General features: G+C 35.0%; 12 protein-coding genes and 1 non-coding gene across 23 annotated transcripts; 7 read left to right on the top strand and 6 right to left on the bottom strand.

Annotated features, from left to right (window-relative positions):
- The first annotated feature begins 3,127 nt into the window (after positions 1–3,127).
- On the top strand, positions 3,128–39,515 carry FucTA (glycoprotein 3-alpha-L-fucosyltransferase A). Of its 3 annotated transcripts, none has more exons than XM_077443734.1 (8): positions 3,128–3,198; positions 30,145–30,281; positions 34,466–34,621; positions 36,609–37,067; positions 37,158–37,352; positions 37,938–38,173; positions 38,253–38,424; positions 38,501–39,515. In XM_077443734.1, the coding sequence occupies exons 2-8, from the start codon at positions 30,192–30,194 to the stop codon at positions 38,690–38,692; spliced, it is 1,500 nt and encodes a 499-aa protein (XP_077299860.1). In that variant the 5' UTR covers positions 3,128–3,198; positions 30,145–30,191; the 3' UTR covers positions 38,693–39,515. The 3 variants fall into 3 exon arrangements, with proteins under 3 accessions (XP_077299860.1, XP_077299859.1, XP_077299858.1); XM_077443733.1 differs by having other exon boundaries at positions 3,128–3,583; XM_077443732.1 differs by lacking the exon at positions 3,128–3,198 and adding an exon at positions 7,339–7,381.
- A 3,094-nt stretch (positions 39,516–42,609) lies between these two features.
- On the top strand, positions 42,610–50,289 carry Msh6 (DNA mismatch repair protein Msh6). Of its 2 annotated transcripts, none has more exons than XM_077445165.1 (19): positions 42,610–42,961; positions 43,036–43,176; positions 43,258–43,363; positions 43,435–43,624; positions 43,705–43,839; positions 43,911–44,046; positions 44,118–44,254; positions 44,323–44,460; positions 45,103–45,304; positions 45,383–45,674; positions 46,063–46,218; positions 46,296–46,542; positions 47,348–47,503; positions 47,586–47,720; positions 47,799–48,023; positions 48,600–48,782; positions 48,862–49,039; positions 49,617–49,768; positions 49,840–50,289. In XM_077445165.1, exons 1-19 carry the CDS (start codon positions 42,781–42,783, stop codon positions 50,131–50,133), a joined length of 3,384 nt encoding a protein of 1,127 aa, XP_077301291.1. In that variant the 5' UTR covers positions 42,610–42,780; the 3' UTR covers positions 50,134–50,289. The 2 variants fall into 2 exon arrangements, with proteins under 2 accessions (XP_077301291.1, XP_077301290.1); XM_077445164.1 differs by having other exon boundaries at positions 42,710–42,961; positions 43,036–43,188.
- Positions 50,290–50,394: 105 nt separating this feature from the next.
- LOC143921778 (palmitoyltransferase ZDHHC20-B-like) lies at positions 50,395–69,077 on the bottom strand. Of its 4 annotated transcripts, none has more exons than XR_013261454.1 (8): positions 68,750–69,038; positions 64,728–64,849; positions 64,539–64,645; positions 64,224–64,461; positions 64,009–64,138; positions 60,982–61,108; positions 53,580–53,759; positions 51,795–52,304 (listed from the first exon to the last, which is right to left on the bottom strand). XR_013261454.1 is itself a non-coding variant. In XM_077445166.1 (8 exons), exons 1-8 carry the CDS (start codon positions 68,907–68,909, stop codon positions 55,918–55,920), a joined length of 1,086 nt encoding a protein of 361 aa, XP_077301292.1. In that variant the 5' UTR covers positions 68,910–69,077; the 3' UTR covers positions 54,461–55,917. The 4 variants fall into 4 exon arrangements, 3 of the variants coding, with proteins under 3 accessions (XP_077301293.1, XP_077301292.1, XP_077301294.1); XM_077445166.1 differs by lacking the exons at positions 51,795–52,304; positions 53,580–53,759 and adding exons at positions 54,461–55,993; positions 57,858–57,983 and having other exon boundaries at positions 68,750–69,077; XM_077445167.1 differs by having other exon boundaries at positions 50,395–53,759; positions 68,750–69,072.
- Positions 69,078–228,355: 159,278 nt separating this feature from the next.
- On the top strand, positions 228,356–230,332 carry LOC143921226 (uncharacterized). The gene is made up of 2 exons (XM_077444436.1): positions 228,356–228,676; positions 228,765–230,332. The coding sequence occupies exons 1-2, from the start codon at positions 228,527–228,529 to the stop codon at positions 230,079–230,081; spliced, it is 1,467 nt and encodes a 488-aa protein (XP_077300562.1). The 5' UTR covers positions 228,356–228,526; the 3' UTR covers positions 230,082–230,332.
- Positions 230,333–235,798: 5,466 nt separating this feature from the next.
- obe (activating signal cointegrator 1 complex subunit obelus) lies at positions 235,799–246,704 on the top strand. The gene is made up of 37 exons (XM_077444221.1): positions 235,799–235,984; positions 236,141–236,259; positions 236,389–236,641; positions 236,731–237,066; positions 237,149–237,392; positions 237,456–237,633; positions 238,514–238,662; positions 238,735–238,880; positions 238,954–239,154; positions 239,241–239,620; positions 239,918–240,029; positions 240,109–240,392; positions 240,472–240,577; positions 240,651–240,875; positions 240,942–241,031; positions 241,105–241,249; positions 241,321–241,457; positions 241,539–241,715; positions 241,797–242,022; positions 242,097–242,238; positions 242,313–242,424; positions 242,502–242,593; positions 242,666–242,742; positions 242,811–243,031; positions 243,106–243,398; positions 243,486–243,639; positions 243,713–243,849; positions 243,922–244,138; positions 244,216–244,374; positions 244,448–244,589; positions 244,668–244,858; positions 244,929–245,119; positions 245,201–245,369; positions 245,446–245,733; positions 245,807–245,941; positions 246,012–246,216; positions 246,291–246,704. Exons 2-37 carry the CDS (start codon positions 236,141–236,143, stop codon positions 246,404–246,406), a joined length of 6,549 nt encoding a protein of 2,182 aa, XP_077300347.1. The 5' UTR covers positions 235,799–235,984; the 3' UTR covers positions 246,407–246,704.
- A 19-nt stretch (positions 246,705–246,723) lies between these two features.
- Alg2 (alpha-1,3/1,6-mannosyltransferase Alg2) lies at positions 246,724–248,153 on the bottom strand. Its single transcript, XM_077444220.1, has one exon. The coding sequence runs from the start codon at positions 248,019–248,021 to the stop codon at positions 246,792–246,794; it is 1,230 nt and encodes a 409-aa protein (XP_077300346.1). The 5' UTR covers positions 248,022–248,153; the 3' UTR covers positions 246,724–246,791.
- Positions 248,154–250,916: 2,763 nt separating this feature from the next.
- Positions 250,917–257,115, bottom strand: LOC143921618 (uncharacterized). The gene is made up of 2 exons (XM_077444971.1): positions 253,870–257,115; positions 250,917–252,761 (listed from the first exon to the last, which is right to left on the bottom strand). The coding sequence occupies exons 1-2, from the start codon at positions 257,113–257,115 to the stop codon at positions 250,917–250,919; spliced, it is 5,091 nt and encodes a 1,696-aa protein (XP_077301097.1).
- A 2,341-nt stretch (positions 257,116–259,456) lies between these two features.
- Positions 259,457–260,330, top strand: LOC143921728 (peptidyl-prolyl cis-trans isomerase FKBP2). Its single transcript, XM_077445094.1, has 2 exons — positions 259,457–259,716; positions 260,035–260,330. The coding sequence occupies exons 1-2, from the start codon at positions 259,564–259,566 to the stop codon at positions 260,290–260,292; spliced, it is 411 nt and encodes a 136-aa protein (XP_077301220.1). The 5' UTR covers positions 259,457–259,563; the 3' UTR covers positions 260,293–260,330.
- Positions 260,259–261,680, bottom strand: Taf12 (TATA-box binding protein associated factor 12). The gene is made up of 3 exons (XM_077445093.1): positions 261,455–261,680; positions 261,043–261,235; positions 260,259–260,971 (listed from the first exon to the last, which is right to left on the bottom strand). The coding sequence occupies exons 1-3, from the start codon at positions 261,572–261,574 to the stop codon at positions 260,844–260,846; spliced, it is 441 nt and encodes a 146-aa protein (XP_077301219.1). The 5' UTR covers positions 261,575–261,680; the 3' UTR covers positions 260,259–260,843.
- Positions 261,681–263,648: 1,968 nt separating this feature from the next.
- Positions 263,649–273,547, top strand: rtet (major facilitator superfamily domain-containing protein rtet). 3 transcript variants are annotated; one of them, XR_013261452.1, is made up of 10 exons: positions 263,653–263,774; positions 265,295–265,837; positions 267,364–267,522; positions 267,732–267,914; positions 267,986–268,235; positions 268,316–268,516; positions 269,526–269,663; positions 269,739–269,857; positions 272,800–272,983; positions 273,057–273,547. XR_013261452.1 is itself a non-coding variant. In XM_077445091.1 (9 exons), the coding sequence occupies exons 2-8, from the start codon at positions 265,304–265,306 to the stop codon at positions 269,834–269,836; spliced, it is 1,563 nt and encodes a 520-aa protein (XP_077301217.1). In that variant the 5' UTR covers positions 263,653–263,774; positions 265,295–265,303; the 3' UTR covers positions 269,837–269,857; positions 270,283–271,650. The 3 variants fall into 3 exon arrangements, 2 of the variants coding, with proteins under 2 accessions (XP_077301216.1, XP_077301217.1); XM_077445091.1 differs by lacking the exons at positions 272,800–272,983; positions 273,057–273,547 and adding an exon at positions 270,283–271,650; XM_077445090.1 differs by lacking the exons at positions 272,800–272,983; positions 273,057–273,547 and having other exon boundaries at positions 263,649–263,774; positions 269,739–271,650.
- Positions 271,972–569,564, bottom strand: cv-c (RhoGTPase activating protein). Of its 3 annotated transcripts, XM_077445087.1 has the most exons (28): positions 569,108–569,564; positions 562,585–562,819; positions 541,587–541,625; positions 516,632–516,668; positions 486,919–487,160; positions 433,567–434,529; positions 431,448–431,616; positions 427,633–427,800; positions 424,146–424,816; positions 422,631–422,673; positions 328,277–328,348; positions 301,437–301,585; positions 278,697–278,887; positions 277,954–278,548; positions 277,695–277,855; positions 277,485–277,616; positions 277,296–277,411; positions 277,055–277,222; positions 276,865–276,977; positions 276,524–276,776; positions 276,143–276,246; positions 275,939–276,069; positions 275,642–275,846; positions 275,468–275,562; positions 274,648–274,785; positions 273,293–273,433; positions 273,037–273,216; positions 271,972–272,967 (listed from the first exon to the last, which is right to left on the bottom strand). In XM_077445087.1, exons 5-28 carry the CDS (start codon positions 487,024–487,026, stop codon positions 272,853–272,855), a joined length of 5,181 nt encoding a protein of 1,726 aa, XP_077301213.1. In that variant the 5' UTR covers positions 487,027–487,160; positions 516,632–516,668; positions 541,587–541,625; positions 562,585–562,819; positions 569,108–569,564; the 3' UTR covers positions 271,972–272,852. The 3 variants fall into 3 exon arrangements, with proteins under 3 accessions (XP_077301213.1, XP_077301214.1, XP_077301215.1); XM_077445088.1 differs by lacking the exons at positions 486,919–487,160; positions 516,632–516,668; positions 541,587–541,625; positions 562,585–562,819; positions 569,108–569,564 and adding an exon at positions 450,372–450,864; XM_077445089.1 differs by lacking the exons at positions 422,631–422,673; positions 424,146–424,816; positions 427,633–427,800; ... (5 more) ...; positions 562,585–562,819; positions 569,108–569,564 and adding an exon at positions 417,624–417,942 and having other exon boundaries at positions 272,320–272,967; positions 275,642–275,822.
- On the top strand, positions 472,381–474,054 carry natalisin (neuropeptide natalisin). The gene is made up of 2 exons (XM_077445092.1): positions 472,381–472,418; positions 472,545–474,054. The coding sequence occupies exon 2, from the start codon at positions 472,553–472,555 to the stop codon at positions 473,753–473,755; it is 1,203 nt and encodes a 400-aa protein (XP_077301218.1). The 5' UTR covers positions 472,381–472,418; positions 472,545–472,552; the 3' UTR covers positions 473,756–474,054.
- On the bottom strand, positions 567,198–567,351 carry LOC143921791 (U11 spliceosomal RNA). Its single transcript, XR_013261463.1, has one exon. It is a non-coding gene; the product is annotated as a U11 spliceosomal RNA (small nuclear RNA).
- Positions 569,565–570,895: the final 1,331 nt, after the last annotated feature.

Below are 570,895 nucleotides of genomic sequence, written 5' to 3'. Positions count from 1 at the left end.
TAGCGAAGTAGAGGCCGCGCTAAAAACTGCAAAGAATGGTAAAACCCCAGGGGAAGATAATATTCCCATCGACTTACTAAAATGTGGCGGCCCCCCCCTAATTAATATCTTAGCTAGGCTTTTCAGCAAATGCATCCAGAACCAAGCTATACCAGAAGGATGGAATAACGCAACTATCATTTTAATACACAAAAAAGGCGACAAAAGCGATATCAAGAACTACCGACCCATTAGTCTACTTTCAGCGGTCTACAAGCTCTTCACGAAGGTTATTACAGAAAGGCTGAAGAATATCCTCGACGAGAACCAACCTATAGAGCAGGCAGGGTTTAGGGCAAATTTCAGCACAATGGACCACCTCCAAGTAGTTGGCGAACTAATCGAGCGCGCCAACGAATATCAACGGCCACTGTGCCTAGGTTTCGTCGATTATGAGAAAGCCTTCGATACAGTTAGTCATAATGCAGTACTTAACGCTCTAAAAACACAGGGAGTGCCGGAACCCTATGTGGGACTGTTAGCTACAATATATAAGAATGCCACAGCTTCAGTTAAAATTTTTTCAGGTACAGATAGATTTAGCATAGGAAAAGGAGTAAGACAAGGAGATACAATCTCGCCCAAGTTATTCAATGCGGTGCTTGAGGGAGTTTTCAGGAAATTGGATTGGGATACAGCCGGAGTAAGCATCAATGGTCGCTTTTTGAGTCACCTTCGGTTCGCAGACGATATAGTTTTAGTAGCTCGTGATTCAGCTGACCTACTTATCAGACTAACACAGCTGGACAGGGAAAGTAGAAAAGTAGGATTAAAAATTAACGTAGATAAGACTAAACTAATGTTCAATAGTTATTGCATGCCTGATAGCATCCCCTTAGATGATAAACCAGTAGAAGTAGTAAATAATTATTTATATTTAGGTCAAATAATTGACATGTCTGGTAGTAAAAATGAAGAGATAAAGAGACGTATGAAATTGGGGTGGAGTGCATTTGGACGGATGAATGCTGTTTTTAAATCAAAAATGCCACTCTGCCTGAAGAAAAGGATCTTTGATCAATGCGTTTTGCCAGTGATGACGTATGGATGTGAAACTTGGACACTGAACGCCAAGATGCAAAATAAAATCCAATGCACTCAAAGAAGTATGGAACGCTGTATGCTTGGCATAACGAGGAAAGACAGGAAGCGGAACACGTGGGTGAGAAATATGACAAGGGTAGTGGACATAGTGGATAGAGTGAAGAGATTGAAATGGCAATGGGCGGGTCACGTAGCTAGGAGGATGGACGAAAGGTGGACAAAAGAAGTGCTTGAATGGTACCCGAGAGAAGGCAAAAGAGTAAAAGGAAGACCGCAAGGAAGATGGGTGAACGAAATTAGGAAAATGTGCGGAATGAGATGGATGAGTGTTGCGCAAAACAGAGACGAGTGGAAGCGTGTTGGAGAGGCCTTCATCCAGCAGTGGATGGCGAATGGCTGTAAATGATGATGATGATGATGATAAAATAATACTCATGGTATGAATTACTAAGTACATATTATATAAGGTCTATAAATTGTATAATTTGAGTTTAATAATTGTGACATCATCAGAAAATAAGATTTTACATATTTTTGTTTTGTTATCTAAATATATATGTATGTATATACATATGTAAATACATATTATTACAAAAAACTTATGAATTTAATATTTATGTATTGTAAATGGTTTGTTTTGATAATTATCTGCAACTTAAATGCATTTTTATTTGTTTGATTTATTAAAACTATTGTATATTTTTTATATACAGTGTACTTTAGATAAATAGAAAAAAAATGCATTTAAGAATCCAATATCTTATTTTCACGTAGAAATTATTTACACACATATAATATTTAGAAGTATGACAAGGGTAGTGGATATAGTTAAGAGAGGAAAGATATTGAAATGGCAGTGGGCGGGTCATGTAGCTAGTAAAATGGACGAAAGGTGGACAAAATAAGTGCTAGAATGTACCCAAGAGAATGTAAAATGGTGAAAGGAAAGCCGCAAGGAAGATGGGTAAACGAAATTAGGAAAATATGTGGGGTGAGATGGATGAGAGTTGCGCAAAACCTAGACGTTTGGAATCGTGTTTAAGAGGCCTTCATCCAACAGTGGATGGTGAGTGACTGTAGATGTAGATGATGTTGATGATATAGTATTTAAAACATATTTTAAACAACACGGTGTTTTATTAAATATCGATACATTTTTAAATGATTTATATTGTTACAATTCTTTGTACATACATTTCATTATTAAAAATACATATTTATGACAGCATTTTGTGGGTGGTCTCCTACATTTCTTCAAATATGGCATACGCCGTTATCGATCAAGCAAGGATAAATTCACGATACAATTTTACCGAAAACACCTCAGAGAGTTATTTTGGTGCTGGGGGTTCCATGAATATGTGCAAGGCACTACCCATTTATTTTCACAAGTTTAAAAGTATCTAAAAATAAGATTTTTCTGGCAAGTTTAAAATGGCAAAAGCCGAGACAAAAGTATGAAATGAGCATGCGGCCGCGTAGTTTGCAACCATTTGTAGCGGAGCGGTTTTATGTATGTAGGTGATGAGTAGAGGTAGGATAGCCAAGGGGCCACTCATTGTTCCATTGTTGTAAATCCTTTGTAAAAAAGGTTCGGCAAACCTTTAACAATGCATTCACAACATTTGAACAACGAACGGCACGCTGGTTATCCGGGCTTTAGTGATGATAACTAAGAAGCGACGCTGGAGTTTAGTAGCAGTGTGTGGTTTGCATCATTTTGATAGCATTATTGCATTGATACAAGTCTTATATTGTCGTGTGAATTTGAATAATGTCAATGTTTGAAATTGTTGTCTGGTTACATTTTTGCACAAATACATTACTGTGAGAATTGAATAATTGGTGCGGCGTCCATAACCATACATAAACTAACGCCCATGTTCAAAACCGCAATACATATCGGTTATGAAAAAAAACAGAGGCTATAAAATAAAATTTATTTATTAAATTAAATGGCGTGAAACATTATAATCTTATCAAGAATGTACATTCGTTTGATAAGATTGTACCTACAAATATAAAAAAAAAACGCACCAACTTTAGTTGCGATCTTTATAGCACCGTGGCTGGAATGTTATTATCAGAATTGTAATTTACTTGTGAAATTATCAAGTGAGCGAGTGGGGCCTGGAATTTAATAACCCTGTCCAAATGAAATCCACTGACGTGCTTTATCTACCGCAAAACTTACTCATGAGACACATAAAAACATTCTTACCACATATGTACATATGTATATTTTTAACAATATAATACGAAAAATTGATTATACATAGCAGTAGGCAAATGAACTCGGTTTTATACACACGTTTTCTTCATAATAATGATACATTAATTTTAGTCAAAGTGTACATACATAGTTAAAATGGTGAAATTAAGTTCAAAAACTCTAGCTCTTAACAATAATTTTAAATACAACGAATTTCAATGAAAATATATAATGGACAGGGGATTGAACATCCGCTAGTCATCGTCGAAATGGGCTGAAATTTTCGCTGTAATTTATCACATATCCTTCTATTTAAGTATTTTGTTATTTTTTTATGCTACTATTTTATGTAATATGCTACTCGGATAACTGGGTTTTCATTAAATTACGAGGTTAATGGGTATGCTGAATATTTTTATTGTTAAATTCAACTCATTTAAGTCAGATATCTCTTTTAAATTAATCTAATATATAATTTCGAAAGAGACTTTGTAACTATGTAAGTATGTAAGGTTTGTTGGGAACATCAAAAACAAATCTGATCAAATCGAAAAAAAAAGTTTCTATGACGACGATACTGACATCGTTACATATTATATTTTTTCGATTCAAATAAATTTAATAAGAAAACAAATGAATGTTTACAATTAGATTGTTTTGCCGTGCTTAAGCTGTTTATATTATAAATACCGAGCGAAGCCGGGTAAAAACACTAGTATTAAATATAATACGAATTGTTCAGTATGATACGAATTTTTCAGAATATATACATAAGTCTGTCCTAAGAACATATTCTTAGTGGCGCAACTACTATGACGCGGGGTATGCGGTGCATGCGAGCCCTTAGGGTCGGGAGGATCTCCAAATATTAATACATATGTATGTTTATTAAAAATAAATAAAAAACAAAGTTATAAATAAAAAATACAGGAAAATCAATTCACCTTAATTGAAAACAGGTAGAAGTATGTATAAAAAAATTCTACTTGTTCTGCGAACTTGCAATATTAACATGAATATGTTCATAGAATGTCTTTAAAATATGTGATTGCAGAATTTTCAAATTTACATATATTACATAGGCTAAGAAGGACATTTAAAATTTGTAAGTTTATTTATTTCATTAAAAAAATATATTTCTATCGGTGACCATACCGCACAAAATGGTAAAGTTTCAAACCGGTCGGAAGAATGTAGGAACTTTGCCTGAATCATTTGCGAAGTGAAACCTTCGGTAAATTTTGCATGCAGGATAAATTTTTCTAGTTACGCCACTGCATCTTCCTAGTAAATTTGAATTATGTTTTCATCAATTTTATTCCAGTTTCAAGTACATACTTGCTTGATATAATCGGTAAATTCTGACAGGGGAAATTCGTGCTGGATTTATAATCATTCAATTCTTGCCAGCAGCTGCGGTAGAAACAAATTTTGGATTCTTTCAAATTGAAACATTATTTACCGACAAAACTATACATTATCATAGATTATTTAAATTATTTGCCCACTCATAAATTTTCTTCTTACTGGTAACTATTTCACTCTTGATTATATTTAATCAGTTAACGATAAAATACATCTGTATATACAAATTGAATGAAAGCGCTTTAGATTGAACTGATATTTTTTAAGTATATTTGATCGCACGCCGGCTTTTTATTTTTATTTTTTGTTATTCAAGAGTCATATTATAATTTCTATATCAATATAATGTAAATAAATATACTAGAAGTGAGGCTTTTTCCTTTTAGAAGTGAAAATTTTTGTTATCACACGATGTTATCGAAATATATTTCTATTATAATACACTAGTGTTTTACCCTGTTTCGATCGGTATTTGTAATATAAACCGCTTAAACATGGCTAATCTATGTAATAGTAAACATTTTATCAAATTTATTTGAATAGTTTCATTTTATTTGAATATTCATTTGTTTCTTTTTATTCAATTTAACGTCACGGCTTCTACGAACCAAAACTTACATACATATATACATACAAAGTCTCTTTCGAAATTATATATTAGACTGGTGGTTTTACCCGGCTTCGCTCGGTATTTGTAATATAAACCGCTTAAATATGGCTAATCTAATAGTAAACATTTTCTTCGATTTATTTGCATAGTTTTATTTTATTTAAATTTATTTGAATAGTCTTATTTTATTTAAATTTATTTGAATATTCATTTGTATTTTTATTAAATTTACGTCACGGTTTGTATGAACCAACGATAATTACATACCTATACATACAAAGTCTCGTTCGAAATTACACATTAGATTTGTCACCAATTCTTCGTATATCGAATTTGTTGATTGTACCAGTTTTTCCATAGATGACGCTAATAATAATTGTATTGTAATGTTTAGTACTAACATACGTACAAAAGTTTGAGTCATTTATTTATTATAATAAATAATTTCGAAAGAGACTTTGTATAGAAGTATGTATATATCTTTGGTTGAGAATTTCATAAACAAGTCGAAATTTATATGGCGACGAGTCGATTTTTTTTTTCGATTCAAATATATTTAATAAAAAAACAAATAAATATTTACTTTTAGATTCGCCATGTTTACGCTGTTTATATTACAAATACTGAGCGAAGCCGGGTAAAATAACTAGTAATAAATATACTAAAGATATAAAATTGTTAAAGAAAATTAAAATATATCAAGCTGAAAATTTATTTATTTATTCTTCGCGCATTAACTAGATTTTTATTAAAATCTAACAATTGAAAGTGTGAAATTTTTTATTACTTTTTATTCTCATTATTTTTAAATTTTTGACAGCCGGAAATATAACTTTTGTCTTAACGAAAATCCTAAATTTGTGGGTGTGAGAACACTTTCACAACTTCTGTTTTTTTACTATACATATCTGTGTACGTAATAACAATAGTTTGTGATCATGCGTTAATTCGAACTCGAAATTTTGACTGATTCGAACTCGGAATCGATCACTGATCCATTATTCATTATCTAGAAAAGAATGTGAGTGTGTGTGTGTGTGTGTGTGTGTGTGTTAGTTCTATCGAACTGAACACCGTTAGTCCTATCGAACCGAGCACCTTTAGTCTTATCGAACTGAAACTTAGTATCAGTCACTGAAATACTTATCGATACGACTTTAAGTTGACCGGAAATGGTATCTCCCCTTATAAGTGTCTTCTTTATTTGAGGCTCTTCTATATTTCACTTCGCTCATTGGTCTGATAACATTATATTACATCCAACATTCTTCCGATCGTTTTGAAACTTTGCCATTTTGTGCCGTTTGGTCATCGATAGATATTTAAATCAAGTCCGCCAGTACCATGATGAAAAACAATCGTAATAGACACTTTGAAAATGGTAAAATTTTGACCATATTGACGTTTAGTGGTCAGTAGCCTTTTCGCCACCCTCTTATTCAATTCGTTTTTCATGTAATAGAAATAATAAATTTCTTACATTAATATTTTAAAAATATTTTTAACACAACGGGAAGTAGTACTTTTACTGAGAATCAAAGTTTTTTGAGTTTTTCTTCCAATTTTTTTTAAAATACTTATATATACATACTAACCTCACATATGTATAAACATATGTACATAGATAGATTAAATAATGGGTTTGATACATCCGAATTTTCATTTAGTTATTATGAATATTTGAATTCATTCGCTCACGCGAATTCAGGAATCGATAACCTGTTTTGTTCAAGACTAAAATCTAGAAAGACACTTGAACATTTACCGGTCTTTTGGGAAATCATGGATTTGCTATTAACGAGATATTTATGGCGATAAAAGTGCGAACGGCCACCGTAGTCCCGTCGGCATTGACTATTCGCACGAGTGAATGCAATATTTTCGTTGCGGATTTGTGAATATTTCAGTTCAAGTTGGGTGTCGGTTCGACGTAGTCGATTGCTGCAACTATTCCTACTTATTGTTACATGTATAGGTGCATATTGCATATATATAAATATATATATATATATGTATATTTATAATCTACTTGTGACAGATAAGCAATGATAAGATGGCCTCGTGCATCATTTTCAATTGGGCCACTGTGACGGGCGCACATACATAAACAGGTAGAGTTTTAATTGATATCGAATATACTCGTATTAATATTTAATGAAAATAATCTTTTAATACACAATAATAAAGATGATCAATTTTTGTAAAATTGCATTCGCGGGTTTTCATTACTTTTCGTCACATGTATAACTTATGAAGATCAAGATGAAACGAAATTTTGTGTATTCGCCACACTGCATGTAAACTAATTAAGATTGTTGGGAAAAACCATTATTCAAAAGATGAAAATTTTCTAAATGTACATGTATGTATGTACATATTATATATCATCATCTACTGCCGCTCACCATCCACTGCTGGATGAAGGCCTCTCGACTCGTCTCTGTTTTGCGCAACGATCTCACCCAGGGGCGTCATTTGAGGGAGGCTGGGGTGGGTAGCCGCCCCCCCCTTGATTTGAACGGGACTATCCACTTTGTTTAATTTATTATTATGAATTTGGATTAAAATACTAAACCAACAAAAATAGAATATTGAAATTCTTTAAAACACTGTCAGGTATAAACACGTCGATTTTTCCCAGAAAAAAAATGTTAACTCGCAAATATATTTTGTTTTTTTGTTTGTCTTGCTTTGAAAGACTCGTTTTTGTAAAACATGTTTATCCTTTAAAATTATTTTAGTATTAATTTAATTTCTAAAAATATATAAATAAAAATTTTTTTTAAAAGAAATAATTAAAATTCATATACACTCATTTTTATTTTATCTATGAACGTAGTTTTAATATAATACACCCCCCCTAGAAAGTCATTCCTTACTGGTCAAAAATTTTGCCCCCCCCCATGGGAAAAACTGAAATGACGCCCCTGATCTCACCCCACACATTTTTCTAATTTCGTCTACCCGTTTTCCCTGCGGTCTTTTACCCTATTGAATTTTCTCAGGTACTATTCTAGCACTTCTTTTGTCTACCTTTCATCCATTTTTCTAGCCACGTGGCCCACCTATTGCCATTTCAATCTCTTCACTCTATCCACTATGTCCACTACCCTTATCATACATACTTCTCACCCACGTGTTCCGCTTCCCGTATTTCCTTGTTATGCCAAGCATACAGCGTTCCATACTTCTTTGAGTGTATTGGACTTTGTGTAGCATCTTTGCGTTCAATGTCCAAGTTTCACATCCATACGTCGTACTGGCAAAACGCATTGAACGAAGATCTTTTTCTACAGAGTGGCATTTTTGATTTAAAAACAACATTCATTCGTCCAAATGCACTCCATCCACGTCTCTCACATCTATTTATTTCTTCTGCATGTACATATGTATATACTTAGATGTAAATTTAAACACAAATGTGAACGAAGGGACATTGCAAAGCTCACATTATGCCGCGTCTCCCTCCGCGATATAAGATTCCAAGGAGAGAGAGTGAGACGGAGTATGTTAACGGACATTCACACGCACTTCACACGCTCGCACGCAATAGACAATTATTATATATGATTAAGATTTTGCCCATTACCTACCTATATGTATGTATGTGTAAATTGACCGGGAAATTTGCACTATGTCTGTATATGTGAAGGGATAAATTAAAAAGTATGTATTGCTTGTATAATCGTGTATTGCTGTTTCGATTATGACCATCTTAAATCGTGTTGAAAACCAAAATAATGTATAATATCGAAAAATGAGCTAATAAATATTATTCACAAATGTGGAATATTTCTTTTGTTGGTACTTTAAATTCAATATTTTATAAATACATATGAATAATACATCATGGTCCTCACATCCCAAGTCGGGCCTTATATGTACATATGTTAAAGTGTTCATTTCGTTCGTTCATGAACATATGTACTTGTTTGTTCATACACGAACCAATCTGGCCAGTTATAATATACACAAAATTAACAAACAAACTAGTTTGTTCATGCACAAATTAGTAAGCATAAGTTTAAGTATTCGCAACCGCTTGTCTCACTCGTCATTCTCTGTCTTTTATGAATGCGTCAAAGGTTTCAAAAATTAAAAGATTCATGCGATACCTGATGGGAATTTATTTGACTGTTAACACTTAAACTAAAGCCAATAGTTCGTGTATGTATTAATCGGTGTGTTAAAAAAGCCAGAGTGTAAAAGGTTAAAAAAAATAAAAGAATATTTTTTTATATTTTAAAAGAACCTTCAGAAGTCATCAGTCTGAAAAGTTACGTGTTTTTGGATTTGGTAATTTTTATAGTATAATAATTACAGGCATATGTACATACATATTTTACGTATGTCTACATAATTTCTTTCTTAAAAATTTAAAAATTGCCACTCGTAAGTATACTATACTGTAAAGATCAAACATGCATTATTAATAGTTTTATTTTATTCGGAAATAGTATATGATCGTTATTGTTGTGAATCATAAAAATGTTACTAGTATTCATTGATTTTTTTAAGTTTGTTGACTATTAGTATACATATGTACGATAATATTTACAAAAGAAAACTTAAACAAACACATGGAAATTTCGATACCTATGTATATACTTGTAATTAAGGCTCCAAAATATTCGGCGAGTTCGTCTATCCAAATATCGAATATTAAATTATGATGTGTTCGAATACATATATTCGAAGTATTTTATATTTAAAAAATATAAGTGTATGTCATTTATCATGCCAAAAAGTTTTAGCCCGATCCGTTGAGCAGTTAAGGAGTTAATTGAATCCACACACATTTAAAAAGGGGAGACCTATAAGGGGAGGTACTTCAACTTAAGAATTAAAAAAAAATTATCTCATGATACGATAGGCATTTCAGTAACTGATACTAAGTTTCAGTTTGATAGGACTAACGGCTTTCGTATTATCTCCAAAATACACAAGATGCATACTACACACAAACAATTTTTCTAAACGATGAAAACGTGATCAGTCAGTTCAAATAAATCAAAATCTCGAAGTAAAATTTCGCATGAAAAATTATATTGGGTACAAATTTGCAAAAAAGCATTGGCTATGTTTCTACGTTTATTATAAAAAAAATAACTAAAATCAGTGCTTAGAAAATTTAAAATATAAAAAAATAAATTATTAATTATTTAATCAAACTATTTATGAAATAAAATAAAATATTTATTAACCACTTAATAGCCACGTGTTTGTAGAAACCGATTCGATTATTTTATTATACATATATACATATTTAGTGCTAATCTTTGACACTACCTCTTGAATGTATCACAAACTAATAAAAAATATTTAATTTTTTCAATTTTCTTTGTATCACAGGATATTTTTAGATGTCACTGTGAAGGAACCAAAATTAATTTCGAGCCATAGCCTTAAATACAAAGGAGCGCGCACCGGTGCGCTTATGGCGATGAAGTGGCTAATTGATAAATTTCAATTAATTATTAAAAATATTTCATATTTTAATCGAGAATCGGAACGTGGTGGTTTTTTATAAATATATTATATAAATGTTCCATATTTGTATTGCAAAACATTTGTAATTTGTATTATATATGTATGTATATACGAATAGTTGATGAATTATTCGAATAACGAATAGTTAGAAATCGAACGAATAATTAAAATATTCGAATATCCCAATGGGAACCCTACTTGCTATCTATATGTATACATATGCATATATAATACATATTTTGAAACATGTCAATGTTGTATTGGCACAGAGAAAATACACCGTCTAGCACACATTGCTTAATCCATCTACACGCCTTTTTCCGTTCCGGTTTATTGCAGTAAATTAAAAGCATATCAAGATAGTATAAGACTAAACCACTATTATATAAATAAGTATTGTAGTTTAAAGATTGAGTGGACAAGTGTCTCAGTTTATTACGGATTCTTAGAACGGACAATTTGACGCAACAATTTAGACGTAACAATTTGCAACCGTTACTAATGCAGTTAAGTGCATCATTGTTCTACCAATGTATAATGTAAAAATTACTTTCGATGCATAACAGGTTGTTGATTTAAGTAGCTTGAGACAACAGTAACTTCATATAGTCAGCGAATTTTGTTTTTGATAGTACTTACGTTCCTCAAATGCATATGTAAAGACATGTGTTTTGGGCAGATCCGAGTTCAATGTCGTGTCGTTATAGCACCGTGAAATAATTGATCAAAGTGAATGCAAATCTAAAAGAATGTATGCAACCTTTGCACTTGAGATCACTTGAGAATATCCATTGTACATATGATTAAAAATAACCGGCATGTTTATTCAGTGAGCAATATTTATATGATGATCTCGAGTCCGAGCCATGGTTTTGTTTACTTGGTACGCCATTAATATCTTTACTGATACTACAATACGTGGAAAAAAATGGTTAGATATATTGGTGTTAGACCAGTCGATCAGTAGCATTGGATTAGTGATACTCAATAGAGTTTCATACTTTATTTTGGCAGTAGTTGAAAACTGAATTAGGGGTAAGTTTATGTACATTATATACATACATACTTAGACAAACTATTCTCAAGTTGTTCTTGAGATTAAGACAATAAACTTTCCATTCCATTTAAAATTTAGATCAGGTATTTCTTTAATATGACAATCTGTGACTCCAGGTCGATCGTTTTCTATCAGAGTTTGCCAATGTATCTGTTTTCAATGTTGAAACGATTTGTACCAAATTGGCTACCAACCCCTTTTTTTCGCCGTTATTTGTATTTAACCTCAAAATTTATAATAATAATATTAAAAATTTATATAGTATATACATATGTATAAATTTAGCTATAGGTAAATAAATATTTTTAAAATAAAAATTGGACTTCATGAGTTTTTTTTTACTAAAAATACTATAACAGCTATGATCTATTTCAATATTATGTAATAACAAATCAAAAAATGAGCGGAAAAATTGTGTTTTCCATCACATACACTTTTTGATTAAATTATTGTACCTATATATGTATATGTATAATATTTGGGGCAATCGCACGGATTTTCCTTTTACTGCGATCTTCTGTTATGACTGTCGAATTGAATTGAACGAAAGCATATGATTCGATGAAATTTCGATTATATAATTGGGGCTTAATCTCATACTTAAGTTATAAATTAAATTATACGGATAGTACTTGTTGGTACGAACTGGTGAAATTCCTGAAAATAAAAGTGGAAGCTAAAATGATTCAAAAATGCAGTTAAAATGTATCGTATTTTATGTAAATTAAATGATTTTTGTGACTGTAATATTGAAAAGGTCTCAACGAAAAAAAATTCCGCAGTGTAATTTTTTCTAGAATAAGGACAGAAACAATACAAAAAATTCTTTCGATATTGCGGTCACTGAACTTTTCTATTAACGTAAGTAAACGGCTATTAGTTTATTTTTTTATTGTTTTAAATTCAATCAACCAGCAACATAGATCACTGGTTAGCGTATAATACTAAAAAACTGAAGGGTAAGGGGCTCGAGCCCTGATCCAGTGTTGCTGTGACTCCAATGCCAGTGCCTGGTATGTGACTCCAGGTCGATCGTTGCCTATCAGAGTTTGCCAATTTATCTGATTTCATTGTTGAAACGATTTGTACCAAATTGGATACCTACCATCATTTGAATTATATGTCAAAATTTTAATAATATTTTAAATTTATATACATATGTATACAAGTATATACGTACAAATTTGGCCAGAGGTATCATCGCCTTGGGGGAAATCCCGTAATGCTACCTTGAATAAAATAGATATCTCACTAAAAAAAGGGCATAAGCTTTATACATATGTATGTACAATTTGTTCATCCAGAAGAAATTCAAGTGGTGTATCTTATCGTACATGGAAAGCAAATTGTGTGCGATAAACTGATAACTAACCGTTCAATTTAACGGGTTTCATCATCGTGACATTTTTTTGGATCATAAACACGTATACGACTCACATATACACTTGTGCGTATTTCATTAAACTAATAAACTGCGTTTCCGTGTGTCATATTGAAATTCGTTCAAATTTTAGTCAACCAAAATTCATATTAAAATAAACAATTTGAGCATCACAGAACGATCATTCGATTGTACAAACTTTCCGCAAACATTCGCGTAACTATTGTTCCTATTGTTTAATAATAATGTTGAGAATAAATTAACAAATGTATTCAACTATTCACGCATTGTTTTAACCGTTGGTTTGATTGAATGAGCGAAGGATATAACTGTACCTTTGTAGTTACATATATGATCTCTCAATGAAGGGTTAGGTTAGAGTTTTGTCAGGCAAACGTTTTTTTCTACTCTTTTTTTATGTTGGGAAATATTTTTTAAGATATTTTGCAAGTGCACCGTGTAAAAGCGATCCATGGGATATTGGGAGACGCCCCCTGATGAATAATGCTGCAAGATGGGGTGCGATGTGTTGTAATATTCATGCTTGGGTACGTACATATGTAGTACCTGATACTTTCGAGAGGAAAACACATCAATTTAGAAGTCTATCCCCTTTTCATCCTCATTCCATGTCCTTTAGACTCCCTTCGTCTGTAGCAATCTGCCAACCCTCGTATTCATAGAATATAAATTACTCATATCAATCATACAATGTATATACACACATATGTTACAATATATTATGCGAATCTTGTTTTTTTTTGCCTTCGTTTTTTGAAATTTGTTTAAGTCTGATGAAAGGTCACAACTGGAAGGTACACTAAAAAACGATCAACAATTTGGAATTGGGCGTCTCATTAAGCAATTTGTAAGAATTGAAAGACTAATATGTGGTAATAATATATAGTGCGACAGCTAAACTAGAGTCAAGGGCGAAAACACACTGAGTGGTATGGGACGTCACGTGTCCTTGGCTTCCCGCTGTGAACAATGGCTGTTCCCCAAACCGAATTCGGATGTAATTGCACGTGCAGAATACATATGTTTGGGAAGTCGCACATGTATGCATATCCATATGCAACCGATACGTTTCTCCTATATGTCTTCAAATATAGGATTCACCGCTATCGATCACAGTTAGTTAAAAATATCACCGAAAACCCTCCAGGGGGTGATTTTTGGGACTGTGTATGGGTTAGGGGTGCTGGTTTTTTTTGCATGTTTAAAAGTATCTAAAAAAAAACACGTGCCACTCAGTGTGTTCTCGCCCTTATTGAACTATGATATTCTTGAAAGAAGTTAAAGATCCGCCTTGGGTTGCAAGGTTGCAAATGAATAAATAATTTTTTTTTCTAATTCGAACTAGTAAATGTAAAGACACAGAGAGGTACGCGGCACGTGTTTTTTTTTAAATAAAATGCGAAAAAACGCTAGGATTTTTAAATTATGACAAATTAGTATAATAAGAAATGCATAATCAAATTTAATGAGCATTTGGAAATATTAAAATTCTAAATGATATTCTTTAGTTATACTGATTTGAAAATAATTTGTAAGAAAAGCCGCGATCATGCTTTATTTATAGGAGTCGATAAATAAGAATAAATGTGATGTAAGTTCAATTGGATTTGCGACGTTTTGAATTATTTAAAGCCGTGACTTCGATTTCTGGTACGAAATATATTTTATGAACGTTCTCATAAAATCCAATGCAAATATTTCATTTTCCCGGTTGCCACAAAATTTCTTATGCGCTATTTATTGTAAACATAATCCACGCTTATTGAACATTATGTGTTTTTCGATAAATTTGAAACGATTCTTAAATAAAAACCATGAAATTGTTCAACCTTCAGTGTTTAAATTTAGAGAGAAAAAAAATGAATAGGGTTTCAACAACAAAAGAACCCAATACTAATCTTATCGCGATATATCGACTCCACTTCAGCTAAATGGGAACAATCAGATTTTGTAAGCGATTACGCACACAAAAATTCGAATTTCCCTCGAACAATATACAGATTTTCTTTCGCAGTTTCACGAAAGACTAGCGCGATGGAAAACTTCGAGGAGAAACGTTTTCACTAATGACGTCACGTTTCCCCGAGCTGATTTTCCGACCTGAATTCACAAAGGTATTATTATTTAAGCTAACGGGCTACTCGCTATGATGACCCAATTACAGATTAACTTCGTAAATATAGGATTGTCGGGCAAATACTCAATGGATGCAAATGTGGGTTGTGATCATAATATAATACTATGTAAACCGATAGGAATATATCATAATTCGTTGTTATATATATTTTAACTTTATATTGTTTAAAATTATAAAATTATAATTTTAAACAATATAAAGACCTTTAACTCATTTTTTTTATTTCGTATAGATATTATATGATTTGAAATTGTGGTCAAATAAAAAAATATCTTGAAAATTTTAATTAAAATTCTTTTGTTTTTTTTTATCAAGATAATTGGCATCAAATGGACATGCTCACGAATCTTATGATGCGCCATTTTAAATATCGAAGTATTTTTTTACAGTTCTTCATTTGGTGAACTACAATCATGATCCACCGGGGAAATTTCTCAGTATCCTATTCTGCATAACTAAATCCCGTATTTATTGAAATTATTTTTCTTTTATGTGATACTAGTATTGTGCCCGTTGATTTCAACGGGTGGCTTCGGAAAGGAATTAAAATAAAGTTATCGTATATAATAATAGCCTAATGCGTGCGCGTGTCGTGTTGAATGTTAACCATGCTCCGTCTCTCTTTCTTCCCTTGGAATCGTATATCGTGGAAAGAGACGCGGCATAGTGTGCGCATAAAAGTTGTCTTTGCGCGTGCGCGATGCGCTGTCACTTTGGGCAGTGGGTATCGTATATAATCTAATCGTACATGCGATCTTTTACAGAGTGCACAAGTATGTGCACGCAGGCCACTAGTATATTATATATATATAATAAATATAGTGTACGGTAATTTATAGGCGCGCACGCGAATTAATAGTAAAAAATTCACCCGCGTCGAAATGATGAATGAATGTGTGTCTTCCTGGATATGTGTACGTGTGTACGCTTCCGCGCAGCGCATTTGACGCTGACGCCACCCGTTCCAACTCGTTCAATATCAGGAGCACATGTCAAACAATCAGATCCCCGCTATCATGCCTCTCAACATGATCGGTCGTCACGCCACATTCCTATGCATATCGCATACTCTTGGTATTCTAAAATTTGTTTTTCTGAAATCTCCATATTTGTCCATGCACTCGCACATACATATTTTCTTACAGTTTATTATATGAAGATGAAGTGGAATTTAAAGAAAGGATTAAAATATAATATGTATATGTACTAGTGTTTTCACCCGGCTTCACTCAGTATTTGTAATATAAACCGCTTAAACATGGCTAATCTAATAGTAAACATTTTATTAAACTTATTTGAATAGTCTTATTTTATTTAAATTAGTTTGAACTGTTTTATTTTATTTAAATTTATTTGAATATATTCGTTTGTTTTTTTTATTAAATTTAACGTCACGGATTCTACCACCCAAACCTAACTTAGTAGTTACATACATACATTAAACCTTACAAAGTCACTTTCGGAATTATATATTTGATGTATTTAGACAGTTATAAAATTAAAAGCAAGAAAAACTGGTAATAAGGCAAATATTTTATTATTGAAATGTCGTTTTGCTAGATATTTACAAATTTTACTCGTACATACATAAATAAAAAAAATCCTATGAATCACACACATATATAATATGATGTTTTTCGTATCATGTTATATGATTCAAAAATGTCGGAAACAGGGTCTTTTAAAAGGTCCCGCCATTATTTATCTCATATAAAAATGAATGGAACGAACTGAAATTTTACCGCAGGAACACTAAAAGTTCTTATTTACGACCTCAATTTTTCTACACTGGCTCGACCATTTTTTATTTTCAGTTTTCCACCACCCGAAACAAACCCTCATATACCATTCGTTCGGTAAACGTTTTGAATTTTGCAATATCTCGGAACGATCGAAGCCATTACATCAAGGTAACTTACACGAGTATTTTGATTCTGTCGACCGCCCGCCATAAAGTACTTCATCCATTTCCCGGAAGAGTTAACTTTCGAACGTTTCCAACTACCTTGAACTTAAACTGGAGCGGTAAAGTTGGAAGATAGGACTTTTGCCCACTAGGAATACACGACTTTGTTATGAAAATCAACTAGACTCAAGTTGTGTTAGCAATACGTGGAACTTTCCGACGAACCCTCGCACAAACAAAATTACAACAGTCACACACACACATTATGTGCGATACTGCAATTGACACATTCAGGATGCGAACATATTTTTGGCGATTATTCCAATTATTATTATCAAGTGTTCACGGCTTGCAGACACTGAATGCTGAATCGTGACAGTGTATGTAGTGTAACCATAACTGCTGACATTTTGTCCGGTACGTTTTTAGTATACATACGTAGGTAGGTAACCTTTGTTGGCATTTCGCGTTTTATTGGCAACTCGAGTGCAATAATATGCAACAGTCGGCGACGACGGTGAACGTAAATTTCAAAGTGGAAAGTTAAAGTTATGGCATTTAAAGGATCCCATCGTCCGTCGATTTTATTGTCCGTTCGCAATAATAATTGCATAACGAAAATTGAACGATTCTTGTATTGTTTATAAAATGTTGAATTAAATAAGGCTTGTTTTGTTTAGAATGAATTTTTTTCCACGTTTAGGGATTCATCCAGACAGTATTTTTGTACATGTATGATATTAAATATAATCAGAGCTGTGGAGTCGGATCGAAGTTTACCGAATCCGACTTCGAATTTTTGTTATGATTTGACTCCGACTCTGACTCCAAACTCCAACTCCAACTTGAATGATTTTAGTAAGATCGACTTACTAAATTATTAGTATGAAATAATAACGATGATCAAAATATAAAAAATTAAACACTAAAAATTGAAATAGGTATAAATACATTACAATAAGTTAATAAGTTCATAGTATATGTGTATGAATTTCAGACGGAGGAAATATCGGTTTTGGCCAGAACACAAAATATGTGCAATTCAACGATTTTATTTAGAATCTAATTTAAATTCGTGATTTTTATAAATAAATTGTTAAATTTCAATTTATTAGTACGTGTATGCATTTCATACGGGTGACCGTCAAAAAATCGAAAATGTTCATTTACCATGCATACATATGAAAAACGGTTTTAATATAGCATAGCTATATTAAAACCGTTTATAGCATAGCTAAACCAGCATAGCTCGGACGTTAAGCTTCTGCTTACCGTCAAGAAGGTGCCGGGTTCTATCCCTGAATGAAAATGAATTTTTCAGAGTATGCTGTTGGTCAGACCTGGATTTGTGACTCCAGGTTGATCGTTTCCTATCAGAGTTTGCCAATTTTCTCTGATTTCATTGTTGAAACGGTTCCCGGAAAAAAAAAATTGGCTAAAAATCCTTCCTACTTACTATGTCACCACTATTTGAAAAATTTGATTGATGTACAATAAAAATGTACAATTGTACAATTCATAGATGTCTCGTTAATTTGCGAGTTTTTTCAGTGTCTCGCAATTCAACGACTTATAATAAAAATGCTGTATTTGTATTTGTAATTGGCCAGGAAGGCGCATTGGGATTTACCTGTAAGGCCTTCCTGGTATATATGTAAAATAAAAAAAAAATAATAAAAATAAAAAAAATAAATAAATATATATATATATATATATATATATATATATATATATATATATATATATATATATATATATATATATATATATATATATATATATATATATATATATATATATATATATATACATATATATCAGTGGCATGCGGTAAAACTCTCACCCCGTCGTACATCCTCACTTAATTTGCGCGAGCAGGATACAAGAGGAACAGGTTTTTCTTCCCGTATCCTCCGCGCGCACATTAAACAAGGCTGTATGACAAAAAGAGAGATAATTTCACCGCATCCCACTGATATATATTACATATATATACATAGTACCGTTTACCATGCACCCTTTTTTTTGATCTTTCAACTTAAGATCTTTCGATTTTCGATCTTTGCCTTCCAATTGCTTTTTCATTCTTTTGACTTTCGGCGCCGTCAGGCAGAGCCATTTCATACATAAATATAAATAAATCAATTTAATAGAAAAAATGACAGTTAAAACACAGGAAATAAAACTAAATTAATATTGGAATAGATTTTTTAGTACTTCGTATATATGTTTATATGTATGTATGATACAATTTAAGAAAATAGTATCAATTTCATATTTTTTTTTTGAGAAGAAAAAAAATCTTCATACTAAAAAGAATGAAGATAATGTATTCATTATATAACGATGGTCCTAACGACAATCTGTGGACCGGAAATGCTTGCCGTTTATTATAAAAAAGCGAAAATTTTCTAATTAATTATGAGTTTCCGCTTTTGAACTGCTTTCAATGGGGTCTAATTTAATTTCAATTTTCACCCATTCCGGTATATTTTCAAAACATCGTTAGAGCTGTTCGTGTTTGGATACCGCTAAAGCGGTTAAACATACATATATTTGTCCTCTATAACGTTCAAGCCCCGATAGTATATTTTATTATCATAACAATAAAATCAAGGTGTGACAATATCAGCGATTCTACAATGTGAATGATAAATAATATGAACTTTGGAGGCACGGAGTTTTTTTTTTGTGCTGTGTAATCTATATTTTTTTAATTCCATCAAATTTTAACTTCACATGTTCAAAAATTTCCTCCCGTGAAGTTCAAATATTAGACTTATTGTCTGTTTGCACATCACGTTTACCTTCAAAGTGTTTCAAGTTTGGTCGGTAAAGTTGATTGACATAAATGATAAGAAGTAACGTATCGAACTTCGTTATACATATATTTTAAAAGTACTTCTTTGAATTTTATTTGTTTGCAGAAGTAATGTAATTTTACAGCGTTGGAACATATTTTTATTGTGTTGTAATTAAGCAGTCAGTTGATAATTGCTAACTTGCGGTTGGTCAGTTAATTAGGTACGAATTGACTGCGTGTTTGTGTAAACTAAAAAAGTTTCTATATAAAACCCTAAATACATACCTATGTAGTTACGTACAAATTAAATTTTCAAGTTTATATAAATTACAATATTAGATAGAGATTCAGTTTTTGGAAATAAATCAGCCACAAATACTTATCTCAAATTTTATTACATTAGATTTTGGAGTTTTATTTAAAAAAAAATTTTCTTATCAACTATTACATATTAAATAATATGATAAATACTAAGTCATTGGCTGTATAACATTCCTAAAATGTCTACACAGTAGCTCTCAAACCTGATTGAAAATATGTAATACGCAAAATATGTGATATAAATGTTGTAAGTACGAACAATGGTTATGCATGTGGACTTCATACTAGAAACGCCCGACTCCACCCGGGAAATATATAGTTTTTAGAATCATTGCACACCAAATGGACCGCTTCCTCTTCTTGAAATGGAAGGCTGATTCATTACTTTAATCAATATTGATATTCGAAGTTACTTGTCCATCAAACCAAAGCAATGCGCTAGATGTGCAAATGCTGATATATGCAGGTTATAAGCTATTACATCGTGGCAATATGAATAGTATGACCTATTTCTGGATCACAAGAAATATTACTTGCATGTGGAGCTTTTGAAGTGAAACTTATATGCGCGTGATTTAGTGCGTGAGCAGTGCCGGTGGAAGTTAAGATCGCGAAAACACAAACAATGAAATATTGGTCTTTTTGGCAACTGTTGTTATTTAACCATTTAATACGGCTGTATACCCGAAACCTTAATTTTGTTGCCGTTCCTTTCTTCGATATGAGTGAATGTATATTTTGAGTGAATGTGACAATATATATATTGAGTGAATGCGACAGTTGCGCTTCGACCAGATAATACCTATTTTAAATCGACAAAATCGAGGTTTCGTATTCTCCAGTTTTCTCCTCCGAAACTGGACCAATTTTAAAAATAAATCATCATCGGTATGAGAAAGATATTTTCTATGTTTGTGTGCTCGTATTTTTTTAAAAATCAACCGTTAAATAAGCACGCTGGACTCCTTTCGTGGGTGTAAAAAAGAGGCGATTTTATAGATGTTTGGCGGATCTTACCTCCTATAAAAAATAATTAATCAAAAAAATAAAACCACAGAAACATGCCTATGGTGGATATCCATAGCATATTAAAAAATAAGTTCTCTGGTGCCATAATTGAGGAAGGGAGAAGTGTAATACGTTTGTATGGACAAGGCACTGGTGTCCAGCTCTCTTAATCGCCACGCGTTTGTAGAAATCGATTAGATTATTTTATTATGTGTTTAGTGCCAACCCTTGACACTATCTCTTGAATATATCACAAAATAACGAAAAATATTGACTTTTCAATTTCATTCGTATTGCAGGGTATTAATTTCGAGTTATAGCCTTAAATACGAAGGAGCGCGCACTGGTGCGCTTATGGCGATGAAGTGGTTAAATGTGCTTTTTAAATACGTGCTATTTCTTTGTAGCATGTATTTTTTTTTACATTCGGTATACATATGTATGTACGTGAGAAGTATGACAAGAGAAGTTGACATAGTGGAAAGTGAAGAGTTTGAAATAGCAAAGAGAAGTGCTGGAATGGTACCCGAAAGAATGTAAAAGTATGAAAAGACGGCCGCAAGGAAGATGGCTGTGTGAAATTAGAAAAATGTGTGCGGTGAGAAGGATGAAAGTTTCGTTGAGGGACTAATGGAAGCGTGTTGGAAAGGACTTCATCCAGCAGTGGATGGTGAATGGCTGTAAATGATTATGATAATGATATATAAAGTGCATTTCGTTCATATTTGTCTGTCAAAATCATCTTCGTTTTTGCTATGATGAAATTAAAACACATGTACTATTTTAAATTAAAATGTAGAATACAAATTCTATTCTTACAACCGGATTTTTATACGGTTTTACTTAAGTTTTTCTAGGTTATTTCTTATAATCAAATTTGGACGCACTTCTACATAACTGATTTCCTTAAAATTTTGCACACGTACATACATACATACATATCAGTCAATCAACAATCAGTCCTTGGATTATAAAAATGTAAGTGTATGGATTAGGGATTGCAATTTTCCATCAAATTTCATAAACTGGTGAACGGAAAATCATTTTTCCGAGATTTTGGACATATCGTTTGTCCCATTTTCAAACATAACGGCTCGTGTAACTTTAATTTGTTTAAATGCACTAAAATAATTCATAATCGGATACATTACAAAAAAATGAGACAGTTGAAAATGAAATATATTATTTCCAATTGTAAAAACGTACGTCAAAGTTTGGGAAACAACGGTCGAAGTGATGTTACAATTGATTTGTATGCGTTATCCGTATGTGTATCAGGTTTAGTGGGCAGTGCCTGCTCATCTGTTCTGCTTATATCATTGAAACGTGAAAACTTGACATCGACGGAACGAATCGCTGAAAATAATTATTAGCATTAGTGTTATCGTGCTGTGCCAATGGATTACTTTAATGCAAGTACGAATTGATTGATGCATTTGTCGTATATAATAATTGTCTAATGCGTGCGTGTGTGTGAATGTCCGTTAACATGTTCCGTCTCTCTTTCTCCCCTTGGAATCGTATGTATATCGTGGAAAGAGACGCGGCATTGTGTGGGTTTTGCGCATCTCACTTCGTTCACATTTATAATATTTAAAGTTTAATATTAAGTATTTTGTTTGTGTTCTTTATTAAATGTAGGCCATTGTGTTCTTCGCATTAGGTTCTTCCTTTTATGCCACAATGGTCGAAAACTATAAATGAATAAATAAATGAATAAAAAATGTCGGCCGATCAAATGGCGGCTTCCGTTGATCCGAATTATTATTTTAAACCGATTTAAACGAAACCGATATTTTACGGAGTGCACACAGGCGACGAGTCATATACATATATAATATCGCTATTCCGTCTGTGTGTCTGAGATAACGCTCGCCGTACCATAATAGTCGTTTCGATTCGTCATACATATAATATGTAAGTCACTGCTAAACCACTGCCAAAACGTATATACGAATACAATAACAAAAGAAAAAAACTTCTATATATACTGATCGATACTAATGTTTCCGCTTGGCAGAGAATTTAGCGCCATCTATTGAAAATGTTTTTAATTAATTATTTTTTCTATTGGTGTTTTATATTGTTTACTATTGGTTTTACCCGGCTTCGCTCAGTATTTGTAATATAAACAGCTTAAACATGGCAAAATAATCTAATAGTAAACACTCATTTGTATTTTTATTAAATTTATTGAATCGAAAAAAAATAATATAAAAAAAACTATATCGATATCATTGTCATAGAAACTTTGAATGTTCCCAACAAACCTTACATATAGCGATATTATATATAAGACAAAGTCTCTTTCGAAATTATATATTAGATTAGATATGTAGGTAGTTTTTACCATGTTTTTCATATTAAACAATTAAACATAAATATTAAATTAAATATATTCAAAAGCTATTTGAAAAAAAATCGACCGCGTGGGGATCGAACTCATGACCGACGACACATTTCTTTTAATTTTTTTTATTTAATAACTTAATATCCCGACCCCCATTCGATGGTGTCATTGGGTACAACACTAGTATACTATAATAAAAAATAGACTATTCACATGGACTTGTATTGAAGAAAGCTAAATATAATGTCACATTTAAAATTTCTAAAATAAATGAATGTCGATTTAAAAATATAAACTCATTTACATGTGTACATATGTATGTAAATCAATTGTGGATATTTGAATTATAAATTCGTTTTATTTATTTTACTTTTAACGAATTATTCAAAATAATAATAGTCATGCTATTTATGTACCTATGTATATCTAGGTTTACGTTGAAATTAAATAAACGAGCATTACGTGTGCCATAAAATCTAATATATAATTTGGAAAGAGACTTTGTATGTATGTATGTAAGTATCCTTCGTCGTCGTCGTCCGTAGATCGGTGACGTCATCGAACACGTGATTCGATTTTTTTTTTTTCGATTCATAGGCACCGATTTGTTTTTTTCGATTCAATGGATTCACCCCCGCGGGGGCGCAAGGCGAGTAGTTTCATGGGGCCCCGCCAGGGGCGCCACAAGGGGCGCAGCCCCGTGGGGCCCCGAAGGGGCCGCAGCCTTATGGGGCCCCGAAGGGGGCGCAGCCTCATGGGGCGCAGCTTTATGGGGCGCAGCCTTATCGGGCGCAGCCTAAAAGGCATAAACTAAGGAGGGCGAAGCCCTAGACGGCAATTAATCATGGGGGCGCGGAGGGGCGAAGCCCTAAAAGGCAACTGATCATGGGGGCGAAGCCTTAGACGGCATTTAATCATGGGGGCGCGGAGGGGCGAAGCCCTAAAAGGCATTAACTAAGGGGGGCGAAGCCCTAAACGGCAATTAATCTTGGGGGCGCGGTGGGGCGAATCCCTAAAAGGCAACTTATCATGGGAGCGAAGCCCTAGACGGCATTTAATCATGGGGGCGCGGAGGGGCGAAGCCCTAAAAGGCATCAGCTAAGGGGGGCGAAGCCCTAAACGGCAATTGCTCATGGGGGCGTGGAGGGGCGAAGCCCTAGAAGGCAAAGGCTCAGGGGGGCGCCGAGGGCGAAGCCCTAGAAGGCAAAAAAAAAATTCGATTTATTTTTTTATTTTTTTGATTTATTTTTTTGATTTTTTTTTTCAAATTTTTAAATTTTTTTTTTTAATTAAATGTTTACTATTAGCTTAGTCATGTTTAAGCGGTTTATATTATAAATACTGAGCGAAGCCGGGTAATACAGCTAGTATACAATATATCTAAATAATGCCATCAGATTCAATCGCAAAATTCCACACCGATAATATTAAAAATATTTTACAACGTCAAAGATATGAGGTCAATTTCACCAGCAAACCGAAAAGTGGTTAGAACGTGATTTAGCATGAGTAATCGAGAATTTCGATATATCATTGTATGCACATATGTACATATGTTTGTACAAGTGAAAAATTATGAGTTAGTCACAATATAACAATGAGTTCAATCAAACGAATTGTAGAATATATGTAGCATTTAGAAAACTTCATATTGTTTAATATTGAGAAAATTGTTAAAGAAAAAATTCTCCTACTCATAATTCATATATTTTCTTAGTATATAAAAAAAACGTATACATCGGTTGTTTGTATTAGAAATATGCTACCGTACTTAAAAAATAATTGTTTAGATTATCTTTCTCATCCTGCTTCATCATTATCCCGAATATAATTTAGTAACTAATTTATTTGGAAATAAAATGTTATTTATATAATAAATGTTGACTGATTGTCACAATTTGATCCTGAAAATTAAGTAAGTAAGTAAGCTGTTGAAAGCTTTATAGCTAGAAGATTATAAAAAAGTGTAAACGTATTTTTTAATAAACCTGTTGATTGTGAAAAGCATGTGTTTTGTGATATTAATAGTGCTTATACATATGTATGTATGTATTTCAAATATTGAGTATTTCAAACAGCTCGATTTGATTGACATCTTGTCGAAATCTTTCTCATAACATTTTAAAACCACATAAAACTGTTCGGATATAGAATATTTACAGTTCTAAAGTAGTATAATATATTTAATTAAATTCTGAAATCTAAATATGTATTATGTATTAAGTAATACACTTTTATATAGACATAAAATAATAAAAATTACAAAATATATCAAAAACAAATTGCGAAATCGAATCCTTTACAAATGAGAATTCAACTCTTGCTTTCAATTTCCATATTTTTTTCACATTGAACAATAGCAGACATTTATCGACCTTAGTATATAATTTGAATAATTATAGTACATTATTACGGGCCATGATATGTGGAGAATTCCGTTTCGTTAACATTTGGTAACTGATTTGTCAAAAAATTATGTAAACTGGAATTAAAAATTGTGTTAATTAGAAGGCTTTTTTACTCTATCTACATTATGTAACGTAGTAACAATAGATGAAGTTTTGTGATCATGCGAAAATTCGAACTCTTCATTTTGAGTGATTCGAACTGAGAATCGATCACTGATCAGTTTTCATGATCTAGAAAAAATGTGTTTGTCAAAATATGATTTTTCTAAGTGTAATTTTATTTAATTCTCATATAAAGACAATTTAATATATTATCCCTATTGATTCAATTCAGATTCGTGTAAATACTAGTACGAGCTTTTAGCTCGCAATTTCACCGATTTAAAATTCAGCACACTTCCAAATAGCTCTTTTAAACGAAAACAACAAATACCGTGACCAGAACACTATATTAATAAACATGTTTCAATATAAAATAGTATTAACAGTGGGAAAAAATCCCAAGTGAAAATATCTACTTTTGACTTTTGATTTGTACTAGACGACTACTTAGAGAGATTTGAAAGCTGAAAAGTACTATAAATGAAAGATAAAATACCCGAATATAGATTCTCATATTCATTTTGAACAGGAAATTTAAAGATATAGAAAAATCGCGCGATTTAAAAAACATATATATCTCCGAATATCGAGCCAATCAACATTTTTTATTACCAGATTCGTGTTCACTGGGCATAGATCTATAAGAAAAGTCATATCTCGTCCCTGAACCAAAAAAAAAAAGTCGTCATTTGTCGAACAGTGTTATAAGCATTCTTAAATTATATAGCTTTAAAGTAGGATATCCAGCAAGTATAGATTTGCTATTGGATTTTGACATGTAGATATTTATCATATTCAATGAAACACTTGGTGAAGAGGTAAATCATTTTGGGCCGCAACAGATGTCGCTTCGGGCCGCGGGTTGTGCATCACTTCTGTGACTGATTATTCTCAAAGACACATAAAATAATGAAAAGTTTCATGATTGTATTTCACAAGAAACGATAAAACGGCACGGATTATGGGATATAAACAAAGTTTAGAGTATTTTTATATAAACTCGTATTTTTAAATTGTTATTCTCATATCTGGTTTCATAATTCGCGTTTCAATTGTATTAAATCCTACAAAATATTATATTGTGCATATGGCTGGAATATCATTGAGTTTGCGTCACAAGTCTGGAACCCAGGGTACTCTGTTGCAAGGAACAGGTTAGACCGAATCCAAAAAAATATATATTGAGGTACATACATCAATGGTTGTTTTGACCTATGCCTCCTATGAGGATGCTTCCACTTGTTAAAAGGAGGGAGATAACTGAAATCTTACTAGTTTTGAATAATCTAAACTGCTCGACAGACTGTCTTCAATTATTGGGCAAAATGTCATTACGAATACCAAATAGAGCGACTAGATATAATGAGATCCTTTACATACCCAATGTCTGTTGAAATAAGTAAATATTATAGTTCATTTGTATGGCGTGCAAGTTATGTATATAATAATAATAAATAAGTTGCACTAAATTTCGTTGTTTGTGATTTAGATATTTTTAATATGAAGGTGAATTCAGCTGACATGACTATTGCGGATTTATTTTTTAATGTCTGTCAGGGTAGATGAATAATGAAATTTATGTTTTGTTTTCTTGATATATGGAATTATAATTATTATTATTTACTAGCGTTGTGCCCGTTGATTTCAACTGGTGGTTTTGGAATGGAATTGATGCACGAATTAAAATAAAGTTATTTATATATGTAGGAATCCTGGGTATAGGGGGGGTTACAGGAGAGAGACAATTAAAGGCGACCTTAGTTCAACCTTGTACATAATAAACTTCATCTCGTATCGAGCATGATACACTGACTGCGGCTCGCTGGCACCTCGACCAATCACCGTTCAGCCGGACTAGCCGGCAGTTGGGGTACCAACTCTTAACACTATAGCACTCACGTGCAACAACCGTTCGGCATTACCCACATTATTATACATAATTATAATCATTTATATTAAATAATAATTATACATCCTACATATATAAATATAATGTAAGGTAATTTGTACTAATCGTAAAAAGTTGACCGATCCAACCCGTTCTCACTGATCCAACTCGTTCACCCGTTCTATATGATGAATGAATTTATGTGTGTGTGTCTTCGTGGGTGTATTTATGTATGTATGCTCCCGTCGCTCGGCCTGATGTCGCACATGTCAGACGCTAAACACCCGCCCCCCCACTTCCCCACTTCCCCGCGTCTCCTCGACACGACTGGTCGACGCTTCCGCCACATATCCACAAAAATACCAACAAACATACCCACATACATTACGTCCGTTTGTACATATACATAATATACTATTTTTTTATTGCTATCATTATTACTATTGCTTGATTAATATTATTATTACTTTTTGCTTTTTTTGTTATTTTTATTAATATCTATTTTTTTATCTACATATGTATATATGTATGATTTTTTTATAAATAGTTAGTTAAATCTTTTAAATAATTATATTTTATTGATGTTTGTTATTAAACTGTAAATTTTCGAACTAAATAAATAAGGTGAAAAAATTTAATGTTTTGTTTTTTGGTCATCAAAAAATTGAAACCATTTCTTGAAATATTTTAGGTCGCTTTTCTTTTACGGCGCCTGTGTGTGTCAAGCATTTCGCACATATTATACTTACTATAGTGTTATTATAATATTAATTTCGTGTTATTCAGCCGGATCGTGGCGTGTGCGAAGTGTTTGGCACTTCGCACACGCCACGATCCGGCTCTGATTTACATGTACATATGTATGTATGTATTATACTTACTATCAGTGGCGGATTATCGAACAACGAAATTGGCGCATATCTGTGGCCTCTAAATTTAAGGGGCCTCCAAATCGTTCTGAGAAAAATTATAATTCGGAAATTCCTATACATTTTGCCATAAAATATTGGAGTTTAGGACTACGTTTTTTATGTAAATTACAAAGCTTTGCGATAATTTCTCTCGCCGTCGTCGATTGTTTGGCCTTTCTAGATAAATTTCACTACTACAAAATAATTCGCTAACTAATTACATTAAAAATGGCAGAATATCGGAACAACTTGAAGGACAGTCTTCTGAAAGAACTGAAGAGCAGCTCCCTGAAAGGAACGAAGACCAACCTCTTGAAAGGACCGAAAAGCAGCCCTGTAGAAGAACTGATGAGCAGCTCTCTGAAAGGAACGAAGACCAACCACTGGAAAGGATCGAAGAGCAATAATGAAGATCCCTTTGGAAAAATTAATGAGCAGCGTCATACAACGTCTGAAGAACAGACTCCTGAAGAACAGTTTTCTGAAAAATAAAACGAGGAAGAAAGTAAAGGTGAAAATGATACTGTAATGGCTCCCGATGATTATCCTATGGATTTAGCATTGTGGCCAGAGAACCAATTTAAAATGTAATGAAAATTACCAATTTAAAATGTAATGAAAATTACCAATTTAAAATGTTTTGCTTTTTTTCTTGATTGTTTGTATACGTAAATAGATGTTTGTTGATATAATTGTATAATATATAATTTTTTGTTTGTATAAGTTTGTAAATATATTTATATTATTTAATAAACAATTGTAAATACAAAATAGCACATGTTTTTTTTTATAATGTACGTACCTACAATTCACAATTGAAAAAAAAGTCACTTTATGATTAGAGGGGGGGTTGCTCTAAATTACGTTCAATCCGCCTCTGCGTATTATGAAAATATTGTTTTGTCTTTATACTGAGATATTGAAGGTCGATGCGGTAAATGTTACCCTTTGATAGATTTGCGTCATTGATTTTTTATTGCCAATGTAATGATCGTGTCATCGCCGTTTCAAGTGCATGTTGGCTATGAGCCACACTCGGTACAAACTATTATATGTATTTCTCAATTCGTTTATTGTTTATCTGTTTGCAGATGGTTCTCGTTCGCTGAGGTGGTGAGGGGTGTTGGCGACATGCACGATGCTGCGGCCGCGGGTGTCGCTGCGCAGGGCGCTGCTCGTCCTCATGCTGGCTGCAGGACTCCTTGTCTTCTGGCTCAACATCCTTCAGGTAAACAAAACTGCCTTGTGCACATGAAATCAATAAACTGCCCTGTGCATATGAAAACAATAAGTCACTATGAATGCTTTCTTGTATTATAATATGTACTAGTGGCATGCGGTGGTAATTTTTCTGTTTCTATCGCACAGCTTTACTTGGGTGTGCGCGAGAAAGATACAAGAGAAAGCTGTATTATTTTATTCAAAAATTTTTCCAAAGTGACATTACAGAGTTTCTCTAAGTCATCACTATGACTAAGCAATATACAAGAATAAATATGGATGCAAAATCAAATTAAGATAAGAAATAAAAATAAAACCGTTAAATATTTAACAAGTAAATATAATATTTTATTTTTATTTTTTTACATAGATATGTACATGCATATACCAGGAAGGCCTGACCCCAATGCGCCTTCCTAGAAAATTAATTACAAACATTGCAGCATTTTTATTACATAAATCACTGTATTTCGAGTGGCTGAAGAACACGAAATTAAAAATTAATTAATTAATTAATTAATCCATTGAGACATCTATGGATTTAGACTTGTACATTTTTTTTTTCAAATTGTACATAAATCAAATCCAGATATTTGTGACAGCAGGTAGGACGATTTTGGCCAATTTGAGGAACCGTTTCAATGAAAATTAGATGAATTGGCAAACTCTGATAAGAAACGATCGACTTCGAGTCACAAATATTCAAGTCTAACCAGCAGTATTAAAGATTAGCATGGGATCGAACCCGGAACCTCTCGGTGCTATAAACGCAATCACCGAACCATACTGCTGGCGTATATAATTTCAAAAGAGACTTTATAAGACTATATATGTATGTATATAAGGTTTGGGTGGTAGAATCAAGAAAAAACCTGTATATGTATTGTTTGCTATCAATATTTCCTCTTGAAAAATTGTGCCACTAGCATTTAACGCCATCTAATGAAAACTAATTTAGTAAATAAATTAATATTTCTATTGCTGTTTAATATTGTTTATATGTAGATAAGTAGATAGTTTTTATAAGTAAATTATAAGTAAAAACTATCTACTTATCTAATTTATGAAAATTTCATCGTTTGTATTATAAGTACACCCGATGAAATTTTCATCGGGTCTATCACTAGTCAATTTATATAAACAAATACAATATTAGAACACATTTACGATCTCAAATTAAGATATCCCTCAACCAGATGAACACTTTTAGATTAAACAAATCCAAGCTAACAGAAATCTGGTTCGGGAGCTTGATGCCCCCTGCGACAAGTGACGAAGCCGTCAAATCGGTACGTGCCACAGGATAAGAGAACAAACTGTGGCATCTGATGTATCAGAGTTGGATGGAAGTTCTGCTTCAGAATTGATTTGTTGGACTGAACTCTCATTTATTTTTAAATTTCCGTATAGTACATTTCTGCATATGGAACTATCGATAAAATGGCTGAATTATCGATTCGAACAATTCGAATAGAGGTTTTAAGAGACTTAAAGAATTTGTTTGCTATATCTGGGGATGCACACAATGGGTGGAGAAATAGATAAAAATGAATCAGACAGATGTAAAAAATTAATATTTAATATCCTTTAGAGATATATAACACATATTAAATATATTATCATATAAGACATACATTAATTAATTGAGTGTACATCAGTAGAGATACTGCATGGTACTACTTGCAGTGCTATTCAAATATTAAAAATCGTTTGATAATTAAGTTTTCTATTTACGTTGCTATTGCTTTTCATATAAATATAACAAATTAATTAGAAAGTGCTTTTAATGATTAGTATGGTGACACTAATTCAACCTTTATCGATTAAACAACGACTATTACACAACAATAAAAACGTCTACATTAGCCATTCTAACCTGATTTATATAAGTGATCCATTCAGATAATGCATTCATTACTAACTTTCATGGATTATATGTAATAAATGTGCAGTGATTTATTTTGCAAATATGCCTAATGGTTAATATCATTTGATGTAAATTAAATTTATTCTAAAATTATTTAAATTTCTATATACAGAGTAAGAAAAACTGATATAAATTTTGTATAGCGTCATCGTGAAGTGGAACATAGGTATTTATTTTGTTTTTTCTCATGGGAATTATCTAAAGATTACCATATGGCGCTGTTTTTAATGCATAAAAACAGAATATGTATGTATGTATGTACCATGTACTTAAAAAGATATTGAAAACCTTTTACTCTTTGATATAAAATATAACTATAATTGCAAATATGTAATTGTATAGCGAAATTTTCAATGAGTTGTACTACTTTATATTCCGATTCAAATATATTTATTGTTAAAATTAATATGTATATTATTACTAATCAGGGTAGTGGTAATATACAGCAATTTGAAATTTATTTCAAAATTTATCAAAACATTGAATCCAGTCGTATTAAAAATTATATAACAGTATTGTCTCAGATCATCAAAAAATATTAACAGTAGTAACTAAGTTTGATTGATGGCAAATATTTTAAGTGATATGTTTTGCTCAGAAATTTAACATATGTACATATGTATATGCATACCACAACCAGTAAGGGCTAAATGACACAGGGAAGAACGGCACGTCGTGTGCTTGGCTCCCCGCTGTGGGGGTTCTCCTACATTTCTTCAAATATGGGATACACCGTTATCGATCACTGTCAGCAAGGATAAATACAAGGATAAAATTTTACCGAAAACACTCCAGGGGGTGATTTTGAGACGGTGTGCACTAGGCGTACCCTGAATATGATGTGCTAGGCCAGAGCATCGTAACCTGTGCACCGCGGTAAAATAAATATACGGTTAGTTATTCCGTATATAAATATACGGAATAACTAGCGACTGCCGATGAAGTACATATGTATTTACGTAGCTAACAAACTCTACGAGTCGTAAACAATGTGTGCCGCGAATATCCAGAAGTTACGATGCTCTGTGCTAGGCATTCCACATTTTATTCGCATGTTTAAAAGTATCTAAAAAACACATGTGCCGCGTTCCTTCCTATGTAATTTTGCTCTAGCATAACTCAGCATGTAATGCCTTCAACTGATTGGTCATGGGTTCATTCCTTGGCCCAGTGCTACTCGCCAGATCAATTTATCTGATTCATTGAAACGGCTCAACCAAATTGGCAATCTTTACTCATTTTCTCGCAAATTTTTTGAGTTTTTCAGCATCTCGAATTTCGTTGATTTGTATAAATGCTGCAAATTTGTCCATATATGTCTCTGTGGATGTTAATTTATGTTTGAATTTGCCTTATATAATACTTAGAATACTTCTGTACAATGTTTCACATACATAGATGTCGTGTTTAATATAAATCAAAATGGTTGTATACCTGTATATATAATTAATAATTCTTCTGTATACCACACTTGTCACTTAGGATCAATTTGTTAAGACTAGTGTGCACGATTTATTGAAATAAAATGAAATGTCGTATCGATGCACTACACTTTGATGAATTGCTAGACTTGGTTCTCTTTTTTACTCGGCGTAAAAGCGATTGTGTCGTTTCTCACATGTTTAATCGATTCTTTCGTAAATTCGAGTTTATACCATCTCAAATTTGCTGATATTATAAATATGCTACCTACTTTGTAAAAAATGTATGTATCTTTCGAAATATTAGTACTATCGCATTTGTCCATAGATGTCTCTATGATTCTGTACAAACATAATTGTTGTTTATCGATGTTTGTAATACATATGTATGTATGTACATATAAAACTTGTGTTCAATATTTGACCATATACATATCTGTATAAATAAATAAATATGTTCATACATATGTGAGGGCTTTATGAGACTATGACAAAAATTCACAAAAATAAAGTTAAATCCGAAAACTTTTAGAATTACCATAAATTCGTGTCGAAATGCAATTAAAATCTCATTTTGGTTTATATTTTATGAATAAACCATGGGTTCAAAATTGAAATTGGACGTGTTCAAATGTTACACGCATAGTTCCGACACCGGGTAATATATCAGAGCTGAAATATTTTAATTAATAATTTAAAACCACGATAGACGAAAATAGAAAGCAAATAGGTTTATAATTCTGATGTCCTAAATTATTAATATGAGTTTTATTACAATTTCTTTTAGCGTGAAAAATTCACAATGATTAATAAACGTATGTATGGACTTTTTTAACGATTCAGGTGACAATATTTAACGGAAATGCTCTGGCAAAGCCGAGCGCTTTGGATTCATCTGCAGATCCTGCAAATACAGCCGTTGCAGAAAATGCTGACAATAATGAAGTTCCAGAAGGATGGGTGCTAGTTCAAAAAAACGAAGATGGCGGAAATAAAAATGTAAGTTGATAATCAGAGAAATGTTATAATAATATAAGTGGCTTTAGGCGTTATATTGTTGTCAAGTGACGATTGTCCACAGACATTCCTAAATAATTTTAGCATCGGTCGTATTTGATGCTTGGTGCTCGACGTATATACATACATATGTCCGATAAAAACTTCTCTGTTTGTTTATATTACTCGAAAAATAGGCAAGCATATTTAAAAATTTTACAATGCATTCAAAAACACACAATAAACAACATGGGATACATTTTTACAAGAAAATTGATCTGATTGTATTCCGTACATTGTAGCGTAGTTATTTATTTATTCGTAAGGGCCCTTCTATTATTATAATATTTCTATGTTCATAATATGTATATGTATGTGTTAACATAAATGTATTATGAATTCAATATTAAAATAGGTATATAAAATAACAAGATCATAATTTCGTAATTTAATAAATTTTACTATCCATATTATATATGTATGTATGTATGTATGTACATATAAAAAAATAATTCAATATAACGCTTTTGAGATAATTTGATGGATAATACATTTTAAGATGTTATTTGATGGTTGATGTTTACGCTGAATGAATTTATATATTTTATTTTTAGAAACATTCAATAGTACATACATATATACCTATCACAAGGAAAATCGATTTTCTTTCTAGCTACTTGTCATGGCAAGGTGTTGCTCAAGATAAACACGTTCTCATTACATTTTTGCGCAGTATTATTGAAAAATACATCATATTCACGCTATGCAGTATAAGGGCGAAAACACACTGAGTGGGACGTGGTACGTGTCAATTTTAGATACTTTTAGACATGCGACAAAAACGCAGCGTCCCTAGCCCATATACATATGTACATGGTACACAGTCCCAAAAAGCAGCCGCTGGAGTGTCTTCGGTGATATTTTATCCTTGCTTGACAGTAAGCGATAACGTTGAATCCCATATTTGAAGAAATGTTTGAGAAACATATGCACTCTGCACGTGCAGCGATACCCGAATTCGGTTTGGGGAACACCCACTGTCACAGCGTGGAGCCAAGGACGTGATGTTCCGTACTATTCAGTGTGTTTTCGCCCCAAATTATACTCATAGATACACTCGTAATGTTTAGATGTTTTTATTTGTTTTATTAAATGTTATTTTTATAGTAATACACCGATTATTAACCTTTTCAAGCATTCATTTTCATTGTCTGCAATTTAGTTAATTATTTTAAACGATCTTTTTAGTAGTTTTCAGTATTGTTTGATTTATTATGTAGATTTAAATTTACATAATAAATCAAATTGTAGATAAATTTTTCAATAAATAATATATGTATGTATGTATGTATGTATGTAAGAAACAAAATTTGAACATAAAACTGTCAAAATTTTAGAATCGAGAAATCTTGCTAGCAATAATAGTCATGTTAAAAACGTTTCGGTGATTATTCCGCAAAAAAGTGGTCTCACGCAAGTCACTAAAATTTCGATCACGGAACATCTGGCACCCAAAAACTCTATCAATCGAAAGCTAAACTCGCGAAATATTGTACTAACGAGAACTCGAGTGCCAGATTTTCCGTGATCGAGATTTTAGTGACTTTTGCGCGAGATCGCTTTTTGCGGAATAATCCGTTTACCGTTAGAAACACAAATAAAAGTGAGAAATTAGGATTCATTTGGGTTTAAAATCATGAACATAGAAGTATAATGCCTATGCATTATACTTCTATGTTCATCAATCGCTCTCAGCCTCTAAAAATGTTGCTACAAAAACTCGGCGCGGCAGAGTTTGTTCATTGTTTGCTCATTGTTTGCTCATTATTTGCTAAACTTCATCTCTCTCTCTTCTGACTTTCCGTTTCTCTCTTCGATGGCTCGCTTTTAGACGACACTTTTGTTAACAATGACCATTCTATGCATTCTACTTCTATGATCATGAAACATCCTGCTGTTCAATGTGTTAAAAATGTTATTTGCTTTTTAGGTGGAGGTCGAACAGGAAGTACAAAATGTCGAAAATGAACATTTAGATGGTGATGTCAAACATGTAGGTCAATCAGATTTGGAAAAACCTTGGTTCGTGCAAGGAGGAACTAGGTGTCCCTCGCCAGTTTTGAAAGATCTGCAGACGGGACGTCGAATAGCTCGTCTCTTCCCATCCGAGTCATCAGATGACAGGATACCTGATCAACTCATGTTTGTACCTCCCGACATAACACCACTCGATGACGACGACAGACCACCGAAGTTGAAGAAAATTCTACTGCCGAATGGCTTGGGTGCGTGGAACGTCAAAGCCGGCCGGGATGTCTTCAGCAGGATTAATTCGTGTCCTGTGAGCACGTGTGAGCTCACAGCTGATCATGGTGCAGCTGCTGATGCAGATGCTATAATATACAAAGATCATTTTATTCAACACAACGTTGCTAGACCCAAGAATCAAGTGAGATTCATATATTTGACTTGAAGATTTGGTCAGTACCTAAACTTAATTATACGAAACTAATATATTTCAATTGTTTAATGTTTTAAGGTGTGGATTCTATACTATTTGGAATGTCCATATCATACGCCAAATATAAAAAGTCCAGAAGTCTTCAATTGGACTGCAACATACAGAAGAGACAGTGATGTTGTAGCACCATATGAACGATGGTACTATTACAACTCTCAAGTGACACAAGTGGAAAATTTGGATAGAAATTATGCATTAAATAAAACCAAAAAGGTAAATTTACAAATTCAACTGATATCAAACTTCTAATCGAGTTAGTAAATAATCATTTTGAGGATATTGTTTAATGCATATACATATGTATGTTTTTAAAATATTATAATATGCAATTATTAATTTGCTTTTGGACATAAGCTAACTGCTTGGTTAATATATACATAAATATATATATATATATATATATATATATATATATATATATATATATATATATATATATATATATACAAAATTTAATTGTTAAATCCATAAAATGAAAAATTTCAACCCTCAAATATGATTTTCATTATTTGCTTTATAATGTGTATATAGGTTTTTCATTCCAAATTGACCATTTTTCATTTCATTGACATTGAAAAGGGGTCAATTTGAAATGAAAAAGGTTTAATTTTAAATGGAAAAGGGTCAATTTGAAATGAAAAAAGTTTAATTTGAAATGAAAAAGTATCATTTTGAAATGAAAAACCTGTATATATAAAGTTTACAAAATATATATTTATTTTAAGACTATATTGCTCATAAAATTATATAAATAATGTGGATTTACAATTAATATGAAATAAATTTGTATGAAACAAGGTTGCATGGTTCGTTTCAAACTGCGGTGCACGCAATCACCGTTTGCAATACGCCAATGAATTGAAGAAGTACATACAGGTCGACATATACGGAGCCTGTGGAACGATGAGATGTCCTCGATACAATGCTGATAAATGCTTTGAAATTCTAGACAAGGATTACAAATTTTACCTGGCATTTGAAAATTCCAACTGTCAGGACTATATAACGGAAAAGTTCTTCGTCAACGGATTAGGGTAATTTAAAAATAAATTAAATATGGGTATATTTACATACATAGGTAGATTGTTTTAAGCGTATGGATTATTTTTACAGTCGTAATATATTGCCGATTGTAATGGGTGCTCGTCCGGAAGACTACGAAGTGGCGGCTCCTTACAATTCCTATATACACGTCGACGAATTCGAAAGTCCGCGTGAATTGGCCGAGTACTTACACCGTCTCGATAGAGATGATGAACTTTATAATTCCTATTTTAAATGGAAGGTAAAATTGCTCAATTTAATTTAAATCTTGTATGAATCTTGTCAAGATTGATTATTTTTTATTTGTATTTGATTAGGGTACTGGTGAGTTTATAAATACTTACTTTTGGTGTCGTGTGTGTGCTATGCTGCACGATGATGTGCAGTCGAAGAGCTATCGTGATGTTAATGAATGGTGGAGAGGTCACGGTGTTTGCACCCACGGTTCGTGGAGACGAGGTGGACGCTCGGCAAACGAGCCAGATATCAACGACTCTTATGGCGTATAGGAAGTAAAACATGAATATTAGGGAGACAATATCAAAATGATAAGTGTATATATAGTGATTGTGATATTTTATAATGAAGACTTATTATTTCGTTGTAACACTGACAATATGTTTAACAGTATTGGTTTTTCAAAACTATGTAAAAGTTAATTTTTTTGTTATAATTAGTTTGTTGTATTATTTCCAGCTTCAAGATATAATGTTATATTATATTAATTCAAATATAAAAATTATGTGGCATATCAATATATGTATATCAGTGTTTAAAATTATATTCAATCATCTCTGTGTTCATTGCAATTATTCAAGACTGTGTTAAATATCAATATATTGTTGTTTTGAAATTTTGACACTGATTTTACATTTATAATTTTCTTTTTTAACTCTTTCAGACCATTAAAATCTTGAAAAAAAATCAATTAAGCCAACATTGAAAAAGTTGTAAATTAACTTACAGAATATTGATGTTTGGATTTAATTATAATGTATTATTAGTTCTCAATTAAAGCTTCCAAATGGCTTTGTTATTTAAAACAGCCACTAGTTTGTAGATATTGATTAGTCATATTGTTATTTGTGATTGTGAGTAATTGGAGGGTAGTCTGATGATTGAGAGCTACATATATTGTCTAATTTCAAAAACGTTTTGGACTCCGTTTCCAGGAGTCTGAAGATTAAAATTGAAAATTCATCTATTGAATTTCATCAGAATTGTATTTGCTAAATCATGCCTCTAAGTTACGATATATCGTCGTGAATAGTTTCGAAATTGCACAAAATTGACTAAAAGAAAATCTGTGTCTGACAATCGCAAATTGTATATAAGAATAAAAAAAAAACGGACAAATCATCAAGATTGTAAGTTGAATAGAATCATTGCAGACAAATTAATAGCTTTACCTCATAAATTATGTATGTATATCTAACTTTATTGTTGTTATTACTTGTTCATACGATACAGTTTAAATCGAATGTGAATGTCGATTGAAAATTTTTAACTATTTATTACTATAGTACAAATATTTTGTTTATCTACTGTATTAATTTAGTCATTTTGTATTATACTAAAGTGCGCACATGAAAAAACTACATCTAGTCGTAAATAAACCAAAAACTTTTAAATAAATTCAAACGCATATAGGTTTTGGGTGTAAAAGTGATATATCTTTTAAAGACTGTTACGATACAATTTTTGTAAGATGGCATTTGTGGACTTTTCCTAATAATTACTAGTCAATATGCATACACACAAAAAATACCATATAAATATAATATGTATATTTATACTAATATTCCATTTATATAAATTATACTATGTTAAGAGCATGTATGGAAAATTCGTATGATAAAAACATGTTTTAATTAAAACAAAATGTATTGCATTTACTGGTGAAATCAGCCATTCGACAGATTGTTTTTACATACAAATTAAAGTTTATTTTGTAAATAATTTTTTTTATATATTAATTGGAGCAATCCAAAATATTATGTTAACGGTACTAACAATATAACAATATGTCGTTCCAGTATACACTTTCCTGGGTGATGATTTGCCATTACTATTTATGTAGTATGAAAAACAAATTACATGTTAGCGATTTATGTATAATGGTGTATATAAAATATACATCATATATATATACACCATTCCTCAAATATTGATATAATTCATGTGTATGAGAAATGGTGTTATACCACCGTAGTCGTACGTATATACATATACAAACACGTGAGGTATTACTTACATTTGATTTCATTTTCAATTTTATTTGCACAAAGGTTTTTAAATAATTTATTTGATTTTAATTTCAAATTATAAAATATTTGGTTGTATTATTTATACAGATATAATATGTGTATATATTTTGAATTGATCAATTGGTTTTGTCTTAAGTGTTGTGTTTATTGATATTTAAAGATGAAATGTATGAATGTAATTACAGAAATTTATAATGATTTATGTTTCACAAACGGCATAAATAATTGTTTTCAACAAATTTGATGAGGTTGTTTATTGGTTGTTGTAGCATGTCTAAATAAAACTGGTTAAAAAAATTTGGTTGATTTTTTTTATTTATATAATTGAATTGATACGTAGTATTATATTCATAAGAAAAAAATCTTGAAACATCTGTTAATAAATCTAAACTAAAATAAAAAATAAATCTAGATTAATATAGTGTCAATTTAACAGTTTCTACAGATTAGGAATAAACAATAATGTTATTGAGGACATAAAAAGGTTCCTCTTAATTCCATCATATAATAATAATAAATTGGTTAATAGATGGCTTATTACTAAACCTAACTCATTTAAATACATAAACTCATTAAATTCCAATACAGTATACTCTCGACTATACGGGCTAATGCTAGGATATACGGACACGGATAATCTGAACTATCAATTCTTGAATTGCGTTCAAACCATGTTCATTTGATCATTTGAATTGCGATCAAACCACTCGTCGATGTTCTCCCAATCAACATTTTCAAAGCATTTTAAATTTTCCATTGATCTATACATTTCAGATATGTACCTGTTTCACAATCCCATAAATCCATTTCCATGTTAGGAATAATCTTTCTCCATGATCGAACCAGTGTTGTTGGATTTTCCTTCTATTAAGATTTTGCTATTCCATGTATACCATCAAATAAAATTTTTTCCAGAAATTGATCGTCATCATCTTCATCAGCAAGACTTTTCAGGAGACCAGCACGGGGAAGCCGTGTCATTGATGATATATTACCTTGGTCCATGGGTTGAATTGAACTTGTAACAATAGGCAGTAAACATTCAGCTATCATAAGACCGCCGTCTGTTCTTAATACACATATTATTATAGTTTTATTCGGATAAAAAAAAAGTTTATTTTGAGTAAAAACAATAATTTTATTTTACTACCGCCATCTATGTTTAAAACTAATAAACAAACGATGGATAAACGTCAACGACTATCTCGCCGGGCAGATATCAAACGCGTCTTACACGATATTTTTGCACCATCGTAATGGCGGAGGATCCATTTACTTATATTGATGACCAAAATGAGCAATATGGCAAAGTATGAAAACGATCGGATAAGAGGCAAACTTTTTCCTGAATTGTAATCGTAAGTGAAACGTTAAGGAGGTATGTAATAAAAAGGAGCATTATCTATTAACAATACTGCTTTATATAGCAACCTTTTACTTTAAAAAAAAAATCCCATTTCGGGAACCCATTTAGTCTTAAACCAATCTTTGAAGATCTTTTTATCCATCCATGCTCCTTTTTTAGTTTTAATAATTAAAGGACGACGCGACGGCGCTATTTTCCAGGAAAGAGGGTTCATTACTATTGTCCTACAAAGCTAGAGAGCAAAAAAAAAGGTTGACTATAGAAATTGACAATCGTGAGCCCATTTTTATACCCCAGCGGTGATCTCTGATAGTAATCAACAGTGAATTTTTTTTATTTCAGTCCTCGTAAATGATCCAAGTTTATTTGTTTTTCCGATTTTTATTAGTTCCTGAGGCATCTCCACAGTTCGGTGATTATTTCACAAAGAGCGACCTCACACAAGTCACTAAAATCCATTGATGTATAATATACATAGATAGGCCCTGACGTGTGCTTTTGGTCGGAGATCTTGTCTTCACTAACTGAGGGGTGCGGGGGGTTTAACTAGCGGGGAAGTTGGGTTTTTCCCTACGACGCAGCGGTACCTACCTACCTACTAAGAGAAATTGTGCATGCGCCAAAAGGGAGACCAGTATAACACGTGAGGGCGGATCTAGTGTATTATACATCAATGCTAAAATCTCTATCACGGAACATTTGGCACGCAAAAAATCCATCAATCGCGAAATATTGTACTATCGAGATATTGCAAAAACTTGCGAAATATTGTACTAACGAGAACTCAAGTGCCAGATGTTCCGTGATCGAGATTTTAGTGACTTGTGCGAGATTGCTTTTTGCGGAATAATTCGTTTACCAATTTTAGATATTCGCATACATAAAAAATAATTATATAGAATGGCAACACTGTGAGTTTTGACAGCAGCGATTTGGCGCGAGTTCATCGTGGCTGGAGCCGGAGATGTCGCGTCGCAGCAACGTCGGGGGCTCCCCGGGGGGCAACACCCTCTTCAATTACTTCACTAAATCTCCAAAAGCAGCTGGTGCTGCTACTCCTACTGCTACTGCTGCAGCCACAAAAGATAATAACTCACCGAATAATACACCAGCTAATACTCCTACCCGAAAGCGTGCTACCCCTCGTGAGTTGCTTTATCGATCGATCCTTTAGGCAATGTCAGTTCTCCACGAAAATGTATTTAAATAACTATTTCAGAAGCGAAGAAGCTGCTGAAGACTCCCACCAATGGCAAGAATCATGATAGTGATGTCGATGATGATGATGAAATACCCACAATGGCTCGAAAGAAGCGAATTCGACTTATTTCCGATGATTCATCTGATGAAGAAAACAAAGGTAATGAAATAGGTATGTTTTCATCAATGGAAACACATATTACAGTAGAGGATTGAGTAATCATTTGTTCATTCCCCTTAGATCGAAACAATGTAAAACCTGATCTAGAAAGCAGCTTCAAATTTGAAAAACGCACTGCTGGTGATAGTCCTCAAACGCCCAAAAACAAAAAAGCAAAAATTGACAAGTAAATAGTTTAACATTTGAGTGTTTTTATTCAAAGATAATACAATTATTAATAAAATAATTCCATTTTAGTGGATCTGAAACAATTTCAACCCCAAAGTCAAAACTTCAATCTGATGACATTCATAATTGGGCTCATTGTCAATTGGATTGGCTGCGACCGGAGAAAATCAAAGACGCAGAAAAGAGACGACCAGATCATCCAGACTATGATCCTAGGACGTTATTCGTACCCAGTGACTTTAGAAAGAATCAGACACCGGTAATTAATTTATACGAAAGGCATTTTTCACATGTTAATACATATATATTGTAATATGTACATATATTAATGTCATACAGGCTCACAAGCAATGGTGGGACATGAAATCGGCCCATTACGACTGCGTCTTGTTCTTTAAAGTGGGTAAATTTTATGAATTGTATCATATGGACGCTTCTGTCGGAGTAAACGAACTCGGATTTTCCTATATGAAAGTGAGCATTTCAAGATAAAACATTTCTAATTTACAATCGATCAGTATTTGCTACATAATGGATTTTTGCAGGGAGATTTCGCACATTCCGGATTTCCCGAGACTGCTTACGCTAGAATGGCCAGTACTTTGGTTCAAAAAGGATATCGTGTAGCTAGGGTGGAGCAAACGGAAACGCCAGATATGTTACAAGAGCGCATGAAGAGTTGTAAGCTATTCAAATTAATGCTTTTTATACGTGTTTATAAAAATATGTATATGTATTATTATCTTCGACAGCAAATATTGCCGTCAAGGAGAAAGTGGTTCAAAGGGAGATTTGCCAAGTTACATGTAAAGGCACTGAGGTGTGCGGTTTGCAAGATAACGGACCGACAGATGCAAAAGCTTCTTATATGCTTGCAATTGCAGAACAAGTGTGTATTATAATCCTTGTATAAAAATATTGTATAATCGTATTTTTAATAAATAAATATTTTTACAGGATCTTGGCTCTGGATGTAGCAGATATGGTGTATGTTTCATTGATACATCCATTGGAATATTTCACTTGGGTCAGTTTGATGACGATAGACATTCTTCAAGACTTTTGACGACCTTAGCGCACTATCCACCAGTGCTAGTATGTTCACTATAATATTATTTGATTGTTATCATCATTTGAATGGCTCCTATACCAAGAGCTATTCGACTTATCAATGAAATCGTTGCTGCCGTCCCTGAATATGATATTTTCCACCTCGGTGAGCGTAGATTATCGAATATTATTTTTACATATTTATCTGGTAACCTGCGCTCATCATTACTTTCTTAATTTGAATGAGATGTATGAGTGGAATCTTAATCTACTCTCTTCCATTTGGGCCTCGCAGGGATGTTTTGTATTTGTAGCTTGTTCTTATTTATCGGAACAGGCTGCAGGTGCAAGACATTCCCTTATTTGTATTTTTTCTTATTTTAAATTTTAATTACTATAAAGTTTTTTATAGTTGTGTTAAATGCTGTATTATTTTTTTTAATTTTTTGCTTTTGCTTTTTATTGTACTATCTATTAATTTTTTATTTTATTTTTTGTTTTCTCCCTCTCTTATTTTATTATGCTGGCCATTGTGGCGCATTAGGTTCTTCCTGTAATGCCACAATGGTCAAAAAATGTTAAATAAATAAATTATTATTTGAAGTTAACGATTTTTTTGTATTCACAGTATGAATGTAATTAGATTTAATGCAGTAAATATATACTAATTAAGTTCTAATTTCGAAGGTTTTGCGTGAACGTGGTGTCACATCTGATCGTACCAATAAAGTCTTGCGAATGTCGTGTCAATCGGCGAAATTGGAAACCTTAAAATCACAAAAACAGTTTTGGTCAGAAACGCAAACACTAAAAACAATGGCAGAGAAATATTACCAAAAGGATTCCGGAACAATGTGGCCAGAAGGGCTAAAACCTATGCTAAGTGATGGTAACCATAGAAGCCTCAATTCAATACGATTTGTTTTATTTTAGAATGCAATTGTATATATGTAATTTTTTCTTTTAGCTGATGCGTTAGGCTTAACGCCATCTGAAAAATACAGCCTTGCGATAAGATCTCTCGGCGCATGCCTTTGGTATCTAACGGACTCTCTTCTTGACATTCAAATAATGGAAATGTCAAATTTCGTCACGTTCGAGCCTCCAGATTGTGTTAGTACACCAATTCAAGTCAAAAGCGACGACTTGCCGAACAATATGATACTGGATGCAACAACTCTGATGAATTTGCGAATTGTCGGTGATGATATGTCATTGCTTTCGAAACTAGATCATTGCGCAACTCCAATGGGGAAACGGTTAGGATTCAAAATTTAATTTAATATACCTTAACACTATGGTGGCCGCTGACTCATATTTGTATCATGTTGGGTGCACAACGCTTACTGGCCGCTGATACATATATGATTCAAGACTGCGCGAATATATTTTTCAGTTCGCTGATACAATTTTGTATCACGTTTTCGTTTATGACGAAAACCTGATACAAAATTGTATCATCGGCCACAAACGATTGACGCAAACGTGATCCAAAAATATATCAGCAGACTGAAACAGTTCGCGCAGTCTTAAATCATATATGTACCAGTGGCCACTAAGCGTTGTGCACCCAACATGATACAAATATGAGTCAGCGGCCTCCATCGTGTTAATATGTGTGTACTCATATTGTTTTCGAATTAATAGATTACTTCATCAATGGGTTTGTTCACCGTCGTGTAATGTGGACGTTATTAAAGAACGCCAAGATGCAATCTCGTATCTTTTGAGCAATCAATCAATCGTACAGGAAATGAGGGCTACTCTCAATTCGCTACCGGATATGGAAAGACTTTTTGCCAAGTAAATATACTAATGTTTCATACAGTTTCAATATTGTTTAATACACATCTGTTGTACTATGTTATATTTCACTTCAGAATTCACTCCCTTGGAAACTTGAATCGATCTAAAAACCATCCCGACAGTCGAGCTATACTCTACGAAGAAAAGACATATTCAAAAAGGAAAGTCTTAGATTTTATATCAATTTTAAACGGCTTCCAGTCAGCACTTCAGGCTTTACCACAATTTGGCAACAGCGATTCAACTTTACTGACTAGGCTTACTCAACATAAGCCTGATGGTCAATATCCAAACTATAGTGAAACTCTCACATTCTTCAAGGTAATAAAATTAAATAATTTAATCGTTCTACATACATTTGTCACTCGTTTCGGTCCCGTTCTCGGTTTTCCCGATTCTCGGTTTTCCTTTAATATTTTTGATAGCGAACATTCAATTTGAGCAGCGATTGATCGCATTGGAAGTCCGCAACTCGCCAAACTCACGATTTTCACTTTCTCTTCGGACGATATTTGGACGTACGAACTCGTGTTTTTCGAATGTTTTAAAATTGTGACCCTTCGAAGACGAATTATCAAACGAAAATGAGCTCAAATCTTCGAAAGCATTCGTATTTAAAGACACAGTCGTTAAAAACCCTACACATAAATGTTATTGCCCAAAAATCGTAAAAACGACTATGTTCCACTTTCCGCAGTCGTGACTGTATATGTCATCATCATCATCTACAACCATTCGCCATCCAGTGCTGGATGAAAACCTCTCCAACACGCTTCCATTCGTTTCTGTTTTGCGCAACTCACTCATCTCATTCCACACATTTTCCTAATTTCGTCTACCCATCTTCTCTGCAGTCTTCCTTTTACCCTTTTGCATTATCTCGGGTACCATTCTAGCATTTATTTTGTCCACCTTCTGTCCATTCTTCTAGCCACGGCGTGGCCCGCCCATTGCCATTTCAATCTCTTCACTCTATCCACTATATCCACAATCCTTGTCATACTCCTCACCCACACATCCCGTTTCCTGTCTTTTCTTGTTATGCCAAGCATGCAACGTTCCATACTTCTTCGACATGTATGTATTAAGCATAAAATAAATTAATGATAATCCATGTGTTTCCTAGGATTCTTTTGATCGTCAATTAGCTGAAAAAGAAGGCAAGATTCTTCCTAAAATGGGTGTTGATACTGAATATGATGGAACCCTTCAAGAAATATCTGATATTGAATTGGAGTTACAAGATTATCTCAAAATACAAGAAAAATATTTCAATTGCAAGGTCGGATTATAATAATACAAATTTTTGTATATATGTACATATGATTTGAAATAGTCGATTTATTGTCATTTTTTTAATATAGGTAGTATACTTTGGATCTGATAAAAAGCGATACCAATTAGAAGTTCCCGAATCAAAAGCAAATAAAGCCGGCTCAAAGTATCAAATGGAAGGTGCCAGAAAAGGATTCAAAAGATACAGCACTGCCGAAACAAAAGTTATTATTTAATCAAACCTTTCACTTCACCATGTGGAATGTAAAGAATGATTTCGTAATTAAATGTGTATTTTGTAGGAATTTTTGGCTAGAATGCAGGCAGCGGAGGAAAACAAACACAATGTGCTAAAAGATCTGAGCCGTAGAATATTCGAAAAATTTAGTCAGTCTTATTCAACATGGCAAAAGGCCATCAATTGCATTGCAACGCTCGATGTCATAATCGCACTGTCAGAATATGCAAGATTGCAATCGAGTGAGATGTGTGTGCCCAAAGTCAGCGTAACTCAACCTGGAGATAAGGTTTATATTATTTTATTATTATTATTTTACATAGATATACATATATACCAGGAAGACCCCAAAACAGGTAAAACCCAATGCGCCTTTCTAGACAATTGATTACAAACATTGAAGCCTTTTTTATTACATAAATCGCTGTATTTCGAGAGGCTAAAGAACACGAAACTAAAATTAATTAATAAATGAATTAATCCATAGAGGCATCTATGGATTTAGACATAAATTTTTACATATTGTACATAAATCAAATTCAGATATTTGTGACATAGCGTGTAGGATGGTTTTTGCCAATTTAATGGAGGAACCGTTTCAACAATGAAATCATATTGACAAACTCGACGACGATTTGGGACTCCAAGTCGATAGGAAACGATCGACTTGGAGTCACAAATATCCAAGCCTGACTAGCAGTATTAAAGATCAGGACGGGATCGAACCCGGTAACCTCTCGGTGTTAAATATAAACGCAACCACCGAGCCATACTGCTGGCTAAATGAAATATGAAATCTTTTTTGATGTATTTAAAGTATGTATGTGTGTATGTATTTTCTCAAAGTAATATCTATACCTTTTAGCCGTACATTTTGATCAAAGATGGCCGACATCCATGTGTAACCTGCTCTGTCGATTTTATACCTAATGATGCTAGTCTCAACAACGAAGATACAGCTTCTTTGATACTATTGACGGGGCCAAACATGGGAGGAAAGTCTACTCTTATGAGGCAAATAGGATTGTTGACAATCATGGCTCAAATGGTATCCATTTTCAGAATTTGTTTCTGTATACTATTATTTCCCTGCCGACGGGAGAAATTAATGATTTTTTTTCTGTCAGGGTTGTCACATTCCAGCTGCAGAGTGCAGTTTGACTGTCATCGACAGAATATTTACAAGACTTGGCGCCCACGACGATATAATGTCAGGACAATCAACCTTCTTGGTTGAATTGAGTGAAACAGCAGCCATATTAAAGCACACTACAATCAATTCGTTGGTTTTACTTGATGAATTGGGTATGTGTTTTAAAACGACATTGTCACTAATCACAATTTTATTATTAACCCTTTACCCACGGCAATAAATTAAGCGAACAAGCCCTGTACGCGGCACCTTTTTCGCGAATTTGGCAATCGAGTTTTCGACCATAAATACAGATTTTAATATTTACTCAAGTAACCAGATATGTTAATTAACAGATAAAGTATTATTTTAAACAATAAAATACATGATATATCTCGTAGTTTTGGCTTAATTGTCAAATAATCATTCTTCATACAATTGAGACGTATCGTCGCCATTGTTCAACAGACGTGACGTCACATAAACGAGGTTTCACTATGGTTCCACAAAAAACTAATTTTGACTTGTATATATGAATTTTAAGCAAATTGAATAGATGGCATTCAACTCTCAGTAATATTTTCAACCAATTTTGAACCTTAAAACAGTTGAAATAGTCGCATATAAGGCTCAAAATCCCGTGCAAAGTTCAGAAATTCTATGGAAGACAGCCGCGCTACAGACTTGTCGCCTAAAGCTTCCATAGAAGACGGCCGTGGGCAAACGGTTAATTATTATTTTTATTAATAGGAAGAGGAACATCTACTTATGACGGAACTGCTATAGCAGCTTCTGTAGTGGAAGAGTTGAGTAACAGGCATTGTCGCACAATATTTTCAACTCATTATCACACATTGGTTGAAGATTTCAAAAACAATTCGAACGTCACGTTGGCACATATGGTTAGTGTGGATATTTATTTTGTTTGTTTGTTGCTATAATTTATTGATTGTAATGGTTAAAATTCTTTCAGGCTTGTATGGTCGAAACTGACGAGTCCGAGTCGGAGAATGCGGATGGAGTGACTCAAGAGACTGTGACATTTTTGTATAAATTGTCAACGGGGGCTTGTCCCAAGTCGTACGGGTTTAATGCAGCTCGCCTTGCTGGAATTCAAAAAGATATCACGACTAGAGCTCATCATATATCGACTCAAATGGAAAAAGAGGCTAACTTTGTAAGCTTCTTTAAGAGAATGTGCGTATCTGATAATATCAAGTCGAGTGAGCGCTTAAGAGATTTGATTGTTGCTTGTAAGAAAATATAAACCAGAGTGTTGACCATTAGCAGTACAATTTTTTTATTATTTCATTTTCAATTGATTTTTATTGTATTCAATAACGTTCCTACAGTATTGTATTTTATAATTGTTCAAAATATGATTATTTTTCATGTTTTAATTAATACATAAATTTGAATATACTATGTTTGTTTTATTTGCAGTGATGATTAAAAGGATTTATTGTTTTTAAATATGAAAAAAGTCGGAAAAAAACAATTGTTATGTAAATTTTAATATTTTATTTTTGAATAGTCTACATTATAATCATAATTCACATATGGAAAAGGTTCACATGTCTCCCAATACAGCTCAGTTTGTTTCAGTTTTCGTTTCATATCACTTTATCACAGTCATAAATCGCAGAGAATGTGTAATAATCAAATTTACATACAGCTTTTTGTAATTCGATGTCAGAATATCTTAAGAAATAAAATTGGCAATCGATATTTTGACTAGTCATTCACCGGTGAATGTATTCTAAACGTGTGCACGTATACATACATACATGTAGTGTGCATACGTAAACAATATTTAAATAATCCAAAATTTTGCTTTCGTATTCATTTGAATGGTTCATCCATTTTTGTGAACGTAGAAAATAGTCTTGTGGAATTCAGAAAGCTACTATTCATATTACATATATTAATTAAAATTAACTTACAATTAAAAATGTTTTCAAATGATCCATATTTAAAGTCTGAACTTTATACACAATGATAACAATAACCAATTCTTTTGATCACGGAATGTCGTTTTAAATTTATATAATAATATGGACAATGACTTGAAAATGTCGAGAGCAAACGTGCACAGGTGAAGAAGTAAAATTGTACATATAATAAGTGACAGCTCGTTAGCCCTTATGAAGCATTGATAGGTGTATACGGTGATTTTAATCAAGAATGTTAACAAAGAAATTTTGACATTTTCAAGCGATGCGATGAAAATATACACATTAATAATTCATATATAAAACATTTATCTCTAAAATTGTAAAGTTCAAATTCATCTTTAAGCCAAATAATTGGGCAATAAATACGAAACAAAAGCGTCTAATTAAAAAAACTTTCGTTTTAATGTATTTAAGGAAAAATATTTGAATTTTTATTAATGTATTATTTCAAATTACATGTATGGAATTTTTTATTCATACTCACGTTTGCCGCAATAATATTGAATATTTTTCATTTTATCATACAAAAGATACAAACCCCTATTATGCCATTATTTTAACTTTTAGTATCAGTCTCTTTGCCTTAAAATAACTTACCAAACATGTTTTTATTGTGTTGTGATGTCAATTTAGATTTCTATACTCCAGTCCACGAAGACGATAATAATAATAATATAACAAAATTGAAATTATGCTTACAACATACATACATAATTCTAATCAGGGCCGGCTCAAAGGTGCAGCAGACTAGACAAATGCCTAGGGGCGCAGCAAGGCGCCCCCATTTTTCTTTTTTTGATTATTAAATTTAAAAAAATTATTTGGCTTTGAAATTTGACTTATAAAACATTTTATATTCAACTTAATTTTTCCACAATACTGATTGTAAAATATAATTTAAGAGGAACGCAGGAAGTTGACTGTCAAATATCAACGACTCACAAATAAAACTTCCAACACAACTTTAATTTTTAATTGAATTTTATATAAATTACCGCTTAAACATATGCATTTATATATATGTACATACATACATTTTTTTCATTTCAAATTGATATTGAAAATGAGTCAATTTGAAATGAGAGAGGTTTAATTTGACATGAAAAAGGTTCAATTTGGAATGAAAAACCTGTATATATGTATATCAGGGATGGATTTGCTTCACGAAATTAAATATCTTAACCAATCATATTCGAAAGAAGAAATGTCACTCTATAAAATTCTTCAATTCATTGTTGAATACAAATTAATGTCTTCATTACCGAATTTATTCATAGTTTTCCGTATTTTATTTTATTTTATTCATTTTTATACATAAAACGTGTCTAATTTGAATAAAAATTTTATATTAAATTATATTTTCTTAAACATTCTTTCAAGAACTTTATTTTTTATTTTATTTGAGGGGATTGGGGGGGGGGGGGGCGCTGAAACCAGTCTGCCTAGGGTCGCCATATACCCTCAAGCTGGGCCTGATTTTAATCTGTTCAGAATGGTGGACAATTTTTATTAAAAATTTAATAATATTCCTACAAAAGTATTCAAATATTATTTAAAGCTACAATTTAAAAACACATACGTATAAGGCAAGATGTAATAAAAATTATTATATTTAAAATGCAATTTTAACACTAATTGGCGGCCGATAAGTTGTAAAGATAAAACATATGTAGACCTTTACTATAAATTATGTCAACGGTACTCGTCGAGTGCCTATCACTTTCTTTTACCAGTATTTTATGGCGTTTTTGTTCAAAATGTCTTTGATAAAATTAGGATATGTACATGCATGCACAATATGTTTCAAAAATCAAAATTCAATATTAACCCGTCGGTACTCGTGTATGCTACAAATTTGCCAATCAATTGACGCTTGCTTAAGAGGGCTGTATACCCGAAACCTTAATTTTGTTGCCGTTCCTTTCTTCGATATACATATTGAGTCAATGTATATATTGAGTGAATGCGACAATATATATCAATATATATATTGAGTGAATGCGACAGTTTCACTTCGACCAGATAATACGTATTTTAAATCGTCAAAATCGAGGTTTCGTATTCTCCAGTTTTCTCCTCCGAAACTGGACCAATTTTTAAAAAAATTTCATCAATCGGTATGAGAAAGATATTTTCTATGCAATTGTGCGCGTATTTTTTTTTAAATCGACCGTTAAATAAGCAAGCTGGACTCTTTGCGTGGGTGTAAAAAAGAGGCGATTTTATAGATGTTTGGCGGCTCCTATAAAAAATAAGTAATCAAAAAAATAAAAGCACAGATGCATGCCAATGTTGGATATCCATAGCATATTAAAAAATAATTTCTCTAGTGCCGTAATTGAGGAAGGGAGAAACGTGTAATACGTTTGTATGGACAAGGCGCTGATGTCCAGCCCTCTTAAGATACAAATATCTATGAATAGCTTAAGTAGGCGTCTCATTTTTAACAATTTAATATCACTAATCATCTTTTTGAAATGTGCATGAGAAATCATCAAATTTTTCTTTTCGGGTGGAATCACTTCCAGTAATCTCAAAAGCACGAGTACCGCAGTTCAGTATTCAAACTATTGTACACTTTAAAATGCGATTAAAAGAATGTTATTATTAAAATAGATGGAATGCTCATAAAACATCTATAAGACGTCACTATAAAATATGAAAAATATAATCTGCAATATACTTTGTTCTCATTAAAATAATTTTCAACTATTAAAGATGTATAAAAACACAATAAAAACTTTGTATGCAGTACAACCTTTCATGTATGACTAGGCGTGTAAGTAATCGGTCATGATCATATCTAAATTACTGGTCGTACAGCAGCGATGCAGATCCGGAGGAGAACGGCGGATGCTCTGACCACTGATCAGAGTCCAGCAGAAGTTCTGCATCCTCTTCCACGTGTCGCTGAGGATAATTCACGCCGTCTCCCATACTGTTTCAAATTTTAAAAGGGTAAAAGCAAATAATTAGAACTCGCTCATTAAAACAAGAGAACAATAGTTTTCTTTCCCTCAAACTACACTCCATTCAAAAAGCAATTCAATACAAAATCCCAGATATTCGATATATGTAATACAAAATCACACACAGAAGACTTGAAGCATTATTACTGTCAATAAACAATATTATATTAGCACAAACATCCACACCGATGAGACATTATCCCATTGGAAGGGTTAAAACACATACATATTACCATTCCCTTTCCCAATATAATACATGTACATAATATTTTCAAGTCGAAAATTGATTAACAAGTAAAATTTATTACCTTTCCTATGCATATTTACAAGAATGGTGTTTGTAAAGTTTATAAAACCTTACAACAGCCTCATAGAATCACTTTCAATCAATTTATTTTCGTTTATAATAGTATTGATGTAGTCAGATGTGTAAAATGGTTGTGTGTGTGTGTGTAAAAATGTTCAAATACAATGTTTCGTATTGATGATACATTGTAGGAAAAACTAAACGCTACTTCTAAAGCGAAAGCTAATAAAAAAGCGTCTAGTTGACGAATAGAACTATGATTGTATGTAATAGAAGTATATTATTGTATATGTAATGGAAATATTTTATTAAAAAAAACAAGGGTAGCATGCACGGGTTGTATAATGAAACAAATTAAAATTTAAAGTCTATTTTGTATTAATAATTTTACATCTCATCCCCAATATATATTTATATATATTGTATGTATATCATTTTTCCATTGATAAAGATTGCATGGAATTTTTTGATGTAAATGCAAACAATCACAACCAAACACATTATTTTTTTATATATGTATTATAAAATAGTACATTCAAACAATTTATTATACAAAACAGATTACACACAACAGATGATCATAAATACATTTAGTACATAAAAATTCGAAAATATCCGAGCGTTCCAAGAAGAATAATATCGTCGTGAGTCGTCCACCAGCAGATAAATGGAAACTTGAGATATTTACAATCTAAAAGTGTTATTTTGAGGATAAAAAATAAATAAAGGAAAAAAAAAGTCGTGAAATATTAACGTAGATATATTAAATAAAAAAGAGATATATTCGTTTTTGATAAAAATCTAACAAATGTAAACAAAAGTACAAAATAGTTTAAAAACTACGGTTAGTAAATCAATTCATAATACACAATAATACTAAATAGAATATAGAAAACATACGGTGAGAATGTGCGAGAAAAAAAAGCTCTCAACTTTGTAATTAGTCTAATATAATATATGTATATGTACAATTCATGGAAAGTAGTATATTTGGCATAATAATATATAAATTTGTAAATTTTCTATTATTGTACTGTTTATTACTTTTTGTGTTGCTTTATTTATTACTATTTTAACACGAGATTGTAGCATTGCACACATCTCCTATAAAGTCACTTAGGCAAATAATAATGCGTAAATTTCATGGCTCGTTAAAACCATTGAAAATTAAAAATACATTAAGACTAAAATGAAAAAAAAATCTCTTTTATTGTAAACACTTTCTCTCAAAGATGAGTCAAATCACAATTAGAAGTTGACTCAATATTTTGTTTAATATAAATATATATAATACATACTTATTGCTAATTAGCACTTTTCAAATGAAAAAATAATTCAATTTATGAGCATACAATTATTACTTTCTTTTCTATTACTTTTCTATAAAGCAAATAAATATCTAATCATAAATTTTATCAGTCAATGTTTATATACGCAATAAAAATCATTATATTGGTGTCCATTTTTTTTTAGTCTCACACTAGTCTATTACGAATAACATTATGTACAAAATTATGAAGGTATATAAAAAATGCTTCCATTTGTCTTCACATAGAAAGGCGATACCTTTAAATTCCTATAAATGTATTCGATAAAAATCTAATTGAAAATTCGGCTAATGTTTTCATACTATTACTATTGCAAAGGCATATTGATTTATCACAAAACCACTTATTTAATCATCATCTCTGTTTGTTTACTGATAACATTATATATTAAGTAGACTTATTCACAATTCATAATCTTATATAGTGAAAAATTCATAACGACGAAGAGGCAAAGAAATACAACACCTAAAACGTTAACACGAAACGAATTTATCATACGATTTGCGGTGTAGAATGTTGATTCAACGGATAAAGAGTCGTGGATTCATTTTCTACTACATCAGGATAGCTGTTAATAATCAAGAAAATAATAAATAAAACATAAAAAGTCATTCTAATTGCAAATCAAAAATAAGATTTAATCATGTATTAGTATGTCAAATGGGAATTAGTAATTTGGAAATATCGATTTATACAATAATAATAATTTTTTTACATTTCTATAAAAAAAAATTAATAAATTACAGTTTTAAAAATGCATATGCTATTTTTTACATCCAAATATTAAATCACTTACCTAAATTTTTGCTTCAAAAGCATATTTAATCCAGCAAACATAAAATAAATCAAAACTTGCTATCTCATTGACAACATACTCTATCTAGCTACGAAATATTTTATCAAAAAAACGACTATTTAATAATTCAAAATGACAATATCAAAGGCACAATAAATAATTCTAACGATCTGACATATGTCAGCCACTAATTACATTATTTCAATTATTAAAAACGAATTTTGAATGAAAAAACATCTGTTAATCAACATCGGTGCTTTTTAGTGCACAAAAAATAGCACAACAATTGATTTAAACTCTTAACGTAACTAACAAACGGTATTAACAACACTTGTGCTAGTTTTAACGTATAATAATCTACGTACAAAGCGCAATTTATGACGTCATTTCACTACACATTAAAAATGTATTGAAAACACTCATAAATTGCGATAAAACTATACATATAATGTGTGAAAGGCGAGTTCAAGATAGATATACATATGTGTGAAATAAAAATCTCACAACTACCATAACACTGTTAATATTTTTAAGGTTGTGGCTATTTGCAGGTACTATATCTGCAACAGGCGCAAAGCCTTCTGCGCATGCGCGTGAACTGTCACTGTCAGCATGTTAACTGTTAAAATTTTGTTTTAAGCCTCTTAAAATTTAGTTAGAACTCGTAAAGTGACGTAGAGTAAAAAATATAATCTAAATTAGTCAATATTATTAATCGTTAGAAAATTATTATCATATACAACGTATAATACCTACATACAAGTACAAGCCGCGAACTAGCTAAATGATATTATAATAACGTGCGAAATTTATTTGCCTCATGTATAATGAACGATTGGTTAAACAAGTCTAGCATACATTAAATATAAGAAATTATAATCGGATGCGCATGCGCAGAAGGCTTTGCGCCTGTCGCAGATATAGTACCTGCAAATAGCCAATAATTCGCAGATATAGTACCTGCAAATAGCCAATAATTCGCAGACATAGTACCTGCAAATAGCCACAACCTATTTTTAATATGAAATGCCTTAATTTTAATCACGGAACAAAATTTGCTATGTTTACTACTTCTGTTAGTATTTATATATCATGAGTAAAATATAGTATATGTATGAAACAAACAAAAAAACCAACACTCTCAAAGATGATATCTAAGAAAACAATTCGACGCTGTAAATCAAAAAGCGACCATGCAAAAAATTAGCGTCCGACTAAATCTAGCATCTATAATAGAATGAAAACTATCCGACTCGCATCGCAGACGTCGAGCGAGTACAAAACCATCATTGCACAAGCACAAACTATTACATAATCTAATCTAAATCATTTGGAACGACGAGCACGCACACGTCCTTTGACATCGTTCGTTGCACATACAAAAGTATCACATGTCCGTTTCATTAATATTATATAACACTATGACCATAGCATATGCATAAATAAAGCTGGAACCCAATAGATTCAAAGCGGTACGTGAAATTTAACTTCGTACACGACTTTGAATCTATATTATGTGTAAGCAGGTGGGGGGCGGGAAATTTTATTCAAGTTAGTGAATCTATATATAATTCCGGATAGTAAGGATAGTTTAAATTTGACGAACAACAACAACAGGTTGCATCAGATGTCTGACCTTGAACGAGTGACGCCCATGGAGCTGTAGACACCCTGGTTGTTGACGGAGCCTGTCGGCATTATGTGCGTGAGCCTCCGTTGCTGATGTATACCACTCACGGGGAATTCCGAACCATCACCGAGACTACACAAAAACGGGTAGTCAGCTTTCTCATACCAAATGTATTAATAATAAAATAATTTCTCTCGTCAACAATCATTATATATTATAAGTTACAAAACGATACATATGTGTATCAATCATGATACGTATTATATTATCAGACATTTGAAATTGCAGTCCAGACGGACTGGGTACACAATTTCAATACAAATACATACATACATATACAACATTCTATCAGTGGTTCTCGAGTGCTTAAGCGAAAGCCTTTTATATGTGATCGCTATATAATATATTATATTTATGCTACATATGTTTCTACCATTGTGAATAGATTTGCAGTCACTATAATGTGCTTCTATGTATGTATTATATGTTATATATAAGCGAGTGGAAAACTTTCCTCTTATCAAGAGAACGTTAAATACAATAATATACATATGTTGTCAGAACAATGAGCGAAGTGAAATATAGAAGAGCCTTGTGAAAAATCATTGATTTTAAATCCTATGATCCTATGCCTCCAACTAATCGATTTATCTCGATAAAACATTCGAAAAATTAGGTTTTTCTTTTCAAGTCTCCTACGAAACATCAATTCTCGTTAAATGAACTCTCCGTTTCAATACTTTTCTCGTTGGCTTGTTACTTAGAAGTATATAAAAAAAGGATTAATTAATTGAAATGAATTAAATACATATGCATGTAGCAGTAATAAACTGAAAATAATTAATCTTATTCAAAATTGATGACAAATTATATTCAAATATAGAAACGGAATGTTCATTTAACAAGAAATGGTGAAAAAAAGCACAGGTTTTTTTCATATATCGCTTTTTCGATTTTTTACTATTTAAAAAATAAAAAAAAACGCTTAATATTCACCTATTGAAATTTATTTGCATCGATTATGATGAGTTCTGACTTATCGACTTATATTCAAAGTCACCGTTTCAATCGAAAGCTCCCATACAAGGCGCGCCGTACTTGCAGTGGGTTTTTGTATGGGGGAAGCGTTATTTTCAGAAAATCATAAGTTCCCGTGATTATTTTGAAAATAATAATCGTTTAGAACTTTTTTGGGTATATTTTGAACACAAATTACGAAATTTATGAAATAAAAGGAAGCCTAAATGACCTATTTTGAGGCAAAATGTCACGAATTACGCCAAAACAAGTCATTTCAGTCTCTTTACATTTCATAAAAAAAAATTTCGGAATATTTTGTGTTTTAGATTAAAGATATATACCCAAGGAAGATATTAACGACTTTTATTTTTAAAATAATCATGGGAATATGAAAAAAAATGACGATTTTTTGAAAATAACGCTTCCCCTATTCAAACAGCTATTGTGAGCACGGCACGCTTTGTATGGGGACTTTAAGGCGAAACGGCGACTTTGAATTTTCCTTAATTAGTCAAAACCTATCATAATCAACCCAAATAAAATTCAATAGGTGAATATTGAGCGTTTATTATTATTTTTTAATACTGTTGCGTAGGGGTGGGTGGAGGATCCAAGTAAAAGGCCAAAGTCGTGTCACAGCATTTATTGGTGGTTAAGGAGATACACGCACTGGCAGTGCTCCGTCCAGAATGTCTTGATATCGCATAAGTACCTCCTTATAAAGGAAAGGTCTCTCAGGGCATCTTCGACGTCCGGTTTGTTTACCTATTATTATGGTCACGTACTAGATGTGCCACGGAAGTCAGTCCTACGCTACCGCTGTGGGTTCTGAGAACTCTACCGGAATGCGACCGAGTTACCGCTACCCCCGCTAAGTGCATTCAGGGGTATCTCATTGTTAGCCGACTTGTACTTAAGCCTGGAGATAATCCTCGAAACCAATTATAACGGTCACACAGTCTCTGGGATGCTACTCGGCGGTGTACGTAACAATACTAAAACTATCGAAACTTTTTTCAAAAAAGAGGTATATGAAAATAAAACTTACTTTTCTGAAATTTTTGTTGAGATAAATCGATTGGTTGGATGCACAAGATATTGTTTAGAATCAATGAAATTTTTTTATATAACATTTTCTTGATACACCGTAAATTTTCCACTAGGTTCATTAATGAAAATCCAAAATTCGCGTTTTTCGCTCTGACCTAATGTATGAATGTAACATACATACATTGTTCAAAAAATATTCATTAAGTTTCTGTCGTTAAAATATATACCATTTCAATTAATAATTTTTTCCTCAATTATAGGAGCAATAAAAATGCGTCAACTAATTTAGAGACCACTACCAATCTTACACCATTTTAAGACTACATTAAAAAAGGCTACATTCTTGAACTACGTGTCAATTTGTTGCATAGCACATTGTATATAACTCAATTTAATCAAAATGAACTTTTAAACTGTCAGCTTGAAGACCAAATACTTTAACCCCGTCACTACAGCTATCGTTAACGGCCGTAATATCTTAACGAGAACCACTCAACACTAGACAAAATGCATATATTAGTTACAAAACTGGGTGCTTCTAAGAAAGCGTTGAACACATCATATAAATTAGTAAATATTATATTGAAACAAATTAATGCACATTTAACAAACTTCATCGTAATATATTCAAATGTATAAACCAAAAAAAAAAAACATCACAAAAACAACCTACAAGCATTGCACATATGTATTTACATTACATGGCAGATTTTTAAACACTACAACTATATATTTACACATTTTTTATTTACAAAAGTGGGGATGAGAAGCAAAGTTTAATTCATAGACTCGACTTCATTTTAATGTTTATATTGTATATATATTGCATGTTTATTTTATAAAACTATATGGGGGGCGAGAAAGCGAAATAAAAAAAAAAAAAAATGTATTTGTGTGTATTTTGGAAACGTCGTTGTCGTAGATTAAATCGCATTTGTGTCTAATATACAAGCTAATGTTTGAAAACGATGCAATGCAAAATAACAGTTCATACGTCGCCTTTCACGTAAGCAAAGTAAGATTTTGAACGAAAACTAAAAAGAAACGCTATATATCTTACCTCGTAAAAACAGGTAGAAGCCAAATTTTCGGATTGTCGCCGAAGACTTCTTGGAAATTATTATATCGTCCTAAGGAGAAACCGTTTTTATCAGATCCTGAGCGGAATATCGGAGCACGGAACGCCTCTGAAATGATAAAAGGAAAAATAACTTAATTTAACAAAAATACAATGTAACTCCTCAATGAAAGTGTTTACTCCGGTTCGTTCATGAACATACTATGTAGTTTGTTCATACACAAACTATTGATCTTGAATAAAAGTGTTTACTCCGGTTCGTTCATGAACATACTATGTAGTTTGTTCATACACAAACTATTGATCTTGAATAAAAGTGTTTACTCCGGTTCGTTCATGAACATACTATGTAGTTGGTTCATACACAAACTATTGATCTTACTTTAAGGGATAATAATCAAAAGCTATCCTCCAATAGACTTACCAGATATAACATGAAAATGTAAGCTGTCAAAACTTGTGAGTTGTTAAAACCTTTGAAACTATGGAAACGCATTACAACATTGCTATAATTCCCACTTCCGATAATATTAAAAATATTGCAACGCAGAGTGAGCATACATACGTACATAGAGGATGAGACAAACGATTTAGAATACTTAAACTTACGCCTAATAGTTTGTGCATGAACAAACTAGTTAGTCAATTTGTTCTTTTGTGTGCACTACTCACCTAATTGGTTCGTGCATAAACAAACTAGTATATTCAAATGTATACTTGGACTGTAATACACGTATACAATCTTTCTATGTTCCTAAATCTGTATGATCGTTTTATATTTCGACTTTCAAAAAAGATTGAAATCCGTATATTGTCCATTTTCTTATTTGTAATACTACATATGTACATATATAATGCATTATTATGTGGAAAATTTCCTATATCGATATGAGAAGTGTATGCCAGCAATATTGGATCAATTCGGAGGCCCAGGTCACCAGGGAGCCCTACACTGAGATTTTTTTTTTTAATTCGATATGAAACTGTCTTACGTCTTCGTAGGTAGGTAACTTGTCGATGATACCTTAGCTATTATTTTGACATCATGACTTTTATTTGAAACTTGTGAAAATATATCATCACTTATGAGGTGATCTTCAATCTTATTACTCTTTAATGTGTATTGTGAAAAATATTGATGATATGATTTTTAATTTCAATTTTGACATTTATTTTTTACAATTTTGACCCTTAATCATGCTAGCCCGGGGGCCTAGTTTGGGATGTGCGAGCCATGCATCAATTAATCGCATAAATGGAAAGATGACTGTGAATGTAGCTTTTTCAAAAACAAAACTGAAAATGAAAACTGTTCATTATTTCATTGAAAATGTAACCACTTTCGTAATAAACTGTGCAAATATGAACACATAGAATGTGCTAATAAAAATGAAATGTGTTTCGATACATTCAAATTTACTAATCACACTTTCACTAACTTTCACTAAAATATAGACTGAAATTTACAATTCTTCAAAATTTCGTTCTTCTTGCATAATCAACATTAAAAATTACGGTTATCTGTTTTATTACTCTATATAAACCAGGGCTGTCGAGTCGGATCAAAATTTACCAACTCCGACTCCGGCTTTATTTTATGATTAGACTCCTAATATGACTCTTACTTGAACGACTTTAGTAAGATGAACTTTTCTTGCCAACGTATAAAGTTATTAATAATAAAAATGATACCGATTTTTAAAAATATAAAAAATTTAAGAAATGTAAAAAATTCACTAAAAATTGACTTGTAGCCCAATTTATTGAATTATTGGTAATGAAACAGGTATAAAAATAAACAGTAAGTACACTCATAGTATATATGTATGTCTGAATTTCATACACAAAATAAGAATAAAAAAGTATGAGACGGAGGAAACAATCGGTTTTGGCCAGAACGGTTACACGACAATTGGTGCAAGTCCAAAAGGTTCAACGACAAAATGTACCCGCGACAAAATGTTCACGCGACAAAATGTCCACGGAAATAATGTTCAAGCGACAAAATGTTCAAAAATTTTCCTATTTTAATGGAAAAAGTAGCTTTTTATTGTATTATATTTATCGATGTATATGGTACTTTTTATCGTATAGATCGCGGATATTATTAAATTATTATAAATTACAGGTGTTCTCAACTGCACCAACATATTCTTATTTAAATTGAACAATTACAATTTTAAGCGAATGCCAATGTGACTCATTGAATATCATTTTGTCGCGGGTACATTTTGTCAGTGCACTAATTTTCGATTACATTTTGTCGTTGAACCTTTTGGACTTGAACCAATTGTCACGTCCCCGGCCAGAACACATCAAAATATGTACAATTATTTTGTAATTTAAATTCTTGATTTTTATATTAAGAAATTATTAAATTTCAATTTATTAAAAACTCTAGTTGACGCATACTGTTATAATTAAAAAATAGTTGTTGATTTTTTACGACTGATTCTGCTTGAAATGTTCCGACTCCACAGCCTTAGTATAAACACATATGTACGGGTGACCGTGAAAAAGTCGAAAATATTCGTTTATCATGCATACATATGAAAAACGGTTAGTATATAAATCAGTGGCGTGCGGTAAAACTCTCTCTCCCTCCGTCGTCCATCCTCACTTAATTTGCGCGAGCAGGATACAACAGGAACAAGAGGAACAGGCTTTTCCTCCCGTATCCTTCGCGCGCACATTAAACAAGGCTGTATGACTAAAAAAAGAGAGATAATTTCACCGCATGCCACTCATATATATTATATATACATAGTACCATTTACCATGCACCCTTTTTTTTTATGTTTCGACTTAAGATCTTTCGATTTTCGATCTTTACCTTCCGATATTTGCTTTTTCGACCTTTACACTTTCGGTCCCGTGAGGTAGACCCAAACATATACATATCTTGAAAATAATAAAAGGCATTCAACACATACAGAGTCTCCTAAGTCTTCTATTAAGGAAAAAAATCAACATATTTAAATTCAAAACATAAAAAAAAACAACACATACCCAAAGTAGATCTATTCTGCATGACCAGATAACAGTGATAGCCAAAGAACGAAATGAGACTGATGGCGAACATCAACGATACAAAAAACAGGAACAAAATGTGAAACCGTCCCATTCCTTCCAATTGACCCTAAAAAATCAAGAAACAAACATAAAGCAATTGCTTCAAAGTTCATATTTGAAAAACGCTCCTACAATATTTGCAACACACATACCTTCCAAAATATTACAAAATACTGTAAACTGGTCGATGCTATGTATATACAATATGACAGCGAATAACCCAAAAACAATATGAAGAACTTATAATTATAGAACGAGACGCAATTATTGACCCACGGGCAGTGGTGGTCCATCTTGAGGACACAAGTACCACACACGCTGCAGTGGTGAGTGCGATCAGGCTTTACGTGAACGCACCGTTCACAATATCGAATAGCTCCCGATATTGTCCTGAAATTTTACATTTTCACATTATTAAAACACAATCGCAACAGCTATGTTATATCCCACGTTTATATTCAACGCACCTGTTGTATATAGGCAGATCCTGGGCGAACCTCTCTAATATTAATCGCTGGGCTTCTTCATTTTCAGCGGCGAGAAGCTTCTCTACTTCACTGTCGGGTATTTTAAACTGAAACATGATACGTTTTCATCAGATTTAAATTGGTTTATATGCATGTATTTGATAGATAGTAATATATGTATACGAATACCTTAGAAGGTACACGTCCGATATCGGTAAAAATTGTTCGCCAATACGACCAGACGAACATTACAAACAGTGCATGATAAAACACCAAGTAAACAACCTTCTCAAAGATACTGGGAACTGTCACTGAAACATTGAAAATCCTTATTAATCTATTGTACCTCAATTATTATTCATATACATAGTTTATTGAAATCGATGGTTCTCTTCTGCCGCACAGAAATCCCGGTAAGTAAAACCGATACTCACTTATGGGTTTGATTGAGGACTTTGACCAACACTCAAACCCATAAGTTTTCTATTGGATATACGTCAATATATGTATGTCAATAAAAGACGGTGAAAATTGGCTACGAATAAGTTATAAGGGTGTATTTTTTAATTTATATTTTTCTCATGATGACATTACTGGTTAACCCCGATAGTATTTGTACATATAAAAATTTACAGATTATAAATTTTCGAAATCATATTTAAATAGTGGTGACATAGTAGGTAGGACGGTTTTGCCATTTTCATGAGGAACTGTTTCAATAATGAAATTGGATAATTTGGCAAACTCTAATAGTAAACGATTGACTTGGAGTCACAAATATCAAGGTCTGACCAGCAGCACTACAGAAATACTTTCGAATAAAGTATTTTTCAACGGAGGTCAATCCAAGACTTGAACCTCTCGGTGGTTAGCATTAACGCAACCACCTATTTTTATCAATAACACTGACTTAACACGATGGTGGCCGCTGACTCATATTTGTATCATGTTGGGTGCACAACGCTTAGTGGCCGCTGGTATATACATATATGATTTACGACTGCGCGAACTGTATCAGTCCGCTGATATATTTTTGTATCACGTTTGCGTCAATCGTTTGTGGCCGATGATACAATTTTGTATCATGTGTTCGTTTATGACGAAAACGTGATACAAATATATATCAGCGGACTGAAAATTATATGTATCAGCGGCCAGTAAGCGTTGTGCACCTAACATGATACAAATACGAGTCAGCGGCCACCACAGTGTTAAGGCAGGCATTAACATTACCACTGATTTAAGGCAAAGAAAGATTCTTATGAAAGAAGAGGTTAAGATCGATTATGGAATGTCAGGTCATTTATAATTAATAGCATTGAGTGTTAATTGAGATTTATCTTATCTGAGATAACAACAAAAATTACTTTTTTAAATTATGATAAATGTAATATTTGAAATACATAGATATGACTAAGACGATTAGATTTTTTTTCTATATTTAAAAAGTCGGTGTATCGTATGCACATATGTTTCGAATTCTCAAAAGAAATAAACGTCAAGGATATTTGACAACACTATTTTCTATCTAAATAAATTTATTTATCATTATAAATGTGTTATATTTGGACGTGTTAAATTTTCCTTTACAATGACCCAAACTAGCATTGCATGATTTTATATAATTTCGCATTTACAAAGACATCACATCCAATCAAAATCTAATCTATGTATGTATTATAATATGATGATGTTATAACGATACGATAGTATATATATATGTAGTATGCTGTTTTATTTATGATAACTTATTGCATTGTTAAAGAAAAAATGTAATATTAGTAATGAACCTAACCTTCATGACAATTTTTTAAGCATATCATATTTTTGGTACAACATAAAAGAATCATTATAAAGTTTTATGACAGAAAAAACTGGATATTGTAATGTAGTTGCTTTAACTATAATACATATCACATAATTTAATAAGTTTTCTTTTATAAATAAATTTGCGAAATTGTTTTCTTTTATAGATCATCATCATTTAATCGCCAACCATTGCTGAATGGAGGCCTCTCCAACTCGTTTCTACTCGTCTCTGTTTTGGGCAACTCACATCCATCCCATCCCACACTTTTATCTGATTTCATCCAAACATTTCCCCTGTGACCTGCCTTGCACCTTTAAACATTCTCTCGGGTACCATTCAAGCACTTCTTTCGTCCGTTCTTCTAGCTACGTGACCCGCCCATTCCCATTTCAATCTATTTACACTCACCATTTTCATACTTTCCACCCACGTATTCCACTTATTATCTCTCCAATTATACAGCGTTTCATCCATCTTTAATTGCACTCGGCCTTATGCAGCATTCTGGCGCTCAATGCACAAGTTTTGCATCCATACGTCATCTCTGGCAAGACACATCGATCGAAGATCTATTTCTTCAGGCAAATCTCATATAATACATAGCTTTCATTTTTAACATTCAATATCAACCTGGTAAATTAAAATGGAACAGCTTACACATTCAATGATAAAACATCGGAAAACCAAATAGTGCTTTGAATTAGCATTAGATAATTGTTATCATTAGCGCATATTTATTTTGTATGGCGAGAGAGCTGATACGAAAATTTCAGTACACAACTTCATCCATTCCACATACCGGGAATTACTATTATATCATTTTGGATAACGGCTTCGTTTAACTGGTGATAATTCGTCGAAGTTATTTAGATACATTTATTCACAAAGAGTTTTCTCACATTCTTCTTGTTTTTTTTTATGAAAATTTATATAGCACTCTTTATCATCGATAAATACTCAGCTATTTCATTTATGGCTTGTATTTTCGTCAGTATTTATATCAAACGGCCAGCATCCATCGTTCAGTATTAATTTTTAGTTTGGTATCACCACAAGGTCGATACGATCTTGATAGACAATTCCATCAAACAGGCATTACTATTTGTTCGAATGTACGTCATATATTTATACCGTCCATTTGTTATTTATACTGACATTTAATAATATAATACTGACCATTTTGTTAATAAAACACTGACCGAAGATTTAAATACTTATACACATACCGAAATTGATTAAAATATCGGTCATTTAAACCATTGTTGTCTTAATTTATTGTGTTCAAGCTAATGTATGCAGTTTTCACGTCAAGATGATTGTTATATTGTACAAATCAATCATTATTCATATGTATTGTTTATGATAAAACAATATCTAAGACATACAATCAGCCACGATCTAAAGTTCGAGATATGCTTCGAAAGAAAATACAAAAAAAAAAGTAAGAAGAAAAGAAAAATAGTGAAATTGTAAGAAAACATGATGTGATATAACGTTATGTTTTCACCTTTTTTTTTATTTATTTCTTACATTTTCTAAGCCTTTTCGTTTAACCAATTCAATTATAGGAAATTGACTGTATTATACCAATTGTCAAATATTAATTACATATTATATTGAATCCCAATTGTAAATAGGTTTTTGAGCTCTTTTTCCTATTACGCTGTACATATTAACATGATAATACTATGCTTACTAACAAAATTAATTTAAAATTGTAAAAAAGAAAATGATCAGTGTATCAGTAGCTATTAAAATATATATAAGATGTATTGTGAACATAATTTAGTAATAATAAAAAGCATTTAAAAATCAAAAAATATTGAATCCCAATTTTTAAATATCGAAAGTCTATAATCAAATATATATTCTAAGCCTTATAAAGCCTTAGACATGTGTAGATCAATTTCGATTTTGGGGTTTTTGCACCTCCTATAAAATTGAGTGTATATATATGTATGTACATACGAATTATCGCAATGGCAAGAGCGACATGAAATATTTGTACAAGCTTTTTATTAGTTTCGCTAGAAGTATCTAACAAGCTATTGTACGACTGTCGGAATAGTTGATATAAAACTTTTCCTTAATCAGATTATCCAACAAGTATCAAGGGGTAACAGTAATGTATTTTAAACATATACAAATAACCACGGATAAGATAGTCGACGAACGGTGCATACAATTGCACAGCGACCTTTATAATCGGAACAAATTACACAAGGATAACACGCTCGAGGTGTGATGTGACATTTAATTGCACGGCCGAACGTGATATGAAAACCGGATATTTTCGGGGGGGTGCGAACAAAGCGCTGGTGTGACGACACGTGCGACGTAGAGGTTAGGGTGTGGGGTGGGGTGGGGTGGGGTGAGGGGAGACAGCAGATGCAGAACTGACGGATGCAGAGCTGCACGACGTAGGCGTAGTAGGACCAGACGACGATGGTGAGGATGAAGAGCACGGGCAGCCACTTGAGAGCGCGGACGATGCAGCCGCACCAGCCCGTGGGACACGACCCTCCGCTTCCGCTTCCGCTTCCGGCCACGCCCGACATCATCAGCGCATCACATGCCGACTGACATTACACTGATGATATCACGGCCGGGATCGCACGCAAAACACGTCCGACTGACAGCGCACGACGCGCCACACTGACCGCAGCCGCAACCGCAACCGCAACGGCAGTGGCAATCCGCACTCGCACTGCACTCGACTCTGTCACCTCGGCTTTTGCCGCTGACCGCACCCTGCACGGCCAGCCCACACCCACTTACGTACATTTGTAAATCACTATTCTACCTATTTTCCGGAGTCTATTGTTCAGACCAATTGTCTGATGGTCGGCGTTCGTGGCCTTACGACCCACAAAGATGTTTTTCTGTGCTGGCCGCCCTGCGTTGCGGCTAGCCGTCACTTCCTACTATGCCGCCGGCGAGTGAACACCGCTGTTACCTCCCGGCTTCGTTCCCACCACCGAGTCACCGGTGAGCTCGGCCTGATCGGCAGACGATACTGGGAGTTCAGCTCCAGTATACGTCCGGTGAGAAGTGAGGAACACTCTGTGTCCGAGCCAAAAACCCTCATGGCCGGTGGTTGTCCTCTTACGGCTTCGGCTTTTGTTTTCTCTCTTCTTTTACACTGACCACCTGTCAGTCGCTCTAGATTCTCCCGTGGGTCCGGCGCCCGGTGGTTCCGGCGCGGACCGCCAGATGCAGCGTCCCTCGTAAAAGCCGGCCTCGAACTAAGGCAGGCTGGCCCCGTGATCCGCCCAAGCGATCACGGCGAGCGCTCATTGGCAGCATAGAAGCCCTCCGAGGAGTATGGCTTCTTCCATAGTCGTGCCTCACCGACTGTGCTCGACCACGTGTCCGACCCAAGCCTCGAACACGGCGAGCTCTCAGACGCTCGTGAGACGCCGACCGAGAAGGTCTTGGCGTGGCTGGTCTACCCTTCCTGACCAGCCACAGCCTACTCAATCCACAGCCTCCGCCATAAAGGGGCACAGGCGCCGAGAAACTCCCCGGCGCGCCATCTACTCATCAATAAAAACGAGATCATAACCGTTACTCTTTTGTATAATTCCCCCACCCCGCACCGTTCCAGAGCAAGCTGATCGAGACGACGACACATCCACAGCCACTGGTCACCCATACATATACACACAGTACAGCTCCTGCAGCTAACGTTCACCCTGGTCTCTCTTCGTCGAAGTGAGACCATCCACGTGTTGGGTTTGACATAACCTCAAGCTGGTTCGGTGATTACTAGTCAAATGTGAACCGGTTACAGGACAACCGGTCGCCCTACATCGGCCACACGTGATCACCCGTCACACTAAAACTGGTCACGAAAAAACTGGTCACACCCAAAAATTAAAAATTGGTCGAATTTTTGGGTGTGACCAGTATTTTCGTGACTAATTTTCGGGTGTGACCAGTTTTCTCAGTCAGTTGACCACGATATCCGACGGTATACATAAATACCCCAATAGACGTCCTAAATTTTATAAAAATGTTTTACCAAATTTATGGATTTACTTATGGAGCTTTAAGAATTTTATTAACCGAAAAGATTTAACTAAAAGAAAAGAGGATTCGCAAATTTAGATTTTTGCATGGGGTGCTAAATAACCTAGGGCCGGCCCTGGTCTTTGAAACGGATGGGTAGATTTTTGGGTGTGACCAGTTTTAGAGTGACGGGTGATCACGTGTGACCGATCTAGAACGACCGGTTGTCCTGTGGCTGGTTCACATATGACTAGTAATCACCGAACCCGCAAATCTATATGCAATTCAATACGAGTATCTAAAAATGTGTCGATTTGAAAATCTTGTAGGAATCTCGTCATCGAAACATTCGAGAATATTCCACAACAACAAACCACATTCCTTGCAGAACTCACCACACAAAAACAACACGTGCACTTCTTGGAATCAATCGCCAGTTCCTTCGAGAATGTTCCACCCCTCACACTCGAGCGGAACGAAACCAAGACGAACCACATCTGCAGCCATTATATAAAACTCAAGCGGAACGCCCCTACCAGTCGAGCGAAACTAAAACGGTCGAAACACGCCGCCACCATTAAACTACATCGAGCGGAACGGCGCCAATCATTCCAGAAAATTCTACCCCTCGACAAAAGCAAATTCCTCGCTTACGTATCAACAACCACCACCATCGGTCAGGTGATTCCAGAAACACTATAAGAGGAGGTACAACCCAAACAACGCCAGTCGACCCACAGCAGCAAGCGTCGACACACAGCACCAGACCAGTTGACCCACAGCAGCAAGCGTCGACACACAGCAGCAGACCAGAGACCTTCTAAACATAGCCGAACAACGAGCCAGCAACACACTGCCGCATCCAGAGACCTTCTGAACATAGCCGAACGACGAGCCAACAACACACTGCCGCATCCAGAGACCTTCTGAACATAAACGAATGCCGAGCCAGCGACACTCTACCATATCCAGAGACCGCTGAACGCCATACTTTTGCCCAAATATAATACCTTTGTACAACCATAGACAAACAATAAAACTTTATAAAACTAGCACAACAGTGTTTCGTTAGGCTGGGATACGGTCAACACACATGTACCCCGCCTACAATCTGATTGATATACATTTTTTTTTCAATTTTCCCAAAATTTCCGTCGCCCAAAGTTCCCAGGGAAAAAATCAGGTTTATTCCCGGGAATAAACCGGGTTTTTTCGCGAGTTTTGTGTAAATCTTACAAACAGGAAATCTTTAATTCCGGTGTTGGTTAGGTTAGGCTAGGTGAGGTTTGGTGAGGTTTGCAGGTTTTGTGTATATATTTGCAATGTCGATTTCTTTGATTTCGGTGATGGTAAGGTTAGGTTGGGTAAGGTTTGGTGCGGTTAGCATGATTTGTGAATAACTAACAATCTCGAATTCTTTGACTTCGGTGATAGTAAGGTTAGGTTGGGTTTGGTTTGGTGAGGTTAGCGAGTTTTTTGTATATTTTTGCAATGTCCAATTCTTTGATTTCGGTGATGGTTAGGATAGGTAAGGTTAGGTTTGGTGAGGTAACCACATTTTGTATATGTTTTTGCAATGTCAAATCCTTTGATTTCGGTGATGGTTAGGTGAGTTTGGGTTAGGTTTGGTGCGGTAAGCACGATTATTGAATAACATACAATCTCGAATTCTTTGATTTCGGTGATAGTTAGGTTAGGTTGGGTTAGGTTTAGTGAGGGTAGCGAGTTCTTTGTATAATTTTGCAATGTCGAATTCATTGATTTCGGTGATAGTTAGGTTAGGTTGGGTTAGATTTGGCGAGGTCATCACCTTTTGTGTATATTTTTAAAGTGTCGAATTCTTTGATTTCGGTGATGGTTAGGTTAGGTTGGGTTAGGTTTGGTGCGGTAAGCACGATTTGTGATTAACTTACAATCTCGAATTCTTTGATTTCGGTGATAGTTAGGTTAGGTTGGGTTTGGTTTGGTGAGGTTAGAGAGTTTTTTGTATATTATTTTTGCAATGTCGAATTCTTTGATTTCGGTGATGGTAAGGTTAGGTTGGGTTAGGTTTGGTGCGGTTAACACGATTTGTGAATAACTTACAATCTTGAATTCTTTGATTTCGGTGATGGTTTGGTTAGGTTGGGTTAGGTATGGTGCGGTTAGCACGATTTCTGAATAACTTCCAATCTCGAATTCTTTGGATAAGGTGATAGTTGAGTTAGGTCGGGTTAGGTTTGGTGAGGTTACCACATTTTGTATATATTTTTGCAATGTCGAATTCTTTGATTTCGGTGATAGTAAGGTTAGGTTGGGTTAGGTGTGGTGAGGTAACCACATTTTGTATATATTTTTGCAATGTCGAATTCTTTGATTTCGGTGATGGTAAGGTGAGGTAGGGTTAGGTTTGGTGCGGTTAGCACGATTTGTGAATAACTTACAATCTCGAATTCTTTGATTTCGGTGATAGTTAGGTTAGGTTGGCTTAGATTTGGCGAGGTAATCACCTTTTGTGTATATTTTTAAAGTGTCGAATTCTTTGATTTCGGTGAAGGTTAGGTTAGGTTGGGTTAGGTTTGGTGCGGTTAGCATGATTTGTGAATAACTAACAATCTCGAATTCTTTGATTTCGGTGATGGTTAGGTTAGGTTGGGTTAGGTTTGGTGCGGTAAGCACGATTTCTGAATAACTTCCAATCTCGAATTCTTTGATTTCGGTGATGGTAAGGTTAGGTTGGGTTAGGTTTGGTGCGGTTAACACGATTTGTGAATAACTTACAATCTTGAATTCTTTGATTTCGGTGATGGTTTGGTTAGGTTGGGTTAGGTATGGTGCGGTTAGCACGATTTCTGAATAACTTCCAATCTCGAATTCTTTGATTAAGGTGATAGTTGAGTTAGGTCGGGTTAGGTTTGGTGAGGTTACCACATTTTGTATATATTTTTGCAATCTCGAATTCTTTGATTTCGGTGATAGTTAGGTTAGGTTGGGTTAGGTGTGGTGAGGTAACCACATTTTGTATATATATTTGCAATGTCGAATTCTTTGATTTCGGTGATAGTAAGGTTAGTCTGGGTGAGGTTTAGTGAGGGTAGCGAGTTCTTTGTATATTTTTGCAATGTCGAATTCTTTGATTTCGTTGATGGTTAGGTTAGGTTGGGTTAGGTTTGTTGAGGTAACCACATTTTGTGTATATATTTGCAATGTCGAATTTTTTATTTTGGTGCTGGTTGGGTGAGTTTGGGTTAGGTTTGGTGCGGTAAACACGTTTATTGAATAACTTCCAATCTCGAATTCTTTGATTTCGGTGATGGTTAGGTTAGGTTGGGTTAGGTTTGTTGAGGTAACCACATTTTGTATATATATTTGCAATGTCGAATTCTTTAATTTCGGTGATGGTTGGGTGAGTTTGTGTTAGGTTTGGTGCGGTAAACACGTTTATTGAATAACTTCCACTCTCGAATTCTTTGATTTCGGTGATAGTAAGGTTAGGTTGGGTTAGGTTTAGTGAGGGTAGCGAGTTCTTTGTATACTTTTGCAATGTCGAATTCTTTGATTTCGGTGATAGTAAGGTTAGGTTGGGTTTGGTTTAGTGAGGGTAGCAAGTTCTTTGTATATATTTGCAATCTCGAATTCTTTGATTTCGGTGATGGTTAGGTTAGGTTGGGTTAGGTTTGTTGAGGTAACCACATTTTGTATATATATTTGCAATGTCGAATTTTTTAATTTCGGTGATGGTTGGGTGAGTTTGGGTTAGGTTTGGTGCGGTAAACACGTTTATTGAATAACTTCCAATCTCGAATTCTTTGATTTCGGTGATGGTTAGGTTAGGTTGGGTTAGGTTTGTTGAGGTAACCACATTTTGTATATATATTTGCAATGTCGAATCCTTTAATTTCGGTGATGGTTGGGTGAGTTTGGGCTAGGTTTGGTGCGGTAAACACGTTTATTTAATAACTTCCAATCTCGAATTCTTTGATTTTGGTGATAGTTAGGTAAGGTTGGGTTAGGTTTGGAGAGTTAACCACCTTTTGTGTATATTTTTGCAATGTCGAATTCTTTGATTGCGGTGATGGTTATGTTAGGTGTGGTTAGGTTTGGTGAGATTAGCGAGTTTTTTGTATATTTTTGCAATGTCGAGATCTTTGAATTCGGTGATGGTTAGGTTAGGTTGGGTTAGGTTTGGAGAGTTAACCACCTTTTGTGTATATATTTGCAATGTCGAATTCTTTGATTTCGTTGATGGTGAGGTGTGTTTGGGTTAGGTTTGGTGCGGTTAGCACGTTTATTGAATAACATACAATCTCGAATTCTTTGATTTCGGTGATAGTTAGGTTAGGTTGGGTTAGGTTTTGTGAGGTAACCACATTTTGTATATATTTTTGCAATGTCGAATTCTTTGATTTCGGTGATGATTAGGTTAGGTTGGGTTAGATTTGGTGCGGTAAGCACGATTTGTGATTAGCTTACAATCTCGAATTCTTTGATTTCGGTGATAGTTAGGTTAGGTTGGGTTAGGTTTGGAGCGGTAAGCACGATTTCTGAATAACTTCCAATCTCGAATTCTTTGATTTCGGTGATAGTTAGGTTAGGTTGGGTTAGGTTTGGAGAGTAAACCACCTTTTGTGTATATTTTTACAATGTCGAATTCTTTGATTTCGGTGATAGTAAGGTTAGTCTGGGTTAGGTTTAGTGAGGGTAGCACGATTTGTGAATAACTTACAATCTCGAATTCTTTGATTTCGGTGATAGTTAGGTTAGGTTGGGTAAGGTTTAGAAGGGTAGAGAGTTCTTTGTATATTTTTGCAATGTCGAATTCTTTGATTTCGGTGATGGTAAGGTTAGGTTGGGTTAGGTTTGGTGCGGTTAACACGATTTGTGAATAACTTACAATCTTGAATTCTTTGATTTCGGTGATGGTTTGGTTAGGTTGGGTTAGGTATGGTGCGGTTAGCACGATTTCTGAATAACTTCCAATCTCGAATTCTTTGATTAAGGTGATAGTTGAGTAAGGTCGGGTTAGGTTTGGTGAGGTTACCACATTTTGTATATATTTTTGCAATCTCGAATTCTTTGATTTCGGTGATAGTTAGGTTAGGTTGGGTTAGGTGTGGTGAGGTAACCACATTTTGTATATATATTTGCAATGTCGAATTCTTTGATTTCGGTGATAGTTAGGTTAGGTTGGGTTAGATTTGGCGAGGTCATCACCTTTTGTGTATATTTTTAAAGTGTCGAATTCTTTGATTTCGGTGATGGTTAGGTTAGGTTGGGTTAGGTTTGGTGCGGTAAGCACGATTTGTGATTAACTTACAATCTCGAATTCTTTGATTTCGGTGATAGTTAGGTTAGGTTGGGTTTGGTTTGGTGAGGTTAGAGAGTTTTTTGTATATTATTTTTGCAATGTCGAATTCTTTGATTTCGGTGATGGTAAGGTTAGGTTGGGTTAGGTTTGGTGCGGTAAACACGATTTGTGAATAACTTACAATCTTGAATTCTTTGATTTCGGTGATGGTTTGGTTAGGTTGGGTTAGGTATGGTGCGGTTAGCACGATTTCTGAATAACTTCCAATCTCGAATTCTTTGATTAAGGTGATAGTTGAGTTAGGTCGGGTTAGGTTTGGTGAGGTTACCACATTTTGTATATATTTTTGCAATGTCGAATTCTTTGATTTCGGTAATAGTTAGGTTAGGTTGGGTTAGGTGTGGTGAGGTAACCACATTTTGTATATATTTTTGCAATGTCGAATTCTTTGATTTCGGAGATGGTTAGGTGAGGTAGGGTTAGGTTTGGTGCGGTTAGCACGATTTGTGAATAACTTACAAATTCGAATTCTTTGATTTCGGTGATAGTTAGGTTAGGTTGGGTTAGGTTTGGTGAGGTAACCACATTTTGTATATATTTTTGCAATGTCGAATTCTTTGATTTCGGTGATGGTTAGGTTAGGTTGGGTAAGGTTTAGAAGGGAAGCGAGTTCTTTGTATATTTTTGCAATGTCGAATTCTTTGATTTCGCTGATAGTAAGGTTAGGTTGGGTTAGATTTGGCGAGGTAATCACCTTTTGTGTATATTTTTAAAGTGTCGAATTCTTTGATTTCGGTGATGGTTAGGTAAGGTTCGGTTAGGTTTGGTGCGGTTAGCCTGATTTGTGATTAACTTACAATCTCGAATTCTTTGATTTCTGTGATAGTTAGGTTAGGTTGGGTTAGGTTTGGTGAGGTAACCACATTTTGTATATATTTTTGCAATGTCGAATTCTTTGATTTCGGTGATGGTTAGGTTAGGTTGGGTAAGGTTTAGAAGGGAAGCGAGTTCTTTGTATATTTTTGCAATGTCGAATTCTTTGATTTCGCTGATAGTTAGGTTAGGTTGGGTTAGATTTGGCGAGGTAATCACCTTTTGTGTATATTTTTAAAGTGTCGAATTCTTTGATTTCGGTGATGGTTAGGTAAGGTTCGGTTAGGTTTGGTGCGGTTAGCCTGATTTGTGATTAACTTACAATCTCGAATTCTTTGATTTCTGTGATAGTTAGGTTAGGTTGGGTTAGGTTTGGTGAGGTAACCACATTTTGTATATATTTTTGCAATGTCGAATTCTTTGATTTCGGTGATGGTTAGGTTAGGTTGGGTTAGATTTGGCGAGGTCATCACCTTTTGTGTTTATTTTTAAAGTGTCGCATTCTTTGATTTCGGTGATGGTTAGGTTAGGTTGGGTTAGGTTTGGTGCGGTAAGCACGATTTGTGATTAACTTACAATCTCGAATTCTTTGATTTCGGAGATAGTTAGGTTAGGTTGGGTTTGGTTTGGTGAGGTTAGAGAGTTTTTTGTATATTATTTTTGCAATGTCGAATTCTTTGATTTCGGTGATGGTAAGGTTAGGTTGGGTTAGGTTTGGTGCGGTTAACACGATTTGTGAATAACTTACAATCTTGAATTCTTTGATTTCGGTGATGGTTTGGTTAGGTTGGGTTAGGTATGGTGCGGTTAGCACGATTTCTGAATAACTTCCAATCTCGAATTCTTTGATTAAGGTGATAGTTGAGTTAGGTCGGGTTAGGTTTGGTGAGGTTACCACATTTTGTATATATTTTTGCAATGTCGAATTCTTTGATTTCGGTGATGGTTAGGTGAGGTAGGGTTAGGTTTGGTGCGGTTAGCACGATTTGTGAATAACTTAAAATCTCGAATTCTTTGATTTCGGTGATAGTTAGGTTAGGTTGGGTAAGGTTTAGAAGGGTAGAGAGTTCTTTGTATATTTTTGCAATGTCGAATTCTTTGATTTCGGTGATGGTAAGGTTAGGTTGGGTTAGGTTTGTTGAGGTAACCACATTTTGTATATATATTTGCAATGTCGAATTCTTTAATTTCGGTGATGGTTGGGTGAGTTTGTGTTAGGTTTGGTGCGGTAAACACGTTAATTGAATAACTTCCACTCTCGAATTCTTTGATTTCGGTGATAGTAAGGTTAGGTTGGGTTTGGTTTAGTGAGGGTAGCAAGTTCTTTGTATATATTTGCAATCTCGAATTCTTTGATTTCGGTGATGGTTAGGTTAGGTTGGGTTAGGTTTGTTGAGGTAACCACATTTTGTATATATATTTGCAATGTCGAATCCTTTAATTTCGGTGATGGTTGGGTGAGTTTGGGCTAGGTTTGGTGCGGTAAACACGTTTATTTAATAACTTCCAATCTCGAATTCTTTGATTTTGGTGATAGTTAGGTAAGGTTGGGTTAGGTTTGGAGAGTTAACCACCTTTTGTGTATATTTTTGCAATGTCGAATTCTTTGATTGCGGTGATGGTTATGTTAGGTGTGGTTAGGTTTGGTGAGATTAGCGAGTTTTTTGTATATTTTTGCAATGTCGAATTCTTTGAATTCGGTGATGGTTAGGTTAGGTTGGGTTAGGTTTGGAGAGTTAACCACCTTTTGTGTATATATTTGCAATGTCGAACTCTTTGATTTCGTTGATGGTGAGGTGTGTTTGGGTTAGGTTTGGTGCGGTTAGCACGTTTATTGAATAACATACAATCTCGAATTCTTTGATTTCGGTGATAGTTAGGTTAGGTTGGGTTAGGTTTTGTGAGGTAACCACATTTTGTATATATTTTTGCAATGTCGAATTCTTTGATTTCGGTGATGATTAGGTTAGGTTGGGTTAGATTTGGTGCGGTAAGCACGATTTGTGATTAGCTTACAATCTCGAATTCTTTGATTTCGGTGATAGTTAGGTTAGGTTGGGTTAGGTTTGGAGCGGTAAGCACGATTTCTGAATAACTTCCAATCTCGAATTCTTTGATTTCGGTGATAGTTAGGTTAGGTTGGGTTAGGTTTGGAGAGTAAACCACCTTTTGTGTATATTTTTACAATGTCGAATTCTTTGATTTCGGTGATAGTAAGGTTAGTCTGGGTTAGGTTTAGTGAGGGTAGCACGATTTGTGAATAACTTACAATCTCGAATTCTTTGATTTCGGTGATAGTTAGGTTAGGTTGGGTAAGGTTTAGAAGGGTAGAGAGTTCTTTGTATATTTTTGCAATGTCGAATTCTTTGATTTCGGTGATGGTAAGGTTAGGTTGGGTTAGGTTTGGTGCGGTTAACACGATTTGTGAATAACTTACAATCTTGAATTCTTTGATTTCGGTGATGGTTTGGTTAGGTTGGGTTAGGTATGGTGCGGTTAGCACGATTTCTGAATAACTTCCAATCTCGAATTCTTTGATTAAGGTGATAGTTGAGTAAGGTCGGGTTAGGTTTGGTGAGGTTACCACATTTTGTATATATTTTTGCAATCTCGAATTCTTTGATTTCGGTGATAGTTAGGTTAGGTTGGGTTAGGTGTGGTGAGGTAACCACATTTTGTATATATATTTGCAATGTCGAATTCTTTGATTTCGGTGATAGTTAGGTTAGGTTGGGTTAGATTTGGCGAGGTCATCACCTTTTGTGTATATTTTTAAAGTGTCGAATTCTTTGATTTCGGTGATGGTTAGGTTAGGTTGGGTTAGGTTTGGTGCGGTAAGCACGATTTGTGATTAACTTACAATCTCGAATTCTTTGATTTCGGTGATAGTTAGGTTAGGTTGGGTTTGGTTTGGTGAGGTTAGAGAGTTTTTTGTATATTATTTTTGCAATGTCGAATTCTTTGATTTCGGTGATGGTAAGGTTAGGTTGGGTTAGGTTTGGTGCGGTAAACACGATTTGTGAATAACTTACAATCTTGAATTCTTTGATTTCGGTGATGGTTTGGTTAGGTTGGGTTAGGTATGGTGCGGTTAGCACGATTTCTGAATAACTTCCAATCTCGAATTCTTTGATTAAGGTGATAGTTGAGTTAGGTCGGGTTAGGTTTGGTGAGGTTACCACATTTTGTATATATTTTTGCAATGTCGAATTCTTTGATTTCGGTAATAGTTAGGTTAGGTTGGGTTAGGTGTGGTGAGGTAACCACATTTTGTATATATTTTTGCAATGTCGAATTCTTTGATTTCGGAGATGGTTAGGTGAGGTAGGGTTAGGTTTGGTGCGGTTAGCACGATTTGTGAATAACTTACAAATTCGAATTCTTTGATTTCGGTGATAGTTAGGTTAGGTTGGGTTAGGTTTGGTGAGGTAACCACATTTTGTATATATTTTTGCAATGTCGAATTCTTTGATTTCGGTGATGGTTAGGTTAGGTTGGGTAAGGTTTAGAAGGGAAGCGAGTTCTTTGTATATTTTTGCAATGTCGAATTCTTTGATTTCGCTGATAGTAAGGTTAGGTTGGGTTAGATTTGGCGAGGTAATCACCTTTTGTGTATATTTTTAAAGTGTCGAATTCTTTGATTTCGGTGATGGTTAGGTAAGGTTCGGTTAGGTTTGGTGCGGTTAGCCTGATTTGTGATTAACTTACAATCTCGAATTCTTTGATTTCTGTGATAGTTAGGTTAGGTTGGGTTAGGTTTGGTGAGGTAACCACATTTTGTATATATTTTTGCAATGTCGAATTCTTTGATTTCGGTGATGGTTAGGTTAGGTTGGGTTAGATTTGGCGAGGTCATCACCTTTTGTGTTTATTTTTAAAGTGTCGCATTCTTTGATTTCGGTGATGGTTAGGTTAGGTTGGGTTAGGTTTGGTGCGGTAAGCACGATTTGTGATTAACTTACAATCTCGAATTCTTTGATTTCGGTGATAGTTAGGTTAGGTTGGATTTGGTTTGGTGAGGTTAGAGAGTTTTTTGTATATTATTTTTGCAATGTCGAATTCTTTGATTTCGGTGATGGTAAGGTTAGGTTGGGTTAGGTTTGGTGCGGTTAACACGATTTGTGAATAACTTACAATCTTGAATTCTTTGATTTCGGTGATGGTTTGGTTAGGTTGGGTTAGGTATGGTGCGGTTAGCACGATTTCTGAATAACTTCCAATCTCGAATTCTTTGATTAAGGTGATAGTTGAGTTAGGTCGGGTTAGGTTTGGTGAGGTTACCACATTTTGTATATATTTTTGCAATGTCGAATTCTTTGATTTCGGTGATGGTTAGGTGAGGTAGGGTTAGGTTTGGTGCGGTTAGCACGATTTGTGAAAAACTTACAATCTCGAATTCTTTGATTTCGGTGATAGTTAGGTTAGGTTGGGTAAGGTTTAGAAGGGTAGAGAGTTCTTTGTATATTTTTGCAATGTCGAATTCTTTGATTTCGGTGATGGTAAGGTTAGGTTGGGTTAGGTTTGTTGAGGTAACCACATTTTGTATATATATTTGCAATGTCGAATTCTTTAATTTCGGTGATGGTTGGGTGAGTTTGTGTTAGGTTTGGTGCGGTAAACACGTTTATTGAATAACTTCCACTCTCGAATTCTTTGATTTCGGTGATAGTAAGGTTAGGTTGGGTTAGGTTTAGTGAGGGTAGCGAGTTCTTTGTATACTTTTGCAATGTCGAATTCTTTGATTTCGGTGATAGTAAGGTTAGGTTGGGTTTGGTTTAGTGAGGGTAGCAAGTTCTTTGTATATATTTGCAATCTCGAATTCTTTGATTTCGGTGATGGTTAGGTTAGGTTGGGTTAGGTTTGTTGAGGTAACCACATTTTGTATATATATTTGCAATGTCGAATCCTTTAATTTCGGTGATGGTTGGGAGAGTTTGGGCTAGGTTTGGTGCGGTAAACACGTTTATTTAATAACTTCCAATCTCGAATTCTTTGATTTTGGTGATAGTTAGGTAAGGTTGGGTTAGGTTTGGAGAGTTAACCACCTTTTGTGTATATTTTTGCAATGTCGAATTCTTTGATTGCGGTGATGGTTATGTTAGGTGTGGTTAGGTTTGGTGAGATTAGCGAGTTTTTTGTATATTTTTGCAATGTCGAATTCTTTGAATTCGGTGATGGTTAGGTTAGGTTGGGTTAGGTTTGGAGAGTTAACCACCTTTTGTGTATATATTTGCAATGTCGAATTCTTTGATTTCGTTGATGGTGAGGTGTGTTTGGGTTAGGTTTGGTGCGGTTAGCACGTTTATTGAATAACATACAATCTCGAATTCTTTGATTTCGGTGATAGTTAGGTTAGGTTGGGTTATGTTTGGTGAGGTAACCACATTTTGTATATATTTTTGCAATGTCGAATTCTTTGATTTCGGTGATGATTAGGTTAGGTTGGGTTAGATTTGGTGCGGTAAGCACGATTTGTGATTAGCTTACAATCTCGAATTCTTTGATTTCGGTGATAGTTAGGTTAGGTTGGGTTAGGTTTGGAGCGGTAAGCACGATTTCTGAATAACTTCCAATCTCGAATTCTTTGATTTCGGTGATAGTTAGGTTAGGTTGGGTTAGGTTTGGAGAGTAAACCACCTTTTGTGTATATTTTTACAATGTCGAATTCTTTGATTTCGGTGATAGTAAGATTAGGTTGGGTTTGGTTTAGTGAGGGTAGCGAGTTCTTCGTATATATTTGCAAACTCGAATTCTTTGATTTCGGTGATAGTAAGGTTAGTCTGGGTTAGGTTTAGTGAGGGTAGCACGATTTGTGAATAACTTACAATCTCGAATTCTTTGATTTCGGTGATAGTTAGGTTAGGTTGGGTAAGGTTTAGAAGGGTAGAGAGTTCTTTGTATATTTTTGCAATGTCGAATTCTTTGATTTCGGTGATGGTAAGGTTAGGTTGGGTTAGGTTTGGTGCGGTTAACACGATTTGTGAATAACTTACAATCTTGAATTCTTTGATTTCGGTGATGGTTTGGTTAGGTTGGGTTAGGTATGGTGCGGTTAGCACGATTTCTGAATAACTTCCAATCTCGAATTCTTTGATTAAGGTGATAGTTGAGTTAGGTCGGGTTAGGTTTGGTGAGGTTACCACATTTTGTATATATTTTTGCAATCTCGAATTCTTTGATTTCGGTGATAGTTAGGTTAGGTTGGGTTAGGTGTGGTGAGGTAACCACATTTTGTATATATATTTGCAATGTCGAATTCTTTGATTTCGGTGATAGTTAGGTTAGGTTGGGTTAGATTTGGCGAGGTCATCACCTTTTGTGTATATTTTTAAAGTGTCGAATTCTTTGATTTCGGTGATGGTTAGGTTAGGTTGGGTTAGGTTTGGTGCGGTAAGCACGATTTGTGATTAACTTACAATCTCGAATTCTTTGATTTCGGTGATAGTTAGGTTAGGTTGGGTTTGGTTTGGTGAGGTTAGAGAGTTTTTTGTATATTATTTTTGCAATGTCGAATTCTTTGATTTCGGTGATGGTAAGGTTAGGTTGGGTTAGGTTTGGTGCGGTTAACACGATTTGTGAATAACTTACAATCTTGAATTCTTTGATTTCGGTGATGGTTTGGTTAGGTTGGGTTAGGTATGGTGCGGTTAGCACGATTTCTGAATAACTTCCAATCTCGAATTCTTTGATTAAGGTGATAGTTGAGTTAGGTCGGGTTAGGTTTGGTGAGGTTACCACATTTTGTATATATTTTTGCAATGTCGAATTCTTTGATTTCGGTAATAGTTAGGTTAGGTTGGGTTAGGTGTGGTGAGGTAACCACATTTTGTATATATTTTTGCAATGTCGAATTCTTTGATTTCGGAGATGGTTAGGTGAGGTAGGGTTAGGTTTGGTGCGGTTAGCACGATTTGTGAATAACTTACAAATTCGAATTCTTTGATTTCGGTGATAGTTAGGTTAGGTTGGGTTTGGTTTGGTAAGGTAAGCGAGTTTTTTGTATATTTTTGCAATGTCGAATCCTTTGATTTCGGTGATAGTAAGGTTAGGTTGGGTTTGGTTTAGTGAGGCTAGCGAGTTCTTTGTATATATTTGCAATCTCGAATTCTTTGATTTCGGTGATAGTAAGGTAAGTCTGGGTGAGGTTTAGTGAGGGTAGCGAGTTCTTTGTATATTTTTGCAATGTCGAATTCTTTGATTTCGTTGATGGTTAGGTTAGGTTGGGTTAGGTTTGTTGAGGTAACCACATTTTGTATATATATTTGCAATGTCGAATTTTTTATTTTGGTGCTGGTTGTGAGTTTGGGTTAGGTTTGGTGCGGTAAACACGTTTATTGAATAACTTCCAATCTCGAATTCTTTGATTTCGGTGATGGTTAGGTTAGGTTGGGTTAGGTTTGTTGAGGTAACCACATTTTGTATATATATTTGCAATGTCGAATTCTTTAATTTCGGTGATGGTTGGGTGAGTTTGTGTTAGGTTTGGTGCGGTAAACACGTTTATTGAATAACTTCCACTCTCGAATTCTTTGATTTCGGTGATAGTAAGGTTAGGTTGGGTTAGGTTTAGTGAGGGTAGCGAGTTCTTTGTATACTTTTGCAATGTCGAATTCTTTGATTTCGGTGATAGTAAGGTTAGGTTGGGTTTGGTTTAGTGAGGGTAGCAAGTTCTTTGTATATATTTGCAATCTCGAATTCTTTGATTTCGGTGATGGTTAGGTTAGGTTGGGTTAGGTTTGTTGAGGTAACCACATTTTGTATATATATTTGCAATGTCGAATTTTTTAATTTCGGTGATGGTTGGGTGAGTTTGGGTTAGGTTTGGTGCGGTAAACACGTTTATTGAATAACTTTTAATCTCGAATTCTTTGATTTCGGTGATGGTTAGGTTAGGTTGGGTTAGGTTTGTTGAGGTAACCACATTTTGTATATATATTTGCAATGTCGAATCCTTTAATTTCGGTGATGGTTGGGTGAGTTTGGGCTAGGTTTGGTGCGGTAAACACGTTTATTTAATAACTTCTAATCTCGAATTCTTTGATTTTGGTGATAGTTAGGTAAGGTTGGGTTAGGTTTGGAGAGTTAACCACCTTTTGTGTATATTTTTGCAATGTCGAATTCTTTGATTGCGGTGATGGTTATGTTAGGTGTGGTTAGGTTTGGTGAGATAAGCGAGTTTTTTGTATATTTTTGCAATGTCGAATTCTTTGAATTCGGTGATGGTTAGGTTAGGTTGGGTTAGGTTTGGAGAGTTAACCACCTTTTGTGTATATATTTGCAATGTCGAATTCTTTGATTTCGTTGATGGTGAGGTGTGTTTGGGTTAGGTTTGGTGCGGTTAGCACGTTTATTGAATAACATACAATCTCGAATTCTTTGATTTCGGTGATGGTTGGGTGAGTTTGGGTTAGGTTTGGTGCGGTAAACACGTTTATTGAATAACTTTTAATCTCGAATTCTTTGATTTCGGTGATGGTTAGGTTAGGTTGGGTTAGGTTTGTTGAGGTAACCACATTTTGTATATATATTTGCAATGTCGAATCCTTTAATTTCGGTGATGGTTGGGTGAGTTTGGGCTAGGTTTGGTGCGGTAAACACGTTTATTTAATAACTTCCAATCTCGAATTCTTTGATTTTGGTGATAGTTAGGTTAGGTTGGGTTAGGTTTGGTGAGGTAACCACATTTTGTATATATTTTTGCAATGTCGAATTCTTTGATTTCGGTGATGATTAGGTTAGGTTGGGTTAGATTTGGCGAGGTCATCACCTTTTGTGTATATTTTTAAAGTGTCGAATTCTTTGATTTCGGTGATGGTTAGGTTAGGTTGGGTTAGGTTTGGTGCGGTAAGCACGATTTGTGATTAGCTTACAATCTCGAATTCTTTGATTTCGGTGATAGTTATGTTAGGTTGGGTTAGGTTTGGTGAGGTAACCACATTTTGTATATATTTTTGCAATGTCGAATTCTTTGATTTCGGTGATGGTTAGGTTAGGTTGGGTAAGGTTTAGAAGGGAAGCGAGTTCTTTGTATATTTTTGCAATGTCGAATTCTTTGATTTCGCTGATAGTTAGGTTAGGTTGGGTTAGATTTGGCGAGGTAATCACCTTTTGTGTAAATTTTAAAGTGTCGAATTCTTTGATTTCGGTGATGGTTAGGTTAGGTTGGGTTAGGTTTGTTGCGGTTAGCATGATTTGTGAATAACTTACAATCTTGAATTCTTTGATTTCGGTGATGGTTAGGTTAGGTTGGGTTAGGTTTGGTGCGGTAAGCACGATTTCTGAATAACTTCCAATCTCGAATTCTTTGATTTCGGTGATAGTTAGGTTAGGTTGGGTAAGGTTTAGAAGGGTAGAGAGTTCTTTGTATATTTTTGCAATGTCGAATTCTTTGATTTCGGTGATGGTAAGGTTAGGTTGGGTTAGGTTTGGTGCGGTTAACACGATTTGTGAATAACTTACAATCTTGAATTCTTTGATTTCGGTGATGGTTTGGTTAGGTTGGGTTAGGTATGGTGCGGTTAGCACGATTTCTGAATAACTTCCAATCTCGAATTCTTTGATTAAGGTGATAGTTGAGTAAGGTCGGGTTAGGTTTGGTGAGGTTACCACATTTTGTATATATTTTTGCAATCTCGAATTCTTTGATTTCGGTGATAGTTAGGTTAGGTTGGGTTAGGTGTGGTGAGGTAACCACATTTTGTATATATATTTGCAATGTCGAATTCTTTGATTTCGGTGATAGTTAGGTTAGGTTGGGTTAGATTTGGCGAGGTCATCACCTTTTGTGTATATTTTTAAAGTGTCGAATTCTTTGATTTCGGTGATGGTTAGGTTAGGTTGGGTTAGGTTTGGTGCGGTAAGCACGATTTGTGATTAACTTACAATCTCGAATTCTTTGATTTCGGTGATAGTTAGGTTAGGTTGGGTTTGGTTTGGTGAGGTTAGAGAGTTTTTTGTATATTATTTTTGCAATGTCGAATTCTTTGATTTCGGTGATGGTAAGGTTAGGTTGGGTTAGGTTTGGTGCGGTTAACACGATTTGTGAATAACTTACAATCTTGAATTCTTTGATTTCGGTGATGGTTTGGTTAGGTTGGGTTAGGTATGGTGCGGTTAGCACGATTTCTGAATAACTTCCAATCTCGAATTCTTTGATTAAGGTGATAGTTGAGTTAGGTCGGGTTAGGTTTGGTGAGGTTACCACATTTTGTATATATTTTTGCAATGTCGAATTCTTTGATTTCGGTAATAGTTAGGTTAGGTTGGGTTAGGTGTGGTGAGGTAACCACATTTTGTATATATTTTTGCAATGTCGAATTCTTTGATTTCGGAGATGGTTAGGTGAGGTAGGGTTAGGTTTGGTGCGGTTAGCACGATTTGTGAATAACTTACAAATTCGAATTCTTTGATTTCGGTGATGGTTAGGTTAGGTTGGGTAAGGTTTAGAAGGGAAGCGAGTTCTTTGTATATTTTTGCAATGTCGAATTCTTTGATTTCGCTGATAGTAAGGTTAGGTTGGGTTAGATTTGGCGAGGTAATCACCTTTTGTGTATATTTTTAAAGTGTCGAATTCTTTGATTTCGGTGATGGTTAGGTAAGGTTCGGTTAGGTTTGGTGCGGTTAGCCTGATTTGTGATTAACTTACAATCTCGAATTCTTTGATTTCTGTGATAGTTAGGTTAGGTTGGGTTAGGTTTGGTGAGGTAACCACATTTTGTATATATTTTTGCAATGTCGAATTCTTTGATTTCGGTGATGGTTAGGTTAGGTTGGGTTAGATTTGGCGAGGTCATCACCTTTTGTGTTTATTTTTAAAGTGTCGCATTCTTTGATTTCGGTGATGGTTAGGTTAGGTTGGGTTAGGTTTGGTGCGGTAAGCACGATTTGTGATTAACTTACAATCTCGAATTCTTTGATTTCGGTGATAGTTAGGTTAGGTTGGGTTTGGTTTGGTGAGGTTAGAGAGTTTTTTGTATATTATTTTTGCAATGTCGAATTCTTTGATTTCGGTGATGGTAAGGTTAGGTTGGGTTAGGTTTGGTGCGGTTAACACGATTTGTGAATAACTTACAATCTTGAATTCTTTGATTTCGGTGATGGTTTGGTTAGGTTGGGTTAGGTATGGTGCGGTTAGCACGATTTCTGAATAACTTCCAATCTCGAATTCTTTGATTAAGGTGATAGTTGAGTTAGGTCGGGTTAGGTTTGGTGAGGTTACCACATTTTGTATATATTTTTGCAATGTCGAATTTTTTGATTTCGGTGATGGTTAGGTGAGGTAGGGTTAGGTTTGGTGCGGTTAGCACGATTTGTGAAAAACTTACAATCTCGAATTCTTTGATTTCGGTGATAGTTAGGTTAGTCTGGGTTAGGTTTAGTGAGGGTAGCACGATTTGTGAATAACTTACAATCTCGAATTCTTTGATTTCGGTGATAGTTAGGTTAGGTTGGGTAAGGTTTAGAAGGGTAGAGAGGTCTTTGTATATTTTTGCAATGTCGAATTCTTTGATTTCGGTGATGGTAAGGTTAGGTTGGGTTAGGTTTGGTGCGGTTAACACGATTTGTGAATAACTTACAATCTTGAATTCTTTGATTTCGGTGATGGTTTGGTTAGGTTGGGTTAGGTATGGTGCGGTTAGCACGATTTCTGAATAACTTCCAATCTCGAATTCTTTGATTAAGGTGATAGTTGAGTAAGGTCGGGTTAGGTTTGGTGAGGTTACCACATTTTGTATATATTTTTGCAATCTCGAATTCTTTGATTTCGGTGATAGTTAGGTTAGGTTGGGTTAGGTGTGGTGAGGTAACCACATTTTGTATATATATTTGCAATGTCGAATTCTTTGATTTCGGTGATAGTTAGGTTAGGTTGGGTTAGATTTGGCGAGGTCATCACCTTTTGTGTATATTTTTAAAGTGTCGAATTCTTTGATTTCGGTGATGGTTAGGTTAGGTTGGGTTAGGTTTGGTGCGGTAAGCACGATTTGTGATTAACTTACAATCTCGAATTCTTTGATTTCGGTGATAGTTAGGTTAGGTTGGGTTTGGTTTGGTGAGGTTAGAGAGTTTTTTGTATATTATTTTTGCAATGTCGAATTCTTTGATTTCGGTGATGGTAAGGTTAGGTTGGGTTAGGTTTGGTGCGGTAAACACGATTTGTGAATAACTTACAATCTTGAATTCTTTGATTTCGGTGATGGTTTGGTTAGGTTGGGTTAGGTATGGTGCGGTTAGCACGATTTCTGAATAACTTCCAATCTCGAATTCTTTGATTAAGGTGATAGTTGAGTTAGGTCGGGTTAGGTTTGGTGAGGTTACCACATTTTGTATATATTTTTGCAATGTCGAATTCTTTGATTTCGGTAATAGTTAGGTTAGGTTGGGTTAGGTGTGGTGAGGTAACCACATTTTGTATATATTTTTGCAATGTTGAATTCTTTGATTTCGGAGATGGTTAGGTGAGGTAGGGTTAGGTTTGGTGCGGTTAGCACGATTTGTGAATAACTTACAAATTCGAATTCTTTGATTTCGGTGATAGTTAGGTTAGGTTGGGTTAGGTTTGGTGAGGTAACCACATTTTGTATATATTTTTGCAATGTCGAATTCTTTGATTTCGGTGATGGTTAGGTTAGGTTGGGTAAGGTTTAGAAGGGAAGCGAGTTCTTTGTATATTTTTGCAATGTCGAATTCTTTGATTTCGCTGATAGTAAGGTTAGGTTGGGTTAGATTTGGCGAGGTAATCACCTTTTGTGTATATTTTTAAAGTGTCGAATTCTTTGATTTCGGTGATGGTTAGGTAAGGTTCGGTTAGGTTTGGTGCGGTTAGCCTGATTTGTGATTAACTTACAATCTCGAATTCTTTGATTTCTGTGATAGTTAGGTTAGGTTGGGTTAGGTTTGGTGAGGTAACCACATTTTGTATATATTTTTGCAATGTCGAATTCTTTGATTTCGGTGATGGTTAGGTTAGGTTGGGTTAGATTTGGCGAGGTCATCACCTTTTGTGTTTATTTTTAAAGTGTCGCATTCTTTGATTTCGGTGATGGTTAGGTTAGGTTGGGTTAGGTTTGGTGCGGTAAGCACGATTTGTGATTAACTTACAATCTCGAATTCTTTGATTTCGGTGATAGTTAGGTTAGGTTGGGTTTGGTTTGGTGAGGTTAGAGAGTTTTTTGTATATTATTTTTGCAATGTCGAATTCTTTGATTTCGGTGATGGTAAGGTTAGGTTGGGTTAGGTTTGGTGCGGTTAACACGATTTGTGAATAACTTACAATCTTGAATTCTTTGATTTCGGTGATGGTTTGGTTAGGTTGGGTTAGGTATGGTGCGGTTAGCACGATTTCTGAATAACTTCCAATCTCGAATTCTTTGATTAAGGTGATAGTTGAGTTAGGTCGGGTTAGGTTTGGTGAGGTTACCACATTTTGTATATATTTTTGCAATGTCGAATTCTTTGATTTCGGTGATGGTTAGGTGAGGTAGGGTTAGGTTTGGTGCGGTTAGCACGATTTGTGAAAAACTTACAATCTCGAATTCTTTGATTTCGGTGATAGTTAGGTTAGGTTGGGTAAGGTTTAGAAGGGTAGAGAGTTCTTTGTATATTTTTGCAATGTCGAATTCTTTGATTTCGGTGATGGTAAGGTTAGGTTGGGTTAGGTTTGTTGAGGTAACCACATTTTGTATATATATTTGCAATGTCGAATTCTTTAATTTCGGTGATGGTTGGGTGAGTTTGTGTTAGGTTTGGTGCGGTAAACACGTTTATTGAATAACTTCCACTCTCGAATTCTTTGATTTCGGTGATAGTAAGGTTAGGTTGGGTTAGGTTTAGTGAGGGTAGCGAGTTCTTTGTATACTTTTGCAATGTCGAATTCTTTGATTTCGGTGATAGTAAGGTTAGGTTGGGTTTGGTTTAGTGAGGGTAGCAAGTTCTTTGTATATATTTGCAATCTCGAATTCTTTGATTTCGGTGATGGTTAGGTTAGGTTGGGTTAGGTTTGTTGAGGTAACCACATTTTGTATATATATTTGCAATGTCGAATCCTTTAATTTCGGTGATGGTTGGGAGAGTTTGGGCTAGGTTTGGTGCGGTAAACACGTTTATTTAATAACTTCCAATCTCGAATTCTTTGATTTTGGTGATAGTTAGGTAAGGTTGGGTTAGGTTTGGAGAGTTAACCACCTTTTGTGTATATTTTTGCAATGTCGAATTCTTTGATTGCGGTGATGGTTATGTTAGGTGTGGTTAGGTTTGGTGAGATTAGCGAGTTTTTTGTATATTTTTGCAATGTCGAATTCTTTGAATTCGGTGATGGTTAGGTTAGGTTGGGTTAGGTTTGGAGAGTTAACCACCTTTTGTGTATATATTTGCAATGTCGAATTCTTTGATTTCGTTGATGGTGAGGTGTGTTTGGGTTAGGTTTGGTGCGGTTAGCACGTTTATTGAATAACATACAATCTCGAATTCTTTGATTTCGGTGATAGTTAGGTTAGGTTGGGTTATGTTTGGTGAGGTAACCACATTTTGTATATATTTTTGCAATGTCGAATTCTTTGATTTCGGTGATGATTAGGTTAGGTTGGGTTAGATTTGGTGCGGTAAGCACGATTTGTGATTAGCTTACAATCTCGAATTCTTTGATTTCGGTGATAGTTAGGTTAGGTTGGGTTAGGTTTGGAGCGGTAAGCACGATTTCTGAATAACTTCCAATCTCGAATTCTTTGATTTCGGTGATAGTTAGGTTAGGTTGGGTTAGGTGTGGAGAGTAAACCACCTTTTGTGTATATTTTTACAATGTCGAATTCTTTGATTTCGGTGATAGTAAGATTAGGTTGGGTTTGGTTTAGTGAGGGTAGCGAGTTCTTCGTATATATTTGCAAACTCGAATTCTTTGATTTCGGTGATAGTAAGGTTAGTCTGGGTTAGGTTTAGTGAGGGTAGCACGATTTGTGAATAACTTACAATCTCGAATTCTTTGATTTCGGTGATAGTTAGGTTAGGTTGAGTAAGGTTTAGAAGGGTAGAGAGTTCTTTGTATATTTTTGCAATGTCAAATTCTTTGATTTCGGTGATGGTAAGGTTAGGTTGGGTTAGGTTTGGTGCGGTTAACACGATTTGTGAATAACTTACAATCTTGAATTCTTTGATTTCGGTGATGGTTTGGTTAGGTTGGGTTAGGTATGGTGCGGTTAGCACGATTTCTGAATAACTTCCAATCTCGAATTCTTTGATTAAGGTGATAGTTGAGTTAGGTCGGGTTAGGTTTGGTGAGGTTACCACATTTTGTATATATTTTTGCAATCTCGAATTCTTTGATTTCGGTGATAGTTAGGTTAGGTTGGGTTAGGTGTGGTGAGGTAACCACATTTTGTATATATATTTGCAATGTCGAATTCTTTGATTTCGGTGATAGTTAGGTTAGGTTGGGTTAGATTTGGCGAGGTCATCACCTTTTGTGTATATTTTTAAAGTGTCGAATTCTTTGATTTCGGTGATGGTTAGGTTAGGTTGGGTTAGGTTTGGTGCGGTAAGCACGATTTGTGATTAACTTACAATCTCGAATTCTTTGATTTCGGTGATAGTTAGGTTAGGTTGGGTTTGGTTTGGTGAGGTTAGAGAGTTTTTTGTATATTATTTTTGCAATGTCGAATTCTTTGATTTCGGTGATGGTAAGGTTAGGTTGGGTTAGGTTTGGTGCGGTTAACACGATTTGTGAATAACTTACAATCTTGAATTCTTTGATTTCGGTGATGGTTTGGTTAGGTTGGGTTAGGTATGGTGCGGTTAGCACGATTTCTGAATAACTTCCAATCTCGAATTCTTTGATTAAGGTGATAGTTGAGTTAGGTCGGGTTAGGTTTGGTGAGGTTACCACATTTTGTATATATTTTTGCAATGTCGAATTCTTTGATTTCGGTAATAGTTAGGTTAGGTTGGGTTAGGTGTGGTGAGGTAACCACATTTTGTATATATTTTTGCAATGTCGAATTCTTTGATTTCGGAGATGGTTAGGTGAGGTAGGGTTAGGTTTGGTGCGGTTAGCACGATTTGTGAATAACTTACAAATTCGAATTCTTTGATTTCGGTGATAGTTAGGTTAGGTTGGGTTTGGTTTGGTAAGGTAAGCGAGTTTTTTGTATATTTTTGCAATGTCGAATCCTTTGATTTCGGTGATAGTAAGGTTAGGTTGGGTTTGGTTTAGTGAGGCTAGCGAGTTCTTTGTATATATTTGCAATCTCGAATTCTTTGATTTCGGTGATAGTAAGGTAAGTCTGGGTGAGGTTTAGTGAGGGTAGCGAGTTCTTTGTATATTTTTGCAATGTCGAATTCTTTGATTTCGTTGATGGTTAGGTTAGGTTGGGTTAGGTTTGTTGAGGTAACCACATTTTGTATATATATTTGCAATGTCGAATTTTTTATTTTGGTGCTGGTTGGGTGAGTTTGGGTTAGGTTTGGTGCGGTAAACACGTTTATTGAATAACTTCCAATCTCGAATTCTTTGATTTCGGTGATGGTTAGGTTAGGTTGGGTTAGGTTTGTTGAGGTAACCACATTTTGTATATATATTTGCAATGTCGAATTCTTTAATTTCGGTGATGGTTGGGTGAGTTTGTGTTAGGTTTGGTGCGGTAAACACGTTTATTGAATAACTTCCACTCTCGAATTCTTTGATTTCGGTGATAGTAAGGTTAGGTTGGGTTAGGTTTAGTGAGGGTAGCGAGTTCTTTGTATACTTTTGCAATGTCGAATTCTTTGATTTCGGTGATAGTAAGGTTAGGTTGGGTTTGGTTTAGTGAGGGTAGCAAGTTCTTTGTATATATTTGCAATCTCGAATTCTTTGATTTCGGTGATGGTTAGGTTAGGTTGGGTTAGGTTTGTTGAGGTAACCACATTTTGTATATATATTTGCAATGTCGAATTTTTTAATTTCGGTGATGGTTGGGTGAGTTTGGGTTAGGTTTGGTGCGGTAAACACGTTTATTGAATAACTTTTAATCTCGAATTCTTTGATTTCGGTGATGGTTAGGTTAGGTTGGGTTAGGTTTGTTGAGGTAACCACATTTTGTATATATATTTGCAATGTCGAATCCTTTAATTTCGGTGATGGTTGGGTGAGTTTGGGCTAGGTTTGGTGCGGTAAACACGTTTATTTAATAACTTCTAATCTCGAATTCTTTGATTTTGGTGATAGTTAGGTAAGGTTGGGTTAGGTTTGGAGAGTTAACCACCTTTTGTGTATATTTTTGCAATGTCGAATTCTTTGATTGCGGTGATGGTTATGTTAGGTGTGGTTAGGTTTGGTGAGATAAGCGAGTTTTTTGTATATTTTTGCAATGTCGAATTCTTTGAATTCGGTGATGGTTAGGTTAGGTTGGGTTAGGTTTGGAGAGTTAACCACCTTTTGTGTATATATTTGCAATGTCGAATTCTTTGATTTCGTTGATGGTGAGGTGTGTTTGGGTTAGGTTTGGTGCGGTTAGCACGTTTATTGAATAACATACAATCTCGAATTCTTTGATTTCGGTGATGGTTGGGTGAGTTTGGGTTAGGTTTGGTGCGGTAAACACGTTTATTGAATAACTTTTAATCTCGAATTCTTTGATTTCGGTGATGGTTAGGTTAGGTTGGGTTAGGTTTGTTGAGGTAACCACATTTTGTATATATATTTGCAATGTCGAATCCTTTAATTTCGGTGATGGTTGGGTGAGTTTGGGCTAGGTTTGGTGCGGTAAACACGTTTATTTAATAACTTCCAATCTCGAATTCTTTGATTTTGGTGATAGTTAGGTTAGGTTGGGTTAGGTTTGGTGAGGTAACCACATTTTGTATATATTTTTGCAATGTCGAATTCTTTGATTTCGGTGATGATTAGGTTAGGTTGGGTTAGATTTGGCGAGGTCATCACCTTTTGTGTATATTTTTAAAGTGTCGAATTCTTTGATTTCGGTGATGGTTAGGTTAGGTTGGGTTAGGTTTGGTGCGGTAAGCACGATTTGTGATTAGCTTACAATCTCGAATTCTTTGATTTCGGTGATAGTTATGTTAGGTTGGGTTAGGTTTGGTGAGGTAACCACATTTTGTATATATTTTTGCAATGTCGAATTCTTTGATTTCGGTGATGGTTAGGTTAGGTTGGGTAAGGTTTAGAAGGGAAGCGAGTTCTTTGTATATTTTTGCAATGTCGAATTCTTTGATTTCGCTGATAGTTAGGTTAGGTTGGGTTAGATTTGGCGAGGTAATCACCTTTTGTGTAAATTTTAAAGTGTCGAATTCTTTGATTTCGGTGATGGTTAGGTTAGGTTGGGTTAGGTTTGTTGCGGTTAGCATGATTTGTGAATAACTTACAATCTTGAATTCTTTGATTTCGGTGATGGTTAGGTTAGGTTGGGTTAGGTTTGGTGCGGTAAGCACGATTTCTGAATAACTTCCAATCTCGAATTCTTTGATTTCGGTGATAGTTAGGTTAGGTTGGGTAAGGTTTAGAAGGGTAGAGAGTTCTTTGTATATTTTTGCAATGTCGAATTCTTTGATTTCGGTGATGGTAAGGTTAGGTTGGGTTAGGTTTGGTGCGGTTAACACGATTTGTGAATAACTTACAATCTTGAATTCTTTGATTTCGGTGATGGTTTGGTTAGGTTGGGTTAGGTATGGTGCGGTTAGCACGATTTCTGAATAACTTCCAATCTCGAATTCTTTGATTAAGGTGATAGTTGAGTAAGGTCGGGTTAGGTTTGGTGAGGTTACCACATTTTGTATATATTTTTGCAATCTCGAATTCTTTGATTTCGGTGATAGTTAGGTTAGGTTGGGTTAGGTGTGGTGAGGTAACCACATTTTGTATATATATTTGCAATGTCGAATTCTTTGATTTCGGTGATAGTTAGGTTAGGTTGAGTTAGATTTGGCGAGGTCATCACCTTTTGTGTATATTTTTAAAGTGTCGAATTCTTTGATTTCGGTGATGGTTAGGTTAGGTTGGGTTAGGTTTGGTGCGGTAAGCACGATTTGTGATTAACTTACAATCTCGAATTCTTTGATTTCGGTGATAGTTAGGTTAGGTTGGGTTTGGTTTGGTGAGGTTAGAGAGTTTTTTGTATATTATTTTTGCAATGTCGAATTCTTTGATTTCGGTGATGGTAAGGTTAGGTTGGGTTAGGTTTGGTGCGGTTAACACGATTTGTGAATAACTTACAATCTTGAATTCTTTGATTTCGGTGATGGTTTGGTTAGGTTGGGTTAGGTATGGTGCGGTTAGCACGATTTCTGAATAACTTCCAATCTCGAATTCTTTGATTAAGGTGATAGTTGAGTTAGGTCGGGTTAGGTTTGGTGAGGTTACCACATTTTGTATATATTTTTGCAATGTCGAATTCTTTGATTTCGGTAATAGTTAGGTTAGGTTGGGTTAGGTGTGGTGAGGTAACCACATTTTGTATATATTTTTGCAATGTCGAATTCTTTGATTTCGGAGATGGTTAGGTGAGGTAGGGTTAGGTTTGGTGCGGTTAGCACGATTTGTGAATAACTTACAAATTCGAATTCTTTGATTTCGGTGATAGTTAGGTTAGGTTGGGTTAGGTTTGGTGAGGTAATCACATTTTGTATATATTTTTGCAATGTCGAATTCTTTGATTTCGGTGATGGTTAGGTTAGGTTGGGTAAGGTTTAGAAGGGAAGCGAGTTCTTTGTATATTTTTGCAATGTCGAATTCTTTGATTTCGCTGATAGTAAGGTTAGGTTGGGTTAGATTTGGCGAGGTAATCACCTTTTGTGTATATTTTTAAAGTGTCGAATTCTTTGATTTCGGTGATGGTTAGGTTAGGTTGGGTTAGGTTTGGTGAGGTAACCACATTTTGTATATATTTTTGCAATGTCGAATTCTTTGATTTCGGTGATGGTTAGGTTAGGTTGGGTTAGATTTGGCGAGGTCATCACCTTTTGTGTTTATTTTTAAAGTGTCGCATTCTTTGATTTCGGTGATGGTTAGGTTAGGTTGGGTTAGGTTTGGTGCGGTAAGCACGATTTGTGATTAACTTACAATCTCGAATTCTTTGATTTCGGTGATAGTTAGGTTAGGTTGGGTTTGGTTTGGTGAGGTTAGAGAGTTTTTTGTATATTATTTTTGCAATGTCGAATTCTTTGATTTCGGTGATGGTAAGGTTAGGTTGGGTTAGGTTTGGTGCGGTTAACACGATTTGTGAATAACTTACAATCTTGAATTCTTTGATTTCGGTGATGGTTTGGTTAGGTTGGGTTAGGTATGGTGCGGTTAGCACGATTTCTGAATAACTTCCAATCTCGAATTCTTTGATTAAGGTGATAGTTGAGTTAGGTCGGGTTAGGTTTGGTGAGGTTACCACATTTTGTATATATTTTTGCAATGTCGAATTCTTTGATTTCGGTGATGGTTAGGTGAGGTAGGGTTAGGTTTGGTGCGGTTAGCACGATTTGTGAAAAACTTACAATCTCGAATTCTTTGATTTCGGTGATAGTTAGGTTAGGTTGGGTAAGGTTTAGAAGGGTAGAGAGTTCTTTGTATATTTTTGCAATGTCGAATTCTTTGATTTCGGTGATGGTAAGGTTAGGTTGGGTTAGGTTTGTTGAGGTAACCACATTTTGTATATATATTTGCAATGTCGAATTCTTTAATTTCGGTGATGGTTGGGTGAGTTTGTGTTAGGTTTGGTGCGGTAAACACGTTTATTGAATAACTTCCACTCTCGAATTCTTTGATTTCGGTGATAGTAAGGTTAGGTTGGGTTAGGTTTAGTGAGGGTAGCGAGTTCTTTGTATACTTTTGCAATGTCGAATTCTTTGATTTCGGTGATAGTAAGGTTAGGTTGGGTTTGGTTTAGTGAGGGTAGCAAGTTCTTTGTATATATTTGCAATCTCGAATTCTTTGATTTCGGTGATGGTTAGGTTAGGTTGGGTTAGGTTTGTTGAGGTAACCACATTTTGTATATATATTTGCAATGTCGAATCCTTTAATTTCGGTGATGGTTGGGAGAGTTTGGGCTAGGTTTGGTGCGGTAAACACGTTTATTTAATAACTTCCAATCTCGAATTCTTTGATTTTGGTGATAGTTAGGTAAGGTTGGGTTAGGTTTGGAGAGTTAACCACCTTTTGTGTATATTTTTGCAATGTCGAATTCTTTGATTGCGGTGATGGTTATGTTAGGTGTGGTTAGGTTTGGTGAGATTAGCGAGTTTTTTGTATATTTTTGCAATGTCGAATTCTTTGAATTCGGTGATGGTTAGGTTAGGTTGGGTTAGGTTTGGAGAGTTAACCACCTTTTGTGTATATATTTGCAATGTCGAATTCTTTGATTTCGTTGATGGTGAGGTGTGTTTGGGTTAGGTTTGGTGCGGTTAGCACGTTTATTGAATAACATACAATCTCGAATTCTTTGATTTCGGTGATAGTTAGGTTAGGTTGGGTTATGTTTGGTGAGGTAACCACATTTTGTATATATTTTTGCAATGTCGAATTCTTTGATTTCGGTGATGATTAGGTTAGGTTGGGTTAGATTTGGTGCGGTAAGCACGATTTGTGATTAGCTTACAATCTCGAATTCTTTGATTTCGGTGATAGTTAGGTTAGGTTGGGTTAGGTTTGGAGCGGTAAGCAAGATTTCTGAATAACTTCCAATCTCGAATTCTTTGATTTCGGTGATAGTTAGGTTAGGTTGGGTTAGGTTTGGAGAGTAAACCACCTTTTGTGTATATTTTTACAATGTCGAATTCTTTGATTTCGGTGATAGTAAGATTAGGTTGGGTTTGGTTTAGTGAGGGTAGCGAGTTCTTCGTATATATTTGCAAACTCGAATTCTTTGATTTCGGTGATAGTAAGGTTAGTCTGGGTTAGGTTTAGTGAGGGTAGCACGATTTGTGAATAACTTACAATCTCGAATTCTTTGATTTCGGTGATAGTTAGGTTAGGTTGGGTAAGGTTTAGAAGGGTAGAGAGTTCTTTGTATATTTTTGCAATGTCGAATTCTTTGATTTCGGTGATGGTAAGGTTAGGTTGGGTTAGGTTTGGTGCGGTTAACACGATTTGTGAATAACTTACAATCTTGAATTCTTTGATTTCGGTGATGGTTTGGTTAGGTTGGGTTAGGTATGGTGCGGTTAGCACGATTTCTGAATAACTTCCAATCTCGAATTCTTTGATTAAGGTGATAGTTGAGTTAGGTCGGGTTAGGTTTGGTGAGGTTACCACATTTTGTATATATTTTTGCAATGTCGAATTCTTTGATTTCGGTAATAGTTAGGTTAGGTTGGGTTAGGTGTGGTGAGGTAACCACATTTTGTATATATTTTTGCAATGTCGAATTCTTTGATTTCGGAGATGGTTAGGTGAGGTAGGGTTAGGTTTGGTGCGGTTAGCACGATTTGTGAATAACTTACAAATTCGAATTCTTTGATTTCGGTGATAGTTAGGTTAGGTTGGGTTTGGTTTGGTAAGGTAAGCGAGTTTTTTGTATATTTTTGCAATGTCGAATCCTTTGATTTCGGTGATAGTAAGGTTAGGTTGGGTTTGGTTTAGTGAGGCTAGCTAGTTCTTTGTATATATTTGCAATCTCGAATTCTTTGATTTCAGTGATAGTAAGGTTAGTCTGGGTGAGGTTTAGTGAGGGTAGCGAGTTCTTTGTATATTTTTGCAATGTCGAATTCTTTGATTTCGTTGATGGTTAGGTTAGGTTGGGTTAGGTTTGTTGAGGTAACCACATTTTGTATATATATTTGCAATGTCGAATTTTTTATTTTGGTGCTGGTTGGGTGAGTTTGGGTTAGGTTTGGTGCGGTAAACACGTTTATTGAATAACTTCCAATCTCGAATTCTTTGATTTCGGTGATGGTTAGGTTAGGTTGGGTTAGGTTTGTTGAGGTAACCACATTTTGTATATATATTTGCAATGTCGAATTCTTTAATTTCGGTGATGGTTGGGTGAGTTTGTGTTAGGTTTGGTGCGGTAAACACGTTTATTGAATAACTTCCACTCTCGAATTCTTTGATTTCGGTGATAGTAAGGTTAGGTTGGGTTAGGTTTAGTGAGGGTAGCGAGTTCTTTGTATACTTTTGCAATGTCGAATTCTTTGATTTCGGTGATAGTAAGGTTAGGTTGGGTTTGGCTTAGTGAGGGTAGCAAGTTCTTTGTATATATTTGCAATCTCGAATTCTTTGATTTCGGTGATGGTTAGGTTAGGTTGGGTTAGGTTTGTTGAGGTAACCACATTTTGTATATATATTTGCAATTTCGAATTTTTTAATTTCGGTGATGGTTGGGTGAGTTTGGGTTAGGTTTGGTGCGGTAAACACGTTTATTGAATAACTTTTAATCTCGAATTCTTTGATTTTGGTGATAGTTAGGTAAGGTTGGGTTAGGTTTGGAGAGTTAACCACCTTTTGTGTATATTTTTGCAATGTCGAATTCTTTGATTGCGGTGATGGTTATGTTAGGTGTGGTTAGGTTTGGTGAGATTAGCGAGTTTTTTGTATATTTTTGCAATGTCGAATTCTTTGAATTCGGTGATGGTTAGGTTAGGTTGGGTTAGGTTTGGAGAGTTAACCACCTTTTGTGTATATATTTGCAATGTCGAATTCTTTGATTTCGTTGATGGTGAGGTGTGTTTGGGTTAGGTTTGGTGCGGTTAGCACGTTTATTGAATAACATACAATCTCGAATTCTTTGATTTCGGTGATGGTTGGGTGAGTTTGGGTTAGGTTTGGTGCGGTAAACACGTTTATTGAATAACTTTTAATCTCGAATTCTTTGATTTCGGTGATGGTTAGGTTAGGTTGGGTTAGGTTTGTTGAGGTAACCACATTTTGTATATATATTTGCAATGTCGAATCCTTTAATTTCGGTGATGGTTGGGTGAGTTTGGGCTAGGTTTGGTGCGGTAAACACGTTTATTTAATAACTTCCAATCTCGAATTCTTTGATTTTGGTGATAGTTAGGTTAGGTTGGGTTAGGTTTGGTGAGGTAACCACATTTTGTATATATTTTTGCAATGTCGAATTCTTTGATTTCGGTGATGATTAGGTTAGGTTGGGTTAGATTTGGCGAGGTCATCACCTTTTGTGTATATTTTTAAAGTGTCGAATTCTTTGATTTCGGTGATGGTTAGGTTAGGTTGGGTTAGGTTTGGTGCGGTAAGCACGATTTGTGATTAGCTTACAATCTCGAATTCTTTGATTTCGGTGATAGTTATGTTAGGTTGGGTTAGGTTTGGTGAGGTAACCACATTTTGTATATATTTTTGCAATGTCGAATTCTTTGATTTCGGTGATGGTTAGGTTAGGTTGGGTAAGGTTTAGAAGGGAAGCGAGTTCTTTGTATATTTTTGCAATGTCGAATTCTTTGATTTCGCTGATAGTTAGGTTAGGTTGGGTTAGATTTGGCGAGGTAATCACCTTTTGTGTAAATTTTAAAGTGTCGAATTCTTTGATTTCGGTGATGGTTAGGTTAGGTTGGGTTAGGTTTGTTGCGGTTAGCATGATTTGTGAATAACTTACAATCTTGAATTCTTTGATTTCGGTGATGGTTAGGTTAGGTTGGGTTAGGTTTGGTGCGGTAAGCACGATTTCTGAATAACTTCCAATCTCGAATTCTTTGATTTCGGTGATAGTTAGGTTAGGTTGGGTTAGGTTTGGAGAGTTAACCACCTTTTGTGTATATTTTTATAATGTCGAATTCTTTGATTTCGGTGATAGTTAGGTTAGGTTGGGTTTGGTTTGGTAAGGTTAGCGAGTTTTTTGTATATTTTTGCAATGTCGAATCCTTTGATTTCGGTGATAGTAAGGTTAGGTTGGGTTTGGTTTAGTGAGGGTAGCGAGTTCTTTGTATATATTTGCAATCTCGAATTCTTTGATTTCGGTGATAGTAAGGTAAGTCTGGGTGAGGGTAGCGAGTTCTTTGTATATTTTTGCAATGTCGAATTCTTTGATTTCGTTGATGTGTAGGTTAGGTTGGGTTAGGTTTGTTGAGGTAACCACATTTTGTATATATATTTGCAATGTCGAATTCTTTAATTTCGGTGATGGTTGGGTGAGTTTGGGTTAGGTTTGGAGCGGGAAACACGTTTATTGAATAACTTCCAATCTCGAATTTTTGATTTCGGTGATGGTTAGGTTAGGTTGGGTTAGGTTTGTTGAGGTAACCACATTTTGTATATATATTTGCAATGTCGAATTCTTTAATTTCGGTGATGGTTGGGTGAGTTTGTGTTAGGTTTGGTGCGGTAAACACGTTTATTGAATAACTTCCACTCTCGAATTCTTTGATTTCGGTGATAGTTAGGTTAGGTTGGGTTTGGTTTGGTAAGGTTAGCGAGTTTTTTGTATATTTTTGCAATGTCGAATTCTTTGATTTCGGTGATAGTTAGGATAGGTTGGGTTTGGTTTGGTGAGGTAAGCGAGTTTTTTGTATATTTTTGCAATGTCGAATTCTTTCATTTCGGTGATGGTTGGGTGAGTTTGGGCTAGGTTTGGTGCGGTAAACACGTTTATTTAATAACTTCCAATCTCGAATTCTTTGATTTTGGTGATAGTTAGGTAAGGTTGGGTTAGGTTTGGAGAGTTAACCACCTTTTGTGTATATTTTTGCAATGTCGAATTCTTTGATTGCGGTGATGGTTATGTTAGGTGTGGTTAGGTTTGGTGAGATTAGCGAGTTTTTTGTATATTTTTGCAATGTCGAATTCTTTGAATTCGGTGATGGTTAGGTTTGGTTGGGTAAGGTTTGGTGAGGTAACCACATTTTGTTTATATTTTTGCAATGTCGAATTCTTTGATTTCGTTGATGGTGAGGTGCGTTTGGGTTAGGTTTGGTGCGGTTAGCACGTTTATTGAATAACAAACAATCTCGAATTCTTTGAATTCGGTGATAGTTAGGTTAGGTTGGGTAAGGTTAAGAAGGGTAGCGAGTTCTTTGTATATTTTTGCAATGTCGAACTCTTTGATTTCGGTGATAGTTAGGTTAGGTTGGGTTTGGTTTGGTAAGGTTAGCGAGTTTTTTGTATATTTTTGCAATGTCGAATTCATTGATTTCGGTGATGGTTAGGTTAGGTTGGGTTAGGTTTGGTGCGGTAAGCATGATTTGTGAATAACTTTCAATCTCGAATTCTTTGATTTCGGTGATGGTTAGGTTAGGTTGGGTTAGGTTTGGAGAGTTAACCACCTTTTGTGTATATTTTTGCAATGTCGAATTCTTTGATTTCGGTGATAGTTAGGATAGGTTGGGTTTGGTTTGGTGAGGTAAGCGAGTTTTTTGTATATTTTTGCAATGTCAAATTCTTTCATTTCGGTGATGATTAGGTTTGGTTGGGTAAGGTTTGGTGAGGTAACCACATTTTGTATATATTTTTGCATTGTCGAATTCTTTGATTTCGTAGATGGTGAGGTGCGTTTGGGTTAGGTTTGGTGCGGTTAGCACGTTTATTGAATAACATACAATCTCGAATTCTTTGATTTCGGTGTTAGTTAGGTTAGGTTGGGTTAGATTTGGCGAGGTAATCACCTTTTGTGTATATTTTTAAAGTGTCGAATTCTTTGATTTCGGTGATGGTTAGGTTACGTTGGGTTAGGTTTGGTGCGGTTAGCACGTATTGTGATTAACTTACAATCTCGAATTCTTTGATTTCGGTGATAATTAGGTTAGGTTGGGTTAGGTTTGGAGAGTTAACCACCTTTTGTGAATATTTTTGCAATGTCGAATTCTTTGATTTCGGTGATGGTTAGGTTAGGTTGGGTTAGGTTTGGTGCGGTAAGCATGATTTGTGAATAACTTTCAATCTCGAATTCTTTGATTTCGGTGATGGTTAGGTTAGGTTGGGTTAGGTTTGGAGAGTTAACCACCTTTTGTGTATATTTTTGCAATGTCGAATTCTTTGATTTCGGTGATAGTTAGGATAGGTTGGGTTTGGTTTGGTGAGGTAAGCGAGTTTTTTGTATATTTTTGCAATGTCGAATTCTTTAATTTCGGTGATAGTTAGGTTAGGTTAGGTGAGGTGTGGTGAGGTAACCACATTTTGTATATATATTTGAAATGTCGAATTCTTTAATTTCGGTGATGGTTGGGTGAGTTTGTGTTAGGTTTGGTGCGGTAAACACGTTAATTGAATAACTTCCAATCTCGAATTCATTGATTTTGGTGATAGTTAGGTTAGGTTGGGTTAGGTTTGGAGAGGTAACCACCTTTTGTGTATATTTTTGCAATGTCGAATTCTTTGATTTCGTTGATGGTGAGGTGCGTTTGGGTTAGGTTTGGTGCGGTTAGCACGTTTATTGAATAATATACAATCTCGAATTCTTTGATTTCGGTGATAGTTAGGTTAGGTTGGGTAAGGTTTAGAAGGGTAGCGAGTTCTTTGTATATTTTTGCAATGTCGAATTTTTTGATTTCGGTGATAGTTAGGTTTGGTTGGGTTAGATTTGGCGAGGTAATCACCTTTTGTGTATATTTTTAAAGTGTCGAATTCTTTGATTTCGGTGATGGTTAGGTTAGGTTGGTTTAGGTTTGGTGCGGTTAGCACGATTTGTGATTAACTTACAATCTCGAATTCTTTGATTTCGGTGATAATTAGGTTAGGTTGGGTTAGGTTTGGAGAGTTAACCACCTTTTGTGTATATTTTTGCAATGTCGAATTCTTTGATTTCGGTGATAGATAGGTTAGGTTGGGTTTGGTTTGGTAAGGTTAGCGAGTTTTTTGTATATTTTTGCAATGTCGAATTCATTGATTTCGGTGATGGTTAGGTTAGGTTGGGTTAGGTTTGGTGCGGTAAGCATGATTTGTGAATAACTTTCAATCTCGAATTCTTTGATTTCGATGATGGTTAGGTTAGGTTGGGTTAGGTTTGGAGAGTTAACCATCTTTTGTGTATATTTTTGCAATGTCGAATTCTTTGATTTCGGTGATGGTAAGGTTAGGTTGGTTTAGGTTTGGTGCGGTTAGCACGATTTCTGAATAACTTTCAATCTCGAATTCTTTGATTTCGGTGATAGTTAGGTTAGGTTGGGTTAGGTTTGGAGAGTTAACCACCTTTTGTGTATATTTTTGCAATGTCGAATTCTTTGATTTCGGTGATGGTAAGGTGAGGTTGGGTTTAGTTTGGTGAGATTAGCGATTTTGTTGGATATTTTTGCAATGTCGAATTCTTTGATTTCGGTGATAGTAAGGTTAGGTTGGGTTAGGTGTGGTGAGGAAACCACATTTTGTATATATTTTTGCAATGTCGAATTCTTTGATTTCGGTGATTGTTAGGTGAGTTAGGGTTAGGTTTTGTGCGGTTAGCACGTTTATTGAATAACTTATAATCTCGAAATCTTTGATTTCGGTGTTAGTTAGGTTGGATTGGGTTTGGTTTGGTGAGGTAAGCGAGTTTTTTGTATATTTTGGCAATGTCGAATTCTTTGATTTTGGTGATGGTAAGGTTAGTTTGGGTTAGGTTTGGTGCGGTTAGCAAGATTTGTGAATATCTTACAATCTCGAATTCTTTGATTTCGGTGATAGTAAGGTTAGGTTGGGTTAGGTTTGCTGAGTTAACTACATTTTGTATATATTTTTGCAATGTCGAATTCTTTGATTTCGGTGATGGTTAGGTAAGGTTGGGTTAGTTTTGGTGCAGTAAGCACGATTTGTGAACAACTTACAATCTCGAATTCTTTGATTTCGGTGATAGTTGGGTTAGGTTGGGTTTTGTTTGATGAGGTAACCACATTTTGTATATATTTTTGCAATGTCAAATTCTTTGATTTCGGTGATGGTTAGGTTAGATTGGGTAAGGTTAAGTGAGGGTAGCGGGTTCTTTGTATATTTTTTCAATGTCGAATTCTTTGATTTCGGTGTTAGTTAGGTTAGGTTGAGTTAGGTTTGGTGAGGTAACCACCTTTTGTGTATATTTTTGCAATGTCGAATTCTTTCATTTCGGTGATGGTAAGGTGAGGTTGGGTTTAGTTTGGTGAGATTAGCGATTTTGTTGTATATTTTTGCAATGTCGAATTCTTTGATTTCAGTGATAGTAAGGTTAGGTTGGGATAGGTGTGGTGAGGTAACCACATTTTGTATATATTTTTGCAATGTCGAATTCATTGACTTCAGTGATGGTTAGGTGAGTTAGGGTTAGGTTTTGTGCGGTTAGCACGTTTATTGAATAACTTATAATCTCGAAATCTTTGATTTCGGTGATAGTTAGGTTGGATTGGGTTTGGTTTGGTGAGGTAAGCGAGTTTTTTGTATATTTTGGCAATGTCGAATTCTTTGATTTCGGTGATGGTAAGGTTAGTTTGGGTTAGGTTTGGTGCGGTTAGCAAGATTTGTGAATATCTTACAATCTCGAATTCTTTGATTTCGGTGATAGTAAGGTTAGGTTGGGTTAGGTTTGCTGAGTTAACCAAATTTTGTATATATTTTTGCAATGTCGAATTCTTTGATTTCGGTGATGGTTAGGTAAGGTTGGGTTAAGTTTGGTGCAGTAAGCACGATTTGTGAATAACTTACAATCTCGAATTCTTTGATTTCGGTGATAGTTAGGTTAGGTTGGGTTAGGTTTGGTGCGGTTAGCTCGATTTGTGAATAACTTACAATCTCGAATTCTTTGATTTCGGTGATGGTGAGGTTAGTTTGGGTAAGGTTTAGTGATGGTAGCGGGTTCTTTGTATATTTTTTCAATGTCGAATTCTTTGATTTCGGTGTAAGTTAGGTTAGGTTGAGTTAGGTTTGGTGAGGTATTTACCTTTTGTGTATATTTTTGCAATGTCGAATTCTTTGATTTCTGTGATGGTTAGGTAAGGTTGGGTTAGGTTTGGTGCAGTAAGCACGATTTGTGAATAACTTACAATCTCGAATTCTTTGATTTTGGTGATAGTTAGGTTAGGTTGGGTTTGGTTTGATGAGGTAACCACATTTTGTATATATTTTTGCAATGTCGAATTCTTTGATTTCGGTGATGGTTTGGTGAGTTTGGCTGAGGTTTGGTGCGGTAAACACGTTTATTGAATAACATACAATCTCGAATTCTTTGATTTCAGTGATAGTTAGGTTAGGTTGGGTTAGATTTGGTGCGGATAGCACGATTTGTGTATATTTTTGCAGTGTCAAATTGATTTGAAGTGACCGAAGTGATTTCGGTGATCGTTAGGTTGGATTGGGTTTGGTTTGGTGAGGTTAGCGAGTTTTTTGTATATTTTGGCAATGTCGAATTCTTTGATTTCGGTGATGGTTAGTTTAGTTTGGGTTAGGTTTGGTGCGGTTAGCATGATTTGTGAATAACTTACAATCTCGAATTCTTTGATTTCGGTGATGGTTAGGTTGAGTTGGGTTAGGTTGGGTGAGATTAGCGAGTTTTTTGTATATATTTGCAATGTCGAATTCTTTGATTTCGGTTATGGTTAGGTTAGGTTGGGTTAGGTTTGGTGAGGTAACCACATTTTGTATATATATTCGCAATGTCGAATTCTTTAATTTCGGTGATGGTTGTGTGAGTTTGGGTTAGGGTTGGTGCGGTTAGCGAGTTCTTTGTATATATCTGCAATGTCAAATTCTTTGATTTCGGTGATAGTAGGGTAAGGTTGGGTTAGGTTTAGTAAGGGAAGCGAGTTCTTTGTATATTTTTGCAATGTCGAATTCTTTGATTTCGGTGATAGTATGTTAGGTTGGGTTAGGTTTTGTGAGGTAACCACATTTTGTATATATATTCGCAATGTCGAATTCTTTAATTTCGGTGATGGTTAGGTTAGGTGTGGTTAGGTTTGGTGAGATTAGCGAGTTTTTTGTATATTTTTGCAATGTCGAATTCTTTGAATTCGGTGATGGTTAGGTTAGGTGTGGTTAGGTTTGGTGAGATTAGCGAGTTTTTTGTATATTTTTGCAATCTCGAATTCTTTGATTTCGGTGATAGTTAGGTTAGGTTGGGTTAGATTTGGTGAGGTAACCAGCTCTTGTGTATATTTTTGCAGTGTCGAAATCTTTGATTTCGGTGATCGTTAGGTTAGGTTGGGTTAAGTTTGGTGAGATTAGCGAGTTTTTTGTTAATTTTTGCAATGTCGAATTCTTTGATTTGGTGATGGTTAGGTTAGGTTGGGTTAGGTTTGGTGCGGTTAGCTCGATTTGTGAATAACTTACAATCTCGAATTCTTTGATTTCGGTGATGGTTACGTGAGTTTGGGTTAGGTTTGGTGCGGTTAGCGAGTTCTTTGTATATTTTTGCAATGTCAAATTCTTTGATTTCGGTGAAAGTAAGGTTAGGTTGGGTTAGGTTTAGTGAGGGTAGCGAGTTGTTTGTATATTTTTGCAATGTCGAATTCTTAGATTTCGGTTAAAGTAAGGTTAGGTTGGGTTAGATTTGGTGAGGTAAGCGAGTTGTTTGTATATTTTTGCAATGTCGAATTCTTTGATTTCGGTGATGGTTAGGTTAGGTTGGGTTAGGTTTGGTGCGATTAGCTCGATTTGTGAATAACTTACAATCTCGAATTCTTTGATTTCGGTGATGGTTAGGTTAGGTTGGGTTAGGTTTGCTGAGGTAACCACATTTTGTATATATTTTTGCAATGTCGAATTCTTTGATTTCGGTGATGGTTAGGTAAGGTTGGGTTTGGTTCGGTGAGGTTATCGAGTTTTTTGTATATTTTGGCAATGTCGAATTCTTTGATTTCGGTGATGGTTAGGTTAGGCTTGGTGCGGTTAGCATGATTTGTGAATTACTAACAATCTCGAATTCTTTGATTTCGGTGATAGTTAGGTTAGGTTGGGTATGGTTTGGTGAGGTAAACGAGTTTTGTATATATTTTTGCAATGTCGAATTCTTTGATTTCGGTGATGCTAAGGTGAGTTTGGGTTAGGTTTGGTGCGGTTAGCACGTGAATTGAATAACATACAATCTTGAATTCTTAGATTTCGGTGATAGTAAGGTTAGGTTGGGTTAGATTTAATATTTATTTAATATACAAGTATACCACAGTGTCTTTACAGGTCACCCCAATATGATACTGTAGCCAGACAATACATAAAAGATCAAAAACATAAGAAAAAATAAAACAACAATAATAGAAAAACAAATAAAATAAAACATTAAAAAAATTGTACATAAAAATTAAAAATTGAAAAATTGAGAATTAAAAAAAAAATTGAAAAATCAAAAATTAAAAAAAAAATTAAGAATTACAAATTGAAAATAATAAACAAAAATCACATATATATAAATATATAAATATTTTAAATTGAATTAAAAGTAAATTAAAAAGCTTGCACATATGCGACAGTTCCATGCTTACATTCTTCAAAGTAACAGTGTTAAAGTCCCCTACAAATGAAATATTTTTACTCTTTAAAAAGTTAAATTCCTCTTGTAACTTATTAAAAAAAAAAAAAAAACTTCAGAGATCTTATCGTTTTGATTTGGAGGAAAATATACTACACAAATATAGATGGAACACCGCGGAAGATCAACTCGAACCCAAAGATGTTCACCAACTGATTGAAGACGGTGAATTTGTTGAGCAGACCGCACACGATCGGCACGAACAGCCAGTAAAACTTTTCTAAAAACTAAGTATCTATCATCGAATATCTCGAAGTCGCAAACAGATTCATTTAGCCAAGTCTCCGTAAGTGCAATGAAGTCATGATGCTGTGCCAGAACAGAAGAAAGGCAATCAACAGTTTTGGAATTAAGGCCCCTAACATTCTGGTACAGCATTGTCATCTTGCGAATCTTGCGAACCCTATTGGTTATAGGGTGCCGGGCTCCGACGAAATTTCCATGGGTTGAAAGCTATACCAGCGGGCCAAAAGTTCGGATTCAAGACACTAGTATAGACAGCTTCGATGACAGATAATTTGAAAGAAGAGTAAACTTTAGGACCCTTCGAGTTTAATTTTACAGCTGTAGCATCACTGGATGGCAATTTCATGTTAACGTAATTAGTTAATGAGTCAATGGTGGTGTCATTGTGAAGATAAATAACATGAACAAACTTCCTATGTTGTGCTGGCAATAAGAGGTTGCTAGTAGAACCGGTACCAGTAAAGAACTGTCGAGAAGGACGAGATGATGTTCCTGGAGACGAAGATTGTGCGGTGTTCTGTAGAATATTATCAGGTGTAGAAGCAGAAGCAGGAGCACAAGAAACAGGAACACAAGCAGATGCTGGAGCAGAAGCTGATGTAAGTGTAGCTGAAGCTGAAGATGGCAGATGTGAAGAAGAAGAAGATAGCGCTGCGACTTGACTGTAAGATTTCGCGGGTTTTATAGGAGAAGAAGGAGAAGCAGAAACAGAAACAGGAGAAGCAGAAACAGTAGCACAACCAGGAGTAAATGCTGAAGCTGAAGCAGATGCAAGTGAAGTTGAAGCTGAAGAATGCTGAGGTGAAGCGGCAGACGATACCGCTGAAACGTCATACTGGCCACTGACAGGTGTTTGTTTACACACAGTAGTATTGTTGCATTCCGTGTGTGTTGTCGAAGTGGAGAGTACATGTAATGCTACCTCACCCGATTGCAGAGTCGTAGGTACGCCAGAAACAGCTGGAGCCAGGATTGCTGCCGGAGAAGGACGACACATCATCCTCCTAATTTCGCCGATATCTGAGTGGACAGTCTGGAGGAACTCCACAGACTGTTTCAGCGAGGCCAGACTGTCAAAAGCGACGCGTGCGATAGATACTATACTGTTAATGGAGGCGCTGATAAATTGCACCCTGTCCCTGGTAAGGACATTGGCACCAGAACCCTTCTTTGAAAGGTCAGCAAGTATCGTCCGGCTCAAAGATATAATATCCTCCATGGTAGAAGTAGTTGTAATTTTGTTCAAAACACAGCACAGTGCGACGTGCGACTCGAGCGAACGCCGAACGAACATTTGGTGAGGTAAGCGAGTTGTTTGTATATTTTTGCAATGTCGAATTCTTTGATTTCGGTGATAGTTAGGTTAGGTTGGGTTAGGTTTGGTGCGGTTAGCTCGATTTGTGAATAACTTACAATCTCGAATTCTTTGATTTCGGTGATGGTTAGGTTATGTTGGGTTAAGTTTGGTGAGTTAGGCGAGTTTTGTGAATAATTTACAATCTCGAATTCTTTGATTTCGGTTATGGTTAGGTTAGGTTGTGTTAGGTTTGGTGAGGTAACCACATTTTGTATATATATTCGCAATGTCGAATTCTTTAATTTCGGTGATGGATGGGTGAGTTTGGGTTAGGTTTGGTGCGGTTAGCGAGTTCTTTGTATATTTTTGCAATGTCAAATTTTTTGATTTCGGTGATAGTAAGGTTAGGTTGGGTAAGGTTAAGTGAGGGTAGCGAGTTCTTTGTATATTTTTGCAATGTCAAATTCTTTGATTTCGGTTAAAGTAAGGTTAGGTTGGGTTAGATTTGGTGAGGTAAGCGAGTTTTTTGTATATTTTTGCAATGTCGAATTCTTTGATTTCGGTGATGGTTAGGTTAGGTTGGGTTAGGTTTGGTGCGGTTAGCTCGATTTGTTAATAACTTGCTATCTCGAATTCTTTGATTTCGGTGATAGTTAGGTTAGGTTGGGTTAGATTTGGTGAGGTAACCACCGTTTGTGTATATTTTTGCAGTGTCGAATTCTTTGATTTCGGTGATAGTTAGGTTAGGTTGGGTTTGGATTGGTGAGGTTAGCGAGTTTTTTGTATATTTTTGCAATGTCGAATTCTTCGATTTCATTGATGGATAGGTTAGGTTGAGTTAGGTTTGGTGAGGAAACCACCTTTTGTGTATATTTTTGCAATGTCGAATTCTTTGATTTCGGTGATGGTTAGGTGAGTTTGGGTTACGTCTGGTGCGGTTAGCACGTTTATTGAATAACATACAATCTCGAATTCTTTGATTTCGGTGATAGTTAGGTTTGGTTGGGTTAGATTTGGTGAGGTAACCACCTCTTGTGTATTTTTTTGCAGTGTCGAATTCTTTGATTTCGGTGATCGTTCGGTAAGGTTGGGTTAAGTTTGGTGAGATTAGCGAGTTTTTTGTTAATTTTTGCAATGTCGAATTCTTTGATTTCGGTGATGGTTAGGTGAGGTTGGGTTAGGTTTGGTGCAGTAAGCACGATTTGTGAATAACTTACAATCTCGAATTCTTCGATTTCGGTGATGGTTAGGTTAGTTTGGGTAAGGTTTAGTGAGGGTAGCGGGTTCTTTGTATATTTTTTCAATGTCGAATTCTTTGATTTCTGTGTAAGTTAGGTTAGGTTGAGTTAGGTTTGGTGAGGTGACCACCTTTTGTGTATATTTTTGCAATGTCGAACTCTTTGATTTCGTTGATGGTTAGGTTAGGTTGGGTTAGGTTTGGTGCGGTTAGCACGTTTTGTGAATAACTTACAATCTCAAGATCTTTGATTTCGGTGATAGTTTGGTTAGGTTGGGTTAGATTTGGGTGAGGTAACCACCTCTTCTGTATATTTTTGCAGTGTCGAATTCTTTGATTTCGGTGATCGTTAGGTTAGGTTGGGTTTGGTTTGGGGAGGTTAACGAGTTTTGTATATATTTTTGCAATGTCGAATTCTTTGATTTCGGTGATAGTTAGGTTAGGTTGGGTTAGTTTTGGTGCGGTTAGCACGATTTGTTAATAACTTACAATCTCGAATTCTTTGATTTCGGTGATAGTTAGGTTAGGTTGGGTTAAGTTTGGTGCGGTTAGCGAGTTTTTTGTATATTTTTGAAATCTCGATTTCTTTGATTTCGGTGATGGTAAGGTTAGTTTGGGTTAGGTTTAGTGAGGGTAGCGGGTTCTTTGTATATTTTTTCAATGTCGAATTCTTTGATTTCGGTTTTAGTTAGGTTAGGTTGAGTTAGGTTTGGTGCGGTTAGCACGATTTGTGAATAACTTACAATCTCGAATTCTTTGATTTCGGTGATAGTTTGGTTAGGTTGGGTTAGATTTGGGTGAGGTAACCACCTCTTCTGTATTATTTGCAGTGTCGAATTCTTTGATTTCGGTGATAGTTAGGTTAGGTTGGGTTAGGTTTGGAGAGTTAACCACCTTTTGTGTATATTTTTGCAATGTCGAATTCTTTGATTTCGGTGATAGTTAGGTTAGGTTGGGTTTGGTTTGGTCAGGTTAGCGAGTTTTTTGAATATTTTTGCAATGTCGATATCTTTGATTTCGGTGATGGTAATGTTAGGTGTGGTTAGGTTTGGTGAGATTACCGAGTTTTTTGTATATTTTTACAATGTCGAATTCTTTGATTTCGGTGATAGTTAGGTTAGGTTGGGTTAGGTGTGGTGAGGTAGCCACATTTTGTATATATTTTTGCAATGTCGAATTCTTTGATTTCGGTGATGGTTAGGTTAGATTGGGTAAGGTTAAGTGAGGGTAGCGGGTTCTTTGTATATTTTTTCAATGTCGAATTCTTTGATTTCGGTGTTAGTTAGGTTAGGTTGAGTTAGGTTTGGTGAGGTAACCACCTTTTGTGTATATTTTTGCAATGTCGAATTCTTTCATTTCGGTGATGGTAAGGTGAGGTTGGGTTTAGTTTGGTGAGATTAGCGATTTTGTTGTATATTTTTGCAATGTCGAATTCTTTGATTTCAGTGATAGTAAGGTTAGGTTGGGATAGGTGTGGTGAGGTAACCACATTTTGTATATATTTTTGCAATGTCGAATTCATTGACTTCAGTGATGGTTAGGTGAGTTAGGGTTAGGTTTTGTGCGGTTAGCACGTTTATTGAATAACTTATAATCTCGAAATCTTTGATTTCGGTGATAGTTAGGTTGGATTGGGTTTGGTTTGGTGAGGTAAGCGAGTTTTTTGTATATTTTGGCAATGTCGAATTCTTTGATTTCGGTGATGGTAAGGTTAGTTTGGGTTAGGTTTGGTGCGGTTAGCAAGATTTGTGAATATCTTACAATCTCGAATTCTTTGATTTCGGTGATAGTAAGGTTAGGTTGGGTTAGGTTTGCTGAGTTAACCAAATTTTGTATATATTTTTGCAATGTCGAATTCTTTGATTTCGGTGATGGTTAGGTAAGGTTGGGTTAAGTTTGGTGCAGTAAGCACGATTTGTGAATAACTTACAATCTCGAATTCTTTGATTTCGGTGATAGTTAGGTTAGGTTGGGTTAGGTTTGGTGCGGTTAGCTCGATTTGTGAATAACTTACAATCTCGAATTCTTTGATTTCGGTGATGGTGAGGTTAGTTTGGGTAAGGTTTAGTGATGGTAGCGGGTTCTTTGTATATTTTTTCAATGTCGAATTCTTTGATTTCGGTGTAAGTTAGGTTAGGTTGAGTTAGGTTTGGTGAGGTATTTACCTTTTGTGTATATTTTTGCAATGTCGAATTCTTTGATTTCTGTGATGGTTAGGTAAGGTTGGGTTAGGTTTGGTGCAGTAAGCACGATTTGTGAATAACTTACAATCTCGAATTCTTTGATTTTGGTGATAGTTAGGTTAGGTTGGGTTTGGTTTGATGAGGTAACCACATTTTGTATATATTTTTGCAATGTCGAATTCTTTGATTTCGGTGATGGTTTGGTGAGTTTGGCTGAGGTTTGGTGCGGTAAACACGTTTATTGAATAACATACAATCTCGAATTCTTTGATTTCAGTGATAGTTAGGTTAGGTTGGGTTAGATTTGGTGCGGATAGCACGATTTGTGTATATTTTTGCAGTGTCAAATTGATTTGAAGTGACCGAAGTGATTTCGGTGATCGTTAGGTTGGATTGGGTTTGGTTTGGTGAGGTTAGCGAGTTTTTTGTATATTTTGGCAATGTCGAATTCTTTGATTTCGGTGATGGTTAGTTTAGTTTGGGTTAGGTTTGGTGCGGTTAGCATGATTTGTGAATAACTTACAATCTCGAATTCTTTGATTTCGGTGATGGTTAGGTTGAGTTGGGTTAGGTTGGGTGAGATTAGCGAGTTTTTTGTATATATTTGCAATGTCGAATTCTTTGATTTCGGTTATGGTTAGGTTAGGTTGGGTTAGGTTTGGTGAGGTAACCACATTTTGTATATATATTCGCAATGTCGAATTCTTTAATTTCGGTGATGGTTGTGTGAGTTTGGGTTAGGGTTGGTGCGGTTAGCGAGTTCTTTGTATATATCTGCAATGTCAAATTCTTTGATTTCGGTGATAGTAAGGTAAGGTTGGGTTAGGTTTAGTAAGGGAAGCGAGTTCTTTGTATATTTTTGCAATGTCGAATTCTTTGATTTCGGTGATAGTATGTTAGGTTGGGTTAGGTTTTGTGAGGTAACCACATTTTGTATATATATTCGCAATGTCGAATTCTTTAATTTCGGTGATGGTTAGGTTAGGTGTGGTTAGGTTTGGTGAGATTAGCGAGTTTTTTGTATATTTTTGCAATGTCGAATTCTTTGAATTCGGTGATGGTTAGGTTAGGTGTGGTTAGGTTTGGTGAGATTAGCGAGTTTTTTGTATATTTTTGCAATCTCGAATTCTTTGATTTCGGTGATAGTTAGGTTAGGTTGGGTTAGATTTGGTGAGGTAACCAGCTCTTGTGTATATTTTTGCAGTGTCGAAATCTTTGATTTCGGTGATCGTTAGGTTAGGTTGGGTTAAGTTTGGTGAGATTAGCGAGTTTTTTGTTAATTTTTGCAATGTCGAATTCTTTGATTTGGTGATGGTTAGGTTAGGTTGGGTTAGGTTTGGTGCGGTTAGCTCGATTTGTGAATAACTTACAATCTCGAATTCTTTGATTTCGGTGATGGTTACGTGAGTTTGGGTTAGGTTTGGTGCGGTTAGCGAGTTCTTTGTATATTTTTGCAATGTCAAATTCTTTGATTTCGGTGAAAGTAAGGTTAGGTTGGGTTAGGTTTAGTGAGGGTAGCGAGTTGTTTGTATATTTTTGCAATGTCGAATTCTTAGATTTCGGTTAAAGTAAGGTTAGGTTGGGTTAGATTTGGTGAGGTAAGCGAGTTGTTTGTATATTTTTGCAATGTCGAATTCTTTGATTTCGGTGATGGTTAGGTTAGGTTGGGTTAGGTTTGGTGCGATTAGCTCGATTTGTGAATAACTTACAATCTCGAATTCTTTGATTTCGGTGATGGTTAGGTTAGGTTGGGTTAGGTTTGCTGAGGTAACCACATTTTGTATATATTTTTGCAATGTCGAATTCTTTGATTTCGGTGATGGTTAGGTAAGGTTGGGTTTGGTTCGGTGAGGTTATCGAGTTTTTTGTATATTTTGGCAATGTCGAATTCTTTGATTTCGGTGATGGTTAGGTTAGGCTTGGTGCGGTTAGCATGATTTGTGAATTACTAACAATCTCGAATTCTTTGATTTCGGTGATAGTTAGGTTAGGTTGGGTATGGTTTGGTGAGGTAAACGAGTTTTGTATATATTTTTGCAATGTCGAATTCTTTGATTTCGGTGATGCTAAGGTGAGTTTGGGTTAGGTTTGGTGCGGTTAGCACGTGAATTGAATAACATACAATCTTGAATTCTTAGATTTCGGTGATAGTAAGGTTAGGTTGGGTTAGATTTAATATTTATTTAATATACAAGTATACCACAGTGTCTTTACAGGTCACCCCAATATGATACTGTAGCCAGACAATACATAAAAGATCAAAAACATAAGAAAAAATAAAACAACAATAATAGAAAAACAAATAAAATAAAACATTAAAAAAATTGTACATAAAAATTAAAAATTGAAAAATTGAGAATTAAAAAAAAAATTGAAAAATCAAAAATTAAAAAAAAAATTAAGAATTACAAATTGAAAATAATAAACAAAAATCACATATATATAAATATATAAATATTTTAAATTGAATTAAAAGTAAATTAAAAAGCTTGCACATATGCGACAGTTCCATGCTTACATTCTTCAAAGTAACAGTGTTAAAGTCCCCTACAAATGAAATATTTTTACTCTTTAAAAAGTTAAATTCCTCTTGTAACTTATTAAAAAAAAAAAAAAAACTTCAGAGATCTTATCGTTTTGATTTGGAGGAAAATATACTACACAAATATAGATGGAACACCGCGGAAGATCAACTCGAACCCAAAGATGTTCACCAACTGATTGAAGACGGTGAATTTGTTGAGCAGACCGCACACGATCGGCACGAACAGCCAGTAAAACTTTTCTAAAAACTAAGTATCTATCATCGAATATCTCGAAGTCGCAAACAGATTCATTTAGCCAAGTCTCCGTAAGTGCAATGAAGTCATGATGCTGTGCCAGAACAGAAGAAAGGCAATCAACAGTTTTGGAATTAAGGCCCCTAACATTCTGGTACAGCATTGTCATCTTGCGAATCTTGCGAACCCTATTGGTTATAGGGTGCCGGGCTCCGACGAAATTTCCATGGGTTGAAAGCTATACCAGCGGGCCAAAAGTTCGGATTCAAGACACTAGTATAGACAGCTTCGATGACAGATAATTTGAAAGAAGAGTAAACTTTAGGACCCTTCGAGTTTAATTTTACAGCTGTAGCATCACTGGATGGCAATTTCATGTTAACGTAATTAGTTAATGAGTCAATGGTGGTGTCATTGTGAAGATAAATAACATGAACAAACTTCCTATGTTGTGCTGGCAATAAGAGGTTGCTAGTAGAACCGGTACCAGTAAAGAACTGTCGAGAAGGACGAGATGATGTTCCTGGAGACGAAGATTGTGCGGTGTTCTGTAGAATATTATCAGGTGTAGAAGCAGAAGCAGGAGCACAAGAAACAGGAACACAAGCAGATGCTGGAGCAGAAGCTGATGTAAGTGTAGCTGAAGCTGAAGATGGCAGATGTGAAGAAGAAGAAGATAGCGCTGCGACTTGACTGTAAGATTTCGCGGGTTTTATAGGAGAAGAAGGAGAAGCAGAAACAGAAACAGGAGAAGCAGAAACAGTAGCACAACCAGGAGTAAATGCTGAAGCTGAAGCAGATGCAAGTGAAGTTGAAGCTGAAGAATGCTGAGGTGAAGCGGCAGAGGATACCGCTGAAACGTCATACTGGCCACTGACAGGTGTTTGTTTACACACAGTAGTATTGTTGCATTCCGTGTGTGTTGTCGAAGTGGAGAGTACATGTAATGCTACCTCACCCGATTGCAGAGTCGTAGGTACGCCAGAAACAGCTGGAGCCAGGATTGCTGCCGGAGAAGGACGACACATCATCCTCCTAATTTCGCCGATATCTGAGTGGACAGTCTGGAGGAACTCCACAGACTGTTTCAGCGAGGCCAGACTGTCAAAAGCGACGCGTGCGATAGATACTATACTGTTAATGGAGGCGCTGATAAATTGCACCCTGTCCCTGGTAAGGACATTGGCACCAGAACCCTTCTTTGAAAGGTCAGCAAGTATCGTCCGGCTCAAAGATATAATATCCTCCATGGTAGAAGTAGTTGTAATTTTGTTCAAAACACAGCACAGTGCGACGTGCGACTCGAGCGAACGCCGAACGAACATTTGGTGAGGTAAGCGAGTTGTTTGTATATTTTTGCAATGTCGAATTCTTTGATTTCGGTGATAGTTAGGTTAGGTTGGGTTAGGTTTGGTGCGGTTAGCTCGATTTGTGAATAACTTACAATCTCGAATTCTTTGATTTCGGTGATGGTTAGGTTATGTTGGGTTAAGTTTGGTGAGTTAGGCGAGTTTTGTGAATAATTTACAATCTCGAATTCTTTGATTTCGGTTATGGTTAGGTTAGGTTGTGTTAGGTTTGGTGAGGTAACCACATTTTGTATATATATTCGCAATGTCGAATTCTTTAATTTCGGTGATGGATAGGTGAGTTTGGGTTAGGTTTGGTGCGGTTAGCGAGTTCTTTGTATATTTTTGCAATGTCAAATTTTTTGATTTCGGTGATAGTAAGGTTAGGTTGGGTAAGGTTTAGTGAGGGTAGCGAGTTCTTTGTATATTTTTGCAATGTCAAATTCTTTGATTTCGGTTAAAGTAAGGTTAGGTTGGGTTAGATTTGGTGAGGTAAGCGAGTTTTTTGTATATTTTTGCAATGTCGAATTCTTTGATTTCGGTGATGGTTAGGTTAGGTTGGGTTAGGTTTGGTGCGGTTAGCTCGATTTGTGAATAACTTGCTATCTCGAATTCTTTGATTTCGGTGATAGTTAGGTTAGGTTGGGTTAGATTTGGTGAGGTAACCACCGTTTGTGTATATTTTTGCAGTGTCGAATTCTTTGATTTCGGTGATAGTTAGGTTAGGTTGGGTTTGGATTGGTGAGGTTAGCGAGTTTTTTGTATATTTTTGCAATGTCGAATTCTTCGATTTCATTGATGGATAGGTTAGGTTGAGTTAGGTTTGGTGAGGAAACCACCTTTTGTGTATATTTTTGCAATGTCGAATTCTTTGATTTCGGTGATGGTTAGGTGAGTTTGGGTTACGTCTGGTGCGGTTAGCACGTTTATTGAATAACATACAATCTCGAATTCTTTGATTTCGGTGATAGTTAGGTTTGGTTGGGTTAGATTTGGTGAGGTAACCACCTCTTGTGTATTTTTTTGCAGTGTCGAATTCTTTGATTTCGGTGATCGTTCGGTTAGGTTGGGTTAAGTTTGGTGAGATTAGCGAGTTTTTTGTTAATTTTTGCAATGTCGAATTCTTTGATTTCGGTGATGGTTAGGTGAGGTTGGGTTAGGTTTGGTGCAGTAAGCACGATTTGTGAATAACTTACAATCTCGAATTCTTCGATTTCGGTGATGGTTAGGTTAGTTTGGGTAAGGTTTAGTGAGGGTAGCGGGTTCTTTGTATATTTTTTCAATGTCGAATTCTTTGATTTCTGTGTAAGTTAGGTTAGGTTGAGTTAGGTTTGGTGAGGAAACCACCTTTTGTGTATATTTTTGCAATGTCGAATTCTTTGATTTCGGTGATGGTTAGGTGAGTTTGGGTTACGTCTGGTGCGGTTAGCACGTTTATTGAATAACATACAATCTCGAATTCTTTGATTTCGGTGATAGTTAGGTTTGGTTGGGTTAGATTTGGTGAGGTAACCACCTCTTGTGTATTTTTTTGCAGTGTCGAATTCTTTGATTTCGGTGATCGTTCGGTTAGGTTGGGTTAAGTTTGGTGAGATTAGCGAGTTTTTTGTTAATTTTTGCAATGTCGAATTCTTTGATTTCGGTGATGGTTAGGTGAGGTTGGGTTAGGTTTGGTGCAGTAAGCACGATTTGTGAATAACTTACAATCTCGAATTCTTCGATTTCGGTGATGGTTAGGTTAGTTTGGGTAAGGTTTAGTGAGGGTAGCGGGTTCTTTGTATATTTTTTCAATGTCGAATTCTTTGATTTCTGTGTAAGTTAGGTTAGGTTGAGTTAGGTTTGGTGAGGTGACCACCTTTTGTGTATATTTTTGCAATGTCGAACTCTTTGATTTCGTTGATGGTTAGGTTAGGTTGGGTTAGGTTTGGTGCGGTTAGCACGTTTTGTGAATAACTTACAATCTCAAGATCTTTGATTTCGGTGATAGTTTGGTTAGGTTGGGTTAGATTTGGGTGAGGTAACCACCTCTTCTGTATATTTTTGCAGTGTCGAATTCTTTGATTTCGGTGATCGTTAGGTTAGGTTGGGTTTGGTTTGGGGAGGTTAACGAGTTTTGTATATATTTTTGCAATGTCGAATTCTTTGATTTCGGTGATAGTTAGGTTAGGTTGGGTTAGTTTTGGTGCGGTTAGCACGATTTGTTAATAACTTACAATCTCGAATTCTTTGATTTCGGTGATAGTTAGGTTAGGTTGGGTTAAGTTTGGTGCGGTTAGCGAGTTTTTTGTATATTTTTGAAATCTCGATTTCTTTGATTTCGGTGATGGTAAGGTTAGTTTGGGTTAGGTTTAGTGAGGGTAGCGGGTTCTTTGTATATTTTTTCAATGTCGAATTCTTTGATTTCGGTTTTAGTTAGGTTAGGTTGAGTTAGGTTTGGTGCGGTTAGCACGATTTGTGAATAACTTACAATCTCGAATTCTTTGATTTCGGTGATAGTTTGGTTAGGTTGGGTTAGATTTGGGTGAGGTAACCACCTCTTCTGTATTATTTGCAGTGTCGAATTCTTTGATTTCGGTGATAGTTAGGTTAGGTTGGGTTAGGTTTGGAGAGTTAACCACCTTTTGTGTATATTTTTGCAATGTCGAATTCTTTGATTTCGGTGATAGTTAGGTTAGGTTGGGTTTGGTTTGGTCAGGTTAGCGAGTTTTTTGAATATTTTTGCAATGTCGATATCTTTGATTTCGGTGATGGTAATGTTAGGTGTGGTTAGGTTTGGTGAGATTACCGAGTTTTTTGTATATTTTAACAATGTCGAATTCTTTGATTTCGGTGATAGTTAGGTTAGGTTGGGTTAGGTGTGGTGAGGTAGCCACATTTTGTATATATTTTTGCAATGTCGAATTCTTTGATTTCGGTGATGGTTAGGTGAGGTAGGGTTAGGTTTTGTGCGGTTAGCACGTTTATTGAATAACTTATAATCCTGAAATCTTTCATTTCGGTGATAGTTAGGTTGGATTGGGTTTGGTTTGGTGAGGTTAACGAGTTTTGTGTATATTTTTGCAATGTCGAATTCTTTGATTTCGGTGATGGTTAGGTGAGTTTGGGTTAGGTTTGGTGCGGTAAACACGTTTATTGAATAACATACAATCTCGAATTCTTTGATTTCAGTGATAATTAGGTTAGGTTGGGTTAGATTTGGTGAGGTAACCACCTCTTGTGTATATTTTTGCAGTGTCGAATTCTTTGATTTCGGTGATGGTTAGGTGAGGTAGGGTTAGGTTTTGTGCGGTTAGCACGTTTATTGAATAACTTATAATCCTGAAATCTTTCATTTCGGTGATAGTTAGGTTGGATTGGGTTTGGTTTGGTGAGGTAAGCGAGTTTTTTGTATATTTTGGCAATGTCGAATTCTTTGATTTCGGTGATGGTAAGGTTAGTTTGGGTTAGGTTTGGTGCGGTTAGCAAGATTTGTGAATATCTTACAATCTCGAATTCTTTGATTTCGGTGATAGTAAGGTTAGGTTGGGTTAGGTTTGCTGAGTTAACCACATTTTGTATATATTTTTGCAATGTCGAATTCTTTGATTTCGGTGATGGTTAGGTAAGCTTGGGTTAGGTTTGGTGCAGTAAGCACGATTTGTGAATAACTTACAATCTCGAATTCTTTGATTTCGGTGATAGTTAGGTTAGATTGGGTTTGGTTTGATGAGGTAACCACATTTTGTATATATTTTTGCAATGTCAAATTCTTTGATTTCGGTGATGGTTAGGTTAGATTGGGTAAGGTTTAGTGAGGGTAGCGGGTTCTTTGTATATTTTTTCAATGTCGAATTCTTTGATTTCGGTGTTAGTTAGGTTAGGTTGAGTTAGGTTTGGTGAGGTAACCACCTTTTGTGGATATTTTTGCAATGTCGAATTCTTTGATTTCGGTGATGGTAAGGTGAGGTTGGGTTTAGTTTGGTGAGATTAGCGATTTTGTTGTATATTTTTGCAATGTCGAATTCTTTGATTTCGGTGATAGTAAGGTTAGGTTGGGATAGGTGTGGTGAGGTAACCACATTTTGTATATATTTTTGCAATGTCGAATTCATTGACTTCAGTGATGGTTAGGTGAGTTAGGGTTAGGTTTTGTGCGGTTAGCACGTTTATTGAATAACTTATAATCTCGAAATCTTTGATTTCGGTGATAGTTAGGTTGGATTGGGTTTGGTTTGGTGAGGTAAGCGAGTTTTTTGTATATTTTGGCAATGTCGAATTCTTTGATTTCGGTGATGGTAAGGTTAGTTTGGGTTAGGTTTGGTGCGGTTAGCAAGATTTGTGAATATCTTACAATCTCGAATTCTTTGATTTCGGTGATAGTAAGGTTAGGTTGGGTTAGGTTTGCTGAGTTAACCAAATTTTGTATATATTTTTGCAATGTCGAATTCTTTGATTTCGGTGATGGTTAGGTAAGGTTGGGTTAAGTTTGGTGCAGTAAGCACGATTTGTGAATAACTTACAATCTCGAATTCTTTGATTTCGGTGATAGTTAGGTTAGGTTGGGTTAGGTTTGGTGCGGTTGGCTCGATTTGTGAATAACTTACAATCTCGAATTCTTTGATTTCGGTGATGGTGAGGTTAGTTTGGGTAAGGTTTAGTGATGGTAGCGGGTTCTTTGTATATTTTTTCAATGTCGAATTCTTTGATTTCGGTGTAAGTTAGGTTAGGTTGAGTTAGGTTTGGTGAGGTATTTACCTTTTGTGTATATTTTTGCAATGTCGAATTCTTTGATTTCTGTGATGGTTAGGTAAGGTTGGGTTAGGTTTGGTGCAGTAAGCACGATTTGTGAATAACTTACAATCTCGAATTCTTTGATTTTGGTGATAGTTAGGTTAGGTTGGGTTTGGTTTGATGAGGTAACCACATTTTGTATATATTTTTGCAATGTCGAATTCTTTGATTTCGGTGATGGTTTGGTGAGTTTGGCTGAGGTTTGGTGCGGTAAACACGTTTATTGAATAACATACAATCTCGAATTCTTTGATTTCAGTGATAGTTAGGTTAGGTTGGGTTAGATTTGGTGCGGATAGCACGATTTGTGTATATTTTTGCAGTGTCAAATTGATTTGAAGTGACCGAAGTGATTTCGGTGATCGTTAGGTTGGATTGGGTTTGGTTTGGTGAGGTTAGCGAGTTTTTTGTATATTTTGGCAATGTCGAATTCTTTGATTTCGGTGATGGTTAGTTTAGTTTGGGTTAGGTTTGGTGCGGTTAGCATGATTTGTGAATAACTTACAATCTCGAATTCTTTGATTTCGGTGATGGTTAGGTTGAGTTGGGTTAGGTTGGGTGAGATTAGCGAGTTTTTTGTATATATTTGCAATGTCGAATTCTTTGATTTCGGTTATGGTTAGGTTAGGTTGGGTTAGGTTTGGTGAGGTAACCACATTTTGTATATATATTCGCAATGTCGAATTCTTTAATTTCGGTGATGGTTGTGTGAGTTTGGGTTAGGGTTGGTGCGGTTAGCGAGTTCTTTGTATATATCTGCAATGTCAAATTCTTTGATTTCGGTGATAGTAAGGTAAGGTTGGGTTAGGTTTAGTAAGGGAAGCGAGTTCTTTGTATATTTTTGCAATGTCGAATTCTTTGATTTTGGTGATAGTATGTTAGGTTGGGTTAGGTTTTGTGAGGTAACCACATTTTGTATATATATTCGCAATGTCGAATTCTTTAATTTCGGTGATGGTTAGGTTAGGTGTGGTTAGGTTTGGTGAGATTAGCGAGTTTTTTGTATATTTTTGCAATGTCGAATTCTTTGAATTCGGTGATGGTTAGGTTAGGTGTGGTTAGGTTTGGTGAGATTAGCGAGTTTTTTGTATATTTTTGCAATCTCGAATTCTTTGATTTCGGTGATAGTTAGGTTAGGTTGGGTTAGATTTGGTGAGGTAACCAGCTCTTGTGTATATTTTTGCAGTGTCGAAATCTTTGATTTCGGTGATCGTTAGGTTAGGTTGGGTTAAGTTTGGTGAGATTAGCGAGTTTTTTGTTAATTTTTGCAATGTCGAATTCTTTGATTTGGTGATGGTTAGGTTAGGTTGGGTTAGGTTTGGTGCGGTTAGCTCGATTTGTGAATAACTTACAATCTCGAATTCTTTGATTTCGGTGATGGTTACGTGAGTTTGGGTTAGGTTTGGTGCGGTTAGCGAGTTCTTTGTATATTTTTGCAATGTCAAATTCTTTGATTTCGGTGAAAGTAAGGTTAGGTTGGGTTAGGTTTAGTGAGGGTAGCGAGTTGTTTGTATATTTTTGCAATGTCGAATTCTTAGATTTCGGTTAAAGTAAGGTTAGGTTGGGTTAGATTTGGTGAGGTAAGCGAGTTGTTTGTATATTTTTGCAATGTCGAATTCTTTGATTTCGGTGATGGTTAGGTTAGGTTGGGTTAGGTTTGGTGCGATTAGCTCGATTTGTGAATAACTTACAATCTCGAATTCTTTGATTTCGGTGATGGTTAGGTTAGGTTGGGTTAGGTTTGCTGAGGTAACCACATTTTGTATATATTTTTGCAATGTCGAATTCTTTGATTTCGGTGATGGTTAGGTAAGGTTGGGTTTGGTTCGGTGAGGTTATCGAGTTTTTTGTATATTTTGGCAATGTCGAATTCTTTGATTTCGGTGATGGTTAGGTTAGGCTTGGTGCGGTTAGCATGATTTGTGAATTACTAACAATCTCGAATTCTTTGATTTCGGTGATAGTTAGGTTAGGTTGGGTATGGTTTGGTGAGGTAAACGAGTTTTGTATATATTTTTGCAATGTCGAATTCTTTGATTTCGGTGATGCTAAGGTGAGTTTGGGTTAGGTTTGGTGCGGTTAGCACGTGAATTGAATAACATACAATCTTGAATTCTTAGATTTCGGTGATAGTAAGGTTAGGTTGGGTTAGATTTAATATTTATTTAATATACAAGTATACCACAGTGTCTTTACAGGTCACCCCAATATGATACTGTAGCCAGACAATACATAAAAGATCAAAAACATAAGAAAAAATAAAACAACAATAATAGAAAAACAAATAAAATAAAACATTAAAAAAATTGTACATAAAAATTAAAAATTGAAAAATTGAGAATTAAAAAAAAAATTGAAAAATCAAAAATTAAAAAAAAAATTAAGAATTACAAATTGAAAATAATAAACAAAAATCACATATATATAAATATATAAATATTTTAAATTGAATTAAAAGTAAATTAAAAAGCTTGCACATATGCGACAGTTCCATGCTTACATTCTTCAAAGTAACAGTGTTAAAGTCCCCTACAAATGAAATATTTTTACTCTTTAAAAAGTTAAATTCCTCTTGTAACTTATTAAAAAAAAAAAAAAAACTTCAGAGATCTTATCGTTTTGATTTGGAGGAAAATATACTACACAAATATAGATGGAACACCGCGGAAGATCAACTCGAACCCAAAGATGTTCACCAACTGATTGAAGACGGTGAATTTGTTGAGCAGACCGCACACGATCGGCACGAACAGCCAGTAAAACTTTTCTAAAAACTAAGTATCTATCATCGAATATCTCGAAGTCGCAAACAGATTCATTTAGCCAAGTCTCCGTAAGTGCAATGAAGTCATGATGCTGTGCCAGAACAGAAGAAAGGCAATCAACAGTTTTGGAATTAAGGCCCCTAACATTCTGGTACAGCATTGTCATCTTGCGAATCTTGCGAACCCTATTGGTTATAGGGTGCCGGGCTCCGACGAAATTTCCATGGGTTGAAAGCTATACCAGCGGGCCAAAAGTTCGGATTCAAGACACTAGTATAGACAGCTTCGATGACAGATAATTTGAAAGAAGAGTAAACTTTAGGACCCTTCGAGTTTAATTTTACAGCTGTAGCATCACTGGATGGCAATTTCATGTTAACGTAATTAGTTAATGAGTCAATGGTGGTGTCATTGTGAAGATAAATAACATGAACAAACTTCCTATGTTGTGCTGGCAATAAGAGGTTGCTAGTAGAACCGGTACCAGTAAAGAACTGTCGAGAAGGACGAGATGATGTTCCTGGAGACGAAGATTGTGCGGTGTTCTGTAGAATATTATCAGGTGTAGAAGCAGAAGCAGGAGCACAAGAAACAGGAACACAAGCAGATGCTGGAGCAGAAGCTGATGTAAGTGTAGCTGAAGCTGAAGATGGCAGATGTGAAGAAGAAGAAGATAGCGCTGCGACTTGACTGTAAGATTTCGCGGGTTTTATAGGAGAAGAAGGAGAAGCAGAAACAGAAACAGGAGAAGCAGAAACAGTAGCACAACCAGGAGTAAATGCTGAAGCTGAAGCAGATGCAAGTGAAGTTGAAGCTGAAGAATGCTGAGGTGAAGCGGCAGAGGATACCGCTGAAACGTCATACTGGCCACTGACAGGTGTTTGTTTACACACAGTAGTATTGTTGCATTCCGTGTGTGTTGTCGAAGTGGAGAGTACATGTAATGCTACCTCACCCGATTGCAGAGTCGTAGGTACGCCAGAAACAGCTGGAGCCAGGATTGCTGCCGGAGAAGGACGACACATCATCCTCCTAATTTCGCCGATATCTGAGTGGACAGTCTGGAGGAACTCCACAGACTGTTTCAGCGAGGCCAGACTGTCAAAAGCGACGCGTGCGATAGATACTATACTGTTAATGGAGGCGCTGATAAATTGCACCCTGTCCCTGGTAAGGACATTGGCACCAGAACCCTTCTTTGAAAGGTCAGCAAGTATCGTCCGGCTCAAAGATATAATATCCTCCATGGTAGAAGTAGTTGTAATTTTGTTCAAAACACAGCACAGTGCGACGTGCGACTCGAGCGAACGCCGAACGAACATTTGGTGAGGTAAGCGAGTTGTTTGTATATTTTTGCAATGTCGAATTCTTTGATTTCGGTGATAGTTAGGTTAGGTTGGGTTAGGTTTGGTGCGGTTAGCTCGATTTGTGAATAACTTACAATCTCGAATTCTTTGATTTCGGTGATGGTTAGGTTATGTTGGGTTAAGTTTGGTGAGTTAGGCGAGTTTTGTGAATAATTTACAATCTCGAATTCTTTGATTTCGGTTATGGTTAGGTTAGGTTGTGTTAGGTTTGGTGAGGTAACCACATTTTGTATATATATTCGCAATGTCGAATTCTTTAATTTCGGTGATGGATAGGTGAGTTTGGGTTAGGTTTGGTGCGGTTAGCGAGTTCTTTGTATATTTTTGCAATGTCAAATTTTTTGATTTCGGTGATAGTAAGGTTAGGTTGGGTAAGGTTTAGTGAGGGTAGCGAGTTCTTTGTATATTTTTGCAATGTCAAATTCTTTGATTTCGGTTAAAGTAAGGTTAGGTTGGGTTAGATTTGGTGAGGTAAGCGAGTTTTTTGTATATTTTTGCAATGTCGAATTCTTTGATTTCGGTGATGGTTAGGTTAGGTTGGGTTAGGTTTGGTGCGGTTAGCTCGATTTGTGAATAACTTGCTATCTCGAATTCTTTGATTTCGGTGATAGTTAGGTTAGGTTGGGTTAGATTTGGTGAGGTAACCACCGTTTGTGTATATTTTTGCAGTGTCGAATTCTTTGATTTCGGTGATAGTTAGGTTAGGTTGGGTTTGGATTGGTGAGGTAAGCGAGTTTTTTGTATATTTTTGCAATGTCGAATTCTTCGATTTCATTGATGGATAGGTTAGGTTGAGTTAGGTTTGGTGAGGAAACCACCTTTTGTGTATATTTTTGCAATGTCGAATTCTTTGATTTCGGTGATGGTTAGGTGAGTTTGGGTTACGTCTGGTGCGGTTAGCACGTTTATTGAATAACATACAATCTCGAATTCTTTGATTTCGGTGATAGTTAGGTTTGGTTGGGTTAGATTTGGTGAGGTAACCACCTCTTGTGTATTTTTTTGCAGTGTCGAATTCTTTGATTTCGGTGATCGTTCGGTTAGGTTGGGTTAAGTTTGGTGAGATTAGCGAGTTTTTTGTTAATTTTTGCAATGTCGAATTCTTTGATTTCGGTGATGGTTAGGTGAGGTTGGGTTAGGTTTGGTGCAGTAAGCACGATTTGTGAATAACTTACAATCTCGAATTCTTCGATTTCGGTGATGGTTAGGTTAGTTTGGGTAAGGTTTAGTGAGGGTAGCGGGTTCTTTGTATATTTTTTCAATGTCGAATTCTTTGATTTCTGTGTAAGTTAGGTTAGGTTGAGTTAGGTTTGGTGAGGTGACCACCTTTTGTGTATATTTTTGCAATGTCGAACTCTTTGATTTCGTTGATGGTTAGGTTAGGTTGGGTTAGGTTTGGTGCGGTTAGCACGTTTTGTGAATAACTTACAATCTCAAGATCTTTGATTTCGGTGATAGTTTGGTTAGGTTGGGTTAGATTTGGGTGAGGTAACCACCTCTTCTGTATATTTTTGCAGTGTCGAATTCTTTGATTTCGGTGATCGTTAGGTTAGGTTGGGTTTGGTTTGGGGAGGTTAACGAGTTTTGTATATATTTTTGCAATGTCGAATTCTTTGATTTCGGTGATAGTTAGGTTAGGTTGGGTTAGTTTTGGTGCGGTTAGCACGATTTGTTAATAACTTACAATCTCGAATTCTTTGATTTCGGTGATAGTTAGGTTAGGTTGGGTTAAGTTTGGTGCGGTTAGCGAGTTTTTTGTATATTTTTGAAATCTCGATTTCTTTGATTTCGGTGATGGTAAGGTTAGTTTGGGTTAGGTTTAGTGAGGGTAGCGGGTTCTTTGTATATTTTTTCAATGTCGAATTCTTTGATTTCGGTTTTAGTTAGGTTAGGTTGAGTTAGGTTTGGTGCGGTTAGCACGATTTGTGAATAACTTACAATCTCGAATTCTTTGATTTCGGTGATAGTTTGGTTAGGTTGGGTTAGATTTGGGTGAGGTAACCACCTCTTCTGTATTATTTGCAGTGTCGAATTCTTTGATTTCGGTGATAGTTAGGTTAGGTTGGGTTAGGTTTGGAGAGTTAACCACCTTTTGTGTATATTTTTGCAATGTCGAATTCTTTGATTTCGGTGATAGTTAGGTTAGGTTGGGTTTGGTTTGGTCAGGTTAGCGAGTTTTTTGAATATTTTTGCAATGTCGATATCTTTGATTTCGGTGATGGTAATGTTAGGTGTGGTTAGGTTTGGTGAGATTACCGAGTTTTTTGTATATTTTTACAATGTCGAATTCTTTGATTTCGGTGATAGTTAGGTTAGGTTGGGTTAGGTGTGGTGAGGTAGCCACATTTTGTATATATTTTTGCAATGTCGAATTCTTTGATTTCGGTGATGGTTAGGTGAGGTAGGGTTAGGTTTTGTGCGGTTAGCACGTTTATTGAATAACTTATAATCCTGAAATCTTTCATTTCGGTGATAGTTAGGTTGGATTGGGTTTGGTTTGGTGAGGTTAACGAGTTTTGTGTATATTTTTGCAATGTCGAATTCTTTGATTTCGGTGATGGTTAGGTGAGTTTGGGTTAGGTTTGGTGCGGTAAACACGTTTATTGAATAACATACAATCTCGAATTCTTTGATTTCAGTGATAATTAGGTTAGGTTGGGTTAGATTTGGTGAGGTAACCACCTCTTGTGTATATTTTTGCAGTGTCGAATTCTTTGATTTCGGTGATGGTTAGGTGAGGTAGGGTTAGGTTTTGTGCGGTTAGCACGTTTATTGAATAACTTATAATCCTGAAATCTTTCATTTCGGTGATAGTTAGGTTGGATTGGGTTTGGTTTGGTGAGGTAAGCGAGTTTTTTGTATATTTTGGCAATGTCGAATTCTTTGATTTCGGTGATGGTAAGGTTAGTTTGGGTTAGGTTTGGTGCGGTTAGCAAGATTTGTGAATATCTTACAATCTCGAATTCTTTGATTTCGGTGATAGTAAGGTTAGGTTGGGTTAGGTTTGCTGAGTTAACCACATTTTGTATATATTTTTGCAATGTCGAATTCTTTGATTTCGGTGATGGTTAGGTAAGCTTGGGTTAGGTTTGGTGCAGTAAGCACGATTTGTTAATAACTTACAATCTCGAATTCTTTGATTTCGGTGATAGTTAGGTTAGGTTGGGTTAAGTTTGGTGCGGTTAGCGAGTTTTTTGTATATTTTTGAAATCTCGATTTCTTTGATTTCGGTGATGGTAAGGTTAGTTTGGGTTAGGTTTAGTGAGGGTAGCGGGTTCTTTGTATATTTTTTCAATGTCGAATTCTTTGATTTCGGTTTTAGTTAGGTTAGGTTGAGTTAGGTTTGGTGCGGTTAGCACGATTTGTGAATAACTTACAATCTCGAATTCTTTGATTTCGGTGATAGTTTGGTTAGGTTGGGTTAGATTTGGGTGAGGTAACCACCTCTTCTGTATTATTTGCAGTGTCGAATTCTTTGATTTCGGTGATAGTTAGGTTAGGTTGGGTTAGGTTTGGAGAGTTAACCACCTTTTGTGTATATTTTTGCAATGTCGAATTCTTTGATTTCGGTGATAGTTAGGTTAGGTTGGGTTTGGTTTGGTCAGGTTAGCGAGTTTTTTGAATATTTTTGCAATGTCGATATCTTTGATTTCGGTGATGGTAATGTTAGGTGTGGTTAGGTTTGGTGAGATTACCGAGTTTTTTGTATATTTTTACAATGTCGAATTCTTTGATTTCGGTGATAGTTAGGTTAGGTTGGGTTAGGTGTGGTGAGGTAGCCACATTTTGTATATATTTTTGCAATGTCGAATTCTTTGATTTCGGTGATGGTTAGGTGAGGTAGGGTTAGGTTTTGTGCGGTTAGCACGTTTATTGAATAACTTATAATCCTGAAATCTTTCATTTCGGTGATAGTTAGGTTGGATTGGGTTTGGTTTGGTGAGGTTAACGAGTTTTGTGTATATTTTTGCAATGTCGAATTCTTTGATTTCGGTGATGGTTAGGTGAGTTTGGGTTAGGTTTGGTGCGGTAAACACGTTTATTGAATAACATACAATCTCGAATTCTTTGATTTCAGTGATAATTAGGTTAGGTTGGGTTAGATTTGGTGAGGTAACCACCTCTTGTGTATATTTTTGCAGTGTCGAATTCTTTGATTTCGGTGATGGTTAGGTGAGGTAGGGTTAGGTTTTGTGCGGTTAGCACGTTTATTGAATAACTTATAATCCTGAAATCTTTCATTTCGGTGATAGTTAGGTTGGATTGGGTTTGGTTTGGTGAGGTAAGCGAGTTTTTTGTATATTTTGGCAATGTCGAATTCTTTGATTTCGGTGATGGTAAGGTTAGTTTGGGTTAGGTTTGGTGCGGTTAGCAAGATTTGTGAATATCTTACAATCTCGAATTCTTTGATTTCGGTGATAGTAAGGTTAGGTTGGGTTAGGTTTGCTGAGTTAACCACATTTTGTATATATTTTTGCAATGTCGAATTCTTTGATTTCGGTGATGGTTAGGTAAGCTTGGGTTAGGTTTGGTGCAGTAAGCACGATTTGTGAATAACTTACAATCTCGAATTCTTTGATTTCGGTGATAGTTAGGTTTGGTTGGGTTAGATTTGGTGAGGTAACCACCTCTTGTGTATTTTTTTGCAGTGTCGAATTCTTTGATTTCGGTGATCGTTCGGTTAGGTTGGGTTAAGTTTGGTGAGATTAGCGAGTTTTTTGTTAATTTTTGCAATGTCGAATTCTTTGATTTCGGTGATGGTTAGGTGAGGTTGGGTTAGGTTTGGTGCAGTAAGCACGATTTGTGAATAACTTACAATCTCGAATTCTTCGATTTCGGTGATGGTTAGGTTAGTTTGGGTAAGGTTTAGTGAGGGTAGCGGGTTCTTTGTATATTTTTTCAATGTCGAATTCTTTGATTTCTGTGTAAGTTAGGTTAGGTTGAGTTAGGTTTGGTGAGGTGACCACCTTTTGTGTATATTTTTGCAATGTCGAACTCTTTGATTTCGTTGATGGTTAGGTTAGGTTGGGTTAGGTTTGGTGCGGTTAGCACGTTTTGTGAATAACTTACAATCTCAAGATCTTTGATTTCGGTGATAGTTTGGTTAGGTTGGGTTAGATTTGGGTGAGGTAACCACCTCTTCTGTATATTTTTGCAGTGTCGAATTCTTTGATTTCGGTGATCGTTAGGTTAGGTTGGGTTTGGTTTGGGGAGGTTAACGAGTTTTGTATATATTTTTGCAATGTCGAATTCTTTGATTTCGGTGATAGTTAGGTTAGGTTGGGTTAGTTTTGGTGCGGTTAGCACGATTTGTTAATAACTTACAATCTCGAATTCTTTGATTTCGGTGATAGTTAGGTTAGGTTGGGTTAAGTTTGGTGCGGTTAGCGAGTTTTTTGTATATTTTTGAAATCTCGATTTCTTTGATTTCGGTGATGGTAAGGTTAGTTTGGGTTAGGTTTAGTGAGGGTAGCGGGTTCTTTGTATATTTTTTCAATGTCGAATTCTTTGATTTCGGTTTTAGTTAGGTTAGGTTGAGTTAGGTTTGGTGCGGTTAGCACGATTTGTGAATAACTTACAATCTCGAATTCTTTGATTTCGGTGATAGTTTGGTTAGGTTGGGTTAGATTTGGGTGAGGTAACCACCTCTTCTGTATTATTTGCAGTGTCGAATTCTTTGATTTCGGTGATAGTTAGGTTAGGTTGGGTTAGGTTTGGAGAGTTAACCACCTTTTGTGTATATTTTTGCAATGTCGAATTCTTTGATTTCGGTGATAGTTAGGTTAGGTTGGGTTTGGTTTGGTCAGGTTAGCGAGTTTTTTGAATATTTTTGCAATGTCGATATCTTTGATTTCGGTGATGGTAATGTTAGGTGTGGTTAGGTTTGGTGAGATTACCGAGTTTTTTGTATATTTTTACAATGTCGAATTCTTTGATTTCGGTGATAGTTAGGTTAGGTTGGGTTAGGTGTGGTGAGGTAGCCACATTTTGTATATATTTTTGCAATGTCGAATTCTTTGATTTCGGTGATGGTTAGGTGAGTTTGGGTTAGGTTTGGTGCGGTAAACACGTTTATTGAATAACATACAATCTCGAATTCTTTGATTTCAGTGATAATTAGGTTAGGTTGGGTTAGATTTGGTGAGGTAACCACCTCTTGTGTATATTTTTGCAGTGTCGAATTCTTTGATTTCGGTGATGGTTAGGTGAGGTAGGGTTAGGTTTTGTGCGGTTAGCACGTTTATTGAATAACTTATAATCCTGAAATCTTTCATTTCGGTGATAGTTAGGTTGGATTGGGTTTGGTTTGGTGAGGTAAGCGAGTTTTTTGTATATTTTGGCAATGTCGAATTCTTTGATTTCGGTGATGGTAAGGTTAGTTTGGGTTAGGTTTGGTGCGGTTAGCAAGATTTGTGAATATCTTACAATCTCGAATTCTTTGATTTCGGTGATAGTAAGGTTAGGTTGGGTTAGGTTTGCTGAGTTAACCACATTTTGTATATATTTTTGCAATGTCGAATTCTTTGATTTCGGTGATGGTTAGGTAAGCTTGGGTTAGGTTTGGTGCAGTAAGCACGATTTGTGAATAACTTACAATCTCGAATTCTTTGATTTCGGTGATAGTTAGGTTAGATTGGGTTTGGTTTGATGAGGTAACCACATTTTGTATATATTTTTGCAATGTCAAATTCTTTGATTTCGGTGATGGTTAGGTTAGATTGGGTAAGGTTTAGTGAGGGTAGCGGGTTCTTTGTATATTTTTTCAATGTCGAATTCTTTGATTTCGGTGTTAGTTAGGTTAGGTTGAGTTAGGTTTGGTGAGGTAACCACCTTTTGTGGATATTTTTGCAATGTCGAATTCTTTGATTTCGGTGATGGTAAGGTGAGGTTGGGTTTAGTTTGGTGAGATTAGCGATTTTGTTGTATATTTTTGCAATGTCGAATTCTTTGATTTCGGTGAAAGTAAGGTTAGGTTGGGATAGGTGTGGTGAGGTAACCACATTTTGTATATATTTTTGCAATGTCGAATTCATTGACTTCAGTGATGGTTAGGTGAGTTAGGGTTAGGTTTTGTGCGGTTAGCACGTTTATTGAATAACTTATAATCTCGAAATCTTTGATTTCGGTGATAGTTAGGTTGGATTGGGTTTGGTTTGGTGAGGTAAGCGAGTTTTTTGTATATTTTGGCAATGTCGAATTCTTTGATTTCGGTGATGGTAAGGTTAGTTTGGGTTAGGTTTGGTGCGGTTAGCAAGATTTGTGAATATCTTACAATCTCGAATTCTTTGATTTCGGTGATAGTAAGGTTAGGTTGGGTTAGGTTTGCTGAGTTAACCAAATTTTGTATATATTTTTGCAATGTCGAATTCTTTGATTTCGGTGATGGTTAGGTAAGGTTGGGTTAAGTTTGGTGCAGTAAGCACGATTTGTGAATAACTTACAATCTCGAATTCTTTGATTTCGGTGATAGTTAGGTTAGGTTGGGTTAGGTTTGGTGCGGTTGGCTCGATTTGTGAATAACTTACAATCTCGAATTCTTTGATTTCGGTGATGGTTAGGTTAGTTTGGGTAAGGTTTAGTGATGGTAGCGGGTTCTTTGTATATTTTTTCAATGTCGAATTCTTTGATTTCGGTGATGGTTAGGTAAGGTTGGGTTAGGTTTGGTGTAGTAAGCACGATTTGTGAATAACTTACAATGTCGAATTCTTTGATTTCGGTGATGGTTAGATTAGGTGTGGTTAGGTTTGGTGAGATTAGCGAGTTTTTTGCATATTTTTGCAATGTCGAATTCTTTGATTTCGGTGATGGTTAGGTTAGGATGGGTTAGGTTTGGAGAGTTAACCACCTTTTGTCGAATTGCAATGTCGAATTCTTTGATTTCGGTGATGGTTAGGTGAGTTTGGGTAAGGTTTGGTGCGGTTAGCACGTTTATTGAATAACATACAATCTCGAATTCTTTGATTTCGGTGATAGTTAGGTTTGGTTGGGTTAGATTTGGTGAGGTAACCACCTCTTATGTATATTTTTGCAGTGTCGAATTCTTTGATTTCGGTGATCGTTAGGTTAGGTTGGGTTAAGTTTGGTGAGATTAGCGAGTTTTTTGTTAATTTTTGCAATGTCGAATTCTTTGATTTCGGTGATGGTTAGGTTAGGTTGGGTTAGGTTTGGTGCAGTAAGCACGATTTGTGAATAACTTACAATCTCGAATTTTTTGATTTCGGTGATAGTTAGGTTAGGTTGGGTTAGGTGTGGTGAGGTAACCACAATTTGTATAAATTTTTGCAATGTCGAATTCTTTGATTTCGGTTAAAGTAAGGTTAGGTTGGGTTAGATTAGGTGAGGTTAGCGAGTTGTTTGTATATTTGTGCAATGTCGAATTCTTTGATTCCGGTTATAGTTAGGTTAGGTTGGGTTAGGTTTGGTGCGGTTAGCTCGATTTGTGAATAACTTACAATCTCGAATTCTTTGATTTCGGTGATGGTTAGGTTAGTTTGGGTAAGGTTTAGTGATGGTAGCGGGTTCTTTGTATATTTTTTCAATGTCGAATTCTTTGATTTCGGTGTTAGTTAGGTTAGGTTGAGTTAGGTTTGGTGAGGTAATTACCTTTTGTGTATATTTTTGCAATGTCGAATTCTTTGATTTCTGTGATGGTTAGGTAAGGTTGGGTTAGGTTTGGTGCAGTAAGCACGATTTGTGAATAACTTACAATCTCGAATTCTTTGATTTCGGTGATAGTTAGGTTAGGTTGGGTTTGGTTTGATGAGGTAACCACATTTTGTATATATTTTTGCAATGTCGAATTCTTTGATTTCGGTGATGGTTTGGTGAGTTTGGCTTAGGTTTGGTGCGGTAAACACGTTTATTGAATAAAATACAATCTCGAATTCTTTGATTTCAGTGATAGTTAGGTTAGGTTAGGTGAGATTTGGTGCGGTTAGCACGATTTGTGTATATTTTTGCAGTGTCAAATTGATTTGAAGTGACCGAAGTGATTTCGGTGATCGTTAGGTTGGATTGGGTTTGGTTTGGTGAGGTTAGCGAGTTTTTTTGTATATTTTGGCAATGTCGAATTCTTTGATTTCGGTGATGGTTAGTTTAGTTTGGGTTAGGTTTGGTGCGGTTAGCATGATTTGTGAATAACTTACAATCTCGAATTCTTTGATTTCGGTGATGGTTAGGTTAGGTTGGGTTAGGTTGGGTGAGATTAGCGAGTTTTTTGTATATTTTTGCAATGTCGAATTCTTTGATTTCGGTTATGGTTAGGTTAGGTTGGGTTAGGTTTGGTGAGGTAACCACATTTTGTATATATATTCGCAATGTCGAATTCTTTAATTTCGGTGATGGTTGTGTGAGTTTGGGTTAGGGTTGGTGCGGTTAGCGAGTTCTTTGTATATATCTGCAATGTCAAATTCTTTGATTTCGGTGATGGTTAGGTTAGGATGGGTTAGGTTTGGAGAGTTAACCACCTTTTGTCGAATTGCAATGTCGAATTCTTTGATTTCGGTGATGGTTAGGTGAGTTTGGGTAAGGTTTGGTGCGGTTAGCACGTTTATTGAATAACATACAATCTCGAATTCTTTGATTTCGGTGATAGTTAGGTTTGGTTGGGTTAGATTTGGTGAGGTAACCACCTCTTATGTATATTTTTGCAGTGTCGAATTCTTTGATTTCGGTGATCGTTAGGTTAGGTTGGGTTAAGTTTGGTGAGATTAGCGAGTTTTTTGTTAATTTTTGCAATGTCGAATTCTTTGATTTCGGTGATGGTTAGGTTAGGTTGGGTTAGGTTTGGTGCAGTAAGCACGATTTGTGAATAACTTACAATCTCGAATTCTTTGATTTCGGTGATAGTTAGGTTAGGTTGGGTTTGGTTTGATGAGGTAACCACATTTTGTATATATTTTTGCAATGTCGAATTCTTTGATTTCGGTGATGGTTTGGTGAGTTTGGCTTAGGTTTGGTGCGGTAAACACGTTTATTGAATAAAATACAATCTCGAATTCTTTGATTTCAGTGATAGTTAGGTTAGGTTAGGTGAGATTTGGTGCGGTTAGCACGATTTGTGTATATTTTTGCAGTGTCAAATTGATTTGAAGTGACCGAAGTGATTTCGGTGATCGTTAGGTTGGATTGGGTTTGGTTTGGTGAGGTTAGCGAGTTTTTTTGTATATTTTGGCAATGTCGAATTCTTTGATTTCGGTGATGGTTAGTTTAGTTTGGGTAAGGTTTGGTGCGGTTAGCATGATTTGTGAATAACTTACAATCTCGAATTCTTTGATTTCGGTGATGGTTAGGTTAGGTTGGGTTAGGTTGGGTGAGATTAGCGAGTTTTTTGTATATTTTTGCAATGTCGAATTCTTTGATTTCGGTTATGGTTAGGTTAGGTTGGGTTAGGTTTGGTGAGGTAACCACATTTTGTATATATATTCGCAATGTCGAATTCTTTAATTTCGGTGATGGTTGTGTGAGTTTGGGTTAGGGTTGGTGCGGTTAGCGAGTTCTTTGTATATATCTGCAATGTCAAATTCTTTGATTTCGGTGATAGTAAGGTAAGGTTGGGTTAGGTTTAGTAAGAAAAGCGAGTTCTTTGTATATTTTTGCAATGTCGAATTCTTTGAATTCGGTGATGGTTAGGTTAGGTGTGGTTAGGTTTGGTGGGATTAGCGAGTTTTTCTATATTTTTGCAATCTCGAATTCTTTGATTTCGGTGATGATTAGGTTAGGTTGGGTTAGGTTTGGAGAGTTAAACACCTTTTGTGTATATTTTTGCAATGTCGAATTCTTTGATTTCGGTGATAGTGAGGTTAGGTTGGGTTTGGTTTGGTAAGGTTAGCGAGTTTTTTGTATATTTTTGCAATGTTGAATTCTTTGATTTCGGTGATGGTTAGGTTAGTTTGGGTAAGGTTTAGTGAGGGTAGCGGGATCTTTGTATATTTTTTCAATGTCGAATTCTTTGATTTCGGTGTTAGTTAGGTTAGGTTGAGTTAGGTTTGGTGAGGTAACCACCTTTTGTGTATATTTTTGCAATGTCGATTTCTTTGATTTCGGTGATGATAAGGTGAGGTTGGGTTAAGTTTGGTGAGATTAGCGAGTTTTTTTTAATTTTTGCAATGTCGAATTCTTTGATTTCGGTGATGGTTAGGTTAGGTTGGGTTAGGTTTGGTGCGGTAAGCATGATTTGTGAATAACTTTCAATCTCGAATTCTTTGATTTCGGTGAAAGTTAGGTTAGGTCGGGTTAGGTTTGGTGAGGTTACCACATTTTGTATATATTTTTGCAAAGTCGAATTCTTTGATTTCGGTGATGGTTAGGTTAGGTTGGGTTAGGTTTGGAGAGTTAACCACCTTTTGTGTATATTTTTGCAATGTCGAATTCTTTGATTTCGGTGATAGTTAGGTTAGGTTGGGTAAGGTTTATAAGTGTAGAGAGTTCTTTGTATATTTTTGCAATGTCGAATTCTTTGATTTCAGTGATAGTTAGGTTAGGTTGGGTTGGATTTGGCGAGGTAATCACCTTTTGTGTATATTTTTAAAGTGTCGAATTCTTTGATTTCGGTAATGGTTAGGTTAGGTTGGGTTAGGTTTGGTGCGGTTAGCACGATTTGTGATTAACTTACAATCTCGAATTCTTTGATTTCGGTGATAGTTAGGTTAGGTTGGGTTAGATTTGGCGAGGTAATCACCTTTTGTGTATATTTTTAAAGTGTCGAATTCTTTGATTTCGGTGAAGGTTAGGTTAGGTTGGGTTAGGTTTGGTGCGGTAAGCATGATTTGTGAATAACTAACAATTTCGAATTCTTTGATTTCAGTGATAGTTAGGTTAGGTTGGGTTTGGTTTGGTGAGGTTAGCGAGTTTTTTGTATATTTTTGCAATGTCGAATTCTTTGATTTCGGTGATGGTAAGGTTAGGTTGGGTTAGGTTTGGTGCGGTTTACACGATTTGTAAATAACTTTCAATCTCGAATTCTTAGATTTCGGTGATAGTTAGGTTAGGTCGGGTTAGGTTTGGTGAGGTAACCACATTTTTTATATATTTTTGCAATGTCGAATTCTTTGATTTCGGTGATGGTTAGGTAAGGTTAGGTTAGGTTTGGAGAGTTAACCACCTTTGGTGTATATTTTTGCAATGTCGAATTCTTTGATTTCGGTGATAGATAGGTTATGTTGGGTTTGGTTTGGTAAGGTTAGCGAGTTTTTTGTATATTTTTGCAATGTCGAATTCATTGATTACGGTGATGGTTAGGTTAGGTAGGGTTAGGTTTGGTGCGGTTAGCATGATTTGTGAATAACTTTCCATCTCGAATTCTTTGATTTCGGTGATAGTTAGGTTAGGTCGGGTTAGGTTTGGTGAGGTAACAACATTTTGTATATATTTTTGCAATGTCGAATTCTTTGATTTCGGTGATGGTTAGGTTAGGTTAGGTTAGGTTTGGAGAGTTAACCACCTTTGGTGTATATTTTTGCAATGTCGAATTCTTTGATTTCGGTGATAGTAAGGTTAGGTTGGGTTTGGTTTGGTAAGGTTAGCGAGTTTTTTGTATATTTTTGCAATGTCGAATTCTTTGATTTCGGTAATAGATAGGTTAGGTTGGGTTTGGTTTGGTAAGGTTAGCGAGTTTTTTGTATATTTTTGCAATGTCGAATTCTTTGATTTCGGTGATAGTTAGGTTAGGTTGGGTTGGGTTTGGAGAGTTAACCACCTTTTGTGTATATTTTTGCAATGTCGAATTCTTTGATTTCAGTGATAGTTAGGTTAGGTTGGGTTTGGTTTGGTTAGGTTAGCGAGTTTTTTGTATATTTTTGCAATGTCGAATTCTTTGATATCTGTGATTTTAAGGATAGGTTGGGTTTGGTTTGGTGAGGTAAGCGAGTTTTTTTGTATATTTTTGCAATGTCGAATTCTTTGATTTCGGTGATAGAAAGGTTAGGTTGGGTTTGGTTTGGTAAGGTTAGCGAGTTTTTTGTATATTTTTGCAATGTCGAATTCATTGATTTCGGTGATGGTTAGGTTAGGTTGGGTTAGGTTTGGTGCGGTAAGCATGATTTGTGAATAACTTTCAATCTCGAATTCTTTGATTTCGGTGATAGTTAGGTTAGGTCGGGTTAGGTTTGGTGAGGTAACCACATTTTGTATATATTTTTGCAATGTCGAATTCTTTGATTTCGGTGATGGTTAGGTTAGGTTGGGTTAGGTTTGGAGAGTTAACCACCTTTTGTCGAATTGCAATGTCGAATTCTTTGATTTCGGTGATAGTTAGGTTAGGTTGGGTTAGGTTTGGAGAGTTAACCACCTTTTGTGTATATTTTTGCAATGGCGAATTCTTTGATTTCAGTGATAGTAAGGTTAGGTTGGGTTTGGTTTGGTAAGGTTAGCGAGTTTTTTGTATATTTTTGCAATGTCGAATTCTTTGATTTCTGTGATTTTTAGGATAGGTTGGGTTTGGTTTGGTGAGGTAAGCGAGTTTTTTGTATATTTTTGCAATGTCGAATTCGGTGATGATTAGGTTTGGTTGGGTAAGGTTTGGTGAGGTAACCACATTTTGTATATATTTTTGCAATGTCGAATTCTTTGATTTCGTTGAAGGTGAGGTGCGTTTGGGTTAGGTTTGGTGCGGTTAGCACGTTTATTGAATAACATAAAATCTCGAATTCTTTGATTTCGGTGATAGTTAGGTTAGGTCGGGCTAGGTTTGGTGAGGTAACCACATTTTGTATATATTTTTGCAATGTCGAATTCTTTGATTTCGGTGATGGTTAGGTTAGGTTAGGTTAGGTTTGGAGAGTTAACCACCTTTGGTGTATATTTTTGCAATGTCGAATTCTTTGATTTCGGTGATAGTAAGGTTAGGTTGGGTTTGGTTTGGTAAGGTTAGCGAGTTTTTTGTATATTTTTGCAATGTCGAATTCTTTGATTTCGGTAATAGATAGGTTAGGTTGGGTTTGGTTTGGTAAGGTTAGCGAGTTTTTTGTATATTTTTGCAATGTCGAATTCATTGATTTCGGTGATGGTTAGGTTAGGTTGGTTTAGGTTTGGTGCGGTAAGCATGATTTGTGAATAACTTTCAATCTCGAATTCTTTGATTTCGGTGATAGTTAGGTTAGGTCGGGTTAGGTTTGGTGAGGTAACCACATTTTGTATATATTTTTGCAATGTCGAATTCTTTGATTTCGGTGATGGTTAGGTTAGGTTGGGTTAGGTTTGGAGAGTTAACCACCTTTTGTGTATATTTTTGCAATGTCGAATTCTTTGATTTCAGTGATAGTTAGGTTAGGTTGGGTTTGGTTTCGTAAGGTTAGCGAGTTTTTTGTATATTTTTGCAATGTCGAATTCTCTGATTTCTGTGATTTTTAGGATAGGTTGGGTTTGGTTTGGTGAGGTAAGCGAGTTTTTTGTATATTTTTGCAATGTCGAATTCTTTCATTTCGGTGATGATTAGGTTTGGTTGGGTAAGGTTTGGTGAGGTAACCACATTTTGTATATATTTTTGCAATGTCGAAATCTTTGATTTCGTTGAAGGTGAGGTGCGTTTGGGTTAGGTTTGGTGCGGTTAGCACGTTTATTGAATAACATAAAATCTCGAATTCTTTGATTTCGGTGATAGTTAGGTTAGGTTGGGTAAGGTTTAGAAGGGTAGCGAGTTCTTTTTATATTTTTGCAATGTCGAATTCTTTGATTTCGGTGATGGTAAGGTTAGGTTGGGTTAGGTTTGGTGCGGTTAACACGATTTGTTAATAACTTACAATCTTGAATTCTTTGATTTCGGTGATGGTTTGGTTAGGTTGGGTTAGGTATGGTGCGGTTAGCACGATTTCTGAATAACTTCCAATCTCGAATTCTTTGATTAAGGTGATAGTTGAGTTAGGTCGGGTTAGGTTTGGTGAGGTTACCACATTTTGTATATATTATTGCAATGCCGAATTCTTTGATTTCGGTGATGGTTAGGTGAGGTAGGGTTAGGTTTGGTGCGGTTAGCACGATTTGTGAATAACTTACAATCTCGAATTCTTTGATTTCGGTGATAGTTAGGTTAGGTTGGGTAAGGTTTAGAAGGGTAGAGAGTTCTTTGTATATTTTTGCAATGTCGAATTCTTTGATTTCGGTGATGGTAAGGTTAGGTTGGGTTAGGTTTGGTGCGGTTAACACGATTTGTGAATAACTTACAATCTTGAATTCTTTGATTTCGGTGATGGTTTGGTTAGGTTGGGTTAGGTGTGGTGCGGTTAGCACGATTTCTGAATAACTTCCAATCTCGAATTCTTTGATTAAGGTGATAGTTGAGTTAGGTCGGGTTAGGTTTGGTGAGGTTACCACATTTTGTATATATTTTTGCAATCTCGAATTCTTTGATTTCGGTGATAGTTAGGTTAGGTTGGGTTAGGTGTGGTGAGGTAACCACATTTTGTATATATATTTGCAATGTCGAATTCTTTGATTTCGGTGATAGTTAGGTTAGGTTGGGTTAGATTTGGCGAGGTCATCACCTTTTGTGTATATTTTTAAAGTGTCGAATTCTTTGATTTCGGTGATGGTTAGGTTAGGTTGGGTTAGGTTTGGTGCGGTAAGCACGATTTGTGATTAACTTACAATCTCGAATTCTTTGATTTCGGTGATAGTTAGGTTAGGTTGGGTTTGGTTTGGTGAGGTTAGAGAGTTTTTTGTATATTATTTTTGCAATGTCGAATTCTTTGATTTCGGTGATGGTAAGGTTAGGTTGGGTTAGGTTTGGTGCGGTTAACACGATTTGTGAATAACTTACAATCTTGAATTCTTTGATTTCGGTGATGGTTTGGTTAGGTTGGGTTAGGTATGGTGCGGTTAGCACGATTTCTGAATAACTTCCAATCTCGAATTCTTTGATTAAGGTGATAGTTGAGTTAGGTCGGGTTAGGTTTGGTGAGGTTACCACATTTTGTATATATTTTTGCAATGTCGAATTCTTTGATTTCGGTGATAGTTAGGTTAGGTTGGGTTAGGTGTGGTGAGGTAACCACATTTTGTATATATTTTTGCAATGTCGAATTCTTTGATTTCGGTGATGGTAAGGTGAGGTAGGGTTAGGTTTGGTGCGGTTAGCACGATTTTTGAATAACTTACAATCTCGAATTCTTTGATTTCGGTGATAGTTAGGTTAGGTTGGGTTAGATTTGGCGAGGTAATCACCTTTTGTGTATATTTTTAAAGTGTCGAATTCTTTGATTTCGGTGAAGGTTAGGTTAGGTTGGGTTAGGTTTGGTGCGGTTAGCATGATTTGTGAATAACTAACAATCTCGAATTCTTTGATTTCAGTGATAGTTAGGTTAGGTTGGGTTTGGTTTGGTGAGGTTAGCGAGTTTTTTGTATATTTTTGCAATGTCGAATTCTTTGATTTCGGTGATGGTAAGGTTAGGTTGGGTTATGTTTGGTGAGGTAACCACATTTTGTATATATTTTTGCAATGTCGAATTCTTTGATTTCGGTGATGGTTAGGTGAGGTAGGTTTAGGTTTGGTGCGGTTAGCACGATTTGTGAATAACTTACAATCTCGAATTCTTTGATTTGAGTGATAGTTAGGAAAGGTTGGGTTTGGTTTGGTGAGGTTAGCGAGTTTTTTGTATATTTTTGCAATGTCGAATTCTTTGATTTTTGTGATGGTAAGGTAAGGTTGGGTAAGGTTTGGTGCGGTTGGCACGATTTGGAATAACTTACAATCTTGAATTCTTTGTTTTCGGTGATGATTAGGTTAGGTTGGGAGAGTTAACCACCTTTTGTGTATATTTTTGCAATGTCGAATTCTTTGATTTCAGTGATAGTTAGGTTAGGTTGGGTTTGGTTTGGTAAGGTTAGCGAGTTTTTTGTATATTTTTGCAATGTCGAATTCTCTGATTTCTGTGATTTTTAGGATAGGTTGGGTTTGGTTTGGTGAGGTAAGCGAGTTTTTTGTATATTTTTGCAATGTCGAATTCTTTCATTTCGGTGATGATTAGGTTTGGTTGGGTAAGGTTTGGTGAGGTAACCACATTTTGTATATATTTTTGCAATGTCGAAATCTTTGATTTCGTTGAAGGTGAGGTGCGTTTGGGTTAGGTTTGGTGCGGTTAGCACGTTTATTGAATAACATAAAATCTCGAATTCTTTGATTTCGGTGATAGTAAGGTTAGGTTGGGTAAGGTTTAGAAGGGTAGCGAGTTCTTTTTATATTTTTGCAATGTCGAATTCTTTGATTTCGGTGATGGTAAGGTTAGGTTGGGTTAGGTTTGGTGCGGTTAACACGATTTCTGAATAACTTCCAATCTCGAATTCTTTGATTAAGGTGATAGTTGAGTTAGGTCGGGTTAGGTTTGGTGAGGTTACCACATTTTGAATATATTTTTGCAATGTCGAATTCTTTGATTTCGGTGATAGTTAGGTTAGGTTGGGTTAGGTGTGGTGAGGTAACCACATTTTGTATATATTTTTGCAATGTCGAATTCTTTGATTTCGGTGATGGTAAGGTGAGGTAGGGTTAGGTTTGGTGCGGTTAGCACGCTTTTTGAATAACTTACAATCTCGAATTCTTTGATTTCGGTGATAGTTAGGTTAGGTTGGGTTAGATTTGGCGAGGTAATCACCTTTTGTGTATATTTTTAAAGTGTCGAATTCTTTGATTTCGGTGAAGGTTAGGTTAGGTTGGGTTAGGTTTGGTGCGGTTAGCATGATTTGTGAATAACTAACAATCTCGAATTCTTTGATTTCAGTGATAGTTAGGTTAGGTTGGGTTTGGTTTGGTGAGGTTAGCGAGTTTTTTGTATATTTTTGCAATGTCGAATTCTTTGATTTCGGTGATGGTAAGGTTAGGTTGGGTTATGTTTGGTGAGGTAACCACATTTTGTATATATTTTTGCAATGTCGAATTCTTTGATTTCGGTGATGGTTAGGTGAGGTAGGCTTAGGTTTGGTGCGGTTAGCACGATTTGTGAATAACTTACAATCTCGAATTCTTTGATTTGAGTGATAGTTAGGAAAGGTTGGGTTTGGTTTGGTGAGGTTAGCGAGTTTTTTGTATATTTTTGCAATGTCGAATTCTTTGATTTTGGTGATGGTAAGGTAAGGTTGGGTAAGGTTTGGTGCGGTTGGCACGATTTGGAATAACTTACAATCTTGAATTCTTTGTTTTCGGTGATGATTAGGTTAGGTTGGGAGAGTTAACCACCTTTTGTGTATATTTTTGCAATGTCGAATTCTTTGATTTCAGTGATAGTTAGGTTAGGTTGGGTTTGGTTTGGTAAGGTAAGCGAGTTTTTTGTATATTTTTGCAATGTCGAATTCTCTGATTTCTGTGATTTTTAGGATAGGTTGGGTTTGGTTTGGTGAGGTAAGCGAGTTTTTTGTATATTTTTGCAATGTCGAATTCTTTCATTTCGGTGATGATTAGGTTTGGTTGGGTAAGGTTTGGTGAGGTAACCACATTTTGTATATATTTTTGCAATGTCGAAATCTTTGATTTCGTTGAAGGTGAGGTGCGTTTGGGTTAGGTTTGGTGCGGTTAGCACGTTTATTGAATAACATAAAATCTCGAATTCTTTGATTTCGGTGATAGTTAGGTTAGGTTGGGTAAGGTTTAGAAGGGAAGCGAGTTCTTTTTATATTTTTGCAATGTCGAATTCTTTGATTTCGGTGATGGTAAGGTTAGGTTGGGTTAGGTTTGGTGCGGTTAACACGATTTGTTAATAACTTACAATCTTGAATTCTTTGATTTCGGTGATGGTTTGGTTAGGTTGGGTTAGGTATGGTGCGGTTAGCACGATTTCTGAATAACTTCCAATCTCGAATTCTTTGATTAAGGTGATAGTTGAGTTAGGTCGGGTTAGGTTTGGTGAGGTTACCACATTTTGTATATATTTTTGCAATGCCGAATTCTTTGATTTCGGTGATGGTTAGGTGAGGTAGGGTTAGGTTTGGTGCGGTTAGCACGATTTGTGAATAACTTACAATCTCGAATTCTTTGATTTCGGTGATAGTGAGGTTAGGTTGGGTAAGGTTTAGAAGGGTAGAGAGTTCTTTGTATATTTTTGCAATGTCGAATTCTTTGATTTCGGTGATGGTAAGGTTAGGTTGGGTTAGGTTTGGTGCGGTTAACACGATTTGTGAATAACTTACAATCTTGAATTCTTTGATTTCGGTGATGGTTTGGTTAGGTTGGGTTAGGTGTGGTGCGGTTAGCACGATTTCTGAATAACTTCCAATCTCGAATTCTTTGATTAAGGTGATAGTTGAGTTAGGTCGGGTTAGGTTTGGTGAGGTTACCACATTTTGTATATATTTTTGCAATCTCGAATTCTTTGATTTCGGTGATAGTTAGGTTAGGTTGGGTTAGGTGTGGTGAGGTAACCACATTTTGTATATATATTTGCAATGTCGAATTCTTTGATTTCGGTGATAGTTAGGTTAGGTTGGGTTAGATTTGGCGAGGTCATCACCTTTTGTGTATATTTTTAAAGTGTCGAATTCTTTGATTTCGGTGATTGTTAGGTTAGGTTGGGTTAGGTTTGGTGCGGTAAGCACGATTTGTGATTAACTTACAATCTCGAATTCTTTGATTTCGGTGATAGTTAGGTTAGGTTGGGTTTGGTTTGGTGAGGTTAGAGAGTTTTTTGTATATTATTTTTGCAATGTCGAATTCTTTGATTTCGGTGATGGTAAGGTTAGGTTGGGTTAGGTTTGGTGCGGTTAACACGATTTGTGAATAACTTACAATCTTGAATTCTTTGATTTCGGTGATGGTTTGGTTAGGTTGGGTTAGGTATGGTGCGGTTAGCACGATTTCTGAATAACTTCCAATCTCGAATTCTTTGATTAAGGTGATAGTTGAGTTAGGTCGGGTTAGGTTTGGTGAGGTTACCACATTTTGTATATATTTTTGCAATGTCGAATTCTTTGATTTCGGTGATAGTTAGGTTAGGTTGGGTTAGGTGTGGTGAGGTAACCACATTTTGTATATATTTTTGCAATGTCGAATTCTTTGATTTCGGTGATGGTAAGGTGAGGTAGGGTTAGGTTTGGTGCGGTTAGCACGATTTTTGAATAACTTACAATCTCGAATTCTTTGATTTCGGTGATAGTTAGGTTAGGTTGGGTTAGATTTGGCGAGGTAATCACCTTTTGTGTATATTTTTAAAGTGTCGAATTCTTTGATTTCGGTGAAGGTTAGGTTAGGTTGGGTTAGGTTTGGTGCGGTTAGCATGATTTGTGAATAACTAACAATCTCGAATTCTTTGATTTCAGTGATAGTTAGGTTAGGTTGGGTTTGGTTTGGTGAGGTTAGCGAGTTTTTTGTATATTTTTGCAATGTCGAATTCTTTGATTTCGGTGATGGTAAGGTTAGGTTGGGTTATGTTTGGTGAGGTAACCACATTTTGTATATATTTTTGCAATGTCGAATTCTTTGATTTCGGTGATGGTTAGGTGAGGTAGGTTTAGGTTTGGTGCGGTTAGCACGATTTGTGAATAACTTACAATCTCGAATTCTTTGATTTGAGTGATAGTTAGGAAAGGTTGGGTTTGGTTTGGTGAGGTTAGCGAGTTTTTTGTATATTTTTGCAATGTCGAATTCTTTGATTTTGGTGATGGTAAGGTAAGGTTGGGTAAGGTTTGGTGCGGTTGGCACGATTTGGAATAACTTACAATCTTGAATTCTTTGTTTTCGGTGATGATTAGGTTAGGTTGGGAGAGTTAACCACCTTTTGTGTATATTTTTGCAATGTCGAATTCTTTGATTTCAGTGATAGTTAGGTTAGGTTGGGTTTGGTTTGGTAAGGTTAGCGAGTTTTTTGTATATTTTTGCAATGTCGAATTCTCTGATTTCTGTGATTTTTAGGATAGGTTGGGTTTGGTTTGGTGAGGTAAGCGAGTTTTTTGTATATTTTTGCAATGTCGAATTCTTTCATTTCGGTGATGATTAGGTTTGGTTGGGTAAGGTTTGGTGAGGTAACCACATTTTGTATATATTTTTGCAATGTCGAAATCTTTGATTTCGTTGAAGGTGAGGTGCGTTTGGGTTAGGTTTGGTGCGGTTAGCACGTTTATTGAATAACATAAAATCTCGAATTCTTTGATTTCGGTGATAGTTAGGTTAGGTTGGGTAAGGTTTAGAAGGGTAGCGAGTTCTTTTTATATTTTTGCAATGTCGAATTCTTTGATTTCGGTGATGGTAAGGTTAGGTTGGGTTAGGTTTGGTGCGGTTAACACGATTTCTGAATAACTTCCAATCTCGAATTCTTTGATTAAGGTGATAGTTGAGTTAGGTCGGGTTAGGTTTGGTGAGGTTACCACATTTTGTATATATTTTTGCAATGTCGAATTCTTTGATTTCGGTGATAGTTAGGTTAGGTTGGGTTAGGTGTGGTGAGGTAACCACATTTTGTATATATTTTTGCAATGTCGAATTCTTTGATTTCGGTGATGGTAAGGTGAGGTAGGGTTAGGTTTGGTGCGGTTAGCACGCTTTTTGAATAACTTACAATCTCGAATTCTTTGATTTCGGTGATAGTTAGGTTAGGTTGGGTTAGATTTGGCGAGGTAATCACCTTTTGTGTATATTTTTAAAGTGTCGAATTCTTTGATTTCGGTGAAGGTTAGGTTAGGTTGGGTTAGGTTTGGTGCGGTTAGCATGATTTGTGAATAACTAACAATCTCGAATTCTTTGATTTCAGTGATAGTTAGGTTAGGTTGGGTTTGGTTTGGTGAGGTTAGCGAGTTTTTTGTATATTTTTGCAATGTCGAATTCTTTGATTTCGGTGATGGTAAGGTTAGGTTGGGTTATGTTTGGTGAGGTAACCACATTTTGTATATATTTTTGCAATGTCGAATTCTTTGATTTCGGTGATGGTTAGGTGAGGTAGGCTTAGGTTTGGTGCGGTTAGCACGATTTGTGAATAACTTACAATCTCGAATTCTTTGATTTGAGTGATAGTTAGGAAAGGTTGGGTTTGGTTTGGTGAGGTTAGCGAGTTTTTTGTATATTTTTGCAATGTCGAATTCTTTGATTTTGGTGATGGTAAGGTAAGGTTGGGTAAGGTTTGGTGCGGTTGGCACGATTTGGAATAACTTACAATCTTGAATTCTTTGTTTTCGGTGATGATTAGGTTAGGTTGGGAGAGTTAACCACCTTTTGTGTATATTTTTGCAATGTCGAATTCTTTGATTTCAGTGATAGTTAGGTGAGGTTGGGTTTGGTTTGGTAAGGTAAGCGAGTTTTTTGTATATTTTTGCAATGTCGAATTCTCTGATTTCTGTGATTTTTAGGATAGGTTGGGTTTGGTTTGGTGAGGTAAGCGAGTTTTTTGTATATTTTTGCAATGTCGAATTCTTTCATTTCGGTGATGATTAGGTTTGGTTGGGTAAGGTTTGGTGAGGTAACCACATTTTGTATATATTTTTGCAATGTCGAAATCTTTGATTTCGTTGAAGGTGAGGTGCGTTTGGGTTAGGTTTGGTGCGGTTAGCACGTTTATTGAATAACATAAAATCTCGAATTCTTTGATTTCGGTGATAGTTAGGTTAGGTTGGGTAAGGTTTAGAAGGGTAGCGAGTTCTTTTTATATTTTTGCAATGTCGAATTCTTTGATTTCGGTGATGGTAAGGTTAGGTTGGGTTAGGTTTGGTGCGGTTAACACGATTTGTTAATAACTTACAATCTTGAATTCTTTGATTTCGGTGATGGTTTGGTTAGGTTGGGTTAGGTATGGTGCGGTTAGCACGATTTCTGAATAACTTCCAATCTCGAATTCTTTGATTAAGGTGATAGTTGAGTTAGGTCGGGTTAGGTTTGGTGAGGTTACCACATTTTGTATATATTTTTGCAATGCCGAATTCTTTGATTTCGGTGATGGTTAGGTGAGGTAGGGTTAGGTTTGGTGCGGTTAGCACGATTTGTGAATAACTTACAATCTCGAATTCTTTGATTTCGGTGATAGTTAGGTTAGGTTGGGTAAGGTTTAGAAGGGTAGAGAGTTCTTTGTATATTTTTGCAATGTCGAATTCTTTGATTTCGGTGATGGTAAGGTTAGGTTGGGTTAGGTTTGGTGCGGTTAACACGATTTGTGAATAACTGACAATCTTGAATTCTTTGATTTCGGTGATGGTTTGGTTAGGTTGGGTTAGGTGTGGTGCGGTTAGCACGATTTCTGAATAACTTCCAATCTCGAATTCTTTGATTAAGGTGATAGTTGAGTTAGGTCGGGTTAGGTTTGGTGAGGTTACCACATTTTGTATATATTTTTGCAATCTCGAATTCTTTGATTTCGGTGATAGTTAGGTTAGGTTGGGTTAGGTGTGGTGAGGTAACCACATTTTGTATATATATTTGCAATGTCGAATTCTTTGATTTCGGTGATAGTTAGGTTAGGTTGGGTTAGATTTGGCGAGGTCATCACCTTTTGTGTATATTTTTAAAGTGTCGAATTCTTTGATTTCGGTGATGGTTAGGTTAGGTTGGGTTAGGTTTGGTGCGGTAAGCACGATTTGTGATTAACTTACAATCTCGAATTCTTTGATTTCGGTGATAGTTAGGTTAGGTTGGGTTTGGTTTGGTGAGGTTAGAGAGTTTTTTGTATATTATTTTTGCAATGTCGAATTCTTTGATTTCGGTGATGGTAAGGTTAGGTTGGGTTAGGTTTGGTGCGGTTAACACGATTTGTGAATAACTTACAATCTTGAATTCTTTGATTTCGGTTATGGTTTGGTTAGTTTGGGTTAGGTATGGTGCGGTTAGCACGATTTCTGAATAACTTCCAATCTCGAATTCTTTGATTAAGGTGATACTTGAGTTAGGTCGGGTTAGGTTTGGTGAGGTTACCACATTTTGTATATATTTTTGCAATGTCGAATTCTTTGATTTCGGTGATAGTTAGGTTAGGTTGGGTTAGGTGTGGTGAGGTAACCACATTTTGTATATATTTTTGCAATGTCGAATTCTTTGATTTCGGTGATGGTAAGGTGAGGTAGGGTTAGGTTTGGTGCGGTTAGCACGATTTTTGAATAACTTACAATCTCGAATTCTTTGATTTCGGTGATAGTTAGGTTAGGTTGGGTTAGATTTGGCGAGGTAATCACCTTTTGTGTATATTTTTAAAGTGTCGAATTCTTTGATTTCGGTGAAGGTTAGGTTAGGTTGGGTTAGGTTTGGTGCGGTTAGCATGATTTGTGAATAACTAACAATCTCGAATTCTTTGATTTCAGTGATAGTTAGGTTAGGTTGGGTTTGGTTTGGTGAGGTTAGCGAGTTTTTTGTATATTTTTGCAATGTCGAATTCTTTGATTTCGGTGATGGTAAGGTTAGGTTGGGTTATGTTTGGTGAGGTAACCACATTTTGTATATATTTTTGCAATGTCGAATTCTTTGATTTCGGTGATGGTTAGGTGAGGTAGGTTTAGGTTTGGTGCGGTTAGCACGATTTGTGAATAACTTACAATCTCGAATTCTTTGATTTGAGTGATAGTTAGGAAAGGTTGGGTTTGGTTTGGTGAGGTTAGCGAGTTTTTTGTATATTTTTGCAATGTCGAATTCTTTGATTTTGGTGATGGTAAGGTAAGGTTGGGTAAGGTTTGGTGCGGTTGGCACGATTTGGAATAACTTACAATCTTGAATTCTTTGTTTTCGGTGATGATTAGGTTAGGTTGGGTTAGGTTTGGAGCGGTAAGCACGATTTCTGAATAACTTCCAATCTCGAATTCTTTGATTTCGGTGATAGTTAGGTTAGGTTGGGTTAGGTTTGGAGAGTAAACCACCTTTTGTGTATATTTTTACAATGTCGAATTCTTTGATTTCGGTGAAAGTTAGGTTAGGTTGAGTTTGGTGTGGTGAGGTAACCACATTTTGTATATATATTTGCAATGTCGAATTCTTTGATTTCGGTGATAGTTAGGTTAGGTTGGGTTAGATTTGGCGAGGTCATCACCTTTTGTGTATATTTTTAAAGTGTCGAATTCTTTGATTTCGGTGATGGTTAGGTTAGGTTGGGTTAGGTTTGTTGCGGTAAGCACGATTTGTGATTAACTTACAATCTCGAATTCTTTGATTTCGGTGATAGTTAGGTTAGGTTGGGTTTGGTTTGGTGAGGTTAGAGAGTTTTTTGTATATTATTTTTGCAATGTCGAATTCTTTGATTTCGGTGATGGTAAGGTTAGGTTGGGTTAGGTTTGGTGCGGTTAACACGATTTGTGAATAACTTACAATCTTGAATTCTTTGATTTCGGTGATGGTTTGGTTAGGTTGGGTTAGGTATGGTGCGGTTAGCACGATTTCTGAATAACTTCCAATCTCGAATTCTTTGATTAAGGTGATAGTTGAGTTAGGTCGGGTTAGGTTTGGTGAGGTTACCACATTTTGTATATATTTTTGCAATGTCGAATTCTTTGATTTCGGTGATGGTTAGGTGAGGTAGGGTTAGGTTTGGTGCGGTTAGCACGATTTGTGAATAACTTACAATCTCGAATTCTTTGATTTCGGTGATAGTTAGGTTAGGTTGGGTTAGATTTGGCGAGGTAATCACCTTTTGTGTATATTTTTAAAGTGTCGAATTCTTTGATTTCGGTGAAGGTTAGGTTAGGTTGGGTTAGGTTTGGTGCGGTTAGCATGATTTGTGAATAACTAACAATCTCGAATTCTTTGATTTCAGTGATAGTTAGGTTAGGTTGGGTTTGGTTTGGTGAGGTTAGCGAGTTTTTTGTATATTTTTGCAATGTCGAATTCTTTGATTTCGGTGATGGTAAGGTAAGGATGGGTAAGGTTTGGTGCGGTTAGCACGATTTGGAATAACTTACAATCTTGAATTCTTTGTTTTCGGTGATGATTAGGTTAGGTTGGGTTAGGTTTGGAGCGGTAAGCACGATTTCTGAATAACTTCCAATCTCGAATTCTTTGATTTCGGTGATAGTTAGGTTAGGTTGGGTTAGGTTTGGAGAGTAAACCACCTTTTGTGTATATTTTTACAATGTCGAATTTTTTGATTTCGGTGATAGTAAGGTTAGGTTGGGTTTGGTTTAGTGAGGGTAGCGAGTTCTTCGTATATATTTGCAATCTCGAATTCTTTGATTTCGGTGATAGTAAGGTTAGTCTGGGTTAGGTTTAGTGAGGGTAGCGAGTTCTTTGTATATTTTTGCAATGTCGAATTCTTTGATTTCGTTGATGGTTAGGTTAGGTTGGTTTAGGTTTGTTGAGGTAACCACATTTTGTATATATATTTGCAATGTCGAATTTTTTAATTTCGGTGATGGTTGGGTGAGTTTGGGTTAGGTTTGGTGCGGTAAACACGTTTATTGAATAATATGAATAATTTAATAGGTTGGGTAAGGTTTGATGCGGTAAGCACGATTTGTGATTAACTTACAATCTCGAATTCTTTGATTTCGGTGATAGTTAGGTTAGGTTGGGTTTGGTTTGGTGAGGTTAGAGAGTTTTTTGTATATTATTTTTGCAATGTCGAATTCTTTGATTTCGGTGATGGTAAGGTTAGGTTGGGTTAGGTTTGGTGCGGTTAACACGATTTGTGAATAACTTACAATCTTGAATTCTTTGATTTCGGTGATGGTTAGGTTAGTTTGGGTAAGGTTTAGTGATGGTAGCGGGTTCTTTGTATATTTTTTCAATGTCGAATTCTTTGATTTCGGTGTTAGTTAGGTTAGGTTGAGTTAGGTTTGGTGAGGTAATTACCTTTTGTGTATATTTTTGCAATGTCGAATTCTTTGATTTCTGTGATGGTTAGGTAAGGTTGGGTTAGGTTTGGTGCAGTAAGCACGATTTGTGAATAACTTACAATCTCGAATTCTTTGATTTCGGTGATAGTTAGGTTAGGTTGGGTTTGGTTTGATGAGGTAACCACATTTTGTATATATTTTTGCAATGTCGAATTCTTTGATTTCGGTGATGGTTAGGTAAGGTTGGGTTAGGTTTGGGGCAGTAAGCACGATTTGTGAATAACTTACAATCTCGAATTCTTTGATTTCGGTGATAGTTAGGTTAGGTTGGGTTTGGTTTGATGAGGTAACCACATTTTGTATATATTTTTGCAATGTCGAATTCTTTGATTTCGGTGATGGTTTGGTGAGTTTGGCTTAGGTTTGGTGCGGTAAACACGTTTATTGAATAAAATACAATCTCGAATTCTTTGATTTCAGTGATAGTTAGGTTAGGTTAGGTGAGATTTGGTGCGGTTAGCACGATTTGTGTATATTTTTGCAGTGTCAAATTGATTTGAAGTGACCGAAGTGATTTCGGTGATCGTTAGGTTGGATTGGGTTTGGTTTGGTGAGGTTAGCGAGTTTTTTGTATATTTTGGCAATGTCGAATTCTTTGATTTCGGTGATGGTTAGTTTAGTTTGGGTTAGGTTTGGTGCGGTTAGCATGATTTGTGAATAACTTACAATCTCGAATTCTTTGATTTCGGTGATGGTTAGGTTAGGTTGGGTTAGGTTGGGTGAGATTAGCGAGTTTTTTGTATATTTTTGCAATGTCGAATTCTTTGATTTCGGTTATGGTTAGGTTAGGTTGGGTTAGGTTTGGTGAGGTAACCACATTTTGTATATATATTCGCAATGTCGAATTCTTTAATTTCGGTGATGGTTGTGTGAGTTTGGGTTAGGGTTGGTGCGGTTAGCGAGTTCTTTGTATATATCTGCAATGTCAAATTCTTTGATTTCGGTGATAGTAAGGTAAGGTTGGGTTAGGTTTAGTAAGAAAAGCGAGTTCTTTGTATATTTTTGCAATGTCGAATTCTTTGAATTCGGTGATGGTTAGGTTAGGTGTGGTTAGGTTTGGTGGGATTAGCGAGTTTTTCTATATTTTTGCAATCTCGAATTCTTTGATTTCGGTGATGATTAGGTTAGGTTGGGTTAGGTTTGGAGAGTTAAACACCTTTTGTGTATATTTTTGCAATGTCGAATTCTTTGATTTCGGTGATAGTGAGGTTAGGTTGGGTTTGGTTTGGTAAGGTTAGCGAGTTTTTTGTATATTTTTGCAATGTTGAATTCTTTGATTTCGGTAATAGATAGGTTAGGTTGGGTTTGGTTTGGTAAGGTTAGCGAGATTTTTGTATATTTTTGCAATGTCGAATTCATTGATTTCGGTGATGGTTAGGTTAGGTTGGGTTAGGTTTGGTGCGGTAAGCATGATTTGTGAATAACTTTCAATCTCGAATTCTTTGATTTCGGTGAAAGTTAGGTTAGGTCGGGTTAAGTTTGGTGAGAATACCACATTTTGTATATATTTTTGCAATGTCGAATTCTTTGATTTCGGTGATGGTTAGGTTAGGTTGGGTTAGGTTTGGAGAGTTAACCACCTTTTGTGTATATTTTTGCAATGTCGAATTCTTTGATTTCGGTGATAGTTAGGTTAGGTTGGGTTGGGTTTGGAGAGTTAACCACCTTTTGTGTATATTTTTGCAATGTCGAATTCTTTGATTTCAGTGATAGTTAGGTTAGGTTGGGTTTGGTTACGTAAGGTTAGCGAGTTTTTTGTATATTTTTGCAATGTCGAATTCTTTGATATCTGTGATTTTAAGGATAGGTTGGGTTTGGTTTGGTGAGGTAAGCGAGTTTTTTTGTATATTTTTGCAATGTCGAATTCTTTGATTTCGGTGATAGAAAGGTTAGGTTGGGTTTGGTTTGGTAAGGTTAGCGAGTTTTTTGTATATTTTTGCAATGTCGAATTCATTGATTTCGGTGATGGTTAGGTTAGGTTGGGTTAGGTTTGGTGCGGTAAGCATGATTTGTGAATAACTTTCAATCTCGAATTCTTTGATTTCGGTGATAGTTAGGTTAGGTCGGGTTAGGTTTGGTGAGGTAACCACATTTTGTATATATTTTTGCAATGTCGAATTCTTTGATTTCGGTGATGGTTAGGTTAGGTTGGGTTAGGTTTGGAGAGTTAACCACCTTTTGTCGAATTGCAATGTCGAATTCTTTGATTTCGGTGATAGTTAGGTTAGGTTGGGTTAGGTTTGGAGAGTTAACCACCTTTTGTGTATATTTTTGCAATGGCGAATTCTTTGATTTCAGTGATAGTTAGGTTAGGTTGGGTTTGGTTTGGTAAGGTTAGCGAGTTTTTTGTATATTTTTGCAATGTCGAATTCTTTGATTTCTGTGATTTTTAGGATAGGTTGGGTTTGGTTTGGTGAGGTAAGCGAGTTTTTTGTATATTTTTGCAATGTCGAATTCGGTGATGATTAGGTTTGGTTGGGTAAGGTTTGGTGAGGTAACCACATTTTGTATATATTTTTGCAATGTCGAATTCTTTGATTTCGTTGAAGGTGAGGTGCGTTTGGGTTAGGTTTGGTGCGGTTAGCACGTTTATTGAATAACATAAAATCTCGAATTCTTTGATTTCGGTGATAGTTAGGTTAGGTTGGGTAAGGTTTATAAGTGTAGAGAGTTCTTTGTATATTTTTGCAATGTCGAATTCTTTGATTTCGGTGATAGTTAGGTTAGGTTGGGTTGGATTTGGCGAGGTAATCACCTTTTGTGTATATTTATAAAGTGTCGAATTCTTTGATTTCGGTAATGGTTAGGTTAGGTTGGGTTAGGTTTGGTGCGGTAAGCACGATTTGTGATTAACTTACAATCTCGAATTCTTTGATTTCGGTGATAGTTAGGTTAGGTTGGGTTAGATTTGGCGAGGTAATCACCTTTTGTGTATATTTTTAAAGTGTCGAATTCTTTGATTTCGGTGAAGGTTAGGTTAGGTTGGGTTAGGTTTGGTGCGGTAAGCATGATTTGTGAATAACTAACAATTTCGAATTCTTTGATTTCAGTGATAGTTAGGTTAGGTTGGGTTTGGTTTGGTGAGGTTAGCGAGTTTTTTGTATATTTTTGCAATGTCGAATTCTTTGATTTCGGTGATGGTAAGGTTAGGTTGGGTTAGGTTTGGTGCGGTTTACACGATTTGTAAATAACTTTCAATCTCGAATTCTTTGATTTCGGTGATAGTTAGGTTAGGTCGGGTTAGGTTTGGTGAGGTAACCACATTTTTTATATATTTTTGCAATGTCGAATTCTTTGATTTCGGTGATGGTTAGGTAAGGTTAGGTTAGGTTTGGAGAGTTAACCACCTTTGGTGTATATTTTTGCGATGTCGAATTCTTTGATTTCGGTGATAGATAGGTTAGGTTGGGTTTGGTTTGGTAAGGTTAGTGAGTTTTTTGTATATTTTTGCAATGTCGAATTCATTGATTACGGTGATGGTTAGGTTAGGTAGGGTTAGGTTTGGTGCGGTTAGCATGATTTGTGAATAACTTTCAATCTCGAATTCTTTGATTTCGGTGATAGTTAGGTTAGGTCGGGTTAGGTTTGGTGAGGTAACCACATTTTGTATATATTTTTGCAATGTCGAATTCTTTGATTTCGGTGATGGTTAGGTTAGGTTAGGTTAGGTTTGGAGAGTTAACCACCTTTGGTGTATATTTTTGCAATGTCGAATTCTTTGATTTCGGTGATAGTAAGGTTAGGTTGGGTTTGGTTTGGTAAGGTTAGCGAGTTTTTTGTATATTTTTGCAATGTCGAATTCTTTGATTTCGGTAATAGATAGGTTAGGTTGGGTTTGGTTTGGTAAGGTTAGCGAGTTTTTTGTATATTTTTGCAATGTCGAATTCATTGATTTCGGTGATGGTTAGGTTAGGTTGGTTTAGGTTTGGTGCGGTAAGCATGATTTGTGAATAACTTTCAATCTCGAATTCTTTGATTTCGGTGATAGTTAGGTTAGGTCGGGTTAGGTTTGGTGAGGTAACCACATTTTGTATATATTTTTGCAATGTCGAATTCTTTGATTTCGGTGATGGTTAGGTTAGGTTGGGTTAGGTTTGGAGAGTTAACCACCTTTTGTGTATATTTTTGCAATGTCGAATTCTTTGATTTCAGTGATAGTTAGGTTAGGTTGGGTTTGGTTTGGTAAGGTTAGCGAGTTTTTTGTATATTTTTGCAATGTCGAATTCTCTGATTTCTGTGATTTTTAGGATAGGTTGGGTTTGGTTTGGTGAGGTAAGCGAGTTTTTTGTATATTTTTGCAATGTCGAATTCTTTCATTTCGGTGATGATTAGGTTTGGTTGGGTAAGGTTTGGTGAGGTAACCACATTTTGTATATATTTTTGCAATGTCGAAATCTTTGATTTCGTTGAAGGTGAGGTGCGTTTGGGTTAGGTTTGGTGCGGTTAGCACGTTTATTGAATAACATAAAATCTCGAATTCTTTGATTTCGGTGATAGTTAGGTTAGGTTGGGTAAGGTTTAGAAGGGTAGCGAGTTCTTTTTATATTTTTGCAATGTCGAATTCTTTGATTTCGGTGATGGTAAGGTTAGGTTGGGTTAGGTTTGGTGCGGTTAACACGATTTGTTAATAACTTACAATCTTGAATTCTTTGATTTCGGTGATGGTTTGGTTAGGTTGGGTTAGGTATGGTGCGGTTAGCACGATTTCTGAATAACTTCCAATCTCGAATTCTTTGATTAAGGTGATAGTTGAGTTAGGTCGGGTTAGGTTTGGTGAGGTTACCACATTTTGTATATATTTTTGCAATGCCGAATTCTTTGATTTCGGTGATAGTAAGGTTAGGTTGGGTTTGGTTTAGTGAGGGTAGCGAGTTCTTCGTATATATTTGCAATCTCGAATTCTTTGATTTCGGTGATAGTAAGGTTAGTCTGGGTTAGGTTTAGTGAGGGTAGCGAGTTCTTTGTATATTTTTGCAATGTCGAATTCTTTGATTTCGTTGATGGTTAGGTTAGGTTGGTTTAGGTTTGTTGAGGTAACCACATTTTGTATATATATTTGCAATGTCGAATTTTTTAATTTCGGTGATGGTTGGGTGAGTTTGGGTTAGGTTTGGTGCGGTAAACACGTTTATTGAATAACTTTCAATCTCGAATTCTTTGATTTCGGTGATGGTTAGGTTAGGTTGGGTTAGGTTTGTTGAGGTAACCACATTTTGTATATATATTTGCAATGTCGAATTCTTTGATTTCGGTGATAGTTAGGTTAGGTTGGGTTAGATTTGGCGAGGTCATCACCTTTTGTGTGTATTTTTAAAGTGTCGAATTCTTTGATTTCGGTGATGGTTAGGTTAGGTTGGGTTAGGTTTGGTGCGGTAAGCACGATTTGTGATTAACTTACAATCTCAAATTCTTTGATTTCGGTGATAGTTAGGTTAGGTTGGGTTTGGTTTGGTGAGGTTAGAGAGTTTTTTGTATATTATTTTTGCAATGTCGAATTCTTTGATTTCGGTGATGGTAAGGTTAGGTTGGGTTAGGTTTGGTGCGGTTAACACGATTTGTGAATAACTTACAATCTTGAATTCTTTGATTTCGGTGATGGTTTGGTTAGGTTGGGTTAGGTATGGTGCGGTTAGCACGATTTCTGAATAACTTCCAATCTCGAATTCTTTGATTAAGGTGATAGTTGAGTTAGGTCGGGTTAGGTTTGGTGAGGTTACCACATTTTGTATATATTTTTGCAATGTCGAATTCTTTGATTTCGGTGATAGTTAGGTTAGGTTGGGTTAGGTGTGGTGAGGTAACCACATTTTGTATATATTTTTGCAATGTCGAATTCTTTGATTTCGGTGATGGTTAGGTGAGGTAGGGTTAGGTTTGGTGCGGTTAGCACGATTTGTGAATAACTTACAATCTCGAATTCTTTGATTTCGGTGATAGTTAGGTTAGGTTGGGTTTGGTTTGGTAAGGTTAGCGAGTTTTTTGTATATTTTTGCAATGTCGAATTCTCTGATATTTGTGATTTTTAGGATAGGTTGGGTTTGGTTTGGTGAGGTAAGCGAGTTTTTTGTATATTTTTGCAATGTCGAATTCTTTCATTTCGGTGATGATTAGGTTTGGTTGGGTAAGGTTTGGTGAGGTAACCACATTTTGTATATATTTTTGCAATGTCGAAATCTTTGATTTCGTTGAAGGTGAGGTGCGTTTGGGTTAGGTTTGGTGCGGTTAGCACGTTTATTGAATAACATAAAATCTCGAATTCTTTGATTTCGGTGATAGTTAGGTTAGGTTGGGTAAGGTTTAGAAGGGTAGCGAGTTCTTTTTATATTTTTGCAATGTCGAATTCTTTGATTTCGGTGATGGTAAGGTTAGGTTGGGTTAGGTTTGGTGCGGTTAACACGATTTCTGAATAACTTCCAATCTCGAATTCTTTGATTAAGGTGATAGTTGAGTTAGGTCGGGTTAGGTTTGGTGAGGTTACCACATTTTGTATATATTTTTGCAATGTCGAATTCTTTGATTTCGGTGATAGTTAGGTTAGGTTGGGTTAGGTGTGGTGAGGTAACCACATTTTGTATATATTTTTGCAATGTCGAATTCTTTGATTTCGGTGATGGTAAGGTGAGGTAGGGTTAGGTTTGGTGCGGTTAGCACGCTTTTTGAATAACTTACAATCTCGAATTCTTTGATTTCGGTGATAGTTAGGTTAGGTTGGGTTAGATTTGGCGAGGTAATCACCTTTTGTGTATATTTTTAAAGTGTCGAATTCTTTGATTTCGGTGAAGGTTAGGTTAGGTTGGGTTAGGTTTGGTGCGGTTAGCATGATTTGTGAATAACTAACAATCTCGAATTCTTTGATTTCAGTGATAGTTAGGTTAGGTTGGGTTTGGTTTGGTGAGGTTAGCGAGTTTTTTGTATATTTTTGCAATGTCGAATTCTTTGATTTCGGTGATGGTAAGGTTAGGTTGGGTTATGTTTGGTGAGGTAACCACATTTTGTATATATTTTTGCAATGTCGAATTCTTTGATTTCGGTGATGGTTAGGTGAGGTAGGCTTAGGTTTGGTGCTGTTAGCACGATTTGTGAATAACTTACAATCTCGAATTCTTTGATTTGAGTGATAGTTAGGAAAGGTTGGGTTTGGTTTGGTGAGGTTAGCGAGTTTTTTGTATATTTTTGCAATGTCGAATTCTTTGATTTTGGTGATGGTAAGGTAAGGTTGGGTAAGGTTTGGTGCGGTTGGCACGATTTGGAATAACTTACAATCTTGAATTCTTTGTTTTCGGTGATGATTAGGTTAGGTTGGGAGAGTTAACCACCTTTTGTGTATATTTTTGCAATGTCGAATTCTTTGATTTCAGTGATAGTTAGGTTAGGTTGGGTTTGGTTTGGTAAGGTTAGCGAGTTTTTTGTATATTTTTGCAATGTCGAATTCTCTGATTTCTGTGATTTTTAGGATAGGTTGGGTTTGGTTTGGTGAGGTAAGCGAGTTTTTTGTATATTTTTGCAATGTCGAATTCTTTCATTTCGGTGATGATTAGGTTTGGTTGGGTAAGGTTTGGTGAGGTATCCACATTTTGTATATATTTTTGCAATGTCGAAATCTTTGATTTCGTTGAAGGTGAGGTGCGTTTGGGTTAGGTTTGGTGCGGTTAGCACGTTTATTGAATAACATAAAATCTCGAATTCTTTGATTTCGGTGATAGTTAGGTTAGGTTGGGTAAGGTTTAGAAGGGTAGCGAGTTCTTTTTATATTTTTGCAATGTCGAATTCTTTGATTTCGGTGATGGTAAGGTTAGGTTGGGTTAGGTTTGGTGCGGTTAACACGATTTCTGAATAACTTCCAATCTCGAATTCTTTGATTAAGGTGATAGTTGAGTTAGGTCGGGTTAGGTTTGGTGAGGTTACCACATTTTGTATATATTTTTGCAATGTCGAATTCTTTGATTTCGGTGATAGTTAGGTTAGGTTGGGTTAGGTGTGGTGAGGTAACCACATTTTGTATATATTTTTGCAATGTCGAATTCTTTGATTTCGGTGATGGTAAGGTGAGGTAGGGTTAGGTTTGGTGCGGTTAGCACGATTTTTGAATAACTTACAATCTCGAATTCTTTGATTTCGGTGATAGTTAGGTTAGGTTGGGTTAGATTTGGCGAGGTAATCACCTTTTGTGTATATTTTTAAAGTGTCGAATTCTTTGATTTCGGTGAAGGTTAGGTTAGGTTGGGTTAGGTTTGGTGCGGTTAGCATGATTTGTGAATAACTAACAATCTCGAATTCTTTGATTTCAGTGATAGTTAGGTTAGGTTGGGTTTGGTTTGGTGAGGTTAGCGAGTTTTTTGTATATTTTTGCAATGTCGAATTCTTTGATTTCGGTGATGGTAAGGTTAGGTTGGGTTATGTTTGGTGAGGTAACCACATTTTGTATATATTTTTGCAATGTCGAATTCTTTGATTTCGGTGATGGTTAGGTGAGGTAGGTTTAGGTTTGGTGCGGTTAGCACGATTTGTGAATAACTTACAATCTCGAATTCTTTGATTTGAGTGATAGTTAGGAAAGGTTGGGTTTGGTTTGGTGAGGTTAGCGAGTTTTTTGTATTTTTTTGCAATGTCGAATTCTTTGATTTTGGTGATGGTAAGGTAAGGTTGGGTAAGGTTTGGTGCGGTTGGCACGATTTGGAATAACTTACAATCTTGAATTCTTTGTTTTCGGTGATGATTAGGTTAGGTTGGGAGAGTTAACCACCTTTTGTGTATATTTTTGCAATGTCGAATTCTTTGATTTCAGTGATAGTTAGGTTAGGTTGGGTTTGGTTTGGTAAGGTAAGCGAGTTTTTTGTATATTTTTGCAATGTCGAATTCTCTGATTTCTGTGATTTTTAGGATAGGTTGGGTTTGGTTTGGTGAGGTAAGCGAGTTTTTTGTATATTTTTGCAATGTCGAATTCTTTCATTTCGGTGATGATTAGGTTTGGTTGGGTAAGGTTTGGTGAGGTAACCACATTTTGTATATATTTTTGCAATGTCGAAATCTTTGATTTCGTTGAAGGTGAGGTGCGTTTGGGTTAGGTTTGGTGCGGTTAGCACGTTTATTGAATAACATAAAATCTCGAATTCTTTGATTTCGGTGATAGTTAGGTTAGGTTGGGTAAGGTTTAGAAGGGTAGCGAGTTCTTTTTATATTTTTGCAATGTCGAATTCTTTGATTTCGGTGATGGTAAGGTTAGGTTGGGTTAGGTTTGGTGCGGTTAACACGATTTGTTAATAACTTACAATCTTGAATTCTTTGATTTCGGTGATGGTTTGGTTAGGTTGGGTTAGGTATGGTGCGGTTAGCACGATTTCTGAATAACTTCCAATCTCGAATTCTTTGATTAAGGTGATAGTTGAGTTAGGTCGGGTTAGGTTTGGTGAGGTTACCACATTTTGTATATATTTTTGCAATGCCGAATTCTTTGATTTCGGTGATGGTTAGGTGAGGTAGGGTTAGGTTTGGTGCGGTTAGCACGATTTGTGAATAACTTACAATCTCGAATTCTTTGATTTCGGTGATAGTTAGGTTAGGTTGGGTAAGGTTTAGAAGGGTAGAGAGTTCTTTGTATATTTTTGCAATGTCGAATTCTTTGATTTCGGTGATGGTAAGGTTAGGTTGGGTTAGGTTTGGTGCGGTTAACACGATTTGTGAATAACTTACAATCTTGAATTCTTTGATTTCGGTGATGGTTTGGTTAGGTTGGGTTAGGTGTGGTGCGGTTAGCACGATTTCTGAATAACTTCCAATCTCGAATTCTTTGATTAAGGTGATAGTTGAGTTAGGTCGGGTTAGGTTTGGTGAGGTTACCACATTTTGTATATATTTTTGCAATCTCGAATTCTTTGATTTCGGTGATAGTTAGGTTAGGTTGGGTTAGGTGTGGTGAGGTAACCACATTTTGTATATATATTTGCAATGTCGAATTCTTTGATTTCGGTGATAGTTAGGTTAGGTTGGGTTAGATTTGGCGAGGTCATCACCTTTTGTGTATATTTTTAAAGTGTCGAATTCTTTGATTTCGGTGATGGTTAGGTTAGGTTGGGTTAGGTTTGGTGCGGTAAGCACGATTTGTGATTAACTTACAATCTCGAATTCTTTGATTTCGGTGATAGTTAGGTTAGGTTGGGTTTGGTTTGGTGAGGTTAGAGAGTTTTTTGTATATTATTTTTGCAATGTCGAATTCTTTGATTTCGGTGATGGTAAGGTTAGGTTGGGTTAGGTTTGGTGCGGTTAACACGATTTGTGAATAACTTACAATCTTGAATTCTTTGATTTCGGTTATGGTTTGGTTAGGTTGGGTTAGGTATGGTGCGGTTAGCACGATTTCTGAATAACTTCCAATCTCGAATTCTTTGATTAAGGTGATACTTGAGTTAGGTCGGGTTAGGTTTGGTGAGGTTACCACATTTTGTATATATTTTTGCAATGTCGAATTCTTTGATTTCGGTGATAGTTAGGTTAGGTTGGGTTAGGTGTGGTGAGGTAACCACATTTTGTATATATTTTTGCAATGTCGAATTCTTTGATTTCGGTGATGGTAAGGTGAGGTAGGGTTAGGTTTGGTGCGGTTAGCACGATTTTTGAATAACTTACAATCTCGAATTCTTTGATTTCGGTGATAGTTAGGTTAGGTTGGGTTAGATTTGGCGAGGTAATCACCTTTTGTGTATATTTTTAAAGTGTCGAATTCTTTGATTTCGGTGAAGGTTAGGTTAGGTTGGGTTAGGTTTGGTGCGGTTAGCATGATTTGTGAATAACTAACAATCTCGAATTCTTTGATTTCAGTGATAGTTAGGTTAGGTTGGGTTTGGTTTGGTGAGGTTAGCGAGTTTTTTGTATATTTTTGCAATGTCGAATTCTTTGATTTCGGTGATGGTAAGGTTAGGTTGGGTTATGTTTGGTGAGGTAACCACATTTTGTATATATTTTTGCAATGTCGAATTCTTTGATTTCGGTGATGGTTAGGTGAGGTAGGTTTAGGTTTGGTGCGGTTAGCACGATTTGTGAATAACTTACAATCTCGAATTCTTTGATTTGAGTGATAGTTAGGAAAGGTTGGGTTTGGTTTGGTGAGGTTAGCGAGTTTTTTGTATATTTTTGCAATGTCGAATTCTTTGATTTTGGTGATGGTAAGGTAAGGTTGGGTAAGGTTTGGTGCGGTTGGCACGATTTGGAATAACTTACAATCTTGAATTCTTTGTTTTCGGTGATGATTAGGTTAGGTTGGGTTAGGTTTGGAGCGGTAAGCACGATTTCTGAATAACTTCCAATCTCGAATTCTTTGATTTCGGTGATAGTTAGGTTAGGTTGGGTTAGGTTTGGAGAGTAAACCACCTTTTGTGTATATTTTTACAATGTCGAATTCTTTGATTTCGGTGAAAGTTAGGTTAGGTTGAGTTTGGTGTGGTGAGGTAACCACATTTTGTATATATATTTGCAATGTCGAATTCTTTGATTTCGGTGATAGTTAGGTTAGGTTGGGTTAGATTTGGCGAGGTCATCACCTTTTGTGTATATTTTTAAAGTGTCGAATTCTTTGATTTCGGTGATGGTTAGGTTAGGTTGGGTTAGGTTTGTTGCGGTAAGCACGATTTGTGATTAACTTACAATCTCGAATTCTTTGATTTCGGTGATAGTTAGGTTAGGTTGGGTTTGGTTTGGTGAGGTTAGAGAGTTTTTTGTATATTATTTTTGCAATGTCGAATTCTTTGATTTCGGTGATGGTAAGGTTAGGTTGGGTTAGGTTTGGTGCGGTTAACACGATTTGTGAATAACTTACAATCTTGAATTCTTTGATTTCGGTGATGGTTTGGTTAGGTTGGGTTAGGTATGGTGCGGTTAGCACGATTTCTGAATAACTTCCAATCTCGAATTCTTTGATTAAGGTGATAGTTGAGTTAGGTCGGGTTAGGTTTGGTGAGGTTACCACATTTTGTATATATTTTTGCAATGTCGAATTCTTTGATTTCGGTGATAGTTAGGTTAGGTTGGGTTAGGTGTGGTGAGGTAACCACATTTTGTATATATTTTTGCAATGTCGAATTCTTTGATTTCGGTGATGGTTAGGTGAGGTAGGGTTAGGTTTGGTGCGGTTAGCACGATTTGTGAATAACTTACAATCTCGAATTCTTTGATTTCGGTGATAGTTAGGTTAGGTTGGGTTAGATTTGGCGAGGTAATCACCTTTTGTGTATATTTTTAAAGTGTCGAATTCTTTGATTTCGGTGAAGGTTAGGTTAGGTTGGGTTAGGTTTGGTGCGGTTAGCATGATTTGTGAATAACTAACAATCTCGAATTCTTTGATTTCAGTGATAGTTAGGTTAGGTTGGGTTTGGTTTGGTGAGGTTAGCGAGTTTTTTGTATATTTTTGCAATGTCGAATTCTTTGATTTCGGTGATGGTAAGGTAAGGATGGGTAAGGTTTGGTGCGGTTAGCACGATTTGGAATAACTTACAATCTTGAATTCTTTGTTTTCGGTGATGATTAGGTTAGGTTGGGTTAGGTTTGGAGCGGTAAGCACGATTTCTGAATAACTTCCAATCTCGAATTCTTTGATTTCGGTGATAGTTAGGTTAGGTTGGGTTAGGTTTGGAGAGTAAACCACCTTTTGTGTATATTTTTACAATGTCGAATTTTTTGATTTCGGTGATAGTAAGGTTAGGTTGGGTTTGGTTTAGTGAGGGTAGCGAGTTCTTCGTATATATTTGCAATCTCGAATTCTTTGATTTCGGTGATAGTAAGGTTAGTCTGGGTTAGGTTTAGTGAGGGTAGCGAGTTCTTTGTATATTTTTGCAATGTCGAATTCTTTGATTTCGTTGATGGTTAGGTTAGGTTGGTTTAGGTTTGTTGAGGTAACCACATTTTGTATATATATTTGCAATGTCGAATTTTTTAATTTCGGTGATGGTTGGGTGAGTTTGGGTTAGGTTTGGTGCGGTAAACACGTTTATTGAATAACTTTCAATCTCGAATTCTTTGATTTCGGTGATGGTTAGGTTAGGTTGGGTTAGGTTTGTTGAGGTAACCACATTTTGTATATATATTTGTAATGTCGAATTCTTTGATTTCGGTGATAGTTAGGTTAAGTTGGGTTAGATTTGGCGAGGTCATCACCTTTTGTGTATATTTTTAAAGTGTCGAATTCTTTGATTTCGGTGATGGTTAGGTTAGGTTGGGTAAGGTTTGATGCGGTAAGCACGATTTGTGATTAACTTACAATCTCGAATTCTTTGATTTCGGTGATAGTTAGGTTAGGTTGGGTTTGGTTTGGTGAGGTTAGAGAGTTTTTTGTATATTATTTTTGCAATGTCGAATTCTTTGATTTCGGTGATGGTAAGGTTAGGTTGGGTTAGGTTTGGTGCGGTTAACACGATTTGTGAATAACTTACAATCTTGAATTCTTTGATTTCGGTGATGGTTAGGTTAGTTTGGGTAAGGTTTAGTGATGGTAGCGGGTTCTTTGTATATTTTTTCAATGTCGAATTCTTTGATTTCGGTGTTAGTTAGGTTAGGTTGAGTTAGGTTTGGTGAGGTAATTACCTTTTGTGTATATTTTTGCAATGTCGAATTCTTTGATTTCTGTGATGGTTAGGTAAGGTTGGGTTAGGTTTGGTGCAGTAAGCACGATTTGTGAATAACTTACAATCTCGAATTCTTTGATTTCGGTGATAGTTAGGTTAGGTTGGGTTTGGTTTGATGAGGTAACCACATTTTGTATATATTTTTGCAATGTCGAATTCTTTGATTTCGGTGATGGTTAGGTAAGGTTGGGTTAGGTTTGGGGCAGTAAGCACGATTTGTGAATAACTTACAATCTCGAATTCTTTGATTTCGGTGATAGTTAGGTTAGGTTGGGTTTGGTTTGATGAGGTAACCACATTTTGTATATATTTCTGCAATGTCGAATTCTTTGATTTCGGTGATGGTTTGGTGAGTTTGGCTTAGGTTTGGTGCGGTAAACACGTTTATTGAATAAAATACAATCTCGAATTCTTTGATTTCAGTGATAGTTAGGTTAGGTTAGGTGAGATTTGGTGCGGTTAGCACGATTTGTGTATATTTTTGCAGTGTCAAATTGATTTGAAGTGACCGAAGTGATTTCGGTGATCGTTAGGTTGGATTGGGTTTGGTTTGGTGAGGTTAGCGAGTTTTTTGTATATTTTGGCAATGTCGAATTCTTTGATTTCGGTGATGGTTAGTTTAGTTTGGGTTAGGTTTGGTGCGGTTAGCATGATTTGTGAATAACTTACAATCTCGAATTCTTTGATTTCGGTGATGGTTAGGTTAGGTTGGGTTAGGTTGGGTGAGATTAGCGAGTTTTTTGTATATTTTTGCAATGTCGAATTCTTTGATTTCGGTTATGGTTAGGTTAGGTTGGGTTAGGTTTGGTGAGGTAACCACATTTTGTATATATATTCGCAATGTCGAATTCTTTAATTTCGGTGATGGTTGTGTGAGTTTGGGTTAGGGTTGGTGCGGTTAGCGAGTTCTTTGTATATATCTGCAATGTCAAATTCTTTGATTTCGGTGATAGTAAGGTAAGGTTGGGTTAGGTTTAGTAAGAAAAGCGAGTTCTTTGTATATTTTTGCAATGTCGAATTCTTTGAATTCGGTGATGGTTAGGTTAGGTGTGGTTAGGTTTGGTGGGATTAGCGAGTTTTTCTATATTTTTGCAATCTCGAATTCTTTGATTTCGGTGATGATTAGGTTAGGTTGGGTTAGGTTTGGAGAGTTAAACACCTTTTGTGTATATTTTTGCAATGTCGAATTCTTTGATTTCGGTGATAGTGAGGTTAGGTTGGGTTTGGTTTGGTAAGGTTAGCGAGTTTTTTGTATATTTTTGCAATGTTGAATTCTTTGATTTCGGTAATAGATAGGTTAGGTTGGGTTTGGTTTGGTAAGGTTAGCGAGATTTTTGTATATTTTTGCAATGTCGAATTCATTGATTTCGGTGATGGTTAGGTTAGGTTGGGTTAGGTTTGGTGCGGTAAGCATGATTTGTGAATAACTTTCAATCTCGAATTCTTTGATTTCGGTGAAAGTTAGGTTAGGTCGGGTTAAGTTTGGTGAGAATACCACATTTTGTATATATTTTTGCAATGTCGAATTCTTTGATTTCGGTGATGGTTAGGTTAGGTTGGGTTAGGTTTGGAGAGTTAACCACCTTTTGTGTATATTTTTGCAATGTCGAATTCTTTGATTTCGGTGATAGTTAGGTTAGGTTGGGTTGGGTTTGGAGAGTTAACCACCTTTTGTGTATATTTTTGCAATGTCGAATTCTTTGATTTCAGTGATAGTAAGGTTAGGTTGGGTTTGGTTTGGTAAGGTTAGCGAGTTTTTTGTATATTTTTGCAATGTCGAATTCTTTGATATCTGTGATTTTAAGGATAGGTTGGGTTTGGTTTGGTGAGGTAAGCGAGTTTTTTTGTATATTTTTGCAATGTCGAATTCTTTGATTTCGGTGATAGAAAGGTTAGGTTGGGTTTGGTTTGGTAAGGTTAGCGAGTTTTTTGTATATTTTTGCAATGTCGAATTCATTGATTTCGGTGATGGTTAGGTTAGGTTGGGTTAGGTTTGGTGCGGTAAGCATGATTTGTGAATAACTTTCAATCTCGAATTCTTTGATTTCGGTGATAGTTAGGTTAGGTCGGGTTAGGTTTGGTGAGGTAACCACATTTTGTATATATTTTTGCAATGTCGAATTCTTTGATTTCGGTGATGGTTAGGTTAGGTTGGGTTAGGTTTGGAGAGTTAACCACCTTTTGTCGAATTGCAATGTCGAATTCTTTGATTTCGGTGATAGTTAGGTTAGGTTGGGTTAGGTTTGGAGAGTTAACCACCTTTTGTGTATATTTTTGCAATGGCGAATTCTTTGATTTCAGTGATAGTTAGGTTAGGTTGGGTTTGGTTTGGTAAGGTTAGCGAGTTTTTTGTATATTTTTGCAATGTCGAATTCTTTGATTTCTGTGATTTTTAGGATAGGTTGGGTTTGGTTTGGTGAGGTAAGCGAGTTTTTTGTATATTTTTGCAATGTCGAATTCGGTGATGATTAGGTTTGGTTGGGTAAGGTTTGGTGAGGTAACCACATTTTGTATATATTTTTGCAATGTCGAATTCTTTGATTTCGTTGAAGGTGAGGTGCGTTTGGGTTAGGTTTGGTGCGGTTAGCACGTTTATTGAATAACATAAAATCTCGAATTCTTTGATTTCGGTGATAGTTAGGTTAGGTTGGGTAAGGTTTATAAGTGTAGAGAGTTCTTTGTATATTTTTGCAATGTCGAATTCTTTGATTTCGGTGATAGTTAGGTTAGGTTGGGTTTGGTTTGGTGAGGTTAGCGAGTTTTTTGTATATTTTTGCAATGTCGAATTCTTTGATTTCGGTGATGGTAAGGTTAGGTTGGGTTAGGTTTGGTGCGGTTTACACGATTTGTAAATAACTTTCAATCTCGAATTCTTTGATTTCGGTGATAGTTAGGTTAGGTCGGGTTAGGTTTGGTGAGGTAACCACATTTTTTATATATTTTTGCAATGTCGAATTCTTTGATTTCGGTGATGGTTAGGTAAGGTTAGGTTAGGTTTGGAGAGTTAACCACCTTTGGTGTATATTTTTGCGATGTCGAATTCTTTGATTTCGGTGATAGATAGGTTAGGTTGGGTTTGGTTTGGTAAGGTTAGCGAGTTTTTTGTATATTTTTGCAATGTCGAATTCATTGATTACGGTGATGGTTAGGTTAGGTAGGGTTAGGTTTGGTGCGGTTAGCATGATTTGTGAATAACTTTCAATCTCGAATTCTTTGATTTCGGTGATAGTTAGGTTAGGTCGGGTTAGGTTTGGTGAGGTAACCACATTTTGTATATATTTTTGCAATGTCGAATTCTTTGATTTCGGTGATGGTTAGGTTAGGTTAGGTTAGGTTTGGAGAGTTAACCACCTTTGGTGTATATTTTTGCAATGTCGAATTCTTTGATTTCGGTGATAGTAAGGTTAGGTTGGGTTTGGTTTGGTAAGGTTAGCGAGTTTTTTGTATATTTTTGCAATGTCGAATTCTTTGATTTCGGTAATAGATAGGTTAGGTTGGGTTTGGTTTGGTAAGGTTAGCGAGTTTTTTGTATATTTTTGCAATGTCGAATTCATTGATTTCGGTGATGGTTAGGTTAGGTTGGTTTAGGTTTGGTGCGGTAAGCATGATTTGTGAATAACTTTCAATCTCGAATTCTTTGATTTCGGTGATAGTTAGGTTAGGTCGGGTTAGGTTTGGTGAGGTAACCACATTTTGTATATATTTTTGCAATGTCGAATTCTTTGATTTCGGTGATGGTTAGGTTAGGTTGGGTTAGGTTTGGAGAGTTAACCACCTTTTGTGTATATTTTTGCAATGTCGAATTCTTTGATTTCAGTGATAGTTAGGTTAGGTTGGGTTTGGTTTGGTAAGGTTAGCGAGTTTTTTGTATATTTTTGCAATGTCGAATTCTCTGATTTCTGTGATTTTTAGGATAGGTTGGGTTTGGTTTGGTGAGGTAAGCGAGTTTTTTGTATATTTTTGCAATGTCGAATTCTTTCATTTCGGTGATGATAAGGTTTGGTTGGGTAAGGTTTTGTGAGGTAACCACATTTTGTATATATTTTTGCAATGTCGAAATCTTTGATTTCGTTGAAGGTGAGGTGCGTTTGGGTTAGGTTTGGTGCGGTTAGCACGTTTATTGAATAACATAAAATCTCGAATTCTTTGATTTCGGTGATAGTTAGGTTAGGTTGGGTAAGGTTTAGAAGGGTAGCGAGTTCTTTTTATATTTTTGCAATGTCGAATTCTTTGATTTCGGTGATGGTAAGGTTAGGTTGGGTTAGGTTTGGTGCGGTTAACACGATTTGTTAATAACTTACAATCTTGAATTCTTTGATTTCGGTGATGGTTTGGTTAGGTTGGGTTAGGTATGGTGCGGTTAGCACGATTTCTGAATAACTTCCAATCTCGAATTCTTTGATTAAGGTGATAGTTGAGTTAGGTCGGGTTAGGTTTGGTGAGGTTACCACATTTTGTATATATTTTTGCAATGCCGAATTCTTTGATTTCGGTGATAGTAAGGTTAGGTTGGGTTTGGTTTAGTGAGGGTAGCGAGTTCTTCGTATATATTTGCAATCTCGAATTCTTTGATTTCGGTGATAGTAAGGTTAGTCTGGGTTAGGTTTAGTGAGGGTAGCGAGTTCTTTGTATATTTTTGCAATGTCGAATTCTTTGATTTCGTTGATGGTTAGGTTAGGTTGGTTTAGGTTTGTTGAGGTAACCACATTTTGTATATATATTTGCAATGTCGAATTTTTTAATTTCGGTGATGGTTGGGTGAGTTTGGGTTAGGTTTGGTGCGGTAAACACGTTTATTGAATAACTTTCAATCTCGAATTCTTTGATTTCGGTGATGGTTAGGTTAGGTTGGGTTAGGTTTGTTGAGGTAACCACATTTTGTATATATATTTGCAATGTCGAATTCTTTGATTTCGGTGATAGTTAGGTTAGGTTGGGTTAGATTTGGCGAGGTCATCACCTTTTGTGTGTATTTTTAAAGTGTCGAATTCTTTGATTTCGGTGATGGTTAGGTTAGGTTGGGTTAGGTTTGGTGCGGTAAGCACGATTTGTGATTAACTTACAATCTCAAATTCTTTGATTTCGGTGATAGTTAGGTTAGGTTGGGTTTGGTTTGGTGAGGTTAGAGAGTTTTTTGTATATTATTTTTGCAATGTCGAATTCTTTGATTTCGGTGATGGTAAGGTTAGGTTGGGTTAGGTTTGGTGCGGTTAACACGATTTGTGAATAACTTACAATCTTGAATTCTTTGATTTCGGTGATGGTTTGGTTAGGTTGGGTTAGGTATGGTGCGGTTAGCACGATTTCTGAATAACTTCCAATCTCGAATTCTTTGATTAAGGTGATAGTTGAGTTAGGTCGGGTTAGGTTTGGTGAGGTTACCACATTTTGTATATATTTTTGCAATGTCGAATTCTTTGATTTCGGTGATAGTTAGGTTAGGTTGGGTTAGGTGTGGTGAGGTAACCACATTTTGTATATATTTTTGCAATGTCGAATTCTTTGATTTCGGTGATGGTTAGGTGAGGTAGGGTTAGGTTTGGTGCGGTTAGCACGATTTGTGAATAACTTACAATCTCGAATTCTTTGATTTCGGTGATAGTTAGGTTAGGTTGGGTTAGATTTGGCGAGGTAATCACCTTTTGTGTATATTTTTAAAGTGTCGAATTCTTTGATTTCGGTGAAGGTTAGGTTAGGTTGGGTTAGGTTTGGTGCGGTTAGCATGATTTGTGAATAACTAACAATCTCGAATTCTTTGATTTCAGTGATAGTTAGGTTAGGTTGGGTTTGGTTTGGTGAGGTTAGCGAGTTTTTTGTATATTTTGGCAATGTCGAATTCTTTGATTTCGGTGATGGTAAGGTTAGGTTGGGTTATGTTTGGTGAGGTAACCACATTTTGTATATATTTTTGCAATGTCGAATTCTTTGATTTCGGTGATGGTTAGGTGAGGTAGGTTTAGGTTTGGTGCGGTTAGCACGATTTGTGAATAACTTACAATCTCGAATTCTTTGATTTGAGTGATAGTTAGGATAGGTTGGGTTTGGTTTGGTGAGGTTAGCGAGTTTTTTGTATATTTTTGCAATGTCGAATTCTTTGATTTCGGTGATGGTAAGGTAAGGATGGGTAAGGTTTGGTGCGGTTAGCACGATTTGGAATAACTTACAATCTTGAATTCTTTGTTTTCGGTGATGATTAGGTTAGGTTGGGTTAGGTTTGGAGCGGTAAGCACGATTTCTGAATAACTTCCAATCTCGAATTCTTTGATTTCGGTGATAGTTAGGTTAGGTTGGGTTAGGTTTGGAGAGTAAACCACCTTTTGTGTATATTTTTACAATGTCGAATTTTTTGATTTCGGTGATAGTAAGGTTAGGTTGGGTTTGGTTTAGTGAGGGTAGCGAGTTCTTTGTATATATTTGCAATCTCGAATTCTTTGATTTCGGTGATAGTAAGGTTAGTCTGGGTTAGGTTTAGTGAGGGTAGCGAGTTCTTTGTATATTTTTGCAATGTCGAATTCTTTGATTTCGTTGATGGTTAGGTTAGGTTGGTTTAGGTTTGTTGAGGTAACCACATTTTGTATATATATTTGCAATGTCGAATTTTTTAATTTCGGTGATGGTTGGGTGAGTTTGGGTTAGGTTTGGTGCGGTAAACACGTTTATTGAATAACTTTCAATCTCGAATTCTTTGATTTCGGTGATAGTTAGGTTAGGTTGGGTTAGGTTTGGAGAGTAAACCACCTTTTGTGTATATTTTTACAATGTCGAATTTTTTGATTTCGGTGATAGTAAGGTTAGGTTGGGTTTGGTTTAGTGAGGGTAGCGAGTTCTTCGTATATATTTTCAATCTCGAATTCTTTGATTTCGGTGATAGTAAGGTTAGTCTGGGTTAGGTTTAGTGAGGGTAGCGAGTTCTTTGTATATTTTTGCAATGTCGAATTCTTTGATTTCGTTGATGGTTAGGTTAGGTTGGGTTAGGTTTGTTGAGGTAACCACATTTTGTATATATATTTGCAATGTCGAATTCTTTGATTTCGGTGATAGTTAGGTTAGGTTGGGTTAGATTTGGCGAGGTCATCACCTTTTGTGTGTATTTTTAAAGTGTCGAATTCTTTGATTTCGGTGATGGTTAGGTTAGGTTGGGTTAGGTTTGGTGCGGTAAGCACGATTTGTGATTAACTTACAATCTCGAATTCTTTGATTTCGGTGATAGTTAGGTTAGGTTGGGTTTGGTTTGGTGAGGTTAGAGAGTTTTTTGTATATTATTTTTGCAATGTCGAATTCTTTGATTTCGGTGATGGTAAGGTTAGGTTGGGTTAGGTTTGGTGCGGTTAACACGATTTGTGAATAACTTACAATCTTGAATTCTTTGATTTCGGTGATGGTTTGGTTAGGTTGGGTTAGGTATGGTGCGGTTAGCACGATTTCTGAATAACTTCCAATCTCGAATTCTTTGATTAAGGTGATAGTTGAGTTAGGTCGGGTTAGGTTTGGTGAGGTTACCACATTTTGTATATATTTTTGCAATGTCGAATTCTTTGATTTCGGTGATAGTTAGGTTAGGTTGGGTTAGGTGTGGTGAGGTAACCACATTTTGTATATATTTTTGCAATGTCGAATTCTTTGATTACGGTGATGGTAAGGTGAGGTAGGGTTAGGTTTGGTGCGGTTAGCACGATTTGTGAATAACTTACAATCTCGAATTCTTTGATTTCGGTGATAGTTAGGTTAGGTTGGGTTAGATTTGGCGAGGTCATCACCTTTTGTGTATATTTTTAAAGTGTCGAATTCTTTGATTTCGGTGAAGGTTAGGTTAGGTTGGGTTAGGTTTGGTGCGGTTAGCATGATTTGTGAATAACTAACAATCTCGAATTCTTTGATTTCAGTGATAGTTAGGTTAGGTTGGGTTTGGTTTGGTGAGGTTAGCGAGTTTTTTGTATATTTTTGCAATGTCGAATTCTTTGATTTCGGTGATGGTAAGGTTAGGTTGGGTTATGTTTGGTGAGGTAACCACATTTTGTATATATTTTTGCAATGTCGAATTCTTTGATTTCGGTGATAGTTAGGTTAGGTTGGGTTAGGTGTGGTGAGGTAACCACATTTTGTATATATTTTTGCAATGTCGAATTCTTTGATTTCGGTGATGGTAAGGTGAGGTAGGGTTAGGTTTGGTGCGGTTAGCACGATTTGTGAATAACTTACAATCTCGAATTCTTTGATTTCGGTGATAGTTAGGTTAGGTTGGGTTAGATTTGGCGAGGTCATCACCTTTTGTGTATATTTTTAAAGTGTCGAATTCTTTGATTTCGGTGAAGGTTAGGTTAGGTTGGGTTAGGTTTGGTGCGGTTAGCATGATTTGTGAATAACTAACAATCTCGAATTCTTTGATTTCAGTGATAGTTAGGAAAGGTTGGGTTTGGTTTGGTGAGGTTAGCGAGTTTTTTGTATATTTTTGCAATGTCGAATTCTTTGATTTTGGTGATGGTAAGGTAAGGTTGGGTAAGGTTTTGTGCGGTTAGCACGATTTGGAATAACTTACAATCTTGAATTCTTTGTTTTCGGTGATGATTAGGTTAGGTTGGGTTAGGTTTGGAGCGGTAAGCACGATTTCTGAATAACTTCCAATCTCGAATTCTTTGATTTCGGTGATAGTTAGGTTGGATTGGGTTTGGTTTGGTGAGGTTTGCGAGTTTTTTGTATATTTTGGCAATGTCGAATTCTTTGATTTCGGTGATGGTAAGGTTAGGTTGGGTTAGGTTTGATGCGGTTAGCATGATTTGTGAATAACTTACAATCTCAAATTCTTTGATTTCGGTGATAGTTAGGTTAGGTTGGGTTTGATTTGGTGAGGTAACCACCTTTTGTGTATATTTTTGCAGTGTCGAATTCTTTGATTTCGGTAATCGTTAGGTTATGTTGGGTTAAGTTTAGTGAGGTTAGCGAGTTTTTTGTATATTTTTGCAATGTCGAATTCTTTGATATCGGTTTTGGTTATTTTAGGTTGGGTTAGGTTTGGTGCGGTAAGCACGATTTGTGAATAGCGTACAATCTCGAATTTATTGATTTCGGTGATAGTTAGGTTAGGTTGGGTTAGGTTTGGTGAGGTAACCACATTTAGAATATATAATTTTGCAATCTCGAATTCTTTGATTTTGGTGATGGTAAGGTGAGTTTGGGTTAGGTTTTGTGCAGTTAGCACGTTTATTAAATAACTTACAATCTCAAATTCTTTGATTTCGGTGATAGTAAGGTTAGGTTGGGTTAGGTTTGTTGAGGTAACCACATTTTGTATATATTTTTGCAATGTCGAATTCTTTGATTTCGGTGATAGTTAGGTGAGGTTGGGTTAGGTTTGGTGCGGTTAGCATGATTTGTGAATAACTAACAATCTCGAATTCTTTGATTTCAGTGATAGTTAGGAAAGGTTGGGTTTGGTTTGGTGAGGTTAGCGAGTTTTTTGTATATTTTTGCAATGTCGAATTCTTTGATTTTGGTGATGGTAAGGTAAGGTTGGGTAAGGTTTTGTGCGGTTAGCACGATTTGGAATAACTTACAATCTTGAATTCTTTGTTTTCGGTGATGATTAGGTTAGGTTGGGTTAGGTTTGGAGCGGTAAGCACGATTTCTGAATAACTTCCAATCTCGAATTCTTTGATTTCGGTGATAGTTAGGTTAGGTTGGGTTAGGTTTGGAGAGTAAACCACCTTTTGTGTATATTTTTACAATGTCGAATTCTTTGATTTCGGTGATGGTTAGGTTAGGTTGGGTTAGGTTTGGTGAGGTTACCTTATTTTGTTTATATTTTTGCAATGTCGAATTCTTTGATTTCGGTGATGGTTAGGTTAGGTTGGGTTAGGTTTGGTGCGGTTAGCACGATTTTTGAATAACTTACAATCTCGAATTCTTTGATTTCGGTGATGGTTTGATTAGGTTGGGTTAGGTATGGTGCGGTTAGCACGATTTCTGAATAACTTCCAATCCCGAATTCTTTGATTTTGGTGATAGTTAGGTTAGGTTGGGTTAGGTGTGGTGAGGTAACCACATTTTGTATATATTTTTGCAATGTCGAATTCTTTGATTTTGGTGATGGTTAGGTGAGGTAGGGTTAGGGTTGATGCGGTTAGCACGATTTGTGAATAAATTACATTCTCGAATTCTTTGATTTCGGTGATAGTTAGGTTAGGTTGGGTTAGGTTTGGTGAGGTTACCACATTTTGTTTATATTTTTGCAATGTCGAATTCTTTGATTTCGGTGATGGTTAGGTTAGGTTGGGTTAGGTTTGGTGCGGTTAGCACGATTTTTGAATAACTTACAATCTCGAATTCTTTGATTTCGGTGATAGTTAGGTTAGGTTGGGTTCTGTTTAGTGAGGTTAACGAGTTTTGTATATATTTTTGCAATGTCGAATTCTTTGATTTCGGTGATAGAAATGTGAGTTAGCGTTAGGTTTTGTGCGGTAAGCACGTTTATTGAATAACTTATAATCTCGAAATCTTTGATTTCGGTGTTAGTTAGGTTGGATTGGGTTTGGTTTGGTGAGGTTTGCGAGTTTTTTGTATATTTTGGCAATGTCGAATTCTTTGATTTCGGTGATGGTAAGGTTAGGTTGGGTTAGGTTTGATGCGGTTAGCATGATTTGTGAATAACTTACAATCTCAAATTCTTTGATTTCGGTGATAGTTAGGTTAGGTTGGGTTTGATTTGGTGAGGTAACCACCTTTTGTGTATATTTTTGCAGTGTCGAATTCTTTGATTTCGGTAATCGTTAGGTTATGTTGGGTTAAGTTTAGTGAGGTTAGCGAGTTTTTTGTATATTTTTGCAATGTCGAATTCTTTGATATCGGTTTTGGTTATTTTAGGTTGGGTTAGGTTTGGTGCGGTAAGCACGATTTGTGAATAGCGTACAATCTCGAATTTATTGATTTCGGTGATAGTTAGGTTAAGTTGGGTTAGGTTTGGTGAGGTAACCACATTTAGAATATATAATTTTGCAATCTCGAATTCTTTGATTTTGGTGATGGTAAGGTGAGTTTGGGTTAGGTTTTGTGCAGTTAGCACGTTTATTAAATAACTTACAATCTCAAATTCTTTGATTTCGGTGATAGTAAGGTTAGGTTGGGTTAGGTTTGTTGAGGTAACCACATTTTGTATATATTTTTGCAATGTCGAATTCTTTGATTTCGGTGATAGTTAGGTGAGGTTGGGTTAGGTTTGGTGCGGTTAGCCCGTTTATTGAATAACTTACAATCTCGAATTCTTTGATTTCGGTGATGATTAGGTTAGGTTGGGTTTGGTTCGGTGAGGTAAGCGAATTGTTTGTATATTTTTGCAATGTTGAATTCTTTGATATCGGTGATAGTTAGGTTAGGTTGGGTTTAGTTTGTTGTGGTAACCACATTTTGTATATATTTTTGCAATGTAAAATTCATTGATTTCGGTGATGGTTAGGTGAGGGTGGGTTAGGTTTGGTGCGGTAAGCACGTTTTTTGAATAACTTACAATATCGAATTCTTTGATAACGGTGATGATTAGGTTAGGTTGGGTTTGGTTCGGTGAGGTAAGCGAGTTTTGTGAATAATTTACAATCTCGAATTCTTTGATTTCGGTGATGGTTAGGTTTGGTGAAGTTAGCGAGTTTTTTGTATATTTTTGCAATGTCGAATTCTTTGATTTCGGTTAAAGTAAGGTTAGGTTGGGTTAGATTTGGTGAGGTTAGCGAGTTGTTTGTATATTTTTGCAATGTCGAATTCATTGATTCCGGTGATAGTTAGGTTAGGTTGGGTTAGGTTTGGTGCGGTTAGCTCGATTTGTGAATAACTTACAATCTCGAATTCTTTGATTTCGGTGATGGTTAGGTTAGGTTGGGTTAGGTTTGGTGAGGTTAGCACGATATCTGAATAACTTTAAATCTCAAATTCTTTGATTTCAGTGATAGTTAGGATAGGTTGGGTTTGGTTTGGTGAGGTAAGCGAGTTTTTTGTATATTTTTGCAATGTGGAATTCTTTCATTTCAGTGATGATTAGGTTTGGTTGGGTAAGGTTTGGTGAGGTAACCACATTTTGTATATATTTTTGCAATGTCGAATTCTTTGATTTCGTTGATGGTGAGGTGCGTTTGGGTTAGCTTTGGTGCGGTTAGCACGTTTATTGAATAACATACAATCTCGAATTCTTTGATTTCGGTGATAGTTAGGTTAGGTTGGGTAAGGTTTAGAAGGGTAGCGAGTTCTTTGTATATTTTTGCAATGTCGAATTTTTTGATTTCGGTGATAGTTAGGTTTGGTTGGGTTAGATTTGGCGAGGTAAGCGAGTTTTTTGTATATTTTTGCAATATCGAATTCTATCATTTCGGTGATGATTAGGTTAGGTTGGGTTAGGTTTGGTGAGGTAACCACATTTTGTATATATTTTTGCATAGTCGAATTCTTTGATTTCGGTGATGGTTAGGTTAGGTTGGGTTAGAATTGGCGAGGTCATCACCTTTTGTGTATATTTTTAAAGTGTCGAATTCTTTGATTTCGGTGATGGTTAGGTTAGGTTGGGTTAGGTTTGGTGCGGTAAGCACTATTTGTGATTAACTTACAATCTCGAATTCTTTGATTTCAGTGATAGTAAGGTTAGGTTGGGTTAGGTGTGGTGAGGTAACCACATTTTGTATATATATTTGCAATGTCGAATTCTTTGATTTCGGTGATAGTTAGGTTAGGTTGGGTTAGATTTGGCGAGGTCATCACCTTTTGTGTATATTTTTAAGTGTCGAATTCTTTGATTTCGGTGATGGTTAGGTTAGGTTGGGTTAGGTTTGGTGCGGTAAGCACGATTTGTGATTAACTTACAATCTCGAATTCTTTGATTTCGGTGATAGTTAGGTTAGGTTGGGTTTGGTTTGGTGAGGTTAGAGAGTTTTTTGTATATATTTTTGCAATGTCGAATTCTTTGATTTCGGTGATAGTAAGGTTAGGTTGGGTTAGGTGTGGTGAGGTAACCACATTTTGTATATATATTTGCAATGTCGAATTCTTTGATTTCGGTGATAGTTAGGTTAGGTTGGGTTAGATTTGGCGAGGTCATCACCTTTTGTGTATATTTTTAAGTGTCGAATTCTTTGATTTCGGTGATGGTTAGGTTAGGTTGGGTTAGGTTTGGTGCGGTAAGCACGATTTGTGATTAACTTACAATCTCGAATTCTTTGATTTCGGTGATAGTTAGGTTAGGTTGGGTTTGGTTTGGTGAGGTTAGAGAGTTTTTTGTATATTATTTTTGCAATGTCGAATTCTTTGATTTCGGTGATGGTAAGGTGAGTTTGGGTTAGGATTGGTGCGGTAAACACGTTTATTGAATAACATACAATCTCGAATTCTTTGATTTCAGTGATAGTTAGGTTAGGTTGGGTTAAATTTGGTGAAGTAACTACCTCTTGTGTATATTTTTGCAGTGTCAAATTGATTTGAAGTGATCGAAGTGATTTCGGTGATCGTTAGGTTAGGTTGGGTTAAGTTTGGTGAGATAAGCGAGTTTTTTGTATATTTTTTCAATGTCAGATTCTTTGATTTCGATGATGGTTAGGTTAGGTTGGGTTTGGTTGGGTGAGATAAGCGAGTTTTTTGTAAATTTTTGCAATGTCGAATTCTTTGATTTCGGTGATGGTTAGGTTAGGTTGGGTTAGGTTTGGTGCAGTAAGCACAATTTTTGAATAACTTACAATCCCGAATTCTTTGATTTCGGTGATGGTTAGGTTAGTCTGGGTTAGGTTTAGTGAGGGTAGCGAGTCCTTTGTATATTTTTGCAATGTCGAATTCTTTGATTTCGCTGATGGTTAGGTTAGGTTGGGTTAGGTTTGGTGAGGTAACCACATTTTGTATATATTTTTGCAATGTCGAATTCTTTGATTTCGGTGATGGTTAGGTTAGGTTGGGTAAGGTTTAGAAGGGAAGCGAGTTCTTTGTATATTTTTGCAATGTCGAATTCTTTGATTTCGCTGATAGTTAGGTTAGGTTGGGTTAGATTTGGCGAGGTAATCACCTTTTGTGTATATTTTTAAAGTGTCGAATTCTTTGATTTCGGTGATGGTTAGGTTAGGTTGGGTTAGGTTTGTTGCGGTTAGCATGATTTGTGAATAACTTACAATCTTGAATTCTTTGATTTCGGTGATGGATAGGTTAGGTTGGGTTAGGTTTGGTGCGGTAAGCACGATTTTTGAATAACTTCCAATCTCGAATTCTTTGATTTCGGTGATAGTTAGGTTAGGTTGGGTTAGGTTTGGAGAGTTAACCACCTTTTGTGTATATTTTTATAATGTCGAATTCTTTGATTTCGGTGATTTTTAGGTTAGGTTGGGTTTGGTTTGGTAAGGTTAGCGAGTTTTTTGTATTTTTTTGCAATGTCGAATCCTTTGATTTCAGTGATAGTAAGGTTAGGTTGGGTTTGGTTTAGTGAGGGTAGCGAGTTCTTTGTATATATTTGCAATCTCGAATTCTTTGATTTCGGTGATAGTAAGGTTAGTCTGGGTGAGGGTAGCGAGTTCTTTGTATATTTTTGCAATGTCGAATTCTTTGATTTCGTTGATGTGTAGGTTAGGTTGGGTTAGGTTTGTTGAGGTAACCACATTTTGTATATATATTTGCAATGTCGAATTCTTTAATTTCGGTGATGGTTGGGTGAGTTTGGGTTAGGTTTGGAGCGGTAAACACGTTTATTGTATAACTTCCAATCTCGAATTTTTGATTTCGGTGATGGTTAGGTTAGGTTGGGTTAGGTTTGTTGAGGTAACCACATTTTGTATATATATTTGCAATGTCGAATTCTTTAATTTCGGTGATGGTCGGGTGAGTTTGTGTTAGGTTTGGTGCGGTAAACACGTTTATTGAATAACTTCCACTCTCGAATTCTTTGATTTCGGTGATAAATAGGTTAGGTTGGGTTTGGTTTGGTAAGGTTAGCGAGTTTTTTGTATATTTTTGCAATGTCGAATTCTTTGATTTCGGTGATAGTTAGGATAGGTTGGGTTTGGTTTGGTGAGGTAAGCGAGTTTTTTGTATATTTTTGCAATGTCGAATTCTTTCATTTCGGTGATGATTAGGTTTGGTTGGGTAAGGTTTGGTGAGGTAACCACATTTTGTTTATATTTTTGCAATGTCGAATTCTTTGATTTCGTTGATGGTGAGGTGCGTTTGGGTTAGGTTTGGTGCGGTTAGCACGTTTATTGAATAACAAACAATCTCGAATTCTTTGAATTCGGTGATAGTTAGGTTAGGTTGGGTAAGGTTAAGAAGGGTAGCGAGTTCTTTGTATATTTTTGCAATGTCGAACTCTTTGATTTCGGTGATAGTTAGGTTAGGTTGGGTTTGGTTTGGTAAGGTTAGCGAGTTTTTTGTATATTTTTGCAATGTCGAATTCATTGATTTCGGTGATGGTTAGGTTAGGTTGGGTTAGGTTTGGTGCGGTAAGCATGATTTGTGAATAACTTTCAATCTCGAATTCTTTGATTTCGGTGATGGTTAGGTTAGATTGGGTTAGGTTTGGAGAGTTAACCACCTTTTGTGTATATTTTTGCAATGTCGAATTCTTTGATTTCGTTGATGGTGAGGTGCGTTTGGGTTAGGTTTGGTGCGGTTAGCACGTTTATTAAATAACATACAATCTCGAATTCTTTGATTTCGGTGATAGTTAGGTTAGGTTGGGTAAGGTTTAGAAGGGTAGCGAGTTCTTTGTTTTTTTTATCAATGTCGAATTTTTTGATTTCGGTGATAGTTAGGTTTGGTTGGGTTAGATTTGGCGAGGTAATCACCTTTTGTGTATATTTTTAAAGTGTCGAATTCTTTGATTTCGGTGATGGTTAGGTGAGGTAGGGTTAGGTTTGGTGCGGTTAGCACGAATTGTGAATATCTTACAATCCCGAATTCTTTGATTTCGGTGATAGTTAGGTTAGGTTGGGTTAGGTGTGGTGAGGTAACCACATTTTGTATATATTTTTGCAATGTCGAATTCTTTGATTTCGGTGATGGTTAGGTGAGGTAGGTTTAGGTTTGTTGCGGTAAGCACGATTTGTGAATAACTTACAATCTCGAATTCTTTGATTTCGGTGATAGTTAGGTTAGGTTGGGTTAAGTGTGGTGAGGTAACCACATTTTGTATATATTTTTGCAATGTCGAATTCTTTGATTTCGGTGATGGTTAGGTGAGGTAGGGTTAGGTTTGGTGCGGTTAGCACGAATTTTTAATAACTTACAATCTCGAATTCTTTGATTTCGGTGATAGTTAGTTTAGGTTGGGTTAAGTTTGGTGAGGTAACCACATTTTGTATATATTTTTGCAATGTCGAATTCTTTGATTTCGGTGATAGTTGAGTGAAGTAGGGCTAGGTTTGGGGCGGTTAGCACGATTTGTGAATAACTAACATTCTCGAATTCTTTGATTTCGGTAAATGTTAGGTTAGGTTGGGTTAAGTGTGGTGAGGTAACCACATTTTGTATATATTTTTGCAATGTCGAATTCTTTGATTTCGTTGATGGTGAGGTGCGTTTGGGTTTGGTTTGGTGCGGTTAACACGATTTGTGAATAACTTACAATCTTGAATTCTTTGATTTCGGTGATGGTTTGGTTAGGTTGGGTTAGGTATGGTGCGGTTAGCACGATTTCTGAATAACTTCCAATCCCGAATTCTTTGATTTCGGTGATAGTTAGGTTAGGTTGGGTTAGGTGTGGTGACGTAACCACATTTTGTATATATTTTTGCAATGTCGAATTCTTTGATTACGGTGATGGTTAGGTGAGGTAGGGTAAGGGTTGGTGCGGTTAGCACGATTTGTGAATAAATTACATTCTCGAATTCTTTGATTTCGGTAAAAGTTAGGTTAGGTTGGGTTAAGTGTGGTGAGGTAACCACATTTTGTATATATTTTTGCAATGTCGAATTCTTTGATTTCGGTGATGGTAAGGTAAGGTTGGGTTAGGTTTGGTGCGGTTAACACGATTTGTGAATAACTTACAATCTTGAATTCTTTGATTTCGGTGATGGTTTGGTTAGGTTGGGTTAGGTATGGTGCGGTAAGCACGATTTCTGAATAACTTCCAATCCCGAATTCTTAGATTTCGATGATAGTTAGGTGAGGTAGGGTTAGGTTTGGTGCGGTTAGCACGATTTGTGAATAACTTACAATCTCGAATTCTTTGATTTCGGTGATAGTTAGGTTAGGTTGGGTTAGATTTGGCGAGGTCATCACCTTTTGTGTATATTTTTAAAGTGTCGAATTCTTTGATTTCGGTGATGGTTAGGTTAGGTTGGGTTAGGTTTGGTGCGGTAAGCACGATTTGTGATTAACTTACAATCTCGAATTCATTGATTTCGGTGATAGTTAGGTTAGTTTGGGTTTGGTTTGGTGAGGTTAGAGAGTTTTTTGTATATTATTTTTGCAATGTCGAATTCTTTGATTTCGGTGATGGTTAGGTTAGGTTGGGTTAGGTTTGGTGCAGTAAGCACAATTTGTGAATAACTTACAATCCCGAATTCTTTGATTTCGGTGATGGTAAGGTTAGTCTGGGTTAGGTTTAGTGAGGGTAGCGAGTCCTTTGTATATTTTTGCAATGTCGAATTCTTTGATTTCGCTGATGGTTAGGTTAGGTTGGGTTAGGTTTGGTGCAGTAAGCACAATTTGTGAATAACATACAATCCCGAAATCTTTGATTTCGGTGATGGTTAGGTTAGTCTGGGTTAGGTTTAGGGAGGGTAGCGAGTTCTTTGTATATTTTTGCAATGTCGAATTTTTTGATTTCGGTGATAGTTAGGTTAGGTTGGATTAGGTGTGGTGAGGTAACCACATTTTGACTATATTTTTGCAATGTCGAATTCTTTGATTTCGGTGATAGTTAGGTTACGTTGGGTTTGGTTTGGTAAGGTTAGCGAGTTTTTTGTATATTTTTGCGATGTCGAATTCTTTGATTTCGGTGATGGTTGGGTTAGGTTTGGTGCGGTTAGCACGATTTCTGAATAGCTTACAATCTCAAATTCTTTGATTTCGGTGATAGTTAGGTTAGGTTGGGTTAGGTTTGGAGAGTTAACCACCTTTTGTGTATATTTTTGCAATGTCGAATTCTTTGATTTCGGTGAAAGTGAGGTTAGGTTGGGTTTGGTTTGGTAAGGTTAGCGAGTTTTTTGTATATTTTTGCAATGTCGAATTCTTTGATTTCGGTGATAGTGAGGTTAGGATGGGTTTGGTTTAGTGAGGGTAGCGAGTTCTTTGTAAATATTTGCAATCTCGAATTCTTTGATTTCGGTGATGGTTAGGTTAGGTTGGGTTAGGTTTGTTGAGGTAACCACATTTTGAATATATATTTGCAATGTCGAATTCTTTAATTTCGGTGATGGTTGGGTGAGTTTGTGTTAGGTTTGGTGCGGTAAACACGTTTATTGAATAACTTCCACTCTCAAATTCTTTGATTTCGGTGATAGTTAGGTTAGTTTGGGTAAGGTTTAGAAGGGTAGCGAGTTCTTTGAATATTTTTGCAATGTCGAATTCTTTGATTTCGGTGATAAATAGGTTAGGTTGGGTTAGATTTGGCGAGGTAATCACCTTTTGTGTATATTTTTAGTGTCAAATTCTTTGATTTCGGTGATGGTTAGGTTAGGTTCGGTTAGGTTTGTGCGGTTAGCCTGATTTGTGATTAACTTACAATCTCGAATTCTTTGATTTCGGTGATAGTTAGGTTAGGTTGGGTTAGGTTTGGTGAGGTAACCACATTTTGTATATATTTTTGCAATGTCGAATTCTTTGATTTCGGTGATGGTTAGGTTAGGTTGGGTAAGGTTTAGAAGGGAAGCGAGTTCTTTGTATATTTTTGCAATGTCGAATTCTTTGATTTCGCTGATAGTTAGGTTAGGTTGGGTTAGATTTGGCGAGGTAATCACCTTTTGTGTATATTTTTATAGTGTCGAATTCTTTGATTTCGGTGATGGTTAGGTTAGGTTGGGTTAGGTTTGTTGCGGTTAGCATGATTTGTGAATAACTTACAATCTTGAATTCTTTGCTTTCGGTGATGGTTAGGTTAGGTTGGGTTAGGTTTGGTGCGGTAAGCACGATTTCTGAATAACTTCCAATCTCGAATTCTTTGATTTCGGTGATAGTTAGGTTAGGTTGGGTTAGGTTTGGAGAGTTAACCACCTTTTGTGTATATTTTTATAATGTCGAATTCTTTGATTTCGGTGATAGTTAGGTTAGGTTGGGTTTGGTTTGGTAAGGTTTACGAGTTTTTTGTATATTTTTGCAATGTCGAATCCTTTGATTTCGGTGATAGTAAGGTTAGGTTGGGTTTGGTTTAGTGAGGGTAGCGAGTTCTTTGTATATATTTGCAATCTCGAATTCTTTGATTTCGGTGATAGTAAGGTTAGTCTAGGTGAGGGTAGCGAGTTCTTTGTATATTTTTGCAATGTCGAATTCTTTGATTCCGTTGATGGTTAGGTTAGGTTGGGTTAGGTTTGTTGAGGTAACCACATTTTGTATATATATATGCAATGTCGAATTCTTTAATTTCGGTGATGGTTGGGTGAGTTTGGGTTAGGTTTGGTGCGGTAAACACGTTTATTGAATAACTTCCAATCTCGAATTCTTTGATTTTGGTGATAGTTAGGTTAGGTTGGGTTAGGTTTGGAGAGTTAACCACCTTTTGTGTATATTTTTGCAATGTCGAATTCTTTGATTTCGGTGATAGTTAGGATAGGTTGGGTTTGGTTTGGTGAGGTAAGCGAGTTTTTTGTATATTTTTGCAATGTCGAATTCTTTGATTTCGGTGATAGTTAGGTTAGGTTGGGTGAGGTGTGGTGAGGTAACCACATTTTGTATATATATTTGAAATGTCGAATTCTTTAATTTCGGTGATGGTTGGGTGAGTTTGTGTTAGGTTTGGTGCGGTAAACACGTTTATTGAATAACTTCCAATCTCGAATTCTTTGATTTTGGTGATAGTTAGGTTAGGTTGGGTTAGGTTTGGAGAGTTAACCACCTTTTGTGTATATTTTTGCAATGTCGAATTCTTTGATTTCGGTGATAGTTAGGTTAGGTTGGGTTTGATTTGGTAAGGTTAGCGAGTTTTTTGTATATTTTTGCAATGTCGAATTCTTTGATTTCGGTGATAGTTAGGATAGGTTGGGTTTGGTTTGGTGAGGTAAGCGAGTTTTTTGTATATTTTTGCAATGTCGAATTCTTTGATTTCGGTGATGGTTAGGTTAGGTTGGGTTAGGTTTGGTGCGGTTAGCTCGATTTGTGAATAACTTACAATCTCGAATTCTTTGATTTCGGTGATGGTTAGGTAAGGTTGGGTTAGGTTTGCTGAGGTAACCACATTTTGTATATATTTTGGCAATGTCGATTTCTTTGATTTCGGTGATGGTTAGGTTAGGTTTGGTGCGGTTAGCATGATTTGTGAATTACTAACAATCTCGAATTTTTTGATTTCGGTGATAGTAAGGTTAGGTTGGGTTTGGTTTGGTGAGGTAAACGAGTTTTGTATATATTTTTGCAATGTCGAATTCTTTGATTTCGGTGATGGTAAGGTGAGTTTGGGTTAGGTTTGGTGCGGTTAGCACGTTAATTGAATAACATACAATCTTGAATTCTTTGATTTCGGTGATAGTAAGGTTAGGTTGGGTTAGATTTGGTGAGGTAAGCGAGTTGTTTGTATATTTTTGCAATATCAAATTCTTTGATTTCGGTGATAGTTAGGTTAGGTTGGGTTAGGTTTGGTGCGGTTAGCTCGATTTGTGAATAACTTACAATCTCGAATTCTTTGATTTCGGTGATGGTTAGGTTATGTTGGGTTAAGTTTGGTGAGGTAGGCGAGTTTTGTGAATAATTTACAATCTCGAATTCTTTGATTTCGGTGATAGTTTGGTTAGGTTGGGTTAGGTTTGGTGAGGTAACCACATTTTGTGTATATTTTTGCAATGTCGAATTATTTGATTTCGGTGATAGTTAGGTTAGGTTGGGTTAGATTTGGTGAGGAAACCACCTTTTGTGTATATTTTTGCAGTGTCGAATTCTTTGATTTCGGTGATAGTTAGGTTAGGTTGGGTTTGGATTGGTGAGGTTAGCGAGTTTTTTGTATATTTTTGCAATGTCGAATTCTTTGATTTCATTGATGGATAGGTTAGGTTGAGTTAGGTTTGGTGAGGTAACCACCTTTTGTGTATATTTTTGCAATGTCGAATTCTTTGATTTCGGTGATGGTTAGGTGAGTTTGGGTTAGGTTTGGTGCGGTTAGCACGTTTATTGAATAACATACAATCTCGAATTCTTTGATTTCGGTGATAGTTAGGTTTGGGTGGGTTAGATTTGGTGAGGTAACCACCTCTTGTGTATATTTTTGCAGTGTCGAATTCTTTGATTTCGGTGATCGTTAGGTTAGGTTGGGTTATGTTTGGTGAGATTAGCGAGTTTTTTGTTAATTTTTGCAATGTCGAATTCTTTGATTTCGGTGATGGTTAGGTGAGTTGGGTTTGGTTTGGTGCAGTTAGCACGATTTGTGAATAACTTACAATCTCGAATTCTTTGATTTCGGTGATGGTTAGGTTAGTTTGGGTAAGGTTTAGTGAGGGTAGCGGGATCTTTGTATATTTTTTCAATGTCGAATTCTTTGATTTTGGTGTTAGTTAGGTTAGGTTGAGTTAGGTTTGGTGAGGTAACCACCTTTTGTGTATATTTTTGCAATGTCGATTTCTTTGATTTCGGTGATGATAAGGTGAGGTTGGGTTTAGTTTGGTGAGATTAGCGTTTTTGTTGTATATTTTTGCAATGTCGAATTCTTTGATTTCGGTGATAGTTAGGTTAGGTTTGGTGAGGCACTCACATTTTGTATATATTTTTGCAATGTCGAATTCTTTGATTTCGTTGATGGTTAGTTTAGGTTGGGTTAGGTTTGGTGCGGTTTGCACGATTTGTGAATAACTTACAATCTCGAATTCTTTGATTTCGGTGATAGTTTGGTAAGTTTGGGTTAGGTTTGGTGCGGTAAGCACGTTTATTGAATAACATACAATCTCGAATTCTTTGATTTCGGTGATAGTTAGGTTAGGTTGGGTTAGATTTGGTGAGGTAACCAGCTCTTGTGTATATTTTTGCAGTGTCGAATTCTTTGATTTCGGTGATCGTTAGGTTAGGTTGGGTTAAGTTTGGTGAGATTAGCGAGTTTTTTGTTAATTTTTGCAATGTCGAATTCTTTGATTTCGGTGATGGTTAGGTTAGGTTGGGTTAGGTTTGGTGCGGTTAGCTCGATTTGTGAATAACTTACAATCTCGAATTCTTTGATTTCGGTGATGGTTAGGTGAGTTTGGGTTAGGTTTGGTGCGGTTAGCGAGTTCTTTGTATATTTTTGCAATGTCAAATTCTTTGATTTCGGTGAAAGTAAGGTTAGGTTGGGTTAGGTTTAGTGAGGGTAGCGAGTTGTTTGTATATTTTTGCAATGTCGAATTCTTAGATTTCGGTTAAAGTAAGGTTAGTTTGGGTTAGATTTGGTGAGGTAAGCGAGTTGTTTGTATATTTTTGCAATTTCGAATTCTTTGATTTCGGTGATGGTTAGGTTAAGTTGGGTTAGGTTTGGTGCGGTAAGCTCGATTTGTGAATAACTTACAATCTCGAATTCTTTGATTTCGGTGATGGTTAGGTTAGGTTGGGTTAGGTTTGCTGAGGTAACCACATTTTGTATATATTTTTGCAATGTCGAATTCTTTGATTTCGGTGATGGTTAGGTAAGGTTGGGTTTGGTTCGGTGAGGTTAGCGAGTTTTTTGTATATTTTGGCAATGTCGAATTCTTTGATTTCGGTGATGGTTAGGTTAGGTTTGGTGCGGTTAGCATGATTTGTGAATTACTAACAATCTCGAATTCTTTGATTTCGGTGATAGTAAGGTTAGGTTGGGTTTGGTTTGGTGAGGTAAACGAGTTTTGTATATATTTTTGCAATGTCGAATTCTTTGATTTCGGTGATGGTAAGGTAAGTTTGGGTAAGGTTTAGTGAGGGTAGCGGGTTCTTTGTATATTTTTTCAATGTCGAATTCTTTGATTTCGGTTTTAGTTAGGTTAGGTTGAGTTAGGTTTGGTGAGGTAACCACATTTTGTATATATTTTTGCAATGTCGAATTCTTTGATTTCGGTGATGGTAAGGTGCGTTTGGGTTAGGTTTGGTGCGGTTAGCACGTTTATTGAATAACATACTATCTTGAATTCTTGGAATTTGGTGATAGTTAGGTTAGGTTGGTTTAGATTTGGTGAGGTAACCACCTCTTGTGTATATTTTTGCAATGTCGAATTCTTTGATTTCGGTGATGGTTAGGTGAGTTTGGGTTAGGTTTGGTGCGGTAAGCACGTTTATTGAATAACATACAATCTTGAATTCTTTGATTTCGGTGATAGTTAGGTTAGGTTGGGTTAGATTTGGTGAGGTAACCAGCTCTTGTGTATATTTTTGCAGTGTCGAATTCTTTGATTTCGGTGATCGTTAGGTTAGGTTGGGTTAAGTTTGGTGAGATAAGCGAGTTTTCTGTTAATTTTTGCAATGTCGAATTTTTGATTTCGGTGATGGTTAGGTTAGGTTGGGTTAGGTTTGGTGCAGTAAGCACGATTTGTGAATAACTTACAATCTCGAATTCTTTGATTTCGGTGATGGTTAGGTTAGTTTGGGTAAGGTTTAGTGAGGGTAGCGGGTTCTTTGTATATTTTTTCAATGTCGAATTCTTTGATTTCGGTGTTAGTTAGGTTAGGTTGAGTAAGGTTTGGTGAGGTAACCACCTTTTGTGTATATTTTTGCAATGTCGAATTCTTTGATTTCGTTGATGGTAAGGTGAGGTTGGGTTTAGTTTGGTGAGATTAGCGATTTTGTTGTATATTTTTGCAATGTCGAATTCTTTGATTTCGGTGATAGTTAGGTAAGGTTGGGTTAGGTTTAGTGAGGGTAGCGAGTTGTTTGTATATTTTTGCAATGTCGAATTCTTTGATTTCGGTGATGGTTAGGTTAGGTTGGGTTAGGTTTGGTGCGGTTAGCTCGATTTGTGAATAACTTACAATCTCGAATTCTTTGATTTCGGTGATGGTTAAGTGAGTTTGGGTTAGGTTTGGTGCGGTTAGCGAGTTCTTTGTATATTTTTGCAATGTCAAATTCTTTGATTTCGGTGAAAGTAAGGTTAGGTTGGGTTAGGTTTAGTGAGGGTAGCGAGTTCTTTGTATATTTTTGCAATGTCAAATTCTTTGATTTCATTGATGGATAGGTTAGGTTGAGTTAGGTTTGTTGAGGTAACCACCTTTTGTGTATATTTTTGCAATGTCGAATTCTTTGATTTCGGTGATGGTTAGGTGAGTTTGGGTTAGGTTTGGTGCGGTTAGCACGTTTATTGAATAACATACAATCTCGAATTCTTTGATTTCGGTGATAGTTAGGTTTGGTTGGGTTAGCTTTGGTGAGGTAACCACCTCTTGTGTATATTTTTGTAGTGTCGAATTTTTTGATTTCGGTGATCGTTAGGTTAGGTTGGGTTAAGTTTGGTGAGATAAGCGAGTTTTTTGTTAATTTTTGCAATGTCGAATTCTTTGATTTCGTTGATGGTTAGGTTAGGTTGGGTTAGGTTTGGTGCGGTTAGCACAATTTGTGAATAACTTACAATCTCGAATTCTTTGATTTCGGTGATAGTTTGGTTAGGTTGGGTTAGATTTGGGTGAGGTAACCACCTCTTCTGTATATTTTTGCAGTGTCGAATTCTTTGATTTCGGTGATCGTTAGGTTAGGTTGGGTTTGGTTTGGGGAGGTTAACGAGTTTTGTATATATTTTTGCAAGGTCGAATTCTTTGATTTCGGTGATAGTTAGGTTAGGTTGGGTTAAGTTTGGTGCGGTTAGCGAGTTTTTTGTATATTTTTGAAATCTCGAATTCTTTGATTTCGGTGATGGTAAGGTTAGTTTGGGTAAGGTTTAGTGAGGGTAGCGGGTTCATTGTATATTTTTTCAATGTCGAATTCTTTGATTTCGTTTTTAGTTAGGTTAGGTTGAGTTAGGTTTGGTGAGGTAACCACATTTTGTATATATTTTTGCAATGTCGAATTCTTTGATTTCGGTGATGGTAAGGTGCGTTTGGGTTAGGTTTGGTGCGGTTAGCACGTTTATTGAATAACATACTATCTTGAATTCTTGGAATTTGGTGATAGTTAGGTTAGGTTGGTTTAGATTTGGTGAGGTAACCACCTCTTGTGTATATTTTTGCAATGTCGAATTCTTTGATTTCGGTGATGGTTAGGTTAGGTTGGGTTAGGTTTGGTGCGGTTAGCATGATTTGTGAATTACTTACAATCTCGAATTCTTTGATTTCGGTGATAGTTAGGTTAGGTTGGGTTTGGTTTGGTGAGGTAAACGAGTTTTGTATATATTTTTGCAATGTCGAATTCTTTGATTTCGGTGATGGTAAGGTGAGTTTGGGTTAGGTTTGGTGCGGTAAGCACGTTAATTGAATAACATACAATCTTGAATTCTTTGATTTCGGTGATGGTTAGGTTAGGTTGGGTTAGGTTTGGTGCGGTAAGCACGATTTGTGAATAACTTACAATCTCGAATTCTTTGATTTCGGTGATAGTTTGGTTAGGTTGGGTTAGATTTGGGTGAGGTAACCACCTCTTCTGTATATTTTTGCAGTGTCGAATTCTTTGATTTCGGTGATCGTTAGGTTAGGTTGGGTTTGGTTTGGGGAGGTTAACGAGTTTTGTATATATTTTTGCAATGTCGAATTCTTTGATTTCGGTGATAGTTAGGTTAGGTTGGGTTAGGTTTGGTGCGGTTAGCACGATTTGTTAATAACTTACAATCTCGAAGTCTTTGATTTCGGTGATAGTTAGGTTAGGTTGGGTTAAGTTTGGTGCGGTTAGCGAGTTTTTTGTATATTTTTGAAATCTCGATTTCTTTGATTTCGGTGATGGTAAGGTTAGTTTGGGTTAGGTTTAGTGAGGGTAGCACGATTTGTGAATAACTTACAATCTCGAATTCTTTGATTTCGGTGATAGTTTGGTAAGGTTGGGTTAGATTTGGGTGAGGTAACCACATTTTGTGTATATTTTTGCAGTGTCGAATTCTTTGATTTCGGTGATCGTTAGGTTAGGTTGGGTTTGGTTTGGGGAGGTTAACGAGTTTTGTATATATTTTTGCAATGTCGAATTCTTTGATTTCGGTGATAGTTAGGTTAGGTTGGGTTAAGTTTGGTGCGGTTAGCGAGTTTTTTGTATATTTTTGAAATCTCGAATTCTTTGATTTCGGTGATGGTAAGGTTAGTTTGGGTAAGGTTTAGTGAGGGTAGCGGGTTCTTTGTATATTTTTTCAATGTCGAATTCTTTGATTTCGGTTTTAGTTAGGTTAGGTTGAGTTAGGTTTGGTGAGGTAACCACCTTTTGTGTATATTTTTGCAATGTCAAATTCTCTGATTTCGGTGATGGTTAGGTTAGGTTGGGTTTGGTTAAGTGAGATTCGCGAGTTTTTTGTATTTTTTTGCAATGTCGAATTCTTTGATTTCGGTGATGGTTAGGTTAGGTTGGGTTAGGTTTGGTGCAGTTAGCACGATTTGTGAATAACTTGCAATCTCGAATTCTTTGATTTCGGTGATGGTTAGGTTAGGTTGGGTGAGGTTTGGTGAGGTAACTACATTTTGTATATATTTTTGCAATGTCGAATTCTTTGATTTCGGTGATGATTAGGTTAGGTTGGGTTAGGTTTGGTGCGGTTAACACGATTTGTGAATAACTTTCAATCTCGAATTCTTTGATTACGGTGATAGTTAGGTTAGGTTGGGTTAGGTTTGGTGAGGTAACCACATTTTGTGTATATTTTTGCAATGTCGAATTCTTTGATTTCGGTGATGGTTAGGTGAGGTTGGGTTAGGTTAGGTTAGGTTAGGTGCGGTAAGCCCGATTTGTTAATAACTTACAATCTCGAATTCTTTGATTTCGGTGATAGTTAGGTTAGGTTGGGTTAGGTTTGGTGAGGTAACCACATTTTGTATATATTTTTGCAATGTCGAATTCTTTGATTTCGGTGATGTTAAGGTGAGGTTGGTTTAGGTTTGGTGCGGTTAGCACGTTCATTGAATAACTTACAATCTCGAATTCTTTGATTTCGGTGATAGTTAGGTTAGGTTGGGTTTGGTTTGTTGAGGTTAGCGAGTTTTTTGTATATTTTTGCAATGTCGAATTCTTTGATTTCGGTGATAGTTAGGTTAGGTTGGGTTAGATTTGGTGCGGTTAGCACGATTTGTTAATAACTTACAATCTCGAATTCTTTGATTTCGGTGATAGTTAGGTTAGGTTGGGTTAAGTTTGGTGCGGTAAGCGAGTTTTTTTTATATTTTTGAAATCTCGAATTTTTTGATTTCGGTGATGGTAAGGTTAGTTTGGGTAAGTTTTAGTGAGGGTAGCGGGTTATTTGTATATTTTTTCAATGTCGAATTCTTTGATTTCGGTTTTAGTTAGGTTAGGTTGAGTTAGGTTTGGTGAGGTAACCACATTTTGTGTATATTTTTGCAATGTCTAATTCTTTGATTTCGGTGATAGTTATGTGAGTTAGCGTTAGGTTTTGTGCGGTAAGCACGTTTATTGAATAACTTATAATCTCGAAATCTTTGATTTCGGTGTTAGTTAGGTTGGATTGGGTTTGGTTTGGTAAGGTTTGCGAGTTTTTTGTATATTTTGGCAATGTCGAATTCTTTGATTTCGGTGATGGTAAGGTTAGGTTGGGTTAGGTTTGATGCGGTTAGCATTATTTGTGAATAACTTACAATCTCAAATTCTTTGATTTCGGTGATAGTTAGGTTAGGTTGGGTTTGATTTGGTGAGGTAACCACCTTTTGTGTATATTTTTGCAGTGTCGAATTCTTTGATTTCGGTAATCGTTAGGTTATGTTGGGTTAAGTTTAGTGAGGTTAGCGAGTTTTTTGTATATTTTTGCAATGTCGAATTCTTTGATATCGGTGTTGGTTATTTTAGGTTGGGTTAGGTTTGGTGCGGTAAGCACGATTTGTGAATAACGTACAATCTCGAATTTATTGATTTCGGTGATAGTTAGGTTAGGTTGGGTTAGGTTTGGTGAGGTAACCACATTTAGAATATATAATTTTGCAATCTCGAATTCTTTGATTTTGGTGATGGTAAGGTGAGTTTGGGTTAGGTTTTGTGCAGTTAGCACGTTTATTAAATAACTTACAATCTCGAATTCTTTGATTTCGGTGATAGTAAGGTTAGGTTGGGTAAGGTTTGTTGCGGTAACCACATTTTGTATATATTTTTGCAATGTCGAATTCTTTGATTTCGGTGATAGTTAGGTGAGGTTGGGTTAGGTTTGGTGCGGTTAGCCCGTTTATTGAATAACTTACAATCTCGAATTCTTTGATTTCGGTGATGATTAGGTTAGGTTGGGTTTGGTTCGGTGAGGTAAGCGAATTGTTTGTATATTTTTGCAATGTTGAATTCTTTGATATCGGTGATAGTTAGGTTAGGTTGGGTTTAGTTTGTTGTGGTAACCACATTTTGTATATATTTTTGCAATGTAAAATTCATTGATTTCGGTGATGGTTAGGTGAGGGTGGGTTAGGTTTGGTGCGGTAAGCACGTTTTTTGAATAACTTACAATATCGAATTCTTTGATTACGGTGATGATTAGGTTAGGTTGGGTTTGGTTCGGTGAGGTAAGCGAGTTTTGTGAATAATTTACAATCTCGAATTCTTTGATTTCGGTGATGGTTAGGTTTGGTGAAGTTAGCGAGTTTTTTGTATATTTTTGCAATGTCGAATTCTTTGATTTCGGTTAAAGTAAGGTTAGGTTGGGTTAGATTTGGTGAGGTTAGCGAGTTGTTTGTATATTTTTGCAATGTCGAATTCATTGATTCCGGTGATAGTTAGGTTAGGTTGGGTTAGGTTTGGTGCGGTTAGCTCGATTTGTGAATAACTTACAATCTCGAATTCTTTGATTTCGGTGATGGTTAGGTTAGGTTGGGTTAGGTTTGGTGAGGTTAGCACGATATCTGAATAACTTTAAATCTCAAATTCTTTGATTTCAGTGATAGTTAGGATAGGTTGGGTTTGGTTTGGTGAGGTAAGCGAGTTTTTTGTATATTTTTGCAATGTCGAATTCTTTCATTTCAGTGATGATTAGGTTTGGTTGGGTAAGGTTTGGTGAGGTAACCACATTTTGTATATATTTTTGCAATGTCGAATTCTTTGATTTCGTTGATGGTGAGGTGCGTTTGGGTTAGCTTTGGTGCGGTTAGCACGTTTATTGAATAACATACAATCTCGAATTCTTTGATTTCGGTGATAGTTAGGTTAGGTTGGGTAAGGTTTAGAAGGGTAGCGAGTTCTTTGTATATTTTTGCAATGTCGAATTTTTTGATTTCGGTGATAGTTAGGTTTGGTTGGGTTAGATTTGGCGAGGTAAGCGAGTTTTTTGTATATTTTTGCAATATCGAATTCTATCATTTCGGTGATGATTAGGTTAGGTTGGGTTAGGTTTGGTGAGGTAACCACATTTTGTATATATTTTTGCAATGTCGAATTCTTTGATTTCGGTGATGGTTAGGTTAGGTTGGGTTAGATTTGGCGAGGTCATCACCTTTTGTGTATATTTTTAAAGTGTCGAATTCTTTGATTTCGGTGATGGTTAGGTTAGGTTGGGTTAGGTTTGGTGCGGTAAGCACTATTTGTGATTAACTTACAATCTCGAATTCTTTGATTTCAGTGATAGTTAGGTTAGGTTGGGTTTGGTTTGGTGAGTTTAGAGAGTTTTTTGTATATTATTTTTGCAATGTCGAATTCTTTGATTTCGGTGATATAAGGTTAGGTTGGGTTAGGTTTGGTGCGGTTAACACGATTTGTGAATAACTTACAATCTTGAATTCTTTGATTTCGGTGATGGTTTGGTTAGGTTGGGTTAGGTATGGTGAGGTTACCACATTTTGTATATATTTTTGCAATGTCGAATTCTTTGATTTCGGTGATAGTAAGGTTAGGTTGGGTTAGGTGTGGTGAGGTAACCACATTTTGTATATATATTTGCAATGTCGAATTCTTTGATTTCGGTGATAGTTAGGTTAGGTTGGGTTAGATTTGGCGAGGTCATCACCTTTTGTGTATATTTTTAAGTGTCGAATTCTTTGATTTCGGTGATGGTTAGGTTAGGTTGGGTTAGGTTTGGTGCGGTAAGCACGATTTGTGATTAACTTACAATCTCGAATTCTTTGATTTCGGTGATAGTTAGGTTAGGTTGGGTTTGGTTTGGTGAGGTTAGAGAGTTTTTTGTATATTATTTTTGCAATGTCGAATTCTTTGATTTCGGTGATGGTAAGGTGAGTTTGGGTTAGGATTGGTGCGGTAAACACGTTTATTGAATAACATACAATCTCGAATTCTTTGATTTCAGTGATAGTTAGGTTAGGTTGGGTTAAATTTGGTGAAGTAACTACCTCTTGTGTATATTTTTGCAGTGTCAAATTGATTTGAAGTGATCGAAGTGATTTCGGTGATCGTTAGGTTAGGTTGGGTTAAGTTTGGTGAGATAAGCGAGTTTTTTGTATATTTTTTCAATGTCAGATTCTTTGATTTCGATGATGGTTAGGTTAGGTTGGGTTTGGTTGGGTGAGATTAGCGAGTTTTTTGTAAATTTTTGCAATGTCGAATTCTTTGATTTCGGTGATGGTTAGGTTAGGTTGGGTTAGGTTTGGTGCAGTAAGCACAATTTTTGAATAACTTACAATCCCGAATTCTTTGATTTCGGTGATGGTTAGGTTAGTCTGGGCTAGGTTTAGTGAGGGTAGCGAGTCCTTTGTATATTTTTGCAATGTCGAATTCTTTGATTTCGCTGATGGTTAGGTTAGGTTGGGTTAGGTTTGGTGAGGTAACCACATTTTGTATATATTTTTGCAATGTCGAATTCTTTGATTTCGGTGATGGTTAGGTTAGGTTGGGTAAGGTTTAGAAGGGAAGCGAGTTCTTTGTATATTTTTGCAATGTCGAATTCTTTGATTTCGCTGATAGTTAGGTTAGGTTGGGTTAGATTTGGCGAGGTAATCACCTTTTGTGTATATTTTTAAAGTGTCGAATTCTTTGATTTCGGTGATGGTTAGGTTAGGTTGGGTTAGGTTTGTTGCGGTTAGCATGATTTGTGAATAACTTACAATCTTGAATTCTTTGATTTCGGTGATGGATAGGTTAGGTTGGGTTAGGTTTGGTGCGGTAAGCACGATTTCTGAATAACTTCCAATCTCGAATTCTTTGATTTCGGTGATAGTTAGGTTAGGTTGGGTTAGGTTTGGAGAGTTAACCACCTTTTGTGTATATTTTTATAATGTCGAATTCTTTGATTTCGGTGATTTTTAGGTTAGGTTGGGTTTGGTTTGGTAAGGTTAGCGAGTTTTTTGTATTTTTTTGCAATGTCGAATCCTTTGATTTCGGTGATAGTAAGGTTAGGTTGGGTTTGGTTTAGTGAGGGTAGCGAGTTCTTTGTATATATTTGCAATCTCGAATTCTTTGATTTCGGTGATAGTAAGGTTAGTCTGGGTGAGGGTAGCGAGTTCTTTGTATATTTTTGCAATGTCGAATTCTTTGATTTCGTTGATGTGTAGGTTAGGTTGGGTTAGGTTTGTTGAGGTAACCACATTTTGTATATATATTTGCAATGTCGAATTCTTTAATTTCGGTGATGGTTGGGTGAGTTTGGGTTAGGTTTGGAGCGGTAAACACGTTTATTGTATAACTTCCAATCTCGAATTTTTGATTTCGGTGATGGTTAGGTTAGGTTGGGTTAGGTTTGTTGAGGTAACCACATTTTGTATATATATTTGCAATGTCGAATTCTTTAATTTCGGTGATGGTTGGGTGAGTTTGTGTTAGGCTTGGTGCGGTAAACACGTTTATTGAATAACTTCCACTCTCGAATTCTTTGATTTCGGTGATAAATAGGTTAGGTTGGGTTTGGTTTGGTAAGGTTAGCGAGTTTTTTGTATATTTTTGCAATGTCGAATTCTTTGATTTCGGTGATAGTTAGGTTAGGTTGGGTAAGGTTAAGAAGGGTAGCGAGTTCTTTGTATATTTTTGCAATGTCGAACTCTTTGATTTCGGTGATAGTTAGGTTAGGTTGGGTTTGGTTTGGTAAGGTTAGCGAGTTTTTTGTATATTTTTGCAATGTCGAATTTTTTGATTTCGGTGATAGTTAGGTTTGGTTGGGTTAGATTTGGCGAGGTAATCACCTTTTGTGTATATTTTTAAAGTGTCGAATTCTTTGATTTCGGTGATGGTTAGGTGAGGTAGGGTTAGGTTTGGTGCGGTTAGCACGAATTGTGAATAACTTACAATCCCGAATTCTTTGATTTCGGTGATAGTTAGGTTAGGTTGGGTTAGGTGTGGTGAGGTAACCACATTTTGTATATATTTTTGCAATGTCGAATTCTTTGATTTCGGTGATGGTTAGGTGAGGTAGGGTTAGGTTTGTTGCGGTTAGCACGATTTGTGAATAACTTACAATCTCGAATTCTTTGATTTCGGTGATAGTTAGGTTAGGTTGGGTTAAGTGTGGTGAGGTAACCACATTTTGTATATATTTTTGCAATGTCGAATTCTTTGATTTCGGTGATGGTTAGGTGAGGTAGGGTTAGGTTTGGTGCGGTTAGCACGAATTTTTAATAACTTACAATCTCGAATTCTTTGATTTCGGTGATAGTTAGTTTAGGTTGGGTTAAGTTTGGTGAGGTAACCACATTTTGTATATATTTTTGCAATGTCGAATTCTTTGATTTCGGTGATAGTTGAGTGAAGTAGGGCTAGGTTTGGGGCGGTTAGCACGATTTGTGAATAACTAACATTCTCGAATTCTTTGATTTCGGTAAAAGTTAGGTTAGGTTGGGTTAAGTGTGGTGAGGTAACCACATTTTGTATATATTTTTGCAATGTCGAATTCTTTGATTTCGTTGATGGTGAGGTGCGTTTGGGTTTGGTTTGGTGCGGTTAACACGATTTGTGAATAACTTACAATCTTGAATTCTTTGATTTCGGTGATGGTTTGGTTAGGTTGGGTTAGGTATGGTGCGGTTAGCACGATTTCTGAATAACTTCCAATCCCGAATTCTTTGATTTCGGTGATAGTTAGGTTAGGTTGGGTTAGGTGTGGTGACGTAACCACATTTTGTATATATTTTTGCAATGTCGAATTCTTTGATTACGGTGATGGTTAGGTGAGGTAGGGTAAGGGTTGGTGCGGTTAGCACGATTTGTGAATAAATTACATTCTCGAATTCTTTGATTTCGGTAAAAGTTAGGTTAGGTTGGGTTAAGTGTGGTGAGGTAACCACATTTTGTATATATTTTTGCAATGTCGAATTCTTTGATTTCGGTGATGGTAAGGTAAGGTTGGGTTAGGTTTGGTGCGGTTAACACGATTTGTGAATAACTTACAATCTTGAATTCTTTGATTTCGGTGATGGTTTGGTTAGGTTGGGTTAGGTATGGTGCGGTAAGCACGATTTCTGAATAACTTCCAATCCCGAATTCTTAGATTTCGATGATAGTTAGGTGAGGTAGGGTTAGGTTTGGTGCGGTTAGCACGATTTGTGAATAACTTACAATCTCGAATTCTTTGATTTCGGTGATAGTTAGGTTAGGTTGGGTTAGATTTGGCGAGGTCATCACCTTTTGTGTATATTTTTAAAGTGTCGAATTCTTTGATTTCGGTGATGGTTAGGTTAGGTTGGGTTAGGTTTGGTGCGGTAAGCACGATTTGTGATTAACTTACAATCTCGAATTCATTGATTTTGGTGATAGTTAGGTTATTTTGGGTTTGGTTTGGTGAGGTTAGAGAGTTTTTTGTATATTATTTTTGCAATGTCGAATTCTTTGATTTCGGTGATGGTTAGGTTAGGTTGGGTTAGGTTTGGTGCAGTAAGCACAATTTGTGAATAACTTACAATCCCGAATTCTTTGATTTTGGTGATGGTTAGGTTAGTCTGGGTTAGGTTTAGTGAGGGTAGCGAGTCCTTTGTATATTTTTGCAATGTCGAATTCTTTGATTTCGCTGATGGTTAGGTTAGGTTGGGTTAGGTTTGGTGCAGTAAGCACAATTTGTGAATAACATACAATCCCGAAATCTTTGATTTCGGTGATGGTTAGGTTAGTCTGGGTTAGGTTTAGGGAGGGTAGCGAGTTTTTTGTATATTTTTGCAATGTCGAATTTTTTGATTTCGGTGATAGTTAGGTTAGGTTGGATTAGGTGTGGTGAGGTAACCACATTTTGACTATATTTTTGCAATGTCCAATTCTTTGATTTCGGTGATAGTTAGGTTACGTTGGGTTTGGTTTGGTAAGGTTAGCGAGTTTTTTGTATATTTTTGCGATGTCGAATTCTTTGATTTCGGTGATGGTTGGGTTAGGTTTGGTGCGGTTAGCACGATTTCTGAATAGCTTACAATCTCAAATTCTTTGATTTCGGTGATAGTTAGGTTAGGTTGGGTTAGGTTTGGAGAGTTAACCACCTTTTGTGTATATTTTTGCAATGTCGAATTCTTTGATTTCGGTGAAAGTGAGGTTAGGTTGGGTTTGGTTTGGTAAGGTTAGCGAGTTTTTTGTATATTTTTGCAATGTCGAATTCTTTGATTTCGGTGATAGTGAGGTTAGGATGGGATTGGTTTAGTGAGGGTAGCGAGTTCTTTGTAAATATTTGCAATCTCGAATTCTTTGATTTCGGTGATGGTTAGGTTAGGTTGGGTTAGGTTTGTTGAGGTAACCACATTTTGAATATATATTTGCAATGTCGAATTCTTTAATTTCGGTGATGGTTGGGTGAGTTTGTGTTAGGTTTGGTGCGGTAAACACGTTTATTGAATAACTTCCACTCTCAAATTCTTTGATTTCGGTGATAGTTAGGTTAGTTTGGGTAAGGTTTAGAAGGGTAGCGAGTTCTTTGAATATTTTTGCAATGTCGAATTCTTTGATTTCGGTGATAAATAGGTTAGGTTGGGTTAGATTTGGCGAGGTAATCACCTTTTGTGTATATTTTTAGTGTCAAATTCTTTGATTTCGGTGATGGTTAGGTTAGGTTCGGTTAGGTTTGTGCGGTTAGCCTGATTTGTGATTAACTTACAATCTCGAATTCTTTGATTTCGGTGATAGTTAGGTTAGGTTGGGTTAGGTTTGGTGAGGTAACCACATTTTGTATATATTTTTGCAATGTCGAATTCTTTGATTTCGGTGATGGTTAGGTTAGGTTGGGTAAGGTTTAGAAGGGAAGCGAGTTCTTTGTATATTTTTGCAATGTCGAATTCTTTGATTTCGCTGATAGTTAGGTTAGGTTGGGTTAGATTTGGCGAGGTAATCACCTTTTGTGTATATTTTTATAGTGTCGAATTCTTTGATTTCGGTGATGGTTAGGTTAGGTTGGGTTAGGTTTGTTGCGGTTAGCATGATTTGTGAATAACTTACAATCTTGAATTCTTTGCTTTCGGTGATGGTTAGGTTAGGTTGGGTTAGGTTTGGTGCGGTAAGCACGATTTCTGAATAACTTCCAATCTCGAATTCTTTGATTTCGGTGATAGTTAGGTTAGGTTGGGTTAGGTTTGGAGAGTTAACCACCTTTTGTGTATATTTTTATAATGTCGAATTCTTTGATTTCGGTGATAGTTAGGTTAGGTTGGGTTTGGTTTGGTAAGGTTTACGAGTTTTTTGTATATTTTTGCAATGTCGAATCCTTTGATTTCGGTGATAGTAAGGTTAGGTTGGGTTTGGTTTAGTGAGGGTAGCGAGTTCTTTGTATATATTTGCAATCTCGAATTCTTTGATTTCGGTGATAGTTAGGTTAGTCTAGGTGAGGGTAGCGAGTTCTTTGTATATTTTTGCAATGTCGAATTCTTTGATTCCGTTGATGGTTAGGTTAGGTTGGGTTAGGTTTGTTGAGGTAACCACATTTTGTATATATATATGCAATGTCGAATTCTTTAATTTCGGTGATGGTTGGGTGAGTTTGGGTTAGGTTTGGTGCGGTAAACACGTTTATTGAATAACTTCCAATCTCGAATTCTTTGATTTTGGTGATAGTTAGGTTAGGTTGGGTTAGGTTTGGAGAGTTAACCACCTTTTGTGTATATTTTTGCAATGTCGAATTCTTTGATTTCGGTGATAGTTAGGATAGGTTGGGTTTGGTTTGGTGAGGTAAGCGAGTTTTTTGTATATTTTTGCAATGTCGAATTCTTTGATTTCGGTGATAGTTAGGTTAGGTTGGGTGAGGTGTGGTGAGGTAACCACATTTTGTATATATATTTGAAATGTCGAATTCTTTAATTTCGGTGATGGTTGGGTGAGTTTGTGTTAGGTTTGGTGCGGTAAACACGTTTATTGAATAACTTCCAATCTCGAATTCTTTGATTTTGGTGATAGTTAGGTTAGGTTGGGTTAGGTTTGGAGAGTTAACCACCTTTTGTGTATATTTTTGTAATGTCGAATTCTTTGATTTCGGTGATAGTTAGGTTAGGTTGGGTTTGATTTGGTAAGGTTAGCGAGTTTTTTGTATATTTTTGCAATGTCGAATTCTTTGATTTCGGTGATAGTTAGGATAGGTTGGGTTTGGTTTGGTGAGGTAAGCGAGTTTTTTGTATATTTTTGCAATGTCGAATTCTTTGATTTCGGTGATGGTTAGGTTAGGTTGGGTTAGGTTTGGTGCGGTTAGCTCGATTTGTGAATAACTTACAATCTCGAATTCTTTGATTTCGGTGATGGTTAGGTAAGGTTGGGTTAGGTTTGCTGAGGTAACCACATTTTGTATATATTTTGGCAATGTCGATTTCTTTGATTTCGGTGATGGTTAGGTTAGGTTTGGTGCGGTTAGCATGATTTGTGAATTACTAACAATCTCGAATTTTTTGATTTCGGTGATAGTAAGGTTAGGTTGGGTTTGGTTTGGTGAGGTAAACGAGTTTTGTATATATTTTTGCAATGTCGAATTCTTTGATTTCGGTGATGGTAAGGTGAGTTTGGGTTAGGTTTGGTGCGGTTAGCACGTTAATTGAATAACATACAATCTTGAATTCTTTGATTTCGGTGATAGTGAGGTTAGGTTGGGTTAGATTTGGTGAGGTAAGCGAGTTGTTTGTATATTTTTGCAATATCAAATTCTTTGATTTCGGTGATAGTTAGGTTAGGTTGGGTTAGGTTTGGTGCGGTTAGCTCGATTTGTGAATAACTTACAATCTCGAATTCTTTGATTTCGGTGATGGTTAGGTTATGTTGGGTTAAGTTTGGTGAGGTAGGCGAGTTTTGTGAATAATTTACAATCTCGAATTCTTTGATTTCGGTGATAGTTTGGTTAGGTTGGGTTAGGTTTGGTGAGGTAACCACATTTTGTGTATATTTTTGCAATGTCGAATTATTTGATTTCGGTGATAGTTAGGTTAGGTTGGGTTAGATTTGGTGAGGAAACCACCTTTTGTGTATATTTTTGCAGTGTCGAATTCTTTGATTTCGGTGATAGTTAGGTTAGGTTGGGTTTGGATTGGTGAGGTTAGCGAGTTTTTTGTATATTTTTGCAATGTCGAATTCTTTGATTTCATTGATGGATAGGTTAGGTTGAGTTAGGTTTGGTGAGGTAACCACCTTTTGTGTATATTTTTGCAATGTCGAATTCTTTGATTTCGGTGATGGTTAGGTGAGTTTGGGTCAGGTTTGGTGCGGTTAGCACGTTTATTGAATAACATACAATCTCGAATTCTTTGATTTCGGTGATAGTTAGGTTTGGGTGGGTTAGATTTGGTGAGGTAACCACCTCTTGTGTATATTTTTGCAGTGTCGAATTCTTTGATTTCGGTGATCGTTAGGTTAGGTTGGGTTATGTTTGGTGAGATTAGCGAGTTTTTTGTTAATTTTTGCAATGTCGAATTCTTTGATTTCGGTGATGGTTAGGTTAGGTTGGGTTTGGTTTGGTGCAGTTACCACGATTTGTGAATAACTTACAATCTCGAATTCTTTGATTTAGGTGATAGTTAGGTTAGTTTGGGTAAGGTTTAGTGAGGGTAGCGGGATCTTTGTATATTTTTTCAATGTCGAATTCTTTGATTTTGGTGTTAGTTAGGTTAGGTTGAGTTAGGTTTGGTGAGGTAACCACCTTTTGTGTATATTTTTGCAATGTCGATTTCTTTGATTTCGGTGATGATAAGGTGAGGTTGGGTTTAGTTTGGTGAGATTAGCGATTTTGTTGTATATTTTTGCAATGTCGAATTCTTTGATTTCGGTGATAGTTAGGTTAGGTTGGGTTAGATTTGGTGAGGTAACCAGCTCTTGTGTATATTTTTGCAGTGTCGAATTCTTTGATTTCGGTGATCGTTAGGTTAGGTTGGGTTAAGTTTGGTGAGATTAGCGAGTTTTTTGTTAATTTTTGCAATGTCGAATTCTTTGATTTCGGTGATGGTTAGGTTAGGTTGGGTTAGGTTTGGTGCGGTTAGCTCGATTTGTGAATAACTTACAATCTCGAATTCTTTGATTTCGGTGATGGTTAGGTGAGTTTGGGTTAGGTTTGGTGCGGTTAGCGAGTTCTTTGTATATTTTTGCAATGTCAAATTCTTTGATTTCGGTGAAAGTAAGGTTAGGTTGGGTTAGGTTTAGTGAGGGTAGCGAGTTGTTTGTATATTTTTGCAATGTCGAATTCTTAGATTTCGGTTAAAGTAAGGTTAGTTTGGGTTAGATTTGGTGAGGTAACCGAGTTGTTTGTATATTTTTGCAATTTCGAATTCTTTGATTTCGGTGATGGTTAGGTTAAGTTGGGTTAGGTTTGGTGCGGTTAGCTCGATTTGTGAATAACTTACAATCTCGAATTCTTTGATTTCGGTGATGGTTAGGTTAGGTTGGGTTAGGTTTGCTGAGGTAACCACATTTTGTATATATTTTTGCAATGTCGAATTCTTTGATTTCGGTGATAGTTAGGTAAGGTTGGGTTTGGTTCGGTGAGGTTAGCGAGTTTTTTGTATATTTTGGCAATGTCGAATTCTTTGATTTCGGTGATGGTTAGGTTAGGTTTGGTGCGGTTAGCATGATTTGTGAATTACTAACAATCTCGAATTCTTTGATTTCGGTGATAGTAAGGTTAGGTTGGGTTTGGTTTGGTGAGGTAAACGAGTTTTGTATATATTTTTGCAATGTCGAATTCTTTGATTTCGGTGATGGTAAGGTAAGTTTGGGTAAGGTTTAGTGAGGGTAGCGGGTTCTTTGTATATTTTTTCAATGTCGAATTCTTTGATTTCGGTTTTAGTTAGGTTAGGTTGAGTTAGGTTTGGTGAGGTAACCACATTTTGTATATATTTTTGCAATGTCGAATTCTTTGATTTCGGTGATGGTAAGGTGCGTTTGGGTTAGGTTTGGTGCGGTTAACACGTTTATTGAATAACATACTATCTTTAATTCTTGGAATTTGGTGATAGTTAGGTTAGGTTGGTTTAGATTTGGTGAGGTAACCACCTCTTGTGTATATTTTTGCAATGTCGAATTCTTTGATTTCGGTGATGGTTAGGTGAGTTTGGGTTAGGTTTGGTGCGGTAAGCACGTTTATTGAATAACTAACAATCTCGAATTCTTTGATTTCGGTGATAGTTAGGTTAGGTTGGGTTAGATTTGGTGAGGTAACCAGCTCTTGTGTATATTTTTGCAGTGTCGAATTCTTTGATTTCGGTGATCGTTAGGTTAGGTTGGGTTAAGTTTGGTGAGATAAGCGAGTTTTTTGTTAATTTTTGCAATGTCGAGTTCTTTGATTTCGGTGATGGTAAGGTTAGGTTGGGTAAGGTTTGGTGCAGTAAGCACGATTTGTGAATAACTTACAATCTCGAATTCTTTGATTTCGGTGATGGTTAGGTTAGTTTGGGTAAGGTTTAGTGAGGGTAGCGGGTTCTTTGTATATTTTTTCAATGTCGAATTCTTTGATTTCGGTGTTAGTTAGGTTAGGTTGAGTAAGGTTTGGTGAGGTAACCACCTTTTGTGTATATTTTTGCAATGTCGAATTCTTTGATTTCGGTGATGGTAAGGTGAGGTTGGGTTTAGTTTGGTGAGATTAGCGATTTTGTTGTATATTTTTGCAATGTCGAATTCTTTGATTTCGGTGATAGTTAGGTAAGGTTGGGTTAGGTTTAGTGAGGGTAGCGAGTTGTTTGTATATTTTTGCAATGTCGAATTCTTTGATTTCGGTGATGGTTAGGTTAGGTTGGGTTAGGTTTGGTGCGGTTAGCTCGATTTGTGAATAACTTACAATCTCGAATTCTTTGATTTCGGTGATGGTTAAGTGAGTTTGGGTTAGGTTTGGTGCGGTTAGCGAGTTCTTTGTATATTTTTGCAATGTCAAATTCTTTGATTTCGGTGAAAGTAAGGTTAGGTTGGGTTAGGTTTAGTGAGGGTAGCGAGTTCTTTGTATATTTTTGCAATGTCAAATTCTTTGATTTCATTGATGGATAGGTTAGGTTGAGTTAGGTTTGTTGAGGTAACCACCTTTTGTGTATATTTTTGCAATGTCGAATTCTTTGATTTCGGTGATGGTTAGGTGAGTTTGGGTTAGGTTTGGTGCGGTTAGCACGTTTATTGAATAACATACAATCTCGAATTCTTTGATTTCGGTGATAGTTAGGTTTGGTTGGGTTAGCTTTGGTGAGGTAACCACCTCTTGTGTATATTTTTGTAGTGTCGAATTTTTTGATTTCGGTGATCGTTAGGTTAGGTTGGGTTAAGTTTGGTGAGATAAGCGAGTTTTTTGTTAATTTTTGCAATGTCGAGTTCTTTGATTTCGGTGATGGTAAGGTTAGGTTGGGTAAGGTTTGGTGCAGTAAGCACGATTTGTGAATAACTTACAATCTCGAATTCTTTGATTTCGGTGATGGTTAGGTTAGTTTGGGTAAGGTTTAGTGAGGGTAGCGGGTTCTTTGTATATTTTTTCAATGTCGAATTCTTTGATTTCGGTGTAAGTTAGGTTAGGTTGAGTTAGGTTTGGTGAGGTGACCACCTTTTGTGTATATTTTTGCAATGTCGAATTCTTTGATTTCGGTGATAGTTAGGTTAGGTTTGGTGAGGCACTCACATTTTGTATATATTTTTGCAATGTCGAATTCTTTGATTTCGTTGATGGTTAGGTTAGGTTGGGTTAGGTTTGGTGCGGTTAGCACGATTTGTGAATAACTTACAATCTCGAATTCTTTGATTTCGGTGATAGTTTGGTTAGGTTGGGTTAGATTTGGGTGAGGTAACCACCTCTTCTGTATATTTTTGCAGTGTCGAATTCTTTGATTTCGGTGATCGTTAGGTTAGGTTGGGTTTGGTTTGGGGAGGTTAACGAGTTTTGTATATATTTTTGCAAGGTCGAATTCTTTGATTTCGGTGATAGTTAGGTTAGGTTGGGTTAAGTTTGGTGCGGTTAGCGAGTTTTTTGTATATTTTTGAAATCTCGAATTCTTTGATTTCGGTGATGGTAAGGTTAGTTTGGGTAAGGTTTAGTGAGGGTAGCGGGTTCATTGTATATTTTTTCAATGTCGAATTCTTTGATTTCGGTTTTAGTTAGGTTAGGTTGAGTTAGGTTTGGTGAGGTAACCACATTTTGTATATATTTTTGCAATGTCGAATTCTTTGATTTCGGTGATGGTAAGGTGCGTTTGGGTTAGGTTTGGTGCGGTTAGCACGTTTATTGAATAACATACTATCTTGAATTCTTGGAATTTGGTGATAGTTAGGTTAGGTTGGTTTAGATTTGGTGAGGTAACCACCTCTTGTGTATATTTTTGCAATGTCGAATTCTTTGATTTCGGTGATGGTTAGGTTAGGTTGGGTTAGGTTTGGTGCGGTTAGCATGATTTGTGAATTACTTACAATCTCGAATTCTTTGATTTCGGTGATAGTTAGGTTAGGTTGGGTTTGGTTTGGTGAGGTAAACGAGTTTTGTATATATTTTTGCAATGTCGAATTCTTTGATTTCGGTGATGGTAAGGTGAGTTTGGGTTAGGTTTGGTGCGGTAAGCACGTTAATTGAATAACATACAATCTTGAATTCTTTGATTTCGGTGATGGTTAGGTTAGGTTGGGTTAGGTTTGGTGCGGTAAGCACGATTTGTGAATAACTTACAATCTCGAATTCTTTGATTTCGGTGATAGTTTGGTTAGGTTGGGTTAGATTTGGGTGAGGTAACCACCTCTTCTGTATATTTTTGCAGTGTCGAATTCTTTGATTTCGGTGATCGTTAGGTTAGGTTGGGTTTGGTTTGGGGAGGTTAACGAGTTTTGTATATATTTTTGCAATGTCGAATTCTTTGATTTCGGTGATAGTTAGGTTAGGTTGGGTTAGGTTTGGTGCGGTTAGCACGATTTGTTAATAACTTACAATCTCGAAGTCTTTGATTTCGGTGATAGTTAGGTTAGGTTGGGTTAAGTTTGGTGCGGTTAGCGAGTTTTTTGTATATTTTTGAAATCTCGATTTCTTTGATTTCGGTGATGGTAAGGTTAGTTTGGGTTAGGTTTAGTGAGGGTAGCACGATTTGTGAATAACTTACAATCTCGAATTCTTTGATTTCGGTGATAGTTTGGTAAGGTTGGGTTAGATTTGGGTGAGGTAACCACCTCTTCTGTATATTTTTGCAGTGTCGAATTCTTTGATTTCGGTGATCGTTAGGTTAGGTTGGGTTTGGTTTGGGGAGGTTAACGAGTTTTGTATATATTTTTGCAATGTCGAATTCTTTGATTTCGGTGATAGTTAGGTTAGGTTGGGTTAAGTTTGGTGCGGTTAGCGAGTTTTTTGTATATTTTTGAAATCTCGAATTCTTTGATTTCGGTGATGGTAAGGTTAGTTTGGGTAAGGTTTAGTGAGGGTAGCGGGTTCTTTGTATATTTTTTCAATGTCGAATTCTTTGATTTCGGTTTTAGTTAGGTTAGGTTGAGTTAGGTTTGGTGAGGTAACCACCTTTTGTGTATATTTTTGCAATGTCAAATTCTCTGATTTCGGTGATGGTTAGGTTAGGTTGGGTTTGGTTAAGTGAGATTCGCGAGTTTTTTGTATTTTTTTGCAATGTCGAATTCTTTGATTTCGGTGATGGTTAGGTTAGGTTGGGTTAGGTTTGGTGCAGTTAGCACGATTTGTGAATAACTTGCAATCTCGAATTCTTTGATTTCGGTGATGGTTAGGTTAGGTTGGGTGAGGTTTGGTGAGGTAACTACATTTTGTATATATTTTTGCAATGTCGAATTCTTTGATTTCGGTGATGATTTGGTTAGGTTGGGTTAGGTTTGGTGCGGTTAACACGATTTGTGAATAACTTTCAATCTCGAATTCTTTGATTACGGTGATAGTTAGGTTAGGTTGGGTTAGGTTTGGTGAGGTAACCACATTTTGTGTATATTTTTGCAATGTCGAATTCTTTGATTTCGGTGATGGTTAGGTGAGGTTGGGTTAGGTTAGGTTAGGTTAGGTGCGGTAAGCCCGATTTGTTAATAACTTACAATCTCGAATTCTTTGATTTCGGTGATAGTTAGGTTAGGTTGGGTTTGGTTTGGTGAGGTAACCACATTTTGTATATATTTTTGCAATGTCGAATTCTTTGATTTCGGTGATGTTAAGGTGAGGTTGGTTTAGGTTTGGTGCGGTTAGCACGTTCATTGAATAACTTACAATCTCGAATTCTTTGATTTCGGTGATAGTTAGGTTAGGTTGGGTTTGGTTTGTTGAGGTTAGCGAGTTTTTTGTATATTTTTGCAATGTCGAATTCTTTGATTTCGGTGATAGTTAGGTTAGGTTGGGTTAGATTTGGTGCGGTTAGCACGATTTGTTAATAACTTACAATCTCGAATTCTTTGATTTCGGTGATAGTTAGGTTAGGTTGGGTTAAGTTTGGTGCGGTAAGCGAGTTTTTTTTATATTTTTGAAATCTCGAATTTTTTGATTTCGGTGATGGTAAGGTTAGTTTGGGTAAGTTTTAGTGAGGGTAGCGGGTTCTTTGTATATTTTTTCAATGTCGAATTCTTTGATTTCGGTTTTAGTTAGGTTAGGTTGAGTTAGGTTTGGTGAGGTAACCACATTTTGTGTATATTTTTGCAATGTCTAATTCTTTGATTTCGGTGATGGTTAGGTGAGTTTGGGTTAGGTTTGGTGCGGTAAGCACGTTTATTGAATAACATACAATCTCGAATTCTTTGATTTCGGTGATCGTTAGGTGAGGTTGGGTTAAATTTGGTGAGATTAGCGAGTTTTTTGTTAATTTTTGCAATGTCGAATTCTTTGATTTTGGTGATGGTTAGGTTAGGTTGGGTTAGGTTTGGTGCAGTTAGCACGATTTGTGAATAACTTACAATCTCGAATTCTTTGATTTCGGTGATGGTTAGGTTAGTTTGGGTAAGGTTTAGTGAGGGTAGCGGGTTCTTTGTATATTTTTTCAATGTCGAATTCTTTGATTTCGGTGATGGTTAGGTTAGGTTGGGTTAGGTTTGGTGCAGTTAGCACGATTTGTGAATAACTAACAATCTCGAATTCTTTGATTTCGGTGATGGTTAGGTTAGTTTGGGTAAGGTTTAGTGAGGGTAGCGGGTTCTTTGTATATTTTTTCAATGTCGAATTCTTTGATTTCGGTGTTAGTTAGGTTAGGTTGAGTTAGGTTTGGTGAGGTAACCACATTTTGTATATATTTTTGCAATGTCGAATTCTTTGATTTCGGTGATAGTTAGGTTAGGTTGGGTTAGATTTGGTGCAGTTAGCACGATTTGTGAATAACTTACAATCTCGAATTCTTTGATTTCGGTGATAGTTTGGTTAGGTTGGGTTAGATTTGGGTGAGGTAACCACCTCTTCTGTATATTTTTGCAGTGTCGAATTCTTTGATTTCGGTGATCGTTAGGTTAGGTTGGGTTTGGTTTGGGGAGGTTAACGAGTTTTGTATATATTTTTGCAATGTCGAATTCTTTGATTTCGTTGATGGTTAGGTTAGGTTGGGTTAGGTTTGGTGCGGTTAGCACGATTTGTGAATAACTTACAATCTCGAATTCTTTGATTTCGGTGATAGTTTGGTTAGGTTGGGTTAGATTTGGGTGAGGTAACCACCTCTTCTGTATATTTTTGCAGTGTCGAATTCTTTGATTTCGGTGATCGTTAGGTTAGGTTGGGTTTGGTTTGGGGAGGTTAACGAGTTTTGTTTATATTATTGCAATGTCGAATTCTTTGATTTCGTTGATGGTTAGGTTAGGTTGGGTTAGGTTTGGTGCGGTTAGCACGATTTGTGAATAACTTACAATCTCGAATTCTTTGATTTCGGTGATAGTTTGGTTAGGTTGGGTTAGATTTGGGTGAGGTAACCACCTCTTCTGTATATTTTTGCAGTGTCGAATTCTTTGATTTCGGTGATAGTTAGGTTAGGTTGGGTTAGGTTTGGTGCGGTAAGCACGATTTGTTAATAACTTACAATCTCGAATTCTTTGATTTCGGTGATAGTTAGGTTAGGTTGGGTTAAGTTTGGTGCGGTTAGCGAGTTTTTTGTATATTTTTGAAATCTCGAATTCTTTGATTTCGGTGATGGTAAGGTTAGTTTGGGTAAGGTTTAGTGAGGGTAGCGGGTTCTTTGTATATTTTTTCAATGTCGAATTCTTTGATTTCGGTTTTAGTTAGGTTAGGTTGAGTTAGGTTTGGTGAGGTAACCACATTTTGTATATATTTTTGCAATGTCGAATTCTTTGATTTCGGTAATGGTAAGGTGCGTTTGGGTTAGGTTTGGTGCGGTTAGCACGTTTATTGAATAACATACTATCTTCAATTCTTGGAATTTGGTGATAGTTAGGTTAGGTTGGTTTAGATATGGTGAGGTAACCACCTCTTGTGTATATTTTTGCAATGTCGAATTCTTTGATTTCGGTGATGGTTAGGTGAGTTTGGGTTAGGTTTGGTGCGGTAAGCACGTTTATTGAATAACATACAATCTCGAATTCTTTGATTTCGGTGATAGTTAGGTTAGGTTGGGTTAGATTTGGTGAGGTAACCAGCTCTTCTGTATATTTTTGCAGTGTCGAATTCTTTGATTTCGGTGATAGTTAGGTTAGGTTGGGTTAGATTTGGTGCGGTTAGCACGATTTGTTAATAACTTACAATCTCGAATTCTTTGATTTCGGTGATGGTTAGGTGAGTTTGGGTTAGGTTTGGTGCGGTAAGCACGTTTATTGAATAACATACAATCTCGAATTCTTTGATTTCGGTGATCGTTAGGTTAGGTTGGGTTAAATTTGGTGAGATTAGCGAGTTTTTTGTTAATTTTTGCAATGTCGAATTCTTTGATTTCGGTGATGGTTAGGTTAGGTTGGGTTAGGTTTGGTGCAGTTAGCACGATTTGTGAATAACTTACAATCTCGAATTCTTTGATTTCGGTGATGGTTAGGTTAGTTTGGGTAAGGTTTAGTGAGGGTAGCGGGTTCTTTGTATATTTTTTCAATGTCGAATTCTTTGATTTCGGTGATGGTTAGGTTAGGTTGGGTTAGGTTTGGTGCAGTTAGCACGATTTGTGACTAACTTACAATCTCGAATTCTTTGATTTCGGTGATGGTTAGGTTAGTTTGGGTAAGGTTTAGTGAGGGTAGCGGGTTCTTTGTATATTTTTTCAATGTCGAATTCTTTGATTTCGGTTTTAGTTAGGTTAGGTTGAGTTAGGTTTGGTGAGGTAACCACATTTTGTATATATTTTTGCAATGTCGAATTCTTTGATTTCGGTGATGGTAAGGTGCGTTTGGGTTAGGTTTGGTGCGGTTAGCACGTTTATTGAATAACATACTATCTTGAATTCTTGGAATTTGGTGATAGTTAGGTTAGGTTTGTTTAGATATGGTGAGGTAACCACCTCTTGTGTATATTTTTGCAATGTCGAATTCTTTGATTTCGGTGATGGTTAGGTGAGTTTGGGTTAGGTTTGGTGCGGTAAGCACGTTTATTGAATAACATACAATCTCGAATTCTTTGATTTCGGTGATAGTTAGGTTAGGTTGGGTTAGATTTGGTGAGGTAACCAGCTCTTCTGTATATTTTTGCAGTGTCGAATTCTTTGATTTCGGTGATAGTTAGGTTAGGTTGGGTTAGATTTGGTGCGGTTAGCACGATTTGTTAATAACTTACAATCTCGAATTCTTTGATTTCGGTGATGGTTAGGTGAGTTTGGGTTGGGTTTGGTGCGGTAAGCACGTTTATTGAATAACATACAATCTCGAATTCTTTGATTTCGGTGATCGTTAGGTTAGGTTGGGTTAAATTTGGTGAGATAAGCGAGTTTTTTGTTAATTTTTGCAATGTCGAATTCTTTGATTTCGGTGATGGTTAGGTTAGGTTGGGTTAGGTTTGGTGCAGTTAGCACGATTTGTGAATAACTTACAATCTCGAATTCTTTGATTTCGGTGATGGTTAGGTTAGTTTGGGTAAGGTTTAGTGAGGGTAGCGGGTTCTTTGTATATTTTTTCAATGTCGAATTCTTTGATTTCGGTGTTAGTTAGGTTAGGTTGAGTTAGGTTTGGTGAGGTAACCACCTTTTGTGTATATTTTTGCAATGTCGAATTCTTTGATTTCGGTGATGGTAAGGTGAGGTTGGGTTTAGTTTGGTGAGATTAGCGATTTTGTTGTATATTTTTGCAATGTCGAATTCTTTGATTTCGGTGATAGTTAGGTTAGGTTTGGTGAGGCACTTACATTATGTATATATTTTTGCAATGTCGAATTCTTTGATTTCGTTGATGGTAAGGTTAGGTTGGGTTAGGTTTGGTGCTGTTAGCACGATTTGTGAATAACTTACAATCTCGAATTCTTTGATTTCGGTGATAGTTTGGTTAGGTTGGGTTAGATTTGGGTGAGGTAACCACCTCTTTTGTATATTTTTGCAGTGTCGAATTCTTTGATTTCGGTGATCGTTAGGTTAGGTTGGGTTTGGTTTGGGGAGGTTAACGAGTTTTGTATATATTTTTGCAATGTCGAATTCTTTGATTTCGGTGATAGTTAGGTTAGGTTGGGTTAGGTTTGGTGCGGTTAGCACGATTTGTTAATAACTTACAATCTCGAATTCTTTGATTTCGGTGATAGTTAGGTTAGGTTGGGTTAAGTTTGGTGCGGTTAGCGAGTTTTTTGTATATTTTTGAAATCTCGAATTCTTTGATTTCGGTGATGGTAAGGTTAGTTTGGGTAAGGTTTAGTGAGGGTATCGGGTTCTTTGTATATTTTTTCAATGTCGAATTCTTTGATTTCGGTGTTAGTTAGGTTAGGTTGAGTAAAGTTTGGTGAGGTAACCACATTTTGTATATATTTTTGCAATGTCGAATTCTTTGATTTCGGTGATGGTTAGGTGAGTTTGGGTTAGGTTTGGTGCGGTTAGCACGTTAATTGAATAACATACTATCTTTAATTCTTGGAATTTGGTGATAGTTAGGTTAGGTTGGTTTAGATTTGGTGAGGTAACCACCTCTTGTGTATATTTTTGCAGTGTCGAATTCTTTGATTTCGGTGATCGTTAGGTTAGGTTGGGTTAAGTTTGGTGAGATAAGCGAGTTTTTTGTATATTTTTGCAATGTCAAATTCTCTGATTTCGGTGATGGTTAGGTTAGGTTGGGTTTGGTTAAGTGAGATTCGCGAGTTTTTTGTATTTTTTTGCAATGTCGAATTCTTTGATTTCGGTGATGGTTAGGTTAGGTTGGGTTAGGTTTGGTGCAGTTAGCACGATTTGTGAATAACTTGCAATCTCGAATTCTTTGATTTCGGTGATGGTTAGGTTAGTTTGGGTAAGGTTTAGTGGGCGTAGCGGATTTTTTGTATATTTTTGCAAGGTCGAATTCTTTGATTTCGATGATAGTTAGGTTAGGTTGGGTTAGGTTTGGTGCGGTTAACACGATTTGTGAATAACTTTCAATCTCGAATTCTTTGATTACGGTGATAGTTAGGTTAGGTTGGGTTAGGTTTGGTGAGGTAACCACATTTTGTGTATATTTTTGCAATGTCGAATTCTTTGATTTCGGTGATGGTTAGGTGAGGTTGGGTTAGGTTCGGTGCGGTAAGCACGTTTATTTAATAATTTACAATCTCGAATTCTTTGATTTCGGTGATAGTTAGGTTTGATTGGGTTAGTTTTATTGAGGGTAGCGAGTTCATTGTATATTTTTGCAATGTCGAATTCTTTGATTTCGGTGATGGTGAGGTTAGTTTGGGTTAGGTTTAGTGAGGGTAGCGAGTTCTTTGTATATTTTTCTAATGTCGAATTCTTTGATTTCGGTGATGGTTAGGTTAGGTTGGGTTAGGTTTGGTGCGGTAAGCCCGATTTGTTAATAACTTACAATCTCGAATTCTTTGATTTCGGTGATAGTTAGGTTAGGTTGGGTTAGGTTTGGTGAGGTAACCACATTTTGTATATATTTTTGCAATGTCGAATTCTTTGATTTCGGTGATGTTAAGGTGAGGTTGGTTTAGGTTTGGTGCGGTTAGCACGTTCATTGAATAACTTACAATCTCTAATTCTTTGATTTCGGTGATAGTTAGGTTAGGTTGGGTTTGGTTTGTTGAGGTTAGCGAGTTTTTTGTATATTTTTGCAATGTCGAATTCTTTGATTTCGGTGATAGTTAGGTTAGGTTGGGTTAGATTTGGTGCGGTTAGCACGATTAGTTAATAACTTACAATCTCGAATTCTTTGATTTCGGTGATAGTTAGGTTAGGTTGGGTTAAGTTTGGTGCGGTTAGCGAGTTTTTTTTATATTTTTGAAATCTCGAATTTTTTGATTTCGGTGATGGTAAGGTTAGTTTGGGTAAGGTTTAGTGAGGGTAGCGGGTTCTTTGTATATTTTTTCAATGTCGAATTCTTTGATTTCGGTTTAAGTTAGTTTAGGTTGAGTTAGGTTTGGTGAGGTAACCACATTTTGTGTATATTTTTGCAATGTCTAATTCTTTGATTTCGGTGATGGTTAGGTGAGTTTGGGTTAGGTTTGGTGCGGTAAGCACGTTTATTGAATAACATACAATCTCGAATTCTTTGATTTCGGTGATCGTTAGGTTAGGTTGGGTTAAATTTGGTGAGATTAGCGAGTTTTTTGTTAATTTTTGCAATGTCGAATTCTTTGATTTTGGTGATGGTTAGGTTAGGTTGGGTTAGGTTTGGTGCAGTTAGCACGATTTGTGAATAACTTACAATCTCGAATTCTTTGATTTCGGTGATGGTTAGGTTAGTTTGGGTAAGGTTTAGTGAGGGTAGCGGGTTCTTTGTATATTTTTTCAATGTCGAATTCTTTGATTTCGGTGTTAGTTAGGTTAGGTTGAGTTAGGTTTGGTGAGGTAACCACCTTTATTGTATATTTTTGCAATGTCGAATTCTTTGATTTCGGTGATGGTAAGGTGAGGTTGGGTTTAGTTTGGTGAGATTAGCGATTTTGTTGTATATTTTTGCAATGTCGAATTCTTTGATTTCGGTGATAGTTAGGTTAGGTTGGGTTAGATTTGGTGCGGTTAGCACGATTTGTTAATAACTTACAATCTCGAATTCTTTGATTTCGGTGATAGTTAGGTTAGGTTGGGTAAGGTTTAGTGAGGGTAGCGGGTTCTTTGTATATTTTTTCAATGTCGAATTCTTTGATTTCGGTGTTAGTTAGGTTAGGTTGAGTTAAGTTTGGTGAGGTAACCACATTTTGTATATATTTTTGCAATGTCGAATTCTTTGATTTCGGTGATGGTTAGGTGAGTTTGGGTTAGGTTTGGTGCGGTTAGCACGTTAATTGAATAACATACTATCTTTAATTCTTGGAATTTGGTGATAGTTAGGTTAGGTTGGTTTAGATTTGGTGAGGTAACCACCTCTTGTGTATATTTTTGCAGTGTCGAATTCTTTGATTTCGGTGATCGTTAGGGTAGGTTGGGTTAAGTTTGGTGAGATAAGCGAGTTTTTTGTATATTTTTGCAATGTCAAATTCTCTGATTTCGGTGATGGTTAGGTTAGGTTGGGTTTGGTTAAGTGAGATTCGCGAGTTTTTTGTATTTTTTTGCAATGTCGAATTCTTTGATTTCGGTGATGGTTAGGTTAGGTTGGGTTAGGTTTGGTGCAGTTAGCACGATTTGTGAATAACTTGCAATCTCGAATTCTTTGATTTCGGTGATGGTTAGGTTAGTTTGGGTAAGGTTTAGTGGGCGTAGCGGATTTTTTGTATATTTTTGCAAGGTCGAATTCTTTGATTTCGGTGATAGTTAGGTTAGGTTGGGTGAGGTTTGGTGAGGTAACTACATTTTGTATATATTTTTGCAATGTCGAATTCTTTGATTTCGGTGATGATTAGGTTAGGTTGGGTTAGGTTTGGTGCGGTTAACACGATTTGTGAATAACTTTCAATCTCGAATTCTTTGATTACGGTGATAGTTAGGTTAGGTTGGGTTAGGTTTGGTGAGGTAACCACATTTTGTGTATATTTTTGCAATGTCGAATTCTTTGATTTCGGTGATGGTTAGGTGAGGTTGGGTTAGGTTCGGTGCGGTAAGCACGTTTATTTAATAATTTACAATCTCGAATTCTTTGATTTCGGTGATAGTTAGGTTTGATTGGGTTAGTTTTATTGAGGGTAGCGAGTTCATTGTATATTTTTGCAATGTCGAATTCTTTGATTTCGGTGATGGTGAGGTTAGTTTGGGTTAGGTTTAGAGAGGGAAGCGAGTTCTTTGTATATTTTTACAATGTCGAATTCTTTGATTTCGGTGATGGTTAGGTTAGGTTGGGTTAGGTTTGGTGCGGTAAGCCCGATTTGTTAATAACTTACAATCTCGAATTCTTTGATTTCGGTGATAGTTAGGTTAGGTTGGGTTAGGTTTGGTGAGGTAACCACATTTTGTATATATTTTTGCAATGTCGAATTCTTTGATTTCGGTGATGTTAAGGTGAGGTTGGTTTAGGTTTGGTGCGGTTAGCACGTTCATTGAATAACTTACAATCTCGAATTCTTTGATTTCGGTGATAGTTAGGTTAGGTTGGGTTTGGTTTGTTGAGGTTAGCGAGTTTTTTGTATATTTTTGCAATGTCGAATTCTTTGATTTCGGTGATAGTTAGGTTAGGTTGGGTTAGATTTGGTGCGGTTAGCACGATTTGTTAATAACTTACAATCTCGAATTCTTTGATTTCGGTGATAGTTAGGTTAGGTTGGGTTAAGTTTGGTGCGGTTAGCGAGTTTTTTTTATATTTTTGAAATCTCGAATTTTTTGATTTCGGTGATGGTAAGGTTAGTTTGGGTAAGGTTTAGTGAGGGTAGCGGGTTCTTTGTATATTTTTTCAATGTCGAATTCTTTGATTTCGGTTTAAGTTAGGTTAGGTTGAGTTAGGTTTGGTGAGGTAACCACATTTTGTGTATATTTTTGCAATGTCTAATTCTTTGATTTCGGTGATGGTTAGGTGAGTTTGGGTTAGGTTTGGTGCGGTAAGCACGTTTATTGAATAACATACAATCTCGAATTCTTTGATTTCGGTGATCGTTAGGTTAGGTTGGGTTAAATTTGGTGAGATTAGCGAGTTTTTTGTTAATTTTTGCAATGTCGAATTCTTTGATTTTGGTGATGGTTAGGTTAGGTTGGGTTTGGTTTGGTGCAGTTAGCACGATTTGTGAATAACTTACAATCTCGAATTCTTTGATTTCGGTGATGGTTAGGTTTGTTTGGGTAAGGTTTAGTGAGGGTAGCGGGTTCTTTGTATATTTTTTCAATGTCGAATTCTTTGATTTCGGTGTTAGTTAGGTTAGGTTGAGTTAGGTTTGGTGAGGTAACCACCTTTTGTGTATATTTTTGCAATGTCGAATTCTTTGATTTCGGTGATGGTAAGGTGAGGTTGGGTTTAGTTTGGTGAGATTAGCGATTTTGTTGTATATTTTTGCAATGTCGAATTCTTTGATTTCGGTGATAGTTAGGTTAGGTTGGGTTAGATTTGGTGCGGTTAGCACGATTTGTTAATAACTTACAATCTCGAATTCTTTGATTTCGGTGATAGTTAGGTTAGGTTGGGTTAAGTTTGGTGCGGTTAGCGAGTTTTTTGTATATTTTTGAAATCTCGAATTTTTTGATTTCGGTGATGGTAAGGTTAGTTTGGGTAAGGTTTAGTGAGGGTAGCGGGTTCTTTGTATATTTTTTCAATGTCGAATTCTTTGATTTCGGCTTTAGTTAGGTTAGGTTGAGTTAGGTTTGGTGAGGTAACCACATTTTGTGTATATTTTTGCAATGTCGAATTCTTTGATTTCGGTGATGGTTAGGTGAGTTTGGGTTAGGTTTGGTGCGGTAAGCACGTTTATTGAATAACATACAATCTCGAATTCTTTGATTTCGGTGATCGTTAGGTTAGGTTGGGTTAAATTTGGTGAGATTAGCGAGTTTTTTGTTAATTTTTGCAATGTCAAATTCTTTGATTTCGGTGATGGTTAGGTTAGGTTGGGTTAGGTTTGGTGCAGTTAGCACGATTTGTGAATAACTTACAATCTCGAATTCTTTGATTTCGGTGATGGTTAGGTTAGTTTGGGTAAGGTTTAGTGAGGGTAGCGGGTTCTTTGTATATTTTTTCAATGTCGAATTCTTTGATTTCGGTGTTAGTTAGGTTAGGTTGAGTTTGGTTTGGTGAGGTAACCACCTTTTGTGTATATTTTTGCAATGTCGAATTCTTTGATTTCGGTGATGGTAAGGTGAGGTTGGGTTTAGTTTGGTGAGATTAGCGATTTTGTTGTATATTTTTGCAATGTCGAATTCTTTGATTTCGGTGATAGTTAGGTTAGGTTTGGTGAGGCACTCACATTATGTATATATTTTTGCAATGTCGAATTCTTTGATTTCGTTGATGGTTAGGTTAGGTTGGGTTAGGTTTGGTGCGGTTAGCACGATTTGTGAATAACTTACAATCTCGAATTCTTTGATTTCGGTGATAGTTTGGTTAGGTTGGGTTAGATTTGGGTGAGGTAACCACTTCTTCTGTATATTTTTGCAGTGTCGAATTCTTTGATTTCGGTGATCGTTAGGTTAGGTTGGGTTTGGTTTGGGGAGGTTAACGAGTTTTGTATATATTTTTGCAATGTCGAATTCTTTGATTTCGGTGATAGTTAGGTTAGGTTGGGTTAGGTTTGGTGCGGTTAGCACGATTTGTTAATAACTTACAATCTCGAATTCTTTGATTTCGGTGATAGTTAGGTTAGGTTGGGTTAAGTTTGGTGCGGTTAGCGAGTTTTTTGTATATTTTTGAAATCTCGAATTCTTTGATTTCGGTGATGGTAAGGTTAGTTTGGGTAAGGTTTAGTGAGGGTATCGGGTTCTTTGTATATTTTTTCAATGTCGAATTCTTTGATGTCGGTGTTAGTTAGGTTAGGTTGAGTTAGGTTTGGTGAGGTAACCACATTTTGTATATATTTTTGCAATGTCGAATTCTTTGATTTCGGTGATGGTTAGGTGAGTGTGGGTTAGGTTTGGTGCGCTTAGCACGTTAATTGAATAACATACTATCTTGAATTCTTGGAATTTGGTGATAGTTAGGTTAGGTTGGTTTAGATTTGGTGAGGTAACCACCTCTTGTGTATATTTTTGCAGTGTCGAATTCTTTGATTTCGGTGATCGTTAGGTTAGGTTGGGTTAAGTTTGGTGAGATTAGCGAGTTTTTTGTATATTTTTGCAATGTCAAATTCTCTGATTTCGGTGATGGTTAGGTTAGGTTGGGTTTGGTTAAGTGAGATTCGCGAGTTTTTTGTATTTTTTTGCAATGTCGAATTCTTTGATTTCGGTGATGGTTAGGTTAGGTTGGGTTAGGTTTGGTGCAGTTAGCACGATTTGTGAATAACTTGCAATCTCGAATTCTTTGATTTCGGTGATGGTTAGGTTAGTTTGGGTAAGGTTTAGTGGGCGTAGCGGATTTTTTGTATATTTTTGCAAGGTCGAATTCTTTGATTTCGGTGATAGTTAGGTTAGGTTGGGTTAGGTTTGGTGAGGTAACTACATTTTGTATATATTTTTGTAATGTCGAATTCTTTGATTTCGGTGATGATTAGGTTAGGTTGGGTTAGGTTTGGTGCGGTTAACACGATTTGTGAATAACTTACAATCTCGAATTCTTTGATTTCGGTGATAGTTAGGTTAGGTTGGGTTAGGTTTGGTGAGGTAACCACAATTTGTGTATATTTTTGCAATGTCGAATTCTTTGATTTCGGTGATGGTTAGGTGAGGTTGGGTTAGGTTCGGTGCGGTAAGCACGTTTATTGAATAACTTACAATCTCGAATTCTTTGATTTCGGTGATAGTTAGGTTTGGTTGGGTTAGGTTTATTGAGGGTAGCGAGTTCATTGTATATTTTTGCAATGTCGAATTCTTTGATTTCGGTGATGGTGAGGTTAGTTTGGGTTAGGTTTAGTGAGGGTAGCGAGTTCTTTGTATATTTTTACAATGTCGAATTCTTTGATTTCGGTGATGGTTAGGTTAGGTTGGGTTAGGTTTGGTGCGGTAAGCCCGATTTGTGAATAACTTACAATCTCGAATTCTTTGATTTCGGTGATAGTTAGGTTAGGTTGGGTTAGGTTTGATGAGGTAACCACATTTTGTATATATTTTTGCAATATCGAATTCTTTGATTTCGGTGATGTTAAGGTGAGGTTGGTTTAGGTTTGGTGCGGTTAGCACGTTCATTGAATAACTTACAATCTCGAATTCTTTGATTTCGGTGATAGTTAGGTTAGGTTGGGTTTGGTTTGTTGAGGTTAGCGAGTTTTTTGTATATTTTTGCAATGTCGAATTCTTTGATTTCGGTGATAGTTAGGTTTGGTTGGGTTAGGTTTATTGAGGGTAGCGAGTTCATTGTATATTTTTGCACTGTCGAATTCTTTGATTTCGGTGATGGTGAGGTTAGTTTGGGTTAGGTTTAGTGAGGGTAGCGAGTTCTTTGTATATTTTTTCAATGTCGAATTCTTTGATTTCGGTGTTAGTTAGGTTAGGTTGAGTTTGGTTTGGTGAGGTAACCACCTTTTGTGTATATTTTTGCAATGTCGAATTCTTTGATTTCGGTGATGGTAAGGTGAGGTTGGGTTTAGTTTGGTGAGATTAGCGATTTTGTTGTATATTTTTGCAATGTCGAATTCTTTGATTTCGGTGATAGTTAGGTTAGGTTTGGTGAGGCACTCACATTATGTATATATTTTTGCAATGTCGAATTCTTTGATTTCGTTGATGGTTAGGTTAGGTTGGGTTAGGTTTGGTGCGGTTAGCACGATTTGTGAATAACTTACAATCTCGAATTCTTTGATTTCGGTGATAGTTTGGTTAGGTTGGGTTAGATTTGGGTGAGGTAACCACTTCTTCTGTATATTTTTGCAGTGTCGAATTTTTTGATTTCGGTGATCGTTAGGTTAGGTTGGGTTTGGTTTGGGGAGGTTAACGAGTTTTGTATATATTTTTGCAATGTCGAATTCTTTGATTTCGGTGATAGTTAGGTTAGGTTGGGTTAGGTTTGGTGCGGTTAGCACGATTTGTTAATAACTTACAATCTCGAATTCTTTGATTTCGGTGATAGTTAGGTTAGGTTGGGTTAAGTTTGGTGCGGTTAGCGAGTTTTTTGTATATTTTTGAAATCTCGAATTCTTTGATTTCGGTGATGGTAAGGTTAGTTTGGGTAAGGTTTAGTGAGGGTATCGGGTTCTTTGTATATTTTTTCAATGTCGAATTCTTTGATGTCGGTGTTAGTTAGGTTAGGTTGAGTTAGGTTTGGTGAGGTAACCACATTTTGTATATATTTTTGCAATGTCGAATTCTTTGATTTCGGTGATGGTTAGGTGAGTGTGGGTTAGGTTTGGTGCGCTTAGCACGTTAATTGAATAACATACTATCTTGAATTCTTGGAATTTGGTGATAGTTAGGTTAGGTTGGTTTAGATTTGGTGAGGTAACCACCTCTTGTGTATATTTTTGCAGTGTCGAATTCTTTGATTTCGGTGATCGTTAGGTTAGGTTGGGTTAAGTTTGGTGAGATTAGCGAGTTTTTTGTATATTTTTGCAATGTCAAATTCTCTGATTTCGGTGATGGTTAGGTTAGGTTGGGTTTGGTTAAGTGAGATTCGCGAGTTTTTTGTATTTTTTTGCAATGTCGAATTCTTTGATTTCGGTGATGGTTAGGTTAGGTTGGGTTAGGTTTGGTGCAGTTAGCACGATTTGTGAATAACTTGCAATCTCGAATTCTTTGATTTCGGTGATGGTTAGGTTAGTTTGGGTAAGGTTTAGTGGGCGTAGCGGATTTTTTGTATATTTTTGCAAGGTCGAATTCTTTGATTTCGGTGATAGTTAGGTTAGGTTGGGTTAGGTTTGGTGAGGTAACTACATTTTGTATATATTTTTGTAATGTCGAATTCTTTGATTTCGGTGATGATTAGGTTAGGTTGGGTTAGGTTTGGTGCGGTTAACACGATTTGTGAATAACTTACAATCTCGAATTCTTTGATTTCGGTGATAGTTAGGTTAGGTTGGGTTAGGTTTGGTGAGGTAACCACAATTTGTGTATATTTTTGCAATGTCGAATTCTTTGATTTCGGTGATGGTTAGGTGAGGTTGGGTTAGGTTCGGTGCGGTAAGCACGTTTATTGAATAACTTACAATCTCGAATTCTTTGATTTCGGTGATAGTTAGGTTTGGTTGGGTTAGGTTTATTGAGGGTAGCGAGTTCATTGTATATTTTTGCAATGTCGAATTCTTTGATTTCGGTGATGGTGAGGTTAGTTTGGGTTAGGTTTGGTGCGGTAAGCCCGATTTGTGAATAACTTACAATCTCGAATTCTTTGATTTCGGTGATAGTTAGGTTAGGTTGGGTTAGGTTTGATGAGGTAACCACATTTTGTATATATTTTTGCAATATCGAATTCTTTGATTTCGGTGATGTTAAGGTGAGGTTGGTTTAGGTTTGGTGCGGTTAGCACGTTCATTGAATAACTTACAATCTCGAATTCTTTGATTTCGGTGATAGTTAGGTTAGGTTGGGTTTGGTTTGTTGAGGTTAGCGAGTTTTTTGTATATTTTTGCAATGTCGAATTCTTTGATTTCGGTGATAGTTAGGTTTGGTTGGGTTAGGTTTATTGAGGGTAGCGAGTTCATTGTATATTTTTGCACTGTCGAATTCTTTGATTTCGGTGATGGTGAGGTTAGTTTGGGTTAGGTTTAGTGAGGGTAGCGAGTTCTTTGTATATTTTTACAATGTCGAATTCTTTGATTTCGGTGATGGTTAGGTTAGGTTGGGTTAGGTTTGGTGCGGTAAGCCCGATTTGTGAATAACTTACAATCTCGAATTCTTTGATTTCGTTGATAGTTAGGTTAGGTTGGGTTAGGTTTGGTGAGGTAACCACATTTTGTATATATATTTTTGCAATGTCGAATTCTTTGATTTCGGTGATGTTTAGGTGAGGTTGGGTTAGGTTTGGTGCGGTTAGCACGTTCATTGAATAACTTACAATCTCGAATTCTTTGATTTCGGTGATAGTTAGGTTAGGTTGGGTTTGGTTTGTTGAGGTTAGCGAGTTTTTTGTATATTTTTGCAATGTCGAATTCTTTGATTTCGGTGATAGTTAGGTTTGGTTGGGTTAGGTTTATTGAGGGTAGCGAGTTCATTGTATATTTTTGCACTGTCGAATTCTTTGATTTCGGTGATGGTGAGGTTAGTTTGGGTTAGGTTTAGTGAGGGTAGCGAGTTCTTTGTATATTTTTACAATGTCGAATTCTTTGATTTCGGTGATGGTAAGGTTAGGTTGGGTTAGGTTTGGTGCGGTAAGCCCGATTTGTGAATAACTTACAATCTCGAATTCTTTGATTTCGTTGATAGTTAGGTTAGGTTGGGTTAGGTTTGGTGAGGTAACCACATTTTGTATATATATTTTTGCAATGTCGAATTCTTTGATTTCGGTGATGTTTAGGTGAGGTTGGGTTAGGTTTGGTGTGGTTAGCACGTTCATTGAATAACTTACCATCTCGAATTCTTTGATTTCGGTGATAGTTAGGTTAGGTTGGGTTTGGTTTGTTGAGGTTAGCGAGTTTTTTGTATATTTTTGCAATGTCGAATTCTTTGATTTCGGTGATAGTTAGGTTAGGTTGGGTTAGGTTTGGTGAGGGTAGCGAGTTCTTTGTATATTTTTGCAATGTCGAATTCTTTGATTTTGGTGATGGTTAGGTTAGGTTGGGCTAGGTTTGGTGAGGCTTGCGAGTTTTGTGTAAGTCTTACAAACAGGAATTCTTTTATTCCGGTGTTGGTTAGGTTAGGTTGGGTTAGGTTTGGTGAGGTTTGCAGGTTGTGTGTTTATATTTTCAATGTCGAATTCTTTGATTTCGGTGATGGTTTGGTTAGGTTTGGTGAGGTTATCGAGTTTTGTGAATAATTTACAATCTTGGATTTTTTGATTTCGGTGATGTTTAGATTAGGTTGTGTTAGGTTCTGTGAGGTTAGCGAGTTTTTTGTATATTTTTGCAATGTCGAATTCTTCGATTTCGGGGATAGTTAGGTTAGGTTATTTTTAATTTATTTTTACTAAAAATGCCATTACATTCATTATATACAATATTATAGAAGGTGGAAACCGTTATGTTTACATCACAACACTTATACAACTCATTCCAATTACATTTAGCCAGACTATTTCCTAATTTAACCAGCTTATCTCCATATTCAAATTTCCATCCAGGTAACATTTTTCCATCAGAACATAACATATTATTAATATTTACTTTAGCTAAATTAAAAATAATATCAACATCAATTGCTGGATGATAAATATCCTCTGCAACTAAAGGATTAGACGCTTTTGATACAGATATATTAACACTATCAATATTAGTTAAGATTAAATCTAAAATAGAACCATTATAATTGTTTTTAATAAAATTGATTTTACTCAAATCTAACAAAGATAAAACAAAATTAAGATCCTCACTCGAACAGTTCGAGGAGGTTAAATTAAAATCCCCAATCAACATTACACGCCCCTTGGATAAATCTAAAACATTTGAGACAATCAAATTAAAAAAAATCCCTATAAGATTCAGGCGTTGATCTAGGCGGAAAGTAAACTACACATATATATATAATAAGAATGGAATACAATACAGTTTCAACTTAAGCCATACACATTCACATCCTTTCTCTAAACGATCAAGTCTCTCTATTGTAACATACTTGTTGCTTTTCACCGCTATTAAAACTCCTCCACCTCTCATAGGTCTGTCCTTGCGGAAGATAGAATAAGTTCCATCCAGCAATTCCGCATCATGTACAGAGTCGTCAAGCCAGGTTTCCGTTAGTACCAGTATGTCAGCACATTGAATAGCCGAGTTAGAACCTAATTCATCCAGTTTAGATTTAAGGCCTCGTACATTTTGATAGAAAATGCTTATATTATGCATTACAACCAGAGAAATATTATAATTACGAGCGAAAAAAACCTTGTTATTGTTTCTTATAAGTCGTCACGATACACCAATGTGTTTCGCCGTCGATGAAATATTTAACAAAAAAAATGTCGGTGATTTGTCAAAGGGTTTTTTTTTTCTTTCGTCGAAATAAAATTAATAATCACACTTTATCCGATAAATTTTACCTCTGAGATGGATTTAATTATTTGATTTATTTCGACGAGAGAAACAATTGAAGACATTATCCGATAAAATTTACCTCTGAAATGATTTAATTAATTGATTTATTTCGACGAGAGAAACAATTGAAGACAAAAAAATTTCCTTTGATAAAACCGACAACGTCTCGGGTTGAAACCATCACTCGGTCACCCATACTAACACATGATATATGCTCAGTAACTGCGCATTACGGGGAAGTAAAAATAATAATTCTTTGATTTTTTTTTCGATCTTAGTGCGTATCTACGTAAGTCAAAACATCTTCGACAAACAAAAGTCGAGGATTATCTGTATGTGATTGTTGATGATCTAATTTTAGGTCAATCTCGAAAATTTATTTAAATTGGGCATGTTCTGTTTTAACTTTCAATATTTTATTTTAATTTTAATATATTGTTTATAATTTTATTTTGATATTTGAATTTAATTTTAATATAATAATAATATTTTTAATTTTGATATTTAATTTCAATTTTTAAATTTAATTTTTATTTCGATATTTTGTACGCTACTGGTTTTATCCTGATGGTTAAATCGTTGGACCAAAATCGTCGTTGGTTTGGTCCGTACGCAGCATGAGGCAACTAGTTCGATTAGTTCACCTGTGGGAGCGCTCTTACGACCTAGCTCGTTCGCGAATTACACAAGCCTACTGCATTGCAATTTGCTGTCAAATTTATTGATATAAATACTGGATTTACCTAGAATTCTAAAATATAACAAAACCGAGACCAGTCGATCTACATATTTAGTTGCGATGAGTCAGTCGCTGGTCAGGTTAAATACAGAGACGATGGAGTGCAGGCTTTGTCTTGAATCAGCTCCGACCGAGTCTTCCGTCTCGATCTTCAGCGATCCTCACTCAGAGCATTTGGTGCAACGCATTCGGACCTGCTGTCAAATTCATGTCGGTTGCTGGTTACAAGTTACAATTATTTTAGACCCAATTGGTTAAACTCTTCTCATCGCTTAATCCTACTTTTTTTCATCTGCAGGTTAAAAGAGGCGACGGGTTGCCTGACACGGTGTGTCTTTCGTGTAGGACCAATCTGGAATTGTTAATCAGCTTTCGAAAGGCTTGTTTTCGAAGTAACGAAACGTCCCAACTGAGGTTAGATGATTGTTTGAAGATCAAGACTGAAGAAGTTTTGTTGGAAGATCTAATTTGGGACGATGAGCCTTCACTACCGACAACTCACCCAAAGAATAGTGAAATTTGTTTAAAGCCATTTCCCAGTGAATCTGAACTTGTTCTACACAAAATATCACATACCGGAGAAAAACTGTTCAAATGTGACATTTGTTTGAAATCATTTACTCATAAATCTGCCCTTGAGGCACATAAAATATTGCATACTGGGATAAAACCATACACATGTGACATTTGTTTAAAATCATTTGTTTATAAAAATGCTCTTGTATCACATTTAAGATCTCACATGGAGGAAAAGCTTTACAAGTGTGAAATTTGTTTAAAATCATTTACTCAAAAATCTAGCCTTGGGTCACATAACAAATTGCATACTGGGATAAAACCACACACATGTGACATTTGTTTAAAATCATTTGTTCATAAAAATGCACTTGTGGCACATTTAAGATCTCACACGGGGGAAAAGCCTTACAAGTGTGAAATTTGTTTAAAATCATTTACTCAAAAATCTAACCTCAAGTCACATAGCAAACTGCATACTGGGATAAAATCGTACAAATGTAATATTTGTTCAAAATCATTTACTCATAAATCTGGCCTCGAGGCACATAAAATATTACACACTGGGACAAAACCACACAAATGTAGCATTTGTTTAAAATCATTCGTTTATAACTATGGACTGGTGTTACATTTAAGATCTCACACGGGGGAAAAACCTTATAAGTGTGAAATTTGTTTAAAATCATTTATTAAAAAATCTATCCTCATGTCACATAAAAAATTGCATTCTGGAATAAAACCACACAAATGTGAAATTTGTTTAAAACTATTTATTCATAAATATGAACTTTTGTTACATTTAAGATCTCACACCGGGGAAAAACCTTACAAGTGTGAAATTTGTTTAAAATCATTTACTCAAAAATCTAGCCTCGGGTCACATATAAAATTGCATTCTGGGATAAAACCATACAAATGTGACATTTGTTTAAAACCATTTATTCATAAATATGAACTTGTGATACATTTAAGATCTCACACGGGGGAAAAGCCTTACAAGTGTGAAATTTGTTTAAAATCATTTACTCAAAAATCTAACCTCAAGTCACATAAAAACTGCAAATTGATAGAACCACGCAAAGCGACATGTGTTTAAAATTACCTTGTGCGACATAAAAAAACTCATAAAATGGAATAATAACAACATACATATGAACATGTATGTTCCAAAACATTGGTTATTATATAAATATACTGTTAATATTCTTAAATTTTGGCCACATGCCTGCAATCATGTTTCTGGCGCAACCCTCACATGACATGTCTTCTCATTGCAGTTTATTTAAGTAATTTTAAGAAAAATAATAATTGAAAATTAAATACACAAATCTATTGTTTGGCTTTCGCATTTGATTTATTTTAAATGTAATAATTTTTACGTATTGGATGAAATTGAGATACTTTTGGTAAACATATGTATTATATATAAAATATTAAATTTTTAAATTGGTTCTTTATAGCGAGACCCCATTATTATTTATCAATAAAATTAAATATTTTTTAACAAAAAATAGATTTTGTGACTATTCATTAAACTACCGACTACATGAAATGGGTTCATAAATCACATCTAAATTGTTTGATTGAACCAAGTTTAACAATAAGGCAGCTAGATGGATATTCCGACCACCATATGTATCGGAATATAATATTTAATGTTTGGCGGTGACAGAGACTTCATTCTTTATATATTATATGTTACTGTGAAATTGTACAATGAATTTACTCAGGTAGTGAGTATGGATGTAACAATATAATTACAAATTCACTTCTCAATGTCAGTGAAGCAAATGATTCGTATCTGAATCAGCTCACACCACAGCAAAGTTTGTTTATCATCACTGAACTTCTCCATATTCTTTACAACCAACAACCCGAATCGGTTCTCACTACGACAAAGCTTGTTTATCATCAACGCTTACCCCGTTATTTAATCTAAAAATTCATATAATTTTTGTCAAAATCTTGAGAATATTGAAAATCTTGCAAAATTTAATGAACTTTCATGTGCCTTGGACGAAAAAAATTTGGGATGAAACTACTGCCTCTATGTATGTACATATATTATGGACAAACCGCGACCCAGCAGTTCTACTGAAAATACAGACCGAGGGACATTCAAGATTTTTATATAAAAGCATGGGCAAATTTTGAGAATTGGTAAGTCGATATTGGAAGTTGAAAATGAATAAAAGCTTTATTTTGTCGATATTGGAAGTTGAAAATGAATCGTAAATCATTCTACAAAATAATCTTAAGTTGGGATTTGAATTTCAATATCATTCAACGGTCAAAAATTATAATTTCACTGATGGGGCCTGTGGGGATGTGATTCATCACAATAAATATTGTAACGTGGGAACATGAGGGAGAGTATCTAGTCCAAGTGCATTCGTGGGTTAACAATAGAAACCCCGGATTAGGCTAACGGGACACAGTAAGTGAGTTCTCACAGAACGGGGCGAGTGCGGGTAGACCTACGTGCCTACACTATAGACACGCCAAAGGATCGGGGATGCTATGCTCGGCAACTTGTCCTTTGTATGGAGATACACACAGTATATCAAGTAGAATCTCTAAGTACACTCATATTTCTAACCGAAAAGGTCGCCACATTAGTTCAGCTGTAAATCAATTCTCTTTATTGTTGGTTGTAAATGCTTAGTACGTGTGTTTATTTGGTAAACGGACTACTAGTCATATGTGAACCAGTCACAGGACAACCGGTCGCTCTAGATCGGTCACACGTGATCACCCGTCACACTAAAACTGATCACGAGAAAACTGATTACACCCTAAAATCGGTCACGAGAAAACTGGTTGACCGATTTTAGGGTGTGACCAGTTTTCTCGTTACCAGTTTTAGTGTGACGGGCATAGAAGTAGAATGCATAGAATCGCTCTCAGCCTCCAAAAATGTTGTGACAAAAACTCTGCGCGGCAGAGTTTGTTATGATGTTTGCTAAACTTCGTCTCTCACTCTCTCTCTCTTGTCTCTCTTCTGACTTTCCGTCTCTCTCTTCGATGGCTCGCTTTAAAGGTCTGTTCATACCTATCCAGAACGACCCGTATCCTGCAGGTGTCATGCAAGTGCGGATAGTATTCTTTGGTACATTATATGGACGTATTCATACTCCATTCGCGCATGCGCATTTACGCATTCATGCGCGTCATTAACAATGACCATTCTATGCATTCTATTTGTATGGTGACGGGTGATCACGTGTGACCGATCTAGAGCGACCGGTTGTCCTGTGATCGGTTCACATTTGACTAGTGTAGGCGGGGTAGCGATGTGTTGACCGTATCCCGGCCTAACGAAACACTGTTGTGTGGTTCAAAGATGGGGTCACCAATGTAGGCGGGGTAGCGATGTGTTGACAGCGCTGTTGGATGATCAGAAGGTTGCGTAGATCACGTCGGGGTAGTACCAATGTAGGCGGGTTACATGTGTGTTGACCGTATCCCGGCCTAACGAAACACTGTTGTGCTAGTTTTATAAAGTTTTATTGTTTGCCTATGGTTGTACAAAGGTATGGTATTTGTGGGCAAAAGTATGTCGTTCAGCGGTCTCTGGATATGGTAGAGTGTCGCTGGCTCAGCATTCAGCTATGTACGGAAGGTCTCTGGATACGGCAGTGTGTTGCTGGCTCGTCCGGCTGGTTGATCTTCCAAGTCCGCGTAGTGTAGTGGTGGCTGGTCAGGAGCTGTATGTTGACTGGTCTGCTGCTGTGTGTCGACGCTTGCTGCTCTGGGTCGACTGGTCTGGTGCTGTGTGTCGACGCTTGCTGTTGTGGGTCGACTGGCGTTGTTTGGGTTGTACCTCCTTTTATATGGTTTCTGGAATGCTTGGTGGAAGTGGTTATTGACGCGTACGAGAGGAATTTTGTTTTCGTCGAGGCGTCGAATTTTCTGGAATGCTTGATGGAAGTGGTTATTGACGCGTACGAGAGGAATTTTGTTTTCGTCGAGGCGTCGAATTTTCTGGAATGCTTGATGGAAGTGGTCGTACGAGCATTTAGTTTGTTGATGCGTACAAGAGGAATGCACTTTTGTCGAGGCGTAGTATTTTCTGGAATGCTTGATGCTGTTCCGCTCGATGTATTTTGTTGTTGCGGAATATTCTCGAAGGTTTCGATGACGATGACGACGACGAGATTCCTACATGGCTCTCCGGTGAGTGTTAACGATGTGTGTGATTTTGTGGGAATCTTGATGTGTTGGAGTCTATTGACTCGATGGCGTCGTTGTTTGTCCGGTTGTGCTGGAGAAAGTTGTCTCGACAGCGGGTCTTGTGTTGCATGCCGGTCCAAGTCTTGTTCTCTACCAGGTTGCTTATTTTGGGCGAGCTGCGTTGGTAGTGAAGGTTTGTGATGGCTTGGATGGTGCTGTTGTGCAGGCTGCTGTGTTCTGCGTGGAGTCATTCGCGTGACTGTTTTGCTGGTTGTGCTGGAGTTAGTTGTCTCGGCAGCGGGTCTTGCGTGAAGAACGTTGGTTGACGAAGTGCGTTGAGTGCTGGTCTTCGTTGGTTGTGCTGGAGTTAGTTGTCTCGGCAGCGGGTCTTGCGTGAAGAACGTTGTTTGACGAAGTGCGTTGAGTGCTGGTCTTCGTTGGTTGTGCTGGAGTTAGTTGTCTCGACAGCGGATCTTGCGTGAAGAACGTTGGTTGACGAAGTGCGTTGAGTGCTGGTCTTCGTTGGTTGTGCTGGAGTTAGTTGTCTCGACAGCGGGATTTGTGTGGAGACTGTTGGTTAGCGAAGTGCGTTGAGTGCTGGTCTTCGTTGGTTGTGCTGGAGTCGGTTGTCTCGACAGCGGGTCTCGTTTTGCGTACCAGTCCGAGTTGTTCTTTTCTACCATGTTGCTTATTCTGTCTAGGCTACGTTGATAGTCAAGGTTGGTGGTCTGGACGGTGTTGTTGTGCAGGCGTTTTGCTGATTGTGCTGGAGTTAGTTGTCTCGACAGCGGCTGTGTTGTGTTGGAGCTAGTTGGCTCAGTGGCGATTTGTTTCGCCGGTTGTGCTGGAGTGGGTTGACTCAACAGCGGGTTGTGTTGGTAGCTGGTCCATATGTACTTTCACACCATGTTACTGTTTCGGTCGTTACAATGGTAGTGAAGGTTTGTGTCGGTCTGGACGGTGCTGTTGTGCAGGCTGCGGCGTCCTGCGTGGGCTCATCGAGGTGATGACTCATCGGAGGTGTGATGAGCGGTGCTGGCGGATCAACAGTAGTGGATCTATTTGGTTGTTGTCTCCGGGTTGCGTCTTGTTGTGGCGAAAGCTGCGGAGTTGTTTGACATGGTCACTAGTTGTGGGGACATGTAGCGGACTGCGTTTGAAGTCTGCGTTGAGGGTTGCGTTGTAGACTGCGGTTGCGTGAAGTCTGCGGTTGCATGAAGCTTGCGGTTGCGTGAAGGCTTCTGGCTGTTGCCTTGTCGTGGCGTTTGTTGGCTGCTTTGTAGGCTGCGCTGTGGGCTGCTATGTAGGCTGCGCTGTGGGCTGCTATGTAGGCTGCGATGTGGGCTGCTATGTAGGCTGCGATGTGGGCTGCTATGTAGGCTGCGCTGTGGGCTGCTATGTAGGCTGCGCTGTGGGCTGCTATGTTGACTGCGCTGTTGACTGCTGTCGTGGCGGCTGTTGGTTGTTGTGGAGGCTGCACTGTGGGCTGCCGTGTTGACTGCGCTGTTGACTGCTATGAAGGCTGCGTAGTTCAAAGATGGGGTCACCAATGTAGGCGGGGTAGCGATGTGTTGACCGTATCCCGGCCTAACGAAACACTGTTGTGTGGTTCAAAGATGGGGTCACCAATGTAGGCGGGGTAGCGATGTGTTGACAGCGCTGTTGGATGATCAGAAGGTTGCGTAGATCACGTCGGGGTAGTACCAATGTAGGCGGGTTACATGTGTGTTGACCGTATCCCGGCCTAACGAAACACTGTTGTGCTAGTTTTATAAAGTTTTATTGTTTGCCTATGGTTGTACAAAGGTATGGTATTTGTGGGCAAAAGTATGTCGTTCAGCGGTCTCTGGATATGGTAGAGTGTCGCTGGCTCAGCATTCAGCTATGTACGGAAGGTCTCTGGATACGGCAGTGTGTTGCTGGCTCGTCCGGCTGGTTGATCTTCCAAGTCCGCGTAGTGTAGTGGTGGCTGGTCAGGAGCTGTATGTTGACTGGTCTGCTGCTGTGTGTCGACGCTTGCTGCTCTGGGTCGACTGGTCTGGTGCTGTGTGTCGACGCTTGCTGTTGTGGGTCGACTGGCGTTGTTTGGGTTGTACCTCCTTTTATATGGTTTCTGGAATGCTTGGTGGAAGTGGTTATTGACGCGTACGAGAGGAATTTTGTTTTCGTCGAGGCGTCGAATTTTCTGGAATGCTTGATGGAAGTGGTTATTGACGCGTACGAGAGGAATTTTGTTTTCGTCGAGGCGTCGAATTTTCTGGAATGCTTGATGGAAGTGGTCGTACGAGCATTTAGTTTGTTGATGCGTACAAGAGGAATGCACTTTTGTCGAGGCGTAGTATTTTCTGGAATGCTTGATGCTGTTCCGCTCGATGTATTTTGTTGTTGCGGAATATTCTCGAAGGTTTCGATGACGATGACGACGACGAGATTCCTACACTAGTAATCACCGAACCGTTTATTTATTTTATTTAAAATAGTATGTAGACAAGTAATCATTTTGTTAATCAAAAATTAGTAAAGATTGTTCTTACCTAGCTCCTTAGTTTGCTTGCTGCTCATTTTGATTTTGTTATGGTTTATTATGTGTTCAAAATTTTGTACATTAAATCTCAGTGTGACAAGTGTTGAAAATGACCAATGTTTTCTACGTTGTGGCAGCACTGCATGTGGCTGTCAAAGGAGCACTCGATCGCTGCCACCTGTACTGTCATCTCCACCTGACCGTCTCCTCTCTACACTTCAAGCTCCAATCACAATTACTTTTTATTAATTAAATTAATCATATTAATCGCCGACAACAACCGGCGCTGTCAACGTGTTAATGTAAGTTAAGCCCAGATAATTTTTACAGCTTTGAATATTGCACCATATTTTGGTGTATATATGTAACTTTAACCGATTAAGTTTATCGAGTTCTATTGATTGATTTGTTAAATAAAAAATAAATTATTTAATCGTATTTGTATCTTTTTTTCGAAGATGGATCTCCCAAGGATTTCGCGATCGTTTCGAGCTCATTTATCGATTGCTCCCGTTCGGCAATTGAAACCGACGGATGTTCTCAAACATAGACTTACAAAGTCAAAACAAAATAATAGGTATTTTAATTTTTTTTATTTCGTTATTATTAATACTAGAACCTTTATTGCGACTATAATGGATATGTAAGTACATATGTCAACTTCGTTTTGGTTCTGAATAGCTTATATATTTATATATTATTTTAGAGTTTTACTTTGGAAAGACATTTATCGCCTCGTCAATGAATCAAATCCTGAGTTGTCGGAAAAACTTAAATTACTACGATCTACAACGGAGGAGCTGGTCGGTTCGGAACAACCTCAAGAAATTGTAGACGATGCCAGCGTATTCCTTTTACGTTTATTTTTTAATGAACATATTGTTATGTTGAAACACCTATCAGAAATGAAACAAATGTTTGGAAAAGTCACCAGCGCAGCCGCTAATAAAATATGTGAAGTAAGTACATATATTATTGAACCATCTTTTCATGTTTTGGAATTTACTTTTAAGTAATACATATATATTTATTTATTTTTGTATTTTAGATTGTAGTAGAAATTTCGTCTCAACTATCGGATAAATGTAGAACAATTATTGAAAAAAATTCACTAGAAGTTCGTAATTCTACGAAGGAGTGGGGCGAAGGAATACCTTGCAACTTTTCAACATCTTTGTCTTACCAAAAAGACACGTCGAAATTGTCCAATTTGACGGAAAAAATTTCTGCAACCAAAGACGTGATTGATAATTTTAGTATGAAATATAATAAAACTTTGGATACTACCAAAGCGAATCAAGCCGGCAGTTCAAAACCTATAAAAAACCACAATCACAATAACAACAGTGCATATCATCAAAAGAATAGTGATGATTCAACACAGGTGAGATAAGAATATTTCTCATATTACAATATTATGGTGCAATTATCACAACACAACTTAATTTATTCAAACATGCTTACAGTACGATAGATCATGGTTGGATGTTCAATTACAAAAATACTACATTAGCGGCAACCCTAGCGGAGTGTCAAGCGGTGAATTTTTGAATTCCATTATAACAGCATTGCAGTCGACGAAATCAGACATAGAGCTTCAAAATGATCTGTTTGATCTTCTCGGCTTTGACCGATTTGAATTCATTCAAGATGTCTTACAACATCGGAACTCCATAGTTAGTGGTGGATTAAAAACAACAAATACAGATGGTTAGTCATTTTGTTACATTAATTTTATTTTAATCAACTTTTAATCAAAAATTCAAACATTAGTTGCAGATCGACCGCAACCCCATTACCTATCCCAAGTTATAGTATATTCGGAACAAGAAAAGCAACAAATGAAACAGATGCGTAAAGAAGGTAAAAAGAATGCTAAAATATCCAAAAACAGAGACGACGATGATGACGATGAGTATGAGTTTAATCCTGCTTATTTGAGAGAGAAAAGGTATATTTAATATCATTGCAATATTTAAGGTCTGTTTATACTGACACAGCACAACCGACTGATATGTTTGTATTATGTTCGATCATATGTATGTGGCGCAGATGTAACAGCAATAACCTACAATATCTATTCATATTGTTGCGTAGGGGTGGGTGGAGGATCTAAGTAAAAGGCCAAAGTCGTTAAACAGCATTTATTGGTGATTAAGGAGATACACACACTGGTAGTGCTCCGTCCAGAATGCCTTGATATCGCCTAAGTACCGCCTTATAACGGATAGGTCGCTCAGGGCATCTTCGACGTTCGGTTACTCCCCTATTGTTTAGGCATGTACCCGGATATGTATTCCCACGACACTCAATCCCACGCTATCGGTCACTTCTGAGAAGGGACCAATTCGGTGGCCATTGTTTAGCCTACTTGCACTTAGTCTGGAGATAATCCTTGAAACCAATTATAACGGTCACACAGTCTCTGGGATGCTACTCGGCCTAATCCGATTGCAGTTACTCGGCGGTGTACGTAACAATATTATACAGCAGTAAATGACACCGAAACGTTTCAAGCAGAACTAGTTTTCTTTTCGGAAATATTCACGAATGACGTGACGTCTCAGTGGCGAGTGCACCCGTACTAACGAAAGTGCATATGTGCATATGAATATTTTCGGAAACGTCATATTGTGACAATATTGATACGACGCAAGCAGTATTGTGCCATATCGTCGTTCTCTGTAATGTATATGTAAGCCGATTAGGCTTTGCACTCAGTCAAAACTTGTCTGAACGTGCTGATGTGTAGTGCTGGATAATATAAATAGACCTTAAAGAGTACTATACGTATTATTGACATGTGTAATCATGCATTCATTTTTTTGTAGAATATCTTCTCTGATAGCACCCGCTAATAATGTTGTATCATTTCCTACTACTTCAACTTCCTTCAAATTTGAAAGGCAAAGGGTATCCGCGCAGAAGATAGCTTACCCAAATGTATACGATGTACAACTCGAGTCTAAACTTAATGCAGGTGGTTTTCATACTTTACGAAATTCGACGTGTATATTTTTAATATGAAATTTCATCATAAATCGTATTTAAGGTTTCATTGGAGGTGCAAAGATAATGTTGCCCGAAACCATCGAACGCATCAATACCAATATATACGAAGAAGTTAGAATACCACTCAGCGATCCTGCACCGATCGAAGTCGGAAAAAATCTAATTTCAATATCATCACTAGACGAAGTAGGTTTTATTTTGCATACGGGCGTTATTTTTATTTTTGTATAATAAGCGCATAAAATTAAATTGATTTCAGATCGGTCAATCTGCTTTTGAAGGTACGAAAACCCTCAATCGGATACAATCAGTGGTATTCTCCACAGCTTATAACACAAATGAAAACTTGCTAATTTGTGCACCGACTGGTGCCGGTAAGACTAACGTAGCCATGTTAACTATCGTTCATCAGATTCGACAGCACATTGAAAACAACGTTATAATGATAAACAAATTTAAGGTTATAATGAATTTCACTTGCTTTATTCGTATGTAATGTATGTATTTAACTTTCGTGGTGTAAAAATGGTAATTTTTTTTATTCAGATTGTGTATATAGCTCCTATGAAGGCTTTAGCTGCTGAAATGACGGCCAATTTTGGAAAGAAATTAAGCAGTTTAGGTATTGTTGTCAAGGAGTTGACCGGCGATATGCAGCTGACCAAGACCGAAATCCATCAGACGCAAATGATCGTTACTACGCCTGAAAAGTGGGATGTTGTGACTCGTAAAGGAACTGGTGATGTTGCTCTCACTTCACTAGTGCGTTTGTTGATTATTGACGAGGTGCATTTGCTGCATGGCGACCGAGGACCAGTCATAGAAACTCTAGTAGCTAGAACGCTCCGTCAAGTTGAATCATCTCAAAGTATGATACGTATTGTTGGGCTTTCAGCTACGCTACCGAATTATTTAGATGTTGCGAGGTATCATCGATCACATTATAAAGAGGCATTAAATTGACTGATGTATTTCAGAATGCTATTCCATTTGAGCGTTTGAATTGATTAAAAAACAAATTAATTTTTATGGAAATGCTTTGTATTATATTGAATCAAGCTCTCTTACTTGAAAGTGTTTAAACGTCAATCATTCAGCGCTTTCTGAATCATTTACTATATCAAAACGGAGAGCTTTATTAATTTCCTCAGTTGATTCTGCGTCCTCTTAAATATTATAATATATGTAGAAAGTTTCTTATTGTGTTCTATTTATTCTTTCAGATTTTTACGTGTTAATCCACATATTGGACTATTCTTTTTTGATTCTCGTTTTCGACCGGTTCCGTTATCGCAGACATTCATTGGAATTAAAAATAGTAAGCCTTTACAACAGGTAAAGGCTATTCGTGGTTATATGATAAACATTCGATGTTCTTATAATTTGTTCTAAAATATGAATTTTAATTTTATAGATGTCTGATATGGATGCAGTATGCTACGATAAAGTGTATGATATGGTACAAAAGGGACATCAAGTGATGGTGTTTGTGCACGCAAGAAACGCAACTAACAGGACGGCTATGGTCTTGAAAGAGATGGCTCAAAATAAAGGACAGATACAGTCCTTTGAACCCGAGAATACTATCGGTTTGGAAAATGCTAAACGGGTAATAGCTAAAGGAAAGAACAGACAACTCGCCGATCTGTTTCAATTTGGATTCGCTTGCCATCATGCTGGCATGTTGAGAAGCGATAGGTATGATTCGTTTCTTCGTAATTCTGATGGTTACAAAATATCGTTCAATCCATGAGCATTTGTATTGAAAATGTTGCAGAAATATGGTAGAAAAATTCTTCTCTGAAGGTTATGTCAAAGTTCTCGTCTGTACGTCTACGCTAGCTTGGGGTGTCAATTTACCAGCTCATGCTGTCATCATTAGGGTATTTTTATTTTAATAAGTATTTTTTAATTTAAATGTAAGTATTAATATAATTGATTGCATTTTTTTTTCAGGGTACTGAAATTTATGACTCAAAACAAGGTTCATTTATAAATTTGGGCATTCTCGATGTCTTGCAAATATTTGGTCGAGCTGGAAGACCCCAATTCGATAAATCAGGCACTGGTATCATTATAACGTCTCATGATAAGCTGTCGCATTATCTTTCATTGTTAACTAACCAATTTCCAATTGAAAGTAACTTTATTTCTTGTTTGGCTGATAATCTCAATGCTGAGGTAGTTTTTTATGATATTGTTAATATACTTGATAAATATTTTGTGTTAATACATTTTATGATTTAGGTTTGCTTGGGTACTATTGCAAATGTAGAAGAGGCCATTGAATGGTTGAGTTATACTTATCTCTTTGTTCGAATGAAGATAAATCCTTTAGTGAGTTATTATGCTAGTTTTATATATTTGAATTTTTATACTTTTTTATTGTTTATATTATTTACACGTGTAGGTATATGGTCTCAATTATGGGGATATACAAGAAGACCCGACCTTAGAAAAGAAAAGACGCGACTTAATTAAATCGTCAGCGATGGCTTTGGATAAAGCTTGTATGATAAGATTTAGCGAAAGAACTGGCGATCTCAACATAACTGGTAACTTTTTATAATTACTTAAAATCAGTGCTCTTACAGTATGACATTAATTTCGGATTTTTATTTTTCAGATCTTGGACGAACTGCCAGTTATTTCTATATAAAATATGACACCGTTGAAGTTTTCAATGATATGATGAAACCAATCATGGGAGAAGGAGATGTTTTGACTATGATTTCGCACGCGCAAGAGTTTCAACAATTGAAAGTAATGAAATATCTTATAACAGTGTAGTGATTTAGTGAATACAATGTTTTGACGTGTTGATTAATATGAAATTTTTTATAGGTTCGAGACGATGAGCTGACAGAATTAGATCAACTGTCTTCGGATAATTGCGAAGTGTCTGTCGGAGGCGGAACTGAAAATCTACATGGCAAAGTTAATATTCTGATTCAGACATATTTATCCAGAGGAAATGTGAAATCGTTCTCTTTGATTTCTGATTTGTCTTATATTAGTCAGGTAAATTTTACAATATGTATTTTTATCAGTGTATTAATATTGTTTGGAATTATTGATTATATTTTATAAACTTGTTTGCAGAATGCTGTGAGGATAACTCGTGCACTTTTCGATATCGTTTTACGTCGGAATAATCCAGTAATGGCTGGCAGGTTTCTTATCTTGTCTAAAATGTTAGAGCTTCAGCAATGGGACTCTGAAAGTCCTATGAGACAATTTCGCATTCTTCCTTTTGGAATCATTGAAAAAATTGAAGCGAGGAATATGAGCGTAGAAGACATTAGAGAAATGGATGTTAAAGAACTCGGTACTTTTTATTTGTCGATTGTTATTTTATTTTAAAAATAGATTTAACATCTTATTCAATATATGCATTTTCAGCGCAAGTACTTAGAAATCCAAACATGGCAGGAAATGTCAAAAGGTGTGCAGAAGAATTTCCCTTGCTCGAAATGGAAGCCAGTTTACATCCCATTACTAGGACTATTTTAAAAATTAAATTGCAAATCAGTCCGAATTTCAGGTATGTTTATTTTTCATCTTTTATTGATTTATGTTTGAATTATTTTTTAATTAATATGCGACATTCTTTATCAGATGGAATGACAGAGTTCATGGAAAAACTTCAGAAGCGTTTTGGATTTGGATAGAAGATCCTGAAAGTAATTTCATGTATCATTCAGAACATTTTCTTATTACTAGAAAACAAGTGAGTTGAATTTATTTTATATTTAAAAATAATAAACAGAATGAATATAAATTAAAGAACATATAAATATTTTAAAGGTATATTCACGTGAACCTCAAGAGCTCATAATAACTATACCTTTGACTGAACCATTACCACCTCAATATTACGTCCGAGCTACATCCGATAGGTACTTTTAAATCAATCCTAATAAATAAAAAAATACTCGTAGATTTGATTAACAATTTTTATTTTTAAATAGATGGTTGGGTTCACAAACATATTTGCCGTTGAGTTTTCAGCATCTTATTTTGCCAGAAAGTCACCCTCCCCATACAGGTATTTATTATTATATAGATTTATTATTATATTAATATAGTTGTATTGATTCTTATGTTATTGTTTAGATCTTTTGGAATTGCAACCGCTCCCTGTGACTGCTCTCAAAGATCCCATTTTCGAAAATCTATATTCATTTACGCATTTTAATCCGATTCAAACTCAAATTTTCCACTGTCTGTATCATACAGATAATAACGTACTTCTCGGTGCTCCAACCGGATCCGGTAAAACAATAGCAGCCGAAATAGCAATGTTTAGAGTTTTCAAACAGTATCCTAAATGCAAAGTTAGTAATGAATACATTAAAAATGATACATCTATAATTTAATATCTATTCATTTTGGGCATATATTTTTACAGGTAGTATATATAGCACCGTTGAAAGCTCTGGTAAGAGAACGAATGAACGATTGGAAAGTTCGGTTAGAAAAGAAAATAGGAAAGAAAGTCGTAGAATTGACTGGAGATACGTCGCCCGATATAAGAGCAATTAAAGAGTCTCACGTTATTGTGACGACTCCGGAGAAATGGGATGGTATCAGTAGATCGTGGCAAACTAGGAATTATGTTAAAGATGTGGCTTTGATAGTAATCGATGAGATTCATTTGTTGGGGGAAGATAGAGGACCCGTTTTAGAAGTAATTGTTTCAAGGTTTGTATATAAATGAGTTTACAATATACACATTGTCACTTAATTGCCTTATTCCGTCATACGTTTTATTTCTTATCAACATAATAGAACTAATTTCATCGCATCGCATACGGCACGCACTTTGCGAATAGTTGGATTATCGACAGCATTGGCAAACGCTAAAGATTTAGCTAATTGGCTCGGCATCGGAGCTATGGGTCTGTACAATTTTAGACCTTCAGTCAGACCAGTTCCTCTAGAGGTCAGTTCTTCAACAAATGGTTATTATTGTTGATTAGTTTTGCTTGTTGTATACATAATTATCTGCATTATAGGTCCATATATCAGGACATGCTGGCCGACATTATTGTCCTCGTATGCTTTCAATGAATAAACCCACATTCCAAGCTATCCGTCAACATTCTCCGAATTCGCCAGCTCTCGTATTCGTATCCAGTAGGAGGCAGACAAGGTAAAAATCAACCCGTGTTTTCATTTTTGATTGATTAATTAATTCGTTATTATTTATAATGTATATTTTTAGATTGACGGCATTGGATTTAATTGCTTACTTGGCTTCCGAAGATAACCCGAAACAATTCTTGCACATACGGGAGGAAGAAATGGAGCAAATTTTATTAAATGTCAAAGAAGCTAATTTGAAGCTCACACTAGCTTTCGGAATAGGTATCCATCATGCTGGCTTGCAAGATAGGGATAGAAAGACAGTTGAAGAATTGTTCGTTAATCAAAAAATTCAGGTTTCACTTTGAGAGATTTACTTTTTGAACTTTTAGTATAAAACGATTATGTCTGATTGTATTCTAATTTCATTTAGATACTCATATGTACGGCTACTTTGGCATGGGGTGTGAATTTCCCGGCACATCTTGTAGTTGTTAAAGGTACAGAATATTACGACGGTAAGCAGAAGCGATATGTCGATATGCCAATTACAGATGTTTTACAAATGATGGGCAGAGCTGGTCGGCCTCAGGTATATTATTTTTACTTCACGCAAACGTATGAAAATAAAATTTAATTTATTCATAAGTTTAATTTAATTTTAGTTTGATAATCAAGGCGTTGCTGTTGTATTAGTGCATGATATAAAAAAGAATTTCTATAAAAAGTTCCTATACGAGCCATTCCCAGTTGAGTCTAGTATTTTAGATGTTCTTCCCGATCATGTCAATGCTGAAATTGTTGCAGGTTTGTGTAAAATTTAGGTGATTTATTCATGAGAAACACTTAAATTGGCTAATTTAAATATTTTTATATATTTTTTAGGAACTGTACAATCGAAACAAGACCTTTTAGATTATTTAACATGGACATACTTCTTTAGACGACTGCTACAAAATCCGTCATACTACAATTTAGAAACTTTAGAAGTTCAGGATGTCAATAAGTTTTTATCCAATTTAATACAAAAAGCACTAGATACGTTAGCGGAGGCATCTTGTATAGAAATTCAAGAGGTAAATCAAGAAATTCATGCTAATTATATACACTTGTGATTTTTTCTCTTAAAACAATGTTCGTTTATAGGATGGAAGAACTATTAACGGTACGTGGATGGGAAGAATATCTTCTTATTACTATCTATCGCATCGTACAATGAGGCATTTTACAGAAAATTTGAAATCAGAATTGTCTATCGATGAATTGCTTAGAGTTCTTAGTGATGCTCATGAATACAATGAACTACCAGTTAGACACAATGAGGACTTAATGAATGGGTATGATTTTATGATATTTGTAAATTGATTCATTATGCTTATCGTGTATTTAAACCCTTATAATTTTAATTTATTTTTCAGTGAACTTTCTAAGCTGTGTAGAGTTCCGGTTGATCCGTTAACTCTGGATTCTTCTCATACAAAAACGTTCCTTTTGCTGCAAGCTCATTTTTCACATCTACATTTACCATGTACTGATTATTTAACCGATCTGAAATCAGTTTTAGACCAAGCAATCAGGATATTACAAGTAAAATTTTGTTTTGTAACATACACATAGTATACTCTTTAGAATCGTTTGATTGAAGTTAATCTCAAATTTTAAGGCAACAATAGACACTTGCGCCGAACAAGGTTGGTTAGTTTCAACTCTTCACACGCAACAGATAATGCAAATGGTAATTCAAGCGCGTTGGATTGAAGAATCGCCATTATTGACTCTTCCACATGTCGAATCTCATCATCTCTACTTGTTCAGCCTGATGTCTAGAGCTTTGAATCGCCCTTGCATGTTTCCTGCCGGATTGAAAGCGGCGTGTTTCAGAGAGTATGAAGCATTGGCTACTCACCTGAGACAAGAATTTGACGATTCCCAAATTGAACAGATATATAAAGTACGTTTTATAAACATGTCAGTGTGTTTTAACGTTTATTATTTGCAGTTTTAAATCAATGTTAAATTTGTAGGTGATTTGTGATTGGCCTACGTTAAATGTTAAATTGAGTATAAGAGGATCATGGAGTGAAAGTCCGATGGAGCAGAATAAAATAATTAGTCAACCGCCATCTAGAGAAGGTTGGATGAAAGTACACGCAGGACAAGTAAGGGTGGTTCGTTGTTTAGATGAATAACTGTAGTATGTTGAGTTGTAATGTTTGATTTGTGCTTTAGGATTATACTCTCATTGTGGAACTGCATAGACAAGGTGGCAAAACTAACGCTGTTCACTGTCCACGTTTTCCGAGAGGCAAAGATGAAAGCTGGTTCCTCACCTTAGGATCAGTAGAACATAAAGAATTGTTGGCTTTGAAACGAGCCTCAGTTCGAGGCGCCAAATCATCACAACAAATTAACTTTTTCACACCGTTTAATACCGGTTTGTAAATGTGTATTTTATTTACCATTATTTCATTTATTTGAATGGTATAAATTTAATTTTTATTTTTATAGGTCGAACTATTCTTACGCTATATGTACTCAGCGATTGTTATTTGGGATTAGATCAACAATATAATATACAATTGGACGTCTGTGCTCCGATGGAGCAAAATGTTTCAGAAGATTAAAAAAAAATGTACATTTTTATATATATTTTTATACATGTCGATTATTATAATTATTATAAATACGTAATATTGTAATTCAAAATAATATGTTATTGCCATGGACTAAAAGTCCATTTTTTTGTATTTATAGTAAGACTGACGTAGCCTACAAAATTTGTATAAAACTGTAAATTTTTATTTCATAATAGATGTCACTTGTGATACTTTAACAATATATTTATTTGTATTATGTTACAATTTTTTTTATTATTTATATTTGTAAATGTTTCCAATAAACATTGTGATGCAGATATAATTAAAAACCATTTTTTAATTTAAAAAATATATTCTATATTATACATATATGTAAATACCCATTACATGACAACAATTTTTCACATAAGATTCATTGTGATTTTTTATTTGATCGAGAATCAACTATATCGTTCAACTGCGTGGTGAAAGCATCATATGAAAATGTTTTCCTAAATCGCTCTCTTCCCGATTTACCCATTCCACTTTTCAGTACTGGATCTAATATAAGTTTTTTAATCGAACTGGCAAACATTTTTTCATCCGGTTCACATAAAAATCCTGTAACATTATCAATCACTGTTTCCGTAGGTCCTCCAGAATTGACAGCGATCACAGGCTTCGCAAAATACATAGCTTCCAACGGGACAATTCCGAAATGCTCATTCGAAGGCGTATACACAACAGCATCGCTACGACTAAGTAATGTCAATTTATGCACGTCTGATGGTGATCTCAAAAACGTAATTTTGTCGTTGAGTTTCAGTCTATTCGCCAAATCAGTCAGTTCTTTGTAGTGCTCTAAATTTTCAACATTGATGGGATCATAACCTCCGGCCATGACTAAATGTATTTTTTTCCATTCTTCACTGCCTAGATTCGACCGCAAGTCATTTAGACAGTTCAGTGCCAATGCTAGGTTTTTCTTACGCTCGTATCTGTTGATTGACAGTAGTAAGAATGTATCATTTGGAATGTTGATTACATCACTAATAGGTTTTGGTGAAGTACTGTCGAAGTAGTTTGTATTGATGGATGGGTAGCAAATATCAGGTGCTACATTTATGCTTTGGAACGATTGTCTGAAAACTTCAGCGGTAAATTTGCTATTGACTAGAATTTTATCGGCTTGCTTGATGCTTATTTCTTCCATCCAATCGATTGGGGCTCGATATATTTTCTTTAGAATTCCGTCATGATTCGTCAGTAACTTGTCTGGATAGTGGCAATAAAATACGACTTTGAATTGGGTTTTGGCGAGCTTCAATAGCGGTACGCACAGAGATATGAGATCACAGAAGACTGCATCGGGTTTTTCTTTAGGAATGACAAACCAGGCGAGGTAAAGAGCTGCGTATGCAAATCGCAAGTAAGCGAACAATGCTCGGCAACGCCCGAACGCTGAGCGGGGTATCCAAGAGCCTACGACATTTACAGATAAGGTTCCATCACGAGTTTCCTTGAAGCAATGTTGAGGGTCGTGATGGTTTGTGTAGAAGCTGACTTGGTGTCCTTTGGTGGTGAGAGCGAGGGCTGCATCGAGCACGAGACGTTCGGCTCCTCCGATTCCCAAGTCTGGGTGAAGAAATATTACTTTCACCATTATAGAAGTAATGCGTATTGCATACTACCCAGTCAGCAAGATTAACAGTTAAAAGATCATTTGAGTGGGAAAGTTTGACGTCTCGGCACTAGGTTGAGTATAGTGTGACGTTTATGCCAGCTGTCAAATTTATTAGGTAATGAAATATCTTATATCGGCCATTACCCAAAAGTTTAATTAATATGTAAGAACTGGTTCGGTGATTACTAGTCAAATGTGAACCGGTCACAGGACAACCGGTCGCTTTTGATCGGTCACACGTGAGCATCCGTCACACTAAAACTGGTCACACCCTAAAACTGGTCACGAGAAAACTGGTCACACCCTAAAATCGGTCACGTGAAAACTTTTCACCGATTTTAGGGTGTGACCAGTTTTCTCGTGACCAGTTTTAGGGTGTGACCAGTTTTAGTGTGACGGGTGATCACGTGTGACCGATCTAGAGCGACCGGTTGTCCTGTGACTGGTTCACACTTTATTTAGTTAATATTATGGAGGATGAACGAATGAGACGACTGGCATGTTAATGCACGTGTTTATTATATGACAGCTGAAGACAGAGTGAGTAGCAGCTCTCCGAACCCAGCCGGGTTGGTCCCCACTCGCAGGAAGGCAACCAAACTCGACCATGTCGTATAAGCGAGCCGCCACATCACTCCCCCCCCAGCATCAGCGATACCAAAATTACAAAGAAACAAATTTTACAAAAGAAAAAAATTATTGTTACACAAAGAGAAAAAAATATTACGTGGGGAGAAAAAAATTGTTGACGTGGGTCATCCGCTGTGTACCTAGGTGTACCGCCCTGAATGGTCGGTAGATTCGAGGGCGGTGACGTCGCGAGCAGGACGGTGGGTGGTCCGATGGTCGCGCCGATGAGATGCGATGCTGCGGCGGCGGCGCTCTTCCGAGGCTGATGTCGGTTGGTGGGGCGGCGGGGGCGGCAGGGGCATCGATGTGGTTGATGATACTCCGAGCTGGACTGTGAGTCGTTGTGGCTCGTGGAGATGTTGTAGCGCTACCGCCCGTCTCGGCGTGACGACGCTCGTGGGGACGGACGGGGCCTTGATGATGATGATGATGATGATGGTGCTGAGGTGGTGTGTGATGAATCTTGTGGTGCTGGATGACCGTTCTATGTGTAGTGGATCGCGCATGACTCCACATCCAGCTGTCAAGATCGTCGTCTCATTCGCTCCCCCATTTTTTAAAGCACCTGTCATCGACGTTGGCTGGACGTCGGTAGGTAGGTAGGTAGGTAGGTAGCCGTGTCTGCTCGTTTATTGTCACCCGCGGGCCGCGACGCGCTGTGTTGATGGCGATGGGGGCGCGGCGGGTAGCTTCCCCCGCCTGGCTCGGCGAGGCAGGGATGAGCGGCATGTTGAAATTGATCGAGGCTGCGTGGCTCGATGTCGGGGGTCACCAGTATGGAGGATGAACGAATGAGACGACTGGCATGTTAATGCACGTGTTTATTATATGACAGCTGAAGACAGAGTGAGTAGCAGCTCTCCGAACCCAGCCGGGTTGGTCCCCACTCGCAGGAAGGCAACCAAACTCGACCATGTCGTATAAGCGAGCCGCCACAATATGACTAGTAGTCCGTTTACCGTAAGAACTACCTACAAACCTTCAAATAATTACATGGTAAACAATGAAATAGTATAAATATAATATTTACACAAAGCAAATTTCAAAAAATTAATCCGTATCAACTATTTGATTGAAAATCAAATATACGTCAAATTCTCTATGGTAATTTCAGTAAATAATATTTACGTAAAATGGGCGTATCATTATGTTATCATTGTTTTATTCATTTAAAGAAATTCAAAAAATACTACAAAATTTTTATAATAGCTGTACCGACTCCAGGGATGTTCAACTCGAGAGCACCCCGGAAGTCGATTTCGTAGAAGCTCGTGGTAAGCGTGGGCGGGGCTGGTTTCCTCCAAGGGATCCACAGGTCGTCGTCTGCGGTCTGGTCTCTGCTGCTGTCGGCTCGGCTCGATGTATATCTCTCTCTCTCTCGTACAGTGTGCGTAAGTGAGGGTGATACGGGACAAAGGCGGGAAATTGAATAGTAATGAAAACAGGTTATAATTCTGTTTGTATGGTGACTGTATTTTATATATATATGTATATACAGAGATCAAGCAGGGGGGACAGAAAAAGGGGGGGGGGAGTCCGACTTGAAATTAGCGCGCACGTGTTCAAGAGGTTATGGTAACCTCACTCAACCACGTGGCTACGTGATCTGACTTCGACGAAGAGAGACCAGGAATTCCTCACTTCTCACCGGACGTATACTGAAGCTGTACTTCCAGTATCGTCTGCCGATCAAGGCTGAGCTGATCGGGACTCGGTGGTGCTCGGCGCCGATCTCCCTCCAAAACGGCTCCTTTGGTCGTAACGCCACGAAAGCTGACCATGAAGACTTGGTCGGAACATACTCCCCCCGTTGGAAGTCAGAGGATCGAATTCCAAAACAAACAAGAATTAATGGTGCACAAGCGACTAATGAAATACACAAAAACCAAGCAAATAAGCAAAAAAATAACAACAAAATAAAAAACAACACAACAAAATAACCCAGTCAGCAAACAAAATAACATTAGTCCACCGTCAGTTTCCCATCCTACATAAGCAGCTGACTAAGCCGGCAAGAAACAAACAAAAAATAGACAAACAAACAACCAAAACACCAACAAATAACCAACACCAATGCTAGGTAACAATATTGTTCAACCGTTATATGTCCCAATCTATCCTGATAGCTCCATTACAAAGCACCAATCAAACCAACAAGAGAAGCATAAAAGAAAAGCAACTCAAAAACTTAAGTTAAAACACATAAACTGAATCCACAACACAGATACAAACAACGCGCCAACTTTAATGTGGGACGTTATGAACGCTCGCCACTCCGTTGCACAAATTAACCGAATGTTGCTCAACAGGCAGTCGAGCAACTCGCCGAGCTGCTCTTTTGATAACTCCCTTTACTGTGCGAATGGTGATGACTCGCACCACTCCGTCGTGGCCAGGATGAACGGCTAGGATCCGTCCCATGGGCCATTCCAAGGGAGGTGCGTTTTCTTCGGCGACTATCACCATATCCCCCGGCTGCAAGTTGGGTGACTCCCTGGAGCCACTCTTGTGGCGCTGCTGCAGTAGCGTGACGTACTCTCGGGACCATCTCTTCCAGAAATGCTGCAACATCTGCTGCAGGTGCTTGTAAGTTGACACCCTCGCTAAGGGTTGATCGACCAGATCTTCCTGAGGTAGCGCAATCAGTGGCCCACCAACTAGGAAATGACCAGGAGTGAGGGGAATTAGGTCGGAAGGGTCAGATGACAACGGGGTCAAAGGTCGCGAGTTCAATACGGCTTCTATTTGTGTTATTAGAGTATTCAAAGACTCGTACGTTACGGTTGTACTACCCATGACGCGTTTTAAGTGGCGCTTCATTGACTTTACGGCGGCCTCCCACAGCCCACCAAAGTGCGGAGCCCGTGGTGGAATGAAGCGCCAGTTCATTCCCTTTTCAGAACAAAATGAATGTAGCGATTGCTTATGAGCGGTTGATGCTAGCAGTTTAGTGAGCATTCTATCGGTTCCTATAAAGTTAGTGGCGTTATCGGACCAGATCTCAGCCACGAGCCCCCTCCGAGATATGAATCTCTTCAGTGCGTCGATAAATGCCCTGGACGTTAAACTCTGCACTACCTCTAAATGAACAGCCTTGGTAGCAAGGCAAACGAATATGCAGATGTAGGCTTTCAGGAAAGACCGATTTCGGGACGCTTTCTCCTTGATGAGGATCGGGCCGGCGTAATCTACGCCACAATTAAGGAACGGACGTGCCGGGGCAGTGCGTAATGCTGGCAAATCTCCCATTATGGGTTGTTGAAGTCTCGGTATGACCCGGGAGCACCGTACGCACCTTCGAATTTCGCGACTAACGGTGTTTCTCCCCCCGATTAGCCAATACCTTTCTCGAAGGTGGGCGGACACCAATTGTGTGCCTGCATGGAGTAATTGTTCATGAGCGGCTCTAACTAGCAACTCCGTAATATGGGCTTTAGCTGGAACAATCAGAGGGTGCTTGCGCTCAAACTGCCAATGAGTGTGGCTCAATCGCCCTCCCACCCGTAGGGCACCTTCTGGATCCAAAAAAGGTCTTAAGGCCTTCAGGCGATTGTTAGGAATTGGCAACGCTGATTCGAGTAGGGCAATTTCCCTTTTGTAAAATCGCGACTGAACGTGCTTGATGATTTTAGTTTCCGCGGCGATTAGTTCGGTACGCGATAGTGGACCACTAATGGACCCCCTTCTTCTCAACGCCGCGATAAATCGTAGGCAATAGGCAGTAATTCTGGTCAACGTGTGCCACGAAGAGTATCGGGATAATAACTCCCAGTCACTAGTACTAGCGACTAGGGCTACACGCGTCCCTTTAGCCTCTATTTGAGGCTCTTCAATGGGAACCTGGCTCTTTGGCCATGTGTTCCTGTCCTGGAGGATCCATTTGGGTCCATTCCACCACAATGACATGGTTTGTAATTCAGAGGGCATGAATCCTCGAGACAAAGAATCAGCGGGATTGTCCTGGGAACTTATATGGTTCCAGGAATGCTTTCCACTCATTGACTGGATTTTGGCTACCCTATGGGACACAAAGGTCGTCCAACGTGAAGATTCACCCTTGAGCCAAGCTAACACGATGGTAGAATCAGTCTATGGAGGATGAACGAATGAGACGACTGGCATGTTAATGCACGTGTTTATTATATGACAGCTGAAGACAGAGTGAGTAGCAGCTGTCCGAACCCAGCCGGGTTGGTCCCCACTCGCAGGAAGGCAACCAAACTCGACCATGTCGTATAAGCGAGCCGCCACATCACTCCCCCCCCCAGCATCAGCGATACCAAAATTACAAAGAAACAAATTTTACAAAAGAAAAAAAAAATTGTTGTTACACAAGGAGAAAAAATTATTACGTGGGGAGAAAAAAAAATGTTGACGTGGGTCATCCGCTGTGTACATAGGTGTACCGCCCTGAATGGTCGGTAGATTCGAGGGCGGTGACGTCGCGAGCAGGACGGTGGGTGGTCCGATGGTCGCGCGATGCGATGCTGCGGCGGCGGCGCTCTTCCGAGGCTGATGTCGGTTGGTGGGGCGGCGGGGGCGGCAGGGGCATCGATGTGGTTGATGATACTCCGAGCTGGACTGTGAGTCGTTGTGGCTCGTGGAGGTGTTGTAGCGCTACCGCCCGTCTCGGCGTGACGACGCTCGTGGGGACGGACGGGGCCTTGATGATGATGATGATGATGATGATGGTGCTGAGGTGGTGTATGTCTTGTGGTGCTGGATGACCGTTCTATGTGTAGTGGATCGCGCATGACTCCACATCCAGCTGTCAAGATCGTCGTCTCATTCGCTCCCCCATTTTTTAAGAGCACCTGTCGTCGACGTTGTGGCTGGACGTCGGTAGGTAGGTAGGTAGCCGTGTCTGCTCGTTTATTGTCACCCGCGGGCCGCGACGCGTGTTGATGGCGATGGGGGCGCGGCGGGTAGCTGGTAGCGGGTAGCCTGGCTCGGCGAGGCAGGGATGAGCGGCATGTTGAAATTGATCGAGGCTGCGTGGCTCGATGTCGGGGGTCACCAGTATGGAGGATGGACGAATGAGACGACTGGCATGTTAATGCACGTGTTTATTATATGACAGCTGAAGACAGAGTGAGTAGCAGCTGTCCGAACCCAGCCGGGTTGGTCCCCACTCGCAGGAAGGCAACCAAACTCGACCATGTCGTATAAGCGAGCCGCCACAAGTCCATAAAATCACCTCGTCAATCGGAACGGTGATTGCGACTCTAACTCGCTCTACCAATGTGTGAAGTAAATGGGCGCCGCACAGTTCCAATCTGGGAATAGTCAAAGTCTTTAAGGGGGCGACTCGAGATTTTGCGCAAAACAATCTACAGACGCGATGTCCCAATCGGTCGGTGGACAGCGCATAAATGCATGCGCCGTATGCCTTTTGCGATGCATCGCAAAACCCGAGTAGCGTAATGCTCACCGGGTTAGGTAATAAAACATGTCTGGGAATCATTATGTCCCTCAATTTGGGCAATTGTGATATGAAAATCTCCCATTGGGACGCTAATCTCTCGGGAATAGCCTCGTCCCAATTGAGGCCCCCGCGGAATAGTTCTTGCATTAACTGTTTTGCAAGAACGATGGTAGGGCCCAATAAGCCCAGTGGGTCAAACAACCGCGCTATTTGGGCTAGTATATTCCGTTTCGTGAATTGCGCATTTGTATTCAGATTGATGGGGAAAGCGAACGTGTCACATTTGGTGTGCCAGTTCAATCCGAGAGTGGATGTCTCGTCCTTGCTGATCACATGGCAGTGATCGGTGCCCTGATCGGAAGCGGGTATTATGGAGATGGGTTCAGTGGTGTTGGAAGCCCATTTTCGAAGAGGGAGACCAGCCCGAGCCAGAATATAGTTAATTTGCTCGGCCAGTTTTGTGAGTTCCTGGACGCTACTGGCACCCGAGAGCAAGTCATCGACGTAAAAGTCTCTGCTTAACACTGTGGAAGCTTCGGGAAATTCCGCCCTATGTTCATCGGCTAAGGCCCTCAAACAACGGGTTGCCAAGAATGAAGCACAGGCAGTGCCGTACGTCACAGTGTTTAGCTGATACGTTCGCGCCCCTTTACCCAAACCCCAGATAATGCGTTGAAATGGTTGGTCATCTGGATGTACCCTGATTTGTCGGTACATCTTTTCGATGTCCGCAGTCACTGCAACTGAGTGCTGCCGAAAACGTAATAAAATGTCGAATATGTCGTCCTGAACTCGTGGACCGACATGGAGAACGTCATTTAGAGATGTTCCCGAAGATGACTTTGCCGACCCGTCAAACACTACGCGTAGCTTTGTAGTGAGGCTGCTTTCTTTGGAGACGGCGTGGTGAGGGAGATAGAAATTTGGGACGGATTCTGAATTGCACTCCGACATATGCCCCAGATCGATAAATTCCTGCAGAAATGCCTCGTAACGATTGCGAAATTGTTCGTTACGAGCAAATCTGCCCTTAAGCGCACGGAATCTTTTTTCCGCCGCAGTGCGTGAATCGCCTAATAAGTGACTGTCTGCCTTGAATGGCAGTCTGACCATAAACCGACCCGAAGAATCGCGAGTAGTCCCATGTATGAATGACTGCTCGGCGGGATGACCCTCATCTAACCCTACCTTGGAGGTGTTCGGTTCTTCTAGTTCCCAGAATGCTCTGATGGAGCGCATGAGTGAGAGATTGCAACTACGTGCATTGTTCGATGATGCGGGAGCGGCAATCGAACCACCTAAAATCCAACCGTACGCGGTGTTTAGCATGGTTATGCTTCCTTGTCTGTCACCGCGTGAAGGAATGGAAATGGTGCGCCTTCCGTTGCGCAATATGGCATGATAGATGTCGCTACCCATCACCATATCAACCGTACCGGGAGAGTCAAATGACGGATCAGCAAGGGGAAGATGAAGCGGCAAATGGCTCCGTATCTCAGACACATTGCGCGATGGCAGTTGATGCGTGATGTCGGACATGATTGCGCAATCAATGTCCATGCCGGCGCCCTGGTTGGGGAGACGCGGTAGTATACGCACTACCGCGCCATAGGAGATGGACGTCCTATTTAAACCTACTCCCAGCAGGTTGACGTCCATCTTTTTTGACTTCAAGGCGAGTCGCCTTCTTAAGTCCTCGGACATTATGTTGACCTCGGAGCCATTATCAAGTAAAGCCCGCACTTTATGCAACTGCCCATCACGACCGCGTGCTTGTACTTCTACGGTACATAACAAAACGGTGCGGGAATGTGAAGGCGTCGCGTGTCTCACCGAATGTAAAACTGCTGACGGTTCTACGGGTTTGACGTACTTCGAATTCTGGGGGCTCTGGGAAGTTTTGACCTTGTTTGAAGGTGAAGCCTGATACGCCGTTGCGTCATGCAAGAGCGTGTGGTGCGCCCGACCGCAACGCACGCATCTTTGTTTGGTTCGGCACGCTTGAACCATGTGACCCGGTCTCAGACAGTTCAGACATAACCTATGTTTGATAGCGGCCGCCCTACGCTCATCACCGCTCATACGGCGGAAAGATGTGCATGCTAGTAGCGAGTGACTTCCGCTACAGTTGATGCAGGAGGGGTGTTCCCCTCCCACATGTAACGCGGCCGCCTTTTGGCCACTGACAACTCGAGGTTGGGCATTCGACTCGCCCTTTAGAACGAAGTCGGCATTTGCCACGGCTTGGCACTGGCCCGTTAGGAAGTCCATCATGTTGACAAACGTGCAGTCTTCATACTTGGGAGCCTGAAGCTCCCATTGCTGAAGTGTGTGCCGGTCGAGTTTTCTGGTGATAAACATCACCAGAATCTCGTTCCAGGTCTCGACCCGGACGCCCAAGTTAACGAGCGCACGTACATGCATGTTAGCATCATCTATGAGACGACGCAAACTGACGTGATGGTTGCTCGCGACTGGCTCGGCTTCAAATAATGCCTGAAGATGATGTTGAATAACAATTTTTTTATTGTTATAGCGTTGATCCAAAATGGACCACGCGCGGGAGAAGGCATCGTCAGCTAACTCTAGGCCACTAACTACGCGACTGGGTTCTCCTTTCAGGACTGCCAACAAGTATTGGAAGCGGGCGATTTGCGAATTCTCGCCGGCCATAGCGGCCAAGAAGCGTTGTGCGAATTGGGGCCAATTTTGGATGTTGCCCTCAAACGTGGGCAACTCCAACTGGGGCAATTTGATTGCTGTATTTGATTGCGGTATCGGTGACTGCGGCACAGGTGTGACAGCGGATGTAACGACATCTAATGGCGGAACGTTAAATTGCGGCTCCCGTAAATTGATTGCTTCGGTGTATCGCACGATGGCGGCCATATATTCCCTATCAAATATGTCCACGACGGACTCGGAGGCCTGCGCCTCTTCTTGGTCCAGCTCGTTTATCTGATCTTGGACCGATTCAAATTCAGACAATAGTGGTGTGGCGGCTCGCTTATACGACATGGTCGAGTTTGGTTGCCTTCCTGCGAGTGGGGACCAACCCGGCTGGGTTCGGACAGCTGCTACTCACTCTGTCTTCAGCTGTCATATAATAAACACGTGCATTAACATGCCAGTCGTCTCATTCGTTCATCCTCCATACTGGTGACCCCCGACATCGAGCCACGCAGCCTCGATCAATTTCAACATGCCGCTCATCCCATGCCGCTCATCCCTGCCTCGCCGAGTCAGGCGGGAGAAGCTACCCGCCGCGCCCCCATCGCCATCAACACGCGTCGCGGCCCGCGGGTAACAATAAACGAGCAGACACGGCTACCTACCTACCGACGTCCAGCCACAACGTCGACGACAGGTGCTTTTAAAAAATGGGGGAGCGAATGAGACGACGATCGTGACAGCTGGATGTGGAGTCATGCGCGATCCACTACACATAGAACGGTCATCCAGCACCACAAGACATACACCACCTCAGCACCATCATCATCATCATCATCATCAAGGCCCCGTCCGTCCCCACGAGCGTCGTCACGCCGAGACGGGCGGTAGCGCTACAACACCTCCACGAGCCACAACGACTCACAGTCCAGCTCGGAGTATCATCAACCACATCGATGCCCCTGCCGCCCCCGCCGCCCCACCAACCGACATCAGCCTCGGAAGAGCGCCGCCGCCGCAGCATCGCATTGATCGGCGCGACCATCGGACCACCCACCGTCCTGCTCGCGACGTCACCGCCCTCGAATCTACCGACCATTCAGGGCGGTACACCTATGTACACAGCGGATGACCCACGTCAACATTTTTTTTTCTCCCCACGTAATAATTTTTTCTTTTTGTGTAACAATAACTTTTTTTCTGTTGTAAAATTTGTTTCTTTGTAATTTTGGTATCGCTGATGCTGGGGGGGGAGTGATGTGGCGGCTCGCTTATACGACATGGTCGAGTTTGGTTGCCTTCCTGCGAGTGGGGACCAACCCGGCTGGGTTCGGACAGCTGCTACTCACTCTGTCTTCAGCTGTCATATAATAAACACGTGCATTAACATGCCAGTCGTCTCATTCGTTCATCCTCCATAGTGGTTTGATCATTTCGAATCTAGCCTTGAGCTCGATGAGGCTTAGATTGTCCCCCAATAGATTCGCGTTGCGAGTTAATTTAGCTCGAATACCTTTTCGTGCCTTTTTAAGAGCAATCAAAGCCTCCATTATTGAACTGCGACGCAAAGCAAACAAAGGAAAAAATGGACGCGAAGAGAAAAAAAATAAACAAAGGACAATGGATACGGACAAAACAAAATGGATGCTGGCGACCAAAAAAATAGCAACCACAACAGAAAAATGCAAATGACGACCAACCTGGACTAGACGATGTTGGCAGACCAGCTCTGGAGGATTCGGCTATCGAAGGACCAAATGTACCGACTCCAGGGATGTTCAACTCGAGAGCACCCCGGAAGTCGATTTCGTAGAAGCTCGTGGTAAGCGTGGGCGGGGCTGGTTTCCTCCAAGGGATCCACAGGTCGTCGTCTGTGGTCTGGTCTCTGCTGCTGTCGGCTCGGCTCGATGTATATCTCTCTCTCTCTCTCGTACAGTGTGCGTAAGTGAGGGTGATACGGGACAAAGGCGGGAAATTGAATAGTAATGAAAACAGGTTATAATTCTGTTTGTATGGTGACTGTATTTTATATATATATGTATATACAGAGATCAAGCAGGGGGGACAGAAAAAAGGGGGGGGGGGGAGTCCGACTTGAAATTAGCGCGCACGTGTTCAAGAGGTTATGGTAACCTCACTCAACCACGTGGCTACGTGATCTGACTTCGACGAAGAGAGACCAGGAATTCCTCACTTCTCACCGGACGTATACTGAAGCTGTACTTCCAGTATCGTCTGCCGATCAAGGCTGAGCTGATCGGGACTCGGTGGTGGGAACCAACTCGGTAGCGAACAGAGATGTTCACTGGACCGAAGCGGAAAACGAATAGGAGGCGGGGACGCGCGCTCGGCGCCGATCTCCCTCCAAAACGGCTCCTTTGGTCGTAACGCCACGAAAGCTGACCATGAAGACTTGGTCGGAACAATAGCTACAAAGTAAATTTTTATAATAAAATTTACAAAAAAAGCGTTGTGCAAACTATTTGATCATCACGTAGATGTGAAATTCATATTAACTAAATGAAGTTTTATTATCAAACCAATTTAATCGCATACGCCACAATTTAAAGCTACATTTTTTTTTTCAATAATGTTTTAACATGTCTTAAAATCAGATAATTCAGTAACCTATAACTATTAAGTTAAAATTATCATTGAATACAATAATTTGATAAGCTTTATCGAACCTAATAAGATAATATGATAAGGAAGTGAAACATTAGAATAATGAATAGTTTGTACGGGCAACCCTGACGCACAGAGTTGTTGCGACTGCGGTATAGGTCTGACTTCAGGATGCACTCGTTATCAATATCACTGATTGTCGTGGTACTCTTAGCTGCAGGCTTGGCGGAAGCTGCAGATAAATTGCAAATTGGCATACTAAAACGTGTTCCTGACTGCACTGTGAAAGCCCGCCGAGGAGATATGCTACATATGCACTATACCGTAAACGTTCATTTTAATACTACCCCCTTATTTTGAATCGATAACATTGTATATTTTTTAATTTTTATGCAACATGAATACAAACATTTGAATTCATTTAATTTCTTCATTTGTTTCCGTATAAGATTTGATAATGTTATCAGCTGTCAGAAACGCTTACTATTCAATGAATGATCCTGTGTATTTTATTTTAATTTGTTTGTGTAGCTTTAAATTTTCGGTTCTACCCAGGAAATGGACTGTAGAATCAAACATGTCTGAATAGTTTGAATCAAACATGTCTGAAGAGTTTTTCAATATTAAACTCTTCTTTTTCAGGGTACTCTTACTGATGGAACCGAGTTTGATAGTTCACTGCCTCGTAACCAGCCACTAACTTTCACATTGGGCTCAGGACAGGTGATCAAAGGATGGGATCAAGGGTTAATGGGTATGTGTGAAGGGGAGAAGAGGAAACTCATAATCCCCCCAGATCTTGGTTATGGTGCAAATGGTGCACCGCCCAAAATACCTGGTGATGCTACTCTCAAATTCGTAGTTGAACTTGTCAAAATAGAAAGAAAAAATGAATTGTAATTGTTTAATATATGATTTTAATATATTTTTTTATGTTTAAGTGTTTTTTTTTTGTTTATTAAAAATTCAGTCTACAGTTTGTTTTTAAGGCTTAACAAAATCTACAGTTTGTCTTTAACGAATTCAACTCATTTTGCAATTTTATTAAGATCCAATGTTTCACCAAACGTTAATTAATTGGTGATTTGATGCTTCCGATGTTTAACCTCAATGGATGATAATGTAAATTGCACATATTTGTGTCGAATTAAAAAAGACAATTAACTTAATTAGTCTTTAATTATACAATATATTAAATATACAAATACGTTTTAACTAGTCAAATAAAATCAGTGTCAGACATATAATATGATAAAAATAACATCACAATATATCGATACTCGTTTACAGTGTAAAATACAATTATTAATGTTTTGCACTTTACACGTCACTCACGTTGCGACTTAACAATGACAATTTGATAAAAAAAGTAAAACTTGTCCGTATTAACTACACAAACAAAGCTTATATTCGAATGTTTGTACGTTAGTCTCCGTTGCATTGCAGTAATATCAATACTTTTTTAAAGTCTTTCTAATGAGAGCCATTCTCTGTTTGTGTGCTTCAGTGGCAGTGGCTCGTCGATACGGTCTCAATTCATCAGTTCCGAAACCAGGAATCCACATATTCCAATTGCGTTCTATAAAATGTGTAAATATATAATATAAGAAGACAATATTTAGATAGAAAAATAAAGATTAAGATCCTAACCAAGGTGTAATTGTACATCTTTGACTTCTACTGTTGAGACGTGCCTATGCTTGGCAAGCAAACACGCCGCATTCATCGTGCTGTCAATGAAGTCGTCTGCCATTATTAACAACAATTCCTCTACTTCTTCATCTAATTGTTCAGTGGGATCGACTTCTCGCACTAGTTCTTGAAGTCTAGGCCTAGTTATTATCTGTAATATAGAGGTTATTTATCCGATGTCATAAAAGTGTCACAGAGGGGCAAGCAACACATATTGCAGTATTTATTCCAAGGTGGTAAAGCAATTGAAGAACATTTGGCAGTTGAATGAACTGGAAGCTGCGGTCAAATAGTCTTTCAACTACATTAGATAGGTGAATTGCAATATTATTGAGGTTATGTTATGTTGTAGTAGAGATGTCATTAATACCTGCGAGGGGTGGTCATGTGAGCTATTAGAGTTGAGTAGGGTCGTTCCTGCGTTCCCTGAAGATCCCGTTGTCGATCCTGAGGTCGGCCCTCCAGTCGAAGCACCTTCGGACGAAGACATGATTAGCGTCGACGTCAGTGACCGCCGCGACCGCTTTCGATATATGTACAATATTCACCAACAAACAGAAACAGTCCGTCAGTCAGTGTTGCCATTATCAGCTCATACAATTGAGGGGCCGCTATTTTACTTTTATTCTATACTATGTAGCTGTGTATACTGAGGAATAAGTCTGCTTGGTTAATCATGGTCACGAGATCTAGGTCATCCTTTTTTCTGGATTTTTTGTGAGGAGTTCGTGTACGTTTTGCTTTGGTCGTAAATATTTGGGGCAAAAAAGATTGATTTTTATGGTAAATGGATTGGTAAATGGACACACGACAATCGTTGTTGCGAAAATCGCGAATATAATAGCGTGAAAATAGCATAAAGCATAATAAAAAAATAGCGTGATTTTGAGCAAGTCATGTACATAGCTGCAGTCAGAGAAATGTAATAATAATAGAAGGGTCCTTACGAATAAATAATCGGTGTCAATATTACGTGGCACGTCTCTATAAATACGCTACAAAGCACGGAATACAATCGGATCAATTTACTTATGGAAATGTATCCCATGTTGTTTATTGTGTGTTTTTGTGAGTAATATAAACAAACAGAAAAGTTTTTATCGGACATACGTCGAGCACCAAGCATCAAATACGACTGATGTTAAAATTATTTAGGATTGTCTGTGGACAATCGTCACTTGACAACAATATGACGCTTAAAGCTACTTCTATTAATATAACATTTCTCTGGCTGCAGTCTTCAAAACATACCTAACAAACGACAGAATTAATTCAACAATAGAAGGGTGTATTATATTTATACTTGTGTTTACAACTCATGTAGGAATTTAATTAAAATGACAATGAGTCGAGAACATTAATTTTATACTCGATGAACTGCAATCCGCAACCCAAATGGTCGGGCTGTTAACCACAAGTATCATATGATCAAATCAAACACGTATCACAATTCAAACATATTCGGAGACACAACCCTCAAATCATTCTCGATCCTCTCACGCGCCAACTATAAAAACCGGTTCGGTGATTATTCCGCCAAAAGCGATCTCGCAAACATCACTAAAATCTCGATCACGGAACATCTGGCACCCGAAAATTCTATCCATCAAGAAACTAATCTCTACGTTACAATACTGTTACGTACGCCTCGGATTAAGCGAATAGAATCCCAGAGACTATGTGACCGTTCAAGGGTTATCTGTTAACTAAGTGCTTGCACTTACTTCCAGGATTATATCTGGACTCTAAGTGCATTTAGGCTAAACAATGACCGTTATTAGTCCTTTCTCAGAATCGGTACGGGAAGACCCAATGTCGTGGAAATACATATCCGAATACGTGACCATACAACAGGTAAACAGATTAGACGTCCTGAGAGATCTACCCTTTATAAGGCGGTACGTAGGCGATATCAGGTCATTCTGGACTGAGCACTGCCAGTGCGTGTATCTCCTTAATCATCAATAAATGCTGTGAAACGACTGTTGGCCTTTTACTTGGATCCTCCACCCACCCCTACGCAACAATACTGTAACGTAGACTATGCTTAGGTGGGTGGCGCTCGTGGACTGATGGTTTACGACCGCTAATCACCTGATCTCTAGTTCGCGCCAAAATGTCTACGTTTGATTGAGTAAGCCGTATGTAACGGCCAATAGGATCGCCCCACTCATCGACCAATAGTTTACATGTGTATGTATGTATGTGTGTTGTGCCCAACGGGTATAAATATGGGGCGCTCTCAGCCTGGAAAGCGTTCCGACCTGGAGCGCCGACGAGAGCACACGAATAAACACCTTCTATCGAATAACCCTCCTGCGTCTTTCTCTCCGATTCTGGAAGCCCCCTCTTCACGTCCACGCAACAATACTAACGAGAACTTGAGTGCCAAATATTGCGTATTCGCGATTTTAATGGCAAAAATTGTATTTGTGACCACCGCAATGTGACTAATAATCCAATTACCATAATCCGTTTATCCAAACATATTTACCAGTGCAATATTCACAAGCCATGCATAGCACAATTGAAGATTGGCAGCGTGCGTTGTTGTCATTGATGACGTTTGTCAGTGGCGTTGGTAGCAGTGCGTTAGTCGGCGTTCAAACGAGCGGGGCGCGGCTCGTGGCTTGTCGACGCTCGCGCTCTCCATTCACTGAACAGACGCGCTTTGGCTCGTTGGCTCGTCGGTACGTACGAAAGAACTGACTCCATATTAAATTAATAACCGCTCCGGGGCGTACAATCGACGCACAATCCGCACGCACTAACCTGATTTTTTCTTCACTTTTTCACTTTCACTTTTTACTGACAGTAATGAAAGTTCGTGCGTTACGTTCATTCTTCGTGCTCTCCTTTTCTCGGTCGATCACTCGCTCTCTTTCTACCTTTCGCAAGACTCGTAAACTCGACACGTTACACAAATAAAAACCAACTCTCTTCTATACTCACATATTCACTATTCGAATATTCGCCACATGTATGTAAGTGAAATGTAATCGGTTATCTGATTTCAACATTTTTTTATTGCCTTGAAAAAACATGTTAAATCCTAGTATAATGTTTTATCTGTGAGTCGTTTAAAACTGTCTCAAAGTGATATATATGTAATATTTTTCTACTTCATTTTAATTGTATTTCTTACTATAAGAATTTCACGCGGACGTATTCCACTTTTCTTCATATTGAGAAATATTTCACAAAACATTGAATATAATTTTTTGCGTTTAACAATATTTAAAATACTTGTGGCCTGTAATACGTTTATTCTGCTTTTCCGAGATTCTGGACATATTGAATTAAAATAATTAAAAACAATTTGTGAATTAAGTCGAACGGAATTAATGTTTTTGGAACTGAAAATTGGACTTCGGCCATTTTGAAATATAAGCCAGCAGTTTGGCTTAGTGGTAGCGTATATATTTAGCACCACTGAGGTCAAAGGTTCGAATCCTCGCCATCTGTTGGTTAGATTTGGGGGTTTTGTGACTCCAAATCGATCGTTTCTCTATCAGAGTTTGCCAATTTTATCTGATCATTGCTGAAACGGTTCCTGAAAATTGGTATTAGATCTATACCTGTTGTCACAAAAATCTGCCTGTGTATAATTTGTAATAATTATACACAGTAATCTGAAATCTATAGATATCTCTATAGACATCTCTATAATTTCGTATTTATTATATGTTTAAAAATTGTACTAAAAAAAAATCTAAAAATAATCCATAGATGTCTTTATGATTATTATTTCTGATTAATTGTTATATGCTGTATATTCTGATTGTATATGTATTACTGTATTTCTGATTCTTTATGTATTCTTTATTTCGTTAACGTACACCTGTCGCATTGGAGCAAATCTGTAATGACGAGTGTATATTGATTTGTAACAATAAAAAATAAAATAAAAAAATAAAATAACAGCTCAAATTTTAAAGTATCAATAATTCTGCATTAAATTGTATTAGGTGAATTAATGTTATCTTAAATGGTTGTGTTTATTAACATTTGCAAAATTGTATTAAAACATTAATGAATTGTGCAAGTAGGCAGAGTATAGGTTATCTCTAATATCTGTTTATCTATAATTTTGTACGTGCTGTAATAATATTTACTGTGTACATTATTTCAGAAGAGTCGTACATTTAGCAGATTTCTTATCGAGTTGAGTGAAAACATGTTGATCTTATTTGTATTTGTGATGTTTCAGCTATTTACAATGGTGCGAACGAGGCTAACGAATTATTCGCCGATAGTCGCCGACGACAACGAAGTTGTACAAAGAAAGACGTCGTTGAGAGATTCGATGTCTTCGAATAAAGTCAGCGACTCTTCCAAAACGATCAAAAGGCACAAAAGTGACGAAAATCAAAATGTTAAAAACGGCCATGCCAAGAGTCAGAAACCGAACGGGAAGAAACAAGATCAAACGTCGGACGAAAAAACGCATCCAACCGTTTATTTAGTATTTTTTTCACTGTTGCTCGATCTGTTGGCGTTCACGATGATTCTGCCGTTGCTGCCGTCGCTCTTGGACCATTATCGCCAGTATGATAGTGTCGGCCTCTACAAATGGGTTTCGGATCATGTGCGATACTTTCAAGAACTCGTCGGGGCACCGGAACGCTTCAATTCCGTGCTATTCGGTGGGGTTTTGGGGTCCATGTACAGCTTCCTACAATTCGTCGTCAGTCCAATAGCTGGAGGATTGTCAGACGTATACGGAAGAAAACCACTCATGATTCTAAGCTTGGTATATATATTAAAAAATATCCTGAAATTGGTAGTAATTGTGTAAATTTTACATATGTACGTTTTCTCATTCAAATTATCACTCTCTTACTAACTATATTTGGACGACACACACTGAGTGGTACGTGTTTTATTTTTAGATACTTTTAAACATGCGAAATAAACACAGCACCCATATACATGGTACACAGACCCAAAGATCACCCCCTGGAGTGTTTTCGGTGATATTTTATCCTTGCTTGACAGTGATCGATAACGGTGAATCGTATATTTGAAGAAATGTAGGAGGAACTTATCTGATCTCAGTTGCATATGAATATGCATCAGTGGCGGCTCGTGAGAATTCAAATTTAGGGGCTACAGAGATGGATCGGGCTGTGATGGCTCGTTGACCATACTGGTGACCAAATAGCATGCATATGTATTGGTTACCTGACAACTCGTTCACAGATTTTCCGTAAACCGATGATGCGCTCCAGGCATTTCGTATACGGCCATCTCTTTCTCATCCCGTCTGTTCATCATGATTTCGTTTACTCTGCCATTACGTATGCAGCCATCTCTTTCACAGACCGTCTGTTATCAGTGTACAGACGGTCTGTGAAAGAGATGGCTGCATACGTAATGGCAGAGTAAACGAGATCATGGTGAACAGACGGAATGAGAAAGAGATGGTCGTATACGAAATGCCTGGAGCGCATCATCGGTTTAAGGAAAATCTGTAAACGAGTTGTCGTGTCACCATATGTATTATGCTGGGAGGCTGCAGCCCCACAGTCTGTATGGATGTCAAAAATAGCATGAATGTATACTATACTTGGAGGGCTGCAGACCCTCAGACCATATGGATGAGCCGCCACTGATATGCATACACGTACGAGCTCCCAAACATATGGATTCTGCACCCGAATTCGGTTTGGGGAACCTCCAATGTGAAACGGTCATAACAGTGAGCCAAAGGACGTGACGTCCCGTACCATTCAGTGTGTTTTCACCATATAGACTATTAGACTAACTATTATCGAACACGTACATTGCAAAATGGCTTTTATTACATTTAGTATGTTTTTTATGGGTTTGGTGCATCCGCTCTAAAATCGCCAGATTAAAAGAACGGCAGCTTTAAACGTAATTCTCGTTTTCTCGAATGATAGATTGCACATCAGATGACGAGTAACCTTTCGATGTGCACAGATGCAATTATTAAAATTGAGTTGGATCTTTTTGGCGAGTTTAATAAGGCAAGATTCGGAACTTATCGAATCTTGCCTTATTAAACTCGCCTGAAAGATCCAACTAAATTTTAATAATTGCATCTGTGCACATCGAAAGGTTACTCGTCATCTGATGTGCAATCTATTATTTGAGAAGATGAGAATTGCATTTAAAGCAGCCGTCCGTGAATCTGTCGTTCAATTTTTCTGGCGATTTTAGAGCGGATGCACTGCATCCGTTTTTTATGCATCAAAATTGAATTTTAATTCTATACTTATAATACTTATATAATTCTAATGTATTATGTTTCAGTTGGGGATATCTTTCTCATACTTATTATGGGCCGTTTCGCATAATTTTGCAATATTTGTAGTGGCGAGGTTCGTCGGAGGTTTGAGCAAGGGAAACGTCAGTCTCACTATGGCTATAATATCCGATGTTTCAAGTCACAAAAATCGTGGAAAAGCAATGGTAATATTTATGTCGCGTTAAATTTCAAATTACATATACATAAGTGAAAACAGATAATTTTATTTAAACAAATGCAAAGGATATGTATGTCGAATTCATTTCGTGACATTCAAAATGTGTCACGTACATATTTTTAAATTTGTACATCTGAGCAAATATTCTCTTCACGAACGAGTCTGTGTTGTAAAAATTTGAAATTGGCATTTCAGGCGCTGGTCGGAATAGCATTTTCACTCGGATTCATCTTGGGGCCCGTAATCGGGGCTTTATTCTCTCTGTGGTCTGACAAAACGTCACAGAATTGGTTCATATATCCTGCATTATGCGCGTTGGTACTGTCCTTGGCAGATCTCTTATTCATCGCAGTATTATTCAAAGAAACACTTCCAAAGGTATATCAAATCACATTTTAATATCCGAGTAGTATTTTTATCATATTTAACGAATACATTTTTGACTTTAGGAGAAACGTGCTCCAGGTTTGGCTCTGTCATTATCCAGAGCTTTATCCTTCATATCAATCAACGATTTGTTCAATTTTAAAGCTGTGCAAAAAATCACGCTGAAAGAGCTGTCTCAGCTGAAGCGGCTCGGTCAAGTCTACTTTATATACCTTTTCCTCTATTCCGGTTTGGAATTCACGCTTACATTTTTAACCCATCATGTGTTTGAATACACATCTATGCAACAAGGAAAAATGTTCTTTGTAATCGGTATGTATATCTACATATATATTATGTTTCATCTGTTACTGTAAATACTGATTTCCGTTTCATCATGTTTTTTGTTGTAGGAATAATTATGGCAATTTTACAAGGCGGTGTAGTGAGACGATTACCGGCAAATTCGATCCTCGGCGGAGCACAATTCGGGCTTTGGATCATTCCGCTGTCGTTTATTTCCGTCGCTTGTGCGTCTAAACGTGATATGTTGCTGTTCGGTACTATAAATGCTATTCATTTCTTGTATGCCGGCCTGGTTTTGTTTGCCGTATGTAAGTATATGTTTTAATAACACAGCAATACAAAATAAATTACTGGTGCGGAGACTAATCAATCTTGATTAGCTTTGAAACGCTGAATTCGAATATGACTATGATTTTTGTAGGTTTCCTCTCGTTTATGATATATGTATGTGCGTTAAAAAAAGCGCGATTTTTTGCAGTCTTTAACTTAAAATCTAGTATTTCTGTGGCAAAAGTGAGTATTTTAATCTATAGTCACATGTTTTTTATATTGATTGTGAATTTTTATTGCTTTAAAATACGCATAATTAATTATCTAGTCAAGTTTTTAAGTTAAAAATATACTTATTTTTTTCTAGAGCTATTATGTATCCATTGGGCCAGTTTTATATTTCACTACATTTACAAAGATTGGTTTTCAATCTCAATATTTATATATTTATTAGCCAGCAAGATGGCATGGTGGTTGCGTTTATGTTTAGCACCGAGAGGCTATCGGGTTCGGTCCCGTGCTAATGCTGCTGGTCGGCCTTGGATATTTGTGACTCCAAGTCGATCGTTTCTTATCAGAGTTTGCCAATTTATTTGGTTTCATTGTTGAAACGATTCCTCCATCAAATTGGCAAAAACTATCCTACCCGTCACAAATATCTGAATTTGATTTATGTAAAAATTTATGTACAAGTCTAAATCCATACTTGTCTCTATGTATTAATTCATTAATTAATTAATTGTTAATTTCGTGTTCTTCAGCCTCTCGAAATACAGCGATTTATGTAATAAAAAATGCTGCAATGTTTGTGATTAATTGTCTAGGAAGGCGCATTGTGGTTTATCTGTTAGGTCTTTCTGGTATATATATTATATATATATATAAAAAAATAAAAAATAAAAATAAACCAGAAGAAACCAACAAAAATCATTGTTATATTCGAATTCAGTTGGTCAAACTTAGTAAAGATTGATTAGCCTCTGTCCCAATAAGAAAAAAACGTGATTTTTTATTGCCCAATGTAATCAATATATTGAAATTTTTCAGCAACGGCCTTTGTAGTATCTTGTTTGACGGCATCCGTGTCGCAAATCGGAGGAGCGGATCAACGAGGAACGATTTTAGGAGTATTTAGATCTCTAGGAGCTTTAGCTCGAGCTTTGGGACCTGTTGTAGCTTCTATTGGTGAGACATAGTTTGTAAAATTCAATTAAATATATCACAAATATACATATTTATATTTAATCGTATTTTTTGCAGCGTATTGGAGCATTGGAGCGTTTTCGACATATTCAATAGGAGGAGTTTGCTTGTTGATGCCCGTATTGCTGCTGAGATCTTCGAAAAATTTGAAATGATGAAAAACTGAGTATCACTAAGTACTGTATTAATGTATTTGTAATACTTTTACACTCATAGGTTTAGTATTAATACGGAAAAGTGCCTTTGAGTATAATAATGAGTGATGAGTACAAAAACAATGACGAGAATTATCTAATATTTTTATACTTCACTCGTACTTATGTAGTATTTTTTTTGAAAAGCCATTGCATCATCGAAGTCGATCTTAAATATATCGCGTATTTATTTATTATATAGAGATTAGTAAACGAGATTAAATAGGAGACATGTTTGCATTACTTTTTTTAAATTACATAATTTACAGTCTCATATATTGTGATATAGGGTAAATTAATTTCATTTAGGTAAATATCATTTTCATATATATTTTTCTTGTATATACACATACATTTTAAAGAACATCTTTGTTTACATTAATATATCTTTCATTTTTTTTTCACAGCTATGAACACAAATGTCACTTCCTTTAACAATCAAATATTTTTATCCATACAAATTAGATTATTTATTTATGAATTCATCTTTATGTATGTACGGTCGTAAAATTTTATATACATATTATGTACATTGTGACGTGTGAATTCAGTGTTGTTTATTCAAGTTATAAATTATTGATTATTATTAGTAAGTGAAGTATTTGGAAATAATATTAAAAAATTCTATGTACATATAAATACGAAAACTTATAAATAGAGAACAGACTAGTTTCAATAGTCTTAATATGTATTTGGGTAAATAAATAAGTGATTTCAAACATTCCTATTTACATATTATAACTTATTTGATAAGCATGATTGAAATTAATGCCACGAGTTTATTTTTTATGATTAAAATAATGTAAATATATATCGATAGTTTTATGGAAAGATATTTTTCTATCTTGTCACTGATTTTTATTTAAAATTCGATTTATCTATGATATAATGCTGTCAATGAAATTGGAATGATCGAATATATTTATTATAAATGCATTTTATAATGAAATTACTTGTCTACGCAGTATTATTTATACTTTGGGTAGGTCATTTTACATGTAAAAATGGAAGCTTATTTATTGTGAGATAAAAGAAATAAAATATGATTTAAATACGACTAAATGTGCACACTGATTTAAAATTGCGTCCCGATGTTTCAACATTACATATTTTATACTAAAACTAAAGCATTTATAAAATGCAGTTTTGTATTTTTTTGTAATATTATTAAATAAGTCTCAGTTATAATCACATGAATATAGCATAACTATTGTGCACTATATTAATTTTTGAAAAGAAAAATTATTACTATTTTTATTTATTCTATGATATACAATAAATTTGCAACATACATATACTATGCAATATAATTTTATATCATAAAGTCATGAATCACACATACATATTTTTAATGACTCAATTAATGGTAACACCACAGGTATATTATTATACATATAATATTATAGCAATTATACACGTACATATTTTGTATAATATAATATTAATATTAACTCGAGAAGAGTCTTAAAAATCACTGGCAACATTGATGTTAATGAAATTTAAAAATGCACTGAACCGATTTATTATTTATGAGAATAAAATTGAAACATTTAAACATCACGTTCATTTCTATTTATATATATATAAATATGAATCAAGAAATTATAGGAATGATTAAAACTATATTATGAATCGGCACACCTCTGCATAAATCTTGTATACATTTATTATATAATTTAAAGTATTATTTTGTAACATTAATAAATCTATTATTTTTTTATTAATACTAATCTTTGGGATAAATCTTTCGACTTAATATTGAATATATTTTTTTTAAATATAATTTTGTCTTTTTTTCTGTAATTTATATTATACATTATAATTTCTATGTACATTTTTCATCTCAACAATTATTCCTTCAAATCATATCATAAGCTCTCACAAAATTATATACCTGCTTTCATACATATTATGTATGTATTTATAATATATATATTACATATATTGTTCCCCTGAGGTTAAGCAAAAGTATAGGTAATAAATTTTCTTTGTGAGATTTTATATTATACATATGTAATTGTATTTACACAATGTTTTCATTTTAATTCATATAATTGAAGGCGTAACCAGAGAATTGTATTTTTAAATATTTTTTTCATTTAAAATATACATATCGTCGGTATATATGGCAGAAAACGTCAAGTCAAAAATTGGGATGTTTTGAGTTTTCTATTGAATTTGAATTTGTTAAGTCAAAATATTAATAATGATTTAGGTCATAAAATAGAGAGCTTCGAACGTCTTGATTTTCTCAAAACAAGGATTTTTGACTTTAAGCTTTCTGCCATTATACTGACGATATAAAAAATATGCCTTTTTAGTTATGCCAGTTTATCATCACGTTATTTACTTTACAGTCCACACTGAATCATACATTTCATGACTAGTAAATAAATTATATGATATTTCCAAATAAGAAAATAAATACTTTTTTAATTTTCTTTGAGAATTTAGCAAAACTTTAATTTGTTTCCGTGTTTCATAACAAAAATATAATATATAAGGCCACATTTCTCAAGGTTGATATTATGAAACTCATACTTTTTACCTCCCCTAGGCACTTGATATAATAACATGTTGCCTTTAGATATGCCTAATCGGAATACTATCACTTGACAAAACAAACAAATAAATAATATAACATACAGTGAAATATAATCCAATCGAATTTCACATCCCCGCACAAGACTATACAACATTATATTGTGCTCGGCACTGATATTATAATTCTCATGTCATATTCAATTCAAACTAACTCTCGGCGACGGTTCATACACTATGTAAGATTTGATTTAAACTTTTGTTTTAATACAACTGAATGTCATCACAGGTAATTGCAGAATTTTCATTGGTCGAACTTACTCATTGAAACGTCTTAACATTTTATTATTATTTTTTTAAATGGTGTTTCATTTAACCCACAGTCAGATAAACGTCTATATGCCTCAAGCGCACGAGCTTAAGGCATATGTAAAGATCATACATTCGACTCGGGTCCATCTGTGTTGTGTTTGAACGAGGCTCGAATGCGTGCCGAGTACAGAGAGCAGAGATGTCCATAGCTTTTGTTGTACCACTCGGGAGTACGACCCCTGAAAAAACGATTTTGTAAGTAATCTATTTAATTTTGGATATCATATACATATGTGGATGAAATTTACTTTGTATCGACTCTGGCTAGATGGACGAGTCTGGAGCGGCCTTTGCCGGCAGGTTCGATAAGGTATCTGCTGGCTAGGACGACGGCTCTCACACCGCCTAACATGATAGCTGCATCGGAATGGGAAACTGATGTTTCGACGACACAGCAACCGCCACGCGGCAAATCTGACTGCCACGATCTGATCAAATTGAACGATTTGTATTAGTTATTGTAGAGTTGATGAATTGAAATTTTGAATTGAATTGATATCTTACCTTAAGACACAATAATCTTTGGCTTGAAGCGGAGCCATGCTGGCCGTTACGTATTGGAAAACTTCAGCTTGAGCGTCCAGTCGTTGAACTATACGACATTTGAGCAGTGAATCGTCCCAAATCTGTCTTTCTCTTAGTATCCTATAAAAAAAAAAAACAGTTTGAAACTTTATATACAATAATACATATAGGAATGCAAATTGTCACATTAAATAATGCTTTCTTGTGAGGAGTATTAATAAAATTGTCACTTTTATTTTTTATTCATCAATGGCTATACATAAATTTCATTTGGTTTGATTGAATATATTATGATGAAGAAAAGAAGAGTATGAAGAAAAATAAAAAACAAAGGGACAGTTTGGATGTCTTCGAAATGTGATGCTGCGTATTAATGCCATGGACTGCAAGACGTACAAACATCTCCATCATCAAAAAGCTGGAGAGAGACCATCCACAACATGTAGAAAATAGATTCTTTACTACTTTGGCCATATTGCCAGGACGAATGCGGAAAGTCTAAAGAAGTTGGTAGTCACCGGAACACTAGAGGGAAGGCGAGGGAGAGGACGGTCTCCCATAAGATGGTTAGACTAAATTAATGGACTGACGGGATCGTCCCTAATCGTGCTTTCAACTTGGCACAGGACCGATATGAGATCATCCACCAGATTCTAGTTGATTCAAATTACCACGACGCTCAGTATTGAGCAAACGAGAACGAAGAATTATGAAGATTATACACTTGAATGAGTTTTGCAATTTTTAAGATGATTCCATAGACTGCAAGACGCACGAACATTTCCATCCGCAAAGATCTGGCAGTTTCAGAGACTCCAAAACATGTAGAAAAAAAGGACTATTCCCAACTTTGGCCATATTGCTAGGAAGAATGTGGAGTCTAGAGAAGCTGGTAGTTATTGGACCATTAGAGGAGAGGTGGTCAGACCAAATTAAAGAACTGATAGGATCGTTCCTAAATGCTGCTTTCAACTTGCCACAAGACCGGGATGAGATCGCTCCGATGATACAAATGACCATGAAGCTCAACATTGAGAAAGAAGATATTATGAAGACTACACACTCGATTGAGTTTTGCAATTGTTAAGATGATAGTTGAATATGTAACAAACACTGAATCAACTGATTTAGATGGAGCGATATACCGATTATATAAATGAATATTCTTCTATACTCTTCTGTTGAAACAAAGACCATAAGTAGTTAAAAGTTGGAAGCTTGAAAGGAAGTTAGAAGAGGAGTTTGTACACCAAGCAAATAGTACTTCATAGCCATATTCTTTAACTACAATTCTTGATAGGTTTTTTGCAATTATTAGTGTATAAGTAACAAACCTGTGTAGAACTTCTCTCGGTGGAGCTTCGACTTCAGTAGTGACTCGCCAAAGTCTCAAAGGATGTCCATCGCCTACTTTCCTATAGCAAAGGTCCACGTGGGGTTCGTGTGTCGATACGGATACCCAACCGCGTGACCTGCGAATAACTCATACCATTAGCAAAGCTTCAAACTCGATTCAGCCGTTAAACATCAAATTGAATGTGTGATCTTAATATCTGTATAATTAAAGAACATATAAATAATATATGCACTTAAAAAACAATGTGCGGGTAGTGCTTTTCGATTCACATGCGATGATGATCCACCAAAATGCATCGACGTATCCAAAATCAAAAGTATCGCAGTGCATAACTTTGCATAATGAAAATAATAACCAATCTATAAATATTACTGTGTGTACATTGATCTAGTTTAATCTTGTTTGTCGTACGTACGTATGTATGTATGTATGAGCTAAAAAATAAAGTAACAAGCATGCATTTTACACAGTAAACATGAGTCGTCAGAACTGTTGCAAATGTCATCGACTTGATCGGATGGCTGTTTCAGTAAGTCCACAGTACTAGTAAGCTGATGACACATTAATGATGGGAAAAATTGAAGCGTTAACAGTATCATAATCTTCAGGGGAAACACTCATGAACAATGCTACATGTGTTATATAAATCTCACCTTTTGGGACTTTTGCCGATGGGTCTAAGCGATAATCGAAACATAAAAACAATTAGACCAAATCCATATTTCATTTTACAATCGATGAGAATATCCTATTTACATATTAATTATTATACAACAACAAGTGTAAGGAAAGCTTACTTTTCTCGGGCTTCTTTCAGCAACGCCTGAGTACTAGCTTGCTGATAATCCTTCCAATTGTTTGGAAACTCAGATCCGAGGTCTTCTAAGGTCACCTGCAGACGACAAAATCATTTAATAACGCAATGCAGTACAATAATTAGTTTAAAATAAAATTATATATCCAAAACTTACCGGAATACTTTCTTCGAAGTTGGTAAAAGTGCATTGTTGCAAAGTTTCGTTCGATACTGTAAAAAGTTCTCTATGCTTTTTGATCAGGAACAGTAAGCAATCATGTGCTGCTTTGCTCTCGTTCAATTCTCTAGGATCGGGGGCAGCAGCTCTGGTGTTGCTTCCGTTTCCGCCACGTTTCCTACGAGGTGAAGCAGACGCTGATCTATAAGCGAATCGTACGAATACACGTATATACAGAGACTTAAGCATACGTTTACGGACAGCAAAAGCGTGCATACTCAAAATAAAACTGACCTGTTACTATTGCCTTCCTTGTTGCTGTTGCCTTGTCCTTGTTGATGATGGTGCAGTCGGAGCAACGTGGGAGCTAGGCAGACCGCGAGGTTGGATGCTGTCATTTGGTTGGTCGCAGAATGATCAGCAACCTGAATTTGGTATATCAAAATTAGATTTGGACTTAATTTTATAGTTGATTTTGTCAAATGAGATCATTCGTACCTGTTGGAGGAAAGCTAATACGACTTGTAATGCTTCTCGGTGCTCTTCGGGAAGTAACAAAAGTGCGTATTGTACTGCTTCTTCTCTGAAATCTTGTGGAACATCTGTAAATCACAACGTGGTCATTTAAAAATCATTATTAAAGTGTAATCAGATTTTGTATTTCGGCTAGTTATAAACATGTATATTTTTTATTTATACTTGGGAAGGGCGGCATAGCCGATGTACCCAATTCTATATTTACACAAGATCGAACCCGGCAACCTCTCGGTGGTTAAATGTTAAATGTGAGTAACTATGTAGATATGAATAAGATAAACTTATAGGGAAGCTGAATGGAACTTGGTAATTGTATCAGAATATTAAACCCATACAACATACGTTGGAATATAGCGATGAAAGTCTCGCTCAGCTTGTTAGTCAGTAGAGCATCCGGCAACTCTCTGAAATATTGCTTCACCATGTCGGCTACATCGTGAGCTTGTTGTTCGTCATAAGGAGATAGAGTTGCAGGTGAGGGTAGAGGAGCTGATGTATTATGAGTGTTGCCGGCACCAGTGATTCCAGCACTCTCGGCTAGCTGACGCAGCCTGAGTGTCCTGGATCGGACACCAGCTTTGCGGAAGATTCCAATCTGAAGCACATACAAAAGTTTTAGTATTCAGAATATACACATTTGATATGAGCAAAAATCGTATTTGTTAGTGTATAATAAATAGTACCTGATCAAGAGCATTGTTTCGTAGCCAACTCAATGCTGTACGTATCGGCTTAGGTAAAGCGTGTCCGGTACGTTGCAATGAGACTAAAAGTGGTACACCAAATACCATCTTATCTGTAACAATCAATTTAAAACATGTAATTCCTTTTTAATATATATAAAAGTGCTTTAAAATAGTAAAATTAACATACCTTTATAATCCGGTGCTTTGATTTTTCTGATGAATTTTGGTAATTCCCAATTCCAGCCAGTTCTATGAGTCGGACAATATTTCTCCATGTATCCCGTGAGTTTTAAGAGGGCTAACTTTCTAAGAACTTGCAATTGTCCACATGACATAGCTGCCATCGGTCTAGCACCTAAGTATTTAAATTAAATTAGACTTTAGCTTGAATATGCATCACGGAATAAAAAATCAGTTTGAAAACGTACCTATGTCTTCTCCGGCGTGCACAAAAGAAGGTATTGCTAATACTATGGCTGATTCGGGTCTGCTGCCCAACGAGGAGCTCCTTTGGAATGAGTGCCATCTTTGTACGGGACCGCCTCTGTAATTGGAAATGTGACGTCAATGCGAATTCATCATTGAATAACATTATCATACGGTTATCTGATCTTTACTTGGCAGTTGAAGTGAAATCGGCGTGAACTTTATCGTGAGCTTCGTCGTGATGTGAACAGCCTGATTCTTGACTTCCACTCAATTCGCTGCCGGATACTGATTTCTCCCTTTTTAAAGCTCCATCTTTGAATCTGAAGGTTTATGGATATATTAGAGTAAAATTCGATGGACTATTTTGAATTATCTCAGTAGTACTGGTAAATATTTACTTCTCTTTGCCAAAATTGAGGGAACTTGTACGAGCTGTTGAGTATGGGACTGGGCTTCTAGACCGAGAGCGTTGAGGTGGACGAGGTGACGGGCATGGAGAAGTTCTTCTTGGTCTCAAAATAGGAATTTCTGGAGGAGATGGTGGTTCAACGAGTACAACCTAAAATAATTCAATCAAAATATAAAATTTTGAAACCACAACATAAAATTAAACTTATTTATTCGAGATAATTTATCAAATTTTTATCTAAAATGTACCTTTGTGTTATTGCTGTTGGCATCTTTGAAATAATGATGTCTCCAACTAGACGGTTGACATTCTGAATCACTCAGGGCGCCAGAATCTTCAGCTCGTATACTCTTATGGAGCAACTTCTTAGCCCTGCTGCCCAGCTTGGATCTAGTCGAGGATCTATGTCCAGAGCCTTGACTTCCATCAGAGCAGTAGCTGGAACTGTCGTCACCGAAAGGCGTTGGACTGAGTTTCACCTGTCCGATGAAGGACGGAGGCAGAAGATTCATCGGAGACGAAGGCATCGTCGCCAACGGAGACGGAGGATGAGACCTGATCGGCGACGAGGGAAAGTCAATGAAGTCAATATTAGCAGAAGGCGACACGTCGAAGCAGTTAAGGTCCTTCATCTTTTCGTTCATGGTATCGACATCGAGAACTTGTGGTGAGGATATGACGACACCGTCTCTATTATGGCGTCTTCTCCTACGGGATTTCATGGATTCGACTCGACGTAGGAACGCTTTGGCTCCATCTCGGAAGCGTTCAGATCCGCTGCGCCGGAAGCGACTATTCTGGTCCTCTTGACCCGTTCCAGACTCCTGACCTGGCACGGTTAACCTGCAACATTCAACGATCGCAATGAGACTTGGAATTTCAACACACTAGTGGGCGAACGAGGAATGAAGAAAATGCAATGACATGGCCAACGCAAGAACATGCAGAGGTGGTTAAGGTATTTGGATCTGATACGCCATTGTTTACTTACAAGTCTGTATCGAGTCGTTCAGCTTTCGCTCTAGCATTCTGTTCTGCGATTGCTCTGTCTGCTATCGCCTGAAGTCTCTGCTGAGCTTGAGGGTTGATCTCCACGACCACCCTCGACCATCTCCTCGACTTGCGTTCATACTGCCAGTTTTCACTGAGGGCGCATTGGTTTTCCTCGTCCGATTCTTCGTGCTGTTGAAAATAAAGAAAACATTTAAGGTATATGTATAGTTTAGTTACAATAAAGGTTACGTTACGATAAAGGTATTGCATAAAAATATATGACGAGTGTGCGACCTTTGCAGTATTCTGTTGCAGCTGTTAAACTTGTACTAGTGTGGTTTGCTACGAATACAATGAGGGACGAAACCAGTTTGTGCGATATGCTTATCAAGTTGATGAAGATATGCCTATCGAGTTACAACATAGAAATAGAAATCTATTTACTAAGACAACACTTTTCAATAAGGAAACTGTTGTTGCTTTTTATTTTATCTACATGCTTACATTATTGTACATACGTTGCATTGTTGAAATCGATGCGGGTGGTTAACGCGATTGATATACAAGATTTGAGCAATTTCTACAATTCACGGTTTACGTTCAATGGTTTTTTTATGTATTTCTAAATTTTTACAATATAATTAATTAACGATAATATAATGAAGCTGGATTAAAATGGTGTGCAAAAATGAAATGTTTTCGTGTATCGAGGTAAAAAAACATGAATTTACATATGTATTTTCATCTACAAAATTAGAAAATGCTTCAATTTAATGAATGTAAATACATATGCTGTCGAAAATTAAATCGACCAATTTAATAAATAAAAACAAGAAAATCAGCGATCGTTGAAAAATATTATGTAAAAAAATATATTTATTTATATATTTAACATATTCGGAGGAGGCGGCAAAGCGTATATATATATATATATATATATATATATATATATATATATATATATATATATATATATATATATATATAAATTAAAAAAATAAATAAAACAATCAAGATAACAATAAAAAATAAAAATCAAAGAAAATACATAGATAAAAAAAGTAAAATGATGACTAAAAAACGAGTTATAGGAAAAGAGATAAACATATTACGGAATATTTGAAAACAAATATTACTATCAAGACTTACAATGAGCTTTCAGTTATATTCGAGCACTGAGATTAAATCAAAAATAAGAGGCAAACTTTTTCCTGAATTGTAATCGTAAGTAAAACGTAAAAGAGGTTAGTAAAAAATAAAAACTTTTCAATTTTGTATCTATGCAAAATTTTATTCTTTATATACTTAATAATAAAATCTTTTAGCTTTCATAGCAAAATGACTTCCATTTTTTACACACATTACATAAATATAACATCAATATAACTTGAACACTTTTCATTATCTCGAAAAGTGAGTATCAAATAAGCAAGAAAGTGAAAAATAAGTTGAAAAGCCTCTGTTATTTTAGATAATCTCTAAAAAGGGACTCTCACCTAAGTGCTAAAATCCATAAATATCACTATGTTGAGCTTTCAGATAAGAAAATAAACGTTAAATAATAATTTTACCTGCATTCATCCTATTTTATCTCCTTTTTTTCTACAATTCAAGCTAAACACTTGTTCGGGCACGTTCCATTTAATATCTTCGCCGAAAGAACACATTCATAGATCACAATTTCACGAAAGGATTAACAACTAGTAAGGATATGGATATAATCAAACGTCAACACTGGGCAAGTTTAATTAGCTACAATCGAACATCAAAAGCCTTGTGTGATATAAGTTAGATATTCCATCGACGTAATCGAAGCGTTATGACATAAAAATGAAATTAATATTATAATACATACAAACTTCATTTTGCTATATGTACATAGAATAAACCCACGCAATATATGTAGACGTAGGATCAAATACAAACACTTCGAAGGCTCGAAACCACTCAAATTTAAGAACTTTCACAATTATCATTGATCAAACACGAGCGATAGGATACTGTTAATATTTTCCGATAGTAAATTTTGCCGTGTCAGGGGTGTAGCCGATCGTTAGGGAAGAAATTGGGAAATGTGACGCGCACCTTTTCATCTCCGTAGACACCCAGGAGAACGCCGCAGACCAGGTTCGATATTGAAAGTGTCATCCAAGTGAGTATCGTGTGACCGTTTACACATGCGAATTCGACGGACGACTGTCACGTACGATGACCGGTGCACCAATGCAACTGCAACGTAGGTGCATCAAGTCGACCGAACTTGTACCTGTCACGGCTCACGCACAACAGGTCCCATGCTGCTGCTTGCTACCAGAGATAGGAAACTCGCCTAGTGTGATACTAGGGATCAAGTTAAACGGCTTCTTAGTGTCTGGTATACTTTTAAACTTTCGACAAATATACATATTAAGCATCGGAAACTACATCTAATATATAATTTCGAAAGATACTTTGTAACTATGTAAGTATGTAATGTTGGTTGGTAACATCGAAAACATATGACGACGATTCGATATATGTTTTTTTCGATTATATTACAAATACTGAGCGAAGCCGGGTAAAACAACTATGAAGTATAATATAAAACTCCAGTAGAACAAATTAAGTCAATTAATGTTTGCTAACATAATTAATAGCTTTAATTTGGTCAAACACAATTGTACGTCAAGAATATAACGTATTTTATTAGGGTAAATTATAATGTAGGGTTGAAAAGGGTAGGTCATGTAATATAACGACAGTTAAGAAATAAATTTTAGCCAATTTGTATGATATGTTAATTTTATTTATTTTATACAGGTATACACCCATTTTTACTAACACGACATCTATTGTTAACATTGTACATAAGTATTATTCAAGGCCACTTACAAACATCGATCGCATCAAACATTACAATCATCATTGAAATGTCTATGGACGAATTTTTACAGCATTTTTAAATATTAAAAAATTATGAGATGTTGTAAACTGTACTTTTGCGGGAAATGGGACAAGATTGCCAATTTGTTGGAACCGTTTCCAATGAAATCAGATGAATTGGGCAACTCTGAAAGGAAACGATCGACCTTGGAGTCACATATCCAAGATATGGCCAGCAACAAAGCCAGGGATATAACCCGTGACTACACAATCGAAAGCAGTACACGCTAACCACTGATCTATGTTGCTGGTTACTACCATGTACATATGTACATATATAAAGATGAAAGCTTGTTTGTTTGTTCGCGATGCAAATCTATAGTTTTCAATGGAACTATCAAATTTTGAATACTACATATATCAAGGTACTCTAGCTTAGATCTTAGACTACAACATTTATGAAAATGTTCCATTTATTATTATTTTTTTCAAATTCTACCCCCCAAAGAAATTCGACTATTATGTAATATGCATTTAGGAACAGAACTTAAAATATATAATCAAAATCGTTTCTGTAGATTTAATAAACGTATAATAAATAGTCTTACTATACAACGAACACTCATAATATTGTACAAAAATGATTCACGAAGTTGCACATTAGTTCTACTGGGTATAACTATACATATATATGAATAGAGTAATTATCATTTTTTTGCTGAATTGAGCTTCAATATTCCCGGCAAACTTAGGTACAATAGATGCCGCATTTTGTTCTCTTATCCTGTGGCACGTACCAATTTGATGGTTTCAATACCTGTTACAAGGGGCATCAAGCTCCTCAACCAGATTTCTGCTAACTTGGATTTGTTTAATCTAAAATATGCTAATCTGGTTGAGGCATTGTTTAATTTGAGATCATATCATGTTATAATATTGCATTTGTTTATGTAGTTTTATTTTAGTATCCTTTTTTTTCTTCTTTTTTTGTTTAGCCATAGAGACGACTTGGAACTACTCTGTAATATCATTATGGCAAAATCGTAAAAAAAATAAATATAAAATGAGTATTGCCACGATTATGTATTATAATCTTTACTGAAAAAAGAAAAGGGCTAGAAATTTACTACATTATTATCTAATAGAAACTTGGATAAGTTCTCATTTGATGGGTAGCTAGTAGTAATTAAAAAATCTATGTACTGTATTTGGCTATTTGGATATTGCTTTAAACGTGTAATAATTTCGTCAACCACAATATGTCTCCATATTAGGTATGGCATTTTACGTCATTGCTTATCAAGAAAGATAGTAAAGCTCAACAATACAGATCTCAAATCTGTGTATTCGAATATTTTTACACCACATCACATTATATTATTATTATTATTATTTTCATTTAATATGTACATATAAGTTACAGTCCAAGCGTTCACTTGGGTTCGTTCATGAACATACTAGTTTGTTCATACATGAACTATTGGTTTTAGTTCAACTGCCAAGAGTCAAAAATTACTTTTAAATATACTTATCAGGTGTCGAATGAAACTTTTAGCTGTCAAAGCTTTTGAGCTGTCAAAACAACAAGTATTTAAAAGATAAATCTTATGGAAAGCGCGGTACAAAGTTGATAATTCCCTTTTCTGCTAGTAAAAAAAAAAATCATAGAAAGGATACAAATGATTGATAATACTTAAGCTTATGCCTAATATGTATGAACAAACTAATTCGTTTGTCGATTTATTCTTTTGTGTACACTTAAGCTGGCCAGATTGGTTCTTGTATGAATAAACTAGTATGTTCATGAACGAATGAAATGTGCACTTGGATTGAATAAAAAAAAAGTGTTTTTAACAAAAATTTCTCAAACAACCCTTTGAAATATGCAAATATCAACAGTTGACAACTGCTGATAGTTATAAAGAGCATTGGGTACAGGTTAGTTGCATAGCAAACGAAACATTAGTGACTCAACACATGGACAAAACGCACATTGACAAGTTTATTGCACCGAACGAAAATAATACACGTACATATTGGATTAATAAAAGTCTCCTGAAGATGTGCAATTATGCAATTACAACATATAATATGTATGTATGACCGCATAATCGGTACAACGAGCGTCCTTGTACTATCCTATGTAATCATGGCATAATTTTTCCCCGTCCCAAGGTTAGTCCGTCAATTTTGACGGCAGCTCAAATGGTGAATTAATGCGGCGCGAAGAGATAACGCGGGATCTTTCAACTTTTGCCTCGAGGGTATGAAATTAAATTTAGAAAATGGAAAAGTATCGATTAAAGGCGGCCTACGCACGTGAGAAACGACACGATCGCTTTTACGCCGAGTAAAAAAGTGAACCAAGTCTTGCAATTCATCAAAGTATAGAGCATCGATACGATATTTAATTTTTTTTCAACCAATCATGCACATCAGTCTTAACAAATTGCTCCAAAGCGATTAATGTGGTATACAGATTAAGAATTATTAATTATAAACCGCTTAAACATGGCCAATCTAAGAGTAAACATTTTATTAAATTTATTTGAATAGTTTTATTTGTTTTAATTTATTTGAATATTCATTATTTTGTATTAAATTGAACGTCACGGAATCTACGACCCAAACATACATACAAAGTCTCTTTCGAAATTATATATTAAGAAGATATATACAGGTATACACCTATTTTGATTCATATTAAACACGACATCTATGGTCAAACATTGTACAGAAGTATTCTAAATATTATATAAGGCAAATACAAACGATTAACATCTACATACAATGACATCTATGGGCAAATTTGCAGCATCTATACAAATCAGCGAAATTCGAGATGCTGAAAAACTCGAAATCTTGCTTGAAAATGGGTAAAGGTTGCCAATTTGTTGGAACCATTTCAACGAAAATCAAGTAAATTGGCAAACTCTAATAGGCAACGATCGAATTGGAGTCATATATCCAAGGTCTGGCCAGTAGCAACCGGTGGGATTTAGCCAGTGACCACTTTGTTCGGAAGCATTGTATACTAACCACTAGTATATACTGCTGGTTAATGTAAACTGCTAGTTAATGTAAACAATCCATTAAATTTCGAATTCGGTGCAAACAAAATGGCCACCGGTTATTATACCGAATTATGTTAGGTCAGGTTTAATTTTGAACCGGGTCGTTTGCCACTGTGAAAATATAAATTTAGACTAATTTAATGACGCTAAGTGGTTGCTATTACGGAATTGACGAATACTTTGTGATGATTAATTGAATGAGTCACGTAAAATCAGCCGGAATATGCGAACTCCGGTGGCGCCAGCACGCGGTAGTGCTTACGAAGCTAAAATAAATAAAATAATAATAATAATCTACACGTGAATAATACACATGCGCAAATTCGACAATTGCACGATTTAAATCCGAAGGACAAATGGCAGTTCGGCGATCGTCAACCTCACCAGCGCAGCGGTAAATAATTCATTCACATAACAATAACAACGACGAAAAATGAATCACACGACTGACCAACAGTTCGACTGTTAGTCAGTTATGAATTTAACCCTTAAACTGCATCCAAATTGTTCACAGGCGCATAAGGTTCGTCATGCGGGCCTTGTGTATCCGTGTGCTCTTAGCGTCCTAATTTTAACGCATCTTTACAGTTCCCCCAGTAGCGGAAGTAAACACTATTGAGTCAATGCAGATCTAGTTATTACAAGGTTAGGTAAGTATATTAGAAATATAACCAGTAGCATATATTAGTGGTTAGCATATAATGCTTTCGAACAAAGTGGTCACGGGTTCGATCCCACCGGTTGCTGCTGCCCAGATCTTTGATATGTGACTCCAGGTTGATCGTATCCTACCAGAGTTTGCCAATTTATCTGATTTTTATTTAAACGGTTTCAAAAAATTAGCAACCTATACCCATTTTCTTGAATCTCGATTTGTATAGATGCAGCAAATTTCTAGCAAAAATAATATTTACAATACTTCTGTACAATTTTTGACCATAGATGTAGTGTTTAATGTAAATATATGGGTATTTACACCTGTATATATAATTAGTAATTCTTAATCTGTATACCACACTCGTTGCTTTGGAACAATATGTTAAGACGAGTATGCATGATAGATTGATAATAAAATGAAAACTAAGTCTACAAAATCTACTAGCATGTTCATACGACGAATCCATTTGGCTATGTTTAGTGTACAAAAATGAGTAAATTGACAAACTAACTAGTTTGTTCATGCACAAACTATTAAAGTATTATCAATTGTCAGTCTCGTTCTCTATGTATGTGCATATGAATGCTTACTTTGGGTTAAAATATTTTAAAAATGAGCAAATACGGGAAATATAGCAACGTTGTAATGTGGTTTGCATAGGGTTTTCCTAATCAGCGTTTTGATATCTCACAGGTTTTGACAGCTAAAAGCTTCACCCAGAGAGTATATTTGAAGATAGATTTTGACTTAAACTAAAACCAATAGTTCGTGTATGAACGACCTAGTATGTTCATGAACGAACCGGAGTTAACACTCGGACTGTAACACATACATCAATTTTAAGTAAAAATATCTTCTAATAATGAGGTGTTATATATTAAAACACTATTTGAATATGTCCATGAGATTCGTACACGTGAATGCCTCGACATATGTGACAAGACAGGAAATAAGGTACTGTCACTGTTTCTCCGGTGCAAAAGTTTTTCTATTTTTATCATAGATTCATGCGGTATATTTCGTTCTCGGAGTTTTTATATATATATTTTTCTTTATAAATTTTCATTTATGTATGTTCGCCCATCCATACATTTTAAATAAGGTTGACTGTTTGCGAAATATATAATGAACATTGACACTATCCAGGCAAAGCCAAGCACTCTCAAAAGCTAATAATAACGTTCCGATCGTAATCGAATCACATTCTACAATATAAAAGGGAGTGCTAATTATATTCAAAATACCATTGAGAAATAATTACGACATATATATGTATGAAGCAGAAACTTTATAAATAGAAATGATTTAATTACGACAATTATTGGAAATCGATTATGAATTTAATTTTATAATTACATATAAATGTTTCAGTTGAAGCGTATCTTACAGTAATAATATGTTTTGACTAGTTGGAATATATTCCATCTAACCTGGTACCAACTATTATAGTTGAAATGTATTTTCAGTTGTAGCATATTTTGACTAGTTGCAATATATTCCATTTAACCTACGTAAGTTGATTCATATGGCAAATTTCATTCCAACTAGTCAAATATTTTATAACTGAAAATACAGTTCAACTATAAGTTGGTACTAGGTTAGGTTTTCGTGAAAACGTCATTCGACTAGGAAAATTGAGTTGTAAAGTCAGATTTTTGTTTTGAACACATTCTTAGAGATACTGTAATACGGTACTCCCTACCTTTATGCGTAAATACCTAGCAAATATTAACGCATTATTGAATTTTACAGCATTCGTAAAAACATCAGAGCTGTCAAAACTATACTGTTATATTACAACTGACGCACATTGTTGAACGTGTATTTGCACTTGGAACGTGTAGAGTTATAATTTATGTAGTACATAGTTGAATTGTATTCGAATATGAATGACCTAAAACGCTAGTTGTATGTAATATGCATATTACGACTGAAAATACACTTCGACTGTAACATAAACACATTGCAGAACACACACGCACACATGTATATTTAATTAAAATCACCGTTAAAGGACAATCATTTTCAATTCACAGCCGAACGCACATTTGAACATTTGAACAAACCTCCATTTATTACCAATGGACACATTCGGTTCGAATTTATTTATTTTTTATACACATAGACTTTAATCAAAGTGAAAAATTCGATTTCCCAAATACGTACACGTCGATGGTTGAAATGTTCAGCTTTAAATTAAACTCTACGGACGTATGTATGTATGTATGTACATATTGCAAAAATAATACAACTCCGCGCATACTCACACATGTAGGAAACTTTTACGCGTGATGATACAAAGCGAAATTACACGAGAAGCTCTCGTAATTTGTTTTCAGAACAAAGAGTGTGCGAGATTGTTTCTCACGTTGATAGAATTGTTATTCGGTAACTATGTATGTATGTATTCGGCCCCAGTCCCTTTGTTCTTTCGAATGTAAGAAGTCGATATGATGGAAAAAGTTGGAGGACTTATTGTTCAGAAGTGTCGTCGAAGTGTGCTCAATACACACGTCCACCTTACGAAATTGATTTATCATTGTTGAAATACATATTCCGGCGAACGCCTGGTAGTTTTTCCGGCAAGTGCATCGCCAAGGTGATATTGAAATAATTATTGTCATGTACAAAAGGGTCTTTGTTAGAGTGATGCAACGGGGCGCGAGCTGGTCATTGTTTTTGACGAGCGTTGCGTAAACGTGGACACGGTTGCTGACTAACGTTCCAATGTCAAAATGCGACAAAATGTGCATATAAATTATTCCGAAGAGTGCAACGCGTCTTGCAAATTAAAATTTGAACCGTTATTCTTATTAAACATAAATACTATTGCATGTCTTCCTGCAACAAAGAGCTCGTGCAATGCTTACAAGTACAACCCACGAAGCAACTGTCTAATTATGATGGTTCCATGTACGTACATATATATTATATACATAGGTACATGTCTAAAGGTGCAAACAGACAGAGTGAAATGTGTTTTGTCCATTAAAAAAAAAACGATAGCACGCCTAGTCTATAACGTCGCGATCCAGGGCAAAAATCACCCCTTGAAGTATTTTCGGTGATATTTTATCCTTGTATTGACATAGTGATCGATAACGGTGGTTTCCATGTGTGAAGAAATGCATGAGATATAATCAAATCGTACGAATAAGCACCGACATAAAGATACGCCTAACACAGTTGGAGTTTACCGTGCCGTAAGATTCAGTGCGCCTTTAGATGTGGTGTTGGAGGCAGATTCTATGGACCGCAAGACACTCGAACATCTCCATTCTCAAACAGCAGGCAGCTTCAAAGAGACTCTTTCCTACTTTGGCCATATTGTTCGGAATAATATGGAGAGTCTAGATAGAGAAGCTGCTAGAATTGACCAAATAATTGATATTTGAGAAAGAAGAATAATAATAGATAGAATAAGACGAACGTCAACAGTGTGCAGCCCTAACTCAAAATAAAACATAAGAATATATAAAATGTATATGTACCTACATATAATATTAGAATATAATACAATGCCGTGAAGATACGTCCATAACAGCTGGAAACCACGAGCACGTCCCATGCCGTACGATTCAGAAGTGTGGCATGGCAAATCTATGTATGTATGTATGTAGGTAGATTAACTATGATAGACGTGTCTTCACGTCATTGTTAATTCGTACGGTCTTATTATTTCAACAAGTTTATACATCTATTCAAATATGGGAATCACCGTTATCGATCAATGTCAAACCTGTCAATACAAGAAAAAAGTATCACCAAACAAACCACGGGGTTTTGTCTTGGATCGCGACAGTATAGACTAGGCATACCGGCGTTTTTTTTACGCGCGAAATTATCCTTAAAAAATCGTGACGCGTATCACTCTGTGTATGCAACTTAATTAAATTGTGCGGAATTGCTCAGGCGGGGGAAATTTGGATGAAAAAAATTGTAGTTTAATGTTTAAATTTACTATTGATTGTAAAACATTATATAATAGTAAAGTGTGGCGAACATTATAGGGGTATAAAATTATACCCTTCGCTTTATAAATTTCACCGTTGCGTCACATATATCGGAAAAGTCACCTACCCGTACAAAATATTAAGAAAGATAAGACGTGCTCATACATATGTATGTATTGTATATATAATGTATGCATACGCGGTTTGACTTACGCCGTTTTGAGAGATACGCAATGCGTATGTTTAAAAATCAATTTGAAACGTACGTCGAGCGCCGGCGCTGTCTTTCAAAAATAGCACAAATTCAAAATTGACAACTCGTAGGCATCATCAATAATGCGCACGACGAGATTGACACTCTCGGAGGAAAATGGTAAATTTCGAGTGGAAAAGTTGCATGTGTTGCGAGGACCGTGATAAAACGAGGACCGTGATACAACGAAAGTAAACACTTGACACTTTCACCTGACTGAGACGGGAAGCTGTCAGAGTGTGTTAGAGATGTTAGAGAATGCCCTAGGGTCGCTCGGAGCGGCCCCAACACGGATGGGTCAGGCGAAAAGTAGTCACAGACCCATGTACAAATGTATTATGCAAATAGCCCACAAAGTTTATAAAACTTCTCTTAGATAAATCGATACTTTTAGTTGTTGAAATTTTCAAAAATATTGTTGGGTATTTTTGCGACGCGTCATAATATTGAATATTTCATTTATTTGCTTGCTGTCATTTAAATCAATTCGAGCAAAATAAAATAAAATTTTCGCCTCATATTAAAAAACCAGCATAAATCTAATATATAATTTCAAAGAGACTTTGTATGTATGTACATATGTAAGGTTTCGATACTTTAATGATTGGTTGGGAGCATCGAAAACAAATCAAAATTTCTATGACGACGACATCGATATCGTCGATTATTATTTTTTTTCGATTCAAATAAACTTAATAAAAAATTAAATGAATGTTTACTATTAGATTGTTTTGCCATGTATAAGTTTTTTATATTAAAAATACCGAGCGAAGCCGGGTAAAACCACTAGTATACTATAAGCAAGTTTAAAAATTGGATTTTTTTTCCGATTTAGAAACATAGACCAAATGTTCTTATATTAAATTTTCCGAATTAATTTTGAAACGTAATTACTGGATGAACGGTTTAATATACATAATAAAAAGCTAAAATTACTCTGACGTTGACCTGAATAGTATATACATAAAATAAATATATCTAAATATTGTAGCATTTTTTTAATTTAAAAAATAAGCACAGAATTTTTTCAAAATCGTAAAAAACAAAACGAACAAAAAAGTATATGATCGTAACCTACACTAGTAATTTACGATTACTAAAAGTAATTCCATTCCATATGTCAAACCAAAAATAAAATCTTATTATTACTACTATTAATACTACTATTAGTATTAGAACTATTAGACATATACCTACATATGTGTTAAATGTTGGTTTTTGAAATAATCGAATAAGAAAGTATGATATAACAGGTACAATTTCACATGGACACAAATAATGCGCGGATTTCTGAAAAATAATAAACATCTAGCATTAAAGAAATATATGTATTTTTATGTAGAATAATATAAAATATCAACATCGATCAGTCGAACGTCCCAACACGAGGCCCCTCAAGTAGTCCAGGCCCTAGAACTTTAATCCCCAGCTTCCCCCCCCCCCCTCTTGGTGGCCCTAATTACAGGTCACCAATATTTTTAAATATTGTTAAATGCAAAACATTATATTCAATGTTTTGCGAAATGAAGAAAAGTGGACTTTTAAATATAGTGGCTCATATGTATGTACATATGTTATGATTTTATTTATTAAATTGTATTACCCAAGATTAAAATCTGAGTGTATGTATAATAGGAGTAGCGCGGAAACAATCTTAAGGGGTGAACCTGTCAATTAACACATTACCCGCCTGTTCCCATGGTGGGCCGCCTCCGGGTCGGTTTTCCTGATCGGCAATTAAGCTTTCTAAAGAAGTTTTAACGTAATCAAAACGCCCACTGCAACGCGTTTCACCCGCTAATGCACTAAACCGGATCATAGCCGATGCGACACACACTTTGACCATCTCTGGACCGCGAGTACCACCCACGTAATAAATAAAGTTTGATTCACTCAAAAGTCTCATTGAAATATACATATCTCCATTACAACATAAAGGTTTCGTACTTTAGTACGTATATGTAACATTTTGAATAGTAATATTCAAATCCGATTTTGGTCTCATCCACAATTCTATGCGGCGAACGTTGATCTTGGATTACGTTTAGCTCAGATTTGATCTAATAAGGACAACGCAACGTCTCGAGACATTTTCCAGACCGTGCCATACGTCTTATGAATATCTAACAACATAATATTATACTACTTTCGATTCACTGATAAGAATCCGTGCTTGTTTTCGGCGAATAGTTGGGTTTATAATGGTGGAGGCGTTCGTTGAAGGGTTAAGTAAGTAAGACGCGGCCTGAATTTCATTTGTAATGCAAAACGAGTTAATGGGATACGACTGGTCGGCAGAATTAGCGTCAAAACGATAGACGTATCAAAACAAGTAGTTAGCAACGGCGGATTACCTATCCATTAGTTAGACAATGTCGCTTTTGCGAAACTCCGCCAGAAGCACTAGAGCGGTTCAGATAAATTTTTAGCACAATATAGACGCGTGTATAATGAATTGATTGGAACCATAATATAATGAAAAAAAATTCTAGTTAAGACGAAGAGGGAAGTCGAACTCGTTTCACAGGCGGGCGCATAAAGTCGACTGTTCCATTGCAACCGACAGAGCGATTACGATAAAATTTCACACAAATTAAGTCGGTAGTATGCGAAATCGAACCAGGGTGATATCTTTGGCGAAAAAGGTTCACAAACCGACGACGAAGAGGCGCCAATGTGGCATAATCACACGCCCGTAAAACGAATTACCGCAACAAAACACCGATTGCTTTCATGCCAGTCACTTGATTGATTGAATCGATCGCCTCAGGTATACATATTCTTTCGTTCAAAACAATTCAAATGACATTTTACGTTGTTTGCGTACGAATAACATCGGGATTTTTCAGTAAGCATACCTAATTACACTATTAGGTTATATAAAAACGATTTATTACAACATATTCAAGTTTAAAAATACAATTACGTTAGTGATGCTTTCCGGTACTTACATAAATCATATACATATGTAACAAACTCAAATATATGTATACAGCAACATTTAATTTTAATATCTAAGTAGTTTCTATTAGTATTATATCTATGTATGCATATATTTAACTAGCATGCTCAGATTCTGACAGTTTTGCTAGAATTTGTAAGACTTGATAAAACATTTGTACCACCGAATATTTATCCCAACTACCGCTTATACAAATGGTAACATACATATGTATCTGATACAAGTGGACATGCATACAAATATCCACATATCTTATACAAATGGCGAGATACATATGTATCTGGTACAAGTAACAATATATGTATGAGATACAATTTTCGATACTATATCTGATACACATATGTATATTATAATATATAAATGGCGACATACATAAGTATCTGGTACTAGTGTCTATACACGTATCTGATACAAGTTACAATACATGTATCCGATACAAGTGTCGATACATGTATCGACACTATTACTATATATCTACATATGCATGTCACCATTTGTATCAGATATATTTAGTAACGACAATTGCATTTCATACAATATGTATTGTTACATGTATCAGGTACGTGTATCGCCACTTGTATCAGATACACAAATCGAAACTGGTATCTGGTACTAGTGTCGATACATGTATCTGAGAGTGGCAAATATCTGACACATACATATTATCGAAACACACACACACTTTGAGACTTGTATCACGAGTATGATACAATAAATAGTTGCTACATGTATTGATACATGTCTCGGCGTATATACATATGTTGGGGCTTTTAAGAAGAATCTTTGTATGAAACACTGGGTGCGTTTCAAGCATGATAACACCCTAATGATTTTTCGATATCCTGACAGATACCCAGCCCTGGGTTCGCTGGTGTAAACGTTGCGTTAGCGTTAAATAAGATAACCCAATCGAGCGAGAAAAAACATAGCGAGTTTTACTTTAAGCGATAGCGACATTTTCGCGTTAACTTTAATTTATTAACCGATCAAGAACAGATTGAACAGAGAACAGTAAATTGACAGGTCGTCGAAGATTTACGAGTATCTTGACTCGATTTATACAATCAACATCGACATGATTCATAGTGCAAGAATAGGCTCGTCATGCACACCGTCGCTATATACAAAATAATGTATGTACTGAGGAAAAAAAAACTCGTTGTCCCTTATAAGGTGAGATTTTTCATCGGTCGACTTTTATTACAATAATAATAGGTACGATCACGAGTTCGTATGAAAAACTTTTATATGGGTTTTTTCGTGCGTTTTTAAATTAATCCATTATCGAGAAGCGATAACGATCGATGCTAATTAAGATGCAGAGTCACGACTCGTATGCCGTATATGTATGTAATAAAATATACAAAATTCTAGATGAATTATATTTCGCCGTAAACGGTAGGTATGGTTTTTATCTTATGCGGAACTGTTTCAATCGAAGTATCGATACTTTGGATAGGTATGATGTTTGCCGAGATCCAACTTGAAGATACATAGTACATATGATATCGGGAGAGAGTTCCGAAGATATGATCGTTTCGATCACGACATGTCCTCCGATCTGATCGGAAGACTTTAGGCATTATAGATATATTTTCATATCGAGATACGAATCTATTGATAACCTTTAAGAGGGTTTTACTTTCAATGTATATTATGTGAAAAGTATGTATATAATTGTGTACACAAATTCGCCGTGTATATTTGTGGTGTATGTATGTGTATTTTATATAAGAGAGAATAAATTTACTGGGAAATTTTATTCATATGAATTCGGTTTTCCACTGAGTAAATATTGCATGAAGAGATTTTGATGAAAAGATTTATTTTATATTAAATTATTTATGAATTGGACATGTAAAATGAATTTAATTGGTATTGATTCGAATTTTGTTTTGGTTCTGCTGTATAGTATTAATAGGTCATGTCGGTTACTGCTGTTACGATACGTCACATTCACATTACGGAACATATGAATGTGTCCAAATAGAATGTGCTAACGAATATTTTTCGTACTGCTGTTTACGTGCAGTTGCCGGCTTGAGCTGTGCTGGTTTAATAAACGAACCTTAAGGAATTAAAATGGATGAATCAGATAATAATTTTCAACATCGGATATCTATGATAAAACTATTTAAATATTTTTAAGATTTATTAATTTACATATATTCCTTATTAATGCAGAATACGATTATAATTGAAATTGATTGACGGATTATTCTATTGATTTTTAATAAAGTGAACATATTTTCATGTATCAAATTTGGATTTTTACTCAATAATTATATGCAAATACTAGCGTTGGCTGCATCTTAGGGTTTTGGAAAAGCCCTAGAGATGTGTAAATATTTGAATATTTTATTTATTAAATCGTTATGAAACGTGAAAAGTTTGCGCCGAGTTTGCACGGTAAATTGAAATTTTCCGAGTTAGAATCGCACGAATCTCCCTTCTAAATTTTAATACGCCGAAAGAAAACCCAACCATTTTTTTTGCGAAAAAGAAGGCAAACTTCATTTAGCACAAAAAAGAAGAACGAAGAAAATCCGCGTTAACCGTGTGAATATTGAGCAGATAAGTTTATCTTGCGCACCCCCCCACAATGCCTCCAGAATTTTATTATTATAATAATATTTTCATATTTGATACGAATACCCACACCTTTCAACATGCATATGTACGTATTGAACATCCGGTCGATACTAAAAAAGTCATTTCGATTGAAATTAATTCGAATGAAAATTAAAAGTACCTACGGATAGCGGTTGGGCGTGGTTATGTGATTTAGTGAGGCCGCCAATCGTTTTAGCCCGCAGAGTGCTTCTTCTAAAACGTTTCAATTATAAAATCGAAAACGGAAACGACCATGATGATGATGACGACCCAATTCATGCGCGCAATAAACGCAAGTTCAAATTGGGTAATAAAATATGAATTGGAAAGCGATGACCGCAACTGACACACCGCTATCAATTACCGATTGTGTAATAATTGGTAGAGTGGATGAAAAAGTAAGTGGTGTTTGCCAAACTCAACATCCCATTTGATAATAAAACGTATTTCAGCAAAATTGTATGTTGCATACCTGGAAATTAATCATCGATTTTAGGAACGTTTTCCGCATATATGTACATAGATAGATCACGAAAAGTTGACTGTGTACAAATTATTATATATAAATGAAAAAATTCATTATTTGCTTACACTTCATTTTTCCACTGTTGAGTATTTGATTCATCAAAGGAAGCTAGTCATACTATGTATTATCTATGCAAAAACGGAATGAGATGGAATATGCAATATATACACATATCATCATCATCATCATCAGTTACAACCATTCACTATCCCTAACATGCTTCCATTCATCTCTGTTTTGGTCAACTCACATCCATCTTACTCCATATATTTTTTCTAATTTCATTCAATAACCTTCTTTGCGGCTTTCTTTTCACCATTTTGCATTTGATTGTGTCCACCTTTAGTCTGTTCTTCCAGCCACGTGACCCATGGATTGCCATTTCAATCTCTTCATTATATCCACTACCCTTGTCCTACATCTCACCCACACTCCACTTCCCATGTATCTTCGTTATGCTGAGCATACAGCGTTCCATACTTATTTGCGTGCATTGGAATTTGTGTTACATAACATATATATGAAGATACATGTAGGGGCTTTACGACTGGTCGTACTTGGGTCGCCATTCTGTGAGTTGAGACCGATTCGACCATGTTGGTGGCTACCACTTTACTTCCTTCCCGGCCGTCATGTTTAATAGTCGAACAATCCAACCATACTCTCCACTGTATATTATCACCTGCGTATTCCATATTTCATTCCATATATGTATCTACAATATATATGTATGTATGTATATTATGTATGTGCATATGTTACAGTTCAAATGTACAATTCGTTCGTTCATGAACATATTAGTTTGTTCATACACGAACCAATCTGGCCAGTTGTAGTGTACACAAAAGGAAAAATTGACAAACGAACTAGTTTATTCATGCACAAGCTATTATGCATTAGTTAAAGTGATATCAACCGTTCCCCATCATCTACATATGTATGTATGTATCAATGAACAAACCTATATCTGTTTACACGGATTGGAATATTTTTAAAATTAACAGAACCGGGAATTATAGCAACGTTGTTATGTGGGTTCCACAGCATTTCTCTTTTAAATATTTGATGTTTTGACATTTCGAAGGTTTTGACAGCTCAAAAGTTTTGACAGCCAAAAGTTTCATGCGGCACCTGGTGAGTCTATTTGAAGATAGCTTTTGACTGTTAACAGTCAAACTAAAACCAACAGTTAATTTATGAACCAACTAGTAAGTATGTGTGTAAGGTATTTAATATCATCAGTTTTAGTCACCTCTTTATATATGTATACTACATAATATGATGATAAAATGATCTAACAAGCAGAACTCACCAACTTCGAGACCATTGTTTTTCGCATAAGGTCAATATTGATTAATAATAATTAGTACAACTTCCATTATTCGACCTATATAAATGAAAATACATCAGAATGCACATATACGTAAGTACATATACATATGTATATTAAAAAATGTAACCTTGCATACAGAAAGGTTGGATTAAGTTAATCAATCATTTGATAAATTCATCAGCAAAAAAACATTGATTGACTATTCATAAATGTCAGATTTAATGGTCAGAACAAAAATTAAAGAAATCGTTGTTTTTTGTAGGTTTAAATTTAAAATAGAATAAATGAACGATTTAAAATAAAACAAAGAAGAGCTTTGTTAAAAAATGGCGAGTATTTCACAAAATAATATATTAAAATTAAAATATAAAGAATCAAAGCATATAAATTCATATTTATAATAGAAGAGAGGGTATAAAATGAACTAAACATCACTCCACCACTGAATAAAGAATCCGGAAAATACCACTTATAAAACTCGTACATATAATTACTACGAAATTGGCAAATGTCACATAATCAAAATATAATGCGTCATTAAAAAAAATATATGGAAATCAGTGGCGCCCAAGAGCATTAATAATTATGTATAATACAAAATGTATCTATTATAACACATATGTAATTACCGACGACACTCGATACCGACTCAAAAGCAACATTCGCAAATTTTTACAATTACAAGGGCATACGTGTTAAGAATTTTAAATTTAAACAATTTATTAACATAAGCGTCCACGTACAAGATTGAAAACGAGAAATCGATAAGCAGAGGTCTTTTATATGCATTTATTTTTTTTCATTATAATTCAATATATTATATTAAATTCACAAACGTACGATCGTTTCGCTCGATAAAATTCACTGTCACCGTATATTCGTTTGTATGCGACGAATCAACACATACATACATTTAAAATAATATATTATACGAGTGCAACAGGTTTACTCACAACACACGTAAAACTGCCACGGACGTCCTTGTCGACACTTATAAATAATATATAACGACAAAAACAAAAAGTAAACGAGAGAAAAAACGCGGAATTGCAAATCGGCCGCTTTGTAACGCTCGCCGATCTGTCGCGATTTAACCTTTTCGACTCGTTAATATTTTATTTAAAAAAATATATGTATACTATTACTGCACGACGAGTTAGTTGTATTTGTATCTTCAGTTAAAACCGCATCAATAAATCATAATAAATTATTTCGTCGGGCTGCGGGCCGCATCAATCAGCTCTCCCGGATAGTGATCGATGTATTCGTCCGCAAAAGCGCCACAGAGCGAATTAAGCGGAAATAATAATGATAATAAATTCTAAAAATAATACGTGGATACCCGGGTGCCTTTATGTAAATTGCGTCACGGAAAATATTGTACGTATACCTATCTATTGTACTTACGCGAAGGTTTTTACAGACTACATATGTATATGAGAGCGCATAATTTTCTAAAGCCGCTATAAAAAAGAGATCTGTGTTATATTATACACATGCACTTACATATACATATATACATATGTACATTATGTACTAAAAGTTTACGAGTCTGTAATGTACTTCGTATGTATTACTTTTTTAACAAAATGTATTTTGTAATAGAAATAATAATCAATACGCAACGCGTCATCATTTTATAAAATCTAAAGTCTACATGCATATGTACATTTCTAAGCTTTTTGTTTAAATTCCCAATAATTTATTTTTTAATTAATGATATTTATTTTTACCATGGGGTCATTAAAAGATCGCCCCAAGGCGACATCTATGACCAACTTGGTACATACATACATATGTACTATAGGTATATACATACATATAAATTTATAATATTATCATAAATTAGAAATTAAATTCAAATAATAGTGAAACATGAAGGTAGGTGGTCAATTTGGTAGGAAGCGTTTCAACAATAAAATGAGATAAATTGGCAAATTCTATTGTAATTATTATATAAAATAGCACGCAATTTCTTGAGTTCCCTGTTTTCAAAGTCACGGCACGTTACTGACCCGAAGTCACATATGTATATCCAAGGTCTGGGTAACAACACTGGATCAGGGCTCAAACCCGTGATCCCTTGGATGTTAACATTATACGCTAACAACCGTGTTAACTATGTATGTACATATGTTGCTGGTTTCCATTAATATGAAAAAACGTAATAAACAAGTATTAAAATTTGAACTATCAAGGGGGTTTCAATACTTTCCAAGATTTTCATTATTCAGCACTTGGTGGTAATTTAGTTCGGTTTCAAGACTCATGAATGATTATAAAATATTCAGATATGTCAAATTAGATGTGTTCTACGAAAACGTTCAAAATTCGCACATAACGGAGGGAAGTATTAATACAGAATCGAATTTAAACACAATGCTTTCAAATTAATTTGTGCATACACATTAATTGTAATGGAAACAGATCACCTTTCATCCTATCGACGGATGAAATTCCGCAATAGCTGATCCAATTATAAAAATAAGTCATATCGAAAATATGCAAACGGATGGTGTCGAATCGTTTGAAAGTTCAATGCTACAATATTCAAGCGGGTGAATTTAAATTCAAACAAAAAAAATATATATAGATGGAAAATAAATGGAAAATAGTATGCATATGACCATATGATGGAGCGGATGCTGGAATATATTCAGTGAAAATTCAACGTCATTTGAAAATTTATAATATAGCGCCGGATGCGCTTTTGTGCAATGCACTTTCATACGTTTTTAATTAAACTCCACTCGTTGGCCATCAATATTATTATGTATTTTTAATTGAAAAAGCACATATCGTCGAGTGAACGTGGATGGGGAGAGGGTGCGAGGTCCCCGGGTGTGTGCGCAGGCAAAGGGTTAAAATACACGCTTGAATCAACTCCAGTTATAGAACAAACCGAAAAGGTCAAACGTGCGCTTTTGTCATACCAAAAACAGCCTCCGTATTATGTATGTATATATTATTTAACCTACGTTGATGATACATACACAAATAACGAATGATTCATGGTTTGTGGGGTACGGATTGTAAGGGAAAAAATATTACTTGAAGGTTGAAAATTTGATTGTATTATAAATGGGCAAGTTGTACATTCCAGAATTTGATTTTCAGTCAAATTCAATTTTAAAGATGTATTGAGTGTTGCTGAGGTTGTATCCAAAAGGGCCGATTAACACATTGACTTTATCTGGGTTAGTTAATATATAAAGTTCGATACTAAGTGGCGATCTCTGATTTTCATCGATCTATAGATTAATTCACTACCTATCATCGTTTTAAAACAAAGTTGTTGGTTAATATATTATGAAAATCAGATTGAAAAAAAGGCGCGTGGATATAAAGTTGAAATCATTTAATATTTTCCATATTCAAAAGCTTATTTTATTCGTTGAAAAAAATTATTCCAAAATTTAAATATAGAACTAGACGAATTGCTAGGCGAAAATTGAAAAAAAATAGTATAGAAAATGGAAATTTCAAGTCTACGGTCTAAGAATTTTAAATAGGTTTTTGAGCTTTTTTTCCTATTATGCTATATATGTATTTATATGTATGTAGACTAACAATAACGTGTAAAATATGTTGATCAAAAACACTGGATCATTAACTATTATATAGAATAAATCTAAGATATATTGTGAACGTTTGTAAGTAGGCACATACATATGCATACTAAAAAGCATTTAAAAATCAAATTTAGTAGTTCTAAATTAAAAACTGTAGATGTATAAAACGGTCATAAATAAAGGGGATGAGTTTTGCTGTGGATCGCGACAGAAAAGATTAGAGGTGCTAGCGTTTTTTTTTAAATTTCAAAAAATATCTAAAAAAATACTTGCCGCGTACCGATAATGTATGCCAATATCTACATACATACTTACATATGTATGTACACACAAACGTATGTGTTTGAAATGTGGTATGATGCTCACCATTGAGCGAACGAGAAAGAAGAAAGACTCAATATATGAATGTATGTAGCAGTTTTTCTTTTATAAAAAATTTCTCACTGACAAATATCACATTATTTTTCCCAAATTGGGTTTTATTATTTCTTCATAAGTACATATTATGTATCTAATGTATGTATATATGAATTATATTTTATATGCGAAAGTAATTTTTCTATCGCACCGATACTTAGAATTTTCGTCCGAAGAGAGAGCAGGCACACAATGGGAAATTTTCGGTTCGTGGAAAGCGGGAAAGTGTTGCCGTTAGAAATTTCATTATGAGGTTATTTTTGAACACAATGCAACAGTCAGTTATCGCGCCGAGCTCTCTTTGAAGATTTTCTCCCTTTTCTTGGAAGGAAATCGCCGAGCAGTCGAGCGGAAAAACCCTCGATTCAGTGCACGTGGTTTTTAACCCCCTATACATACATACATACGAACGTATTCGTATAAAAGCTATTATATAGCAGTAAAGTGAGGATTTCAGATGTAAAGAGCCTCTCTGACGTCTTATACTACACATCGACGATCTTTTAAGGACTCACCGTATGTTTAGGTGCATGCTGGTGCTCCAATTTCATATTCGCACATCGGTTCAGAGCTGCCAAACGCCTGTACAGAGATTGCAGAGAGTCTGCATCCAGGAAAGGATGGTCGCTCTGCACTCCCGACACGTCTATGGGGAATTGCATATCTGAAACAATTTCAATAAATCAATCAATACAATATTTCCATTTGAATTATTTTATACACTCGAATGACTTACAAGGTTGCTAAATATACATGTATAAATAAATTGTGCTGATGTGATGTTTTGAGAGAAAATATTTTATATCGTCAAAAACATAATACAAAGAGAAAGATGAATGAAAAAAATATATATTTTCGATGACACGCATCAATAAAAAAGGGACAACAAATGGCCAAAGTATACGAGACGCACGACGTAATTAAATCGGCAAGATGTTGCGTGACCCATTTCAAAAGAAAGAAGCATAAAAATTTCAATAATTTTTAATGTCGTATCAAATTTTGGAGTAACCCAACAATGTGAGAGATTAAATTTCATTAAATGATTAAATTTCAGAATTAATATTTAATAATAATGCTATATTTTATTATTATATAGGGAAAGTAGGCAAAAACTTATCAACACAAATGGAAATTGTTAATCCGGCGTGAGCGGAAATGATCCTGAATATACAATTTTCCGGGAAATCCCGCAGAGTATCCGCGAACGCATTACAAATATACATATTAATAGAAACTAAAACACTATCGTGTACATAATAATAAGTATAAATCACTGAGAGTAATTAAAAAACTAACAAACAAACATAGCTCTACATTATATAACCAGCGACGTGGACTAGTGGTTAGCATATTATGCTTTTGAGTAGAGTGGTCACGGGTTCGAACCCCACTAGAGTCTCGCTGCTGGTCAGACCTTGATTTGTGACTCCAGGTCGATCGTTTCTTATCAGAGTATGCCAATTTTTCTGATTTTCATTGAAACGGTTCCTGTAAAGTTGGCATTTCCATTCCTATCTCTCTTGCTAATCTCAAGTTAATCATGTTGCGAAAATTTTATATCGATTTGTATAAAAAAATACTGTATATGTTTAAGTGCACTCGTCGTTTTGGAGCGATCTATAAGGGCGAGTGTTCATGTTTTATGAAATAAGATAAAATAAATATATTATGTATTCAAACATAAAAAATATATGTATCATATATCATAATATGCAGTCAAATAATGAAATATAATATAACCTTTCCTATGAAAATCGTCGATTTAGTTATTTCTAGAATTTTAAAGTTCTATAAATTTATAGTTTTTACAATATTTATTATTCCAATCACGCATAAAACAAAAAGAAAGAATGTGTTCATACAATTGTGTTTTAAGTTTTTTTTTAAATAGTAAAAGACGCAAACACACTGAATAGTACGTCTCTCTGTACGTCACTGTAGTACGTCACTATGTATACCTGTGCTCAAATAATTTTCCGAAATTGTATGAATGCTCAGTTAGTAAACGACTTTTTTACCACTATACACTTTTATACGTATACATAAATATATTATGTATATATTTACTGGCGTTGAATAAATTTTTCTATAAACACGAAACGTGTAATTGAATATTCAACGATTAAAATGAGGGTAGGTATAGTTTTATGGGCGAGCCAAAAGCTCACCCGTAAAAATCCCGAAGATTGGCCTCAACATAAAATCAAATGAAGCTTAGGAATTGAGCCACTTTTCAAGTGTAACGTCTGAATAATATAATATAACGCTTTTGCAACACAGTCACGCGAATTTGGCGCACGATACCAAATTTCGTTCGCCTAATTAAATTTAATCCGCTATCTTCGATCTCTCGATTCCTCACACGTGTATCTATAATATATACACAGGTATGCATATAATATATGTAACGCGTCCTTTGACACATCGATGATGGGAAAAAATTTTGATTTCCGAAAAAAGAATGGATATATAAACGAAGCCGGAGAGAGAGAGTATAAGTAATAAATTTAAAGTGAAACGACTATGCGTCCGTGTCTTGAAAAGCACTCTAAATATTTAGTATGCGTTTGAAGGCTTTTACGCAAAGTAATTTCGCGGCCGCACAATGCCTTTTTGTCATCTGGGAAAAACGCGCGACGATGTTTTATATTAAAATTTATTAATGTCTGAAACCGCTTTTCATTCATAAGAAAGTATTAAATTCCAATGTTTGAATTTCAAACAAAGACAGTTTGAGAATCTGCGCAATGACACGAACAGGGGACACTAATGATATTTTTTCTGTGAAAATGATTCAATTTGATTCTTTTTAATTGATTAAATTATATTTAATATTAATTTAAAGTATCATGTAACATATAACACAAAACTGGATACTGTTATTTTATTTTTGTATCAAATGAGACATATTATAAAAACATTGAATATTTTTTCAAAACATAATAATAATAGAGAAAGAGGGACATGTTAGATGCCTTCGAAATGTAGTCCTGTGGATGCAGGCCGCAATACGAACGAAATACCCATCCTCAAAGAGCTGGCAGTTTCAGAGAGACTCTCAACAACATGTAGAAAAAGGATTTTTCCTACTTTGGCCATATTGTCAAGTAGAATGTGAAGTGTCTATAGAAGCTGGTAGTCACAGGAATACTAAAGAGAAGGCGAGCGAGAGGACGGTCTGCCATAAGATGGTCAAAGCAAATTAAAGTACTTTCAACTTGGCATAGGACCTGAATAAAATCGACCACTGGATTTCAGATGATACAAATTACCGTAACGATGCTCAACATTGACCAAACGAGAAAGAAGAATTATGAAGATTATACACATGCATGAGTTTTGCAATTGTTAAGATAATTCCATGGACCGCAATACGCACGAATATCTCCATATTCAAAGAGCTGGCGGTTTCAGAGATACTCTTCACAACAAGTAGAATTATTTCCATCTTTGGCTAGATGTGTAGAATGTGCAGAGTCTAGAGAAGCTGGAAATCTACAGAACATTAGAGAAAAGGCCCATAAGATGGTCAGATCAAATTAAAGAACTGATGGAATCATCACTGAGGTAGATCTCCCATAAGATGGTCAGACTAAATTAAAGATCTGAAGGGATTGTTACTAAACTTTTCTTTCAACTTGGCACTGGACCAGGGGGAGTGGAATTGGAATGTCTACCCAATTCCCAATGATGCAAATGCTTAGTATTGGCTAAACGAGAAAGAAGAATCATACTACATATAGATAGAAAAAGCACAAGATGAATGTCAACAATCTGCAACCCCTAGCTCAAAACAAAACATATGTAGATAGAAAAAGAGGACACTTTATACATATGTATAATATTAGAATTTGAATGGATAGTGCAATTCGATTTTTAAATTTAACATACATACACATATAATCCTGGAAGTGAAATTAAATTAAAAATAATCTAACTATATAAAATAATTTATCGGAATTGAAATCGCATAATGCGAAATATGCGAAACTTTTTCTCGAATACCTTTCAAAAAATGTTCGTTCGTCCTTCGGAATTTTCGGGAATATTTCACCAAAGGCGGATATAAGTTTTTCCTTCAAAAATGTAGGGAAAAAAGTAAAATTGAATTGAAGGAAATTCTTACATTAAAAGTCGCAGCATGAACCGTGCAAGTTTTTGCAAAATCTCCTGAGGCGGTTCAAGGACCCGTAGTCGATCCTAAGAAATAGTTACAGCGTTATACGACCTCGTGTAACTATACTTTTAAACCAGCCCTGTATAATGAAAAAGATTGATAGTTCGTCGAACTATCAATGCGATGATGATACCCGAGACTACCCTACTCAGAATAGATTCTAATTTTATATAAAAGGTTTCACATAAGGACATTGTATAACATTTTCGGAACAGTTTGGGATTCTGTGCCGCTTTTGAAAGCATCATCGACTCCAGACTCTGGATTCAAATTTGGATGTGCACGTCATTGTGCACCAATCGAACCACTCGAACCACTTCACATAGTGACTCACGTCCGTTTCAACAGACTTTGGTCTTAAGTTAGTTCTGAATTTTGCGTCTGGTCCAATGCAACGAACGCCCCACAAAATTGTCCCAAAATACACTATATTACTAATGTAAACATTACATTTATTGAAATTTTAAAATGAAAATGCGACTGAACACCTTAAATACTATTAAAAGTGATTTTAGCGATATTTCCCCGACCGACGCAAAGTTTCCCAATACAAAACGAATATAGCTAGAGATCTTTATTTAGTACATGATGAATTCTTGGACCTGCAAGTAGTTTCTTGATATGTAATTTATTTTATACAATTTTTTTGTATACGTGACGAAAACATACGCAGCCTGGATTAACTTGTTGTGTTTGGTGGTGTAGAGAAGAGAGAAAGAGGGAGATCTATACGGTGGACTGATAAAACCAAGTCAGCTCTTTGATGTGCTGTAGTCGATACACTTCGAAATGCTTAGTTAAGGGATGATTGGAGAAGAATCGCGGACCACACTCCAGATGTCAAAACTCATGAAAGTCACGATCCTCAGTATTGAGGGACTAAACGAAGAAAAATAATTTATTTTATGAAAAATTTTCCGAATTTCTCAGCTTTAGGAAAAACTTTACACCTCGATTATTACACCTCGGTAAACTTTACAAAAAACTTTACACCTCAGTATTACACCTCGATATAGTATAGCAAATTTAGTGGTCTTAGCAAATTTACAGAGTTTTAATTTACTAGTTGAATTGTATTCGAATATGAATGGTCTATATTACAACTGAAAATACACTTCAACTGTGACATACATATATAATGCATGCATGTATGTACATATATACCAGGAAGGTCTAATAAACAGTATTTTTACAGAGCACCATAAATAGATTCATTTGTATAATACTCAAGTACTATACGCCAACTACTCATCTATGCTGCTGGTTATATTGTGGTTTCTATAGGATTTCCATTTTAAATACTTGGCGTTTTGATATCTCAAAGGTTTTGACAGCTTAAAGTTTCATCCGACACCTGATGAGTCTATTTGAAGAAAGCTTCTGACTTTTAGCACTTGAACTGAAACCTGTATGAACAAACTAGTATGCTCATAAACCAACTGGAGTGAAAACTTAGACTGTAATATACTAATATATATGTACATACATAGTGGACAAACATCCAACTTCATTTAGCGAATTACTAACTATAAAACAAAGGACAAGAAACAAAATAAACTGTTAGATAACGACGTAAGAGCTTTTACAAACAATGTTGTACTAATTTTGATGCTGGTTTTATTGACTTGGATATTACTCAAATGAATTTTTAAGTAGATGTGACTAATATATGTACATGAAAAAAAGTTGTGAGCCAATGCTCCAATGAAAAAGAATCGATAACACGAAACATCGAAATAATCAAATACTTTAATTAACACTCTATCGCAATGTCAGCATCGCGCTGAACATAATGAAATGATAGAGAATTAACTATCTCTATCATTATGATTACATCCACAACATTTTTCACGAGTTTTCCACAACATTTTCCGGACAGCGAACGCACGTGCAGACTCTGTGAAAATCCACGTGACGTTGTCAATTCAGCAAGTCTACCGTTGGTTATTCGTGCATATGCATATTATATCCACTCGGGCAAAATACACGACAATATCCAGAACAGATGGAAAAATATAACAAGTGAACGCGTGAGAAAGACGGCGACAGAACCTGCGTCATTTGTCATTATCATTCGTGTCGCATTGTAAAATACACACAGATACATTTTTTACAAAACGACGAAATGACCTACTTTTGACCCTTTCAATCCTGTTGAAACCCCACATAAATACATATATTGTACGGTTGAAAAAAAATATATGCTCAAAATAATAATTGACGTCTATTTTTTTATTTTCATAGAAAAACAAGAATTTTCATCAAATCGTACATTTTTATGTAACTTTTATGTACAATATATGCCAGAGTGCCATAACAGGTCATCCTAAATCGACACTATAGTTAACTGTATGTATTTAAACACATTATAAAATGTAGGTATACGTTTATTAATTACAAACCGCAAGCATATGTACATATATACTTGCTACAATCAACAAATTTGGACTAGTCGAATTTGTGATAATGGGAAGGGATGCAGTTTTCATCGGAACCGTCAAAGTTAGATAAATTGGTAAACTTAAACAAAAAACGGTCGATCTGTATCAAATAATCATACATATTTGTCCAGCAGCGATAGACGCACTCGTAAACAGCGAGAAAATCGAATAATTTTTTCAATCTGTCCTCTAGTTCAAGTCCTGGGTTGATCTGTATTGAAAATGATTTATTCATAATATTTCTGCAGTGCTGCTTTTCAGAGTAGGATATTTGTGACTCCAAGTTGATCGTTTCCTATCAGAGTTTGCCGATTCATCTGATTTCATTGTTGAAACGGTTCCTCATTAAATAGGCAAAACCATCCTACCTACTACACAATTGTAATCACCATTTGGATATTTGTAATTTCAAATTTATAATCTATAAATTTGTATATGGACAAGTTTAATACCATAAGTGTCTCTCATATATTAATATCATAGTTGTCTCTCGTAATAATTAATATAAATTTATAATAATTAATACTTTAACTGTATATGTACATATGAATCGTTATATTTGAAAGTGGCATAAGTCCACTTTTTTGCATTTCGAGATATATTTCACAAAAAATTACACATAATGTTTTGCGTTTAACAAATATTTAAAAATACTGGTGGCATGTAATATGTTTATTCTGCTTTTTCGAGATTCTGTACATATACAAATTAATAGAAGTGATAACAATTTGTGAATTAAGTCAAACACGAATAGTGTTTTTGGAACTGAAAATTGGATTTCCGCCACTATCAAATATGTATATACCTCATATACCTATATACATATAAAAAACTGCTAAAATATTAATTGTAAAAAGAGTTTGGACATTTTATGTCGTATTATATTTAAATAATATAATACAAATATGCTTATGAATCTAGCATGTTATCTAATATATAATTTCGAAAGAGACTTTGTATGTAAGTCTGTATATATGTAAGTATCTTTGGTTGTGAACTTCGTAAACAAAACGAGTTTATATGACGACAATTAAATTGGTTGAATATTATATTTTTTCGATTCAAATAAATTTAATAAAAAAACAAATGAAGAGATTCGCCATGTTTAAGCTGTTTATATTACAAATACTGACCGAAGCCGGGTAAAACTACTAGTATACTATATAATACAATTTAATTCGATATAACGTTCTCATAATATGCATATGCTAATAAATGTATGTATGTATGTATGCATGTATTACGTGAACGCGTCACGGTGCAGATTGCACATTAAACAAAGTGAAGGATCGGCGCCTCGTTTTGGCGATCGGCAAAACGGTCCCCCAGTTTTGCAGAACCGGCAATTTCGCCGATTATGGAATTGGTGCTGTTTTGAAAACCATCAATTATTAAATTAAAGCCGAGTGTGCCGGCCGGCGTGATTTGGTACGCTCGCGAAAAAGAAACGCGTTTTCGCTTATTGGGCGATATGTCACGCAAAACGTGAATTACGTCCTCGCTGACGTCGCTCGCTTAAAATCAATAATAAAAACACACAAAATACGTCGAAATGTCCGAAAAATATTGCACCATAGTCGCGTTGAGATGGACTGATCGAGGTCTCGTGAACGGCTCCTCCTTGACGGGGGGAAGAATTGATTGATGTGCGCGCGCGACCGCAAAATAATACGATATTTATCGTGAAAAAATAAAATGTGAAGTTACGATGGAAAAAAATCAATTTGATCAGACACAGTTTGAGAATCCCGTAATTGGATATCCAATTTGCCACATCGGCAAATAAGGTTCCGTCGAAAGCACCGATGGTTTATTACCGGTCAAAAGTGAACCAAGTCGGACTCGGTATGCCGCATATTCAATTATCCTACTTTTCTACATACATAATAGACTGACTGTCGAGAATACCAACTGAAATTTTAAAGTCAAAATAGAAAAAGATAATCATAATGTATATTTGTGAATTCACATAAAACTTATTGCCATCGATATTCATATTTTAAATAAGGAAAAAAAAATGTAAACAACACTTGCCTTACTTTGCGAAATAAATCCGCTTGCCACTGTGCTGGACTCCAAGCGTCCAGCGGCGAAATTGCAAAATATGCTAGGTTAAATATAGCAATTAGCCATAAAAATCATTTTTTCATGTATCAAACGTTGAATAATATAAAATAAGTGCAAAAATAAAAAAAAAAAAAAAAACGGCTGAAGCTTAGCTGTCATTCCAAGGTGGATATCATCACCGTTGAGCGTGGTGCGTACTGAGTTCTCCTCTCTTTCGCACCTGTGAGGCACGTATACAAGGGGCTTCCCGCCGAAATAATTATTTCTGTTGATATTGATCAAAGTTTATGTTTCATGATAACATAATTTAAATTATAGAGGTTTTTACGAGGAATACGTATAAAAAACATAGATAAAGTAAAAATATTTTAATCGAACAACAAATAGTCGAAATGTTTTCACAATGGTATTTGAATAACTCAATTTACTGCCCGACCCATAAACGTGCATATATATATAGAGTAAGCGAATCGGGAAAAGGTCTGATTTTCCATGAATCGAAATTAGAGTCTAATTTTCCGGATATTGCTACGCGCGTTCCAAACGGTGCGCGAGCACCCCCACTTCCGGGAAACGCGGGAGATGAAGCTAGGAAACGCGTCTGGCAAACCGAAAGTAAATATATAATATAATACCCTACTCTGGAACTGACATATATTTACAAAAACACTCGCCTCACAACCGGACCACTCAATAAAAACGGTTATTTGAATGATTCGATACGTGACAACTTCGCGGTCGAAAGTTTTCACGCATTCTTAAACAAGGAACATTTATTATAACGTGGTTTTTTAAACATGCGTACGACGCATTGTTTGCCAGATATGGAGGAGGACCCTTTTTGGGTCCGTTGTCATTCGCATAACGGATTTAATTACACAGCGTCGAAAGGTCAAAAGTTCGTAGTAAACGTGCGTGTAATATGTCGGCAATCGATCATTCTTCTCGGTGTCGACTTTTAAGCGAGACGACATGTAGCTGCTTTAACAACACTCAACTTTCTCGTAATAATTTAAAAATTTTAATCTCCACTATGTGTATAAATTGCAATTCTAAATTCATGAAGAAAGTTTGTATCTTGCTTGACTATTGTTTTAATCTCGGAGATTAACTGCATCCACGCAATCACGTATGTATGTATCTATGCATATATATATATATATATATATATATATATATATATGCATGTATGTACATATGTATGTACCAAGTAAGTCTTGGATTCTCATTTTAAATCAGTTATTACTAAAGACAGGCATTATAGATTAGGGAGATCTTAAAATAATCAAAAAGAAATATTTTGTAAGAACGTACATATTTTGAGATGCAAATTTAAAATAACACTGTTCGATACAAAAAATGCTCTAGAGACGAGATATGACTTTTTTTATAGATATATGCCCAGTGAACACGAATCTGGTAATAAAAAAAGTTGATTGGATCGAGATTCGGAGATATGTGTGTTTTTTAAATCGCGCGATTTTTCTATATCTTGGTGTTGAGTATTTTCTATTGAAACAAGTTTATTGGGATAGTGTTCTGTTAAATTATTTTTTCTTTTCGTTTAAAAGGGTTAATTGGAAGTGTGGTGAGTGTTAAATCGGTAAAATTGCGAGCTGAAAACTCGTACTAGTGGAGCACGGTTTTATGTGGTGTGCGTTTTTTAAATTTTGGACCATCGTGGCATTGCAGGAATTTCTAATGCGCCACAATGGGGGAAAATATAACAAAAAAAAAACACAAAGAAATAAAATACATATTTATATAATACATACTATACATAAGAACAATTGCAGTAGTTTAGACAATAATATAAGTAGTCATAAAACATATAATAATAGTTAAATATAAGGTGAAAATTTAGGAATGTCTTACATCAATAGTGAGGACCTATATGTTATACATATATTTGAAAGTGGCCCAAGTCTAATTTTCTTCATTTCGAGAAATATTTCACAAAACATTGAACTTATGTTCATTCAAAGCATTATTGCTTTGCGTTTAATAATATTTTAAAATACTGGTGGCCTGTAATACGTTTAATCTGCTTTTCCGAGATTTTGGACATATCGAATAAGTGATTTGTGAATTAAATTAGATACATATTATATATGTAAAGAAACTAGTCATGAATACAAAATATTCCTGTGAGGCTCAAATATAAGAGAGAAGATTGAAATTCACTCATGAATCACATCCAATTATGAAAATAATGATGAGCACAGGCTATCAGACAAATAGGTTAAAATAATTTCTAATAATCTACGCTCACTGAGGTGGAGAATATCAAATTCATGTACGGCAGCAACGATTTCATTAAGAAGACGGATAGCTCTTGGAATATATGTAAGCCATCCGATAAAGGCAGGAGGTACAACCATCAAATGATGAAGTCTAATTACTTCGCACATAATTACTATAAAGACCCAACCGATATAAATAAACATATACACATGTGAGAAGAGATACATATGTAACACATATAGTACTAAATATTGCAAAATAAATATATGTACATATATTTAATATACTATGTATGTCTATTGAAAGTGAGTGAAGTTTTTGAAATACCAAGTAAATAGATTTCCCACAATGGTTAGCGATAGCCCGTACGTTCAAAAGCGAACGTCGCACACACTTCAAAGTCGTCGGGAAATTCAATCCGGAAAAATAGTCACGTAGACCTGACCGGAAAGTCGCCACTTTGAAGTGTCATTTGAGAGATGAAGGAAAAGCGTCGCAACGAGTCAAACAATTTTCGCTCAGACGTAAGCTAAATTTGAATTATCGCCATATAGCAAATAAGTTCAATATCTGACGCAAAGTTGCGTGTACATATATTCATTCGGCAATTCTCAGAAGCAACAATGCGAGTTTCCCGGTAAGGTGAAAACATCGACGCTTTCCCGGATAGCCCTCATCACGTGCCGCTAATTATCCGACTTTCATCACGCTTTGATTAGACAACACAAAGTCATTTAATTACATTATATTTATTACATTTCAAACGATGCTTAAATATATATTAAGTCAAATTTCATTAATATTTTAATTAGAATAAAAGGTTAATTTCTCTAGTATATGTATATGTACATACGTAAGAATAGAATTTTTACAAAATCGCATAGCTGATATTTCTAAAAATTTTAACCCTGAATTTAATATCATTATATAACAGCACCCTAATAATTATTTAATACAACCCTCATCAAACCACACTGACACCATAGCAACACTGAAAACTCACTGAACAACCGCTCCAGCCCGGAACAAACACACCTTACATAATATTACAAATTAGACATTACACCATCACCACATATGTTGTACGTAAGTGAGGTTTGTACCTTTCACAAAAAAATAAAATATATATATTACCACACTACAATTTACTCGACTGAAACTTTCTTCAGCACATACACAAATATATATATGTATACATATGTATATAATAAATCATTTCCGACGAACATGATCAGCACGCACCTCATCCGCTTGATTTATAACGAACGTTGTGAAACTGGACGTACGCGTGAGTTACTCGCTCGTTAACACACTGCAGACCTATCGCTTAAATTGGATGCGTATAAGATTCGTTAAAACTATGTATGTACATACATACTCGTATACCTTAAAATCCTTTACTAAGTTAACTCTATCCTACTTTCATCGCATTATGAACTTATAAGATTTTCAACAATCTAAAATTGACTTTTGCTAAGCAAACATACTAACATATGTACATATGTGCCATGGTAGGAATTAGCTCAAAGCGACATAGATATGTGCTTAGATTAATTTTTATACATAAGTACAAATAATTTTTTCAAGCATAAGAATACAAATAAAGACATCTATGGACAATCGACAAATTTTTGATACAAAGAAAATATGTACATTATGTAGGTATCTTTTATAAGATGCAACAAATTCGAGATGCTAGTAATTCGAATTAGCGAGAAGCTGAAGGTTTTATTGGATCTGTCGCAGCAATTATGCTAGAAAAATCGGAAAATTCTAATAGGAGATGGACAGCAGCATATTTGGGACTTGAACCCACGACCTCTCTGTTGGTATGCAGTAGCTTTACTAGTGCACTACGCATATGTATATACATATGTCTACTAGTAGGTATAATGAGTGTTATTAAAATTGATCTTTAAATTAAAAGTTTTAGACAAAAACCAACGATAATACGGTTAGGATGAAATATCAATACGGAAACAGGATAAAATTTCTGAAATTAATGAAATTTGGTGAACGGATTATCTCCCACAGGAGGATTGCCTGTGGCTTACCATAGGTTTTCTTTTTATTTATAATAAGTGTGGGATCTTTGTGTGCGCAATGCTTATGTGACGAATACTCATATGGGTAATCCTCTTGTGACAAATAAATTGTCGCATTATTCGACTCAGTTTTTATCTCACAAAGTGTATATTTTATAAAGATTCTATATATGTAAATGATTTTCAAATGTAAGGCTTTAGACCAGGGGTTTCCAAACTGGGAGGCGCGCCTCCCAGGGGAGGCGCGGACTATTGCCAGGGGAGGCGCCAAAACTTTTTAATAAAAAAATAATTTTCATACCATAATATCTACAAATAAATAAAACTTCATATCGTAGCTTAACAGTAAAAATTCAATGCATGAATGTTTATTTTTATTTTTCTTTCATTTTTATATATACATTTAATTTCTATAAAAAATTATCCGGAGAAGAAGATTTTAAAAATTGCGCCTTTGCAAACGCTCTGTTTTAGCTAAAGATGCCCATTTAATTGCATATGTTCGATATGTCGCGGATAATAATATATTAGAAGATATATTATTTTGCAAACACATATATACTTGGGAAGACCACATCCATTGAAATTTTTAATATAATAGACAGTTTTGTTGAAGAAAACGACATAAAGTGAAATAATTGCGTTGTGAACGACATAAAATAATAATTGGACTGTGTACCGACGGAGCTCACTCAATGTCCGGACACAAAGCAGGTCTTAAAGCATTGATCAAAAAGAAAGCACCACATGCTATCTGGACACACTGTATGATTCTCAGAGCAGCTCTATTGTCAAAAAATATGAGCGAAGAACTGAACAGCATTTTTACAAAAGTTATAAAAATTATAAACTACATTAAGAATAGTCCTTTGAGAGCAAAGCTGTTTGCAAAGCTGTGTGCTGATATGGGAGCCAATTATACCTCACTTTTGTATTATTGTGAAGTTCGCTGGCTATCTCGTGCAAAAATGATTCTAAATGGTGTTTGAACTCAAAGAAGAAATAGCAACCTTTCTCGAAGAAAACCATCATGAAGAGGAACATTTGTGGACGAACGATAATTTTATTGTTAAACTTGCCTATTTGGTTGAAATTTTTGGAAAATTGAGCGGTTTAAATAATTCAATGCAGGGATCACAAATAAACCCACTTGTTCAAAAAGACAAAGAAAAGCTTTCATTAAAAAATTAAAGTTATGGAAATCAAATTTACAAAAGAATGGGTTTGATAGGTTTTCACTTTCCAAAGATTTCTGTGCCACAGCCAATATTGAAGCAAGTAAAAATATTTTTACCGACCACTTGGATGTTTTAGTGCTGCATTTTTCCAATTATTTCAAAGACCTTGATTTCTCAGGTTTTTCAGAAGTTTTTGTGGATACAGAATCCATTTAACTACAATGAAGAAGACGAATTCGAGCTGACAACCATCAAAAAATAAAAATTGATAGAATTATCATGCGATAGCTCACTAAAAAAAAAGTTTCAAAATGAAACCATAATTAAATTTTGGATGAATCTTAGTGGAGAGTATGAATCTTTGTATTGCAAAGAAATGCAAGTGCTGCTACCGTTCGTAACGTCTTATTTATGCGAAACGGGCATTTCGGCACTAGCTGCAATGAAAACCAAATATCGAGCCAGGTTAATAGTCGAAAAGGAGTTACGAGTGGCACTCTCCATATTGCCCCCAAGATTTGATAAACTTTGTGCCAATAAACAACAACATCCTTCGCATTCAATTTTGATGTGTTAGATGTAGTTTAATTAGTAATTTAATATAAAAATAAATATATGTACGTGTTCGTATAAATTTATGTTATGGCAAAACCTTTTTATTATTCTGTCTATTGTAGAGTTCAGTATTTTATTTTTAAATAAAGGTTTATTATTTAAAACGTGTCTATATTATTATATCTATTAAAAAATAAAAGGTAGGGAGGCGCGGAAAAAAAATTTTTTTTAGGGAGGCGTAGTAGCATAAAGTTTGGAAACCGCTGCTTTAGACTAAAGAAAAAGGTTTTAAATGTATTTAAAGTAAATACCTGCATATACATATATACATATACTATCTGCATTATTGATCGCAATATCTTATATACATATGTATGTATGAAAATGAATTGGGTATATTAAATGGAAACCATTTTCGAGACGGACGAATGCAAAAAAATTCTAGCGTTAATTGTGAAATAAAAGCAGATATGAATAAGATTATTTCTAGCATAAAATATCATTAACGAATAATCCTAATCGATTTGTTATTTTTATACCCCTGCTATATAGAAGGCAATGGAAAGTCAATTTCCAAACAAAATCGGCAAACAATAAAATATATTATTCACAACAAAGTCATAACGTTCTCGAAATTGACTATTTGACAGTTGAGTGTTAAGGAAAGCGCAAAAACTTTTTTTCGTCAATAACGAGTTACACAATCGAGGACTTGATTATTCGCCGAGAAATGTCCCAAATAAACGGTTGCCCCGATTTTCCAACAGCTTAAAAAAATGAGTATGCCGAAATTGCAGTATTCCTCGTATACTATTAAAACTGCCACGCTTCAAACAAAAGTATCATACGATCAAGATCGATGCAGTCGGTAGAGTTAACCGGTATTTTTTTTATTCAACTCAAGTCTATTTCTCACGTCAGATGCATACCTCCATCTCTCTTCCTCTCAAATGCAGCCAGCAACTGCAACTGCAGCCCGACCATCAATTACGATCGCACTGATGAATGGACTCACCGGTCAAAACTTACGACCCGCATTTTCACCGCTCTAAATCATACCATACCACCCCGGTCGGTTGTGTGGTTCTTGTCACTTTTCGAAGACAGAAAAGAAAGAGTGTAATCACCTTTCTTTCTCGTGTAACAATTATTTCTTCGGATAAAAACAAATTGATGGTAACGAAAGTGTAATCAATTTCGCCGTGGGAGGAGATCGTATCAAGGACGCGTTCAATTCAAATTGCTCCAATAGTAGACCGATTCAGATATGATGCGTTTGAATTGAAACATTAGCATATTAAATAGATTAGACAAGTGTATAGAGTTTTATTTTAAGAAAATTTATTTTACAATTGGGCTGGTTTTAAATGGTATGAAACGTTCCTTTTATCATTTTGTAAGATAAAAACAGACAATTCACTACAATGTAAAGGTGATTTAAATGCTGCGTTTCCATTTGAAGTCAGTTCAAGAAGAAGACACTGATCTAAATACGTATGTATGCAAGAGTTTCCAAAGCACTTGGGTCGGTGAACTGTATCATCTTTTCTAAAATCTGTCACTTTTTTCTTCTCCGCATCGTTAGAAATTGTATACATTGGAAAAGGGCATCCAGACGTGTGGCACGAAGAAAACTTGGGTTTCAAAAAAGTAAACTAGACGATTCGATCAGTTTTTATAACACCTGGAAGTGCATCGGACAAGACACGACGACACTAATTAAAACTAAGAAAGTTAGTCTGCCGCGTCCCGGTTTTATATATAAGTCTCCGTGTAACGAGTGACGAGGTCTTGTAAGTATGCAAGTACACGAGAGTATAGTAAAACTCTGCTAAATTGTAACACCGTACGACAAAATGGCACTTTGTAAATGGATCTTCTTAATTTAGTACAAGTTGGAGCGCGTCGAGTCGAACAAAAACAAATTTCTAAACTTTGTAAACCCCTTTACAGTATATAATACTTTTATATTTAGTAGCTACATATGTACATAAAACGAATAAAAATTAGACTATATACATATGTAATAGTACGCAAGGATATAAAAAAAGCTTTGATTTCAGAACATTTTCAATGAGTGTTTTCAAAATATTTATTTTAAATTTCAATTCCGATATTGCTTTCAGGATTATTTGCATATAATTTACAAGAAAAAAGAGCGGCAACCTCGATAAAGATAATTAAAAGTCAATTTTTTGTTAATGAAAATTAGAAAAAGTAAATAAAATATAATGAAAAGTAGACATGTGTCAAGATTTAACAAAATTTAAATCAATAAGGGTTTATTGTCAATATTTCTGTTAATAATTCGGAAAAATTGAGCGAGAAAAAAATTTCAACCATTTTTGAACTCTAAAAATAATGATTCTTTTTAAACTTCAGGTTATTGCGTATAGTTGGAAAAGAGATCAAGCTGTTATCTGGAATAGTTCAAAAGTTATTACCAGATATAAATGCTTTCAAGTCTACGGGTTAATCTATAAATTCGAATATAGAAAGTCGTTGGCGTGAAGTGGACATCTCACTTCTTCTTCGCGAAGATTTTAAACTTCGGAAGAAATAAACTCTACCCGTCCATTTCCCAGTTATTTCCGATTCCCAGCCTCCTTATCGAATAATCTCTCGGCGTCTCTCCCTTGAATTAGTGCGCTCAATAATAATTTCAAACGTCCTCTTAATTCGGGTCCTTTCTTCCTGAAAACTCGCGTCCTCCGACAAGTCCGCCGCAGTTCAATTAAAAAGTTAATTTCGAGCCTTTGCCGAGACACTACTAAGTCGTAAAGTCCAACCTAGGTCCCTCCTTCGGTTTATCAATATTCAACAAGTCCTAGTAATTAAACGGCGCAAGGTAAGAAACAGGAAAGTTTAAAACTTAAGTCTCGTTACTTAATTAAAGCGAGCGTTCGGACAGCGGACGCCGATAAAAGATGGCGGCTGGTCGCTATTAAAGCCAGAAAAAAATCAACGAATGAAAAGCAAAAGTATTTCTCGACGATTGTAGAAACTGTAAGAATATTACGTTTATATTGCAAGTCTAGAATCGGGTAATCAGATCGCACAATTAATGCTAAGTGCTGACAGTGGAAATTTTTTATTATTATGTTATAAATGAAACGGTTATGAATTTAATTCAATTTTGCATCAATTGAAAGGATTTCACGGTTTAATTAAAACGAAACAACCAATTGAACAATTTTCACATTGACATGTCAAAATAATAAAATCAGGTATTTTCGGGTATTTCAGTACTTTCGGGGTAAAAAGTCTATTTATTATGCATTTATACACAATTGAACTTCATATGTCAAATTACGAACCAAATTTAAAAAAAACTGACCTTTAAATTAACAGTATTTTTTTAGGGAAACCGTTGCTATTAGTTGATATAAATAAAGAAGATGTTTTTTTTCGTATTTTACTTTAAGCGCTTACATTAAAATAAAATTAATAATATAAAATACACAATAGAAAAGTAATAAGTAATAAATAGACAATGTTCACTACATCAGTAACTATTAAATAAAATAGACTTAAGATATACTGCGAACATAATATAATATATGAACAAGAAAAAGCTTTTTAAAATCAAAAGATAATACACAATAGAATAATATCTATGTACATACAACAAATACAATTAACATCTCAGACAGCAGAGTGTAAAATAGCCTTGCGCTTAATCTCAAAGATGCAATCCACGATTGCGCAAGCCGATAAATGCATTCAGTGCAAATACATTTCAGTCTATCAGCTTAAAAGCTCGCACACAACCGAGCTTTTATATAAGCTTTATCGATATTTAGCAGCGTGAAACTATCCTGCATTTTACGATGCCTATCGGCCACCGTAGACACTACGTATATTATTTTATTACACACGTTCGACGTTTTACGATCGGATTCGTCGATGCAGCATCAGCGCACACTTGTTGCTATCGGATCGCTTCTAAATTCAATAAACGACCATTCTGCGGATTTGCACATATGTACATACAGCTCTGTGCGAAATTCATTTCGAACATCGATCGACTTTTAAAGCCGCATCGTAAAAAGATCGCGAGAAATCCGGTCACACTCCCCGCATCGGTAGTGAACGTTATAATTTATGACCAACTCTGCAATTGCCGTGGGATTTGTGTGTGAATTAGATTGAATATTTTATCCTCACCGCTTATAATCCAGAAGGATTTATACTGCCAGATTTCAAAACGCCCATTCGTTTGAGAACAATTTAAATTTTAGTGTTTAAAGTCACCCGTACTTCTACATATGTAGATGAAGTTCGGTTTGGGGATGATTAAAATATCTATACAGGTGCTTCAAAGTTTCAACATATTGAATAACGTTAAAAATATTAATATATGTATGCATATAAAGGCGTAAGAAATAAAATAACAGCGTGGTTTAATGCACGACTATTAAATGTGACGGTCAAGAAAGAAGTAAAATGGAAGCCACCAACGACACCAATCGGTCTCAAATCACAAGACGGTGATCCAAATTCGACCATGTCATATGTTACACAAAGTCCAATACACGTAAATAATTTTGGAACGATGTGTGCTCAGCATAACGAGGAGAGATGGGAAGCGGGAAACGTGGGTGAGAATTATGACAAAAGGTAGAGTGTAGATATGTATATTGAAATTGTAATGGGTGGGTCACGTGTCGAGAATAATGGATGCAAAGTGGACGAGAGAAGTGTTAGAATGGTATACGAGATGATGTCAAAGGATAAAAAAGGAAGGTCGCGAGGAAGATGTGTGGATGAAATATTAAAAATGTGTGGAGTGAGATGGATGATAGTTGAGAGACAAATTGAATTTTTAGAGAGGTCTTCTTACAGCAGTACATGACTGTAATTAGTGCCCGAGTGTAAGGCTCTAAATGATGATGATATCTAGATATGTTACACCCAATAATTGAAATTGTTAAAAAAATAGTTCATTAACGTAGAATCATTTTAAAAATCGAAAAGATGGAAGTATTATTATTTTTCTAGAATTAAATTGAATAAAAAAAATTTAAAATCGAGTACAAAAGGAAAAAATTATATAATTTAACGAGTGGAAAAACTTCAAATTTCCACTCGTTAAATTGAATTGCGTTTGGAATATTTCTACATTGTATATAGATACATTTTAAGATAATCATGTCGGAGAAATTTTCAAATTGAATATGATAAATTAAGCATTTAATTTTTGTACGCTAAAAAGTTAAAAACTCGAAAAGTTTCCTCGTAAAATTCAAAAGTTCGCATTTCGCGTAACGAACGATACACATTATATGTATGTATGTACAGAGTGAGATTTTACGCGGATCCACTTATTTAGCGGGGAAAATCTAAGCGGTTCTTAAGCGTAAAAAACAAAAAAAAAAAAAGGAAAATTCAAGCTTACACGTTCACCAATCGGCGATTACAGTTTGCAATTAAGTGCAATGCGAATGCGTTGGAAAATGCAGTTATTCAGGGCGAATAGCTTCACACGCTCTTTAATAAGAGAATTTCACAACGGAATGCACGGGAGCTGAAGTGTTAAAACCATATGGCACTTCAAAACGTTAATTTGACACAAAATACGTAACCTAAATTTTGAATTGCTAATACGTGATTTAATTTCACGTGCATATATTCAAAATTATAATAAATTTATACTGAAATATGAATAAAGTGATTGATGGCGGAAGTCAAATTTAATTCAATTCCACTTTTCTTAATTTATCTCGAGGAAATATTAAGAAAAGTTTTAATCAAATAAAATTTTTTTCGAAGGCATACGAACTACATTAAAATATAATTGAAAAATTAATAAACATTTTTTTTTGCAAACTCGAAAAGATAAAAATTATAAAAAAGGAGAAGAATTCTAATAAATCTTATCTACTATACAATAACAGATAGCAAAACTTGGCGTAACATACGTTAATTTATAGCCGACGACGGTCATCTAGTAAACCAAGTGTATGTGAATTTATAATAAGCTATTCATACATACATACATATATACAAAACAAACTTCGCATGATTAAAATTAAACAACCAAATACAACACCTTGTAAGGAGTATGACTTTATTTTCCTCCATTTAAAACAATTTCTACAAATTTAAATCTACACATTTAAATTTCTAACAAAAAAAATTTTAGCATATATGTATGTATGACTTTCAGACACATCAACAGCATTAATTTATTAACATATATGCAAAAAACACATCTGCGTATACTGAAACACTAATAATAATTCAGCCACTGAAAAATTGACATTCAAATTTTCAAACCTCATTAAATATTTTCCAGCGCAAAAAACGAAAGAAAAGAAACTCTAAAACGAAATTGGGCAAGTTTTTATTTTCTAAACGACTTTGAATGTCAAGGCGCACGTACAAATTTTAAACGTAAAACACACACAGCATCCCGAATACATTACACATGATATCCTCACCTACACAAATATAGAAAGGACAATCCAATTAAAATGCTAACGATTTACACACAAAACAAGAGCCCTCTCGCATGCAGAACAATCATTCCACGGATCGACAATAATTCGATTACGGTCGAACATCTACCGGACTAATTGAAAAACTACATTAAAATCGATCGAAGAGATAAATAATTATATTCGTTCCCTCGATGTGAAAATGCCACATACATGTATGTGTACATATTACAATCTACCTATGTACATATATATCGATCCCTGTTCTGTGTAATTAAATCGATAAATGTTATTCGCGAGACGAGACTGCTTGGCGACCCGGTTTGATTGACAGAAGAGAACGCGCGTCGAAGTTCACCCACCGGTTCTCCAACGACTCAACAATCAGCTCTCAAATGGGTAAGTGGAGTAGTGATGAACGATCAGCATGTATCAGTACGGACGTGATCTCAGATACTAACGCGGCAATTGACCGTGTTGAATTTATACATTTTTAAAACGCATCCGTGAGATTTTTAAAAATATTCCACAACAAACATAAAAGCAACGAGGAAAGTGTTGATACATATAATATTTTGTGAATATTTTATATACATAAATATAAAATGTATATACTCAGCTATACTATATCAGTGTGTAAGATTTCATTAGATTGTTCTTATCAAAAAAAAAAAAAGTTCATTAATAGACTCATTGTGTCTAATACACACTCAATTAAATAGCACTTACATACATATGTACCTACCTAATTTATTCGGTTAATGACAGTTATATAATTTGATGTGAAAAATTGTCAGCATATTTCAACTCTATGTAAATGTATTTATTTTTACTATTAAATCTTAATTTCTTTCAGTAGTAGTGAGTTAAACATTAAATTATATAGGTACATGTATTAAATAAGTGTTATTAAAACGTGGACGTTAAGGCGTGCTGTTTATGTTATTGAATGAGTGAAAGTTCAGCAATTTTATTAACATAAATATAACATACTAGCTGTATTACCCGGCTTTGCTAGGTATTTGTAATATAAACCGCTTAAACATGACTAATCTAATAGTACACATTTTATTAAATTTATTTGAATAGTTTTATTTTATATAAATTTATTTGAATACTATTTTGTTTTTTTTTTTTATTAAATTGATGTCACGAACAAAAAAACATATATAGTATAAAAAATTATATGTACACCCCCGGGGTCTGCGACCCCAAGGGCTCCGCTTTCTAGGGGGTGGGGCCCTAGGGCTTCGCTCTCGGCACCTACGCCCCTGGGAACTTGGATTAAAAAAAAGTGAATTATTTGTTTGATGACGTCAGAATAATAGACTGTTGATGAAAAATACGTAGGTACATAAACACATACATATGTATGTATGTATGTATATATACGAACAAACTTTAGTGTTTTAGCTGACGAAAAATACGTAGGTACGAGATACATAAATACATACATATGTATTAATGTATATGAATAAACTTTAGTGTTTTATATAGTATATATAACCAGCAGAATAGAATAGTGGTTAACATATAATGCTTTGAACAAAGTGGTCACGGGTTCATATCCCACTGGTTTCTGCTGGCCAGATCTTGGATTTGGAAAAGAGTTTGCCAATTTATCTGATTTTCATTGAAATGATTCCAACAAATTAGCAAATACCATTTTCTCGAAAATCTCGAGTTTTCAGCGAATTTCGCTGAATTGTATAAAATTCTGCAAATTTACACATTTGACCGTAAATGTCGTTCTGGATGTTAATTGATATGTATTTACTGAATTTCGCTGAATTGTATAAAAAAAAAGCTGTAAATTTACTAATTTTACCGTAGATGTCTCTGTGGATGTTAATTGATATGTATTTACTTTGTATAATAATACTTGTAATAAATGTACAATGTTTCTGATCAGCAAGGCGCATTGGGGTTACCTGTTAGGCCTTCCTGGTATAAATTAAAAACATATATAGGTATATATGAATAATTGTCTGGCTTAAACTTTAGTGGAATATCATTAACGTTGTGCAGCATTCAATTATGCAAAAATAAATAGAATTAAGATAATACAGAAACACAATATTGTATCATCATCATTTGTAACCATTCATCATCTAAAGCTGGATGGAAGCCTATCAAACACTCTTCCATTCATCTCAGTAACTTTGATCTATTTAATCCCGCATATTTTTCTAATTTCAACCACCGATCTTCTTTCATACCGTCCTTTCATACCATTCTTTTGGGTATAATTAAAGGACTTCTTTCGCCCGTTCTCTTAGAGGGCTATGTATGTAAGTGACCCGCCCATTGCCATTTTTAGGCGCAGACACGCAGAATCATACGGCACGGCATGCTTAGGTAGGGTCCAGGTGTGAATGGGCGTGTCTTATGTAATCGCTTATTTGCACGATCTTATTATTTCCAAAACTTTCTCTTACATTTCTTCAAATATGGGAATCACCGTTATCGACCACTGTCAAACATGTCAATACAAGAAACATATATAACCGAAAATACTCCAGAGGGTAAGTTTTCGCCTACTATAGATAAGGCTTGCTAGTGTTTTTTTTTGCAGACCACTCTGTGTGTCATAATCTCATAATCATAATCATAATCTTTTCAATATTGACTACGCTTGCCAGATATTCTGATTCTGATCTCATCCGGTATGTTAGGCACAAAGCGATCCATATATTTTTTTAATGCATTGTACTTTATAGAATTCAATGTTTATGCAGGTGTAAAAAAACGCTAGTACGCCTATATTGTCACGATCCAAGTCAAAACTCTTAGTGATATTTTATCTTTGTATTGACATAGGTTTGAAAGTGATCGTTAACGAAAAGTTGCATATTTGAAGACATTTGTCGAAATAATAATTTCGTAAAAATTAACAATGACATGAAGATACGCCCTCACAGCTGGAAACCACGAGTACGTCCCATGCCGTACGATTTTGTGTGTTCTTACAATAAGTTTCGTATCTATACGTCATCACCGCTAAAATACATTGATCGATGGTCCTTTTATTCAGGAAAAGTGGCGTTTTGTATTTGAAAACCTCGTTCATTTGCTCAAAATGCACTCCGCTATCATTATTATATGTACATATATGTAGAGATAAAGTTATACCAAATTGAACTCGAATTCCATAGTTTGGTTGCAATATGTTAAAAGGAATAGGAAGACACATGGTAAAAAAGCATACATTTGATTTTATAGAGGGTTTATCATAGTTCGTAAAGCTAGTTGACAAGCCTAGTGGTACTTTTAATCTCGCAATATCAAAAGTGCAATTCAATACGGAACATTCTCGAGTATCGCATTCGCATTCCGATCGCCGCATCGCATCGGTTAACTGCAACGCAAACGCACCGGGAGATTCGCTGCAAAAAATTGCACAACCACATCGTCGGCTCTTTTCGATTCTTCAGAGACGCGCGTGTCGCCTTCCATATTTTATCGAAAGACAACAGTACTTTCGTCCGTTTCTTTAATGAACTCGAAATAATGACGACTCCTAATATATGTACATACATATATGTGTATGAAAGCTGGTTTTTGTGTGCAAGGCATAATTAATGAAACGATGTATGTAGTTTTATGTAACATTTATGTATATATTACCACTTATTAGTATAGTAAAGTCGTGTTTTTGTTGTGTGAGATTAAAATAAGAAAAAGTGAAGTAAAAAATTTAACCTTAGCAGAAAGTTGTGGTCTATGGTCTAAGTTGGAGGATTATGAGACAATATAACAAATATGATGGTCCTAATTATATCAGACGTACATATGTACATATCTCGTGGTAAGTAAATTTAAAACAATGAACGCGCTCTATGAACTACCAATAAGGTCCCGAGACCCATCGACCAATGATATCTCTGTGCTGAGAGTACACGCTGTGTATAAATAATCGGCGGATCTGTTCCGTGTTTTATTCGGAGTTGGATCGTCAACAGATCAAGTACAAAATACTACCTCTAAACAAACATTAATCGCTGTTTTTTTTTATTCCGATATCCGATAAACAAACACTAATCGCTTTTTACTCCGATATCAGAAGCCGCTCTTCTACGAAACAATATAATATTTCCAAGAAACAATATCATGTAGAATAAATATCAAACATAATATGGAGATATGTTTCATTATGTAATATATTTAAATAAGGTCCATTTTACGTTGCCTCTCTCGACCTAAGCGAGATTATTTTGACTGAATTTTTCATAACGTTAGTTTTTTAGGTCACAACGTTTGAATATCTGTACACATTTTTTCTTTGAGCTGCTCAATGAGTAAATACGTACATCAATGGCTGCCATGAGAGCTTTTTTCGGGCGTAGTTTATATTTTGGACGTTTTTTATTCGACTAATAAAGGACGAATACCATTTCAATAAACTGATATTGCTTTCGCATCTTTTGAAAAGAAATAACTGCAATGAATACAATGGTATATGAGTACTTGCTATGTCCGTTCATTGACACTATTTTTGTATGAAATTACTGTTAACTAAATGTTTTTTCTCCTCTAAGCAAGACATTGCTTAGCTGCCAGCAGGGATGCTAATTTTATTTAAAAAATAATACTCTCAAAGGAGCCGAATAGTTACCAACAGGAAATAATGTTTATTACGGATGGACGGGCCGATGTCGTTAAATGTAAGTGCAAGTCTAAATATAAAAAGTAGGTATAAACCTTCCCGACAAAGAGAAAACAGGAAACGACGGATTTTATCGAAAATATTTATATTGTTATTGATTTATTTTATTGCAATACATGCTACTTGATTATTTATTTTATTAAAATGCATATTATATTTTTATATTTAAAGCCCTTGCATACTGCATCTATAGAAAAAAAAAATAGGAAAAAATACTGGAAAAATGAACTACGCCCAAAAAAAGTCCGCGTGGTGGTCAGTGACATACATGCTCTTACAGATATCCTCACAGATATCCTTACAAATCGGAAGATGGAATATCGAAAAAATGTAGAGGTAAATCAAAGAGTTTCATTCCTATACATGAAACTGTCCTTTTTCCGTGGCCAATAAAACTATTGTATAATAACCAAAAGAAGATGGTCCAAATTGTGAATAAACAAATTAACATTCATCTTTATTATATATTATACACAAATATACAATATTAAAATATTCCAATTCAATAAAATCTACATAGATAACAATAATGTAAAATGTACGATATAAGTTTGGAAATGAACGAATTTCCTTAGAACTTTCGAACGAGCTTTGAGGATTTGTTTTCCAGCGATAAGTTCAATCGTTTTACTTTCAAAACTTTTAACGAATGTTCAATAGAGGATTTTCGCCGATTAACACGTACACGAACAATATTTCAAATGCAGACAAATGGTACAGATCCAACTCGATTATTATCAAACTATGGAAAATTATGAGATATTTCTTTATAACTACATAACAAAATCTATGTACATATATTCATATAGATATAACTTACCAAAAACGTCATTCATATTATTTAAATAACTAAACATTTTTATTTAAAAATATATTTTAATAAAGTGAAACCTTATTTCCTTCAGTTTTGATTAGTTCAATAAAAAATAGAATTTCATTTAATTATAATCATCTCATTTCTTTTTTTAAATACTCACAATATGTAAGTTTATCAAAGTAATAAACAGGCCACAGCAAAATGACGATGTACACAGTTCTAATTTTAAGTATCAGAGATCGTATAGTCTATGTTCGAAACGAGGTCGCGCGTCCCAACTGCAAACTGGGGCGGAAAAGGCGACAATGAGTTTTCTTTTAACCCTTTAGCTGCCACGTAGAGCAGATAAGTACCGGCCTACGACGCGTTACGGACACGAAAAATAATGGGGGAAAGTTTTGCGCACACGTTCCGAATACGAATGTGTTTGTCTTTCAGGTGCCATCACGATCGTCATCTACTATATGCATACACCAGACATGTATAAATTACACAAACATCAAACACAATTTAATCCGGTGACAGTAGCCGTAGGCATGATGCCGAATTATTTGCAATGTGTAACTGCAAACATAGACTTTGCGTAACATTCGAGCCGTACGTACATATGTACATATTTTACCCGTAGGTAAATAATAACGTGTACGATTTCATGCAGCGGCAAAACGAGACATCAAAAGACACTGAATTATATAATAAATATTATAATATTTGCGACATACCTTCATACATTTGCGCATACTGCGGGAAACCGGCGGCTCTCAACCATTTACACGCTTCGCTGGCCTCGATTTCTGAAAATAAAATGAAAAAATATGTCAGTACGTGTAATACATATGCATTGTAATTTCAGTGACGTCCCGTTAGACTTTTATCGGAAACAAATTGCATTAACGCGAGTGGGAAACAATTTCCCAGAGGAAGAATTATTCGGATGGCACATTTCCACGTTCAATATTGACGCAATTTTCTTTTCCAATTACCGCCAACTCCACACAATAAATCCAGATGACCCAATCGCTTGTGGAATAAATTGAACATGATGAACATTCGGATTGAATGTGTCTAATCTCGTTCTATTTACAAATGAAACAACAACTGTATACATGTATAGGTATAATAAAAATGTGTACATTGGATGACCGACTAGTTCTGCAATAGGTACGAGAATTTATTCACATAGGTATATGTATTTATTTATCTAAGAATACTTAAATATACGACAGAAAAGGGCAAAGGTGATGGATGAAGGGGTTTGATAATCATACAGTAGTACAGATATAAGTATTAAAGAAGATAATGAGCAAAAAATCATCAAAAACAAAAAAAAATATTTATATTTAATTTATTTATTTATTTATTTTAATATACAAGTATACCACAGAGTCTTTACAGGTCACCCCAATATGACACTGTGGCCAGACAATACATAAAAGATCAAATACATAAGAAAAAATAAAACAACAATAATAGAAAAACAAATAAAATAAAACATTTAAAAAATTGTACATAAAAATTAAAAATTGAAAAATTGAGAATTAATAAATTGAAAAATCAAAAATGAAAATAATACACAAAAAAAAAAACACATATATAAATAGTTTAAATTGAATTAAAAGTAAAAAACAGTAAAAATACGGATAGATTATCCGGTGAAATATTGAAAATATCAATGTGATTGCTGACCAAATTCAAGCAGCGTAAGACTCGAGCGATTGGTGAAAAAGCAAGAACATTAGTTCTTGCTTTAATAGTTTGGAACAATGGACGCAATCGATAATCAATGAGGCGAGATGGAACCCAAAATTTCATTTCTTCCAATATAGTTGGGTTGTAAATATCACCTCTTAATAATTTGAAGAAATGACACACAAGATGCATATCCCGCCGATGAGATAGGGAAGTATAGCCAACAGAACCTTGCACAAAAGCACTAGGAAACAGTTGAGGGTAGTATCCAAACTCCCTCATATATAGATAGCGGAGGAACTTCCTTTGAACTCTTTCAATTTTTAGAGAGTGAGTTAATTCACTGGGACTCCATATAATGGCATCAGATTCCAAAATGCTTCGGACCAATGCGTTATAAAGAAGACGCAAAACTCTTAAATTATTGAAATTGTGAGCATTACGTAAAACGAAACCCAGCATCTTTGAAGCTTTATTGCACATATTGGAAATATGGATACCAAACTTCCATCTGCTCTCAAACGTAACGCCAAGGTCTTTTTTGGATAATGTTCTACACAGTGGAGTTCCACCAAGATTATACTGATATAAGGTGGGGTTAGAAGACCGAGAAAAAGACATAATATTGCATTTACTAACGCTAAGAGGTAAATGATTATTAGTCGCCCAGCACCATAAAGAGTTCAAATTACTCTGAAGGACCTCACAGTCAGAAACACTATCAATTTTCATGAATAACTTGAGGTCATCAGCATATAGTAAAAAATTTGAATCTGAAAGTACCGAGCCAATATCATTCACATATATTAGAAACAGTAAAGGTCCCAAATTAGAGCCTTGGGGCACGCCAGAAGATGTGAGGTATACATCAGAGAAATGGCCATCAAAACAAACAAACTGACGACGATTACTTAAATAAGAAGTAAAAAAAATCAGTAAGATTATCCGATAGACCAAAATTGGCCAATTTCTTAATAAGTATTGAATGATCAACCTTATCAAAAGCTTTAGCAAAATCGGTATAGATCACATCAACTTGATGCCCTGCATCTAGCGATTTAGTAATGAAGTTTGTGAAAGACAAAAGATTAGTAGTCGTAGAGCGTGCTGAACGAAAACCATGCTGTTGGTCTATGATAAACCGACTGCAATGGTTATAAAGTAATCTCTGCAAAATTATTTCGAATAATTTGGCTGGAGCCGAAACAATGGCTATTGGTCTGTAATTATTAATAAAAGATTTATCGTCATTTTTGTGAATTGGAGTGACTTTGGTGCATTTCCAAGAGTCAGGGAACAGAGAATATTTCAGTGATAAATTATAGATATGAAGCAAGGGATATAACAAACTGGACTTGCATCCCTTTAAAACAAAATCGGGAATAAAGTCAGGACCAAAAGATCTATTAGGTTTCAGCTTCTGGAACCCATACTCCATATCACTGATATTAAATTCAAATACTGACAGAATGAAGGAATGACTTATTTGAAACTATATATAAATATAGGTATAATAAAACGCACACACAAAGAAGTTTTATAAAGATAAAATATACAATAAATCATATTAAAACACAATAAATTTCAGAAGACATATCGAAAATAATATAAGATACCGTTATTTGAAATCAAGAAGATAACAACTATTTGCATAATTCATACAACGCGTACGACTTAAGGTCCGTTTATACTATTCAGCACTGCACATAAACAGCAGAACGAAAAATATTCTTCAGTAAATTGTATACGTTCAATGTACACGTTCAATGTTCCGTAATGTGAATGTGACGTACCGAAACAGCTGTAATCGATTCGACTTATTTACATATGTTATACAACAGTCATGTCGCCGAAACGTCCAGGTTTACAGTTTTATTTGGCCATTGTGGATTTATTCACGGATGGCGTGACGTCATAGTGGCGAGTGCACCCGTACTAACGAAAGTGTTGCCGTGTGCATATGAATATATTTAGAAATGTCATATCGTGACAATATTGACTCGACTTTATTGTATCATCGAACTAGAACTGTACTGGTTAAGACGAACCTTTAAATGTGGCATTAATATTTAAATATTTATGCCTAATAATAATAACTTTTGTGTTTCAATTTATAAAATTCTTAAAGTTTTGCTATTATTATGTATGTACATATGTATGTATATTATACGTACAAATAATAATTTATGTATAAAAGATTATTTCATGCATAAGAGACGAATTTTAATAATTAAAATGTGAAAAGGGTGGGGAAAATTTACTCGTAAATATGGAATTTGACATGATTATGACGAGCTTGAGGAATTTTCCAATCAAAAGTTTTCTCGATAATTATGCGGCCAAATTCCTCTAGAAAGAAAGGGAGAAATAAACGCAGATAAGTGAGCGATTAATTAGTAGAACGAGTACAACTTATACTACTGTATATATATATGTATAAAAATAAGTAAAGTTATCTCGCAGCGAGCAAACTTTTCATCAAAGAAGATTTAGAAAGTCTAAATTTTCTCGTAATATTATTTCTTTTGCTAAAATATGATTTAATTTTTTTATATGCACATATAATATAGTATACATCTATATAATATTTCAATATATGAAGTTGTTAACCCTCAAAAGCAGAGGACGTGTTAAACTTTTTTTTTCATATAATACACAAATCATCGTTAGAGGGCGATCGAAAGGACGATTTATAATGTCATCGATCATTTCTAGACGTGAAAGAGAAGCAGGTTCATCCCTTTTAAAACGTCACTCAGATTCAATTAACTTTGTAAGCGCGGTATCCGTCGAAGGAGAGTAAAAAATAAAATAAAAAACATGTATAACCCTTTCACGGCGGTCCACATAGCCGCAGTTCACGCTTAAAGGATCGCCTAATGAAATTAGGCACGGATCTATTTTATTCCATTTATTTTTTTCAATACGAAAATTAGAATACGACCGGTTTTTACATACGATCATAAATAATAATAAACGCAACCGGTCACAAATCTAATAGCGTACAATTTGTTCGAATTTCCTTGCGGTAAGACAAAATTTGTGGAAGGTCGTAGCAAGAAGAAGTGGATAATGCCTTTGAGTGTCGACCGTTATAGCAAACGAAGTGGATTGATTCAATCTGGAAACCATCATGGATGTCAAAATGAGACAATCGAAGGTTAACCTTTTATATTCCATTGTGGTTAATGGAAACCGCATGTGTGTACATATAATATACAAGTAAAATAAATATATTTAGGCTACAAAACCTATTAGCTCATATGCATGAACGAATTAAAGCTGACGGTTCACCGTAGAATCTCAGTCCTTGCTGCGATTGAATGCAAAATTAATGCATGCAAACGGTAGATACACTATCACATACATATATGATTATGCAACAATATATTTACGATCGCTGCAATAATAATGTATGCAGCTGTCGGGAGGTTTGGTGCGTAGGTGTTAAAATTTCCGATTCACAATAGTTAAATCATCGACCGTAGCGTTGCGCGATTTAATTCGCCAACTGTAATCGATTGCTGCAAAATTGCCATTTCATCATAATGCGAACCGATCGAGAGATTTATAATGTACAATATAGTAATAATGCATGTACAATATGATTAGGGTGAGTCAATACAATTACAATGTACCGCGCGTGTAAACGTGTACTTCATAATTTCATTAGTTGTAATTTGATCTAGATTAATGTGTTTAATAGATTGAATTTTACTAGATAGGCGGGATTTGATTCAACGGAGAAAATCATTGCGATCCGAAGATTAAGATAAATAATACTTTTATGAAATTTTGAAGTAGAACTACATACATATACATAGGTATAATTAGTTATTATTTATTATTATGCAAAGCTTTTGGAAAAAAATTATTAAATCTAACATATAATTTCGAGAGAGACTTTGTAAATATGTATGTATGTAAGTATATAAGGTTTGTTGGTAACATCGAAAACAAATCAAAGCTTTTATGACGACGATTCGATATATATTTTTTTCGATTCAAATAAATTTAATAAAAAAATATATGAATATTTACTATTAGATTCGCCATGTTTAGACTGTTTATATTACAAATACTGAGCGAAGCCGGGTAAAACAACTAGTATATAATAAATCAAAACTTGAATCTGCATCTTCCATTTGGAACCCTTATTTTAAAAGTGACGATGTATGTTTAAAAAGGTTCCAACGAAGAATTACAAAAATTCCTCCCGAACTTGAATCACTTTCATATGATATGGGATTAAAAATAATGAATCTTTACCTTTGGAGACGAGAAGAATGAGAGGTGATCTAATTGTAGTCTACACAATTATAAATAATCGTTACAATTGTCCTATAATAAACCTCCTTACGTTTAACAATGACACTCATCTGAGAAGTCATGCTCTCGTACGCAAAGTAAGAAACAGGAAAGTTTAAAACTTAAGTCTCGTTACTTAATTAAAGCGAGCGTTCGGAGAGCGGATGCTGATAAAAGATGGCGGCCGGTCGCCATTAGAACCAGAAAAAAAATGAAAAAAAAAACGAGATGAAAAGCAAAAGTTTTTCTCGACGATTGTAGACATTGTAAGAACATTACGTTTATATTGGAAGTCTGGAATCGGGTAATCAGATTACACAATTAATGCTAAGTGCCTGCAGTGGAAAATTTTAATTATTGTGTTATAAATGAAACGGTTATGAATTTAATTCAATTTTGTATCAAATGAATGGATTTCACGGTTTAATTAAAACGAAACAACCAATTGAATAATTTTCAGAATACATTCAAAGTAAAATACACTCACATAGACATGTCAAAATCATAAAATATGAAATATACATATTTAAATATGTATATTAGGTACCTATATATGTATTTTAAATTTACATACGTACATCGTTTTATTATGAAATTTGGAAAAAAAATTAATAGTAAATAAAATAAATATTTCCACTTTGGAGACAAGGAGAATGAGAGGTGATCTAATTGAAGTCTATGCGAATATTTATTAATTTATTTGAATCTTGGACCATTGTGGCATTACATTGTGGAATTCCTAATGTGCCACAATGGTCAAAAACAATCATAATAAAATAATAAGTTAATAATCATAATAAAATAATAAGTTAATAATCATAATAAAATAATAAGTTATAAATATTCATTACAATTATTGAACTATGATAATCGTTCTTAAGTTACGCAAAACGCTACTTTCATCGGTTTTTAATGTACTGTATGTAGTATGTACTGATTCTCTATAAAATAGTTTCCGGTAATTAAGATGGCAAAATTTTGGCGGTTTACCGGTAGATCGGTAAACCGGTAATGCAATCCCCAACTACGATAAAGCGGTACGAAAGTATATATCGTCTTCGAAATCACCTGAAATGTGATATCATTATTTACGAATTAAGATTTTATATATAAATATAAATAAATAATTGAATTTAAGACTTTTATTTAGTATGGAAAAGGCAGTGAGTACGCGCTTGTACGCGCGGAGTATAATTAATACAGTGCGCTCGGAAAAGCTCTTTTAAAAGCGCTAGCTTAGAATTTGCCAGTGAATTTTACAAAGAAAAGGTCTTTATGCTAATTCAGTTGACCTCAATCTTGAAAATCTGAAGCTGACGCGGCAACACAAAATGTTATAGAAAAATGGAACACGTATGTACGCCCTGTTTAAAGGATAAGCAAATTTATTCCTTTTGTACACAAAATCGCAACGTAGCAACTTGAGGAGAGAGTTTTAAACAAACGTACGTATTATGTTTATACACCCGATATGCATTCATATATGTACATATATAAATACATATATGCCAACATCTATCCGAATGTTTCGATACGAAAAATAAATAAATGTGACACAATGTATTGTACATATGTAATATCGAAAAAAAACTAAATAAACAATTGAATATTTTCGTCGTACAAAGAGCGATTGAAGCTTTCATTCTATGAAACGATAAAATAATTCACCTGAAAGTGAACGCTTTCTTCGTATCGAAATTCGACTGTTGCTATAACGTTGAATAATGTGTATTAAATTTCTCGTTTGATCGTAGACCCCTTACTATAATAAAATAGGTAATAGAAAATTCGCTTTTATATAATACTAGAGGCTTTTGGATACCTATGGATGTACGCTCATACTCATATACATATGTATGTACATTCGATTAAATAAACATTTAAAACGAGTTTTTTTTATTGTACTTACATATAATATATGTATGTATGTACATATGTAATATTATAAAACACAGTATAGTACAGCCTCCTTCGTTGCGTAACAAAAGGACCACCTGTATAATGGTACGAGATAGAAAATGACTTTATGTACATACATACAATAATATATATGTATGTACATATAGAACGAATGAATAAATAAAATTACATTCCTACTGCAATTCCAGACTTCTTCACAATGATCGTTTAGTTTCTGTACAATCCAGGAGGAAAATTTATGATTTATGCTTTTTGTTTATTAAAAAAAGATCATATTCCAATGTTCAATCACATCCCTTTGTAATCCTTCATTATTTCAAAAAAATTACTCCTGTAATTCCTCTTTATATATGTATATATGTAGATGTTGCCCTTCTCGTGATAATATTTCCCCTCATATTGTTCAATTTTGTTGTTCCTTTTCTTGTTTTAAATTTATATTATTCTTAGTATCACATACATACATATGTATATGCTATATTTCCCACTATTTACAGCTATAATTATTTTTTTTTATTTAATTTAATTGTCATAATAAATTGTTACATACATTTTTAAACAATGTAGTTTAAAATACGTGAAAAGATATGCAATTTTATAATATATTTTCTATATTTAGTTCTTAATGCAAGTATAAAAACTTTACATGTACATATATTCAAACAAGAATTTAATTGCAATGAAATTTATCATTTTGCGTTCCAAACTTGTATGTATGTGTGTGTATTATGAGGTTATTTAAACCTTTTGAGTGAACCGTAGCTGTCGCAAAAGGACGTAATTAATGAGTCAAATCGACAAGAATACCTCTTTGTGTGTAGATAGATACCTATGAAATTTCAGTGCCAAAATGCGGTCACGCTGAAATCGTAATAATGCGTTAATTTATAGTAGCTTTCGTTCAAATTTGACCTTTTAAAGTAATAATTATTTGGCCACTCGTTATATATGTACATACATATGTACATATAGTACCTGTGTCGTGACGCAAATACAATATACATACATAATATGGGGAAAAAGCTGATGAACGCAAGTGCTCATTTGAGTGTAAACAATGCGTGCGAAATTTGAAAACCACCCTTTTGCTGGCGAATTAAACTTTTGAACGGGGAAAAAGCGAGTTCTGTGAATCTTTATTGAATTCTTTCTTCTGTCAGTGATCGAAGCTGCGATGCTATAATATATGTATGTATAAATAAATAAACCAAATGGAAAACATTCGCGATGAAAAAGAAAAATTGAAGGAAAATCACCAAAAAATTTTCCTTTTGTGGCAAAATGCGATGTTAAAAATTGAAGCGAGGACACAAAAGAATAAATTAAATGTTTTTAATTGTGGGACAAATTAATTTCGAGGGATTTTTTTTAAATTTATTTCATTTCAAAAAATATATATCTACATAAATATGTAATTAATTGTATATACATACTGGGCTTTTCATATACAGGCTGTATCTATGCATGTATATGTACATATTTAAATATGAACAATATCAAAAATTTCAATAAAAACAACACTTAAACCATGTCAAGGCATACTTTCATGATCGAGAGTATAAATGAATCGAATACACTTTTAATATCCTATATAGAATTTAAACTAAATGTAATATAACAATTTTCAAAATTTAAAGACACTACCATGAGATGTGATAATTCATAACAAACGTAAGGTGAGAAATATTTGATTCAAATTTAGTAAATTTATTAGTGATTCAATACAAATTGGTGATTCAAATTTATACTAGTTAAATTTCTGGGGATTGCTTAGTTGGCTGAAAGATGCTATTGAGAAAGGCAGACTTGTACGGATATTTCTGTTAGCACAAAAATGAAAAATTATAATCATCACTTCAAGAAAGATTATTATAATTCAAAAATTTAAAATATATTTTTTTGTCCATATCTAGTCCTTTGTATATGTATATGTATGTGTATTACTGTATAATTTCCACTGGTATGTATATATGTATGTACATATTAGACAATTTTGTGATCTACGGTCTGCATTAGAGTATTATGTATTAGACATTACATCAAATTTGAAGATTTCATTACTGACAGACAAAAAAATAAATCACAGTGAAGTTGAAAGAAAAACAGTGAGAATAGAACTTTTTCTTAGTTTTAACAGTACTATTGAATGATATTCCAAATATTATGGTTAAAAAGTGACTTTTATAGTAAGTAAACGAACAAGAAATAAATAAAAAAAATCGCTATAATAATCTTTATGTAGTACATAGAATAAAAAACGATATTGAAAGTAAAACAATGAAATACATATTATATGTACTTTAGTATGAAATAAAAAAGGCATATATTCACAGCGATAAAAAATTTAATTCAATCCTTTGTTTGCTTGAAGTCGAATAAAGTAAACTGTGCGATGCTTTTTTTATGATGCGAAAATTACTTTTTACACATCCTGTACGCATCACGTTCGGACGGATGGATGCTCGGAAAATTCATGATACTCCCCAACTCCAGCGTCGATTTTGAGCTTTTTTTTGTAATATCGCCAAAATATATGTACACAGAAAAGGGAAAGAGAGAGAGAGAGATCGGGAGATGGGGAGAGTCGAGTTTTAATATCGAACGCTCCCCCGCCGCGAGGGAAATTCTGGAAAATCACAACAAAACACCGGATATCTGCGACCCGGAAAATTCGTTCGATAGTTATCGAACCGACCGGAACTTCTAACCGAAACACTAGAAGTCTACACAACGACTTGAGCAATATTAATTGTTGTTTTGACGTGCAGAAACACACACACACACACACACACTATCAATTTTCGTGACGCGGATAATAATCGGTCCGAAGGGGGATTTCGGCGTAACTTACGCCACTTACATAACCTTCGAGACGTCTACGGATCGGCGAAATGGTATGAAAGGTTATTTTCAATATGATCCTGGAACGATTCAATAATAACAATCGCTTGTTTGTGTTTGATTTGGATTTATATACAACGCAAATACGACACGACCTACCGATATCTTTACACAGTTGGATTTATCAAAAGCTCTTAAAAAACCAATCCCTTTACAAATAAAAAAAAACGCTAAAATATAATACTAACATTTTGTTTTCTTTATAATATATTTGCGGATATATATTTTTTAATAAATAATCCTTAACAGGGCCGCCGAGAGGAATCTTATTCAATTACTAAAAAAAAATCATTATAATCAGAACTATTACAACAATACCTATATTTTGGTTGCTGTTTTTTAAATAATTGAATAAGAAAGTATAATATAACAGTAGGGCCCTCGAGTAATCCGGGTCCTGGAACTTTATCCCGACTCTCCCCCCCCCCCACCTCTCATCGGTCCTGTTCTTTAACAATACAAGTTTTGTAGCTAAGTTTTTAGTCCTTTGTCAATTCTTACTTTTCATGATAGAAAGTTTTTGATCAATGTTTAGCAGATCAGAAAAAAATTTGCCTCCTCTATTTTTACTTCAAGATATCAACCTTGAATATTGGCTCCGGATTGTCTCATTCTCACTCGTTAGATTAAAAAAAACTGTATTTTCCTTAATAAAGGTTCATTTATACCAGTACAGTTCAAGCTGGCAACTGTACGTAAATAGCAATAAGAAATATTCTTTAGTACATTCTATATGGACATTTTCATATATTCCGTAATGTGTATGTGACGTATTCGCAACCGACTCGATCTGTTAATATTATACAACAATACATACATATCACCGAAACTTATCAAGCAGAACTGTTTCTCTTTGGCCATCATGAAAATATTAACATATGACGTGACGTCATAGTGGCGAATGCACCCGTACTAAAGAAATTGATGCCATGTGCATATGAATATTTTCGGAAACGTTATATTGTGACAATATTGACTCGACGATACGACGCAAGCAATATTGCACTGTCGCCACGCTTTGTAATTTATATGTACATATGTAAGCCGATTTAATGTGTAAACCGTCCAAACAAGCATGAAAGTGAACGGTGCTGTATAGTACGAAAAAAACTAGCCTTTTCCGTGCAGTACTGTGCAATGTTGTGACGAGCTGAAGATAAACGGACGTTATAAGATGTCAAAACGATTTTTTTGATTTCTTTATAATAAATTTTGATATAAATTCAAATCTAATCATTCATTTTCTATTTTTAATTTAGAACAGGTTACATATTAAAGGCTTTTCAAAGTTGTTCTAGTCCACATAGGATTTCTCAAGTCGACATACATATATGTAATATACATATATCAATGGTTAGTAAAATTAAATTCATCAACATCACTCGGCCAACTTTTTAAGATAAAATCGAAAATCCTTAGAACAAATACAATAAATTAATAAAGAAAATATTGAAAAAATAAACAATCAATTCGGAAAATTCGCTCATAAATAATTCACAAAATTTGGTACGCTAGGAATAATTAACGCACATTAATATTAAACATCACATTAAGTATGTACAAATTTGAAAACGCGAAAAAAATTAGATATGTATACTCGTACGTACGTACATATTGTACGTACAATATGTACGTACAATATGTACGTACAATAATATTCACGAAATAAAACGAACCCCACAAAGCAAAGGAAATAAACACCGTACGTGATAATAAAAAGTCATTATGATCGAAGGGAATCTGTATGGCTCTCACGTATGAATATACACAGTGTAATGAGCGATTATTACAACGTCGAAGCATTATCGTAAAGTAAATATTTATTTTGTATACATTGACCGCGTACGTGTATAATTTGACCACAAAAGCGTCGGTTCAACCTTTTACCTGCTCGTTTGAGTCTCAGCTGGAGATGAAATTGCGTTTTGAGCCCCTTTGAACACACACACACACGCGCGCGCGTCATAATCAATACTCTAAGTTCTCGGAATAAATTAGACTTAATATGTACTATGCACGAATACGTATTATTTTTTTTGTCTTACTCTCTAAGATAATCCATCATGCGTAATGATTTAAAAAAATATATTTTATATACATATAAAAGGAGTGGACAACCTTTTTACATATCTCCTTTACGTTTTTAATTTTAAGTTTCGTAAAAATCCATTCATTTTTTAACTATCTGCAAATATGTTTTTGTATCAAATAAAAATCTCATTAAAAAAGCTTTGAAAAAGTATGCATGTGAACGAGCTTAATCGTTTTGTTTTAATTTTAATTTTGACAAAAATGATATAAAATGTTTTCTCTGAATATTGAGGAGAATAAGACAAAAAGAAGAAAAAAAAACAAATATAATAAAATTAAAGAATAATCAAAAATATTTTCCTAATTTCGTGCACATCTTCCGTGCGGCTTTTACCCTTTTGCATTCTCTCGGGTATCATTCTAGCACTTATTTTGTCCACCTTTGTACATATGTAGACGATGCTTTTCTCACAAAAAATGGTTCACTATTGTCAATCATGCTTTTTTACTCTCTTGATTTGAACATTAATGGACTATTGTTATTTGAAAAGCACTCAGCCAACGCTAAGGACCAGTTATGACTAGGTGATTAAGCTCATTCTAGGTAAATTTCTCAAAATCAATTCTGCCAAATCAAATACTCGAAATGAATTCAATGAATCAATCATTCAATTGCGTGAAATACAAATTTTTTTTAATATATTTATTTATAGTTTTTATATATGTACATATTTACCGGATATAATTTAAACTGCCATAAGAATATTTTCTTTATCTTCAGCGATACTTATTAAGCATTATCCGATTATTTTACATGAACCAAGACAGTCAGATTAATATCGCAAACAATAAAATTCTGAGTAATTATTATGAGCTTAGATTATAATAATAATAATAAAGCAATCTGCTCTAAAAGAGCCTTTATTTAATATTACGTATAAAATGAACATTTATAAGAATTATAAATAGGTTTTTATGCTTTTATTCTTATTATGGATGTACAATTTTACAGTCATATACGAGCCTTATATTTGAAAGTGGCAGAAGTCCAAATTTCAATTCCAAAAACACTATATCTGTTTGACTTAATTCACAAATTGTTATCACTTATTTTAATTCGATATGTACAGAAACTAGAAAAAGCAGAATAAACGTATTACAGGCCACCAGTATCTTTAAACATTGTTAAACGCCAAACATTATAATCAATGTTTGCGAGATATTTCTGGAAATGAAGAAAAGCGGACTTATACCACTTTCAATTATAACAGCCTGTACGATAATTCTATAAAAGCTAAAAAAACAAAAATTGAAAATGATTACTAGATTAGAATCGACCTAAGATGTATTATGAACATAATTTATAAGCAAGTAATAAAAAGCATCTGAAATCAAAAAATCAAATCAATTTAAAATTATAAAATTGCCAATTCATATAAATGTTACAGAATATACATATCATTTAAAAATGCATTTTAAATTCTTAAAAGTGAATTTGATTTCAGTGGTTTATTTTAAACCAAAAAAATATTTTCATATTCGAAAATGAATATGTATGACTGTAAAATTGATTACCTAAGGGTGATGTATTATATTGTGATCTAAATACTGAGTATGATACATTTATTACAAGTAGAATGAAAACCGTGTAAATTTTCACTCGCATATGTACATATTCATACTTGTGCTAAAAAAAACTCAATAAATACGGTCATTAGTGGTTTACACGTGCCGCGCGTTGGGATCAACGCGTTTCAGCCTCGGAGGATATTATTTTTCAGCAACCTAGTATTTTTTCAGGTCGTTCGGAAACTGTAATTAATCTGGTTGTTTGGGCATAGCACACGTGCGATGATCCCCTTTTGACGGTGCTGACAAAGGCCCCGGGTAAACCGCGAACGGGACACATCGTACCTACCGGATAGAGCTAAATCCCATGATATCATGGGATCGTCGGCGTGTTTGGCCACGTGGCGAGTCTCAGTGGATACCATTCAACCTTGGTGTAATCCACGAGGACAATGTCGAGGCTTTATTCGAGCAAACTCTTCGTGCTTAATTATCGATTGGGACCACAGTTTCATATGGACGAAGTTTTGCCCGATATTCGATACGATTTTTTTCTCCTTTTTAACATCATCTACTACATCAATTCTGTGAAAACTTCAAAATAGTACACATATTTACATAATTTTTGAAAATTATGAGATTATTTGAAAATTTTGAGATAAAATCAAACATTTCTAAGAAAAACATTGAAAAAATCCTGTATTTTCATAAACCGTCAATCACCATTCACGTTTTTCTTTCATTTGCCTTTCAGACGGTAAGAAAACATATACTTTTAATTTATATATAAATATCGGTCTCCGTGACGAGCCAGAATGTTAAATTACAGAAAACACAAATATCGGAAGGCAAAGATCGAAAATCGAAAGATCTCAAGTCGAAAGATCAAAAAAAAGGGTGCATGGTACGTGGTACATACTCACTTAATTTGCGCGAGTAGGATACAACAGGAACAAGAGGAACAGGCTTTACCTCCCGTATTAATGTGCGCGCGCAGAATACGGGAGGAAAAACCTTAAAAATCATTATTTTTCTGTTTTAATTTTAATCTTGAATATTCCACCTATCTAATGACATTAAAAAGTTTGCATAAAACAATAAAGTTGCTGAGCTATGAGTGAAAATGCGAAAATTGTCCACAGGTACACCACTCTCCCCTACATATATGTACATATGTATGTACATTGTACGCTTTTACATTTATATACCACAGACGCCGTAATTACAATATTAATGGAATAGTCCAATTACGATTACTGTATAAATACCGATTTTCATTTCGATTTAGCGTAGTGATTAGAAATTAATTAATTTCACTACAACAAAGGCTATTTATTCTAGAGAAGTCTAAGCAAATCCATTCGCGAGTAAGTGTGATAATTAAAATGTTTTATAGCACATTTAATAGACAAATACAAAGGACAAACATACATAATATACATATATGTATGTAGGTACAAATCTATTAAAATAATATTCCTTTGACAGCGCGCTAATGAAGGTTTGTTCGATAGCAAAACCCCGAGGTGAAAATACGCAAGAAGTACACACGTTACGTACTCTCATATTATAATGTTAAATTAAATGGGTCATGGAATATTGTTACGCCATTTTGCCCTAAGGGTGCAAATGTCGTCTATTATTTATCGAGAACGATACATGGAAGCTAACGTGTCACATCCGATGTGACCTTACTTAGAAATTGGATATCGTAGGGTCCTCGTATAAATGTACTATAATTCAGTAGTAAATGGGCATTATATCGTAGAAATACCTTAAGAGTAATAAAATAGACATTGGAGAGATGAAGAATAAAGTTAACAACTTTTTTTCAAACATGTCTCTCGTGATTCGTAATGATCTATAAGGTAGATCAGACATGCGTAGCCTATTACCCGCGGGTCATTAAGTGACCTACTTGACAATTTCAAGTGACTCACTTGAATATCTTTGATTTCAAAAGTTCAACGCTGTGGACGTATATATAGCCAGCAGTTTGGCTTAGTGATAGCGTATATATTTAGCATCACTGAGGTCATAGGTTCGTGTCCTCGCCACTGCTGGTTAGATTTGGGGGTTTTGTGACTCCAAATCGATCGTTTCTCTATCAGAGTTTGCCAATTTTATCTGATCATTGCTGAAACGGTTCCTGAAAATTGGTATTAAAAAATCTAATCCTGTTGTCACAAAAATCTGCCTGTGTATAATTTGTATTAATTATACACAGTAATCTGAAATCCATAGATGTCACTATGATTATTATTTCTGATTAATTGTTATATTCTATATATTCTGATTGTATATGTATGTATTACTGTATTTCTGATTTCTGATTGTTTATGTATTTCATTAACGTACACCCGTCGCATTGGAGCAAACCTGTAATGGCGAGTGTGTATTGATTTGTGACAATAAAAAAAAAAAATATATATATATATATATATATGTATATATATATATATATATATATATATATATATATATATATATATATATATATATGTATGTATATATATATATATATATATATATATATATATATATATATATATATATATATATATATATATATATATATATATATATAAATTCAAGACATTGATAAAAGATTTAGAAAAAAGGGACGATAATAATCTTCTGATCATATCAACGTGTTGAATATCAAAGTTCATACAAAGTTTTCATCTTTGGAAAAATAGGCTTTGCCACTTTATCCGAGTTCAATTCTACGTAAGTATGTATTAATGTGGGCAAATATTTTCACATTTCATGAAATTAATTTTAAGTAAACATATGAGCAACTTAAAAATCGAAAATTTAGACACTTTAGACATTTAATTCGTCTTAAGGTGACTTAATATAAACTAGACTTGACGTCAAAAATTAATTTATAATTTTTAAAATAATTATAATTCGAATTTTATTTCGTTTTTTTTTTTTTTATGTTTGAAGTTAAAATATTTTAATTATTTTCTCAATAAAATAAAAAAAACTGTTAAAAAATGAGAAAATGCCCACTGACCCGAAACATTTTTTGCCGGTGCCTGATCTGGATATTAAAATCGAACTGATCTAGCATGAGACTTACGTAAAATGTACATGCTATCGTATTCACCCCCCTTCCTCCCCTAGACGGCCAATTAGATTTCGTTTCAGTTTTGTATTGCATTTCGGTCAAGAAATACAACATTGTTCGTGTATATGGCGGTCGATAGAATTTGACTTTTATTTTTTGTTAATTTTGAGTGTTTTTAAATATTTACATTAATAAAATTTTAATATAAAATACGTAAATTGGTGATATTATTAATTTTGTATTGGAATATGTATATATTTTATATTAACAGAAATTGATATTTCTTAGACGATAAAAGTAAATGTCAACGTCGTGTAATGGACAACAAAACTTACAGTAATATTATTTAAGACCTTGCATTGAATTATATTGTAATAATATTATATAGTTTAATAAGAAATAATTAAAAAAAAGTAAATACATTATTTTTTGTCCTTACAATGTTACGACACATTGCACGAATGCGACGACAGCATGTTCGGTTCTCGTAAGTCTCACGCAACATCGGATCGTCTCAAGCTACTAATAGTGTTTGTCGAAGTTGGAACACCTTTAACTCTGACAAATTTCATAACTAGATACTCGTCTGTAGATAAATCTCTTTCCGTAAATGTACGGTTGACGTACTATTGGCCAAAAGTACACTTGGACAATGTGTGTACTGCAAAAAGTCCGCTCACGCAATGTACGTATTATGAATCGTAGTTACTCAAATGCATTCAGTTATGATAATTTTAATGTAAAAACGGAAACAGAAGGATGATAATAAGGAACGCACTTTATTAACGTCAAATTGAGCATAATCATGATGTCTTATGTACATATTACATACATCTTACGCAGAGCGAAATTGATACTTAACGACACGTAAAATGAGAAAAGTTAAACGAGCTCCGGTTAAATGAGGGATTTCATTACGTTGACTTGCATCGGGTCGATTAACCTGTTGCGGTCGACGAATGCAAGTGCAGCCTCAGTAAAATATATGAAATAAGTATAACAAAATGACTCAATTAACTAATTATGATCGCTTTATATAAGATACCAATTTTTTAGTCAGAAAATAGAGAATACGCTTAAATAAATATAAGGATGTTAAAGACTGTCAAAAGATGTGGATGTGTAAGAAACAAAAATCCAATCACACACACTTACATATTCAAATCGTATTAAATTTAGCCCTTGAGCGGTTCTTAGAAGATCGATCGATTCATTAAAATGAAATCTCAGCAGTACGCTTCAAATTAATTCAGATATATACAACACTGCATACAACATGAAAACACCAGAAATAATATAGTACGCATATACATACAATACATGACAAATGGGATGACCATTCGTCGTGAATCGGACCCCGGGAATAATAATTAACGACCTTCGTGTGCGGCCCGGCCACTTCGTAACACCTGACCGGAAAATTCCCGACACCCGATTCGGGATTGAATCGATTCGATATTAATCATCTCCGAGTGTCAGGTCGATATTTATGCGACCACAAAAACAATATAGAATCAATATAACAGTTACACCTACATTTAATCTTCATACAACGTGTACGGAGAAGAATTAATCAAAGAAAAAAATAAACCGTACGATATGTCAATTGATTTTTTTTACGTAAAATATACACCGTTAGTTTAATGACCCTTTCACTGGTTAGATAATAGTCGTGTGTAAACAGTTTAGGAGTATTTAGAAAATGACGAGACGAAAGTGAAATTTGCCTTTCGAACGCCCTAGGCTACGGTCATTACCATCAATCTGTTGCGGAAACTATTATATTATCGCCCTTAAAAATCGACACACGTTCAGTCCAAATTCTACCATTTTATGCATGTACAAAACGTACCGGTTGTCTATAATTTGGTTATAATTAACGGGTGTTCGGTATCGCCGGTCGTAAACGCGATATCTCAGATATTGTGCACTATACAACTGGCCGTTATCGATAGATCTAATATTTTCACTACACTTAATACGTAGGTATCGCTAAATAGATTACTTTTTAATTTGAAACCATTTTAGCATCCAAAATATGCATTTACAACATGTGGCATGTATAAATAAATTGTATTATATAAAGGCAAATTGCACAGTGAATTATAAATAAGAAAGTACATCATGCTTCATGATGCAAAATTAGCCTAGAAAATGACTCACTGAATGGCTGAAAAAACTCAAAGTGAAATTACTCATTTACCAATTTCAGTTTAAAATGTAAATACTATTTCAATGCAAATTTGTCTTGATTTTAATTAAAATTTTCACTTTAATACGACTTTTTCAATTATACAGATATTTTTTTTATTTATTTAAGATACCTGAGTAAGGCGGCAAATCCGATTGATAGACAAAATAAAATCTAAAACTACAGGAAATAAAATTAAAACATGAAAAAATACAATAAGAATAAACAAAAATAAAAACTACAATAAAGGACGTGTTTTTGAACGTGCAAAAAAAACCGCTAAATTACGCCAAATCTGTACTAAAGCGTATTCGGGTGATACTCTATTATCGATTATCGAAAATGGTAAGAAACCACTAAAAAAAGTACGGCACGGCGTGCCTGGGTAACCCCAGCTATGTTAGGTGTGAATTCATGTAATTGTTAATTGATACGATCTGATTATTTCGATAAGTTTTTCCTTCATTTCCTCAAATATGGGAATCACTGTTATCGATCACTATCAAAATGTCAATACAAGGGTAAAATATCACCGAAAACACCCCAGGGGTGAGTTTCGAGAAGATGGCGATGGCGCAGACTAGGGTATGGTCAACCCCTGCGGTGTGAAGATGCGCCTTTAACCGCTCGAGACAACGTACGCATCCCGTGCCGTATTTTTGAGTGCACTTACCATAAACCATTAATTTTTAGGAAATTGTCAAGTTTATTTGTCAAGAGGTTTAGGTTACTAGAAGTTACAAATTCATTTGGTAGGCTATTACGTATAATGCAATGTTTTGCCAGTCTATTTGAATAAAGGAATTCTCTTATTATTTTGTAAGAAATATCTTTTTGAGTCGAGTGTTTTGTTAAATGTTAATAAGACAATTATGGGAAATCTCTATTCAATCACTATTACGAATCTTTAAGTACATATATAATATAAGCAATTTTCTCATATATTTTTCATGGTATCTTCATAGAGAAAGAAAATAATACTTTTGAATTCAAAAAGCTTTGTACAAGCTTTGATCGTTAAGAGCATCTCTTTAGCCTATAAAACATGTTGCTGACAAACGAAAAGATGTATAAATATGTAGTAAAATGACTTCAAACATATTGTAAATATTATGAGTACACATAAAAGGCAAACGGAATATTTGTATCGACAAACGCTTGAAAATTTAATCGACTAATTATCCCATTAAAGCTTCGCGTTCTATATAGTAATCGATTACGTCCCCCATCCACCGTCTAATTAATTAGATAATTTTCGCAAAACTTTTAGCTAACTCTCAGCCAGTCTCGGCAACATCTGTTGCTGTCGTCGCTCAGTTAAACACTCATAAGAAGAGAGTTTATATTATATGTACAATACATCAGACTCCACAACAAACACACACACACGTGCGTTTTTCATTCTCAAACCCACATTTACCAGACGGTCTTGATCACCCCTCTAATTAAATTATTAAATTACAACAATAATCGAATATAACGTATATGGGAGTCGAGTAATTAAGCTCCCCGACCCTTCCTCCGATTTCTTTTGGGGTAGAACAATCGATATTTCGAAGCGAAGCTATTCGTTTGGAGTATATGTAAATACATTGAGAAGAGAATGCAGACCGCAATTATGAACAACTGGCTGTAGCATATTGACAATGTAAGAGAGCGAGAGTTCAAAGTGAATTTTCTAGAACGCTGTTGTCGAGGGTTGAGAACGATAGTGACAGGTTATAGAGATGGCGGAAGAAGTTCATCCTCAAAATATTCGGAATTGGTATACATATGTAGATTATTAGTTTTTTAAAGTATTTATACGAACATTATTTATTCATAATGACGCAACATTAATGGTGAATTCAGTATTTCAAAATATTAATCATTGTTTATAATTTTTTCATTAATTATCACTAAAAATTACTATCGAAAGGATAAATTGAAAATTTTGTATTTAATAAATAAAAAAATATCATCTAGAGAATTTCACTGGTAAAGCTTTTTAAAAAAATAAAATGTACAAAGAGTATTCACATCACGTTATACAATGTATGAAGGGTCCATTTTTCTGGCGACAAACATCGTGAATATATATTTTATCCGGCTGAATATATATTATATAGACGGCTGGGAAGGAAGTAAAGTGGTAGCCACCCACATGGTCGAGTCGGTCTCAATTAACAGGATGGCGATCCAAATTCGATCATATCGTATATATCCTATGTACATGTATGTACATACATATGTATGTTATTTTACAAAAAGTGCAATGCACGCAAATAAGTATGGAATGCTGTACGATTGGCATAACAGTGTAGTAGTGGAGAGGGTGAAGAGATTGAAATGGCAATGGTTGGGTCATGAATAGAGGTAGGGTAGTCACAGTGCTATCCATTGTTCGGCAAACCTTTAACAATGCATTTACAACCTTTGAACAATACACGGCCCCCTCAGACTCCGGTGACTAGTCATGAAGCTGGAAGAATGGACAAAAGAAATCCTAGAATGGTACCCGAGAGAATGTAAAAGGATGAAAAGAAGGCCGCAAAGAAGATGGGTAGATGAAATTGGACAAATGTGTGTTGTGACATGGACGAGAGTCACTCAAAACAGAGACGAATAGAAGCGCGTCGGAGAGGATGGTGAATGGCTGAAACAGTGGATGGTGAATGAAAATATTTTGCACTATCATAATTTTTTACAAAAAGTTTTATGAAAAAAGCGGCAAATTATAATATAGTATTATTATAATTAAATGAGTATACTACCTATGTACATATATAAATACGTAATTTTGGTCTACAAAAAACATAATAATAACAACAAAGGCTAATCGATAGAAAATTGTGTATATATTAGAAAACGGCCGACACTCGAGTGGGCCAACGTCGTAATTGCCGTTTTCCCCAAAAGGATATTTCAACCCCGTAATGGAAATGGGGTTCGCAGAAACGGCGGAGGATCTTATTATTTATTTTATCATCCGTTATTTCATTACTGGCAGAGAGAGAGACTGACGGAAAAATCAAAGGAAAATTGAAACGAATGCAGGGAAAGTCAACAGGGTAGATGGGAGGGGGGGGGGGAATGTTTAAGAGTGTTGGTTTTCGTCTGTTTCGCGTTTTTTGATTTTTCCATGGGGGATTTACGACCCCAATTTATTAAAAACACGGGGGAGCCGACCGCGCTCGAGAGTTACGACATAATAAATATGAGATATGAAGAGAAAAGAGACGAGACTCTTCTTTGGTCCCTGTGAGTAAAAAACACACACACACACACACACATAAACGTACACATTATTATATTATATAATATATAAATTTGGAGGCTTATAAGAAAATCTCATTCGTTCGGGACAATTTCAATTTGATTTCCATTGTGTGTGTGTGCTTGTGGTTAAATTGTGTGTTTTGAAGGACGTCCGCCGAGTGCGTTGGCCCATCATTCGGTTCAGTGAACATTTATCTTAAAAACACGAGGATTCTCCTTTTGTGCTCACACAGAGACAGATATAATAAATGAGGGATGACAAAGTAGTACCGGAATGCGGCGGTTGCAGTCAAATACGCGCGTAACAGAAAAAAAACTGTCTACCTAATACCTAAATGCCAATAAAGGTAGAGGATTCCTGTTTTATAGAAATTTTGGTACAGGTAAGAGACCCTGTTGAACTGTTGTAAATGGATGAAAAAATCAGGGTGACCACACAATGTATGTATATATGTAGGTATGTATGTAGTAGGTATGTATGTAGGTACATATATTGTGTAAATTTTAAATTGTATTTAGATAAGTTTTAATGTAAAATGTTTTTTTAATGTATTGAGTAAATACATATAATATTTTAAATATATAAATACATACATATGTGAGCCTTTATTTACATACATATGTACATATTTAGAAGATACTAGAAGATGCTGTAACGAAATGCAGCTTCCTCTTGTGTCCTGCTCGCGCACACATAAGTAAAACAGTGCGATATAAACAGAGAAATTTATGTCGCGCGCCATTTCCACATTTATTTACATAAAATTTTATGCAGCTATATACATGTATTGGGGTATATAAATTAGGGCAAATTAAAAATATTTATTTATATATCTATAATAGAATGGATATTCAGATTAAAAATAAATATTCAACTTCAAAATTTTAAATTTAATAAAGTACACCAATCGACGAAAGGAGCGTAAAATTCGAATTAAATCGAATAAAAATAATTAAAACATAAAAAAACCTCATAATTCAAAAGGGGAATTAAAAAGCGAAGTAAGTTATTACGCAGCGCTCGATTTTTTTCCCGGGCCAGAAGTTGCAGAAAGGAAAGAACGAAAAGTTTTTTTATACACCCATTGAAACGTTCAACTTTTATTTTAACAGATTTTCCATTCCAGGAAGAAAATATTAAAAAGAACACTCAAGCGCGCCATTAAGTCCGCGAAAGCATTCATTTCAATTTCGAAAATATACACACTTCATACATACATATACATATGTATATGTACGTACATACTTACATATATATCTCACTTTACCACACCGAGTATCATTATGTTGGAACTCGTTAAGAAACGCGATCTTCCCCTCTCTAGAATTAGAGCCATCCCTCTCGCGAAAGCAACGCGCACAAAATAACGTCTTCGTTTTGGGTGGGAGACCCCATTATGAGACGCGAGCGTCGGGTCACCCTACCTCTATATAAATTATACGCACGCGTTTGACAACACAGCGTCACGGCGAAAAATGAAAGCTAAATGGAATTTTAAACGTTTTCACGTCAAAGGAAGAAAAAAGATACACCGTGTTGATTTTGGACTCTCTTTCGGCGCGAGGTCCTCTTTGGGGGTTCCTTCCAACCCCCCCCACCCCCCTGCGGTGACTTATGGCTCGTTAACCTTTCGCAAAATTATAAATCTATTGTCGCGAACAATGGCCTCGCATTTTATTTTGTTTCTTTTTTGCCTTCCTCTTCTCTTTTCACATTCAACAACAATGTGTCGTGTTGTTTAAAACGCATTTCTAAATGTCCCACGGCCATATATTTTATTCCGACTGGATAATGCACAATGCACGATTGTAAACGTGCGAAATTAGCGGCAGACCCTTCTATAAAAGAGTTGATGATTTATATAACATTATGACAAGGCGTTCGAGATACTTTTGAACACAAAAAAAAAAAAAAACACAACAAACGTAACACAAATACAACATTTCACACGACATTTGAAACAAACCCAAGATAAATTATTTGAAACAACAACACGTATAGCTCGATTATTGAAGAGCCTGACATATTGAATAACCAATTTGTAATAAAGAATTTTCATAAGAAGATATACATAGATATTTATATATAAATTAAATATCATTTCAAAGAAAACGTAAAACAAATTAAAAACAGAAAAAGTACAGACACGTGTTTTTCTTTTTAGATATTTTTGTACATGCAAAAAAACGCCAGCACATCTAATCTATGTAATCGCGATCCTTGGCAAAACTCACCACCTGGAGTGTTTTTGATGATATTTTATCATTGTATTGATATTGATTTGATAGTGATCGATAACGTTAATTTCCATATTAAAAAAAAATGTAAGAGAAACTTGTCAAAATAATAAGTTCGCATGAATGAACAATGACATGAAAACACGCCTATCATAGTTAGAGTCCACCTAGGCGTGCCCTGCGGTAATATAAGAAAGAGATATTTCAGACATTTGATTTTAAATAGACTTAAATAATATTATAGTCGAAAAATGGAATACTGGGTATACTGGGAACAGGAATACTGGGTATTATGAAAAAAATATATATGCACAGTTAAGATTAAGACATTTGAAATTACATACATATGTACATACGTATGTTATGTCATAACCGTAAAAAAAGTTAACCGTTTGACATTTAATCATGAAAGTTAAATCTCGTTTTAATTATAAATATTAAATATGTAGTTGTCTCAAATACGACCTCGTTTCAGAACTAGATTATAAATATAAATATTTTCTATCAAAAAAATAATTAGTATCGATTCTTCCTATTCCGCATAATTTAGATTAGAACCATTAGTACTATTCGTACATAATAAATACATTCAATATCAAATGAAGAAAATCATCTTTATTTAAATAGAATAATACGATCGCTTCGTACTAATAATTATTTATAAAAGCGAGCCATCGACGTTAATAATCGATAGAAGTCAGCTCGACTGATCTAATTTCGATGATCCTTTGTGCTCGTAACATCAAAGGGTCGCATAGCCGGAGAGAGGGAAGGCGAGGAGAGAGAGAGAGAGAGAGAGAAACAGAGACAGACAACCCTTAAAACCACCCTCTCATTCAACGATAGTGAATAAAAAATAAAAAAAAGTTCAAAGCAACGAAACGAAACGTCAGAGCCGTCCACTTCACAAATAAACACCCAACAAACATCTCGAGAACAAACTTTCATTATCATCCACTACTTGATTGAACATTCACACACACACACACACACACATACATACACACACAAACACACACACACATCGGATTTCATTCTCAGGCGAGTTTCATAAACTATGCGAAAGTTTAATATTACGGGATTTACGGAAGCTTTCGAGTTGAATTGTGCAGAGGCAAATCGCATTAGCTACATTGTTTTTCCGCAACCAGTTTTGAACGAACCCCACCCCCCGAGCTACCACCCTTCATGCTCTGGACTATCGTTCGAGTAATCATTCATGCGAAACTTTTGGGGCTGAATGGACACGATGCGGTCCTTTGAGGGGCTTGATCGGTACAAATTTGCGACCACACGAGTGTATGCTATACGGCAATTACGTCCATAATCGCATTTCGCTACAAGAGATGTACTGCGGTTGCAAACGGCAAGTGAAAATTTCAACGGAGAATTTTCATGGTACACCACCTACACATAATACACAATATATGTGGAAAACGTGTACATGCATACATATGAATGTGTGTTGAAAAATCTATACTAAAATTATATACCACATTTACCAGTTAAGTTAGTAAAAATTTGTATAGGATTCAAAATGTATGCTTATAAAGTTAGCCCGACTTCAAATTACGAACAATCTGTTTAATAAATGTATATTAAAATATTCATTCAATTTTATTAAAAATTGGATGTACATATGTATATGATTGTGTAATAAAATATTTTAATACAACGTAATAGCTTAAGATTTCTCGGAACTAGATATTTTGACATTGATCCTTTTAGAAACAAGCTGCAGAAAATTAAAAGTTGTAACACCAGTTAAATATAATAAATTAACGATAATAATGACATTCTTCACGTTTTCAATACGTACGTTTTCAATATCTAACAATTTTTATTTTGTACTGCAAATTATTTTATTCGGCGATTTTTTTTATTTTATTTTATTTTTATTTTGTTTTATTTTTATTTTAATTAAAATTGCCGATAATTTGAACCCATTTTAAGATTGAAAGAGCTGATATTTTTAACACTTTACTGTGCTAAAAATATCCGCTAGCCATACTCCAGTTAAAAATGTGTATCTTAGGTTAAAATAATGCAAATTCTTTAAGGTAATTAATTAATTAATTGTAATTAGCTATAAACATCATTTTATCATGTATTAAATTATGTAAAATAAGAGCAAGAAATGAATAAAATAACAGCTGAAATAGAGGCGTCTCGCTCTCTCTCGCATCTGTGAGGCACGTGTACAAGGGGCTTCCCGTAAAAATAATTATATGTTGATATTGATCAATGTTTTCATTTTGTAATGACATAATTCGAATCATTATGATGAAGAATACATTAAAAATGAAGACCCTGCACTCACATCCATTCATCACAGTGCAGCAAGTGCTAATGCTAAAATAAAGTGTGCAAAGAAAAGTTTTGAATGATTGAAATATTGTAAACGGCACATTAACAAAAAAAATTTTATAGCACATTTTCAATCATAATTTTTTCGTATAACCGTATCAATACTAATTTTTAGAACAGCTTATTCGTGACGGTAAGAAATAAATTACAAGTTCACGTTTTTAATAAAAAAGTTTTTCGGGAGCAAGTGAAAAATTCAAACAGTCGCAAATAATAAGGGAAGTATACCAGACAATTCGAAGCGCACGGATGTTTACGACTAGTCATACGGGAAAATCGTTTGGGAAATAATTGGAAACTGCGATCAGAAACGTGACCGGAAACGGATGTGTGAGACCGGAAAACGCTATTCACCGTAATGCGGAAAATTATAATTGCTTCGTAACAAATTAAAGGCAAAATCCAATTTCAACCTTCAAAATTTATTTTACAAAGATATTATCGCAGCGCTAAACAATATCACAAACAATATGATCAAATTTCTAAGAAGCTCACTAACTCGAATTCTATACAGGAAAATATATTAATTTTCGGAACTGGTATTACGAATCGGGCAACGACGACTCATCGTTAATAAAAAAAGAAATAGCACGCATACACACATGCATAATTGAGCTATTGGTGAAAAGCTCTTTCGGATAAAGGCAGACAGACGCACAGTCGTATTTTTGTATCGTTCAGATACTGTATGACGTCAAACCGTCGATATCTCTTTTAAGGATTATTTATAAGACTTCAATCGAAAAGAACCGAATATAAAAGACGAATTCCACAATCATGATTCGGACGGCTGAATTGAAAATGAAAGCAGAAATTCGACATGAATTAATAATGTCGATTTTGTAACGTCAACGATGATGTGATGCCGATATAAAAAAAAATCAATGTTCAAAACGAATTCGTAGTCTATTTTCATTGAAAATTTGCTTTATAATATAATGAATATTTGACTCACATAAATACGTACTCTCGTTCAGCAGAAAAATAATTAATTAATTAATTAAGGCAACCAGAATATTTACATACCTGAAACGATACAAAATAAATATTAGTAAAATATGAAATTAAATAAAATTACACATGTACATAAGTAATGGTTCTGAATTATTTTATTTGAGATTTTTTTTTAAATTAAATAAAGACACGTATCTTTCTTGTAAACGGGATGGGAAATTATAAAATGGGAATACAAAAAAAATAGTATGTATTTAAATTTACCATCATGTTTGTATGTACTTACAAAAAACGGCACGTAGTATTAGTGATTTTTTTCAGAATTTTCAGAAACAGTCATTAAGATGTTTTTCGGAAAAATAAAAACTCAAATACTTTAAATATATTAAATTAATGAAAAATGATATTGGATCAAAATCGAAAATTTAAACTTTATTTGAGATAATTAAATTCCACAATCGTATGTAAGAAACATCAACGCACGGTCAAAATCGAAACTTCCACTTATAATTTAATTTCAATTAAATTCTCATTTTTACGACTTTTGTGCTATTGACTTCAGAATCCAACCTTTTGAAAAACGTATTAAGTGACACAGAGAGGCTAAGTCGGCCCGTGAAAACTTTGCTAAAAACGCGGAACGAGCGTTTTATTGCCGACAGCGCGCATACTTGAAATACGACATTGGCGGATAAAATTTACGCTTTTTATCATTCAATATATTATACTTAAGCGGGAGCTTTTTCAATAAATGAAAAACGATTGATATACAAGAAAATTAAACAGTTAACTGCGATAGTAATAAATAAAATTAATATACGAAAATAGATATCAATATCAGGTCTCAATAACATATGTATGTATTATGATCTTAATGATTACGTTTCAAAGTGTATGAATCTTAAAAGTAAACATAGCTTAAGCTGGATCACGTGTACATAAGAGATTAGTGGAAAATCTGCTTGGAAAAATAATTGAGAGGAAGAAAAATGCTTTCATGTTTATTTATCGACTGAAAGGAAAAGCTTCCGGCGATCGCTTATCTTTCCTTGAACGTACGTAAGATAAAAGCTGGTTTTCAAACCTTGAAGTTGTTTTCCCTTCATTCATAGATCAAAACACGAATTGAAATATTTTTTAAGAATATCCACATAATAAAAATACACGGCAGTAATAATATTTATCTTGTTTCATTAAATCAAATACAATAAATAAAGGACTACACGAACAAAGGGAACATTTTCATGCAATTTCCTCGTCATTGTCCTTAAGGGCACCGAAACGGTTACTTTTTGTGTTGTATTCGACTCCGATGTATATTTATCGCTCGTAAAACGACTCGCGCCTAAAAAAGACAAAATTACGAGTAATAAAGACGAGCGTATGATATTCAGGTGGGAATAAAACGAAAAAAAAGCATCACAAAAACACGGACGAGAGCTCGTAAAACACGCATCGGTTAAGATACAAAGGAACACTCTTTGACACGATATATCTTTCAATTTGGAATGAGCAACACGTTTCTTTGTTATTGAATAAAGTAGAACAACACACATCGAACACAAAAATGTAAAAACAAATTACATTTAAATTAACTATTCATTCTACTTTTTAGTAAAAAGAAAACAGACACCGTTCAAAAAAATTGATTTAATCTATAATACAAGTATATGTACGTATACACACTTAATTTATTTCTCTACAATAATTTTAAGAATCTCTTTAAAATAATACTATATTTTTAATAAACTTTAAAAAGCTTCATACATGTGCTAGAAATGATATCAGAAATTAAAGTTTTAAGCCTCAAAAATACATCCAAACAACTGTTAAGTTTAGACCAAAATTGAATTCATTAAAATTGTATCACATATCGCGATTACATACGGAACATAATGAAGCTATTCAGCACAAAAAAGTCCATCTATGTATTTACTAGCTATAATTACAAACGTAAAAAAAGCTTAACTACTCTAAATCCCTAGGTTTCATAACATTCCAACGACCTTCATAATATACACCTTACATTATTCAATTAAAACGCGAGACTTTTCCGAGATTTCCAGCTTCATATGGAACACTATGAAGGCGTCTGATCGTTCATTACGCGCCGTAATAACTTAAATAAATGTACAAATAGGTCAAATATAACCAAAAAGCATACATTCGAAGGGTCACACTTCACGTTGCGTAACATGTACATATGTACATATATACGTACGTATGTACTTTAGGGCGAACGAAACCCGTTACCGTGAAGTCCATCCATCCGTCAGTCAGACAAATTGTCCGTCATTAATCACGGCAGTCATAAATATTTGCTGTTGTGCAACAACAGCGAGGCTCTGCCCAACGACAGGTAGATGTTTGGGTGGGTAGACATTCCGGATTGACGGGCGAGCTAATTAAAACGCGTCCGATCGGCCGGAAAGGGTTAAAAACGGAGCGCCCTGTATTTATAGCAGAGCCCTTCGGTAACGAAATCGACTGTATACCGCATACGTAAATAGAACTTGCGATGAACTAGCTTATTGTTTGCCTTCGCAGAATTCAATTTGAATACTAATATAATAGGGATTATCGGTTACGAGTTCGAGATGCTATCTAAATTCATTGCTATATTCTGAAATGTATAATTATAGCCAAATTGACTGTGAAAGTGAGAACAAAAATCAAACTTTTTTAAAAAATTTTGTCCCGGGTCTAAGTTACCTTGTACCTTGAGATATTTATTGAAAGTCATAGATATGTAAAATAAACAAACATTATACATATGTATATGTTTCATAATATTCAAATGAATGACGACATAATCGGGATCAAACTTTGCAGTGTGATTGTCTTATTTAAGAATATATGCGAAAGTCAACAAAGCCGATGGACCTAAGGGGTTTATCAATACAAAAATACAAACATCAAATAAGATGAAAAAAGAAGAATATGCTGATAAAGGAAGAATTACAAAAATCCATTAATTTTAAGGAAATCATTAAGTTTATTTTAAAAACGGTAGTTTATTAGAAGTGATCAATTCAATAGGTAGACTATTTCAAAATTCAATCACTCTATTTGAAAAAGAACGATTCCCTAATTATTTTGAAGTCAGCTTTTTGAGTAATGAGGTTGATCATAAGACAATGTTAATGGTTATTTATAATTTTATAAACAATTAGATCACCTTTCTTTCTTCTCGTCTCTAAAGTGGAAAAATTAATTCTTTTCTATCTCATATAATATATTGTTTTATTTATTAATACAAAAAGTAGACAAATTCCATAGAAGATTTTTATCGTACTTAATTACATAATCTTCGGATTAAATCTCGGATGCAATGAAAGTTTAAACCTATCGTATATGTATATGTATGCAATACACACTTTTCATATTTATATGTAGATTAAACACAATCTGCTGATCGTCGACTTTGGATAATCTTTCATTAGTATTATATATATAAAATTTATTATGAGCATTTATAAGGCATTGAAAATAGGTTGTTGAGCTATTTTTTTTTTATTATGCTGTACATTAAAATTAAAATAATATAATATTTTAATTACTAACAAAAAAAAAAATGTAAAATAGAAAATGATCAGTATATATCAGTAGCGATTAAAATGGATATAAGATGTATTGTGAACATAATTTAATAATAATAATAAAAAGCATTTCAAAATCAAAAAATATTTATATGTAGCTTTAACTCAATGGGCTATCGTGATTTTAAATGATCTGTGAGCATTGCGGAATCTGTAGAATATGAGAAAAAAATCAAGGGCATAATATCATTACAAATATCATAAATGTATGAAAAAAAAAAAGTTTCAAGACCGCTGATCTGCACCGTTATCAATTGTAGCGTTGATTCACAAGTGATTATTACACAACGTGTTCAATCTGAGCAAAGCCTGGTACTTAATTTCAATAAATCGAAGCGCACATAAAATAAAGAAAGCTCACCGATTTTTCACGCAGCCGTAAAAGGAAATGAAAGAAAGCTCGCGAGCGCGAAGCGAAACACGATGCGTTATAAATTAACTTACGATATAAATTACTCAAAGGAAAAAAAATACATTTGATTTATTACTGCAGAGAAACTGTAAAAACGGTCGCTTATCGCGGAATAAATAGGTGTTTCTCAAAATAATAATTACGTTATGCTCTAGGTGTCGTGTGGGTTGGTTCCGCGGCGTAGGTGGACCGACCGGCTTCGACTCATTCATTACACGAGAGGAACAATGGATCGTTTTTAGGTAAAAAAAAAAAATACAAGTAAAGATAGAAAAGCAACTAAAACGCATCATTATTAACGTCACATTACGAAAGACGTACACACATAGGTATCATCATTATTACATACGTGCGTGCATAGTGAGACGTCACGAAATTTACAATTTATTGTGATGACGACGTGACGGCTCAAGCAGACCGGAACAAACGAGACATTGTCGTGTTAAAATTTTGGAACAAATAAAATATATGCCGTATACAATCAATGATAGTATATATGTATATGTATACCGAAGGAAATGAGAAAAATGTAACTTTTACCACACTGTTAAATTGATTTGCAAAGGGGTGGTAGAAAGCCGTGCATGGATAGCTAGTTGTCATCGCCTCCATCTGACACAAGATTCCGATATAAATTTTAATGAGTTCGTTGATGATTAAACTTCTCTAATTTAGGTATGCTAAAATTGTCGAGATGCAGACCGGGACAAATGGGAATTGAAAGGTAAAATTAAAACACAGAGCAATTGAAGACTTTTGATTATTAAAAGTTTACTGCAAGATATTTCAACTGAATTGGCGGTTACTGAAAAATTCTAAATACTATGTATCCTAATTTTTTCATAATTTACTGTTAAATTAAATCTATAAATAAATAAAAAAACTTCTAAATGGTCAATTTTTTTTCCCGCTTCCTAATTCCTAAACTAATTCCCGCTTTTCATTCAAAAGCGGGAAAGATATTTTTGCATATATTATTCGACTTGAAAATTCGGAAATTAGTTTATAATTTGTATTATTAAGCCCGGTCCCGTTGCTCCCTTCCGGGGATATAATACCGGGACAATTGACTCGTGTACCAGGACACGGGGATAAACATCCATAAACCGGGACATGTCCCGGTCTACTGGGACGTATGGCAGGTCCACTCCACGTAGCTTCATGTTGGAAATAATGCATTACTTCAATGTAGCCATTATGTAGGTGAAACATCAAAGCAACCTAAATAATGGAATTGTGGTTGAAAATTAGATCACAAATTTTTGACGGGCAGAAATTTCATTGAACTAACAGAGTGAAGCTAACAAAAAGCTTGTAAAAATCGGAAGTGAAGTAAGAAGAGGCTAGTTTAAAATACACTCCTTTGCATTGGATATCTCCGGATTCCACGAATACGGCCAATATCTTTCTACGTTTCCGGATGATTTAAAATCCTTCTAAGAATTTCACAATAAAATCTAATCGGTGTCGAAAGCGATAGCATACTAATCATATGTGTTTTTATCTTCACCGGCAGAGGAAAAGCTCGTTAGCGTAACATCTTTGGCATACCCCCATGATAATAACTGAAATTTCTAACAAGATAAGGACACCTAGGGAGCGAGAGAGAGAGAGAGAGATTGCGACAGAATATTCCGACAATCTCTCATATACGAAATACTTCGATCGACCATCGCACTATACACACGCATACACACAATATTTAACAATATTACATGGCCAACTGCTCCAAAGATGAAATCGTGATTAGGAAACGAATATACGCACACCTTACATGGCAAATGGCTCACAGCACGTCTCTTTATCAAACGTATGTATCTCTCTAGCTCACCTCTTCCTGAAGAACCGTGTGCACGGTATAATAATAATACATATTAAACGCGCAACAATATAAATAAAAAATGAGTTAATTTACCTGCACATGCGCACATGATAATAACGAAAAAAAAAATACATACATAACCTTGACGCTTTCACTCCATGCATGGGCGTTGTTGATAAATACATAGATTGTGCGCGACAATAGGCGTATTGTCATTGTATGTATGTACTGACTATGTATGTACCTAAATATACGTGTGTATGTACATTGTGCACGTAGTAAATGTAGGATATTTTGGTCGTACAGTTTACGAGCCACTGGTCTAAGCGGTCAATCAAACTGGACAAAGGGCAACCAACGAACGAACGAACGAACGGTGGCTTTGTTTACACGGTGAGTCATCTGGCGTACTTCAAAACATTGCCGATGTCAAAATTAAGTGATAATTTGGGTCATCGGAGACCAAAGGAGGAGAGGAGGAATGCAGTCGGAGACTTGCGTCAGTCAGTTCAGTAGACCAGAACCAGTAATTGACAACGAATACGAAACGAAAAAAAAAAAACAACTAGAATCTAACTGAGCCTAAGTAGCGTTAAGTTGGAATTAAAACGTTAGTGTAAACTGTAAATGTCTACATTGAAGGCTTGATCGGTTGTTATTGTTTATTTACGTAAGGTTACTTGTAAGGATGCAAGATGGCTACGACTTGTTAGAAGCAATTAGACGATTAGTGTCTTGAAAATGAGTATAAGTTGTACGTTATTCGGTACGGGGCACGAGTTTTTTTGTTGTTTATTTTTTTTAATGCAAAAAAAACGCTAGCACGTCTTATCTATAGATTAGACGGTATAAATCGCAATACTTGGCAAAACTCACCCCCTCGGTGATATTTTATCCTCATATTGACACAAGTTTGACAATTATCTTTATTATTGATCTTATTATTTCGACAAGTTTCTTCTACATTTCTTCAAATATAGGAATCACCGTTATCGAGCACTGTTAAACTCAATGCAAAAATAAAATATCACCGAAAACACTCCAGAGGGTGAGATTTGGGAAGGATCGCGATCGTATAGACTAGGCTTTTATTTTTTTCCTGAGTGTATTGGGATAATTCTATTAGTTCCAGATATAAATGACTAAAATTTTACGGAACGTGTTTTTTTTTTTAAGACATTTTTGCACATTTAAAATAAACGCTAGCACGCCTATTCTATACTGTCACGATTCAAGGCAAAAATCACCACCTGGAGTGTTTTCGGTGATATTTCATCCTTGTATTGATATGTTTTTGACAGCGATCGATAACAGTGAACTTGTCGAAATAATAAGATCGTTCGAATTAAAAATGACTCTAAGATACCCCTATCATAACTGGAATCCATGAGCACGTCACGTGCCACAATTTTGAGTATATTCTTATCAAATGTACGTTTCGTATCGATATAGATTCCATCAGTGAATGTAATATAATTCATGGACGAATCAAATCGTTGAAAAAATGAAGATTTGTTTTTAAAGATTTTCTGCCTTTGTTCGAAAGAACGAGAGTCTGGAAACAATGAAATGAAATAATACAAAAATAGCTTGAAACAGCCATGCCGACTTGTTTCACCAAACTAATTTTAAAATTAATAAATTTATTAAAATTTTAACTAATCCGAGCGAATTTTGTATGCAAACGCTAGTCAGCTAGTTAGTTAGTTTAGGAGTGGTATATATAAAAGTGAACGTTTGCTCTCGACATGGATCGCCATAATATGATGCGAATTAATTATGCACTTTCGTCGAAGCGAATGCATTTGCAATTTGCAAACCGTGTGAAAAATGATGCAACGCTAACGAAATAAATAAATATCTCATGTACAAAATTTGCACATGAATAATAAATTGGAATACATTTACATGTAGACATGCATCAAGAGCAAGGAAAAATTCCTTTCAAGATCGTACATACTCCGATCCTGAATAAATCATATCTAGCTGACTTGTTACACTGGGCTGATCTCGTCTTGCATATTTTAGATATATCATACGTACATACATACTGTGAATTATGTATTTTTAAAAATGAAAACATACATACATATATACAGGGCTGACGAGAGGGGGGGGGGGGGGGGTTAAAGTTGGGATAAAGTTTCAGGGCCCGGACTACTTGAGAAGCCCCGTGTTGGTACATTCGACTGATCGATATTGGTATTTTATATTATTCTATTATTTTTCGACCCGCTCATTCATTGTGTCCATGTGAAATCGTACCTGTTATATCATACTTTTTCATTCGATGATTTTAAAAAAGAACATTTAACATATACATAGGTATTTTTCTTAGTTCTGATAGATTTTTCGCATATTAAAAATATATTTATAAAATCTTATATTTTTTTGGTTTGTCATAGGGCCTGCAATTGTTTTTTTAGGGCCTGCATACATATGCAAATAACACTGAGCAACAAAAAAATATATATCGGAGTGGAGAATAATCTATTTATACTAAATTTGACAACGATTTTTATTGGCTTCTTCTCTTTGAATTGATCTTAATTCAAGTCCAAAATAGCTTTTTTTCGTACACATTTTTTTTCGTAATACTATTAGCTATTTCGCTAATTTATCATTTAACCAAAATTATAAGGATTGGTTTTTTATTTAAATATTTTTTTATTATTATATAAACGCACTAATTGGAGCGGTAAATGGTTTATAATTGAGTTAAGGAATACGCTTGCTTAGACCGTATGAGTGTGTCAAGAGCGAGATAAAAAAGAAGGGCGCATCACTCGCTCACGTTCGCACACCGTCACTTCTCCTAGGACATTTCATATTGTAATTTAAAATCATTTATAGCTCGAATTGGTACGTTCAGATAAGATAAAAATAATATTGGGATTGGAAACCAGCCCTTGCAAACTTAGTGAAATACAGAACCGGTCCAATAAATTCATAATAGCTCGATAAAAAATATATTTTTGACTTTTAAAATTCGTTGGACAAATTGTTATACGGCTTTTAAGGCAATAAAAATCACAATCAATAGGAAAATCATCTGATTATTGATTCCAATACTCACTTTTGGCACAGCAGAGTTAAAAACTGCAAAAGTCAAAAATCTTTTTTTTAAACGCTTATATCTCATAAACGAGAATAAGCCAACAAAAATATTTGTCATACTCGAATTTAGGAGGTCAAACTTAGTAACGATTGATGAGTCTCCGCTCTGTTAAGAAAAAACACGTGATTTTTTTGTTGTTTAATTGGTCATTGTTTGACTGCATACGAAATCAGAAAGAATCGTAAATGCTCGAAAAGCTTTTAGCACTCATTGCGACCAGAAAACATTCATAAGATAATCAAAAAAGGAATATCAGATCAAATATAATACGATACAAAAGTATGACAAGCGCTATTCAATTTAACTAAAATCTAACATATTCATCTCAAACTTTCAAACTGATTGATTCTTGTCTAATTTGAATAAGGAAACAAGCATAATAATTTTGCCCACTTTACCATTGCAATTCTTATTCACCTGTCACCCTGTCACACAAACTTAAATTTATCATACAGACAAAAATAAAGCGAAACAAAACAACAACAACAAAAAACCTCGGAAATTTATCGACATTTGTTCGGGCATTTTTAAAGTGGGCATAAAAATTCAGTCGCTGAATAAAAACTGAAATTTATGTGTACGTGCGCTGAAAAACACGAACGACTAAAAACAAGAGCAAAACATCAGCTGATGCTGTGTGCAATGAAAACACATATGTACGTATATTATATCGTACATATATACATATATAATATAATAATGAACGAGAAAGTTTTAATAAAGTGAAGCCATTGTATGCGACAACTTTTAATAATACAATAGAAACTACGTGTACTCAGTTTGATATACGAATATTACCCGCGCTAGTTTATACGTGGATGTGTTCGGTGTAACCACAGGGGATCTTTTACCTGCAAGGTGGTCTCTTTACGAACGACCTTGCCAAGGATCCACGAGGGTATTTACCCTCGACCACAAAAAGGATTTCTAAAAGTAGACAAACCGCAACACAAAAAAAAAATAAACCCACATTCCATATCGACCGTTTATAACAGTAATTTTTGATTTATACGAAAGAAGAAAAAATATCCTTACATATGTACCTACATATACATATATATTAACACTCAGTATCGATGATAAGTACCAGAAGCAACTGTGGAACTTTAATTTCCGCGTGAAATCTCAAGCTAGGGAGGACGTAATTATACTTCCTTTTTCAATTTTGACTTCTAAATTAAATTTTAAACGACAGCCATCCTTGAATTCTGCCGACTCACAGACCGCACTTTTGTCTTAATGCAATTTGAACATCTCGAGCGTTAATTATTTCGCAGGATACGCTCGTATCCTGCAACGTTCGAGAATAATCACTTCGTTGGTGTCTCGACAAATGCCGGGACAAGCCTCACATTAATTATTCGAGATTTATTTATCTCGAACGCTCTCGAACAGATCGGCAGTGGTCCTTTTTGACACTCGGACAGAACACCGAGTATTTCCCATGAGCACGTACACATTAGTACCTGTCGACATGGCGTGTATAATATAATTCGAAACAATAGCTTTCTAGGCAACGTGTCTTTGAACTTGAGAAGAAACGGAAGGCGAAAGATAAAAATACGCTGCACTATCAAAAGAATCAACACACATTACATACATATTATAATACATAATACAGATAAAATCGCATTGATAATGCAATACGATTATGCATCGACGGTTTCGAATTAGCGTAATATTTGTCTCGTGGAATTTTCTTGTAAAAAATACACCATGGCAATATGATAAATCAATACACAGAGTAGTGCATACCAGTAGAGAGGTCGTGGGTTCAAGTACCGGGAAAATACGCTGCTGTGGTTAATAAAACACAGATCGATCTCCTCCTGTTAGAATTTTCCGATTTTCGTTCCGAATTGTTGTGAAGGATTCAGTAAATCAGTATCCTACCTCTCATTTTCTTGCAAATTCGAGTTATTAACATCTCGAATTTGTTAAATCTCATGAAATGGTACCTACAAAATGTATATACACATATGTATATCGTAAATTTTCTGTATATCCAAAACTTTTTGATTGTCCATATATGTCTATACTGTATTCTATGTCCTGTTATATTTAAAAAATTGTTAGTACTTATGTACAAACATAATCACACCATATGTGTCGCCTTGGGGTAATTCCTGTCATGACACGATCAATCATGATCAATGGCTTGGTGCACAGATATTGTATGTCCATTTTTGAATTTGTATCGAATTTAAAGTTTATATATGCTGGAATAATTCAAGTTTTTCTTTTCAATGTAATTTATGTATATCACATATTAATTAATAATTATATTAGATAATTTATGTGGTACACATAAATTACTTTGAAAAGAAAAACTTGAATTATTCCAGCATCTACAAATTTAAAAATGGACATAGCATCTGTGCACCAAGACATCGATATGATGTATATACATATGTATGAATGTATGTACCTACATATGTAATAAAAATATAATATAAAAATTCTATAAATAAAAAAGCTAGCATGAACAAAATAGAAACATCGATGATCTGGAAGAATTTGACCAGCATTTAAATGATTTTATACAGTATTTAGAGATTCAGAACATCATCCGCGTTCTCGCACAGATAAAAACGGAACAAAAATGACGAACAGTAGGCCACGTTACGGTCCTGCTCATCGCGCACAATGAAATGTTGGTCAATAGAAACAACGTGTGACGCATTCGCTGCACTTGATGCACAATTGTGCAACAAAACAATGCGACACATACAAAACGCACAACACACAACAAACTGTAACGAACTGATCTTCTATTATATAAGATTCGCGTTGCATAATATGTAGGTACATACATACATACATATGTATATCCTATACCCAACACAAAAAAAAAGATTAGAAACACACTACTAAATAAAGCAATACATAATAGAAACGTAGATACATTACACGTGCAAAAATCGTAGGTATACAAAATGTATGCAAAATATTAAATACATGTATCATGGTTCTTTTTATTTCACTTATCACATTTATGTACACACGAGCTGACACAAGTTATACACGCACGTGTCAGTTTAGCGGTCGCATGAATTAATTATGATTCCTGACAATGTTTCACGGAACGATAACAAAACATTTCGAAACTTTCGACGAAGTCTACTAGAACTTCAGAGCCGTTTGCGGTTGAGCGAAATGTGGTCATCAATTATACAGCATATTACATTATCGATCCGTTGTCTAAGAACGAAATTCCTCGAGATGCTAAATTACGCGCTGCTCTGGATGTCTTCTTTTGTTCTGAATACAATCTCCTCTCAGAGTAATGTATGTAGATATATACATATATATGTACATATATGTAAATGTGTATATTGGAATAATATTTACCATCGCTCATATGCCTAATATTAAAATATGAACAAAATTTTGTTATACATGGTTATTATAAAAGTTGTCTTTCGTCGAATTGAATAAAATCAATAAATAATAACGGAATATGGACCACTCGATAGTTAAAAATCCTGGTAATAGAAACAGTAAATGAATGAATCTGAAATCTCCAACCAATAATGGTCAAGATATTGCAACACTTATCAGATCAGAACACAAATTAGGTTTTATAATTTTCATGGGAACGGGATGGAGCTCTGGATCGTTCCGGGGATTCCTGGGATTCCGGGACATATGATATAATTTTTATTTAATTAAATAATTTTTTTTTATTAATATTAAATTTATTTTTCAAAGTCAAGGCTATTTTATTTATGTTATTTTGTAGTTGAGTCTTTGATAACTCCTTTTTTAATTCCTCATTCATTGTCAAACACACAATTGTCTCATCTTCATCAGAATCTAAAAGAGTTGTGGAATCGTCAATACAAGTTGTAGTTTAGTCTTTGATAACTCTTTAATTCCTCATTCATTGTCAAAGACACACTTGTCTCATCTTCATCAGAATCTAAAAGAATTGTGGAATCGTCAATACAAGAAGGATTCACTCGCTTCATGATAGTTTCATCGTATGACATATATTCGCCTTTATTAAACCATTTTAATTGAAATATTTTTCTCGAGATTCAATATAAAAATTCCCGGGACACGTGATATAAAATATTCCACGATTTCTCGGAAATTTTTGTCGACCTAGACAGAAGCCCTAGAGCACATGCCATAGATGACAGATGTCTATAGCCAGAGTTTCTACTACAATCAATATTGTGACTTTCATCTTAGTAGACTATGTAGTATGATTGGGTATCGCGGAGGTAACAAAAATAAGAGGCAGAACATCAGGAACAACCAAACTAAAATCAAATTAAGAAGAAGAATATCCAATTTGAGATGAGAATTCTTCAATCGACAAAAAACGGGGGGGATAAGCACACAAATCGAAGGAGTGGTCAACTCAGCATGAGTTCTAATTTATAAAGGTAGAAAACTGATTCAAACAAGGGGCGTGATGAGTTGCGTGGAAATTTGTACAATAGGTATAACAATACTAAGGAATTTCGGATTATACATACAAAGTTTGCCCCATAAAGTAGCTAGCCTGAAAGTTACCGGTTATTTTGTTCCTAGCGTCAAAACACACCCAGGTATTGCAGGTAAAGTTTGATGACGACTAGTTATATGTACATGTAATATAGACTGTAAAACTGTGTTGCGCTACGTCTACCCCACAATATAATAAATACTACGATAGGCGCCAGAAGTCGGCAACAATGGCGACTGGGTCTCTGAATGCCGACCGAAGATGAGACGTGAGGCGACAAAAGCTGTATTTTATATTTTTTTCTTGCCTTTTGTGCGACTGCAATTATTTGGCATGTCAGTGACAACGTCTCGGGAATTCCACGGCAAGAATCCTGCGAGATTTCTTTGATCAAAGTCAGCCGATAGCTGTGATTTAAGATGGATGCGCACCTACGGAATCCGATAGCAGCTTCCATTTACACATATGTATATACATATGTATGTACATAGATACATACATACGTCCATGCGTATATTTTTTCAAAACACTTACAGACATTGGGAAAGTTTCTGTATTGAAAATCGTTCTGATTTCACATTGGTATTGTTTGAAACGGAAACTTCGAATGCGAAAATGCTTTTGAATATAAATTTCGTATGTAAATCATATCGAACTAGCTGTATTACCCGGCTTCGCTCAGTGTTTATAATATAAACCGCTTAAACATGACTTAGCTAATTTAATTAAAAATTAAAAAAAAATTTAAAAATTAAAAAAAAAAATTAAAAAAAATAAAAAAAAAATCAAAAAAAAAAATAAAAAAAAATCAAAAAAAAAATAAAAAAAAAATCAAAAAATTTTTTTAAAAAATCAAAAAAAAAATCAAAATTTTTTTTTGCCTTCTAGGGCTTCGCCCCTCCACGCCCCATGAGCAATTGCCGTTTAGGGCTTCGCCCCCATGATCAGTTGCCTTTTAGGGCTTCGCCCCTCCGCGCCCCCATGATTAAAAGCCGTCTAGGGCTTCGCCCCCCTAAGTTAATGCCTTTTAGGGCTTCGCCCCCCGCGCCCCAAAGGTTAATTGCCGTTTAGGGCTTCGCCCCCCTTAGTTAATGCCTTTTAGGGCTTCGCCCCTCCGCATCCCCATGATTAAATGCCGTCTAGGGCTTCGCCCCCCTTAGTTAATGCCTTTTAGGGCTTCGCCCCTCCGCGCCCCCATGATTAAATGCCGTCTAAGGCTTCGCCCCCCTAAGTTAATGCCTTTTAGGGCTCCGCCCCCCGCGCTCCAAAGATTAATTGCCGTTTAGGGCTTCGCCCCCCTGAGTTAATGCCTTTTAGGGCTTCGCCCCTCCGCACCCCCATGATTAAATGCCGTCTAGGGCTTCGCCCCCCTTAGTAAATGCCTTTTAGGGCTTCGCCCCCCGCGCCCCCAAGATTAATTGCCGTTTTGGGCTTCGCCCCCCTTAGTTAATGCCTTTTAGGGCTTCGCCCCTCCGCGCCCCCATGATTAAATGCCGTCTAAGGCTTCGCCCTCATGATCAGTTGCCTTTTAGGGCTTCGCCCCCCACGCCCCCAAGATTAATTGCCGTTTAGGGCTTCGCCCCCCTTAGTTAATGCCTTTTAGGGCTTCGCCCCTCCGCGCCCCCATGATTAAATGCCGTCTAAGGCTTCGCCCCCCTAAGTTAATGCCTTTTAGGGCTCCGCCCCCCGCGCTCCAAAGATTAATTGCCGTTTAGGGCTTCGCCCCCCTTAGTTAATGCCTTTTAGGGCTTCGCCCCTCCGCGCCCCCATGATTAAATGCCGTCTAAGGCTTCGCCCCCATGATCAGTTGCCTTTTAGGGCTTCGCCCCTCCGCGCCCCCATGATTAATTGCCGTCTAGGGCTTCGCCCCCCTTAGTTAATGCCTATTAGGGCTTGCGCCCCATGAGGCTGGGCCCCCCGGGCCCCCTTCGGGGCCCCACGGGGCTGCGCCCCTTGTGGCGCCCCCTTTTGAGCCCCATGGGGCTGCGCCCCATGAGGCTGGGCCCCCCGGGCCCCCTTCGGGGCCCCACGGGGCTGCGCCCCTTGTGGCGCCCCCTTTTGAGCCTCATGGGGCTGCGCCCCATGAGGCTGCGCCCCATGAGGCTGGGCCCCCCGGGCCCCCTTCGGGGCCCCACGGGGCTGCGCCCCTTGTGGCGCCCCCTTTTGAGCCCCATGGGGCTGCGCCCCATGAGGCTCGGCCCCCCGGGCCCCCTTCGGGGCCCCACGGGGCTGTGCCCCTGTTGGCGCCCCCTTTTGAGCCCCATGGGGCTGCGCCCCATGAGGCTGGGGCCCCACGGGGCTGTGCCCCTTGTGGCGCCCCCTTTTGAGCCCCATGGGGCTGCGCCCCATGAGGCTGGGCCTCCCGGGCCCCCTTCGGGGCCCCACGGGGCTGCGCCCCTTGTGGCGCCCCCTTTTGAGCCCCATGGGGCTGCGCCCCATGAGGCTGGGGCCCCACGGGGCTGCGCCCCCCGGGCCCCCTTCGGGGCTGCGCCCCTTGTGGCGCCCCTGGCGGGGCCCCATGAAACTACTCGCTTTGCGCCCCCGCGGGGGTGAATCCATTGAATCGAAAAAAACAAATCGGCGCCCATGGATCGAAAAAAAAAAAAATCGAATCACGTGTTCGATGACGTCACCGATCTACGGACGACGACGAAGACGACGACGAAGACGACGAAGACGACCAAGGATATTTACATACATACAAAGTCTCTTTCCAAATTATAGATTAGATATAAAATATATAATACATACGTACCTACAAAGTGTTCAAGGTAACTTAAAATGTATAAGACTTATACTATAAATCTAATCTATAATTTGGAAAGAGACTTTGTATGTAAATATCCTTGGTCGTCTTCGTCGTCTTCGTCGTCGTCTTCGTCGTCGTCCGTAGATCGGTGACGTCATCGAACACGTGATTCGATTTTTTTTTTTTTTCGATCCATGGGCGCCGATTTTTTTTTTCGTTTCAATGGATTCACCCCCGCGGGGGCGCAAGGCGAGTAGCTTCATGGGGCCCCGCCAGGGGCGCCACAAGGGGCGCAGCCCCGAAGGGGGCCCGGGGGGCGCAGCCCCGTGGGGCCCCAGCCTCATGGGGCGCAGCCCCATGGGGCTCAAAAGGGGGCGCCACAAGGGGCGCAGCCCCGTGGGGCCCCGAAGGGGGCCCGGGAGGCCCAGCCTCATGGGGCGCAGCCCCATGGGGCTCAAAAGGGGGCACCACAAGGGGCACAGCCCCGTGGGGCCCCAGCCTCATGGGGCGCAGCCCCATGGGGCTCAAAAGGGGGCGCCAACAGGGGCACAGCCCCGTGGGGCCCCGAAGGGGGCCCGGGGGGCCGAGCCTCATGGGGCGCAGCCCCATGGGGCTCAAAAGGGGGCGCCACAAGGGGCGCAGCCCCGTGGGGCCCCGAAGGGGGCCCGGGGGGCCCAGCCTCATGGGGCGCAGCCCCATGAGGCTCAAAAGGGGGCGCCACAAGGGGCGCAGCCCCGTGGGGCCCCGAAGGGGGCCCGGGGGGCCCAGCCTCATGGGGCGCAGCCCCATGGGGCTCAAAAGGGGGCGCCACAAGGGGCGCAGCCCCGTGGGGCCCCGAAGGGGGCCCGGGGGGCCCAGCCTCATGGGGCGCAAGCCCTAATAGGCATTAACTAAGGGGGGCGAAGCCCTAGACGGCAATTAATCATGGGGGCGCGGAGGGGCGAAGCCCTAAAAGGCAACTGATCATGGGGGCGAAGCCTTAGACGGCATTTAATCATGGGGGCGCGGAGGGGCGAAGCCCTAAAAGGCATTAACTAAGGGGGGCGAAGCCCTAAACGGCAATTAATCTTGGGGGCGCGGGGGGCGAAGCCCTAAAAGGCAACTGATCATGGGGGCGAAGCCTTAGACGGCATTTAATCATGGGGGCGCGGAGGGGCGAAGCCCTAAAAGGCATTTACTAAGGGGGGCGAAGCCCTAGACGGCATTTAATCATGGGGGTGCGGAGGGGCGAAGCCCTAAAAGGCATTAACTCAGGGGGGCGAAGCCCTAAACGGCAATTAATCTTTGGAGCGCGGGGGGCGGAGCCCTAAAAGGCATTAACTTAGGGGGGCGAAGCCTTAGACGGCATTTAATCATGGGGGCGCGGAGGGGCGAAGCCCTAAAAGGCATTAACTAAGGGGGGCGAAGCCCTAAACGGCAATTAATCTTGGGGGCGTGGGGGGCGAAGCCCTAAAAGGCAACTGATCATGAGGGCGAAGCCTTAGACGGCATTTAATCATGGGGGCGCGGAGGGGCGAAGCCCTAAAAGGCATTAACTAAGGGGGGCGAAGCCCAAAACGGCAATTAATCTTGGGGGCGCGGGGGGCGAAGCCCTAAAAGGCATTTACTAAGGGGGGCGAAGCCCTAGACGGCATTTAATCATGGGGGTGCGGAGGGGCGAAGCCCTAAAAGGCATTAACTCAGGGGGGCGAAGCCCTAAACGGCAATTAATCTTTGGAGCGCGGGGGGCGGAGCCCTAAAAGGCATTAACTTAGGGGGGCGAAGCCTTAGACGGCATTTAATCATGGGGGCGCGGAGGGGCGAAGCCCTAAAAGGCATTAACTAAGGGGGGCGAAGCCCTAGACGGCATTTAATCATGGGGATGCGGAGGGGCGAAGCCCTAAAAGGCATTAACTAAGGGGGGCGAAGCCCTAAACGGCAATTAACCTTTGGGGCGCGGGGGGCGAAGCCCTAAAAGGCATTAACTTAGGGGGGCGAAGCCCTAGACGGCTTTTAATCATGGGGGCGCGGAGGGGCGAAGCCCTAAAAGGCAACTGATCATGGGGGCGAAGCCCTAAACGGCAATTGCTCATGGGGCGTGGAGGGGCGAAGCCCTAGAAGGCAAAAAAAAATTTTGATTTTTTTTTTGATTTTTTAAAAAATTTTTTTGATTTTTTTTTTATTTTTTTTTTGATTTTTTTTTATTTTTTTTTTTGATTTTTTTTTTATTTTTTTTAATTTTTTTTTTTAATTTTTAAATTTTTTTTTAATTTTTAATTAAATTAGCTAAGTCATGTTTAAGTGGTTTATATTATAAACACTGAGCGAAGCCGGGTAATACAGCTAGTAATCAATATTTTGTACTTGTATATTAAGAATATTTAACCTGACGTGTTCGCCGATAAGCGCTAACCATGTAATGGAGGAAATTGCACCTATTTTTGCAAATTTTTCACTCTCGCTAATAGCCTAACTTTCGTGTATCGACCAAACATTAAAATGCGGGTCAAACTTTACAATTTTTTTTAATAAAAAATATTAAATACAAATTCTAATAGGAGCGATTATTTAAAATAAAAATCATAATCAGATTAATGGAAAAAATCACGTTTGTTCCTTCAATAATTCAAAAAATTTCAGATAAAATTATAATTATAATTTACAAAATATAATTAGGGATTTTCATTATATAAATTTTTTTATAAATTTTCGGGATGCCCTGAGTGACCGAATGGTATAAAATTTGTACATATATAAATTTATAGACTATAAATTTGAGATCATATTCAAATAGTGGTGACATAGCGACATTTCAACAATGAAATCAGATAAATTGGCAAACTCTGATAGGGAACGATCGACTTGGAGTCAAAAATAACCAAGTCTGACTAGCAGCACTGAAGAAATACTTCCAGGGTTTGAAACCGGAAACTTCTCGATGGTTAGCATTGACGCAACCACCGAGCTATACTTCTGGCTCATTTTCAGATATATGTATGTATACAATAATTATAATCACTTACAAACAATTGAAGAAATCGAAGTTGAAAGCAGAAGATTTACATACCTGAAACAATACAAAAATAAAATTAATATATGTATGTATGTAAAGACATAATAAGTGATAATTACATTAATAGGAACCATTATCAGACTGAAAGTATTCCAATTACAATTAATAATAAGAAAACCCGATACTATAATTCAACAATGTCACAATAAATACTAATCAACAGAACGAACAGCGTTCGTTTTGTGTAAAACAAATACATAAACACAAAATTACATAAATTTGTAAACGATCTGTCGGATAGACTAAAACGTTAAATATTTTACGAATCGAATAAATCTTCCGGGTAACATTAAACCCTTTTAGTGCGGCCAATTACCGCTAGGGGAGGGTTATAAACACGAAGTAAAAGAGAAACAGAGAGGGAGATAGAGAGTGGGAGGGGTTGAACGAATAGTTCGTCTGCAGATATTTATCTGAAAATTCCGACAGCGACAATGAAATCAATCGATCAAATAACAAAAACTCTCACGACAAACACCTCTACGTTTACAGGCCTATTACGTTTAGTTGTTTAACGGATGCTACGGAATTTTCGGGGGTTAAAACATCTCGTCGACGAGTTTGTTTGTTGATTTTATTTTTTCACGAAGGCCACGCAAGAAACTCGTTAAACGACAATCATCGTCTCCGAAACACACGAAGAGACAAGAGGAGACCCGACGGAACTCCACGCGCTGGATAGCGATAAAGACGCGACAAAAATTTTTGAATAGGCATGTGTCTCGTCAAATATTTGCCGTGGGTTATTTGCTCCTCCCATCGCAGAGAAACATCTCCGAACGAACAAGTTTAACTAAATGTAACAGCGAAGTGTTTCGCTTTATTTACACTCGACGTTCGTGACGTGGATTACAACAATTCGATAGTTTTTTTTCCATTATATAAATACACACACACACACATTCGATCAATACACAATATTGATCGACTCAAGTGTGAGGCATGAGAGAATATCTATGTATTATATAAACTGATTAACAGTACTACAAAGTACACCCACGCAAGAATCGAATGCACTCAATGATGCTGCTCCCGGCTCTAAAGGTACGTATGAATGCATATTATGCGGTTCATTAAATTGAAAAGGAAATGATTATCGACTAAAGAACGATAAGACAGATATGAGATAGTTTGGAACATAATAAAAGGAAGATATATGTATATAGTTAAGAGAATAACAGATAAGAAAACATATTTAATTAATCTTAAACTGATTTAACAAGACTGACTTTATATTAGTACAGCTTTTTAATAATCACACGTTGAAATAAATAATTAACAAAATACACACACACACACTCACATACATACGTTTATAGAAAACATTTTCCTAGTGTGTAAATGAAAGATATTTATTAAGGCAAGTTACAAAAAGTATTACTTAGATTAAATTCGTAAATAAAATATAATCAAATACATATTTAGCTACAGCGCAGTGCACTGGTAGAGCTTTTACATACCAGTAGAGAGGTTGTGGGATCAAATCTTGGCCAAATACGACGTTAGCGAGATCCTGTCGTTATTAAAACACAGATCGACCGTCTCGTGTTATAATTTTCCATTTTTTTTAGCTTAATTGCTGAGTCGTATCCAATAAATTGGTATCCTTCCCCTCAGTTTTTTCCAAATTAGAGTTATTTAAAAATTTGTTGATTATCCATAGATATCTCTATTGTATTATATATCCTATTATGTTTGAAAAATTGTTAATACATACATATGTACAAAAATAATCTAAACATATGCGTCGCCTTGTAGTAATTCCTGTCATGGCACATATAATGTATGTACATATGTACATCTAATATATTTTTTTGAAAGAGACTATTAGATTTGCCATGTTTAAGCTGCTTATATTATAAATACTGAGCGAAGCCGGGTAAAACAACTAGTATATAATAAAAAATATTTAACTTAAAATGAAAAATAAAATTATTTTGAATTTATTCTTCTTGCCTTATATTTAACAAAGAAACAAACGATTTCGTATTTTTGTGCAAATTACTTATATTTAGCGAATTATACATATGTATATGTTAACTGTTAATAATAGTCATTTATAAATGTTTTTCAGTGAAAATGAAAAGCGTCCAGGAAAAGTAGCAGCTTCCGGACCACATATTAATTAAGTTCTCCTTTAAATGAAGGACATGTTTAAATAGACGTAAATAGAATTAAAAAAATGAATCCATTAAAATGTATATACGATATTATATAATACTAAAAATAAAAAATAAAATTCATTCCATTTTATTCCGCCCATTAAAAATAAAAGAAACAAAAAAAAGAACACAATTTAATTTCATTACGCGGTGGAAGGTAAAGATAAACGTATTTTCTTTAAAGCTTAGCGACCGATTTAACACCTTTTCCGTTCATTCCTTTCCATTATTCCCCCTCCGTGATTTTCGTAACGTCTTTTAAATCCGGAATTCCGGGTATTATGAAGTGGCGCCTTGAGAGATTTAAAAACCTTACTCTCTCCCCCGTTTGACAAGTGAGCTTTTGTGATCGCTAGCATAATACGCAGTATAATATAATATACATAAGTATGTAGATATAATACTTTCGCGGAACACGCGCGCTCAACGTGTTATTCAACAACAACAACAAAAAAAAACAAACTTTAAACCCCTTACAAACTCTCGTGTTGAAAAATATCAAGCTTATGAATAGCAAAAATGTTTAATCAAAAACATGCAAGATTAATTAACAAGAAAATATTTATGCAATTAATATTCCTGTCGTATGCAGTTAACCATTGTTTAGTAACGACGAAAGTATATTTCTATATTCTTAAAAAGAAATAAATCTTAAAATGCTTTCGCAATTAATTGAAAAATTTTACTCCTCACAAAATGAACGAATGAATGAATGTCCATTCATTATATATTCTTTACAACAAAAATCTAAGTATTTTAATTATTATCTAATATAATTTAAAACCACCATATAAATAAGACGAAATAAATTAAAACCACCCACATTAAAAAAAATCCATTTTCACAAGGTTTTTTAATATAAATACTTGTTAACGACACATATTTCGAGCAAATTTGACAGCCACGTGCAATATTTCCCATCCCCATACATTCTCATTGTCTTCAAACGTCACAGCTGACGAAAATCACATAAAAACATTCCAAGAAATTTACTGTCAGCCCGAAAATAATAAACAAATAAAAAATTTGCCTTATATAGTTGACATATTTCAACTTCAATTTCCGAAAGCACGTACATACATACATACATACACACATACTTACATAAATATAACCGAAACCAAAAAAAAAAACAAAAACGCGGATACAACGTGTCTATTTTGACACGTTAGCACTAATAACATAATTGGACAAAAAAAAAATGTAACGACAAAAATATGATACCTTATAATGCGATCTACATAACTTCCTTATACATATGTACATACAACGAGAGTTTACAAAATTCTAATAACGTAATAAAATTTTCCAAAATCATCCAAAGTGACTCGTCGAATTTGAGAGTTAACACCTGTCCGCGGTTCGCACCGGTTTTTGCACCTCGTTTACGATATCCGTAATTGGAGGAGAGGATCCGCATCTGCCTGGAACGCGTGCCACCGGTGATTGATCGCAGGCTGTTAAACTGTGGCGCGCGTGGGCGGATCGGATCGCACATACGTATACACACGTGACACGTGAAACTGTCACAAATGCAACTTTCTAACAATGAGAACACAAGACTCCACGGAACAATCTTACACATGTTGTGACATTCACTACATTTACAATTTTATCTGATAAAACATTTCTCCATACGTCAAATGAACCTCATATTCCATTACGGGGGCGGTGGTACGGGAGAGGGGGGGGGGGGGGTGGAAAAATTATTTAGCCTGGTGATTTAGAGACAAACACTATTGCGTCAAAACTATTTTAATTTTAATATTCTATAAATGACCGTAAAAAACAAAACAATGTGCATAAACCCGATCCATTTTTTGCACAGAGGAAACGTTCCAAAGACTACACATGTCGGCAAATAAAGTTGAGGCGCACTTACAAATATAGTGGATAGGTTCCATTACATAAAATTAATTAAAAAATTTTCAAACCAAATAAATTGAATTTATGATAACTAATATTTTTATACTTTAAAGTTATGTACATAAGATAAGTAGGAAATGTATACGGTATTAGATTTAAATGAAATTCAACATTATTAAAATAAATTCATTCTTTTGTTCCAGAGTCGCATCTTGACAAAAAATAAGCTTGCCGGAAAAATCAATTTCATTTCTAGAAATGTTTAATGAAACACACTTTCACGAGTATTTTTTTTTTTATTAAACCGTGTAAAATAAATACACGAACATTTTTTTCGACCGTATTATTTCAAAACTGTGGAAAAAGGATCCGGTTTATGCCAATGAAGTTCATAAAACACACATAACTTCAAACTTCTTATAACGCGCTAAATCTATTTCGCAAAAATAATGTAATAATTAATGAAATTGCAAGAAAGCACGATTTCACATACATATAAAATGCCTTTTATTTTTTCACATATTTTATTTTGAAAAAGTTACGACAAAAGCCTCAGACCTCTTAAGGGTGCAGGACACACAGAGTGGTACGCATCAGTTATTTGCACATGCAAAAAAAATGCTATAGCGATCCAGACCAAAACTCACCCCTGGAGTGTTTTCGGTGATATTTTATCCTTGTATTTACAGTGATCGTTAACGGTGATTCCCATATTTGAATAAATATAGGAGAAAATTATTGAAATAATACGAACGAACGAATTAACAATGACATGAGGTTACGCCCATTGCAGCAGGGATCTACCTAAGCATGCCGTACCGTATGATTTGGCGTATCTGCGCCTTAGCCCCTGTTGCTGAACAGATCCAGAGCTTTATTTTATTTATTTTATTTTATTCTAAACAGACCATTGTGGAATTCCTAAAGCGCCACAATGGTCAAAAAATATAACACAAAAAAAAACAAAATAACAATTAAACATAAATTAATACATAACGAAAATAATATACTCATCAATTATGCATAAAAAAAATACATTTGAACATAAACATAAATACATCCATACATAAACATAAAAAATAGCATTTAATAATAGATAAAGTAAAAATATCAAATAAAAAATATAGCATAAGGAATGCCTTGCACCTATAGCCAGTTAAAGAAGGGTTTACTACATATGCAGACAAAGTGAACGAAATAAACGAACCTTAATAAAACAGCAACTCTGACACTAACTTTTGAATAAAAGCTTACTATACTAGTTGGAACAACTTTGAATCCACTTCGATAATGGTTTTCATCAAAAAAAACCATCTCAAAACGTTCATATGACTATTCTTTTTACATATGTACATACATACATACATATGTGTAAAAGGGCCGACTACAGATACAGACGATTAAAAGGGTCAAGAATTGAATTCGAATTCATTCCGCTCTCACAATAAACGTCTCATACATACAAACATGCACACTCGTATGTACAGTAACAAACGCAAAGACTCAAACCCCCCAAACAAAATCACACCGGAAGTCAAATCCACTTCCTGCTCCCTATCTGCTTGATTGAGCATCGAATTAAATTAGAAAATTCCTCAACCGGGCTTCGTTGATAACGACCGACCTTTAAACCAGAAATGCTCAAAATTTCCTCAGGCACTCTCATATGTATGTATGTATGTATGTACACACAATGAGTGCACACACATACATATGTATAATAATATTAATATTTTAAAAGCAACGTTTCAAATCTGACATGTGACATTTTAGCATTAGTAAGTGGCTTATGCTAAAAAGGGTATTTGAATATTGCGCGCTATTAAAAATACACAACTGTCACTTCGTCGTACAATGTCATACACTTTGACGAGATTGACCTTTTGCGTACGTTACGCTAATTATTATAATACACAAAAACCGAACGCTTATATAAATACACGTCGAAAAATCCAAGTCAGATCAATTATTCGCAGATGGATTATAGTGATCAGATAAAAGGTGCGGATGCAAAAGAAATTATGTATATTACAATAACAACTATTATATCATTTATGCATAACGAATTCTATCGAGTAGGATTTTAAATGCATGGTAAATAATTAATGCATTAATGGCTAATAATTGTACAAATCATATGGAGGTTTCAGACTATTTTTGAGGGGCGAAAATACACCCTTTTACCATTACGAATTGCGAGATGAAATATTCCATTTTGAAACGAATTGTAATTATTTATTATACATGCCTATCTATGTAGCATTAACAATCGAGGCTTCATCTTAAATTCATATTACAATTTAAATTCTCGCGTTTCATGTTTAAATTGTCTTATTTTAAGACTAAAACCATATCAAATAGTCGACCGGTTATAATTAAAGACGAAAGCGAGAAAATTTACTTTCAGAGATTTTAGCATTCTTTCTGAAAATTTTATAGCTTCTTTTCCCCAATTTTATATGCTTTCCATTTTAACTGAAAAAAGCTATATACTTAAGCAATCCTTTAAAATAGTATTTTAGTCTAAATACATAAGCCAGCAACATAGCTCAACGGTTGGCGTATAATTATTTAAACTTGAGGAGTCATGGGTTCGATTTCTGACCCGATGTTGCTGGCCAGACCTTGGATCGATCATTTCCAATCAGGGTTTGCCAATTATATCTGATTCCATCGTTGAAACGATTTCAAACAAATTATCAACCTATCCTAATTTATCACCATTACTTAAATATATAATAATTTCAAATTTATTCCTCGAGAATTGGTACCATATCGAATTTGTTTATATTAAAAATATGCTAACTTACATTGTATGTATATAAGACGAATCTCTCGCAAATTCATTTATTTATTTCATTCGATTTTTTTTATTGTACCAGTTTGTTCATATATCAGCGATTTCCAAACTGGGAGGCGCGGCCTAGTACAAAGGAGGCGCGAAATTTTAGTTTATAACATAACATAATAAACTAAAATAAAATACACTTATAAATTAATACCAAATCAGTCAAACTTTTGACTGGTTACAAGAGAAAATCTATCAAGCTATGTATTTATTATAAAAGGCTTGGGAAGACCAATGAATCTCTGTACGAAAGTTTTGGCTGCAGATAGTATGATACCAAGTAAATTAAAACAGCACCTTGAAACTATGCATTCTGAATACGTTGGTTAACCCATAGAATTTTTAAGTAGAAAGAAAATTGGATCAGTTTTATAAACATGTGCAAACGTTCAAGAAAATAGTTTCTGTTCTGTCAAATGCGTTGCTAACATCATCATCATCATCAAGTTTCTCGCAGAATCGCAAAATGTAATAAACCACATACAATAGGAGAGACACTAGTTTTGCCAGTTTTATATCTATTGATATTACAACATAGTTTTGATATGGTTGAAATAATGTTCGGCAAAACAGTTGGGACAAATACCGCATGCTGATAATACAGTTGGAAGAAGAATTTTATTGATATCAATTACATACATATATAAAATATGTATAAATATATTTTTGTTATTTAGAAAGTGTTTGTATTATTTTTTAAATAAGAAGGGAGGGTTGTGGGGAGTCACCAATATTAGATTTTTTTCAATGGGGAATAATGGTAAAACTGTATTGTAATATAATATGTATTCAGTACAAAAATAATTGAACATACAAAGGTATATTTGAGGCAACCTGTCATGGGAACTATGTATGGTAGAAAAGTATAATAAAATAAAATGAAATATACTACATACATACATATATGACTACATTTAACATGTTAAAATTAATAATCATAATTAAAATGAACGCCTAACGACATTACAAAAAGTGAATTTTGATTAAAAAACCATTTGATTTTTAAAACCATCATCGGCGAGAGAAAATTTCTCATTTTCATAATGGGGGTAAATTTGTACGGAAAGGTTTCCGCCGTAACATCTGTATCCTTTTCAACATCTGCTTCCCCATTGTTAATAACGAAATTGTTCTAAACTCTGCGAACCAGCGGCATGGCACACTCTCGCACGTGATATAATAATATAGTAATTTAATTATAAATATTAGACATATCGTGACTGGTTACATCGCAGTACACACACATTATACACATACATACATACATACATACATACATAGTTGCGAATTTGATCGCCGCATTGCCATTATTGTATTAGCGCTGAACGCAACCTTTTCGGGAAAATTGACTCACGCTAACTTTTCTCTCACAAAATCGCAATATATTAACACACATATACATACATACATGCATACATATGTTATATTTTATATTCATGTAATGCGTTAACAGCGTAACTGTTGTGTGGGGGTCACAGCAGGATATTTACGCTGTAAATTCAATATAAAGTTAAATATTGAACGACGTCGTGACACGGCAATTTACATCCTGAGCACTCGTTGTAATTGTTGATCATTTCGTATTTCACTACACATGTACATACATATATATACATATATGTACATACATACATACACTCGTACATATGATGAGTAGAGTGCAATGCAAATGTATGTAGAAAGAAAATAGGATTTTCCTTGGAGACTTTCTTGAAGAGAGTCTATATAATATGTACATATGTACCTACATACATGCAAATATTCCAATAGGGATATTTGTATATTTTAAATCCATATCGCTCTCCTTTTAGACGTTTGATTGTCGATCTTTGTATGTACATACATATGTATGTTGTGCCAATTGGTGTATTTTATTTTTTCCATCTGCGTGGATTTTCGCCGATCACTTTTTTTTCATTGCCCAATATTTATATCTAGTTTTTTTGATGATGTTTTCATTTTATAAATATTCGCTGGGCGGAAGTTGCTATATATTCTTTGCATATGCATACATATGTATATATATATGTATGTAGACTAACTTATTATAAATTCGGAAATGATGAAACGATTATTTATAGCACATACATAAATCAGTGTGATTCTAACTGTATAAAATATGATTATAAAATTTTATATAATATCTTAAAATAAATGCAATATGTAAATAAATACTATATTTATATGCATGTTTTTTTTCATCGATATATGTATATGAGTCTATTAATCCAATTTTGTTTCTATTTTTTTTTGTTGTTGTTGCTCAGTATATTTATTAAAACAGACCTAAGATATATTATGAACTATAAAAGTGAATTACGAAAAAAATCATCATGTTTATATCCCCCACTACTGAACAATTGAATTTCGCAAAATCTTCATCGATGCGCTCTAAAGAAGCGACATTTTGCAATAATAGAAAAAAGAGGATAGGGCGATAAATCCACCTCACATCAGGCACAAAACGAGAAAATCCACGGGAAAAATCCCCAACGCCGACTTCGTTCGGAGGCGACGAAACTAATTTTTAACGCAAATTTCAAAACTCCGTCGACGCATAAACTTCTCAAATTCTCGGAAATATTCCAACAGATTCGAATCGAAACCTTTGATCGCGCCGTCTAGTTTAGCCGGCAGGTACTAGGTACGTCTGTCAAAAGTTTACCGAGCAGGTGAATTCGCAGAAGACGAACGCCATACAATAAAATTTTTATCAACACCGAAATTTTCGCAATCGAACGACGGAACGTCACCTTTGAAGGTAAATCGAGATTGTCCAGACTATATACGTACATACATACAAATTTATACTTGTGTAATACACATACATATGTATGTATTGTACGACCTTTGGCTCCGGTTCTCTTCGACGACGCGGACAAACATTGCGTTTTGCGACGGTCGGTAGGCCGAGACACGCAAACACCACCTCTCGCAGATACGATACGAGACGAGAAAACGAGCAAAACCGACAAAAAGCAAATACAAATAGAGAGATCGAGTGTGCGGGGGCGACTGTATGTACGTGCGTGTATATTCAACCCGTTTGCGAACTGCCGAATGCCTATAATCTACAACTGCAAACGTACAATATGAACATCTTGAAAAAAAAAAACCGACTCGTACTATCCTCTCTAAGAACAATCAACGGTATTGGGTAATGCGATATTTGCGTGCAAGGTCAAAACACATATGTAAGTTTCGATTGATTTATTTTTTCTATAGTTATATTAGCAGGGTTGCGATATTATGCTCGAAATGGATTTATTCAAGTATATGTTAATATGTATGTACATATGTGTGTGAAAACAATATTATTTATTGAAAAACGGTATACATTCGTTGGAAGTACATATGTATGTAAATAAGTATGTCGACGCTAGCGCTATCGATTATCAATATATGTACATACGTATAATGTAAGGTTCTATAATGTTGTGCTATTATGTAGAATGTCTGTATAGTTTGGCCTTTGGAGACATTTATTCCGGAATTTCGTAAGTCAAATTTCATTGTGTCGATGACCGATGTATATACTACATACATACATACAGTCCCATGACAGCGAATTACTAACACCATGCGGATTTTGCAAATTCTATGTTTAGAGCTATATATTGAAGAGTAGGTTCGTAAAATTAAAACAAAGATGTGTTTATAATGATTATACATAGTTTATTTACAATATTAATACAACATATATATATATTATTAATATTTTGTATGTCCACCCTTATTTCGGAGACACGATGCTATTCTTTTGGGCATACTCTCGATACAAGACGCAATGGTTGACTTTATCTCAGGATCTCCCTGCCACACAGAAATTATGTTTTGTTTTAGGATATTTTTATTGGTACATTGGAGCTTATTTAATTTCATTTTAAGGGTATGCCGGACATTTTCTTTAGGATTTAGATCGGGAGAATTACCGGGCCAGTGAAGGAGCGGTAAATTGTGGTTGGACATGATTTTTTTCACAATTTTGGCTTTATGGCAGGGTGCAAAAATATTGCATTAAGTGCAGGCGATCCCTTTTGTCAATTTTGTTTTGTATAGAGTGCAATAGGGTGTATCGCAATACCGTTATATATTGCGAAGCATTCATCATCCCTTCTACAAAATACAATGGCCCCCGACCTTCCGCTCTAATTGAGCCCCAAATCATGAGTGACAGCGGGTGTTTCACATTTTTTATGACACAGGACTCATTATACCGCTTGCCGACTCGCCTACGTACGTATTGGTGAGTCGGTGTCATCAATTGAATTGACGACTCGTCAGAGAAGTGAACCTTAAAAATGTTAAAAACATCGATTAATTCAATTCATTCAAAAAAAATTAGACAAATAATTTAATTTCAATTAAATTACCCCTTTCCAATCGTCGAGGGTGAAGTGGCGATGCTCATTAGCCAAATTGAGCCTGGCTTTCTTCATTTTTGGCGTCAAAAGCGTTTTTTTAAGTAGTTGTCTGCCATTCATCCCCGCGTCTGCGAAACGGCGTTGTATTGTCCGAGTCGATATTTCGGTTCCGCTCCCGTAAATTTGTCTGGATTTTTTTATTTGTGGCAAACCGATCCTTCTCAACAGTATTTATAATATATCGATCGACTCGAGGACCGTATTTTCGAGTGCCACAACAATTCTTACGCTTGGTGACCGTAGGATTTTCACCTCTTTTTAGTTGGGTGCTAATTTTATGCACACTGAAAACTCTAACCCCCTAATCTTTAGCAATATATCGTATAGAATACTTCCCAGTATTTAATAATGTGGAAATATTGGCGATTTTCTCCATAGATAAATCTTTATTTCTTCCCATCTAAAAAGGAAAGGGGTTTTTTTCACAAGCAATTTAAACAAATAATTAAGTCACATTTAAAAAATTTAAACACTTTAACTTACTTCAATGATATCGATAATATACAGGAAAGCAAAAATCTCTTCAAAACTAACTTTTCTCCCAGTGAAAGCACACGTCTACACCAAACGAATTTCAAAGCCAAACTGTGTATTTGCACTTGTTCGGTTTTTAAACTATTTGTATAAACACTACTCATCCTATCCTTCTCTAAATACATAGAATAGGATACAATGAATGGTCTACAAAAAAAACCAACCCAAAATGTTACTTAAGACGGCGCAGGTACACAAAATAGGGTAAATACGCGGGTGTTAGTAATTCGTTGTCATACGACTGTACATGCATATGTACTATGTACAAACATATGTATTCGATTCAGATTATGTTCTATAGACCATTTAAAATCTCACTAATTAGATGATCGAAAATGTGCAAAAAATAAGTTTGCTTAAATTACAAATACCTAATCAAACTACTTCCACAGTATAAACAGACAATAGTATAAAAAATAATATGTTCATTTAAAAAGCCAGCGGTATAGCTCGATGGTTGCGATAATGTTAACAACCGAGTGGTACCGGGTTCGAGCCCTGGTTTGACCTTGATTGAATATAATTTATTCGGAGTATTTCTGCAGTGCTGCTGGTTAGACTTGGATATTTGTGACTCTAAGTCGGTCGTTTCCTATCAGAGGTCGCCCCTGAGCGACACCTATGGTATTAAACATGTAGATATATAATGTGAAATCATATTAAAATAGTGGCGACACAGTGTATATGGTGGTTTTCCCGATTTGATGAAGAACCATTTCAACAATGAAATCAGATAAATTGTCAAACTCGAACAACTTGAGAGTCACAAATATCCATGTCTGACCAGCAGCACTGCAGAAATACTTAATTATAAATAAGCTATTTTCAATCGAAGTCAACCCAGGGCCCGAACCCGGAACCTCTCGATGGTTAGCATTGACGCATACACCGAAATATACTGCTGGCTAAGCTATACTTTATATACCTATACATATAAACTAACAACCAAAGCGCCGATGGTAATTAGGGCATGAAAGGTAAAAATAATAAAAAAAAAACCCCTTAATTAGTAAGTCGAATAGCTTGAAAATATGTATTTAACTTTGAAATATTTAATAACAAAAAATTCTTTATATATTTTTGAAATTTAAATCTCACTAAAAATAATAATTAAATTATAAAAAGTTGAGTAATAAAGTTACCGCTAACGAAAGAAATTTTATAGCGAGTGTACCAACTTTTGTAGGACATTTTCAGTTGATGACTTCAGAAAGCGTTCTGTGTAATTAATGAAAGACGAACTAACAGAAGTATGCAAAGTTAAGTTAGAATACAAATACATACAATATTGGCTTATATATACATAATAATTTTAAATATTTTAACAGTAGATAGAACTGAAAGCCTATCGGTTAGTGTTGCAATTGCAACCAATCTGTGTAACTGTGCCTTACAGTTTCGTCACAGACTCATCAGCCCAAGTGGTGGGTGTTTTATATAGTAATGGATGTATGTATGTAGGTGTCGAATGTCCCACGTGGGACTATTTAAGTGATTTAAGTGCGCGAAATGGTTCGAATACTGTATACATACACAGGTATATGTACTAAGTACATTGTTGTGTAAAATTGATGCAATAGAACAGTTGCACAGATGAAAGATGAAACGTTAGATATGCATAAACGGCAGTTTTACACACACATTATATACATATGTATATATTTTTTATTTTATTTTACATAGGTATATACCAGGAAGGGTTAACCGGTAGACCCCAATGCGCCTTCCTAGATAATTAATTACAAACATTGTAGCATTTTTATTACATAAATCGTTGTATTTCGAGAGGCTAAAGAACAAAAAAATAACAATTAATTAACTCACGAATTAATCCATAGAGACATCTATGGATTAACTTGTACAAATTTTTACATATTGTACATAAATCAAATCCAGATATTTGTGACAGCGAATAGGACGATTTTTATCAATTTGATGGAGGAACCGTTTCAACAATGAAATCAGATAAATTGGTAAACTCTGATAAGAAACGATCGACTTGGAGTCACAAATATCCAAGTCTGCAAATCAGCAGTATTAAAGATTAGCACGGGATCGAACCCGGTAAACTCTCGGTGCTAAACATAAACGCAACAACCGACCCATACTGCTGGCTATATAGCGTATATACATACATATACATACATGCATCAAATTATAACTTTTGTCGACCTTTTTGCGTTTGAAGAGTGAAATTGAGTTTTGAATTTTTCATAAGAGCCGCAATGTATGTATTTGCCGCTAGACCGGTGAAAGTTTACTTATGGCGTATAAAATTGACATTAGCATTTTTTTCAGGTCAAAAGGATGTACGAATGTTAAATATTATATTAAGAGAGGTAGCAGATATTACTGAGAAATAGATTTTAAATATTTAATTTCAAACAAGAGTTCTATATAATAGTTCGAGTTTTAACTAAAAAGTTAAAACAACGTTCTAATATCAACGTTCAATGTATATTTAAATAATTATTACAAAAAATTACATGTATGTATGTATTTTATAGACACAACATCTATGTATTAATGAGGCAACAAATCGAATCAGAATTCTCGAGTCAATTAGTCCCTCGTGTGCAATGAACTGTAAATTTAGTAAATGTTAAGTCAATGAATTAATTTTTTTATGAAATGATGTGTTTGAATATAATTATATAATATGTATGTATATACAAATGAATATTGAAGAAGAAGATTTTAAATCTAACCTTTTTAATATATGTACATTCGGTAAAATTAATTAAACTAATGTTTGACCATAGCAACTATTTACACGTAAACCCTTTAAGCACGTCGTAAAAGCAAACTTTTCGCATTTAATTATATTACAGTAGGAAACAGTGTATATTGTAGTCAACTTAATATTACAAAATTGCATGTTTGCTCTCTCATAATGTACAGCAATTATTCTCGCAAATACTTCAAGATTTGGATTTCCTTAATATAATTACATACATACAACATATTCAGTATTCTGATTGAAAACCATAATATACTGAATACACTCATCATTCTGTTCCTGAAAAGTTTTCAAAATTGTATCAAAATATCACGTATCAAAATTCAACGGATAACCTTAATTAATTACCAGATTAAATTAATTGCTTTAATAACAATTTAATCAAAATATTAGCAGGTTGAATGTTTATTTTAACATCAAATTGCAACTGCAAATAAATATATTACGGTGTATATATATGTATGTGTGTGATTAAAATTACCTTTTAAAGTAGAGCAGATGTTTGTATGAAGAAGCGTTGACGTTGAAAATTTTCACGAAACAAAGGAATAAAACAAATAAAATTTGAATAAAAAAATAATAAAAATGAAGGCGCAAAAATAAAAGAAAATCATAAATTTGAACGATTCATACTTTCGTGTTTGAAAGTAGTAACGAAAGTGAAATTCGATCAATGCGAAACGTTAAGCCTAATCAAAAGAGTCCGCAAGTTTCGAATTGCCAAGTCCATTAAGACGATATAAACCGCGACGAAAAGCCAATGAAATCCACGCCAACGTAAAACAATAAGGGTATATTTAAAAAAAAAAAGAACTAAAACCGATACATATAAATTCAGAGTAAATATTTGTTCGCAAAGCAGAGACGTGTCGTATCGACGACCCAACTGCTTTGATTTATGTAGATGCGGAAATCGTAATCAATTTTACGGTTTAAAATTGACCTAATTTTCAAACGGGATACGTGCGAGTGTATATGTATAGATCCACTTCATCGAGGACAAAAGAATAATCCACAGCATTTATATCCGTCCCTTCGAGATTAGTATCCTCTCGAAATCCCCCGATTAAAATCCTCGGGAAGACTTCGCCGAATTGGATGTCCTCAGATAAAATATTTAAATTTAACACGAAAACCGAGAACTAATGTAAGTATGAAATGTAATAAATAAAAAAAAAAAAACAGTAGCACCTGGCTATTGAATTTCAATGCACCAAAAAATAGGAAAAACTCAATTTTGGAAACTGAACCGAACACCCACTGATCATCGTGTCGTGTGTGGGTATGAATGATGATCATCGATACGCGATAATCGTAAAATAGTCGAAATAAATTTCAATCAGTAATCAGATACCATTGAATAGATCAGAAATAACTTTTTTTAATTAAAAAAAAAATGCATGTGAAGAACGATTCAGTCCTATTTTTTCATTTTTTCTTTCTTCAAATGACAAGCTACCCAATTTATGTAACGTGAAAGATGCATAGCATATTTTTAAAATTGTGTAGGTCGATTGTAGAAATAAATCATATTAAAAAAATTCAATGACAATAATCAGAATATTTATTTATTTAAAAATCAACAGACAACAGATGTAGAAATGCATAAAAATAAAGAATAAATGTAACAAAATAACATCTGAGTCCAATTATAGAGTTTTTTCAAATTACATAAAATGGTACGTGGAGACAAACAAATGAAAAAGAAAACAATAAAAACTAAAACATGTCTAAATATTATATAATAGAAATAGAAATGGATCAACCAATCAAAACTCTCCCGATGCCAGTCGAACGTGTTACGTGTAGAAATCGAACTTAATTTTTTTTTAGCCATGGTGCCATTACAGTTGCCCTAAACGACACCTATGGGTTGAAAGTTGTACAGATGTATGTATATAATAATTTGAAATTATATTCAAATAGTGGTAACAAATACACATTAGGTAGGTTGCTTTACCAGATTGATAAGGAACCGTTTCAATAATGAAATCAGATAACAAACGATCGACTCGGAGTCACAAATATCAAAGTCTGACCAGCAGCACTGCAGAAATACTCAGAATAAATAATTTTCAATCGAGGTCAATCCAGAGTTTAAACTCGAGACCTCTCGGTGGTTAGTATTAACGCATTTACTTCCGAGCAATACTGCAAGCTATAAATATACATATATTCAACTATAATTGATTTATAATACATAATAATAGCACTACTTTCCGACTATGAAATTAAATATTCCTTGATTTTAATGCTATTTGTATATCCTTTCAGATTTAAATCAATATTAAGGAGGAGACGATCAATCTTACAAAAGGAATGACGTATCCCTATTGAGCTGCCTATAAATATCTTAACAGGTCTAAATATTTCCAAAAATAGCTAAGTAATTTTCGCCGAAAATTCATAATATTAACTCTCAATAGACAATCAAGTTCGTTTGAAGCACAATTTTAATGATAAATTCCGTGAAATTCGACGCATAAATATAGCATTAATCATCACTTACTTATTCATAAAGATGAGAATTCTTAATAGCTGGAAAATTTTTCACATTACAATGGGATTTCAGAATGTTTCATTAGTTCAAATTTTAACGTTGTCACAACGTTTTCGATGCGTTAACACATCACAGCCGGGACTTTTTTCCTCCGTTTCGATTATGCAAATGTCTTTTTAATATCTTGATTTCGTTTCTTCGGTACAATGGTCATGCGCATCTTATTCGAGATGACTATTGCTTTCCGCCTACGCACTCAGACAAACAATACGGCTCGTCTAACACACATAATGCACTCATTGATACACACGACAGTGCCGTTTGTTGCCTGATATACTCTTGTATCTCTTTGTCTTTATGCTCCTATTGTTTTGGGATCGTTTCGTCTTTACTATTATAATGTACGTCTTTTTTACTACTATTATTTCTTTCTTGCACTTCTGCCTAGTCTACTGCACTCATTTGCATTGTGCATCGTGCCGCGTGATCGATTTTATTGCTCAATCGTTCAATAAACCAAGCGTGAAGCTTAAATATTGATCTCGGTAATCGCCACTGTTTTGATGCGATCGTAAATATACATATTATACAGAGTCATTTTGATTCAAGGATGTGATATAAACGAGCTTTTCAACAATCGAAAAAGAGGTACATACCCTCAAAAACAATAAGACGTTAGGCAAAATGTTTTGTTAAATAGTAAGGTTCATAGCTACATAGAATGATAAAAAATCGTAAACAATAGACTTATCCTTGAAGTAAAGTTTTTACTATGAATGACCTCACGTAATCAATCCTCGAAGATTAGTATCTATTATTCGTTTGAACGATTCCGCATAATACAAAGCCTTTGCCGTGAATTGAATCTATTTCGATAGTGCTGTATTATATTTAGTATATGTTTACTATTTACAAAGGTCATGATACCGAGAACTAAAATCTTGAAATGATTTTATATACATACATGTATGTTCATAAATAGTAAATACCAATCGCAATTATTGTAAATCGATATATACATACTTGCATAGTACTTAATAAATTGATAATAAAATCAATATATCATTTACTTAATGCATTTACTTAACTGTTCAATATTGTAAGATGCATAATGTTGGCAGACGATCATAAAATTTTCACTTAAACACCAGATGAGAAAGATATCACGTGCATGTAAAAATACTACAACTGAATGGCTAATAAATAATTGTAAAATATATTACATAAACGTAATTTCTATATGTACATATGTATAAAGGTTCGTTTATACCAGCACAGCACAAGCCGGCAACTGCATGTAAACAACATATTCTTTAGAACATTCTACATACATATATGGACACATTAATTTGTTCCGAAATATGTATGTGACGTATCATAACAGCAGCAACCGACACGATCTATTCATACTATACACCAGTACATGTCACCGAAACGTATCGAGTACATAGAATTGGTTTTCCATTGGCCATTTTGGAAATATTCACGTGGAGTCATAGTAGCGAGTGCACCCGTACTACCGAATGTGTTTACATGCGCTTATTAATATTTTCAAAAACGTCATATTGATTCGACGATACGACTCAAGCAATATTGCGCCATATTGTCGCGCGCTGTAATGTATATATGTATTTGTAGGTCGATTTTGCTATTGTACTCGTCCAAAACAAGTATGAACGTGCTGAAAACGGGTTGTGCTGTATAGTATGAATGGAAGAAATCTTTTCCATGCAGTGTAGTGCCGAGCTGTTGACGCTCAGTGCTGGATAATATAAACGGGCCTTAAACCGTTTTATAAAATAGTTATATGTACATATGGTATATTCATAAGATTTATGCCATGAATATATTTTGACTTCAAGTACCATACTATTACGTATACATATGTATACATATAATATGAACACATCACTGTTATAAAATCTAATATCACGATTTATTAATAAATCTGACATCTTCCAATGTTGCATCATTTGTAATAATAATGATAATAAAAATACAAAAATAATTAATACGGTTTAAACCTCGATTCGTTCACACGTTGACACACACACATCAAAGGTAAACGCCGGGGGGTTTAATACGATTAACAATTTCAACCCTCAAAGAGCGAACGGAGTCCATCCATACACGCACACGCGTAATTAGAATACACAGAGAATACGAGGGTAGAATGGGGTAAAATTTGAGAGCGAAAAGCGTCTCTCAAGCGTCTTTCGAATAAACCGATTAACGAACGAAACTTTGGGAAACACGTGGAAATTCACTTACACACACACACATATATAAGGTATACTGTGAAATTAACAACATTTTAACAGGGTGTGTGTTTGTGTATTCACCGAGAGAGATTCTCGTTAACTCTATTATGTCGCAGAATCGAAACTGCGCCGTCAAATGGGTTAAAAATTAAATTATATCCAAAGTCATAATAGCTTGTAACTTCATACATCAATAGATTTTTTAAAAATTTTTCTTGGCAAACAGTGATTTTTGTTAAAAAAATATATGAATTATATAATGTATTACATATGTATATGTATATACAGATCTACACGTATATAGGTATGATTTTCTGAGTGAGATTCGAATCGCTTTATAAACGTGTTCAAAAACTGAAATTCAATTTCATTTCTGAGACAGGCTGTCATGTCTTATTGCTAATCTGAGCTTTCGTACGAGAACAAATTCAATAGATTTAACCGTTGAATATGATGCCCAAATGAATATAGTACCTACGTAGGTATATTTCCAAAATATAATTGAAAATTTCATAAACTTACTACGTACGTTTATAATAAGTAGATGAGCATTTTCATTTAGACCATAATTTGCACAAATATACATGCACACTCGTATGTTCAGATCTACATATGCAGACTGATGTAAATAATTTCATCACAAATAATAAGAACCTGAATTAAACACACCCTAAAGGTATACAATTTTGTACGTAGCTTACGCAAATAGCTAATATTTTAACATTTTAAGCCTTCTGCAAATAAATAAACCCACACACGTGGAAACGTTTAATCATTACATATGTTCATATGTACATACATACATACATACATATGTTTTTGATCAAAAATTGTAAGGAAAAAGGTCAACATAGTTAATTTCTACTCATAGGTAATATAAAACCCTGAAAGATTCAATGTTTATAAAAGAGGTCAATTATATATTTATATGTAAATACAACATTGCGCAAATTTTTATTGACTATTAAATATTTAAAATAACAAAACGCTCCATATTAGAATGTACTGGTTGTAGACCAGACACATTTTTTTAATGCATGAATTTTAATGCAGAAAAACAAATTCATACTTGCATTATTATTTTTGTTTAATTCCAATGTAGTAAAATGTAACGTAGTTTTTTGGCAAACGGATGCTGCTTCAATTTAATACACAAATACACCTCAACCCCAACACCTTTTTGAAACTATTAATTCTATTTTTTTTATTATATGATACAAACCCTTAAATTTATTTTTTTGTTAAAAAAATCGTTTAAATTATGACAGAATAAGGATTTTTAAAAAAAGTGTATGACGTGTCTATGGTTTATTTTTCAAATAATTGTAACGAAATAAATATATTATATTATGAGCAAAATTTTTTCTATGAATTAAATTGAAAGTAAATATATAGCTTTTTGAAATAAAAAATATTGCAAAAAAAATCTGACCTGCTTTTCGCTTTTAATGCGAATAGTCTCTGTATGTACTTAAAGTACATACATATACATATATGTATTATACATATGTTACGGTCGAAATGTATTTTCAGTTGTAATATATGTAATCCAACCGGCGTTTTAGGTCATTCGTATTCGAAAACAATTCAACTAGTAAATTATAACTCAACAAGCGAAAATACACTTTCAAAAACGTGTCCCAGTTGTAATGTAACAGTCGAGTTTGACAGTTCTGATGTTTTTACGAATCCTATAAAATTCAAAAATGCGTGTTTGTATTGCGAATTATGGTAATGAGTAACGTTTTCACAAAAATCCCACTTGTCCATCTAGCCTGCTACCAACTTATAGTTGAACCGTATTTGCTGTTGTAATATAATTTGACCAGTTGGAATGTAATTCGCCATATGAATCATCTTACGTGGGTTAGACGGAATATATGTATTTCAACTAGTCAAAATATATTACAACTAGAAGATACACTTCAACTGTAACATATACACAATAGAATACATATTGAACCGAACGGAAATGCAATTACACCTAAATAAATAAATAAAACACAATAATACAATAACATCTAATGAAACGTCCGACAAAATCATACCATATTATATGTAGAAAAATCCAAAAAAACCCCAAAAGAAACAAACAGACACAGTAACGAAACAAGTTTTAAAAAATCACCGAATCAAACGTCAAAAAAACACTCGAGAGGCGAACAAGACGTGCGTGCGTATCGATCGACAAACCGGTCACCACTGATTGAGAAGCACATGCGCTCGCGCAGGTGACTTCACGAGCACTGGCGCGTACGCAGGAGACGAGCCGTCTACCGAGAGTCAGAGGTTTCAAACCCGTGAATTTGCCAATAATTATCGTCGATATTATGTGCGTGTGTGTGTGTGATTTCGCGGAAAAGGTTGACGGCGCGTGTGACTATTCGCGAGAAATGTCCGCGTGCAATTTTTGCTATTGCACTTTATTGTGCATGTCGATGGTGTTCAGTTCGATGGGCTCTCGTGTTATCCGAGAGAATTCTCAACGGATCGTGTGTGTGATGGAATTTGAGATGCTGCCTTGTTGGAATTCTCAGTGAATTTTTTCTTGTTAATAATGCGGAAATGAAAGAACATGGTTTCCTTTTTGTTGTTTTCGTACAATAATACATAGATATATGAGTGATATGTTCTGGTTAAATATGTCCTTATCTATTTACAGGGTATTGATTGATTTTTGTATATGGAATAAATGACTCAAATTATCTTGAAATTAGTATTAATAATAAATTATTGGTACAAGTGTTGAATTTTGATTTGGTACAATGAGACTTAGTTTAATTCGCTTTAGATAGTAATGTTAAGTTTACCAAAATATAACGCGAGGTTAGATTAAAACTTAATATGCAGGATTAAATAAAATTAACAAGTGTTAAGGGCGCAGATACACAGAGCGGTAAGTGGCACGTGTTTTTTTTTTTAGATAGTTTTGCATACGTAAATATACGGCGGAGTATTTTTTGGGATATTTTCCTTGTGTAGATTTAGGTTTAAGAGTGATTGATAACGGTGATTTCCATATTTTAAGAAATGTAGGAGAAACTTGTCGAAATAATAAGATCGTACGAATTAATAATGACATAAGACACGCCCAATGACAGATTGAGTTTACCTAGGCATGCCGTGCCGTATGCTTATGTGTGTCTGCGCCTTGAGTTAATAAAATAAAAAAATAAAAAAATATTGTTGTTTTATAATATATATAGTCTTCCTGGACAAGTGCAAAAAGTAATAATTAATTCACAACGAATAAGTGAATTAAAAATGTATTATATAAACTATGAAACCCTGTAAGGCAAAGTTCATATGAGATATGAACTTTGATAAAGTAATTGCTATAAAAATATATGGATAAAGTAATTGTTATAAACATATAATCAGACTTGGGCTATACGTGGATTCCGGAACATGCTCTATTGTCTCTTTGTCAATAATATTTTTGACATATTTTTACAAGCTTTTTTTACCCTCTTGCTTTTAAAACTGATGATTTTTCTATAAAACTAACCATTTATAAGAAAAAAAAACCGCGTGTAGTCACGCTTTAGTTATAACTAGAGTTCGGCGCCTCAGTGCGCTAAATAGTTCACTATTGTAAATTCCTATTGTGAACCATTTAGCGCACTGAGGTGTCGAACTCTAGTTATAACTATTCAACTGTTTAGAGAGTTGCGTTTGGATAGCTAGCTGTCATCGCGTCGATCTGACAGATGATTGCGATGTAACTTTTAACCATTTCGTTGATGATTAAATTCTTCTAGCTTCAATTCGGACACATTCCTGTATTTTAATGACATCTAACCACTTTATGTCGGTAAAATATCAGAGCGATCAGAGAAGTAGAAGAGGTTCAATATCAGCTCACAAATTTCGGACGGTTAAAAATTCACCTAACTAACCAAATTTAACATGTAAAAAGGTTATAAAAACAATTTAATCTTTAACATGTAATACCATAACAAAATACTCAGTCGCATTTTTCGATATACTACATATGTATGTACATATAATTAAAATACATTTACAAGAACCATTGTACCTATACATAATAAATTATTTACTAACGACAAAACATATTTCTAACAAAATGATTTTTTTTTGTATTGAAAACATTGCTACCACTATCCTGACAGTTGTTTCAAAACAATCAATCGTCTTTAGCAGCACCAAAATAGGCATAATCACCGTAATAAATCAAAACAGTTTCGAAGCAACATCACGTACTTGCACAAAGTGATTTCAACACACGTATACCTAAATATGTATATACACAAGTACTTAAAACATTTGTAAGAACACTCAAAACACAAAATTCTTCAAAGCCCCATTGAAACACATACCTACATATGTATAAAACCTCGGAATGCAAAGCGTCTAAATATCAGCTTGCATAATAAAATAAAATAAAATATGCACAAATGAAACATGAATACTGTGGGAATTTTGCAACGAAATACATAAATATCTGTTTACTAGTGAATATTTCAGATAAGTACAGTATCGTTTTGGTTTGAATCATTCAACATGCACTCTGATGATGATGATTATGATGACGGTGATGAAGCTGTGTGGGTCACAAACCTCGAACAGACAGACAGGCGCATCGGGAACGTGCAATATGCACAACAGATGCAACTCGAATCGAACAAATATCCTCTCTGTTAGATATAAGAGCGGACAAAGAGGGCGATGTGATTGATGGCCGACTAAAAACAAACGCGAGCCACTCGACATATTTTATCTACATAAGTCAGGGACTCAGAAGCGAAAATTAAATTGTGATTTATTAGCGGGCATAGTCGTGTGTACAAATATTAATTTTGCCGCGTTTATATTCAATTAACGTCAACTAAATTGAGAAGTGTATGCAATAGTTACAACTGTGTATATTGTTATAACAATCAAAAATCGGTTAAGTTAATTACAGGATGTGTGGAAGATTTTGTATGCGCAAATTTGCATGGATTCAACGCTCGCTGTGAACGGTCGATTAGAAATTAAGCTGAGCCCAATCGGTTTGAGATAAGTACCGCTTATGCTGAACCGGTTAATGATTGTGTTAAAATGCTAACGCAGATAATTATCGATGAGGACGATTACTTACTCGTAGTAACGATAATGAATCGTTTGGTTAGGTTATATAATACGTACTGATCGGTTAAAGTTTCAATAATAAACCGTATAATGATACAAATAATTGATGAATCGGTTGATCTTCAAAATTTCGAACGGTCTAAAGTTCTACTAACAGAACTGTACGTAAATATATAGCAGTACGAAAAATATTCTTTAGTACATTCTAAATACATATATGGACACATTCATATATTCCGTAATATGTATATTGCGTATACGCACCAACAGCAACCGACACGATCTATTCATATTATACAGCAGTACATGTCACCGAAACACATCAGGCAGAACCGATTTTCTTTATCCACTGTGGAAATATTCACGCATAACGTGATGCCATTGTGAGAGCGCATGCATGCTAACCAAAGTGCTCATTCGCATATGAATATTTTCGGAAACTTCATATTATGACAATTTTGACTCAACGATACGACGAAAACAATAATGCGCCGTATCATCGCGCTCTGTAATGTGCATGTGAGTCGATTTTGTCTTGCACTCGTTCAAAAAAGTATGAACGTGCCGAAAACGGTGCTGTATAGTATGAATAGAAGTAGTCTTTTCCATGCAGTGCTTTGCTGAGCTGTTGACGCGCAGTGCTGTATAATATAAATAGACCTTTGATCGGTCCAATGCCTAGCTAAAAAGATGAATCGTTTGATCGATAGATACATTTCCAAGCTAGAATATATTCATAGTCAATATGATGGATCATTTTAACAAAATTAAGATTCTCTTTTTGGACGATCAAAAAGATTTTAATTGTAGATGTTTAATATCCCTGACTTTATATATTGCAAAACCATGTCTAATATACGTCCATATGCTATTTATCAACGTACATATACATAATATTAACTGTCTATTTTCTCGTTGACTTCGATAAGAACTAGTAATTATCGAAAATATCGGTAATTCATAAATTCATCATTTGAAATCGTTTTCTAGTAACCTCTCCAAGAAGCTTCCATTTCAACAATACTCATCCACCAATTTTATTTGAACCCACAGCGTTAACTAACGATTATTTACTAGTAGTTTATTTTTTTGATTAATCAAAAAATCAATTAATCAAAAAAATCGAAACATGCCTATGGTGGATATAAACAGCATATTAAAAAATAATTTCTCTAGTGCCATAATTGAGGAAGGGAGAAGTATAATACGTTTGTATGGACAAGGTGCTGGGGTCCAGCCCTCTTAATAGCATAAAATCTTATGAATGATCACAATATGTCTCGTATATTAATGATATATCATACATGTACATATATACATATATATACAAAAAAGATTTTTGTATACAATATACCAACTCCTGTCTAAGCAGACGAAAAATAGAGAAAACGAGTCTCGAGATTTTGCAAGTTGGTAGAACGAAGCGCACCGACCATGCATGTTGCGGTTTTCAATAAATATCTGTATACCTAAATAAATAAATAAAGTGTATAATGTGTTTGAAAGGTGACATATCATGGCCTTATGGTATATAGAAAAAATAAACAATCTATAGCAAAATATTTTTTAGTAAAGATTGCTAAAATAATTAAAAGATTTAAAATTTCATGTTAAAAGGGTACGAAAGTTAAAATATGTAACAGCAGTGAATAATACCTCCAATATAGAGATTTACTCTGTACAAATTTGTTACACATTCCCGCAGGGTTGGCATGCGAGGGCAAATTTATTCGGATCGCGCAGGCATGGCAGGGGAATAAATTCTTTCGACGGGCGAGCATAAGTGAATTTAAGTCACATTACCGGACTCAGGTATTCCACGGGTCCCATATAAATAAATACACACGTTGCCATGCTATGCAAAGGGTCCCATTTAGGGATCGAGGCGAAATTGTTGCCTTATCGTTGCCCGCGGAACAATCGCCCTAAATATGCGCCTCATTAAGGAAATCATACGTTTGAGAAACGGAGAGTTTGTGCGGCAGTCTTTGCTAACCTTTCGCACGAAGAAACCCTTTTATTGTAAATGTTAAATTCTGCCCTTCTCAGCTGTCCCAATCTCACGTTATCGTTTGTTGAAGCATTACACATATGTACATATATATACACATCGGGACCCGGCTACTTTTAAGGGTCCGGTCCGAAATTGTAAGCGATGTAAGCGAAGACTGAAAAACTCCTGTTTGCCTAGCGGTGACGAATTCGTCGACAAGATCCACCATAAACAGTCAAATACTTATACGAACTTATTAAACTTATAATTTTTCATTGTTAATCACAATTTCTTTTTGGTCACTCAATTAAATGTTTTATGCCATTTTATTAACTCTTCAACATACTGGGCAGTTGTTCGATTACGCAGCGTTTGCGTTTTTTTTTTGACATTGAAGACAGCAAAATTTTGTCTTAGAGATGAAATAAGAAAATGCAATTAAACAGGGTTGAGTTATTTTTTCACTTGTGAAAAAGTGAAAAATTTTATCAAATTTGATAAAAATAAATTACCCGGCCATTAGTATATAATATGTATAAATTTTGATAATATATGTATGTATTTTAAAGGACGCTTTTATGCGGCTTGGTGCAAATTTATAGTTGTAAAAATCATCGAAACGCGAAACCAAATGAATTCCGAGCGAGTCCGTCATCTAATCGCAAACATATACAATACATATAGTACATACATACATACATACATATTACGGTAAATTATTATATTTACATGTACATATATATATATGTCAATACTTGCGAATGACACATTACATGTATCTACATATGTACATATATAAATGACCCGTTGGATATATATTTTGTCAAAAAATTTAAAATAAATTAAAGCAGTGAAAATTAGATAAATCGTTAGATAACGATCAATAGAATCATAGTTTAATAAGAGCGGTCATTTATTTTTTAGAAATTTCGAAACTTGTGGGGTAAAACTTTGCTCAATTGGGCCGAAGTGTTCAATTAAACAAAATTTATTTTTCATAAAATGTCAATCCATATGTAGATTCATCTACTAATTTAATATTTTAATAGTGAATTTAATTAAAATCGTTTAAGAAATATTTTTATACATACTTTGCGCATTTCATGAGATACGCATACCTCTTACTCAGAAACGCTGGTATGTAGCACACGTGCGTGCGAGATGGAACAACACACTGAAGAAATACTAATGGGATCATTTTCATTACAGCATTATATGCGGCAAAATTATATAAAGGAATTATTAAGACAGGACTTTAATTTGTTACCTGTGTGACTTATTTCGTACCTTCGTAGCGATGAACTCATTGCTATTTGCACTATTGCAACGCAACGTGTTAATTGCCGTTAACACTTTGGGGCCGCGCGTGAAAATCCGGCTGCAAGGTCGTCACACTATTTCTAAGACATATTACGTAACACGAAAGCAAATAGTTATGTATATACATATGTATGTACATAGTCAATTCATTGATTATTTATATTTAGATATCAGAATAGTTAAAATTCTTCAGTGAACTTATTATGGATATGTGTATACATATCATCATCATCTACAGTCATTCGCCATCCACTGCAGGGTGAAGGCCTCTCCAATACGCTTCCACTCGTCTCTGTGTTGCGCAACTCTCATCCATCTCACTCCACACATTTTCCTAATTTCGTCTACCCATATTCCCTGTGCCCTCCCTTTTGCATTCTCTCGGGTACCATTCTAGCATTTCTATTGTCCACCTTTCCTTCATTCTTCTAGCCACGTGGCCCGCCCATTTCCATTTAAATATGTTCTATCTATCCACTATATCCACAACCCTTGCCATACTTCTCACCACGTATTCAGTTTCTTGTCTTTCCTAGTTATGCCAAGCATACAACGTTCCATACTTCTTTAAGTGCATTGGACTTTGTGTAGCAACTTGGCGTTCAATTTCCTAGTCGCTACACAAAGATTCATGAAAGTACGGACGTTGAAAAATTGACAGTGTGGGTTAGTTCCATTAGGCAAAACTGCATTCATTCATCAAACGCTTTATAAATAAAGAGTGAAGTTTTCAGAAGTCGGTTGGTGTGGAAATTATCACGAAAATTCAATCTACGTTCATATAAACTGGGTTACCCCGACTTACGGTGCAGACATACTGAATCGTACGGCCCGCCATGCCTAGGTGAACTCTAGCTGTGATGGGCGTATCCTCATGGCATTGTTAATTCGCACTATTTTATTATTTCGACAAGTTTCTTCAAATATGAGAATCACCGTTATCGATCACCCTCGAAATCACTCCAGTAGGTGAGTTTTGGCCTCGATAATCATAGATCAGGCGCGCTACCGTTTTTTACATGTGCAAAAACATTAAAAAAAAACCGCGCCAACGTAAAAACCGACTAAAATTTGAAAACGCATCATTCTTCAGTCTTCAGTATCATCAGTCTTCAGCGTTGGATGGGTGCTTTTCAAATAACAAGAGACCGTTCCATTAGTGCTCAGAACAAGAGCAAAAAAGTATGGTTGACAATAGCGAATAATTTTTAGTGCGAAAAGTATTGACCAAACGCCAATATTTCATCATAGATATTGATATGTCAACTTTTCGTTGGAATATTCATTGCACGGTTTTGTTGACGTGCACTTTTTTTGCGCGGTTTTGTCGACGTGTTATTTTCTCACGCGGAGCGTTTACGTCGGCGTGGTTTTGTCCAGCGCGCTTTTGACTGGACACAATATAAACTGGCTAAAGTATTATCGACGAACGGACTATTTCGCCACACTTTTCTTTGATTTTGTCGAAATATAAATAAACGAGACGTCTATTTGTACAGCTCAGTAATTATGCAAAAATTAGTGTGGAATGTTTATTAGCTTTGAAGTAGGATTATTTTGATGACCTTCTCGCCAACCGTCAAAACCGTCATTTCAAAGTTTGTATTTGTTTAGACAAAATCAGTCGAAGCAAATTTAGGCCTCCAAACCGAAAGGTATAAGGTTGACATTGATGAAACTAAATATACACAGTTCACTCCAATAGATATTATAAAACGAGTAAAACGATGCTGTCTTTGGCAATATGTATCGCATCAAACACTCCGAGTAGAATTAAATAAATTTTTCGTCAACGGCAAAAATTTACAAGACGTCTCATATTGATTGTTCACAGTGCAAGTAAGACAAATTTATATCAAAATCGAGCCGATTCGTAAAACTTCAAATATTTGACAAGGCGTATCAAATTTCCGATGTGATTCAGAATAAAATCGTGGGATGATGCCGAAGGGCCGTGCTTTTCCCATCTTCACGACCATCCCTCCTCCGCCCCTCGTCCCAGTCCCCCTCTGACCCTTCGCAAAAGCCTCTTCAATCTTTCACGTCGACGCTGGGCATCCACTTCGAATTGAACTAATTTTACAGGGCAAATATTTACTGGAGGACGAACGGAAAGGCGCACAGTGTGGCCGTTTGCAGATCTGCCTAGACATTCAAGAATTTTCCGAAATCTTCCGAAAAACTATTAAAATATCATTGTTTTATATTGTTGAATATCTATAACTTGATCAACTATTAGTAAAATTTTATTTAGTGGTGTCAAAAGTCCATCACACTTGATCAAACTTGTGACTCATAATATGCAACGATATATACATGGATACTAGGTACGACTGTGACTTCCAGACTGGATTGTAGTCTATTCGAAAGCTTTATTGATAAATTTTTGATTGAATATTACTCAAAAAAGGACGCTCTAATATATTTCATTAAATTTTTACCAAAACTACATATTACTTTTGTAGAATTTTTGTTTACAATATCCACCTCCCGAGGTTTTGTATAAATTAAAAATTTTCAAAGTTTTTATAAGTAGATTTCCGCTTTAATTTTAATCAATTATTAAAGTTGAACTATTAAACTATCAGAAAATGTAAAAATTTGTGACCAAAAATTACGATTTTGTACGTTAAACTTACATATGTATGTCTTAATTTTGCCAATTGTTACACCGATAAACAAATTATTTTGTATCATCATAGCAACGCAACTTTTCTGATTATTAAATATGTGTACATATGTACATATATAAATCATATAAATTTTCCATGAAAACTGCAATACAAACTCAATTCTGTGCGGAAGTAAACTACTATTTTCAAAGCTTTGTATTAAAATCTCACAATATCTCTTATATAATCTTAAATCTTAAGGGCTGTTGGTCAGACTTGGATATTTGTGATTCCAAGTCGATCATTTCCTATGAGAGTTTGCCAATTTATCTGATTTCATTGTTGAAGCAGGTCCTCCATTAAATGAGCAAAAGCTATCCTACCCATTATGTCACCACTATTTCAATCCGATTTAAAACAAAATTATATTATCTATAACATAAATGTCTCACTAATTTTTGTATTATGCTTATATAATATGTCTGGTCACAGTAGCGCGTTAGAGTATTCTGTAATGTCACTGTGGCAAATATGTAAATCTAATATATAATTTCGAAAGAGACTTTGTATGTAAGTATGTAAGAAAATATGAAATGTTTGTTGGGAACATCAAAAAAAAAACAAAGGTTCAATGACGACAATTCAATTGGTTGAATATTATATTTTTTTCGATTCAAATAAATTTAACAAAAAAAAAACAAATGAATATTTACTATTTGATTCGTTGCGAAAACCTTGAGTTATTCTTATTTCTCAGGTTTAATCATCCAAAGATGTCTCTATGGATGATTAAAATTTCGTATTGTTACATAATAAATGTTATTATTTGTATTGTTTACGATATTTGTAATGTCTGACATATGTATGTTATAATTATGTATTTAATAATATATGTAATACATAATTTATCGAGTCTTAATCTATTTAGCACACTCGCCGCTTTGGAGTAATCTGTTAAGCGAGAGTGCATGATTCATTGAAAAAAATAAAATAAAATAAATTCATCGAAAATAAAGTTTCAGCGTATTATGTTCAGCAGTTTTTGAGATATGGCGTTTTTAAAATAAAGTGAACGCGTGTCTAGGCAGATCTGCCAACGGCCACACTGTGCGGCAGAGAGGAAACCGAGTATGAGGAGAAGGAAAAAAGAACAGCGTCCAACGGATTATTGCCACCGAGAGAAGCTCATTTAAAAAAAGCTTCTTACTATCCCGTAGAGTCGTAGATAAACCGTAGGCACGTAAAAAGTGCTCTTTTTAACTTCTATTAAATTATTTACGAAGCGTGTCCCGCTCTTTCAGAATTCACTTTGATATGTATATTTTCTCAAAGCTGGAATTTCGAAGAGTGTTCTCGGTGTTGAATTAACCTCTATTTTAAAGCTTTTCAACGTTAAACACTTCTCGTCTACGCCTCGAGGGTGGCATTCATCATTTAACTTTCGTCGACGATACAAATAAGTAACTTTGTTTCGCAAATGTCACGGTAATCTGAAGCAAACTTCGAATACGTTTTCGCGTACGTTTAACACACGCGCATAAAACATTATACAATTAATTGATTTGATTTGTTTTTCCGTTTAAACGATTTATGCCTTTTAAATTTAGAATGCTTTCAACAATTCGTAATACGATTTCGATAGGTGATGAAATATGCAAATGAATTTTAGCGCTAAATTCATTAAACATTAGTAGGGATTAGCGATAAGAGTACGCCGACAAAATTGCTTTTCAATAAATAATGAAGAGTCGAATTAATTGAAGTGTATCGCTATATACCCAAATATAAAATCCAACGAAATTTTATACAAACCTTATAAAATACACAAACATTTATTTATTATTTAACGGAAATGAAATAAGAACATATTACAGGATTACAAAACGAAGACGAATTAAGGTACAAACACACAGAGTGGAGTGGAACATGTTTTTTTATAGATACGTAGATTTTACCAGGGTTGTGGAGTCTGATCAAAATTTACCGACTCCAATTCCAAACTCCAACTTGAACGATTTTAGTAAAATGGACTTTTTTATGCCAACTTATAAAATTATGAGCGATTTACAAAATACAAAAAAATTAAAGGACTTCACTAAAAATAAACTTATTAACCCAATTTATTGAATTATTCGTAATTAAATAGATATAAATTAAATAAAAAGTAAGTATATATGTACATACATACACTGATCGTATATGTATATGAATTTTATACACAAATAAATCAATTTAATAAAAATTGAGAATTAAAAAATGTATGAGACGAAAGAAACATCGGAAACATCACAATATGTGCAATACAACGGGTTAAAATTAAAATTGAATTATAATCAACAATCATCAAATTCGATATACATATGTATATGTAAATGCACAGCGAATTGGCCAGATCACATTTTATAGAATATTTAGATGGCATATTTATAATAATCAACAATTTTGAGACTCTCGAATTTGCGAGAAGCTGAAGGGGGGAGAAGAATGTCGATTTATTCGATCTGTTAAAACAAATAAGCTAGATAATCGGCAAATTTAGCAGGAGATGGTCGATCTGGGTTTTAATAACCACCCAAATCTTCGCAGCAGCGTTTATGAATCGAATAATTACTCGATTCCGGGTGGGATTTGAACCCACGACCTCTTTACTGGTATGAATTGGCTCTACCAGGTTTGACACTGATGGATAATGGCGATTCCCATTTTTGAAGAAATGCAGGAGATAAATAAGATCTTAAGAATTAAAAATTAAATGAAGATACGCCCATTACAGCTGGAAACCAAGAACACGATCCATACCGTACGATTCAGTGTGTTCTTACCATTGATGAATTCTAAGGATGTGTTCGAAGTTCTTCGAATAGTGTTTTCACGTATCAAATGAACAATACCGATCGAGCACTCAGAACTTTCAGGGCTGATTCGTTTTTCTGGGAAATTATACGAAGAGCTTTTTGATTCTAAAGCGATTGGGCTGAAAACACGATGTTTGTTCAGCTCGAATTTCTAACAAGTGCTCCAAATCAAATGATTCCGCAAATTTTCCCCTACATACATACATATTGTATAAAAAACATGTCAGGTATAATAACACTTTTTGGGATTCAATTTATTATATAAACATCAGAAACTATGTAAGTTTTGATAAATCAAATACTTAAAAAATGTATCAAAGTACTTACTTACCTACTATATAAAACCGGAAATTTTTTAGATTTTTTGATATTGTACATACGCACGAGTTTCTTAGTGAATGCCTGAAAATCTATAATACATATTTACATATTGTAGCGTATGCTAAAAGGAGCAGGGTTATAATTGGTTTCGAGGATTATCTCCAGGCTTAATGTGGAGTTCTTAGAACTGACAACGCCAAAGCGTGGGACTGCATATCCGAGTACGTGACTAAACAATGAGGAAGTAACCGGACGTCGAAGATGCCCTGAGCCACCTGTCCTTTATAAGGAGGTACTTAGACCATATCAAGGCATTCTGGACGGAGCACTGCCAGTGCGTGTATTTCCTTAATCACCAATAAATACTGTGACATGACTTTGGCCTTTTACTTGGATCCTCCGCACCCCTACGCAACAATATACAGTTTTTTTAAGACATATAATAAGCATAAAAAATTGAATAACAACCCTACATATACATGCATACAAAAAAAATTTATTGAAATTATAAAAAAAAAATTTATATAAATTAATTTATGTAGGGATAATCTTATATATTAAATATTATATAATTTATTTAAATATAAATAATTTAATAAAATTAAAATTTTTTATTTATTAAAGTTTTTAATAAAATAATTATTTTAAAATATATTATTTTAAATTAAATTTAATATTAATAATTTATTAAATAAATTAAAATATTTATTTATTTTAAATTAATTAAAAGTAAAAACAATTAATTAATCAATTGACAGTAAATGTATGGCGGTCGGTGAAGTAGTTTCATCCACCGAAAAAACAGAGATGAGCGGAAATGAGACGTGGCAGCAAGAAAACAATGCGACGATACAAATACACGACGATGTAGGGAGGCCGCTCTCCCCCTGAGAATGGTCTCAAAGTGAGGCACGTGCCCTTCTACAAACATCTGCGACGCGCAAATGTATCCTTGGTAGTCCAAAAAGAGCACTGTAGCAGTTTTTGTATTGCACCCTTATCCTCTCCGTTGTTTCCTGCTTATATTTCGTCTATATTTCTCCAGTATAGAGGCTATAAAAGCAATCATTAATCTGCTATGCAAAGGCCCAGAAATAATTGCCTCTTTACCTCTATACTGGAGTGGTAAAACCGTTTTTAATAATGAATTTATTTATGAGGAGAAAAACAATGAAAGCTCCAACCTTGATTTAAATCAAATCCATCTTCAATACACTTAAAAGAGCTCATTTAAAACTTGCCTTAATTTTACACTAATTACGCGAAAACGACAACCTCTTAAGAACTACACAGAACACCATCCCGTTATCTCATTAGCCGCCATTGAAAAATCCATTACATAATAAAACTTCTCTCAAACGAACCCCCACTGCAAAGCTACGATAATTAACATCACATTAGTTAATTAAACACCTGCACTGCACCATTTAACCGAGTGACATCGAGTTCAAAACACACCGACACTTAACGGGTCAACCAATCAAACACCGCTTAATCAACCGACACAATCAAAAAGGAGACCAGAGGTGAACAAATAAAGAATTACAATACACAAAACAAACATGCGTACATACATACATATATACAAAACCTAAACAAACACTATTAGCAGGGGTTTGTTCGAAAGCTCCGGAGCACATCGACACTCCGAGTCACTCGACAATTTGCTCACTATATACGATGCGATTTCTCGTCGTAACGAGTATGGGTTTCGCATTACTAGAACCTTCGTCCTCGAAAGCGGTTCAACTGTAACCGGAGTGGTGTGAAGTGAATATTTGTCGTCGTAGAGTGAATTTCAGATAGTAGACGCTCGAAAGCGATGGGGTTGGAGAATGGTGTTTCCTTTGAATGGAGAAAAGTGAAGATAAACCCGTGAAACGGAGACTTGTATCAGATTGTACGTACAACATATGCGTGTATCTTGTTATGTTGTGTAGTCAAATGAAATCACTAGGGCGATAATAAATACCGATGTTCAACTGCTCGTCGGAGATGATGACAATTTGATTGTAAACTGGAACGCGCGTTGTATGGGGTGATTCAACTATTATGTGGGGTGTAAAAGTTCTACGTACAAGTAGGTATAAACTAGGGAGAGCAATACCGGTACACCGGTATACTGGTAAAGAGTCAAAATTTCGCCATTGGTAAATACCGGTAAATTAAAAAATGTACTGGTAATAACCGGAAATTAATCCTTACAGGCATATTAATTGCATAATATTACATTAAAAATCGAAGCAAATGGCGTATTATGTGATTAGGTTGTTTGGAATTTTTATTTATTTTATTTTATATACGGCCGCAAGGACCATTGAACAGTAATAATATAGAACATACATACATAATAATAATATATAGAACAATAAATAATACATAGAACAATAAAACAAAAAAAAAAACACAATATTAATACAAGAAAAGAGAAGAAAATAATGATTTTTAAAACTAATTGAAGAAATAAATGAATTAATTAAAAAAATAAAATAAAATTCATTTAGCATTTGTGTAAATTATAAAAATGATGACGCAACAATTTTTTTAAACTATTTTTACTAATATAAAAAAAATCAAATTGGTTAAATTCGTTTCCCAGTTTATGAAGTCGGGGTAACGTTGAATTTTTTTTATAACGTTGAATTTGATTATTATTAAATTTTTTTTACTAAAAATAAAGGCTTTTCAAATCGATAATTCACTGACAACACAGAACAACTAAATCGTAATACTGATGATCAGATTTGGTTAGAAATATTTATTCATTATTACGAATATACTTAAATTCATTTATATGTCGATAATAACCTGAGATTTATTTTTAATTATTTACGATATCTAGGTTGACGTTTTAAGGAAAAGCACCATATAGAAATATCTAATCCACGAAATTTTTTTTCATTTAACGGCATATCATCATCATCATCATCTACAGCCACTCACTATCCATTGCTGGATGAAAGCCTCTCCAACACGCTTCCAGTCGTCTCTTTCTTTCGTCTCTTTCAGTCGTCTCGAACTTTCATCCTCCTCACCCCACACATTTTACTAATTTCGTCTACCCATCTTCCCTGCAGTTTTCCTTTTACCCTTTTGCATTATCTCGGGTACCATTAGTCACGCGGCCTATAGCCACGCGGCTTATTGCCATTTAAATCTCTTTACTCTATCCACTTTGTTCACTACCTTTGTCATATTTCTCAACCACGTGTTCCGCTGCCTGTCTCTTCGTTATGCCGAGCATACAGCGTTCCATACTTCTTTGATTGCATTGTACTTTGTGTAGCATCTCGTGTGTGTATATGTGTAAAAATAAAATAACCGTAGTGGAACCATGGTAAAAATAATTTAAAAACAAAAGTTTAAAATAATTTAAATTTGTAAATTTAAAATAATTATTATTTGACGTAACATTAAGAGGGCTGTACACCCGAAACCTTAATTTTGTTACCGTTCCTTTCTTCGATATATATATTGAGTGTATGTATATATTGAGTGAATGCGACAATATATATCAATATATATATTGAGTGAATCCGGCAGTTGCGCTTCGACCAGATAAAACTTATTTTAAATTGACAAAATCGAGGTTTCGTATTCTCCTATTTTCTTCTCCAAAACTGGACCAATTTTTAAAAAAATTTCATCATCGGTATGAGAAAGATACTTTCTGTGCATCTATCGGCGTATTTTTTTTAAAATCGACCGTTAAATAAGCACGCTGGAGTCGTTTCGTGGGTGTAAAAAAGAGGCGATTTTATAGATGTTTGGCAGCTCCTAGCTCCTATAAAAAATAATTAATCAAAAAAATAAAACGATAGATGCACCCCAATGGTGGATATCCATAGCATATTAAAAAATAATTTCTCTAGTGCCATAATTGAGGAAGGGAGAAGTATAGTACGTTTGTATGGACAAGGCGCTGCTGTCCAGCCATCTTAAGCTGTAAATTTAGTAAAAAATCTAATAATAACAATTTATTAATTTGAAATTTATCTATTAAAAATATAATAAAACTGCCAAAACTTTTTCAGATTCCATCTTATGTAAATGTAAATTGGCAGTATTTATATAATTCAAGCATTTCCTAATTTTACGGCTTAATAAATATCTGGCTAGTTTACGCAAAAAGTTACGTATATAAGATTGTTGTAATCCAACCCATTTGGAGTCTAGTAACAGGAAACGTTAACGAATGAATGAACCCTAATTACGTATTTATACACCTTTTCAAAAGTCAACCATATGTACAAATCTAGATTGAAGCCATAATTGCTTCACTAAAATATGATATATACAATCTTAATATAATATACAAAATTAAAAATCTTCCCATTACAAAAATGTTCTTTTCAAATCAACGAATAAATAGACAGACAAGATTAACATAGCTTTTTCAACACTAATTTGTGCGTAGACTCTGGGAGGGTTGAAAGCTCGCAAAGAATGGCGGCGAGTAATCGAGCATCGTTTTCTGCGATCACTATCGAAACGTTAAAAAGAAAACGTTAACGTATCTTAATTAATCTCTCGGCAGATCGCGTTGGGCGAGGTCGTTATTTAACGGGTCCGTAGAGCTTTAACCCGCGAAAAGCTCGTAAGCTCCGGTTTTATTCTACCGAAGTAATTTATCAAAGATAAGGCGACCGATTTGCCAAGCTATTGAATCTCCCTTGTTATCGTATGAAAATAAACATGCAAGCAAATATTTATATGTATTTGTGCTTGTTGAAGATATCAATTTGCACTCTGAAATCTAATTGGGACCACTATTTCTTTATTTGCACATTTGTGTCAATTTATATGGAGCTTTTGAAAAATCCAGAGTGCAAATGGTAAGACTAATGGGTAGTGTTTTTCTATTGTAACGATAGCTGATGTCGTAAGAAATTCTATTATAGAACTTAAATACAATTGAAAGACTAATGTCCACTACAAAGAACGAGGGTAATGGAAAAGTCCACAACGATGCCAATTTACCAACTTTATTGAAAAGTGCGGGTATGTTTAAACGAGCTGTAATATCGAACAACTCTTTGAAATTAAGAATCCCATTAGAGAGAAAAAAATCGATAATTTTTTTCCATAATAACCTTCGTTTATTCGACCGCTAATTGGGGAAATTTTCTTTAAGTTTGTTATCGTTTGTACGAAAGTTGGGGATATTTTCTGCTTTGTTTTTATTCATCGCGATTTTTTGTGTGTTGAAAATCGTTATAAACGCTTTTGGGATTCGAAACTTTAATTGGATATAAGGGGCGGATTGGGAAAATGCGAATTTTCCGAATGTCGAAGTTTTCACATCGCCCCCCGCCTTAGTATCTATCACAACAAAGGATCAGTTTTACATTGTTCCAAGGAGCTTTCAGCACTGTCAATCAAAAAGCTCTGTCACCGAACTTTCGGCGTGAAAATAACATGATAAAAACCCCCCAGTTTATATTGACAAACACGAAAATGAATAATACAAAAGAAACCGAGGTATATATATATATATATAATCATAATAACCTGTCTACAATTTCCTGCCCGATAACGGAAAGAAAGCCAACTTTTCCACAACCCATATACAAATGTATACATTTTCGATAATGAAAAAGCAATATCTTATATAATAATATTATTCAACAATAGAATAATACAATGAAAAAGACATGAATGTAATTCTGTATATCTATGTACATACATATGTATGTACAATTATTATTAAACATCTCATACATGGCCGACAAAAATGTCCAAATTACTTTCGATTAATAATAATAATTTTCAAATTACTTTAACTATTGATTTATCATTTTAGGGGATTTACTAAATAAAAAATTAGATTTTGATTAAGAAATTGGTATATTATAAAATAGAATACTTAATTTTTATAGTCTGTATAGAGAAGAAAATGATTGAATTTAAAAGATTTCAGAATTTCATTTCAAAATATCTCACGGTATTATATGATACAAAAAAGAGCTTTTTCGGATTTTTATTTAATAATTGCATTTCTTTCAATTCAGAAGTTAGAGGCTTTCGAAGAAATGTAGAAGTCTTTACTGTGTATATGTACATATATCATCATCATCATAATCATCTACAACCAGCGCTGTTCTGCCAATTTTTTATCAACCGTTTTTCTGACAACCTTTTAGTGACACTTCCCTCGTGAAAAAAAAATTGATCTTGATAGATCAGAAACTCTTTAGTGTCTGAGGGGTCTTTTTTTGTCACTTTTAATTATTTATTTATTTTTATATAATTATATAATAGATAGAAAACGCGTTTAATAAATAGAACATCTTTCAAATTCTTAAAAATAACATCTTCAATTTAACAATCAATTCAAAAGTCAAAAAATATATAACCAAAGGTAAAATGTCACCATTTCCACTCGAATATCCCTCAATTTGCAAATGGTGGAAAAAAAGCAGCCGAAAACATATCAGCTTCGCTCACACGAAAAACGGTATTTCCATCAATTACGCGCATCCGCACCCCCGGCTGGTTTCACAAACTCCACACATAATACATAATATATAAATAAATTCGGAACGCGTATCAATATGGAGTATTTTACTCATAAATTCGATTTAAGTCGGGTCGCACAAATCGCGAAATTTCATATCGAAAGGTTCGGCGATACGTGAAATCGCACAACCCTTACGCGCATTATATACGCGGTTCACGGTTTTGCGATAACGGCTTAAGTGCCCGATTAAAAATATCGCATTTCACACATCTGTAATTCAACGTTCAATATTATATGTGTGTAGCATAAATACAAACGTACACATAAACAAGGCGAGATTATTACCGTTCCAAATGAGAAAATCTGCACCGAACTCGACACTGTACATTTTGTATGGCCGAGTTCAACAGGAAAATTGATTTTGTATGAATTTTAAACGTAAAACGATGTACATACATACATACATATGTGGTTCAGTTTTATAAACATTGCCTTTTTTATACTTGAATATTTTCAGTTTTTTTCCTCTCAGAAAATAAAGGAACGCATAAATGTACATATAATACATGGTGGAAACGTTTCGAAATCAATACGAACAAAGTAAAAGTTTCTTACTAAATTGATCGAAACTTTCAAATTTTACGCAATGATTGAATTATATATATATGTACATATGTATCAATACAATATCAATACATATATAGGTAAAGTTATGTAGGAATAATATAGCCTATACAGGTATTTTTACTCTGATGACTGGAATTTCATGAATTTATTCCTAAAATAAATAAATACATATGTAATAGCAAATTGCTAAAATAAAGTACGAAAAAATATTCCAAAAATTGCTTGATCAAATTTTTATTCACATGAATATGAATATATATAGCAGAATTACGTCCACATGTACATATGTATGTACATATTTTACATAAATATATAAAAATTGCAAATTCCATAGTCGGAAAATATGTATTGATTTTATTTTATTCAATTTCTTATTTAAATGACAAATGTAGAAAATATTTTTAGAATAGTACTACGCCACAGTAAATATGTATAAAATATGAAATCAAATTCGATATTCGCAAATGAAAAGGTTAAAATATCTCATTACAAAATAAATACATTTTATTGAAATAAATAATAAAACTTACGCAATGGCAACATTTTTTGTGCAATATCAATGACACATCTTCATATCAATAATTCAGGGGTGCCAAAACATAACCTTTCAAGTGTAAGAAAATTAAACTTTCATAAATAACGCATTAATTCACCCTAGCAACAATTTTTAATTAACTATAAATCTTTTGCGATGTATTAAAATCATTTAACGGGCAATTAATAAATTTTAAATATTAGAAAAAAAATAAAAAGTTTGCCATCATTTAGTGCCATATGACAACGGTGTACATATCTACTACTTTCATAAGAATAAATGCACAATTTATTACATACCTCCTTTACGTTTCACATGGCTTTCGTGTTATATGTCGTCTCTCTCAACTTTCAGATGTTATCCTGATCACGATGGCTGGAGATATCATCACCCCTTTTGGTGATAATAATGATGATAATATGAGCCATTCGAAGTAGAACTGCTAGCTGGAGGTACAACCATCATATTATGATGTTTACCGCGCACGTTATGACTAAAGCCCGGACCCAGAGGGTGCCGCGTATTGTTCAATTGTTGTAAATGCATTGTTAAAAGTTCGCTGAACGTTTTTTTTTTTGGACTCTAGCTTTGTAAATAGAGCTAAACCGCCCCGATTCCTGAAAAAAGCACGGTGTATATCCGCAGTCTAGTTATGAATTGTTATTTCAAGTTTCTACCCCTAAGAGGCAGCATTTCAAAAAATTTTGAAGGGTGCAAGGAAAGGCCGACAAATACCTCAAATCACAAATGAAAAGCATTTCAGTCTAAGTGGCACTTACATCGTTTTGGTTTGGCATCCATAAATTATAAATAGGCTTAAATATTTTTTTAAATGATGCCTCAAGCACTTAAATAAAATATTATATAGGTAAATATTCAAATGGAAAGAAATGTGTAAAATACATAATGGTCACTGGATTTGTGGTTATTAAAATAAACATAAGATATATTTTGAAAACATCATATGAACAATTAAAAGCTTTCAAAAATAAAAATGCAAAATTTAAAGCTGACCAAAATCATTTAATTAACCTACCAAATTCGCTACATACATATGTACATAATTGTAGCAAAAGTTTATAAAGTCTTGTCGCATTTTAAAGCCCCATTTCTGTATCCATATGAAGACCCAGCATCACAGTAAGAGTTCTGAATTTTAAACAATGAACCGTACAATTCTAATAAAATAAATGAAGGAAGTGTGTACCTGCAATTTTCCTCTCTCTCATCCTTCGCCAAAGTTGTTCGGCTTTTCTCATGGGCCAATTTTCAACTTTAGCACTGAAGCTCCTGAAGAATTTATACTCCTTAAAGTGGGACATCCGCCTCTCCATTTTGGTCGGGGTGTGATGGGGAGGAGACGGAGTTTTCGCCATTTCGGATGATGAAGTCATGGACTCCACGCCCAAACTGGTTTCGGGACGTATATCACTCATTTTCACTGGATTTTCTTAATCTTCACCACGCATCAAATTCAATTAGAACCAAATTGTCCTCATAAACACACACCGACGCCTGAAATAGCGCTGAATTCGCCAAATTTCCGAATTTCCATTTACACCGTCGAATTTGCCAAATGCAATCAAAAGTTTGATTGAAAAATGGAAATACGTCTCCGGGTGTGCCTTTTTTAGACCTTCCGAATCTATATTATTACTATCAGCGAACTTTCATTTATCTACAAAACCACCGCGAAACCAATCTAACTTTTCAAAATGAAAACACGAAGACACGCCCATACTAATAAATGCCCCCTAAAATCAACCGAACCGATAATGGTGAATTATCCCTTTTAATAATAAACCCATCGGCGAGATAAGATAAAGCGACTGGATAATCATCACACACGTGCGACACGATCCATCACTCAAGATATTTAAAAAAAAGGGAAATGGATATTCAAATGAAGATAGATTACGCATACAAATAAAAATAAAATTGAGGTGGTGGATTTTTAGACAGGAAAATTTCGCCACGACGCCAGTGCTTATTAGTTCAGAAAACTCGGAAAAGCCGGAATATGCGGTGACGGTTTTTGCTCCTATGCGGCAAAGTGGAGAAGCATAATTTTTTTATACGCTCGCCTTTTCCTTTAGGCTAAGATGATAAAAATTCCGACATAATAAGAAAGCCGACGGATGGAGAGGTCGACTTTCGTGTGACTTGTCAATTTGAAGAGCGAAGCTTTTCCTTTTATTTTTTTCATTACAAGGAAAAGCTACACATTTTATACTGAGAGAACTACACGCATGAAACGATATGAAAAATTCTTTCACGAATACACGTACTCAACTTCCAAAACAATAAAAAGAGACAGTTGTACAAAATATTTAAAAAAAAATTTGAATGTATTATTAATTATAAAAAACCGGCAATTAGCGTAATTGAAAATTTATAATAATAAGTTTCATAAGATATACTATTTTTCAAATATTTGTAATAATAATAAGTATAACAATTATGAAAGCTTGCGTGTTTCAATAACTAAGGTTTTGCAGAATCACAACGGTGTAAAGAAATAAAATTTAATAAAACATTTATACACTCATAATTTAAACACATACTTTAAATGTCAAACAATCATAAATTAAGCAAATTTTCCAATACACTTTTGTATATGTTAATAATCAATCCATCAAACATACAAAATCGATCAAAAACAAAGCAACGTTGGCCAAAACACGTCGATCCAAACAAACAACGAGAGAAAGACAGTGGATACCGGATTAATATAATTGGACTTGGCCCACTTTGGAACGGCTGAAATCGTACGGAACGTATAATTTAGCACTCGGCAACGTAAATATTAACATTGGCCGGCAGATAAAACAATGATCGACGCATCGTATTCCAAGTTACATACATACAAACATATATGTATATGTACATATTACATAAAATAATTCTATTCTAATTTTGAAACATTCGTAGAGGAACACACGCCTTACATTATTTACACAAACCTACATAGTTAAAATATATTACATGAAACATCACATTCAAATAATGAGAATATTCGTAGCGGTGAAATGTGGCTACGATTAAAAACACACGTGACGGTGTAAAAGGAACGTTTATACTTTTGAAAATATATGTACATATGTTTATTCAGTTGAACTTTCTAAATACGAGTGGTGAAGTTTGGTGAAATAGTTCGAAACACTTTTAGTTTTTATGGGAGAGTTTTGAGCGTTGTTTCGATTATTTTGTTGATGTTATTGTTCGACCGGAAGTGGAGAGTCGCGCGCGAATTTTCCGGTTCAAAAGTCCTCCGTCGTAAGCGTCCGGACGCTGAGGCGTCGCCCGTGCGTCTGCGTGATCCGGAGCAAGCCCTCTGACGGGCTACAGCGCAGGTGAAAATCGGGAAAATGCCTGTTGCTACATGGGGGGGGGCATCGAGGCGCTTTTCCGAGTGAGCGCCGCGCTCGGAAAAGCGTTACGGTGTTTGTTGTGTTGTTTTGACACAAAGCTCCATTTAGTTTACATAAGATTTTTTTAACTACTTATGTAATTTATTTATGTATTCGAATTCAATATTCGAGAACAAGCTGCGTATGTGAGTGAAGTTAGTATATAAACCTTTCTAAGGTTGAACTCAATCAAACTACTATACTTATTTTCACGTGACATATGTACTTGAATTATATTGAAACTACGTTTGAATCAATTTAACAATGATATTTTACATTTATAGTATGTAAATATTGCGATCTTTGAACGCAAAACTTAACTCGGTATAGGCCGTATTCAAATACGCTGTGTTTTTAATGAAACTTCATTCAAACGGCCTTTGAATGAAAAACAGAATGCGTTTCTCATTCAAAGGCCGTCAACATAACACATGTGCGATTTTAAACCCTCCAAACTTCATACAAAAAAAAATATTATTTAAAATATTCAGTTTCAAACTTCCATTGATAGATACATATTGTATGTAATATCAGCATATATTTATCCAAAATATCGATAAATAAAGTTAAAATAAATTTATATACATAAATAAATTTGGTTTAAATTTTGGTTTAAAATATGGCTTAAAACTTGATTTGATCGATAATATTTCAAATAAATGAGTACTGGGTAAAATGTCTTTACATTGTGAATTGCTTTTTTTTATTTTCCATTATATTAACAATCTGTTTATTGAAAACATTAAGTAAATTTTTATTTTTCGGTTTAATTTGGATCAATTAATTACCCAGTGATAATGTCCAATTTAGGTTTTTTGAATTTCTTTAGCTAACATTTTCTACAACAAACAATTTTGAAATCTAATGGACACGTCGTTTGAAAGTCAAATTACTACTTTGGTACATACATTGCATTACTAAAAAATATAACGTTAACACTAAGCTCTGATAATAAAATAAAACAGCATAAACATTTCAATTCATCTAAGATTATGGGTTTGGTGCATCCGCTCTAAAATCGCCAGATTAACAGAACGGCAGCTTTAAACGTAATTCTCGTTTTCTCGAATGATAGATTGCACATCAGATGACGAGTAACCTTTCGATGTGCACAGATGCAATTATTAAAATTGAGTTGGATCTTTCTGGCGAGTTTAATAAGGCAAGATTCGGAACTTATCGAATCTTCCCTTATTAAACTCGCCTGATAGATCCAAATCAATTTTAATAATTACCATTTTAATAATTGCATCTGTGCACATCGAAAGGTTACCCGTCATCTGATGTGCAATCTATCATTCGAGAAGACGAGAATTGCATTTAAAGCAGCCGTCCGTCAATCTGTCGTTCAATTTGTCTGGCGATTTTAGAGCGGATGCACCGCATCCAAGATTATACATACACTTGTGATTTTGCGCTCTGGTGATTTTTTTTAGTACATTTATTTGGTGTAGGAAAAAATCATAAATAAACATCATAACAAAACACAAATAAACCTCCGAGAACAGTACATCGATTAATTGAGTCAAAAAATACAAAAAAAAGGGTTGTAGAGATTTTATAAAGTTTTGAACTAAAGATTTTATTGTTAAATTGAAAAAACGCGGTGATAGGAGACCAGTTTTACAACATTTTAAGATAAAACCAGCAGTAAAGCTCATTGGTTAGTGTATAATGCTAACAACTTAGGGGTCTTGGGTTCGAGGCCCAACCAGATCTCGGATGCGACTCCATGTCGATAGCTTCCTATGAGATGGCCAATTCATCTGTTTTCATTGTTGAATCGGATCCTACCAAACTAGCCTACCCCCCCCCCCCCCCCATCTGTCATTATTTGAATTATATGGATTTAATTAAGTAAATATTAATTTTGTAATAAAAAAGCCAGGAATGAAATCTGGATCAATGGAAGGAGTGTTTTTCAATTTTGAAAAACCATATTTAAGATGAGAATCTTAATGGTTGGAGAATCATAGCCGTAAGTTGCCAAATTTGCTCATAAGGAAGATGAATTGTAATGGATATCATTACGAATACATATCATTACGAATACGACGAATTACCAAAAACCTAATAAAAATATTTGGCGAAGCCATAGGAAATTTATATGTAATATATTATTTTTAATATTTTTCTTTATAGTACACGTTACTGTTGCAAAAAGTAGATTTTAAATTGAATCTAAAAAAAATAACATTTGTATCTGAAAATATCTCACCCGTTTACAGGTGTGGTACAATTGTACAATTTCAATTGTACCACAGGTCTATCAAATCTATCACTCATTCACAATTGTAGGTATGTGAATGAGTGATAGATTTGTTTGTGTTTCTAATTGTGAAAGAGTCTAAAAATATATTAAAAAACACTCTGTCGTAGAGTCTTATTGTTTTATATTTCGTTTGTAATGGAAAGTATTACATTAAATTTCATATAAAATGGTTATTATCCAAAAATTATATAGTTCTATCTATAATCAGATACCTCTAAGTAAATACGATATGAATACGATAAGAATAATAATATTATAATATTCGGAGCGGGGTATTAAAAGGATTTATTCAAAGCGCCGGATAATAAAATTCGAAACTCGATTTGTAACGTAATCAGTGAAAATCGAGAAAGTTATCGATGAAAATATCGTCAAAAGTTTTTCCTATCGCATTACGAGTTTGTGGAAGCTGTTTACAGGATCGAATATGAAATGTTAAATCGTTACACCTTTTAGGCTGCTAAACTTTTTTTACTCTCGGACAAAATGATATAAATTGTGTAATAAATATATGACATAATATAAGACATACCTGATATTTGTTTTTCTGATTGAGCTCTAGCACGATGCGACACCTGTAAAAATATTATATGTTATAGAAAATATAAAAAAAACGATAAAAATATTTTTTCACATTTATTTTTTGCCGTTTGAAAAAGCCTAAAGGTCTATTCATACTATCCAGCACTGCATGACAATATTCCAGCACAGCAGTGCATAGAAAATACTATTCTATTCATACTACATACATATGTATATAGCACCGCACGACCAGTTTTGGCCGAGTGCAAGGCAAAATCAGCTTACATATACATTACAGAGAGCGACGATACATTGCAATATTGCTTGGGTATATCAAGTCAATATTCTCACAATATCAATATTTCCGAAAATATTCATAAGCGCATGAGCATTTTCATTAGTACGCGTGCACTTACTCCTATGATATCACGTCGTGCGTGAATTGGCATTTGCTCTCCAAATCTCAAGTTTTTTCAATTTTTATATAATAAAATATTGCAAAAATTTCTCCATAGATGTCACTGTGGGTGATGTGGGTTTGTATGAATTCTCTTTGTATAAAATGCTTGTATGTATCTGATCTATAAAGGCGAGTATACATTTTATTGATTGAAATAAAAAATAAATAATTAAATATGAATGTAGCCATACATTGTATTAAAGAATACTTTTCGTATTGCTGTTAACGTGCAGTTGCCATTCTGTGCTGTGCCAGTATGAATAGACCTTCATATGTAGAACGCAAAAAAAGTATTTATAATTGAATCACAACAATGTTATAAAACTTCAATTATATATGTACATACATTTGAGCTGTTATATTTGAAAGTGGCATTTTCTTCATTTCGAGAAATATCTTGCAAAACATAAAAATAAAATATTAAAAAATACTGGTGGCCAGTAATACGTTCATTCTGCTATTCCAAAATTCTGGACATATCGACTTAAAACCAGCAGCCTAGTGGTTAGCATACAATGCTTTGAACAGAGTGGTCACGGGTTCAAATCCCACTGGCTAGACCTTGGATTTGTGACTCCTAGTCGATCTTTTCCTATCAGAGTTTGCAAATATATCTGATTTTCAATGAAATGGTTCCAAAAAATTCGCAACCTTACCCATTTTCTCACAAATCTCAATTTTCAGCAATCTCGTATTTCGCCGAATTGTATAAATTGCCGAAAATTTACAAATTTCACCATCGATGTCTCTGTGGGTGTTAATTGATATGTATTTTCTTTGTATAATACTTGTATCAAATGTACAATGTTTCTGGCCAGAAAGGCGCATTGCAGTTACTTGTTAAAGCTTCCGGGTATACATTTAAATTAAAAAAAGAAGAGATAGCAATTTGTGAATGAAGTCAAACAGAAATAGTTTTTTGGAACTGAAAATTGGACTTCCTCCACTTTCAAATATAACGGCTCATGTGTAGATTCCATTTTTTTTCAGCATGATCCAATTTAGATGACAATAACACAATCTGTTGGAAAAGTGTCAAAAAATTAACAAAACAAATACACTCACGTTATCTTGACCATCTTCCGAGCCTTGTCTCTTGAACATGTGTCGCCCGGTCCCATTATGCTTCCTCATCAAAACCGGAACACTGGAACATTTACTACCGAGATCCGTGGACAGAGGAGCGATCGTCAACTTCAACGAAGCACTGGAGGGCGACGGCTGATCCCTTCCGGCGATCTGACCCAAAAATCCCTTATAAGCACCGGAATCATCGAGGCAATCTGCCGACGAGTTGGGACTATCGGCACTGGAGAACTGACCCGAATTCGAAGGCTTCAACTGCAAAAACGACGGCCTCGCCGGCTTCGAAGACTTCGGTTCCTCGTTCAACTCGTCCACGTTGTTTACCGAACTGTCCAAACCGCTCGAGGAGTGGTTCAGTCCGTTGTACTTTCGAGAGAAAATGTGCTTCCGGAGCGAAGTGTCGCTCATAGACGTATCGCCGGGAGAAAAGTCCATCGGAAAATTCTCATTTGAAGACATCTCTTCAGTAGTATTGTACGTGTGATCTTCGGGAGTCATGGTTTGAGTCGTGACACTGGTCCTTCTCACCCAGACATCATTTCCAGAAGATAACCTTCGGAACAGCGGATACATCCCATTACCGTTTGACTGTTTCCTCCTGAGACGCTCCCAAGTCTCCTTCCTTTTGCACTTGTTCGAACTGGTTTGACCTATAAAAAAACAACAAAAAATATAAAAAGAATTTTAAAAATCGACACTGATCGCACAAGCGCATCTCGGTAGTGACTTGCTTTAATTAAACTGTGCGAATAGGTTTGTTAACACTACCTGTTCCATTAGTGACATTAGCGATACATTTATAGTCTGAGCTATCATTAGCCGTTGAATTGCTATTTGAATTCTGCAATGTCATTGGATTGCTAGGGGATGTGTGAGTGGTGTAAGCGTATCATACGCTTGTGGAGATCCCAAACAAATTGAGACAAAAGATATATGTATATACATATATATTTTTTTTGTATAATATATTATATGTTAGTTTGTATAATATGTATATATGAGTGTACATATACATATGTAGTAACATGTAAATAGGACTCTGCAAATATTTAGCGAATTTCAACACATCTAGGGAAACTTCCATGTTTATTTACCTATTTCGTGTCTATATTTTTATTTGCTTACCAGAAAAAAATACGAAAATACGAAAAATATCTATAAAATTTTACATATATAATATATTAAAGCTATAATAATTAGATATGTTATACATATGTATGTATGTACGCGGGTCACTATTATGAATGTCAACATTACTATATATGAGCCGATATATTTCAAAGTGGCGAAAGTCTAATTTTCAGTTCAAAAACACAATTTATATTTCACTTAATTCACCAATTGCTATCACTTCTTTTAATTCGACATGCCCAAAATCTCAGAAAAGCAGAATAAACGTATTACAGGGCACTACTATTTTTAAATATTGTAAAACGCAAAACATTATATTTAATTTTGTGCGGGATATTTCTTGAAATGAAGAAAAGTGAACTTATGTACGTCAATTTCAAATACATATAACGGCTCATATATCATATTTGCATACACTACATATTATACCTACATTGTACAGTAATTGTTTATAAAGCGAAGGTTTGTCGTTATAAGGTTTCCCGGGTAAATTTAATCGACTCTCAGTATTATACACACTAAGCCGCATTTTCCTCTACACAATACGTGTTTTTCCTGCGAGCTAAGCGGATCATGTCAAACTATAAATATACATCGAATGTTTAAATTTATAATAATAAAATTATTTTTACGTATATACACATATGCGTAAATATTATGTACCTCTACCAATGCACAGCCCGTGCAGAAGTATTGCATACCAAAATAGAGTTTCCAGTCAAATATGCTACCGGTGAGATCTTGTGGTTATTAAAACACAGATAAACCAACTCCAGCTAGAATTTTCCGAATTTTCTAGCTTAATTTTTGAGACGGATGTAATAAATCGATATCCTCCCCATCGGTTTCTCGCAAATTCGAGTTATTAACATCTCCAATTTGTCGAATCTTCTAAATATATACTACCTACATACATTATGTATTTCTCGCAAATTTTCTGTGTATAAAAAATTTTGTTGATTGTCCATAGATATCTCTATAGTATTCTATGTACTGCTAGAAAAATCATTGGTACTTATTTACAAAAAATAATCTAACCATGTGTCGTCTTGGGGTAATTCCTGTCATGTCAAATATAATGTATCCATGCAATAAAATATATTAAATTATATTAAACTTTTAAAATACATAAGTTTAAATTACATGTCATGTGATTATGTACATATGTATATATTATATTTATATTGGATATATCAATTTCAAAAATCGCGTGCGAAAGGAAGATTATATGCAGACGTTTGACATAAGCTATATATTTATGAGATGAATTGCAGTTTCTCAAGTGCAGTGAAAGTGCTCTTTTCGAGAGATTCACTCTCGATGGCTTCATTAGCGCGAGACACCCATCCGAATGCAGGTTGTCGGCAACAACCATTGCAATTAAGACGTCAACGCTAATTAGGGGGGATTCGCCTTAAAGGCAAATTGGATAATGATGAAGAGAACGAGTTTATTTTTTGAAAATGCGCCTCATAAAGTGCATAATTGTATGCGCTGAAAAATAATAAAATTATTATGTCGATTATGTAGATGCAATTAAATGAGCGAAATATTACCTACATACATACATATATGTATTACATATAATTTATACGAAATTTTTAAATACGATTACGAGCACATGTGTATGTATGTACGGAAAAGCACGAAACCAGATCATAAATTAAAATGCTGTATTGAATTTGAATATTGATTGCAAATAAACTAGTCAATTGTACTAGTTTATTACTGATGAATAAATATTTCTCGAATGAGCCGATTTATTAACACCGGAATATTGTCGTGAATAAATTGAATGCATTTGAATAATTACACAATATATTAGTATACATACATATGTACATAGTATCTATATTTATTTTTGGTTTGTTACTTTAATATAAAAAAAAAATAGTTGTATGAAACAAACATAGATGGCATTCGATAGAAAAAACGATATGAAAACATTTCCATGATCCGTATGAAAATTCATTCTATTTGAATTTAAGCCAATTGATTAGGTACAATAGAGATAAGACAACAGTTTGTCATCACAATGACTGACTTGCGGTCGGTTTAAATTTGATTGATTGATTTTTGAGCAAACTTGACATTTTATAAAAACCAATTCTATAAATGTTTTCACATTTTTCAACAGTCAACTAACTAATACAAAAGCGCAATTCAAAGCCACATCCTATCTGCCACATTGTATAAACATGCGCTACCGCGTTTTAATTCAGTCACCAGTCATTCCGAAAAGCTCCGGCAAACGGTCGCGAAAAAAGAAATAATTGCTATTTTTCTTTGATGTTTGATTTTGCAGTACGAAAATTAATTAAAACTCCCAACTCACCCTTGTCTGCGTCCTTCCTTTGTCTGGGGGGTGGAGAAGCCGTCCCTATGCCAGACTCTTCTCCGCCACCCCTCGCCCTCCCAGCATCATTGCCAGACGACGAGGATGACGATCTAATGTCATCGTCGACTGTGGCCACTTCGTCCTCGCTGCCTGATGGGATTGAACCTGCAAACATACATTTGTATATATTTTAATACAACTCAATTTCATCGTACCATTTTCCACGTAGTGTGGTTTTATTGGAAAAAAATTCAAACTAGTAGTTTTTCGTTTGCCATTTGAAGCGGAATGAATATGATAGATTTTTATTGTGCAAATTTTACATTTGGAACCGTTACTGTCAATAAAATTCGTACTCACCGAATTGGTTTTTCGATATTGGCCGAGTTTTTAACTCATATAATGTCAGGGGTCGTCAACTAATGACGCGCATCGTATTCGAGCCATTTGTTAGGGGCGCGGTTCGATAATAATTCTACTGTAGTGCGTCGCATGCATGCATATTAATTGGATATTGAATTTCAATTTATTATAAATTGCATTGAAATCAAATAAACTGCTTTCCTTTGGTCATTTTATATATCGTGTCACGATCTTTGGTACTGCGATCAAAATAATTATAATTAAAATTAAGGAAATGAGATGTATATGGTCGCGTCAAAAAAAAACATGCCCTTGGGAAAGTAAATTAAAATCTTTAATTAATTTTAATATTATACATACTTGTATATAAAGTAGCATATAATGTATTCATATAACGTTGTATGCTTAGTATACAACGGGGAAATGTGAATGAATAGAGCAGAGAAAGGGAAGCGATTGAAATGACAAATATCAAGTCACGTGGCCAGAAGAGGAAACTAAAGGTGGATAAGAATAATTATAGAATGGTAATTAAGAAAGTGTAAAAAGTACCACTAGTAAAGTGGCTGGACGACGAGTGTTATTCAGAAGGCGTATGAAAGAAAATATCATACATATGTATATGCCAATGATACTACTTTCATAGTCAACTCCAAAAAATAAATGGCGTATGAAATCAGCTAATACTAAGATATGAGCAGAGCGAAAACTATGATTATAATATTGGATCGACATGGTCGATCTAAATATTTTTTAAATATAATACAATAGTACGACTTTCTAACATATAACTTACCGAGAAAGACGAATTAAATTTAATTCATACATCGAAGACTAATAGGGTACAATTTTCGTCCCGAAAATTGTATCAAAAAGCGCCCCGAAATAATTCACACCATTCTTCAAACCCGCTCCGACAATTACAAACGTAAATTGAAATTTATAAACGCACCCAAAAACCCGACACGCTTCAAATGCAAAAAGGTCGAAATTCGACAAAACCCCAAAAAATACGGGAGGGGTGAGGGGAAATAACACATCGACCTTTTCGAACAACCCCTTTTTTATTTTGCACACAGACCGACCGCCCGGCAGTTTTACGTTAATATTTCACCATAGTTGCTTTTGAAGTACAAACGAATCGAAAATAGCAAACCAACACACGCGTACAACGTATGTATGTACGTATTTGTACGTAAAAATTGAAAAAAAAATCACTTACGATTCGACCCAACAGCAATTCGGTCCTCACTGACTAGGGTTATTAAAGGATGAGGGAAGGGGAGACGAGTTCACAATAAGGACGGGAGGGACGGTGGAACATCACCGAAATAAACTCGTTAAAGTTGTCGTCGACTGCGACTACGCTGTATTTATAAATGTTGATCGTCCGGCCCGTCGGGAAAATCGCTAAAGGGAAAATTATCATGCACCAGCGGACGGGAAACCCTCCATGGGTAGGGTTTTCCACTAGGCGTAGACGGAAATACACCCGCGTCCGGGAAATCGCGAACGAATAAGCTCCTTTCACATCACACGGTCTGTGAAAATTCAATGTGTGTGTGTGTGTGTGTGTGTGTCTATATACATACATACATATGTATGTACGTACAATATGTGTGTATATATGTACATATATATGTATATATACAAATGCATTTTATATATGTAGCTAATACCCTTCCCGAATGGGTTTCGAATACGTATACATGTGATGAAGCTCATTATTTGATGTCCTAATATAAATAATCTAGGTACAATATGCACAAATATATTTATTTATCTAACTAATTTAAAAATACATTCTAAATTACTTTACTCTAAAAGTAAGTACTTATGTACATACGTATTTACATATGTAAGATCAATCGTTTCCTATAATATAGGTATATTTGGTAAAGTGTATAATTTGGTACAGAGTATCATCATCATTATTTACAGTCATTCACCATTCACTGCTGGATGAATGTTGCTCTAACATACTTCCATTCGTTTCTGTTTTGCGCAAATCATCCCACACATATTAGAAAATTTCGTCTATACATCTTCTTCGTGGCATATATTTCATCCTTGTAAATACATTTTCTCGGGTACCATTCCAGCACTTCTTTTGTCCTTCTTTTCGTGCTAAATCCGCATTCGGATGTAGGCGACTGCCATAAACAAAGCGAATAACTTTTCACTTCCAATTAATTATTTTAATAATTTTTATATATTTATTAAATTAAATTATGTTTTTTTTTTTTTTTGAGAAAATAAATATTTTTTTAAATTCAATTTATTTAACTCCTTCAGTCCACTTTTCGACAATTCTTCTAGTTACCCGCCAATTTCCATTTAAATCTCTTCACTCAATCCACTATATCCACTACCCTTTTCACACTTTTCACCCACATATTCCGTTTCCTATCTCTCCTCGTTATTTCGAGCATAAAGCGTTCCATACTTTACGGATATTAGATATACTGAGCGTATATATGTACGTGCTGGACGAGTTTTAATATTTTTTATTCAACGCGTCGAATTCAGATGTTTTTTGTAAGCAACCAAGTTTTTGGCCAGTTATTATTTATAGTTGGTTAGAAATTATTCAATCACTATTTGGTCAGTAAATATTTTTATTGATTTCGTCAAAATGGTCATTTTAAGAAATGATAAATCTCTCATGGATTTCAACTTCAAATAATCATTTTAATATGTTTAATAGAACAACAGCACTCCATATGTCGAAGTATGAATTGTCTAAATAAGTTTATCATTTATTTAATTAAAGTATACATATTCTACGTATTTGACTGAGCGAGAAAAACATTTTAATGATTAATTAAAAATACAGGTCTTTTGTATTGTTATATGTACTTTTCAAAAAAAAAAAAAAACACTTGCAAAGCACTAGTGTTATATCAACATAATTAAAATACAAATCCGAGTGCTACATATTTTTATGAGATATTTATATATTGTAGGAAGTTGGATAAACAAATATAAAATGTAGAAAAAGAGCAAAAATCCTTTCAATTAATTTTAATGGTCACTTGTGCGCGTTTAAAGATACTGCATTTTATAATTTTTCTTTGATTAAAAGTGTCGGAATTCATTAGAGAGAAATTATAAATGACTGAAGCGAGCAACGTTTTATGGTGTTCAATTTAAAACGCAACTGAAATCCCATCACAAACACTTGAATCCTACACGCATGAAAATCGAATACGCGCACCACACAACCATTAAACCAAAATCGAAAACTATAAAACACTATCAACGGTCAAATATCCATTAAAACTCGCGTACAAGGAATAGGCGTATCTTACAACACGCAAGATACTCCCAGCTGATTTACCAACGCCGTACCTCTCATAGCAACCATCATTAGAGTAGACGGCGCTAATTTTACAACACTGACGATGACAATAAATAATAATAACACAAAAAAAAACAAAAAAACTCACCAGTGTTGAAAGCAGAAGAAGAGCACTCGGACATGCAAGTGCAGCTGGACGAACGGGACAAAGGAGGCGTGTTCGGAGTCTGGGTCTCCATATCGCGCATGATGCACTCTTCGGCATCTTGATAGTGCATTTCGTAGGCTTCGGGATCTTTGTTAGGCGTGCAACAGCTCTGAAACGAATATAAAATGTATTTTTCATTTGAATAGATGCCATGCATACATAACGGCAACGAATGCATCCTTGATCTATTAAATCACAATAGTCCTTCGCCGGGAATCGTGTCAGGATCGACTCTTTGTGCCAGAGGGCAACACAACGAACGACGTGTCAAGGATATAAAGTTCACTATCTCCATGACCCAGTTTTCATTTTAATTTACCTGCATGTTGCTGGATAGCATTTGAGGTCCAATTAAATCCTCGTCGACAATTTTACAAGTGTTACATTGTTTGCTGTTTCCATAGATAATGTACTGACGTGAATGAATCAATACGTATATTATTATAATATGTAGAATATTGATGATTAACAATAATTTTAATAAGTCGTTTGATTATGAATGCTAATTAGTTTTAAATAGAATATCACATCAGTCAGAAAATCAATTTTGCTCAAAATTAAAAATATGATAGTTTCATGTATGTAAAATCTAAATGATTTATTGATATTTTCAAAAATTCTAAATTAATTTGATCTAGTTAATAAGATGAGGTTTCATATGAAAAAAACTTTGTATCCAACCCACAAAATCATTGTCAAAACTAATAATAAGAACACACCGAAAAGTGCAGCAATGGTAGTGCTCGTGGTTTCCATTCATAATGGGCGTATTTTAAGTCATTGTCATTGAAAAGTCTCTCCTACATTTCTTCAAATATGGGAATCACCGTTATCGATCATTGTCAATACAATGACAAAATATCACCGAAAACATTCCCGGGGTGAGTTTTTCCAAGGATCGCGATGGCATGAATTAGGCGTGCTAACGCTTTTTTTATTTTGTGCAAAATTATCTAAAAAAAAAAAACACGCCACGTACCACTCTGTGTGTCGGCACCTTAAGTTTTTTCTAGCTTAAAATTATCTCCATCATCACCATCTACACTCTACAACCATTCACCATTGATTGCTGGATGAACGCCTTTCCAAATACGCTTTCATTCCTCTCTGTTTTGAGCAGGTCTCATCAAAGCGCAGACACACATAATCATCCGGCACGACGTGCTTAGACTCCAGCTATGAATGGGCATGTCTTGTGTCATTGATAATTCGTACGATCTTATTATTTTGACAAGTTTCTACATTTAACCTATGTCAATACAAGGAAAATACATATATCATCGAAAACATTCGAAATGGTGAGTTTTAGCCTGGATCACCATAGCATATATCGGGCGTGCTAGCGTTTTTTATGTGTAAAACTATTTAACAAAAAAACACGGGGCGTACCCTTATCCATCTCATCCCACCAATTTTTCTAATTTCATCCACTCACCTTCCTTTGTGGCCTTCCTTGCACCTATTTACATATAATCTTTCGAGTACCATTCAAGCACTTATTTCGTCCATATTTTGTCACCCTTTGTCATTTCACAAACACTTGAAATATGTACATAGTAAGGTAAAAATGTCTTCTTACTGTGTTTTCTTGTCTTCTTACTGTTAAAATTTTATCATTCCGCATACTGTGATTCTAATTTGTGAATGAGCTACATATGTTAAGCAAAACTTTTTTGGTAGGTGAGATGCTATTACCTATAGACACTAATTGTATGTAACGTAACAACCTTGTTATTTTAAACTTCAATTGCTGTAGGTATTGTTGACTTGTCTAATTAATTTAAAACTTTAAATATTCACACTCTCCCTTATATACGGGTACATTCAAACCATATTACTCACGCTCACGTCAATTTGCACCAACTTCTACACATAATGAAGCATTGCAACATACATACGATGAATATGAATACAAATCTGAAAGTATTGCATTGCGGATAGATATTGACACATCTTCGTATAATATAATAATACGTACAGTTTCATCACCGAGCGTTTCCCACGTCTACATACATACATACATAATCGCATACAAAATTTGAGCATTGTTTCTCATTACCTGATGTTGCGCGTAACCCCTGGTGGAAACTGGTCCAGCGTCCGCAGCATCGCTTCCGCTGCGCAAATTCTTGCCACATTCCCAATCGTCGATGGCATTCTTCGACGAGGACTTGTTCGCCTTCGACTTGTGTCCGACGACTGACCCGAAAATCGGATCCGACTCTTCGATGTTCATGGCTTTCGACCAGGTCAAGTAAGCGTTGTTCTGATTCTTGGGCAACGGCTGTGGTGAGTTCGTGAGAGACTTCGACAGAAGAAACTTCCTCCTCGTGAGCAGCACAGCATCTCCACTCCCGTTGCATTTCAACGGCAACTTTGACACTTCAGGCTCAGTACTCCTCCTGTGCTCTATCCTCGGATGTAGAACGAATTCAGGATCAGGCAAAGAAGCCACTTTAGTCAGCACAGCATCGCCTGCAAGTGGATCAGTCAAAGAAGGCACCCTCTCCTTATTCCTTTTTAAGAAATTAGCTAAAGTTGTCTTTGTAGGTGTTGGATTATAGTTCAAGAATGTTTGTAGTCTATTCTGTTGAATAGGAGCTCCATTAGACTTGGCATCTCGATAGTCTGATGGTTTCGAATCTGATACCACCTCCTCGTCAGATTCGAATACATCGTCGTAATCGTGATCCGATCCGGAATCTTCAGCTCCGAAGTAAGGCATCTCGACAGTGCGATCTTTAGAAGACAGATCCAAAATCAATTTAGCGATGTCGTTGAATTTCGCCATAACCTTCTCGTCCAAATCTTCATCTTCATCTTCTTCAGTAACGGCTGCTACTTTTTCATCAGCGGCATAACCATTATGAGATTTGTGGGTCGCTTTTTGATCGCTGTACTCGATCCTGTCTCTCAATTCCACGTCCGAATCAGAGAAGTGTTTGACGCGAAATCCGTTCCTGCATTTGGTGCTCTCCACATCAGCCGCTCTCCATTGGTCGAACACTTCGCCAATCTCTTCCTGAAAAAATGAAATAAAAAGAAAAGTTTAGTCTTTGTATACAGCGGGGTATCATAAAGAAATATCGCACCGCGGTAATAATGCGCTACCGCATCGGCAATAAATTGCCAGTATCAGATTTCAGAGAGTCGAGTGTATTTTCCATGTTCGAGGAGAGACCACAAAAGAGAGACGAGAGTATCAAGCGGAACCTAATTGGCAATTAACCGGTAACATTGACGATGCGACCCACAAACATTCAAAAGCGATAAAAAAAATGCATACAACATCCTAGTACGATTTAAACGGGCGTGGACACATCAAGTGCGGCAAATAAACGGATCAATTTAACGTTACAATTTTAATATTCAAATATTTTAATTTAAAACAAAAGTAAATAAATAAATTCAATAAAAGCTTAATATTAACCATTTTATTGTACGTGAAATGAATATTTAAATTAAAAAAATTGATGGACAAAATTGCTATAAAGCGTGCACATGCGCTCGTTAAAGTGGTCGATGCCACATAAAACGGGATTATTTAAAAATGCAATTTTAAAATAAAACCAGCAGAATAGACTATAATGCTTATAATGGTTAGCATATAATGCTTTGAACAAAGTGGTCACGGGTTCATATCGCACTGGTTTCTGCTGGCCAGACCTTGGATTTATGACTCTAGGTCGATCGTTTCCTATCAGAGTTTGCCGATTTATCTGATTTTCATTGATAAGGTTCCAACAAATTGGCAACCTTGCCCATTTTCAAGGAAATCTTGAGTTAACAGCAATCTCGAATTTCGCTGAATTGTATAAAATGCTAAAAATTTACTAATTTGACCCAAAATATCTCACTGGATGTTAATTGATATTTAATGAATCATTTCACTGAATTGTTTAAAAATGCTGAAAATTTACAAATTTGACCATAGATATGACTCTGTGAATGTTAATTGATATGTATTTACTTTGTATAATACTAATAATACTTGTATCAAATGTATAATGTTTCTAGCCAGGAAGGCGCATTGGGGTTCCTGGTATAAATTAAAAATAAAAGCATTATTTTATTTTATTTTATTTATTGAAAAATCAACAGACAGGATGTACATAGATATGTATAAAAAAACAAATAGTAAATAAATAATATATGTAACATCCGAGTCCAATAATAGATTATCTTACATATGTATATGTATATAAAACCGAAACGGTATGTGTAATCCAATCAATCCAATCCAACCAATCAAAATCGTTTCTGAATTGGTTGGATTGGTCAAAGACGTTTGTGATTGTTCGGTCGTTAAATAATATTATTTTTTTTCGATTCAAATTAATTTAATAAAAAAACAAATAAAGATTTTTTCATGGATTTCATTTCATTTCCATTTAACGAGCGAAGCCGGGTAGCACCACTAGTATTTCATAAATTTTAAATGTTATTGCTTAATTTTAATATATGTAATTATACAATATGAATATACATATGAAATTATGAAGCTCGATGTATTGAATGTGTGAGATTCGTTACGCAATGAAATCAATACAGTTTTAAATAGTCAAATAATGTTGTTAATAATCAATACCTGGAGTCTTGCAGTTGTGATAAATATAATATGAATATTTTAAATTATGATATATTTCTCGTAATCGTGGTTAAAGTGTTTGGAATGATGCGCGATGCGATTTCATACGGATTTATTTACGTAAGGAAAAACAACTGAATGTTTTTTATTTGATTTTTATTTAAAAAAAACCTTATATGTATGATATAATATGAAAACGTGTTTCTTCATATTTTTACATGTAGGATGCCTCCTTCAACATGTTGATTTGCTTATGTCTGTACCGAATTTAACAGCATCTCTGCAATTAAAACTGTAATAAATACATATATACATGTGTACATATATGGGTGAAATGTCAGTGATGTCACAACAACACTAAAAGCCGACATAGTGCCGAATGTAATAATTTCATTTCTTTGCAACAACATGTCAACGTGTTGTCTGAAACGTTTCAACGTGTGATAAGTTAATAAGATTTTAAGAAAATGTAATCTTCGCTACAATAATAATTTAATTTAAATTCGATTTATTTAAATTATGAATGATCTTCTTTATGTCATGCTAACAAGTTGTTTGTATGCTTAGGAATTAAACGGCATGACCTTTAATCTTGAGTGTATATTAGCTATGAAGCTAGATGCGATTTTACATGTGCATATGTAGCTGTTAACTGAATATAAAACAAATGTGTCGCCTCGTTTAACCGATGAGGAACAAGTCGTCGACAGGGAATGCAAATTGCAAAAGGTCACACATAAGCAAGAAAACAAGTCGACGAGAAAAGGAAAGCGTGTCGTCGACAAGGATGTCTTTCGCGACGCACCTCGAGATTTTCCACATGAAAACACACTTTTTTACAAATCGTTCGATGGACAAATACAACCACTATTCACATAATTCATTTCTCTTAATACTATATTTTGAGTAATGCTTTCTCAAAGTGACCATGTCCTTGAAGAAGTACATATATACATATGCACATAGCTTTGATTAAAGATATAGTAAAATTAGAAGGTAAAGAATACATCAAAAATTACTTAATATTTATTGTAGGGGATAAATGGAGGACCGAAGAATGCTTTTGGTGAATAATCTCTTGGAGAAAGGAAGGTTGAAAGGAAGAAAAAAAGAACACGAAAATTAAAAATTTCCTATTTTAAGGACAGGTTTGTATCTACGTATTACATCTATATATCCATTGAGTTCATTGCTTCAGAATCGAGAGAGTGTAGATGAGGTTTCTCAGATATACATATGTACATGTATGATAGTTTACGGTCTCTGTCTTTGGCTCTAATCTACATAGTTCCTACCAATTGGGAGCATTAGGTTATAATTAGCTTGATTTATGACGTAGAGTATATTTGGGGAAGTATTTCTTTAAGTTACTGGTGGTTTGGCGAATATTCCTCAAATTCTTGCAGAATTGAGCTTTAATGTTCTCAGGTAAATAAGATGCAACAGTTTCTTCTCTTCTCCAGTGGTACGACCAATTTGATACTTTTGTCACCTGTTGCAAGGGGCATCAAGCTCCTCAACCAGATTTCTTCTAACTTGGATTTGTTTAATGTAAAATATGCTGATCTGGTTGAGGGATTGCAAAATTGTACAATAAATAGAAATACACAATGTATGTAAATATTAAGAAATGCTTTAAGAATATAAAAGAAAATATATTATAAAGATACTCTTAACATATTATTAAAAATATTAATAAAAGAAGAGAGCGTTTTAAGCGTACCTGCTACTGCCTATTTGATAAAATAGTCCCGAAAAGAAGGAAGCTATTGTGTTTCAATGTGTACAGATAATAGAATATTGGAAAATTCTAATGAAAATATATAGAGTTCGACGTGTTAACAAATCAACCAATCCATCTGTGATTATTCACACAGTTAATAGTGCGAAAAAAATGTGTTAGATCATACCTAAATGTATGCATGGACCAAAAAAAGTTGAATCAATTAGAACATACAATGCGGCACACGCGGAGGCAGTTGAATTAATCGAACAGGTTTTAATTGTCGAGAAGAGATGAACAAAAAACCAAACCAAAAAGAATAATAGACAACGCATATAACTCACTAATGTATCGGAAAGTGCATACGATGCAACGTAAAGTATGACTCAAAATGTATTTATATGATTTTTTTTTGTTTATAAAATTCAATTTAATCGATTAGGTTTTATAACATAGATATGATTGATAGGTGACCTGGAAACGGACACAAAAGCAATTATTAGCGTTACTTTACCGGGTCGTGACCTTTGTGAAGCTGGCCGCGGTGTGGGCGTGGACCTATCCAGTGACAGACGGACAGACGGACAGACTCGTGACTTTTAAGGGTCGTTCGTTATAGAAACCGAGAAAATCACTTAACCATCAAAAGGTTCATACGTATGTATGTATGTATAGGTACGAACAAACTTTCGCCAGCCAACTTTTAAAACAATGCTTGTGTCTATACGGGTCGTCAGACAGTCAACAAAGAACACGAGTAGTTGAAAAAGTGGAAATTCTATCGCTATGTACATATTTTAAGAAAATATTTTCTCGGCTGTAAAATCACAACGTGAATTGATACTTTTAGGCGAAAAATGAAATATTGCCGAAGAGGTACGATGGCTGTGAACGGTTCCAAATGAAAATTCAAATTCCATTAGGAAAAATAATGCAAGAAAAACCATTGAAAAATCAACATTGAAATGGTTTTAATTGAATTGAGACACTTTATATCGTTATACATTTAAAAAATATATACATATTTCATTGTACCGTTTATTTTATCCAGAACTGTATGTCACCGGCTCGGCACAACACAGCATGAAAAAGATTACTTCTATTCATACTGTAGAGCATCGCCCGTTTTCGCCACGTTCATGCTTGTTTTGGACGAGTGCAAAGAAAATTCGTGCCATCGACTCCGTATAGTCACAATATGATATTCATATGCGCTTGGCAGCACATTCGTTCGGTACGGGTGCACTCGCCACTACGACGTGACGTCATGCGTGAATATTTCCACAAAAAACCCAGTTCTGCTTGATACGTTTCGGTGACATGTACTGCCGTATAATATGAATAGATCGTGCCGGTTACTGCTGTTTCGTCTACGCCACGTACATATTACGGAACATACTATGAACGTGTCCATATAGAATGTACATATAGAGTCACAATGTGACGTTTCCGAAAAAATCACATGAGCATTGCAGCATTTTCGTTAGTACGGGTGCACTCGCTACTATGACGTCATACGTGAATATTTCCACAAGTAAACGTATTCTTGTATAATATTAATTGATCGTGTCGGTTGCTGCTGTTACGGACACGTCACATACACATTATAGAACATATGAGTGAAATAAACTAGTGCGGTTTTCGGCTTTGACTATTCAGGTATAAACGAACCTTTAAGGGGTCCGTTTATATTATTTAGCACTGCACGTCATCGGCACAACACTGCACGGAAAAGACTAGTTCTGTTCGTACTACACAGCAACGCTTATTTTCAGTACGTTCTCGCTTGTTTTGGACTAGTGGAAAGAAAAATCAACTTTCATATATATTACAGAGTGCGTCATATCGTCAAATTAATATTGTCACAATATGACGATTCCGAAAATATGCATGAGTATGGCAACACTTTCGTTAGTATTTCTATAAAGAAAACCAGTTCTGCTTGATACGTTTCGGTGACATCTACTGCTGTATAATATGAACATATCGTGCCAGTTGCTGCTGTTACGATACGTCACATTACGGAACATTTGAGTGAAATATATGAAATAATATTTTTCGTACTGTTGAGCTGTGCTGGCATAGCCGAACCGTTATTTTTAATTACGCATAAGTACGAATATCATTATAAGGCTCATAAAAGAGAAAGCTTTATGAATCTGTGTGTAATTTTTCTTAATGGCACCAACTCACTTTCCATTAGACGTTTCAGGTATCTTTTTGGTATAGCATAAAAGCCAACTTATGTATATAGATAATTATATTATAAATATAATTTTGTCATTATAATATTCATATATATATATAATACAATATAAAGACAAAAAGCAACATTAAACATTTTTGGGACTTATTTCTTACTATGGATTTAAAATTTTCGCATACTAAAATTTCACCACATTACATACAGTTAATCAAGTCAAGGCTCGTTGATACTAAACGCTCAGTATATTCCTAACGAAATGGCCATAAATTATAATAATGACAATATGGACCATACGGGCAGTTCAAACAATTCATGTTTTAATAAATTTCGTATGAAAAATGTGAATAACATTAAATTTTCATTATCATTTACTTGAAGGTGATAAATATTTTATATTCGCACGTGTACATAAACACCCTTTCACAATAACGTTCCAAGTTCTAAGCACGTCTACGAGCCATCAAGGGGTTAACTTTAACCATTGAGCAGCTCTCAACCATAACGATTAAACCACTTTGAATAGGACTTTCAACTCCACTCCACTCTTCGCTCGTATTTATTGCGGTCCATTTCACAACCCGTAAATACCGCACGTAAAGTAAATCACAAAATATCATTACACCTTCTCGATTGAAGGCGACCGCCGTCGCTGATTGTGTCGACAATAAATGGATGATTTATCGCATACCCCGTCTTCGGAAATGATATGGACCACCCTGTGGCGGCATTGGTCGCCAACCTTGGCACGAATATTTTCGCGGGCTAAACGTCCGACAGGAAGTCGCAGATTAACACGTTGGCCGCCAGGCTTTCGTTGCTCGCACAGTGAGGCCTCAATTTCACGTTTGACGTTAACGGCGCTAAGCGATGATTAACGCCGCCGGTTCCCTTTTGCGAAATTATCGAACCGAACCCAATAAGGTCGTATGTCTCGTGTAAATTTTACTCGAAATGATACAAAGGCATATCTACTCGTGCGTAAGTAATACACAAAAGGTACCTGGTAATTTCGTTTGCGATTGACTGGTCCTAAATATATGTATGCATGTACATATGTTTTGATTCAGGATTCAACTTTCAAGGGTGTCATTTATGAAAGATTTGTCTGCATACAAGACTCTGATAATATGTCTAGCAATTTCTCAAATAACAACAATTTTCTGTCAGCAATTTACAAATCTTGTTCAGACAATCTTATTTGGGCTCATCGCCGACTTTCAAGGACTCGAAACTTTTTTTTAACAATGAACTTTTCGATATATCTTTAGGTATATACATACATAAACTTAAAGGGTTTTTATAATTATTCTTTTCTATATTATCATTTCATTCTATATTTATTTTATTTTTGCTCTATCTATCTTGATTTTTTTTTCATTTAATTTATATATACATACATATGTACAATGTATGTGTAAGTCAACCCCCTTAGGTCTATCGGCTTTACCACTTCCCCCAGATACATATGTAATCTATGCAATAATCTCTTTGTATGTCTTTGTATGTAAGTATCATTAGTTGGGAACTTCGAAAACAATACAAAAGTTTCTATGACGACAATTAAATTGGTTGAATATTATATTTTTTTCGATTCAAATAAATTTAATAAAAAAAAAAATGAATATTTACTATTAGATTCACCATGTTTACGTTTTTTATATTACAAATACTGAGCGAAGCCGGGTAAAACAGCTAGTAATAAATAAATATGTACCGTGCTCTAGAAATCTCCCTGTTTTAATCGAACAGTCTTACTTACGTATGTGCGAACAGGATACAAGAGGACTCGGTTTAGGAGTAGACACACAGAATTGTACGACACGGCATGCTTACTGGTGACTCCAGGTGTGAATGGGAGTGTTTTATGTCATTTTTAATTCGTACGATCTTATTATTTCAACAAATTTCTACGACATCTTCATATATGTATGGGAATCACCGTTATCGATCACTGTCATACCTATATTTTAATACTATAGTTTAATTATGCAATGTACTACATATTTTGTCATGCCTTTATTCTTTACTTTTTAATTTGTTTTCCTTATATTTATCTTTTTCATTTTTGTAAAAATCTATTATTGGACTCGGGTGTTACATATATTATTTATTTACTTAATGTGTTTTTTATACCTATCTCTGTACATCCTGTCTGTTGATTTTTCAATTAATAAAATAAAATAAAAATATCAATACAAGAAAAATCTCACCGAAAATAATCCAGGTGGTGAGTTTTGACCTAGATTGCTATAGCATAGATTAGGCGTGCTAGTATTTATTTTACGTGTGGAAAACTATTAAAAAAACATTTGCCGTGTACCACTATGTGTACTTGTTCCCTATGACGTAACCTAGTCCACTTACATATAACCTGCTTGCACACACTTAGGCAAGGCTGTGCGTTAAAAATATAGAGATTTCCACGGCACACCTATGATACCAGTATATAATGATGAAATTAAGTTTCTTTTGTCAACATGGGCTAAAATCACATTTGACAAAATAATTTTTAACAAAATAAATTTGTTTCTCGAGAGTAAAGAGATACAGATGGCTATGGGGCGGGTCATGTAACTAGAAGAACGGACGATGGATAGACGAAAGAAGTGCTCGAATGGTGCCAGAGAGAATGTAAAAGGTTGCAAGAAAGCCCGCATTGGAGATAGGTTGATAAAATCAGAACAAAAAAACGCGTGGAATGAGATGGATGTGAGTAGCCAAAAGCAGAGACTGGTAAAACATGTTCAAGAGGCCTTCATCCATCAGTAGATGGCGAATGGCTGTGAACGATTTTGATGATGATATTTCTCGTAGGGTCTGTCATAGCGTGTACGATAAATATCGTAGTCTCGATAAATATCGTAAAAAATCACCTTTAGAGGTTTTATCAGATTAGATTTTCAAATCAATAAATTAAGTTTTGTGAATTTACAAGCTTTTTATTATCTTCACTCTGTTTGTTAGTTTCATGAAATTCCTATCCGTCAAAAATTTGTGATTTGATTTTGAGCTACTTCCACTCCTAATAATATCGTTTTGATATTTTACCGACATACGGAGGATGGCTAACATAGTAAGTAACATGAAGTAAGCTAGTTAGTGTCTGCGATATGAAGCTAGAGTAGTTTAATCATTAACGAACCCATTAATAATTAAATCAGATTTTTTTGTTAGATCGAAACGATGACAGTACCTACATTTTCTGGATGGGTATTACATAGAAATCGATCGATTATAATATTCACAGCGGTAACAGATTATTTACATTGTATCCATTGAAATATATTTCAGTATGATTATAGGGAGAACGTGTGTAAAATTTGATTTGGATAAATCGGAAGGTGTGGCGAAAATGTATTCGACTTGTTTTAACGATCTGTCGGACTTGTTGGTACCAAGTACCGAATCGCATAATACATCAGGGTAATTATTATATTGAGGGGTGGTAGTGCGCAGAATATTATCCCTTTGTGTGCCTTCCCTCGCTTTATGCTAAACGATAAAATGTGTCGTAAAGGGAACAAAGTGCAAAACCGTGTCCGATCGATCCTTTTATTTGGCGCCAAAAGAATGCTTGCGCCGCGTGTAGTAACACAATTCGCGCGAAAGCCTCCACTAAAGCAAACCAGCAGTATTCGAAAAGAAAAATAATTTTTCGATGAACAACAGACTACTTTGACCTTTTTACTTATATTTGTATGTAAGTATTTTTGATAAAAATTTAATAATTATACAACATGTATAGCATTGAAAGATTGCCAATCTTTGTACCACTTAATATTGATAGATTGTGTGTATGTAATGGAATTTTTATATTGATGATGATTTATTTCATTTTATCATTTTATTTTTAAATACTTATTCTTCGGCAAAATTAAAAGTAAAATTTTATTTTTATTTTTGGATTTAAATGTGTCAAAAGTACTATAAATTCTGTTTAATTAATTTTATAGAAATTTTTTATGCAAACTTGCGTGTTAAAATCATCTCTATACAATCAACTGTATATGTATGTACATACATACATATGTACATATATGCACGTATCAATGGCGTGTCGTGACTTTTGAAACAGGCTATAGACATTTTTTTTTTTAATTTTTAAATTATAATAATCTGTCTTGAAGTGATGAGTATAATTTTTAATTTTTGAACAGAAATATCCCATGTAAGTACCTATCTTCAAACTAAAACTAAATCTTATGAATGATTTGTCGACCAATGGATCGAGAATGCAACATTTCAAGGCCTCGGTATTAGTTTCTGCGCGTTTTTTTCCGAGCACTGATTTGTTCCAAAGGAATCGTTTCGTCGGTCGAGTCCATTTTCATATTTATACTCAAGAAGTTCTGTGTGAACATGTGTTATTTTAACAAAAAAAGAGTTCAGAATGATGTTTGATAGACACAAATCAGAATATTCTCAGTAAAAATTTAATGAATGCTTGAAGAAAGGAGAAATTAAAAATGTATTGTTTTCGACCTAACGCATATAAATAATAATTCTCTAGTACCGCGAAGGGAACAGAATTGAGATGTCGAGTCCGTGTAAGCGAACGACGCAGTGGACCATACCATAGCTACCCACTACCATTACATCACGTAGGGCCGATTCGGGATTCTGAATTCTGCTAATTCGATTGAACAATATCAATATGGTCAAAGATGACACGCCACTGGTACGTATGTATGTACATATATACATATATTTTTATTTTGGCAAAAATTTTATATGAAAGAAAATACATATGTATGTACATACATTATTATAGGTTTTTGAGCTCTTTTTCCTATTACGCTGTACATTAACATTAGAATAATATAATACTATGATTACTAACGAAATAAAATAAAATTCTAAAATAGAAAATGATCAGTAGATCAGCAGCTATTAAAATAGATATAAGATGTATTGTGAACATAATTTCGTAATAATAAAAAGCATTTAAAAATCAAAAAAAAATACATACATTATATACATAAGAACAGAATGAATGATAATCTGCCATTTCCGTTTGACCGAATTCGATGAAATTCTTACCATTCTTTCACACTACTTATTGCAGTAAATCTTATTATACATTTTTCCAAGGATATTGTATTTATAGATTCAAAAGCTACATTTATTAGAGTAAAAGTTTTAGAGAAATTGTATCAAATAAATTTTACGTGATTGTACGTTTAACTTATTTTCTATAAAAAATGGGAAAAGAATACAAATAAATATAGTATCATACTCGTCTACAACGGTTCATACATTAAAAAAAAAGATAGATAATAATTTTAAACTAATTTGTTCAAATGCACTTCCATAGAAAATAATTAATGATAAATTGCATTGTTTGTCATTTCATTTATACATAAAATACATAAATAAAGAAAAAATATTCCAAATTAAATATAAGCACTGAATGACATCAAATGACATTCATGTATAAATGACTCATTGATGATAAAATCGTATTAGTTTGTAGCCGGAAGTACACATATGATAACTATCGGTTATGGATGATATGATATATTGCTGTAAAATTGAATCAAGATTTAATATAGACCTTCTATATTTATAACAAATTCATTAAACGAACCGTTAGCTATTTCTCAATAGTTTATTGAACGAATCGTACTATACATTTAGTCTGCCAGACAATTTCCTGCATTCAGAGCAATTCTAACCAGAATCGCATACCAGAAAGCAAGGAAAGAAATTGATCGGAATCGAAGCAAGTGTGATTCCAAGGCAAATCGTTCGCGGGCCACCATATAAAGGATTAATTGAGCCGGCGAAGGTGATGCTGTTGGCAAAGAAAAAGCAATTACAGACATTATATTGAGCTTGCTTGCCAACAAACCGGCCGGCAAGAGGAGCCCGAGGGCCCTTTTCGTCCTCCGAAGGAAACCATTAAGGGAAATCGCTCAACGCTAAACCTCAATTTACATGCGCGACAATGACACAAGGAAGCGGCAAACGGTGCAATCAAATATCCCGAGTCCGAATCCTAAACCGATAAATAATAAATATAATCAGATAGCACATACGGCCAAGTCCAGAATCGAACAAACTCAATTATGAAGTTGGCAAATTCAAACGAATCCCGCGAGATGTTGTCCGATAGTTGCTGGATTAACATATAAAACGCTATCTATCGGCCAATTGGGAATTGGCGATAAGTTGGATAGTCGAAAGTTTCGCTGATGAAGCTTGGCGAATGTACAAGAAGAACACGGGTATAATGATATCAAACAAACCGAAGAACTGGTATATGTACATTGATTACTTGGCAGTGTTCAAAACTACGAACTTGTTTATAATTAACCGGTTGATCTATTTCGACTGTTGTTCTATTTGTTGCTGAATAAACGGTTGCCTTATTAATCTCAATCTATTTTTTTTTATTGTATGGAATAGCGTGTTTGAGTGCAAATATCAATTGAATAATTTATCAACATATAATGATTTAATTATGTTGTTTCACGACTTCTGTAATGCAATCAATATGTACATATATTGATTTAGTAGTGTATAAATACATATATGATAAATTGATTCAATTTTAATGATTATGGAAATTAGAATAGTATTTTCTTGAAAAAGAATAGCTAAGCACAATAAAAAGGCCTATTTCAGATGCAAATATAAATTTTAATATTATTATGAATCAGTGCTATATATTTAAGTACATTATTTTAGTGTCACAATTTAGATTAGTATAAGGGGTGTATTTTCTTCTTCCAAAAATATAAATATAAAAATATTAACAATTTAGTCAATTTTAATACATTTAAATAAACTTAAAGAAGTATTTAACGCTGTATCATCGGCATAACGAAGAGTTATTGGAAACGGAACACGTGCGTGAGAAGTATGACAAGATTAGTTGCAATATTGAAGAGTGTGAAGACATGGAAATATCAATGGTCAGGACACGTAGCTAGAAGAATGAACAAAAGTGGACAAAATGTGTGCTAAAATAGTACCCAAGAGTTTGTAAAAGGGTGAAATGATGGCCGTAAGGAAGATATGTAGACGAAATTAAAAGAATATATGCAGGGTGAGATGGATGAGACAAAACAGAGACGAATGAAAGCGTTTTGGAGAAGCCGTCATCCAGCAGTGGATGGTAAATGACTGAAAAAGATGATTATTATAGCCCAGTTTTAAATCAAGTGCTAAGATGTTACTATGAAAAAAGCTCAGACTCTACTTGAATTTCGACACATGTAAGATAGATTACTTCACAGCTAAGATTTTATTATGAATTATTATTAATTTTGAGTGATAAGACACATTAAATATGTAGGATATAGTACATATGTATTATATCCGAAAAGCATAGAATCGAATTCACCATTAACAATAAATAAATGCAATTCTATCTAAAACTAAATGATTGATATTTCGTATTCAATATACATATCACCCATTGTTGGACGCGAACTTCTTCAATCCTCTTATAATTTTACAACATATGCACATGTGAATCTTATTAGGTATTCAGAATGAGAAAGCCTCTCATCGGTGAGTCATTCATTACATTATATATATGTACATATGTAATTGAATAAATAAATTTTCTTTCTTTTCAAATAATTTCCCGTTCCCGATCAATAGCTTACAATCTAACATTCATATAATGTTTCAAAGGTCTACTCATTAAAATGTCGACTGCAGTTCTAGAACTTCAACTCCGATTTCACTTTAGAGCATATGTATGTATGTATGTATGAATTATATTATAAATTGAATTCTGCAGTAGAACTTCCATACTAAAATGCTCACATATGTACTTAAGAGTTCGTACAAGCGCCAAGAGATTTTATTGAAACAATGAATAGTCATTGAAATTAACATGTCGTAGGTTCGTGACAGGACAGGATAGCATCGTTCCTTTTGTCCTATCCATTCGTCGTAAACAGTTGTCCTCAATAGTTTCCATTGTCACGATCGAGAGCTGAGCAAACAGGCGGTTGACGTGGGCGGCACACACGCCAAGCCGCAGATCAGGTTTATTATTCATTCTCCTCCCGCTGATGATCAGAGTCGAACTGAACTCTAAATAATGCACACACACACACACACGCCCATTTTACTATGGTCAAGGCCGATCAAATGCAAAAAAATTCGCACAAGATTGAAAACATCGAAACACAATAGCCTCAAACGATCGATGCAGTCCGTGCACTTATTATATTACATTATAGTTGCGCATTCAGAATGCGAGATCGCGATTTGCAGTTTTATATGCGAGACATGAATCATATCTCACGAGGGCGCGTTGATCCTTCGCCATATTCATAATCGAGACGAGAAAATAAATTGAAATTCAATGAAATATAACCGTGAGAATATGTGGCGCAATGCAGAATGAGGCTCGTAAAGCAAATATCAGGGTCGATTTTTCGAAGTCTCCGAATGCATAATTAATTCAATATTCATCTGATCATTATATTCGGATTGCTAATTGTAAATAATGGTTTATGAGAGTTCAATCAAATGCTGTAAAGATCCAGTGAGAGCTGATGAGTGGGTGAGTCTTAATTATCACTTACATATATATGATATTTAGATTAGTTTTGGGTCATACTTTAACTTTTCTTTATTTATTTATACAGATATATTATACCAAATTTTATTTTTAAATCTATCTTCAAACATTGCACGTGAGTATTGTAAGTATATTACGAACATCTATAAACAATTATGTTGATGGGGCATCATAGATACATCTATGGACTAATTCGATAGTACATATAATACTAATATTTTGAATAATACGTACATTTTTCAGAATGTTTAGCAATTATGAGTTGCTATAAGCTCGAGTGCTATTTTGGCAGAACCGTTTCAATGAAATCAGATAAATTGGCAAACTCTGATAGGAAACGATCGACATGGAGTCACATATCAAAGGCTAGCAACATCAGGCTAGGGAATGAATCCATGACCACTCAGTTGAAATAATTACACGCTAACCACTGAGCTGTGTTCCTGGTTAGCAGATGAAAAAAAATTTTAATTACTTCGAAGTACACAGTTAAAATATGAGCCCGTTATATTTGAAAGTGGGGATAGTTCAACTTCCAGTTCCAAAAACACTAAATTGTTATCATTTCTTTTAATTCGGTATGTCCAGAAGCTTGGAAAAGCAGAATAAACGTATTACAGACCACCAGTATTTTTAAATATTGTTAAACGCAAAGCATTATATAGGTATATAATGTTTTGCGAGTTTTTTTTCGAAATGAAGAAAACTAGACTTGTGCCACTTTCAATTATAGCGGCTCATATAATACTAATAATTTTGATATTGAAATACTTCTATGAATTTGGTACGATTTTCGATCAAACTTTGATGTTTATAATCAGAATAAATTCAAAGTGCAGCTGAATTTATCTACAGACGATAAGAAGTACTTCAAAATAATTCTAGATTTCAATTTTGAAATGAAATCAACAAGATATGCATTAAATATTGATTCTGTATATAATTTTATCGTCAAAAGCAAAACGTTTTCGAGACGTAAAAGTAAGTGCAATCTAAATTATAGTTGGTTTTGGTATCATATTCGATGTATTCAAACTGACTACATATAATTAACTGAGGTAATTGATGTAACAATGGGATAATTTAGATTACATGATTGACGTGGACCATATAGAGTTGTTTATACAAATATATCTTACATTTCCACACATTCAATCAAAGGAAACGCCTAGATACTTTCAATTGCATCATATAAATGTATCTATGAAGTATAATAATACATATTTATACTCGTAGATACTACGCGTACAAAGTAAACACTATAGCGAACTATGATTTTAATATGAATTAGTAATAAACGGTCCAATTTGCATAATTATATTAAAACAGAGTAAACGTTAGAGAACAAATATTTAAACTATCGTCTAATAACATGGTATATATGATATGAATATCGAGGCATAGTAAACCGAATAAATTAGCCATCCATATGCCCATCAAGTACGCACTCGTCCACGATTGCTTCGAACAACTTAATTAAATTCAAGAAACGGACCCAAAGACATCAATACATATTATTAAAATCACATTTATAGCATTTATACATTCGACACGCACATTTGGCACTTTTCAATAAATACTACATTTATATACACACCCATATTACATAAACAGGCGGTCGACACTTCAAAGCAAAACCTTGAATGCAATAGACGAAATTAATATTTAAAAAAAATCATCCGACCTTATAGTCAAGTTCGTACGATTTACTTTTCAATAGACAGGTGTGCTATATTTGCGAATATTATAGATAAGATAAAATAATAATAAAAAACACGTATAAAATGTCTTTAAGGGCATACCTATGTATATGTAGTAGACTATGAAGAACCGTTCACACACAAAAACACTTCACTACTGAATCGCAACAAAAAAAATGTGATATTTTGCAAATTTTCCCGCACTCGAATCATAATACGAACAATAAAAGAAAAATCGGCGAAAGTTTCACACGAAATTTTGCGCAAAGCACACCACGAAACGTTTAGAAAGCGTCCACTGTAAATCACTGTGGGAAATTTGTCACAATTGACCAATGCGAAGCGTTCACAGTACTTTCGAGATTTTATTATTTTATTAAAAATATACACAGACGGTTAGTCTCAAAGTATTCCGAGGCGGTTTTATCTATCCCGGGAAACTGACGTCACGTTGATAAAATTCCAGGATGTCGAGCTGCCTTTTGGCATGACGTGGACGTTGACAGTTTTCCGATCGGTGGAAATTTGGCGCGAAAAATAAATAACGTGCAGAAATGCGCGAGCGTGCGCGCACGTGCGCGCGCAAATCGCAACTAACCTACGCGCGACGCGCTCGTGCGGCCCATACACACATTAACGATTCGAGTTTGACCTACGCATTTTAAATAAAATTTACTCAGCCGACTTTGGGCAACGGATCTGCCAGAGGCGGACTCGATCTCGAAGATTTGGCCGATCGATAAAAATAAAAAGAACGAAAAATATAATCAAAAAAGTTTATGCAACGCGCCAATAAGCATATTGTGCCGACTACTATATAAGGAAACGCCATTATACGAAGACTTTAGATTTATATGAAAAACTCTATACTATTATATGAATTTATACTACATAATATATATTTTATTTCAAAGAACATTAACACTTGCCTTAACAGATCGCTCCAAAGCGACGAGTGTACTTAAACAAATACAATACAATATACATAAGCATAAAAAATGCAAAATTCATACAAACATCCACAGTGACATATATGGATACATTGTTGCACCATTTTATAATCGAATTGGCGAACCTCAAGACGCTGGAAAATTTGAGATTAGCAAGAAAGAAAGGAAAGGAAAATGCCTATTTTACAGGAACCGTTTCAATGAAAATCAGATCAATTGACAAACTCTGATAAGAAACGATCGACCTGGAGTCACAAACTAAGGTCTGGCCAGCAGCGGGACTCTAGTGGGACTCGAACCCATGGCCACTCTCCTCGAAAGCACAATATGCTAATCTCTAGTCCACCCCTCTGGTTATATAGAATTTTATATTACATAAATATAATTCATTGCCAACTAATACTTATAGTTATATTTTAGATTATGTATATATTTTTAAAATATTTCAATTGAAACTATTAAACTACATCATCAAAAATTGACAGCCATTCAACATCCTCTCCAGCATTCTGTACAAAAAGTAAAAACCTGAGATTTAATAATAACATATACAATTTTAAGTACATATATATTGTTTATAACCAATGAAGGGTTATTAACAAGGTTTCATTAACACTCCACTTGATCATAAATAAATTTTATTAACTCGTACTGACCGGTCAAAGACTTCGTGAATAGCTTTTGGGAAAGTGGGGGTCATTTCAAAGTTTGATAAAACATTTTATAATCATCATCATCTTTTTACATACAATCATTCACCATCGACTGCTGGGTGAAGGCTTCTCCAACACACTTCCTCTCGTCTCTTTTGAGCGACTCTCATTCATCTCACCTCACACATTTTTCTAATTTCATATACCCATTTCATTTTTGGCCTTTCTTGCAATCTTTTAAACTCTCTCATGTACCATTTGAAGACTGATTTCGTCTATCTTTCTTCCATTATTCTAGGTAAGTGGTCTATTTCCATTTAAATCTCTTTACTCACTCCACTATATCAACTACTCTAGTTACACTTTTCACGTAAATTTTCCGTTTTCTATCACCATTATATCTTACAGCATTGTATCATAGTAAATATCATCATCCGGCCATCACTCACTGCAGGATAAAAACGCAGACAAACATAATCGTACGGCACGGCATGTCTTGGTAGACTCCAGCTATGAATGGAATGGGCGTATTTCGTACGATCTTATTATTTCGACAAGTTTCTCCTATATTGGTCAAATATGGGAATCACCATTATCGATCACTGTCAAACATATATCAATACAAGGAAAATATACCATCGAGCTGGCGTGCTCAGCCTAAGATTCGTTCTCAAATGTTCCTTGTTTTGAGCAATACTAATCTGTCACATCTTACTTGTGATATTTCATACTCTCTTGGGATATCATTCCAGCGCTTCTCGTCTCCATTTTCGGTTCGTTCGTTTTAATTTCTTTAATCACTCCACTATATCAGCTACTCATATCAAGCACACATGCGATATACCATATGTATTTACTTATTTGATAGCACTGCACTTTATATTGCATTTTAGTGTTCAATGCCCAAGTTTAACATTGATATAATGTAAATCATATTTTTCAATGTGCATCTTACTATAAACAAGCAAATAAAACATTTAGTAAAATATATAAAATTAATTTTATCGTTGAATGAATGATGGTATGACTTCTACATTCACACATAAATAATTCAGTCGAATCGAAGCCGTATTTGATGAATAATTTCAACTATACGATGCAAAGATGATTACGAAAACACTTTAAGGTACTTTCTAGGATGCGAATAATTTATAAACCTTACACAACGTGCCCTCAACTTGAACCATCGTACCTGCACTATAAAAGCGAGCTTTACTATTCAACAAAAAGCATTCCCATTACTTTTAATGTGAATTTTAATATTCTATAAATATGTATAAAGTTCAAGTTCGGTCCTGGTGATATTTTACTACGTAGGAGGTCGCACAGTTGTTAATTAAGCAGACTTGCCCTTTCTCAGTGCACCGAGTGCTCCACTACAAAGAAATTGCACCGAAACATACACACATCATAATGACATGTTGTTTCTGTGCACATTACTTAAATTTACGCATTTATTGAGCGCGCATGTTTATTGTAATAAATATATTATTATACAAACGGATAAATGCAACTTCGATTGTATTGAAATACTATATGAATATATATATGCAGGAATGACGTTCCGTCGCGCAATCGGAAAATCATCGTGCTGTTGCGAAATGCAAACATTTTCTGTTTGTATGTATTTAATATTATAAAAATGTTTCTTTCATTAAACGTTTCAATTGTGTTGAATATTATGTATATGTATAGTCTACGATTGAAGTGTTCTTATCCGACTATTTCTAATCAGGCGGAAATGATAAAGATGATGACAACGTAAAAGATAAAATTGTACGTTAAAAGTATAACATTCACATTCGAACGATTTTTTTATTTGAAAACTTTGAATAATTACTTATATAAATCGATTCCGAGTAACAATAACAATAAATATTGACGGTGGGCGAATTTTTCTCAGGATCTGTAGCCATTTCTTAAAACTTTATGCTTTAAAAGTTCAACGTCTTTAAACACATGGCTCTGAATTTTTGATGATTTGGATGAGCATAAAATAATAGATATCATTTATGATTTAACAACATTTTGTTAGACATTTGAACACAAATTTTGTATTTACTTGAATGTTATAAGTGTCCTCATCTTATATCTTTTATCTTCTATGTTTTTTACTAGTTTTGCATTTCTATACTACTACGTTTTTATCATATTTATATGATTTAATTACAAATTTTATTACTTTTACCTATTGATTCTATTTTCTACTTATATAATTTTTAAGTAATGTTATTTTTCCATTATTAAAATGAATTTTACCTGTTAATAAATAAATACATAAAAAAGTTTAGGTTGGATTAAAATTTTTTAGTAACTTCGACAGTTAAGTTTAAAGCTAGTATTTTACTACAAAAAATTTCAATATTGAAAAAAGCAACAATAAAAAACTGTAATGTTTACAAATAGCGATGAAGAAACAACGCCAATTAATAGATAATAATAATAAGATAAAACTAGTAAATCAAAAGATAGTAAATAGATGATTAACAAGCATTATTTCAGATATGAGTTCGCATTTAATTTACTTCCATATAAATTAAAAAGTATTTTATATACACAAGTAAGAAATCAAAAAAATAATAGCACAATCCAGCACTGCGCGTCAACGGCTCGGCACAGCACTGAACGGAAAAGAATACTTGTTTTCATCCTATAAAGCAACGCCTTTTTAGGCACGTTCATACTTATTTTATACGAGTGTAAAGCAAAATCGACTTACATATACATTACAGAGCGGGATTATATGGCTCAATATTGCGTTGTATCTCCACGAGTCAATATTGTCACAATATGACGTTTCCAAAAACATTTATATGACGTTTACTGAATATTCCTATGTGAACGGCATCAATTTCGTTAGTACGGTTGCCCTCGCCACTATATAATTAATGTATATTTCCATAAAGAAAACCGATTCTGCTTGATACGTTTCGGTGACATGTACTGCTGTATAGTATGAATATATCGTGTCAGTTTCTGCTGTTTCGGTACATCACATACGCATTACGGAAAATATGAATATGTCCATATAGAATTTACTAAAGAATATTTTTCATATTGCTATTAAAAGTCTGTGCTATGCTAGTATAAATGAACCTTAATAAGTTAGTACGGTTGCACTCGCCGCTATGACATCACGCAATGTGTGAATATTTCCACGGTGGCCAAATAAAACCGGTTCTGCTTGATAAGTTTCGGTGACGTGTACTGCTGTATAATATAAGTAACAGATCGTGTCGGTTACAGCTGTTAAAGATACGCCACATACATATTACGGAACATATTAATGTGTCCATATAGAATGTACTAAAGAATATTTTTCGAACTGCTGTTAACGATCTGGGCTGTGCTAGTATAAATGAACCTTGATGGGTCACGTTTATCCGGATCGTTAAATTTAACCATAACCATAAAACTATGCCGTTTTCGAGTGTGGTATTAGAACTGTTCCGAGTCATCTTCGGTCGCATTTTAACCCTTTCGCTGCGGAACTACATCGAAATTTGCATAATCGAATGACGCCCGCGCAGTTTGTTGCCTTTTGAGAAGCGGCGACGGCCGAAACGAGAAGTGGGTCCTTCTCGACCCACAAAAATAATACACAAAAAGAAAAAAAATGTGTACATGTACAAGGACTGACTGATTAATCAGCCACTTCCGAGAACGGTGTGGCGTTTTTTAGGTCATCTTCCCGGTACGATTTTTTATATCTCGGAAAAAAATCGCGAGGCGTGAGAGGATCCAAGAAAAGCCTACCACTACTCCATAAAATACGTTCACTCGCATTATAATAATATCCGTCGTGCGAAAAATTAACATAATCGAAAAACTATTGTTCTAGATTTATTCACAATGTGACGGCGCAAGGGTTAACCCTTTGCTCTCAATCAGTGTTTTTAAAGTATACTCTGATTCTTAGAGATTTTTCATGGAAAATCCTATTGTTTTTAATACAATTTCGATTATGAATAATTCATTTATTTTGTATAAACAACCAGCTGAACCCCGGCATGCGTTGCAATGCCATAATAACGCATGCAATTCCCGTTCCCGTTCCCGTTCCCGTTCTCGTTCCCATTTGTCGGTAAAACGCAGGTAGCGAACACATTAGAAATTATTGCGTTGCAATGACACTCATTCCCGTTTTTCCCGTTTTTTTTTCACAGTAATCTTCCCGGACATGCACACAACAAATCCTGAAAGTTTCATCGTAATCGGTTCAGTGGTTTAGCAGCCTATTCAAGACACACACACACACACACACACACACACACACAGACGTTCATTTTTATATACATATGTATATATAGATTATGTCATACAAAAATAAATTATCTAAAATAAAAAAATTGGGCTCACTGAGCACGATCGATGTATGTAACATCGATCAACAAAAAAATATGAGGAAACAAAATTATGTTTTTACATATGTACATGTAGAATCATTTTAAAGGAGAGCCATTTTAATTTAATATTTATGTAAAAAAAGTTGTTCTTTGGAATAATTTGTTTTAATAAAAACTTTTCAGAATAAAAATGCAGTACAATAGTCACCCTACCGCAATAAAGGTTGATGGTTTGGATAATCTAATAGAGGTACGATCATATTATCATCGCATTACAGTTTATTATACTTAAAACGTTACATTATGTAAAAGCTACTTAATATATGTACATATATAGGTACATATGTGTGTGTATCTATATGTATATAATATTTACGCAATTATTTTTTTACGTAATAATAATTATAAGATAATAATAAGGCAATTAAATTTTGAGCATAAAAATACGAAGAAGCCACCATAGTTCAACTTGCGGCCAATTTTAATATAATTTTCTGTTATTAACATATAAATCGCAATTTGGGGAAAATTCAGATTTTAATTCATTCAAAATTAAAAACATCAATCGATTCCACACATCTTATTAATTTCAGACTTAGTACTATGTAATATAATGAACAAATATTTAAATATGTACACTGTTAAAGCATTTGTTTCTACACCAATTATCATACGCACGAATAAACGCAATACAAAAACTCACTAATTACAAATTCACACCAATTTTTAGTAGCGAAAAGGTTTACCGGACCCAGTTTGTGTATGCTAATACGACGCACGTACATAAGAGTATACTAGGACGTACGAAAATTACAGTTTTCCAAGGGAAAACTCGAGTTTTCCCCTGACGTATACATTAAATAACGCTCGAGGACTATTACGAACAGAGTTGGGTGGGTAAAGTGAGAAAATTTCTAGGACGGTCTCGAGAGAAAAAAACGTTTCGAAACGGCAAACTGTGTAATACTTTCGGACCAAACCCAACGGGAAATATTAATTATCTAAACACACTTATAATGCATCTTTTGAAATGGTTATGCATAAATTTGTTCAGCTCGATAAACTGCCGCAGCCGCCTACAAATTATTGTCCATTATCAACACAAGGCGCTTTCAGTTGGGATAGGATTAAAAAAATGTTGGAAATTATTCTGCAAAGTGAAGGTTTTATAGTCCTTTGTCGGCAAAGTGGTACAGTATGCATTTTAGCAGCGTGCATTATTATACGAAAATATAAATGTTTTTAATTATTTAGGGACGTCGGCAAATTAAGGCCAAAACCGTAAGAAAGTTTCTTAAGCGAGAAATGTTGAAAGTTGTAATTAATTCAGCGGGATTAATTAATTAACCGCAAAGTTTGCGCAAGTCAAAGTTTACTAATCCTCAATTTTAGAAGTATAAGTGGCACATGAAAATATCCATTACATAATGTGTAATTAACTTTATAATTAAATGGTAAATAATATATGAAATAGTAAGAATTTTCCGAAAATTTTCCGAACTTTTACTAGCGACATCTATCGAACTTCACTGAAACTATTACAATTATATATTTTTAAATTGTTAAATTTCATACTAATTCAATCAAAATAGAATACATGAAAATTAAAAAAAATATTCTCAAGGAAATTCTACGAGACCTACTCTCGACTTTATAAATGAAAAAAATATTATTTAAAAAATTTCATAATAGAAATTATATTATTTCATATTAAATATACACGTAAAATACTAAAACTGAAATTCGACCATTACATAGAATAATTACCAAAGACCGAAACCAATAAATATACCGCGTTTTAATAGCACTGTAATGACAGTCTAAATAACCATCAAATCTACCGTAATTGGGTACTAAAATAAAATTCAAAGGCGGCCATCAACTTCAAACATCATTGAATCGACACACACACTTGTGTCACCTCAAATCAGCGTTCTACGATCGGTAAGACCCCGCTAATGGGATTGATGGGATCGAAAAGCGTCAAAAATAAACAGACGTCGACGGGAGAGAGAGAGAGAGGAGAGGGTGTCGTTAATCACACGGTCACGGCTGTCACAACGGTTACGAGCAGATGATTTATGATCTTACGGCTCGATGCCGAACGGCCACCATTAGTTAGTTGATTAGTTTGATAGACCGAGGGTAAGACCCAGAGGTCCACCTAGTCACCATAAGTCACCCGTGGTCGAGGTGTGTGGCTCCAGAATTCGTAATCCATCGCTGGGATTATAACATCAACGTCGAGTGTAGTGTGTTAAAGGGATTAGCCCTTTCATGTCTCGGACAGTGGGCGTGGGAGAAGCGAGGCGACTCGTCGATAACGATCGACAAGTTTCGTAATAATGCTATCCTGATGAAAGGTTTTTTATATTAATTTGTGGACATCGAAGTGCTTCTCGTGTGCGCGTTTAGATTTTGAGATAAATTCTGGTTGTAATTATTATTAGTGGACGTATTTAATAGGCAGTTCAAATTTGAATAAAGGTAGTAGTACCGGACGGTTAACTGTACTGTTTTATTGGGTGAATAAATTTATGGTTCAACAGTGAATAATTTGTGTTTGAAGGGTCTTGTTATGACATGATCACAAACGGTACATATTCTGATATAAATAATTACAAAATCAGTAACGGGTTTTAAATATGCAAATTTAAAGTCGAATTTTCTAAATTAGGCAAGGATTTGAAAGTCACATGGGTTTTCAAATGAAAAATATTAAATGGTTTTGAAAAAGTTAAAATATCTATGTACATATATGTTACAGTCCAAGTATTCAGTTAGAATCGTTCGTGAACATACTGTTTGTTCATACACGAACTATTGGTTCTAGTTCAAGTGCTTACAGTCAAAAGCTATCATCAAATATACTCACCAGGTTGTCGCATGAAACTTTTATCTGTTAAAACTTTTAAGCTATAAAAGCCTTCAAAAAAAATGTCAAAACGCCAAGTATTTAAAAGGGAAGTCACATCACAACGTTGCTATAATTTTTAATATTAGTTTCCACTAATTTTAAAAATATTGCAACCTAGGATGAGCACATACTCGTATAATACATAAAGGATGGGACAAACGATTGATAAAACTTATGCCTAACAGTTGGTGCATGAACAAACTACATAGTTTTGTTATTTTGTGTACGCTAAAACTGTCTAGATTAGTTTGTGTATGAACAAACTAGTATGATCATGAACGAACGAAATCTACATTTTGACTAACATATACATATATCAACAAATAAATAATTTAATTGAATCTAATACGTTTGTATGGACAAGGACCCCAGTGCCTTGTCTATACAAATGTATTAGACTTCTCCCTTCCTCAATTATGGCACTAGATAAATTATTTTTTAATATGCTATTTATATACGCTATAGGCATGGTTCTATATATATATTTTTTTGATTTTTGATTAATTTGATCTTTTGATCAATATAAAAAAAATAGAACCATGCCTATGGTGGATATAAAAAGCATATTAAAAAATTAATTTCTCTATTGCCATAATTGAGGAAGGGATATGTTTAATACATTTGTATGGACAAGATACTGAGGTCCAGCCCTCTTGAGAGGTCCGTGCAATCGTCCATATAAATAAAATAATAATAATAGATCAAACTTAGCATATACATGTGTCTACTTAGTAAATCGGAGCTCATCCTAGCACACCAACCTTCCAAGAAATTTATATACATACATACATATATACAAGCATTATGAATTTCCTCAAACCTAAATCTAAATCATAAACTTTGTTTACTTTGAACAAGAACTTCTCGGGTTTAAAAAATAAATAATATTAAAGTGGCGGCAGGATTCTCTGAAGGATGTACACACCAGCATACCCAGACAGATTACCCAGGTGCGGCCGCACAAACGGATCCTTTGTCATGTTAATGTCACCTTTTTTATTATTATACTTTTTTGTATTTATTATTAACGTATCTACCACGGTCGGTCATGACAACCCGACGGTATTATGTGCCCCGAACACAATGGGTTCATTGATAACAGTTGTGATCCGTAATGACTGATACCGCGATGCAGCACTGGAGGGTGGGACGATGCCTTCTCAAACTGTGTGGCGTGCAAATTTATCATTTGGGGACTCGTGAGTATGTAAGTTACAATAATAACAGAAACTTTTCGATTGTTTGTCATGTTGATGCGTGACTTTGGTTATACAGACTCCTATGTGTATAACGCACTGGATCGGTTCAGCCAAGAGGCAACAACAAATTATTAGATTCAAATATCATATGTGCCATGACAGAAATGACCCCAATAAGGTTAGATTATTTTTGTATATACATATGTAGGTACTAAAATATTTCAAATATAAAAGAACATAATACAATAGAGACATCTATGTATGGTCAATCAATAAAATTTTTGATACACAGTAAATTCCCGAGAAATACATTATGTAGCTAGCATTTCGCAATATTCAACAAATTCGAGTTGCCAATAACTCCAACTTGCGAGAAACTAATCGATTTATTGTATCTGTCACAACAATTAAGCTAGAAAAATTGGAAAATTCTAGCAAGAGACCACAAGATCTCGCCAGCAGAGTATTTGACCCCACAACCTCTCTACTGGTATGCGATAGCTCTATCGATGCACTACACTGTAGATATGTAAATGTAAGAAAATAAAATAAAATAAGAGAAAATGTTGGAGTTGGTTAAAAATCCTATCATGTGTAATGTTATCTTACATTTTCATTTTTTTTTCTATTTTCTTGCAGGTCAAATCTATCATTTTAAAATAGAAGGGTTGACTATGGATATACAATGGCACATTTCTGACAGTTCTTAAAAAATATTAAAGTTTGTACTAAAATTTTATGCTTTTTTTCTCAATAAAATAAAAAAATATGTGTTATGTTCTTTCAATAAGTTTTAAGTTTTATTCATCATCATCATCATCATTTACAGCCATTCGCCATCCAATGCTGGATGAAGGCTTCTCCAACACGCTTCCACTCGTCTCTGTTTTGCGCAACACTCATCCATCTCATTCCGCACATTTTCCTAATTTCGTTCACCCATCTTCCTTGCGGTCTTCCTTTTACTCTTTTGCCTTCTCTCGGGTACCATTCAAGCACTTCTTTTGTCCACCTTTCGTCCATCCTCCTAGCTACGTGACCCGCCCATTGCCATTTCAATCTCTTCACTCTATCCACTATGTCCACTACCCTTGTCATATTTCTCACCCACGTGTTCCGCTTTCTGTCTTTTCTCGTTATGCCAAGCATACAGCGTTCCATACTTCTTTGAGTGCATTGGATTTTATTTAGCATCTTGGCGTTCAGTGTCCAAGTTTCACAACCATACGTCATCACTGGCAAAACGCATTGATCAAAGATCCTTTTCTTCAGGCAGAGTGGCATTTTTGATTTAAAAACAGCATTCATCCGTCCAAATGCACTCCATCCTAATTTCATACGTCTCTTTATCTCTTCATTTTTACTACCAGACATGTCAATTATTTGACCTAAATATAAATAATTATTTACTACTTCTACTGGTATATCATCTAAGGGGATGCTATCAGGCATGCAATAACTATTGAACATTAGTTTAGTCTTATCTACGTTAATTTTTAATCCTACTTTTCTACTTTCCCTGTCCAGCTGTGTTAGTCTGATAAGTAGGTCAGCTGAATCACGAGCTACTAAAACTATATCGTCTGCGAACCGAAGGTGACTCAAAAAGCGACCATTGATGCTTACTCCGGCTGTATCCCAATCCAAGTTCCTGAAAACTCCCTCAAGCACCGCATTGAATAACTTGGGCGAGATTGTATCTCCTTGTCTTACTCCTTTTCCTATGCTAAATCTATCTGTACCTGAAAAAAATTTAACCGAAGCTGTGGCATTCTTATATATTGCAGCTAACAGTCCCACATAGGGTTCCGGCACTCCCTGTGTTTGTAGAGCGTTAAGTACTGCATTATGACTAACTGTATCGAAGGCTTTCTCATAATCGACGAAACCTAGGCACAATGGCCGTTGATATTCGTTGGCGCGCTCGATTAGTTCGCCAACTACTTGGAGGTGTCCATTGTGCTGAAATTTGCCCTAAACCCTGCCTGCTCTATAGGTTGGTTCTCGTCGAGGATATTCTTCAGCCTTTCTGTAATAACCTTCGTGAAGAGCTTGTAGACCGCTGAAAGTAAACTAATGGGTCGGTAGTTCTTGATATCGCTTTTGTCGCCTTTTTTGTGTATTAAAATGATAGTTGCGTTATTCCATCCTTCTGGTATACCTTGGTTCTGGATGCATTTGGTGAAAAGCCTAGCTAAGATATTAATTAGGGGGGGGCCGCCACATTTTAGTAAGTCAATGGGAATATTATCTTCCCCTGGGGTTTTACCGTTCTTTGCAGTTTTTAGCGCGGCCTCTACTTCGCTAGGCAATACTGCAGGAACCCTTTGGCCGTGTGTCGATTCCTGAGCGGGAAATTGACCGTTGTTGTTCTCGTAAAGTTTTGCATAGAACGTATAAACTCTGTCTATGATCTCTTCTCTATTCCTAATTATTACTCCGCTCTCTGATCTGATTGCGATTATTTGGTTTTTGCCTAAGAAAAGATCTTGTTTGCACTTTTTCAGGCTACGGTTATTCTTATTTATTATGATTTGTTAAATATTTATGAATGCATTTATTATTTAAACAAGTATTGAATTAAAACAATAACAATAATTTTGAACAATTATTTGGATAATATTTTATTATTAACAGAAGCTTAAGGCGTTATTTTAAAGTAATGATTTTTTTCAACAAAATTATTTCGAAATTATTAAGGTTTATTGAATAAAAAAAACTTATTTCTTAGAAACGTATGTACATACATGTAAATCAAAATAGATTATCATTTCTAGGAATATGAAAAATTCAAAACCTATTCTTTTAAAATATACAATGAAAAAAGTTCAACCTAAATTAATACACAGTCAAAAAACTAAGCCTCACTTAAAAATGTATTACGTACGAACCTCTAAAAAATAAAGAATAATCTAACATTTTGCAAAAATCAAATAAAACATCCAATTCAAACATTTAGAGCCGCTGACAGATCACTACGAAACAAGATCCGGAGGCCGACAACTTTGTGCAGACAATACCAAAGCTTTTTTGTTATTATATTTCATAGTAGAATCGCTGCTTTTGAAATGGTAATGCATTCCGTACAGACAAGGTCTCGAACACCTCAGTTTTTTACCCGCAGCTACCGGAGGAATGGTACATCCTATGAATCAACCCTTTTCGACGACTGACTACATCATCAGGAAACGAAGGGAAAAAAACAACCAGATCCTTTCTAAAAACGTCCAGTCTGGGGTGGTCTATTGTAAATCTCGTTAGTATTCCAAGAGACTATTACCGATTGCGTGGGTGAACGTGTCACCGCCATTTGATAAGGTCGAAAATGTGAGAATGCAACCGAACTGTTTAGGTAAAGTGACTCAAATACTCATAGTGTAAATACGGACTAGTTTCGACTAATACAAAATATGAATGTCGTGTACGTTTAGCTGGAAAGGTGTACATATTACAACTTACACGTGACATGTTGAGTGAAATGGCCTGTCCATATTGGTACATTGGATTGTGCACGGAGAAACCAGTAGCCGGTGAATAAGAAAGGTGTTCGAGTGTACATATGTATATAGAAATGGATATGGAAAAGAGGATATTCGCAAATTTCACGCGAAACATTAACAGAGTCATAAATGTGGAGAAATCTAATAACGAGCATGATTAAAGGTTCGTTTATATTAATTAACCAACACTGCACGTCAACATCTCGGCACAGCACTGCACGGGAAAGACTACTTGTATAAATACTATACAGTACGTTCATACTTGTTTTGGACGAGTACGAAGCAAAATCAGCTTACATATATATAGCCAGCAGCATAGCTCGGTCGTTAAGCTTCTGCTTAGCGTCAAGAAGGTGCCGGGTTCTATCCCTTTATGAAAATGAATTTTTCAGAGTATGCTGTTGGTCAGACCTGGATTTGTGACTCCAGGTTGATCGTTTCCTATCAGAGTTTGCCAATTTTCTCTGATTTCATTGTTGAAACGGTTCCCGGAAAAAAAATTGGCTAAAAATCCTTCCTACCTACTATTTCACCACTATTTGAAGTTTGATTGATGTACAATAAAATTTATGTACAATTCATAGATGTCTCGTTAATTTGCGAGTTTTTTAGTGTCTCGCAATTCAACGACTTGTAATAAAAATGCTGCATTTGTATTTGTATTTGTAATTGGTCAGGAAGGCGCATTGGGATTTACCTGTAAGGCCTTCCTGGTATATATGTAAATAAATAAATATACATTATAGAGCGCGATGATACGGCACAATATTGCTTGCGTCGTATCGTTGAGTCAACATTATAATATAACGTTCCCGACAGTATTCATATGCGTATGACAGCACTTTCATTAATACGAAGCTCTCACTACAATGACGTCATGTCAATCCGGTTTTGCTTGATACGTTTCGGTGAAATGTGATGCTGTACAATACGAATAGATCGTGTTGATTACTGCTGTTACGAAAACGCCACCCACATATTACGGAACATATGAATTTGTCCACATAGAATGTACTAAAGATTTTTTTGTAATGCTGTTTACGTGTAGTTGCCGGTCTGAGATGTGCTAGTATAAATGAACCTTAAAGCGTGTGAGTGTGTTAAAGTGAATATTTTTTATGGATTTGTATGGTTTGTGAAATGTGAAGATATATATGTATATTTAGGATCCTGGATGAAGGGGGTTCCAAATGATATACATATGTACATACATGGAGTAGCTTAGACAGTGTTTATTTATACGTCTTAACTTTGGACAAGCCTCTCTCGCCCGTTCAAAAATCGGTATACATTGACTAGTAAGTGTGTACACTAGCTGTGGTTTTCTAAAGCTTACGACGCTAGATTCCTTAGATTCTTACTAGACAAAATATACACTGACGCGCAAATTCATGCACTTGCTGCTGTGCACTAGTAAATCTGCTAATAAATTAAATTAGAGTAGTTTGACACTCGACCAAAGTTTGACGTTGCTCTTTCAATGAATTGTAAGCTCAAGAATATAACTGGTTGTGTTCAAATAAGTAATTTTTTGTTGAATTAATATATCCGTACATCCGTATTACCTACGATTTAAGGTTAGCTTCGCTTACATTTTATTTTGTTCACCAATAATATGTTTTTCGATATAATGTCGCATTCTTTCAATTTTTAGTTTAATCCGTCATTGGCCGACTATATGTACATATATTTACTTGTTAAGAATGACATCTTGTTATTCCTTTTGTAAACATTTACTGCATTCGGATAGCTAGTGTATGAATTTACAAGTAAACCTGTTCATTCGTTCTCCCGTGTATACTGTTACCGGGTGACTTTGATGATGCATACACTTACTAGTCAGTGTATACTAATTCGAGCTTTATACTCTTACTGTAACATACATACATATGTATGAATTTAATTTAATATATTGCTTTAAAATTTAATGAAGAAAGTAATATGAATGATTTTGCAAGTGTCTTATCGTTTTCGTTTTGAAAATTTGTTCAATTATTTTTATTTAAAATTAATCGATTGAAATTTAAAACGGCTACTTATTATATCGTCGTTGGCTCATAACACATATTATATTGAGTAAAAAATGTATGTAAATTTATTTGTTTGATCGGACGATGAAAATATGCTAGAAGCTTTCTACGTGATGTTTAGATCTCACGCTACCGGAAAACGTTCGGAAAAATCTCGATTTTCCCCGAGTCGGAGATAAATTCTCGCACAAAGTCAAATCAGCATTCACGACGATAACTGTCAACAGGCACGTGGTAAAATTTTCACACGAACCGGTCGGTTCGATCGGTTGATAAAACGTTCGCGCGTACGAGGAAATAGAAAATCGAAGAAACTGGTCGACGCCGGACAGGTGTCACATTCTCGACGGCAAAACCATTATTATATTACATTTATAATACATAAATATCGCATACTTTATTGCGGTACATATTTCATGATTATTTTTTTCCTAAAGACGAGTGCACACACGATATAAACGACGATTTATGACTTTGAACTGAGTAGATATGAGTTAATAGGTTCCGAACATGTATCGAACTACACACTGGTAGAAACTACACATACATATACATATATACATGCATACATACACATATACATATGTATATGAAATGTACATATGTATGTACATATGTTCGTTATCAAATCCACAGTTTCCAACTTGAAATTGCCAAATACGGTATACTGTATCATGGTAAACTAAATAGACAGTAGACGGGTTTTCGAACCCGAGCAATGCTGAGCATTCGACTAGTCTAAGTATTGTGAACGCTAGAAAAAACTACAGTACATTAAGCAGTTTTTTTATAAATATGTTTTTGAAGGTTTTTTTTATATTATCCCTTATATAATTATTTATTAATTTATTTAAGTTTGAGTTTGGACCATTGTGGCATTACAGGAGTCCCTAATGCGCCACAATGGTTGAAAAAGTACAGAGAGATGAGAAAAATAAAAATATATACATACACTTCATAAAAAACAAAAGCATTATAATAATAGCAGATAAAGTAAAAATATTATTTTTTATTATTTTTTTTATTTTTTTTATTTCATACCAGGAAGGCATTACAGGTAAACCCCAATGCGCCTTCCTGGCCAAATTACAAACAATACAGCATTTTTTTTTTATTATATAAGTCGCTAAATTACGAGACACTGACTTAAACTCGACAATTAACGAGACATCTATGAATTGTACATACATTTTTATTGTAATATTTACATTAATCATACTCAAATAGTGGTGACATAGTGGGTAGGAAGGATTTTTAGCCAATTTTTAATCGGGAATCGTTTCAACAATGAAATCAGAGAAAATTGGCAAACTCTGATAGGAAACGATCAACCAGGAGTCACAAATCCTGGTCTGACCAGCAGCATTACAGATATACTCAGAAAAATTCTTTTCAATCGAGGTCAGCTCAAGGGATCGAACTCGTCGCCTCTCAGTGTTAAGCAGAAGCTTAACGACCGAGCCACGCTGCTGGCTCTTAAATAATAAAATACAAAGTAGGGAATGTGTTGCACCTATAACCAGCACCAACATATAAGCGTGTGATGCTTTCAACTGAGTGGTCACGGGTTCAATCTCTGGCCTGGTGCTGCTGGCCTGATCTAGGATATACGACTCCAAGTCGATCCTTTTCTACCAAAGTTTACCAATTTACATATCTGATTTCATTTAAACGGTTTCAATGAATTGGCAACTTTGTCCTATTTCTTGCAAAATTCGAGTTTTCAGCTTGGATTTGCTGATTTATATTGGTTTTTCTGATTGCTGACTCAGTATTTGTAATATAAACAGCTTAAACATGGCGAATCTAATAGTAAATATTAATTTGCTGTTTTATTAAATTTATTTGAATAGAAAAAATATAATATTCAACCAACTAATATTGTCGTCATGGAAACTTTGATTTGTTTAAGAAGTTCCCAACCAAAGATACTTACATAGAAAGTCTTTTTCGAAATTATATATTAGATATGTATGAAAATAAAATATAATACAGCAGTACATGTCACTGAAACGTATCAAGCAGAACCGATTTCCTTTGGCCATTGTGAAAATATTCACGCATGACGTGACGTTATAGTGGCAAATGCACCCGTACTAACGAAAGTGCTGCCATGCACATATGAATATTGTCGGAAATGTCACATTATGACAATATTGACTCAGGCGGAGCTGTAACGGGCGGTACTGTATAGTATTAATAGGAGTAGTCTTTTCCGTGCAGTGCTGTGCAGAGCTGGTATATTAATTGACCTTTTAGCACTATGAATACCATTTCATATACATATTAGATTATTGATGGCATTTTAGCACGTTTCGTACTATGTATTAATAGATTTATTATGCTAAGTTTTATTCATAACACCGAAAGCCCCATCAGATATTACACATAATAGCGTTTTCGCCCCACGCAATAAAAGCAAACAGTACGAAACGTTAATTTTATATATGTGCATATGCATATATGTATGTACTTACATAAATACATAGAGCCTAGTATATACAGAGGTAATATGCCGAAAAAGATTCGCACAATTAAGCAATTTTTACTTTATCTATGTTTCTTGTGCACCTTTTTATTTTATGCTATTCTACATACATACATATATGCAAACATACAAGTCCTTTTCATCGATAACGCATTTTTTAGTATTGGATGTACATCATTGGTTGCCACGCGGGCTTTTTTTGGGGAATAGTTTATATTTTGGGCGTCAACCTTTATTTTCGACTAATAGAGGACGAATACCAGTCAAGATATTGATATAGTTCTCGCATATTTTGAAAATAAATAATTGAAATTAATACTTATGATAAATTAGTACTTGAGACTAGTTTTTCATTCATTGAGACTAGTTTTGTATTGAAATTACTGTTAACTAAACACTTTTATTTCTAAGCAAGACATTATTTAGCTGCCAGCAGGGATGATCATTTTATTTACAAATAATAACGTCGTTAATAATATGTCGTTAAATGTAAGTGCAAGCCTAAACACAAAAGTGGGTATAAACCTCCCGACAAGAGAAAAAGGAAACGACGTATCTTGTCAAAAATATTTAACACGAAAATAACAACGTTTTATTGATTTATTATATTACAATAGATAGTACTTATTTATTTATTTTATTCAAATACTTATATTGTATATTGAAAACCCCTGCATCTATAGAAAAAAGTAAAAATAGACCAATAGAATAATACTGGAAAAATGAACTACGCCCAAAAAATTGAGGCTTACCTGTTAGGCCTTCTTAGTATATACATATGTATGGAAAATAAAATAAAATAAAATGTAGGTTACTTTGAAGGGATTTAACATTCTCTTGGGTGCCATTCGAGTACTTTTGGTTGATTTTTCTATTTATGGATTTCAACCTTTGGGCGTATTCTACTATATCAGCTACATATGTATTTTAATTATACCCCTCACTCATATATTCCATTTCCTGTCTATTATCATTCTTTGTGGTACTTTTTCGATGATTGAAAATGCCCGAGTGTGAACCCGAGTGTGGCCCGAGCTTAGCTTCTAAAAATGCTCCACATATGTATTCGAAATCCTAATTTCCCAAACGTTTTGCCGAAATACTAATGTCTTTTACACAGATGTTTTTCATTCGAAAATTGTATTTGGTCAACGGCTGCCCTCGAGTATACTCAATAAACAAAATCGCAAAACCGAAACGGACCAACATGTCGACTCAGATTAGCAAAGGGACTTGTGGGACCAAAGAACGACGCAAAATAACCATACTTACACATTTCAAATTTCCCCAAATACCTATACCAGTAGGAATGTACAAACAAAAAAGCACATAAATGGTTAATTGTTCGCCATAAATATAGTATTTAATACACATATGTATATATTTGTACAATAATTGCACAATGTGCAACGGAACAACTACAATAAAAGCCCTCAAGCTTAATTACCAATAATTCTTAGCGGCACTCGAGAATGTAGAAGCAATCTCTTTTATCCGAAGCCAGGGGCGTGCCGTATAAAAGTTATCTTTATTAAAAATAAATTACGACTGTGTATATACGTATGTACATATATATATATAATACATTTTTACGGTCCATTTTGAGTACACTTTTATGGACCTTCAATTGGAAGATAACCTCAATAAGTCAACTGTGATATTTTAATCGCAAAATTTTAAACGACAAAAAAACACTTTTTATTATTACATAATTTTTATTTTACAAACAGTAGTAATTTTCATTAGTAAAAAATAAAATTAACCTCAACATACTGTAAACAAAGAGTCGTTGTAATTTGTTGATTTTTTTTTTAAAAGATGAATATTTTTAATTTGTTTCTAATATAAATGTTGCAAAAGAGTAAAGAATGCGGTGGAAGAAATTAAGAAAATGTGTGGGGTGAGATGGATGAAAGTTGGGCACAACAGTGACGTGTGTGAGAGTGGTGAATAGCTGTAGATGATGATGATGCTATTACTTAATAATTTAATTGCAGTATATAAATATTTGATCATTAACTTTATTAAAAAGTTGCCAAAGTTATAACAAGCAATTATAAAAGTAAAATGTAATAAACGAAAAAGCAGGAATTATAATCAAACTTTTAAGGTCAACGATCAATCTACGTACAGCTTAGATATTTTTATAATAATTAAATTCAAAAATATACGTTTATAGTTTCATATGTATAGGTGCATAATGAATAGGATGAAGCAATGTGTCTTCGAAAAAAGAAAGTGTTAATACACCACTCTTCTCATCCCATCAGCGTCAAGTTAATTCAGTAAATAAATAAAACTTTTCCACCGCCAAGAAGTCAAAAAATAGAAAACACACACATATAAACGATGCATTTCAAGTGCGAGTGACGGCCTTACATAAAATAGCAGTCGTGACCCGATGTATATTTCTCACCCTATCCACGACTGTTGGTCTTGGTGGGGCAGAAACTACCCCCTACGCCCACTGGGGTTTCTCCGAGAACCACCCCCGCCAGTAAACCGCTATAAAAGTACCCGGGAGCAACAGGTTCACCACATTTGCCGCCACATCTTCGCAACGACTACTATTATATTTAGCAGTATAACAAGAACGGAATGTTATACTGACATCGATACTGACAATCACGAGATCAACGGGTTCCACACAAACGTGAGTCAATTAAATTAAATAATTAATATTTCGAAAATTTTAAGATTTTATATATGTATTATGCTACAACAGTAATTAATTATTAATGGAAACGTTTTATGAAAATTTTATCATTGTACAAAGAAAAAAAATTGATAATAATTTTAATTTTAAAATTAATTACAATATAAGTATAATTATTTATAGGTATTTACATAAAGCAGTTATTTTTCTAATGTAGGTTTTTCGTTCAAAATGGCGCTTTTTAATTTCAAATTGGTCCTTATTGATTTTAAATTGTTTCATTTCAAATTAAACATTTTTCATTTCAAATTAACATTAAAAAGGGGTCAATTTGAAATGAAAAAGGTTTAATTTGTATTTAAAAAGGGTCAATTAGAAATAAAAAGGGTCGATTTGAAATAAAAAGAGTCAATTTGAAATGAAAAAGGTTTAATTTGTATTTAAAAAGGGTCAATTAGAAATAAAAAGGGTCGATTTGAAATAAAAAGAGTCAATTTGAAATGAAAACGGGTCAATTTGGAATGAAAATCTTGTTTCTATTTAATCAAAATTTGCTGCATAAAAAAGAATACTATGTAAAAGAACCGCATGCGGCTTGCTATCCGTAGTATAATCAAACTTTCGGTTATGTTTTAAATAGTGAAAAATGAAATATCTATATATGTATGTATGTATGTTTATATTTATAAACTTTTGGTTGATCATTATATGAATATCAGATTAAATTTTAATTTGTTCAAAAAAATAACTTATTTCATACAAAATGTCATAAATATATCGAAGAAAATTATTTTTATTTATAATATTCTTTATAAACATCATAAGCAATCTAATATTTAGTGCACGCCACTGCGTTCAATTAATAAGCCGTCACTTGAAACCTACCAATTATTAATTTATTCGTTTGCTAAATTGAATATGTATTCATTTTGAAGTAATATAGCTATAATTTTATATATTTAGATTTTTTCCAATATGTGTATTTTATTTTCATCGTGAAATAAAGGGTATAAAAACGTCACACATACGGCGTTGAGCCTCATCACAAATAAATCAAAATTTAATTATATATTATTTAATAAAAAATATAGAACAATGATAATTTTATTAAATGCGATAGTATAATACATAATATAAACATATGTTTAATATAAATATATGTACGTAATTCCATGCGAATCTAGCGCGAGTATATCCGTTATCTATATAACTAATGTAGCCGACACGTACTATGGTCATATGTAAATATTATAATTAGAAATTATTTCGTAGAATTTACATACATATATCATATGTGTTTACATTGTAGATATATATTTTTTTATGTTTTTGATAATGTAATATTATATGACGACGCTTTATCATCAATGTCGAATAAATCACTACTAGAGCGTGGGCTCTTCGTTAGCGGTATATACTAATGATCCTTTTATTGCTTCCTTTTGTGTGATGAAATTGTTGAAAGTGCAATAAAAAAGACAATAAAAACTCTCTACCATTCAGTGTGTGAATAATTATATTTATTTGTTTGTACAGAGCCGACAATGCGTCAGCCGTTCTTGCTCGGAGCTTTCGTGTACATCGCCCTAGTAGCCGGAAGAATATCGAACGGAAATGGTCTGAAAACACCCAAAGATGCCGAATCCCTCAGAAATAGACCTCAAGGTATTAAAATTAACGAAATAGCTACTGCAAATCCAATAATCCGGGCGAAAAGAGTGACAAAGGATCCTGAAGACGTCACTTTTTGGGCAAACAGAGGCAGGAGAGGTGATGCCTCTCTAAGTAGGCCGCAAATTTACAGCTTTCCTGAATCTTTGGAAAACATTGCCGATTATGTAGAAAATGTGCAAGAATGGCCCAATGAAAAGCAGCTATTTGAAGAATTGTTCGTCGATAACAAAGGTAAGAAATTGAATGATGCAACTCCGACTACAAATGACGCAAACAAAATCAACTGTCCTTCCGGCTGCAATAACAGAAATAGAAGAGAAGAAGTTGCTGAACCATTCTGGGGCACTAGAGGGCGAAGAAACGAAGAGACTAATATATTTTGGGGCAATCGTGGTCGAAGGAGTGAACCTGATTCGCCGTTTTGGGGCAACAGGGGTAAAAAAAGTGAATCGGGTCCGTTTTGGGGCAATCGCGGTAAGAAGGAAGCCGATATTAGAGATAAGAAAAATCCAGAAGACTTGCCTTTTTGGGGCAATAGGGGCAAACGTGACGATGGACCTTTTTGGGGCAATAGAGGACGGAGAGCTAGTGAAGAGGTTGATTTTAATCCGTTTTGGGGAAACAGGGGTAAGAAGAATGAAATTGAGCCGTTTTGGGGCAATCGCGGTAGAAGGAACGATCCCTTTTGGGGTAATAGGGGCAAAAAAGACAACGGCGAACCATTTTGGGGTAATAGAGGTAAAAAAGACGACACGGAACCGTTTTGGGGCAATAGAGGTAAAAAAGAAGACGCGGAACCATTCTGGGGTAACAGGGGCAAAAAAGACGACTTTGAACCATTTTGGGGCAACAGAGGCAAACGATTTCCATTCAATTACGATTTTTTTAAAGATCCCCAATTTTTAGAATTGATAGACACATCTAAATGTTTTTCAAAATATTTAAATGGCTTATTTCAAAAAGAGCGTGGAATTGTAACGCCAGAAGAGTACAAATTATCAAATAAACACAAAAATCAAAAACAGTTAGATACTGATAACATATTGATTTACGGCGAAGACGAATTAAACTAGTCTAGTTTTATTCAGTACAAATAGCGGAAAATTTTTCATAATAGTCAATTTTCAACCAAACATATCAAATAACATTTATAGAGATTTAGGAACAAAACTGAGGTCAATCGTTGTATTTTTTAAGTGATTATAATAAAAATTAGTTTTAAAATAATATTTTTACATTTGTAAGTTAATTATTATGAACAATATATTTAAGGATGCAATCTGTGGATATACAGTAAAAAGAATGTAAAAAAAAATTGTCAACATCATTATTTTTGTCATATTTGTGGCTGGACAAAAATAAAGTATTGATTAATAAATCTAGAATTTTTTTTATTTAATTAAAAAAAAATCTGGCCTATGTGACCTGGCAGGTAATACAAGATACAATATTATATAAATGTACCTAAAATAATGTAAACAAACTATAACTACATGCTATTATAAATCGATAGCAATTCATATTTACAACAATTATACATAAACCCAATTTAAAAAAAAAAAAACGATTTAAAATCAAGTCTTTACAATATATGTAATTACAGAATCAACACAAACTAGCACATCGAGCCCGCATGTCCTCGATGCATTGTCAATACAAATATATATGTATATGCATTTTTAGGCCACCATGTACAATAAATTCGAGCCCATGACGCTTTCCCACAACTTACCGACATCGCATATGAATTAACTAACTAAATTTACCGCCAAATTGATTTAATTGGTATCCGATTCTACGCCAATCACTCGCACGCTCACAATGGACCCAGCCGATCACGGTCGATTGTTTTATCACTCGTTCCGATTTCCTTTTTGATGGCTTTTTTAAACGTCACTTTGAACTTTTTCCTCAATGCCCCGTCGAAGATTTCACTCGGATCAAATTGGAACGAGCGGTCGGGTCTGCGCTTATTTGTTGCTCTTTTGAAGTATCGGTACTTGTCGCACGGAAATATGTGTGGCATTGTGGTTAATTGGTGAAAGCCCGGGACGTCTGATGAGTAATTGCCTTCGAATTAAACACGCAGACTCTTTCGAATTAAATTCGAATTGAAACCCTGCCCGTCAGATGTGGACGCAGACTCCCGTCTGGTTCACATGACGTTCAACAATCTAAATAATTAACATTTGATGTCCGTCTCGTGGCCCTTGGCTCTGAAGTACGTCCAAGTTTCAAGCAGTATGTACTTCATAACCACAACTCGGAATTGATATTATGATATGAAATTTGCTCCAACCATGTACCTTCTAGTATATGACATAATCAATTTAGTGTTTTTTATATGAAATCAAAATCAAAATCAAATTACTGATTATACCAAAATATATGTGTAGTAATTTAAATTGTAATTAACCATCCTTTACAAAATTGGAATTTTTATTTCACATACATAAAATATGTATATATGTATTGTAATTTAACGGTTCGTTCATGAACATACTTGTTTGGTCATACAGGAACTATTGGTATTCGTTTAAGTGCTAACAGGCAAAAGCTTCAAATAGACTCAACAAGTGTCGCGTGAAACTTTTCCCTGGCAAAACCTTTGAGATGACAAAACGGAAAGTATTTAAAAAGGAAATCCCATTGAAACAAAATTATAACGTTGCTACAATTCCCGTTAGTTGTTTACGGTAAGCATATACACATTGAGGATGGGACAAACGATTAGCAATACTTAAACGTATGCCTCATAGTTTGTGCGTAAACAAACTACATACATAGTTTGTTTGTCAAGTTGTTATGTTGTGTAAACTATAACTGGTCATATTGGTTCGTGTACGAACAAACTAGAATGTTCATGAACAAACGAAATATACACTGGGACTCATATAACGGTCAATACGAAGGTGAACCTTCTGCTTCATCGTCATTGAAAATAGTTCATTTTCGACCTATCGCATGTGGCTGTTAGTTTTTTCAAGAATATTAATTTAAAAAAAATCTAAATTTGATATAAACTATGGGAACGTTTATCTATCTCTATCTAGCTCCAGGAAAATGTTATAAAAATCTCCCAAACGCACTGTATTCGTTTTAAAAAAAATAAAGTTCGAGCTTTATATTGCTCCAAACTTCAAAATGTGCCTATAAATTTCACAAAGTAATAAATAAAAATTTATACTACACAATGATTTATGTGAAGTCGTTATATTTCAATATTTAAAAGAAAAGCCTTCAAATATCGACCAATGCGTTCGCGTAGGAGTCAAATGAATATTGATTACTTAAAATACATACGCGTATATGCACCAAATTTTTTATTTTAATTAAATATTGTTTTACTTCTATAGAAAAAGATTTATGAAAAGTGTACGCATAAATCATTTCATTACGATGCTGCGTTATTGAATAACATAAATTAACGGTTAAAGAGTTAAGCGAATGAATGAACATACCAGTGATAAATACTGATTATGACCATTATGTATTGTATAAGCAACCGCTGAACTCGGGTCAAAACATTAAATTTATATTTAGTCAATAATTATTAAAAAAAAAATATTGTATAAAAAAACAACTGTTGGGATAGATAACATAATATCATCATTTAAATTTAGCACAATAACACACGTTTACCTACCTATATATAAATACATAGATACATATATTATTATATGCACACATATGTAGTTCAACTAGCATAAAACAATTTAATATTATATAATAATAATAATTTAAAACAAGCGCCGTCAGCAGTATGTTCATAAGTATACATTTCTGTTGCGGAAACATGCCTTTGCAAATTAATCTAAAGTTCTATACACCATATATATGTATGTATATAAAATATATAAGGGATGATTATTTAAATAGGCTGTATTGATATAATATACCGAGGTCGAAGTACTAATTCGAAAGGAAAATAAAATCCGTTTACCTGTTGGATATGCCACGTGTGCGAGGTGGGCTTTGTGCGAGTGCAGGATATAGTATGTATGTATACAGGTATACAATAATAATGAATCCCAGATCTGGAAAACGATGATCATGAGCATGAGATGATGAGGGAGTGCGCGCATATGCGAACGAATAAACAGCATTCGAAAGGAAAGTCGGCGAAGACAATGGCGGGTGAGCTTCCCACACGTCTCACGAGGATAGAGTTAAGGACTGTGAGCTGTGCACAGCTCCAAAAATGGGTAAGCAAGCTCGTAAGTCGCGATATCGAGTGGTGGCGATCTGAGAAAGGGAGGCTGAGGCAGAGATACACGTGGGCGTATAGCAGTTTGCAGAGCACCCTGTGGGAATTTGTGGACCTCTGTGACCTCTCGGAGCACCTGGTGGGTCATTCTACAGCTACCGACTGTGACCTTTTGTAATGTAACAAGCCGGATGCTTTATAACAGCTGAACTAGCTAAATCTAGTCCTTCTGGTCGTCAACGTAAATAGTTACTACATATAAACCAATTCCATTTTGCTTATCATTTTGTCAATGTATGATATACACACATACATACAAGAAATAAAGAGACGCATGAAACTAGGTCCATCCTAGGTGCATTTGCACGAATGAATGTTGTTTTATTTATTTTATTTTTTTATTTTACATATGTATATACAAGGAAGGCCTTACAGGTTAATTCCAATGCGCCTTCCTGGCCAATTACAAATTACAAATGCAGCATTTTTATTAAAAGTCATTGAACTACGAGACACTGAAAAACTCGCAAATTAACGAGACATCTATGAATTGTACATAAATTTTATTGTACATCAACCATACATCAAATAGTGGTGACATAGTAGGTAGGAAGGATTTTTAGCCAATTTTTTTTTCCGGGAACCGTGTCAACAATGAAATCAGAGAAAATTGGCAAACTCTGATAGGAATCGATCAACCTGGAGTCACAAATCCAGGTCTGACCAACAGCATACTCTGAAAAATTCATTTTCATAAAGGGATAGAACCCGGCACCTTCTTGACGCTAAGCAGAAGCTTAACGACCGAGCTATGCTGCTGGCTATATATATTTTTTATTTTTATTTTATTTTTACATATATACCAGGAAGGCCTTACAGGAAAATCCCAATGCGCCTTCCTGGCCAATTACAAATACAAATGCAGCATTTTTTTTATTATAAGTCGTTGAATTGCGAGACACTGAAAAAACTCGCAAATTAACGATACATCTATGAATTGTACATACATTTTTATTGTACATCCATCAAATTTCAAATAGTGGTGACATAGTAGGTAGGAAGGATTTTTAGCCAATTTTTTTTCCGGGAACCGTTTCAACAATGAAATCAGAGAAAATTGGCAAACTCTGATAGGAAACGATCAACCTGGAGTCACAAATCCAGGTCTGACCAACAGCATACTCTGAAAAATTCATTTTCATTCAGGGATAGAACCCGGCACCTTCTTGACGGTAAGCAGAAGCTTAACGTCCGAGCTATGCTGCTGGCTATATGTAAGCTGATTTTGCTTCGTACTCGTCCAAAACAAGTATGAACGTACTGTATAGTACGAATTCAGGTCTGACCAACAGCATACTCTGAAAAATACATTTTCAGAGTATGCTGTTGCATACCAGGTATCGAACCCCGGCGCCTCTCGACGCTAAGCAGAAGCTTAACGATCGACCTATGCTGCTGGCTTTTAATAAAATCAAAAATGCAACTCTGCCTGAAGAAAAAGATTTTCGATCAATGCGATGGTGTATGGATGCGAAACTTGAATATTGAACGCCAAGATGCTACATAAAGTATGGAACGTTGTATGCTTGGCATAACGAGGAAAGATAGGAAACGGAATACGTGGATGGGAAGTATGACAAGAGTAGTGGATATAGTGGATAGAGTGAAGATATTGAAATAGCAATCGGCGAGCCAAGTGGCTAGAAGAATGATAGACAGGTGGACAAATGAATTACTAGAATGGTACCCGAGAGAATGCAAAAGGGTAAAATTAAGACCACAGGGAAGATGGGTAGACGAAATAAGGAAAATGTGTGGAGTGAGATAGGTGAGAGTTGCGTCAAACAGAGACGAATGGAAGCGTGTTGGAGAGGCCTTTATCCCGCAGGGCATGGTGAGTGGCTGTAGATGATGATGATGATGATGATGATACATAATATCCAATTGATCAAGAAATATTTTAAATAATTGCAATAAATCATAATTATGTATACTCAAATGCAAGTTCCTTTGGTGTTTATTTTCTAGTAAAGTTTTCCTCGTTGACATTAAATGAGTGATTTTGGAAAATAGTTCATATTTAATATTAAATTTAAATTAACTTCCAACTAAAAATGTTGATAAATTGTTAGTTCTCTTAGAAGAATGTGAAAATAAGAGTTAAATTGAATAAATGACTCAATTCAGCCAAAAACTAGATCACCATTTTTCCAGACACATAGAGAAGTATGGAGCACGTGTTTTATTTTTAGATAGTTTTGCACATGTAAAAAAGTGCTAATACACCTGATATATGCCAGACCAAACCTAACCCCCTGAAGAATATTCGGCGATACTATTATTTTATTAAATCTTCTATGTACACTCGTCATTACAGATTGCTCCAATGTGACGAGTGTACTATACAGATCAAGAAACACACCAAATTATATATTAAAACAAATTATTACATAATTCGAAATTATAAATGAAATTTACGGTCAAACATAGCAAAGAGCATTGCAAACATCGTTATATTATTATAATACAACAATACGAATTTTACACAATAACCATCCACAGAGACATCTATGAAGAGAACCCGGCAAGCGTTAAGATATAACATAATAATTCGAGATTTTGCGAAAGAAATGGGGAGGGAAAGCTAATTTTGCAGGAATCGTTTCAATGAAAATCAGAAAAATTGGCAAACTCGTAAAATTGCAACTCGCAAAATTGTGACTCGAAGCATACTGGCAATTGCAAGATGAGCTAACCAATAGTTCATGCTGCTGGTTTATTATTTATTTTATTGATTATTTTATTATATATTTTAATGATAATTATTTTACTGATATATTTTCCTTGATTTGACATTGGTTTTAAAGTGATCAATAACGGTGATTCCTATATTTGAAGAAATGTAGGAGAAACCTGTCGATATAATAAAATCGTATGAATTAATAATGTTGTTCAACACACCCACTCACAGCTGAAGTCTATCTAGGCATGCCGTGTCGTACGATTCTGTGTCTGCGCCTCAAATTTTGTAAATAATAAAGCCAATATAATATGGAGGGTCCTCCTATATTCAATTCCTTATAGTTATAGTAATGAAATTAAATTTGGAAGTATATATGTATGTATTTTTGATACTTGATTTTGACGTGGTATCCAGAGTTATCTAGAGCACAGTATACAACTCAAAATGAATATAGAGAACTTTTTAAGTCATTTCACTCACATATACAAAATACATACAATGTATACTAAAATATTTGTTAAACAACCTAAAAAAAAAATTATAGGCACGAAATTTTAACGTGGACCATTTTAGGACCCCTCTATCAGAAAACTATAAAAGTTGAGATTCCGTATTTGAGTTTGAAAAGTCGTAAAGGATGAGATAAAAAATAGACGGATTGTTCATATGAAGGCTCCCAACCATCCAGAAACCTTTTTCGGCGATTCATGCAGCTTCTTCTTAACTTTTTATATTATGTATATTAGATAAAATGACAATGAGAAAAAATACCAAAAAGACTGCTCCTATTACTAGTTCAAGATTTACATAATAAGTGTAGATATTTATATTCTACCTGACATATCTGCATCCTTTAAAATTAAAGATCAAATGCTTGTTTAGTATCAATCGCATTACATACATCTCTCTTTGACATTATTCATTCAATTCGAATGTAATTTATAAAACAATATATATGTATGTATATTGACCTCAATTAGCCAAAGATTAATTAACACGACTTCAAAGCTAAACCGAAAAAAACGGATTTATTATATATGTACATAGGTATATTAGTAGCGTAACTCCAGCGCACATATCTACTTAGAAACAGTTCGATTCATCTCGATAATTGCCCGTCGATCAATTTCAATTCCACTCTTGATTCAAACGACGGCGATTAAGGATAGAGTTATTAATCAATATCAATAGAGAAAAATTTGCCTAAAATTGATATTGAATTTCTAATAGATAGGTATACGAGAGGCGCCTTTGAAAACCGGTCGCGGTCCGGCCTCAATTAGCGCTCCGATCTCAATAAGAGATTCGAGAACATTAAATTTTCAAATTTATCGAACTATTATCATCGGCATGCCAATAAAGTTTCACTAGCACCATACATATATATATATATATAGCACATATCCCCAATAAATGTATAACACAACCGCAACGATCGTAAAAAAATCGGTTTATTGTTATTTCTTATGTATCGAGAATTGTGATGGACTTCAGACGCGCGGCGTCTATTTCTTTTGATGAGAAAAAAGTGACGACGAAAAGGTTAAGAGAATAAAATCACTATTATTTTATACACAGTGACACATACATACATATATGCGAAAAATCGAAACGGAGAATGATAATAAATCTTTGGACAAAGGCCGTCGGAAAAGAACTTTCGAAACTATTAGATTTCTATTGTGAACGTGTCAACAGACAATGTCAGAATTTGTCCTCGAATTTTTACTATAGGTATATAAATTATCTTTTTATACAAAGAACAATGCTATTCAGAATCACAATATGTATATTTTGTAACATTTGTATTTACTATCATCAATGAAATAAATCATCTTAATATACAATAAATACTCATACAAAAAAGCTTGTTTAACCAAATTTTTCAATTTGAACATTGTGAAAGTCGGTAAAAGTATATTTTAAAAATCATCCGTAGTACGGAGTACGTAGTTTTAATCATAAATATTCTAAAAAGATGCAACAATGAGGATCGAAATGGTAAATCTGAATAAACAATTCTTAAAAAGATGATCTATAATTTGTAGACTTTCCCTTGGAATGATTCCCAACTCATCAACATACAGAATATGTGCCATAATTATTATAAAATGTGTAATATAATTTAATGAAAAAATCCGTTCCAAAGTCAAATACTTAATCCAATTCCTACTTTCCAAAAATCTGCACTTAAAGCAATTTTAAAATAGTTCGTTTGATTTTTTAAAAAAAAATATTTTTACTATTGTGCCATTATAAGTTACCCCAAAGTGACACCTATGGTTATAAATTTATACATATGTATATAAATTTCAATTCATATTCAAATAGAGGTGTAAAATAGTAGGTAGGTTGGTTGCCAATTTGGTGAAGGAACCGTTTTAGCAATGAAATCACATAAATTGGCAAAATTTTAATAGGAAACAATCGACTGGAGTCACAAATATCCAAGGCTAACCAGCTGCACTGCAGAAATACTCCAAATAAATTATCTTCAATCGAAATCAAACCAGGGCTCGAACCCGAGAACCTCTCAGTGGTTAGTATTAACGCAACCACCGAGCTATACTGTTGGCTTAATATTATTATTTAATAATATTACTAAAAAATTTTGAAATTTTAGAGGCTTTAAAATGTAAGCATAATATTTTCTTAAAGGTTTTGTTTAATAATAAGATCTAAATTTTAATTTCCTTACAATTTCAGATCAATCATAAAACACTATATACATATATAATTTAATTTCCATTGATGGAAAAGGTAATAAATTTCTCATATTTTTGAATAAGGTCTCCAAAAAATGTATTTTGAAGAAATAAATTGACGTTTAATCTCGTATGTGTGGGACATTATAAAGCAAACAAAACAAACCAAATTTATAAACGTATATTTATGAGTACCAACAAGAATGTACAGTCAAAATAAATCAGTAATAATTTACTAAATATAAATATAGAAAAAATACTATTACATATGTAGATACATATGTATGTAAATAGTGTATTATACGATGACTCTAGAGAAGCGTTATCCGCCTTATAGCTAACGTAGTGTTATTTTACTTCACAAAATCACGCATTGCTTTAATATGATCACTTTACTCATATAACTTTACAGGCAATTTTATTTAAATAAAACTTTATACCACACACCATATTAAATATACGGCCATAAGCACATAATAGCGACGCAACTTTCAGCTAGGCTCTATAATATCGTCAAGTCATGTAACTTTCACCGTTATTAAGGGTCAAACGACAATGACGCCTGTCGTAGGAACCTTTATGGTCATGTTTAGATTTTTTTAACCCTATTATTTTCCCTACAGTATATGTATAATGTACGTCTCGATAACACCATTAGCCATACTCAAAACTCAGACATCGAAAGATTACTTTTAACTCTTTAGGCGCACGATGTCGCCGACGATTTGTTTTTACGTTTTGTACCGTGTTTTAACGTTGTACATGGGTCTATTTTTATTTCAGTTTTAGTAACACAAATAAACAATTCAATGCGTTTTGGGGGGTCTCGTCGGATCGGTGTTAACAAACAATTACTCGCTTTGATAAAATAGTCCACACACGTTGCGATTAGTATAACCGAGTGATATATAGTATGGTCGACTGCAATCATACATCAACTTCGCAATAAATTTAGATTCCTCGTTTTTTTTTATTTCAAGCTTACGACACCGAAACAGAAAGTTGTCGTGTGTAAATTATAACTCGGATGATTCTCATTAGTCATAACATCTCATTTGATAATTTCATGTCATATGTGTTGACCCATGTGCGGAACAGATTTACAAAAAACAACGCCCAAATTTCCTAGAAAATGCTAGTCACAATGATTTAACGCTTTCGCGTATTTTTACGAACGTGTATTCCGTCTTTATCTGAACATTATAACGACCAGAAATATATACATACATAAATATATAATACTTTTCATATACAAAACTACACGTTCGTTTATATCGTATATGTTACAGCCTAAGTGTTCAGATCGGTTCGTTCATGAACGTACTAGTTTGTTCATACACGAACTATTGGTTTTAGTTTAAGTGCTGAAAGGCAAAATTCAGATTAATAAGCGACCCAATTTTTACTCTTTTCGTAACTCTAATATAATTTCTAATATGCATTAGTAGGCTATAAATCTTGACCAGTCTTACATGTGTAGGATCTGGTTGCTAGGAGACATAGGTGGTACATTGAAATGAGACTCGTTGAGCAGCTTAAAACATTATTTACTCGGCGGAGCGCCGCAATGATCTAATCGTTCGTTAAGCGTCACATGTACAAGATGACAACTTAAAAATTCATTCAACTAATGCATGCCAACCTTATCATTCATACATGCACTTGCAATAATAATTTCTACACATTTATGTACATATATGTTACAGTCCAAGCGTACACTCTGGTTGGTTTATGATTATATCAGTTTGTTTATATACGAACTATTGGTTTTAGTTAAAGTGAAAACAGTCAAATGCTATCTTAAAATAGATTCACTAGATGTACATGAAACTTTCAGCTGTCAAAACTTTTGAGATGTCAGAAGTATTTGAAATGGCAAATCCTATGGACACCGCATTACATTTTTGTTATAATTTCCGTTTCTGCTAATATTAAAAATATTGTAGGGAAAGCATATATTCGAAGAGGATGGGACAATCGATTGAGTATACTTAATAGTTTGGCATGAAAAAACCACATAGCTCACTTTTCAAATTGTTCTCTTGTGTACTGTATAATTGGCCAGATTGGTTCATGTATGAACGAACTAGTATATTCATGAATTAATGAAATGAACACTTTGACTGTAAAATACATACAAGAGAGAAGCAAAAGTAAAATCTACATATATACGTAAATACATATAGTCCATTTTTTGATAATACTTTTCGAAAATAGAATGCAGATTGAATGAAAATGAGACATTATTAAATTTTAAAAATACCACAGAAATATAATAATATAATTTAAATTTTATTAGGTATTGAAAAATAGTGTGAGCCAATGAATTTGAATTGAACCTGTCAGTTTCGAACAAAGCACTATACAAAATATATGTACTATCACTGGCTTCTCGTCAAATAATACATTCTAATTACTTTCAAAAGTGGAAAAATCGAATTTTACTAAGTCATTAGCGCAGCTTTTACCCGGGAAGCCGTTAATGGTCTCCCAAAAGATTATTCATCATCGTGTGTGCATCATTTTTAGCGAGCCATCCATCTTCCGAAAATCGATTCGATTAGATCATCAATCATCGAGGCATCGCATCGTATTCGCATTCGAGTTAAAAACGGCTTCAAAAATATAACCGCACACTTTACGAATTTGGTCGACGATGCAAAAACATGGGAGTGTCTCGATTGTAAGTGCGAATTTGTATTCCGAAAATGGATGTTCGCCAAATTTTCGCAAGTCGTATATGGAAGGATGGCGAACGTGCAAGTTGGCGGCAAAAAAAATGCAAGAACTATAATTCAAAGACGATGTTGACAGCCTTTGATTTATACTCGTCGATACATCATAATAAGTGATACGAAGTTTTGTATGGTTCTAAGGTAAGAAAAAAATGCACGTGTGCTTTAAGGAAAAAGTAAGACGGAGATCGCTGACCTATTCGATTAATAAAATTATTCATCATTGTTATCTTTGACGTGAACTTTACGAAAGACACTATACTTAATGTAAATTTTAATTTGACAGAATAATATGTACAGAGACTTACCTAACATTATTTACATAACGTTTCAAATAAAATCGAACATTTCATTAAATATGCATTACAATTCAATATGTATCATATTGTTGTATAATTTTAAGCGTTGATTACACTAAAAACATTATAAAACTGAAAAATATTTCCAAAAAAATTAATAATACGTAAGTTTAATGTACATATATGTACATATTTTCATCTACTTATAACCAGAAACACAGCTCAGTCTAATGCTATCAACTGAAGGATCGTGGGTTCAAACCCTGGCCCGGTGTTGCTGGCCAGACTTTGGATATATTAATGTGATCAAGGTCGATCGTTTCCTATCAGAGTTTGCCAATTTATCTTATTTCATTTTTGGAACGGTTCATAGCAAATTGGCAACCTATCCCCATTTATCACCATTATTTGGATATACTTTCAAATTTATAATATTTTGATAACGTTATATTTTTTATTTATTTACATATTAGCCACAGTGATATTACAGAATATGTACTCAAACGCATTAATTCGATTAATTAAAATCATTTATATTATTATATAATTATATATATAATAATTTCTATAATTAGAATAACAATTTCGAATACTTAGAATAATTAAGTTAATTAGAATATGTACTCTAACGCGAAAATTAGTGAGACATCGACATACATATGTATATTGTAGATAATAAATTTTTGAAATCATATTCGAATATTGGTGACATGTAGGTAGGATGTTTTTGCCAATTTGATGGAGGAACCGCCTTAACAATGAAATCAGATAAATTAGCAAACACTGATAAGAAACGATCGACTTAGGAATCGAGTCACAAATATCCAAGTCTGAGCAGCAGCATTAAAGATTATACTCAGAATAAATACTTTTCAATCGCGGTCAACTCACGGGATCGAACCCGGAGACCTCTCAGTGCTTAGTATCAACGCAATCACCGAGGCATGCTGCTGGCTTAAATAAAGTACACATGCACATTTTATTTATTATTATTTAAAAAATAATAATAAATGAAATTGAAACGCTCATATTTTAAGATGAAAGTGCATGTGATTATAATTTTTGCCAGCTCTTTAAAATTTTCAACAAATTAACTGTCGAAACTGAGCATTCAATTCCATACTAAAAGATATAAAAAAAAATTATTTCAAAAACGAATCCAAAAAACGTTAACCCTCAGCACTCGAACACAAACCAAATTAAATAAAAACAATATCGCTTATCTTTTATGTCGATAATTTGCAATCTACAAACGTTTATAATAAATATAGGTATAAAATGAGCTATTTCTACACATCAAAACCAGATTGGCTGTCAATGCTAGTTAACTTCCATTCTGAGAGCATGAATGAAGCGCGTCGTTTGATTGACTGACCTCAAAGGTGGGTAACCCACTGTGCGTTTCGATCGATTACACTTACTTTATATCCGACAAGCAAATAGTGCATCGCTAGACAGACGTGCCAGTGAAAGTTCGAGAACATCTCGTTTGTACAAAATTGATATTGTAAAATAAAAAAAACGGATCAAAAAAAAAAACAACTCACTTTCACTTTCTCCAAATACAGCTCTAGCTCTCTGTAGGGATCGGCGCCTAGGAAAACTCCAGCAGCCCTTTCGTCCACGACGACCGGATTTCCGTTCACGGCCTCCATTTTCTCTGCAGATTTTCAGTTAACTTTCTTGTTTAAAATCGTCAGTGTTATATGTTCCACTCTACGACACTTTATAACCATTATGGTGTTTAGAGTTGCGTGTTGGCATTCTTCAACAAATTTTATGCACATATCTGAAACAAGATACAAGATTATTAGTTAAATTTCAAATCGTGAACGAGTGCACATATGTACATACATACTAGAACTAATCAAATAATAAGATTGATTTTGTATATTATTTATTTTTTCGATTTTGCCATAATGAGATAACAGAGTAGTTCTACATAAGTCGTCACTATGGCTAAACAAAACAAAAAAAAATTCACACGTGACCAACCCTCGACTTTATCTATGTATTTGAGGAATATAAAAAGGATAAAAAACAAATATTGATAATTAAACATACAAAAACGTTCGCACATACCGGCTATGAGAACATTTTCTATACAAATTGAGCGAAATAGTAGGAAAAGTTTCCCTACACAAGGCAAAAATTCTACTTCCGGTTGTCGGATTTTGTTCGAATTTTTTTTATTACTTAAAATCACTATAATTATTATACACGTTAAATATCAAGAAAATAAAAATAATTTAAAAGGTCAAAATAAAATAATGAAATATTATTTTCAAACAAAAACCCTACATCCGGTTTACGAATTCCGACCAAAATCTTATCAACTCTAAGTTAGTACATAAAGAACACAAATATAAATTTTCTGCTTGATTTGCGCTCAATTTGCATCGAAAATGTAAATTGCATTTGCGTTCAATTTGCAACGAAAATGCTATCATAGCAGGTAGGTGTGAAAGTGCATGTATGTTTAATTATCGAATTTTGCTTTTTTTCCTTCTTATGTTCCTCAAATACATACATATATAAAGTCGTGGGTTGGTTACATCCGAATATTTTTTTATTACCTTTACGTTTCTATGAAAGTAAGCTAGTTGACAGTTAGCGTATATTTTAATGAAATCATTCAATTTTGACAATAAAGTACAATATACATGAGTTGACATTTGCAATAGTTCTTAGAATGACGTTTTGCACTGCAAAGGGGTTAATAAAATTTTATATTATATACCTATACAAAAACAATTCAGAATTTAAATTATATACTTAAAAATGTAGATACTTTTAAAACGGCCCACACTGTAAATTCAATAAACGCATTAGCACATATTAAATCAATTGCGGTCTCGTACAAAACGCCGAATTTCCCAACACGTCAAACGTAATTTTCTCGTACGTTTCACAACAACGATTGGTAACGAGACGATTCGTCAAAACCGGGCGCGGAAAAAGATTCACGTCTGATGATCCGGTTTCTCTAATAACCGGATTCGAGTGGCAATAGCGTAATCAAAAACAATTTTTTCTCGTTATAAAATTAATACTGTAATTATACATACTATACGGCCAAGCGGCGTAATCGATACGAGTCTGCGAGTGTTCTCGATCGCACCTTCTTCGGCATAAATTGATATGCTGGTTATACGTACATACATATGTACGTGTGAACTTTTATGCGAGTTGTGCAACCAACCCTGTGTAAAAATTCAGCTTTTAAGTAGTGAAAACAAAACGCCAAAAGAATCGTTAGTTTGATGAAATGAACTCACGCTGCGATGAACTGGAGACTCATTTGTATGGTTTAATTGCATTCGTTCGTTGTTTTGTTTTGGGTGTTTTTTTTGCATCGATTCGTTTTCTCTCTTTCATCGAACGAATGTTTGAGAATCTAATTTCTTTTCGCAGCAAAAAATAAATTAATAAAAATTATATCGCGATATATTAGCACGTTTTTTTATCTCTCGGGCGTCTGCGATACGAATCGCTATAATGTGTTATTATAATATAATATAATATAATATAAACGTTCCGGCGGTTGAGTTCTCGTTTACAACGTTTTATTACACGTTTATATTGTACTCATTAAAATATATTTGATTTTCTATTAGCAAAAAAAAAAGCAAGCCAAGTATCTCATGAAGAGAACAAAGCACGATTCCGCTTTATCATCGGTAAAAATAGCAAATAAGTATTGGTGAATCGTTTACGAGACAGTAAATAAAACGCTATCAGAAGATATCAAATCTCTTTTAAATTATGCATAGCATAGCATCTTAAAAAGATTAGGCTTTATATATCAACATCGTCATCATCAACAATTATGACCACTCACCATCCACTGGATGAAAACCGATCCCACATACAAGTTTCTGTTTTGCGCAAATCTAATCAATCTCACCCCACACATATTTCTAATTCGGTCTACCCATCTTTACGGCCTTCCTTTCACCCTTTTACATTCTCTCGGGTACCATTCTAACACTTCTTTTTTCCACCTTTCGTTCATTATTTTAGCTACCATCACTATTTCAATTCATCTTCACTCTCTCTCTATATCCACCACCGTTGTATACTTCTCACCCACGTATTCCGTTTCTTATCTCTCCTCGTTATGTCAAGCATAATTTGTGTAGCATATTGGCGTTCAATATCCAAGTTTCACATCCATACGGCATTGGTTGAAGATCTATTTCTTCAGGCAAAGTGGCATTTTTGATTGTATAAAGGTATTCTTTCGTCCAAATGCACCCCATGCTATTTATAATATGTCTCTTTATTTCTTGATTTTTACTATAGGACGTTTTTTATTTGCTCTAAATATAAATAATTACTGACTACTTCAACTATTTTATCATCTTACATACATACAAATACCTACCTATGCATATGAGCTGTTATATTTGAAAAGTGACATAAGTCCACTTTTCTTAATTTCGAGAAATATTTTGCAAAACATTAAATATAACATTTTGTGTTTAACAATATTTAAAAATACTGGTGGCTTGTAATACGTTTATTTTGCTCTTCCGAGATTCTGGACATATCAAATTCAAAGAAGTGATAACAATAACAATATGTGAATTAAGTTATACAGAAATAGTGTTATTGGAACTGAAAATTGGACTTCCGCCACTTTCAAATATGTCGAAACAGGAATCATATAGAACCTACAATTGTAAATAATTTCACTCAATTATTTATGTAGGTTCTATGTATGTATCTAAGGTACAATTAAAATATTACTTTCGAATAACCAAAATTATTTCACCTTTGATATTGATGAGCTACAGCATATGACTGTAAATATCGAAGAATAAGTTGCCAACATATTATAAATACACATATTCGAATGTATTTAAAATTAAATTTAGAATAACTCTTCTACATATGTACATATACAGTGAGCGACAAAAATAGGTACGCACATAGATTTCGGACAAACAGCGCGAAACAAACCTCTCTACCTGCCGTAAACAATGAGACCCCAACCTTTTTTTTTTTTTTACACAACTCTATGTACCGTTGGTACAAAGATTTACAAAGCTGATGGTCAATTCCCTATTTAGTTTCGCGTTAACTTTGGTTGCAATAACATCGCATCAGAAAAATGTCGTCCGCGCGCCAAATGTCGACCGATGAAAAAGCGGTAATTTTGGCTCTTACGAAAGAGCGAATCGCGTATCGAGAGATTGCTCGTCGGGTGGGGTCCAGTGAAGGTTCTGTGAGAAAATTCATCAAAAAATACAGTGATACAGGATTATTACCAAGGGCTCCAGGATCTGGAAGGATGTCAAAATTGATGGAACGTGAAAATCGTGTCATAAAACGTGCTGCTCTTCAAGATCAATTTATTACTGCTTCTAAAATCAGGAATGAGGTTTACACTTCAACATCCACAGCAGTACATACCCGTATGATCCAAAGGAAGCTGAATAAATTAGGGTTTAGAGCGATAAAATTCGCGAAAAAGCCACTTCTGGCGGTTTCAATGAAGAAAAAGCACTTGAAATGGGCCAAGGACAAGAAGAATTGGATATCAGAGGACTGGTACAGGGTGGTGTTCTCAGATGAATCTAATTGGAATCTTATTGGATCTGATGGGAAGACCACAGTTCGCCGTAGAAGTGGAGGATGTTTTCACGCAAGTTGTGTTTCGCGACCGCGAAGCATTCCCCGTATGTCATGATATGGGGGTGCATTACAGGATATGGAATGGGGGTGCTAGAGTTCGTCCGAGGGTCCATGAATGCCATCCAATACGAAAACACGATACGGGAACGTGTTTTACCCACCATCGAAGCACTCACAGAATCCGTCGCTGAACCAATATTTCAGGACGAATCTTTACCTTGTCATCGAGCTCGTTCTGTAAGTTATCTAACCGTTTTTCTATCTTTAATTTGTTTTTTTATGTGGTAAATATCATCGACTTGTTTTAGATAACCAATTATAATGAAAGTTTGGGAATTAAATCCCTTACCTGGCCCGGGAACAGTCCAGACCTGAACATTATCGAAAATTTATGGGCGATTTTGAAGAGGAAAGTAAGAGCCCGCAATCCAAAAACACTTCAGGAGCTCGTAAACATAATAACGGAGACATGGGAAAAGGATATTTCCCCAGATGTTATAAAAAAATTGTTTTATTCTATGCCCAGAAGAATTGAGGCAGTAATGAAAAACAAAGGGGGAATTACTAAATATTAAGCTTTATTTTATTTATATATTATTGTTTTATGTATATATTATTAATAGGAAACATTTAAAAAATTTATACCGTGAAAACCGCTTTAAATTAAATTAAAAACGCCCGAAGAACTGCCAATACTTTTTTCCCAACTTTGTCCATTTCGTAAATAATTCCAATATCTCAATAAATACATCAATATAATTAATTATTTGTCTTGTTTTATTATCTTAATGATCCTAGTCATGATTTCAGAAACTTTTAAATCAAAAATATTGCGATATAAACGAATAAAATGAAATTTTGCTACTGCGTACCTATTTTTGTCGCTCACTGTATATGTAGTAATATGTATGTAAATATGTACATACATACATAGGCACTGCTTAACACTAGTCGCACTCTGATGAATAGCGAGTGACCAGGGCTTAATTTTATTTTATTTCTTCAAATATACTGAATGCAGGTCTTCATATTTTATGTATTCTTCATCAATGCCTCTATAATTCGAACTATGTCATTACGAAATAAAACATTGATCAATATCAACAGAAATAATTATTTCTCCCAAGCCCCTTGTACATGTACATATGTATATACATATGTAAAGCAATTCACGTGTCATTACTTAATAGTAGATAAAAAAAAACTCGAACAAGGGCTGAAGAAGCAAAGGTCACAAACCATTCATAACAAAAGACAAACAGATGGCCGACGTATTGCCACAGTGAAAGTGAAACGGAAACACACATACATAATAACAAGACGAAAAATGGCGCACGCAATTTATCTTCAACCAATAACAGTCATCTCGCATTACAAATGAGCCGATATTACAGGGCGGAAGCCGTTTCGTTTCAGCATCTACTTTATAATGAAATGGCGATATTCAAAAGCTTTTATGTTTAATATTACATACGTACGTACACATCTCGATAAAGAGACCACCGTGGAGATAATTGTAGGCCGCGCCTCGCGGAAAGATGACTTCGGAAGCGATACGGTATAACAACACGTTCACGCCCAATTCAATCAAATAACGATTGAACGAACCGGACCAACGGCCAAAATCAATGAAGCTGTTAATTTGCCGAAATGAAATACTGGTTTTACGTCTTCAATAATGAATATATAAAGTCGTCGACGAACGAAAGTGATAACGTAATCAGTATGAACATAGGAATATAGGGACGTATCTTAATATAGGGACTTAACATAGGAATATAGGGAAATCGTTATAGACGTCACAGATTAGTTTTATAAATCAAAAATTCAAATATGAAATACATAATTATATTTGAATCGTGCTACAATATATGAGCCGTTATATTTGAATGTGGCGGAAGTCCAATTTTCAGTTCCAAAAAACTATTTCTGATTGACTTAATTCACAAATTGTTATCACTTATTTTAATTCGATATGTCCAGAATCTTGGAAAAGCCCAATAAACTTATTTCAGGCCACCAGTATTTTTAAATATTGTTGAACGCAAAACATCATATTTAATATTTTGCGAGATATTTCTCGAAGTGAAGAAAAGTGGACTCATGCCACTTTCAATTATAACGGCTAACATATGAATGAATATTTCTTACTGCAGTACCCTTGTATGTATATAAAGTTATAATTGAAAAGGAAACTTTCAAGAGATTTTACATGTATGGAAATCACGACTCTGACATTGATGTGTATAAATAAAATTATTAAATATATATTTCTATAAACGATAGCACAGATATATCGGTTATGAAACGCTTAAATCGAAAATGTATATAAATAGCTGTGTATTCCTTAGAATTTTTCAATTATTTCATTAGTTTCTAACAATACAAATATGACTGATAATGAGTTAATAATAGTTGAGACTTAAAAATATCAAACCAGCAGATCATTAAGGCCTTCTTATTATCACATAAAAACCTACATATACGTAATTATATTTGAAAGTCGCTGAAGTCCAATTTTCAATTCCAAAAACAATATTTCTGTCCGACTTAGTTCACAAATTGTTATCACTTATTTTAATTCGATATGTCCAGAGTCTCGGCAAAGCAGAATAAACGTATTATAGGCCACCAGTATTTTTAAACATTGTTAAACGCCAAACATATATGTAATATTTAATATTTTGCGAGATATTTCCCGAAATGATGAAAAGTGGACTTTGCCACTTTTAAATATAACGTACATTTTCACCAAATATCATGTACATTTTCACCAAAAAAAACATAGATAAAGTAAAAATTAACGAAGGAATGATCATAAGTGAAAGTGTTTTATAAATTTATCAATTTCAACCAATCCTACATGTATTCGCTATACAATAAACTGAAGAACGCTTAATTTTAGCAATTCACATAAACACCACGACCACAATTCACTCAGCAAGCATCACTTTCTTCTCCGACACTAAAAGCGGTTTATAGTGTCGAATCGGGAAGTGCTTAAACACTCATTAAATAGATAATGTGGGTCGAGAAATGGCACAAGGATGGAAAAAGCACTCGGTTCAATACGCTATAGCCGCGCTTGTTTATGAATCATCAAGTGCATATTAAATTCATACGCATTCGTACCAAGTACGTACTTGCAAAGTCATTTTGGAAAGTTGGCGAAACGCTCTATGACATGTATATCGATGTACTTTATTCAATTCTAATGGTGCACACGATTGGCGAGAACGATACAGACAGTTTTAGAACCAGTTTCCTATCATAACACACTATCTACATATAATTTTTTTGCCATTACTACTCTTAGGACTCCTTGGGGCTCGCGATTTTGTGTATCGAAAATCAGCGTCGATTCATCTGATCAGCAACGATAAATACGGCAAAATTATATATGGCTCTGAAATCCAATAAACCTTAAAATGTCTTCGAAGAAATTAATAAATGCTAATTTGCTAAGCACTATCATAGCCCCAAATAATTTTGGAACGCTGGACGCTCGGCATAACGATGGTAGATAGAAAACAGAATACGTGAGTGAAAAGTTCGACAAGAGTTATAGTAGAGTGAATAGATTTAAATTGCATTGGGCGAGTCATTTAGCTAGAATAATGGACGAAAAGTGGATGAATGAAGTGCTAAAATGGTACCCGAGAGAATGTAAACGGGTGAACGGAAGGCAACAAGGAAGATGGGTGGGCAAAATTAGAAAAATGTGTGGGGTGAGATGAATGAGAGTTGCCCAAAACAGAAACGAATGAAAGCGTACTAGAAAGTACATCAAACAGTGGATGGTGAACCGCTGTAAATGATGATGATGATGATGATGATTATAGACCAGTTGTAAAACAAGTGGTTAACTGTGACTATGAAAAAGCTCAGACTCTACTTGAATTTCGACACATGTAAATTTGTAGGTATCAAGATAGATTACTTCACAACTAAGACTATACATACATATTATGAATTATTAAATTTTGAGTGAGAACACATTTTAAATGTGTATTAATCCTGAAAAGCATAAAATCGAATTCACTATTAACAATAAATAAAAGCAAAAAAATGAGTAATATTTCTTACTCAATATATCAGTCTGCAGAGGGTTGTGTCTTTATAAAAAAACAATCATCTAAAAATAAAACTTCATCATAGCAAGATTGAAAATTTAATAGTCTCATTTGAATGCACACAAATGCACGACGATAACAACAATAGGACAGGATGTCGTGTCGATTAGCATTCACAGCATGAAATCCCATTAATTCTATGTATTATATTTAAAATACGAACGACGCAGATTTAGAAGCTCGTGGCCGCTTCGTTAGCGATATCTGACTGCGAAATCTGTCCGAGCAAAAAATCGAGAACGTACTAAAAAGGGGTTCGACGAAAAAAAAATGTAAATAGATTGACAATCGCTGATAAGGAAGCGGGTCGCTAATACGCTTACACGGTGCGGGAATGTGCGATGATTATCAAAGTGTGACAAATTAAGACAAATCTATCATATTAAACGAGACAATACTGCGATAATTATTAATTCTATTCAGGAGCGAACGAGTCGCAATTAGGATTAAAATCGCTCCAATAGAATGTAAGATTTCAACGGTTACGTATTATAAATTGAATATATTTCAATAGGGAAATTAAAAGCTTCGTGAGGAAATATCGACGCGTGTTTGGAATTATGTATGTAGACAAAGCTCATTCATTTATGTAGATTATATGGCATTTTAATAAATTATAAATCATAATGGTACAATGTAAAATCTCGGCAAGTTGAAATCCTGACCCGAATTAATCAGACATTATCCTAACAAACCACATTCCTTAAACTGAGAAAGTGTTTGGACTTAAAACGGTACTGGAAAATTAATTCAAGAAAATGTGTGGAACAATAAATGAAGGCTGCACAATATAACACACGATTAGTTTTCGTACATTTTACATAACGTAAGTATTATTATTACATATATTCAAATAGATAAACAATAAGAGATCGATCATCATAGCTGAGAATCATGATATTTACATACATATATAAAGCTAAGCAAATAGATAAAATCTGAAAGAACTTCTAACATATAATACATATACAAGAGACATAAAAGATGAACTATGGAGCATGAGTGGATGATAAGAGTTGGAGGGGACTTTATCTTCAACTAAAAACAGACGAGTTCCCATACAAAGACTTTGAGAATTTGGTTTAGGTATCTGTGTTTTGGCTGTCAGAACTGTGACCCGTCTACGTTTCATCTCAACTCCAAGTGCCGGGCGTCGCCTGGATTCTTGCCAATCTTCTAATCATTTCATCGAAATCGAAAAGCATGCGTACTTGCATACGAGATGCATCTTACATACACTGGCCGGTGCCTCCAAAGACTCACGCATCGAAGTGTTATAAATAGAAATGCATTTTGCTGACGTGTCATAGTCTGAGAATGAACTTCTTCATAAGGGTATCCACCATATGCTTTCAGAATGGCAACATAGCGTATTGAAACACTCCTTCAGAAACCAAATCAAACACAAGCTTATTTCAAATCTAAACGACACGATTAACAAACATCATCCGACAGCCTTAAGTAGTCATTGTGCTACAAACGACGAAAAAAAAAACAAATCAACGACAAAAAAATCTAAGCCACTAGTAAAAGTAAAACTCATCCAATTAGATCAATACTAGTGCTAGAAAAAAAATTGATATGACTGACAGCTAATTGTGTCGGATGCTAAGCTGATCATCGGCTCGTGTCCACTGGCTTTTTTTGCACGATGACTATTTCGCTTAACACGTACCCACTAATTGGTCAGTAATTGCACACCTACGTTCGTCAACTACCATAATTGATCCAATTCTGCGAAAGTTTTGACCTTCGCGAAGAATATTCGTGTTTTGAACAATTCCGAATATCATTACCGAGACAATATCCTACGTCTATCGGGTGTTTGATCTTTGATCTCTAGTATGTATTATAGGTAGTTGCATCATTCGAGTGTGTTTCACACATGTGATCCCTGCTTCGTGGCATGTCATTGTTTCCCGTTTGAATTGTGCAATGGTAGAAGATGTTCGTGTCTTGTCCCCCGTATGTAAAACGTTTCTTTGAAAAACATTACATTATGCAACACGAAATGTATGCCCGTTAAAAAATTAAAAATGAGACAAGCCTTATCCGAAGAAAATTATACTGAACGAACTAAATAAACAAGGTTTCAATAGTGCAAAATAAATACATAAATTGATTCAAAACAAGTAGCATTGTAAATGTATTCAATATGATTACATAAAGAACATTAAAATATATCCGATTTAGCTGTATATTATATCTTACGCAAGATTTCTATACAGACTAAAGTTAACACGGACACGGTTTTTCAAACTAGTATTCATATTAGAGGAAGGTGTTTACGATTTTAGACAAGATATGCCTTTATCTTACATTAACGTGCAAGCTTTTAAAGTTTGCTGAACACTATCTACGTACCACCAGAATACAATCTAATCCTGTTTTATAATAGAGTAAAGATTTCCACTCGTCTTTCGCAAGTAAGCTCATCTTGCATTACCTCAGGAAAATCAGCCTTTCCTTACGAATTTTCACTAAGTGACGCTCTCAAGTCTTTTAAATCAACTTAAACCGACATATCACTTTTTATTCAGCCCTGCGCGTCAGCAGCTCGATTAATTCTATTTATTCATACTATATAGCACCGCTCGTTTTCATCACGTTCATACTTGTTTTGGACGAGTGTACAGCAAAATCGGCTTACATATATTATACATTACAAAGCTTAACTATACGGCACAATATTGCTTACATCTTATCGTCGAGTCAACATACACAGTCATAATATGAAGTTTCCGAAAATATTAATAGTAGTACGGGTGCACTCACCACTACGACGTCACATCATGCGTGAATATGTCCATGAAGAAAACCGGTTCTGCTTGATACGTTTCAGTGACATGTACTGCTGTATAGTATGAATATATCGTGTTAGTTGCTGCTGTTTCGCATACATCACATGCTTTACGGAACATATAAATTTGTCCATATAGAATGTACTAAAGAATATTTTTACAAGGTATTACTTCGCCAATCGGTCAGGCAATATTTCTTACATTCTACCGATCGCTTTAAAACTTTGCCATTTTGCAAGGTTTGGCCCCGATAGAGTTTTCATATATCTCCGCTTACTTGATAGTGAAATATAATCGCAATAAACAAGTATAAAAATATCGAGACGGTGACAGCTCTCGGGTGATTGGCCATGCATGTTTGACTTTCCGTTACCTACTCGTTTTGTCAGATTTTAATTGTTTAAACGCCTATAACTTTATCTTTTTCACACTATACCTTATAAAATTTGCATTATAGGCTCTCAATATCTCTTAATATATTTTTATTTCACTAATAGGTTATTCGTAATGCTGTTAACGGTCTGTGCTGTACTAGTATACATACATGAGCCTTAATAAGTTTTAAAATAAAAATTTAAACCATATAATGCAATTTGAACCAACCGCGAGTGAGGACAGACTAACATCCAAAAATGAAAAATAGTTGACAGGTTTAAAAATAAGATCTCACACCGCGATTGGTGAACTCTCTACTGTAGTACGACCGTGGTGATTTATACGAATTTCTAAAAACATACCGAACCACTAACCCCAACTTAAAACACATGTAAGTTGCGTGTAAAAGTCAGACGCCTCACAAATGCTTCCTCATAAGTCTCACTGCGATATTAATCGCGTGGAGAGATGATCCAGTAAAATATCGCAAACTGAGAAACCTCAGGCGAACTCGTGGGTAGCTAAGTATCTGCTCATCTACTTTACGAGGCTATTAGTGTAATTTTGTAGTATGGTAAGAGATAGTGCAAAAGTAACCGACGCGACGCATCGTAACTTATATATGCACAAGTACTACTACCGCAAAGCAAACGGCCGTAATTTCCAGAACACAAAAGCGAAATATGACATTAAAAGCAACATTAAGGACGAGACACGTTTGTTTGGTAAGTAACTCGCAGACTATTAACTAGTAGATTGAATCGGCCTAAGAAGATAAGGCATAACATACTTGACGATCGTGTCCAGTTGGAATTGAACTTCAAAAATACTTTCGTTAGCATTTCCAAGACTATATATATATAGAAAATAACGGTTTTTACTTTACCAATATGACTCACAGGGAACATCCCGGATTCCCGACGACCCAGTCCGCCCCCGGCAGCTACATAATATGATCAGATAAGTGGGTTTGTTGTGACGTTATTAATCGCATCTGAGCAGTGAGACATTACTCAAAACGATTTTGTCCAGTGGCGTCTCTCGTCTTATGTATGTACCTTTCAGACAGTTACGACCGTCGAGATGTTATTAATTCGATTCATATACATATTATACTTTTATATTTCGTGCGTGAAGTTATTCATAGGACCGGTCGACAACGAACGGACGTTACCCAATCTCAAAAACAGCATCCCGCTGATTTTTATAGGGCAACACGCATTCAATTTAAAAGAAATCGCCAACAACACATTGTATACAAAAATTCGTATAAAATATCTACTTCATTATGTTAGCCTGCCAAACAAAATTCTACATAGCTTTTTTTCGTATATGAACACTATGTATATAATTACAATATAGAATACGGATTTAAAACAGGCGTTGAAGGGTTAAGGGTTATCGGCTATCCACTCAACATTGAGGATGCTATAAATCTGTCTTCGGAAATCGCTAGACTGATTTAGCATCGGAAACTGATTAATTTTACGATCGCGTGCTTTATTCAAATGTTTGCGGATTCGATTGGAATGGAATATGAATCTTGAAACGAAATTATTTAATCATATGCATATTATGTAATACTACAACTATGAGAACTTATTGAATTAAATCTATGTATTTTGAGAAAAAATTAACAAACGTTTTGGCGATAAATCATATATAAGAAATTAAATTTTACAACAAATTGTACACGAGTAGTTTTATTTACAACAAATTCTCAGCAAAACTATGAATGTCATCATAAAATATATGTACATAAGTATGTACATTCAATGAATATTCTATATAATTTATGAATAACCTACATACATAATTTATAGTTAAACGGATTTAATGTGAAAATGTTAATGTGTGCATTGTAAGGCTTTTATACATTTCACTTCGCTAATATTTCAGTCGAAATTCCTACATTCTTCCGATCGGTTTGAAACTTTGTCGTCCAAGGATGAGATATAAAAGCAACCCAAGGCTTTAAGTAATATATTTAATTACATTAATTTAAGCCGGGATCATAACTTTGATTGAATTTGATCTTACCAAATTATAATTTTTATATTTATATTTTATATTTTGGTACATTTTTTTAATTTTATTTTATATATATTTTTGCATCTTATTACACTTATTACATTAGTTTTTATATTTTATATACAAAACTAATAAAAGCCTTGTTTTTAAAAAACTTTTTGTGAAGATTGGAAACTGACACGAAACATTCCATAAGTAGTATCAATAGAAAGAGAGCAGCAATAAAACTCCCGAGCATTAAAAAGTTCGTACATACATATGTACATATGTATATATGTATACATATGTGCAATGTGAATTTTACTTTAATGTTGTACAATGTAAATTTAAATTTTACGCCAGCAGGATGCAAGGGGACTAGATGATGTCATACCTATGTACATAGTACCTTTGTATCCTGCTCGAGCACACGTAAGTATGACTGTGCGACAAAGACAGAGAGATTTCCACGGCACATCACTGATTTTTAGATATATATATTTTTTTTTAATATCAATTTTTTTAATAAATTAAGATGTACAAAGTACACAAACAAATCTACCAAATATAAAGTTCTATACATATGTATATCATAATATTTCCCAAGTTGTAGGAACAGAATTTTTTTTTTCTAATTTCATGTTGATTACGCACCGGTACTGATAAAATAAAAGCTGCATATATTGTAAATAAAATTGATTGTATGATACAGTCAGAGCAATGCAAAAAATGAACACAAAGACTATCAGTTTTTTTTTAATTAATTTTCTATTAAAAATAAAAAAAAAACATTCACAAATCATCCGTCAAAACTAACGGAAGATCGGCCATATTTCCTTTCTATTATAATAATAATAACAACACTTCGACACGGACAACACTCACGAATTCGTAACAGCATAGTGCCAACGGCAACGCATCAAATCGAACAACGAACCTTCATAATAAATTCACATGCAACAAACGGAACGACGCCATTCCTCAAAACGTAAATAGCCAACGATTCAATTTAATTTATTTCGTACAGTAAATAAAAAGATATAGGCCTGTTTTGCATACATTACGGGGGAGGCGAGAGAGCATGCCAAGCCGATGCGAATGCAACCTATAAGAGAGTGCAACGACGCTTACAAACTATGGAATATGCTAATTCGCGTGACGGCTTTACTATTTCACGCAAATCGGTGGGTGGAGATATGCGGTGGGACGATGGTGGAAAATCTGAAGGAGGAGAGAAGTCGGGGGGGGGGGGATGGGAGGAGAATGGGCTGAAAAGCTTCTCAACCGCATATAACAAATCATAACAACACAATGCGAGACGTATTGTCGCGATCGGATCGTTTAGGCCACTTTGTATGCGGCACGCGACAAGGTGTTGTCGTAAAGCCAGTTTCTATTCACCAGTATCTATGACAGGAGTTTGCAACTAATGGTACTTGGATCGCTTAGCAATATTTCAAAGAAACCGGTAGAAGCTGGATTAAAACTTTTCTTTAAATATTTTACGAATTCTACTCTCATAAAAAAAGTTCGTCTTTCTATTTACATATTTATATACGTTTAAGAAGTCTTTGTATCTGCTTAGTGAATATCCACCACCTAAGCACTTTCGAGTTTTACCTACGCACTTTTAAACGTTAGCTGATTTTGTTGTATTAGGAAATTTAATGATGTGTCTACGAGTTATTAAATTCCTCACTTGTGAGTTGTGAAATGCCAATCCAACTATAATAGCGTAATATTACAATAAAAAACTACAGTTAAAAGATAAACATTTCAGAAAGTGATACCAAATAATTTTCTATTTGATAGGATTAACGGCGTTCGAATTATCTCAATGATACACACACACACACATATTTTTTAAAAACCATAAAAACATTATCAGTGACCGAGTTCAAATCAGTAAAAATCTAAAAGTTGAATTATTACATGATCTTCATCTATTGCTACTGGTTACCTGACAACTCGTTCACAGATTTTCCGTAAACCGAGGATGCGCTCCAGGCATTACGTATACGGCCATCTCTTTCTCACCCCGTCTGTTCACCAAGATCTCGTTTACTATGCCATTACGTATGCAGCCATCTCTTTCACAGACCGTCTGTTATCGGTGAACAGACGGTCTGTGAAAGAGATGGCTGCATAAGTAATGGCAGAGTAAACGAGATCATGGTGAACAGACGGGGTGAAAAAGAGATGGCCGTATACGTAATGCCTGGAGCGCATCCTCGGTTTACGGAAAATCTGCGAACGAGTTGTCGTGTCACCATTGCTACTACGTACAATGATAAAGCGAAAATTATTCGATAAAAAATTAATGTGTGACGAAACTAGTTAATGAACATCATTCATGCCAAAGAAGTGACAGATTTATGAGATTTATTTTTATTTGATAATAAAATGTGCACTCAAAATTTTTGAGTGAAAGACGAATAATATAGGAAAAAGTTTCATGTTAAAGTTGAAAATCTTTACTATGATGCTATTACGGGTTTTACCCCTGAGTAACACATATGGTATTAAACTTGTAAATATTTAAATTTATAGATTATGAATTTGAAATCATATTCAAATAGTGACAATAATAGGTAAGATGGTTTTGCCAATTTGATGAGGAACCGTTTCAGATAAATTGGAATATTCTTATAGGAAACGATCGTCTTGGAGTCACAAGTATCTAAGTTTGACCAGCAGCACTGCAGAAATACTTCGAATAAATTCGCTTTAATCGAGATCAACCCAGAGCTTTAACTCGGCAACCTCTCGGTGGTTGGCGTTAGCCCAACCACCGAGCTATAATGCTGGCAGTGTAACACTGTGGTACTAAACAATACAAATATCCATTTAACATAGTACGGAATACTAAATGTATCTGTCTTTGGAAGTCGTATGTAAGTTTCAATTTAATTAAAATAAAATTCGAGAAGGAAATGACAAAAATTGACACCTTTAAGTTGAAGTTTTTTTATACAAATTTAAACGGTTAAGATCCTCTGATCTATGGTTATGTATGTATGGTGGCACGACATATTCAATGATAATGCCGGTAGCTGAACAAGTCCGTTCGTCAAAAGGTGTTGAGTTCAATTCCAGCTAGAAATCGATTGTACATATAATATGTACAATGACAAACCGCGTACTTTCTTTCGATAATGAAACATTCAAAATTTAATACGTAAACGTTAAGAATACGAGTACATATTCACGCATTCTACTTTCACCCACTCTATAGATAAATATGTGCATACATTTTAATACATAGATATGTATGTATATAGGAGTGCCAATATTTCAATATATTGTATGCAGGAAAATAGCACGATGACTTTAACGTCTACTCGTAATTTTAAATCAATGTCAAAACCATGAAAAACAAACTTTCTATCATTTCACGTCGAGTTGTCTTGTTTATCATAAAATTCTTTCAGATTTACGATGTATCGTAAATGTTTTCAGATGAACTTGTTAAAACTATCGATATGTAGGTCACTTTACAGACAATTAATGTAGTCTTTTCCTGAGGAACAATATAATAATACAATAATTTTATTTATTTACTTTTTGACTTCAATCTTTAGTATGGTAGTATAATAAAATGTTTATTATACTACAAGGAAACAGATAGTAATTTACATATTTAGAAATTCAAATAAATTAGACGGATTTAATGATACCAAATTCAATCAGTAGAACAAAAACTAACACTGAAAAACAAGAAATTGTATTAATCATGATTATTACTCGTGTAGATGATATCATATTTGGAGGACTATGTACGTATGTATGTAAGTACTAATTTATAATAAATAAAAGTAAATAATAAAGTAATGTACTAAGGTTTCTGCTCGGATGGACCTTGGGCAGAAATTCCCGGGAATTAACGGAATTCTCGATTCCTGGGAAAAATATTTCGTTCAAAACGATCTTTAAATTTGATAGTAAAGGCGAATGTACATATGTATATCCTACGATGAAACTAAATACATATGAAGCGAGTGTACCCTTCTTGTATTGACGAATCCTCGATGGAAGAAACTATTTTAGATTCTGATGAAGATGAGACAATTGTGGCTTTGACGATGAATGAAAAATTAAATAAAGAGTTATCAAATATAAAACTACAAACGTTAATAAAAATAGCCTCGACATTAAAAAAGTAATGAAAATATAGGAATGTAGGAATAGCTTAGAAGAAAAAACGAATAATTTAAAAAAATATATATTTTCGTCTTTTTTTAACCAAAACTGAAAGAACTATTCCCATTTATGAAATATTTTTGACAAATATATAAATAGACTTTCGGATTCTCATTTAAATATTTTAGTATACTTAAGAAGCTATTTAAAATAAATTTACTTTTATAATAACATAATTTTTTTTTTAAATAAATATTTTTTTGATATATTTTTCCGGGATTTAAGGGAATCCCAGGAATGATCCCGACCTCCATATCATATCCTGAGAGTTGAAAAAGTCCGGAAAATCAGAAACCCTAGTATGTACTTTATATGTATGTATGTATATGTATATGTAGGTATACAAACATATGGATGTATATCGCAATTCCCATAATAATATAACAAAATTAGCAGAAAAATATTTGATTTACATTATAACAAGAAAGAATGAAACACGACATTCGTCCAAAAAATGTAAAAGAGAATTGTATAAAGATTAACAAATTAACATAAAACTTTTTTTTAAAGGAACAGGTAAGTCTGTTGTCTTGTATTAAGAATGAATTTAAATTAGGTATTACAAAAATAATATACAAAAAAAGTTAAATATCCAAACGCTAAGAAAAGATTCCCAGAACGAGAATTGACGAACCCAAAAACAAAGAAGAGCCCAAAGACATTAATGGCAGAACGAAGGATTAAAAACCTTCAAACAAGATCGTCCAAACGAAACAAACAAATAAAAAGACAAAATGAAAAGCCGTGGATGAAGATATGAAGGAGTGTCCCGCATCAGACTGCAGACACATGTTCACGTCAAAACGGACCGCGACCCGAACAGCTGACACCGCGAATGACACAAAGCAAAAAAGTCACAAAATTTAACGCAAATCATCACCGTCCAAACTTGGTATTGCCAATTAACACCTGTGACAGGTCGGAATCTGCCGACTAGATCAACAATAATAATAGTAGACCAATTTCGCTCGGCTTATCAGATGACACGCTTTCGGCGAGCTGCTGACCCGATCAGATCCCACTTCGATTGCGTCAATCACAACACCTAAATAAGTTAGCACCTCTACAAGTACTATTTAAATATAATGGTAGATCTGCAGAATTTAAGCTACATTTTTTTATTTATACAGATACGACTTCACTCTCGCAGGAACGATTTTACAATGCGTTGTTACTATTATGTAAGTTATGGACTGCTATAGTCTTGCAACCACATACAAGTCGTGTAAATTATAAATTTGCATACGAGAGTATGTGTCTGCAGCATTTTACGAGATTGCTTGCATTTTACAGTGTGAAGCACGACGTGTTCCCATAGAAACATCTGGTGTACAGCTGATCTGCTGCACAAAAAACAGATCAAAATCAACAAAGGACTCATCATCGTGAGACGAACTCGGAGAAAACTCGCTCAAAACACTTGCACATACATATATATGTATGTACATATATATGAGCGCGTATTAAAAATAGATATGTAGATATGGAGCAAAACAAACTGTGAACACTCGTATATGTATGTACATATGTAGATATAAATAAGGAGAGTGTAAGATCAATGACCCAACAGTTAAGCCAAAGTATCTATAAATTGTCGTTTATATGTACATATAATATGTATGTAGGTTTGCATGATTTATATACATAGGTATAAACGGTCGACTTATGTACATACATACATAGTACGGTCATATGTTTTTAAATGTACCTACAATGTATGTACATATGTTAATTTCTTAGAATCAGAATGGAAAATTATTTTAGTGCTTAATCTTTGGAACATTGAAAATGATAGGAATAAAGTAATATTTGTCACATAAAAGCAGGGCTGTGGAGTTGGATCAAAATGTATCGGCCTCGACTCTGACTTTATTATATGATTCGAATACGACTCCAACTTGAACTCCAACTTGAACGATTTTAATAAGATCTACATTTCATGCCAACTCATCATTAACAAAAATCATTGAAAATTGACATTTAGCACAATTTATTGAATTATTAGTAATGAAATAGGTATAAATAAAAAGTAAGTACATTAATAGTGTGTGTGTATGAATTTCATACACAAATAAATCAATTCGAAAAATTATACTAAAAAAATAATGAGGAAATAATTCAGTTTTGGCCACAAAACATCAAAATACCTGCAATTCAACGATTTTATTTATAATGTAATTTAAAATCATTATTTTTATAAATAAATTATAAAATTTAAATTTATTAGTGTATTTATTTCAGTAAAATTGGAGACTATATGACACATACCGTAATACTATTAATTAAAGAAAATAATAATGAAAGGAGTCAGAGTCGGTTTATTTTTACGACTCAAACTCCACGACTTCGACCCGACTCTACAGCCTTGTATAGAAGTTTACCATCAATCATCCGTAATTTTATCTCATGCCTAACAAATTTTAAATATATATACATATTTGTCCAAATTTATTAACAATTCAATATTCTTACTACTGAAATATATGTAATTAAAAGAGGGTGTAATATCGCTTTTTATTAATGCACTAGCTGAACCCGGCATGCGTTGCAATGCCACAATAACGCATGCAATTCCGGTTCCCGTTCCCATTGCTTTCCCGTTCTCGTCCCCGTTCCCATTTGTCGGAAAAATGGAGTGAAATTATTCAATTGTTTGTTTATTTTACGACTAACAACGCAGGTCGCGACGCGAAAACATTTGAAATTATTGCGTTGAAATGCCACTCATTCCCGTTTTTCCCGTTCCCATTCCCTTCCCGTTTCAAGTGATGGTTGGAGTTCAACGCCATGGAGTAACGTCTCTTCAACGCCGTGTCGTCATAAACCAAACTGTTAACGCGGTTGCCAACAAACATATTTCCTTAACTACACAATGGCGCTTCATACTTTCGCATCGGTAAAATCGTATTTACGAATATTATTATTAAGAGGTATTTTCTCGTTTTTTTTTTCACAGTAATCTTTCCGGACATGCATACAACAAATCCTAAAAGTTCCATCGTAATCGATTAAGCGGTTTAGGAGCCTATACGAGACAGACAGACAAAACAGACATTCAATTTTATATATATGTATATATGTAGTATGTATATAGTAACAATATATGAAGTTTTTTTTCATTGCAACCCTGTACATACATATATGAATAATGAAAAAGGTTGACTTTAAGCATGCAAAAATTACCAAAGCAAATCTTCTGCGATACATCCGATATGCAAATGCGAACAAATTTCGCTAATGCATCGAGCTCGTTCAGTTTATTTGTATTTCGACCGTTGAAAAGTTGAATAAAATTTTATATACGTACGAAAAGTGCACGAATGCACTCTTTCGAGATAAGAAATCAAATCGAGATGCGAGGATGCACATACATAAATACATACATACATACGTACATATGCAAATAAACACTGCTCCGAACTGCATCTACGAGATGAATTTGGCCTACAGCTGCTGCAATTTAATTCAATAACTATGTTCCTAGGCAAGGTACACAGAGGCGATATAAAAACGAGAGTGGTCACTTTACTATGCCCCTTCAGCGGCTTCGTCTGAATTAAGATAAGTGAAGTTAATGGCGGTTCACTGCTCGTTTTGCATAAATTATGCACTACGCTTAGATTCTATGCTCGCTCGAGGGCTCTGTGGATCAAAGTGGCTCTTCTTGTACATCTCGGACACACACAATCAACACCTTCGCTCCGGTCTGTAGGCAATTTGCCATGGAATATGATGGCCATCGACACGAAGGTGTCGTCCACTGATCCAAATGACCCGATCGAAACCCTTTGAAAATGAGCATAAAGTTAATAAGAAGTAGGTTTACCATACTATTCAACTCTAAAACTGGGAAACATCAAATGTGGCTATTTTACCCATTGCTATTTTATTTGACCGCCCATTGCTATTTTAATCTTTTCATTCTCTCCACTATATCCATTACCATTTTCATACTTCTCACCCATGTATTCCGCTTTCTGTTTTTCCTCGTGATGCTAAGCATACAGCGTTCCATACTACTTCGAGTGCATTGGACTTTCAGTAGCATCTTGGAGTTCAATATCCAAGTTTCAAATCCATACGTTATCACTGGCAAAACACATTGATTGAAGATCTTTTTCTTCCGCCAAAGTGGCATTTTTGATTTAAAAACGGCGTTCATTCATCCAAATGCACTCCTACCTTCTTCTTCTTCTTGTTAATGCCTTGTCCGCATCCGGACGTTGGCGACCACCTCGTCGATTATTTGAAGATATCCGCATCGGTCTTCAGCGGCTCGGAACAGCTCTTTGGCGCTCATATCGGTCCACATGCGCATGTTTCGAAGCCAAGATAACTTTTTCCTGCCAATCCATTTTTTTCCTTGTATTTTCCCCATGGTTATCAAAAGGAGAAATTCGTATTTTGGACCCCGTATCATGTGTCCGAGGTACTCCATCTTTCTCCGCTTGATGACAGAAACAAGTACCCTGCCTCTCCCCATCATGCCGAGGACAGCTTCGTTTGATATCTTTTTAGTCCACGGAATCTTCAGCAAAAGCCTATAGACCCACATCTCAAAAGCTTCGATTCGGCTGAGCATCTTGGTTTTCAGAGTCCACGTCTCACATCCGTGTAGTAATACTGTCCAGACGTAGCTCTTCGCGAATCTCAACCGCGTATGAAGATTGAGATGCTTGTTTGTAAGCGCCGCCTTCATTTTTACAAATGCTGTTCTAGCCATCTCGATGCGGATTCTTAGATCTTCATCTGGGTCCATCTCTTCATTCAGCCAAGTACCCAGGTATTTGAATCTTTTATCCATCCTAAGAGATTTTGAAACTCCATCCTAAGAGATAGTATCTCAAATTCGATTTTTCTAAACTGAAAGCTGTGGATTTACATACATATAGTGGATAACTAAACAAACACTGAATAAATGTAGTAGTAGATTAATTATGCAAGTACATAAATGAATTCAAACTGCACTATTATACGAAATTGAAAAAACTGCTTTAATAGGGACGTCCCCGTCAAACGGGGCATATATGGTAAGCCTATCAATACGTAATGTGAAAAATAAGTACGACGAAAATGATGATGATGGTGATGAGGATCTCGCTCGCTCAGTGGGAGTTCGAGGGATTTTTAGGTTGAGGCCGCATTATCTTCAATCATGATCGTTCACTTGTGCTTTTTTGCATGGTTGAAGTGTGTCCGATTGGACTATTTCGATGTGTTTTTGGTGGTTTTTTGGGGGTCGAGATGACCGGCCGACCTCTCGTCCCGCGGTCGTGACGTTGGCGAATTCTCAATGTAGTATATAGAAGAGTGCACCGAACCATGCACAGGTATAAGAAGCCGCATATCCGATGTGCAAAATGGACAAAAACGAATGAAAAATATTCTCTACTGAACCTGATATTCGTTTGATACAACACGAACCCAATAATAACACATACAATGTACATACATACATACATAGTTCAAATACCATTCGATATTGCACTAATCCAATTTGAGGCCCGCCTCGTCAGAAAAGGGGAAAGTCAAAACGGCTCGGAGATCGTATCATACGCATACGAATATGCACGTAAACACCTCACCGAAATGCATCATTGATTCGAAGTACCCGCTCGATGTTTGTTTCTGTCCATCGTCAGATGCATACGAATGCGATGGCAAGTGAGAAAATATACATATAAAGTAATGGATTTGACCCACGTCGATCAAATTGAATTCAAATTTGACTCGTTCCCAAAACACTCACGCGCGTGATCAGACTCCCGCATCGGACCTGACTTCCTTTCGGTTAGTTAATCCCGAGATGGAAAGACCGGCTATCAAAAGTGAGCCAAGTCTAGCCCGATGCATTAAAAAATACTTGCTACAATATTTAGATAATTTGAGGATACTAAATTAACGCTGATCAGATATTGAAGAGCTAGAAGATCTTGATTGTATCTGTTAGAAGATCTTGATTGGAAGTGTTGGGATTAATGTTTAAGAATGATTTAAGAATGGGGATTAATGTTTTAAGATTTTTATTATTATTATTAAAATCCCGACTGTCAATATTATGAAAACCACCCAATTCCAATAATGAAAATTTCTTTATATTAAGTCGTTTAAAGTGCTTAAAGTGCCCCAAAAGCATAAAGTAAAGTCGTTAAAGTGCCCCAAAAGCATATTGCCCTAATCACCATCCGCTGTCCAGTGTGGATGGATTCAAAGATTATGGAATGGACAAAAAGTAGACAAAAGAAGTGCTGGAATTAATATAAAATTGTGAAAATAAGGCTGCGAGGGAGATGGGTGGATGAAATTACAAAAATGTGTGGTGTGAGATATGGATAAGAGTTACGCAACAGAGACCAATGGAAGCGTGTTGGAGAAGCATTCATCCAGCAGTGGATGATGAATGTCTGTAAATGATGATGATGATATATGTACTATGCTCAAAAAAGAGTCGAATGGAGGCGTATTAGAAAGAGTTTTATCTAACAGTGGATAGTGAATGACTGTAAATGATAATTATGATGATATTACAAATACATATGTACATGGAATTTTTTCTTAATAAGTCTCATAAAATAATAAATAAATTCTAATAAATACGTATGTAGAGCACTTTTCTAGACGAATTGATTTTGTATGAAATTTTTTCCAATGAAACATTTTTTTTTACACAGTACAAAAGCAAACACAAATATTTTATATTATATTAGCAAAGAATTATATGTATGTATATATGGTTTATTTGGTTGACTAATATTATCAGTATTGTACAAAAATTAATATATGTACATATACATTCATATAAGATGTTTATGCCATCTTGGATATATTAAAACCCGAATCAACAAACATTGTAAAGAATCTCATAAAGCATACAATACACAAACAACGTAAAATAAAAACACAACGTGAACTTTCTGATTGAACACGGAGCAATAAAAAGCAAACAAGCACAACATAGTAATAATATTAATTACGATTTTTTTTTCAAACCGATCCGAAGCGAGCGCAGTCGATAAATAACGGTTCACGTTACACTCGATTAATTGTAATTAATATTTTATTTACTAATTATACATGCCGTGCAAGCTAATTAATTAATTAATTAATTAGCGAGCAGGAGAGTGTGCGCTCGCCTTAATAATAATAATACACGCGAAGTGGGCGGCTTTCGTCGGACAAATTGATAACATTAAACTGCGGTCGATAAAGATGAACCGGATTTGGAAAAATCGCGTAAGATTATAATTATTTTTGCACGATAGCGTTCATAATCGCGTTAATTCCCAACCGGGCTAACGGAAAGCTAATAAAATCGGGGAATTAGTAATTGAAAACTCACTGCTAAGCGATTGAAAATATATTGCTATCGTTAAAACCTTTCACGATTGAATATATAGGATCTGTCGTCTTCTCTTTTCAGCAGATTGTGTGATTTATGAAAGCCATGAACCAAATTCTGATCAGTGTTCGTGATTCGATCTCAGATTCTAAAATTACATTATTATATGTGCGCAACGAAAGCTTTGCTAAACTGGGTTAAGGGTCTGAGGGATTGATTGATGTATCAATAATAATATTGGAAATGGAACGAATCAAAACAAAAGCTACAAGCTAAGCATATCGGTGATGAAATATTCATGGAAATTATGTAAATACGTATGTACTACATATATTATATTAAATCAATGACGTCACAATATGTTAATAATTTGACTACATTATTGTTTATAGATTTAAAAGTCGTTCTGATTTATTTTTTTAGAACTCTGATCGAACAATACCAATCGCTCATGCATATGTAGATTAACAATTACAAACTAGAAATATTATATAAAAATATAACGCAATATATATATATATATATATATATATATATATATATATATATATATATATATATATATATATATATATATGTAGAGCAAGTCGATATACATATATTTTATAAGCCAGCAACTGAGGAGTCGAGTCGCAATCGTTTCCTATTTAAGGCTATTTATGTATATGTATATAATTTCAAAGTTAAAATGGAATCTACCAAATTTCCCACCTACCCTAATTTATCACAATTATTTGAATTTAATTTAAAATTTATAATAATATTATAAATTTCCACTTAGTGAAAATATACAAAGTTGGCTAAAAGTATCGCCTTGGTAAAAATAAATTTCATAAAATAAAAATAAAACTGTATCTGTGATATATTAAAATATTATTATAAGTAAAGGTTATGCCAAACATTTCTGTTCCAGCGTGATTAATGATAACGATGACATTTAAGCGAAAAATACACATATATTAAACATAGAAATATGTACACATATGTATAATTTATTTATTTAACGTGTTTTGACCATTGTGGCATTACAGGGAGAACCTAATGCGCCACAATGGCCTACATAATAAAATAATAAAATAAAATAAGAGAGGGAGAAAACAAAAAATAAAATAAAATTAATATTATGTTTAGGGTACATATACAATATATGTAGTAGCTTACATACTTGGCTTGTCGTATAAAATAAACCAAAAAAAAAAAAATTCGGATGTGACCAACGCATTACTTTTTCTATGAATTTGAGGAATACAAGAAGTATAAAAAACAAAATATGATAATGAAACGTACCTACATATATGTGTACATACACGTTCACACATATCGGTCATGAGACCATTTTCGATACAAATTGAGCGCAAATGTAGGGAAACTTACACAAGACAAAAGTGCTACTTCCGATTGTCGGATTTTGTTAAAAAAAATTAATACTTAAAATCACTATATGCATACATACATATATTATACACATTAAATATCAAGAAAATTATTTAAAACGTCGAAATAAAATAATGAAATATTGTTTTAAAAAAAACTACTACTTCCGGTTTATGAATTCTAACCTAAACCTTAGCACAATTGCTATTGGCAAGGATGTGGTAAATGGGACAGATTTCATCATCTAACGATATAGTAACCAAAGACGTCCCACAAAAATATATTTTTCAATAGTGCCAGTATTTCATATTTGTCATTTTATAATTTTTTTTTAACGCACGGTTTCTATTAAAAAAATTAGTAATTTTGCGACAAAATTAAAAAAATTATATGTACGTATGTATGTATATAATATACATAATGGTCCATCAGTCATGCACTGGTTGATGAAAACCACAAGCGGATAAAATTATCGTGTCGCGGCATTCGTTTTTCTTTCATTTGTACAAAAGCGATTCAATATTGCGCTTCTTCAAAACAAGAACAACAATTTTCCAGTGAACGAATGACAAAAAATATAAAAAAAAATGCTATACTGTAACGGTTCGCCAATCTGAACAAAAATATTAAATTACATACAATCATATTGTGCAGCCAGTGAAAATTGATAAAACATTTTGAAATCTTTGGACTATGATATACAATATTAAATATGCACTTGAACTTTATTACTATAATAATACGATTTGATTCAGCTTTTTTCTACACCCGAGGCAAATCGATGACTCAAACAACCGAGAATATTAAGTTCGACCATTACTTTTCCACACACTATTGATAACCCAAAGGTTAACCCGTCAGTGTCTACTTGAGTTGTAAAATAAATATAAATAACAAAAGCAAATACTATGGATATTGAGTCACAACATATCGTACATCGAAACACCTTCCAAGTTTTGAATCACCAGGTTTGTTAGGAAGCGAGATAGTAAGCGTAAACAAGTAATATAAAGCAAACATATTTTTAAATGCTGATATGTATATGTACATATAGCAATGATAAGATATTTCATTCATGAAATTTCGAAATTAATATTTACACTATCCGTGCGTACTATCAGAGTAGCGCGCTGTCAAAGAAAATCCGAGTTAATTCATTGATCCTGTAACATACATATGTATGTACGTATCTTCAAACACACCACGCATCGGCAGTTCAATTCCAAGACTTCAAACACAAAAAAGTCGTTTAAAATCATCGGTAAAACCCGCATCGCATTCCGATGCATATTACCCGTTGATTTTCTGACTAAATTGTGCATGGAATAAATCAAAAGGCAGAGGCAAACCAGATGAATTTCCCGGAAAAATCGAAGTTCGTCATGATCTCAAGGTCACAATGAAAAGATACAGCATTCGTCGATCAATAATTATCGAGCATTGATTTTTTTTCATTCTCGTTGAATACCGATCAATAAAAAGGGTCATAAAACGCCAATGGATAATTGACGCTTCGAATGGCGTTTGCTCGATTTGAACCTTGCGTGCGTACTTATTGTAATTTTTATTTTTCATCGTTTGACGTCTCTATTTCGATTGGCAGGGATATTTAAAATATTTCACAGCATCTAGCTACGGTTTTCTTAAAGAATAAATAGAAATATATAGAAAATTTAATTAATATTTAAAAAAAAATCAGAATTGCTATTTAATTGATAGTCAATAGTACAATGATATAATGTACTTGAATAGTACTTGATAGTCAAAAATTTAATATGAAAAATGATAAACAACAACAGATTGATAAGAAATATCCTAAAAATGATGTAATTTGCAATCATAATTTTAACATTACAACACAAATCTTAAAAATGTAGATACCATGCGAAAGGTGTTGAATTTCCCAAAAATATTCATTAAAATTTTTTCGAAGTCACAAATCAAAAAACTATTTGAAATTGGATCAAACTACACACGTTCTACCATTAAAAATGACTAAAAATGACAGAATACGTGGTCAGTGTAAATAATAAAAGGTCGGTATTTATATTAAATGGTCAGTATTAATGTCAAATGGTAAGTTTTAGGTTGGAGAATGGCCAGTATTACTTTTTCGTAGGTATCAACACAAGGTTGATACAATCTTGATAGACAATTCCATCCAACAGGCATTGCAATTTTATTTTGCCGTATGTACGTGAATTTTTATTATTTTTATACTGTCTATTTGCTATTAACACTGATATTTAACAATATAATACTGACCATTTTGATAATAAAATACTGACTGAAAACTGATTTACATATATGTATACTTACCAAAATTGATTAAAAACTGGCCATTTAATTTGATGCCTTAAAAAATTACCAAATAAAATTTACAATTTGCCGAGACAATTTATTCGAACAACATACTATGTATATTATGATTTCGTTATATAATTAAAATTTCACATGAATTTTCCTCGTTCGTTATTTGATAAAACGACCACGAAACTTACATTGTATCTTAAACATTATTTTTGAAATATGTCATCGCGCGTTGACCGGTTTGACTTTGAATTTGACCAACTGTGACCGCAAACGGAGACTGAAAAGAAATCGATAATTAATTGCGCCACCGTACATAAAAGCGATTGCATCATCATAGAATTAAAAGATGCTCGTGAACGATTGACTATTATTGAGCCGTATATTTCAACATTGCATTGGAATAAAATGCATTCTTTGAACCGTCGAAAATAAACCACACACGCTTCACATCGAGGCCATGTATGTAGATACCACGTTTAAAATCAACAAATAATCCTTTCAATAAATATAGCGAAATCATTCAAAATGACATATGTATGTACATATATATGTACATAATTACACTGATGAAAAAATATATATATTACCGGATCGGATATTAATCGATCTCTACTAAGTTTAACCCACTGAATTCGATAATGACAAATATTTTCGATGTTTTTTTTTGCGTTTATGAAATATGAGCGTTTAAAAAATGCGCACTTTTAACGGATTTTTGGCTTTTACAGTCTTTAACTCAAAATGTAGCATTGCTGTGCCAAAAGTAAGTATTGAAATCAATAATCTTATGATTTTTCTATCGATTGTGGCTTATTGCTGCTTTACAATACTAAATTTAATTTTAATTATCTAGCCAATTTTAAAAGTCAAAAATATTTTTTTTACAAATTTACAATGAGTATGAAAAATTGAAACAAAAAATAATCACACTATGACTAATCGAAGTAAAATGTTGTAAAATTTTGTCAAGTCTCACACTATATACATATATGTAGATGTACATATGTATAAATGTATAATAAAATAAGAGATACGGAATATTCAAAATAATAATATTCATTATTCAAAAACTCACTAGTCAACACCTCGATGCTAGATCTCCATATTCATGCCTGAAACAAAAAAAAACAAAATTAATATTAATCGTTATTATTCATCGTTCATACATACGTAAGCGTGTGTTGAAATGATAACGTTTTAAGGCGTTACAATGGCTCTTTGTAACCTTATAAATCACCTGGGAAAATTAAGGAACCGCCTCTACAACGCGCACACGGGAAACTCACGACTTCCTGGAAGCCCACGACTTATTCAGATAGAAGAAGAAGAACTAAAAACTATGAATGCTATCGCGGCAACTCAATCGAGAGCCATTGATATAAACGACGCACGAAAGGGTTATCGAGATGGGGCGTGATGATAGCGAGGAGAGCGCGCAAGGTGTTGAGAACGTAATACGACGCTAACGTTCTTGCATCACATCCGTTTTTGACCACATTGATTATGCACTTTCACCGATATCCTGAAGCGATTATCAGTAATTAAAAACGCGGAGGAGAAAGGGTCAAGTCCATAAATTTAATTATTTTTAAATTAAAAGCGTCAGGTTTAAATTGGTTTTGGATGCACTCGCCGTCTTCTGATAGTTTTGGAGACGTACGATAACTATTTTCCGATCAGTTATAAAGAAGCTTATCGAGAGCTGCTCTAATTTAAGGACATGAGGTAATCAAATAGTGCATTTTTTTCAGATGTTTAATGACATTATAATGGATTGACGATTAAATGATATTATGTATGTAGTGTATCTAAATGATCCGGTTACACCTATTTCCGCTCATTTGGAGCATTTTTTTTGACAACATATGGCGAATTAGAAGCACCATTTGTAGCATTTATAAAGTCCGTGTGCTAAAATTTGACCTTAGAGTTTTTACAGAAAACAAATGTAAGGACATGTTCCTAATATTAGAGCACGACCTTACATTATTTATTTTTTATTAATATAATTTCGATTAAATTATTAAATAATCAAAATTTTAATAATATTAGATTCCATTTACAGGTTACTTAGTCACTACATTCATATCCTCTTCGCAAATATTCAAAACTTTATTTTAATTGTTATCTCTTGAATTAAACTTTACATTACGAAAAAAAATAAAATTATAATTTTGTCATGAAAAGAATGATTTTGTCATATGTATAATATTAATTATGAATAGAATCCGTATAAAGACCACTTATAATTTTTAATTCCTATACCGTTTGATAGAATTTTGAGTTTAAGTTAAATAAAAAGACAAGTTATACCTAAAATAAGACAAGATGAATTGTTAAAATATGTATAAGAATAACAAAGGTTTTTTCATTTGATCATTAAACAAACCTTTAGTTCTTTATCATTAAAAAAAGACAATATAATAGAACCAAAAAGTCTAAACATAGACTTTACCAACTTGAGACGTCAAATTATAGCAAAATTCGAACCATATTTTGACCTCAAAGCTACACATCATCCTAAACCTAAATAAACCCAATATATGCATAAGCATTATATACATAACATACACTCAATAACTTTAATAATTAAACGATTCTCAAATAGATATAAAGATTCACCTTAGGGTCAACATCGCATAAGCCTACACAAACTAATTGGTAAAACACGATCAACCGGTGAGCTTTTTTTTACTTTGACCAACTCATAAGAAGATTACTATACGAGCATTTAAAATTGGTACATTCGTCTATGACAGTTTTAAGTGCCTTTTCAGGGCCCTAGGGCCCGTTTCGGATCGATAGAGTTAACGGTAAGATCCCGAGAGCCGGAGTACGCACAGGTACATACAAAAGGGGTCATATATTTTACCAAACAGGTCATCCGTAACTGATATAATGACCCGTAATGCATGTTTTTCCTAATGAAATATCCCTTCGGTCGATTTCCTAACGAGCACAAATGAGATTCGAATTTATCGACCTTTCGTAATGGAAGGATTTTAACACGTCTACGCCGGACGCAATCAATATCCACAAATAAATTTTAATTAAAAAATAAATATATGAATACTTACAATCGAGTACACCCAAACTCCAAATACAAATTTCATTCATTCATACACATTAGTTTGGTTAAATTTACCGTCTCGTTTCAATTTACGATCTGACCAAATTACCATATTACCACGAATGCTCGTCGTTTACGAGCCACCTCTTTCTTGTACCGTTTGCATACATTTATTTATATGTATCGGATATTTTTTCCTTAATTGGACAAATAATGTGAAAAACTTCGAACTGTCGGTGTCCGTGGCAGTGAACGCGTTAACTACCTGTAGTTAATAACCGTGTCACTTCTAAGGTGCCGGCGTAACTGTGAAACAAATAGTAGAATGAGAAACTCAGAATGCTGGTGATTTGTAACAGGGCATGTAATAAATTAATACAAAATAATTTCCTAGTTAACACTTATCTATCCTGCGCCAAGAGGCAATACAATTTGTAATGCTATGCTATATCATTTCATCAAAAGAGCGTCATTGAGTGATACTATCAAAAAATTTAAATACGTCTTTGGGCAATTTGCTTGTATATTTACACAAAGTACATACCAACACTAGATTCTGAATATCCGAAACGTATAAATGTGTATATCATAAGTTATAAGTAAACCAGGGTGCCGTTCATTGTTCATATATGATTCAATATTATATGCACTCAAAGAAGTATAGAACGCTGTATGATCAGATTAACGAGGAGAGATGGTAAACGGAATACGTGGGTGAAAAGTATGACAAAGGTAGTAAATATAATATAGTGGAGAGAGTGAAGGCGTTAAAATGGCAATGGTCTGATCACGTAGCTAGAAGAGTGGACTTGGATGGTACTCGAGAGGAAATAAAAGGATGCATGTAAAAGGGCAAAGGCCAGAAGGTAGATGGGTGAATGAAATTAGGAAAATGTGTAGGGTGAGATGTATGAGAGTTGCTCAAAACAGAGACGAATTGAAGAATGTGTGAGAGCTCTTCTGGATGAAGGGCTGTGGAAGGTGAATGGTTGTAAATGATGATGGAGACGATTCAAAATAAAGTTTTTAGTAAATATACTGCAAAGAAACATACAGCAATACACATTTTTTGTGTATTTCATGAGAAAGCAAATAAAATAGAAAAAGTGAACATATTATAATAAAATTGGATGGAAAGGGAAGTGGCAGAATATAAAATGGTACCCAGTAGTTTATAGGCACGTATGTATGTACATGATAAAACCAGCAAATATAATGAAAATGTGAAGATATAAAAATTTGATGAAAAGAGGAAGGGTCAGAATCTAAAATTATAATCTGAATATATGTATAGTACCCAGAAGACTACAGAAGGAAGCAAGGTAGATCACAAATACATTAAGTTGATGAACTAAGCAAAATGTTTTAAGTTATTAAATTCTCTACTCTTTCTGGAATTTAGCACTCAATCGACCATCAATCGTTTATAGATAAACCGAAAATTCACACTCACCTGAAAAGAATCACATATAAATTACACCATTCAAGATTTAATCGTCGATTCACTCACTTCACACCTCTCATTGTATCCACACATTTCCAATGAAAATACACCACACACACAAGATGATTACCATCGCACAAAATCGTGCAGCACGCAACTAATAAACAATCAATTATTCGAACACGCAATCCAAAAATTAAAATCCAACACAAACAGACCGACATGTAGGTTCTCACCGACACGTCAGTGTGTCAGCCAGTCGACAGTCCATCAGAATGGATTCATCACGCCGGATTACGCGTTTATAATTCAAATGAGAATACACACAGATCCAGCATACCATCTCGAGGACCGGTTCACCGGCACCGATACTAATAATTGTTCACTTTATCCGATTCAATTAACCGCCACTCGCGAGAATCGGATCGGAGAGTGTTAATTGCTATACGCGTAAGATGTATGTATACCGTTCGGAGCCGCTCGCGCATAATTGCGTAAATTTGAAAACCATCAATAGGATATTCGATTGATAAATAATAATAAAAAAATAATAATGTAAATTAAATTCGTTACAGTGAAAGTCTTTCATTGTATTGCAGCACGAACGTGCATTGTAAGATTATAGGTATTAAATTTTCTAATTTTTTTAATACTATCATTTTCAATTATGCCAATTTTTTGCGATCATGTTACAACTTATATTTTCACTCTAATCACAAAACAAGACAATAAATGAGCCAATTACTTTTATTGCCGTTGCGTATGTACGCGTTTCATTTTCATTGTGTACGTGTAAAAAAAATTAGAACGCTAGAAAAAAAGCTCTTTTGGATTTCACCGAATAATTATATCGTAAAAATTTCATCGCCCGAGATAAGATCTACGCAATTTTCAGCACGAGTAAAAATGTTAAGCGAAAAAAAATCATCGTGTGCAATGTGGCGTGTCCGATGTGCAATTTTGTAGAGTCGGTAGTCGAACGGAACGGTCTCTTCCGGAACGAAACGATCAAACGACGATTTGTTTTGGATGCTGGAGTCTTTGCCAAATTTGTGGTGTCATTTTATTTATAAATTTTACGTGTAAAATGCGTGCCGTGATGAAATATCAGTTCCTTCCTGTTGATTTCGAATTCTTTTGGTGGATTTATGATGACTCGACGAAAACAAAATGGAGGCCATTATTTAATTTCCCACATGTAAAGGTATCGATAACGATATCGCAATAATTAACACACCTAATGATATCAAAATAAACATTCTTGGGCATTTAAAACGATACATAAAAAAAAATTTCATATTAACAAAAAAAATTACAAATAATATTATTTGATTACAAAAAAATATTTTAACTTTAAAAATAGTTTTCAAAATATATTGAAAAAGCACTTTCTTCCATATATTTTTTTGAGCTTTTCACAGAAATTTTTATTTCCGAGAAAATATTTTATACTGTCAAAGATAAAAGAAAAATGTTAAGAATTTCAAGGTAGGGCTTGGCACGCTTACAATTATTATTTTCCATCCTGATTTTACATTTAATTAACTGCATATCCATTTTCCGTTTATCTACGTATTAATTATAAATATGTAATAAATATACATATATTCAAGATATCCATTCAAAAATTCTACTAAGAATATAAGTGTCCCGAATATAACAATATATGCAGATAATATACATTCATATGTAAATATGGGAGAATTTCATTCAGAAACTGACACCAAAAATTCTTTAAATGGAAAATTCGCTTTTATTTATATGACTATGGACTACATATTCATACGACAATACAAAATGTCTAATGTACTCAAATAAGTATGGAACGCTGGATGCTCGGCATAACGATAGATAGGAAACGGAATACGTGGGTAAGAAGTATGAGAATGGTAATGGATATGATGGAGAAAATGAAGATATTAAAATAATAATGAACGCTAGTATATGTAGCTAGAATAATGAACGAATTGTAGAAAAGAGATGTGCTAGGAAGGCACCAGAGAGAATTTAAAAGGATAAAAAGAAAAGACTAGTAAAAAGATGTTGAGTTGATGAAATTAGAAAAATATGCGGGGTGAAATGGATGAGAGACTTTATCCAATAATTGATGGTGCGTGACTAAAAGATGATGATTAACTACAGTAAATATAAAAATGCATTCGAGAAGAATAATAAAGCCTAATTTTCTTAGTACTATAGCCCCAAAGAAGTATGGAACGCTGTTTGCTCGGCATAAGGATGAGAAATAGGAAACTGTAAGAGATAATAATGGCTGTTAATTGACAAGAATGTTGACAAAAGGAAAAAGAAGAAGAACATACATCATACCTTTTTAAACCGTTTTTAAGACAAACCCAAAAGAAAAAAAAACGACAAATATCACTGAAGTGTAGATCAGCTGTTATAAATATCTTTAACACATTTATAAACATTCAGAATCAATTACTTCTTAAATCGTTACATTCTGACAGCTACAAAACATGCATAAGTATGTATGTACATACAAAAATATATCGCCAAATATGACTACCAAAAATATTCAGGAACAAGATGAATTTTACATTTTAATCATTCTTCAAATAAAGCAATCTGTCCGAGTCCGGATTCAACACATTCTCACCCACATACTAAAAACCCAACCGGAAGAACCTCACAACTTTCAAAGCCCAAAAAAAAGAACATGTCTAGATAAACATACCGCCATTGTAAGAATCCAAGTATGATGCATCGATTACAAGCACCTACGAATACTTCAAGTCAAAACACATTAGATAGAGCGTCAAAGCACTGACCGACCCGGCAATGGACAACGCGTAATTAAAGTGTTAATTAACACTTGCGTGCGACAGCCGACAACACCAACAACGTGACCGTTCCTCATCATCTCAGAGGTGTCCTGGAATCCCCCGGCAATAAATTATAATACGAACACGAAACGTCCAAGATGCTGCGCAAGAAGCGGGTTTTATTATAAATTCTTCGACGATGTTGAAAACGTCGGAGTCACCGCGGGGTCACTTGTCACGTTGGTAGTCGTCAGATGTCGAGTTAGATAAGCAATGAAGTCAGAAGATGAGACCCACCATGATTCAATCGAACGGTGGATCATGGGTCACTACTGTCAGTGCTCCTATTCCTTGCCAAGTTACTTCATATTCACAATACCGAGTGAGAGTATAAAGTTGCAACATCTAAGTGGGAGTAGGGCGCAGACCTATGATATGCTATGGTGATACAGGCCAAAACTCACTCTCTGGAGTGTTTTAGGTGATATTTTACCGATAACGGTGATGCCCATATTTGAAAAAATGTAGGTAAAACTTGTCGAAATAATAAGATCATACGAATTAGCAATGACATGAAGACTCGCCCGTTCACAGCTAGAGTCTAACTAAGCACGCCGTGCCGTTTGATTCTGTGTGTTTGCACTCCAAGGTATTTTTTGATGTGTAAGATTCTCTATAGCGTACATATGGACATACATAAGTCTCCACTTAGTCGTTTTAATCTACAACGTTCGCTTTCAATTTTCATTTCAACATACATACATATCTTGTAACGTATGTGTAGCGCATGCAATCAACCGTCCACACTTGTTCAATACCGTTGACTGAAAATTGACTATGTTTCATCAGTGCCAGCGCCACACTTTATGTTTACTGTTTAAATTTCTATAATCATCTATAACATTTATGATTTCCTCCGATTTGAGTGTATGACATGACATGACGCACGAAAAGTTTCAAGAATACCCGAAAAGCTCAGAATTGCAACTCTAAAGCTTTTTTTTTCTTTTTAAAATATATTAAACATAATTTTTAACTTAAATATATTAACTCTTCTATCATTAAACTTTGTATGACAATCTTTTGTTTTATTTAAAAATGAATAAACTTAATGATAGAAGGATCGTCAATGATTTGATTTTTTTCTACAATATTGTCAATTATCTCATTGATTTTCCTTCTAAATTTGAATCTGTTTTCCAAATAAAAGATCCTCTTCGCTTTACTCGATCTCTACAGTTATTTGTAAATTTAAGTAGTTCTTACTATAGTTACAATCTCCATTCTCTCTTTCCTAGATTTATTAGGTATGGCAATGAGTATGGTGGTTTGATTGATTTTTTATTAAATTAGTCTGGATTCAGTTAAACTCCGACTCGTATTATATGTAAGTTAATTCTTTTATTTTTATTTATGTTTTCTGTATTTTATTGAAAGCCTTCTTAATAAAATACAGCTTTGAAAAAAAATCTGTATTTTTAAAACGAAGAAGTTTTTTTATGAGTAATTTGATATGGACAAATAAAACAGACAACTGTGAATTGAATCTGGCTCTTTAAGATAGTCGTATACAATTTTTCTTTAATAAATAACGTAAATTTTATTTGCTTTAACAGGCTGTGAAATAGGTACGTATGTAGTTATTCTGGTTTCATCGATCCACAAATGCAAAGGTTAAAAAGGCACTGGTTTGTATGATATTTTTGGCAGGATTATGTTTCAAAGTGATTCCAGTATAGTTCGATAAAATAAAAAAATAACCACTGACCCAAATTATGCAATATTTAAAGTGACAATTCAAATAGTATATCAAATAACATTTTGAAAACATACTACATATAAACCTAACGTCAAATTAATCATAATCACAGCTACTTTTACAACCACACTCCAACAACAATTCACAAGGCTACACTTTCTCACCATCGACCGACCACTCAAAAAGAAACAATCCACACTACCAAATAAGCTAAATACAATATGCAAATCAAACAACTATCATCAAGGCCTACCATACAACATACGCACATATGTACACAATCAAGCAAAAAAAATGACCCAATTTCACAAAATTCACCTATCGATTACATCGTGAAATTCGATAGTGCACAATTTTACATATAATGTCGCACTTTCGCGGTTTCTCGAAAACCAACCATCGTATATACCATATACGTGTACTTATAAGCTGTACATAAGCTCTCACCCACAAGAACAGTTCACCGGCAGTGTTTACGGTCAATTACCGTTTATTACGTATCGACGAAGAAAGGCCGATGCCGTTCTTGCTGGTCTGCTGATGCAGGTGGCATTGGAGCCGTCCTTGACCCACTTGGGTCGAAGAACTCCACCGACAACAACGATACTTATCTCGGGCATGCCGTGTCATTTGCTCGAGATGCATGCATGACTCATATTATTTTATAATATATTATACATATATACATATTTTGACCGAAATGAACTTTCATGTGGACGTTTTGATAGTTTCTATAATGGTTAAGGGTATGCTGACATATTCAAATTTTATATGACATCAATGCTTGTTTAAGATTTTATTTAAATTGCATTTAATGTGGACGCTCAGAAAATAAACTCCTTTTACTAGTTCAGATCGTGATATGAAATATACCGTTGTATACAACACCATATAAAATGATTAAATTAAATAATTGGAATATAAAAAAATCAACAGAATTTATATGACAAGTAAAGTTTTGGGCCGAGGCTGTATATGATCCATTTTGTATTGAAATTCATTTAAAAGATGTATAAACAAATATATTAAATTCTAAACACTCTATTATCGAAACAATAGTTTTACACTTGTCGCACTGTGATGGATAGCGAGTGACCGGGATTTAAATTTTTATTTCTCCAATTATACTGAATGCATGATCTTTATATTTTATGTATCATGATCTTTATATTTTACGATCATCAAAACCTCTATGATTCGAATTATGCAATTATGAAATAAAAGCATTGATCAATATGAACAGATATAATTATTTTCGCGGGAAGGCCATTATACACGTGCCTCACAGATTCGAGAGAGAGAGAGAGAGAGAGAGAGAGAGAGAGAGAGAGAGAAAGGTGGGAGATTTAGTATGTACGGGGTTAAACGTTCAGTGTGAGAATGATATCCGCCTTGGAATGATGACTCTGCTTCAGCCATTATTTTTTTCATTTCTTGCACTAATTTTATATTATTCCACGTTCAATACATGATAAAATGCTTTTTATAGCTAATTGCAATAATTAACCTAGTAGATTGTGCATCATTTTAACTTAAAACACACATTTTCAACTGTATGCTTGGAGTAAAGCACGGTGTTTAGCGGATTTTTTTAACACAGTAAGGCAAGTGTTAACCATTGTAATTAGAAAAACCGCAGATGCTAAAAATAGCCGTTTTCCTTACCAAAAGTAATCAAATCGTTGTTTACTATTCATATGTACATTCACAATACACGCAAAGATTAATTACCTTACATAAGAAACGTTCGATACTCAATTCCGAACAATGCCATTTAAACATCCAAACCACAACCGTTCAAAGCCCAACCGAAGCTCACACATTATCACCATTCAAACTAGCAATTTCCCCACCATTCAAACACCTCAATCATGAACGCGTTTCCACCTCGAAATCTACGAGGATATCACGTTCTACCATTATTAATAGTGAAACATGGTAAAAGCTAGTCATGCCACGAGCTCGAACTACAGACGCAATCAATGGTTAATAAGTCAACCGAGTCTATGGTGCATCTCGGCGATCTCGTGGGCGTAGTCGGAACGACCTTTCCCTTTGTCGGCGTCTCAAACTACTAATTGTAAGTCGGTAATTTTTCAACAGTTCACCTGGCTTGAGTAATCCGTTTGCCCAACAACGGATTTACTATTTAATTTTTTTTCAAATACCGTCTCGACCTTGTCGTTTTCACCCCACCCGAAGCGACTAATAACGGTCAAGAACGTGACCAATTGCTCATTAGAAGAAAGTACTACATAGTAGTTCCGAGTACCGCGGTAAAGGTCGACTGCGGTTGAACTTGGAAGCGCGCGTGCCCCACAAGTACCTATGGTGGGTCCACTATTACATGAAGCGGCGCGCGCAACAGACGTAATGTCATAATGTCATAAACGACGACAATAAGTTAACTGCGACGCTGATGCACTTTGACCTGTTCGACGCTAAACTATCGGTTGCGGCGCAATTTGTACGTGTAAAGTGTGTAAATACCTGTGGTCAAAGTCAACGTTGACTTCACGCTAGCTGCATATTGCATACCTTTGAGTCGAGAGTGAAAATTAAAGTGGTCGTATTTTATAACTGATGTTGACTTTAACAAAGTTTGAATAGTTTTCACGGTTAATAAACACCTAAATTACATATTTTACGAAATACAGTGAAGAAGAATTTTGCACAAACATATGTAATACATACATAGCTACTGATTTATAATACATAATTAGAGTTTACTTTCATTTAATCAAACTATCATTACGTTTTTTTACAGGCCTCTTCTATATTTCATTACAAACTTCACTCTGTTAGTTCAGTGACATCCCTGCACGTCAAAAATTGTGATCTGATTTGAACCACTTCCATTCTTTAGGTCACTTTGATATCTTACCGACATACGGTGGTTAGCAGAGACATTAACTTAACATTCAGGTAATATAATGTCTCTGACATGAAGCTAGAGGAGTTTAATCATTAACTAACTCATTAAAAATTACATCGGAATCTTGTGTCAAATCGAAGCGATGACAGCTGGCTATCCAAACACGTCACCCTGTCACCCCTTCACAACTCACAGACTAACAATTAAACAGTTATAACAATTAATTTTTTTCATTCTCATTTATCTACCAACTCATCTTTACTTTGATAAAAAATAAGCCGATTTGTCAAAATTGAATAAATAATATGGGTCGTCCATAAATTACGTCATACGATTTTAGTTACTTTTTAACCCCAACCTAATCCCCTTCATTACAAAACATCATATTATATCAGAACCCCTTTCAACGTATTACAAAACATCATATTATATCAGAACCCCTTTTAACGCTATACACAAATAGTCCTTTATTAGTATTTATCGAAATTTAATCCACCAAAACCTACTGCATAATACATACGAACGTCTTTTTAAAATATCAAAGATTACAATTTAATTTTCAAATCAGATAAATGTTTTGACATTTAATGCGAAGATTTGTAAATCCATGCGGTTTCTAGAATTACGCTACGTGTATGCATTAATTAAGTTCCAGGACACCATTTGTAATCATCCTTAAGATTTGTCAACAAATTTCCCCAATGAAAACCTGATATTCAGTAACAACATTAAATGATTCCAAAGATTAGCTAACCAAATTTTACACCATACTATACATATATACATATGTACATATATGCAATTCTTGAGAAATTCTAGAGTCAACTGCAACTTTCATCCCATTTATCCTTAATAGATTTTCCACTTATGAACCAACAAGTTTCATAGAAACTCAAGCAGTTTACGAGAGCTTTTTGATACCACTTAAATCTTAAGTGCGCATACGTGTCACATGCACCTACCATAATAATTTTTAATACCAACCAAGTAAATATTTGATTTAACGACATTCCTGGATAATGCACGAACAGTTCCCATCCTCGTTAATAACGATCAATAACCATCATATCAACCACGCCCCGCATAATCCGTGCAGTGTTGACAATTACCACGGTAGCTACCCACGGCTATATAAACACACACACACAAGAGAGACCCAATAAATATAATAAATAAATAACATATCCGAGAACGAAAGAACTTCATTGACAAACAGCTATCAGCCTCTGGGGCTATACGTGACTACCACATTATACTTTTTATCTCGACGAACGTTCAAGTGTACACATGTATGTACTATGTATGTACATGCATACTCACATGTAGATTGTGATCCCGATGAAAAATTAACAAAGCGAGAAACGACGCAATTATCGGTTCGTAGGTATACGTACAGGTCCGGTGCAATAATAACGACCTGTTATTATTGAGCCGGTCGTACTCTATTAAATGTTACCGGAGAGGTCGTAAATATTTTCCGGGGAGAAAGTATTTTACTTCTCTCGGTTACGTTTTCGGTTGCGAAACCGCCAATCGCCCCCGGGTTACTGGATCGTTGTCTGTACACGAAATTACTACTACGATTGCTAAATTATTTTCATCTGATCAACTGCTAATGAGTCCGCTAAGTTCATAAAAAGTTAATCAGGTGATAGTTGCAAAAAACAAAAAAAAAATACTGTAACATTTCTTGCCAAAGCTCTGAATCCAAGCCTAAATGTATCAAAATTTCATTAATAAATTACAAAAATAAATTAAACAAATAAATTAGGAATAGCTATTTTCGAGAAAATTTCTATTCCCAAGGTAGTAACCAGCAGCATAGGTCAATGGTTAGCGTGAAATGCTTTCATTTGTATGGTCACGGGTTCAATCCCTGGCTGCACTGCTGGTCAGACCTTGGATATGTGACTACAAGGTCGATCGTTTCCTATCAGAGTTCGCCAATTTATCTGATTTCATTGAAACGGTTCCAACAATTTGACAAGCCTGTTCTATTTCTCGTAAAATTCGAATTTAAAGCATCTCCAATTCGCTGGTTTATAAAATGCTGCAAATTTGTCCATAGATGTATCTACGATTGTCAATCGATATTTGTAATTGACCTTGAATAATACCTACAATACTTATGTACAATGTTATGACCATAGATTGTCGTGTAAAAATAAAAATATATGGTTGTTTACCTGTATAGATAAATAAATAAATAATAAATACATAGTACACATGTTCATGCAACAAACTTGCAAATAAATTGACTGTTTCTTTAATTAAATTTTCTGCTTTTCCATGTCATAAAAATATATGTGATCAGTTAATTACATGAATGCAATAAATTCAAAGTTCATATAATTTAATTATCCTAATATAGTGTTGTTCCCGTTGATACTTCAACGGGTGGTTTCATAAAATGGAATTGACAATAAACAACAACAATTATCTTCGTAATCGTAAGCGCAGCCGAAGTCGTCATCGTAATCGTAATCGGAATCAAAATCAATATAATAACTCTTGATAATTCTAAAAATTGTTGTTTTGAAATCTTCATACTTGTCGATGCAGTCACCACATACACACATTTTCTCTTTCATTTTCATATAACCTTTTTTTTTAATTTTAATTCTAGTTGAGAACGGCATTCTGGTAGAACATAATAAAAAGAAAATGATTTATAGCTTAATACGAATATATGTACATATGTACATATATACATACGTATCGGTGGCGTACCGTGGAAATCTCCCTATTTTTTTTACATACCTCCTTTACGTTTCATTTTAGCACAGTTTTATTTACGTAGGCGCGAGCAGGATACAAGGAGACTAGGTGACGTCATAGCGAGTTACCTTGCATAAGCAAGGCTGTGCGAAAAAAACAGGGAGATTTCTACGGCACGCCACTGATATGTACATGTATAAATCTGAATAATATCCAACCAGTTAACCTAACGTACTGGTAAATCCATAATACCAACTACAGAAGATCCTTTATGCAAACATCGTCCCTATGTTCTGAAAATCAATTTCAATGGAACGAAACAAGCAAGTCCTCTTAAGGAGAGTTTCATATGAGAGTCCATACAACTTATGCAAAACAGTTGACAATTTCCTGGATACATTGCCTTCTCTAACCAGCAAAAGCAACCGAAAGAAAATGAAGACAAAACACACACACACACACACACACACACATCCGTGTCAACTTCCTGATCACGAATATTTGATTGATCTTACTCACCGAGAATTGACAAGGCACAAAACCTCAGAGTCTCAGACCAAGAAAGGGACTGCCGCTTTGTACTTGGGATATGCGCAATCGTGGCCATTTGGAAATCGGTGGTAGTTCGACTCTGTTTTACCGTTCCTTGCCTTTGTGGTCCGCGTTTTGAATTTATCTTCTCGCCTCGTTTGTTCCGATCTTTCATAGGTATTGTGTTTGAGCAACGTCGCGGAACACTCGACTGTCTGCGCCCGACTGTGCACAATCCGGGCAGCACCGGGTAATTAGGGCCACGAAACAGCCTTTGCACCCCGTAATGGATAGATGCACTTTATTAAGCAATTATCCGTCGAACGGTGGCCCTTTGCCCTTTGGAAAAAACCTGTCGGCCGCAACAATCACTCGATCAGATCGTGATGTTCGCAGCGTTTGATCCCAAGCGTGTACAAATCGGAATCGATCTTCATTGTGAGTGACTTTTGCAAGACGTATAATTTTTTGACTATAACTATTTTTAAAAAAGAGAAAAAGCTTTAAATTGCTACAAACACACGTAGATCTTAATGCGCTCGTGCAGTTAGAGAGCACTTCGATACAGTCGATGGCAAAAGTGCAACAAATTGAAGATACCATGACTTTATTGTTAAGTCGAGTCATAAATGACACTTCGGAAATTACCAAATCGTACGAACAGATTCGTCGAGCACGATTTCAGGAATTGAAGAACTTTTTTGTGTGTATGGATAGGTATGTGTCCGCGAGCAAAAGCGCGCTGTCCGTTTTTCACGATTTCTAAAGCTGGAGCGTGTCATGCAATTGTGATTGATTTGTTTCGAGTTCTCTCTCCAGATCTCACAGTTGTTCGCCTCCCTTCTCTATTTGCATTGTGCAATCTGGCGTTGCATTTGAACTGTCCGTACTTGGACTCTCGGTACTGATTTGTCGTTCAATTTATTTTTTATTCATTTTCAACAATGGAACAAACCGGTCAAAGAATATGTCGACTTGGGCAATCGCTCGGGACATGCTTTCAGGTTAAGAATAAAAGATAAAACGAATTAACGACAACGATTTGTTAATGGGTCAACTATAGTAGGAAATAAGTATATACATACATATATCCATAGGAAATATTATGCATACATTTATACATATAAAAGATTTATGTTTAATTGTCGGCTGTGCAACATATGTAAGTCTTCAACTTAGTGCCACCAAATTTGATTTGACCTACACACTATCTCACGGTACTTGATTGAAAACTACAAAACTCTTAATCTTATACTGCTTTAATCCCCCTGAGAAATGTCAGGAATTTCAGCTAGTATAAAAATAAAGCCGAGATGAAAACTATTCTTTGAAACATAAAATATCCACCATATTTTGTACGCGTTGAATTCAATCGAATTAGTTAACAATCAATCCACAAAATTTATATTATGGTTTTTATGAAAAGTAAAATAGAACTAAATATTACATACGTATTTACTATATGAGCCGTTATATTTGAAAGTCTAATTTGCAGTTTCAAAAATATTATTTCTATCTGACTTAACTCACAAATTGTTATTACATATGTACTTCTTTTAACTGGATATGTCCAGAATCACGGAAAAGCAGAATGAGCGTATTACAGGCCATTAGTATGTTTAAATATTGTTAAACGCAAAACAATAGATTTAATGTTTTGCGAGATATTTCTCGAAATGAAGAAAGGTAGACTTATGCCACATTGAAATATTAATTTATAATATTAATTTGAAATGAAATTCAAATAAGAGTGACAATTTGGTAGGAACCGGTTCAACGATGAAATCAAGTAAACTGGCAAACTTTGATAGGAAACGATTGACCTGGATTCACATGCACACTTGCAAGGTCTTGCCAGTAACATTGCACCTGGGCTCCAACCCATGACCTCTCAGTTGTTGGCATTATATGTACGTTGACATTATACACTGAGCTATGTTTCTGTTTGTATGTAGTATCAAATTTTCATTGTCAAAAAATTATCTACAACGATTGATCCAACACGGTTACCTTAGAAGCATGTTGATAATAAAATGTTAGTTCTATAACCGAAACGATCCGTTATGAATTTGAAGAAAAATATCCAAATCAGTACTGCTCTAATTACGAAACCAGACAGAGTGAGACTATTCCAAAATAATATCAAGTACACACACACACACACACACACACACACAAAGCCATGATACGGTCACAGAGCGAGATTGAGATGCACCAAGATTACGAGAATTACACCAGGTGGTCCGCGGGTACAGTAATCACGGATTAACGTCGCGAGAAGAACCAGAAGAAGAAGAATAACGACCTCCGCAACGAATCGTCGAAATCCGAAAAAGAGTTACAGGTGCTCGCTACCCATCAACTTGTATAACTTTCGAACGGACACACCGCGTCAAGATTGAGATCGATCGAAGATACAGACAGATTTTAACCCCATGAAATGAGAGATCTGCCGCCATAAATATTAAACATACATAACATTTTACTTGGATGCAATTAACTGCCAAAGGTATAAAAGATCATGCAGCCTGCAGCGAGCAGAGTGGATCATAAAGTCAGTAACGACCCGTACCTATAAGTATCATAATTACAAATTTAAACTAGTTCTCCTTTCCAAAACTGTATTATCTTATTACTTCCTATGTAGTACCACCACCTTTACGGCCGATGGATATCTCAGATGTTGATGTTTAATCAGTTTTACTTTTTATACAACCTGAATGCTATTATTATTATTAAAAAAGTGAATTTTAATGCATAATTATATTGTGACTCAATCATGCAAGGAAAAGTCATTGAATAATTAAATTAAATAAAAAAGAAAAAACATTGAATAAAATAAAAGATTTCATTCGACAAATTTACAATATGACAACTCGACATCTAAAATTGAAACTTTATACGCATTAAACATTCGATTGAATTACGATCAGGTTTAATTGCGGCGCTAAAATATAACAGCGATTTTAAATGTAATAACTCATATTATATATTATGATACTTAAAATGAATTAAATTTAATTGTTCGCGGCTAACAGTACCAAAATAACCAGAATAATTGTTGAACGTAATTAAGACAATTAAAGATTGCAGGTTTAGTACTTATTATTTATTAGATTAATATACATATACTATGTACGTATGTATATACATACATATGTATATGTATGTATGTAAAATATCACTTTATACATATCTTGGAATCGTTACCGAGAATCGCGAATAAGCTATGTTAGAAATATTACGTATGTACGTTTACCATATATTATATGTACGTACATAAATGAATCAACGTTTAAACGTCCGTTTATATTATTTAGCACTGCACTGCGCGGAAATGATTACTTCTATTCATACTATACAGCACCACCCGATTTAAGCTCATTCATATGTTTTGGACGAGTACAAGGCAAAATCAGCTAAGTTTTTATTTGTACAGCATTGCAGCAGTTATATTTGAAAAAGTCCAATTTTCAGTTCCAAAAACCCTATTTCTGTTTGACTTACATAATTCACAAATTTTTATCACTTATTTTAATTCGATAAATCCAGAATTTCAGAAAAGCAGTATAAACTAAATTATACCAGTATTTTTAAATATTGTTAAACGCATTATATTTAAAATTTTGTGAGATATTTCTGGAAATTAAGAAAAACAGACTTATGCCGCTTTCAAAAATAACGGCTCATATGTATATACATACATATGTATATATGTATATCATCACAGATTTAAAAAATATAAGTTCATGATTTAAATTGATGATGAATGTGGTATTGATAACGGACAGTAGAAGTGCTAAGCACCTGAAAATATTATACGAAAACTAAGAAAAACCTTTTAACAAGAAATATCTAAATATATCATGCTAACCTGCAATATCTATTTAAGCCATGTCAAGTAGATAAAACCAAACACAATCTACTCGCTCGTGTAGATTGTGACGTCATAAAAAATGACATTTTTGTTGACATAAAAAACCACACAAATCCGAACACAACCGAACGAACGAACGGATTAAAACGAATCCATCCTTTATGCTCTATTTCATTTTGAAAAGTTCATTTTCAGTGCATATTAGCCTCTGACCCGAAATGCAATATAAAACCCACTTTCCTTTTATGCGCACAATTTAAGCGACTTTTGCCCGAATAAACCCTTCATTTATATGACCGTCTGCATTTCGGCTTATCAGATCGCCGGCCATTTTGCACAAATTATCCAACCCAAGGGTCATCAAATACCCAGCTTAAAAACCCAATACATACATACATACACATGTATGTACATATGTACAATGTGGCACCTATCGTTCAAGCTCTATCCAATAAGTAAATAAATACAATTCACCTTGGCGGAGACATTGGAAACAAGTCCACCTTGCTCGCGAGAACCAGCTCGATTCTTATATGGACTAAAGGAATGCCATTCAAGAGATTTCCTGGCCAGTTAAGAGAATGCGGTGCATCGGCGCGTGTGTGCATCTCTGCACGCACATTTCGAGATGAGTGCACTCGGGGGGAAAATGCACTTCCCATTCATCGCAGCATCATCGACTGTAAAAGTGTTCACTATCGGACGTCGAATATTTGCAATACGAGTCCCACCGCACTAAAATCCTTACAAAATTAAGGACCTTCCTTGAACATTTTGGAAATCAATTTGACGCAAAGTGCGCAATGAAATCGCAATATACGGTTATTATATTATACAAGTGTGTGTGGTTCGCTCTTATCTGGAAGCTTTTAATACGCTCGATTATCTCTGGCATAATGACAGCTTTAGTATATAATAATAGATCAAAATTGAATTTATATCTGTGTAAGTCTTGTTCTATTACGCTCGATGATTTTATCGCCACGAATCAACAAGTTCCCTATATTAGGTATATTCAATATAGATACATATATATATATATATATATATATATATATATATATATATATATATATATATATATATATATATATATATATATATATATATATATATATATATATATATATATATATATATATATATATATATATATGTACATATCTACACAATTTTAATATTCTGTGTAGTCCGTAATAATAATAAAATTATAATACTTTATAATCAATACTTGTAAAGTATTATAATTTTAAATACGTAATTTATTCCATCACCTACATGAATAACATTTAAAATATTCCCTCTTATATAGTTTTCCAATGATTGTTGTTTATTTTACTTGACATAAACGATAGTTAATAAAACAGGATGAAATTTACTGTCGAGTCTATATTAGGGATTGCAATACCGCAAATGCAAAATAAAACTATTTTGTCGCGAATTAAGTACATTTACATATATACATATAGTCATATTATTGCTTAATATTACATTAAAAATTGGTGAAAATGGTGTATTGAGGTTGTCTGGATTTTTTTTATTTTCAGAATTAAATAAGGCAATTTCAAATTGATGAAATCACTGGCAACACGGACCAATCAAATACGATCAGACGGTTGTTTCAATTATGATCCAAACTTTCATATGGTCCAAATTTTAAATAAATTAATATAAGTGGTTAAAAATAAAAATAAAAAACAAAATCTCGAGTTCGAATTTTCGTATGATCACAAAACTTCATCTATTGTTACTACTTTCATACATAGATAAAGAAATAAAATTTATTTATTGTTACTAATCTACTTAAATGTGTCATTATTCAGCTTAGGTTTATTTTTAATCATTTACAATTCAATCTAGGTTAACATTGTTAGGAAAAGTAACCACATACAGTTATGTAATCGACGAAAAAAAAAATTATTTTTCATTTTATTATAATATTTAAGACAATAAAAAATCAATAGATATTATAATAATTTTAAATAGGATCAATTATATCTACATAGAATCAATCAGAGCCTTTCATAACATACATATAACTTTATTGTATTATATGTACATATGTACATATTTGTGTATATAGACATTTGTACGCACTGATATTAAATCTTATATAGTTATATAGAAAAATTTTACTATGCCTATAACCATTTCGATTTTTTGATTACAGATCAATAATAACCATCACAGAGAGCGGGCCGACCGTTAAACAACCTATCAGATATTACTTTCAGCATGTGTATTATTCAAACGGGATAAGATCGAGAAAGCAACTTTTGGTTAGGCTCATATCCTGATCAGTTATCGCCTTGGTCTTCGGACTGTACAACACAATACATACATATGTACGTACATAACACGTACAAAATCATTATAATAAATTACACCATAGCCGTATTGGTTATTCGCATTATAATAGTGCAACTTTATTTACATACATACATATGTACATGCAACGTCCGTAAAACAGGTACGTGCGGATTTGAAAAACAGGAAAATTAAACGCGACATTGAAATCACCTTCGAAAATACGTAAGTGCTAATCGTAAAACCTCATCGTAAACCACTTTTGAGTCTATTTCGAATTTTTTTAAATATATCAAACAAATACCAAACAAGGAAAAATTCTTTAGGAATCACTTAAAAGAATATATGTACACACCACATTTTGGCACACAATGTAAATTTGAAACTCAGATATTATACAAACATAAATAAATAGAAAAAAAACAGTTTAGTGTTCGATCGATGCGTCGAATCAGAAACAATACGATTAGGCAATATGCATTTTATTTAAATTTATTTATGAAGTACAACGTTTTCGAGAGCGGTCCAACACGCATAACAATGCACTTCGGTCGTCGTTAATGAGATACAGAGAACCGATTCAAGTGTTTCGAATGCATATTTGCTTCATAAACGAGGTGCATAGTGCAAGTTGACGGGGTATGCATCTCAATCAAAAACGCTTCACGCCTAGATAGATTCACTCACAGAAACAATTTACTTTTTTAAGAAATTTAAAATTAAAAAAAAACAACTCAACAAAGCGATTACAGACCATATAAAATATTGAAATTCAGATTTGACGAAACTCAATTTACATAAATCATTCATTTATAGGTATAATACTAAAAGAAATCTACTATTATTTCATAGACTTATATGATAGGAACACGTAGAAGTCGATTTCAGTAATTCAGGTAAAACCTTAATAATATATACTTTGGTAGTATCAAATCAAATAAATATAAAGAGTAAAGTTAAAAATTTAAATCATACATGTACTTATGATATGTATGTATTCCCTTAAAACAAAAACGTTTAAATGATCAAACAAAATAATGTCAAGATCAAATAACAAAATGTCAATAAATGTTCCGTACTGAACCTAGGTTTTTCTACAAAATAGACAATCATATAATCTATTTTTATAAGACCTAAATTATAATACGCTTTTAGTATATGGAATCCTCATTTAAAAATGATGCTGCATGTATGGAAAAGGTACAAAGGAGAATTACAAAGATACCTTCTGAACTTAAATCACTTTCTTATAACGAGAGGTTGAAAAGAATGAATCTCACTACCCTGGAGACGAGAAGAATAAGAGGTGACTTAATCGAAGTCTTTAAAATAATAAATAATCATTATAATTGTCCTATGTTCAAACTCATTAAGGTTCAATGAAAACACTCATCTTAGAGGTCACACTCTCAGAAGGAAAAATCTAATAAGTTGATCGGAGATTCCTTATTTTCAAACATAGTGGTTAAAGTTTGGAATAGTCTTCTCAGCAAGGTAGTAAATTCTGAAAACCTTAATATTTTTAAAAACAAGCTAGATTTCTTCATTAAACTTAAAGGATTTTTGTAATTCTTCTTTTCCAATATCTTTTCTATGTTTTTGTTTTATTTTAGTTATTATGTTACCGTCCCAGATATTTTATTTTTCTTTTTTTGGTATTTTCTTTTATCTTTTTTCTCCTTTTATTTTATTATTTATGAATATTAAGTCAAACCTCGTAGGTCTATCGGCTTTGCCGCCATCCCCATTTATTTTTAAATAAAAAAAATACATAAAGATCCGCTCATAACTTTCTTTATAAGAATAAGTAAAAAAAATGATATAAAAAGACTTCAAAAATATTACACAAACAATAAATACATTGTATTTAAGATAATAATCTTATTCATAAAATATTTTAATGGACACGTCTTATTATCTTTTGGTTGATCATAAAAGAATTCCAGTCTTCAACTTAACTTTAATTGACATTAGTCTAAAAAGAATCAGAAGCCACAGAAGCTCAACTCCATCGGCGTGTAAAGACCACGTAAACACATAAAACACATCGTAAAAGTTTTCTCACGCAAATTTCGAATAAACTCACAATTTAATTATCAATTATAACGCATTTTCAACCGTCGCAACAGATCCGAACGGCATCCGCATAATGATTATCACGCATAGCTCGAACGTCTCGGTGCATTCATTATGCAGCGACACGTCTCTAGAACGATTTTAGAATATCCATAGCAGAACAACAGGTAGATAGATACGAAATGGGGTTCAAATAGTTAAATCATTCACGTGGAATGTGTCGAAAGAGCGTTGCATAAAACAAAACCCCGACAAGTTCGAGACGTGTAAACGTCACACGTACGTAGGCGCAAACCGATTACCAGACATCAGATCGACATCAGAATAATAATCGCTTATATGATCACCTCGACGGTCTTATACTGTGATAGCATGATGGTGAAATCGTAAGTTTTGCAAATGCACACCGGAAAAAAAACAACGGTTTGACCCGCGAACTGGCGAAATTGAAACGTGATTCGGAAATTAAAACGTAGCGACGAGGCGGGGTAACTTTCGTGTTAACTCATCGGCGTTCGTAAAAAGCGAACTTTCAAAAAACAAATTTTAAAATATATAAACACTTAACTTTAAGAAGAAAATTCAATTCAATTTTTACGAGTTCACCTGACGACGTTCGGCCGTCACTGACAATCATCTCGTGATAGCGTGACCGGTCAGTTGTATGTAAGAGTACATACATACATACATACATACATATGAACATAGGAATAAGAAGAAAAAACATGCCAAATACGAACATACAATAAGAGAAACGTTATAAACTTGAAATAGTGTAATCTTTTCGCTCTGTGGGAAGCGGAAAACCTCAATTTGATTGTGTGGCGCAGTTACATAAGTATTAACGTCAAAAAAAAAATTCAGGTACGAACTACTACAGATTTCAATAAAAAGCATATAAAAAGGTAAGGTGAAAATAAATAAAATAAAACTATTAGTAGACTTAAAATACATGTACATACATACATACATATGTAGGGTGAATCATTGTTCAAATAATATACGAGTTAAATGAATATTTGCGTTTATGTATAGCATAGTATTTGCTATTCAGAATTTGTATAAAATTCTGTCCACGAAATTTTTTTTTTTTGTAAAAAGCGGAAAATATTTAAAAGTAGATAAATAGTAACAGTATTCAAAGAGTTTACTCGAAAAGTATAAAAATGTAATGCGCTATTTTTAAACTAACATTAAATATTAAATGATTTTAAAAATTAGACACAGATCGTCAATTCGGAATTTACAAAATATCAATAAGTTAGTCTAAATAAATAAGTATTTTTATATATGTATATATATATATATATTGTAGATTGAAACTATCAACTATTTGAGTCTATTTGAATAAGATGAATGATTGTTACATTGGGGCAACCTGTCAGGTCACATTGGTCATTAATTTGTTAATGTTATTATTATTCTTTATTAATTTTTTATGTATTTATAATAATAATATTTTTTTTATTATTATATGCAGCTATTTATCTGTCCTCCTCGAAATTCTGCACATTTTTCATCCCTATTCCTTAGCTTGTGGGTGAAATCCCCATTGGCAATTCACCTTATAATAATAAAATAAATATTTAAAACTAATTTTTCATATAATATCAGAATCAACCTCTTTAGATTATCTTGTAATAAAAAATATCGAAGATCAACTTGATAACAGTAAAATTCATAAAAATAAACAGCTTTAGAACATACATACACACATAAATATGTAGTTATTCTAATCATTGCCTAATTTAACTAATAGGTATAATAATCATACCGTAAAATATCAGCACAACGTGAGAGAACGGCCGACTATACAGACAATACCTTTCATACAACACGTAACTGATTATGTTTTGAACAAAACACACATTGCAATTAAATTTAATAAAAAATCGAAAAAATATTTCTAATCCAAAATTTTACAAAACCGTACTAGAAAACTACATACTAGCAAATACATAATCTCAAATAAAATGCGAGATAAACCCATATTAGTCACTTCGAGCGCATACAGAACCGAGCCTCAATTGCACAACCGACATCAGAATGCATTAAAACCTCCGCATTCGCTTCTATGAGTAATTGGCGTACGTCTGTGAACGATTTGTTGGTCTCCCCAGAGTACCTACATACATACATATAATACACACCATATACCATAACATACCCAGTACCAAAGTACCCGAACAACGAACGACAACAATCTGCGGGGCGATTATGGTTGTCTCGAGCAGACTACACAAGTCGTCCCTCAACATATCGACACACATGAATTATTCAACGCAACCGAGACCTTTGCTTTGTGATCTCTCCCTCTCGAATTCAAATCTCCAAATCGTCAACTCGAGGTCCGCGGTCACCTACCTAATGTCAAGGTGAATCGACACGGGAGCAATGCCAGAAAACACCCCCTGGACGTGAGTAATCTGGACCCGTGGCCAACGTTGACCCGTCATCGTTTGAATGATGTACGACAACAGAAGAAGAAAGGAGCGAATATAAATCTACGCTCGTGTACCGACTATTTCGGAACACGCGAACGCCAGCCTAGATTTAGAATGACGGTGATAAATTTAGAAGAGATTACCTGGTGTGTTTGACGAACGCGCTAGCGCTTTTCCAAGTTCTGAAACAAATAGAGAAAAAAAAATGGTTAGTCATCATTCTATAAAACGACCGGTAGGATATATGCCTACAATTTAAAATACTCTGCGTGAGTAATTTAAATAAATACAGTACAGTAATTAAGAAGGAAAATATCAACACCAATGTTAATTTACAGTATTCGAGTCATTAAAAGTCGCACAGTTGGACTGAGTTCTGGAAAAAAGGATATAATTTTATATACAGAGCAAAAAATACGTCTATAATAGTGAAAACTTATATTTAGTCAAGGCCATTACGACGATATATAGCTATCTTCTTTGCTCAAAGCAACGCTCATTCAAAACACGTATGTACATTTTCTTTGCTAGGTCCAAACTTGTGCCCTTCCTTGAATCAATTTACACTCTTATGAACCTTTCGTGAACTTGTCTAATCCATTTTTCATAATCACATGTCTCGCCAATTGCCATTTTAATCTCTTCACTCCGCTATGTCAGCTACTCTAGTCATATTTGCATGCATATATTTGTATATACGTTTGTATATCTGGAAGTCTTAACAGGTAAACCCCAGTACGCTTTCTTGGCCAATTACGAACATCGAAAAACAATTTTAATAATAATTTTAACAAATCACCATAGAGACATCTATGGATACATTTTTTGACAAGTTTTTGATTTACTTACATTATACACTTTTTTTATATAAACCTTCAAATTTCGAGAAGCTAAAAAACTCGAAATTTATGCGAATCGGCGAAATTCGAGATGCTGATAACTCGAAAATTGCGATAAATTGCTAAAGGTTGCCAATTTGTTGGAACTGTTCCAATGAAAATAAGATAAATTGGCAAACCATAATAAGAAAAGGTCTGGCCAGCAGCAACCAGTAGGACTTGAACCCGTGACCATTATGTACGAAAGAATATATGCTAACCACTAGTACACGCTGCTGGTTAAATATCTAAATATCTAAAATATATAAATATCATCCGTATCATCCTCTCATTCCAATCTCCGGACTCCTCGTTATACCGAGCATACTTTACGAGTGTATTTATAACTAAATCGAAATTAAGTATCTTAGTTTGACATCCTAGTATGATAATTAATAAAATTTATCGTCAAAAATGAAATAAAAAAGACGTCGACTAAATTTAAGGGGAGAACTACATAGCCCTTAAATATGTATATATCAAATATACCACTTACTATCGTAAATTAGTATTTTTTTACAACGACTTCATAGCATATTCACACGATGTACCTTAATCTCAACGAATTCACATTAAACCCTTCAGACTGACCACTACGATATTGATCAATTAAATTCCCACTGTCAGCAATAACTTTGTAACGTCTTAGCTAATAAGTGAGATGTATTACAACATTGGGTCAAAATTTACTACCCAAAAAATAATAAGGAAACGTTCAGAGCCGTTATTGGATAACAATTTACAGCGGCTGTGGAAGAAAATAAAGAATGGAAAAAAAGATGTACACGAGAGATACGAACAGAAGCAGACGCGACATCAGTTTTACAAACAACGTTCCAAGAGTGACCATTAATCACGTGATAAATCGAAAAGGGCCCCATAAAGATAAATTCGAATCCGACAAACTCCAGTGGGAGATCGCCTATACATATTACATTATAATAACGTCACAAAAAATAATAAAAAATAAAACGAAATAATAACAGGAATAAATTCCCAAACGTATCGCATTTTAAAATCATCCTTTTTATATTGTTCTCCTCACAAACAATACATCCAATTTGTTCCCTTCCCTTCGAGCGAACAACAAAAGCAGGACAAAGTTTGCGAAATAACCGATGAATCGACATTTTTCAAAGGTTGTACGTACGCATTATGGTAGTAGTATCTGTAGTAGTGTGTATTACTACGGAAAATAAAAATGGTTGTGAACCGCTGACGCGTTGTTTGTTGGCCTCTGTGACCGCTGAACCGTGATTCTGTCTGCCAATCGGAACTTGTCATTCGATATGATAACAAAACTACGGGTATTCATATTTATTCTCGGATAGATCTCCGCAGACATATCGGATCGTAAAATAACTTAAGTCGCTTTCGATTGAATAGAATCGTAAACCATCGCGCTAAATTCTCAACCCGTTCCCTACTAGGCATCAATGAAAACGTTCCCAGTAAACCAGACCATAAAAGAACTATTATTGTCCTAATAAACCAGATAGTACAATATAAATTAACTATAAAGCAAAAGTTTCATTACGGAAAATGTGTATGTGAAAATGTAACCTACGCTTAATTTTTAAAATAGTTTTCCAAAACTTTTAAGAGTCAAACTTTAGTCTTCTGACTCAAATAAAAATACAAATTTTAACCAGTTATATAAGCTATGCCGAATAGATTGGTGGTTGCATTAATGCTCACGGGATTGAACCCGGCAACCACTAAGAGGTTGCCGGGTTTAACCAGTAAGAGGTTGAAATGAATTAATTCCGAATATTTATGTAGTAATGCTGGTCAGATTTGGATATTTGTGACAAGTCGATATAGTTTGCCAATTTATCTGATTTCATTGTTGAAACGATTCCTCATCAAATTGGCCAAAGCCATCCTGCTATGTCACCACTGTTTGAATATGATTTCAAAATTTATAATCTACAAATTTAATACCATAGATGTTGCTCAGGGTCAAACCAAAAATGTACTTGTCAAAAATCATGGGAAAGTATAAAATTGGGTCCATCGGCTATGCCGCATTTCCAAATCTTCAATTTTATATAAAAAAAATCTGCAATTAAATTTTCTTCAAAAGTATCTATACCCTTATCTTGATTTTATATTCGTTTAAAAAAAATTAAATTCCATCGTTACTATTAACGAGTTTCCAATTCCTTTCAAAAACCATCCATTGAAATATCAACGGGCGCAACACTAGTAATGAATGCGTCACAATATTAAACCCAAATATACGTACATTCATAATATGAAATGTATAATTACCTAAATCATATGAATACGAATTGCTTAATTATGTTTAAATTATTTTATTTAAAATTTCATTTGAGCAATTAGTCACAAGCATATGCACGCCCTTTTCCAATTCCTCGTACCAAACAACTCACAAAATTTAAGGAAAAAATACGAACCAACAGCGTAACATGCACCGAACCGTTTAATAACCACGCTTTGATACAAACCTAAGTTCAATACATATAAAATTTTCCACCGACAAGTCACTAAATTACGCGATTATACTGGAAATACCGGAAACGTAGGATACGAATGCAAATGCGTACTGAAAATGTTAATTCGATTTCTCGGTATAGACCAAAGGTCCCAATACACACACACATAATAGAAAGCAACGTACCCATTCACGATATAAACGTTAACAAAAAATAAATAGTTCCAATAGATCAGGTGTAAACAGTGGCAGATGACACGTCGATACTAATTATAAACTTTGCGTGAGACCAACGGGGTCTCTCTGTCGGTAATTGCGGATCTAAAACAGTAACAGCAACAACAACCCGTACCGGATTACTCAATGTTGGCATCGTGTCCAAACAGACGCGATAATTATGACTAATTATGACACAACACCTCCACTAGACGATTAATAACCCCATTGAAAGTGTATCGTGTCAAAACCCAAGCCCTAAAAGATCAACGGCGAACGTTTCCGAACAACAAAATCGCCCAGAATACAAATCAGTATAATATTTACATTAAATTACACACGTAATGATAAAACTAACATAAAAACAGCCGTTTATAATTTAAATTATATACATACATACATATTTCGTTCTTACGATAAGACGAACATTTACAAAATGGCTAATAAAGAAGTGAATTATTCGGAGCCCCCTCGATCCGTCTCCCCAGGAGGTCGTCTGCTCTTACCGAACCAATAATAATGGAATTATTTAATAAATAATATAAAGATTCTTAAATAGAGACATTTACATGTGGGTATGAGAAGGCATTCCAATCAAAACAATAACTGTATTCAGTATACGTATGTACCTATTCTACAATATGCAATCAAGTTGAATTTCAAATGTGTTCAGTTGCGAATTCGACATGTTGCAAACTTAGTCAATTAAAGTTCGTCAAAATATTTCATTATAGGAACCCCTGTTGCGTATCAATGAAATCTATTAAATCTAATGAATGGACAAACTATAATACTATGCCAAATTGAATTTATAATAAAAAACATATAGGTACTAATATGCAAGCTGTAAGATATCCTTAGTAGGGGTGAAAAAAATGATGATCATAATTAATAATTGAAAAAAATAAATGCAAAGTTAATATTATGTAATTCAAATATCTATGCATTATTTTCCCAAACGTTAAAAGTTAATCTTTTTCGTAGGTACATACATATGCACAGTACAAATTTTGATGGCAAACATCAAAAATAAGTCACTGTCATCATCATCATCCACAGCCACTCACCATCCACTGCTCTAACACATTTCTAAATACATATATAAATAATATACATAATATGTTATCAGACCAATGAGCGAAGTGAAATATAGAAGAGCCTTGTAAAAAATTAAATAAAATATATACATAGAGTAAAATTGTATAAAAGACAAATTCCCTATTATAGTGCACAAGATCAAATTGTCAACAATGAGAAAAATCAAATTGTCAACAATGAGAAAAAACAAACAATGAGAAAAATCTTAAAGATCATACGGGCTGATATTCCCATACGCGGATTACAAGTGACTATTATGTACTATCAGAATGGGATAGAACTTTATTATACACAGTATTAGACTTTATGTAGTTTAAATTTATGCATTTTTCTCCTATTAACTAACATTAAAATAAGAGAAAAAAAAAGTTAAATATTATAGATAACGGTCACTAAATCAGTAACCATGAGAATATTCCATCGACATTGACTTCGATCGAATATATGTACTTCTTATACATATCTACATCGATAGAATATACCTAATATAGTACATATATTATGTAGAATAGACCTTAGACTCATTGTAAATTAACCTTATGAATAATAAAATCATTTTAATGGTGAAAATAATACGACCCATATGTAATATACAATACATACATACTTACATATGTAATATACAATACATACATACTTACATATGTAATATAATACATTGTTGAAACTTTTCAGCGCCTTTTATATATATGTATATATGAATATCCATATGTATTATCTTACAGAAAACAAAGAACAAAATAACACTTCAAAATCTAAATGAGCGATGATGATGGTGACCCGATTCCCGCGCGTCCAGCTCAACACCAAACATTTGCAAGTCAGCACTATCTCAGAAGATACACACACACATGCTATAATAAATAATATGGCAACATTTTTCAAACGGACGTATTATGGTAATTAGACGGGCGAATTCGGCATCTTCTACGGTCGAGTTCGTAAGAACAGAGGAATCACAAAAGAATGACCGAAATGCGGCATTTGCGCAATCGGCGTGGAATGCCAAAGAAGAAAAGACCACGAAAAAAAAAGAAGCAGAAGAAACTGCGTCAAGGTGTTAAACGAACAAAGCAAACAGGCTAACTGTAACCGACCGTCTGTCTGTTGTGACGTTGCCCAATCGAGCTTCGATCAAATATTTGATCACTCGAGGTAAAATTCGGATGGTAATTTGGAATCTAGCACAAACTCTTATATACATACATATATTTAGAATATCCTGTTGGTGATCAATTAATTTCCATTTAAATTAAGAGGAGTGGCCTGCTCGCATGGACGAAGCTTTCCATCGACAATAACTTCTATTGAGTCACTTTTAGTGAGCTGTTTACTCATCAGCTTGGAACACAATGAATTTGCAAAGCAATTAACCTAACATTCTGTACATACTTATATGGCGTAAATACTGCTTTGAACATTGTGATACTCATCATTATTGTTAGTCACGCCAATTTCCAATCATCCTTACGTACCTACGGACTGTGAAACGATAAGAGAATATTACTTTTTTTAAACCAATATTTAAACTACGTCGATGTTATCCGACGGAAATTATTTCAAACAGTTTTTGCATTGCGAATACAAAATAGTGTTGGTTTAAGATAAAAAAAATATACTATGCTGTTCAAATAAAGAATAAAATTCAATTAGATATTGCATATATGTATGTTATTTGCATGCTAAATACGTACATATTTATTATGTAGTCAAAGCGTAACCGAAACTTAAATCAATAATTATTTTACAACAAATTTAAATTGTTTTTTTTTACAGTAACATACAAAATAAAAAAGTTTTGACAATAAAAGTACAAGATTATTAGATCGATCTGATTTATACGTACATACATATAATTATTTCAAATCTAAAATGCCATTATGCCTGAAGAAAAAGATCTTCGATCAAAATTTTGCAAAGAAGTATGGAACGCCGTATGCTTGGCATAGCGAGGAGATATAGAAAACAAAATACGTGGGGTTCGATGTGATGATGAGAGTAAATAATTTGAAATGGCACTGAGCGGGTCACGTAGTTAGAAGAACGGATGATAGGCGGTAATGGAAAATTCGATAGAACATAAAAGGGTCCAAGGAAGTCCACAGGGGATATGGGTGGTAATCATAAAAGTGTGTGGGATGATACGGATGAGAGTTGCACCCAAAACAGTGACGAATGGAAGCATGTTGGAAATGCCTTCATCTAGCAGCGGATGGTGAATGGCTGTGAATGATGATGATGATGGTATAATTATATCGCACTTACATACCTACACTATAATATACGATGTAGTGGTTTTAAATACTCATCAAGACCCATAAAATAAAAATAAAAACATTCAACAAATTTACACATGTATGTACATATGTATGTACATACATAGTTGTAGTTACTATTCAAACTCCTCGAGTATTTACATACATATGACTAATTCTCAAGACGTCCCGTATTTACGGGACATGTTCTATTTTCTAACATTTTGTCCCAATATTAAATATCCCGTATTTTTTAATTTGTTCGTAAAAACCATATTAATAATATATTTGAAAATATTGTTTGGATCTTGCAACATTTGAAATAAATGTACATACATATTGAGATACTATTATTGTATATACATGTACATATATACATAACATTACAATCCGTAACTTCATCAAGAAAATATTTTTTTGATGAAGTTACGGATTGCTATAAAACCATAGATATAGAATAACTATACCTATATCTATGTATAAAACTTACTAGGCACATTTGAGAAACTGGTATGAACCTTTAAACTAATATAAAAATTTCAATTGGATTTTATCGAGAAACCCAATACAAAAGTTCAAGAAACGCCGAATATCTATCTGATATAACTAGAGGTAGGATAGTTACAGTGCTATCCATTGTTCGGCAAACCTTTAACAATGCATTTACAACCTTTGAACAATACACGGCCCCCTCAGGCTCCGGTGACTAGATATAACCTCTTAAATCTAAAAATACATGAAAATGACCTCTTAAATCGGATTCTATTCCAAAGCAGTATATTTCTAAACAAATAGAAGGTGACCAAACAAAGAAGTTGCAATGATGTTTATCATTACAATGGTAAAACACCATGATAAATGGACCAATTGTTTCTCCATTGACAAGATAGAAGAATAAAAAAAAAGTACATATTAATAAATGTGTGCAGCTATTTATTCACATTGCCTGCGCATTATGCAAAAAAATATATATTTTAATAAAAGAAAACAAATAGATTACAAAAAAATGGAAAAAGCTAATTAATATATATTTGATTACCAAAATGTACCGTTTTATTATAAAATGTAAAAATATATTCTCGTCGAAGATGTCCTTTATTCGTATTTCCTAGATCTGACAACCCTTCATATAGCCCTATCTGTCTTCGTTCAAAAGCTATTAGTCCACTATTCTCAATTTCGAGAAATATCTCAAAAACATTAAATATAATTTTTTGCGTTTAAGAATATTTAAAAACACTGGGGGCATGTAATACGTTAGTTCTGCTTTTCCAATATTCTGAAAATATCGAATTAAAATAAGTATGTTACTAACAATTTCTGAATTAGTCAAACAGATTTTTTTCTGAATTAGTCAAACAGAGTGTTATTGGAACTGAAAATTGGACTTCCGCCACTTTCAAATATAACGACTCATATGTACATATCATCCGATATGGTTTATAATCGGTATAGAGTACCTAAGACAATGAAAAAAAACTTTGAAAGATTTTTTCCTCTCAAACGAAGTGTGTAATATGTATGAAGAAATTCGTTCAATATGAGAAAATCATTCGATCTATGTAAATTGGAAATTAAAGTCTTAACGGCATTTAGAGAAAGATACACATCTATTATAGATACCCCCTTGAAACAGAGAGCATTCACCCAACCGCATTTACAATACGGCGACTTAAAGTCTCCCGATTTACACCAAACTGTCCGCAATTTAATCGAATTCAAAATGGCGTCGAATTCGCTCCATCTGAATTGGTAACACACACGTTTCCGCTAAATGTGCCGGCTTCGTTGTGTTTTTGCGTCGACTTTTTTTTAAATTTTATATTTGAAACGTGCCGACCGCTTAGAAACGTTGCCAGCATTGATAAGCCTCTAATGGTCCATTGGCAAACAGAGCGAATGTATGCTAAGTGGAGAGTTACCCAGACTGCGTACGTGTTTGTTCACGTTTTCAGCACTATCACCTGATTGTTTACCGAGTAAATCGCCTCGAGGAGGAGAGGTCGCAATCAATACATTTGAACAGGTGATGTAGGTCCAGACTCGCTAGAGAGCAATAGACGACAAAAATCACCTTGGAGAATGAAAACGACGACTAGAAACAGCTGAAGTCGTAAACAAACGCGCTAAATTAGAATACCAGCGAGAACGATCAATGAAACGGAGATGAGCAAGAACTCGCTACATTTGCACACCGAAAATTAACATTTTCACACAAAAACAAAACTACAAGAGGACAATCTCTGTTGGCATTAAATTTTTAGATACGCGTAAAGAAATTACAAAACGAAGATTGCACATACATAAATAGAATCTACATATGTACATATAGCTGATTAAGTACCCTCACTTTTTATATTCGAACCATATGCTCACTTCACATTATATTCTTATATAATATAACCGAAATCAAGATCCGAATCATAGCTATTACCACGTCGATTCGTTATTCAAACATTGTATCATCTAATAACAGAGTGCTATCTTGTCAGCGGGCACATCTCAAATTCAATAACAAACACAACAACCAGTCACCCAAATAAATAAACCAAACGAATCAAATTCATATATCTTTACATATGTACATATCTACTTATCTATCTACACTGGTCTTAATGTATCCGATCCAATTAAGGTAGCTAATGTCTGCTTTATCAAATGCACCTTTTGAGTTCCACGTATAGTACATACATACAAACATACATACTAGAGTGGATCAAGAGTAATAGCAACATGTGATTCATTAAAAACTTTTGTACTACAGACCAATAAATGCGTGCTGTAATTTATTTATTTGACGTGACAAACGTCTTGAGAGTAGAACGTTATTTTCTTTAATTTAATTTAAACATTAATGTTTCCTTGAACAGTTCAAAAGTCAATAAAGCACGCTATTCCTTCGCCTGTGTGTGACCCGCCAGTAAGTGTTGAGTTCGCAGAAGAAGGGCTATAAAAATTGTGAATTAGATAACAAGAAGTTATAAAACAATTTGGCGTACGCAAAAACTGGGTCGTAAAATGTATTCCAGCTAGACGACTTCCATTACGTAGTGACGTAAGAAGTTGTGCTAAACAAAATGGAATTGTTGATCACTATCAGAGGTGGTAGATGCAAATTCAAAGGTTAATTTGGCAATGATTGCAAATTCCTTCTAGGCACACTTTTAGAACCTTTCGAATTTGGGTCGATATACTGATAGCACATTTCTTGCGAATACAAATATTTTCTTTTCAAACTACGTTTGCAGCTCAAGTGGAAGGATAATTCCACGAAAAAATAATTTGAAATAGTCAGACTTATAATATAAACAGATAGATATTCCGGAGTACATAGTATATACAAACAACAGTAAAAAAAAAACCCTACCATATAAAAATATCGCCAATATTTACATATATCAATTCGACCGAAACGTATGATTGAGTAGGTAGACACAGGCCCGGCCCGAGGGCGCCCCTATGCAGATTGATTTCATCACACCCCCCCCCCCCGTTTTAAATTAAAAATAAATAAATTTCATGAAATTTTAAATTAAACAAAATTATATTAAGACAAAAATAAAAAATTAAATAAAATTTTTTTATTCATAATAAGCACGTTTTATATATAAAAATGAATAAAATACGGATATCAATGATATCAAGAATTAGTAATTAATTATATATGTACATTAATTTATATTCAACAATGAATTGAAGAATTTTATAGAGTGACATATCTTCTTGCGAATATGGTTGGTATAATTGGTAAGATATTTAATTTCCTGAAGCAAATCCATCCCTGATATACATATACACATGTATATATATATATATATATATATATATATATATATATATATATATATATATATATATATATGTATATACATATGTTTCAGCGGTATTTTATATAAAATACAATTGTAACGACGACAGTTTGCTGTTTCACAAGTTTTATTCGTGAGTCGATGATATTTGACAGTCAGCTTCCTACGATCCTCGTAAATTATAATATTTTACAATCAGTATTGTTACTTTGAGTAGAAAAATTAAGTTGAATATAGAATGTTTGATAAGTCCAAAGAAAGCCAAATTATAATTTTTTTAATGTAATAATCAAAAAAAGAAAAATGAGGGCGCCTCGCAGCGCCCCTTGTACATGGCCCTGTGTAGACAGCAGGCTAAACATTTTAAAATATTAATGTCCAATATCAAAATTTAACACAGAAATATAGTATGAAATAATATTACTTTAAAATAATTTAAATAATTGGCAAAATTTGATCCGTTCTGGAGATGCATACATACATACATACATCCTGTCAAAATTTTCAGTACCCTCTTTACAAACCTACCTCTATAACAAATTTCGTCAGACGAAAAAGCGAAAGCAACCTGATATGAGGCTTGCAAAAAATTGCACTAATTTTCAATCAAATTCAATCCACTGTAATTCAAATCAATCATCATTTGCGTTTGAGGCATTCTGTCGCGTACGGTAGTTACGACTAAAAATCTACAAACTTCAGCTGGGTGGCTATCAGTCTCGGTGCAAACATCTCCATTTTGGGCCAATTAACAACCGACTCGAATGTAAACGACGTGGTAAAATGGCGTCGACCCTAATGACATTCAGTATCTCATTACTTGGCGAGCATGCATTTAGCATACAATGAGATGAACGGCAACGGTCACGACTCGCAGTTCTTCGGAGCGTGCAAGTTCATAGGGCGTAACGGTTGCCATTTTTATTTTCGTTTTTTTTTTTTTTTTGCTTTTCCGCCCGTCTTCCTCGTCTTCATTCGTACTCTCTCGAGACGCCGAAGCGGGTCATTGTTGTGCGAACCGATCGAAGGAGATGACCCAAACGACTCGGAATAGGTGAGAAATCTAAGACCCGGTTCGACGAATTTGGACATGGAGTGGTTAAGATGCGATAGCGGGGCACGATTCGAGTGCCACGATTGTTTTGAAACACGTCAAGAAGACGGTCAAGTGAAGCACGAACGTTTGCTCGCACACTATTATTGCGGATAGACACCGGCCAATGGCAACATTTCATTCGCTCATACATATGTAAATATGTACATATATTATCTGAACGCGACTGGCGTTTCAGGGTTAAGTTTAAGAATTTTAGACGCGAATCGATAAAAGCACAATATTTGAACGAATTCATAGATAAACATACGTATTTATGTATATGTAGCATGTTTATTTCTAGTCAGCGATTAATGGAGGCTGAACCGATCGTAAACAAAGTACGCGCATACAAAACGGTTAGCCGACTTATTGTAAACAGGATGCTGTTTAAATTTTTCAGAACATATTCCCAAATAGCATTATACACCCGTTGATGTTAATATAGATCCCAAGTTGCGATTTTTAATTTACAACTTAAACAATAAACCTACTCGAGCTATTGTCATACGTGCGGGTTGATTGATGATGTACTGAAAAAGAAACTAAATCAAAATGGGACAAAGAATTTGACAGTTTTATAAACCAAACGCTTAACATCATATTAATAATTCAAACAATATATTATCAGAATAGAAAAATGACAAACAATAGACTCCCCATTGTTAAAAAATATCATTATAAGTAGTGACAACACCACACATTAACCCATATTTTTTTGGTATCATGTAAAAAAATAAAGTAAAAATAACAAAGCTACTATTATCAATCATTTGTAGCGCTGAATTTCAACATAAAATTCAGTTATTCTAACATAAATACATAAAATATTTCACATCTTACATATGTACATGTGTATGTAGATGTACGTATTTATTTACAAATTTTGCTCAAGTTTCCGATCATATACCTTTTATAATTATAGCTTTTTCTGGCATACATATTTTTTTATTTATTTACTACTTTTAAGCTATAGTGACATTACAGAAATACTCCAGGGCGTAACTATAGCTAAGCATATATTATGTATACATGAAAAAACAATTAAAAGATACAAAAACAAAAATTAATTATCAAAATGTAAAAAAAATGAAGCATGAAAATAATGTAAAGTATAGAACGAAAATAATAGAAAAAAGTTAAAAATAAATTTAAATTTAAACAATTAAGCGTGAGAACACATTTAAGATCTCAAACCAGATCAGCATATTTTAGATTGAACAAATCCAAGTTAACAGAAATCTGGTTAAAAAGTTTAGTACCCATAACGAATGATTAAAATTTTTATTGTTTTTATTTTCTTTCTTTTGTTATGTAAAACTGGTGTGACGCTTTGGGGCAACCTGTCAGGTCACACTGGTTATTTCATTGTTATTGTTATTATTATTATAAATAAATAAATAACAACATCGACGAACCCATCAAATTGGTAAATGTAATTGATAGATTAGTCCTGTGAAAAATCAACAAATACGATATGAATAATATTGGGTACTTGAAGTACCCAAAATTAACCATATAAATATTTTAGTTCATAGTTAATTATTGCTCAACCATTGACAAAATTTAGAGAAAGTCTAATGGAAAAGTTTGTAATCAAAATAAAATAAGCCGAAATCGAAAATAAGCTTGAACTCTTAAAGCTCATCTCAGTATTGCTTGAGCAAATATTGCAAGCTCGTCTAAGCATTGAGGAGTCTAATAGTCGAGATAGATTGTATATTAATGGAATGCGAACTAAAGAAACACTCGATTGTTATCTAAGAATTTTCAGGAAGAATCAAATAAAACAATGAAATACATACGAGCGAAATTCGAGAAGAACTTAGAAATTGATGCAAATATGTAGTAAGTTCAGATCGTAGTCATGCAAAATGTGACTATAGATGCAATTTAAATGTACTCAAACTACACCTCGAAACAGTACAAGAAAAGGTTTTAAGCCACTGAATCAGCTGATAAACAATGCCGAATGTGTCAACGCGACTTTCAGTTTTATTGCCTTCGGGGAGCGGTCAGTTAGCTATTCGCGCAAACATTCCGCACTCACTATTCGACCAGCGATTCCAAACATATCCACAAACGCATACAGACAATATACAGTTAAATTTAATCACCGCCATTATTGCTAACGATCGATCACTTACTTCTGAGAAGCTCCAGTCGTTAAACAAAAATCAAGACACTAAAATCATTAGCACAAACAAACATAACTACACACACAACACAAGGGTGAAAGTCGAAATGTTACAACGCATGAAAAGCAATACTTCATTACTATCATTACTAGGCGTAAAGATAAACATTCCGAACCGGTGGAAACAATGCCTCGGTAATTTGACGGCCGTACATCAAAATAACTCATCGATCATATTTTTTTTCGTAATAATCACGCGTCGAAAGGGTCAAAATTTGTGACGCAATCGATGTTTACACGACGCGAAAATTAAACGCTTTTTGTTTGGACACGTGCCGCTTGCGGTCGTGCCGTTGTTTATGTGTTTGCGGTTTTCTGTAACATTCGAGACCAAAATAAAGGTTGTCGATCGCCGATCGCTCCTTGCGGCCATCGGCTCCTTGACTTATTGACACAAATAGTAAGAGTTCGCATCGCGATTTCTGCATTACGATTGATTCCGTTCGACCGAGGTGCATTCCGAATTCGTACTCGTATTCATAACAATAATTTGAAGTTATGTTACAATCGTTCGAGACCAATTCCGTTCGAATTAAACGAATACGATCGGCCGCAAACTGGTCTCGACTTCGAGCGCACGAAAATCTAATTTACAATAATTCAACCCAATTAAAATCAATACCCACTATTAAAACAAACTCTCCCTCATTCAAATCAAAAACATTCGTAAAAATCCAACGGTTCGAGATGAAGCTATCGCAAATAATCTGTACGCGACGAAATGACACGCGAAAATTCAAATTAGGCGTTTAATTTTTTGCTCGTTGTTATTCCGAAATTTATAATGTTATCTTTTACGATTTCGTGATTTTTTTTTCTTTTTGCGAAACAGTATAAAAACATTTACAAGGTTCAAATGTCGCCTAATGACGACCGATTAAATTACATTATATGTACATGCGTATAGCTTGAGTTATTCAATGTGTCATTCGCATTTATCGTTTTATATAAATAAAATACGCGTGTGTATGGGTAATCGTCTATTTTGACCTTAAATGGCGATTTCAATACAACATAACCGGTGAGGAAACCTTGAAAGAAATTAAGGGGTCGCCAACAAATTTATTAATAATGTATTTTTGCAGGTGTTCAGATGGGAATGTCAATTAAGCTCAATTTAAATGCCAAATATCTTTTAATTTCAATACGCGGCGGCCAAATATGAAAATTGGTATTTGAAGCAAACGGGAATTTAACGAAATTAGTACATGTACATATGTATAGGTGAACAGGCAAGAGAACATAGTACATAACTAGAAAACTTGAATTTGAAGATTTTAAACAAAAAAAAATAATACTTGTAAAAATACCCACAATGGTACTTTTGTTCAATGTCAATACATTTGAATTTCTTCTATTTATATTCCCCCTTCCTTTAATAATACGTAAATGTTAGTAATGAAAAAGTAAATCGAAAAAATATCAGCACTTTTACTATCAAAAGAACAAAACAAATTCGTGTATTTCATTTCGTGTATTAAGGTTCGTTTATACCAGTACAGCTCAAACCGGCAACTAAACGTAAACAACAGTACGAAAAATATTCTTTGGTACATTCTATTCGGACAAATTCATATGTTCCGTAATGTATTAGAGACGTATCAAAACAGCAGAAGCCGACACGATCTCTTCATATTATACACCAGTACATGTCACCGAAACGTATCAAGCAGAACTAGTATTCTTTCAAGAAATATTCACTCATGACATATGTAAGTTCATAGTGGCGAGTACACCGGTACTAAGGAAAGTGCTGCCATATGAATATTTTCGGAAAAATCATATTGTGACAATGTTGACCTGTCGATACGACGTAAGCAATATTGCACCGTATCATCGCGCTCTTTAATTTATGTATGTATATCTAAGACGACTGTTTCCATGCACTGATCCAAAACAAGTATGAACATATCGAAAGCAGCCTTTAGAATTAGAAGTAGTCTTTTCCGTTCAGTGCTGGATAATACAAATGAACCTTTACATGAATTTAATTGCAATATTTTGAATCATAAATAACTTTAACCGACATAAATCACACACAAAAACCTAAACCAACCCTTATCTCACTTCATCCGTCAATTTTGACTCGACCGAACCCAGACCACAACCACCGGAACAAACATCGATTATTATGAAGCGATCATCGTAATAAACACCTACAAAACAAATAGAATAGATATTTTAGGACCAATACGACATCTTCGCAATATATTAACTAACTAGAAAAACTGGAAACTACATATAGTTAAAACAGACCCACACCATTCCACAGATCTGTATATAAGCCATCGAACCGGACTTCACACTTAAACGCGAAATATTCCCCGATAATCGATTACCCTCAAGACGTTAAATAAATTGTTTCCATTCTACGGGAATAACACTTACTAACGTTCAATATTTCTCCTTGGCATTATAAATCCGTTAAATCCGCATAAATCACTCTATTACAGCAACCAGCCGGCGAACAGGGGGGACTACATATTATACGGTACATGCAGCCAGTTACATTTCGAACATATCACATTGTTGGCTATGTTCATACACGCATACATACATACATATCATGGAAGAAGCGTTGACCTCGCGTTGACGTTAGATCGTCGTACATTTAAGGTCGATCTTAGCATGCAATCGGATTAAGGTAAACTTATTGAAATCACCTGAAGATAGGCATCCGTTGAGGAAAATTAATACAGCGCACAGTAGTCGTCGGAATCAATCGCCGGTACAGTTAAGTGAGATTAACGCAATCGAGTATGCGCTTTTACTAGGTCCATCGCTCGTAAAATCCGAGTGTCATTTATTCATTTGATTTCGTTTCGATTTATCTATCACATTTTGAAGAACGCTGTCTTTATAATCGGCCACTTTCATATAAGTTCATGGACTTCATCCAAAACTTTTTCGAATAAAGTAAATAAAGAAAAACAAAACGTAAAGTGAACATGTATGTAATTGTTGGATTCTTCAAGTCTTCGTCTCATTGGTATTTAATGAGCATCGAGTATACACACTTACGCTAACATATACGAATACACGACAGTAACGCGAAAATTTATTAAAAAACATATAAGGTTATAAAAATTATAATTTATATTGCATGTAAAAACATAGATAAAGTAAAAATGTCATGATTTAGTTGGCGGTTTGGGAGATAATTGAGTACAAAAACTTTAAAAAAAGAGGACACCTATAAGGGGAGGTACCATTTCCGGTCAACTTAAAAATTTGAAAAAAATTAACGTCTTGTCGATAAGAATTTCAGTAACCAATACCAACTTTCCGTTCGATAGGACTAACGGTGTTCAAAAAATCCCCAAAATACACAGACACACATACACACATTTTTTCTAGATCATGAAAACGTGATCAGTGATAGATTCCGAGTTCGAATTAGTCAAAATCTCGAGTTCGAATTTCCGCATGATGACAAAACTTCATCTATTGTTACTAACTACATAGATAAAGTAAAAATAGTGTAAATAGATTTATGCTTATTCTCCTATTATGCCGTAATTGTAGAAACATTATGAAATACATAACAACAAAAAAATATTAAAACAGATGGTCAGTGGATGACGGGCCAAGACCAAGTATTGCGAATGTACCTTGGCAACAATGGATATGACAAAATGAATACTTGGATCCTTATTCGATTGAACCACTAAAATAACTGAAAGGAAAACATTTCCTCAGTAACGCCAATTTCCTCAGTTAACGCTAACATAACAACATTTTTAAATCCCGATGTATATAAATTTATAGATTATAAATACGAAAACATATTCAAATGATGGTGACATAGTGAGAAGAATGGTTTTGACAATTTGATGAAGAGCCGTTTCAACAATGAAATCAGATAAATTAGCAAACTCTGGTAGGAAACGATCGATTTGGAGTCACAAATATCCAAGTCTGACGAGCAGCACTGCAGACATACATATTACATATGTATGTATGTACTTCCGAATAAATTATTTTTAATGGAAGTCAACCCAGGAACCTATAATAACTGTAATAACTAGAAATTGGTGTTCGAGTTGCCGCTTTAAAATAACAATAGGCCTCTCCATTGTCCGAGAAAGCAGGAAAGCAAAAAAAATTGTTGACTTTTTGAAAATGGTTCTTAACGCAATAAGGCAACCACCGAGCTGTATTGCGAGCTATTATCCATTTCATTATCTATAGCCATTCACCATCCACTGCTGGATGAAGGCCTCTCCAACACGCTTCCATAGGTCTTTGTTTTGCATAATTCTCATTCATCTCACCCTACGCATTTTCCTAATTTCGTCTATACGCATCTTCCCTGCGGTTTTCTTTTTACCCTTTTACATTCTCTCGGGTACCATTCTAGCACTTTTGTATACCTTTCGTCTATTATTCTCGCCACGTGGCTCGCCCATTTCCATTTAAATCTCTTCACTCTACTATATCCACTATATCTACTAACCTTGTCATACTTCTCACCCTTGTACTCTGCTTCCTGTCTTTTCTCGCTATGCCAAGCATACAGCCATTGATACTTCTTTGATTGTATTGAACTTTGTGTAACATCTTTGCGTTAAAAGTCTAAGTTTCACATCCAAACGTCATCACCGGCCAAACACATTGATCGAAGATCTTGTTCTTCAGGCTAAGTGGAATTTTTGATTTAAAAACAGCATTCATTCATCCAAATGCACTCCATCCTACATAATTTCATACGTATCTTTAATACTTTTTCTTTACTACCGGGCACAAACTAATATGTCGTATGTGTATACATATAAATGTAAAAGGATACGGGAAGAAACACTTAACCCCATATTTTTGTTCAACGTGAAAGTAAACTTTAAAAAATAATAGCTGTACTGTTATCTGCATACTTTTATTTCCATCCAAAAATCAAAATCCAACAATTAAACCGGTGCAGAACGATAAACCAGCATGCGTATCATTGTTGAACGTGCATAGGCGCGTCCAGCTATTAACCCACATTCATCGTCATATGGTAGCCAGACCCGCATGGTCATCATCATCATCATCGTCGTCGTCGGCATCGGCAACATCTACGTCGACGTCATATCGAAAATAATATGCTAATTGAATAACAACATCCCCCATGCTGGTACTCAGATCGTCGAACCGAGATATGACACTTTCCCTCGCCTCCTGTCTATTACACATTATATGTATGTACGTATATACTACATACTTCGACTGCGAGAGACAACTTAATTTTATACCTACACACGAACCAAACGAATTTCAGCAACGGAGTACGTTCGTACAAATTGTCCAGTAACCCGAGGCAAAGTAGGATCATAATTCTTTCGACGATATAACGACGAGAAGCCAACGATCCCACAAATATTCCATTGTATGTAAAACTCGTGCGTGGAAAGCGACAGTATGAGCGAGCATGTTGGGAAGAAAGCGAAAACCGGTAAACAAAGCTTCCAGAACTACTCCTACTATACATATATCTCGTTTAACCGAAAGTTTGAAACAGATTTGTCCGTGTCAAAATATAAAAACGAAATGATCAATTTCTAATTTGGAGCACGGCTCAAGAAAACACATACAACTTATAAAACTTCTAATCGAATCGGAAGCATCAGCTGTAATAGAAGATAATACTTTTAAGTATCAATATTAATTGCATTTAAAATCACTACCATGCTGCATACACCGTTAGAGAACCAAAAGCAACCTGTAATACACCAGACAGCTCTGTACAAGCATATGTAATCAAATTTTCACCGAAGGTTAAGTAGCATTAAACAGACTCCATACAGTACTGCAGAATCTCATTGCTGAAAATTAAAACGCAGTTTTACGGTGGCCATTTCAGTGATTGATTTGCGATCGCCGCGGGCAAATCGATAAATTGTGAGATCACAATCTGATGCTGTGTCTTTCTTCGCGCGTGATAAATATCTTAATATGAAGTGCAATTTTATGACTAGCGTCGTCACTTGCGCGTGCATTCGACAAGCCGAATCCGGTTCGACGAGTTGAAATTTTGGTGTATAATGTTTAGTTTGGACCGTTTTTAGATTGTGATCGAACCAACTATGCATGTAGATGAATGCGACGGGATATTACAAAAAAAAAAAAAAAAAAAACACGAAAATGAAGTTAAATATAATTATAGAATCGCAGACTACAAATGAACTGTAAACTGTAGAAGAAACGAACAAATAAAAACACCAAAAAATTCAATCAAATAATCAAAACATAATCAAACCTCAATACTACTTAATATTGCAATGAAAATAAATCACCACAGATTCTTAGAACTATGTCATAATTTAAGTATTGTATTTATTTCATATTAATGATTGTACATTTCCTATTCAATTACGCCAGCTGTGAATACTCGATATTATTGATCAGTTTAATGACAATAGTTAATGTAGATCCACCAGTGGTGAGTAATGACTCTAATCACAATAAACATTGATATATGTATAACGAGTTTGGTATCCAAGAGCTTGTATTAATATTTGAGATTTACACTAAGCTATCAATGAAACAATATATATGAGCATATATAAATAGTATCTAAAATGTCGAATTAGGAGTAGGTACAAAATACTGTTTGAAAAATTTAATATACCGGAAACGCTTGAAAAATCATATTTCCTTGGTTATTTCGATATAAACATTAAAAAATGATGTTTAAGCAGAAGAAAATGTATATGAAATTTTATTACAACCGAGCAACACTACATGCATAGATTCTCAAAGATAATTTATCAAACATCCGTTTAACAGATTTTCCTCGTGTAAATATTAAAATCATCGATCGCAATCATTCAGGGTTGGCAATCGATACTTGTTCGCGCTTGTTTACGTTTACATTTTTTTATTGCATATTTTTATTATCCACACCGTAACCCAATACGTAAATCGAATCGCCATTATCCGTATCGTCTTACCGTCTTGACATCGTATGACATGATACTTTTTTCTCTTGTCAATGTCGATCGACAACTAACAACATTAGTGAAGATTACGAGACGGCCAAAGACGCGTTTTATCAGATCACAACAACTTATCGACTCACGGGCAGGTACACACGGCGTATTTTAACCTTTTAAACGCTTCAAAGTACACAAAAATAAAACAAACAAACAAACTACTAACCATAAGCGGGTGCCGCAGGTTGAAAAGCTGATTAAATCCCATCGATTTCACAATCCGTTTATTTTGTTTTTCTCTTCACCTTACATCACTATTTCTCGGAACGCACATATAACACTACCGACATTGGCACATCACAATAATATTTTCTTTTATGATTTCAATTTATATTTTCTGCCACTACGTCACCGGGTCTTTATTACCGGTCGGTCAGCGTGCGATTTTCCACAACAATGGTCTGAAAAGAGTAAAAAAATAAATTAAACGCAACCTAACGATACAAACGAAATGACAGAGCATTGAATGAATGGCGAACGATTATTGCTAAATTAAGCGAAACCGACATACAAAAAAAGACTCGGCATAAAATTATCATAATCTTTCTATGAGTGAACAAACGTTCATTCAATGCTCAACAGTGAACCAACGACACCAATCGAAAAAAAATATATGGAAAATTTTACGACATCTTTCAATGCACTGAGAGTTGAAAAGAGTTCGCTTCGACAGTAAAATACGATTTTTATTGCAATACAAATATGCATACGTTAAAAGTCGACTTTATCGCGTTTATTACGATGAAAAAACGTGTTTTTTTTTTCAGAACTAAGGAAAAACTCTGAAAAAGTCGTTAAATATTCGATTGACGTACGGATGTATGTACGTACGTCGAATTATTGAAAGTTATTATAATAAATGCGATTCATTGGTATTGCATGTTTTATAAAACATATCCTTGAATTTTGATCTAAACTTAAAACTATCGATGTAATTAGGCAAACAAATTTTTTAGTCATTATACAATAACGGTTAGTAACAAGAATGGCCGATAAGTATTTAAGTGGTCAGTAAGAAACAATAAACGGTCAGTAAAAAAATGTTTTATATTTTACTTTGTAAGACACCACATTTGTTAACTTCTCTAATCTCCATATGGTCCAAACACCACAGTTCTACTTGACAAAGATTAATTTTGTTATTTACGGACATTTTTTTTAATATCATCAAATAATTGGATATTTGCATCTTATTTTTATTCCGTTTAAAGCCATTTTCTAACAATATTTTATGTGTTTTTTCCTTACATGAACGTTCAAATCGTAGTGATTCAATTTATGTTCTCATGTTTTCATATTATCATTATCGCCCTATCAAACTGTTCATGTAAGATACCTTCTTTTGAATTACTGACTATTTAATATTAATACTAACCCTTTATATAAATTACCGATAACTTATTTTTATTTATTTATAGTTTTGGACCATTGTGGCATTACAGGAAGTACCTAATGCGCCACAATGGCCTACATAAGAAAACGAGAGAGAAAAACAATAATATATAGAATAAAAATAAATAAAGGGCAAAAGCAGAAAAATGCGATAAAAAAAAAAAAAAAAGGTAACACATAAAAGTGAATATAAGGAAAAAAAGAATAAAATAAAATTTAAAAATAATACAAGCCATTCAATTAATTGGCTTATGTTTAACAATTTATTTTATTACCTTTATTTTAGCTGTAATTAAATAAATAAATAAATAAATTGACCACAAACAATACCACTTATAATACTGACCGACCGTTGAAATACTCATTTTTGTATATGAATACAAAAATGAGTAATTATAAGACACAATTCAAATTAACCGAATAGTTTCGGATATTTTCAGTAGAACTAAGATTACATTTTAACGAAGTTCTGATAAAATAATAAAAACCTCAAAAATTTCACACCCTCATATAAAAATTATTATAAAATAGCTTTCAAGCCAAAACTCCAAATTTTCCATACAACAAAAAAAATAATCGAACACACAATTTCAAAAATACTCTGGGCAATAAACCAAAATAAAACTCATACTAAGCGAAATCATGCCAAAAATTTAACACACCAATAAAATTCAATCTGAGCACGTAATTTCACGTCAACTTCACAATCACACTCACCATCTTACACACAATTACCACACCATCCATCAGATTTGACAAAATCCCAACCGCAACAAATACCTGCCCCGCAAACCACCGACAACGAAAGCATGCCAAAAATTTCACATCCAAACCGACAAATCAAAACTTGCACTAATTAATATGATCAATTACGACATCTTAACAGTCTCAAGACCGGCACCGGGCATCGGGCCACGACCTTGCCCCGGAGAAAAAAAGACTTACATACATTCATATAACAAATTCGCCACAAAATAAAACATCATCAAGAGCATCGCTATTACACAATTCGGTCGCATCGTTCACGTTCTCCTGACACACCCGATACATAATGAGAGTTATTGACATATAGATAAGGGCCAATGCGAAGACCGCATACATACATACATATGTATATATGTACGTACGCATATATACGAATATTCGAATTTGGAACGCCGGCATTTTGTGATTGGACGCCATGTTAATTTACATATTACGAAACGTGTAAATTACACCGAGACTCAAATTCCGATCCGAAAACCTTAGCTAACTAGCCCAAATGTGCGCGCATACCGTTTTATTACTTACTGACGATAACATACCAAGTTTACACACATGCACACACGCATTGCTAGTATCGTTTATTATAATGCGACCGTTTAATGGGAAGACGTGCCCTTGTGTAACGGTTGTGCGTTAAATGGATCATTAAAATATTAAGAGAATATGACTGTCGCACTTACATACATATACATATGCACATATGTATGTTTGGACTTACTTATGTAGTAATACAAATTTGTTTTTCGACAGATTAGAAAATACAATGCCTACTACTAAAACAAACATGCTCAGAGTGTGTACAGTTATGTTGAAAAAATGTCGTACAAGTTTAATATGACAAAAAAAAACAATGCACAGTGAATGTGTTCTCAAATTTGTGTACTTCAAAACGTCTTTTCAATTCAAAACAAACTTTTTTATAATAATATTCCATAATAGTCGCAGTAAAGTGTCTATAATAACCTGCATACCACTTCCTATTCCATTTTGATAATACAAACATACTTATATACATACATACATAAAGAAATAAATAAATAAATAAAAATTTAAATGTAAAAAAATGAATGTGAAAAATATTATACATACATACGTACATTAAACATAATATATATTTACATACATTAGTGTTGTCCTCACTTTTTTAAATTTTTATGATTTTCCAAATGACGAGAGGTAATTTTGATATCCTATTTGATATGAAGTTGTTAATGTCAATAAAGGAGGTTTGTAATGACTTTTTGCTAGTTTCATTAACCAATTTTACGTTCAATAAAACGATGTATTAATAAAACAGCCTATAAATACGATATTCAATATTTAAACTTAAGCAATAAATCGGTAGTACATATATATTTAAATTATTTCATTATAACACAAACTAAGACCGCATATTTTCCTCCAACAATTAATTCATAAGAAAATTCTCAGTACTAGAACAATAAATCATTACGGTTAATATGAATTATTGCATCACATAAAAAGTCGCAATAACAAACTACCACATCCTACTCATCGATTAACTTGACAAATTCGAGCACACTTTTCCAAGCGAAACTGTCACATAAAAAAACAAACATGTATTGTCAGTCTTCACAATTCAATTAAATTTAAACTACATGTATATAATAATGCACATATAATGCAAGACAGAACTATCTACAATTAAATGAAATAAAATCGTCTCTCAGATACTCTTAAACAACAACAATAAACGTTAAACGCGAATTTATTATACAAAAAACCACGTCGATTTAAAATTCAAATAGACTTCGCACTAAAGCAAGGCGCAATTCAAATCTTTAGAACGCAGTAAATGTTAAACGTTATTAGCTTCACAAGACGTATGGATTTATTTAAATCAATACATTGTATTTGAGTTTGGACCATTGGGGCAATACAGGAATCCCTAATGCCACAATGGTCGAAAATATAACAGAGAAGAGACAAAAATATATACAGACAAAAAATACATCTACAAAACAATCATAAAAAAAACAATAGCATTATGATAATAGTAGATACAGTAAAAATATCAAATAAACATAATAATAGTATGGAATATTTTGCATCTATAGCCAGCACCAATACATAAGAACCAACCGTAAATACAAAACACCCCCCCCCCCCCTAAATGGAATACAGAAGATCAAAATTCCACTCATACATCACACACAATTATAAAAATAATTAGGAGCGCAGGCTACCACACAGATGTGTAGGTATTAAACGTATTGCCAAAAACAAAAATTCGGTACGTCATTATACATAGAAAAGCTAGAAATATGCTATAATAATTAATATATACATACATATGTACATGCAATTTATCAATCACAAAAAACTGCATTAGCCCTAATCCGGATAAGGTGGGTCTAACGGAACCAATCGCCTCTTAAAATTTCAATACTTCAGTTATAGAAAAAAAAAGGTGAATATCCTTCTACTACTTCCTTTATTGACTAATGACCATATTTATTTATTATAATAAAATATTTTAAGACTTATACGTTCGTCAAAAAAAATAAAACAAATCTTTGCAACGCAACCGGATACAAGTTGTATAGATATAGGCAATTCATTTATAGTTTTGGACCATTGTGGCATTACAGGAAGAACCTAATGGGCCACAATGGCCTACATTTGAAAAATAGAAATGCCAACTGCCCCACGATACAAAAATTTACGTGCTGGATATATCTTGATAATCATACCCCACAGAAACCCTGAGTTTCCTCGAGGTTTCCGCGTGCCACTAACGACAGGCACCATTTTCGTAAGTGTTCAACGAATAGGGTTAAAAATTCAACCAATCCAAATTTTCTTTACGATCTTAATGGCACTATATATCATATATATGTAGGTACATACAAAGGAAAAACAAAATCACCCAATATCTTTGGTAAAAATCTCATTCGACACACTCGAATATTTACGAAGTCAATTTAGCTCAAAGTGTCCCAATTGAATATATAAATAAATTAATATGAGTATTTACCAAGGACTTTAATGCCTTTTATGATTCATTGGATATCGGAAAGGTGTTTGAAAATATAAATGTATATATTTGTCATTGAAAAATTAAATTGGTACTGAAAAAATACTGTTTATCATAAATAATTTAAATAAATTTATGATAAACAATGCTTATTTTATAATTTTAAATTAACTTTCAAATTTAAAATAGCAAAAATCACTATAATTTTTTTTATAATATCATATGTAATAGATATCATTATTACAAAATAGAAAAATTGCAATCTCTAGAAATCGACCACTTGATCGCCATGCTGAGGCGAAGAAGCAAATCTGTGGTTGATTCGTTGTTTTATTTATATTTACTATGTTTTTTTTAATATTTTATTTTTATTATATTACCATGCGGTGCACAATTTTTCTAATAAATAATTAAATATTTTCTTTTACATGTATACCTTTTTTTTCGCTCTATTTCTCTAGTGGTTTTACCCGGCTTTGCTCGGTATTTGTAACATAAACAGCTTAAACATGGCAAAACAACCTAATAGTAAATATTCATTTGTTTTTTTATTATATTTATTTAAATCGAAAAAAAAATAATATTCAACGATATCGATATCGGCGTCATAGAAACTATGATTTGTTTTCTTTGCTCCCACCCAAACCTTTAAACCTTACAAAGTCTCTTTCGAAATTATATATTGGATGTATCGCATTATCGTCACTAATTCATACATATAAGCTATTGGGCCCGTTAAGAATCCGCACACTCTAATATCGCTCTATAACTACATAATTTGGTTCGCAGAAATATGGAGTATGCTTCAGTCATATGTACTGCTTATTCAACTCATGTATGTATGTAGATCATTTAGAGACAATTCAGAAGCGTTTTCTGCGCCATTTATCCCAAAAGACTGGTCCTGCACAAAGACTGTCACCAACTTACAATGACAGACTCTCTTTTTTCAAGATCGCAAGTTTGTCTCAACGCAGAAGGCTTTCTGATTTGTTACTTCTATACAAGATTGCTAACGGTATCCTTGACACATCTGTTTTGAACGAAATTAATTTTAACGTTAGGTAATGCCCGATTCACCACACGTAAAAATCTGTTTTATCCACAAATTTGTCATAACAACACTTATTTTAATCGCACGTACGAGTATAAGCCGTCTTTACGATGGTACGGATGATTGTCCCGACCTTTCTGATGACTCTTTCAGCACTTTTAGGGCTAAGGTGAAGAAACAAATATGTGGTTGATTTGCTACTTCACCTTCAATGTCATTCATTGTTTATTAATTTTAATATAATATGTTTTTGTAATTTTTCTTTTTTATTTGCTTTATACATATTACACTGCACATTTAAAATATAATATTTTCATTTATATTTGTATATTTTTTGTCTCACTGCACTGCTTTCTTTTTTATATGTGAGTCAATTTAAATAAAATAAAAATTATATTAAAAATAGAATAATAATATATATTATATATGTATGCACGTATGTGTACATAAAGAAAAAGACAGAAAGAAAAACAAAATCACCTGATATCGCGGAGAAAAACCTCATCCGTCACACTCGAATACCAATATCCACAAACACAACACACTCGACGAGACACGGGAAAATAGAGAGAAACAGAGAGATGGAGAGAGAGAGAGCGAGCGCGAAATTCAAACCAGCGAGAACTGTCACCGTGACAGCGTGGGAAAATCGCGACCGAACACAACCGGAAACGACCGAGCGCGTCCACACGCCCCCTCCTCGCACTTCCGGTCGGCGAATTTCCCGCGCGAATTTTCCACTCGTCGATCTATGGCCCGAGTGTCATCGCGACTTTTGACGGGCGTATTTGAAAGTGCGCACGCGTACCGACGGGCCAGCGGGCCGACAACGACTGGCGGGAAGCGACCGCGTTTAGAACACCGAGTGTTGTCGTCGTCGTCGTTGTCGTCGTGTTGTGTGCGGTTTGGTGTGGTGTGGTGTAGTCTGCTCTCCTCTGGCGAGGGACTGGTGGGGAAGGGACGACGCGAGCACATGTGGCCGATGCGTAAACAATGTGCATGCAATGCAAGATGCAACATAATGCAACTTTGACAAGCGCGCCGTGCGGATGTGTGCGCCGCGCGCCTATTGTGTGCCGTGGCCCGAATGCAGTTTGCACTGTTTTTTTTTTTGCGACGAAATTTACAGATAGGAAGAGGGGCCCTTTGTTTCATAATTTGACACTTGACACGTGCCTATACAGTAGAGCCTCGATTACCCGGACTAATTGGGGATGAAGGCGGTCCGGATAGTGAAAAATCCGAATAATCGAAAAAATCACAATTGGCAGGGAGAGACGTGTACATAGTTTTTATTTGTTGACATATAGATAAGAGCAAACTAATGTTCAATAGTTTTGCATGCCTGATAGCATCTCATTAGATCAGCGGTTTCCAAACTGGGAGGCGCGGACTATTGCCAGGGGAGGCGCCAAAACTTTTTAATAATATCTACAGATAAATAAAACTTCATATCGTAGCTTTCAACAGTAAAAATTCAATGCATGAATGTTTATTTTTATTTTTCTTTCATTTTTATATACACATTTAATTAGCAACCCTTCTCGAAGAAAACTTTAATTTTATTGTTAAACTTGCCTATTTGGTTGAAATTTTTGGAAAATTGAGCGGTTCAAATAAATCAATGCAGGGATCAAAAATACATCCACTTTTTCAAAAAGACAAAGTAAAAGCTTTCATTAAAAAGTTGAAGTTATGGAAATCAAACTTACAAAAAAATGAGTTGGATATGTTTTCACTTTCCAAAGATTTCTGGCCAATATTGAAGCAAGTAAAAATCTTTTTATTGACCACTTGGATGGTTTAGTGCTGCATTTTTCCAATTATTGCAAAGACCTTGATTTCTCAAAGTTTTTGTGGATATAGAATCCATTTAACTACAATGAAGAAGATGAATTCAAGCTGACAACCAACGAAAAAGAAAAATTGATAGAATTATCATGCGATAGCTCACTAAAACAAAAGTTTCAAAATGCAAACATAATTAAATTTTGGATGAATCTTAGTGGAGAGTATGAATCTTTGTATTGAAAAGCAATGCAAGTGCTTCTACCGTTTGTAACGTCTTATTTATGCGAAACGGGCTTTTCAGCACTAGCTGCAATGAAAACCAAATATCGAGCCAGGTTAATAGTCGAAAAGAAGTTACGAGTGGCACTCTCCATATTGCCCCCAAGATTTGATAAACTTTGTGCCAATAAACAACAACATCCTTCGCATTAAATTTTGATGTGTTAGATGTAGTTTAATTAGTAATTTAATACAAAA

This window comes from Arctopsyche grandis, chromosome 13, assembly GCF_051622035.1.
Source record: "Arctopsyche grandis isolate Sample6627 chromosome 13, ASM5162203v2, whole genome shotgun sequence".
In the NCBI taxonomy this organism is placed as follows: Eukaryota; Metazoa; Arthropoda; class Insecta; order Trichoptera; family Hydropsychidae; genus Arctopsyche; species Arctopsyche grandis.
Note: the sequence above shows the minus strand (reverse complement) of the source record. Positions and strands in the feature narration are given on the sequence as shown.

Excerpts from the sequence above, each read along its gene's own strand:
- Msh6 (XM_077445164.1), top strand. The coding sequence starts at position 42,781 with ATGTCGCGTCGCAGCAACGTCGGGGGCTCCCCGGGGGGCAACACCCTC. Across the intron at positions 45,675-46,062 it reads GCAACTCCAATGGGGAAACG|ATTACTTCATCAATGGGTTT; the intron begins GTTAGGATTCAA and ends TCGAATTAATAG. Across the intron at positions 47,504-47,585 it reads AAAAATATTTCAATTGCAAG|GTAGTATACTTTGGATCTGA; the intron begins GTCGGATTATAA and ends TTTTTAATATAG.
- cv-c (XM_077445087.1), bottom strand. The coding sequence starts at position 487,026 with ATGGAGGCCGTGAACGGAAATCCGGTCGTCGTGGACGAAAGGGCTGCT. Across the intron at positions 301,586-328,276 it reads GTATGCGCAAATGTATGAAG|ATATGCAATTCCCCATAGAC; the intron begins GTATGTCGCAAA and ends AAATTGTTTCAG. Across the intron at positions 277,412-277,484 it reads GATTTCACTTCAACTGCCAA|AGGCGGTCCCGTACAAAGAT; the intron begins GTAAAGATCAGA and ends TTCCAATTACAG.
- natalisin (XM_077445092.1), top strand. The coding sequence starts at position 472,553 with ATGCGTCAGCCGTTCTTGCTCGGAGCTTTCGTGTACATCGCCCTAGTA.
- Taf12 (XM_077445093.1), bottom strand. The coding sequence starts at position 261,574 with ATGTCTTCGTCCGAAGGTGCTTCGACTGGAGGGCCGACCTCAGGATCG. Across the intron at positions 261,236-261,454 it reads CACATGACCACCCCTCGCAG|ATAATAACTAGGCCTAGACT; the intron begins GTATTAATGACA and ends TCTATATTACAG. Across the intron at positions 260,972-261,042 it reads AGATGTACAATTACACCTTG|AACGCAATTGGAATATGTGG; the intron begins GTTAGGATCTTA and ends CACATTTTATAG.
- rtet (XM_077445090.1), top strand. The coding sequence starts at position 265,304 with ATGGTGCGAACGAGGCTAACGAATTATTCGCCGATAGTCGCCGACGAC. Across the intron at positions 265,838-267,363 it reads CACTCATGATTCTAAGCTTG|TTGGGGATATCTTTCTCATA; the intron begins GTATATATATTA and ends ATTATGTTTCAG. Across the intron at positions 267,915-267,985 it reads TCAAAGAAACACTTCCAAAG|GAGAAACGTGCTCCAGGTTT; the intron begins GTATATCAAATC and ends TTTTGACTTTAG.
- LOC143921778 (XM_077445166.1), bottom strand. The coding sequence starts at position 68,909 with ATGATGTCGGGCGTGGCCGGAAGCGGAAGCGGAAGCGGAGGGTCGTGT. Across the intron at positions 64,646-64,727 it reads TCGGACGTGTACCTTCTAAG|TTTAAAATACCCGACAGTGA; the intron begins GTATTCGTATAC and ends ATCATGTTTCAG. Across the intron at positions 64,139-64,223 it reads ATTTTGTAATATTTTGGAAG|GGTCAATTGGAAGGAATGGG; the intron begins GTATGTGTGTTG and ends TTGATTTTTTAG.
- obe (XM_077444221.1), top strand. The coding sequence starts at position 236,141 with ATGGATCTCCCAAGGATTTCGCGATCGTTTCGAGCTCATTTATCGATT. Across the intron at positions 241,032-241,104 it reads GAATGAAGATAAATCCTTTA|GTATATGGTCTCAATTATGG; the intron begins GTGAGTTATTAT and ends TTACACGTGTAG. Across the intron at positions 246,217-246,290 it reads TTTCACACCGTTTAATACCG|GTCGAACTATTCTTACGCTA; the intron begins GTTTGTAAATGT and ends TTATTTTTATAG.
- LOC143921728 (XM_077445094.1), top strand. The coding sequence starts at position 259,564 with ATGCACTCGTTATCAATATCACTGATTGTCGTGGTACTCTTAGCTGCA. Across the intron at positions 259,717-260,034 it reads TGCTACATATGCACTATACC|GGTACTCTTACTGATGGAAC; the intron begins GTAAACGTTCAT and ends CTTCTTTTTCAG.
- LOC143921226 (XM_077444436.1), top strand. The coding sequence starts at position 228,527 with ATGAGTCAGTCGCTGGTCAGGTTAAATACAGAGACGATGGAGTGCAGG. Across the intron at positions 228,677-228,764 it reads GGACCTGCTGTCAAATTCAT|GTTAAAAGAGGCGACGGGTT; the intron begins GTCGGTTGCTGG and ends TTTCATCTGCAG.
- LOC143921618 (XM_077444971.1), bottom strand. The coding sequence starts at position 257,115 with ATGTCGTATAAGCGAGCCGCCACACCACTATTGTCTGAATTTGAATCG. Across the intron at positions 252,762-253,869 it reads TCACCGTTCCGATTGACGAG|ACTGATTCTACCATCGTGTT; the intron begins GTGATTTTATGG and ends CATCCTCCATAG.
- FucTA (XM_077443734.1), top strand. The coding sequence starts at position 30,192 with ATGCTGCGGCCGCGGGTGTCGCTGCGCAGGGCGCTGCTCGTCCTCATG. Across the intron at positions 34,622-36,608 it reads AAGATGGCGGAAATAAAAAT|GTGGAGGTCGAACAGGAAGT; the intron begins GTAAGTTGATAA and ends TTTGCTTTTTAG. Across the intron at positions 37,068-37,157 it reads TTGCTAGACCCAAGAATCAA|GTGTGGATTCTATACTATTT; the intron begins GTGAGATTCATA and ends TAATGTTTTAAG.
- Alg2 (XM_077444220.1), bottom strand. The coding sequence starts at position 248,021 with ATGGTGAAAGTAATATTTCTTCACCCAGACTTGGGAATCGGAGGAGCC.